Source organism: Rhinopithecus roxellana, chromosome 6 (genome assembly GCF_007565055.1).
Source record: "Rhinopithecus roxellana isolate Shanxi Qingling chromosome 6, ASM756505v1, whole genome shotgun sequence".
Classification (NCBI taxonomy): domain Eukaryota; kingdom Metazoa; phylum Chordata; class Mammalia; order Primates; family Cercopithecidae; genus Rhinopithecus; species Rhinopithecus roxellana.
The window spans coordinates 16,301,057-16,877,772 of NC_044554.1; the positions used below are offsets into that span (position 1 = coordinate 16,301,057).

General features: G+C 40.0%; 4 protein-coding genes, 1 long non-coding RNA gene, 1 other non-coding gene and 2 pseudogenes across 15 annotated transcripts; 4 read left to right on the forward strand and 4 right to left on the reverse strand.

Annotated features, from left to right (window-relative positions):
- The first annotated feature begins 24,411 nt into the window (after nt 1–24,411).
- Nucleotides 24,412–181,816, forward strand: CCDC146 (coiled-coil domain containing 146). Of its 3 annotated transcripts, none has more exons than XM_030932579.1 (18): nt 24,412–24,579; nt 105,326–105,408; nt 115,556–115,765; nt 129,500–129,557; nt 131,633–131,809; nt 134,304–134,377; nt 135,287–135,514; nt 137,095–137,281; nt 160,886–160,981; nt 161,677–161,847; nt 165,574–165,662; nt 165,757–165,921; nt 167,231–167,455; nt 169,355–169,583; nt 174,201–174,329; nt 174,847–174,984; nt 179,660–179,908; nt 181,269–181,816. In XM_030932579.1, exons 1-18 carry the CDS (start codon nt 24,424–24,426, stop codon nt 181,470–181,472), a joined length of 2,868 nt encoding a protein of 955 aa, XP_030788439.1. In that variant the 5' UTR covers nt 24,412–24,423; the 3' UTR covers nt 181,473–181,816. The 3 variants fall into 3 exon arrangements, with proteins under 3 accessions (XP_030788439.1, XP_030788440.1, XP_030788441.1); XM_030932580.1 differs by lacking the exon at nt 24,412–24,579 and adding an exon at nt 58,827–58,985; XM_030932581.1 differs by lacking the exons at nt 24,412–24,579; nt 105,326–105,408; nt 115,556–115,765 and adding an exon at nt 115,946–116,285.
- On the reverse strand, nt 53,939–60,535 carry FGL2 (fibrinogen like 2). The gene is made up of 2 exons (XM_010375385.2): nt 59,837–60,535; nt 53,939–57,657 (listed from the first exon to the last, which is right to left on the reverse strand). Exons 1-2 carry the CDS (start codon nt 60,447–60,449, stop codon nt 56,951–56,953), a joined length of 1,320 nt encoding a protein of 439 aa, XP_010373687.1. The 5' UTR covers nt 60,450–60,535; the 3' UTR covers nt 53,939–56,950.
- A 15,500-nt stretch (nt 181,817–197,316) lies between the features above and the next one.
- Nucleotides 197,317–302,448, reverse strand: GSAP (gamma-secretase activating protein). 4 transcript variants are annotated; one of them, XM_030932582.1, is made up of 32 exons: nt 302,249–302,448; nt 291,383–291,459; nt 289,897–289,953; nt 282,715–282,784; nt 282,353–282,406; nt 273,564–273,652; nt 268,085–268,154; nt 266,787–266,836; nt 262,455–262,559; nt 261,983–262,042; nt 260,181–260,224; nt 259,198–259,283; nt 248,000–248,077; nt 246,267–246,344; nt 240,774–240,866; nt 240,426–240,643; nt 238,476–238,545; nt 237,821–237,903; nt 234,730–234,783; nt 217,787–217,855; nt 216,541–216,669; nt 215,640–215,698; nt 214,910–214,941; nt 212,512–212,573; nt 209,951–210,046; nt 207,639–207,709; nt 207,033–207,127; nt 200,846–200,965; nt 199,969–200,030; nt 198,674–198,775; nt 198,414–198,513; nt 197,317–198,011 (listed from the first exon to the last, which is right to left on the reverse strand). In XM_030932582.1, the coding sequence occupies exons 1-32, from the start codon at nt 302,355–302,357 to the stop codon at nt 197,920–197,922; spliced, it is 2,634 nt and encodes an 877-aa protein (XP_030788442.1). In that variant the 5' UTR covers nt 302,358–302,448; the 3' UTR covers nt 197,317–197,919. The 4 variants fall into 4 exon arrangements, with proteins under 4 accessions (XP_030788442.1, XP_030788444.1, XP_030788446.1 ...); XM_030932584.1 differs by lacking the exon at nt 217,787–217,855 and having other exon boundaries at nt 302,249–302,447; XM_030932586.1 differs by lacking the exon at nt 291,383–291,459 and having other exon boundaries at nt 302,249–302,378.
- A 72-nt stretch (nt 302,449–302,520) lies between these two features.
- On the forward strand, nt 302,521–312,053 carry LOC104680358. The gene is made up of 3 exons (XR_004057997.1): nt 302,521–302,742; nt 311,274–311,319; nt 311,854–312,053. It is a non-coding gene; the product is annotated as an uncharacterized LOC104680358 (long non-coding RNA).
- LOC115898497 lies at nt 310,311–310,416 on the reverse strand. The gene has a single exon (XR_004058222.1). It is a non-coding gene; the product is annotated as a small nucleolar RNA U13 (small nucleolar RNA).
- A 41,452-nt stretch (nt 312,054–353,505) lies between the features above and the next one.
- LOC104680367 lies at nt 353,506–354,352 on the forward strand (annotated as a pseudogene).
- Nucleotides 354,353–429,231: 74,879 nt separating this feature from the next.
- Nucleotides 429,232–535,141, forward strand: PTPN12 (protein tyrosine phosphatase non-receptor type 12). 4 transcript variants are annotated; one of them, XM_010386289.2, is made up of 18 exons: nt 429,232–429,672; nt 462,507–462,615; nt 472,850–472,926; nt 475,052–475,147; nt 477,035–477,073; nt 484,178–484,249; nt 490,146–490,205; nt 493,305–493,447; nt 500,282–500,348; nt 503,470–503,547; nt 503,649–503,747; nt 511,173–511,258; nt 519,993–520,963; nt 526,248–526,325; nt 529,542–529,609; nt 530,785–530,815; nt 533,687–533,794; nt 534,288–535,141. In XM_010386289.2, exons 1-18 carry the CDS (start codon nt 429,574–429,576, stop codon nt 534,347–534,349), a joined length of 2,343 nt encoding a protein of 780 aa, XP_010384591.1. In that variant the 5' UTR covers nt 429,232–429,573; the 3' UTR covers nt 534,350–535,141. The 4 variants fall into 4 exon arrangements, with proteins under 4 accessions (XP_010384591.1, XP_010384592.1, XP_030788600.1 ...); XM_030932739.1 differs by lacking the exon at nt 429,232–429,672 and adding an exon at nt 461,403–461,426; XM_010386290.2 differs by lacking the exon at nt 526,248–526,325.
- A 36,566-nt stretch (nt 535,142–571,707) lies between these two features.
- LOC115898264 lies at nt 571,708–573,970 on the reverse strand (annotated as a pseudogene). The gene has a single exon (XR_004057954.1). The product of XR_004057954.1 is annotated as an NADH dehydrogenase [ubiquinone] 1 beta subcomplex subunit 3-like (transcript).
- Nucleotides 573,971–576,716: the final 2,746 nt, after the last annotated feature.

Below are 576,716 nucleotides of genomic sequence, written 5' to 3' on the forward strand. Positions count from 1 at the left end.
TTTTTGTATTTTTAGCAGAAACAGGGTTTCACCATGTTGGCCAGACTGGTCTCGAACTCCTGACCTCAGATGATCTGCCTGCCTCAGCCTCCCAAAGTGCTGGGATTACAGGCGTGAGCCACCGTTCCCAGCCAATCAATTGTATTTCTAAGAACTAATAACAGCATTTGGAAACTGAAATCTTAAAGTCCCTTACAATAATATACAGAATATGTAATAATTAGAGATAAACAACAAATATATTCAGGTTCTGTTGTCTTAGTTCAAGCAGCTATAACAAAAGTACTATAAACCAGGTGGCTTAAACAACAGAAATTTATTTCTTGCGGTTCTGGAAGCTGGACATTCTGAGATCACAGTATTGCTGGTGATACTGATCATGCTGGCATGGTCAGTTCTGATGAGGCTTTCTTCCTGGTTTGCAGACAACAGCCTTCTTGTTGTTCCTCACATGGTGGAGATAGAGAGGAAGGAAGCTGTTTTGTGCATCTTCTTTTAAGGCCAATACAATTTGGGGGGATTACCATGACCTAATTACCTCCCACAGGCCCCATCTGGAAATATCATCACATTGGAGATTATGAACTTTTGAAGGACGCGTTCAGTCCATAGTACCGGTCCTCTGAAAACTATATAACATTACTGAGAGAAATTAAAGCAGTGTTAAATAAGTAGGGGAAAATACCATATTTAAGGAAAATCTAATTCAATATAAGATGTCAAATCTCCCCACATTATTTTTAGTAGAGACGTTGATTGACATATTGATATCAATATTGGTATTTTGATATCACAATGATATGTTGATTGATACATATTGATATATTGATTCATCACCATCCCAGTCAAAATTCCATCAGCATTTTTTTTTTTTTTTAATACTTTAAGTTCTGGGATACATGTGCAGAATGTGCAGGTTTGTTACCTAAGTATACATGTGCCATGGTGGTTTGCTGAACCCATCAACCTGTCATCTACATTAGGTATTTCTCCTAATGCTCTCCCTCCTCTAGCCCTGCACCCCCTGACAGGCCTCAGTGTGTGATGTTCCCCTCCCTGTGTCCATGTGTTCTCATTGTTCAACTCCCACTTATGAGTGAGAACATGTGGTGTTTGGTTTTCTATTCCTGTATTAGTTTGCTGAGAATGATGGTTTTCAGCTTCATCCATGTCCCTGCAAAGGACAGTAACTCATCCTTTTTTATGGCTGCATAGTATTCCATGTTGTATACATTCCACATTTTCTTGATCCAGTCTATCACTGATGGGCATTTGGGTTGGTTCCAAATCTTTGCTATTATTAACAGTGCTGCAATAAACATACATGTGCATGTGTCTTTATAGTAGAATGACTTATAATCCTTTGGGATTATAATCCCAGTAATGGGATTGCTGGTTCAAATGGTATTTCTGGTTCTCAATCCTTGGGGAATCACCATACTGTCTTCCACAGTGATTGAACTAATTTACACTCCCACCAACATGGTAAAAGCGTTCCTATTTCTCCACATCCTCTCCAGCATCTGTTGTTTCCTTTTTAATGATCGCCATTCTAACTGATGTGAGATGGCATCTTGTTGTGGTTTTGATTTGCATTTCTCTAATGACCAGTGATGGTGAGCTTTTTTTTCACATGTTTGTTGGCCGCATAAATGTCTTATTTTGAGAAGTCTCTGTTCATATCCTTTGCTCATTTTTTGATGGTGTTTTTTTTTTTTCTTGCAAATTTGTTTAAGTTCCTTGTAGATTCTGGATATTAGCCCTTTGTCAGATGGATAGATTGCAGAAATTTTCTCCCATTCTGTAGGTGCCTGTTCACTCTGATGATAGTTTCTTTTTCTGTGCAGAAGCTCCTTAATTTAATTAGATCCCATTTGTCAATTTTGGCTTTTGTTGCCATTGCTTTTTGTGTTTTAGTCATGAAGTTTTTGCCCCTGCCTATGTCCTGAATGGTATTGCCTAGGTTTTCTTCTAGGGTTTTTATGGTTTTAAGTATTGATGGAATGTATCTCAAAATAATAAGAGCTATTTATGACAAACTCACAGATGATATCATACTGAATGGGCAAAAGTTGGAAGCATTCCCTTTGAAAACTGGCACAAGACAAGAATGCCCTCTCTCACTACTTCTATTCTACATAGTATTGGAAGTTCTGGCCAGGGCAATCAGGCAAGAGAAAGAAATAAAGGGTATTCAAAGAGGCAGAGAGGAAGTCAAATTGCCCCTGTTTGCAGATGACATGATTGTACATTTAGAAAACCCCATCGTCTTAGCCCCAAATCTCCTTAAGCTGATGAGCAACTTCAGCAAAGTCTCAGGATACAAAATCAATGTGCAAAAATCACAAGCACTTCTATACACCAATAATAGACAAACAGAGAGCCAAATCATGAGTGAACTCCCATTCACAATTGCTACAAAGAGAATATAATACCTAGGAATATAACTTATAAGGGATGTGAAGGACCTCTTCAAGGAGAACTATAAACTACTGCTCAAGGAAACAAGAAAGGACACAAATAAATGGAAAAACATTCCATGCTCATGGATAAGAAGAATCAATACCATGAAAATGGCCATACTGCTCAAAGTACTTTATAGATTCAATGCTATCCCCATCCATCAAGCTACCACTGACTTTCTTCAAAGAATTAGAAAAAACTACTTTAAATTTAATATGGAACCAAAAAAGAGCCCATATAGCCAAGACAACCCTAAGCAAAAAGAACAAAGCTGGAGGCATCATGCTACCTGACTTCAAACTATACTATAAAGCTACAGTAACCAAAACAGCATGGTACTGGTACCAAAACAGATGTATAGATCAATGGGACAGAACAGAGGCCTCAGAAATAAGGCCACATATCTACAACCATCTGATCTTTGAGAAACTTGACAAAAAATAAGCAATGGGGAATGGATTCCCTATTCAAGACATGGTATTGGGAAAACTGGCTAGCCATATGCAGAAAACTGAAACTGGATCCCTTCCTTACACCTTATACAAAAATTAACTCAAGATGGATTAAAGACCATCAAGCTTTTTAAAAATAGAAATTGACAAGCTGCTGGCTTCTCAGTTTGGAAATGCAAAGTATCTAGTATAGACAAAACAATTTTGAAAAAGAATTAAGTTTGAGGACTTATAATACCTAATTTTAAGACTTATTATAGACTGGGTGCAGTGGCTCATGCCTGTATCTCAGCACTTTGGGAAGCTGAGGTGGGCAGATGACTTGAGGTCAGGAGTGCCAAGTCAGCTTATTCAACATGAGGAAACCCCGTCTCTACTAAAAATACAAAAATTAGCTGGGCATGGTGGCGGGCACCTGTAATCCCAGCTACTCTGGAGGCTGAGGACAAGAATCACTTGAACCTGGGAGGTGGAGGTTGCAGTGAGCCCTGAGATCATGTCACGGCACTCCAGCCTGTGACAGAGCAGAGCAAGATTCTGTCTCAAAAAAAAAAAAAAAAAAAAAGAAAGAAAGAAAGAGAGAGAGAGAGACTTAGTGTAAAGCTACAATAATAAATACTATATTATACTAGTATAAGAATAGACACATATGGAACAGAATAGAGTATAAAAATAGGCCTACATATATTAGGTCAATTGGTATTTTAAAAGGTGCCCTGATAATTCAATGGGAAGAAGATTTTTTTTCAACAAATGGCAGGAACAATTGTATATATATGCAAAAAAGTGAGCATCAACCCTTACCATACACAAAAAATTAATTTGGAATAGATTAAAGATCTAACTATAAGAGTAAAAACTATAAAATTTCTAAAAGGAAATATAGGAGAAAATCTTGTGATGTTAGGTTTGGCAAAGATTTTTTTTAAAATTCAGGATAATCTGTAAGATTTCTTTTATAGAATATAATAAGTGTGAACCACAAAAGAAAAAAAAACAATAAATTAGATTTCACCAAAATTCAAAAGACACTGCTAAGAAAATGAAAAGGCTAAGAGACATTGAGGGAAAATATTTGCCAAACATATCTGGTAAAGGATATATATCCAGCATATACAAGGAACTCTCACAACTTAATAATGGGAAGACAACCAATTATTTTTAATGGATAAAAATATCTGAACAGATACTCTACCTAAGAACATATATAAATGGCAAAAAAAGCATATGAAAAGATATTCAACATAATAATGCCATTTTGGAAATGCAAATTAAAACCTTCAGATACTAGTACAATTTCACTAGGATGTCAAAAATTTGAGATACTGACAATACCATGTGTTAACAAGGATGTGGAGCAGCGGGAACCCTAGTGCATTGTTGGTGGGAATATATAAAGGTACAGCCACTTTGGGAACCAATTTGGCTGTTTCCTATAAAATTAAATATATGTTTATATTATGACCCAGAAATTCCACTCTTGGTATTACCCAAGAGAAATGGAAACTTGCAGTCACATGAAGACTTGTACTCAAATGTTCATAGCAACTTGATTCATAGTAGCTAAAAAGTGGAAACAAATCAAATGTCTGTCAATTGGTGAATGGCAAATAAAATGTGGTTTATTTATGCAATGGAGTTGAACTCAGCAATAAAAGGAATGAAATACTGACACCCACAACAATGTAGGAGAATCTCACAAACCTTACACTAGATGATACAAACCAGACACATCTATAATTCTGTTTTAGTTTGATCTGCTATGAAAAAGTACTATAGACTGTGTGGCTTATAAACAACGCAAATGTTATTTCTCACAGTTCTGGAGACTGGAAGTCAGAGATCAGGGTGCCAACATAGTCAACTTCAGGTGCAGGCCCTCTTCCAGGTCGCAGACTGCCAACTTCTCGTTGTAGCCTCACATGGCAGAAAGCAAGCGAACTCTGCGGCCTCTTATTACAAAGGCGCTTCCACAGGTTCCATTCCAGCTACCATCACATTGAGATTAAATTTTAACATATGAATATTGGGGCGAGGGACGTAAACATTCTGTTCACAACAGATTCTCTTTACATGAAATTCTAGAAGAGGCAAAACTACTGGTGGTTATCATGTGCCAGTGAGGGAGCGGATGGGAATGGGAATGGGAGGGGATAGGGTGAGGGACTGATTGTAAAGGGGCACGAAGAAATTTTTAACACTTTATTTATTTATTTATTTATTCATTTATTTACGTGTTTAGGAAGTGCCTCAGATAGGAAGAACTTTTTAAGAGTGTGGGAAACTTTTGTGGTAGTGATCACACAACTGTCAACATTTGTAAAATCTCATCAAATTGTACACTTAAACTTGTGAGTTTTATTGCATATGAATTATAACTCAATAAAGCTAATTTAAATTAAAAAAAAAAAACCCTTTATTCATGATTCCCTTTCCTCTCCTCCTCTTGGACATGAGGCCTGTGTTCAGGGATGTTAGATAGCGCCGTGGTTTCAGGCTGGTTGTCCGGCCGACGGCTGGTGTCTGACCATGAAGGCTCCTCCTGAGATGTGCATCCACCTGGGTCTCAGATGTGGATCTCAATGCTGGCGTCTTCTGAGAGTTCTGTATCCCCACCTGGCTCGCAGTTGTCTGGTCCACAAAGCTTTCTGGAGCAGTATCCTTTCATCCCAGTTTCAAGGACTTTTGTGGGGTAGTGCTCCCAACCAGCCTCCGCACCTCTCCCGTGCCACTCTGTGCCCTCTCTTGTGCCCTCTCTGCCTAGTCATCTGTGCTTCATCACATAAAGAAATGAAGATGGTGATGGCTCTGGAACCTTGCCACTTTTTCCAAGTACCACCTGGGAAAGGAGGCACATTACACCCTTGATATTCTTGAATGTTCAGGTTCCACCATTTCCTTTCCTAAGACTTGTCCTGGGTAGATGAGGTACCTCAGAGGCTTAGACTAATTTGTTTTTCTCACCAACTCTCTTTGTTCTCCACATCAGAGAGATCTATTTATTTATTTTTACTTTTAACTTATTCTTCCAATGAAAAGGTAGGAAAATTGGCTTGGGAAATATTATTCTAACTCTATAATTAATGTCAGAACCATTACCTTCAAAGGAAGAAAATAAATTGAGTAAGGGATGCTGCCCAAGGAGAGAGAAAGACTAAAGTGGAGATCTGCCAAGGGCCAGTGAAAGCCTCAGAACAGGAAATACTTACGCAACAAAAAGAGGAGGCTATGAAATTTGTAGACATGGGAGAGGAAACTTTGCCTACTTCACTTATTATCTAAGGTGGCTCTTCCCCTGACTTAGAGCTGACTTGTATTCTTTTAAAGTCTTTTCTTTAATGGTGTTGCTCCCTTTCCCCTGATCTAATAGCGGATGTCCTATACAGCCTTTCTTATCCCAGATTTAAATGTTTCACAGTGAGAACTGAAGATAAGGTCTTTTAAGGCTCTCACACCAAAGCCTAAAGGAGTGCTCTGGGACAAATTCATGCCGAAGAGGACCCAGATCATCTTTTCCAGCCTATAGATAACTGAAATATTTGGTTCAGCTCCAGGATGACCCGTCTTTATTTGTTCCTTGTCAAAATAATGTAAGGTACATTATGTATGAAATCAAATGAACAAGGCACTGGTGGGAGGGAGTTGACATTTATCGAGGCCAATATGCTGAGATCTGGGCTGAGACACATGCATTGTCCAATTTAATCCTCACAATAACATTGAAATCATCTTGCAGTTTAGGAAACAGCTACTAAGAGGTTGCATATTTTGCCCAAAGTCACCCAGGAAGGAGAGGAATGAGATTCAAGCCTAAATTGATGAACTTCAAAGTAGTTCTTTCCATTACCCCATGCTGCCCATCCTGGTAGACTGAGTCAAAACCACTAGTCTCAGTTTCAGATAAAAGAAGGAGCAATGAGGAGGAGCAGGTGGAAGAAGGGAGGAACCTGGCTCATAGAAACCAGTGGTGGGAAGCAGTGATAGTCCATATTTCATGGAGTTCTTTGCTAAGCAAACAGATCCATCTAGGTCCACAGTTCCTATTAACCAGGGTGTGAGAAAGAGAAAAGGGGTAAATGAAAAAGCAGGTTTGCAAGGCATTAGGTAAGATATATAGACTAGTATTGTAATGTTATACACGTCCTTTTTGGTATCATCTTTAAAAATTCAAGTAAGGAAGACAGTGGGACTTTTCTAATGTGTACATTTTCGTAGCAAGCAAGAGGAGTGACCTCCAGTGTGAGCGTTCTAGATTGCACCCAAACAGGCAGAATTTCTGCTTTACAGACCTTCTGGAAGACCGTCAGCTTTAGACCTACCCGGGCATTTCAAATCTCTTACAGGATTTGGAACTCTTAGACTCTGCTCACTGCTAAATTATTTGGAAACTAATTAAGGGAACTGATAGCGCCTTTCAGGCACCTTTTGAATTTCTGAAGCCTGCCTAAACTTGCAGAATGACTGTAAATTATTACAGATGTAAGAACAGTGTTTCTCGCCACACTGTGTATATTTGAAGGTTGTCCTTTTGTTTGTAACTATAGCAACAAGTTCTATAGCCCACTGTTTTGCTCAGCTCAGCCTTGCCACCTCATGGACTGCCTAATAAATGCTGCTCAACAATAATTTGTCTTTAACTGATTTACACTGTGTTGGCTTGCTTTTTCTAAAAGAGTCCCAGCCTTCACACTGTTGCAGTGACAGAAGTCAAATTGTGTCAGCCCGCCTGTATTGTTGATCCTGCTTTTGGCTATTGAAGGCCAAGCGGGAAGGGCTTTGCTAAGACCACAGAGAGAGTCTTGTATGGTATAATAGGAAAGAGTGAGGGATTTGGAGCCAGGTGACATGGGTTTAAATAAATACTGCCAATCCTTGCTGTGTGATCTTGGGCACATCATTTATACTCTCTGTCAATTTCCTCCTGTACAAAATGGAGGTAATTCTTATGGTATGTGGTTGTTAGGACAAAGTGAAGTAATACAAGGGAAAGTTTTGTTTAAATTGTAAAGAGTTATATAAATATTATTATTAGGTACACTGAACAAGAGTGCTTGCATGCTGACAAGGTCAACCAGGAGGGTGTGTTGGAAATACATCCTGTCTGTTTCTATGGCAGTTCTGCCTCATGTAAGGTGCTGCCCCGTGATAAGCCCACATGTTATACCTACTCAGAAATAAGTAATACAGAGCTTGTTTTGATTATGTAGGTTTCCGAGAAGAAAGGGAATAAATGTATAAGATGCTTTAAAGAGAGAGTGAGGAACTTTTCTTGGGTCTGTGCTTGGGTTATGGTAGGAGTGGGCAAAGAAAGGCAAGGGGATGGTGAAATGAAGGAGAAGGCCTAGAGCTCTCTCAGCACCCTTCCATCCTCGGGAAGGGTGCTGATTCTATCACAGAGCCTTGGGTTCTCCACCATCATGTTGCAATTAACAGATTCCTCATGGATTACACATGCACATAATCTAAGATGTAACTGTTTAACACGTCTGAACATTAAAGGCCAGATATGCCCTTGAAGCTTTCCTTCAGAGGTTTGCTATTTATGTGTTTGTGTGGTTTTAATTGAAGGTAGTTCAAACCCCATTGTTACTTTTTTTTTTATTATTATTATTATACTTTAAGTTCTAGGGTACATGTGCATAATGTGCAGGTTTGTTACATATGTATACTTGTGCCATGTTGGTGTGCTGCACCCATCAACTGGTCAGCACCCATCAATTCGTCATTTATATCAGGTATAACTCCCAATGCAATCCCTCCCCCCTCCCCCCTCCCCATGATAGGCCCCAGTGTGTGATGTTCCTCTTCCCGAGTCCAAGTGATGTCATTGTTCAGTTCTCACCTATGAGTGAGAACATGCGGTGTTTGGTTTTCTGTTCTTGTGATAGTTTGCTAAGAATGATGGTTTCCAGCTGCATCCATGTCCCTACAAAGGACGCAAACTCATCCTTTTTTATGGCTGCATAATATTCCATGGTGTATATGTGCCACATTTTCTTAATCCAGTCTGTCACAGATGGACATTTGGGTTGATTCCAAGTCTTTGCCATTGTGAATATTGCCGCAATAAACATACGTGTGCATGTGTCTTTATAGCAGCATGATTTATAATCCTTTGGGTATATACCCAGTAGTGGGATGGCTGGGTCATATGGTACATCTAGTTCTAGATCCTTGAGGAATTGCCATACTGTTTTCCACAATGGTTGAACTAGTTTACAATCCCACCAACAGTGTAAAAGTGTTCCTATTTCTCCACATCCTCTCCAGCACCTGTTGTTTCCTGACTTTTTAATGATTGCCATTGTAACTGGTGTGAGATGGTATCTCATTGTGGTTTTGATTTGGATCTCTCTGATGGCCAGTGATGATGAGCATTTTTTCACGTGTCTGTTGGCTGTATGAATGTCTTCTTTTGAGAAATGTCTGTTCATATCCTTTGCCCACTTTTTGATGGGGTTGTTTGTTTTTTTCTTGTAAATTTGTTTGAGTTCTTTGTAGGTTCTGGATATCAGCCCTTTGTCAGATGAGTAGATTGCAAAAATTTTCTCCCATTCTGTATAGGTTGCCTGTTCACTCTGATGGTAGTTTCTTTTGCTGTGCAGAAGCTCTTTAGTTTAATTAGATCCCATTTGTCAATTTTGGTTTTTGCTGCCGTTGCTTTTGGTGTTTTAGACATGAAGTCCTTGCACATGCCTATGTCCTGAATCGTACTACCTAGGTTTTCTTCTAGGGTTTTTATGGTATTAGGTCTAACATTTAAGTCTCTAATCCATCTTGAATTAATTTTTGTATAAGGAGTAAGGAAAGGATCCAGTTTCAGCTTTCTACTTATGGCTAGCCAATTTTCCCAGCACCATTTATTAAATAGGGAATCCTTTCCCCATTTCTTGTTTCTCTCAGGTTTGTCAAAGATCAGATGGCTGTAGATGTGTGGTATTATTTCTGAGGACTCTGTTCTGTTCCATTGGTCTAGATCTCTGTTTTGGTACCAGTACCATGCTCTTTTGGTTACTGTAGCCTTGTAGTATAGTTTGAAGTCAGGTAGCGTGATGCTTCCAGCTTTGTTCTTATGACTTAGGATTGTCTTGGCAATGCGGGCTCTTTTTTGGTTCCATATGAACTTTCAAGCCGTTTTTTCCAATTCTGTGAAGAAACTCATTGGTAGCTTGATGGGGATGGCATTGAATCTATAAATAACCTTGGGCAGTATGGCCATTTTCACGATATTGATTCTTCCTATCCGTGAGCATGGTATGTTCTTCCATTTGTTAGTGTCCTCTTTGATTTCACTGAGCAGTGGTTTGTAGTTCTCCTTGAAGAGGTCCTTTACATCCCTTGTAAGTTGGATTCCTAGGTATTTTATTTTCTTTGAAGCAATTGTGAATGGAAGTTCATTCCTGATTTGGCTCTCTGTTTGTCTTTTACTGGTGTATAAGAATGCTTGTGATTTTTGCACATTAATTTTGTATCCTGAGACTTTGCTGAAGTTGCTTATCAGCTTAAGGAGATTTTGGGCTGAGACCATGGGGTTTTCTAAATATACAATTATGTCATCTGCAAACAGGGACAATTTGACTTCTTCTTTTCCTAACTGGATACCCTTGATTTCTTTCTCTTGCCTGATTGCCCTAGCCAGAACTTCCAACACTATGTTGAATAGGAGTGGTGAGAGAGGGCATCCCTGTCTTGTGCCAGTTTTCAAAGGGAATGTTTCCAGTTTTTGCCCATTCAGTATGATATTGGCTGTGGGTTTGTCATAAATAGCTCTTATTATTTTGAGGTACGTTCCATCAATACCAAATTTATTGAGCGTTTTTAGCATGAAGGGCTGTTGAATTTAGTCAAAAGCCTTTTCTGCATCTATTGAGATAATCATGTGGTTCTGGTCTTTGGTTCTGTTTATATGCTGGATTACGTTTATTGATTTGCGAATGTTGAACCAGCCTTGCATCCCAGGGATGAAGCCCACTTGATCATGGTGGATAAGCTTTTTGATGTGCTGCTGAATCCGGTTTGCCAGTATTTTATTGAGGATTTTTGCATCGATGTTCATCAGGGATATTGTTCTAAAATTTTATTTTTTTGTTGTGTCTCTGCCAGGCTTTGGTATCAGGATGATGTTGGCCTCATAAAATGAGTTAGGGAGGATTCCCTCTTTTTCAATTGATTGGAATAGTTTCAGAAGGAATGGTACCAGCTCCTCCTTGTACCTCTGGTAGAATTCAGCTGTGAATCCATCTGGTCCTGGACTTTTTTTGGTTGGTAGGCTATTAATTATTGCCTCAATTTCAGAGCCTGCTATTGGTCTATTCAGGGATTCAACTTCTTCCTGGTTTAGTCTTGGAAGAGTGTAAGTGTCCAGGAAATTATCCATTTCTCTAGATTTTCTAGTTGATTTGCGTAGAGGTGTTTATAGTATTCTCTGATGGTAGTTTGTATTTCTGTGGGGTCCATGGTGATATCCCCTTTATCATTTTTTATTGTGTCTATTTGATTCTTCTCTCTTTTCTTCTTTATTAGTCTTGCTAGCGGTCTGTCAATTTTGTTGATCTTTTCAAAAAACTAACTCCTGGATTCATTGATTTTTTGGAGGGTTTTTTGTGTCTCTATCTCCTTCAGTTCTGCTCTGATCTTAGTTATTTCTTGCCTTCTGCTAGCTTTTGAATGTGTTTGCTCTTGCTTCTCCAGTTCTTTTAATTGTGATGTTAGGGTGTCCATTTTAGATCTTTCCTGCTTTCTCTTGTGGGCATTTAGTGCTATAAATTTCCCTCTACACACTGCTTTAAATATGTCCCAGAGATTCTGGTATGTTGTATCTTTGTTCTCATTGGTTTCAAAGAACATCTTTATTTCTGCCTTCATTTCGTGATGTACCCAGTAGTCATTCAGGAGCAGGTTGTTCAGTTTCCATGTAGTTGAGCGGTTTTGATTGAGTTTCTTAGTCCTGAGTTCTAGTTTGATTGCACTGTGGTCTGAGAGACAGTTTTTTATAATTTCTGTTCTTTTACAATTGCTAAGGAGTGCTTTACTTCTAATTATGTGGTCAATTTTGGAATAAGTGCGAAGTGGTGCTGAGAAGAATGTATATTCTGTTGATTTGGGGTGGAGAGTTCTATAGATGTCTATTAGGTCTTCTTGGTGCAGAGATGAGTTCAATTCCTGGATATCCTTGTTAACTTTCTGTCTCGTTGATCTGTCTAATGTTGACAGTGGAGTGTTGAAGTCTCCCATTATTATTGTATGGGAGTCTAAGTCTCTTTGTAAGTCTCTAAGCACTTGCTTTATGAATCTGGGTGCTCCTGTATTGGGTGCATATATATTTAGGATAGTTAGCTCTTCCTGTTGAATTGATCCCTTTACCATTATATAATGGCCTTCTTTGTCTCTTTTGATCTTTGATGGTTTAAGGTCTATTTTATCAGAGACTAGGATTGCAACCCCTGCTTTTTTTTTGTTCTCCATTTGCTTGGTAGATCTTCCTCCATCCCTTTATTTTGAGCCTATGTATGTCTCTGCATGTGAGATGGGTCTCCTGAATACAGCAGACTGATGGGTCTTGACTCTTTATCCAGTTTGCCAGTCTGTGTCTTTTAATTGGAGCATTTAGTCCATTTACATTGAAGGTTAATATTGTTATGTGTGAACTTGATTCTGTCATTATGATATTAACTGGTTATTTTGCTCGTTAGTTGATGCAGTTTCTTCCTAGCCTCGATGGTCTTTACATTTTGGCATGTTTTTGCAATGGCTGGTACCGGTTGTTCCTTTCCATGTTTAGGGCTTCCTTCAGGGTCTCTTGTAAGGCAGGCCTGGTGGTGACAAAATCTCTAAGCATTTGCTTATCTGTAAAGGATTTTATTTCTCCTTCACTTATGAAACTTAGTTTGGCTGGATATGAAATTCTGGGTTTAAAATTCTTTTCTTTAAGAACGTTGAATATTGGCCCCCACTCCCTTCTGGCTTGTAGAGTTTCTGTCAAGAGGTCTGCTGTTAGTCTGATGGGCTTCCCTTTGTGGGTAACCCGACCTTTCTCTCTGGCTGCCCTTAAGATTTTTTCCTTCATTTCAACTTTGGTGAATCTGGCAATTATGTGTCTTGGAGTTACTCTTCTCGAGGAGTATCTTTGTGGCATTCTCTGTATTTCCTGTATTTGAATGTTGGCCTGCCCTACTAGGTTGGGGAAGTTCTCCTGGATGATATCCTGAAGAGTGTTTTCCAACTTGGTTCCATTTTCCCCCTCACTTTCAGGCACCCCAGTCAGACGTTGATTTGTTCTTTTTACATAATCCCATACTTCTTGCAGGCTTTGTTCATTTCTTTTTCTTCTTTTTTCTTTTGGTTTCTCTTCTCTCTTCATTTCATTCATTTGATCCTCAATCGCTGATACTCTTTCTTCCAGTTGATCGAGTCGGTTACTGAAGCTTGTAGATTTGTCACGTATTTCTCGTGTCATGGTTTTCATCTCTGTCATTTCATTTATGACCTTCTCTGCATTAATTATTCTAGCTATCAATTCTTCCACTGTTTTTTCAAGATTTTTAGTTTCTTTGTGCTGGGTACGTAATTCCTCCTTTAGCTCTGAGAAGTTTGATGGACTGAAGCCTTCTTCTCTCATCTCGTCAAAGTCATTCTCTGACCAGCTTTGATCCGTTGCTGGCGATGGGCTGCGCTCCTTTGCAGGGGGAGATGCGCTCTTATTTCTTGAATTTCCAGCTTTTCTGCCCTGCTTCTTCCCCATCTTCATGGTTTTATCTGCCTCTGGTCTTTGATGATGGTGACGTACTGATGGGGTTTTGGTATAGGTGTTCTTCCTGTTTGATAGTTTTCCTTCTAATAGTCAGGACCCTCAGCTGTAGGTCTGTTGGAGATTGCTTGAGGTCCACTCCAGACCCTGTTTGCCTGGGTATCAGCAGCAGAGTTTGCAGAAGATAGAATATTGCTGAACAGCGAGTGTACCTGTCTGATTCTTACTTTGGAAGCTTCCTCTCAGAGGTGTACTCCACCCTGTGAGGTGTGGGGTGTCAGACTGCCCCCAGTGGGGGATGTCTCCCTGTTAGGCTACTCAGGGGTCAGGGACCCACTTAAGCAGGCAGTCTGTCCGTTCTCAGATCTCAACCTCCGTGTTGGGAGATCCACTGTTCTCTTCAAAGCTGTCAGACAGAGTCGTTCGCGTCTGCACAGGCCTCTGCTGCTTCTCCTTTTGTTGTTTAGCTGTGCCCTGTCCCCAGAGGTGGAGTCTACAGAGACAGGCAGGTTTCCTTGAGCTGCTGTGAGCTCCACCCAGTTTGAGCTTCCCAGTGGCTTTGTTTACCTACTTAAGCCTCAGCAATGGCGGGCGCCCCTCCCCCAGCCTCGCTGCTGCAGTTTCGGTTAGATCACAGACTGCTGTGCTAGCAATGAGGGAGGCTCCGTGGCCGTGGGACTCTCCCGGCCAGGTGTGGGTATAATCTCCTGGTGTGCCCGTTTGCTTAAAGCGTAGTATTGGGGTGGGAATTACCCGATTTTCCAGGTGTTGTGTGTCTCAGTTCCCCTGGCTAGGGAAAGGGATTCCCTTCCCCCTTGCACTTCCCAGGTGAGGCAATGCCTCGCCCTGCTTCAGCTCTCGCTGGTTGGGCTGCAGCAGCTGACCAGCACCAATTGTCCAGCACTCCCCAGTGAGATGACCCCAGTACCTCAGTTGAAAATGCAGAAATCACCGGTGCTCTGCGTTGCTCGCGCTGGGAGTTGGAGACTGGAGCTGTTCCTATTCGGCCATCTTGCTCTGCCCCACTCCCCATTGTTACTTTAACCCTTCAATTATGAGGCAATTTTTATCTGTACATATTTACTGCAAGAGTTTTCATTTTTCCTTTCCTTTAAGATTCTTTTTGTTTTTCCTGTAGGATTCTTTTCTTTTCAGGATTCTTTTTTCAAAAGTCCTCTGTATCATTTCTTTCAGGAAAAAATATGTTGTGGTTTGATTTGTTGGGTCTTTGAATAACAGCATTTTTACTTTCTTTTTTTAAAAAAGCATCTCCAGAAATATATATACCTACTATGTACCCACAAAAATAAAAATAAATAAAATAAAATATGTATCTACATCTTAAAAAAATGTTTCAAGTCTGACTTTGTATGGTAAAAATGTGCATTGTATAATTGTACATAGAATATAAAATATAGGCAGGAATAACTGCAATATTTTATCTGTGGCATTTAGGACTATTAAGTTAGTTCTATCTGATATTGTTGTTGCTGTTGTCCATTAAACGGATCTGAGGTATGCCTCATGTCAGATTGGCTGCCCAATATTCTGAGCCCGCCATATAGTGGACCAGAGGCCCCATAGGATGAGCCTTGATTTTATAGACTTTCAATGTTATCTCCAAAAGATAATATACATGTAATTACCAGAGATACACTGACAGAATTGAAGGCACTTGTCATACAACTTTATACCAGAATTTTTGTAACCCAGTTTTGACATTTCTATGTTTTTTTTTTTTTTTTTTTTAACATGTTAGGAAACTAAAACAAAACAAAACCAAACAAAACAAAACAAAACAAAACATTGGAAGTGCCCCAGAGTTCTCTCTTCCTCCAAGGGGTCAGCTCTGAGTTCCTGTAGAAACATCTTGTAATTAACCTTGTAGAAACATCTTGTAATTAACCTTGTAGAGCAATGGGCTTCTAGGGGAAGGAGCACCCAATCTTATCTTCAGGGCAGTCAGAAGAGCCAAGTCACAAAAAAAGAACACACAGGTTTTGTGTGGAGCTAGGAGAGAAATAAATCATGTTCGACTTTACATTACACCCTGCTGTTTCTAAAATGAGCAAAACCTGTGCTTGTTCAGCGGTGAGTAATATCGAAAGACAGTGTGGTTTTCTGCTACAGCTTTCTTGAAGCATTGCCATTTTATTGTCCAAAAGTCACATTGTTTGTGTATCCTGCCCCATTCTCTGGAGCATGCGGTATTTGATTTTTACACATGCTCCTTGTATCTATCTAGAAATTTTTCCTTAAGAATTCAAAATCAAAACAATGATCACCAATGTTTCGTTTGAAGAAGAGGAATTACTGATGTGTATTACAAAACAAGGGGTACCCTGCAATGTTTATTGCTTAATTATTCTTTGTGAAGCTTCCTGTTTTGGCTTATTCATGTCCTTTGCTCTCTTAAAATCCCCTTAAGACCACATCCTCTTCTCTTCCGACTCCTACAGCATCACGTGGTACTGCCTTGCCTCCTTCCAGTGGGGGCTGCTTCTCTGCAGAACTTGCTATGCCGGTGGTGCTCCCTATAAGTGTGCAGTGTGTGGTCACCCTGTTTTTGTGGTTCAAGTTATCATAGCACCAATTTCAGTTAAAACTTTTAGAATTTTATGTCTGTGATTTTTTTTTCTTTCTTTCTTTCTTTTTTTTTTTTTTTTTAACAGAGTCTCACTCTGTCACCCAGGCTGGAGTGCAGTGGCGCGATCTCGGCTCACTGCAAGCTCTGCCTCCCAGGTTCATGCCATCCTCCTGCCTCAGCCTCCGAAGTAGCTGGGGCCACAGGTGTGTGCCACCACGCCCCCGCTAATTTTTGTATTTTTAGTAGAGACGGGGTTTCACCGTGTTAGCCAGGATGGTCTCGTTCTCCTTACCTCGTGATCCGCCCGCCTCGGCCTCCCAAAGTGCTGGGATTACAGGCGTGAGCCACTGCATCCGCCCTATATCTGTGATTTTTTCATTAACTTGTCTTGCTCCCGGTCTTGCTGCCCCTAAGGTCAGGAACCTTGTCTGGTCTTGCTCACCACTATCTCCTACCGGTAACACAGTGGCTGGGTCCCAGCCTCCAGATTGTTTCCTTGCCTCTAAATTCACACCTTTTCCAAGCCATTCTTCTCATTGTCAGCAATATCTTTACAACTCCGCCATAGCTCCTAATGCCTAGAGTTCAAGTCCCAAATTCCAGGCTACCAGTTGCTTTTTCAGCCTTATCTACTTTCCTAAGAATGTTGCTTTTTATTTGTGCTTATTTTACCTCAGCTTATGTGACAGAGAACTAGTTCTTTCCCTGCCTTACTTTCTCTTCAGATTGTACATTGTTTGCATATTTGTAAAGTCTTTATCAGAAAACTCAATAAATATTTACTTCATTGATTTAGACGTTCTGGAGATATAAGTCTCTAGAATTACCATACCTGACAGCTATGTAGTTCTTCCTATGCCAGGAATTTAAGGTGGTATATTAAACATTCTCTGTTTATATCACTGTAGCCTGAGAATATATTTTATTCTATTATTTTATTTATAGCTGTCAATCTTATTGCCTGCAATATAGTAATATTAATACAATGGGCTTTGCAATCCTATGTTAACTGTCTTTGGATATTTATTGCTTTTTGTTTTTTGGTTTTTTTTTTTTTGAGACAGAGTTTCACTCTGTTGCCCAGGCTACGGTGGAGTAGCACTATGTTGACTCACTGCAACCTCTGCCTTCTGGGTTAAAGCAATTCTCCTGCCTCAGCCTCCTGAGTAGCTGGGATTACAAGCGCCCGCCCCCATGCCTGCTAATTTTTGTGTTTTTAGTAGAGATGGGGTTTCACCATGTTGGCCAAGCTGGTCTCTAACTTCTGACCCTGTGATCTGCCCGCCTCGGTCTCCCAAAGTACTGAGATTACAGGAGTAAGCCGCCGTGCCCGGCCATATATTTATTGTTTTATCCATTAAACTTTGTTACCTGGTTAAGTCCTTTCCTGCCTATTTAATTAGATTAATTAGTGGGTTTTTTTGTTTTAATTCACACAGACTTTTTAATATTTGCCTTTGTTGTGTTTTCTGTCACTACTCACTCTCCATCTTTTCCTTTTTTAAAAAAAACATTATTGAGGTATGGTTGATGTATAAAATACTGTACATATTTATTGTATACAGCTCAATGAGATTGGGGATAAGTATACACCCATGAAACCACCAACCATCATCAATCTCATAAAATATCTATCACCTCCCAAAGTTTTATCCACCCGTGTTAATTATTTTTGTTGTTGTTTTATCATAAGATCTACTCTCTTAGTAATTTTATGTATACAAAAGAGTATTGTTAGCTACAGGCACTATGCCGTCTAGTAGATCTTCAAAACTTATTTATCTTGCATAGCTAAACTTTTGTACTCTTTAACCATTACTCTCCAATTTCTCCTACCCCAAGTCCCTGGCAGCCACCATCCCACTCTGCTTCTATGAGTTTGACTACTTTAAGTTCCATATATAAGTGAGATCATACGTATTTGTATTTCTCTGTCTGCCTAAATATTTCATTTTCTATCCATGATGTTGCAAATTGCAGAATTTCCTTTTTCTATGGCTGTAAAATGTTCCATTGTATACATATATCACAATTTCTTTGTGCATTCATATGTCCATGGAAATTTATGTTGATTCCATATCTTGGCTTTTGTAAATAGTGATGAAATGAATGTGGGGGTGCCGATATCACTTTGAGATCCTGATTTCAATTCATTTAGATATATAACCAGAAGAACTGCTGGATAATAAGGAAGGTTTATTTTTAATTTTTTGAGGAAACTTCATACTATTTTCTATAATGGTTTTACCAACTTATATTCCCACTAACAGTGTACAAGGGTTCCTTTTTCTTCACATACTCATCAACAATTATTATCTTTTGTTTTTTCAATCATAGCCATCCTAACAGGTGTGAGGCGATATCTTATTGTGGTTTTGATTTGCATTTCTCCAATGGTTGGTAATGTTGATCACCTTTTTATGTACTTGTTGGCCATTTGTATGTTTTCTTTGGGAAAATGTCTATTCAGCTCCGTTACCCATTTTTTAATGGGATTATTTGAGTTGTTGCTATTCAGTTGTATAAGTTCCTTGTGTGTTTTGGATGTTAACCCCTTATCACATACATAGTTTGCAAATATTTCCTCCCATTCCATAGGTTGCCTTTTCATTTTGTTGATTGTTTCTTTTGCCACGCAGAAGTTTTTTAGCTGGATGTCATCTCACTTTATTTTTCCTTTTGTTGTCTGTGCTTTTGGTGTCGTACCCAAAATATCATCACTAAAACCAATGTCAAGGACCTTTTTCCTACGTTTTCTTCTAGGAGTTTTATGCTTTCAGAGCTCATGTTTAATTCTTTAATCTAGTTTGAGTTAATTTTTGTGTGTGATGTAAAACAAGGGCCTGATTTCATTCTTTGGCATGTGGATATCCAATTTCCCTAACACCCTGTATTGAAGAAACTATGTTGTGCATTCTTGACATCCATGCCCAAAATTACTTGGCTGTATATGCATTAGTTCATTTCTGGGTTCTCTATTTTGTTCCATTGGTCTTTTTTTTTTTTTTAATGCCAGCACCATACTGTTTTGATTACTATAACTTTGTGCTACAATTAGAAATCAGAACATGCAATTTTTTTCTAGCATTGTTGTTCTTGCTCAAAGTTGGTTTGGCTACTTGGAGTCCTTTATGGTTCCATATACATTTTAGGATTTTTTTCTATTCCTGTGAAAAAATGCTATTGGAATTTTATAGAGATTGCAGGTTGAACCTGTAGATTACTTTGTGTAGTAAAACCATTTTAACAATATTAATTCTTCTAATCCATAACATGGGATACCTTTCAATTTATTTACATCTAATTTCTTTCACTGGAGTTCTATAGTTTCCAGTGTACAGATCTATCATGTCCTTGGTTAAATGTATGCCTAAGTACTTTTATTCTAAAGGTTAAAGTTTTTCTGATGATCTCGATCAGAACTGTCTTGTAGTATCTTTTAGTTGCTTCCCTGTGTAAATACTTTACTTGCTCTAAAATATTTAGAATGTTTTCAGAATAATAGAGATTGAAAACTTTAGCAAACTGAGGAATTTGTACAAATTCAGCATGGTACTTATCATTTGTTGCCCAGGTAAGCTGTATCATATTTAAAGGTGCAGTGCTCTGAGAAATTGTCTGAACCTAAGTTTTCAAAGTTAATACCATCTTTATTATAAAGATTTCAAGGCCAGGAGTGGTGGCTTATGCCTGTAATCCTGGCACTTTGGGAGGCCAAGGCAGGTGGATCACCTAAGGTCAGGAGTTCGAGACCAGCCTGGCCAACATGGTGAAACCCTGTCTCTACTAAAAATACAAAAATTAGCCAGCTGTGGTGGCATACACCTGTAATCCCAGCTACTCGGGAGGCTGAGGCAGGAGAATCACTTGAACCTGGGAGGCAGAGGTTATTGTGAGTGGAGAATGCACCACTGCACTCCAGCCTGGGAGACAGAGCAAGATTCTGTCTCAAAAAAAAAAAAAAAAAAAAAAAATACACATATATACATATTTTTAAAACAAATAGATGTACTATACTTTGCAACCCTTTTGTAATAGCAGAAAATTGGAAACATTCTGTATGTTTATAAATAGAAAATTGAATAACCTATGGTACATCTATGCAAAGGAGTGCTATGCAGCTATGAAAAGGAATGAGGTCTATCTCTGTATATTCCTATAAAGTTCTTTAGGATATATTATTAAGTCTAAATGTCTAAGTTTTGCTTCAAAATAATCTAGAGAGTTCAGAGGGGAAGTGGAAGGGTTATAGATAAATTGCTCATGAATTGATATTTATTGAAGCTGATTAATGGGTACTTGAGGATTCATTGTACTAATCTGCTACTTTTGTTTATATTTGAAACACTTTTCTTTTCTTTCTTTCTTTCTTTCTTTTTTTTTTTTTTTTTTGAGACAGAGTCTCGCTGTGTCTCCCAGGCTGGAGTACAATGACGTGATCTCAGCTCACTGCAACCACCACCCACGGGGTTCAAGTGATTCTCCTGCCTCAGCCTCCCAAGTAGCTGGGATTACAGGCACACACCACCATGCCTGGATAATTTTTTTGGTATTTTTAGTAGAGATGGGGTTTCACCATGTTGGCCAGGCTAGTCTTGAACTCCTGACCTCAGGTAATCCACCTGCCTCCATCTCCCAAAGTGCTGAGATTACAGGCATGAGTCACCATGCCCAGCCTTTGAAACACTTCTTAATAAAAAGGTTAAAAATAAGATATAGCCTAACGTTCTGAAGGAAATATTTTTCTGGGATATTCATTCACATTTAATATCCATGAAAGGATTGAGTGTACATATTTTAGTTTATTCACAAAACAAATTTAAATGTATAGCCAAACCATTTTTAGCTGCTTGAAGATTTAAGCAATAAACTGTGATTACTTAGCAAATATAAAGTATTGTAATGTCATAATAATAATAGTTATTTTAAAAAAAACACTATGGGGCATTGAAAAAAGTAAACGTGTTAAAGGAAGGGAAGTCAAATGATACCACTGGCTATTAACATCACATAACAACAGACAATCAGATATTTGGAGCCTCCTGATGGAAGTGTATGTTACCACCTATGAAGTATTGTTGTAGCAGCAGGAAGAGGAAAACAAGTACATGTATAATTTATGACTGCAGCAGAAAATTAGAGATAGCAGAGTAAGAGCTCAAGTCCTGAGGCATTATCATGTTTAATCTGCACATCTTTTTGAAACATAAAAATTAGTTGTTGTTTTGTTTTACTAATTTTACCCCATTTTAGAGAGGAGTAAATTTAATGAATAAATGATATGTCTGTGACCACCTGACTAACACATTCAAGAACCCAGAACCTACCAAACCTTCTGGCTTCATATGATAGAACATGCTTTCCATGTTATAGAGTGAGGCTCAATGTCATCAAGAAAGAGCCAATCCAATAAGATAGACATAAGAAATGATACATATACTCCAGAAGATTCAGACCTTAAAAACATGACAATTGCAGTTATCTTCTTTGGCAAGAGAAGAGTGTAAGTATAATGTTCTGTTGATTCAGTGAAGATTCACGTATTTCTGAGATCAAAAAGAGCTGATGATGATATTGGCACTCTCTTATACAACGGAGGCATTTTACCCGCTCTCTCTCCAGAAGGGCAGTCATCCCAATGTCACCAAAGTGGGCCAACAGAGGCCTTGATGACTAAGACAGAGTTCTTTTAGAAACTCCTGTGGATCTACTTGAATACATGGCCAAATCAATGGCTAATACACAGGGCCGGCTTCAGCTTCATAGATGTATGACCTACATAGTCACACAAAGATCTGCTCTCAGAAGAGCCCTGCACTTGTTTTAATGCTCTGCTGTCACCATTTTTAAATACTTAAAATTTTATTTTTGAGCTTGAGTTTTGTAAATAAAGTCTGTTGGGACAATCGCACATTCACATGAGCAGCACAGATAGGCCAGGAAGCAGTGTGCACATGCATAGGCCTGAATCAGTGACTGCAGCAGAGGGTGTGGGTGCCAAGCAAATAGGCCTGTGGCCTGGTGCTCAAAAGCATGCATCAGAACAATTTGAGGTATCACAGAGTCTCAAGGCAGCCAGGCCAGCACTTGAGTGCACGTTGACAAAAGCAATGGCAGCAATAGCAGCAGAAGCAACATGACAGCAAAAGTAATAGGGACAGCTACATCAGTGATGGCTTCAGGAGAAAGAAGAGGCTCTACATGGGGACAGTTCTAGAACCTACCATGGGAGGCTGGTCCCCAGCACCTGTCCCTGTGGTATTTGCACATATAATAAGGAAAGAAACTATTGACACTCATGCAGAAAACTTTTTTAGTAAAATATTACAAAATAAAAGCAAACACACAGACATTGTAATAAAACATGTCAAGGAGTTATTAGAATTATTCAGAGAGTTTAAAATCTCCAGTTTTGAAAACTGCTATAATATTGCAAATCAAATATCCATAAGTTTAGAAATTGAAATTAAAGATGATTGCATGTGACAGAAAATAATACTTTTCCAAGCTTGAATAAAAGCTTCTAAAGCTTTGAATAAATGAAGTATGAACAAGAAAGACCATTTTTAATTTTATTTTTTCTTTGTAATGGAACATACAACAATAGAATGCATATAAGCAGGTGTTTTGGTGTATATACAAAATATAAAGCCACTTTGGATTATTGTACAACCTCCAGAAGTTACCAAAATTGTCAGAGGAAACATTAAAATGAATGTTGAATAAATTTACATTTAAAATTAAATTCACAGAGGAAGCTGGTTTTTAGAAAGAGTTAAATCTTTTTAGAAACTTGTTCTACAAGAATCATCAGCTCAAAAGGTTATATTTTGAAATGATTTATCAGAAATTTATCTAAATGTTATCACAGCCAATAAATATTCTTATAAACTTCAGTGAAAGATGCATGAGCAGGAAGATTCTTCTCAAATTAAAAATTGCCAAAAATTATGTACGATCTTGCATTTCTCAAGAGCAACTCACATCACTTTCAGTTTGATCAATTAAAAATGAAATTACAATGAGTATAAATTTTGATGATCTAGTAAATTAATTTGCAGAAAAGTGAGTCAGAAAATTCTTATGATCACTCAAGATATTATATTATTGTTATTTTATTATATAAAATTGTGACATCAAAAATATTTTCTTAGGATTTGTTACTATTCACTTAGTTTTTGTTGCTATTCATGTATTGCTATTACACCTATTACATTTTATAAGTAATAAAATATTTTTAAAGGGAAAACTTTTTATATATTAGTAACTTTCAGAGGACATTTTTCTGACATTTTGACAAGGAATCCCACATTTGTTTTTTTGTACTGGGTCCTGCAAATTATGTAGGTCACCCTGCCAATATGATTTGAGGAAGAAAAATTTTTGAAGCTGGTGTTAGCAGTTGCCCACAGCAATTACAGAAGAACCTCAGTTTTGCTCCTGTGGGACTTTGGTTTTGGACAAACTAACTTTCCAATAAGAAGTAAATGAATTATTGTTACTGCATTGATTTAGTATTAAGCATTTTATTTCTGAAAATTCAAGTAAACTATTTGCAATTGTAATATTCTTTGAACATTAGAAGAATAGCAGAACTTGTTGGTCCCATTGGCAATTATTTTTAGCACACATTCTAAGTATGTTATTTGTAAGGTGTTGAAGGTATATGGGTAAATAAGAATATAATTTCTGTTCTAAGAAGTTCAATAAGGTAGACAATATGAAAAATAGTAAATTACAATACAGTATTTTAAGCACTTTTCTACAGAAATATGTACGAGGTATAGATTATAGAGGTATCAGAAAGCACACTTTGCTTTCTGATAATAGGATAGCTGGAGAGGTTTCTGACTTCTTGTTGCATAAATGTCTAGGCTGATATTGACTTGACTCTCATTATAATTCATATATATTTTATTTTCCAATTATTGCAACAGTAGCATACTTTTAAAAATAAGAAGGATTGATTTGAATGCAACAGTAGAGAGTATCTTTGCAAAAAAGCAGTCTTTTACAATGAGATTATAGCTAACTTTCCTGATTTGTAGTTTCATTGAAGAATACCTTATTCCATTTTTTGCTTATTTTTATTATTTTCCATTAATTTTACTTTATAAGTGAAGACACTCCTAAATAGTCACGTATGGATTAATTTTATTTTAGAATCGTGAAAAATGGAAGACAGTAGCACAGACACAGAAAAAGAAGAGGAAGAGGAGAAAGATGAAAAGGATCAAGAGCCCATTTATGCCATAGTGCCCACAATTAACATTCAAGATGAGCGGTTTGTTGATTTATCCGAAACTCCAGCTTTCATTTTTCTGCATGAGGTATATTTTTCTTTATATGTTACTACAGTAAAACCCAACTCAACATGTACTTAAAAATTCAAATGAAGCCAATATCATTATCAAAATTCTTTATTACATATATCCTGTAGGTGATATTTACAACCTGATACATTAAAACAAAATGGTCCCTGCCTTTTCTTCCAAAAATTTATCATGTAATTCTGAGTCAATGCAGTAGTGTAGGTTCTGATACTTTCGTAGCCTAAGTATTAGCATATATATTCAGTCAGTTACATACATTTCTTGGGTTGGTACATGAAATGAAGATTTCTTTTATTATTGCATATACTACATTTACTTCCATACAATGAAAAGATCTTGTCATATGATAGAAAGAATATATATTTACCTAACTAACTATAGTTACTGCAATGGAGCACTGAAATCTGCTGTTTTCTATCAGGAAATAAGCAAAAAGGGGAATATGATGAATTATATATTCTCATTATGTGAACTTTAAAAAGCAAGATGAACATTTAGGAAATACCCATATATGGGGAGGGTTTTTTTTTTTAAGTAATGGCTGACTACATATTCAACTGTTACCTGGTCATGCCTGACAGCTATACTTTAGAAAATGATTTAAAGGACATTGGAATTTCAGATGACAAACTTTATATAACTGAATAAAACATTCTAAGAAATTTGATAATCATAGTAAAAAATAAGTTTAAAAAGTCTTAAAGCAAAAACAGAATACATTCAAAACCGAGAAGCAAAACCAAATTGGAACAGAATGCAATAAAAAAGTAATTTTTAAAATAATAGTGTTATGGCCCATAATCCATAACACTATTATTTTAAAATAATCCCACTATTTATTATTTTAAAATAATAGTGCTGTAATCCCAGCACTTTGGGAGGCCGAGGCAGGTGGATCACGAGGTCAGGAGATCGAGACCATCCTGGCTAACACGGTGAAACCCCGTCTCTAGTAAAAATACAAAAAATTTGCCAGGCGGGGTGGCTGGCGCCTGTAGTCCCAGCTACTTAGTAGGCTGAGGCAGGAGAATAGCGTGAACCCGGGAGGCAGAGCTTGCAGTGAGCCGAGATAGCGCCACTGCACTCCAGCCTGAGTGACAGAACAAGACTCCATCTCCAAAAAAAAAAAAAAAAAAAAAAAAAGTGTTATATATGTGTGTACAGGATCTAAATTGCTAAATTGTTCACTTTTTCTACAGTTTTGACTTTTTCTTTTGTTTTGACATAATTTCAGATATACAGGACAGTTGCAAGAATAGTGCAAAGAATTTCCATAGTTACTTTGGAACTTAAACCCAGATTTCTCAGATGTTAACATCTTACCACATTTGCTTTATCCTTTTCTTTCTATCTTCTTGTTCTCTCAACCTCTCTCTTTCTCTCTCTCTGAAGACATGATGCCCCTTTACACCTAAATGCATCACTGTGTTTCCTAAAAATATATTCATTCTCTTAATCATAGTACAATAATATCAGGAAATTAACACTGATATAATACCATTTTCTAATCTACATGCCTTATTCAGGTCTCGCCAATTGTCCCAATAATGTTCTTTATAGCAAAAGAAAATTCCAGATTATGTATTGCATTCAGTAGTCATCTCTTTAGTCTCCTTTAATCTGGAACAATTCTTCAGGATTTCTTTAGTTTTCATGATATTGACACTTTGAAGAGAAGAGGCTGTTTATTTTGTGATTTTTTTTTTCAATTTGGATTTTTCCAATTTTCTCATTATTAGATTCAAGTTATGTATTTTTGGTGAAAATATAAAGAAACAATGTTGTATTCTTCTCAAGTATCTTCTACCAGGAACACATGATGTGCCTTGTCCCACTGCTAGACTTGTTCATCTTGATCACTTGGTTAAGGTGGTGACTTCCAGATTTCTCTTTTATTTATTTATTTTTCCGTTTGAAATTAATAAGCACCTCAAGAAAAGATACTCTGAGACTATGTAGTTGTCTTACTCCTCTTAACATTTTCACCTACTAGCTTGGGATTTATTGGTGATACTTACCCAAATCAACTTTTGTTATGATGGTTGTCAAATGGTGATTTTCTAATTCCATCATTTCTTCTATATTTGTTAGGTGGCTTTCTACTATGAGGAAGAACTTTCTCTTCTTTCCTTATTTTTTCATCTGTTTATCAGTGTGGACTTATGGTTTCTCACTGTCATTCCTTTTCATGCTCTAATTGTCCCACATTTGGCCAGTGTACGCCCTTCAGGTAGGCTTACCTGTCCTTCTGATACGCTCCTGTGATTCCTTCTGCACTTCCTTTCTGGCATAAGAATGTGTTCTGGGCTCATCTTGTATTTTCTTTGCTCCAGTCATTTCTTGGAGGATCCCTAGTTCCTTTTACTGGAGAATGATATTTGGAAACTAAGATATTAATGCTGAGTATGGTCATTGCTCCTAGAATGTCATAGCTTCTAGCCCCTGTCAGTGGACAGAGCTAGGGAATAGATTTATGAATATTTATATCCACACAAATTTAAATCTATTTCTACGTCTGTCTTTATATATTTTTAAATCTAACTCTTATTTTAGATACAGGGCATACAGTACAGGTTTGGTACATGGGCATATTGCATTCAGGTGGTAAGCATAGTACCTGGTAGGTAGTTTTTCAACCCACACTCTTCTTCCTCCCTCCATTCACTAGTGGTCTGCAGTGTCTGTTATTCTCATGTTTATATCCATGTGTGCTCAATGTATAGCTCCTACTTATAAATGAGAATATGCAGTGTCTGGTTTTCTTTTCCTGCATTAATTCACTCAGGATTATGGTCTCCAGCTCCTTCTATGTCTCTGTGAAGGATATGATTTCATCTTCCTACATGGTTGCATAGTATTCTGTGGGGTATATATAAAATACACTTTCTTTATCCAGTCCACCACTGATGGGCAGCTAGATTGATTCCACATCTTTGTTATTAATAGTTTGGTGATGAATGTATGAGTGCATGTGTCTTTTTGGTATAACGATCTGTTTTCCTTTGGTTTTATACCCAGTATTGAGATTGCTGGGTTGAATGGTAGCTCTAAGTTATTTGAGAAATCTCCAAACTGCTTTCCACAGTAGCTGAACTAAAGAGCCTCTTCACAGCAAAAGAAACTATCAACAGAGTAAACAGACTATAGAATGGGAGAAAATATTTGCAAACTATGCATCTGACAAAGGTCTGATATCTGGAATCTATAAGGAACTTAGACAAATCAACAAGCAAAAAACAAATAACCCCATTTAAAAAAGGACAAAGGACATGAATAGACATTTCTTAAAAGAAGACATACATGTGGCCAACAAAAGTAGGAAAAATGCTCAGCATCACTATCAGAGAAACACAAGTCAAAACCACAATGAGATATTATCTCACACCAGTCAGAATGGCTATTATTAAAAAGTCAAAAACAACGGATGCTGGCAAGGCTATGGAGAAAAAGAAATGTTTATCTTTATATTTTTAAAACCATGATTTCCTTCCTCTAATCTTAATATTTCAAGTGAAGGGTTCACATTTCTGTTAAAATCCATCATATGTCCAACTTTGCATTAGGATTTCTACTTCTCCACCACTACCTTTAATAATCAAATCAAAAATAAGACTAAACTTGTGTCATAAATTTGTTTGATACAGTAGCTACCAAAGACGTTGAATCAACATACACTTATGATGTAAACTCATACATTCTTAGGTCTGACATAAGTTGTTTGAAACCCAATCATACCCAATCTTTGTACTAGTTAAAATAACTCATCCCCACGTGGTTGAGATATAGCCCACTTGTTTCTCATCCTGCTAATCCCAAACCCAAAACACCCCACAGCTGCTAACCATAATAAACTTAATGGTCAACACCAGAGTCATATAAATAAGTTTCCACCTTCTGGCGTGTCTTCCTTAAATCAGCCAATCCACAACTCCTGTGAGAAGACCAGAGGGATAATACCCATATACCTTAATAAAGGTGAGGTTCCACAGCTGCTCTCTCACTCCCCACCCACTGCTGAGCTCCCTGCCACCTCCAGACTTATCTGCGCTCCCCATCAGCACCCCTAAGCTGTCAGATCTGTAAGTAATAAATTTCTTCTGTTTCATGCATTTGATTTCACCGTTTCATTGTTGTCATTGTGTCTCACATGACTGACACACAGGAACCTGACGCCCCATCCGTCAGGGCTCTTCTAAAGAGCAGCTATCTTGGCTTATGGCCACTCTTCACAGACCTTAAGACCAATTTATAAAGCTATAACAGTAAAAAATCACAACAACTTGAGTTTATTTGTAGCAAAAGTTATGCTAATAGTAAAAATTATCTTCAAGGTTTTCTAAGCTAAAGATAAAGGTTTGTTTTGCAAAATTAAAGAACTTAGGGCAACTTCTCATGCATGTTGATCCTCAATCTAACAATTTAATAAATATTTCAAGAATCTCTCAATATACATGGATGCACAAATTATAGGTATTAATTGCTGGGTATAACAGGCCTCTGATAATTATATCCAAGAGCTTTCAATAATAGTTTCAAACAACTGTGCTACCTACCCTTTTGGGTAGTATCAATATCAGCAATTTTACTGCCTGAGAACTCCTCAAACAAGTGATAAATTGCAAACTTTCAGAATATTCAGAATTATTGGCTTCAGAAAACTTTATTTCCATAACACCACCACTAAGATATTGTTCTTAATTGGCATCTGGAGCTTTATAATTCTTTTATGATTATTCGAAAATCTATGGGTCTCACAAGTTTTTAACCTAGTGTGTATAACCTACTTTGTCTTCCTTCAGTTGTCTTTGTCCTTTAACCTACTTTGTCTTCCTTCGGTTGTCTAAACAGAAACTGTATCTGCAAAAATGGCAAAAGTGCAGATGACGACTGAAGGAAAGCAGTCAGAAATCCACTTCCAAGGGTCCAGGTGCTTGGCATAACATTGGAAAACACAGAAGCTGCTTACAGCATTCATTGTTACTAATGCTATTTGCACAGTTGGCCCAGCCCTGCCAAGTTGCCATGCATGGGTGTCATGCTCTCGTCTCATATTGCCTGAAGAATGTGTTCAGTAAGACAGTCACAGGCCTCTGCAATTTATACCCAAACTACTTTTACAATCTAGTCATTCACTTAGATTCTCGGGATCTACTCCTTGTTGTTCCCCTCATCAGGGACTCTCCCACATTTAGAAAGAATAACTTCAGATGTCTAAGGAAACTGGCATAAATTCAAAATACATGATGTAAGATCATGGCTATCCACCAATCTGCCTAGTCACATTGCCTCCATTGCTTTTAAAGCTATGCCATTCATACTAAAACACCAAACAAAATGCTTGCATAGACCGCACTTTGCAACCCCTGAGTCTGTTCCTAACCTTTGAGATCCTGGCTCAAATCTCATGTCCTTCAGGGAACTGCCTGAGTAGCCAGCTCACAGGGGTTTCTCCAACCTCTCAACTCTTCCCACATCACTTGGGGCTTAGTTATTAACAGATATTTATTGACTAATTGGCATAAAATATTTTGCATAGAAAATGTAGAGTCCCATTGAGAATACATGGACACAGAGAGGGGAACAACACACACCAGGGCCTGTTGGGGGGTTGGGGGCTTAGGGGAGGGAAATTAGAGGATAGGTCAATAGGTGCAGCAAACCACCATGGCACACATAGACCTATGGAACAAACCTGCATGTTCTGCACACGTATCCCTTTATTTTTAAGAAGAAAAAGAAAATTTTAGAGTTGCCCACTGACATTATGATCACATTAAGCAGTAAGACCTAACAGGGCAGGAACTACACTGTGTTAATTCACTCCTTGGGATGAATGTTCAAAGTGATGCTTGGGGCTGGGCGCAGTGGCTCATGCCTGTAATCCCAGCACTTTGGGAGGCCGAGGTGAGTGAATCACCTGAGGTCAGGAGTTCCAGACCAGCCTGGCCAACATTGGCAAAACCCCGTCTCTACTACAAATACAAATATTAGCCAGGTGTGGTGCATGCCTGTAATCCCAGCTACTCAGGAGGCTGAGGCAGGAGAATTGCTTGAACCTGGGAGGTGGAGGTTGCAGTGAGCCAGGATCACATCATTGCACCTGGACAACAAGAGTGAAACTATGTCTCAAAAAAAAAAAGTGATTAAGTGATACTTGGAAACCAAGCCACACAACTCCCATCAATGGGCTGTGTGGGTTAATGTGGGACACCTGCTTCCCAAATTGGCCAGTGCTGCCTAACCATGAGGCCTGGTACTCCAGACTTTTTTTTGTCCTATTGAATATTTAATCCTATCCCATTTTCTTTATATTGTTAATTTTTTTCTTACGGTATAACATACAGAGTAAACCTCATAAATATTAAGTGTACAGACCAGGTTATTTTTTATTTATTTTATTTTTATTTTTTTGAGACGGAGGTTTGCTCTGTCGCCCAGGCTGGAGTACAGTGGCGCTATCTCGGCTCACTGCAAGCTCCACCTCCCGGGTTCACGCCATTCTCCTGCCTCAGCCTCCCGAGTAGCTGGGACTACAGGCGCCCGCCACCTCGCCCTGCTAGTTTTTTGTATTTTTAGTAGAGACGGGGTTTCACTGTGTTAACCAGGATGGTCTTGATCTCCTGACCTTGTGATCCGCCCGTCTGGGCCTCCCAAAGTGCTGGGATTACAGACATGAGCCACGGCACCTGGTCAGATCAGGTTTTTCACATTTGCCTATAACCAACATGTCCATAACTGAATTTATCATTCTTCTCCCAATCATCTGTGTTCTCTTTGTAAGTTTGAGAGTTAAATATCTCCTTTAAATATGTATCTCATTGATTTAACTCTTCTCCCACCATATTCTCAGTCTAATCAGGATCTACTTCCAGGAACCTGAGGTCTCCTTTGAGACCTTCCCGGTCATTGCTCCCACCCAAGATAACCACTATACTGGCTTATGTATTAGTTTGCCTCTTCTTGAACATCATATAAATGGAGTCATACAGTATGTTTTTCTTTGTGTCTGGCTATTTTTGCTCACTTTTATAGTTGTGAGATTCATTAATAGCATTATGTGTTGCAGTAGTTCCATTCTTTTTTTATTGCTTCTTAGTATCCTGATGATATAGGACAGTCAAGCCCCCAAATTGAGGCTTAGCTTGGGAGGGTTATTGGTTCTTGGCTTCAACCATGTAGAATTCAAGAGCAAGCTGGTGGTGGTAAACAGCAGCTTTATTGAAGTGGCAGTGAACTGCAGCAGCAGAGGTTCTGATCCTTGTGGAGCAGGGCTACCCCATAGGCAGTGTACCCAGAATAGCAGCTCAGAGGCAGTTCTGCACTCATATTTATATCCACTTTTAATTAGATGCAAATGGAGGACTGGTTTATGCAGAAATCTCTAGAATGAGGGTGGTAACTTGCAGGTTGTCAAGTTGATGCCATGAAAAGGGGCAGTAACTTCCCAGTGTTACCATGGCAATGGTAAACCAACAGGGCACACTGGTGAACGTGTCTAATGGGGGAGGTGCTTCTGCATCAGACCTGTTTTAGCTAGTCCTCAATTTTGTGCGACGTCCAAGCCCCGCCTCCGAAGTCGAGTTCTGCCTCCTACCTCACTACTGTGTAAATATACCCTAATTTGTTGATCCATTCTATTTTGTTTACAAAAGGATTATTTCCTGTTTTGAAGATGATGAATAAGATTCTGTGATCATTCTTATGCATGCCTTGTACTTAAGAATGAACTTGTCTTGGGTATACACACGGGAGTGGGGTTACTCTGTCATAGTTTAGGTTTGTATGCAACTTTAGTAAAGACCTTCAATCAGTTTTTCCAAAGAGGTTGAACCAGCATACACTCGGATGGGTATTATGTTAAATGCTTTCACACGTCCAGGGTTAATATAAGTGATAGCTTTCATGGTATTCTCTAGTTAGGATTTCTACTTCTATCTGTATGTGCTTATGTAAAGCAGCACTGATTTATAAATGTGACCTCAGTTGTCATGGGTCGGTGTGTCAGATGTTGAACTTTTCCAAGACTTGGAGGCTGTAAAATCATTTTTGTCTTAATGCTGTGAGTCAAAATCAAAACACTAAATTATTTTGCCTAAGCGAAATAATTGGCTCTTTGCTTTTTACCAAGAACCAGGCATTTCCTCCCTTCATTTCCTGAAAATAATTCTTGTGCCAATCATTGTTAAGTAAGTCTTTGACCTGACTTAGCCAAGGGGTGGAGAAAAGGAGGCATAGGAGCATTGCATTTGGGAGGCATAAAAGGGAGAGCCAACATTGTAGGGAAACACCAAGAAAGTAAAACTATGAATCAAAATAGAATACGAAACTAAAAGTAGAGTGTGGAAGTATACAGATCATCATGGGCAATGATGAAGATGGATTAAATTTGTTGATATATGACCTTTTCATGAAAACAGGTTATATATAAAACTATGAACTGTTGTACTTCTTACAAAATATGTAATGGCAGCATTTGTGTCCAAGTTTCAGTTGCATGTCAGATTTGATGAGTATTAAGATGTCAAGAACCTTGTGAACAATAATTTTGGACATTAAGTCTTAATCTATTTAAAAGATAAAAGATACAGCATTCACTATGTGCTAGGCACTGTGCTAGATGTTTATAATTATTATTGCTAAAGCTACTGAAATTAAATTCATCCCTTCAACTCCTCCTTGGTTTTGAGCACCTCCTGTGTGCTGGATTATGTTAGATACCGTGAGAATTTATGGACATAAAGCATAGAAAGGTTCCTATTCTTTAGAAGCATTATTTGTGAACAAGAAGATTGAAATATTAAATGTCAACAAAAGACATACGATTGTGGACCCAGAAGATACAAGCAGTGTTACCAGAAGCTTGATCGCTGTGGGATGAGATGGTCTAGAAAGATTTTTAGGGCAGTAAAACATGAAAGGGGATATTTCATCCATATACACAGGGTCCACTATAAATCTGGTTTTTTTTTTTTTTTGTCCATACCCATATATGCACATACTTGGAATATCTTCATGTAGATGACCCCAAAGTACCTCAAACTAAACATACTCACAACTAAATCCATTATCCTTCTCCCAAACCTAACTCTGCTCCTCGGTTCTGTCAGTTGGTTCTCTGTTAATATCTCTTGAATTTGTGTTTCTCCATTTCTACCACCTTACCAGTTAGAATGCCATTTCGTGATGAAGATGTGAAGAGAGACTGCACAGTGGCAGTGGCAATGAGGAAAAAGGAGTGAATACATTTAGGAGAGATATTAGGGAACTATAAAAGACTTAGTGTCTTTTAGACTTATATAGACTTAGTGTCTATATGCTTAGTGTCTGAGTGGATGGAGTGGGTGAGGAAAAGAATCTAAATTGATGCTTGACATTCTGATTTAGGAAATCAGCCAAATTATGGCACCATACATGAGAGTTCAGAAGAAGCAACAGGTCTGAAGGGAATGTCCAGTACGTGGATCTGAGCTTATGGGGGAAGTCTCTGGCTACAGGTGTAGACACAGTAGGTTCTTGATATACTATTCAGAATGCTTTCTGAAAGACTTGCAGCTTGATACCTATGTATATTTAACAACACAGTCTACCACTGTGTATTTAAAAAAAGATGCCATTGTTTACCTAATTTCATACTTGTAAAACTATCTTTTTTACGAGGATATTCATATATTCAAAAGATGCTTTATTTTCTATATATTTTGTTATCTTAAGGCTGGTACCAGATAAATAAATGCTGGATTTTTTAAATAATTGTTTTTGAGATAAGGTCTGTCTCTGTTGCCCAGACTGAAGTGCAGTGACAAAATCTCAGCTCACTGCAATCTCTACCTTCTGGGCTCAAGCAATCCTCCCACCTCAGCCTCTCGAGTAGCTGGTACCACAGGCATATAACACCAGGCCTGGCTAATTTTTGTATTTTATGTAGAGATAGGATTTCACCATGTTGTCCAGGCTGGTCTCAAATTCCTAGCCTCAAGTGATCTACCCACCTTGGCCTCTCAAAATGCTGGGATTACAGGTGTGAACCCCTGCACCTGGCCTAAAGTTTTAATTACTGAAAGTATTGGTACTCTGCTGATGCTACTAAAGCTTCATTTATTTTGTAGGTTGGACTTTCTATAGAGTTACTAATGAGCTTCTTGAGATAATCCCTAATGATATTTCAAAATTTTTTAAAGGAATTAAATATTTTCTATTTTTTTATACCTTAATTAACTGGTTACAAAGATGAAAAGATAAGAACCCCACCCTCAAGGAGCTTACGAAGTAGTTTCAAGTATGTAAATTTACTTTTCAGAATGATTCTGTAATAGGAGTTTTGAGATATTGCTATTTCCATCTTAAAGATTGAGATCTTCCAGGATTGAGACTGCCCTGGGTTACACATCTGGGTGGAATTTGGAACCCAATCTTCCATTTCCTGCTTTAGCACACATTTCACTTGACATTGTTCACTTGACATTCACACATTTAAACACTGCTATTTTAGGCTTTACAATTTGACTTTTAAAGTAGACTGTGTATTAAAACAAAGATAAATATGTAACACTCTGTTTAAATATTTCTAGTATGTTTCCCCATCCTCCCCTTAGTTATCACCCCTCGCTAACAGCTGTACTTATAGGCTGTGCTTTAAAAAATGACTAAGTTTATTTTATAAACCTTCCTGCAAATCTTGCTATTATTGGCATGTTTTCACTTTTCCTTCAGACATCCAGGCACCCTTGCAAGAATAATTTTTCAAGATTTTCTTTGGCTGTCAAGAATCTTTAAAGAGATGGATAGTTTATTGAACAGTACAGACAGGTTCTATTGTTCCCAAGTTTTTGTTATTATTGTTTTTACTCTGACAGTGGGGTGGAAATTTAAAAATCTTTCCAGTATGGAAGAAGACCTTGTAATGCACTTAAATATTTGAGATACCAACATACCTTAAATCCACTTACAAAGATTTAATATTGATGCTAAGATTATAAAAATACAGGCCATATTCCATTTTCCTAAGTAGACTAATACCCCTCAATTCAGTTAAATTGTACACTGCAGAAGCAGTCAGGATAAGAGGAAAGAAGGCACTGTGTTAGCGTGTCCTCTTCTTGGCACCTTTAAAATGATAAACGTGGAGATTGATTTTGGCCAGGAATCTGGGGTATTGTCAGAACAACTCTATTTGAACAAGCTGTGCTTAGCGGTAAGAGGGAGTCAGAAGGGTGCTGAAAATCGGGCACAGAGAAGAAGAAAGATAAAGAAAAATTGGTTCTTTACCTCCTCACATACAATCTGTGAGATTATCTTCCTTTACTCATTCTGAAAAATCTTTCCTGAGCGTCTACAATATGCCAAATCCAAAGCTAGGAATGGGAGGAAAACGCAGCAGTGGCCATACCCTCAGTGGCCCATCTGTCTCTCTGTTTGTGTGGTTTATTTGCCCCTCTTCTCCTTTATCCTTTTCTGGTTCTTTACTGTCATAATGAGATCCTAGTTTGTATGTGTATGTGCGTGTGTGTTTAATTATATAGTTAATACAGTTTTAATCACCTCTTTATTTTTCATTGATTGTTTACCACTGTTGCAGCAACTTGATTAAATATTAAAAATAATAATCTAAACTTTGATACTGGCTTTTTAAATAGTCACTGACCAGATGTTGCTCTTCAAAATAAGTATTAGGAGAAATAATAGTATTTTCTCCTTTGAGAGAAAGTTGGCTTTGGAAAGCTCGTGGCTCTTAGTAGCGAATGTGCATGTTGCAAAACAGTGCCTTTAGTAATGCAATCACTATTTTAATATATTGGGAACTAAAGATGGAAGCTTAAGGATTAAAATAAAATACCTTTTTCAAAAAAAAGAAGTATTAATATATAGGTAGACAGAGAGAGAGTACTGTTGTCTGTTGGGTAGATTCCTTGGCAAATAAACAGAAGGGAGTAGGACTGGGAATTTGTCCATCTGGTAACCAGACTTACAGGTAAATCAGTTAAATGAGTTAGCAGTAGTCAACCCAGAAAAGTTAGCTAAGACAAGGCAGTTACTAAAGTTTTCATTAGGCAAGCAAGATTAGGTTCTCAATGGTCAAGCAGTGAGATGCAAGCCAGACTGGGAAGTTAAGGAACAGAGTATCAGGGAATCATAATAAAATTGTAATAAAATGTATTCAGCCATGGGGCTAGTTTTATTTATATAAAGCTATTTTAATATATAAAATATATACATAGTACAAAATCCAGAAGATGCAGAATAGTAAACAGTGAAAAGTCAGCCTTCCACCCCATTCTGCGATCTAAACTGCCCCTCCCGAGAGGCAACCATAATTAGCAATCTTTTATATAGCCTTATAGAACATCTATGCACAAAGAAGTGGTAGTATAATATATACACTTTTTTTCACATATATATACAATTTTTATTTTTTTTCATTGCATAGTATTTCAAGGCATGAATGGAACATACTTTTTAAAACTAGTTCCTTATGAGACATTTAGGTCATTTCTAATCGTCTGCTATTACAGATAATGATAGAGTGACTAACTTTATACATGCATCATTTTATTCTGGAGTAATCATGTTAAAACGTCAAATTCCTAATAGTGGGATTGCTGGGTCAGTGGATTTGCTCATTCAAAAAAACCTTTGTGATAAAATTATACTATTTTAACTGTTTTCAAGTGTACCATTTGTGTTAAGAATATTCACGTTGTTCAACTAATCTCTAGAACTTTTTCATATGCAAAACTGAAATTCTACACCCATTAAACAACTCCCCAGTTCCCCTTTTCTCCTACTTTGTTTCCATGAATGTGTCTACTTTAGATATACCTCCTGTAAGGAGAATCATACAGTATTTGTTTTTTTATGAATGGCTTATTTCACTTAGCGTAAGGTCATCAAGGTTCATTCATGTTGTAGCCGGTGTCAGAATTCCTCTCCTAAGATGGAATAATAATTCATCGTGTGTGTATACATAGATATACACATACCATATAGATACAATATACAATATATATGCACCCATATATATGTACCACCATACACAGACAACCCCCCCATATTTTGTTTATCCATTCTTCCACTGATGGACACTTGGGTTGCTTCTACCTCTTGGCTATTGTGAATAGTGCTGCTATTATGATAGGCATGCAAATAAGTCTTTAAGATCTTGCTTTAAGATGAGGTATGGTGGCTCATACCTGTAATCCCAACACTTTGGGAGGGTGAGGCGGGCGGATTGCTTGATCTCAGGAGTTCATGACCAGTCTGGGAAACAAAGTGAGACCCCAGCTTTTACAAAAATACAAAAATTAGCTGGATGTAATGGCTCATGCCTGTGGTCCCAGCTACTTGGGAGGCTGAGGTCAGAAGATGGCTTGAGCCTAGGAGGCAGAGGTTGCAGTGAGCAAAGATCATTCCACTGCACTCCAACCTGGGTGAGAGTGAGACCTCGTCTCAAAAAAAAAAAAATCCTGCTTTAAAAATTTTTGGATATATACCTATAAGTGGAATGGCTGAATGATGGGTTATGGGTTTGTGTATTTAAAAATTTTGTTTTTATTGCCAAGGTACTCTTCATAGAGGTTGTAGCAATTTGTGTTCCTACCAGTAATAAATGACTGTCTCTTTACTCATACCAGCACTGTGTGCCATCTGACTTTTTGACCATTGTCACTCTGATAAGGAAAAAAAAAATGTTATTTCATCATAGTCTTTTAAAATATTTTTCTTAAAATAAGTGGAATGGAGTTTTTCATATGTTTACTGTTTAAAATGTATATTAATAGGATATTTGAGATATAGGAAGGTACACAGATCAGGGGATAATTGTCATTGAAATGATAGTTTATTACTCACAGTTCCTGAAGGAAGGGACACATCATGTCACGGTGAGTAGGGTGTTACATGGGAAAGTAGTGGGGTTGGTCACAAGACAGAGGGAGAGCGCTGAATTGTGGGCAAGAGCCTTTACTGTGGTTTTCAAGATAAGGAATAGATGAGGTGGGGGTAAGCAGACCTAGGATTGGCTAGTTTGAATACTTTCATTGGGCTTTGGGCCCATTCATAAGGGCTGTCCCTAGTTGTCTGAAACCTGGCACTGTGGTGATAAAGGTCAGTGGGGGTGTAGATTCTGGATTAGTCAGTTGGAATTTGAAAAGTGTGCCCTCAGGAGGGAGGAGGAGGTGAAGTCGGTGACTCAGACATAATATAATGTCAGGTTTTCCAGAACAAGGTGTATGCAGGCCACATATGTAGGGCAAATGTTAAAGCAGTAACTATGCAGAAGCAAGAAATGTAGAGCCTTAGTACATGTAGGGTTTTAGTACAAAGACCCACTTGTAATTATTTTTTGTGTGAATTCTGCTCACATTTTTTTTCCATTTTTTCCATTGAGAAATTTAGTTTTTTCTCATACATTCATAGGAACTCGTTATACATTTAGAAAGTAGGCCTTTGTGTACAACATGCACTGTAAAAATCTTCCCGTGAGTTTATTGTAGTTTGAGTTTGCTTATGATAGTTTTTTCCCCCATGTGGAAATTAATTTTTTTATGTGCTTGAATGTATTGACCTTTTCCTTTTCAGCTTCAGGATTTTGTGACATACCTTAAAGACTTGTTTTTCTGAGGTTGTAAATATGTTTCCTGTGTTTTTTCCTAGTATCTTGCTGGTTTATGTAATCCTATTTTCACCTTTGTTGAAGGTAGTATGTTGGTGCCGGGGAAACAAAAAGGAGATACAAGCAACAAGGTTAGAACCTAATGCCAAGTTATTACCTTCTGAGGCAAAATTTCTTTACCTCTTTTCATCCTGTACTATCCAGGTGGAGGCAAACAGATACATCTGAGTAGCAAAATACAAAATAGAGAGGCACAAGAATTACCTGACATTAAACCTCAGATTAGGAAGATAGGAATTTTACTATCTATAAAGGCTACAACTAAGAATGGACAGGCTCAAAATTCTTAAATCTTAATAGTTTGGAAAGAAAAAACCCTGATCATTGTGGGGTGGGAGAGTGATTGAGTAAAAATGGGTCTTAGGTCTAGCTTTGTATGTTGTAGCTGTGCAAACTTCAAGTCATTTAAGTTCCCTGAACCTCACTTTATACTAGTAAAACATTTTTCAGCTCATAATACTTCAGGGATACCTCACTGCCTACCATGATTGTTTTACCGTCTTTTAAAATTGCTTTTATCACTTTTTCCCCGTGGCAGTCTTACACAGAAGCACTATACATAAAATAGATTTGAGGCCGGATGTGGTGGCTCAGGCTTGTAATCCCAGCACTTTGGGAGGCCAAGGCAGGTGGATGGCTTGAGCTCAGGAGTTTGAGACCAGCCTGGGCAGCACAGTGAGACTCCATCTCTACCCAAAACAAACAAACAAAAATCTACCAAAAAAAAAAAAGAAAAAGAATAAGAAAAAAGACTACAGGTGGCATGGTGGTGCACGCCTGTAGTCTCAGATACTAGGGAGGCCGAGGTGGGATGACTTGAGCCTGGGAGGCAAAGATTGCATGAGCTGAGATCAGACCTCTGCACTCTAGCCTGGGTGGCAAGGCCAGACCCTGTCTCAAAGTAGAAAAAATTCGGATGTGGTGGATATAGAGGTGAGGGATGTAAAGTGAAGGCTCCTTGTTCTCACCTTCACCCTATCATCACCACCAACCCCACCACTCCCAGGCCCCCCACCTCAAGGAACTACCGGAGAAATCCCTGCTCTGTACAGATAATTCGTGAACTGAATAAAACCGAACCTTCTCCCTCCAACCTTAAAACCCATCTCAACACAGCCTAAAGGAAACAAAGCCTTGGAAAGCAATATGGCTGTGCTAAAGTCTCCTTCAGGAAATGGAGGCATGACTTCCACAGCGTATCAAGCAGCAAAACTTCCCCAAATTCCTCATCACAGCAACCTCTCCCATACCTCTTTCTTCCCTCTTTTAAAATCTCCTCAGAAACAGGCCTTCCCACCCTCAGGCTATATATTTCTTCTCTGTATCTTTGTCCATCTTCTCCTTGATCTCTTTGGCCATTTCATTATTTTGTAAAGCAGTCTTCAGAGTTCCTTCTACTTTTTCTTCCCACCCAGTATCCCATCATCACCTCATAAGTACAGACACAGTACTGAGCAATTAATAGGTGGCAGAGGGAGACTGTAGATACTCTTGACTTTTTCTCTGCCTTATTATAAGGATTAAGTGTCACCGTCTTGACCTCATAGTCAAATCCCTCTACAATCTGATCCATCATTTTTCTCCCATGCTCCAGCCAAATTAGACGTATTATTGTTTTCTTAACTAGTGCCTGGTTTTCCACCCTGCTGATGTCTTTGCTCATCCTGCACCCAGGCCAGGAGTGCTTGCTTTCCCGTTTCTGTGCTTCAGAATTCTACCTATCTTTCAAGGACAGCTGAGATCTCGTCTTTTCTCCTGAATCATCTCCCTTCCTGACAAAATGTGATCACTTCTGCTTCTGCATCCTCTCCGCATAGTGCTTGCTCTTACCTCATGTCACTTATTTTCTTTCCTGTTTTTCAAGCTAATTTGTAGTAGCTTTAGGAACATTGAGAGCAGGAAGCACATAGTATTCTTTTTGATGCTCCTTGTGAACTCTTAGCTCACTGTTTTGCATATAGTTATGCTAAGATTTTTCAAAAGAGCAAATATACCTAGTAATTAGTAAAGCCCCTTGCTGAAATAATCACATTACTGCATCACTATTTTAAAGCAAACTTAAGAAATTTATTCTGGATTTCTGAATATATTTCCTATATCAAGCAACCTAAGTTCTCGTGATTTAAATGTTTAGAACCATCATACATCTCTTCCAGTTTTATTTTGCCAGCTGAGCCCTCAAAGGGATATGTGATAGGGAGGCAATGATTTTCAAATATTTTTTGAAAGATAAAAAATACTTTGCTTCAAGTGAAATTAGAAATGAAACCTCGTGATACGGAATAAAAGCGGAACTGTTCCAGCTAAATAGTGTTTCACGCATTATACATTCTGCTGGCTTCTTTCCCAACCCCTTTCTTCAGTGTTTTGAAAATACATCTGCGGGAGCTCAGGGTCTCTGGGGATACAGTAGGGTCTCGACTCTAGCAACTCAGAATGTTAAATACCAACCCTGCTTTCATCATGAAAGCATTGGTCTTTCCTATCCCACTTCCATAGTTATCCATGATATCAGGGCCTTTCTAGGTTTCTAATAGTTGGCTTGATCAGGTTGAATAAATTTATTCCATATAGGACAGAAATTTAAAAGTCACCATCACCAACACAATTTACTTGTAAATGACACATTCTGAAAGAATTATTTTATCTAACAAATGAAAATAAGGACTTTGCTGTTTACACAAAAAGTCTTTGGCTTCCAAAGAACTCACAAAGTCTTTGTACTTAAGCAGAATTTGTTCAGCAAATTCTGCCATGTAACCATGGGAGTAAAATAGTGTTTGGAGAGCATAGAAACTTGTTTGCCCTTTCTCTCAGGGTTGTTGTAAATTTTGACTTAGCTGCAGGAAGAAAATAATTTTTAACCACTAGGTTAAGCAGGGACATTAACACACTTGGAGATATATTAATTTTTGAAATATCTCCTGTTAGCAAAATATCGTATAGTTGTTTTGATAAAATACAGAAAGAGATGTTTTACCTTAAGCTGAGATACAACTGGAATCATTTTCTACTTCCTGGATTCACACAGAAAGTCTAGGGGGGATGAAACTGAAGTTTACTATGTGTATCTATTACCCATGGAAAATTAGTCCACTTCCTGACCAAGAAGGTCAGGACAGCTGAAAATGGATAATTATCTACAAGTGATAAACAGTTTGTAGATAACAGAGGCTTCCCCCTCCCCCCCCAGGGAAGACTTTTAGTGAGCATAAAGCATTGCCTCCTTATTCCAGCATTAATCATAGCAAGCAGGGATGACACTGGAAATGCTCCTAGGGAAGTGTCCAGCACATAGTTGGTGCTCAGCAAGTGACAGCTGTTTATCATTATTAGTATGCAGAAAAAAGAATCTCTAAATAAAATTAAAACAGGTTAGAGTCACTGGAAAAAAAATGATATTACATTACCGAATGGGACAGAAATACAAGCAAATAATTTTGTGGACCTTTTGATAAACTTTTAAACATGAGCACAAATTGCTTGCCTCTTGTAGAAAATGGGAAAGTGGAAGGGTTTGGCTGTGACCCCACCCAAATCTCATCTTGAGCTGTGGCTCATAATTCCCACATGTTGCAGGAGGAACCGGGTGGGAGGTAATTGAATCTGGTGGTGGTGGCGGGGCCGGGGGGGGGGGGGGGTCTTTCCCCTGCTGTTCTCGTGGCAGTGAATCAGCCCCACGAGATCTGATAGTTTTATAAATGAGAGTTCCCTGCACAAGCGCTCTCTTGCCTGCTGCCATGTAAGAAGTCCCCTTGCTCTTCTTTCATCTTCCACCGTGATTGTGAGGCCTCCCCAGCCATGTGGAACTGTGTTAAACCGCTTTCCTTTATAAAGTACCCAGTCTCTGATATGTATTAGCAGCCTCAGAACAGACTAATACCTAAAGCAAGCCAATTTTCAGAGATAAAAAGCAAGCAGATCTTATGTGTTCACAGGTATGCTGCACTTTGTATAAAGGGGGTCTTTTGTAATAGAGAAGCAATTCATCATAAACAGTATCATTCCCCTTAATTACTCAGAGAAAATGTTGAAAACCAGAGATGAAACTCTCAGATTGAGAGCTTAGAAAGTTATTACTTTGAAAAAGTCTTACTCAAAATGCTGTGCATATAGCACCATGCTATTCATGCACATAGTAAGCAAATGGTAAATATTAATTGGATTCCAATAGTAATATCAGTTATTTTGAGGAGCTAAGACAAAGTCTTGCGTGTGTATTTTGAAATGCGATTATTTCATTTTAAAAGGAGAGTATAGGCCAGGTGCAGTGGCTCATGCCTATAATCCCAATACATTAGGAGGCCAACATGAGCAGATTGCTTAAGCCTAGGAGTTCGAGATCAGCCTAGGCAATACAGGGAGACCCCATCTCTATAAAAAATTAGTCGACCATGGTGGCACATGGCTGTAGTCCCAGCTATTCAGGAGGCTGAGGCAGGAATATCGCTTGAATCTAGGAGGTCAAGGCTGCAGTGAGCTGTGTTCACACCACTGCACCCCAGCCTGGGCAACAAAGTGAGACCCTGTCTCAAAACCAAACAACAACAATAACAAAAAGTATCTATTCTCAGAGATTAGTGTAGATTACTTTGTGACATGACTAATAATACCGATCTTGAGAGACCATGCTATGTCTAAGAAGATGCAGAGCACCAGTTAGCCAGAGTATGATTTTAATTTATTTACCTCTGAGAGTTTAGATGAGTAAAGATGCAGAGGCAGGATTGGATATGGGCATGGGGACAACACGCTGGCTGCTGACATGATAGAGAATTTGTCAAGAAGTAGAAAGAGCAAAGTCTGAATAGGTGAAGAGGAAACATTCTGTGAGAGTGTGGAAAAGCAGAAAGGCAGTAAAGTAGGAACAATTAAAGGAATAACAGCAGCATTGATAACAGAATTTGTTGTAGGGGAATTAAAGTTTTATTACGGCAAGTTCTATTATATAACATTGCTTAAAACTAGCTAATTATTGGCCCATAGCGATTTTTGTTGTACTGACCTGACTTTTTTTTTGTTTTTTTTTTTTTTTTTGAGACAGAGTCTCGCTCTGTCACCAGGTTGGAGTGCAATGGTGCGATTTCAGCTCACTGCAACCTCTGCCTCCCAGGTTCAAGCAATTCTCCTGCCTCAGCCTCACGAGTAGCTGGGACTACAGGTGCGTGCCACCACATCCAGCTAATTTTTGTATTTTTAGTAGAGACGGTTTCACCATATTGGCCTGGCTGGTCTTGAACTCCTGACCTCAGGTGATCCACCCACCTCGGCCTCCTAAAGTGCTGAGGTTACAGGTGTGAGCCACCGCACCTGGCCTGTACTGACTTTCGACTACATGTAAGAGCTGCATATCTACTTTCTTTTGGTGGGCACGTGTTATATGTTACATATTATAGCAATTATGTTATAAATAACATGAAATAACACGTGTAAGCATGTATGTGCCTCATCCACAAGGGAAACCTACCCATATACACAGAGTTACATTCACTTCAGTCTGCAGCTGGACCTAACATTTAGTGAAAATTGCCAGTCAGATTCATTTATGGCCATTCCATGTTAAGACTTTGAAAGCTATTAAAAAATATGAGACATAGGTTACTTCTAACTTAGATAACTTTTTGAAAACATTTGTGAAAGGCTAAGTTTTAAAATCATTAGTGTTGAGGGGTGGAACGAGATTGCCAAATAGAAGGCTCCACCAATAGTTTCCCCGACAGGGATGTCAATGTAACAACTATCTACAAAAAGGAAACCTTCATAATTACCCCAATCAGATGAGTTCTCGCACTACCTGGTTTTAACTTCATATTGCTGAAAGAGGCACTGAGAGAATAGGAAAGACAGTCTTGAATCACCAATACCACCCCTCCCCAACCCCCGAGCAGTGGCCACGTGGCACAGAGAGAGAATCTGTACACTTGAAAGAGGGGGAGATTACAGGGATGGTGAGACATTGGATTGAACTCAGTGCTGCCCTGTCTGTCACAACAGAAAGCAAAACCAGGCTGAACTCAGCTAACACCTGCCCAAGAAGGGAATATTTAAACCAGCCCTAGCCAGAGGGGAGTTACACATCCCAATGGTTGGAACTTGAGCTCCAGCAAGCCTTGCCAGCACAGGCTCAAGTGCTCTGGGGCCCTACAGAAACTTGAAAGACAGTCTAGGCCACAAGGACTGCAACCCTTAGGTGAGTCCTAGTGCTGAACTGGGCTCAGAGCCAGGGGACTTGTGGGGCATGTGACCTACTGAGACACCAGCCAGGGTGGCTAAGGGAGTGCTTGCACCACTCCTCCCTCAAGCCCAGGCTGCATGGCTTGTGGCTCCAGAAAAGACCCTTTCCTTCCACTTGAGGAGATGAGAGGGAAGAACAAAGAGGACTTAGTCTTGCATCTTAGATACCAGCTCAGCCACAGTAGGATAGGGCAGCAGTCAGAGTGGTGAGGCCCTCTTTCCAGGCCCTAGCTCCTGGATGACATTTCTAGACATACCCTGGGCTAGAAGAGAAACTGCTGCCTTGAAGGGAAGGACTCAGTCTTGGCAGGACCTTGCCTGCTGACTGAAGAGCCTCTGGGCCCTGAATAACCAGCAGTGATACCCAGGTAGTACACCATGGACCTTCAGTGAGACTCTGAGACTTGCTGGCTTCAGGTACCAGCTTGGCCATAGGTGAGTAGAGCAACAAGCAGGCTCTTGGGGTCCCCAATTCCAGGCCTTGGTTCTTGGGTGGCATTTCTGGACCTGTCCTGGGCCAGAGAGGAGCTCCCTGCCATGAAGGGTGACTCCCAATCCAGGCAGCATTGAGCACAAGCTGACTGAAGAGATTTGGGGCCTTCAGGGAACATCCGTGGTAGCCTGACAGTACTCCTCACGGACCTGTGATGGTGGTGGCCATGGGGTGAGGCTCCTCTGCCTATGGAAAGGGAAGGGAAGAGTAGGAAGGACAGCATCTCATGATTTGCATGCCAGCTCAGCCTCTGTACAGAAGAACAGGTAGACTTCTAAGGTTTTTGACTGTAGTCCCTGGCTCCTGGACAGTACCCCTGGACCCACCTACCCAGGGTCTGGGGAACTCACTGCCCTGAAGGAAGAACACAAACCTGGCTGGTTTTACCATCTTCTGTTTGTAGAGACCTAGGGCCTTGACAGAACATAGGTGGTAGTCAGGTAGTGGTCACAGTGGGCTTTGGGTAAGTAAGTAAGTAAGTAAGCCAGTGCATTCCCAGTGGTGTTAGCCACAGGGATGCTTGTGAACACCCTTGTGTTCTGTTCTAGGTGGCTCAGAACATACAAAGACACTTCATTTGCTTGGGAGAAAGTAAAAGAAGAAAACAATAATTTCTTCCTCATAATCCTGAGAATTCTTCCAGATCTTATCCAAGACAAGGTAGTATCTCAGTGAGTCTGCAAGAACCACAGTGTTTCTGTTCTTGAGGTGCCCCCTAAAGCAGATATGGCTTAGATCACAATACCCAAGTTCTGTGTAAAATATCTGAAAAACCTTCCCAAGAAGGACAGGTACAAACAAGCCCAGACTGCAAAGACTACAATAAATGCCTAACTCTTCAATGTCTAGTTACAGACATCCACAAGTGTCAAAACCATCCAGGAAAACATGACCTCACCAAATGAACTAAATAAAGTACCAGGGACCAATCCTAAAGAAACAGAGACATGTAATCTTTCAGACAGACAATTCAGAATAGCTGTTTTAAGGAAATTCAAGAAGACACAGAGATAGAACTTGGAATTCTATCAGATAAATTTAACAGAGATTGAAATAATTAAGAATCTATTGATGAGAGATGTGCAAATAAAAACTCCAATGAGATACCATCTCATCCTGGGTTTAAATGGCTTTTATCCAAACAACAGGTAATAACAAATGCTGTGAGGATATGAAGAAAAGGGAAGCCTCATACACTGTTGGTGGGAACGTAAATTAGTATAACCACTATGGAGAACAGTTTCCAGGTTCCTCAAGAAACTAAAGATAGAGCTACCATATGACCAAGCAATTCCACTGCTGGGTGTATACCCAAAAGAAAGGAAATCAGTATATCAAAGGTATATCTGCACTCCCATATTTATTGTAGCACTATTCACAATAGCCCAGGTTTGGATACAACCTAAGTGTCCAACAGATGAATGAATAAAGAAAATGTAGTACATATACACTATGGAGTACTATGCAGCCATAAAAAAGAATGAGATCCCATCATTTGCAACAACATGGATGGAACTGGAGGTCATTATGTTAAGTGAAATAAGCCAGGCATAGAAAGACAGACTTTGCATGTTCTCACTTATTTATGGGAGATAAAAATTAAAATAATTGAAATCATGGAAATAGCAAGTAGAAGGATGTTTACAAGAGGCTGGAAAGGGTAGTGGGGAGGGCAGGGGGTAAGTGAGGATGGTTAATGAGTACAAAATAAAAATAATGAGTTCTACAATGGGGACTACAGTCAAAAATAATTTAATTGTACACCTTAAAATAACTAAAAGAGTGTAATTGGATTGTTTGTAACACAAAGGATAAATGCTTGAGGGGATGAATGTGCTTGATAAATACTTTATCTGAATTAAATTTAAAGGAGTTTAATTGAGCAATGAACAACTCATGAATTGGGCAGCCCCCAAAATCACAGCAGATTCACGGAGACTCCAGGGGTGCCTTGTGGGGTCAGAACAAATTTATAGACAAAGATCAAGTGATGTATAGGAATTGGAAGTGAGGTAACACAAACAGCAAGATTGGTTACAGCTCACTGTTCATCTTATTTGAATGCAATTTGAACGCTCAGCAGTCTGAGTGGTTGAAGTATGGCCGTTGGGATTGGCCAACACTCGGCCATTGTTACAGGTGCATACTATTATGTTAGGTTTTCAGTTTTGTCTATTAAGCTAGGTTACTGTTTATCCACAAGGACTCAAATGTAGAAGTATGGAGTCCTTCTCAGGCCATATTTAGTTTGCTTTAACAATTCCCCTCTTTTGGTCATTTTCTCACTTTTGAGAGATGGACCAAAACCTTAGTGATTGATGTTACTATAACTCTCAAAAATGTACTTACATAGTTTTGAAACCCACTGGGAAACAGTAGAACAGTAGGTTTTGCAAGGAGGGAATAAGGACTGAGTAGAGGGTACCTCCTTAGGCTGGAACATTCTGTTTACAGGAGAAGAAACAAAACCTGGTCGTTCTAGGATCTATGTGTTTTCTTAAAGCCTTAGTTTGATTATGTCACATTTGGCACAAATGACTACATTTTACTTTGGTTTGTTGGGGCCTAGTATATAAGCTCAGTCCAAAATAATGGCCTTCCATCATTTTGTTTTTAAAAAATTCCCCCTTTTTGGCCAGGTTCTCACTTAGGTGAGAGTGTGACCAAAACTTAGGGCCTTAGCACCATTCTCAGTTACAATCATTTTGGGTTTCTGGTCTCAGCATGTCATTCATAGGTTACGGTGCCCTCATGGTCACCCATTTTTCAGCATCTGTCATTCCAGTTGAAGACAGACCATTTGACGTTCTAGAGATGGCTGCATGCAAGCATTTAAAACCTTTGAGAGAATACAGCACACCACACCAGGGAGACTATTATTATGACTATTGGGAGGATAATACCAAGAGTTTAGACTATGCTTCTTATCCAGGGTCCCCATAAACCAAACCACATAAAAGTAAATAAATTAAAAAATGAGTTAGAGGAAGAATCTACTTGCTTGACTAAGTGACCTTTTAATGAATCCTCTAGAACTGAATTTTTATAATCTACATTTGATGCATACCTAACAATAGTATGGACCCGTGACAATAGCTGAGTGTTGCAATCCCAGCGGCCATACTTCAGCCACTCATAGATGCTGAGTGTTCAAACTGCATTCAAAATAAGACAAATGCCAAGCTGTAACCAGTCTTAGAGTACTAGTTTCTGTACCTCACTTCCGATGTCCGTACATCACTTTACCTTTTTTGTCTATAAATTTGTTTTGACCATGAGGTACCCCTGGAGTCTCTTTGAATCTGCTGTGATTCTGGGGGCTGCCTGATTCACAAATTATTCATTGCTCAATTAAGCTGCTTTAAATTTAATTCAGATGAAGTTTTTCTTTTATCACCCCAGTTACCCTGGTGTGATTATTATGCATTGCATGCCTCTATCAAAATCTTATGTAGCCCATAAATACGTATACCTACTATGTATCCACAATTTTTAAAAAGATCATTAGTGTCTCTAAAATAAGGAAAAGGGGAGTAAAACTAGTCTCTGCCCAACTAAAGGTTTATAATCCTAGCAAACTAGTACTCTAATGAATTTAAATGACCACAAATGATCCCTCAAACTTGGGCAGCACACTGCTAACAAATGAAAAGTTTTTCGATCTGTGGTCTAGTTCATTTTCTTTTGCTATATGCATGTGTGTGTCTACATATGCATAAGTGCGTACACACGCACTGTAGTTACATCACAACACCCCACTCTCATAAGGTGGTATCTCCAAGAAGATGCAGTATTTGAGGCTTCAATCAGTCATCACCTCCTCATTTCGCTGTCAAGTGTCTTCCTAAGTCAAAAGAAAAATTTTGTGGAATACCATTGTGGAATACCATGATGATTTTTTAAGACATCCAGTAACTCAACAAAAATACTGTTGCTGGCAGAAGCAAGGAAAAGCAAATCTACATCTAACGTAATCTAAAATAAGTATCTATTGCAATGGGAATGAATATCTGCCTTCTCCATAAAGTGTCACTGGTACCTCTCAAATGACATCATTACAGGGTAGATGGGTGGGATGCAACTGGGCTGCCTCCTCATCTCCAACTTCTACAAGGCCAGCTTGTGCCAGGGCTATTTCTGTAAAAGTCTGCTGCACATAAACTTATTTACTAGGTTATCTAATCCCATGGATTTATTACCATCTGCATTCCAGCATTTCTCAAATGTGTTTCTGAGCCCTAGATGTCTTTCCTGATCTTCAGACTAATATTCAAATGCCTATATCCACTTGGATATCTTTGAACTTACAATGTTCAAAACTTCTGATTCCAGCCTCCCACCCCACTCCATTCCACTCCTCACACACTTTCCAGACAGGCTTCCCCTGCAGATTTCCTCATTTCTGTTCATGGCACCTCCATCCTTCACAGTTGCTCAGGCTAAAATCTTGTAGTTTTCTGTAATGCCTCTAATTGTTATTATCTACCACTGACTGACCTTTGATCAGCAAATTTTGTCACCTCTACCTTCAAAATAGATGTATCTCACTGCAACCTTTCATCATGCTTTCATCATCACTTACCAAGAATATTGCAAACATTATCAAACTGATGTCCTTGCTTCAATCCTTGTTTCCCTACAGACTATTACTACTTGGCTTACAAAAGCAACTCCTTTATAACTGGTTGAGATCATGTCTTTCCTCTGCTCAAAACCCTAAATGGCTCTTATCTACTCAGAATAAAAGGCACAGTCCTTACCATGGCTTAAAGGCCTAGGTGATCTGGTATACCACTCCCATCCCTTGTTCATCCCCAACCACCCAAGCTGTCTCTGATCTCATCTCCTCACCACCCCAGAGCCTTTGCTGTTTCACACAGACCTCTTTGCTGACCTTCAAACATGGTATCCACTCTCCCAGACTTGGGGCTTTTGCACCTAATATTCCCTTTGTTTGAAACACACTTATCCCAGACATCTGCCTGGCTTGCATGCTCTTATCTTTAGGTCTCTGTTCAAATTTCACCTCCATAGACAGGCCTCTTCTGACTGCCCTATATGAAACAGCACCCCCTTTTCTAGCACTCCCTTATTAATGTTTAATGGTATTTATCATGTATTTGTCTCCTCTGATAAACATTTACCATATATTTGTCTCTACTACCCACTGTACGAGTGTAAGATTTTTTTATCTATGTTGGTCACTGATGAATCTGCAGCCTCCTAGAAGACTGACACGTGGTGTGCACTCAGTGAATACTCGATGAATGAACTAAGGCTAACTTTACCCCAGAATTTCCATCTCCATAAGTCTGAGTTCTAAGACATTTCTGGCTTCTCAATTTTAGTTACCATGAGCTGCTATTGAATGTAGGTTTGTATTAACTAAGCAAGCAAATTATTAGACTCAAACATGTCTTCTCAAGATAGCCTATTGAATCTATAATTTCTGGTAAATATACCTATACCAGTAAATTCAGTCACATCTAAAATTGTTTCTTCTTAGGCAACCTCAGTCTCTCTCTACATGTCTTCTCCGGCCTTCTGCTGATATAAGTTAGCAAAGTTGTGCAAAGCCTTCTCTTTCCATTAGACTTTAGGATTGATGTTGGGGCATGTCCTGATGGCACATCTGGAGATGCTGATGAGTGGGATGAAGGAGCCTAAGGGAGAATTTGGAGTGTTCCCCCAGGAAAGAAAGCAGCAGTGCCCTCCTGCAAGAGGACGTCCTTGTCAATGTCAGGGGAGGGACTACTTCAAAAAGCAAGGAGGGCCCAGTCATGTTTGGGAACTTGGGATACTCCAGGTTTTCAAAGTATACTCATTTCCTCTCATTTCCACCTCTTTCCAGTCAATCAATAAAAGAGACCTGGCAAACTTAAGACTTAGGAGACATTGTGATCTGGAAATGCACAGAATGAAATTGAAGTTGGGAATTACCTCTGGGGAGAGGGACAGGATTGAAATTGAAGTGGTTTTTGAAGGAGTCTTTATTTTAATCTGTAACTTCTTAAAAACTTAAAGGATTCATGGATTTTATATTAAAATTAATTTCAAAATTATAGTAAAAGTAGTATGAAAAATAATGCTTTTTTCTTCAGGAATTCAGTAGGCTGGAACAATCACTATTGGGCAGGCACAGCAATATGCCTCTGTGTGACATGTCCCCACAGGCATGTTCCTAGGACCCCTTCTAAAAATTTGCCACTGTTATGTTCCCAGTCCTATGGTATATAGTAAGTCCTCTCTTAACATCATGGATAGGTTCTTGGAAACAGCAACTTTAAGCAAAAACAACATATTGTATGCCATAGGAACTTCATTCTTGTTTATGTCAGTTAACTTATGGTAAAATTGGTTTTCTTACATGGTATGTTGTTTTAACGTCGCTGTTTCCGAGAACCTATCAACAGCGTTAAGTGAAGACTTACTGTATTTGATCCTGTCTTGCCATATTCTCCCTGGCTGTAATTGCTTCTCACCTATGTTCACAATCTCTCAAATCCTCAAATTTGACCCTAGCCACTACTTTCCCAATCATAACTGTGGCCTCTTTAGACTACAACTCTTTCTCTGTGGCAACATATTATTAATCACTTTGAATAACAATACTCATATCTCAAATTTCCTTTACTCCTATTCAAACAGATTGATTTCAGGATAGAACTTAGACAATATTGAATAATAGATAATAAGGAATATATAGGCTGGCATAGGATCAAGATGAGGTGCCAGGACCCCACCTACTGTCATCAGAGAACTCTGCCAATAAGAGATAACTATTTAGGGCCGGGTGTGGTGGCTCACGCCTGTAATCCCAGCACTTTGGGAGGCCGAGGCGGGCAGATCACAAGGTCAGGAGATCGAGACCATCCTGGCTAACATGGTGAAACAGAGCGAGACTCCTTCTCAAAAAATAAAAACAATTGAGGATGATTTTTTGTATCTGTCACCCAGGCTGGAATGCAGTGGCACAATCTTGGCTCACTGCAACCTCTGTCTCCCAGGTTCAAGCAATTCTCCTGCCTCAGCTTCCTGAGTAGCTAGGACTACAGGCGTGAGCCACCACACTTGGCTAATTTTTGTATTTTTAGTAGAGATGGGGTTTCACCATGTTGGCCAGGCTGGTCTTGAACTCCTGACCTCACATGATCCGCCCACCTCGACCTCCCAAAGTGCTGGGATTACAGGCATGTGCCACTACACCCAGCTGGTGATGATGATTTTTAAAATATATTTATATGTGTTCCAAGTGCTTTATATATGTTGTTTAATCCTCTCAATAACTCTATCAGGCAGATTCTATTACTAGTCCTATTTTATAATTGAAGGAACCAAAGAACATTAAGTGACTTGCCCAAGATCATACAGCTTGCAAATAGTGGAACTGAAATTCAAACCAGGAAGGCCAGCTCCTGAGTTCCTGCTGTTAATCATGGGTGATAAGACAAAACCCAGTGAAGAAAGAGGATGGCATTTTATCTAGACCAAGGAAACAGTATACTAAAGGCAGTGAAAACATTAGAAAACATGGTTTGAGTACAAGGCATTTAGTATGGCAGAAGTATAAGTAGTAAAAATCAGTTCATGAAGGGACTTATTTGCCAGATTTTATCTTATAGAAAGTAAGGCATTGTTGAAAGTTTTAAGCGGGACAATAACATGATCAGAATTGTACTTTTGAACAATCCCCCTGGTAGGATGAAAGTTGGACTGGAATAGACTGAAACCAGAGGTGCAGACTATTCAGATGTGTTTGTGTTGTCCTGAGGATATGATGAGGGCTAACCACAGCAGCAACACTAATAACGGAAAAAGAGGAGAGGAAGTTGAATGCCACAAAATGAAAGCGAAACTTTTGTATTTCAAATGTTTCAACAGTATTCTAGGCAGAAGTAAGATAATGGTGTTCCTCTATTTGCCTCTGACTTCTTGTTAATGAAATAGTACTCATTAAAGTCTTCGGAGTCACAGATATTGTTTAGCTTAGGTAAGCATTTTACAACTTTTCAGACACAAGTATATAAATATTATTTTACAACCAAAAATATTTAATGTTTCCACATTGAAGAATAGATGTGATAATTAAATCTTTTACAAGGTTTTAAAAAGACATGAAACATAAACCTAATTATACATAAAAGAAAATAATTTTAAACAAGAGCTTATTGTGATGACATTACTCATAACTTTTACCTTTAAAACCTTTTCTTGGGTAGCTATTCAAAAGTAAAGACCGCAAATTTTGTTGCTCAGATATTTCTTATGTTATGTATATTTAAGCTCTTTATTTATTGAACAGATGTGTCATTAATTGATTTGGAGCATTACTATTATCAGTAAAATTTGATTTTTTCCCTCAGTCATCGGTAAATCAGCTCCACCTGGAATTTCTAAGGACCCAGTTTTAGTCAATATTTTCGAGGAATGATAACATCAGAAATACAGTCTTAATTAAGATAAAAAATATTAGCCATCAGAATGGAGCAAGACAAGATGCTAATGTTTGTAAATAGTCAATCCATATTTGTGAACATTAGCATATGTTAGTGAATAGTTAAGGCAAAAGACTCTAGCAGATATCTATTTCCGTCAACATGTTAAATGTTAGAAACATCAACATGTTGAAAGTCTAGAATTATTGGTAACATGAAATGATTCCAAGATGGAATTTCTGTGTTACAGAATTTACTAGAAAAGTGCTGTGAAAGTAGAATGAAAAATAAAATGATCTCTTGAAATAATGCGGAGAGACACAACAAGCTTTTGGATATTTACATAGATTAGTGAATTAGTTGCAAAATTCTCCTGAAGTTCTATCTAGTTCCCATTAAATCAATGGACACTCTGGATATGAGCATATACCTTTCTTTAGAACTGTATTTTGTGATAAAGCCATTTTTACTTATAGGAATTTACTTAAACTTATACACACATTAGTTATATATACTAAATGAAAACGACCTTATCTGAAACAAATACATTGTATAATATCAAAACGTTTTTAGTCTTTTTTAAAAAGCAGAAAGTGAAAAAACAACATTAGTTACATCATTTACACTTGGTATCCCACCTAATAGATACACAGCTTTTGAAATCTACAATATTTTACATTTTGGTCATCATTTAATGTTATTTGCATTCCTCTTTAACATTTTAATAGCATTTGTGATATATCATGTTTAACTGAAAGCTTTGGGTTATGTATTTTAAAGGAATATCTTCTTTTTGACTAAATAGTTCTGTAAGGGCCTAATATTTGAAAAATTAGCTTGTTACCTGAAGCAACTATCCTCCTTAATCATTTTAAAATAATGGGTAAAGATGCATCTTTGTAAATATATTTTGAAAACTTGGTTAGTGCATTAGAAAGACATCAGAAACTTAAAAATTTATTTCTAGGACTGGCATACACTACAGCGAATTACTTCAAATGTTACTCTAGAGCATTTTCTAAAATATGAAGAATACCGCTGTTCTCTCTGAGATGATCCCTTTTTACAATGATGAAATTAAACACATTTAAAAAGTCTTTTAAATATTATATATAGCATTCCAGAATTACTGAATGAATTATAAAAATTACAGATATTTCTGTTTGGGTAAAAATCTCTCTCTTAATTTCTAATAGTAAAATAAGCAATCTACCAGTCAGGGTTGAAATACATAGTATTTGAACTACTGTTCTATATATTTCAAAATTCATGTTTTCTATTTGTCCTAGAAAAACTTAGCCTTCTATGAAGTGAATCACTTAATGATATTATTGCTTTGGATATAAAATTGGCCTCAGAGTATTATAGCCTATGAGTAAATGCTTCATTCCCCACATACCCCTAACCCGCCAGAAAAAAAAAAAAAAAAAACCTACCAGTAGTCTAGTACAGTAGTGAGCAATCTTAAATTAAAAGCTATTGTTTACACAGAGCAGAGGAAGATAATTTTCATGTTAAAGCAGTTTTCAACATCAAACATCTAAGGAGTTATAAACTGTAAATGAATTACCTTTAAACCCTGGTCTTCACAGTTACATTGCTTTCTGAATGTAGCATAATGTGACATTATGCTACCACATTTTTAAACGGTTTAAATGATAATTATTTTACATTTCATGAATGATAGATGAACAAGTTTAATTATATATGTATTAGTTCCCTTAGTCTGGCAACTAAAATGCTGTAGGGTTGTTCTGTTGCAAAGTAAATGCTAAATAGATTAAGTTTATCTCAGAATGAAGATTACCCAAATAATTACAGCCTGAAAAGGGTGATATACCTTCAGATGAGCTTAAATCATGGCCCAAATACAGATAACTTAGTGTAGAATCTAGCCTACTGAATAAATTTGCTATTTTTTTTGTTTGAGACAGAGTTTCGCTCTGTCACCTAGACTGGAGCGCAGTGGCTCAGTCTTGGCTCACCGCAACCTCTTCCTCTCAGGTTCAAGCGATTCTCCTGCCTCAGCCTCCCGAGTAGCTAGGATTACAGGCATGTACCACCATGCCCAGCTAATTTTTGTATTTTTAACAGAGACAGCGTTTCACATGTTGGCCAGGCTGGTCTCAAACTCCTGACCTCAACTGATCTGCCCGCCTTGACATTCCAAAGTGCTGGGATTACAGGCGTGAGCTACCACACCCAGCCAACAATTATTTTTTAAATATAGCAAGTAATACAAGCAATAGAAAATGTTTCAATTAATAGAAATTAAAAGAATTATAAATAAATCTAATGTATAATTCTCAATATTCCTAATTGCTTGCAAGTGTCCATTGGATAACAGCATAACAACAAAGGACCCCTTTAAAATGCATTGTTTTTCAGCTTTATTTCAAATGCTGTGTAGCATAAGAACCTAGCAGTCAGATATCATTTTTTAGCTATGAAAAATATGAAACAAGGCATATTCTAAAATGCTGAAGGAATTAATTGTCCTGTTAGATAACGAATACCTGGAGGAATGAACAGAGTGATTTATGGCTTAAAGTGCTTGGGTCTGATCATCATCTTAGCCTCTTTGAAGGAGGACTTGTAGCCACCAGGGTGTGCCTCACTTACACCAGGCCAGGTGCCCCAGAAAATCCCATTACGGACACCTCTGTATTTTTGGTGATAATATTTGCCATTTAAGTTTGCAGAAAGACATGCATCAAACCACCAGCCTGAACTGTAGTACAGCCCACAGTTCCCAGAAGGATATCGATCATTGTCTTTATCTGGGGTGGTGAAAAACTTCAGATCGTGGTTGTAATGTTTGTTGAAACGTAATGCATCTCCAGCTGTGCCATTATAGTTACCAACGTGTAAACGATATTTGAGAAACTCATTAGCCACGTAAAACTGATCATACAAGGCATATAGTTTGACACCATTAAAGTCTTCAAGATCTATTCTCAGAATCATTTCCTTACTCTTGGTCAGAAGATGAATTTTATCATTCCCCAGCCAAAATTCCCTTCTGAGGTTTCCAAAGCCTGCTTTGTAGTCTTGCCATGTTCTGGTGAAGTTGGTGCTCCCATCGAGACGTGCCTGCAGCACTGTCCAGCCTCCCCCCATGGTCTCCATGTCACAGTAAACTTCAAAGCTACGATTTTTGGGATCAGGTGTAACTCTGTAGGTCTCACTGCTTCTTTTGCCTATTGCATAGTAGTCAGAGCAATCTTTATATATTAGATGTTGAACTGAAGAGGAAGAAAAGGAAGGCATTGGATCTTGTTAATAGAAACCATGCATCTTAAGAATTCTTTATATGTACAAAAGCAGTTTGATAATTCAATCAATGGCAGTAATGAAACTTTACTAAACTTACTTGAACCTGCTTAGCAAATGCTTGTTAAGGCCTCAGAAGAAGAACCTGATGTTATGAAGCAGAAAGGACCTCTAATATACTCTTGGTTGGTAGTAATAATGACAGCATCAACAGCAAACAACAATAAGAAAATAAATTACAGTTTTAATAATTTAGTATTATTTAGTGAGGCCTACCTATATGTTCTAGGCATGCTGCCAGACTGGATAACATTTTCATACTGAATCTGAACATCGACCTTATGATGTAGGCATTACTGCCAGTCTGTATGTGAGGATATTTAGGCATAAAGATCAGTGGCTTGCCCAACTTCGCACAAGCTTTAAGTGGCAAAGCCAGGACACTAACTCAGATCTGGCTGGCAGCAAAGCTTTGTTCTCAATCATTGCATTCCTTGGTCCTAAAAATCAGATGATTCCTACTCTCCCAGAACTGTATTCCATGCATACAGAGGAAGCATAGGCTCCTATTGTTTTTCACCTAAAGGGGCTGATAGCCTCTACTGTCAGAAGGTTTTATAGGATATATTCCAAATGATGTGTTAAAATCCTAATGGATAGCGTTGATCATAGTTTCATGTTTATTTTACTTGACAACTATATAAAGAAGCTCAAGTGAAAAAGAAATAATCTTTTTCAATAATATACCAATATTCTTATTCTGTATTTATTATCTAGGAAAGTAGCCACTATTTCACATGTTGGGTTTCTAGAAAGAAACAACAGGTGACTATTTTGAGGATAAGCATAATAATCAGTAACAAAGTTCTATATGAATCAAAGACATATTTACTCCCAGATAGTTTTTATTAAAATGTGTGACAAATAAGGTAAATTTAATATGAGATACCCTAAGGCATATAAATCTATTCCTGTATATTTAGAGCTCAGAATATTCAGTTATTTCCCCCAAACATTTAGAAGAAAAATAGACAATAGAGTCTTGTTCATATCATGACAAGTTGCCATGCAGCATCTAATCTAATGTATACCCACGGATGTCACCTAAGAGGTGAACCTCAGATTCGCAGTGTGCCACATACATTCAGATGCAGGTTGCCAGGAGTATTAGCAACAGAGGTCCTTGAAAATATGACCCTTCCCTCCTTCACTGGCAGATGCCCTGGGGATGGAGCATGCCTGAGATACTGTCTCTAAATGAAAGTGATCTCCACCCTGTCCCTTCAACCTCACATTCATGGTAAGTAGAGGTCCAAATGCGGAGATGGCTTTCCCAAGTATAAGGAGACAGCAACAGTGGTCCCAGTGACTCAGGTGAAAAGCTAAGGTTTGGGGAGCCAATGCCACTGTTAGTTCATGGGTGGAGTAGGCAATTAAGTCTGGAATTTCACATGTATTTATTAAAGTTAATTCAAGTAATTTGGATGGTGAGGATGGGTTCTACTTTTATCTGCTTGAATTCTAACTTCAGGTAAAAGAGAAAGAAATAAGAATATATTCCTTCCCTTAGTGGCATGCCAAAACTCTCCCTTAAAACATTTTTTGTGCCAGTAGGTCTCAAAGCAAAAATTTTTGCACACATATGAAACTGCTTTTATTCCATCTGTAAACTCTCCCATTTTCTCCAGATTGTTGGGAGTAAGAACTACAGATTAATTGCTAAAATCTTTCAAAGAACTCTTTAGCCATGAGAAGTGGCAGTCAGCCAATCACAAAAAAACTGATTTCCAACAAACAAGGCACAATTGTGAATCTTATCTTTATTGTTTTCAAACACCTCATTGAAGAGACAAGTTAAATGCACTAAAACATCAAGAAATTCTCTCTACTTCCGCTTGCATGTAGGTCTGGCATTAGCAAATAAGATCTTAAAATTGAAAGTGACTTCTAGTGTATACAAAACTATGATTTTTGTAATTAGGTCATATATTATTTATGTGGTCATATTTAGAAGATAATTATTTTTTCCTGTGCACCTTGATAAATAAAAGACTTAATCTGTCATCTATTTAACTTAGATTAATGTTTATAGATACTCTCTAGCTATATAACATTTATGAACATATAATAAGAAAACATTATTATACATACCTGGACGTGACTGTATTTGTTCTTGGCTGGGACACTTTGAACATTTGCCATCCAAACTATTGACAACAAATGTTAGATTTGCCACTTTGCTGTCAACATAACTTTCTATGTTGTTCATATTTACAAGATTCAGCTTCTCTAGGCGACCATGAAGTACATTGATCTCCTCTTTGGCATTCTTTAGCTCAGAGGACAGCTTGTTAACCTCACTCTCTAATTCTCTAACTCTGTTATCACCAACCTCTCCTGGGGCTCCTGTACTGGGTAACAGCAGTCCATTTCTGCCTGGGTCTCGGTTGTCATCAGCCTGCAGCTTGCAGTCTTGGCAAGATTTCTTTAGACTATTTACGATTTCCTTGAGGTTCTGGACTTCTTTGAACACCTCCTCGATCCTGCTGAATTGCTTCGGGAGCTGAATAGTCAAGGGGGGCAGGCTTACCTGGTAGGGGCACTCTCCTGCCTCTTCACATTTCCCTCTGCTTTCTAGTCTCACTGGGCAGACGTCCTTTGCTCTTTCATCTTTAATTTCCTCTGTTTCATTGTTTGCCACAACCAAAAAACTGTAAGTGGCAAGAACAGCTGAGCTCAGCCAGTACCAGTTAGCCAGCTTCATCTTTACAGTGCTGCTCACCCCAGCAGGGAGTGTGCAGGGCTGGAGCTGCTTGAATAGTGGCAGCTGCCTGAGTCAGGCTTTCTGTGTTCCCAGAAAAGGGTGGGAGCGTTTGCATCACAAGTTTTAGAAACGCACAGGAAGAGGAGATAGCCCTCATCAAAGGCAATTTGCCAGAAACTGTAACTTACTCTCAATAGAAATAATATGCATTGAAATTATTATAGTCAAGTGTACATAGTCAACAAGAATCACTTTCATACTGTATTTTATGAAGCATAAGAAAAGTCTTACATTTCTAAAATAATTTGGTATACTTGTGCTTGAAGTAAATAATTATACCTAACTTCACTGGAAAAACAGTTTTTAAAGATAAAAAGTAAGAGCTAGTTATCCAAACTGTCTGCAGAACAGAAACGTTACTAAAATGAAAATGGTCCTTTTTCCTTCTTAGAATGGGGCATGGGAGAGCCTGTATTTTCTTCATGTTGGACTTTCGGGTGAAATCTTAAGCACTTTTAGAAGTTTCTAAGTATAATAAAGTAGAGCTTTCTGACTATTGTAATTGACTTTTGCTTCATCTACTTGAAAAACAAGAAAACTGGTAGAGAAAAAAGTGCTACTTTCTATTCCTTTGTCCGTAGCATAGTGTATATAAATGTCTAAGTGCCTAAGACCCATTTAAAAGGACATCATTGTCTTTCATCAAAACCAGTAGCTGCCTCCTTTGCCCTTCGACATTTTGGTAATTGTACTGTCACCTTCCACAGCTACTCAAATGTGAATCTTTGAGCTATGCCAGTCTCCATCCTGAACTTCTCCTGCCTATAACATCTTTGCCCTTTCTTTCTGCAGGTAGCCCTGGCAGGCCGGCCTCTTGCTTTCTGTCTCCACGCTGATTCCTCCATCTGCTCTCTGGGTCACTTGGTATATCAGCTTGTTCAAAACATGCGGTACTAATGATAATCATTTTGTAACTTTCTCTTCAGAGGCTGAAGTCAGGAAAGAGGAACAGCTTCAATTAGAGAAACCACCTCCTTTTAATTTGTTTTGCATGTTGACATCTCATAAGATTTCTTGTTTAAAAAGGGTTTTTTTGCTTCAAAAATAATTTCAAAATGACTGACATGGGCAAAAATCTAAATGTTTTATTGTATTACTTAAAACACTCTCTAGCCTATATCATGTTTATTTCTTTAACCTGATTTCCTGTGACTTTTCTATACATCCTCTTAATTTTAGCCAAATCCTATTCACATTCTCAAAATATTGGCAGACTCTCTTTACACTTCCGTGACTGTATTTATTCTTGCATACTCAGGAGACCTGGCTTCCAACCCTAGATCTACCTCTGATGGTATAAACAGATCATCGTTACTGAGACTTTGTTCCTGTAGCTGTAGCGGAGGAATTTAGCTGTCTTCCCTCGTACAGGAATGATAGTCACGCAAACTTGGAGCATTTGGCTGGGTGTGGTGGTTCACGCCTGTAATCCCAACACATTGGGAGGCTGAGGCAGGTGGATCACCTGAGATCAGGAGTTTGAGACGAACCTGGCCAACATGGTGAAACCCCATCTCTACTAAAAAAAAAAAAAAAAAAAAATTAGCCGGGCGTGGTGGCGTGTGCCTGTAATCCCAGCTACCTAGGAGGCTGAGGCAGGAGAATCGCTTGAACCCAGGAGGTAGAGGTTGCAGTGAGCCTAGATCATACCACTGCACTCCAGCCTGGGCAATAAGAGTGAAACTCCATCCCCCACCCCCACCCCACCCCCCAAAAAAGAAAAAAAAAAAAAAACTTGGAGCACTTAAGAAAAAAAAAATGCAGTGTATAAATGTAACCTTCTTCCCAAATTGGTCAAACATGTTCTACACACCTTATGACTTATTTTCTTCCATCTTCATACAGCTCTTTCAAAAATTGTTTTTCTCTTCATTCCATTCAATATATTCAATTTTAGACAAAAACTTTTTAGCTAAAAATATCTATTTAATCCCCTAACTCCTAACCTCATTTCTTTCTCCTCACCTATTTTCAAGCTGTGACACTTCCCTGTTGGCAAGTAAGAAATGAAACAATAGATAATTTTAAAAAGGAGAAATGGTGACAACATAGGTTTAAAAAAAACATTTTGTCAAGTAGAAATATATAGGAAAGATATTTAGTTTCTAGTCCTTAAGGGCATTGTTAAATGTCCTTGACTGACTAGAGTATAAATCCCTACATTGAGTTAGTAAAGTATTAAGGATCTTCGGTATACTCAGCACTATGCTAGAGCATATATAAGATGCATGCCATAGGCACTTTCATTCACTCATTCATTCCTCATACGTATATTGATATCCTATGTATTTATTTATTATAAATTAACTCTGCGCCCTCTGCATGCAAAGCCACTATTGTAGGCACTTGGGCCACACTGGTGAACAAATCAGGCAAAAATCCCTTTTTCCTTCTTAGAAAGGGGCATTAAGGACCTGGTATTTTCTTCACGTTGGACTTTCAAATGAAATCTTAAGTACTTTTTAAAGTTTCTAAACCTAACATAAGTATAGCTTTCGGACTCTTGCAGTGGGCTTTCGGTTCATCTGTTTGAATCAGAAATTTGCATGTCAAGCACTGCTGCTAGTTTTTGGCTAGTCACACCCCAGTTAACCAAGGGCCAATGGCACAGTTTCACCTAAAAAGCTTGGATGCGCTTTCAGAACTGGCTTCTGTCCCTTCAGGATCCATAAAAATTTCCCCGACATATGGGTACAGAACTGCTCTATTGACCAGTTTCACTGACACTGATAGGTGATCTGCTAGGTTCTCGGTTTAGAAAGTCATTTGACCACTGACTGGAAGACAGATGCTAAGTGACTACCGCGTGAAAGAGGCTCGACTCGCCTAATAAGTGTATGGCTCATGGAGGCAGAGTGTTGTGCCACCTCGACAGTTCCTGCCTACACTTGCAGATGAGCAAAGAAAGGACTCAAAGCAATAAATGACTTGCCTGGTCATTTTACAGTTTTCAGTTCTGGTTTTAGAATTTTTAAGAGACAGCTGGAATTTGAACCTGTATCCGATTCAAAGTTCATATCTTTTCTCTTTGCCACATTGCCACGTAGGAGGAAAGATAACATGGGGAGGGTATGTTAGAACTATGTGGAGAACCTGTGCTTAAAGCAATGCTTAGATAATGGGGAGCCACTGAAGGTTTTTGAGCAAGGAAAATAAAATCCTTCCCCCCACCCCTAGGATTACTTTTGGGAATGAATCTTCTGCTAGAAATCAGTGGCAAATGGCATTTTATGTGAGAGCTAGTAGGGTGGTAGCAGGCACTAGATAAGAAGTGAACCAGTGTGGAGGCAGGAGGGGTAGGAAAGGAGATAGAGGCATTATTGCCAAGGCATGATAGAAGCCATGGGATCTGATAAGTGGTGAGAACTAGAAGGAGAGGGAGAACTCTAAAATTTGCCTCTGATTGCAGTTAAATGATAGCATTCTACTGACAGAGGTAGCAGTAGGTTGGAGAGAGTGTAGTAGTATTTCTCTTGTCAGTACATTGAGTTTTAAGTATTGACAAGCCACCAAATGGAAATATCAAGCAAAGAGTGGACATCTAGGTATGAATATTGACACAGAATAGATGTGGATGTCAATTTGAAATCACAGGAATCAAAAGGATGGCCAAAGAAATAGGATGAGAACCAGGACAGTACAGGAGCGTCATTAATACCAGGAAAAGAAAGGGTTTCAAGCAGGACTAGGCCATCAGAAAATCGAAACCTGAAGGAGCTGACTTGTCCTTCACTACTAGGAGTTCCCACCCTGTGACTTGACCTTCTGCCTCTTCCCTCTTGCTGAAAGCCCTTCTGGATTCTCTCATGCTGAGCCTACCCTGACTCCTAGTGTCAGCTGCTTATTCCTCATGGCAGTGTCAGAATCTTCCTTTCTACCCCGAATCCGTCCTTTACCCAGCACTGACACATTACACTCACTTACAGACTTGTTTTTTAGATTTAAACAAATTATTTACCACCAACACATGGTGGGATTTTAAAGTAGCAAGATTTATTTCTATAAGCCACATATGAAATTTTACTTTCATTAGCCTATATTCACATGTTTAGACTTCCTTTTTGCTTACACAAAGTATATTTAAGAGAGGATCTGCATTTTCTATACCTGGATCAGATTCCTAAAGTAAATTTTTGTTTCCCCTAATATAGTTTTTTTTTTCCCCCAAGTAAACCCTTTGTGTTTCTACTTGTACCAAAAGAAGAAAGTAAATTTAACGAGAGTCATATTTATAGTACTGAGAGCCTTTCATTGATATTAAGTTTATTAATGTAACATTTGTAGTTTCTGATTTATTAAACTCAGAAACCTATAATTGCTCTTTAAAGAATATGTGCTTTTCTGATAAGAAAGTTAAAACATTCACTTTTTAAACTACTTAATTTGAAATATCAACAGTAAATATTTATTTTAATATTCCTTAGAGGTCTTAGTCCTTGTTCATTATAAATTTCCTGAAAAGAATTCTAAAAAATGATTTCCACAACCCACAGAACAAGAATTGCCTGATTTTGGTTAAAGCTAGAATAATAGTTGGTAGGCTCTGTGTATGACTTGCAGGTACTTCATTCTGGCATAGATGAGAGATTCAGACTAGAAATCTTCCACTATGGACCTACAATGAAAGATCTATTATGGGAATCCTTCAGATTTCTGGATCAACTGAAGTATAGGGCAGAAACATACAGATATCCACTATTAATGAAACTACAGAACATAGTTATCCAATATGCTAATGGCACAGGACTTAAGTGGCAGTATCCAGGGCCTCTCAGATTGAAATTTTATGGAACTGGAATATTCCACAAGAGTCTTGGAAAGTTCATCAGTCAATACCTATCAACAAAAGCAATTCTTATGTACTCCACACCAAGCCAGGGATCATGAAGGATCCAAAAGGTTCATGGGATATGACATCTAATTTACTGTAATTTCCCTAAATTTCCAGAGACGTAGGAAGTTTCATATAACCAGCCAGGTGCGATAGCTCACACCTGTCATCCTCGCACTTTGGGAAGCTGAGGTAGGAGAACCACTTGAAGCCAAAAATTCAAGACCAGCTTGGGCAACATAGTGAGACCCTGTCTCTACAAAAAAATTAAAAATTAGACAGGCATGCTGGCGTGCACCTATAGTCCCAGCTGCTCAGGAGGCTAAGGAGAAAGATCGCTTGAGCCCAGGAATTTTTATTTCTTGTATTGGAGATTGATCTTAAGCTGCTGCTTATATTCCCAAAACAAAACAAATAATAAAATCAAAGTAAAGAAATTAGGAGAATCCAGTTGTGGCTTTCTATATCTTGCCTTCATTTCTCATATTCATGGTAGTTGTTTCCTATAAAGTCATTATGAATACTGAATTAGCAAATACTGAACCATTGCTCCTAACGTTAGGTTTCTAGGAGCCTCTGGTCACATCATTTTTGTTAACCAATCAATATATAACCTTATTTTAAGTGTGTTTCTGTTTAAACACACCCTATTTAATATATGTTATTCATTAATGCAGAACTCATGGACAGTAGAACTATAATTCAAACCTGAAAGAAGTTTATCTAACATATGTGTTTTTTCCATCAGACACATCACAGCCATCTTGAGCTTAAGAACTTGGGCATGCTGGCTCACGCCTGTAATTCCAACACTTTGGAAGGCTGAGGTGGGTGAATCACTTGAGCTCAGGAGTTTGAGACCTGTCTGAGCAACACGGTGAAACCCCATCTCTACCAAAAATACAAAAAATTAGCCAGGCATGGTGGTGCGCACCTGTGATCCCAGATACTTGGCAGGCTGAAGCAGGAAGATCACTTGAGCCCAGGAGGCACAGGTTGCATGAGCTAAGATCATGCCACTCTACTCCAGCCTGAGCAATACAGTGAGACCCTGTCCCAAAAACAAACAAACAACAACAACAACAACAACCCCTCTAGGCAGCACTTCAACACTACGCTCAGGGGCCGTTTTGTTTTGTTATTTCTTAAAATGTCTTTTATTTCAGCCACATTCTCCAGATAAGTCAGAGGTCAATTTAAACAGTGAAATTACCAACAAAAAGCACAAGAATGTGAAAAACGTGGCACTAATTAAATAGACTGCATAGTGGATACCAGTTTACAGTATGAGATCTAAAAGAAGGCAGAAAGTTGCCTTCTTTGACTTCAGCTGGGTATATATGTATTTGGCAGATCAACATATTTGCCACCCTGTGCATGCCCATAGATGATCCAGAGGTCCCACAAGTATTAATTTTGGGATTACAAATAAATTTTAGACAGTAGGCAAATCACAAAGACAAGATCCATGAATAATAAGGATTGACCATATATTGTTACAAAATCCAGGGCTTTAAATTCTTGAAACTGTCTATATATTTATTCTAAGATGCTTAATTTGATTTTACCTGCTTATCACTTGTGTTTTTTGGGGGTTTTGTTTATCTGTCTTTCTTTGGCATTTTGAAATAATATATAGCCAGGGGCACTGGCTCACACCTGTAATTCCAACATTTTGGGAGCCAAGACAGGCAGATCACTTGAGGTCAGGAGTTCAACCAGCCAGGCCAACGTGGTAAAACCCCATCTCTACTAAAAACATAAAAATTAGTCAGGTGGTGTGGTGTGTGCCTGTAATCCCAGCTACATGGGAGGTTGAGGCAGGAGAATCGCTTGAACCCAGGAGATGGAGGTTGCAGTGAGCTGAGATTGCAGCACTGCACTCCAGCCTGGGTGACAAAGTGAAACTCCATCTCCAAAAAAGAAACGTACATATATAAACGTGAATTTATATAATATATAAACTATTACATATTTATATATTGTGTGTTATATAATGTCACGCCATATATAATATTGTGAGATATGTTATATAATCCATTAAATATAAGTTTAGTCATGAAATATAGCTTAGAAATTTAATATTTCAGTTTATTCATAAATAATAGTGTTTCTGAAACAATTAAACTACTATGGCAAAGTGAAAATATGAAACTACGAATTTCCTGCTAACTAACTAATTTCATGCCAAATGCATGTCTTTTAAATGCTGGTCATTGCATTATTTGAAATTCTTTTTTTTAAAGATTCTTAAGTTTATCTTATGAGACATAGATGTCATCATGTGAACTGTCAATAAATTTTAATTGAAAGGCCATTTCCACTGTGCTGGTAACTAAAGAAAATTTATTAAATGGAGTAAATGTTGTAGTTTTAACAGTAAACATTGGAATACATGGGTATCTCCTCATCGAAGTTCTTCTAAGGAAGTCTTTTAAAACATGATTTAAAGTATAGCATTCTGAGGTATAGCATTATCTTATTTATTTTTTCTTGTTCTACTTCTAGTTTGATATTTTGTATGATTTAAGTCATTTTCTGTTATTTGCAGTGAAAACTTTTCAGGGTAGAAAAAACTACTTCATGATTATTATCAACAGATGTAAAATTGCTTGACCCTTATTTTATATGAAACTACCCACCATTATTTGACGCAGCTTTTTCTGCTTGTGTATTTAATACAAAATTATTTTGATAGTGTTTATTTGTAGACAGTATTTTGACAATTGATACGAAGTTCAGCTGCAACAATTGCTATTGCACAAGAAAACAGCAGAATAGACACATAAATTGTGTCAGTCATATACAAATAGAGATTTAAAATAAATCATTTATTACTGTGATCATCTCAAAAAATAGAAAGATATAATAGAAAGAAAAGAGCCTTAGGGTGGTAGTCATTGAATATATGTTCTTAGTGAAGAACCTTCCAGTAACTTTCTCGCCACTGAACTAAGCGTTAACAAGCTAGGCCTTAAGTTTCTTATCTGTAATATGAGATGGTCTGATTAGAGATCTGTAAGGTCCTTTTCAGGTGTAACATTTTATGATTCTAAATGTTATTAATTAGAAGCAATATAGCAAAGCAGATCATCAAGATATAAATTCATACTGTACTTTAAATCATGAATTCCACTAGAAAATGTACAGATCTACTTCTTTTTAGCTATTCATCCATTCAACAAACACTTACTTTGCATTTATTGGATTAGGCTGTATACTAGCCCTGAGAATAATAAGGGTGAAAAACGGACACATCCCTGACTTTGTGGCGCTTTAAGTTGCAGATGAAGGCATTTCAAGCCAGACCCAGCCTTGGGCACAGGCAACACCTTATGTGGGGTTCAGTAAGGACACCTTTTCTGAACCCCTCAATTCCCTTTCACTTTGTCACATCATTAGGTTCTCCTTTTGCTAACTCCAAAATGGACATTTTTAGAGTCATTAATTCCAAATTAGACCACAAAGCTGGCACAGTGTCTACAGTCATGAGTCTGCTAATAACAGGAATGTGTTCTGAGAAATGCAGTGTTAGGCAATTTCTTTGTTGTGCTAATATCACAGAGTGCACTTAAACCTAGATGGTATAGCCTACTACACACATAGGCTATGTGGTATAGCCTGTTGCTCCCAGGCTACAAATCTGTACAGCATGTTATACTGAATACTGCATACAAGTATAACACAATGGTATTTGTGTATCTAAACAGAAAAGGTACAGTAAAAATATAATCTTATGGCACCACTATCCTATATGTGGTTCACTGTTGACCAAAACATCTTTCTGCAGCACATGACTATAACTACTGCTATGTTAGATATATGCTGCCTGGACAGAGAAGATAGCTTCCTCTTTCTGTCCTTCATTCTGTTTCTCTTTGTCTTTTAACCTACTTCCCTAACTACTGCCACTCCAAAATCTCCCATTTACAAATCAGAAAAATGAAGAGTCTCACTCTGTCACCCAGGCTGGAGTGCAGTGGCATGATCACAGCAGCTCCCTGTGGCCTTAACCTCCTGGGCTCAAACAATCCTCCCACCTCAGCTGCCCAAGTAGCTGGCACTGCAGGCATATGCCAGCATGCCCAGCTAATCTTTTTAAGAGATAAGGTCTCACTATGTTGCCTAGGCTAGTCTAGAACTCTTGGGCTGAAGGAATCCTCCTGCCTTACCTCCCAAAGTGCTAGGATTACAGTCATGATATCTGGGCAGGGACACAAAGCCAAACCACATCATTTCACCTCTGGCCCCTCCCAAATCTCATGTCTTTCTCATATTTCAAAACAAAATTATGCCTTCCCAACAGTTCCCCAAAGTCCTTAACTCATTCCAGCATTAACTCAAAAGTCCAAATTCAAAGACCCATCTGAGACAAGGCAAGTTCCTTCCACCTATGAGCCTGTGAAATAAAGAACAAGCTAGTTACTTCCAAGATACATGGGAGTACAGGCATTGAATAAACACACCCATTCTAAGAAGGAGAAATCAGCCAAAACAAAGTAGGTACAGGCCCCATGCAAATCCAAAACCCAGCAGGGCAGTCATTACATCTTAAAGCTCCAAAAGAGTCTCCTTTGACTTCATGTCTCACACCCAAGCTACACTGACACAGGGGTGGGTTCCCAAGGCCTTGGACAGCACCACCCCTGTGGCTCTGCAGAGTACAGCCCCTGCACCTGCTTTCATGGGCTGGCATTGAGTGCCTGTGGCTTTTCCAGGTGCACAGTGCAAGCCGTTGGTGGATCTACCATTCTGGGACCTGGAGGACAATGACCCTCTTCTCACAGCTCCACTAGGCAGTGCCCAGTGGGGACTCTGTGTGGAGGTTCCAACCCCACATTTTTGCACTGAACTGCCCTAGTAGAGGTTCTACATAAGGGCTCCACCCTTGCATCAGACTTCTGCCTGGACATTTGGGCTTTCCCATACATCCCTTGAAAGTTAGCCAGAGGCTCCAAAACCTCAACTCTTGCCCTCTGCACACCCACAGGCCCAACACCACGTGGAAGCTATCAAGGCTTGGGGCTTGTACCCTCTGAAACAACAGCCCATTCTGTACCTTGGCCCCTTTTAGCCATGGCTGGAGCTGGAGCAGCTGGGACACAGGGTGCCATGTCTCAAGGCTGCACAGAGCAGTGGGGCCCTGGGCCTGGCCCACAAAACCATTTTTCCCTCCTATGCCTCCAGGCCTGTGATGAGAGGGGCTGCTGTGAAGGTCTGTAAAATGCCCTGGAGACATTTTCTTCATTGTCCTGACCATTAACATTCAGCTCCTCTTATGCAAATTCCCACAGCTGACTTTAATTTCTCCCCACAAACTGGATTTTTCTTTTCTACCACATGGTCAGGTTGCAAATTTTCTAAACCTTTATGCACTGCTTCCCTTTTAAATATAAGTTCCAGTTTCAGATAATCTCTTTGTGTACACATATGAGTGCATGCTGTTAGAAGCAGCCAGGGCACATCTTACATGTTTTGCTGCTTAAAAGTTTCTTCCACCAGATACCCTAAATCATCTCTCTCAAGTTCAAAGTTCCACAGATCCCTAGAGCAGGGGCACAATGCCACCAGTCTCTTTGCTAAACCATAGCCAGAGTGACCTTTACTCCAGTTCCCAATAAGTTTCTCATCTCCATATGAGACCTCCTCAGCCTGGACTTCACTGTCCATATCACTATCAGCATTTTGGTCACAACCATTCAACATGTCTCTAGGAAGTTCCAAACTTTTCCTCATCTTCCTGTCTTCTCCTCCAAACCCTCCAAACTGTTCCAACCTCTGCCCATTACCCAGTTCCAAAGCTGCTTCCACATTTTTAGGTATCTTTATAGAAATGCCCCACTTCTCTGGTACCAATTTTCTATATTAGTCCATTATCACATTGCTGTGAAGAACTACTTAAGACTGGGTAATTTATAAAGAAAAGAGGTTTATTTGGCTCACAGTTCCATAGGCTGTACAGGAAGCATGGTTAGGGAGGCCTCAGGGAACTTACAATTATGACTGAAGCAAAGGGGAAGCCAGCATGTCCTATATGGCTGGGGCAGGAGGGAGAGAGTATGAAAGGGGAAGTGCTACACACTTCCAAACAACCAGATCTCATGAGAACTCACTATCCTGAGAACAACAAGGGGGAAATCTGCCCCCATGATCAGCTTCCACCAGGTCCCTCTCCCAACAGTGGGGATTACAATTCAGCATGAGATTTTGTCAGGGACACAAAACCAAACTATATCAATCTTGTAATAGTTTTTAATCTTTTAAAATTGTGAAGTATATTAGATGTACATTAAGGTATCTATAAGTGTGTAATTCAGATCAAATACCCAAGTAACCACCACCCAGGACAAAAAATGAAACATTAGCTCTCAGTAATTCCTCTTATGCCCCCTCACCCACTCTAACATAGCAACTGTCCTAACTTTTATTATCATTTTTTTCTTGTGACTACTCATACTTTTACCATCTAAGCATGAATTTCTAAACACCCTTCTTTTGCTGTGCCTGTTTTTTAAACTTGATGTAAACAGAATCATACAAAATATATTTTTTTGTGTCTGGATTATTTAACTCAGTTATATTTGTGAGAGCCATCGATATTATTGCATGTATTTTTCTATTGTATGTTTAGTCCTCTATCTGTTGTATCTCTAATTGACATTAGGATTGTTTCCAGTTTTCAACTGTTACACATAATGCTACTTGAGCATTCTTGTACATGTCTCTCCGTATACTTGTACATGCACCTTGGAGGTTTCTTCACCAAGGAATGGAATTGCTTTGTTACAAGGTTTGTGCTGCTTCTACTTTATTTTTTTTATTTTTATTTATTTATTTATTTTGAGACAGTCTCACTCTGTTACCCAGGCTGGAGTGCAGTGGCATGATCTTGGCTCACTGCAACCTCCACCTCCCAGATTCAAGTGATTCTCCTGCCTCAGCCTCCCGAGTAGCTGGGACTACAGGCATGCTTTTTCACGCCTAATTTTTGTATCTTTAGTAAAGACGGGGTTTCACCATGTTGGCCAGGCTGGTATTGAACTCCTGACCTCAAATGATCCGCCTGCCCCAGCCTCCCAAAGTGCTGAGATTGCAGGTGTGAGCTGCGGTGCCCAGCCTATTTACTCTTTTAAACACTAACTTCAAACAAATAGCCAATGTCATGCTTAATTGTGAAATTCCAGGAGTGTTCCCATTAAAATCAGAAATAAGGAAAGGGTGCCTGATATGAGCATGATCATTGCATATAATTCAGAAAATGTTTACCAAGGCACTTAGAAAATGATGCATACATATGGGATAGAACAAATGACCATTATCTGTAGCTGACATAAATGCCTACATAAAAATACAAAATAATATTGTGGTACAATAAGGTTACCATTTATAATATAAATATACAAATATATAGCTTTCCTATTTAATAATAAGTTCAAAAACATATTGAAGAAAAAATCCCTTTCACAGTGATATGTCTCAAATAAGTAAACAAACAATAATAAATAAACAAAAAAGATAAAAAAGAGTAAATTCTCCATGGTTATTGGCTAAGCCTGTAAGTGTCATTAGCAGATTCTAGCTTACAGGGCGAGAGGTAAAGTAATGTGGTAATGTAATAGAAAATTGTGTTTAAGAAGCTGAACCATTTGTCCCATAAATTTTTCCATAATCTGGATTTTGCTTATTAGTAAGCCTGTATTTCCATTATATTCATAGAGCCTTAGTGGATAAATGTTTTATCCAGGTCACATTTACATTTTTTTCTTCCTTTTTTTTTGCCAAGGCTACTTTCTAGGAAGTGCCATGAACTTTGTTTTTTGTTGTTGTTCAGGCTTTTATTAAATTTTTTTATTGTCATATGTACATATTTATGGTTTACATAGTGACGGCTTTTTGTGTGGTGATGGTGCTGGTGGTGGTGGTTTGAGGCAAGATCTCACTTGGTCACCCAGGCTGGAGTGCAGTGGTGCAATCAGAGCTCACTGTAGCCTTGACTTCCTGGGCTCAAGCATCCTTCCACCTCAGCCTCCCAAGTAGCTGAGTCCACAGATGTGCACCACTATGCTTAACTAATTTTTAATTAATTAAAAAATTAATTAAATTTTTTCTTAAAAAATTTAGTTCAACTGGTCTTGAACTCCTGGTTTTAATCAATTCTCCCACTTCAGCCTCCCAAAATACTGGGATTACAGACATGAGCCACCTTGCCCTACCCATAGTGATATTTCGATACATATAATGTATAGTAATCAGATCAGGTTAATTAGCATAGCTGTCATCTCAAACATTTATCATTTCTTTTTAATTATTTTAAATTCAGAGGCTATATGTACAGGTTTGTTACACAGGTATATTGATATAGCACAATGCTGGGTTTAGCCTTCTATTGGACCCATCACCTAAATAGTGAATATAGTACCCAACAGGCAGTTTTTAGACCCTCGCTGCCCTCCCTCCCATTCTGAAGTCCCCAGTGTCTATTGTTTCCATCTTTATGTCCATGTGTACCCATTGTTTAGCTCCCACTTATAAGTTAGAAAATGCAGACTTTGATTTTGTTTCTGCATTAATTCACCTAGGACAATGGCCTCCAGCTGCATTCATGTTGCTACAAAGGACATGATTTCATTCTTTTTTATGACTGCATAGTATTCCATGGTGTATATGTACCATATTTTCTTTAGTCAGTCTTAATTGATGGACACTTAGGTTGATTCCATGACTGCTATGGTGAATAGTGCTGCAATAAATATAGTAGTGCAGGTGTCTTTTTGATAGAATGATTTCTTTTCCTTTGAGAATCCCAGTGGTGGGAGTGCTGGGTTAAGTGCTGGTTCTGTTTTTAGTTCTTTGAAAAATTTCCATGCTGTTTTCCATAGGGACTGAACTAATTTATATTCCAACCAATAGTGTATAAGGATTCCTTTTTTTCCACATCCTTGCCAGCATACTATATTTTGACGCTTTAATAATAGCCATTCTGATTGATGTGAGATGGAATCCCATTGTGGCTTTCATTTGCATTTATCTGATGATGACAAGCATTTTTTCATATGATTGGTCACTCATATGTCTTCTTTTGGGAAGCATCTGTTCACATCCTTTGCCCACTTTTTAATGAGGTTATTTGTGTTTTGCTTGTTGATTTAAGTTCCTTGCAGATTCTGGATATTTGTCCTTTGTCAGCCTGATAGTTTGCAAATATTTTTTCCTATTCTGTAGATTGTCTGTTTGCTCCATTGATTGTTTCTTTGCTGTGCTGAAGCTCTTTAGTTTAATTAAATGCCATTTGTCAATTTTTGTTGTTGTTGCATTTGCCTTTGAGGTCTTAGTCATAAATTCTTTTTCTAGTCTAATGTTTAAGAGTTTTCTTTTAGGATTTATATAGTTTGAGGTCTTACATTTAAGTCTTTAATCCCTCTTGAGTTAATTTTTATATACAGTGAGAGCTAGGGGTACAGTTTCATTCTTCTTCATACGGCAAGCCACTTTTTCCAGCACCATTGTTTGAATAGGATGTCCTTTCCCAATTCTTTCTTTTTGTCAACTTTGTTGGAGATCAGTTGGTTGTAGTATATGGTTTTATTTCTGAGTTCTCTGTTCTGTTCCATTGATCTGTGTGTCATTTTTGCACCAGTACCATGCTATTTTGGTTATTATAGCCTTGTAGTATAGTTCGAATTCAGAAAATGTGATGCCTCTTGGTTACATGAACTTTCATCAGGAGGCACATGATATTGGTTGTCTCCCTTTTAGTGATGTTACCTGCTATTGATAATCCTTGCCTGGGTCTATTAATTCATTAAGGATTTTAAATGACAATATTATAATACTATTATTTTCTCTTCATTTATTAATTAGAATCCTTCTAAAAAGAGAAACTTCCACTCAGTTATTTGGTTACCCTGTTGTAGAGGCATGATAAATGCTTGATTTTCAAGTTTTCAGAATGATTAATTGGTTCCCCAGTATCCTTCAAAGGTGAGAGGTGTTGTGGGGTGTTTTTGTTTTTTTGGAGTTTTTGTTTTTGAAGTATTACTGTGAACTCATTTACTTAAACATAGTTATTCCCATCCTTTGTAGTTGTTAGCTCATTGCCAGTCCTCCTGGCCCATTTTTTGGGTAGTGGGAGCCTTTTGACATGACTCCAAATCGCTTTGACGTGATTCTAGTAGTCTTGGGTAGATTTTTTGCTTTCTGATGTGACAGAAGCATTGGAGGCTTATTTGTTTCCATGCTGAAAACTTAGAATCAGTCATTTCTCCAAAGGAGCCTCCCCTTTTTCTTTAAGTGGGAAATGGTATTTAGAGACTAGAATCTCGGAATAAGAGGCACTCATTGCTGCTAGGTTAATCTCTGTGTCTATGCCTTTTTAATGGACAGAACTAGGAAAGATAATGTACATATAAAATACATCATAATATTACCAATTCAAAGTCAATAATTACACAGGGAATTTATTTTACCTCTTCAGTCTTACAGATGTCTCTTTTCTCCACATCAAAATACTAGTTTTCAATGACATTATGTAATTATTCATTGACTTTATCACACAGTGTACACATAACTGTTTCAGAATAACACTACTACCAACAATGTGATTATAAAAAAATAGTTGCAGATCTTTTTGTCCTTAGGGTAAAATCTACTTAGGATTCCTATTCAAATCAGAATGGTTCCTTTCCATCAGAATGGTTCCTTTCCATGAAGTTATACTTTGATACATAGTTATATTCAATTGGTTTATTTTTTCAAATTCTAAAATTGCTTCTTAATAAAGTACTACATTGTTCTAGATTATATCTACAAAACAAAGTATATTTAAAGAGTTCTAGCTTGTATCTCTAACCACCACCCCCACCCTGTTTCCTCTTTCTTCCTATAATAACTCATTTTAAGGTTTATCCTTTCTTTATATTTGTAAATGTCATTTTTTAATTCATAGTATAGCTTCTGTAATTTAGGAAGATTTGTGCTTTTGTTATAATGGTTATTTTTATATTCATACCATTATATAATGACTTTGTCCCCTCTTTTTTTGTAATTTAGACCATTATCTCTTAGTTTTATACAATAACTTATAGTGCAATTAGCTTCTTCACCCTCCATTCCTCACAGCATTAATTTGACATAGTATTCTTCTTTGGATAGTGTCCACTGCCAGATGGTCTTTTATGCTTGCCAACCTGGACTACCTAAAGTTTTCTAAATGTGCTTCACACTGTCTCTATGCCATCAGCAAGATTATGTTATTCATTTATAAAAACTAGTAAGTGAATCAGTTATAGAATCAAGTCCCTACAAAGCCTCAGGCCAGCTTTGTGACCTTGCTCAAGTTTCTCAACCATCTTGAGTTTGGGAATATACTGGTGGAAAAAAGATGGAAATGGACCCCTCTTAATGGAATTGTCAGCCTTCTATCTCACTGGAAGCCAGAAATTATGCAATTTCTCAAGTTTATTTTTGTCTGGATAACTCCTCTCTTAGAATCCCTAGTCTGCTGGTGCTTAACTTCCCTGGAAATAATTTTCTCATTTGCCTATATTACTGGATATTTACTTCCTATTTGGCTCAAACCTTTGCTAAAATAACTGCTGGGGCAAGTTCTTCAGAATTTGTCTGCATTTCCCTTACAAATTATAATTTGCTTTTTTGTCAAAGCTCATAAAGTACAGTGCCAAAGGGCTCGTTAACTGCAAGGATGATGTATGCAGATAAGAGAAAGGTTTTCATGTTAATTGAATGTTTCCTGTTTTTCAGCCCTAACAACATTTAGCTGACCAACACATTTTCTCAGTGTCTTCATAATCTTTTTAACCTTTTTTTGTTCTATGATGTATGTTTTGTTGTATTGAAAGTACATATTAATATCCAAGTAGCAAAATCTTTTACTATAATTTTAAAATATTTTGATTAGTGAACAAAGGATCACATTCATGTTTATATGATCTTTTCATGAAATTATCAAAGGTTAGTATATGGAAACAGAGTGAGAAAATCTCTAGAATTTTAAAGTATCAAGTTCTAAACCTCAAATGATAGTCATATAGCCTTATGCTCAGGTAGGTACAGAGATAGGCAAGAGAGACAGACACAATCCCAAGGAATAAGACATTCCAAAAAGCTTGTGCAACAGTTTTAGAACCAGGGAGTCATTCTTTCAACCAAGTGAATGACATTTTCTACACGCACACACACATACATGTATGTATACATATGTACGTGTGTACATATATGTATATGTATATATGTATGTACATATATGTATACATATGTGTGTATATACATTTATACATATATACATGTATACATATATAAAATAGAAATTCAGCTACATACTTATTGGTTTTAGAAACAAAGAGCCATGGTATTATAAATATATATGAAAATATATACATATATGTGGAAAAAGTCAACTACAACTTCAAAATATTTTCTACATATATATCCTTGTTAACTATATATACACACACACACACACATATATATATAGAGAGAGTGTTATATAAATATATAGTTCTATATGGGTGTAGTCATGTGTCACTTAAGAGGGGTATGTTCTGAGGAAAACATTGTTAGGCTATTTAATCATTGCGCAAACATCATAGAGGATACCTTACACAAACCTAGATGGTATAGCCTACTACACCCTTAGGTTATATGGTATAGCCTATAGCTCCTAGGATACAAGTCTGTACAGCATGTTACTTTGCTGATATTATAGGCAACTGTGATACAATGGTAAGTATTTAAGTATCTAAATGTATCTAAACATAGAAAAGGTACAGTAAAAATATGGTATAAAAGAAAAAGACATACCTGTATAGGACACTTACTGTGAATGGAGCTTGCAGGACTGGAAGTTGCTTGGGATGAGTCAGTGAGTGGTGAATGAATGTGAAGGCCTAGGACATCACTGTACTGTGCTATAGTTTTATGCAACTGACAGTGTAATAAGTTTGTTTACACCAACATGGCCCCAACCACATGACTAATGTGTTATGCTACAATGGCAGGACAACTACAGTGTCAGTAAGCAATAGGAATTTTTCAGCTCCATTATAATTTTATGGAACCACCATTGCATATGTGGTCCATCATTGACTGAAATGTCATTTTGCAGAACATGACTGTATGTACGTATCTGTGTATATTTATATACCTATATATAAATTATAACCTTTGTAATTTATAAGATTATAATTTATATGTAAATTTTATGTATTAAATATTATATGCAATAGATACATATGTATGTATATATAAATTATAAAGCAAGGTCCAAATCTCAAATGCCCACAAGGCCGATAAATCTATCATGAGTGAGTCAAATAGTTGTCTTGGTATGTGTGCACATATTGAATGAATGGGTCAGACTGTGCCCCTTTTTAAAAGCGTACTCTTATGGTAGCTCTGAAATCCAGTCTCTGCTAAATGCCGATTGATTGCTGCATTTGCAACAGTGAATCCAGTGGAATATGAATCTAGTGTCATCAAGTGTAATAATTTTTGAAGAAAAGTGGAAAACTCTGATTTTTATGGTAAAATCTACCAATTCTCTCCCTCTCTCTCTCTCTTTTTTTTTTTTGGCAGGGTCTCACCCTGTCACCCAGGTTGGAGTACAGTGGCATAATCACAACTCACTGCAGCCTCCATCTCCCAGGCTCAAGCAATCCTCCCATATCAGCCTTCTGAATAACTGCTATTTTTTTTTTTTTTTTTTTGGTAGAGATGGGGTCTCACTATGTTGCCTAGGCTGGTCCTTCACTCTTGGGCTCAAGTGATCTTGCCTCCTCAGCCTCCCAAAGAGCTGGGATTATAGGCATGAGCCACCATGACTGGCCCCAATTTTTAACTGTTGCCAGTGAATTCTCTTTTTTAAAAAAAAAAACTTGCACACACTAAAAACACCTGCAGAGTGTATTTATACTGTTTGTTGTTAATTTGCAATCTGTGGCATGAAATACACTACTATGACATGAGTAAGGTCTATCTTACATATTTTAAGAGATTTAAATACTATCTTACCTTCTTTTTCTGATCTAGAAATCATAGAAATTGTTTATATATCCTTAAACTGTTACAAACTATCAGTAATAACTGGAAATGTGGCATTTCCATGAAATGAGGCAATTTGTTTGCCAAAAAACACATTAAAATATTTTGTAATGGTCAATTTTGTGAACTAGAAACAGCTGTTTGGTGAAATGTTTGTTAGAATCTATTTTTTAAACTTAAAAAAGTTTTCTTTCTACTTTGTTTAGATATCAAAGTTTAGTATCAAATGAAAAAAGTTCAAATTATACTTATGTATGGTTCTATCAGCTTTTTAAAAAACTAAGATAAACTGAAGAACTGTGTCTCTAAATATCATACAAAACAAATTTCTTGGAAGACTGTTAATTTCTGAATATTCCACCCTTTTCCAAGGAAATTCCAGGATAATCTGTTATGAAATTATGATGGGAAATAGCTATTTTCTGTTACAAGTCAATTATAGCATTTGAAGAAATTTATTTGGTAGCTAACTTGTTCACATTAGTACATAAACTAAAAGATTGAGGCTCTAACTTTAGAACTTTTAAATGTAACACTTTATTATTGGGAGAGCCAGCCCCCAATATTTAAACATAGGTTCTTTTCTATTTTCCCTAAGTGTCGGCTGGTCTGAGAAATGAAAGAGTACAAAAGAAATTTTACAGCTGGGTCTCCAGGGAGTGACATCACACATTGGCAGGCTCTGTGATGCCCCCTGAGCTGCAAAACCAGCAAGTTTTTATTATGGATTTCAAAAGGGGAGGGAGTGTACGAATAAGGTGTGGGTCACAGAGATCACATGCTTCAAAGGCAATAAAATATCACAAGGGCAGAGAGGCAGAGTGAGATCACAAGGCCAGGGTGAAACTAGAATTACTGATAAAGGTCCATGTCCTGCTGGGCACACATTGTCATTGATAAACATCTTAACAGGAAACAGGGTTCAAGAGCAGACAACTGGTCTGACTAGAATTTGCCAGGCTGGAATTTCCTAACCCTAGCAAGCCTGGGGGTGCTGCAGGAGACCAGGGCGTATTTCTTAACTTATCTACAACTGCATAAGACAGACACTCCCAGAGCGGCCATTTTAGAGGCTTCCCCTGGGAATGCATTATTTTCCCAGGACTGTTCCTTGCTGAGAAAAAGAATTCAGTGATAATTCTCCTATTCATTTTTGCAAGAAGAGAAATATGACTCTGTTCTGCCCGGCCCTGCAGGCAGTCAGGCCTTATGGTTATCTCCCTTGTTCCCTGGAAATTGCTGTAATCTGTTATTTTAGGATGCCCATATTTCATATTGTTCAAACACACATGTTTTACAAACAATTTGTACAGATAATGCAATTATCACAGGGTCCTGAGGCGACATATATCCTCAGCTTACAAAGATGATGGGATTAAGAGATTAAAGTAAAGACAGGCATAGGAAATTATAAGAGTATTGATTGGGGAAGTGATAAATGTCCGTGAAATATTCACAATTTATGTTCTTCTGCCGTGGCTTCATCTGGTCCCTCCGTTTGGGGTCCCTGACTTCCCGCAACACTTGATAATACCTATTTAGTTATTTTTAAACTTCTGTTCTTTTGCTCACCAAAAAGTGTTAGGATTCAAATACTCAGATGCTGAATTTTCTGCTTTACTCAGGGATTTGAATCTCTTCGATATTTAAATTTGGCCCACCAATCTACTGAAGTGATTTCCGTTGCATAGCTATAGGCTGAGTTGTGTGTTGTTGGAGGCAGATCACACTGAGTTGAAGACTGTGTTAATCCAGTCTCCACTGCTACAAGGAAATAATCCAAGACTGGCTAACTTACAAAGAAAAGTGGTTTAATTGGCTCGTGGTTCCACAGGCTGTACAGGAAGTATGGAGGCATCTGCTTCTGGGAAAGCCTCAGGGAGCTTTTACTCATGGCGGAAGGCAAAGCAGGAGCAGGCATCTTACAAGGCAGGAGCAGGAGCAAGAGAGGAGAGGAGAGGGAGGTGCTGCACAGTTTAAAGCAACCAGATCTCATGAGAACTCTATCACGAGACAGCACCAAGGGGATAGTGCTATACCATTCATAAAGGATCTACCCCCATGATCCAGTCACGTCCCATCAGACTCCACCTCCAACACTGGGTATTACAATTCAACATGAGACTTTTTATAGGGACACAGATCCAAACCACGTCACTGACTTTGCGTGGATAGCAGTGTCAGGAGGAAATGTGTGATAAGTTTTCGATTCAAAGGATTTTAATACCCATTCCAAACTGTGTAGTGAGTGTGTATTCTACATACAGTCAACCAGTCCATATATCATGCATGACAAATATCGAATTTATGTTCTTCTTCCTTCATACACAGGCATGCACATATACACACTGTTTAATCTGCTGGTGTTAGTTCTATGACTGGTCCAAATCACATGTGGATGTGGAAAGGGAGCACCACACATTGTGATTTCCTTTGGTGATATGCGCAACCCTTCATGCTGCAACCCCACCCTGATACATAGCCATAGAGTCTTCAGGCATGTGCTGAGCACCTGGTGTGTGACATGTACCGTGCAGGGTTCCTAGGACACTAGAATGATCCCTGGCTTCAGAGCACTTCTCATCTGATGGACAGACATGTGAGCATGATTTCAACACATAAAGATAAGTGCTCTCATGGAGGAATGCATGAGAGATGGTGGCCTGATTCATTCAACATTTTCGAGTACCTGCATGTCAGGGAGTGTTCTAGATGCTCAGGATCTATCAAGTGAACAAAAGAGGCAAAGATACTCTGCCTAAAACACAACACTTGCAGAAAACATAAAAGGGCTCATACCTGAGTTCTGAGGTTTGCCCTGTATTTACATGACAAATGAGAATTTTAGTGAACAAAACTGAATGGCTTCTATACACTAGCAATAAATGAGCCAAAAAATGAAAGTGAGGGGAAAATTTCATTTTCAACAGAATCAAAAAGAATAACGTACTTGGGAAATGATTTAACAAAGAGTAGACTTGCCCAAATATGTGACCAGGATTTCAAGCCCCCTTACCAGCACATTAGCAAGAGTGGAACTCAAACATCCTTATATTCTGCTCCCAAGTTCCATTTTATGGTATTAATGGGGAAGTTCAAGTTGCAATTTTGAGTTTTTGTTCTTTTTTTAAAGACTACTTCTGTGAGTAGCTGTGAAAGACTTCACTGTTCATCACAGTCTGCCTGGCAGAAGGGGAAGTGAAGGGCACTCGGGGATACCTCCATGCTAAATGCACTATTATTGACGAATACCAGAAAGAATGCTGGGTGAAACAGCATCTTCAAAACATGAAGGTGGGGTACCAGAGGTCCCAGACTTTGTTGTGGGGAGCACCTCTGTCCCCACACTGAAGCCTTGCAGCCTAGAGCTAGGGTATACTGACTGACAGCTAAGAAGGGAGGTGCTCTCAGCACATAAAAGGGGGCCTGAAAGGTGGGTGTCCACTACTACTTGGCAGAGTAGAAAGCAGCCAAACCCAGGGATTCAGCCCACTGTTCTCTGGGCTCACCCACATTTACAATGACAACACGTAGGACAAGGTCAGGGAAGTGGTTTTTGTCTGTGATCAACAAAGTGAGGTAACAAATGACCAGCTATGGACATGTTCTTCATACATGTGTAGCTGTTGTGTGAGAGATGCTCTGGTCTCTAAAGGCCCAGGCTCCATTTCTAGTTTCTCACTGCCTGAGCCCACTCCAGGCCTTTAAAGGTGCACTGGTGGTGGAGCCTCTGCCTAGGAAGGATTAAACACTGATTAGTCTGTCACATCCTGCAACAGAATTCCTTCTGGTACCCAGGTCACTCCCTGCCTCTTCTGATTAATGTTTTGTGACTTTATTCTAGTGGTTTTATCCTGGCTCTGTTTCCTGACTCCGACTGTGTTCTGATCCTTAAGTGAATATGCTTCACGGCTTTGGCCCTATTAGGTTCTTTCCTCTTACCATTGGTGCAGTCTTTGAAGTTCTGACAGAGGCATATGGGTTTCGGTCTGGCTCATTTCCTGCGTCTCGGGCTCACAGCCACTCCAACCTGCTACCATCTCCCCCCAGGATCCTTGGAGGTAGAGAGGAAATAATTTTAAACATGGGTTAAATGATTATTAAAGGTCTAAGCAACTGCAGTTTCACTAGGACAAATGTGGGTGCTTTAAAGGGAATGACACTTATTGGCATGGTTGTGTTTAGGCATGCTTTTTATTTATTTGACCATATGTTTCTCTTAAAATTATTGCAACTTTGAAGTCATACATGTGGCTAAGCACCTGCATTACTCACCCACCATGCCCACTGCATTTGCTGTCTTAACTCTTGGGAGGCCCTGTTTGCCCCCTTTGACCTCCCCCTCACATTCCTGTGGTGGCCACCAAAGAAGGAACAAACAGCTGTGAGAGAACAGTCCCAGAATTCTCTGCTCATCCTGTGAACCTTGCCAACCACACAGAAGGGAGAAGAGTTGTGAGCAAGGCAGCTAGTTTTGTAAGGCACACTTTGCTCTTCCAGGCCTATGGACAGGCCAAATTACCTTGCTATGCTCCATCTCTTACATTTGCCTTCTGTGACAGATAAGTTGCAGTGGAAGTGGTGAATAAACATGAATTCTTTTAACTGCATCTTTGGTTTTAAGATAAGCTTAGATCAACAACAGTTTAATAGAAATTATTAAGCACTTACAAGATGTCAAATTATGTGTGAGGACTCAAGGATTAACAGAGCAGGGTTCCTGTCATCAAGGAGTGCACAGTCTAATGGGGGGGTAGATGTTTAAACATGTTGACCACAGTGTACAACGTGTGCAATAATAGAGGCATCTGAAAATAAAGCAGCAGTAGGGAGAACTAATCGATTCTGCCTGGAGGTGTCACTTGAAGGAGCCACAGGTGGTGACCACTAAGTTGCTTTAAAGGAAGAATAGGAGTAATCAGTGTTTCAAGTAGATAAGAGAGAAAAGAAATTGCAGATAGGTAGAAATAACATGTAAAAATGTGGTATGGTAGATGGCTGAATAGGAACAGCTCCAGTCTACAGCTCCCAGCGTAAGTGACAGAAGACGGGTGATTTCTGCATTTCCAACTGAGGTACCAGCTTCATCTCACTAGGGTGTGTCAGACAGTGGGTGCAGGACAGTGGGTGCAGCCCACCAAGCGAGAGTCGAAGCAAGACAAGGCATCGCCTCACCTGGGAAGTGGAAGGGGTCACGAAATTCCCTTTCCTAGCCCAGGGAAATCGTGATAGACAGCACCTGGAAAATCGGGACACTCCCACCCTAATATTGCCCTTTTCCAAGGGTCTTAGCAAATGGCACACCAGAAGATTATATCCTGCACCTGGCTTGGAGGGTCCCACGACCACGGAGCCTCCCTCGTTGCTAGCACAGCAGTCTAAGATCTAACTGCAAGGTGGCAGCAAGGCTGGGGGAGGGGTGCCCGCCATTGCTGAGGCTTGAGTAAGTAAACAAAGCAGCCTGGAAGCTCGAATTGGGTGGAGCCCACCGCAGCTCAAGGAGGCCTGCCTACCTCTGTAGACTCCACCTCTGGGGTCAGGGTATAGCCAAACAAAAGGCAGCAGAAACCTCTGCAGATTTAAATGTCCCTATCTGACAGCTTTGAAGAGAGTAGTGGTTCTCCCAGCACGGAGTTTGAGATCTGAGAATGGACAGACTGCCTCCTCAAGTGGGTCCCTAACCTCCAAGTAACCTAACTGGGAGGCACCCCCCAGTAGGGGCAGACTGACACCTCACACAACTGGGTACCCCTCTGAGATGAAGCTGCCAGAGGAACGATCAGGAAGCACATTTGCTGTTCAGCAATATTCACTCTTCTGCAGCCTCTGCTGCTGATACCCAGGCAAACAGGGTCTGGAGTGAACCTACAGCAAACTCCAACAGACCTGCAGCTGAGGGTCCTGACTGTTAGAAGGAAAACTAACAAACAGAAAGGACATCCACACCAAAACCCCATCTGTACGTCACCATCATCAAAGACCAAAGGTAGATAAAATCACAAAGATGGGGAAAAAAAACAGAGCAGAAGAGCTGAAAATTCTAAAAATCAGAGTGCCTCTCCCACTCCAAAGGAATGCAGCTCCTCGCCAGCAATGGAACAAAGCTGGACAGAGAATGACTTTAACGAGTTGAGAGAAGAAGGCTTCAGATGATCAAACTTCTCCGAGCTAAAAGAGGAGGTACAAACCCATTGCAAAGAAGCTAAAAACCTTGAAAAAGGATTTGACGAGTGGCTAACTACAATAACCAAAGTGGAGAAGTCCTTAAATGACCTGATGGAACTGAAAACCATGGCATGAGAACTAAGTGATGAATGCACAAGCTTCAGTAACCAATTTGATCAACTGGAAGAAAGGGTATCAGTGATAGGAGATCAACTGAATGAAATGAAGTGAGAACAGAAGTTTAGAGAGAAAAGAGTAAAAATAAATGAACAAAGCCTCCAAGAAATATGGGACTATGTGAAAAGACCAAATCTATGTCTTATTGGTGTACCTGAAAGTGATGGGGAGAATGGAAGCAAGTTGGAAAACACTCTTCAGGATATCATCCAGGAGAACTTCCCCGACCTAGCAAGGCAGGCCAACATTCACATTCAGGAAATACAGAGAACGCGACCAAGATAATCCTCGAGAAGAGCAACTCCAAGACACACAATTGTCAGATTCACCAAAGATGAAATGAAGGAAAAAATGTTAAGGGCAGCCAGAGAGAAAGATCGGGTTACCCACAAAGGGAAGGCCATCAGACTAACAGAAGATCTCTCGGCAGAAACTCTACAAGCCAGAAAAGAATGGGGGGGCCAATATTCAACGTTCTTAAAAGAATTTTCAACCCAGAATTTCATATCCAGCCAAACTAAGTTTCATAAGTGAAGGAGAAATAAAATCCTTTACAGACAAGCAAATGCTGAGAGATTTTGTCACCACCAGGCCTGCCCTACAAGAGATCCTGAAGGAAGCACTAAACATGGAAAGGAACAACCAGTACCAGCCACTGCAAAAACATGCCAGAATGTAAAGACCATCAATGCTAGGAAGAAACTGCATCAACTAATGAGCAAAATAATCAGCTAACATCATAATGACAAGATCAAATTTACACATAACAATATTAACCTTAAATGTAAATGGGCTGAATGGTCCAATTAAAAGACACAGACTGGCAAATTGGATAAAGAGTCAAGACCTATCAGTTGGCTGTGTTCAGGAGACCCATCTCAAGTACAGTGACACACATAGGCTCAAAATAAAGGAATGGAGGAAGATCTACCAAACAAATGGAAAACAAAAAAAGGCAGTGGTTACAACCCTGGTCTCTGATAAAACAGACTTTAAACCAACAAAGATCAAAAGAGACAAAGAAGGCCATTACATAATGGTAAAGGGATCGATTCAACAAGAAGAGCTAACTATCCTAAATATATGTGCACTCAATACAGGAGCACCGAGATTCGTAAAGCAAGTCCTTAGAGACTTACGAAGAGACTTAGAGTCCCACACAATAATAATGGGAGACTCTAACACCCCACTGTCAACATTTGACACATCAACAAGACAGAAAGTTAACAAGGATATCCAGGACTTGAACTCATCTCTGCACTAAGCAGACCTAATAGACATCTACAGAACTCTCCACCCCAAATCAACAGAATATACGTTCTTCTCAGCACCACATCACACATATTCCAAAACTGACCACACAGTTGGAAGTAAAGCACTCCTCAGCAAATGTACAAGAACAGAAATTATAACAAACTGTCTCTCAGACCACAGTGCAATCAAACTAGAACTCAGGATTAAGAAACTCACTCAAAACCACTCAACTACATGGAAACTGAACAACCTGCTCCTGAATGACTACTGGGTACATAACAAAATGTAGGCAGAAATAAAGATGTTCTTTGAAACCGATGAGAACAAAGATACAACATACCAGAATCTCTGGGACACATTTAAAGCAGTGTGTAGAGGGAAATTTATAGCACTAAATGCCCACAAGAGAAAGCAGGAAAGATCTAAAATTGACACCCTAACATCACAAAGGAACTAGAGAAGCAAGAGCAAACACATTCAAAAGCTAGCAGAAGGCAAGAAATAACTAAGAGCAGAACTGAAGGAGATAGAGACACAAAAAACCCTCCAAAAAATCAATGAATCCAGGAGCTGGTTTTTTGAAACAATCAACAAAATTGATAGACTGCTAGCAAGACTAATAAGAAAAGAGAGAAGAATCAAAGAGATGCAATAAAAAATGATAAAGGGGATATCACCACCGATCCCACAGAAATACAAACTACCATCAGAGAATACTATAAACACCTCTACACAAATAAACTAGAAAACCTAGAAAAAATGGATAAATTCCTGGACACATACACTGTCCCAAGACTAAACCAGGAAGAAGTTGAATCCCTGAATAGACCAATAACATGCTGTGAAACTTTTACACTGTTGGTGGGACTGCCAACTAGTTCAACCACGTGGAAAACAGTGTGGCGATTCCTCAAGGATCTAGAACTAGAAATACCATTTGACCCAGCCATCCCATTACTGGGTATATACTCAAAGGATTATAAATCATGCTGCTGTAAAGACACACACACACATACATTTATTGTGGCACTATTCACAATAGCAAAGACTGGGAATCGATCCAAATGTCCATCAATGATAGACTGGATAAAGAAAATGTGGCACATATACACCATGGAATACTATGCAGCCATAAAAAAGGATGAGTTCGTGTCCTTTGTAGGGACATGGATTCAGCTGGAAGTCATCATTCTCAGCAAACTATCGCAAGAACAGAAAACCGAACACCACACATTCTCACTCATAGGTGGGAATTGAATGATGAGAACACTTGGACACAGGAAGGGGAACATCACACACTGGGGCTTGTCGTGGGATCGGTGGAGGGGGAAAGGATAGCATTAGGAGATATACCTAATGTAAATGATGAGTTAATGGGTGCAGCCACCAACATGGCACATGTATACATATGTAACAAACCTGCATGTTGTGCACATGTACCCTAGAACTTTAAAAGAAACAAACAAAAAAATATGTGGTGTGGTTTAGGAATTGTATTAGTTTTCTGTGCTGCCATAACAAATTACCACAAACTTATAGGCTTAAACACAAATTTATCATCTAATAATTCTGTAGATCAGAAGTCCAACCTGAGCCTCAGTTGGCTAAAGTCAGGGTATAATCATGGCTACATTCATTTCTGGAGGCTCCAGGGAAGCATTTAGTTCCTTGCCTTTTCCAGCTTCTGGAAGCCACCTATGTTGCTTGACTCATGACCACCTTCCACCATAGTCAGCAACAGTGGATCAAGTCCTTCTCATATTTCAGATCTTTCCTCTTCCTCCTTTCATTTCATGTCTGAAATCCAGCCAGGAATGATTCTCTGCTTTGGAGTACTCATATGATTGGATTGGGCTCACCTGGTTAATCCACAATAATCTCCCCATCTCAAGGGGCCATTCTTAATCACATTTGCAGTCTCTTTTGTCATGTAAAGAGAGCCATCCACAGGTTCCATGGATTAGGACATACACATCCTGGGGGATGCGGAGGATTGTTCTCCCTACCATAGGAACTGTAGTTGCTTTTACAGAACTGAAATCATGGGAGATAAAGAGAGGGAGGAGACAGGTTTGGAGAAGGCACCAGCTACCAGATAATAAAGACCTTTGTACACTATGTTAAGGAGCCTAGACTTAATTCTGAAGGTGATGAGACCCTTTGAAGGGTCTGAAGCAAGGTGAGAATTGTGTTTCGATGGAGCATTCTGCTGGCAGCATGCAGGACAGACTCAAGGAGGACAAGTGAGGAAGTCCTCAGTCAGTTTACTAATTTGCTAGTGTACTGGCAGTCTGGTTACTACAGGTTGGTAAGTGATGAAAGGGGAGGGAATGAAGGGACAGAGCGGAGACTAGTCTTTTGAGAAGAAGTGAAGTGAAAAGTCAAGGAGAGAAAGAAGGTAATTAAATGGGAGCACAACGCCTGAGGTGGATTTTGTCTTGTTTTTGAAATGAGAGAGATGAGCAAATTTATAGGTTTAAGAAATAATGATTATAATAAACTAGCTAACACCGATTAAGACTTTATTTGTGCACTAAGATACTAAACTACATATGTACATTGATTCATTTTCTGTGTCTCTTACAACTGAAGAAACCAAGGCAAGGACTAGTTAAATATCACTTCAAGTTGCATAGTTTAAAAAAACAGCAAAGCTGGCCAGGCATGGTGGCTCACACCTGTAATCCCATCACTTTTGGGGAGACCAAAGCAGAAGGATTGCCTGAGACCAGAAGTTCGAGATCAGCCTGGGTGACATAGCAAGACTCCAGCTCTACAAAACATTTTAAGAAAACCTAGCGGGGCGTGGTGATGCACACCTGTAGTCCTAACTACTTGGGAGGCTGAGGCGGGAGTATCGCTTGAGCCACAGGAATTCGAGGCTGCAGTGAGTTATGATTATACCACTGTACCCCAGCCTGGGCAACAGAGCAAGACTTTGCCAAAAAAAAAAAAAAAAAAAAAACCTAGCAGAGCTATAATTCAAAACAAAATCCACTTGACCTGTGATGTACTTGACTACTAGATTATGCTAGCCAGTAAAGAAGAAGAAGTAGGGCCAGGTGCAGTGGCTTACACCTGCAATCCCAATACTTTGGGAGGCCAAGGTGGGTGGATCACCTGAAGTCAGAAGCTCAAGACCAGCCTGGTCAGCGTGGTGAAACCTTGTCTCTATTAATATACAAAAATTAACTGGGCGTAGTGGTGGGCACCTGTAATCCCAGCTACTCGGGAAGGCTGAGGCAGGAGAATTGCTTGAACCCGGGAGGTGGAGGTTGCAGTGAGCTGAGATTGCGCCATTGCGCTCCGGCCTAGCCAACAAGAGCAAAACTTCGTCTCAAAAAAAAAAAAAAAAAGAGGAAGAAGTAGAGATTAAAAGGAGAGAAGCTATCACTGATGACTCAATTCCTAGGAAAAGGTAGGAGAGCATATATTTGAAAGCACAGGTGAAGGAAAGGAATATGTGGCCTAATATTTTCTGTGAATGAGTTAGATGTGTGAGAAAGCTAAAGCTTGAGATAACAACCTATGGGAAAAGTCAAAGGAAGCAGTGTTGAGAGCTCAGTTGCATTTGGAAACAACTTCAGGTGGCTATGTTGTTTATTTCCAGCAGTGAGAGGGGAGCAGGCAAAAGGCAGATGAGAGTGGTAACCATTTATGCTTTCGCATTTATATTACCTTCCAAAGCATGCCAGCCATTCCCCAGAATGAAGCCAACCCGCTAGGTAATGTCAAACAAGTCACAAGAACAGGGTAGGCAAATAGCTATGACCACCTTGGACAAATCCAGGTTCCCTGCACACACCCACGCAAACACCTAATTGTTTCCTCATGCTGACCCCCTTCCAGATAAACTCACTTGGTAAAAGCTCTTACTGAGCTATTACTTTCCTTGGAATGTCCTAGAATTTCAATTTTTGAAATTTTTTCCATGTTATTACATGTCATCCATGAATCATGAACTCTTTTTAAACTTTATCTCTAGAGTAAATGTTTCCTTCCAGTCACATAATTGCCAGCAGGGCAATTCAGTAACACAGAATCTATTGTGAAATCCTATTTTTGAACTTATGACATTATAGTTAACCTTTCATTGTGTATACTCTTTGACAATTTAAGATTGACCTTTGTGCTATATTTCTTAGATTCTGCATTTTTGAAACATGACAAACTTGAGTTCTGTACCCATTTGTATCATGCAATGTGAAAATGCAACCATTTTCCATGTCTGATACTGTTCATGAGTGAAGCATTTTTATCCGCTAGAACTTAGTGTGAAGTTTCTAACCAGGGATCGACCTGCTTAAAAAGACAGTTCATAATTTCACAGAAAAGTCTCTTTTTGATGGATGTTGACATCTAGATTATGATTTTTTATGTTTAAGGTGGCTCAAATCTATTCTCCACACTTTAGTCTTTTTAAGAGATATTTGTTTTTTTAGAGGAGACCAAAATAACAAAGTTTATCACCTAACATTCTGAACATCTATGACTTGACCTTCTCCAATTTATGTAGAAACTGCAAGGACATATCAGGTGTTTTACCCTGTCGGCTTTCTTTTTTCTGGTTCGTAAGGCACCAAAGGTCAGCAGAATGATAGAGATAGAAAACAGTAAAAGAAACCTCTGTAGTTTTCCTGCTTTTCTGTGGCCATAAAACTAGCCAACATGCATCCTTGGCCCACCTACAATTAGGCTTCAAACCATTGCTGTTAAATATAGGACTCAAATTAGGGAAAATACAGTTGAGCATTTACTGAGTCAGAGCTAGAATCTGCCTTTATCTGCCACTAGGACCTGATCACAGTACTCTCTAGCTCAAAATTCTGTTCTAATTCCCTCTTGTTTACAGCAGTAGTCTGCAAGCACATTTTTAATAGCCTTTTGTTATTAACAGTAATACATATTGGAAAAATTAGAAAATACAGGCAGGCAAAAATAAAAACATAAAAGCAGCACATTCTTATTACCCAGAGCACATCATTTTAACATCTTAGTTCTTATCCTTCTGGATCTCTCTATATTTACATACGCATGTGTAAAATAAGATCATCTTCTATGGACGGTTCTTGCTTTCTGGCTTAACAAGATGTTTCAGCTTCACTTTGTGTCTTCCCTGTACCAGACCTGAAATCAACCATTTCTAACCCTTGCTGCTTGCTTTTAGTGGGAAATAAGATTAAAGACCAAAACGTATTAGCGGGGTACTCGTTGTTAATGTGGCATTGTTTCTAGACCATTATATATTTTTTAACCTTTAAGTTTAGTGGTACAAGTGCAGGTTTGTTATATAGGTAAACTTGTGTCATGGGGTTTGTTGTACAGATTATTTCATCACCCAAGTATTAAGCCTAGTACCTATTAGCAGTTTTTCTTGATCCTCTCCCTTCTCCTCCCGTCCACCCTGTGACAGGCCCCAGTGTGTGTTGTTTCCCTCTATGTGTCCATGTGTTTTCATCATTTAGCTCCCACTTATAAGTGAGAACATGCGGTATTTGGTTTTCTGTCCCTGTGTTAGTTTGCTAAGGATAATGGCCTCCAGTTCCATCCATGTCCCTGCAAAGGACATGATCTCATTCTTTTTTATGGCTGCATAGTATTCCATGGTGTATGTGTACCACATTTTCTTCATCCAGCCTATCATTGATGGCCATTTAGGTTGATTCCATGTCTTTGCTATTGTGAATAGTGCTGCAATGAACATACACAGGGGTATGTCTTTATAATAGAATAATTTATATTCCTTTGGGTATATACCCATTAATGGGATTGCTGGATCGAATGGTATTTCTGTCTTTAGATATTTGAGAAATCGCCACTGTCTTCCAGAATGGCTGAACTATTTACATTCCCACCAACAGTGTATAAGCTTTCCTTTTTCTCCACAACCTCACCAACATCTGTTCTTTTTTGACTTTTAAAAAAATTTTTATTTTTAGTTCTGGGGTACATGTGCAGGATGTGCAGGTTTGTTACATAGGTAAATGTGTGCCATGGTGGTTTGGTGCACCTGTCAACCCATCACCTAGGTATTAAGCCCAGCATACATTAGCTATTTTTCCTAATGCTCTCCCTCCGCCGACTAATAGTAGCCATTCTGACTGGTGTGAGATGGTGTCTTAGTGTGGTTTTGATTTGCATTTCTCTAATGGTCAGTGATGTTGAGCTTTTTTTCATAAAATTGATGGCACTGGCCACATGTATGTCTTCTTTTGAAAAGTGTTCATGTCCTTTACTCACTTTTTAGTAGGGTTGTTTGGCTTTTTCTTATAAATTTACATTCCTTATAGATGCTGGATATTAGGCCTTTGTTGGATACATAGTTTGCAAAAATTTTTCCCATCCTGTAGGTTGTTTACTCTGTTGATAGTGTCTTTTGCTATGCAGAAACTCTTTAGTTTAATTAGATCCCGTTTGCCAATTTTTGTTTTTGTTGCAATTGCTTTTGGTGTCCTCATCATTAAATCTTTGCCTGTGTCTGTCCTGAATACTATTGCCTAGCCTGTCTTCCAGGGTTATTATAGTTTTAGGTTTTACATTTAAGTCTATAATCCATCTTGAGTTAATTTTTATGTATGGTGTAAAGAAGGGGTCTAGTTTCAATCTTCTGCATATGGTTATCCGGTTATCCCAGCACCATTTATTGAATACGTAGTCCTTTCCCTGTTGCTTGTTTTTGTCAGGTTGGTCAAAGATCAGATAGTTGTAGGTGTGCGGTCTAGGCTATTTAATGGACAAAGCTAGGAAAAAAAATTTTAAGCATGAGTTCATCCTTGTATTTGCAATTCAATTTTAACTTTGTAGTGTTTTCACTAATTTGATTTTACAATTGTATCTCTTTTACACAGAAAAATGATTTCTAATATAATTTACATTAAAATTAAGTTTTCTTGAGTTGTACCATAAAATTCACTCTTTTAAAGTGTTTTTAATGGCCTTAGTGTATATACAGAGTGTTATAATCATGGCCTAATTGTAGAATATTTCCACGACACCAAAGAAACCTTGTGCCCATTAAAATTCATTCCCCTACCACCAGTTGCCTTACGTGTAGGAAACCACTAAATCGACTTTCTGTCTCCAAAGAACTGCCCACTCAGGATATTTCATATAAATGAATAACACAATATGTGGCCTTTGGTGTCTGGCCTCTTTCACTTAGCATATAGATTTCAAAGTTCATCCATGCTATAGCAGACGTGAAGACTCCATTCCTTTTTATGGCTGAATATTCTATCCTATGGATATGTATTTTGTTTGTCCATTTGTCAATTGATGGACATGAAGATTTTTTTTTTTTACTATTATGAAGGATGCTGCTATAAACGTTCGTGTCCAAGCTTTTATATGAGCATATGTTTTCAACTTGAGTACACTCTTTGTTTTTTCACGTGGATTTGAGTTATTATCCCTTCTTTCCAGCATGAAGAACTTACTTTATTATTTCTTATAAGGCAGGTGTGCCAGCAATGATTTTCTCTATTTTGGTTTATATTGGAATGTCTTTATTTTCCCTTCCTATTTGAAAGACGTTTTTGATGGATATAGGATTCTTGGTTGACAGGTGTGTGTGTGTGTGTGTTTTCTTCACTTTGAATGTGTCAAGTCACTGCCTTCTGCCCCCCATTATTTTAGATGAGAAGTTACTCTTACTGTGATTCCTTTGTACATAATCTGTTTTTTGTTTGCTTGTTTGTTTTTGTTTTTTTGCCACTTTAGAGATTTATCTTTATCTTTGGCTTTCAGCAGTTTGTGATGTATCCAAATGTGAATATCTTTTTTTTATTATTATTATACTTTAAGTTCTAGGGTACATGTGCACAACGTGCAGGTTTGTTACATATGTATGTATGTGCCATGTTGGTGTGCTGCACCCATTAACTCGTCATTTACATTAGGTATATCTCCTAGTGCTATCCCTCCCCACTCCCTGCTCCGCACAATAGGCCCTGGTGTGTGGTGTTCCCCTTCCTGTGTCGCAAGTGTTCTCATTGTTCAATTTCCACCTATGAGTGAGAACATGCAGTGTTTGGTTTTCTGTTCTTGTGATAGTTTGCTGAGAATGATGGTTTCCAGCTGCATCCATGTCCCTACAAAGGACATGAACTCATCCTTTTTTATGGCTGCATAGTATTCCATGGTGTATGTGTGCCACATTTTCTTAATTCAGTCTGTCACTGATGGACATTTGGGTTGATTCCAAGTCTTTGCTATTGTGAATAGTGCCGCAATGAACATACGTGTGCATGTGTCTTTATAGCAGCATGATTTATAATCTTGAGTATATCCCCAGTAATGGGATGGCTGGGTCAAATTGTATTTCTAGTTCTAGATCCTTGAGGAATTGCCACACTGTTTTCCACAATGGTTGAACTAGTTGACAGTCCCACCAACAGTGTAAAAGTGTTCCTATTTCTCCACATCCTCTCTAGTACCTGTTGTTTCCTGATTTTTTAATGATTGCCATTCTAACTGGTGTGAGATGATATCTCATTGTGATTTTGATTTGCCTGTCTCTGATGGCAAGTGATGATGAGCATTTTTTCATGTGTCTGTTGGCTGTATGAATGTCTACTTTTGAGAAGTGTCTGTTCATACCCTTTGCCCACTTTTGGATGGGGTTGTTTTTTCTTGTAAATTTGTTTGAGTTCTTTGTAGGTTCTGGATATTAGCCCTTTGTCAGATGAGTAGATTGCAAAAACTTTTTCCCATTCTGTAGGTTGCCTGTTCACTCTGATGGTAGTTTCTTTGGCTGTGCAGAAGCTCTTTAGTTTAATTAGATCCCATTTGTCAGTTTTGGCTTTTGCTGCCGTTGCTTTTGGTGTTTTAGTCATGAAGTCCTTGCCCATGCCTATGTCCTGAATGGTATTACCTAGGTTTTCTTCTAGGGTTTTTATGGTTTTAGGTCTAACATTTAAGTCTCTAATCCATCTTGAATTAATTTTTGTATAAGGGGTAAGGAAAGGATCCAGTTTCAGCTTTCTACTTATGGCTAGTCGATTTTCCCAGCACCATTTATTAAATAGGGAATCCTTTCCCCATTTCTTGTTTCTCTCAGATTTGTCAAAGATCAGATGGTTGTAGATGTGTGGTATTATTTCTGAGGACTCTGTTCTGTTCCATTGGTCTATATCTCTGTTTTGGTACCAGTACCATGCTCTTTTGGTTACTGTAGCCTTGTAGTATAGTTTGAAGTCAGGTAGCGTGATGCCTCCAGCTTTGTTCTTTTGACTTAGGATTGTCTTGACAATGTGGGGTCTCTTTTGGTTCCATATGAACTTTAAAGTAGTTTTTTCAAATTCTGTGAAGAAAGTCTTTGGTAGCTTAATGGGGATGGCATTGAATCTATAAATTACCTTAGACAGTATGGCCATTTTCACAATATTGATTCTTCCTATCCATGAGCATGGTATGTTCTTCCATTTGTTTGTGTCCTCTTTTATTTCACTGAGCAGTGGTTTGTAGTTCTCCTTGAAGAGGTCCTTTACATCCCTTGTAAGTTGGATTCCTAGGTATTTGATTCTCTTTGAAGCTATTGTGAATGGGAGTTCATTCACGATTTGGCTCTCTGTTTGTCTGTTATTGGTGTATAAGAATGCTTGTGATTTTTACACATTAATTTTGTATCCTGAGATTTTGCTGAAGCTGCTTATCAGCTTAAGGAGATTTTGGGCTGAGACAATGGGGTTTTCTAAATATACAATCATGTCATCTGCAAACAGGGACAATTTGACTTCTTCTTTTCCTAACTGGATACCCTTCATTTCTTTCTCTTGCCTGATTGCCCTAGCCAGAACTTCCAACACTATGTTGAATAGGAGTGGTGAGAGAGGGCATCCCTGTCTTGTGCCAATTTTCAAAGGGAATTTTTCCAGTTTTTGCCCATTCAGTATGATATTGGCTGTGGGTTTGTCATAAATAGCTCTTATTTTGAGATACGTTCCATCAATACCGAATTTATTGAGAGTTTTTAGCATGAAGGGCTGTTGAATTTTGTCAAAGGCCTTTTCTGCATGTATTGAGATAATCATGTGGTTTTTGTCTTTGGTTCTGTTTATATGCTGGATTACGTTTATTGATTTGTGCATGTTCAACCAGCCTTGCACCCCAGGGATGAAGCCCACTTGATCATGGTGGATAAGCTTTTTGATGTGCTCCTGGATTCGGTTTGCCAGTATTTTATTGAGGATTTTTGCATCGATGTTCATTGGGGATATTGGTCCTAAATTCTCTTTTTTTGTTGTGTCTCTGCCAGGTTTTGGTATCAGGATGATGCTGGCCTCATAAAATGAGTTAGGGAGGATTCCCTCTTTTTCTATTGATTGGAATAGTTTCAGAAGGAATGGTACCAGCTCCTCCTTGTACCTCTGGTAGAATTTGGCTGTGAATCTGTCTGGTCCTGGACTTTTTTTGGTTGATAGGCTATTAGTTATTGCCTCAATTTCAGAGCCTGCTATTGGTCTATTGAGGGATTCAACTTCTTCCTGCTTTAGTCTTGGGAGAGTGTAAGTGTCCAGGAGATTATCCATTTCTTCTAGGATTTCTAGTTTATTTGCATAGAGGTGTTTATAGTATTATCTGATGGTAGTTTGTATTTCTGTGGGATCGGTGGTGAGATCCCCTTTATCATTTTTTATTGCATCTCTTTGATTCTTCTCTTTTCTTCTTTATTAGTCTTGCTAGCAGTCTATCAATTTTGTTGATCTTTTCAAAAAACCAGCTCCTGGATTCATTGATTTTTTTGGAGGTTTTTTTGTGTCTGTATCTCCTTCAGTTCTGCTCTGATCTTGGTTATTTCTTGCCTTCTGCTAGCTTTTGAATGTGTTTGCTCTTGCTTCTCTAGTTCTTTTAATTGTGATGTTAGGGTGTCAATTCTAGATCGTTCCTGCTTTCTCTTGTGGGCATTTAGTGCTATAAATTTCCCTCTACACACTGCTTTAAATGTGTCCCAGAGATTCTGGTATGTTGTATCTTTGTTCTCATTGGTTTCAAAAAACATCTTTATTTCTGCCTTCATTTTGTTATGTACCCAGTAGTCATTCAGGAGCAGGTTGTTCAGTTTCCATGTAGTTGAGTGGTTTTGATTGAGTTTCTTAGTCCTGAGTTCTAGTTTGATAGCACTGTGGTCTGAGAGACAGTTTGTTATAATTTCTGTTCTTGTACATTTGCTGAGGAGTGCTTCCAACTATGTGGTCAATTTTGGAATAAGTGCAATGTGGTGCTGAGAAGAATGTATATTCTGTTGATTTAGGGTGGAGAGTTCTGTAGATGTCTATTAGGTCTGCTTGGTGCAGAGTTGAGTTCAATTCCTGGATATTCTTGTTAACTTTCTGTCTCATTGATCTGTCAAATGTTGACAGTGGGGTGTTAAAGTCTCCCATTATTATTGTATGGGAGTCTAAGTCTCTTTGTAAGTCTCTAAGGACTTGCTATGAATCTGGGTGCTCCTGTATTGGGTGCATATATATTTAGGATAGCTCTTCCTGATGAATTGATCACTTTACCATTATGTAATGGCCTTCTTTGTCTCTTTTGATCTTTGATAGTTTATAGTCTGTTTTATCGTAGACTAGGATTGCAACCCCTGCTTTTTTTTGTTTTCCATTTGCTTGGTAGATGTTCCTCCATCCCTTTATTTTGAGCCTATGTGTGTCTCTGCATGTGAGATGGGTCTCCTGAATACAGCAAACTGATAGGTCTTGACTCTTTATCCAGTTTGCCAGTCTGTGTCTTTTAATTGGAGCATTTAGTCCATTAACATTTAAGGTTAATATTGTTATGTGTGAACTTGATCCTGTCATTATGATATTAGCTGGTTATTTTGCTTGTTAGTTGATGCAGTTTCTTCCTAGCATCGATGGACTTTACATTTTGGTATGTTTTTGCAATGCTGGTACCTGTTGTTCCTTTCCATGTTTAGTGCTTCCTTCAGGATCTCTTGTAAGGCAGGCCTGGTGGTGACAAAATCTCTTAAGCATTTGCTTGTCTGTAAAGGATTTTATTTCTCCTTCACTTATGAAACTTAGTTTGGCTGGATATGGAATTCTGGATTGAAAATTCTTTTCCTTAAGAATGTTGAATATTGGCCCCCACTTTCTTCTGACTGTAGAGTTTCTGCCGAGAGATCTGCTGTTAGTCTGATGGGCTTCCCTTTGTGGGTAACCTGATCTTTCTCTCTGGCTGCCCTTAACATTTTTTCCTTCATTTCAACTTTGGTGAATCTGACAATTATGTGTCTTTGAGTTGCTCTTCTCAAGGAGTATCTTTGTGGCATTCTCTGTATTTCCTGAATTTGAATGTTGGCCTGCCCTACTAGGTTGGGGAAGTTCTCCTGGATGATATCCTGCAGAGTGTTTTCCAACTTGGTTCCATTTTCCCCGTCACTTTGAGGCACACCAATCAGATGTAGATTTGGTCTTTTCACATAGTCCCGTATTTCTTGGAGGCTTTGTTCATTTATTTTTACTCTCTTTTCTCTACAGTTCTGTTCTCACTTCATTTCATTCATTTGATCTTCAATCACTGATACTCTTTCTTCCAGTTGATTAAGTCAGTTACTGAAGCTTGTGCATTTATCACATAGTTCTCGTGTCATGGTTTTCATCTCTATCAGTTCTTTTATGGTCTTCTCTGCATTGATTATTCTAGTTATCCATTCATCCATTGTTTTTTCAAGGTTTTTAGTTTCTTTGTGCTGCGTACGTAGTTCCTCCTTTAGCTCTGAGAAATTTGATCGACTGAAGCCTTCTTCTCTCAATTCGTCAAAGTCATTCTCCATGCAGCTTTGTTCCATTGCTGGCGATGAGCTGCATTCCTTTGGAGGGGGAGGTGCGCTCTGATTTTTGAATTTCCAGCTTTTCTGCACTGCTTTTCCCCATCTTTGTGGTTTTATCTGCCTTTAGTCTTTGATGATGGTGATCTACTGATGGAGTTTTGGTGTGGGTGTCCTTTCTGTTTGTTAGTTTTCCTTCTAATAGTCAGGACCCTCAGCTGTAGGTCTGTTGGAGATTGCTTGAGGTCCACTCCAGACCCTGTTTGCCTGGGTATCAGCAGCAGAGTTTGCAGAAGATAGAATATTGCTGAACAGCGAGTGTACCTGTCTGATTCTTACTTTGGAAGCTTCCTCTCAGAGGTGTACTCCACCCTGTGAGGTGTGGGGTGTCAGACTGCCCCCAGTGGGGGATGTCTCCCAGTTAGGCTACTCAGGGGTCAGGGACCCACTTAAGCAGGCAGTCTGTCCGTTCTCAGATCTCAACCTCCGTGTTGGGAGATCCACTGTTCTCTTCAAAGCTGTCAGACAGAGTCGTTCGCGTCTGCACAGGCCTCTGCTGCTTCTCCTTTTGTTGTTTAGCTGTGCCCTGTCCCCAGAGGTCAGGACCGTTAGCTGCAGGTCTGTTGGAGTTTGCTGGAGGTCCACTCCAGACCCTGTTTGCCTGAGTATCAGGACCGGAGGCTGCAGAAGATAGAATATTGCTGAACAGCAAGTGTTGCTGTCTGATTCTTGCTCTGGAAGCTTCATCTCAGGGGTGACCCAGCCATGTGAGGCGTGAGGTGTCGGTCTGCACCTAGTGGGGAATGTCTCCCAGTTAGGCTATTCAGGGATCAGTGACCCACTTGAGCAGGCAGTCTGTCCATTCTCAGATCTCAACCCTCTGTGCTGGGAGAACCACTGCTCTCTTCAAAGCTCTCAGACAGGGACATTTACATTACATGTAATGGGAGAACCAGAGAAAAAAAGAACAGAAAAAATGCTTGAAGAAATAAAAACTTTGCAATGGGATAAAAACATATTCAAGAGTTTTTTTTTACTGTCCCTCATCCCAATTTATCTGTTAAACTTCTGTTGGTCTACATCTATTAGTATCACAGAGCTATTGGCCTACTCTGTTAGCCCTTATGATATCTATTTTTCTATGTCTATTATTTTTTACATTGCTCTGGGACATGAATGTACTACACTCTGTTCCAAATAAAGTCAAAGGCAGGGCTGCAGAGCTGCAAGTCCTCACAGCTTGCTCAGCCCCCAACCTGGTTAGAGCCTCTGTGTTACTGAGCAGGAGCTGGGGATATGGGAAACTTGGATCTGTTTTGTTTGCCCTGCTCAGTGTCCCCCTGTAGAGCAGGACATTAGGGAGCAAGTACTGGCACTACCAAACAGCAACAGCTGCCCATGGGAAAGAAGGGGAGGTGTTGCTGAGTGCTACCGTTTCCTAGATCTTCACCTGGGATAGATCTTGATCTTCAGCAATAGGGAAGTGGGGTACATGGGCACCTCACTGGCTGCAAGCCTGCCCAGAATAGTTCTGAAACCTGGAGCTAGAGGGATGGATGCAGCCCATGGTTCAAATGGCAGTTTCTTACTGAGCTTCAGTAGATTTTACTGAGTTAAGTGTTTCTCAATTTATTATATACCCTTAGGTCAATTTCTAGATATTTTAAATGGTTGTCTTAGATTATTTTGACCAGTTAAATCAATGTTTCTTTTCTCTTCTCTTCTTTTTTTTTTTTTTTTTTTTTTTTTTTTTTTGAGACAGAATCTCATGCTGTCACCCAGGCTGGAGTGCAGTGGAGTGATCTCAGCTCACTGCAACCTCTGCCTCTGTGGTTCAAGCGATTCTCCTGCCTCAGCCTCCCGAGTAGCTGGGACTACAGGCATGTGCCACCACGCCTGGCTAATACTTTGTATTTTTAGTAGAAATGGGGTTTCATCATGTTGACCAGGCTGGTCTCGAACTCCTGACCTCAGGTGATCTGCCCACCTCAGCCTCCCAAAGTGCTGGGATTACAGGCATAAGCCACTGCGCCTGGCCAAATGAATGTTTCTTTAAGGGACAGAATTCCTCAAGCTCTTCATTGCACCATTTTGGAAGTCCCACCCCCCACCCCCGGATTGGTCTGTAATTTATAATTTTACTTATTTGCTTTAAATCAGCAGTCCCCAACCTTTTTGACACCAGGGATCAGTTTCTTGGAAGACAATTTTTCCATGGAGTGGAAGGAACGCTTTTGGGATGAAAGTGTTCCACCGTAGATCATCAGGCGTTACATTCTCATAAGGCGTGCACAACCTAGATCCCTCACATGCGCATTTCGCAATGGGGTTTATGCTCCTGTGAGAATCTAATGCCACCACTGATCTGTCAGATGCAGAGCTCAGATGGTAATGCTCATTTGCCCACTGCTCATCTCCTGCTGTGCAGCCCAGTTCCTAAAGCCCAGGGGCTGGGAACACCTGCTTTAACTTACAATATTAAAATATTGCAAAATGCCAGATACAATCATTTACTTAAAATAAAACTACAGAATGTAGTTTCAGTATTCTGTCATTTCTTTTGTATCTATCTCTTCAAACTTTGGCCTACCTTAAGGCAACGCCTATGTTATATTCATTTCTGTTTGTATTATGCAGGGAGCATTAAGTAGGAAGTAATGGTCTTTTCAACTTAAGAAAAAAACTAAATGCTATCTGTTTTTTGAATATATGAATCCACAATTACCTTACCCAGTAGTTTACCTTCAGAAGCTGACTGATTAGCTAGTTACTAGGCTAGCCCCTAGTTCGTCTTCATTGTACACATATACATACAAACACACACTCACATATTTACCTTTTCATAATCTTTTTTCCCAGCAACTTTTCTTCTTTAAGTGTGTCCACTTGTAAAGGTTTTTTTGTTTTTGTTTTTGTTTTTAAACTTATTAGATTTTAAAGGCATAGTAACTGTGGTCTGTACACTTTGGGAAACCAATGAAAATGTTTGAAACATGAAATAAATTCTACATTGGCTAAAAAATACTGCAGAACCAAAATAAATGTCTGTAAAATGTAACATTAAGTCTACTTACCAACAGCAACTCAACGGTTAAAAAGTTACAAATAGGCCGGGCGCAGTGGCTCACACCTGTAATCGTAGCACTTTGGGAGGCCAAGGTGGGTAGGTTGCCTGAGCTCAGGAGTTCGAGACTAGCCTGGGCAACATGGGGAAACCCCATCTCTACTAAAACACAAAAAATTAGCCGGGCGTGGTGGCATGCACCTGTAGTCCCACCTACTTGGGAGGCTGAGGCAGGAGAATTGCCAGAACCCGGGAGGCAGAGGTTGCAGTGAGCCGAGATTGTGCCACTGTACTCCAGCCTGGGCAAAGGAGTGAGAATCCATCTCTGGGGGGAAAAAAAGTTATAAATAAACTATATTGAAGGTGGTATATGAATATATTTTAAGATATTTGATATAGGTAGGGTATCCTCAAAGGTCTTAAAGATCTTGTTCACCATATTTCACCCATAGATTAAAGAAAAAAATGAGGACTGTAGGGATTGGAAGCCAGGCCTGGTACCAGCTAATGTGGCCCTAAGGAAAGATCCCCAACACTTTCACAAAGAAGAGATAGTTTCATAATGTATTTAACATTTTTCTACCCTGATATGGGTAGAAAGACCATGAAACCCCACTGTATACACTCAGACTTTTGCATTTTGATAGCTTCATTCATTCATTTGCCAACAAATATAAGCAATTTACCTAACACCTATACTGTGCCTAGGATTCTAGTAATACTTTGGCTGAGGATACCGTGAAGGACAAGGTAATCTGGACCCTTTCCTCATAGGTCTTATATACTAGCTGGGGAAGTATAAAAATGTTTTTAATAATGTAAGTAAATTTATTCTTGCAGATTGTAATGTTATGAAGCACAGTGTTCTTTAGGGGTAGGAGTAAGTACATGTGGTAATCTTCCTTAGATTTGGAAGTCAGAGAAGGCCTTCTTATGAACTGATATTTAAGCTGAGGCATGAAGAAAGAGTTGGAGTGAAGTGGAGGGAGTGAGGAATGACTAATCAGAGGCCCTGGAGAAAAAGAGAGACTCACACACTTGTGGAAATCAAAGGCAGCCAGTGTGGCAGAGCACTGAAGCACTGGGAGCCTGAAGAGGGTGTTGTGTAAGGAGGCTGTGGGGGTGTTGGAATCAGGCAGGACTTCAAGGTCTTGAATACCAAGGGTCTTGAATTTTATTCCATTTGAAGTGTTTTGAGCACCCAGCATAACATAACCTTGACTGATTTTTAAAAAGATCTCCCTGAAAAATCTCCCTGGCAGAAGGGCAATTAGGAGGTTTTGTAATCGTCCAACTGAGAGATGATGAGACTTGGGCCAGTGAGATCAGGGAAGGGAGAAGAAAGTGGATGGATTCAATAAATACTTTAGAGGTAAGGGCCAGGCGCAGTGGTTCACGCCTGTAATTTCAGCACCTGAGGCCAAGGCGGGTGGATCACCTGAGGTCAGGAGTTCAAGACCAGTCTGGCTAACATGGTGAACCCCCATCCCTACAAAAAAATACAAAAAATTAGCTGGGCATGGTGGTGCGCCCTTGTGGTCCCAGCTACTCAGGAGGCTGAGGTATGAGAATCACTTAAACCCAGGAGGCAGAGGTTGCAGTGAGCCGAGATTGCACCATTGCACTCCAACCTGGGCAACAGAGTGAGACTCCATAATAAATAAATAAATAAATGTAAGAACAACTGGGTTGAAAAACACAAATATTCTCTTTAGTTCTATTTTGATACTGTCACTAGCAGTTGAAGTCAAATCTAATACAAATGCTCATTGCATTACGATTTTAGGATGGTAAAACTTGAGTGTTTGACGATGTTTTATGATGTCTGTTAACTAATTATCACCTAACTCAGAGAACAGATCAAAAGTCATTTTAACTAGAAATAAAATGGGAATAAATAGTATCTCTTTATGCATTGGAAAACTTTCCATGCCTCTTTGACAGCAGAGGCAAAGGCATCATGGTACAAGGGAGTGATCGTGGGTTTTTGGAGCTGAACCAGCTCTACAACCTTGAACAAATCATTTTTCTAAACTTTAGTTTCAAATGGAGAAGATAATCTTTATTTCACAACATTTTTAAGAATGAAATAACTGATGGGCAACACATACTCTAATAGCTGTTCAATAACCATTCATTTTTTCAACTTACAAATAGGCTTTCCTATAATCTACACTATTCGGATTATTTGTTAAACCTTGAAATTTTTTTAGAATTAGAAGAATTTAACTCAATTCTTTCAATTTCCAGACAAAGAAATAACAGCCTAGGGAGATGAAGAGACTTGCCTGAGGACACAGAATGTACTGGGGACAGAATAGAACTAGCACTATTTTCTCCAAACACCTGGCATGTTTGCAGTACACTACATTGCCTCACGTGTCTCCTGTAATGTCGAATGGAGGATTTTATAAGATATCCATATATCCATTCCATTGCCTGCTTAAGACTAAAGAGGGTGGTGATTAATAGTGACCTTATGTTCTCTTTGCTAGTTACATGCTATGGGAAAACTTCCTGGAACCAGAATGGCAGAGTTAAAAGCCAAGTATACCTTGCTGCATGACGCCGTGATGAGGTATGCAATTTACCAATATGGAGACATGATTAATCATCTTTAAATTTCTTTATTTTTTATTTTTTTATTTTTTTTTTGTTTTTTATTATTATACTTTAAGTTCTAGGGTACATGTGCATAACATGCAGGTTTGTTACGTATGTATACTTGTGCCATGTTGGTGTGCTGCACCCATCAACTCGTCAGCACCCATCAATTCATCATTTATATCAGGTATAACTCCCAATGCAATCCCTCCCCCTCCCCCCTCCCCATGATAGGCCCCAGTGTGTGATGTTCCCCTTCCCGAGTCCAAGTGATCTCATTATTCAGTTCCCACCTATGAGTGAGAACATGCAGTGTTTGGTTTTCTGTTCTTGCGATAGTTTGCTAAGAATGATGGTTTCCAGCTGCATCCATGTCCCTACAAAGGATGCAAACTCATCCTTTTTTATGGCTGCATAGTATTCCATGGTGTGTATGTGCCACATTTTCTTAATCCAGTCTGTCACTGATGGACATTTGGGTTGATTCCAAGTCTTTGCCATTGTGAATAGTGCCGCAATAAACATACATGTGCATGTGTCTTTATAGCAGCATGATTTATAATCCTTTGGGTATATACCCAGTAGTGGCATGGCTGGGTCATATGGTACATCTAGTTCTAGATCCTTGAGGAATTGCCATACTGTTTTCCATAATGGTTGAACTAGTTTACAATCCCACCAACAGTGTAAAAGTGTTCCTATTTCTCCACATCCTCTCCAGCACCTGTTGTTTCCTGACTTTTTAATGATTGCCATTCTAACTGGTGTGAGATGGTATCTCATTGTGGTTTTGATTTGCATTTCTCTGATGGCGAGTGATGGTGAGCATTTTTTCATGTGTCTGTTGGCTGTATGAATGTCTTCTTTTGAGAAGTGTCTGTTCATATCCTTTGCCCACATTTTGATGGGGTTGTTTTTTTCTTGTAAATTTGTTTGAGTTCTTTGTAGGTTCTGGATATCAGCCCTTTGTCAGATGAGTAGATTGCAAAAATTTTCTCCCATTCTGTAGGTTGCCTGTTCACTCTGATGGTAGTTTCTTTTGCTGTGCAGAAGCTCTTTAGTTTAATGAGATCCCATTTGTCAATTTTAGCTTTTGCTGCCGTTGCTTTTGGTGTTTTAGACATGAAGTCCTTGCCCATGCCTATGTCCTGAATCGTACTACCTAGATTTTCTTCTAGGGTTTTTATGGTATTAGGTCTAACATTTAAGTCCCTAATCCATCTTGAATTAATTTTCGTATAAGGAGTAAGGAAAGGATCCAGTTTCAGCTTTCTACTTATGGCTAGCCAATTTTCCCAGCACCATTTATTAAATAGGGAATCCTTTCCCCATTTCTTGTTTTTGTCACGTTTGTCAAAGATCAGATGGCTGTAGATGTGTGGTATTATTTCTGAGGACTCTGTTCTGTTCCATTGGTCTGTATCTCTGTTTTGGTACCAGTACCATGCTGTTTTGGTTACTGTAGCCTTGTAGTATAGTTTGAAGTCAGGTAGCGTGATGCCTCCAGCTTTGTTCTTATGACTTAGGATTGTCTTGGCAATGCGGGCTCTTTTTTGGTTCCATATGAACTTTAAAGCCGTTTTTTCCAATTCTGTGAAGAAACTCATTGGTAGCTTGATGGGGATGGCATTGAATCTATAAATAACCTTGGGCAGTATGGCCATTTTCACAATATTGATTCTTCCTATCCATGAGCATGGTATGTTCTTCCATTTGTTAGTGTCCTCTTTTATTTCACTGAGCAGTGGTTTGTAGTTCTCCTTGAAGAGGTACTTTACATCCCTTGTAAGTTGGATTCCTAGGTATTTTATTTTCCTTGAAGCAATTGTGAATGGAAGCTCATTCATGATTTGGCTCTCTGCTTGTCTGTTACTGGTGTATAAGAATGCTTGTGATTTTTGCACATTAATTTTGTATCCTGAGACTTTGCTGAAGTTGCTTATCAGCTTAAGGAGATATTGGGCTAGACAATGGGGTTTTCTAAATATACAATCATGTCATCTGCAAACAGGGACAATTTGACTTCTTCTTTTCCTAACTGAATACCCTTGATTTCTTTCTCTTGCCTGATTGCCCTAGCCAGAACTTCCAACACTATGTTGAATAGGAGTGGTGAGAGAGGGCATCCCTGTCTTGTGCCAGTTTTCAAAGGGAATTGTTCCAGTTTTTGCCCATTCAGTATGATATTGGCTGTGGGTTTGTCATAAATAGCTCTTATTATTTTGAGGTACATTCCATCAATACCGAATTTATTGAGCGTTTTTAGCATGAAGGGCTGTTGAATTTTGTCAAAAGCCTTTTCTGCATCTATTGAGATAATCATGTGGTTCTTGTCTTTGGTTCTGTTTATATGCTGGATTACATTTATTGATTTGCGAATGTTGAACCAGCCTTGCACCCCAGGGATGAAGCCCACTTGATCATGGTGGATAAGCTTTTTGATGTGCTGCTGAATCCATTTTGCCAGTATTTTATTGAGGATTTTTGCATCGATGTTCATCAGGGATATTGGTCTAAAATTCTCTTTTTTTGTTGTGTCTCTGCCAGGCTTTGGTATCAGGATGATGTTGGCCTCATAAAATGAGTTAGGGAGGATTCCCTCTTTTTCTATTGATTGGAATAGTTTCAGAAGGAATGGCACCAGCTCCTCCTTGTACCTCTGGTAGAATTCAGCTGTGAATCCATCTGGTCCTGGACTTTTTTTGGTTGGTAGGCTGTTAATTATTGCCTCAATTTCAGAGCCTGCTATTGGTCTATTCAGGGATTCAACTTCTTCCTGGTTTAGTCTTGGAAGAGTGTAAGTGTCCAGGAAATTATCCATTTCTTCTAGATTTTCTAGTTGATTTGCGTAGAGGTGTTTATAGTATTCTCTGATGGTAGTTTGTATTTCTGTGGGGTCCATGGTGATATCCCCTTTATCATTTTTTATTGCTTCTATTTGATTCTTCTCTCTTTTCTTCTTTTTTAGTCTTGCTAGCGGTCTGTCAATTTTGTTGATTTTTTTCAAAAAACCAACTCCTGGATTCATTGATTTTTTGGAGGGTTTTTGTGTCTCTATCTCCTTCAGTTCTGCTCTGATCTTAGTTATTTCTTGCCTTCTGCTAGCTTTTGAATGTGTTTGCTCTTGCTTCTCCAGTTCTTTTAATTGTGATGTTAGAGTATCAATTTTAGATCTTTCCAGCTTTCTCTTGTGGGCATTTAGTGCTATAAATTTTCCTCTACACACTGCTTTAAATGTGTCCCAGAGATTCTGGTATGTTGTATCTTTGTTCTCATTGGTTTCAAAGAACATCTTTATTTCTGCCTTCATTTTGTTATGTACCCAGTAGTCATTCAGGAGCAGGTTGTTCAGTTTCCATGTAGTTGAGCGGTTTTGATTGAGTTTCTTAGTCCTGAGTTCTAGTTTGATAGCACTGTGGTCTGAGAGACAGTTTTTTATAATTTCTGTTCTTTTACATTTGCTGAGGAGTGCTTTACTTCCAATTATGTGGTCAATTTTGGAATAAGTGCAATGTGGTGCTGAGAAGAATGTATATTCTGTTGATTTGGGGTGGAGAGTTCTATAGATTTGTATTAGGTCTGCTTGGTGCAGAGATGAGTTCAATTCCTGGATATCCTTGTTAACTTTCTGTCTCGTTGATCTGTCTAATGTTGACAGTGGAGTGTTGAAGTCTCCCATTATTATTGTATGGGAGTCTAAGTCTTTTGTAAGTTTCTAAGGACTTGCTTTATGAATCTGGGTGCTCCTGTATTGGGTGCATATATATTTAGGATAGTTAGCTCTTCCTGTTGAATTGATCCCTTTACCATTATGTAATGGCCTTCTTTGTCTCTTTTGATCTTTGATGGTTTAAAGTCTGTTTTATCAGAGACTACTATTGCAACCCCTGCTTTTTTTTGTTCTCCATTTGCTTGGTAGATCTTCCTCCATCCCTTTATTTTGAGCCTATGTATGTCTCTGCATGTGAGATGGGTCTCCTGAATACAGCAGACTGATGGGTCTTGACTCTTTATCCAGTTTGCCAGTCTGTGTCTTTTAATTGGAGCATTTAGTCCATTAACATTTAAGGTTAATATTGTTATGTGTGAACTTGATCCTGCCATTATGATATTAACTGGTTATTTTGCTCGTTAGTTGATGCAGTTTCTTCCTAGCCTCGATGGTCTTTACATTTTGGCATGTTTTTGCAGTGACTGGTACCGGTTGTTCCTTTCCACATTTAGGGCTTCCTTCAGGGTCTCTTGTAAGGCAGGCCTGGTGGTGACAAAATCTCTAAGCATTTGCTTATCTGTAAAGGATTTTATTTCTCCTTCACTTATGAAACTTAGTTTGGCTGGATATGAAATTCTGGGTTGAAAATTCTTTTCTTTAAGAATGTTGAATATTGGCCCCCACTCTCTTCTGGCTTGTAGAGTTTCTGCCGAGAGATCTGCTGTTAGTTAGTCTGATGGGCTTCCCTTTGTGGGTAACCCGACCTTTCTCTCTGGCTGCCCTTAAGATTTTTTCCTTCATTTCAACTTTGGTGAATCTGGCAATTATGTGTCTTGGAGTTGCTCTTCTGGAGGAGTATCTTTGTGGCAGTTCTCTGTATTTCCTGAATTTGAATGTTGTCCTGCCCTACTAGGTTGGGGAAGTTCTCCTGGATGATATCCTGAAGAGTGTTTTCCAGCTTGGTTCCATTTTCCCCCTCACTTTCAGGCACCCCAATCAGACGTAGATTTGGTCTTTTTACATAATCCCATATTTCTTGCAGGCTTTGTTCATTTCTTTTTCTTCTTTTTTCTTTTGGTTTCTCTTCTCGCTTCATTTCATTCATTTGATCCTCAATCGCTGATACTCTTTCTTCCAGTTGATCAAGTCGGTTACTGAAGCTTGTGCATCTGTCACGTATTTCTCATGTCATGGTTTTTATCTCTGTCATTTCGTTTATCACCTTCTCTGCATTAATTATTCTAGCTGTCAATTCTTCCACTTTTTTTTCAAGATTTTTAGTTTCTTTGCGCTGGGTGCGTAATTCCCCCTTTAGCTCTGAGAAGTTTGATGGACTGAAGCCTTCTTCTCTCATCTCGTCAAAGTCATTCTCTGACCAGCTTTGATCCGTTGCTGGCAATGAGCTGCGCTCCTTTGCAGGGGGAGATGCGCTCTTATTTTTTGAATTTCCAGCTTTTCTGCCCTGCTTTTTCCCCATCTTTGTGGTTTTATCTGCCTCTGGTCTTTGATGATGGTGACGTACTGATGGGGTTTTGGTATAGATGTCCTTCCTGTTTGATAGTTTTCCTTCTAACAGTCAGGAACCTCAGCTGCAGGTCTGTTGGAGATTGCTTGAGGTCCACTCCAGACCCTGTTTGCCTGGGTATCATCAGCAGAGGTTGCAGAAGATAGAATATTGCTGAACAGCGAGTGTACCTGTCTGATTCTTACTTTGGAAGCTTCCTCTCAGGGGTGTACTCCACCCTGTGAGGTGTGGGGTGTCAGATTGCCCCTAGTGGGGGATGTCTCCCTGTTAGGCTACTCAGGGGTCAGGGACCCACTTGAGCAGGCAGTCTGTCCGTTCTCAGATCTCAGCCTCCATGCGTTGGGAGATCCACTGCTCTCTTCAAAGCTGTCAGACAGAGTCATTTGCGTCTGCAGAGGTTCCTGCTGCTTTTGTTGTTGTTGTTGTTGTTGTTTAGCTGTGCCCTGTCCCCAGAGGTGGAGTCTACAGAGACAGGCAGGTTTCCTTGAGCTGCTGTGAGTTCCACCCAGTTCGAGCTTCCAGGTGGCTTTGTTTACCTACTTAAGCCTCAGCAATGGTGGGCGCCCCTCCCCCCGCCTCGCTGCTGCCTTGCGGTTAGATGGCAGTCTGCTGTGCTAGCAATGAGGGAGGCTCCGTGGGCGTGGGACCCTCCCGTCCGGGTTTGGGATACAATCTCCTGGTGTGCCCTTTTGCTCAAAGCGCAGTATTGGGGTGGGAGTCACCCGATTTTCCGGGTGTTGTGTGTCTCAGTTCCCCTGGCTAGGAAAAGGGATTCCCTTCCCCCTTGCGCTTCCCAGGTGAGGCGATGCCTCACCCTGCTTCAGCTCTCGCTGGTCGGGCTGCAGCAGCTGACCAGCACCGATTGTCCGGCACTCCCTAGTGAGATGACCCCAGTACCTCAGTTGAAAATGCAGAAATCACCGGTGTTCTGTGTCGCTCGCGCTGGGAGTTGGAGACTGGAGCTGTTCCTATTCGGCCATCTTGCTCCGCCCTCTCATCTTTAAATTTCTTACTGGTGATGAGACCTGTCTTCATTTGCATTCCCCCATAAGTAGACGCTGAGGCAAGGATTTGCGTTCAGGTAGTTTGAGAAGTGATATGAGAAAGCATCATGAGCAAGTGGGGAAGTGCAACTGGGAAGGAAGGAATCCAGCCTTGAAGGGGCCATGTTCATCTGCGAGTTTATATGATGGGCTACTGGGGCTCAGCCTCACAGAGGAGCCTCTGAGTGGCTCACCTCAGCACTCTCCCCCTGAAGAGTGAGGAAACTGGAATATGTGCCCACCAGTTTCCACCATTCATTTTATTACAAATTACTCCCGGGGAGATTAGCTCTTGACACTTCTAGCTTGCCCTTTGACAAAGCAAACTTTGATGGCCAGAGACAGCTCTCAGGCAGAGGGACACAGGTGCTGCTGGTACATATGGCAACTGTCCGCCAAAGCTGCCAGTGGGCAAGAGGATTCTGGTGGGACACTGACAGTCTCTGCATAGGCCACACCTGCAGGACCCTTCTCCCATGTCTGTTCATCACTCAGAGGTGTAGATTCTCCAACAACCCCAGCCTAAGTCTGCTGAGACCCTGTCTTTACTTCTCACCTCCTCTCCATATCACAAGCTACTTACCTTGCAAGTCCCAGTCAGCAACAGGTCAGAAGAACAGGCAGAGTCCAGCAAGCCTGCCTGAGCACTGGCTATTAGCCACTGGGAATTAAGAGGGCAGGGGAGTGAAGAAAAACCCTAATGTGCTGTGATTCTTTACCACTCCAAAGCCTCTTTCTTTCCTTTTCCCCCGTCTTGTCTCATGGCCTTGCATGGTGTCTTCATCAAAAGCCAAGGAGCAACAGCAACAGATAGAAACTCCATGCTGCCACTCCCCAGCCGTCCTCTCCCCGCAATTCCCAATCACTGCCCCTCCTTCTTATCTTGCCCAGAGATATTTGGCTACTTTGAGGGTGAAAGCATGAGGGAAGAGTGAACAACTTTGAGAAGAGGAGAGCTGCATTCCTATGCAAACTTCAGGTGCACCCAGGTTCCTCACACCCCTCCAGAGCCCCCAGCCTTCGTTCCTCATCCTCAAGCCCAAGCCAAGTCCTCACCCTCACACCTAATGGAGGTTCCATTCCCCCATAGCTGGTCACGCCTGCCAGTGTGTTCTCAGAGTTCTCAAGACTCAGGAATTTTGAGACTTTAAGTGGAAAGTCTGGAGTCATCTTTTACAGCATACTTCACACTGCTTAACTGAGAGGAAATGCCACGCAGTTCTCTGGGCATCCCTCCAATCCTCTTTGCAGACACAAGGAACATCAGTGTTTCCTGCCCTCTGGATAGCTCTTCTCTAGAGCCCAGTGGACATTTTCAGGGTGCTTTGACTTAACTTCCTCCTCCCCTGGCCTGCAACTCAGCTCCCTGGCCCCTAGTGACAAGTAGCAGTGCAGGACCTCAGCTATGGCGTTATTTCTTCCTCTTCCAGGTTGTGTTGCAAAACAGTTAACTTCCCTTCTGCTACCCACATTTTACCTCTTGACCACTTAGTTCCCTCTGTTGCCATTGCAAACACTCACCATTCTCTCCTACTCCCAATGCCTGGCGGGTGGGAAAGATACGAAGCAGACGTAACATTCGTGCTGCTAGGACTGCAGCTGGGCAGATATAGCCTGGAAATATTGAACTGAAACTGAAGGAGTCTTCCATAGAAACTGTGTTATAAGAGTTGTTAAAGTCTTTTCTACTGGTGTCATGTTTTAAGTGCATGTGGGTAAGTTGCCATTTGTGTTCTGGCTGGAACCCTACCACCCTGTCCTTTCTGTGGAGAAACAGGCACTGTAGCCTGGGCCAACAGCTTACAATTTCAATAGCTGAAGCCTGACTTATTAAGGAGATCAGATAACTTTAGATTTGCAAAGCTTATTAGTATACATGGAAATTGAATTATAGGAGAATAATTGCAGCTTTCATTAGTGAAAATTATTTGAGGTTTCATTGTAGCTATTGTTATTACTGTTTGGTACCTAACATCATGTCTGGAACATGTTATGTCTCAGTAAATGTTTTGCTAGATACTGTTGAGCAAATGACATTGTAAAACCTGGGACAATGGATGTATCTGTACTGAATTGAGAATATCACAAAGGTGAGGCAGGCACAAGGTAACTTCAGTTGAGATTGGCTTGATCAAGTCATTGGGCGTCTCTGCAAATGAGCTGGAACTCGAAGATTTCTCTTGGTGAGGACAGTTGGTGGGGAGCACACATCAAAAGAGAGCTCTGGTTCTAAAACAGGAAGTGGTGAGGGCTTACTTCAAATAGGAGAGGTAGCTAATATAAGGGTTTCTGGGAAATACGAATCCTATCTACTGGTAAGGTCGGGGCTGATGCTATCTGATGCTAGCTTGCAGCATAGAGGAGTTCTACAAGATAATGGAGATTCCAACATGTCCTTTTTCTACATCCTCTGACAGATGTTTAGTCCTTTTCCCTACAGAGGGCCAAGGCCATAGAACATAACTGGGGTTGTAGGAATCTCCCTCTACTGTGACCTTCAAGTCCAGCTCTAACCAGTGTTCATCTTAGAATCAGAAATCTATAAATTTATTTATATTCATAATTGTGTATGGGAATTTCTAGTTTCCTAATAAAGTGTCTTTAGAAAAGTTTCTGTCTTTTCTTAGTTCACTAAGTGGGGAGAGATTTTCCTACAATTAAGTTATAAGAATTCAAGGGAGCTAGGGTTGTTTGGGGAGTCCAAGGGGAAATCTCCTCTTTCCCTATCATTTATCCCCTTCTAGTAAGTCATAATCATTCTTCAAAGTCAAGTGCAAATGTCACATTCCCATTGAGTGATCCTTTTTCTGTTGTCTCCTGCTGTCTTGATCTGGACACCAGCATTAGTACTTGTCATCTGGTATTCCTCCCCATCTGCCAGATTGTAAGATTCTCGAAGCTAGGAGCTAAGCCTTATTCACCTCTTGCACCTAGCATAGTACAGTCATCTCTTGGTATCCATGGGGGATTGATTCCAGGAGCTCCCGCAGATACCAAAATCCATGGATACTCAAGTCCCTGATATAAAATGGTATAGTATTTGCATGTAACCTAATCACATCCTCCCGTATACTTTAAATCATTTCTAGATTACTTGCGATACTAATACAATGTAAATGCTATGTAAATGGTGGTTATGCTGTATTGTTTAGGGAATCATGACAAGAAAAGTCTGTACATGTTCAGTAAAGAAACAATTTTTAAGTAAACATTTTATTTTGGAATAATTTTAGATTCGTAGAAAAGTTGCAAAAATAATATATGAAGTTCCCATCTATCCTTCACCCATTTTCCTCTAATGGGAGCATCTTACATAACCATGGTCGGTCAAAACTAGGAAGTTAACATTTGTATATTACTATTAATTGAACTCCAGATTTTCAACAGTTTTTCCACTAATGTTCTTTTTTTGTTCCAGGACCCAATGCAGTATACCCCACTATATTTAGTCCTCATGTCTCCTTGATCTCTGTGACAATTTCTCAGTGTTTCCTTGTTTTTCACGTTGACAGTTTTAAGAGTGCTAGTCGGGTATTCTATAGAATGTTTCTCAGTTTGAGATTTTTCTCATATTTAGACCAGACTTAGGTGTTTTGGAGAACACCACAAAGGTGAAGCAGACTCAATTTTTTAACAAAAATTTTCCCTTGTGGTTGATTGAATCCACAAATGTGGACTCACGGACATGAAGGGTCAACTGACTTGGCACAAAAATGTCAGAGTTGAGCTGAGCCCAGGAGTGGGGAGCAGCTATCCTCACTAGACCCCCACAGGAGCCACAGAGGAGAACCGAGGGTATACATGTCTCATTACATGAGTCTCTGTTTTTCATGTAACTCAGCACACAAGAGTCAGAGGTCCAACTGCTACAGAATGCCAAACGTTTCACTGAGCAAGTACAACAGCAGCAGTTTCACCTGCAGCAAGCTGATAATTTTCCAGAAGCATTCTCCACGGAGGTCTCCAAAATGAGAGAACAACTTCTCAAGTATCAGAATGAATATAATGCGGTGAAGGAAAGAGAGTTCCATAATCAGTACAGATTAAATAGGTAAGTGAACAATGCTCTCCAGCACACCGAAAAGTCATTTCCTCATAAATAGAAAAAAAAGTGAGATGAAGTTGGAGGTAATTGAAGGAGTAGGAGACAGCAATATGATGATGATTGCAACCCTAGTTCTCTTGAATCCTTAGAATGGAATGGGAAGTCCCTGAACAAGAAAATTATACTTCTCGAATAAAAGCTCAGGTGACAGAGATGCCTGCTGTGTTTTGCATGTCAGGAAAGCCATCTCATTGACAGCTGCAGCCAAAGAACACACTCCATCAAACAAGTTCTTAGCACTCCCTTGCCCTCCCCCTGCCCTGGCAGTGGCCCCTCATGCGTGCAGTACCAGAGCACGCATCTGCATGGTGGGCACTTCTCCCCACATGCGTTTTCCAAACAAGCCTCCGTGAGCTGAGGGTCACATCTCATCTGGCTCACTCTATTCTAAGAGAACAGCAACAGGACCACATACGCAAACTTCATCTCCTACTACTAGGCTATTCCTCAGGATCAAGGAGAAAAGGTACATCCTTTTGGAAGACACATTTACTTATCCAAATTTAGAGGACATCATTTAGTGAACTAAAGCAGACATTAAGTGCTAAAAGGGGAAGTGTTATTTTCAAAATCTCTTCTAACTTTCCTCCCAATGAGTAGCAAATCAGTGGAAGAGTTTGTTCAGCAAGTCATACTATTTAGATTGAATTTGAAAATGATGGCAATTCACGTTTTCTCCTGTGGTGTGCTGTGTGCTGTGCCTGGGTACAGGGGAGAAAGCAAAACCATTTCTCCTAGAGTTTGTTACCATTTAAGGTGGCAGAACTTTCTCTGACTATTTTTAAGAGGTGGACTTCTGACAGTGCAAATATAATTCAGTCCTTCCTAGAGATAAGCAAATGACTTGAGCAACCTCTCGAAGACCTTATAAGCCCTGGGTTTAAAATCTTCTCTTTGGGGCCTATTTTTTCACTGGCGGTGGGTGTGGGTGGGGTGTGAATAAAGAAGGTCAGTTTAATCAAGACATCCTATTCGGGGGGGAAATTGGAGGTTTTTTGTCTTTCAATCTAAACTTGTTTCAGGCTTTCCAGTGACATCTATAAAAAGAAAGCCCAGCTATTTCTGTGCTCTGTAAGCGCTCTTTCAGTTGAGAAAATAATGAAATTAAAACAATTAGTGGTTGTTCATTAGTATTGAAAATGTGAATGCTTGACATTTCCATGAAAGAGTAAGAAGAACATAAGTCAGTTGATATTTAAATTGTTTAAAATTTCCAACTATTCCTGCCAAGAGAAAAAAAAAAAAAAACAAAAACCAGAATGTTGCCCTTTAGGTATAGACAGGCAGATTATTCACTGAGATGGGAAGGAGACAATGCGTAGTGACCTGCGATGAATAAGAACATTCAAAATGCACATTTGCAGAAATGTTTAGTATGTATTCTTTTTGAATTTATAATGTATCATTCTTAAGCTTGAGAAGGTTCCCTTGCATTCTCAAATATTAACAGCTCAAGAACTAACAAGCTTATTTTCATAAAAATTATGGTGATGCTAAAATAAATAGGAGTAAAGAATGATAGGCTCTGCATTTCATTGCCTTACCATATTTAGTATCACAGTCATGCACCTCATAATGGTGTTTTTCAGTCAACAATGGACTGTCTATATGATGATGGTCCCATAACATTGCAGTGAAGCTGAAAATGTACTTTTGCCTAGTATTTACTATTTGATACATTTTATTTTTATTTTGGAGTGTACTCTTTCTACTTCTTAAAAAAAAATATTAACTGTAAAACAGCCTCAGGCAGGTCGTTCAGGAAGTATTCCAGAAAAAGGCATTGTTATAGGAGATAACAGCTCCTAAATACCTTCCAGTGGGACAAGATGTGGGGGCAGAAAATAATGGCTTTGATGCTGACCCTGTGTAGGCCTAGGCTAATGTGTGTGTTTATGTCTATTTTGTTGTTTGTTTGTTTGTTTTGAGACAGAGTTGTGCTCTGTCGCCCAGGCTGGAGAGCAGTGGCACGATTTCGGCTCACTGCAACCTCTGTTTCCCGGGTGCAAGCAATTCTCTGCCTCAGCCTCCCGAGTAGCTGGGATTACAGGCACCCATCACCATGCCCGACCAATTTTTGTATTTTTAGTAGAGATGGGATTTCACCATCTTGGTCAGGGTGGTCTTGAACTCCTGTATGTCTTTGTTTTTAACAAAAAATGTTGTAAAAGTAAAAAGAAATTTAATTAAAAACCTTGTAGAATAAGAATACAAAGGAAGAAAATATTTTTACACAGCTCTACAATGTGTATTTTAAGCTGTATTGTGAGTCAAAAGCTAAAAGTAAATTTTGTAAAGTAAAAAAGTTACAGTACATTTATTATCAAAGAATAATATGTTTTATAAATGTAGTGTAGCCTAAGCGTACAGTGTTTATAAAGTCCACAGGAGTGTAAGTAACATCCTAGGTCTTCACATTCACTCACCACTCACTCACCCAGCCACTGACTCACCCTGAGCAACTTCCAGTCCTGCAACCTCCATTTATGGTAAGTGCCCTAGACAGGTGTACCATTTTTTATCTTTTATGCCATATTTTTACTGTGTGTGTTCTTTGTTTAGATACACAAATATTTATTGTATTACAATTGCCTACAGTACTCAGTCCGGTAACCTGCTATGCAGGTCTATAGCCTAGGTGCGACAGGCTTTACCACACAGCCTAGATGTGTAGCAGACCACACCATGTAGGTTTGTGTAAGTGCATTCCATGTGTTCACACAGTGATGAAGCTGCCTAACGACGCATCTCTCAGAATATATTCCCATCGTTAAGCGACACATGATTACACATGATACAGAAACCAGTTCCCTCAACACCCTCCCACTGACCTCCGTCCCCCTGGAAAAAGTAGATATCTCCATCCCCACATAAAAATAAAGAGATGAAGCTAATGAGAGAAAACTATTCATCCACATATACAGATGACATTTGTCAGAACAGCACAACAAATTCTCATTGAGTGTCTAGATAATAGAAGCCCAAATAACTAGCACTCCTCCACCCAATATCTTCAGGAACTTCTGAATCACTGGCAACTACTAAGAACAACATATTGTTCCAATACTCTAGAGAAAGGATTTTACTATGTAATTTTGTCGATTTTTTTGTGTATGTTCACATAACATAAACCTTTTAATAAATGTTAATAAATCTAATTATGTGGTTGGTTAGTAATTAAATCTATGTTGCAGTAGTTTCTGGTTCTGGATTAATATTTATGACTTGATAAGCATGCATTTCAGGAAATAATATGTAGTCTATTTAAAGTTAAATTAATACGTTATAAATAAATAATAAAGTAATGAAATGCTGTTGAACTTATTTTTTGAAACAAAACAGGAGTACTTACCTTTCTAAACAGTTTGAAAAGATTTTTCAGTACTCTGTTCAACCTTTTCCTTGCCTTTACTGTGTTACCTTTTGGAGCTTCCCTGTTTTCTAGTAATTCCTAAACTTTGAACAGCAAATACATTGCGTCTTTTATGCTAGATCTGACACATTCTGACCAGTCTTGGTCAGCTGGGGGAAACAAGGCTGTGGTGAGCTGGCACTGTCCATTGCACTGTGAACACGGAGAGTGGGAACACTCAGGCCACACACGTGCAGGGCTGTCCTGACATGACCCTGACCTTAGTGACTGTTGACTCTCCTGTGGCTGGTTCCTGTGGTCCTTGTTGCACATTCAGGGTTTATTAGTTGTTTTCCGTTCTTGGTCCAGTGATGATAGCAAAGTTGGAACCAAGAAAAAACAGATCTGGTAAGAAAGGAAAGGAGGAATGATCTTAGCAATGCATCTGGAATTCCAGAAAATTAGAATGTGACAGGCATGTAGGTACTTAGGAGTAGTCACAAGGAAAAACTCATAGCTAGAACAGATTTTACCTTAACTTAAAAAAATCTTTGCTCTTCTGTGGCAACAAATATCTTAAAAGAACTAACTTAGAACAGGTTTCTCCGAATGTGTTTCTCATAACTCAAAGAGAAGCACCTGAGACACTTGTTTGAAAGGCAGATCCCATCCAGGAAGTAATGATTATGATTTTTGCCCAAGAGCCACTGCCGCCACCCAAAGTGACATTTGCTTATGTAACTCTGACTCACATTACAGTTAGAGGACCGTGCGTTGCAAAGGTGGTTCTCAGCCCTGACTGCAGGTCAGTCACCTGAGTCTCCTCTCAGTGATCACTCAGTCTACGTGTAAACACTTCCAGTGACAGGAAGCTCTCAGCCTCCCACGGAGGCTCATGCCAACTTTGGAAATGCTCCTGCACTTAAATGGTTGTTGGATTTGTTTATAAACCTACCTTCTTGCAACTTTCACCCATCCATGCTGGTTCTACTCCTGTGGTGAATAATGCCTCTCACACATGTCAGCATATTGGGCTTCCTGCATTATCTCTTCACCCATAGATCCTTAAAACCAAAAGACTTTTGACCTTGCTTTAGAAAGGAAGTAAATCCTAAGGAGCTTTGATGTCAAAACACCCCTTAGTCAGGAAAGCTGAAAAATGTCAGATTTAAGTTTTAATGCAAGTTTGAAAGGTTAGGAGTTAATACATACCAGGAGGCACAGAAACAAAAACATGTTTTTGCCCCAGTAATCCCATGCAAAAGTGATAATCCAAAAGGAGAGAAAAAGATACAATGCATAAAGATATTGATATTTATGAACGTGAAAAATTGGAAGCAATCTGAATTCTAAAAAAGTGTGGAATATTTAAATACTGCATTCCTGAAATACCTTGATACTGAACCTCTGTCGTCAGAGCTGTGTTTGTGTATCAGTTTAGCTTTGACTGTGTGACTTTGGAAAAGTTGCTTAACTCCTCAGTTTCTTCATTTGTGCAACAAAAATAACAATTCCTACTTAGCAAGGTTGTGAATTTTAGATGTTATGCATTTAAAACACCTGGCACACAGTATGCTTAGTATATGATAAATAATATTTAAGATTATTTTATTATGGTACATCCACCCAGTAGAAAACCTTGAAAATAGCTATTATTATAAAGTCTGTTTAGCAACTTAGGAAAATATTTTAATTAAATGTTAGGTAAAAATGGATTCAACCACACATATACATTTAAAATAAGTTTATTAAAAGAACACAGGGAAAATAAAAATGATCAACCATGTGTGATGGAGTAGGATTATAATCTTTAAAAGTAGAAAAATACATTCCTTTTAGAGGAAATAAGTCAGTATTTCTCAATTAAAAAAAAATGTATGATAGAAATGTAAGTTTTAAATGTCCTAAAGAATTAGTCATTTTATGTTTGTTTAAACATAAAAATATATTTAAAGAAAAGACCATAAGTCACATCTTGTGAAAGAGCTTGCTGTCACCATTTTGAAACTCAGAAATACTCAGGTTGCCTTTGTAACCAAACGATAGTAGCACACTACCACCCCCTGGTGGCAGCATGCCCAAGGTGTAGGATCAATACCTGGGAAGTAAAATATCGCTAATGTATATATGCAAATTCTAAAAGCAAAGGCATAGCTATTTAAAGATCTAAAAAACTCAATTTGTGGTCTAGACAACTAACCTACATTAAATTCAATGTGACACATTTATTACAAAATTCATCTACATTATTGCAAATAAAATGTCATTAAAATAACAATCCCATTAAAAAGTGGGCAAAGGACATGAATAGACATTTTTCAAAAGAAGACAAATGGCTAAGAAGCAAATGAAAAAATGTTCATCACTAATCAAAGAAATGCAAACTAAAACCACAATGATATATCATTTTAAACCAGTCAGAATGGCTGTGATTAAAAAGAAAAAAAATAAGATGTTGACGGAGTGCTGAGTAAAGGGAATACTTATATATTGTTGCTAGGAATGTGATTGCTACAAGCTATATGGAAAACAGTATGGATATTTCTCAAAGAACTAAAAATAGTACTGCTAGTCCATCGGGCAATCCTTCTACTGGCTATATACCCAAGAAAAAGAAATCATATCCAAAAGATACCTGCGCTCAGATGTTTATTGCAACTCTATTCACAATAGCAAAGATATGGAATCAACCTAAGTGTCTGTCAAGAGACTGGATAAAGAAAATGTGACATATATATACAATGGAATACTATTCAGTCATTAAAAAAATGAAATTATTTCTTTCGCAGTAACATGGATGGAACCAAGGCCATTAAGTGAAACAAAACTCACAAACAGAAAGCCAAATACCACACATTCTCATAAGTGGGAGCTAAGTAATGTGTACACGTGGACATAGAGTGTGGAGTAGTAGATACTGGAGTCTTAGAAGGATGGGAGGACAGAAGGAGGGTGAAGGATGAGAAATTACTTAATGGGTATACATATATATAATTTAAGTGATGATTGTACCAAAAGCCCTGACTTCACCATACTGCAATATATCCATGTAACAAAACTGCACTTGTATCCCTTAAATGCATACAAATGAGAAAACCTGGTGTGCATGTGCTTTTAGCTCATTTTCCTAGATCTATGGGCTAGTGGGATCTGCTTATTTGATATAACCAGTGGACATAATTGTCTGTGTATTCTATTATTTCATATGATTTTTCAAGTGTGATCAATAGAAACTTCAAAATCTTTCTATATTGGAAAACCATATGACTTCTTTGGCACTTAATAGTTAGCCATTAAATGCAGAAAGCAAAAAAAATGAAAAATATTTCTCTTAGACTTCTTCAGGAAATCTAGTTGATAAAACAGTTCAAAATACGGTTATTGGAAGAAATATGCAATTATATCAAACTCATTTTGTTTAGAACATTCAAGCTATTTGAAGCAGTTTCCAAAATGTCATTCTAGCATCATGTCATCTTATTAGTTAAAATAAAAATACAAACTTTTTTGTATTTTCTCATGAATAAGTGAACAAAACCATACGTTCCCATTCACTGTACTTTCTAATGTTTTTATTTCTTTTGTTTGTTAATCTCAATTTACAATGATGACTGGCTTTTAGAAAAACTGACATTTCTTTCTAGAGATGCCAAGTATATCCAATGGATTGATGGGATTATTGAGTTTGACTATGTCCTTAACTGATCTTCTGATTTCTGCATCTGTGCACTTTTGATAGAGGGATGTTGAAGTCTCCAACTATGAGAGTGGATTCATCTACTTCTCCTTGCACTTCTATCAGTTTTGCCTCATGTATTTTGATGTTCTGTTGTTAGGTGTATATACATTAAGAATTCATTGGCCGGGCGCGGTGGGTCTCACCTATAATCCCAGCACTTTGAAAGGCCAAGGCAGGCAGATCACGAGGTCAACAGATGAAGAACATCCTGGCCAACATGGTAAAACCCCGTCTCGACTAAAAATACAAAAATTAGCTGGGTGTGGTGGTGCACACCGGTAGTCCCAACTACTCGGGAGGCTGAGGCAGGAGATTCGCTTGAACCCAGGAGGCAGAGGTTGCAGTCAGTTGAGATTGTACCACTGCACTCCAGCCTGGCAACAGAGCAAGACTCTGCTTAAAACAAAAAACAAAAAACAAAAAAAAACAAAAAAACAGTAAGTCTTCTTGAAGAATTGACTCTTTTATCATTATATAAAGCCTCTCTTTGTCTCTGATAACTTTTCTCGTTCTGAAGTCTGTTCTGTCTGAAATTAATTTAGTGACTCATCTTTTTTTAATGGTAGTATGGCATATCTTTATCCATTTACTTTTAATATATATGGGTCTTTATATTTAAACTGGATTATTGGCAGACACAGCATATAATTTGGGTCTTGTTTTTTTTTTTCTTTTTGGATCCATTGTGACAATCTTTTAACTGACATTTAACATGATTACTGTTGTAGTTGGGTTAGTATCTTCTGACATATTTTTACTGTTCTCTATTTGTTGTGCTTGTTCTTCATTCCTGTTTTTGTTTCCTCTTTTTATGCCTTTTGTGGTTTTAACTAAGCATTTAATGTAATTCAATTTTCTGTCCTTTCTTAGTATATCAGTTGTACATCTTTTTTTTACTTTAAGTGGTTGCCATGGAGTTTGCAATATACATTTACTAATCTAAGACCATTTTCAAATAACACTATACCACTTCAAGTACTTTTTAACAAAATAGTCCAATTCTTCCTTCCTATCCCTTGTGTTGTTGCTGTTATTTCACTTACACATGGGCATACATAAATATATATGCATATGTAATTGAATACATTGCTGCTGTTATAAATTTGAACAGTGTTATCTGTTATCTCAAGAATAAGACAAAAGCTTTTCTTTTCCCCTCACTGATTCCATCTCTAATGCGCTTCATTTGTGTAGAACTGAGTTTCTGACCTACGTAATTTTCCTTCCCTCTAAAGAGCTTCCTTTAATATTTATTGCAAAGCAGTCTATTGACGAACAAATGTCCTCAATTTTTATCTGAGAAAGTCTTTATTTCTCCTTTACTTTGGAGAATAATTTCACAAGGTACAGAGCTTTAGGTTGGTAGTTTTTTCTCTCAATACTTTAAATATTTCACTCTACTCTCTTCTTGCATGTATGGTTTCTGAGGAGAAATTGGATGTAATTCTTTGTTCCTCCATAGGTAAGTGTGTTTTTCCTCTAACTTCTCTCAGGAATTTTCATTATCGTTGACTTTCTGTAATTTACATATGATGTGCCTAGATGTTCTTTGAGCTTCCTGGATCTGTAGTTTATTTGCCTGCATTAATTTGAAGGAATTTCTTGTGTTCCTTTCTTTCTTCTCCTGGTATTCTTGTTATGAGTATGTATGCCTTTTGTAGTTGTCTCAGAGTTCTTGAATATTCTGGTTTTTTCCTAGTCTTTTTTTTTTTTTTTTTTTTTTTTTGCTTTTTAGTTTGGGTAGTGTCTAGTAAGATATCTTCAAGCTAAGAGATTCTTTCCTCAGCCAAGTTCATTCTGTTAGTAAGCCTGTTACAGGCATTCTTCATTTCTGATACAGTGCTTCTGATCTGTAGTAGTTCTTTTCTTTCTTTCTTTTTTCCTTTTTTTTTTTTTTTTTTTGTTGTTGTTGTTTGTTTTTGCGACAGAGTCTCACTCCATCGCCCAGGCTGGATTTCAGTGGCACAATCTTGGCTCACTGCAACCTCTGCCTCCCGGGTTCAAGAGATTCTCCTGCATCAGCCTCCTGAGTAGCTGGGATTAGAGGTGGCCGCCAACATGCCCAGATAATTTTTGTAATTTTTTGTAGATGGGATTATTTCACCATATTGGCCAGGCTGGTCTTGAACTCCTGACCTCAAGTTATCTGCCCGCCTCAGCCTCCCAAAGTGCTGGGATTACAGGCATGAACCACCACTCCTGGCTGAGTATTTCTTTGTTATTTCTTAGAATTTCCATCTCTCTACTTACACTGCCCATTTTGTGATTAAGTTTATCTGTTAGCGTTCTTAGCATATGAGTCATAGTTGTTTTAAATTCCTGGTAATTCACACATCCTTGCCATATCTGGTTCTGATGCTTGCTCTGTCTCTTCAGACTGTGTTTTTTGCCTTTTAGTGTGCCTTGCAGTTTTTTTCTTGATAGCCAAACATGATGTACTGGATAAAAGGAACTGCTTTAAAGAGGACTGCAGGAACATGGTGGTAAGGTGTGGAGGGAGGGGACATTCTATGGTGCTATGATTAGGTCTCAGTCTTCTAGTGAGTCTGTGACTCTGAACTGTGAACTTCATCAATACTTCCCACCACCCTCCAAACCCCCTTAGGAAAGACAGGATGGCTAGAGTGGGCTGGAATCAGGTATTTCCCTTTCTCCATGTGGAAGGCTACAGCCAGCTGGAGTTGGGTATTTCACTTCCCTAGGTCAGTTAGACTCTGGTCAAACTCCAGCAGGTTAACTATAGTTGCTCAGGGCAGGCCTGTTAAAAAGAGCAGAATACTCTGGCATGTCAAAGTACTTCTGTTTCCCTCCCCTGCTGGAACACAAGGAGATTTTTCTGATACTCACTGAGAAAACCTGGTTAAGCTCCTGGAGGTAAAACTCATAAAACTGTGTCCCACTGGGGATTTTTACTCTCAGACATGTCCACGCCAAACCTCCAGCAATTCATCAATTACAATTTAGATTTTTCTACCCAGCACTCGTTCCTGCCCAAGTTTCTGCTTGTGGGTGTCTACTCCAATAAGTTGTGATTCTCTGTATTCACTTTCTGTGTCTCTAATTTTGGGGAGAGTAGTTTGCCCTGTGTGTGACCTCAATTCTCTTATGGATATGAGAAGAGTTGTTGATTTTTCAGTTTGTTCAGTTTTTTACCTGTTAAGATAGAGTGGAGCCTTTAAGTTCCTTACATACAGGAATGGAAACCAAAATGTTTTGCTTTTCCTTTACTAGTCTCTCATTTTCTGGATTTCTAAATTTTGAAATCCCAGAAATCAGTCCTTAGTTCTCTTCCTGTTTCTATCTACAATTTATCCCGAAGTGATCCATCCCATCCAGTCCTATGATCTTAAACATCTCATGGGCTGTGATTCCAGGTAAGATGGAGTAAGCCCACTTCATCCTGTCTCTCCCACTAAACACAACTATAAAATCGAGTGGAATGTATGAGCATCCATTTGAGGACTCTGAAAAGTAAATCATGATAGGCAGGTTGGGGAAGAAGGTCAGGATTAAAAGTAGCATTGAGCTGTGGTTAATTTATTATTTTTTCCCCTCTGGTGCTAACCCCTAAAAACAGGTTAGGTTTTTCCCCTAACCTGAATGCTAACCTACATGAAATCCAGAGACAATCACTGGCCTGGAGAGAGAGAGAGAGCTCCAGGAAAAGCCCTTTAATTCTGGCTCAAGGAACAAGCAAGGAACTCATGATGCTCAGAGAGAGTCCAGACCCCTGTTTTGCTTTTAATTCCTCTCCACTCTCTCATACCTCAGCTTTCAAGCAACACTGAGGCAGCAGTGGCAGAGTCATATATGATGGGAGCCCACAGGAGCCAAAATACTGGGGAAAGGGAACCTTCGGAACTGTGATTCTCAAGAGAATTAAAAAGTCCTTTTGCTGGCTTGCTCTCATGCTCTTTCTCTCACACAGATGTCAGTAAATTTGAAGATAGATAAAAATTGTCCGATCTGAACAGAGGAAAAAAACATTGAGTAAAAATGAACAGATCCATGGCCGGGTGCGGTGGCTCATGCCTGTAATCCCAGCACTTTGGGAGGCCGAGGCAGGCAGATCACCTGAGGTCAGGAGTTCAAAACGAGGCTAGCTAACATGGAGAAACCCCGTCTTTACTAAAAATACAAATATTAGCCGGGCATGGTGGCATGCGCCTATAGTCCCAGCTACCCGGGAGGCTGAGGCAGGAGAATTGCTGGAACCCACCAGGGTGGAGGTTGCAGCGAGCCAAGATCACGCCACTGCACTGCACTCCAGCCTGGACGACAGAGTGAGACTCCATCTCAAACAAACAAAAATAACAACAACAGATCTATAGGCATCGATGAGACAACAGCAAAACATCTAATTCATGTCACTGGAGTTGCAGAAAGAGAAGGTATATGATTATGAAAAGAATTTGAAGTAGTAATGGCTGAAAAATCCCCAAGTTTGGTGAAAGAAAAGCCCATAGATTCAAAAAGCTCAATGAGCCCCAAACAGGGTAAACTCAAAGAAATACGTTCCAAATGCATCACAGTAAAACTTGAAACTTAAGACAAAATCTTGAAAGAAGCAAGAAACAGGTTTCAAGAATGATGCTCATATTTATAATTTTGAAAATTAAGTGAGTTGAAATGCCATTACCAAAAGAAGGAATAGAAAAACGGTAGGTTTCAGGTGGGAAGATAATGAGTTTTAATTTGAGGGGCCTTTGATATACACAACTGGAATTGCCCAGTAAGAAACTGAACATAAAAATTTGGAGCTCCAGGGAAATTCTGAACTGGAAATAAGGATGTTTAACTCATCACTGTAACTGGCACTGTGGAAACGGTATACAGAATAAGAAAAGGAGAAGTTAGGCTTCAACTAGGCTATGCAGTAAGAACAAATCTTAAAATCTCAACGGAAGAATTGAATGAAATTTTGTTTCTGGCTCATAGCACAGTCCAGTGCAAGTCATGCAGCCACCTCTATCCTAAGCTTTGCCAGCTGGAGCATGTGCCTTCCAAGTTCAACATGGCTGGGGAAGACATTTGTTACTTCCACTCACCTTCCTTGGGCAAATTAGTCCAATGGTCCCAATTCAAATGCAAGGGAGATTGTGAAATATAGTCACCCTGTGTGTCCAGGAAGGGAAAATGGTGCAGCAAACACATGGCAATGGGTCAGGATAGAAGTGACAGGATGGAAGTGTAGACAAGGTGTGCCCACCTGGACTGCTTATGAGTTCATGTCACAGTTTTAATAGCTTGTAGTGGAAACAAAAGTAAAAATAGTTGTCCTCAAATACCCATATCTAATAACCACTTAGACTTGGCTCCTGGTCTAAATCTGCCCTTTACCTGAAATATTCATTCAGTGTTTTGTGTATCCATGTCCTTATCACATCTGGATCTCTGAAGTTTCCTCTGGCTCTAGCATTTGTTATACCTCAGGAATGCAATTGTCACACAAAACTGAAACTGAGTCCACACCTTTGAACAATGTGGACTCTTCCCTTCTGTGATTTCTGTGAGGGTTTTCTGCAATCTGGATGTAGAAGAATGTGGTGCAACAGGTCATTCTGAGTGACGATCTATTTGCATATGCATGCCCATATCTCATTCAGCACATACATTATTTTAAATAATGAAGATGGGAACAAAACTAATTTCAGTTCCATTTATTCATATTAATTTTTACTGGATGGCAACTATATGCAAGCACTTGTTAAGATGATGATGCAGTGGTAAATTGGGAGCTAGGTTTTCTAGTGGGGAAATGTGTAACACAATGTCAGGTCATGATGAATACTATATAGAAAAGTAAAGCAAAACGAGGAAAGAGTTTGAGGACTGTTGGTACTGTTTTAGATGGCCAGGCACCTCTCTGAGAAGGTGATATCGGTACAGGTCTGCATGAAGCAAGAAGTGAGCTATGCAAAGATCCGTGGCGAGAGCATACCCTCTGGAGGGATCAGATAGGGCAAAGGCCCTGAGGTAGAAACAAGCTAGGCAAGAAAGCCAGTGTGACTGGTGCCAGAGAGTGGCAGGCTGTGAGACTAGAGAGGCAGATGAGGCAGGGCCATGTAGGTGTGGGAAAGGAGTTCAAATTTTGGTCCAGGTGTGATGGGAATTTACCAAACAGGGAAGCGAGGTGATCTATTTACATGTTAAAAAATCACTGTGGTGTGGGTGGAGAATTGACTTTAATGGGCTAAGGTGGAGGCAGGCAAAGTAGGAGATCAATTGGGAGGCTGTAGTAGGAATCCAGGCAGGCACTAGCCCATTCCAAGTAACATAAAGAAGAAAAAGCCCAGAGCCTGCCGGGAAGGACCCTGTGTCCCAGGGGTAGGCCCATGGTCCCCAACATTTATAATGTGCTGAGGTAACCCCTCTAAGTGAGTGGGTGTTCACAAAGTTGTGGGAGTCCTGGGGAGGAGGAAGCACCCCAATGCACCTGTGATTCAGGAAAACCATCATAAAGAATGGACAGCAGGTTGCCTGGCAGACAAGCATGGGGATGGCATTCTGGGATGAGAAGATAGAAAGTTGTTATTACAGAAAGAACTTATTTCTTTGTACTTTTTCAAACTTGATTTTTTTTTTTCAGCTTAAAGGAAGAAAAAATCATCATAGTAAAAGAATTTGAGAAGATACCAAAGCCAGGAGTAAGTCTTAGATGATACAGAGTTTCTTAAATACAGCTGGATTCAATCATCCCTTTTTATAAATATTAATGTTTATCACAACAACCATAGCCTGAAACATTTTAAAGATTCTAAAGTCTTAACTGTGAATGATGCTGAAAAGACTAGCTACATAACTTCTGGAGTAAATATAAGTAATGCCTATTATAGACCTTAGCAACTTGGCATCTAGTTTAGGCTGTATTTAGTTGGACAATGTCTGCTTTGTTTCCAGAAGAAAAAAGGATTCTGTGGTTGACACTAAAAATATTATTTTGCTATAGCTATTACGGTCATAGCTCTCTGAACATCTCAAGTTATTACAATACATTTTTACAAAGAAAATGTATCACTTGTCTATTCCTGCCTAACAAACCATCCCAGAACTTAGTGGCTTAAAACAACAACCATTTCATATTTTTCACAGTTCTGAATTCTTCTGGTCTTAGCTGGCCAAATTGGGGCTGGGTAAACTAGGATAGCTCCATTCATATACCAGCCATTTGGCAGGCTACTTGGTCTAAGGTCACATGTCACTAGTTGGTCACATGATGATGGAAGGGTTTCCAGCCTCAAGAAGGAGCAAACTCCAATATGTAAGACCTTTTTGGGCCTCTGCTAAAATCATTTTTCATGATATCCCATTGGCCAATGCAAGTATTATAACATGACCAAGTCTAGAATCAAGTTGGCCCTACCTCTTAATGGGAAGAATGATCAAGACAATGCAAAGGGACATGCATACCCTGGAGATAGGAGGAATTTGTGGCCACTTTTTACAATCTATTATAGAAAGTAAATAGAATGATCACCATACTTTGCACTCCTTCCACTTTCTGATAATCCAAAAGTGTGTTGGTGGTGGTTGAATTCCAAGGCCAGCTCACAAAAAACCTGTTTAGCATAGAGTAAAATACTGTTAATTCTAAATAAGTATGCCAAACCATCATTTACAACACAGATTTTATGGGAAAAACATTTTGAAATTTCATTCAGATCCTAGCATCACCAATGATGCTCTCACCCAGCAGCAGTGGGAGGAGGGAGCTATACAGAAAGCCCAGGGCAGGCTAAATAGACCCAGCACTGAGTCATTAGTAACAGTAACTGTAGACCTTCTGAGTGTGAGAAGGCTTCTCTCCCATAAGTCAAACACTCCACAGGTAATCAGACATGAGACAAAGATCTTCGATGATTCTAGGGTAGATGGTATTTGGGGAGAATGTGCATGAGCTAGAGAAGTAATATCAATAAGAAAGTGGGCGGCCCGTCGCGGTGGCTCAAGCCTGTAATCCCAGCACTTTGCGAGGCCGAGACAGGCGGATCACGAGGTCAGCAGATCGAGACTATCCTGGCTAACACGGTGAAACCCCGTCTCTACTAAAAAATACAAAAAAACTAGCCGGGCGTGGTGGCGGGCGCCTGTAGTCCCAGCTACTCGGGAGGCTGAGGCAGGAGAATGGCGTGAACCCGGGAGGCGGAGCTTGCAGTGAGCTGAGATCCGGCCACTGCACTCCAGCCTGGGCGGCAGAGCAAGACTCCGTCTCAAAAAAAAAAAATAAATAAATAAGAAAGTGGGGGATTAAGGAGTGCAAAGTGTTGGGTATCCAAATATGAACACCTTTATCTTTAGTTCCCACGTGGCTCAGGTTAACCATAAGTCAGATATTCAAAGATTATTTGCATCTGATTTTGTCAGATCACAAAGCTACTAGAAAACAGACTGTACATTTTTTTTCACGCTTCTTGGTATGAAATAAAAACACGTAAAATGAAGCGTTTTTAAAGTAGGAGGATAGAAAAGAGCACTAATAAAGAATTCAAATCTAACGTGTTTAATTATACATGCAGTATCATTATCATGCCTTTGTTAAAGATGTTGGCAATCATAAGTTGCATTTAGCTTTGTGAGAAATCATTTAACTTTGTGAGAAATCATTCATGAACCTCAAAACAAATATAATCAAAATGGTGAGTGAAATTAGTTTTAATTCAGTTTTTAGGTAGGTAAATGTTTGTTCAGACTGTATAACCTAATCATCTCATGACTTTTAAAGGAAATGGAGAAGAAGATGAAAATATTGAGAGAAAGCACTGAAGAATTACGTAAAGAAATAATGCAGAAGAAATTAGAAATTAAAAATTTACGAGAAGATTTGGCATCTAAACAAAAGCAGTTACTAAAGGAGCAGAAGGAACTAGAAGAATTGTTAGAACATCAGATCGTCTTAAAGGTGTGCTACTTGCCATTGACACTTAAACATTGTGCCTTGCATGGATATAAAAGTGTGTGGGTATCAAGAGTAACCAGCAGGCTGGATAAAGAGGGGTACTGTCTCACAAACTGAAATGTCTGTATTGCGATTGATCCTATCAAACTAAATCTAGGCTCTGGGAATTCACAAAAGACCTTAGGGTGTTTGGGAGTATCACTGTAATTTGGAGCATCACCCTGTGAAAAGGTATCTCCTGACCTCACCAAACATTTTTGGACATTAGAAACGAGTGTCACAAACAATTGTTTCCTTGAAGAACAACCATGGCCAGGTGCAGTGGCTCACACCTATAATCCTAGCATTTTGTGAGGCCAAGGCGGGTGGATCACCTGAGGTGAGGAGTTTCAGACCAGCCTGGCGAACATGGTGAAACCTTGTCTCTACTAAAAATACAAAAATTAGCTGGGTGTGTGATGGTGGATGCCTGTAATCCCAGCTATTCGGGAGGAGGCTGAGGCAGGAGAATTGCTTGAACCCGGGAGGTGGAGATTGCAGTGAGCTAAGATTGCACCACTGCACTCCAGCCTAGGTGATAGAGTGAGACTCTGTCTCAAAAACAACAACAACAGCAAACACACACACACACACACACACACACACACAGAAAAAAAACAATCAAATGTCCTAACCTCTCACATATATTTGTATTACCTTATCCTTGTCTGTTTGATTGCATTCCACTTCCTCTCACTATAAAAGGGATGAGAGGCCTGTATTTATGTTTTAGGAGATAATGAATTAAAATTCATTTTACTTTGAAAGATGTATAAATAACTCTCAAAACAGTTTAACCTAGAGCTGTTTTAAAAACAACATCTGAAACTCATTGGCCTAGGGGATAATGGTAATACACTTTGACCTATTTTTCTATAACAGTCTTAGAGCAGTCAGCCAAGATGTGCCCAGCTGCTGTCCAGAGCACAGGACCCTAGCAGAGATGGATTTAACAGGAACCCAGTGAAGCTTAAGTTCAGGCCCCTCACTTGCATGAACCTCTTCCGAGATGCTGTACCTAAGTTAGCATTTGTAATTTTTACTCTTTTTCTTAACGAGGGCCCTCCAGATGGTACAAGTTTCAGCCCCACAAAATGTGATCTGCCCCAGGACTGAGCAAGATCCCACAGAGAAATGTCTCGCCCAGCACACTGTAGTGACGGATTCAACCTCCCTGCATGTGTGTTACCCCTGGCTCCAAAGTTCAATGACATCCTTGGGCAGGAAGGCGCTTGTCTATAACCCTTGCTGTGTACATAAGACTCTTGAGACTTCAACTGAACCTCCCGTGAATCCACAGAGCATAGTGGGAGGTGTGGTGTTAGACAAACTTAGCTTCTGAGCTTGGCCTTGCCACTTACTTACTAGCTGTGTGACTTCGGGAAACTTATTTAAATTCTTGTAGCATGAGTCTTAGGCAGGGCTCCCCAGAAACAGAGCCTAAGACAACTGCTAATGGAAGGAGAGCTCTAAGGAGAATCCTATAGGAGATGGAGGGAAGCAGGATAGAGCTGGGGAAGAAGATGGGCCAGAATACAGCTGCTTCAGGAGAACTCTAGTCTCAGCCTGATCCCATGGAGAACTCACGAAGTCATAAGTTACATCATGGAGGCTGTTGCACCGAAAGGTGGGGGTGGGGGGTGTCTATTAGATCACTGCATCGGTTAGTCATTGGTTGCAGCTTGCTCCCCTCCTCCCTCCACCCCCTGGCTCCCATTCCTTCACAAGGCAGCTCTGCTCAGCCAGTGACAATCTGATGGAGAGGAAATTAAGCATGAACCATTAGCAGTCACCCCTGCAGCATCTGAGGGGTGGGTGGGCAGATGGGCCCTGGCTTAATGATGGTTCAGCTTATGATTTTTCTACTTTACAGTAGTGTGAAAGCAGTATGCATTTAGTAGAAACCACGCTTCAAGTAGCCATGCAACCATTCCATTTTTCACTTTCAGTATTGAATAAATTACATTTATTGTACAGTATTCAATAAGTTACGTGTATTTGCTGTGTGGCACTCAACACTTTATTATATAATAAGCTTTGTGTTAGGTGGATTATAGACTAATAAAAGTGTCCTGAGAATGTAGGCTAGGCTAAGCTATGATTTCAGTAGGTTAGGTGTATTAAATACATTTTCGACTTAAGATAGTTTCAACTTACAATGGGTTTATTGGGATGTAACTGCGTTGTATGTAGAGGACCATCTGTACCTCCATAAAGGGAATCTGGGCAGAAGACCAACAGTATTTGCTACACTCAGTTACCTCCTCTTCAAAATGATAACAAATACAGCTATCTTACAAGGTCATTGTGAGTATTAAATGGGATAATTAAAGCACACAGGGCAGATGGTAAGTATCTACATAGTGTAGTTCCTTTCTCCCTCATATTTAATTTTCTTGTCTTAATTGCTTCTGGTCGAAAAACCACATAATTTAACATGATTTCATTTCTTTGCTAGGATGAAGTGGCCCACCATCAAACCATTCCAGTACAAATTGGAAAAGAGATAGAAAAAATAACACGCAAAAAAGTGTATGATTCAATATTTTTACTTTGAATCCCTCCAAGTCCAAGTTATGTGTGCACACTGAAACGAGAGTACTAACCACTGACATGTTAAATTACTATGATAATTTTAGAATTGTCTGCTTTTGGCCGTGCCTAGGTTGTTTATATCAAGTTCTTTAAAAGAAAGTAATGCACCAAATTACTAGCATTCATAATATTTATGGCTTAATTATGGGTCAAGATTCTGTTGCCAATTTATAAATCATATTTTTATGGAGAAATTCAATTGACTTTAACAGGGCTGTACATGGGATAGATTATGTGAACTGGTTAGAATTTCATGGTCTAGAAGTATATCAGCCAGGCAGCAGCCCAAAGACCAAATAATAGTAACTCCCAACTTTGCCACCCATTCATGTCTGTAACACCCCTCAGATGTTCAGAGTAGATTTGGAGGCAGAGGTCATTGAGGAAATTCTCAGTGTTTAGAGGAACCAAAAAAGATAAAAGATTTTAAGTGAAGATACAAAAATTTTGGAAAAACAATATGATTACTCTGGTGACTAATCCTAAGAGGAAAGGGAAAAATTAGGCAGGCACTAGTAACTGTTCTAAAAACTAAGCTCACCAACACCAAAGTTGAGAAACTCAGATCAATTCCAGGAGGCTGGTCAGGATGGGGGCTGAATCACAGGAGATAGTAGCAAATTGGGATCTGCAGAGAAAGTAGGGAGGCTGGGCAAATTCCTGCCTTCCGTGGCACTCAGTGGAGATACCCTCCAAGTCCCACCCATCTGTGGTGTTTACCCACTGCTGAGATCATTGAATTTATGATTATCTCTTCTGCTGCCTGGTTAGAAAGCAAGAATAGGTAAGGCCAGCATGGCCTCAAAATAAGGCAAATGTGTGTGTATGTGTGTGTATCCCCTACAGAGAAATGGAAAAGAAAAAAATTCTCTTGGAACAAGAAGTCAAAAACCTAAATGACTCCCTAAAGAAAGTTGAAAACAAGGTTAGTGCTATAGTGGAAGAGAAGGAAAATGTAATAAAGGAAGTTGAAGGCAAACGAGCCTTACTTGAAATCAAAGAACGAGAACATAACCAATTGGTCAAGCTATTGGAATTAGCCAGAGAGAATGAAGCAACTTCATTAACTGAAAGGTTAGTTATATTTATGTACGTTATGTTCTGTCATCTAAATTTTTCTTCAAATTATACTTGAGAATTTAAAACATAATCTTACTTTGGTGTTGAGTCATTAATATTTTTAAATAATTTTAAGTCAACTTTTACCATTAATATATTATCAGATAAAGCACTTTGAAGTATTTTTTGATACTTATACATTTTCTCAATTTTCTGTTACCAAATTTTCAGGACAAAACTGTGCCTTTGGAAAATTATATGACTGGAGTATGTTATGTTTAGTTCAGGGATTTTGCCAACAAATGAATGACATTTCTTAGGCCATCTTGACTTTTTTCTAATAGAAGTAATTTCATGGTGTAAGTCCCTAGGAGAGTTTTATGTCCTGCTTTTTTTTTTTTTTTTTTTTTTTGAGATGGAGTCTTGCCCAGACTGGAATGCAGTGGTGCGATCTCAGCTCACTGAAAGCTCCACCTCCTGGGTTCAAGTGATTCTCCTGCCTCAGCCTCCCAAGTAGTTGGGACTACAGGTGCGCACCACCATGCCTGGCTAATTTATTTATTTATTTATTTATTTATTTATTTATTTATTTATTTATTTTTTAATAGAGACAGGGTTTCACCATGTTGGCCAGGTGGTCTCGATCTCTTGACCTCGTGATTTCCCGCTTTGGCCCCCCAAAGTGCCGGGATTACAGACGTGAGCCACCTCGCCCAGCCTATGTCCTGCTTTTAAGTAGAATTTCAAGGAAACTGGAGGCTTCTATCTGCTAATCTGTTATTTTTTGGGGGGTGAGGGTTGTAAGACTGCAGTTCTAAATGACACCAACTCACAAACCTAGTTGCCTTTGGCATTATTTACAATTTATGATTCCAATAGGAGAATAGTTGTGTATGTATATACTGAGCATGCTGTCTTTTATTAAACTTTTATTTTAAATTCAAGGTTACACATACAGGTTTGTTGTAGGTAAACTTGTGTCATGGGGGGTTGTTGTACAGATTATTTTGTCATCCAGGTATTAAGCCTAGTACCTACTAGCTATTTTTCCTGATTCTCTCCCTCCCTCCTCCCACCCTCCACCCTTCGAAAGGCTCCAGTGTGTGTTGTTCCTCTTTATGTGTCCATGTATCCTCATCATTTTGCTCCCACTTATAAGTGAGAACATGTAATATTTGGTTTTCTGTCCCTGCACTGGTTTGCTAAGGATAATGACCTCCAACTCCATCGACATTCCTGCAAAAGATATGATCTCATTCTTTTTTATGGCTGCATAATACTCTGTGACATATGTACCACATTTTCTTTAACTGGTCTACCATTGATGGACATTTAGGTTGGTTCTATGTCTTTGCTATTGTGAATAGCACTGTGATGAGCAAACGTGTGCATGTGTCTTTATGATAGAACAGTTTATATTCCTTTGAGTATATACCCAGTAATAGGATTGCTGGGTCGAATGGTAGTTCTGTTTTTAGGTCTTTGCCAGAAGAGATTGGGAGCCAATATTCAACATGCTGTCTTGATAAGTTTTGAAACACATTTAGGACAGCTGATAACAAATCACTTTCATCTTCTTTCTTTACCTGGAACAGAGGGATATTGGATCTGAATTTACGCAACAGTCTCATTGACAAGCAGAACTACCATGATGAACTTTCTCGTAAGCAAAGAGAGAAAGAACGGGATTTTCGCAATTTAAGAAAGATGGAACTGCTCTTGAAAGTGTCCTGGGATGCACTTACGCAAACTCAAGCAATGCATCAAAGGCTTCTATTAGAGGTGAGGGCTGTAAACTATCATCTGATTTTTAAGCTCGGTGCTAACTTTTGAAGTAAAAATATTTTAGGAAGCTGTTTTTGCTGCCAATAGAGAAAAAGAAAATACAAGTAACAGAGAAAAGGTAATTTTCAAATGCATCAAGCCTATTATGAAATCTATAGTCCTATAATGTTTTGTAATCTCATTTTGCTAACCCAAGATTAGGGAAATGTCTTGTTTGGATCAGTTGTCCATCAGCCTGACCTGCGGAAGTGACTGGGTCATCCAGTTCTAGAAGAGCTAGAGGGTTCACTGCAGAGTGGGGCCAAGTGGATCATTATTTTCACCAGTTGAAAGAGTCAGATCCAGCATGGTGTCATGGCAGACTATAACAGTGAAGGACTAGGTCAAATTATGTGGATATAGATGATCAGCAGCCTGCACTTCCAACTAGCCAAGGGCAATCCAGAACTCAGTGCCAGGCTCCTGGCTATTTCTGTGCAGGGTCGGAGGTATTCCAGTCAGAAGATGCTCAAGACAACTGTTACCTGCCTCTGTGTTCCCAAGTGAGGGGTCCTGTTGCCCCTGGTTCTCTCCTGTCTCAGAGGGCACTCCCTGTGGTAAATGACCAAGCACCACTGAAAGGGCAGAGGATGCTTGAGAGGGCTGCAGCCTTGTGCTAGAGCCTTCCTTGAGTGAAAAAGGGGTCAGCCTCTGAGATGAAGCAGCTAGGTATATAGAAACCTTTCTGATTCTCTTCAGGACTGTCATGCTCCAGAAACTTATGGACGGTCACGACCTCAGAAATGTGAACAGGAGTTTCCAGCTGTGGTAGACACCTCTGATCCTAACCTATGCCTAGTTCTCCTCTCCTCCTGGGCACATAGAAAGTTTATACTTCCTTGCACCCTTTGTGGTTGAGCAGGGTCATATAACTCATTCTGGCCAGAGGACTGTAGACAAAAGTGACACATATCACTTCCAGCCTATTACATCTAGTTGCCAAGTGAGACCCTCTAGCTGTTTTTCCCTCTCCTGTGGTAATTGTGGAAGTGCATGGCGCCGTGGAGGTGCTGTAAAATGGGAGCAGCCGGGAATGCTGAGCCAACAGTGGTCTGAGTCCTCTTGATTGCGCACAGGCTTTGTAGGAAACAGTTTTGGTAGTTCGAAGCCATGATATTTGGGGGTTATTTCTGTAGCATAACTTAGCCTGTCCTAACTGAAAGACCAACCTTAAGGAACATGTGTGAAAAAATTGGTTAGGGTTATAAGTGTTACAAACAGCTAGGACTTGGACTTGGTCTTGCCGTCAGATGGCACTTAAAATCTTCAAGAAGTTTTCTGGCCGGGGGCGGTGGCTGCTGCCTGTAATCTCAGCACTTTGGGAGGCTGACGTGGGCGGATCACTGAGGTCAGGAGTTCAAGACCAGCCTGGCCAACATGGTGAAACCCTGTCTCTACTAAAAATACAAAAATTGGCTGGGTGTGGTGGTGCACGCCCATGATCCTAGCTACTTGGGAGGCCGAGGCGGGAAAATCGCTTGAACCCGGGAGGCGGAGGTTGCAGTGAGCTGAGATTGCACCACTGCACTGCAGCCTGGATGACAGAGCCAGACTCCATCTCAAACAAAAAAAGGAAGTTTTCTGTATCAGTGAGGCAAAATGTACTTTTATAGTCTTTTGCAAAACAAATAAAACATGTATGTTCTACTATATATGTGTTTTTATAAATATTATTTTATATAACTGTTATACATAGTATATTTATGATATAAATACTTCTTATTTAATCATTTTACTGCAGTTCCAACAGGTAGATTTATTTGTATCACTCTGAAATCTCTTTAACTGTAGTAGCGCCTTTTGCCTTAAAAGATTATTTTGGGGGGGGGCGGAGCAAGATGGCCGAATAGGAACAGCTCCAGTCTCCAACTCCCAGCGCGAGCGACACAGAACACCGGTGATTTCTGCATTTTCAACTGAGGTACTGGGGTCATCTCACTAGGGAGTGTTGGGCAATCGGTACTGGTCAGCTGCTGCAACCTGACCAGCGAGAGCTGAAGCAGGGCGAGGCATCGCCTCACCTGGAAGCGCAAGGGGGAAGGGAATCCGTTTTCCTAGCCAGGGGAACTGAGACACACAACACCTGGAAAATCGGGTAACTCCCACCCCAATACTGCGCTTTAAGCAAACAGGCACACCAGGAGAATATATCCCACACATGGCCGGGAGGGTCCCACGCCCACAGAGCCTCCCTCACTGCTAACACAGCAGTCTGCCGCGATCTATCCGCAAGGCAGCAGCGAGGCTGGGGGAGGGGCGCCCGCCATTGCTGAGGCTTAAGTAGGTAAACAAAGCCGCTGGGAAGCTTGAACTGGGTGGAGCTCACAGCAGCACAAGGAAGCCTGCCTGTCTCCATAGACTCCACCTCTGGGGACAGCACACAGCTGAAGACCAACAGGGGAAGCAGCAGGGGCGGTGCAGACGCGAACGACTCTGCCTGACAGCTTTGGGGAGAGCCGTGGATCTCCCAACGCGGAGGTTGAGATCTGAGAATGGACAGACTGCCTGCTCAGGTGGGTCTCTGACCCCTGAGTAGCCTAGCTGGGAGACATCCCCCACTAGGGGCAGTCTGACACCCCACACCTCACAGGGTGGAGTACACCCCTGAGAGGAAACTTCCAAAGGAAGAATCAGACAGGTATACTCGCTGTTCAGCAATATTCTATCTTCGGCAACCTCTGCTGCTGATACCCAGGCAAACAGGGTCTGGAGTGGACCTCAAGCAATCTCCAACAGACCAACAGACAGTCCTTCTGACTGTCAGAAGGAAAACTATCAAACAGGAAGGACACCTATACCAAAACCCCATCAGTACGTCACCATCATCAAAGACCAGAGACAGATAAAACCACAAAGATGGGGAAGAAGCAGGGCAGAAAAGCTGGAAATTCAAAAAATAAGAGCGCATCTCCCCCTGCAAAGGAGCGCAGCCCATCGCCAGCAACGGATCAAAGCTGGTCAGAGAATGACTTTGATGAGATGAGAGAAGAAGGCTTCAGTCCATCAAACTTCTCAAAGCTAAAGGAGGAATTACGTACCCAGTGCAAGGAAACTAAAAATCTTGAAAAAAGAGTGGAAGAATTGACAGCTAGACTAATTAATGCAGAGAAGATCATAAACGAAATGACAGAGATGAAAACCATGACACGAGAAATACGTGACAAATGCACAAGCTTCAGTAACCGACTCGATCAACTGGAAGAAAGAGTATCAGCGATTGAAGATCAAATGAATGAAATGAAGTGAGAAGAGAAACCAAAAGAAAAAAGAAGAAAAAGAAATGAGCAAAGCCTGCAAGAAGTATGGGATTATGTAAAAAGACCAAATCTATGTCTGATTGGGGTGCCTGAAAGTGAGGGGGAAAATGGAACCAAGTTGGAAAACACTCTTCAGGATATCATCCAGGAGAACTTCCCCAACCTAGTAGGGCAGGCCAACATTCAAGTTCAGGAAATACAGAGAACGCCACAAAGATACTCCTCCAGAAGAGCAACTCCAAGACACATAATTGCCAGATTCACCAAAGTTGAAATGAAGGAAAAATCTTAAGGGCAGCCAGAGAGAAAGGTCGGGTTACCCACAAAGGGAAGCCCATCAGACTAACAGCAGATCTCTCGGCAGAAACTCTACAAGCCAGAAGAGAGTGGGAGCCAATATTCAACGTTCTTAAAGAAAAAAATTTTCAACCCAGAATTTCATATCCAGCCAAACTAAGTTTCATAAGTGAAGGAGAAATAAAATCCTTTACAGATAAGCAAATGCTTAGAGATTTTGTCACCACCAGGCCTGCCTTACAAGAGACCCTGAAGGAAGCCCTAAACATGGAAAGGAACAACCGGTACCAGCCATTGCAAAAACATGCCAAAATGTAAAGACCATCGAGGCTAGGAAGAAACTGCATCAAATAACGAGCAAAATAACCAGTTAATATCATAATGGCAGGATCAAGTTCACACAGAACAATATTAACCTTAAATGTTAATGGACTAAATGCTCCAATTAAAAGACACAGACTGGCAAACTGGATAAAGAGTCAAGACCCATCAGTCTGCTGTATTCAGGAGACCCATCTCACATGCAGAGACATACATAGGCTCAAAATAAAGGGATGGAGGAAGATCTACCAAGCAAATGTAGAACAAAAAAAAGCAGGGGTTGCAATCCTAGTCTCTGATAAAACAGACTTTAAACCATCAAAGATCAAAAGAGACAAAGAAGGCCATTACATAATGGTAAAGGGATCAATTCAACAGGAAGAGCTAACTATCCTAAATATATATGCACCCAATATAGGAGCACCCAGATTCATAAAGCAAGTCCTTAGAGACTTACAAAGAGACTTAGACTCCCATACAATAATAATGGGAGACTTCAACACTCCACTGTCAACATTAGACAGATCAACGAGACAGAAAGTTAACAAGGATATCCAGGAATTGAACTCATCTCTGCACCAAGCAGACCTAATAGACATCTACAGAACTCTCCACCCCAAATCAACAGAATATACATTCTTCTCAGCACCACATTGCACTTATTCCAAAATTGACCACATAATTGGAAGTAAAGCACTCCTCAGCAAATGTAAAAGAACAGAAATTATAACAAACTGTCTCTCAGACCACAGTGCAATCAAACTAGAACTCAGGACTAAGAAACTCAATCAAAACCGCTCAACTACATGGAAACTGAACAACCTGCTCCTGAATGACTACTGGGTACATAACGAAATGAAAGCAGAAATAAAGATGTTCTTTGAAACCAATGAGAACAAAGATACAACATACCAGAATCTCTGGGACATATTTAAAGCAGTGTGTAGAGGGAAATTTATAGCACTAAATGCCCACAAGAGAAAGCAGGAAAGATCTAAAATTGACACTCTAACATCACAATTAAAAGAACTAGAGAGGCAAGAGCAAACATATTCAAAAGCTAGCAGAAGGCAAGAAATAACTAAGATCAGAGCAGAACTTAAGGAGATAGAGACACAAAAAACCCTCCAAAAAATCAATGAATCCAGGAGTTGGTTTTTTGAAAAGATCAACAAAATTGACAGACCGCTAGCAAGGCTAATAAAGAAGAAAAGAGAGAGGAATCAAGTAGATGCAATAAAAAATGATAAAGGGGATATCACCACCGACCCCACAGAAATACAAACTACCATCAGAGAATACTATAAACGCCTCTACGCAAATCAACTAGAAAATCTAGAAGAAATGGATAATTTCCTGGACACGTACACTCTCCCAAGACTAAACCAGGAAGAAGTTGAATCCCTCAATAGACCAATAGCAGGCTCTGAAATTGAGGCAACAATTAATAGCCTACCCACCAAAAAAAGTCCAGGACCAGATGGATTCACAGCTGAATTCTACCAGAGGTACAAGGAGGAGCTGGTACCATTCCTTCTGAAACTAATCCAATCAATAGAAAAAGAGGGAATCCTCCCTAACTCATTTTATGAGGCCAACATCATCCTGATACCAAAGCCTGACAGAGACACAACAGAAAAAGAGAATTTTAGACCAATATCCCTGATGAACATCGATGCAAAAATTCTCAATAAAATACTGGCAAACCGGATTCAGCAGCACATCAAAAAGCTTATCCACCATGATCAAGTGGGCTTCATCCCTGGGATGCAAGGCTGGTTCAACATTTGCAAATCAATAAATGTAATCCAGCATATAAACAGAACCAAAGACAAGAACCACATGATTATCTCAATAGATGCAGAAAAGGCTTTTGACAAAATTCAACAGCCCTTCATGCTAAAAACGCTCAATAAATTCGGTATTGATGGAACGTACCTCAAAATAATAAGAGCTATTTATGACAAACCCACAGCTAATATCATACTGAATGGGCAAAAACTGGAAAAATTCCTTTTGAAAACTGGCACAAGACAGGGATGCCCTCTCTCACCACTCCTATTCAACATAGTGTTGGAAGTTCTGGCTAGGGCAATCAGGCAAGAGAAAGAAATCAAGGGTATCCAGTTAGGAAAAGAAGAAGTCAAATTGTCCCTGTTCGCAGATGACATGATTGTATATTTAGAAAACCCCATCGTCGGAGGGCGGAGCAAGATGGCCGAATAGGAACAGCTCCAGTCTCCAACTCCCAGCGCGAGCGACACAGAACACCGGTGATTTCTGCATTTTCAACTGAGGTACTGGGGTCATCTCACTAGGGAGTGCCGGACAATCGGTGCTGGTCAGCTGCTGCAGCCTGACCAGCGAGAGCTGAAGCAGGGCGAGGCATCGCCTCACCTGGAAGCGCAAGGGGGAAGGGGATCCGTTTTCCTAGCCAGGGGAACTGAGACACACAACACCTGGAAAATCGGGTAACTCCCACCCCAATACTGCGCTGTAAGCATACAGGCACACCAGGAGAATATATCCCAATCCTGGCCGGGAGGGTCCCACGCCCACGAAGCCTCCCTCACTGCTAACACAGCAGTCTGCCGCGATCTATCCACAAGGCAGCAGCGAGGCTGGGGGAGGGGCGCCCGCCATTACTGAGGCTTAAGTAGGTAAACAAAGCCGCTGGGAAGCTCGAACTGGGTGGAGCTCACAGCAGCTCAAGGAAGCCTGCCTGTCTCTGTAGTCTCCACCTCTGGGGACAGCGCACAGCTGAAGACCAACAGGGGAAGTAGCAGGAGCCGGTGCAGACGCGAACGACTCTGTCTGACAGCTTTGGGGAGAGCCCTGGATCTCCCAACGCGGAGGTTGAGATCTGAGAACGGACAGACTGCCTGCTCAGGTGGGTCTCTGACCCCTGAGTAGCCTAGCTGGGAGACATCCCCCACTAGGGGCAGTCTGACACCCCACACCTCACAGGGTGGAGTACACCCCTGAGAGGAAACTTCCAAAGGAAGAATCAGACAGGTATACTCGCTGTTCAGCAATATTCTATCTTCGGCAACCTCTGCTGCTGATACCCAGGCAAACAGGGTCTGGAGTGGACCTCAAGCAATCTCCAACAGACCTGCAGCTGAGGTTCCTGACTGTTAGAAGGAAAACTATCAAACAGGAAGGACATCTATACCAAAACCCCATCAGTACGTCACCATCATCAAAGACCAGAGGCAGATAAAACCACAAAGATGGGGAAAAAGCAGGGCAGAAAAGCTGGAAATTCAAAAAATAAGAGCGCATCTCCCCCTGCGAAGGAGCGCAGCCCATCGCCAGCAACGGATCAAAGCTGGTCAGAGAATGACTTGGACGAGAGGAGAGAAGAAGGCTTCAGTCCATCAAACTTATCAGAGCTAAAGGAGGAATTACGTACCCAGCGCAAAGAAACTAAAAATCTTGAAAAAAGAGTGGAAGAATTGACAGCTAGACTAATTAATGCAGAGAAGATCATAAACGAAATGACAGAGATGAAAACCATGACACGAGAAATACGTGACAAATGCACAAGCTTCAGTAACCGACTCGATCAACTGGAAGAAAGAGTATCAGCGATTGAAGATCAAATGAATGAAATGAAGCGAGAAGAGAAACCAAAAGAAAAAAGAAGAAAAAGAAATGAGCAAAGCCTGCAAGAAGTATGGGATTACGTAAAAAGACCAAATCTACGTCTGATTGGGGTGCCTGAAAGTGAGGGGGAAAATGGAATCAAGTTGGAAAACACTCTTCAGGATATCATCCAGGAGAACCTCCCCAACCTAGTAGGGCAGGACAACATTCAAATTCAGGAAATACAGAGAACGCCACAAAGATACTCCTCCAGAAGAGCAACTCCAAGACACATAATTGCCAGATTCACCAAAGTTGAAATGAAGGAAAAAATCTTAAGGGCAGCCAGAGAGAAAGGTCGGGTAACCCACAAAGGGAAGCCCATCAGACTAACAGCAGATCTCTCGGCAGAAACTCTACAAGCCAGAAGAGAGTGGGGGCCAATATTCAACGTTCTTAAAGAAAAGAATTTTAAACCCAGAATTTCATATCCAGCCAAACTAAGTTTCATAAGTGAAGGAGAAATAAAATCCTTTACAGATAAGCAAATGCTTAGAGATTTTGTCACCACCAGGCCTGCCTTACAAGAGACCCTGAAGGAAGCCCTAAACATGGAAAGGAACAACCGGTACCAGCCATCACAAAAACATGCCAAAATGTAAAGACCATCGAGGCTAGGAAGAAACTGCATCAACTAACGAGCAAAATAACCAGTTAATATCATAAATGGCAGGATCAAGTTCACACAGAACAATATTAACCTTAAATGTTAATGGACTAAATGCTCCAATTAAAAGACACAGACTGGCAAACTGGATAAAGAGTCAAGACCCATCAGTCTGCTGTATTCAGGAGACCCATCTCACATGCAGAGACATACATAGGCTCAAAATAAAGGGATGGAGGAAGATCTACCAAGCAAATGGAGAACAAAAAAAAGCAGGGGTTGCAATCCTTGTCTCTGATAAAACAGACTTTAAACCATCAAAGATCAAAAGAGACAAAGAAGGCCATTACATAATGGTAAAGGGATCAATTCAACAGGAAGAGCTAACTCTCCTAAATATATATGCACCAAATACAGGAGCACCCAGATTCATAAAGCAAGTCCTTAGAGACTTACAAAGAGACTTAGACTCCCATACAATAATAATGGGAGACTTCAACACTCCGCTGTCAACATTAGACAGATCAACGAGACAGAAAGTTAACAAGGATATCCAGGAATTGAACTCATCTCTGCACCAAGCGGACCTAATAGACATCTATAGAACTCTCCACCCCAAATCAACAGAATATACATTCTTCTCAGCACCACATCGCACTTATTCCAAAATTGACCACATAATTGGAAGTAAAGCACTCCTCAGCAAATGTAAAAGAACAGAAATTATAACAAACTGTCAGACCACAGTGCAATCAAACTAGAACTCAGGACTAAGAAACTCAATCAAAACCGCTCAACTACATGGAAACTGAACAACCTGCTCCTGAATGACTACTGGGTACATAACGAAATGAAAGCGGAAATAAAGATGTTCTTTGAAACCAATGAGAACAAAGATACAACATACCAGAATCTCTGGGACACATTTAAAGCAGTGTGTATAGGGAAATTAATAGCACTAAATGCCCACAAGAGAAAGCAGGAAAGATCTAAAATTGACACTCTAACATCACAATTAAAAGAACTAGAGAGGCAAGAGCAAACACATTCAAAAGCTAGCAGAAGGCAAGAAATAACTAAGATCAGAGCCGAACTGAAGGAGATAGAGACACAAAAAACCCTCCAAAAAATCAATGAATCCAGGAGTTGGTTTTTTGAAAAGATCAACAAAATTGACAGACCGCTAGCAAGGCTAATAAAGAAGAAAAGAGAGAGGAATCAAATAGATGCAATAAAAAATGATAAAGGGGATATCACCACTGACCCCACAGAAATACAAACTACCATCAGAGAATACTATAAACGCCTCTACGCAAATCAACTAGAAAATCTAGAAGAAATGGATAAATTCCTGGACACTTACACTCTCCCAAGGCTAAACCAGGAAGAAGTTGAATCCCTGAATAGACCAATAGCAGGCTCTGAAATTGAGGCAACAATTAATAGCCTACCCACCAAAAAAAGTCCAGGACCAGATGGATTCACAGCTGAATTCTACCAGAGGTACAAGGAGGAGCTGGTACCATTCCTTCTGAAACTATTCCAATCAATAGAAAAAGAGGGAATCCTCCCTAACTCATTTTATGAGGCCAACATCATCCTGATACCAAAGCCTGGCAGAGACACATCAAAAAAAGAGAATTTTAGACCAATATCCCTGATGAACATTGATGCAAAAATTCTCAATAAAATACTGGCAAACCGGATTCAGCAGCACATCAAAAAGCTTATCCACCATGATCAAGTGGGCTTCATCCCTGGGATGCAAGGCTGGTTCAACATTCGCAAATCAATAAACGTAATCCAGCATATAAACAGAACCAAAGACAAGAACCACATGATTGTCTCAATAGATGCAGAAAAGGCTTTTGACAAAATTCAACAGCCCTTCATGCTAAAAACGCTCAATAAATTCGGTATTGATGGAACGTACCTCAAAATAATAAGAGCTATTTATGACAAACCCACAGCTAATATCATACTGAATGGGCAAAAACTGGAAAAATTCCCTTTGAAAACTGGCACAAGACAGGGATGCCCTCTCTCACCACTCCTATTCAACATAGTGTTGGAAGTTCTGGCTAGGGCAATCAGGCAAGAGAAAGAAATCAAGGGTATTCAGTTAGGAAAGGAAGAAGTCAAATTGTCCCTGTTTGCAGATGACATGATTGTATATTTAGAAAACCCCATCGTCTCAGCCCAAAATCTCCTTAAGCTGATAGGCAACTTCAGCAAAGTCTCAGGATACAAAATTAATGTGCAAAAATCACAAGCATTCTTATACACCAGTAACAGAGAAGCAGAGAGCCAAATCATAATGAACTTCCATTCACAATTGCTTCAAAGAGAATAAAATACCTAGGAATCCAGCTTACAAGGGATGTAAAGGACCTCTTCAAGGAGAACTACAAACCACTGCTCAGTGAAATAAAAGAGGACACAAACAAATGGAAGAACATACCATGCTCATGGATAGGAAGAATCAATATCGTGAAAATGGCCATACTCCCCAAGGTTATTTATAGATTCAATGCCATCCCCATCAAGCTACCAATGAGTTTCTTCACAGAATTGGAAAAAACTGCTTTAAAGTTCATATGGAACCAAAAAAGGGCCCGCATTGCCAAGACAATCCTAAGTCAAAAGGACAAAGCTGGAGGCGTCACGCTACCTGACTTCAAACTATACTACAAGGCTACAGTCACCAAAACAGCATGGTACTGGTACCAAAACAGAGATATAGATCAATGGAACAGAACAGAGTCCTCAGAAATAATACCACACATCTACAGCCATCTGATCTTTGACAAACCTGAGAGAAACAAGAAATGGGGAAAGGATTCCCTATTTAATACATGGTGCTGGGAAAATTGGCTAGCCATAAGTAGAAAGCTGAAACTGGATCCTTTCCTTACCCCTTATACGAAGATTAATTCAAGATGGATTAGAGACTTAAATGTTAGACCTAATACCATAAAAACCCTAGAAGAAAATCTAGGTAGTACCATTCAGGACATAGGCATGGGCAAGGACTTCATGTCTAAAACACCAAAAGCAACGGCAGCAAAAGCAAAAATTGACAAATGGGATCTCATTAAACTAAAGAGCTTTTGCACAGCAAAAGAAACTACCATCAGAGTGAACAGGCAACCTACAGAATGGGAGAAAATTTTTGCAACCTACTCATCTGACAAAGGGCTAATATCCAGAATCTACAAAGAACTCAAACAAATATACGAGAAAAAAACAAACAGCCCCATCAAAAAGTGGGGAAAGGATATGAACAGACATTTCTCAAAAGAAGATATTCATACAGCCAACAGACACATGAAAAAATGCTCATCATCACTCGCCATCAGAGAAATGCAAATCAAAACCACAATGAGATACCATCTCACACCAGTTAGAATGGCAATCATTAAGAAGTCAGGAAACAACAGGTGTTGGAGAGGATGTGGAGAAATAGGAACACTTTTACACTGTTGGTGGGATTGTAAACTAGTTCAACCATTATGGAAAACAGTATGGCAATTCCTCAAGGATCTAGAACTAGATGTACCTTATGACCCAGCCATCCCACTACTGGGTATATACCCAAAGGATTATAAATTATTCTACTACAAAGACACATGTACACGTATGTTTATTGCGGCACTATTCACAATAGCAAAGACTTGGAATCAACCCAAATGTCCATCTGTGACAGACTGGATTAAGAAAATGTGGCACATATACACCATGGAATACTATGCAGCCATAAAAAAGGATGAGTTTGCGTCCTTTGTAGGGACATGGATGCAGCTGGAAACCATCATTCTTAGCAAACTATCACAAGAACAGAAAACCAAACACCGCATGTTCTCACTCATAGGTGGGAACTGAACAATGAGATCACTTGGACTCGGGAAGGGGAACATCACGCACTGGGGCCTATCATGGGGAGGGGGGAGGGGGGAGGAGGGAGGGCTTGCATTGGGGAGTTATACAAGATATAAATGATGAATTGATGGGTGCTGACGAGTTGATGGGTGCAGCACACCAACATGGCATAAGTATACATATGTAACAAACCTGCACGTTATGCACATGTACCCTAGAACTTAAAGTATAATAAAAATAATAAAAATAATAAAAAAAAAAAAAAAAAAAAAAAGAAAACCCCATCGTCTCAGCCCAAAATCTCCTTAAGCTGATAGGCAACTTCAGCAAAGTCTCAGGATACAAAATTAATGTGCAAAAATCACAAGCATTCTTATACACCAGTAACAGACAAGGAGAGAGCCAAATCAGGAATGAACTTCCATTCACAATTGCTTCAAAGAGAATAAAATACCTAGGAATCCAACTTACAAGGGATGTAAAGGACCTCTTCAAGGAGAACTACAAACCACTGCTCAGTGAAATAAAAGAGGACACAAACAAATGGAAGAACATACCATGCTCATGGATAGGAAGAATCAATATCGTGAAAATGGCCATACTGCCCAAGGTTATTTATAGATTCAATGCCATCCCCATCAAGCTACCAATGAGTTTCTTCACAGAATTGGAAAAAACTGCTTTAAAGTTCATATGGAACCAAAAAAGAGCCCGCATTGCCAAGACAATCCTAAGTCAAAAGGACAAAGCTGGAGGCATCACACTACCTGACTTCAAACTATACTACAAGGCTACAGTAACCAAAACAGTATGGTACTGGTACCAAAACAGAGATATAGACCAATGGAACAGAACAGAGTCCTCAGAAATAATACCGCACATCTACAGCCATCTGATCTTTGACAAACCTGAGAGAAACAAGAAATGGGGAAAGGATTCCCTATTTAATAAATGGTGCTGGGAAAATTGGCTAGCCATAAGTAGAAAGCTGAAACTGGATCCTTTCCTTACCCCTTATACGAAGATTAATTCAAGATGGATTAGAGACTTAAATGTTAGACCTAATACCATAAAAACCCTAGAAGAAAATCTAGGTAGTACCATTCAGGATATAGGCATGGGCAAGGACTTCATGTCTAAAACACCAAAAGCAATGGCAGCAAAAGCAAAAATTGACAAATGGGATCTAATTAAACTAAAGAGCTTCTGCACAGCAAAAGAAACTACCATCAGAGTGAACAGGCAACCTACAGAATGGGAGAACATCTGACAAAGGGCTAATATCCAGAATCTACAAAGAACTCAAACAAATATACAAGAAAAAAACAAACAACCCCATCAAAAAGTGGGCAAAGGATATGAACAGACATTTCTCAAAAGAAGACATTCATACAGCCAACAGACACATGAAAAAATGCTCATCATCACTCGCCATCAGAGAAATGCAAATCAAAACCACAATGAGATACCATCTCACACCAGTTAGAATGGCAGTCATTAAGAAGTCAGGAAACAACAGGTGTTGGAGAGGATGTGGAGAAATAGGAACACTTTTACACTGTTGGTGGGATTGTAAACTAGTTCAACCATTATGGAAAACAGTATGGCAATTCCTCAAGGATCTAGAACTAGATGTACCATATGACAGCCATCCCACTACTGGGTATATACCCAAAGGATTATAAATTATTCTACTACAAAGACACATGCACACGTATGTTTATTGCGGCACTATTCACAATGGCAAAGACTTGGAATCAACCCAAATGTCCATCTGTGACAGACTGGATTAAGAAAATGTGGCACATATACACCATGGAATACTATGCAGCCATAAAAAAAGATGAGTTTGCGTCCTTTGTAGGGACATGGATGCAGCTGGAAACCATCATTCTTAGCAAACTATCACAAGAACAGAAAACCAAACACCGCATGTTCTCACTCATAGGTGGGAACTGAACAATGAGATCACTTGGACTCGGGAAGGGGAACATCACACACTGGGGCCTATCATGGGGAGCGGGGAGGAGGGAGGGATTGCATTGGGGAGTTATACATGATATAAATGACGAATTGATGGGTGCTGACGAGTTGATGGGAGCAGCACACCAACACGGCATAAGTATACATATGTAACAAACCTGCATGTTATGCACATGTACCCTAGAACTTAAAGTATAATAAAAAATATATATATATATTAAAAAAAGATTATTTTGTCTGATCTTAGTATAATAATATCAGTTACACTATCTTTTGGCCTGTTAGAGTCTGCATGGTATTATTTACTTTCATTTTGTTTTTCCTTTTTGGAGACAGTCTTGCTTTGCTGCCCAGGCTGGAGTGCAGGCACCGTCTCAGCTCACTGCAACCTCCACCTCCCAGGTTTAAGCAATTCTCATACCTCAGCCTCCCAGGAAGCTGGGATTACAGGCATGTGCCACCATACCCGGCTAATTTTTGTATTTTTAGTAGAAACGGGCTTTCACTATGTTGGCCAGGCGGGTCTCAAAGTCCTGACCTCAAGTGATCTATCTGCCTTTCCCTCCCCAAAGTGCTGGGATTACAAGTGCGAGCCACCGTGCCCAGCCCTGTTTACTGTCACTCTTTCTGTGTCCTTATTTTGGTGTGTCTCATATACACAGCACATACTTTTCAAAATCTAGTCTGATAAATTCTGCCTTTTAATTCTTGTATTTAGTCTAAAAATTAATATTTAATGTAATTGTGGATATATTTGACCTTATTCTGTGATATTACTTTTGCTTTCTCTGTGTCCCATCTGCTTTATGTTCCATTTTCTCTCCCATATTTCCTTCCTTGGGATTAATCAACATTTCATATTGTTCTGCTATCTTTGTTTTATATATGCATCTGTTAGTTTTACATTATGTTTCTATTCTTCGGGTGGTTACCCTGAAGATTACAACAGTCATCTTTGACTTACTAGAGTCCAGTATAAATTATTTGTATTTTTACTCCTTCCAAGACAGCACTAATACCTTTGATGATTTTAACTCTGGCTTACCTTTGCAATTCTCATGCCCTCAAACATATTTTTATTCCAACTTCCCAAGTTATTCTTGTTGGAAGCATTGGTTTACTACAAGCTACTCCATCTTAGCCCAAAGCATAGCATGTTAGGATGTTAAATTGGAACTTTGGGCAAACACAGACCCTGTGGCCACCCCACCTCAGTCATAGTAAGATTTATAGTAGACAGCAGGTATAATGTCCATTCAAAGTACTAATGGAAACTTCGATGTGATGAGTAGGAGACTCTTAAAACCAGCAAGTGTTGCTTGTACTAATAAAACAATTCCTGTTTATTGATCAAATAACTGTTCAGTAAGATTTCTTTAAACAATGGGATAAAATGTATAATTACCTTTAATAACAATTTTGGTAGTTATGGTAGTAAGTAAAGTTAATCCATTCAATATGTTTCTAATGCTGAGCCATCAAAGCATTCTTCTTCATATTGAAGAGTAAGGTAACCTAAATAGAAGAAATAATTTGTCTCATAAATTAATAGTTCTTAGCTCAAAAAGGGTTATACATTGGTAAAAATCACAAGATTGGTTCTAAAAGACTATACACACAAAACAGACTTAGGTTCACTTCTACCAGAAAATCTAGATTAAGTACCATAGAAGGGACATATAAACATAATACACAATGTAATCCTACTAGTTCCACTTCTAGTTAAAATAGAAAATGTTGTGACGGACTGTGGTCTCTGCTGACAGCCAGAAAAAAAATCGATAAACTAAAAATCATATATTTTTAAGAGACATATGCAAATAGGAAGTAAATTCCACAAAGTCATCATCACTTCCTGGTGAGCAGAAACCGGTGGCCTTTTGCCTCCCTGAGACATTTGCCAAGTCTAGGCCTGGGCATGTGGAAGATTTGCCTGCTATCGGCAGAGAGACTTTGCTGGGATTAGGCAAAACCATCAGAGCTTTTAATGACTATGCGCATTGGCATGACAAACTGGAATTCCTTAAGCAAAAGCATCATACTCTCATGTAATCTCACACATTACAGTGTACCTCTGCATTTAAACACGGCTCTGATTGACTTCCACTTGGCATTGAAAATAAATAAAACCATGATTCCTGGGATTTTGCTCTGACACCATCATATTGTAGGGGTTAGAATATCGTGAGTCTGTAAAGTTATTCACTTTCTAAACATAAGATCATGTCCAAAATGGTGACAATGACAAAGTCATCTTACCAAGTGATTATGACACTTTCTATATACTATAATTTTTCTTTAATTGTAGTTTTCTAGCAATTCCATCTCCCTTTGCTCTGATTTAAAAGTGGTTCTGCATTTTTCTCTCTTCATGACTCATTTCAGTGTTCAAGGCAATGATAACAACATGCTGTATTGAGGAGAGCTTCACCTTTGAGTCAGGCAGAGTCAAGTTCAGATTCTAGATCCATTGAATTCCTTCCTATGTTGTTTCCAAACCTTTGAACTGGGATTATTGCAAAAAATGAGTGATTACAAATGGGAAAATGTGTGGTACAGAGAAGATACTCAGTAAATATTGCCATCCTTCCTTTATACATATGAACTCTTTGAAAGGCTAAAGTCAATGATAGTCAGGATGAGACTGTGAATATGGCTATTTGATTCCTATGGAGAAGATGGCATCATCATCAGACCCTACTGATGAACCCTAGAAATGCCTCTCAGTACCCACTCTACATTACCTGAATGATTGCACCTGTACACCGGCTGTTTTCCTTAGGTCCAGCTCCTTTCATGTCCAATTTTTCTTCCATTTTGCTAACAAATTTATATTCTTAAGTGACACAAATGTGTCACTCATCTGCTCAAGACATTCAATGGATCCTTAATTCACATAATCACAGAATGAAGGAACCAAGAGGAATCTTAAAGATCATACTATAAAAGCAAATAGGTTTCATCTCAAATGCCAGCTCCTTCCATTTGGGGGTAGCTCCCTATAGTGATGATATTGCAAAGGATTCTTTTTTTTTTTTTTTTTTTGAAACAGAGTCTCACTCTGTCGCCGAGGCTGAAGTACAGTGGCACCGTCTCAGTTCACTGCAACCTCTGTCTCCTGGGTTCAAGCAATTCTCCTGCCTCAGCCTCCCAACTAGCTAGGATTACATGCACTCACCACCACGCCTGGCTAGTTTTTATATTTTTAGTAGAGATGGGGTGTCACCATGTTGGCCAGGCTAGTCTCGAACTCCTGACCTCAGGTGATCCACCCGCCTTGGCCTCCCAAAGTGCTGGGATTACAGGCGTGGGCCACTGTGCCCAGCCCAATATTGCAAAGGATTCTGAGGCCCAGTGCTGACGTGTTAGATAGGAGCTCTGTAGTTGATTGGTGATGTCTGCCCCAGGCATAGAAAGAAAGATTGTCCATGTATTTCCCATTCCTAATCAAGTCATCTTCCTAATCAAGTGCAGTTTCTTCAGCCAATTCTTTTGGTATATCTTCATACCCCAAGTAACATGCTTATGATGCTGCTACTTGAGTTTTCAGTTATAGACTTGATCTTTGTACTTATCACTATAAAAGATGAGGATTCAGCCCTCTTTAGACCCCCGTTCACCACACATACATTTCTTGTTCCTCTGTATACACAGTATTCTCATATAATTTTGATTAGTTCAGAATTTGGTATTCACATTATTATGAATATATAAAGGCTATTCCTGCCTGAGCCATGTGATATTATATGATTACCCTTCCTTACAAAATTTTTTGTTCCCAGGAATTTATAAACATCCTGTTTTTACACTTTTATAGTTTTTGGTGTGCTTATTAGTTCAATCCCAAATTCTTCTCCAATTATATAAATCTCCTCTCAGTATGTTAAAACACATTTGATGGCCTATTCATTTACTCGTCTTGAAGAAGTCTGTGCTAAGCCAAAGACTAACAGGAATACACCAGTAGTTGAATGAGCTGAGTTTATTACACATTGCAGCAAGGGAGAACACACGCCATGGAGAATTGTAGGGAGTCTCAATAGAGGGTATTAGAAAGGACATACAGGATTTGTGTCATGTGACTTGAAGAATGGTTTAAAGAAATGGGACTTTGCCCTGAATTTGGATGTTCTCAGGAAATGAGAGTAATTCTGTGGTCAAGTATCTTCAATTTTACTTAGAAAAAGAAAAGATTAGATGGAGGCTAAAGCTATGATTGTTAAACAAAGCTGTACATGGAGAATGTATGGTATTTTGTGGCTTGGATCATGTTCATGTTTTTGTCTGTGTTCAAATACACTTATGGAGTGGCCTTGTTTTTGTCCTGATCCATCATGATTACAGAGTGGCTTTGTTGGAGTTTATGTTCTCGGCAATTGTTTATGTTCAACAGGAGAATATCAAGGCCTATGTATGAGTTCCAGTTCTGTTCCTGGATATCAGGGGCTGCCTTTTTCTTTCTCAGCCTTCTGACTTGTTCCAAAGTAGTCCCATTTCTCTATGTGCTTGCTGCACTGCTCTCATAATAGGAGCCTTACGCCGTCATCTCGGTGATGCCCTTCACCTCTCTTTGGACTCTATTTCATGGGTCTCATCTATTTTATTCTCTTAGCTTACCCACTTTTGGAGGAGGGGACATGCCTTCCAGTAGCTTCATGAGAAAAATGCTAGTGAAAAAGTAATTGTTTAAGACTTTGTGTGTTGGAAAGTGTATGTCAGAAGACCTTGCATGCTAAAAAATATTTTACCCTCACACTAGCCACAGACAATTAATACTTTAATTGGATATGGAATTTTAGGTTGCAAATTATTTTCCCTCAGGAAGAAGGCATTCATTAACTGTCTTCTTCATGTCATTCTAATTACTGATCCTTTATTTGAAACCATTTTTTTCCATGCTGGGAATTTGTAGGATCACTTATTTGCCTCCAGAATTTTTACATTTTACAATGATGTTCCCACTGTATCCATTGTGTGGGGCACTCAGTGGGTTCTCTTTCAATGGAAATGTATGTCCTTCCAAAGTTCTGATACTTTGTCTATAATTATTTAATTTTGTCCATTTGATTTTCTCTGTTCTGTCTTGGATTCCTTTTACGCAGATGTTGGACCTTCTAAAACAGTCCTCTAATTTTCTTGTCTTTTTTCTTTTATTTTCCATTCTTTTTTGTCATTTGACTTGCTAAAAGAGAAATTTCCTCAGGTTTTCCTTTCAACCCTTCTATTCTTCCATTATGCTATCATATTGTATATTTCCCTGTGCTCTCTTTGCTCTCTGAATGTTTCTTTTTCATAGTGTCTTTAATCTCTTACCTCATTGAGGCTATTAATGATAGTTTCTTTTTTGTTATACTTGTCCTAAATAAGACTTTTCTTCATGTTTTTTTCTGTATTTTTCTTTTTTTGTTTGTTTTTGTCTCTTTGTTATTAGAAACTTTCCTCCAATATATGGCAATTCTTGGCTATCTGCTTATATTTAAGCATGGGATGCTATAAATCTATTTGGAAGCTGTCTGTGATGGTGAGGCTTGTCACTGTAGTTTGATCTGACTGGACACAAACTATGTAAGGCATGGCCTTTGACCGAAGAGGCGTTTGCAGTGGAATGCACACAAGTTGTTCAGATTTTAACAAATATTATAAAAGCTATTTATATTATGACACTACTAGCTATGAAGTCCACAAAATAGCACCCATAGAATATAAAACTAAGAGAAATTAAAATGTATTAAAATCCGTTTCCTTTGTTGATTTTAAGGAAAATCTGTTTTTGTTCTAGTACAGTTTCAGTGAGAGACGAACTTCCTCTTTGACCCTGTGATTTATAATTAGCCCAGCCACTGCCCACAGCTGACAGTACTTGAAAACAGGAGTGGGCCAGGCCCGGCACTCCCAGCCCAAGTGAACATTTTTTCAGACTTGCATGCAATCCAAAACTAAAAGAGATAAAAGGTGAACATGAAGAGCTCTGGCTATTCTTCAGAATGTATTTCCCCCCAGAGACAGCTGTTTGATTCTCCTATGGCATTTGACTTGTACATAGAGACTCTCCCAGAAACTCAAGGTAAAAGCCTCACGAAAGGTTGGAATGCTTTAGAAAAATATCAAAGTGTTAAACTGAGGTTCCCTGATATCAAATAATTGGGATATTTACAACAACAAATAATGTCTAATTTCTTAACTTTGATGAAAGTTACCGATGATTATTCATGCATTGAGAATGCCTGGAAGAGCAGACAGCAAAACTATTGATAGCGACTCCTGGGGGGTAGTACTTGAAGTAGCAGAGGTAGGAAGTCGCTTTTTTTGTTTTGTTTTGTTTTTGTTTTTGTTTTTGTTTTTTACTTTACATATTTCTGTTGTTTGGTAACAATAAATACATTTTTAAGTGTGAAATGCTACACTATAAAAACTAAAAGAATGAGCATAAGCTTATAAAACGTGATATATGCAATTTGGGGCTCAAAAGAAATGGTAAATATGTCAAGTAACTCCAGACCATGTAATTAGAACTTTGACACTTGATAGTTATTTTCTTCCCACATTATTGGAGACTTCAGTCTAACTCTAGCCTATTTTCCAGATTACCTTAGGAAGGTTTCCTTTCAAAAGAAACACCTATTAGGTTAGGTTTGCAATTTGGCCTCAACAAGTAACAGAAACTCAACTGTAATGATTTTGCTAAATAGGGAGTTGTTTTACTCACTTAATAAAAAGAACACAGGTAGGCACAACAGGTTATTTCACATAATGAAAAGTCTAGAATCCTTTTAGCTCCCCTTTCAGTCAACCTCTGTGTGTACATTGTTTCTCCATAGTCAGAAAATGGCTATTCCACCTTTAAGCATAAACTCGCACAAGGAGGAGAAAGGGCAAAGAGCAAAAGACATGCATGATTGCTGGCTTGGCTGTTCCTTTTAACAGGAAAACAGCCACTTTCCCAGGACCCCTCCTCACAGGCTTCCACTTACATTTCATTGGCTTGTCTTAGCTCATATGGGCACGCCCAGCTGCAAAGAAGTCTGAGTACTCCTGGATACATTGCAACTCTGAAAAAAATGTCATTCTGTTGCTGTCATGGTTAATACTAAATGTCAATTTGATTGGATTGAAGGATACAAAGTATTGATCCTGGGTGTGTCTATGAGGGTGTTGCCAAAGGAGACTGACCTAGCCTCCCAGCCTACCTCTTTGTCCTGTGCTGGACCCTTCCTGCCCTTGAACATCAGACTCCAAGTTTCTTCAGTTTTGGGACTCAGACTGGCTTTCCTTCCTCCTCAGCTTGCAGATGGCCTATTGTGGGACCCTGTGATCCTGTGAGTTAATACTTAATAAACTCCACTCTCTCTCTCTCTCTCTCTCTCTCTCTCTCTCTCTCTCTCTCTCTCTCTCTCTCTCTCCACACACACACACACACACACACACACACACACACACAGAGAGAGAGAGAGAGAGACACAAAGTAGATAGATTGATAGATATAGATATATGTCAGGAGATATAAAGAACCCTGACTAACACAGTTGCTAAGATCAAGGTGGAGGATAGCAGGACGCTCTGCTACCAATGGCTTATCATGTCACCTCTTCCACAAGCCAAGCCTACCTAATTCCTGCCTGAAACTAGAGGGCTCGGCTTTATGGAGAATTGAAAATGGTATCAGAGAAGCAGTTGCGAGTTCAAAATGAATACAATTTATTGCAGTATTGTTTGTGTTTCAAAATATTGGAAATAACCAAAGTGTCTGAGACCTCAAGCCGGAAAAATCTGTCAAGAGCCTTTAGTTGATGTAGTAGCTAGTGAGTGTGCTCTCATCATATTTTCTGTCAAAACCTTATAAGGGTTCCTGGCCCCTGTTATCATTCACGTTTAGATCTGCCTACAGCTGGGAGGTGAGCATGAGGACAGCCCACTCCAGGCACACCTGTAGCAGAGAATCAGACAGGGACCCAGGATGTTTGCTGGAGTTCCTCTATCCAGGAGGACTTAACTCGACTTTCCTAAAGGAGAAATCAACTCTTCCTTGATGAATACTCACCTCTTCCAGGAAGGCTTTCCCGATTATTCAGTTCTATACTGAGTTCTCCCTTTTCTGATCTGCTATAGCAATTTTATGTTTGTTAAGCCCACAAAATTCTGTATATTGTTAGACATGTTTCACAAGACCATGTCTCATTTTCCTAAGTCCAGTGTGTGTATCTCAAGAGCTAGTGCTCCAGGGTAGGAGACCCGATGGAAAAGCAGGACATGGACAACTGAGGGTACAGAAGGTGCTACTGAAGATACCCTGGTTCATGGATGATGGGGCATCCAAAGACACACTTTAGTGACTATAACGTAGCAGCATGATCCTCAGAAAGATCCTGTTAAGTAACCTTCAAATCACTAGACAGTGTGATATTCCTTTCTTGGGTCAAATTTTGGCCAGTATTCAACCTTAGGGCCTACAAGTGTGTGCTGTCACAGTAGGAACTGAAACACATCAGATTGGAGTCATGTGCCTTCAGTGTAAATAGCCAACTCTAAACTTGCTGTAAGTCCAGTAGGCTGTAAGCACCCCAAGATGACCCTCCCTGTAGCCTTGAATGGTACCCTTTCCCCACTAGCTGCCACGTGTCCTCCTCTCTACTCTTGTCTTCATCACAAAGCATCTGACAAGCTCATTCCTAATAGGGCAACAGAGACTTAAAGAGTGAGATTTGGCTTCTCCCCAAAGTACGTCAACACAGGAGAAAAGTGCAAGCCATTATAACAGAAAGGTAATGGTGAAATTTTAGGTATCAACCAAAAAGTTGAGGCTTTTCTTTCGTGTAAGAAATTTCCAGCTACTAATCAAATGACTACATATAAGTAGCAAACTACCCCCACTATTATTAATAAATCACATATTTTTCTTTATCCTGTAAGATTTCATAAATGTACTCACATTTTATAGTAACTATAATTTGAATAGTCATACTATATTCATGTCTCCAAAGTGCTGGGTCATGAGGTAGGCAGATCATGGGTTCCAAGTCTACCTCCCTGGGTTTGCACCTGCACCACTGTGGCAAGTTACTTAAATGTGTTTGTGCCTCATTCTCCTCATCTGTACAATTGGAGAAAATATTCCCCACCTTGTGAGGGGTATTGTAAGGATGAAGTAAGATCATATATATAGGCGTTTAAAACCTTGCTGGACACTTAGTTTATGTTCAATAAATGTTAGCTATTAGATTTATTTCTAAATAATAAAACATTTGCAGCTGGCAAATTATCGATTTTTGGCTGGTCTTTATATTTTAATTTGAAATGGCTTATAAAGAATATTTGGCATAAAGGGAAGTTCCTGTAAGATTGAGACTCATGATTTGCCCAGCATTTTCAAAAAGTGTGTGATGAAGTTGACTACATGGCAGTAAAGATTTTTTTTTTTTAGACAGAGTCTCGCACTGTCGCCCAGGCTGGAGTACAGTGGCACGATCTCGGCTCACTGCAACCTCCACCTCCCGGGCTCAAGCAATTCTCTGCCTCAGGCTCCCAAAGATTTATTTCTTACATAAATGCATGTTTTCAAATTTTGATTTCCAGATTGAAGCTATTCCTAAAGATGATTCTACATTATCTGAGAGAAGGCGAGAGCTTCACAAGGAAGTTGAAGTAGCTAAGAGGAATTTGGCCCAACAGGTTAATATCAACATTCATTTAAGCTTCTATCTAAGAAGGGTTCATACAAAGTTGTGTTTTTAGCAGTGCTTCACAAAACCTTATCAATAAGAGAGTCATCAAGGAGAGTATGATCCTGCTTAATGTGGGTATATTTCTTCAACTCAAAGTCCACTCCAATCCTACATTAAATTTGAGAAAAAAGAATATGTTTGAACCAGAAAAAAGTATTCAAAGGAATGAGATTTTTAAATTATGGGTTATTGATTACATTAAAAGTAAGTCACAGATGTTTTATTTCACCAATGTCTAATTTCAAATTTTCTTTTGTTTTTATGTCTCTTCTTTTTCTTAGTCACTTGAAAATACAGTCCGAATGAGAAAAGGTTCTATCATATTAACCCACTGATTTTCACATTATTTTACAAAATAAAGGGAAAAAATGAAGCTAAAACAGCATTACTCTATTTTTTATTTTTATTTTTTGTTGAGAGGGATCTTGCTATGTTGCCCAGGCTGGTCTTGAACTGCTGGCCTCAAGTCATCCTCCTGCCTCAACCTCCCAAGGGCTTGAATTACAGGCATGAGCCACCACACCTGGCCTGTTTGTTTTAATAAAATACATTTTGTATAGGAAATAGAAAGGTAGTCTGAGATACTAGCTTTATTGTATTCCTTCAATTAAGTTATAATATTATCTGTGCTTTTTTCAAAAGAAAATTATATCCGAAATGGAGTCTAAGTTAGTAGAACAACAACTTGCAGAAGAAAACAAGCTTTTAAAGGAGCAAGAAAACATGAAAGAGCTGGTATTCAACCTTGTCCGCATGACTCAAATCAAAATTGATGAAAAGGAACAAAAGTCCAAGGATTTCCTGAAAGCTCAGGTAACTGCATTTTTTTTTTAACCATTTATTGATAACTACAAAAGTTCAGGGTAGCCTCATTTGAATGCAGTGTGCATTAGAAAGTTGTACAATTGACCCTTGAACAACACGGATTTGAACTGCATGGGTCCATTTATACACAGATTTTTTTTTCAACCAAATGCAGATCAAAAGTAGAGTACTCACAGAATACAAAACCTGCATATATGGAAGGCCCACTTTTCTTATAGGTGAATTCCACAGGGTCAACTTTGGGACTTGAATATGCTTGGATTTTTGTATTCTCAAAGGGTCCTGGAACCAGTTCCCTATGTATACCAAGGGACCACTATAACTGTGCCTCTCCTTCAAGTACCAGTGACTATAAATCTTCCCTAAATGAGATTCCATCACGCGCTGAAAGATAGTCCCAGGATTCAATTAACAGTAGTCAACAATTTAGAGGGGAAAGGAGATCATTGACAATGAGCAGAGGATTTGAACAGATGGCAGTTTCAGTAAGAATAGAGTGGGTGCCTCCAGTGGACAGGGCTGGCAGCTGCATAGGCTGCAGATATCATTTAGTTTTCACTCCCATCTCAGACTCCACTGTGATTTGTCCAGGAACAACTCAAGAGTGGTAGCATTAGATAGCTGTCCCTCCCAACTTCATCAAGATGGCATCATTTAATCGAATGCCAGATACTCTTAGTTGCTGCATCACGCCGTGATTTTCCTGGGCCTCCAAAAAAGTGCCAGTGCAACATTCCCCCCTAAAATCAACAATAAAACAAATGGTAAAACAGTCCTCCTGTCACGCCAGCTAAAATTCTACCATTAATCATTTATTCCATATAAGGATTATGTCCAGATCATGCCCAGAAGCTCCCTGTTAAAAATGAACAGGATATTACATATTACTAAAGTAGAAGAATTTATCAGGCCAGGTGTGGTGGCTCATGCCTGTAATCCCAGCACTTTGGGAGGCCAAGGCAGGTGGATCACTTGAGGTCAGGAGTTTGAGACCAGCCTGACCAACATGGTGAAACCCCATCTCTACTAAAATACAAAAATTATCCAGGCATGGTGGCAGGTGCCTGTAATCCCAGCTACTTGGGAGACTGAGGCAGGAGAATCATTTGAACCTAGGAGGTGGAGGTTGCAGTGAGCCGAAATCGCACCACTGCACTCCAGCCTGGGCGACAGAGCGAGACTCCCTCTCGAAAGAAAGAAAGAAAGAATTTATCACATGACCCAGATGTGGTCTGTTTCTAAGCACACCCTTTGTTCTCATTCTAAGTAAGTATTTACATGGAATGGCATTTCTTTTCACTCTGCAGCAAGAGCTCACTCACACCAAAGCATTAGTGAGCAATGAGGTATGAAGTACGTTTTTGCAAAGAAGACTTGAGGAGAAGATCTACATTGCACAGCCCACTGCAGGCACTTCACATCCCCCTTTCACTGTTTATTTTTCTACCTTAATATTTAAGAAACTAAAAGAAGTTCAGCATGGCTGGCACATGGGAAGATGGGGAGAAAGGATGTCAAATAGTGAGACCAGAGAGCAGGAGAAATCAGATGATGAAAGTCACTTAATCCACATTAAACAGTTGAGACTCCAGCATGAAGGCTGCAGCAACAGTGAAGTTCATGGGGTAGTTGGATTTCACCAGGTAAAGAAATGGTCAGGGAGGACAGGATGAAAGAAAGGCAGCTTGAGAGCACATGGTGGTTGAGGGGGTAAGATGCAGGAGTAGGACAAGGAGAGGAGAGAGGAGAGATGTGAGAAGGCCATCTTGGGCCAGGAGCGGTGGCTCATGCCTGTAATCCCAGCACATTGGGAAGCCAAGGCGGGTGGATCCCCTGAGGTCAGGAGTTCGAGACCAGCCTGGCCAACATGGTGAAACCCCATCTCTACTAAAAATACAAAAAATTATCCTGGCATGGTGGCGGGCCTATAATCCCAGCTACTCAGGAGGTGGAGGCATAAGAATCACTTGAACCCAGGAGGCGGAGGTTGCAGTGAGCCAAGATTGCACCACTGCACTCCAGCCTGGGTGACAGTGTGAGACTCCATCTCAAAAGCGAAAAATAAAAGGAAGGAAGGAAGGAAAAGAAGGAAGGAGGAAGCCATCTTCACCAAGTCAGGGTCTGGGATGGGACTGGTCCAGAATAACATTTTCAAGACAACTTGGTGTTGGCTGGGAAGATCCCACTCAAGTGAGTCTTTCCTAGTTAGAAACTTCCTCCCTTTTCTCTTTAGAAATTATAGAAACATTAGAGGTATACTTATTTGTTAAAATAAACACTGATCTGTTTTATGAATTAGATAATTTTCAATTAATCTCAAAAACTGATGTACATGTTATCTACGTGTGATTAATCTATGTAAAGCAAACCTCATTATTAAATGAGTTAATTCATATTAAACCACAAAAGACAATTCTTCTTGAGATATGGAAATTGATAAGGGACAAATATTTATCCCTTGGGTATTTGTAGCCTTAGGAATTAGTGTGTGAAACATTACCTGTACTCAGCTGCGATTTCCATAAGAAGGCAGTCAGTCTTACTATTTTATGTTCACATGGCATCCACATCCCTAAAGACCAAGGTGAAGAAAAAAAAACAATGTCGCTATCACTCCCAAGACAGAATAGATGACACTACATTTTCCCATCTGTTTTATTATTCACGTGTACAGTTATTTAAACATTTGTTTCTTCCTGACCCCTATTCTCATGGAGAACAACATTAGAAAAATGCTACACATCAATCTTGGCTCTACAGCTAGTTTCTTTCGAATCACTCATACCAAATGGGCTTTGCTCTCAGTCCTTGAGAGAAGGCGGACAAACTTATTTCCTCTGGTTTCTACCAGCAAGTCCTTCATTTTTGAATACGTTTCTTATCCCAGATGCAAGAACCAGTATCTTTAGATTTAAAGAACATAATTAATGTATTTAGCACTTGATATATTTTTTAGAATTTTAGAAATGTAACTGCTTTCTTTTAAAATATTTATGTGTAACACCTCCTTACAGCTGGTCTCAATATGATGCTTTATTGTGTAGGAAAACAACCCACATACAAAATAATGCAAAGCACTTTAAAATCATTTCTTCAATCTCTGACAAAACACCGCAGAGGGTCCAGTTTATAATACTCACCAAAACTTACTAGGAATCCTCTTCCTTCATCTATCTTCCATAAACTCTGTGCTCACCCATTCCAGCTGTGCAGTTCAAAATCACTCTTCCTCTTTCTCAAAAGTCCTCCAAACTTTTCCTCGAACCCAACCCATGCAGGCTTTTTGATTTTTCCCTTCTCTTGTTTGTTGTCTTCCTTAGGTAACAGTTAACAGTTTGTCTTAGCCAATGTGAATCAGTTCAGCTAGCCAGGGAATTTTCAGACCTTCACCCTGATCTGTACAACCCAGCAAGCCAAGAAAGACTTTTTGAGAGACAGTCTTACTCTGTCACCCAGGCTGAAGCAGAGTGATGCAATCATGGCTCACTGCAGCCTCAAATTCTTGGGCTCAAGTGGTCCTCCCACCTCAGCCTCCTGAGTAGCTGGGACTACAGGTGCACACCACCATACCCAGTAATTTCTTTATTTTTGTAGAGATGAGGTCTCTATGTTGCCTAGACTGGAGAATTGTCTTTAATGGAAGGGAATGATATGGGATAAAGCTGGGAGTGTTCATATGTTGTTATTTATTTCACATTTTTTTTTACATTTCAGCAAAAATATACCAACATTATTAAAGAAATCAAAGCAAAGGATCTTGAAATCAGGATACACAAGAAGAAAAAATGTGAAATTTATCGGAGGTAAAGTAATTATGTGGTGGTTTACCTATTCAGGTGAGGGAAAAAAAACCTGATGTTTATTTCATACGTTTCAGTAAACGCTTTGTATTTACAGACTCAGAGAGTTTGCTAAACTGTATGACACCATTCGAAATGAAAGAAACAAATTTGTTAACTTACTCCACAAAGCTCATCAGAAAGTAAATGAAATAAAAGAAAGGCATAAAATGTCATTAAATGAACTTGAAATTCTGAGAAATAGTGCCGTTAGTCAAGAAAGGTAAGTGTTATAATAACTACTGGCCTTTCAAAGGCTTGTTTTCTGATTCATTTGAACTCTAAAAATCCTGGGGATAATAAGATAGAAAAGAGGCAGAGGCTGCAATGAGCCAAGATGGTGCCACTGCCCTCCAGCCTGGGTGACAGAATGAGACCCTGTCTCAAAAAAATAAAAAAATAAAAATAATAGTATTTTAGAAAGCCAGAAAAAGTGCTTGTTCAAACATCTTGTTTTATAGACGGTAATCTATCATGCTTCTACTGTTTGGGAGTCATTTTTTTAACGAATGAAAAACTGTAACATAGAACCGTGCTTACTGTGATGATTTTCACCTGCCCAATTAGAAAGGAAAGCACAAATCTAATAATTGGGATTGGGAAGTTAGAAAACAATCAACTCGTTTGTTAACCAACATCCCCTGGTTGTAGATTTAAAGCATCTAATGTGTTGTGGGAAGCAATACATTATAGCAGATTGGTGAAAGAGGTGGTGTCCAGACCCAAATACCACCCCTGCCACTTACTACCTGTGTGACCTTGGACAAGCTGCCTTGTCTCTCTGAGCTCACTTTCCTTATCCATACAAATAGTCCTTATTTCACATGACATTTTACTATGAAATGAGCTAATTCATATAAAAACACTCAGAAGAATGTCTGGCAAATGGTTGTTTTCTTCATTTATTATTTACCATGTGCCAAGATCTGCTGGACTCTTTCACCTATGTTAGTAAACAGTACACGATCAGGGTATAATCTAGTTTTCTGGTGGCCATTATTGCCCAGTTTCCTTCAACAACGATTATAAAGTGGCCTCATTTCAGGGGTCGGGGGTGGATGAAAAGAAAAATATAATTTCCTAATCAGGTTCTCATCCAACTTGAAAATGAAATATGTTTATAGAGGCCATGCATTCATTCAGCATTTATTGTGGTCATAGGCTGAGTCAGGTACCACCTTATGTCCAATGGATATTATTGGATATAACCATCTCTGTCCTCAAGACAGCAGTCTCCTGAGAATGACAATAAATGAATGACTGCAGTCTCTTGCTTTGATAAAGCGGGGCAGCAGAATGCTGGGGCACAAAGTAAAGATTTTCTAATCTGGAGGAGAGAAAATCTGAGACCGGGAAGGATTATGAAAATTCCTGAAGAGTATTATAAGATGAATATCATTATTACTAGCATCGTCATTTCAAGGGCTACACTAAAGCAAGGTCTGCTTTGACAGTGCTTGTGTTTCAGAAGCCTTCATTCCTTTTAAATAAAGAAAATTATAATCTTACCCATTGTCTTATTATTTTAAAAGAAAGCTACAAAATTCCATGCTGAAACACGCCAACAATGTTACCATCAGAGAGAGCATGCAAAACGATGTGCGCAAAATTGCATCAAAACTTCAGGAAATGAAAGAAAAGAAGGAAGCCCAGTTAAATAACATTGACAGACTTGCCAATATGATCACAATGATCGAAGAGGAGATGGTACAGCTTCGCAAAAGATATGAAAAAGCTGTTCAGCATCGAAATGAAAGGTAAAAACCAGGTGTGAGAACAGAGCACCAGGGATCCAATTGAGGAATGTCACCTCTTTTTCTACCTAGACTTGACAGTGAATAGTGAGGGAAATGTGATATTCAGGTTTCATTAGCCTTTGGAGAGAAGGGACTGTGTGTTGCTTCCCTTGAAAATAAGAAATGCTGTCCTCATGCCGGGCACAGTGGAGTGATCCCAGCACTTTGGGAGGCTGAGGCGGGGGGATCACTTGAGCTCAGGAGTTCGAGACCAGCCTGGGCAACATGGTGAAACCCTATCCCTACTAAAAATACAAAAAATTAGCCAGGTGTGGTGGCGGGTGCCTGTAATCCCAGCTACTGGGAGGTTGTGGCACGAGAATCACTTGAACCTGGGAGGAAGAGGTTGCAGTGAGCCAAGTTCGCACCATTACACTCCAGCCTGGGCCACAGAGTGAGACTCTGTCTCCAAAAACAAACAAACAAACAAAAAAATAGAGAAAGAAATACCATCCTCATAAACAGGCAAAGAGGAGGGGTTTGGGGAAGTTGCTTGCTTGAAGATCAATATCCTTTCCTAGGTGGTCATTCAGGGCGCCTCTTATAACATCAGATTCTTTTGGCATAATTGACATAAATAAGTGTGGAACTTGTACCCATTTTTGTGGTAGGTTTGGTCTTATTATATTTATTCAGCCATTCTCCTAGTTCATTTGCTCAGCAAGTTAGTGAGACCTTTAGGAGTAGCATTATTTCTTCCAGGCTGCAATTATATCATTAATCAATGTTTACTTCAGCAGTTCCCCCAAGTTACTTATGCTCTGAGAAATAGGAATGTGAAATTTGCAGAGCCCTGTGATAATGACATCTGATATCAGAATTTTTTAATCAAACTTTGATTGTGTGCTTTTCTGTATAAGGCATTAGAGTGCTAGACCTTGAGAGTACAAAAACGTGGTAAAACATTGCTCCTGGCTTCGGTTATCAAGAGAACATGATCTTGAGCCTTTGAAAGGAAAACAGACAAAATGTAGAGCTGGGATTAGCCAAGTACAACCACGTGCATGCATGTTTTGAGGAAGGGGAGTCATAGATAGAAGCAATTAAAGGAGGAACTCTGAAATAACAGATATGCATAGTGTGTGGGAAGACCTTTAGGGTCCTTTGAAGAACAGCACATTTTCAAAGGGCTGGTAGGTTTTACCCCAGGGGAGAAAAAAAGTACTATTTGGCTCCTGGCACAAACCAAAGCTTTTGGACAAACAGTGTACACCCAGGTGCTACTCAGATCAGTGGGGCATGATCGGCCACGCAGACCAAAGCTGCTAGGGTTAGAACATTCTTACTTTGTTTCCTCCCCATATTCTTCGTTCAAGGAGGGGTCTTTCTCCTGGCATGATTACAAAGGATAGATTTTTGTCTGTTTATGGGGAAATTACAATCAGAAATATTCAACTTGAGAAGAAACTAATGGGCCTAGCAATTTAATGTAGAGCAGACTCACACCAGAACCACATTCCCTGGCCCCCTGCCTGTGTGCTTCTGGCCAGGCCTTGGTTGGCAAGTCTGACCCAAGAAAAGGATCTGCAGAAAATCAGACTATGGGATCACTTTGTTTGTGCATTGGGAATGACATTCTTTCCCACCCCGGGAAAACCTTTGGGACTTTCAGAGACAATGTGGCTAGCCAAGCACATGGTCGGCCTCAAAGTTGAGAGGCTCAGTAACCCTCCTATCCCTAGAGAAATCTAAAGTGTGGATGTAATTTAACTAGAAAGCCATTGGTGACTATCTGTCATCCTCTGGAAGTATATGCTGTGTTGATGTATATCTTGCATCTAAAGCCAGAGGGAATCACAATGACTAGTAAAACGGTGGTCTCAATGCCCACTTAGCCTCTGCCTCTGAATTTGACCACAGTGGCGTTCAGCTGATAGAGCGGGAAGAAGAAGTATGCATTTTTTATGAAAAAATAAATATCCAAGAGAAGATGAAACTAAACGGAGAAATTGAAATACATCTACTGGAAGAAAAGATCCGATTCCTGAAAATGAAGATTGCTGAGAAGCAAAGACAAATTTGTGTTACCCAGAAATTACTGCCAGCCAAGAGGTCCCTGGATGCCGACCTAGCTGTACTCCAAATTCAGGTGGGTGAGTGATCACAGGACACTTCCTCAGACCGTTTATTTTTTTCCACCTTTATTAGTTTGTAGATGAGTTCTTGCATGTAAACCAAGCCATACTATTTCTAGGACCTGTAAGAATCCATCTTGTTTAAAAATGCACTTGAATGCTGCTCTAGGGTGGAATCTGTGCTTCAGGCATCCAGACTACACATTGTCTTTTTTTTTCTCATGAAGCATTTTCTGCCTTTCTTAGAATTTGAAGTCTCCCAGGACTTATCTCTAGCTCAGCTTCCTCATAGCTCAAACTTCAGTGATCTAGACTCTCACTACCTTCAGCATACTTATGTCGTTGCTGCTTGCTGGACAGATCTTGAGGATGAGCCAGCACTCTTTTGATACTCTGGCCCCCAGAGCAAGAGATTGTCTGGAGATTGTTGCTTATTAGTAGTTGGCAGTCACATATAACTTGACTCTTTATTAACCACTGTAGTTTATGATAGCTTAGTAACTTGGCCTCTGACATGGCCTTTTTTAAAGTGGATAAATCCAAAAAACTAAAACATGAAAAAACAAAATAAAATATGAATACAAAGCCACTTTCTTCACATGTGTTACTAGGGGTTTATTCTTCATAGAAATTTTTAAAAATTAAACTGAAAACTGTGTAGCCTAAACTTGTTCCCATTAACTCAATGTAGCAGGAACAAATTCTAACCTATAACATTTTTTCTAAAATGTCAGGTTTGCATTTGGATTTTTTTTCCTGATAATAATGTTAAGATATGTGGTGAATGAAATTTTGTAAAAGTATAAAAATTATAAAGAAGAAAATAAAATTGTACCCCCAAGATACAATTACTGTTAAAATTATCAGAAATCTGGGAGAGATCCTTTCATTTGTTTTCTAGGTGTACAAGTAAATGTTTTCATTAGCTCATGCCCTGGACAGTTTTGGGCCCCCCTCTTTTTTTTTTTTAATCATGTCAAGGGGATTCATAGGATTTCATGGGACTACATGATAGATCTGCTTTCATATTTTATGCCATTTGAATGTGCATATGCTGTATAGATAATAGCCTCTTTCAGTTTGCACAAATATGCCAATGTTCTGATTTCAGGTGTTTTTTTTTTTTTTTTAATTGAGCCATGAGTTCTTCCATTCATTTCTTCAGTAAGTGTAGCCAGATTCAGATCAATTGGCCAGAAAGTCCCCTTAAACTCCCACAGGCCTCCCCAGGCTTCCTGGAGCTCTGACTTCTGCTTCCAACAAAGGTTTATTTGAGGGCTCGCCCATCAGCCTGCATACATAGTGCCTGTGCCACTTCTGTGCCATGTCCGCAAAGGCACAGGACTCACCCCTTCCTCAGGCTATACCTACACAAGACCATTCATGCAAGACCTCTGTGGACAGACTTTATTAAAGATGTGGGGCAATGGTATGTGGGGTTACATTACAGAAATGCAAAGCACTTCAATTAGATATCAGACATCCATGCTCTTTTTGGGGGTACTCTATCACTGGAGACACTTCCCTGAGTGCTAATACTCTGTACTGCACCCTTGCCTAGCTCAATTTCACTGGCTTGTCTTTTACCTCCCCTCTCCCTCCACAGCCTCATCATCCCAGATGGCCCCCAGGAACTCCATACTTGCCCCTACTTCATTTTACAGAAGAATTTGGCTCTCTCCGGCTTTTTCCCAAAATGAAGCTTCAGGTCTATCTTTTCCCATCCTACACTATCAAGATGCAGAGCAACATAAAAGAACTTTAAATTCAATAAAATCTGCAACAGAATGATTTCCTCTCTATTGTATAAGCTTATTCTTTGTGTTCACTGCAAATCAATACTTCCATTCAGTGGATAAAATTGTTCTTAGAAAAAAAAATGTCATTTTGTTATATAAAACCAATTATCTAGTGTGAAATGTAAATTCACTTTTACCCAAGAAGGAAATATTATACATTTCATAACACTACACTCTCTACCTGAACTTTGATCATTTTGATTGCACATCAACTGAGACGTGCAGACTATGTGTTATCAGTTATCTGCTCTACCGGAGTGAATTCTGATTATCTGCTCAGCACTAATCATGTGTACCCTTGAAGGATGTGCTGTGAAATTTCTAGCTTCAGGCAAGCCGTTTCTGTGCCCTGTTCTGCAGTGCCAGATCCCGGTCATATCCTGTTATTTTTTACAGCCACAGTGTCTTTTTTTTTTTTTTTTTTTTAAAGTCTTCCCCCTTTTTTGCATCATTTTCAGAATTCTCTTAAGGGTTTGCATTTTTTTCAGTTGTCCAGAACAGTTTTTAATTGTCCAACAGTCTAATCCAAGGATTATCATGAGTCTGTTCTCCTGGTTCTGTAATGATAGCTCAATTTTAGGCACCGTGGAAGTCACATGAATTACTTTGGGACACGAGGACACTATTTTACATAGACAGCATAAACAGTTTTTCCTCAAATGCCAAAGGAAAACTAAAATCGAGACACCCCTTTATAAGCAAGCACTGTATTTTTGTTTCTTATTTAGTTTCCTAATTAAGAAAAGGGAACATTAAGTATTGTTAATAATAAATACAACAAATTACATATGTATGTATACTTCAATTCTGTATTAAGGACATTTAAGGAATGTAGATACCAGAAAAAGAACAATGTTAAATTATTTGTCACCATTTATAATTCTTTCTGTAGGGAGGAAGAGCATAAATTTTAAAAATGCTACCTGTATCCATCTTTTTTTGAGACAAAGTCTGGCTCTGTTGCCCAGGCTGGAGTGCAGTGGCGTGATCTCGGCTCACTGCAACCTCCACCTCCCGGGTTCACACCATTCTCCTGCTTCAGCCTCTCAAGTAGCCGGGACTACAGGCACCCGCCACCACGCCTGGCTAATTTTTTGTATTTTTAGTAGAAACAGGGTTTCACCGTGTTCGCCAGGATGGTCTCGATCTCCTGACCTTGTGATCTGCAGGCCTCGGCCTCTCCAAAGTGCTGGGATTACAAGCGTGAGCCACCGCACCCAGCCTACCTATATCAGTCTTAGACTTGTTGTAAAATACCATAAATACGTTATCTCATATGATGGATCAAACCCGTGGGACTGAGCTTTTTCTTCCTATTTGACAAGTGAGGAAACTAAAGTTTAGAGAAGACAAATAATTTACCTGAGATTACACAGGTATTCAGTAGGAAAACTGAAAACTAATGCTTCTTGGTTGTCACCATGTTCTACATCTCTCTCCCTATAAAACAAAAACTAAGTGTGGCTACCCTTCCTATTTAGGAGTAGCCCATGTTTCTTCATTCACCTCCAAAATCTCACTGATTCAACAAATAGAGTTAATACATATGACACTATATTAGGGATTTAGCATAAAAAATACAAATAGCCCAAGCTGTTCCTCACAGAGCATACATTAGGTAGGTTCAATGATTAAGAATGTTTTTCTCCTTCTTTGGGAAGCCATTAAACCCGTTGCCAGCCAAGTGTTTTGAAATGAAGTCCAGCGTGTTGTATGCTAGTTACCCTGGTCTCTGTAACAACCTGCAATGAAGAGGTGAAGGTTGTGTATTAGTTCATTTGCATTGCTGTAAAGGAATACCTGAGGCTGGGTAACATAACAAAAAGAGGTTTATTTTGGCTCATGATTCTGCAGACTGTGCAGGAAGCATGGTGCCAGCATCTGCATCTGGTGAAAGCCTCAGGAAGCTTCCAATCATGGTGGAAGGTAAAGGGGGAGCAGGCACGTTGTGTAGCAAGAGGAAGCAAAAGAAAGAAGCAGAGGAGCCAGGCTTTTTTTTTTTTTTTTTGAGACAGAGTCTCGCTCTGTTACCTAGGCTGGAGTGCAGTGGCCGGATCTCAGCTCACTGCAAGCTCCGCCTCCCGGGTTCATGCCATTCTCCTGCCTCAGCCTCCCGAGTAGCTGGGACTACAGGCACCTGCCACCATGCCTGGCTAATTTTTTGTATTTTTAGTAGAGACTGGGTTTCACCATGTTAGCCAGGATGGTCTCGATATCCTGACCTCACGATCCGCCTGCCTCAGCCTCCCAAAGTGCTGGGATTACAGGCTTGAGCCACCATGCCCGGCCGAGCCAGGCTGTTTTTAAACAACCAGATGTCACTTGAACTCACAGAGTGAGAACTCACTCATTATCGTAAGGACAGCACCAAGCCGTTCATGAAGGCCCCACCCTGCCCCCATGACCCAGACACCTCCCACCAGGCCCCACCTCCAACATTGGGGATCACATTTCATTCAACATGGGATTTGGAGGGGGACACATCCAACCATATCAGGCTGTAACTTGGAGCCCTGCAACCACGCAGCATCCCATGAACATGACACAAATGGGAAGCAATCAAGGGTTGCTTATGAAATCAGCTTTTTCTATGACCCAGAAGGCACTGCCTCACCTTGTATGGTCAATTATAGACATCATCATTGCAGTACCATAAATGAGCAGAAACGTCACTTAAGCAGGTCCCATCTGATGGGTTGTTAAGAAAACAGTTCTCTTCTACCCTTGTCTGGGTTGGTCCCACTGAAAAACTCTGAAAACCCTAGGCAATGTGATTTTCAAATTTACTGAGCTAGAGAATTCATTTTAAAGTTAATGTTTTTTTCTTAATAGTTTTCACAGTGTACAGACAGAATTAAAGACCTGGAGAAACAGTTCATAAAGCCTGACGGTGAGAACAGAGCTCGCTTCCTTCCAGGGAAAGATCTGACCGAAAAAGAAATGATCAAAAAATTAGACAAGGTAAACATTCTTGCTTAAAATTGCATCTGGTAGCCCCTTGTTGATGTAGTTCACAGATACCTACGGTACTGTTTCATGCTATGCTGACAGACCTATCTCCTTCATTATTCTAGTCACTAATATAGTCCTTTCGTTGTAATCTAGTCATCCATTCTAAGCTTGATTTAGACACTTGACAAAAGAAGTTCCAATCCAGTGGTTTTGAGATTCCGAAGGCACCTTTCTCTCATGGCCCAAAGGAGTAATTCTGGCATCTTAAATGGATTAATTTGTCTTCCTGATGGGAACACATCAGAAGAATGATGATGTGGATGCTAGATAGAGCTGAGGGGGCCATACTGTAACTCCCAGAGGTATCTACAGGGGCTGGGGCAGGGGAAGTCTTGACTTAACCCAGCTCTAAACACTTTCCAGAGGTATTTTGTGGGGGGTAGGGGGAAATAGTGCTCTGATTAGGAAATAAGATTTTGTCTTGGATGACTTTTTTTCTTCCTCTTGAAACTATTTTCAAACATAGCTGGAACTACAACTGGCCAAGAAGGAGGAGAAGCTGCTGGAGAAGGATTTCATCTATGAACAGGTCTCCCGGCTTACAGACAGGCTCTGCAGCAAAACTCAGGCCTGTAAGCAGGACACGCTGCTCTTAGCCAAGAAGGTAGGCCTGAGACCCTGCCTTTTCCCTTCTGCCCCTGCTCCTTTATTACCTTTTATTTTCCACACACTGATAGATTTATTGAGGGAAGCACTGGAGAGATGAGGTTTTATGACTAGGGAAACTTAGAAAAATGGAGGGATGACTCAGAATTGTTCAAAATGTTTCAATCTTACTCCCTGAATGAATTCACTTCGCAGTGGCAAAACCTAAGCTTTTAAATGACAGTATACAAGTTTCACTTAGCAGTGCAACTACCCAACTATGACCGTTATTATCTTTGTATCCCATGCACAAAGTGAAATCCTTTCTAGTTCCTTTTAAGTGGAGCGCCTCACTTATCCAGTGATCTTAGTAGGGACTGCTCCAATCCAGAACTCAGCCGGAACCCAGAAATGGAAAGGGACTGTTAAGAGAAATGCAGTCACACAACACCCAGACCAACTGCACCAGGGAGGTGCCCACCAGGCACCACTAGTGAGGAAAGGACAGGAACACAGAACCCCCTAATTTAATAAGCATAAGAGACCAGGATGGCAGATCCAAAGCCGCAGGGTGGGGGTGGGACTGCTAGAAGCTGCACTGAAAGGAGCAGCCAGCAGAGCCCCTAGAAGTCCCCCTAGACTCCCACAGGTCTCACCAGGCTTCCTGTGGCTCTGAGTCCTGCTTCCAACAAAGGTTCATTTTGGGGAATTGCCCCATCAGCCTGTACACCCAGTGCCTGTTCCATTTCTGCGTCATGTCTGTGCACGCGCGGGACTCCCTCCTTCCTCAGTCTACCCCTACACAAGACCATTCATGCGAGGCCTTTCACGCGTACTGTAGAGCCATCAGAGGATTGGCCACTCACCTGGCCTCTGGGGTCCTCTGGAGCATCCCGCCAGTACAGAGTTCAGCCAGTCAGCAGTAATTACTGAACACCTGCTATGTGCTACACTCATGCTAGGCATGAGTTCAGAAACAAAGAGGAAGGGACACATTGTTTACACCATAGGAAGCTCACAGGGTCTACTAGGGAGAGACAGATGAAAACAGATAATGGTAATACCCACACCAGAGACTGTGGGCTCCTGAGGGCAGCAATTGTTCCTTGTTCTTAATTTCCCCAATGCCTAGCATATACCAGATTCTAGAAAAACACTTACAAGATGAATAATAACCAGTTCTGTTTCAGAAGCACATGTGGCACACTAAACAAGAAATGATTGTAAATCTTAGACTATCTTTGCCATTTTTGTTTGACTCTTATGCTTCTGCTCTGACGACTTCTATGAATAGACTGATCAGGCCAGTGGCAGGTATGCAAATCACAACTTTGCCTCATAAACTAAGGTAAAGTTGTGAGTCGCACGTCTGCCACTGGACTGATGCTAAGGCTTAGTTAAGTTCATGCACTTTGCCTGAATTAGCATGTCTGATATTCCTTTAAATAAATGTTGCCTGCCTTCCTTTTGCAAAATGAATTTCCCTTTCCTTGGGGGAAGTCATTTTCACTGAGGCCTGACTTATCAAAGCTGATGGCAGAGTTGCCTGGAAGGCAACAGTAATGCTAGAGAAATGTACATAGCGGCCACTTTCCATAGCCAGGAAAGCTCCAGCACAGCTGAGTCCTAGTCTAACAGTCATTTTCCCCTTTCCTTTCCCTACCTTCCATGCTCTCCATTGGCTTCTTCCTCCTCCCCAGCTTTCACTGCCCCCTCCATTTGAAATGATAATCTCATAGTAGGCAGAACTGGAAAGTAGAAAGACATTCAGATTCCAGATCTATGATTTATCAAAACTAGCAAATGGCCTTGAGAAAGATGGATAAATGATCTTAAAACTCAATTTTCTCATCTGTGTAATGGGTATGATAGCCGAAGTTGTTGCGAGTATTACATAGTCGAACACATAAGTGGCCTAGCCACATTCAACAAGATTGCACATCTCATCAAGTCCTCTCTCCTCCTAGATAGCTTATGGCTCCTCTTGCAAATTTCCCAACAGAAGTGGGAGCAGAAAGTGGGAAATCTCAGTTAAGACTTGGAGCAACCCAGAATAATATGAAGCTTTGTTTTCTAATTTATGGAAGAGAAGGGAAGTTGGCTAGTTACACAGACGGACATACACACTCAAGTGTGCAGTGGTTGAGTGGAAAATGACTCCCCCCAAAGAAAAGGAAATTCATTTAAAAAAGGAAAGGCAGCAACATTTAAAGAAACATCAGACATGATAATTCACTCAAAGTGCATTAGCTTATCTAAGTCTTAGCATTTCTTATTTTATGACTTAAAGTTGTGAATTGCACCAATGCTGCTGGACTGATCAGTCTGTTAGTGGAAGTTGTCAAAGCCGAAGCATAAAAGTCAAATAAAAATGGCAAAACTTATGACTCATTGAAGTTTTTAGTGGTAGTCATTTTTATTCGATACATGCTTCCTAAAAATTAGTTCAGTATACAAGTCATAAAAATTTATATTACCTACCATTAAGGAGGCAAAATTTGTATATAATAATCAGTTATTACATTTTCAGAGGCAGGTAAATCACTAGCCCTAACATTCCTCTAAGCAGAGGTACAGATGTGACCGGATATGCTCTTTAGGAGAGGAAGGTATTCAACATTAGGTGTAGTATTTGGAAGCTCATTTGCATGTCCCCATTTATCCTGGTCCAAGAACAAAGAATGAAACAGACTAAGAGTTCATTCATTCCTTCATTCAGAAAATATTCAACTTTAATTTGAGGGCAGGAGTGCCTCTTATATTCCAAGCACTGTCCTGAGCACTGAGACTATGATGATGAGTAAAACAAATAGTCCTTGTCCTCATGAAGAGTACATTCTTACGGGATGACAGACTGTAATCAAATAGAGAAAAACATGCATCATATCAGCAGTGAGACATGATGTGAAGAAAAAATAAGGCAAGGTAGGAGGAACTAGTGGGTGTTGCCAGGTAGAAGGTATCACCACTGAACTGCCCCACTATGGCTATCACACTAAAGGATTCTACCATTTACAAGACAGAGAGATTACAGGAACCCCTAATTCCAGTTTTACTTCTTTCCTGCCTTTTGAGATTTTTTTTTTCCAATTAGTCCTATCTTTTAACTGTATTAATGCTAAATAGCTGATATTAATAGGTTTAAAAAAAAAAAAAGGTCTGGTCGCAGTGGCTCACGCCTGTAATCCCAGCACTTTGGGAGGCCAAGGCGGGTAGATCACATGAGCTCAGGAGTTCAAGACCTGCCTAGGAAACATAGTGAGACCCCCATCTCTACAAAAAATACAAAAACAAATAGCCAGGCATGATGGTGCACACCTGTGGTCCCAGCTACTTGGGAGGCTGAGGTGGGAGGATCACTTGAGCCTCAGGGGCAGAGGTTGCAGTGAGCTGATAGCACACCACTGTGCTCCAGCCTGAGTGACAGAGTGAGAACCTGTCTCAAAACAAACAGACAAAACACTCCAGGAACAGCTCTCATTCTAAGTTATTGACTAAGATTTCCCCAGCTCGGCTCATGCATGTTTCTGACCTAGTAATGATGCACACCAGGAATTATCAATAACACCAACATGTCAGTGTGACGGTTTTCATTTAAAAAGTCATTTCAGATGCAGAACTTCTGCTGATCATCTTACATAAGCAAAGAGTAACATTAGTTCTACCAGATTTTTTCCCCTGGATAAGTGACAAACTAATAACATCAAATTAAGCTAGAATTTAAGCATCAAGAACACTCTTGGCTGGGCACAGTGGATCATGCGTGTAATCCCAGCACTTTGGGAGGCCAAGGCAGGAAGACTGCTTGAGCCCAGGAGTTAAAAATCAGCCTTGTCAACACAGCAAGTCCCCATTGCTACAAAAATAATAAATTAGCCAAGTGTGGTGGTGCATGGCTATAGTCCTATCTACTTAGGAGGCTGAGGCAGGAGAATCGGTTGAGTCCAGGAGTTCCAAGATGCAGTGAGCTGTGATCACACTACTATGCTCCAGTGTGAGCAACAGAACAAGACCTTGTCTTTATTTTAATTAAAAAAAAAAAAAAAAAAAAAAAAAAAAAAGAACATCCCTGGCCGGGCGCAGTGGCTCCCGCATGTAATCCCAGCACTTTGGGAGGCCAAGGCAGACGGATCACAAGGTCAGGAGATCGAGACCATCCTGGCTAACATGGCGAAACGCCATCTCTACTAAAAATACAAAAAAAAAGCCGGGTGTGGTGTTGGGCGCTTGTAGTCCCAGCTACTCTGGAGGCTGAGGCAGGAGAATGGGGTGAACCCGGGAGGCAGAACTTGCAGTGAGCCGAGATCGTGTCACTGCACTCCAGCCTGGGCGACAGAGCGAGACTCCATCTCAAAACAAACAAACAAAACACATCCTTTCACCTTTCCTTCTCACCTCTTAAAAATGCTTAAAAATGGGCACTAAACTATTCTCCTTAATATTATCCACCTTGAAATCTAGTAACTAGATAAACACATCCTTTTCTTGTTCTCTCCTTGTCCTTACATACACAACCAGGGCGTTCGGCTCAATCTCTGCATTCTTTTCCAGTTCTTAATTCCTGTGAATTCCAAGTTAGACCCTCCTTCCTTCAGGCAAAAATGCACCCCACCATTATAGACGGCCAGCAGCCTGCCATTTTAAGTCTTCGTGCACCGCATACATAGACTAAGCCTTGGGGTCTTTAATTCTAGATGAATGGCTATCAAAGAAAGATAAAAAATGCAACTGAGAAAATGATGGCTGTTGTTGCTGAGCTGTCCATGAAACAAGCCCTAACCATTGAACTCCAAAAGGAAGTCAGGGAGAAAGAAGACTTCATCTTCACTTGCAATTCCAGGATAGAAAAAGGTCTGCCACTCAATAAGGAAATTGAGAAAGAATGGTTGAAGGTCCTTCGAGATGAAGAAATGCATGCCTTGGCCATCGCTGAAAAGTCTCAGGTAGGCTTTGGCTCCTGTATTGCATTTCTAAAGGGTGCCAGCAGGGGCTGCTTTCAGGGGGTCATTCATCCCACAGTATAAGAAAAATTTCCCCACTCTACCACACACAGTCCCAATAGTCATTAGAAGTGTGTTTAAGATATTCTATAGATAACAAAGTGCAGTAATCCAGAGTGCCACAATACTCACTGAAGAACACTTAGCAAGCACAGGGCCCATCCCACAGCCTTACATCCTGGGCTGCCGAGGCTGAACATCATGGCCTTCCACCAGCATAGTGATGACCAGGCTGGCATCGGTCTTGTCTATAAGTCTCCAATCTCTGTCTTGGCACCTCTGCTCAGACCACACCCGACTGTTCCATGTTCATCTGCTGTGGCCTCCACAGCATACAGTGAGGCCTCCACCCACATTATAGTTGCCATGCCATCTGCAGATGCTTGATGTACATCATAGGCCTCAGCGCCCACCCCCCCCTTTATTTTCCCACCTTAGTCCTCTGGCCTAAGACTAGGTCTATCACTGACTCCTCCTGCAAGTTAGATACCAGATCTTCTGCCTACCCCCATGACCTGTCATATTCTTAGACTGGAATTAGGTGTCTCTTTCCAAGGAGTCTACATCCTCCAGATGTACAACTCACTCAAATTGTCCAGTGGATGTCACCAAAAGGGTCCCTATTTGCTCCTGAACCCAAGACAAAACTGCATTCAAAACACACTAGGAATACCTGAGCACAGGTATAAATTACCTGATTTCTAATTTCCGCACCACCTGGGACTATTCCTTTTAGGGCATTCAGATTTTACCTATGGTGTCCCACTGCCATTTATCAGAGGGCTTTTTAGTGCAGTAAGTGATCACTCTGTTTTCCAGAGGCACAGGCAAAGTCTCGAAAACGTTGAGGCTCAGAGCAAGCTGGTGACCGTTTTCCTCCTCTGGTTGCACTTTACTCCTCTATCTCTTCCACTGTAACATTTGCTCACCAGTGACTTACCAAAGGAAATATGTTGCTCTGCCTTTGTCAAAAACAGGAAAATAATTAGTGCTTGATGACAGACATTGAGGTGGAAACATAGTTAGGACCCATGAAGCAGTCTTTGAAAAACCCTAAACCCCAGGAATAATGTGATGCTGAAGCAATACAGCCCATTCCAATGAGGGGTGTGTGTGTGTGTGTGTGTGTGTGTGTGTGTGTGTGTGTGGTGTGATTCCACCCTCCTACTCTCCCATCCCTTTGGGGAGTATCAGCTAGCACAGTCAAAGACTGTCCAGGCCAGCTGCGTCTTTTGGGACCTAAGGATAAAGTGACTTCACCAGAGTTTTCAGAGAACTGAAAAGGAAAAATCATTCTTTGCAGGAGTTCTTGGAAGCAGATAATCGCCAGATGCCCAATGGTGTTTACACGACTGCAGAGCAGCGTCCAAATGCCTACATCCCAGAAGCAGAGGCCACTCTTCCTTTGCCAAAACCTTATGGTGCTTTGGCTCCTTTTAAACCCAGTGAACCTGGAGCCAATATGAGGCACATAAGGAAACCTATTATAAAGCCAATTGAAATCTGAGTAGGTGAACAAATCCAGGCCTCTCAAGGAGAGGACTTCAACCAGGCTTCCTTGTACCCACAGGTGAAAAATGTGAGCATAATATTTCTAATTTTATTGATAAGTAAGGTAACCACAATTAGTCAACAACAGAGTACAACATGGTTTCTTTTTACCTACCAACTACTAGACCTTTCATGACATCGAACAGGACACAGAACTGTCCTACATTTATATGTCAAAGTATATATTTAAATTGCTTATATTTTCTTTTTCACTCTTTATGTTGAGTACATTCCAGACATTTGTAGTTGGCAAGGTGCTATAAAAATGCACTAAAAATAAATCTGTTTTCAATGAAGTACAGAAATTGGCAGAGTGGTCTTTGTTTATTAAAGAAAAAACAAATACTGTTCAACCTACACACCTTAAAAAGAAACAATGGCTATTTGAAAAGGAAAATATCTCAAGTATTGCAAAGGCATAACTCACTTTGTCAAATAAGAAGTAGCACTTAATCTTGGTAAATCTAAATTATGTAAAGTAGTGAAACTTGTCATGGCTGTTTGCATTTTTTTCATTTTATTTTTTTTGACTAATAATAATTGTACCTACTCATGGGGTACATAGTGAAGTTTCAGTACATATAATGTATAGTGATCAGATCAGGGTAATTAGCATATACATTCAAACTTTATCATTTCTTTGTGTTGGGAATATTCAGTATCCTCCTAGCTGTTTGAAACTATATATTATTGTTACCCATAGTCATCCTACAGTAGTATAGAACATAGGACTTATTCCACCTATTTCACTGTAATTTTGTGTCTATTAACAAATCTACCCCTATTCCTTCCTTTCCTCATCCTTTCCCCTAATCTTCCCAGCCTCTTGTATCCGCTGTTCTACTTTTAGCTTCCACATGAGTGAGAACAGTTTTTCGCTTACACAAATGAGTGAGAACATGTGGTGTTTAACTTTTGTACCTGGCTTATTTCAATTAACATAATGTCCTCCAGTTCCTTTCACGTTGCCATGAATTACAGGATTTTGTTCTTTTTCGTGGCTGAATAGTATTCCATTATGTGTATGCATATGTATGTGTATATGTGTGTGTGTGTGTGTGTGTAACTCCCATTTTCTTTATCTGTTTATCTGTTGTTGGACACCTAGGTTGATTTCATATCTTGCCTATTGTGAATAGCACTGCAGTAAATATGGAGGTGCAGATGTCTCTTCAATATTCTGATTTCCTTTCCTTTGGATAAATTTCCAGTAGGGAGATTGCTGGATCATATGTTAGTTCTATTTGTAGTTTTCTGAGGAACTTCCATATCATTCTTCATAGTGACTTCTCTAGTTTACATTCTTACCAACAGTGTATATAAGAGCTCCTTTTCTCTGTATCTTTACCAGCATTTGTTATTTTTTAACTTTTTGGTAATAGCTATCATAGTTGGGGTGAGATGATACCTCATGATGTTTTTTTTTTTTTTTTTTATTTCTATTTCCCTGATTTCCCTGATGATTAGTGATGTTGAGCATTTCTTCATATACCTGTTGACCATCTGTATGTCTTTTGAGAAATGTCTGTTCAGGTCATTTGCCCATTTTAAAATCAGATTGTTGTTTTTGTAGTGTTTTTTGGTGTTAAGATGTTTGAGTCCCTTATTTATTCTGGATATGAATCCCCTATTGGATGAGTAGTGTGCAACTATTTTCTCTGATTCTGTAGGTTGTCTTCACTCTGTTGTTTCCTTTGCTGTGCAGAAGGTTAAAGTTTGATGTAATCACATTTGTTTATTTTTGCTTTTGTTGCCTGTGTTTTGAGGTCTTATTCATAAAATATTTTCCCAGGCCAATGTCCTGAAGCATTTCTCCTATGTTTTCTTCCAGTGGTTTTATGGTTTTGGGTCCTATATTTAGGTCTTTGATAATTTTGAGTTGATTTTTAAATAGGGTCAGAGGTAGGGGACTAGTTTCATTCTTCTGTATAAGGACCTCCAGTTTCCCCAGTACCATTTATTGTAGAGACTGTCCTTTTCCCAATGAGTATTCTTGGCACCTTTGTCAAAAATCAGTTGTCTATAGATATGTGGATGAATTTCTTGATTCTCTATCTTGTTCCATTGGTCTATGTATCTGTTTTTATCCCAGTGTCATGCTGTTTTGGTTACTAGAGCTTTGTAGTATATTTGAAATGTGGTAGTGTGATACCTCCAGCTTTGTTCATTTTGTTCAGGATTGCTTTGGCGATTTGGGGTCTTTTGTGGTTATATACAAATTTTAGGATTGTTTTTCCTATTTCTCTGAAGAATGCCATTAGTTTTTTGATAGTGACTGCAATCAATCTGTTGATTGCTTTGGGTAGTATTGTTGTTTTGTTTTATTTTATTTATTTTGGGAGACAGAGTCTCACTCTATCACCCAGGCTGGAGTGCAGTGACATGATCTCGGCTCACTACAGCCTCCACCTCCAGGGCTCAAGTGATCCTCCCACCTCAGCCTACTGAGTAGCTGGGACTACAGGTGCACACGACCACACCCAGCTAATATTTTTATTTTTTGTAGAGATGGAGTCTCACTATATGACCTAGGCTGCTTTCAAACTCCTGGCCTCATGCAATCCTCCTGCCTTAGCCTCCAAAAAGTGCTAGGATTATAAGTATGAGCCACCACACCAAGCCAGAATGGCTATTATTAAAAAGTCACACACACAAAAAAGATGTTGGTAAGGTTGCAGGAAAAAGGGAATGCTTAACACTGCTGGTGGGAATGTAAAATTAGTTCAGCCACTTCAGAAAGAACTAAAAACAGACCTACCATTTAACCCAGCAATCCCATTACTGGGTATATACCCAGGGAAAATAAATTGTTCTACTAAAAGCACATGTGCACTTGTACATTCATCAAAGCACTATTCACAATAGCAAAGACATGGAATCAACCTAGATGCCCATTAACACTGGACTGGATAAAGAAAATGTGATACATATACACCATGGAATACAGCCATAAAAAAGGAACAAAAGCACATTCCTTGCAGCAACATGGATACAATTGGAGGCCACTGACCTAAGCAAATTGACACAGGAGCAGAAAACCAAGTACTACATGTTCTCACTTAAAAGTGGGAGCTAAACAATGAGTACACATGGATATAAAGGTGGAAGCAACAGACTATTAGGGAGAAGAGGGAGGGAGATGGGGAGAGTTGAAAAAATTCCTGTTGGGTACTATGCCCACTACCTGGATGACAGGATCATTTGTACCTCAAACTTCAGCATTACATGATTTACCCATGTAAGAAAAAAATTTTCTTTAAAGGTTCAGTAGAATTCAGCAATGATGCCATCTGGATTTTTCTTTGTTGGAAGACTACTTTATTTTATTTTACATTTTATTTTATATATTTTATTTTATTTTATTGTTTCGAGACAGAGTCTCGCTCTGTCACCTAGACTGTAGTGCAGTGGCCAAATCTTGGCTCACTGTAACCTCTGCCTCCCAGGTTCAAGTGATTCTCCTGCCTCAGCCTCCCAAGTAGCTGGGATTATAAGCATGCACTACCATGCCTGGCTAATTTTTGGAATTTTTAGTAGAGATGGGGTTTTGCCAGCCTGTTCTCAAACTCCTGGCCCTGAGTGATCCACCTGCCTTGGCCTCCCAAGGTGCTGGGATTACAGGTGTGGAAGACGTTTTATTACTGATTTAATCTAATTGCTTTGTATTGATCTGTTCAGGTTTTCTGGTTCTTCCCTATTCAACATTGGCAGATTGTATATGTCAAGGAGTTTATTCACTTCCTCTAGGTTTTCTAACTTGATGTATAGTAATTCAAAGTACCCTGGAATTATTTTTTGTATCTGTTGTGACATCCCCTTTTTTGCTCTTGATTTCATTTATTTGGGTCTTCTCTCTTTTTTCCTTAGTCTAGTTAATGGTTTGTTGAATGTGTTTTTTTTTTTTTTTTTCAGAAAACCAACTTTTTGTTTTGTTGATCTTTTCTATGCTTTTTACTCTCAATTTCATTTATTTCTGCTCTAATCTTTATTATTTGTGTCCTCCTACAATTTTGACTTTGATTTGTTCTTGATTTTCTAGTTGCTTGAGGTATATCATTAGGTTATCTGAAATCTTTCTAGTTTTTCCATGTAAGCATTTGTTGCTATAAACTTGCCTCTCACTACTGCTTTTGCTGTGTCCCATACATTTTGGCATGTTGTGTTTCCATTTTCATTTGTTCCAAGGAATTTTTTTTTTCTTCCTTAATTTCTTTCTTCTTCATTTTGGTCATTCAGGAGCATGTTGTTTAATTTCCATGTATTTGTATAGTTTCAAATGTTCTCATTATTTATTTCTAATTTTATTCCATTATGATCAGATATTTGATAGATTTTGATTTAAAAAATAAATCTGGAGGCCAGGCGCAGTGACTCATGCCTGTAATCCCAGCACTTTGGAAGGCTGAGGCGGGCGGATCACTTGAGGTCAGGAGTTTGAGACCAGCCTGGCCAACATGGTGAAACCCTGTCTCTACTAAAAATATAAAAATCTGCTGGCCATGGTGGCGCATGCCTGTAGTTTCAGCTACTTGGGAGGCTGAGGCAGGGGAATGGCCTGAACCCAGGTGGCAAAGGTTGCAGTGAGCCAAGATTGCACCATTGCACTCCAGCCTGAGCAACAGAGTGAGACTCCATCTCAAAAAAAAAATTTTTTTTTGAGGCTTGTTTTATTTCTAACCTATGGTCAGTCCTGAAGAATGTTTCATGTGCTGATGAAAAGAACATGTATCCTGCATTTCACCTGTTGGGTGAAATGTTCTGTAAATGTCTGTTAGGTCCATTTGGTGCATGGTATGGTTTAAATCCAATTTTTCTTTGTTGATTTTCTATATAGATTATTTGTTCAGTGCTGAGAATAAGGTGTTGAAATCTGCAACTATTATTGCATTGGGGTCTATCACTCCCTTTAGCTTTAATATTTGCTTTATATATCTGAGTGCTCTGGTGTTGGGTGCATATATATTTATAATTGTTTTATTGCTGAGTTGATCCCTTTATTAGTATATAATGGTCTTCTCTGTCTCTTTTTAGAGCTTTTGACTTGAAGTTTGTCTTGTCTCATATAAATATAGCTAATCCTGCTCACTTTTGGTTTTCATGTGCTTGAAATATCTTTTTCCATCCCTTCACTTTCAGTGTATGTGTGACTTTACAAGTGAGGTGAGTTTCTTGTAGGCAGCATATAGTTAGGTCTTGGTTTTCTTTAATCCAATCAGCCACTTGATATAATTTATTTTTTAAGTATAATTTTATTTAATTTTTCCATAAGTTATTGGGTTACAAATGGTATTTGGTTATAGGATTAAGTTCTTTAGTGGTGATTTGTGAGATCCTGGTGCACCCATCACCCAAGCAGTATACACTGCACCATATATGTTGACTTTTATTCCTCGCCCCCTCCCACTCTTCCCCCCAAGTCACCTAAGTCCATTGTATCATTCTTATGCCTTTGTGTCCTCATAGCTTAGCTCCCACATATCATTGAGAACGTATGACGTTTGGTTTTCCATTCCTGAGTAACTTCACTTAGAATAATAGTCTCCAGTCTCATCCAGGTCATTGCAAATGCTGTTAATTCATTCCCTTTTATGACTGAGTAGTATTCCATTTGTGTGTATGTGTGTGTGTGTCTATATATATGTATCACAGTTTCTTTATCCACTCATTGATTGATGGGCATTTGGGTTGGTTCCATAATTTTGCCATTGTAGATTGTGCTGCTATAAAAATGCATGTGCAAGCATCTTTTTCGAATAATGACTTTGTTTCCTCTACATAGATACCCAGTAGTGGGATTGTTGGATCAAATGGTAGTTCTGCTTTTAATTCTTTTTTTTTTTTTTTTTTTTTTTTTTTTTTTTTTTTTTTTTTTTGAGGCAGAGTCTCGCTGTCATCCAGGCTGGAGTGCAGTGGCCGGATCTCAGCTCACTGTAAGCTCCGCCTCCCGGGTTCACGCCATTCTCCTGCCTCAGCCTCCCGAGCAGCTGGGACTACAGGCGCCGCCACCTCGCCCGGCTAATTTTTTGTATTTTTAGTAGAGACGGGGTTTCACCGTGTTAGCCAGGATGGTCTCGATCTCCTGACCTCGTGATCCGCCCATCTCGGCCTCCCAAAGTGCTGGGATTACAGGCTTGAGCCACCGCGCCCGGCCTCTGCTTTTAATTCTTTAAGGAATCTCCACACTGTTTTCCATAGTGGTTGTACTAGTTTACATTCTCACCAGCAGTGTAGGTGGGATTCCCTGATCGCCGAATCCATGCCAGCATCTACTGTTTTTGTTTTTTTTTTTTGATTATGGCCATTTTTGCACGAGTAAGGTGGTATCGCATTGCGGTTTTGATTTGCATTTCCCTGATCATTAGTGATGTGGAGCCTTTTTTCATATGTTTGTTGGCCATTTGTATATGTTCTTATGAGAATTGTCTAGTCATGTCCTTAGCCCACTTTTTGATGGGATTGTTTTTTTCTTACTGATTTGTTTGAGTTTGTGGTAGATTCTGGTTATTAGTCCTTTGTCAGATGTATAGATTGTGAAGATTTTCTCCCACTCTGTGGGTTGTCTGTTTACTCTGCTGACTGTTCCTTTTGCTGTGCAAAAGCTCTTTAGTTTAATTAGGTCCCAGTTATTTATCTTTGTTTTTATTGCATTTTCTTTTGGGTTTTGCTCATGAAATCCTTGCCTAAGCCAATGTGTAGAAGTGTTTTTCCAATGTTATGTTTTAGAATTTTTATAGTTTCAGGTCTTAAGTCCTTAATCCACTTTGAGTTGATTTTTGTATAAAGTGAGAAATGAAGATCCACTTTTATTCTCCTACATGTGGCTAGCCAATTATTCCAGCACCATTTGTTGAAAAGGGTGTCCTTTCCCCACTTTATCTTTGTGTTTGCTTTATCAAAGATCAGTTGGCTGTAAGTATTTGGGTTTATTTCTGTGTTCTCTGTTCTGTTCTATTGGTCTATGTGCCTATTTTTATGCCAGTACCATGGTGTTTTGGTGACTATGGCATTATAATATAGTTTGAAATCAGGTAGTATGATGCCTTCAGATTTGCTCTTTTTGCTTAGTCTTGCTTTGGCTATGCGGGCTCTTTTTTGGTTCTAGATGAATTTTAGAAATTGTCTTCTCTAAGTCTGTGAAGAATGATGGTAGTTTTTTGATGGGGATTGCGTTGAATTTGTGGATTGCTTTTGGCAGTATGGTCATTTTCACAATATTGATTCTACCCATCCATGAGCATGGGGTGTTTCCATTTGTTTGTATTGTCTATGATTTCTTTCAGCAGTGTTTTGTAGTTTTCCTTGTAGAGGTCTTTTGACTCCTTTGTTAGGTATATTCCTACATATTTTTTTTTTTTTTTTTTGCAGCTATTATAAAAGGGATTGAGTTCTCAATGTGATTCTCAGCTGGGTCACCATTGGTGTATAGAAGAGCTACTGATTTGTGTACATTAATCTTGTATCTGGAAACTTTGCTGAATTCTTTTATCAGTTCTAGAAGCTTTCTGGAGGAGTCTTTAGGGTTTTCAAGGTGAACAATCATATTGTTAGCAAACAGGGACAATTTGACTACCTCTTTACCGATTTGGATGCCCTTTATTTCTTTTGCCTGATTGCTCTGGCTAGGACTTCCAGTACTGTGTTGAAGAGGAGTGGTGAGAGTGGGCATCCTTGTCCTGTTCCAGTTCTCAGAGGGAATGCTTTCAACTTTTCCCCATTCAGTATTATGTTGGCTGTGGGTTTGTCATAGACGGCTTTTATTACATTAAGGTATGTCCCTTGTATGCCGATTTTGCTAAGGATATTAATCATAAAGCGATGTTGGATTTTGTCAAATGCTTTTTCTGCACCTATTGAGAGGATCATGTAATTTTTGTTTTTAATTCTGTTTATGTGGTGTATCACATTTACTGGCTTGTGTATGTTAAACCATCCCTGCAACCCTGGTATGAAACCTACTTGATTATGGTGGATTCTCTTTTTGATATCTTGTGGACTCAGTTAGCTAGTATTTTGTTAAGGATTTTAGCGTCTATGTTCATCAAGGATACTGGTCTGTAGTTTTCTGTTTTGGTTGTGTCCTTTCCTGGTTTTGGTATTAGGGTGATGTTGGCTTCATAGAATGGATTAGGGAGGGTTCCTTCTTTCTCTAGCCTATGGAATAGTGTCAAAAGGATTGGTACCAATTCTTCTATGAATGTCTGGTAGAATTCTGCTGTGAATCCATCTGGTACTGGACGTTTTTGTGAGGGTAATTTTTTTGACAGAGTTTCACTCTGTTGTCCAGGCTGGAGTGCAGTGGTGTGATCTCAGCTCACTGCAACTTCCGCCTCCTGGGTTCAAGTGATTCTCCTGCCTGAGCCTCCAGAGTAGCTGGGACTACAGGCATGCACCACCACACTTGGTTAATGTTTGTGTATTTAGTAGAGACAGGGTTTTGCCACATTGGCCAGGCTGGTCTCAAACTCCTGACCTCAAGTGATCCACCCGCCTTGGCCTCCCAAAGTGCTGGGATTACAGGCATGAGCCACCACGCCCGGCCTTTGGTTGGTAATGTTTAAACTACCATTTCCATGTCACTGCTTGTTATTGGTCTGTTCAGGATGTCTAATTCTTCCTGATTTAAGCTAAGAAGGTTGTATTTTTCCAAGAATTTATCCATCTCTTCTATGTTTTCCAGTTTATGTGCATAAAGGTGTTCATATTAGCCTTGAATGATCTTTTGTACTTCAGTGGTGTAAGTTGTAATATCTCCTTTTCGTTTCTCAGTGTGAGGTTATTTGGATTTTCTCTCTTCTTTTCTTGGTGAATCTTGCTAATGGCCTATCAATTTTATTTACCTTTTCAAAGAAACAACTTTTTGTTTCATTTATCTTTTGTATTTTTGTTTGTTTCAATTTTGTTTAGTTCTGCTCTGATCTTGGTTATTTCCTTTCTTCTGCTGGATTTGGGTTTGGCTTGTTCTTGTTTCTGTAGATCTTTGAAGTGTGAACTTAGATTGTCTGTGCTCTTTCAGACTTTTTGATATAGACGTTTAGGGCTATGAACTTTCCTCTTACTGTACCTTAGGTGTATCCCAGAGGTTTTGATCGGTTGTGTCATTTATTGTCATTCAGTTCGAAGAATTTTTTATTTTCCATGTTGATTGTTTTTGACCCAATGCTCATTCAGGAGCAGGTTATTTAATTTCCATGCATTTGCATGGTTTTGAAGGTTCCTTTTGGAACTGATTTCCAGTTTTATTTCACTGTGGTCTAAGAGAGTGGTTGATATAACTTCAATTTTCTTAAATGTATTGAGGCTCGTTTTACGGCCTATCATATGGCCTATCTTGGAGAAAGTTCCATGCACTATTGAATAGAATGTGTATTCTGTGGCTGTTAGATGAAATATTTTGTATGTATCTGTTAAGTCCATTTGTTCCAGGGTATAGTTAAAATGCATTGTTTCTTTGTTGACTTTCTGTCTTGATGACCTCTCTAAGTGCTGTCAGTGGAGTTTTGCAAGTCCCCCACTATTATGGTGTTTCTGTCTATCTCATTTCTTAGGCCTATTAGTAATTGTTTTATAAATTTGGGAGCTCCAGTGTTAAGTGCATATATGTTTAGGAAGTGGAGCATTTAGGCCATTTAGATTCAATGTTAGTATTGAAATGTGAGGTACCATGTGAGGTATCATGCTCTTTGTTGCCTGTGTACTTTTGGAATTTTTTTGTTATTTTTTTTTAACTTGTATTTTTGTTTTATAAGTCTTGTGTGATTTATGCTTTAATGAGATTGTGTTTTGATGTGTTTCCAGGATTTGTTTCAAGATTTAGAGCTCCTTTTAGCAGTTCTGGTAGTGGTGGCTTGGTAATGGCGAATTTGATCAGCATTTGTTTGTTTGAAAATATCTTTCCTTCACATATGATGCTTAGGTTTGCTGGATACCAAATTCTTGGCTGATATTTGTTTTGCTTGAGGAGGTTGAAGATAAGACCCTCAATCCCTTCTAGCTTGTGGGGTTTCTGCTGAGAAGTCTGCTGTTAAATCTGATAGGTTTTCCTTTCTAGGTTACCTGGTGCTTCTCTCTCATAGCTCTTAAGATTCTTTCCTTTGTCTTAACTTTGGATAACCTGATGACAATGTGCCTAGGCAAAGATCTTTTTGCGATGTATTTCCCAGGTGTTCATTGTGCTTCTTGTGTTTCCCTGTCTAGGTCTCTAGCAAGGCCAGGGAAATTTTCCTCGATTATTCCCCCAAATACGTTTTCCAAGCTTTTAGAATTGTCTTCTTTCTCAGGAACACTGATCATTCTTAAGTTTGGTTGTTTAACATCATTCTAGACTTCTTGGAGGCTTTGTTCATATTTTATTTTTTTGTCTTCATTGGATTGGGTTAATTTGAAAACCTTGTCTTTGAGCTCTGAATTTCTTTCTTCTACTTGTTAAATTCTATTGCTGAGACTTTCCAGAGCATTTTGCATTTCTAAAAGTGTGTCCAAAGTTTCCTGAATTTTGTTTTTTCTTTAAGCAATCTATTTCTTTGAATATTTCTCCCTTCACTTCTTGTATCATTTTTTGGATTTCCTTGCATTGGACTTCACCTTTCTCTGATCCTTCCCTGATTAGCTTAATAACTAACCTCCTGAATTACTTTTTGGGTAAATCAGGTATTTCTTCTTGGTTTGGATCCATTGCTGGTGAACTAATGTGATTTTAGGGGGGTGTTGACCAGTCTTGTTTTGTCATATTACTAGGGTTGGTTTTCTGGTTGCTTCTCATTTGGGTAGGCTCTGTCAGAGAGAAGATCTAAGGCTGAAGGCTGTTGTTCAAATTTTTTTTGTCCCACAGGGGGTTCCCTTGATGTAGTACTCTCCACCTTTTCCTGTGGATGTGGCTTCCTGTGAGCCGAACCACAGTGATTGTTCTCTCTCTTTTGGGTCTAGCCACCCAGCTAATCTACCTGGCTCCAGGCTGGTACTGGGGGTTGTCTACACAGAGTCCTGTGATGTGAACCATCTATGGGTCTCTCAGCCATGGTTACCAGTGCCTCTTCTGGTGGAGGTGGCATAGGGTGCAGTGGACTCCATGGGGGTCCTTAGCTTTGGTGGCTTAATGCTCTATTTTTGTGCTGGTTGGCCTCCTCCCACCAGAAAGAGATAGCACTTTCCAGAAAGCATTAGCTCTAGTAGTGTGGAGAGGAACCAGAGGTGGCCGTGGCCCTAGAACTCCCAAGATTATATGTCCTTTGCCTTCCACTACCAGGGTGGGTAGGGAAGGACTATCAGATGGGGACGGGGCTAGGTGTGTCTGAGCTCAGACTCTCCTTGGGCAGGTCTTGCTGCAGCTGCTGTGGTGGAGGGGGTTGAGATTCCCAGGTCACTGGATTTGTGTACCTAGGAGGATTATGGCTGCCTCTGCTGAGTCATGCAGGTTGTCAGGGAAGTGAAGGAAAGCCAGCAGTCACAGGCCTCACCCAGCTCCCATACAAACTGAAAGGCCAGTCTCACTCCCACGGTGCCACCCACAATAGCTCAAAGTCTGTTTCCAGGCAGAGGGCAAGTTGGGCTTGAAAACTTGCCCAAGGCTTTCCGCTTCCCAGCTGCAAAAGAAAAGGGCTTTAGTTCTTTCCCCGCCTGTGAAGTCTGCAAGCTGGTTTTGCACTCTCCCTGAATTCTGGCCAGGAGGCTTCTGGCCCCGTTCAAATTGCTACAAAGTTCAGCTAGAGAAGTCCTTCTCCCTGCGGAGTCTTACCCCCTGCTCCTCTGGCCGCCCTCCTGATGGATCCCTGTGGTGCCAGGCAGGAATGGGCTGCTTGGGGATCCAGTGAGCTCCCAGTGCCTTTCTGCTACTTCCTCTACCCCTGTATTTCGCTCAGCGTAACTCTAACTTGGCTCAGCTCCAGGTAAGGTCGGGAACTTCTCCCACAAACAGACCTTCAACTTCTCCAGTAGGGGTGTGTGTCTGGGAGAGAAGGGTCTGTGTTTCCCACTTCTGCGATTGGGGCACTCACAGTATTTGGGGTGTCTCCTAGGTCCTGCAGGAGCAGTCTGCTTCCTTCAGAGGATCTGTGGGTCCTCTCAGGATTGGTGGTCTGTTCTTGTAGTCGATCTGGAGCTAATATTCATAATGCAAGCCTCTGCATGCTTCTCTTCTGGAGCTGCAATCTAGTCCTGCATCCCATCTGCCATGATCCACCCACTGAGTCTACACATTTTAAATGGGGGATTTAATCCATTTACATTTTAGGTTATTATTGACAGGTGAGGACTTACTCCTGTCATGTTATTGATTGTTTTCTGGTTGTTTTATTTATCCTTTGTCCCTTCCTCTTATTTACTTTTGTGGGTAGATGGTTTTCTGTAGTAATAAGGTTTGAGTCCTTTCTGTTTGTGTATTGGCTCTACTGACGAGTTTGCCAGTTTTGCATGTTTTTAATTTTTTTTTTTTTTCTGTAGAGACAGAGTCTCACTGTGTTTTGCAGGCCAGCCTTGAACTTGTGGCTTCAAGTGATCCTCCCCACCTCAGGCTTTCAAAGTGCTAAGATTACAGGTGTGAGCAACCATGTCCAGCCAGTTTCACATATTTTCATGACGATGGTGATTGTCTTTTCACTTCCAGATGTAAGACTCCCTTGAGTATTTCTTATGGGATTTCATGTAAGGCCTGTCTAGTGGTGATAGATGTCCTTAGTTTTAGTTTGTCTGTGAAATATTTTATTTCTCCTTCATTTGTGGAGGATAGCTTTTCTGGATATAATATCATTGGCTTTTTTTTTTCCTTTCAGTACTTTGGTGATATCAACCCATTCTCTCCTAGTCTGTAAGTTTTATGCTGAGCAATCTGCTATTAATCTAATGGGGTTTACCTTATATGTGACTTGATATTTTTCTCTTGCTGCTTTTAGCATTCTTTATTGTTGCCTTTTGATAATTTGACTACAATGTGCCTTGGAGATGACTTGTTTGGCTTGAATCTATTTGTGGTTCTTTTAGCTTCCTGGACCTGGATGTCCATCCCTCCCTCATGACTTGTGAAGTTTTCTGTTCATTACATATGTTTCCCTCACCTTTTCCCTTCTCTTCTCCTTTTGGAATGCCCATAATATGATTACTTGTTCACTTAATAGTTTTCCATAAATCCTATAGGCTTTCTTCATTCCTTTTTATTCTTTTTACTTTGTCTGCCTATATTATTTCAAAACACTTGAAGTTTAGAAATTCTTTCTTCTGCTTGGTTTAGTCTTGTTGCAGCCCTCAATTGTGTTTTTCATTCATTGAATCCTTCAACTGTAGGATTTGTTTGGTTCTTTGTTGGATTTCTCATTCAAATCATGAATTGTTTTCCTGATTTTGTTGAATTATGTATCTGTATTCTCTTGAATCTTAGTTTCCTTAGGATTATTATTTTGATTTTTTGGCATTTCCTATATTTTGTTATAATTGGGGTATGTTACTGGAGAATTATTGCTTTCCTTTGAAGGTGTCATGTTTCTTTTTCATGTTTGATATGTCCTTACATTGATTTCTACACATCTGGTGGAAAAGTCAGCTCTTCCAATTTTATGGAGGTTTCATAGGGAAAGACTTATTTGTATAAATGAGTTGTGGGGTGTCAGTTCAGTGGAGTGCATTGGCCTTCATTCTAGCTGGAAGGAGAGTAGTGTGCTATCTTTAAAGTTTCTTCAGCTGCAATCCACACTAGTGATGTTTCTCAGTGGCCTAGATTGAGAAAGTGTGTGGCAACTGGGGTGGGCTCACCAGGCTATTTTTCAAGTTGAGGGCAGATGCATGCATGTGGTGGATCAGTCAACTTGGAGTCTGGCTTGCTGGAGTTGGAGCCACGGAGCTTTTACTTTGCTTAGGAACATGGGCATGTGTTTGCTCAGCCTAGGGACGTGTCTGCCAAGGGCAGCCCATGGTGCTGTTTCTCACGCCCAGAATGCAGGCACAAGGCTGCATGGCTGGCCTAGGGGCACATTTGCTGAGAGTGGCCCACAGGGCTGTTTATCATCAGGCCTAGGGCACAGGTGCAAGTCTGCTTGGCAGGCCAGGACATGTGCCTATGAGAAGCATCCTAGGGGGCTGTTTTTCAGGCCTGGTATGCAGACGCACAGCTGCTCAGCTGGCCTGGAGGCATGTTTGGTAGGGACACCTCACAGGGCTGTTTCTCAGGCCTGGGACATGGTCATATAGCATCTCAGCTGGCCTGGGTATGTGTCTGCTGAGGGTGGTCCACAGGACTGTTTCTCTGGCTCAGGACACAGGCACATAGGTGCTCAGCCAGCCTGGGAGCAGCCCATGGAGCTGCTTCTCAAGCCCAGTATGTGGGTGCAAGGCTGCTCAGCTAGCCTGGGATCATGTCTATTAGGGGTAGCCCATGGGGCCGTTTCTCAGGTCCAGTTCATGGGCACACAGCTGCTCAGCAGGCTTGGGGGGTATGTCTGCCAGGGGTGGGCACAGGGCTGTTTCTCAAGCCCATGATGTGGCTGCATGACTGTTTAGCTGGGCCAGCGGTGTTTCTGGAGGGAAGGGGGTGAAAGTATCTTTATTTCATACTGGTAGCATTATGAATTTTATTTTGGGACTCTGGGAGTGAGAAATATTCCATCCCTTTATTTTATTCCATCCCTTTATTTTACTAAATTCATCTGTACAAGGTCCTAATCCTGCCAGATTTAAAAGAAATTTAATCTCTCTCAGCCTAAATCTAACCTGCTTGGTGAGTCATAAAGCAATTACTTGGGATTACCTTTGAAAAGAAGAAATACTGCATATTTAAACATAGTTCCTGTATTGTAGGAATTAGTAACCTCATTAGGGATTCAAAAATACACACATAGGAAGTTTGAGCAACCTAAGAATAGAGAAATAACATCACAAAGGGAGGGATACTTAAATATTACAATGCATGGTACTGGCTCAGAAGGAAGATGCCACCAGGTGCTGGAATGGTCTGGATCACAGAACTGTTTATCTGACCTGTAAGCATGAATAAGATTTTAACAGACGAGAGGGAATCCAGGTGTGGGAAATAACCTAAAGCAAGGCTTGGAACTAAGACAAGAATTGTGTTCAAGGCCCAATGAACTGACCTGGCTGGAAGAAAATGTTCATATTGTACAAGGCAGGAATTTGGGATACTTTGCATGTCAAGGAGTTTGAATTTTATCCTATAATGAATGGCAAGTTATTAAAAGATTATGAGCAGAGTGACCAGATCAAACTAGTGTTTTTCTCAAATATGTTTCAGATAAATTTAGACCTTAGGGAGCAACTAGAACAATCCAGGTATGCAAAGAAATGAATGAAAACAGGGATTGAAAGATAATGACCTTATCAAGAGAAAGAATCAGCATTGCATTGACTAGGCTCCAAGATTTTGAGCCTAGTCATTGGTGACCATTAAGTATTTGACCAAAAAGGGTAATTCTATAAGACAGGACAATTTTTAGAACAAAATTTTAGACAGGAAGTTGAATGATCATACCAGCTAATGATATTTATAATTATTAAAATCTCAAGTTCAGTCACAAAATTTTAGACAGGAAGTTGAATGATCATACCAGCTAATGATATTTATAATTATTAAAATCTCAAGTTCAGGCTGAAGACACAAAAGCAAAGGGTTGTGGGCTGACCTTGGGCTGCAACTGTATTTGTGGGTTAGAATGAAATCACTATAGAAAAGTGAAAAAAGGAAATGGTAGAATGAGTTAGGTGTCACATGGGGGCCTTTGGAAAAAAAAAGTTCATAGACTCATGATTCTTGGCTTCAATAAAAAGGCTACATTCAAACAACAGGGAAAGTCAGGCCAAAACTTTGTTTTCAGGTTTTTTAATGACAAAATATTCCTAAATCAACGTTTTATAAATATAAAAAAAATTAAATACATTTCATCTGAATTCACAAAGACAAACCCTGCTGTAAATACTAAGTACAAATTATTCTGTGCTGGACATGGCAAATCTGATTTAGTACAAACTCAGTTTTTAAAAGGAACCTCTTTCCAAATAGTGTTCTTACATAACATTTAATTTTTCTTCCTGTTATTTCAATGACACACCTCGTTTTTACTTTTCTAAGCACTGTTCCCTACATTTTTAAAGCATATTTTATTTCAGAGTGCAACAGAAACTAGCTTGTGGCCTATTAAGCTACTAGGAAGAGCACAGTTTATGCCATTGTATGCCTTCTTAGACCATTTATCATTTCTCTACACTTGATTGCTCACTGGCTATTCAAAATTGGAATGTGATACAGCAGTTATAGTTCTGTCTGAACATGTACCAACCTGAAACTCAGATGGCTAAACAATTTCTTAGTTTTGTTACCAATTTTAAATATTGCTAAAGGATTCTCAACAGGAGTTAGGATAATGAGCAAGATTAAAATGGCAGCAGCAGATCCAATTGCGTTTTCTTTTTCATAAGCCTAAAAGCATTGTGGTGTGTTTCAGAGCTGCTTCCTCTACAAATTCTGCATCCACATTGTCATCTCCTTCAAAAGGATACAGGGCTGGAAAAACATGGGGAGGGGGCAGGGAAAAAGGGTTACTATGGGGCCATGAAACATTTATAACTTTGTGCTCACAGCTCATTAAAATCATAATTATATTTTAGTAAAATGATTTTTTTGAGAATGTGTTTTTAAATTTTATTAAACTTCAGCACCAAGAACATTGATAAACATCAACCAAATGGGCTTTAAACCTCTTGACTCTTTTAAAACTTCAGAGGTGATTATTTGGTAATTTACTCTAGGTAGTAAATTGGGTACTGCTAATGTAAACCAACTGCTATAAGGGCCTACTTGTCTGTAAAAGGATTTTGGAAAGAAAACAGTTCACAGAAGTGAATAGGGAAGGACTGATGTGTCAAGGGAAAAGTGGAAAGACCCTGAGAACAGGGAGTAAATTACCTTGATTGGAGGACTCTATATCTGTCAGAATTTCAATGAAGTAGTTCAGAGGCAGAAATTCTACACTGAACGATGACTTGTCAATCATAGAATTCCGAGGCTAAAAGGGAAACCACTTCGGGTGTAAGTTGGTTCTCCACAATAAGCACAATTTTAAAATAAAGTGATAAGAACTATAATTGCTGTCCATATAGATACGTTGTCACGGACAAACAGGATCCTAAAAACATTTAGTTGGCTGTGCTTTCAGAGAAACTCACCTGTTTCTTATAGTTCTGAAGGAGTCGCGTCACGTGGTTCCGTGAAATGATGTTAGAACTCATAGGATGATCCCAAAGTCTACAAATCTTCTGACCAATAAGCTATTATGCAAATTGAAAAAAAGTAGAGAATATACAGCACACTATATTAAGTAAACATACCTTATATCTACTCATAATTATAAAAGCATTATTCCAAAGTAGCTGGTTAGCCTAAGACAGGCCCTTGATGATAAGGACCCTTGGAGAAATGCCATGTTCCTATGAAGTTTCTATGAGGGAGTAAATACTCTCTCAAATGCTACAATGAGGAAAGTGGTTTATACACTGATGTTGCCAAACCCTTTTACTGAAATGGAGTTTATCCGCTGCTCTTCAAAACCAGAGATGGGCATGACAACTCTGATGTTTTGACAGGAAACTAAGGGGTGTACGCATGTTTATATCAACTTTTCTGCCATTGTCTTGCCTAGAAAATTTTAATTCCCTAAGAGTACTGGGGAAATAAACAAACTTGGAGACCAAACTAAATATTCAGCAATGTTCCCCAGAGAGATCTAGCTATGGAAAATATGCTTTGTTTTCTATTCTTGCCTTTGCTTCAGTAAGCCTGTGAGTGAGGGGGAAGGGCTACTACAGAGAAGGGCGATTAGGTCCAGAAAGACAACAGACAGCCATTCGTGAGAGGACAGTGCCAGAGGTGCAAGTGTGCAAGGCGTGTACACAGCAGATGGAACTGGCTTCTTCAGGTCAGGAAGTTTGCAGAGTTAGAGGCTCGGAAGACCCTGCTGTGGAATTTCATATTTTCATAGTATCTCTGACTCTTGAGTGTTGATGTTCCCTTGTGTTTCTCATTCTTCCTTTCACCTGGGAATGTCTTCCTACCATGGTAGAAATGCAGTAAGGGGAAATACTGTTCTAGAACCTTCTGTCCTCACCTGTATTCAAATGTATCCAATTTAAATCTGTTTAAATGCAAAAGCACGTTTCCCCTCTCCCTCCCTCTCAGACTCAGATGTAAATATTAGTGTGGTTTCCTAAGAGGCGAAAATGGCTTAATGTTCTCACTGGACTGTGCCAAGGCAGTGCAGAGCCAGAGGAGCAAGTGCTCTGTAGGCCCAGTGGGAAACAGCTGACAGAGGGCTGGGGATGGGTGGAATTTCTTGGAAGCGTTGAAAAGTGAAACGATTCAACTGACTTTAACCCAAAGCAAATAAATGCTCTCCTTGCAAGAAGAAATTGAAGGAGGGTCATGCCAAAACTTAGGGAGAAAATAAAATGTAACTCAGTATTACCGGAGGAAGCCGCAAAATGATACTGAATTTCAGTTTTTCATTTTTCTCTGTATTGTCCAGATCTACAAAAAAGTTAGAGATTGGCAAATGAAACAAATACCTGTTTTGATAATTCAGCAAGTTAATATTAATACTTGAGTGGTTCATCTTGATAAGACATATCCCAACTGTGTAGTCTGAAGCTAATCTAACAGCATTTTGGAAATTTTACTCTGACTCTCTGAATAAAAAGGGATTTTTCTGTAACAAGCTGCCAGGTGCAAAGCAATTTTATTGACTAACTTAAAACAGAAGGTACCTTGAGGAATGACAAATGCTTTCATATAAACAAAAATCATCTTAAAATACAATTGAATTGAGTGATTATACTACAGAATTTAAAGTTCAAATCCATATAAGCATTGCCCCTTTCAATAATTTTCCTTGCATTTCTAGTCTAACTTTGAAATGACAGAGTTAATAGCTGAAAGTAAGCCATTTCGTGACATTTTCTTGAGAAACGAGCCTGCAGAGGCTCCTAGCCTCAAGTGCCCTCTTGCACAGAAAAGGAATCTAATAGTTGTATGTGGACTGTAAAGTCCCTTAGGACCTCTTGAAGGGCTAAGACACTTTAAATGGGCCCAAAAGATGATTACAGGGAATGGATTGTGCTCACAGGACCAGCTGTATAATTTGTGGGGCTCAGCACAAAATGAACATGAGCAAGCCCTTGTTCAAATATTACTAAGAATTTCAAGATGTAACGCAGCATTAAACTGAAAAGGGGACTCTTAGTGCAGCCAGGCTCTTTGTGACTGCACAGGTTGCACGCCCAAGAAGCTAGCCTTGTTGGTGCTCTGACTGGAACTAGCACTCTGGCAAACTCAGGGCCTCTTACCTTTCATGAGCCTTACGACAGCTGTTTCAGTGAGAAGCAACACTCCACTGTCAATGCAATGCAGCAGGTTATGCAAAGGGAGACACTGGACCCCGAGGATGGTGTGCAGAGTATGAAAACCTAGGATGAGAGATCCGGAGGGTAAACGCAGTCAGCCAACATCTCCAGCAGCCCCCAGGGAATGGATTAGATCATGTTAATAAAGCACTTAGTTCAGTGCTTGGTGCCTGGAACCAACTAAATTTCTTGAAAACAAGGTCCAAGTTTCCTTCTCTGTATTATTCATAACTAAATATCATGCTGGGTCTATACTAAGTTTCTGGTAACTATACATTCCCTGCTCCTTGGGTCCCTTCCTATGCAAAAAGAGAGCAAGGTCTGCTCAATGGTTTTACAGTTTGATATGTTTGTGATTCTACAGTAAGGTAGCAAAAGAGTACAGAAGCACTTCAGACTTCATACGTCCAGACTAAAAGGTTGTTGGGATGAGGACCTTTTTGCTGAAGGGAAACAAATTTGGACCAGAAGGGAATAGTTTATATGGCTGATCTCTGGGTATGCCCTAGAGAAAGGCTTTTAGAGTCTACTTGGACTATAGTAAAGAAAGAATTAAAACAATATGGCCAGATAGCAAATTTATAGGAATTCAATGGAGAGGCAGGCATTCTCAAGCCTGTCTCATGGGTAGAGCTACCCACAAAAACCCAGATCTCTAAGTATACTGCTACTGACAAAGATAAGAACATCATGCATGGGAGAAGGTATCAGACCAGGAGAGAATCAAAACAGCTCTCTTGGAAGTGATGGCATTTGTGGGGAGCTTCAAAGGACAGATGCAATTCCTATGAGTGGAAATGAGCGGGAACAGTAGAAAAAGCCAGGTTTGGCACGAGCAGCCCTAGGCCAGAATCCTGCTCTATTACTCACCAGCTGCAGGCAACTAAGCCTTTCTGAGCCTCCATTTCTTCATCTCTAAAATGAAACCACCAGTACCTTTCCCACAGGCTGCTTTGAGAACTAGAGCCAGGTCTATGAAGAGCCTAGCATGCAATATAACAATCGCGACCCATACTGGACATGTACCAAGGCTTTCAAACTGTGTACTGGCTCATCTAACCCTCATACAAAACTATGGGGTGGGAATTACTAGATTCCCACTTCATAAATGGAAAAGCCAAAAGGCAAGATTCACAGGAGCTAGGAAACTTGCCCAGGATCCTATAAATAATAATGTGTAAGTTGAAATTGCATCAACTGTGTGAGTGTAGTGTAAGCTTTCAACCATAATATCACTGTTACTTAATAGAACATGAACAGAGTCCAAAGATGAGAAAGCATAGGGCATGTTCAGAAAATAGTAAATGGTCCAGGTGGGTTGGAATCATATTAGGAGAATGATTAAGAGGTAAGGTTGGAAAAGCTAATTTATTCAGCACATCCCTTCCACACACCTGGCAAGGGGCTAAGAGTACAAAAATAAGCAAAACAGGCACAATTGCTGCTCCCATACACCTTACAGTCTGGTGGGGGAGACAATCAATTACAAAAAACAGACATTTAAAAAAATGTGACCAGTTCTATGCTTATGAGTGCAGATGACAGAGGTTGAATGCTGAATGACAGAGATGTATTAATCTGAGAGACTGAGGAGGCAATGAAAGTTTTTAAGCAGTTTTAAGCAGGCAAAGAAAGAAGATTTACCATTGGGATATTAATATGGCAACAGGAAAGAATGAGTTGGAGTAACAATTTGCTACAGAAGTTATGAAGACCTATAGAGAAGCTATTGCCTGAACGTGAATCAGAGGTAATGGAGGCACTGAATCAGAGAGGCACGGTAACAGGCACAGGCTTCGCAACTGATTGAATGTGGGAATGACAGAAGAATCATAGCCTGCACTTGGAAAGGTACCTGGCAAAAGGATGATGCCCAATGAGCAGGGCTTAGATTCAGAGAAATCATGGGATTTTCTCTCTCTAAACACATGAATCACAAGCCATGGGGCACAGTCCTAAGTCCTTGTAACATCAAGGGTCACATGTAACATCAAGGGTCACATGCCCACAAGCATGTGTTAATGGGCTAACAGGATGAGTCCACTAGCTTCCTTGAGTCCAAAAAAACTCCACTATTTTACTAGTTAATTAACAACAAAGTTTTTCAGATGGATTTGGAAATTCTTCACAAAACTATTAGTAAAAAAAAAAAAAAAAAAAAAAAAGTTACAAAATTATTTCTGAAGAAAAGTTTACACTAGATTATTGATCCTATTGATTTTCTGGATTCAAATTTCCCTCTCCAGCCCTGTGTTCATATCCTAAAGATCCCTGATGACCCTTCATCCTCTATCCCCAGGGCACAGTCCCAAGTTCAGGGACCTGTTCTTGGCCTCTGTACATCAGCTCTGAGCAACAGAGCAAACTGGCTATAATTAGTCATCAGCTCCACCCAACTTTAGTCCTCATCTTCCAGGGCTCCTGGCCGCCTCTGGCCAGCAAGTGCAATACAGTTCCTTTTTTTAAAAGCAAATGCCCTAGCTCTAAACCCTGACTTCCTTCTTGTGGTCCCCATTATTCCCTTCTGAACTTTAACCAATTCATGTTACAAGTTTCTGACAATTAACTCAAATAGTCCTCATTAGTCCAGTAGGCCTGGAAAGCAAGCACACTTACGCATGTGCATGTAGAAACACCCTGAATTCATACAAGCATGCACGTGTACACACACACACATGATCCAGTGTCACTTCCCGCCCATCTATTTCCATGTCACATGATGGAAATAAACATTTAAGAGAAAAGAAGAGAGCATGGAATACTATGCAGCCATAAGAAAGGATGAGTTCATGTCCTTTGCAGGGACATGGATGAAGCTGGAAACCATCATTCTCAGCAAACTATCTCAAGGACAGAAAACCAAACACCACATGTTCTCACTCATAGGTGGGAACTGAACAATGAGAACACTTGGAAAAGGGGTGGGGGAATATCACACACTGGGGCCTGTTGTGGGGAGCTGGGGGAGGGATAGCATTAGGAGATATACCTAATGTAAATGACAAGTTAATAGGTGCAGCAAACCAACATGGCACATGTATACCTATGTTACAAACCTGCACATTGTGCACATGTACCCTAGAACTTTATAATTTAAAAAAAAGGAGAGAGAAACACCTTTTCCTTACCTGACCCACAGACACAAGCCATAAGTCTACTTATAATAATTCTCGACCGCTATAGATAACATTTTTCTTATCCCTGTTTTTCCCTCCTTATCCCTGTGAAGGAATGTGAGTTGGGTAGAAAGTGGATTTTTATCATCTCCAGGCATAACAATGTCCCCCATAAGTTTCATTTATTTTCAAAAGAAGCTTGAATATCTGTAATGAACCAACCTGAAACTGTCAATCCATTTCCCTACCAAATTTTTTGTGTTAACAACAAACAAGAATTTAAGCCACAAAGGTAGTTTTCCTGAAATCCTTCACTCTTTCTAGGGTGTACCTCGTAACTCATATTCCATTGGGATAATTTTAAACCATCCATTCCCCTCATGAATGGTCACTTTCAACTCCTTTTGTACTGCCTCTACAGACAGACATTAAATAACGTGGATGAAGAATGAAGGATTCCAAACCATATCAGATGTTTCATAAATGCAGAGAAGCATATGCTGTAGGGATTCTTTAGGCCCATAAATAGCCCATGTTTCAACATCAACTAATTCAACTGGAATATAAAATTCAAGCAGCAGCATGGATTTTGGAGCCAGACTGCCTGGATTTGAATATCAGCTCTGTCACTTAATAGCTATGTGACTTTAGGCAAATTACTTAACCTTTATGGCCTCAGTTTCACCATCTATAAAATGGGAATAATATTAAGTGGAACCACATGAAAGTGCCATTTTTTTTTTTTTTTGTGGCCAAAAAATGGTTGGACACTGACAATTTAATGTGGTCCAATTTAAGTTTCTACCAGTTACAAATTTTATGAAAATTAAGTGTACTAATTTGTGTGTACTTTCAACAGTACCTGGCACAAAACGGGTATTATATATATGTTGACCTAAAATGAAGGAATGAACAAATGATGAATGGATGAATATATATGAATGAAGTAACTAAAAATCAGCTGATATGCAGTTACAGCTATCATAAAGTTTAACACTCATTAGAACTTATATGCAATAATAAACCCATTCATATACAGGCACCTAATCTTCAAAAGCACCAAGAACACACAATGGGGAAAGGATCGTGTATCTCTGATAAGTGGTGTTGGAAAAACTGTCCACAGGCAAAGGAATGAAATGGGACCCTTATCTTTACCATAAACAAAAGTCAACTCAAAATGCATTAGAGAGTTAAACATAAGACCTGAAACTGAAAAAACCCTAGAAGAAACATAGAGGGAAAGCTTCTCAACATTGGTCTTGGCAATGATTCCTTGAATATAACATCCAAAGCACAAACAATGAAAACAAAAATATGTAAGTGGGACTACACCGAACAAAAAAGCTTCTGCACAGCAAAGGAAACAATCCAAAGAGTAAAGGCAAAACCTACAGGATGACAAAAAATGTTTGCAAACTATATATCTAATAAAGAGTTAGTATCTAGAACATATAAGGAATTCAAACCTCAATAGCAAGAAAACAACCAGATTAAAAAATGGTCAAAGGACTTGAACAGACATTTCTCCAAAGATTACAGACAAATGGCCAACACTTACATGAAAATATGCTTGACATCACTAATCATCAGGGAAATGTACATCAAAACCACAATGAGTTATCACCTCACATCTCTCAGGCTGGCTACTCTCAAAAAACCACAATCTAAGTGTTACCAAGAATGTGGAGAAATTGGAACCCTTATACACTGTTGGTGGGAATGTAAAGTGGTACAGCCACTGTGGCAAACAGTATGGAGGTTCCTCAAAAAATTCAAAAAAAGAATCAATATATGATCCAGTAATCTCATTTCTGGATAAACATTCATAAGAATTGAAATCAGGATCTTGAAGAGATATGTATATACTCCCATGTTTATCATAACATATTCACAATAGCCAAGATAGGGAAACAACCCAAATGTCCATTGACAGATGAAAAAAGTTTAGAACGTACAGTGGAGGATTACTCAGCCTTAAAAAATGAAATCCTGTTCCATGTGACAACATGGATGAAACTTCAGGTCATTATGCTAAGTGAAACAAGCCAGTCACAGAAGGACAGATACTGCATGATTCCACTTACATGCAGTATCTAAAGTAGTCAAACTCATAGAAACTACAGAAGGTAGAACGGTGCTTGCCAGGAACTGGGGAGGAGGGGATAGGCAATTGCTGTTCAATGGGTATAAAGTTTCAGCTATGAAAGATGAGTAAGTTCTAGAGACCTGCTATCCAACATTGTACCTATATTTAACAATACTGTATTGTGCATTTAAAAATTTGTTAAGAGGGCAGGTCTCATGCTAAGTGTTCTTACACAATAAAAAAATGAACTGATATGTAATGAGCACAAGAGAAGTTTGTAGCTAACAGGGGCTTATTTCTCATAATGGATACTGATATCTATGTACATCTTCCCAACTAGACTCTTACTAATCTTTGTCACTGCTCTAATTTCTAGCACATTACCTGTCATGTCATAGTTACTCAACAAATAGTCTGTTGACAAAATGAACAAATGATCAATTAAATGAATGACTGCATATATATATACATCTCCCAAGGATGTTTTGTGGCCTGACTTGATCCTATTTAAAAATTCGAAGGGAATTTTTTAGCCTCCAAAGGCATAAGAATCAGTTCAATTCTTGGCACCAAGCCAGACCCACTTCCCAGTGTTACTCTTCAGACATCTCAATCAGATAAACTAGGCCTGGAGACATCAGAGACAGAGCTCCCTGAATTAGCTCCACTGGTTCAAATTATCCTAGAAAGCTGCATGGGGTAAGCCTAGGTTCCCTAAAGTTAGTAATAAGCTACAGCATAGTTTAGTAGTCAGAGGAGCTCTGATCAGCAGAGACCAACCTAAGGGCCCATCACTCACAGTGACACCAGACACAATTTCTCATACACAAGTCTCATCATCAAACTTATAAAGTACCAAAGGCAATGGCCTATATGAAGAAGAAATAAGTTTATTATACCAAAGGACAAAAGAGCCAACACTTACCAGGAGGCAGAGGTAAAAACAAACTCTTTGTAGCTTCGAGAATCCTGGTCATGATGTGAAAAACTGCAAATTCAGCAGCACTGCCACGACTGTTGCTGGGTAAAAAAAACAAAGTATGTTAGCCAAGGAGCTCATCTGTGACACCCCATTTGTCCTAAGCAGGGGCTTTGAGTACTACACAAGGGTTCATGCTAATCATGAAACACTGTGCCTTGTAGAAAGCCCCATAAATATGACTGTGACCATCAGCCTAATGCCTAGAATTTAATCAGAGGGCACATATGTTACACATTGTATTAAGTGAAATTCCCCTTCTTGGCAGTACTGGGCTTATTTGTCCCTCCCCTGTCACCAACCATGTGCCAGGGAAAGAGGATGGGTAAAGTAACAGGGGCATAACATTTTTTTAAATTTTAGCTTTTATTATATATTAAAGGGTACACATGCAGAGGGGCATAACTTTAAATGCTGAGTATAGAATTAAGCTAGATGGTGTTGGTGCTGGTGAGAACTGACTTGAACTAGTACATTTCAAAAGGGTTCTGCTAAAACAGAGTTGTTTCCACTCTTTGTACACCATGATAAAAGTGAGAAATACTTGCGTACAAGTGGAGAACGCAGGAATGAAGATTATGTCTCCTCCAACTGGTTTCTAGGATGTGGCAAATGAGATCCAGCTGGAGGGTGAAGACAGTCCATTAACCATTGCTCCATTCCTTCCCTCAAGGGCTCCACAGCTAGGCCTCCATAACTCAGATAAGCATTTCAGGGCAACAGGCATTAAGGCTGCGCCCAGACACAGAACTAGCCTTTCTGAGGTCAATTCTGACACACGAACCCAAAATGGAAAGACTGAAAACGTGCACCAGAATCTAACAGAGCATCCTCTGTCTGTGCGGGTGGTGCCCCAGCTTAGCCTCCCCAGCCCAGCTAACTGGCCCCACCACTCACACTTACAGACCCTCATCCATCGGTGAAGGTAAAGTGCTACAGGGTTTGCTCTAGGCCTGTCACAATGCAAGAGCGAACAGTGGTCAGTCAGAAGAAAAGAGACACAGAATGGAGGTCATGATCATGAGCTGTGGAGTAAGACTGGTATCAAGTCCAGATTCTAACATTACTAGTTGTGGAACCCTATACAAGTTACCCACCCTCTCCAAATTGCAGTGTCCTCATCTGTAAAGTAAGGGGAAATATTTCATAGGGTTGTTGTAAGAATTGGTTAGCACACTGACTGGAACTAACCAACCAAAGAAGGTAGCCTTGTTTGTCTTAGAGCTCTATCCAGAAACCCATTCTAACTCTGCAATGAGTTTGCCAGCGGAAGAGCAGTCCCTATGGAGCTGTTATCGGCCATGAATCCACACATTGTGTGGGTTAAAAACAGGGGGCAAAGCAGAAGGATCTCCATAGACTCACAGGCAAACGCTATCCCTGTGATACAGATCCTCAGTTTCTCTTTGGCTGAAATCAAGTAAGTTAACATGTAACCGATATAATCAGGTTCTGCAGCAACTTTCTTGGATATGTTTTAGAAAGGATGCCCGCCACTCTCCTTAGAGGGGAGCAGAAGGCATGACTAGCGGCTGCTGGGCAGGGGCAGGGAGATGTGGCCTCAATCAGTGACTGCTGAGTCAATGTCAGGGACCTTGAGTTTTCTGAGACTTCATATGTATCGTTTCTGGGCCTATTGGTTCTACAGGCTGTTAACACAAACTAGTGTTAAAACTTATGTTATTAACTATGGAGAAAAATGACGATTGAATGGAAAACCTTCTTAGCGCTTTGGGAGGTAAGATTTCAAGTCAACAGAAATAAAGGTGATAGGTGGATGTGTTAAATTACTGTGTGCTTGTGAGTTTTTTAAAAAAGCAAGTTAATGTCAACATGGGGAGGATCAGTAACACATTCATAAAGTGAGTTCCTTGGTACAGTTCTATTGAGAGAAAGACTTAAGAAATATTCAAATCCCTGATTATAAATATCACTACATGAGAATACTAACCATCTCCAAATATATTAAAAACTATGAAACTCAACCCTTACTATAGAAATTCAGATATATTATGAAGAAACAACACTAATGACTGCAATAAAGGCAGAAAACTTGAAAATTAAACATGAAATGATTAAATGAGGATTATGTCTAATAAATTTAATAAATCTTCCAGAGTTCAGTGGAAAAATATATGTTCACACACTGGCTTATTTGCATACTGATCTTATACAAATTTGGAGAAATAATGGAGTGTTTTCCTCTTTCTGTGCAAATATGTTTTTTTGAATTTGTCAAACATTTAGATTCTAAGCAAGATCAGGCCTCAACTCTATATGCTTTTTGAAAGACTCAAGACAACCTTAAAATTCCATCTAGTCATATCACTACTATTTGCACATAGAGTGGTGTTACCAATCGGGATCACAAAATTTCAGTAAGTGGCTACCAGGTAAGGAACTGCCAATCTCAGTCTCACATGGCAGTATTCATACAAGTGAGCTAGAATCTGGCCTAGTTAAGCCACTGGAACTAATTAAGATTTGAAGTTCAAGTTCTCTCATGTCTGCATAAACCTCCATGTAGAGAAGTCATTCCTTACTGTTTAATAAGGAGCTGGAAGTTGCCAAGACGAGGTATCAACATTTGGCAAGCATACTAAATTCATTGTCCTATGCTTCCATGGGTGTATAATCAGCATTTGAAGGGAGGGCAATAACCCACTTTCCAAACCAAATGCTCTTTGTTTATGGTCCTTATTTCCCTTTTCTCAATCTATAGCACCAAGTGCTGGTTTAAGAACGGGAGATCTCCAAAAATCTAATTTGAAAAACACATAAATGGGTTCACTGAACCACATTTTCAGAACTATATGGGGAGTGGGGTGAAGGGGGATATGAGGAGAATAAAAAGCAAGACCAACCAGTTTTGAAATGTAGTCCAGAACCATCTGTTCAATTTTCTTCTTTTCTACACCCTGTAGGTGTCTCAAAAAATGGTCTTTTAGCTCAGACACCATCTGAAAACAGGATATGCATTAGATAAGTCACAGCCTACCCACTCATACCTGCAACTGGTTTGAATTAGATCCACTTATTAACATTCCCCATCAATATAAAAAATATTGGATCTGAAGCGCCCATCAACAGAAATGCATAACTCTCAATATTTCTCTGGTGTGCATAAATAAGGGGTCCCCAACATTTGCCTCAAAATGAATTACTTATGATTCACCCAAAGCCCAGTGAGCAACTGCGAGTAAGGCTCTCTGATGAGAATCCTCCAAAGAAGACAGTGAAAGTCACCAACTTAGAAGTCACAGGCTTTGGGATCTACCAAACGATGGAAGTCTACTGCTCCTAGAGTCCTGGGGCATTAACAGGAACAACTCTATACATAGAATGACTGAGCCAATGGGGGCAACAGCTTTGGGTGTTTTGGAAGGAGAGAGGCAGGAGTAAAAGGGAAATAATCAAGTACTTTACACAGTGGCCACAGACACTCAATACAGCCCCTTGACATGCAAAGGTAATGAAATATTCATTCTGGTGCCTCCAAATAGGTTTGTTTCTACACTCACTTTGTCTGATCATCCTTGGGCCTCCCCACTCCCCCAACCATTAACATTCCCAGCCCTCCTCACCTTTTGCTTTTCTCCTCCTTCCTCCTCTGCCTTTTGCCTAGACAACACGCTCAGCAAGAGCAGGATGCCAGGGCCATGTTTGTGCCAATAAACAGCACAAGGGAGTTGTACAGCTTATATCACCCATGCACACATCTTCTATTTTAGCAGATTCACATTACAATACCCTAAGTAAAACCGAGTCCACAACCCTCCAGGCCAAGACATAGTGGTATCTTATTTCAATTCAGTCTCATGCATGTGCCAATTAATTTGGCTTTAAATAAAAGATGTTTTCTGTGTAATACATAGTGCATACTTCTTTGTGCTTTTCAATTTTTCCATGAAGATAAAAATTAAAATCACCCATAATCCTAACACCCACATTAATAATTGCGGGTTATTTTTTTCCTTTCCCTGGTGTGCACACCCATTCTAATGTTGCATGTTTGTCATACAAACATTGTTTGCCATATTTTTTTTTTTTTTTTTTTTTTTTTTTTTGCTCTGTCACCCAGGCTAGAGTGCAATGGTGCGATCTCAGCTCACTGCAATCTCCACCTCCCAGGTTCAAACGATTCTCATGCCTCAGGCCTCCCAGTAGCTGAGATTACAGGCATGTGCTACCACGCCCAGCTAATTTTTGTATTTTTAGTAGAGACAGGGTTTCACCATGTTGGCCAAGCTGGTCTCGAACTCCTGACCTCAGGTGATCCACCTGCCTTGGCCTCCCAAAGTGCTGGGATAACAGGCGTGAGCTACAGTGCCCAGCCATGTTTGCCATACTACTTTAATGGCTGTGCAATATTTAATTTCATAAAAGTACTATAATTATTTCCTTCTTGTATATGTGAGATTTTTCTTTTACTATTGTTGCCATATCTAAACTAACCTCTCCTAATATATTAAAAACTATGAAACTCAAATCTTACTATAGAAAGTCAAATATATTATGTAGAAACAACACTAATGACTGCAATAAAGGCAGAAAAGCTGAAAATTAAACCTAAACTAATAAATAGATTATCCCATTCTTAAGTCCATATGGTATTAAAAATATGTTATTAGGCTTTCCAGATGTCTCTTTAATCAGCTTTTTAAAGGTTTTGGATTTATTTACAAATTCTTCTTTTCAATTAATTTATTTTGATTTATATTTCTTTGGTCATCCTAGTATTATGACTTCTTGAGAAAAAGTACTTTGTTCTGTTGTTTTTTTGTTGTTGTTTTGTTTTGTTTTTTGAGACAAGTCTCCCTCTGTCGCCCAGGATGGAGTGCAGTGGCGCAAATCTTGGCTCACTGCAACTTCCACTTCCTGAGTTCCAGCGATTCTCCTGCCTCAGCCTCCTGAATAGCTGAGATTACAGGTGTGCACCATCATGCCCAGCTAATTTTTGTATTTTTAGTACAGACAGGGTTTCATCATGCTGGCCAGGCTGGTCTCAAACTCCTGACCTCAGGTTATTCACCCGCCTTGGCCTCCCAAAGTGCTAGGATTAGAGGCATGAGCCACTGTGCCCAGCCTGTTCTGTTGTATTTGAAACCCCAAATACAAATGCCACAAAGATGCAGCTCTTTCCTTTTTTAAAGCACTCTCAATGCTATACACTCCTTATCATGTTTTGTAAATTACATATGTATTGGTGTGATTCATGTGTGTCTTCCCTCTTGACTACATATTCCAAGAGGGCAGAAATCATATGGGTTGCTTACCACTGGACACACAGGGTCCATAATGCTGGCAAAACATACTTGTGTAAAGAATAAAGAATAAGATCAGAATGAGAAGCCTACTGTAACCCTTTCCCCTTGTCTTAGGGTCCGTTGTTTGCCAGCCCCTAAAGAGCCCACATACCACTTACCAGCCCCATGAGCAGCCGCTGGTGGCTGTCTTCCTCCTGCAGGAGGGGTGTTAATCTTGGCGCTGAAATGAAATAGAGCAATAGTTAGGCTCTGAGCAGTTTTCATGAGATGGGTTAGAAGGAAGAAGAATCAGCCTGGGTTTCCGTTCTCTGAGTCATTGGGAAAACATAACACTTCCCCGACAGGATGAAAATTTTTCATCACCTAAGTGTGACCTACTCCTACAAGGTGAACTTATCAGAGCCATGTGAAACAGGGAATGACCAAGAAAGGAAGAAAACACATTCCTCAACCCCAGTAGGCTCTAGCTTTGATTTTTGTTTAACACTAAAACTCACTGCTAAGAAACTCTGCTCCACTGGAAACAGAGGGACTTGGGCCTTCTCTTAACCCTTCTGGGATCATAAACTGAGGGAACAGGGCTCGGTGGAAGGACTGCATGGCTCCCTTCTACTTTCTGAACCTGTAGTTCAGTAGCCTTGGGAGTTACTGAGCTGAGGGGGCCAGTCAATTACTGCAGCAAATACTACTAACTGGCACAAGTTATCAGACTACAAAGGTAGCTAGGAAAAGGTGGAAAAATGATGGAAAAGTGATATGTTAAATCAAATGGTACTTTCTCCACCATGATTTGCAATGCACACTACAGTGTAGTAGCCCTAGGGGGAGACAAACCCAGTTTTGCCAGAAAATCTGCCCCAAAGCACTTCTAACATCTTTGTATTCCATTCTTTTCTTCTTAAATACTTGAGATCCAGTGCCAGGCAAAAGGGTAGAACCACCCTGCTCAGTGGGCTGGCGACTCCTTCTGGGAGGGCATAGATATCTCTTGAACCCCTGGGATAAATCTTCCCTGGATCCCACACAACCCTCGTGATTGATATGAAACAATTTAACATGTGGATCCAACAGCCCTGCATTTCACAGAATGTTCTGTTTCAGGCAGTGACATTCTTTATGGGGAACCAGTATATGCAAAGCACATGCGAGGAAAGGGAAGAGTTTCCTAAAGTGCATTAAGAGAGACTGACTAGTTGCAGGATGCAAATGGCCTTGACACATAGAGTAGCTCCATAAGCAGGGCAGGAGGGGTGGCACGACAGAAACCTCGACCAGACCAGCAACATTCCCCATTGCAAAATCCCCAGCAATGCAAGGATGGTACGCCTGAAACACACACATGCATGCCCCTGTCTGGCAGGACAGATCCCCTGGCTTCAGGCATTGATGGCCTGGTAAGGCAGGGGCTGGTTCCTCCTGGTCTGGTCAGTGAGCCCAGGCTCTGTCAGCCTAAGCTGGATGACAAGTGCACTGTCACAGTTCACTGTGCTGTGTGCACAGTTGCAGGAGGTGCAGCAATGCACAGTATAAAACAGTTTCCATTAGAGTCACCCAACATCCAAGCCCATAAAACAGGATTGGGATATAAAAACAAAAGCTTATTTAATGAAGGCTGACCTTCATGAGGCGTGGAAGTGTTCTTCTGGCAACTACAAACAAGCCTGTGCCTGAATATGCTCAGCATTCCCCTCCCCTGGTTTCACCTGGCCAAGTCCCCTTTGTTTATCAAGACTTAACTCACATGTCAGCCCTTTGGGGAGCCTCTTCCAACCTCCCTCCCTCTCCAGCCATCCCCGCTCCTGACCTATCCTCTCACTCCCTACATCTACAGATTACATAATATCTGTCATTTGGTTTAGAAGCCACACGTTAACATTTCTTCCTTACTAAGGATAAAGGAGCCACCTCAGGTACCCACATGCGCTAAGCACTATGCTAGGTGCTATCTGCATTACCCCAGTTAGTCTCATTTTCTCCTCATTCCCCTAAGGAGGACAGTGCACAAATGGTTAAGTGACTTGCCCAGGAGCACTTGGTTCACATGAGGCCATGCTGGAATATAAGTCCAGCTCTGTCTAGCTCTCAAGCCTATGTTCTTTCCACACTGCTTACCTGGAAGCTCCTCATCTTTATACCTCTAGGACCTGTGTGCCCAATTTTTAACCAAAATGAGAGGCACATACAAGGCAAGACCTGGTAGGATCAGACAGCTAGAAAGCAAGCAGCGCCAAGCCAAGGGAATTGCCAAAATGCATCCTGTGGGCACAGCCAGAGGGCAGCTCTATGTGACAGGAAATAAGGAGAACTGCAAGGCGATGCATCACCCAGGGACTCTCACAGCAAAAGCACATTCAGCAGCTGTCCCCGGAGGTCCTGGCGCCTAGACAGACACGGGAAGAGCCGTGCAGCCACTCTAACAACAAGATATTAAAAGGTGCTGCCTGCACCACACTACTGGAAGTGATTTTCTTGCCAACCCACAGTGGTAGGAAGAACAGTGCTACAAACAAAACACTGACTGAAACCCAGAAGGCTTTATTACAGATCTTTTCTTACCCAAATTTCTTGCTTCTAGGTTAGAAATCACCCTACGAAGAAATTAGCCATGTTATTCAGAGACAGCATTGCTTTTAAAAAATTTAAAGCCACATCATACAAAGATATCCTCCTTTAAAAATGCATAAAAACCACTGTAGAAACTATTCTTAGGCTGCTGAAAACCTCAAAAACTTTGATCAATGTAGTGAAAGCCACATGAGGCAATTATAAAATCTCAAAACCCTTTAGTGCCAACAACGGCAATAATTTAAAACAATTGTAGCTCTCAGTTATTGAAAATAATGGGGACAGAAAATAGAACAGAGGTTGGAATGGGGCCTATACTTTTAGTACTCTGAGATGACTCATATATCCAGAAAACAGGCTTTCAAAATAAGAGCAAGCTCACTAGCCCATTGACACTTAAAAAAAAAAAAAATCAACCTAGTATTTGCCTTTCCCTCCTAAAATGCTCACTAATAGGAAATTTCTTTACCACTTATCCATTGTAAACATCTATCCACAGGTTACAAGTCTATAAAGTTCAACATATAAGCTTTTCCCACTAGAAATTCCAGCAACAAATTCCAGAATAGGGTCCAAGTGGCTGCATTTGTGAAGCTGACAATATCATTTTGCTGGGGATATGCATCAAAAGTAACCTACTTCTGTAAAAGGTAGCCAACAAAACAAAGTCATTGTAAATGTTAACCATCTTACAGATACGATAACCTCTAATTTCACTTACTTTATTGCATTATCAAGAATATTCCTCACGTATGCCGTGGACCTTCTTTTTCCTGTTTTCTAGGAGTGAGAATACATCAGGAGTATGGAAGGTAAAGGTTTTATTGGTGACTTTTCACATCAAGGATATAATGCAATACAGTTAAGAGCATCAGATAGAAGAAATATATTTTCCAGGTAATCAGAACACCTAGATTTTTCAAAAAGTTTTAAGAAACATTTTATTCTGAAACAATTACAGATTCACAGGAAACTGCAAGTCACCTATATACTACATATAACAACACTAATCTATGTGCAGCCATACTAGAAAGAGATCCAATGTACCCTCCACCCAGTCTCCTCAGTGCTTATATCTTACATAACTAGAGCACAATATCAAAATCAAAAATTGACATTGGCACAATGTATGTCATTCTATGTCATCTCATCATGTTTAGATTCATGTCCCACAAGATACCACCACAATCAAGATAGAGAACTCTTCGATCACCCCCAAAGATTTCCGTAGGTCACCCCTGGACAGTGAGTCACATCCACTATTCTCCCTCCAACTACCCCAACCCCTAATGACCACTAATTTGGGAACACCTAGATTTTTTTAAATCAATTTTTAACTACATAAGTAACCTGGGAACACATCTGAGACGTAGATATTAATCGTACTTCTACTATGAATGTGCTGTGTGTCCCTTAAACTTTCTGCTCTTCAGTCTCCTCCCCAGGAGAACAGAGATCATAGAAGCATCTCTACCTATTGAGATCAGTAATGACAACGTTTGAGTGCCTGGCAATTGAGAACAGTGCTGCACATGGAAGCCAGCCTTATGATTTAAAGGCATCCCCTGAATCCAGTCCACTATGCCTGGCAGCTGGCTTTGTTCTCACTGACCCACTCATACCTCTTCAGAGATCAGGTTGTGCCACTCTCTCCTGACCACAATGTTGTTATAGTGGAAGTGTGGCTTGGCATACTTAACATATTCTAGGTTAGAGTTCAGTTTTTCCCAGTAGCCCTTAAAGCTGAGCACCTGTAGGAGACAAAAACATCAGTGGCCTTCAGAGGCAGGCCCAGTGGCCCAAACCACCCAGTGAGTATCACGCACGCCTTATTTCCCCAGCTCTCAGGGCCCACGTTTCTGAGTGAATACGTTCCACAGAGGATGGCATTCTAGACCCAATAGGGATTCTAAAATAGACTTAAAGAATCTTGTTTCCCCACTTCATTTTCTACCTTTTTTGTTTTGTTTTGTTTTTTTAAACTACATAGAGAACTGCTGCTCACTTCTCAAAACCAACAGGACTTCCCCGGGCTGAGGCTTAGCAGGGAAACCTGTATTAAACACATTGAGTCATTTCCTCCCTAGAGCCCTGTTTTTATGACTTTGGTGGTGTCAACAGTGCCATGTTCACTAAGACAAAGTTCATTAACATTTGGATAAGTAGAGTAGGCGTACTTTCCTGCTAAACTTATTTATTCCCAAGGACATTTTTCAAAACCTAGGAATCAAAAAAAGATAAAATGAACTAATTTTACATTGTCACATACACCAAAACAGAATTAGTCAGCATTCTATCTAGATCTTTGAATTACTGATATAATTGTACTACCCTGAAGCAAGAATGTATCCATTATATTCATTTTTAAATAATAAAATGCAATGTTAATACATTTAGTGTTGAAGGATATTCTGACACAAACCAAAAAAGGTAGACTTATGATACTTTTTGCCAAAATATGTGCATTTACAAATGATTTGATTGGGGCCAGAGATGTAATGTGTGGTCATAAAACTAAGTGAGCTATTGCCTGCCAAGGTGACAGACTTGGCTGAACTGCAAGAAAAATAAGAAAACTTAAAAAAAACAAAAACAAAAACAAACAAAAAACACCTCGATCAAGAAAAACGCCCTCATGTTAAATTATAGCACATTATTACCATTTTTCAAAAGACAGTCATAATTGGTTTGAAATGTATTTTGGAGTATCAGTAAAGTGAATAACATAACGTTAAAACTCGCTGTTTCAGAAGACTGAAATGCCCACCCAGCCAACATCCCTCCTCCCAGAGACAGAAAAACTCTTGCCAAGAAAGTCTCATTTCCAGGGGAAAACATGAATCAGATCCCACTCCTCACTTGACTCACCTCACTCATCTTTTCTTTCCCTTTCCATTTAGTTATGATGAATGTACACTTATCCACCCTTTGGTTCTTCTTTGTATTTAAGGAAAAAAAAAAAAAAGACAAGACAAATCCTGTAGACGTTTGACAGAATTAGGTCCCTGACTGGAAGTCTCTAAAGCTTTCTTGCTGTCCTAATCTGGGCTCAGGCACAGGAGTGCCAAAAGCCAGAACACTAATTGGTGTTGTGGTGACATCTAGCGTTCTGTTGAGCTATTAACTCCTCCTGCTTGGCCACAGGAGTCCCACCACACACGCAGTTCACCCAGATGTTGCCCAGGACAGGATATGGGAGGGGATAAAGTCAGGTGCCCTCTACCTGTCATCTGGCCCCATCCCCTCAATCAAGTCAAATGCTATCCTGTTGTTAGAAGTCCCCACTCACTGCAGCTCCTAAGAAAAGATCTCGCCCAAATTACCTTCCTTCTTACTCCATTTTAAAAAATCCCTTCCCTCATAACCTTTTGGGGAGGTAGGCACATTTTTCGTAGTTTTGTTTTATTTTAAATTAACAAATAATTGTATACATTTATGGGTTGCAATGTGGTGTTTCAATACATGCATACATTGTGGAATTATCAAATCAGGCTAATTAGCATAGCCATCTGTCTGCTAAGAAGAAACAGATCAAACAGAGCTCGCCACATGTCCGTGGACAGGCTTTTGAGGGGCTCCAGCACCCACTGCCTGAATGTCAAACAGAGCATGTGTTTGTATGAGCACTCTTCTGGGGAGACAGTCTATAGCTTGCACCAGATTTTCAAAGAAATCCATGGCCTAAAATAGACTAGAGTTAGAAGGAAAAGGATCTGAATTTAAAATAAAACAAAAATTAAAACTTACATTTAAGTAAGAAATACTGTTAGCCAAACATCACAAAAATATTTTCCCATGAACTTACATAGTTTTCAGGGAGGTCATTACCTAATATAGATATTAGAATATCTATAATATCTTACAGATATTAAGATGATACAGAAAAAAAACTATGTCACTATTTGGTATCCACTACAGAAGTGATATAATTTTTCTCAGTTAAGAAATGCGGCCTGGTGCGATGGGTCATGCCTGTAATCCCAGCACTTTGGGAGGCAGAGGCAGGCAGATTACAAGGTCAAGAGATCAAGACCACCCTGGCCAACATGATGAAAACCCGTCTGTACTAAAAATACAAAAATTAGCTGGGCGTGCTCGCATGCACCTGTAGTCCCAGCTACTCGGGAGGCTGAGGCAGGAGAATCACTTGAACCCGGGAGGCAGAGGTTGCAGTGAGCCAAGATGGCACCACTGCACTCCAGCCTGGCGACAGAGTGAGACTCTGTCTCCAAAAAAAGAAATGCACAGAGATCATTGTAAGTTGGAAAGTCTATTTGGAAACCTGGAAAACAGACACAGAACAGGGGAGGGAAATGGACTTGAGTCAGTGAAGGACAAGGAAAGGATGTTCCAGGTGGGACTCTTAGGGTGTGAGCAAAGACAGAGACTATAACATGGATTCAGGGCTCAGATCTCAGCCACAGCATTAGAGCCAACAGCACTTCATTCTCTATAGTGAAGACAATAGCCTCCATCATGGGCAACTCCCAGCCTCAGCTGCCCATTGGAACTGGGTCTCATCCCCAATTTGATTTATTTGGCCTGGGGTGTGCCTGAGCCTTATGAGTTTTACAAGTTCCCCCAAGTGATCCTAACATTCAGCCACGACTGAGAACAGTGAGCATGTTCAAGTAATCCTGGGCACCCCACCCTCAAACACTTAATTCAATCTATACACCTCTGGCTTAAAGGCTATATAAATCACCAGCTATCTAAAGACTTCTGATTGTGTGGTTTTAAAATAGGAGATATAGTTGAAGAGGTAGTTAGGGCCAAATCTTTGAGGGATTCTAAATGCCAAGGTGACGCCAGCATGCTCATTATCCCAGAGAATAAAAGGATCTCCCACATAACATTTTAGATGCTGTAACCCAGAATGGAGGGGAGGGGAAGGGAGAGTTGAATCTGCACAATCCAATCCTAAGAGCCAAGACACACCATCGCACCACTATGCTCTAGGCTGAGCCTGGTCAAGAAACAACAGATGCTGGTGAGGCTGTGGAGAAATAGAAATGCTTTTACACTGTTGGTGGGAATGTAAACTAGTTCAACCATTGTGGAGGACAGTATGGCAATTTCTCAAAGACCTAGAACCAGAAGTATTATACCATTTGACCCAGCAATCCCATTGCTGGGTATATACCCAAAGGTATACAAATCCTTCTATTATAAAGCTACATGCACATGTATGTTCACTGCAGCACTATTCACAATAGTGAAGAAATGGAATCAATCCAAATGCCCATTAATGATAGACTGGATAAAGAAAATGTGGTACATATACACCATGGAATACTATGCAGCCACAAAAAGGAACAAGATCATGTCCTTTGCAGGGACACAGATGGAGCTGGAAGCCATTATCCTCAGCAAACTAACACAGGGAGAGAAAACCGAATGCCACTTGTTCTCACTTATAAGTGGGAGCTGAACAATGAGAACACATGGACACAGGGAGGGGAACAACACACACTGGGGCCTGTTGGGGGGTTGGGGGAAGGAAAGCATCAGAGTAAATAGCTAATGCATGCTGGGCTTAATACCTAGGTGATGGGTTGAGAGGTGCAGCAAACCACCATGGCATACATTTACCTATGTAACAAACCTGCATGTCCTGAACATGTATCCTGGAACTTAAAATTAAAAAAAAAAAAAAAAAAGGATGAACCTGGGAGCACAGGAAATCACTGTCAATCAGCTAGCACTTATCCAACAAAGCAAATACTGTACTCATCAGGAACAACAGCACCACAAAATGAAAGCCACAACTGCCCCAGAAGCCCATCACCAACTACTTGAAAAGAGCTAATAAAGCTTTAAAAATAAAACACAAAAATGCTGTATAAGAAACATACCCATGCCGGGTGCAGTGGCTCACACCTGCAATTCCAGCACTTTGGGAGTCCAAGATGGGTGGATTACTTGAGCTCAGGAGTTCGAGACCTGGGCAACATGGTGAAAACCTGGTTCTACTAAAAATGCAAAAAATTAGCTGGGCATGGTGGCGTGCACTTGTAGTCCCAGCTACTTGGAAGGCTGAGATGGGAGGATCACTTGAACCTGGGGAGGCAGAGGTTGCAGTGAGCCAAGATCATGCCGCTGCATTCCAGCCTGGATGACAGAATGAGACTGTCTTAAAAAAAAGCAAAGCAAAGACAAATACCCCTGAATTAGAGACAATGTTATAAGCAATCAGATCCTCAAGGAATGACCTAGAAGCATTTTCCTATATAAAGGGGAGTTTTTTCTCTCAGGATGACCTGAAATAATTGCCAAACACAGCCCATCACAACTATTCACTAAACCAAAGAACCAGTGGGTTACATTAAGGAATTGTTTCCCATTTATTATTTGGATTGCCAATTAATCCAAAAACAAACAAACAAAAAAACTCTGTGGTACTGGTTCATCTGCAAATTACTGCCAGAAAAAAAAAAAAAAAAAAAAATCTGTCTTTCATTTCCAAAAGGCCCTCTGGCTTTGGTCCTACTTCTGCTGATTAACCAGCATCTTCTTACAGAAGAGGCGGCCAGCTCAAAGAGAACCATTTCCTCTGTGTGCCAGGACTCAACTAGCACAGCTAAAGCATCATCCAATTTGGCTCTTCAGTGGATCCCATCTCAGTATCAGCTTTTACTTACAGCCCAGAGAAACACAGTGACCCACTACCTCTAAGCACTGACAGAATAAATAGAAAATGTTTGTGTATACATAAAGCTAGGAAGGCACTAAACTAAGATGCTCTAAACAGGAACACTCATTCACAGGGCAAGTGATCAGAACTCCTAAGGCTGCCCACTTAGGGAAACGCATGCTGCAATTTCAAGGTCTCCTGAATATAAATGGACTTGCTCCTTATCTCGCAAAAATTTCCACTTACTTGCCCTTCTGGGTAGTTTCTATTATTTTCAATGGGTTGAATTTTTTTCTAAAAATGAAATCACTAAATATGGCTCTAAACTATTCCATCTCACAATCAGTTTATGCCTTGAGAAAGTCAATGCTAAGCTCTTTCCCTCCTCTCAGTCTTGAGAATTAAAAACACTTGTCCCCAACCAAAACTATGAATAAGACCAGCACAGTGTAGTAGCTGGTAGAAGAGGAACAAAAACAAGAATCCTCCATCCTGGGTCTGTTCCTCAATTTCATCATCTAGGAAGTAGCCTGAAGACACCCCCATTGGTACAGAAACAACAGGAATGAAATCACTAGCCTCAAGCTCTTCTTTTTGTTTTTGTTTTTTGAGACACAGTCTCCCTCTGTCGCCCAGGCTGGAGTGTAATGGCGCAATCTTGGCTCACTGTAACCTCCACCTCCCAGGTTCAAGCAATTCTCCTGCCTCAGCCTCCCGGGTAGCTGGGACTACAGGCGCCCGCCACCATGCCCAGCTAATTTTTGCATTTGTAGTAGAGACGGGTTTCACCGTGTTGGCCAAGCTGGTCTCAAACTGCTGACCTCAGGTGATCCACCCACCTAGGCCTCCCAAAATGATGGGATTATAGGCATGAGCCACCGTGCCCAGCCAGTATCATCTTATTTTTTTAATCTATGCTAATCTACCTCTAATTAGTATTTTTTTGTTGCATCATAAAAGTAAGGTCTATGGTATCCACTGGCCTCACTATAATTAACTGTTCCAGAAAATATGTGCAAACTGAACTTTGGGAAATCAATATTTCCCACATAACCAACTAACACTGCTATTGATGCTACATCTTTGTCAAAGCAACAATTTTTAAAAATTGCAAACTATTACATTGTAATTATACCAATACTTCAGACAGCTAAAAATCTTTTTAAGTGATCATGGTTGTCTGTATTGTGGGGGTCAAGTCTTTCGTGCCTTTATGTCTTTTATGCTTCACTAAGCAATTAATTACACTCATGCTCTGCCCAATTAAAACTTCGTGTTTTGTTTGTGAGGTGGAGTCTTGCTCTGTCACCCAGGCTGGAGTGCAGTGGCGTGATCTTGGCTCACTGCAACCTCCACCTCCCAGGTTCAAGGAATTCTCTTGCCTCAGCCTCCCAAGTACTGGGGGTTACAGGTGTGCATCACCACACTCTGCTAATTTTTGTATTTTCTATAGAGACAGGGTTTCACCATGTTGGCCAGGTTAGTCTCGAACTCCTGGCCTCAAGTGATCCACCCACCTCAGCCTCCCAAAGTGCTGGGATTACAGGTGTGAGCCAGCGCACCCAGCCTAAAACAGTTTAACACCAGTGAAAAAGCAGATAAGTTTCTTAATGGAGAGCAGCCCAGGTATAAACTACTCTTCTCCCAGTTGCTCAGGGGCATCAGATGACTGATAGACATTGGCAGTAACACCCTCACATCTGAGTGGCCATAAGTAGAAACGAGCAGTAAGTTTTTTGTCCTTCCCAGTCTCCAAGTCAGGTAATCAACAATCTCTAACAAGTGATTAAACACACTTCAGACGTCCAACTTAAAGACTGTGGTAAAAATATCCCATTTCTCCATTTGTATCATGCTCATCTTTATACTTATATTTATTTTCCAGTTTTAAAAATCCATACATGCTTCCTGTGGTTGAATAGTTTTAATGGTTTTTCTTCTCATAAAATGAAGGGCAGGCCAAGTGTGGTGGCTCATGTGTGTAATCCCAGCACTTTGTGAGGCTGAGGTGGGATAATCCCTCAAGGCCAGGAATTTGAGATCAGCCCCAGCAACATACCAAGACCCTGTCTCCACAGGAAAAAAAAAAAAAAAAATTAGCCAGGTTTGGTGGCATGTGCCTGTGGTCCCAACTACTTGGGAGTCTGATGTGGGAGGATTGCTTACGCCCAGGAAGTCAAGGCTGCAGTCAGCCACTACGGCAACACTGCACTCCAGCCTGGGTGACAGAGGGAGACCCTAAATCAATCTATCAATCAATCGATCAAAATTTTTAAAAAATAAAAATAAAATCAAGGGCAATTTTTAGCCTTTTATGAAAGTTGCCGTTTCCCTAGAGCAATCCATAGTTTACAAAGGGATAAAATCATTCTTAGGAAGGACACTGTTAATGACATTCCTTTTAAGGCAAGCACCTTGTTTCAATATATTTCCTGTTTAGTGTTTTTAAAATGACTTTGAGAGCTATTTATAAGATGAGGAAGTCCTTTGTCTCTGTAAGGAAGATTTTCTGATTTAACTGGTTTATCCTGCCCAAGATGTTCATATAGGTCTTAGTCTGTTACAGCAGCTACACCAAAATACCATAAACCAGATGGCTTATCAGCAAATTTATTTCTCACAGTTCTTCAGACTGGAGTGCCCAAAATCAGGGTGTGGTCAGATGTGGTGTCTGATATCAGGGCCCACTTCCTAGACAGCCATGTGTTCACTGTAACCTCATGTGGCGGGAGGGCAAGTTGGCTCTGTAGGGTCTCTTCTATGAGGGTACTAATTGCAATCACCAGGGCTCTGCCCTCATGAACTAATCACCTCCCAAAGGCACCACCACCTAAAACCATCACCTTGGGGGTCAGGACTTCCATATATGAATTCTGAAGAGATGTAAACATTCAGACCATAGCAATATCACAATTCATTAAACATTTGTACAGTGTTCCACTTTATACTAAAAGGAAGTGCTTCAGAATGCAGAGACAACAGGAGGAACATACCTATCTAGTTCCCACACATACACCCCTACCCCTTTCCTCCCTTGACTCCTTATCAGGGCACTCATCTACTAAGGCAAAAAGAAATAAGTGTGGTCAGAGTAAATAGGATGGGTCCCTTGAGACTCAAAGAAAGAATGTGGAAGCAAGCACACACTCTTAGGTAATTTGTGATTCAGGTCATGAGTGTCCAGAGCCACCTCCTATTGGGTAAGTATGGCAAGAACAGTCACATAACTGGGACTAGGGAGAGAGGAGCTGAGGGTGGGACATGCTCGTGCAACCAGCTTCATCCCTCTATAATTAAGTTGGGACTTGGGATAGAAGAAGTAGGTTAAAGGTGAAGGTAGCAGCTTGGAGTGAGTGAGTGGTATTATGCAAGCAGACATGAGGAAACAAATGAGAAACAGCAGGACCAGGTGTCTTGGGAATGAGAATCTCCTGATTAGAGTCTCGCATGCTGAGCATTTGGGGTGTGTGGAGCTGGTCAAACCAAACCCAGTACTATCTTCTCCTGAGTCCAAGGCTAGTCTCAGCAATATACCTCTGCCTTCCTTGATGGATCACGGCTATGTGCAGAGGGTCATAGAGAGATCTACAGTGCCTCATATCCTTGGTATTAATAACTACTAGCACATGAGTACAGGTGGAGCCAAAAGATCTCCCAAGCATGTGTGGAAATGGTGAATGGGAAACAACTGTCTGCAGAGCCAAATATGACAGCTCTGGGTAGAGGAGAAAAACATGAGGAGAAAGAGGGAATGTAAAAGGAGGACAGAAACACATGGAAGACATAAAATACCCCATTTTACACACACCCACACATGGAAAACAAACAAGCCAGTGCAAAAAAGAAGTAACTTTGTTTCTAAGCAAAGCTAAACCATATTCTTAGAAAACCTAATAGGTAAAACTTAATAGGACCTTTCCACCACTTTTACACTTAACTTTTTAAATGAAAATACACAACGTTGATAAGGTTGTAGTAAAACTGGTAAACTCATAAATCCCTTGTTAATGTAAATTAGCCCTTGTCAGGCCTCTGAGCCCAAGCTAAGCCATCATATCCCCTGTGACCTACAGTATACATCCAGATGGCCTAAAGGAAGTGAAGAATCACAAAATAAGTGAAAATGGCCAGTTCCTACCTGAACTGATGACATTCTACCATTGTGATTTGTTCCTACCCCACCTTAACTGAGTGATTAACCTTGTGAAATTCCTTCTCCTGGCTCAGAAGCTCCCCCACTGACCACCTTGTGACCCCTGCCCCTGCCTGAAAGAGAACCCCCTTTGACTGTAATTTTCCACTACCCACCCAAATCCTACAAAATGGCCCCACCCCTATCTCCCTTCGCAGACTCTCTTCGGACTCAGCCCTCCTTCACTCAGGTGATTAAAAAGCTTTATTGCTCACACAAAGCCTGTTTGGTGGTCTCTTCACACAGACGCACGTGACATTTGGTGCCAAAGACCTGGAACAGGAGGACTCCTTCGGGAGACTGGTCCCCTGTCCTCGCCCGCACTTCCATGAGGAGATCCACCTATGACCTCAGGTCCTCAGACCAACCAGCCCAAGGAACATCTCACGACTTTCAAATCGGGTGGGCGGTCTTTTCACTCTCTTCTCCAGCCTCTCTTGCTACCCTTCAATCTCCCTGTCCTTCCAATTCCAGTTCTTTTTCTCTGTAGTAGAGACAGAGGAGACACATATTATCTGTGGACCCAAAACTCCAGTGTCAGTCACAGACTCTGGAAGACAGTCTTCCCTTGGTGTTTTAATCACTGCAGGGAGGCCTGCCTGATTATTCACTCACACTCCATTGGTGTCTGATCACCATGGGGACACCTGCCCACATTCACCCAGGCTTGGTGGCGTGTGCCTGTGGTCCTGGGGTCATTCACCCACATTCCCTTGGTGGCAAGTCAATTACAGGGACACCTGCTTTGGCTGCTCGCCCACATTGCAGCCCAGGGCTGCTCACTACACCCCACTTCTCTCTGTGTCTCTACCCTTTTATCTGTGTTTGCCTCCTTCACTATAGGCAACCTTCCACCCTCCATTCCCCCTTCTTCTTCCTCAGCCTGTGTTCTCAAAGACTTAAAACCTCTTCAACTCTCACCTGACCTAAAACCTAAGCACCTTATTTTCTTCTGCAACACTGCTTGGCCCCAATACAAACTCAATAATGGTTCTAAATAGCCAGAACACAGCACTTTCGAATTCTCCATTTTACAAGATCTGGATGATTTTTGTCAAAAAATGGGCAAATGGGTCTGAGGTACCTGACGTCCAGGCATTCTTTTACACATTGGTCCCTCCATAGTCTCTGCTCCCATGTGACTCATTCCAAATCTGTCTTCTTTCTCTCCTGTCTGTTCCTTCAGTCTCCACCCCAAGCTCTGAGTCCTCTGAATCCTCCTTTTCTACAGACCCATCTGACCTCTCCCCTCCTCCCCAGGCTGCTCCTCACGAGGCTGAGCCAGGTCCCAATTCTACTTCAGCCTCCGCTCCCCCACCCTATAATCCTTTTACCACCTCCCCTCCTCACACCTGGTCCAGCTTACGGTTTCATTCCATGACTAGCCCTCCCTTACCTGCCCAACAATTTCCTCTTAAAGAGGTGGCTGGAGCTAAAGGCATAGTCAAGGTTAATAGTCCTTTTTATTTATCCAACCTCTCCCAAATCAGTTAGCATTTAGACTCTTTTTCATCAAATGTAAAAACTCAACCCAGTTCATGGCCCATTTGGCAACAACCCTTAGACGCTTTACCGCCCTAGACCCAGAAGGGCCAGAAGGCTGTCTTATTTTCAATATGCATTTTATTACCCAATCTGCTCCTGACATTACATAAAGCTCCAAAAATTAGATTCCGGCCCTCAAACCCCACAGCAAGACTTAATTAACCTCACCTTCAAGGTGTACAATAATAGAGTAGAGGCAGCCAAGTAGCAACATATTTCTGAGTTGCAATTCCTTGCCTCCACTGAGAGAGAAACCCCAGCCACATCTCCAGCACACAAGAACTTCAAAATGCCTAAGCCGCAGCAGTCAAGCATTACTTCAGGACCTCCTCCCCCAGGATCTTACTTCAGTGCCGGAAATCTGGCCACTGGGCCAAGGAATGCCCACAGCCCAGGATTCCTCCTAAGCCGTGTCCCATCTGTGCGGGACCCCACTGGAAATCAGACTGTCCAACTCGCCTGGCAGCCACTCCTGGAGCCCCTGGAACTCTGGCCCAAGGCTGACTCCTTCCCAGATCTTCTCAGCTTAGCAGCTGAAGACTGATGCTGCCCAATCACCTCAGAAGCTTCCTGGACCATCACAGATGCTTTTGGTAACTCTTACAGTGTAAGGTAAGCCTATCCCCTTCTTAATCAATACAGAGGCTACCCACTCCACATTACCTTCTTTTCAAGGGCATATTTCCCTTGCCTCCATAACTGTAGTGGGTATTGACGGCCAGGCTTCAAAACCCCTTAAAACTCCCCTACTCTGGTGTCAACTTGGACAATATTCTTGTATACACTCCTTTTTAGTTATCCCCACCTGCCCAGTTCCCTGATTAGGTCAAGACATTTTAACTAAATTATCTGCTTCCCTGACTATTCCTAGGCTACAGTCACACCTCATTGCCGCCTTTTCCCCAGTTCAAAGCCTCCTTCACATTCTCTCCTTATATCTCCCCACCTTAATCCACAAGTATAGGACACCTCTACTCCCTCCTTGGTGACGGATCATGCACCCCTTACCATTCTATTAAAACCTAATCACCCTTACCCCGCTCAATGCCAATATCCCATTCCACAGCACACTTTAAAAGGATTAAAGCCTGTTATCACTCGCCTGTTACAGCATGGCCTTTTAAAGCCTATAAACTCTCCTTACAATTCCCCCATTTTGCCTGTCCCAAAAACAGACAAGCCTTATAGGTTAGTTCAGGATCTGCGCCTATCAACCAAATTGTTTTGCCTATCCACCCCATGGTGCCAAACCCATATACTCTCCTATCCTCAATACCTCTCTCCACAACCCATTATTCTATTCTAAATAAACCTAGTTGACCCCATAGATTCTAAATCCTTTCCCCACTTCCCTTTCCATTCCTTAAAAAACAGCTCCCACACTAGCTCTCCCTAACTCATCACTCCCTTTTCATTACACACAGCTGAAGTGCAGGGCTGTGTGGTAAGAGTTCTTACACAAGAGCCAGGACAGCACCCTGTAACCTTTCTGTCCAAACGATTTGATCTTACTATTTTAGCCTAGCCTTTATGTCTGCATGCGGCAGCTGCTGCTGCTTTAATACTTTTAGAGGCCCTCAAAATCACAAACTATGCCCAACTCACTCTCTACAGTTCTCATAACTTCCAAAATCTATATTCTTCCTCACACCTGACACATATACTTTCTGCCCCCTTCCACTACCTCTCAGCAAGCCAAACTCATTGCCTTAACTCCAGCCCTCACTCTTGCAAAAGGATTACGTGTCAATATTTATACTGACTCTAAATATGCCTTCCATATCCTGCACCACCATGCTGTTATATGGGCAAAAAGAGGTTTCCTCACTACGCAAGGGTCCTCCATCATTAATGTCTCTCTAATAAAAACTCTTCTCAACGCCACTTTACTTCCAAAGGAAGCTGGAGTCATTCCCTGCAAAGGCCATCAAAATGTGTCAGATCCCATCACTCAAGGCAATGCTTATGCCGATAAGGTAGCTAAAGCAGCAGCTAGTGTTCCAACTTCTGTCCCTCACTGCCAGTTTTTCTCCTTCTCATTGGTCACTTCCACCTACTTCCCCACTGAAACTTCCACCTATCAATCTCTTCCCACACAAGGCAAATGGTTCTTAGACCAAGGAAAACATCTCCTTCCAGCCTCACAGGCCCATTCTATTCTGTCATCATTTCATAACCTCTTCCATGTAGGTTACAAGCCACTAGCCCATCTCTTAGAACCTCTCATTTCCTTTCCATCATGGAAATCTATCCTCAAGGAAATCACTTCTCAGTGTTCCATCTCCTATTCTACTACTCCTCAGGGATTGTTCAGGCCCCCTCCCTTCCCTACACATCAAACTTCGGGATTTGCCCCTGCCCAGGACTGGCAAATCAATTTTACTCACATGCCCCAAGTCAGGAAACTTAAATACCTCTTGGTCTGAGTAGACACATTCACTGGATGGGTAGAGGCCTTTCCCACAGGGTCTAAGAAGGCCAACACAGTCATTTCTTCCCTTCTGTCAGGCATAATTCCTCAGTTTGGCCTTCCCACCTCTATACAGTCCAATAATGGACAGGCCTTTACTAGTCAAATCACCCAAGCAGTTTCTCAGGCTCTTGGTATTCAGTGGAACCTTCAGACCCCTTACCATTCTCAATCTTCAGGAAAGGTAAAATGGACCAATGGTCTTATAAAAACACACCTTACCAAGTTCAGCCACCAACTTAAAAAGGACTGAACAATACTTTTACCACTTGCCCTTCTCAGAATTCAGGCCTGTCCTCAGGATGCTATGGGGTACAGCCCATTTGAACTCCTGTATGGATGCTGTTTTATTAGGGCCCAGTCTCATTCCAGACACCAGCCCAACTTGGACTGCACCCCAAAAACTTGTCATCCCTACTATGTTCTGTCTAGTCATACTCCTATTCACTGTTCTCTACTACTCATAAATGTCCTGCTTTTGTTTACACTGCCGGTTTACACTGTTTCTCCAAGCCATCACAGCTGATATCTCCTCATGCTATCCCCAAACCACCACTCTTAACTCCCTGTTAGAGTGGATAGATGATCTTTGCTGACAGGGTACACTCCAATACTTCTACTCTGATGAAGTCCTATTCTTTACCTTTATATTCATTCTTATTCTTGTTCCTGTTCTTATGCCGCCCTCTTCCTCCCCCCAGCCATGTCCACCACACTGCTAATCTCACTCACTCTCTCCTAGCCATTTCTAATCCTTCTTTAACAAATAATTGCTGGCTTTGCATTTCTCTTTCCTCCAAAATCTCTGAGGCCTCAATTTACTCACTGCCAAAGAAATAAAATAAAATAAAAGGACTCTCTCTATTTTTAAATGAAAAGTGTTGTTTTTACCTAAATCAATCTGGCCTGGTATATGACAACATAAAAAAACTCAAGGATAGAGCCTAAACTCTATTTCAGCAAGTAATTACGCTGAACCCCCTTGGGTCCTCTCTAATTGGATGTCCTCCCAATTTAGTCCTTTAGTATCTGTTTTTCTCATTCTCTTATTTGGACCTTGTGTTTAGTGTCTCAATTCATCCAAAACCATATCCGGGCCATCACCAATCATTCTATATAACAAATGCTCCTTCTAACAACCCCACAATATCACCCCTTACCACAAAATCTTCCTTCAGCTTAATCTCTCCCACTCTAGGTTCCCACGCCACCCCTAATCCCGCTCGAAGCAGCCCTGAGAAACATTGCCCATTATCTCTCCATACCACCCCCCAAAAATTTTCACTGCCCCAACACTTCAATACTATTTTATGTTATTTTCCTTATTGATATAAGAAGAAAGGAATATCAGGCCTCTGAGCCCAAGCTAAGCCATCATATCCCCTGTGACCTGCACGCACACATCCAGATGGCCTGAAGCAAGTGAAGAATCACAAAGGAAGTAAAATGGCTGGTTCCTGCCTTAACTGATGACATTCCACCATTGTGATATGTTTGATCCCTGCCCGAAAGAGAACAACCCCCTTTGACTGTAATTTTCCACTACCCACCCAAATCCTATAAAATGGCCCCACCCCATCTCCCTTCGCTGACTCTTTTCAGACTCAGCCCACCTGCACCCAGGTGATTAAAAAGCTTTATTGCTCACACAAAGCCCGTTTGGTGGTCTCTTCACATGGACGCGTGTGACATCCCTTTCATTGAATATCAATTTATCATAAGAATCAAATGCTATAAAAATCGTCATAGCCTTTCACCCAATATTACTTCTGGGCTCTTAACCTTGGGGGGAATAGATCAAAAGAAAAACTATATGTATAAAAATATTCACTTTGGGAGGCCAAGGTGGGCGGATCACGTGAGGTCAGGAGTTCAAGACCAGCCTGACCAACATGGTGAAACCCCACCTCTACTAAAAATACAAAAATTCTCTGGGCATAGTGGTGTACACCTGTAATCTTAGCTACTCAGGAGGCTGAGTAGAACAAAACAGAAGAACAATTGAGTTAAGGCACTGCAACCCAGCAGGGCATGGTGGCTCATACCTGTAATATCAACACTTTAGGAGGCCGAGTTAGGAGGATGGCTTTAGCCTAGGAGTTCGAAACTAGCTTGGGCAACATAGTAAGACCCTGTCTCTACAAAAAAAAAGAAAAAGTTTTAATTAACCAGACATGATGACATGCACATGTAGTTCTAGCTACTCAGGAGGCTGAAGCAGGAGAACTACTTGAGCCCAGGAGTTCAAGGTTGCAGTAAGCTATGACTGTGTCACTGCACTCCAGCCTGGGTAACAGAGTGAGACCCTATCTCAAAATAAAATATGACATACTTATTGTGGTGTTTTGTATGTATTAATTTTCATCCACCCCACCCCTGGTTTATAATGCCCATAGCCTTTGTTACAGCCTGCTGTTATAATATTGGGTGTTTGAGGTTTCGGGACCAGGACTAGTCTCAGGAAACTCTCTCTCTCCTGCTTTCCTTTCACCTGCCCTAAGGCAGGACTCTCCCCCAACCACCACTCCCCACCACCACCCCCTGCCCCACCCCCCTACCTCTCTGATTGTGGATCTCAAGCCCCTCCCCTAAGAGTGCCCCACCTCATACCCTGGAGGAAAGGAATGCTTCCATAAAAATCCCAGAAGACTAGGTTGGGGAAGTTTCCCCATAGCTGAACAGGTGGAGGTTCCTGGAGGGTGGTGAGTCCAAAGAGGGCATGGAAGCTCCACGCCCCTTCCTCCATACCTTACTCTATGTATCTCTTCATCTATATCCTTTGCAATATCCTTTATAATAGGCCACTAAACATGTTTCCCTGAGTTCTGTGAGCCACCCCAGCTAATTAATCAAACCTAAAGAGGTTTCGTGGGAACCCCTACTTGAAGACAGTTGGTCAGAAGTTCCAGAGACCTGGACTCACACCTGGTATCTGAGGGTGTGGAGGGTAGTCTTGGGGACTATGCCCCCCAACCTGTGGGATCTGACACTGTCTCTGGGTAGGTAGCGTCAGAACTGAATTAGAGGGCATCCAGCTGGTGTCTGCTGCTTGGTGCGTGAGGAAAGAATTCCTACACATTTGGTAACAGAAGTGTTTTTCTGTGTTGATGATTATTGTTGCAGTGCAAGAGAGGGAAAACACAGTTTGGACAGAGTTTTTCCTCACACACTTATTAATTTAAAATAATAAAAATAAAAAGACACTGCCATCCAGTGGAATCCTATGGAGTCATTAGAAATTATAAGTTTACACAGCAACATGAAAAAATGTTTACAGTAACATAATTTCTAAAATTTATCTAATATCTCTAGATTGCAATTACTACTGGGTAAAATATGCATACCTATAACAAAAGCCAAGAGGAAATAGGGAGAAGAGACAGTTGGTACATTAGGAACTATAGAATTGTGGATATTTCTTTCAAAATTTTTCTTCACTGGTTTGTTGTCCATAAAAAAATTATGGTCCAGCATGGTGGTCACACCTATAATCCTAGCATTCTGAGAGGCTAAGGCAGGAGGATGACTTGAGGTCAGTAGATTGAGATCAGCCTGGCAACATAGCAAGATCCCATCTCTACAAAAAAAATAAGAAAAAATAAGAAACTGGATGGGTGTGGTGGCTCATGACTGTAGTACCAACTACTCAGGAGGCTGAGATGGGAGGATTGCTTGAGCCCAGGAATTAGAGATTTTAGTGAGCTATGATCATGCCACTGCACTCCAGCCTGGGCAACAAAAGGAGACCCCATCTCTAAAAATAAAATAAAAACACATTATGGATTTGGTAAGACTAGTGGAAAAGGCAGAAACAATAAACAATAAATAAAATGAAAGGGTGGAATCTTTTAAAACACCTTTTAAACTATTAACAAAACCTTTCTTTTCTCTTCATCTTCATATGTTAGTAGGACTTCACAGCAGTCCCATGCTTTTGCCTGGAAACACAGATCATCAGTCTATTTTTAAGGGATTCTTCTTAAGACCAAAACCTAGAACCACTAACCTGGGCCCCAATCTGCCCTCTCCTGCCTGCAGTGATTCACTGTGACCTCAAATGCCACAGCCTTCCCCCAGCTACCCAGGCCTAGCTTGCCCTTCACAGATACAAAAGAATCAAATGGAAATAAAAGGCGTCAGTACCCGGAGCTCCCTGCTGCCAGAAGTTGAGATTTCCCAGTCTACATCAAGCTATGATTAACAGGAGGCAATGCCAAATGCCAAAAACAACAAAGGAGCTTCAAGGAAACTGTGCTAAAATACTCCCCCTAGTTTTAACAACATATATATTCTTTTCTACTCACTCCACCCCATTCTCCTATGGTACTCCGAAACTATTCTGAAGCCACCAGGTTGCAGAAAGACACTAACAGCTACAGCTTAATGTTCAGAGGTTGATGGAGACCACATAGTGGGCCAATACAGATCACTCTTGAGAAACAAAAAAGCTGTTTTTAGAACCAGAAGGAAATTAGATAATCCTAGCCCACATCACTTAATGGTTTTAAGACTGGAAATTCTGTGTGTGTGTGTGTGTGTGTGTGTGTGTGTGTGTGTGCGCGCGCGCGCGCATGTGCGTGCGTGCACTCATTTTGAGGGAGTAATAGTTGTGCAAATAAAGTAAAAGCAGCTACCAGCCTCTCTAAAGATCATCTACCAGACCTCGCTTAGTACAGCCTGGCCTGAGGCACAGTGGCAAGTGCTAGTTTTGGAAGGTTTAAGTTGAGCACCGTAATTCTCTTCTATCTTCAGGAAACTACCTTCTTCAAAGAGCATTCCTGAGAATTGCCATACTATCATACTCAGTGATCACTCACCCATGTAGGAAGGATTCTCCAGAAAACCCACCCTATTGCCTTGCCCTCCCCGCCCCCGCCAATTTGCAATCCCTTTTGGAACCACCATAATACTCAGGCAGCAGAGCTTTAATCATGTATCTGTACTTTTGTTTCTTGCTGTAAGGGACCTACCTTCATAAAAGGCAATGCAATGTCTTCTGTCACAAGAGTTATTCCAGGAATTTCCTATAGTGGGGAAAAAAACACACACACTGCTGCTCATTGTATGAACTACCACTAGCTCAAGCTTTCAGGGAGTGTTTTCTGCACAGAGAGAAGCTAAGGGCAGCTTCCAGTTTCTAACCTCTACTTTAAATACACCTTGGAGCACATAAATAACAGTGAATATAGCCTAGCCTATCTCTTGCCTCCAGAAGGGACGTATTCTTTAAAGTCACAATTATAATAGTTGACAGGGTCTCTAAAGGAAAGGAAAAGACAATTACAAAGAAATAGAGAGCAAATAGGGTATTTTTATACATTTCTATTAAAGAACAAATGAGGCAAATTATGTTTGCACCAAATGTAACGATAAAGGGGAAATGTTTCATTATCAGTACTCCCTCCTCTCTTCTTTCACTTAAATGTATTATAGTTGGCCCCTACCTCACTAGAAGGAACCAAGACTAACGGGATTCTTGCATGACTTGGCTGGATAACTGTTCTGTACCTCGTTGTCCTCTGTAATTTCAGAGGTAAGAGCTCCCCATAAAAAAGTTTCTGCAGCAGCCAGGCGCAGTGGCTTGCACCTGTAATCCCAGAACTTTGGGAGGCCAAGGCTGGCAGATCACTTTAGATTAGGAGTTGGAGACCAGCCTGGCCAACATGGTGAAACCCCGTCTCTACTAAAAAACAAAAAAATTAGCCAGGCATTGTGGCGGGTGCCTGTATTTCCAGCAACTCAGGAGGCTGAGGCAGGAGAATCGCTTGAGCCTGGGAGGTGGAGGTTGCAATGAGCTGAGATTGTGCCATTGCACTCCAGCCTGGATGACAGAGCAAGACTCCATCTCTAAAGAAAAAAAAAAAGTTTCTGCAGTGCTATCAACATGGTAAATCTGAAAGGTGAACAATTCATTTCAAGAAGGGCAAATGATAGCATTCTGCTAACTAGTGAGCGTTAAAACAGAAATTTAATGAAATAATAAACTTTCAAGATTGCCCTTTATTCACTATTACTTTGAAAAGTGTATCTGTATGTTAATTATGTAAGTAGCCTCTCATCTGGTCAAATCAGCTTCCATTTCCTTAAAAAAAGTAGGTAAGTATATAAGAAAATATTTTAGGAGATGTAATGTAGAATAAAAATTGGTATTTGTCTAGAATTTAAATGACCGAGATTTTACTGATACAGAATATTCCTGTAAAAAAAGGGTATCATAGTGACAGAGAAATAAATTTTCAGAACATGCAAACAACTAAGTTCTTCATTGTGATGGTTGAAAGCCATGATAAGAATCTATTGTGAGCTTCATTTATCACTACAGAGCATACCTCAAAAAAAAAACATTAAAATTTCATTACGGTTTTAGGTTATAAATAGCATTTTAAAAGAGATATAGTTGTTTGCAAAACATAATTCAGGATTATCTATGTGTAAGGGCATCATATTTTCTATTATCTTAAAAAATCCAAGTCAGCTGTCTCCTACAAAAGTGTGAAGTCCATGTTTTCTCCTGTGGCAACTTTTTATTAAGGTTGTAGCATTAAGAACATTTGCAGATTAGAGAAAAATAAATGATTTACATCATAGCTAATGATAAGCATAGACTCATAGATTTTTCAAGATTAGAAGAGATCTTTAAGGTAACCTAGTCCAATCACAAGAAGTTTAAAGCAACATGGCAAATTCCAAGATTTGTTCAGTACAGAGAGGTTATAACCACAGGTTTCTTTATATGGCTCTTCTTGTGGGACTTACTGATGTCATCCTGTGCGTGTCCACAATAGCTGCTCCACCCTGCACAATCTTGAGAAGTGCAAAAGGGAAGCATTACCCTCAAGGTGATATTCTCACACCACATCCAGTTAACATGTGGCTCAGTCTTTTAACACAACCCTGGGAACCAGTGGTCCCAACTGCCTCCTGGACACTTTGAACACAGGACATAACAGCAGGGGGTTGGTAAGGGAGGGAGCGGAGATGTGCATTTCCTGACTCCAGGGTGGTGTAACCTGCAGACTTCCTGTCGTATGACCACAGGGTCTGCATATCTATTCACATGTGTTCCGAAAGAAAAAAGTGGGCACCTAGAGAGGGAACAAGCTCAGGCCTTTCCCTTAAATTCTAAGGTGAGGCATAAAAATCTAATAACTATGACAGTAAAAGACAAAGAAAAGGCCTTTAGGAAAGCACTGCCACTGTGCATACCAAAAATTTGGAAAGTAATCAAACACACTTGATACATCTTTTTTAAGGACTATACTTAGACAGGGTCTAAACATAAAGTATCACCATTTATCCTAGTACATCTTTTCCTATGACTGTGTTAAATTCAGCTTATTTTTCTAAATACCTTTTTGATATAAACTTCTGCCTCAAAAGCAAGCACGTAGTTCTAATATCTAAATAAGAAACAAGAGGCAGAACTTTTTCAGGCACAGCCTATGCATGGTTTTCATTTGCTGGGCCAGCAAAGCTTTGTCTACTGTACCATATTCAAGAGAAAATGAGCAGTGTTTTAGCTCAACACATCCTGATTTAAAAGGAGGGAGTCTGAACCAACAGGGAGAAAAAGTCAGTTGGGGTGAGTGTGCCTAAGATTGCTGACTTTTACTGATCCTGAAGCTCTAGAGTTATTACAGATTTTTTAATAGGGCGGGAAAAAGAGGTCATGAAGGTCCTTATCTACCAAGTATAATAGCAGCAATCCACCCATTCCTCACTTACATAAACCTAGTACATATCGTAATCCACTCTAGTCACTTAGAAAATAAAAATACCATGATAGAGGTTTAGTTCTGCCTGGTAACAGGAAGAATAATAAATACCCTGTGTATCTGCTCCTTCGGTTTTACTGTTTTTATACAAATACTTTTGGCCAATAGCAGGGATTCGCTATTACTTTTCTGCCAAAAAAAGAAAAAAAAAAAAAAAACTCAGTTCTTTATCAGTCAAAACAGTAGTGAAATCACGACCCTGATGACTATAAGAGGGGTGTCCAACAACTGACCCACAACTGGGAATTGATTTTATTTGCACACAGCATACACAGTGTTAACTTACTGTATTCCAAGTGAGCACTGAGGAATGTGGCAATAGTTTGTCCACGTTACTTGTCTCTGAATATACACTCCAATATGAAGAAGCTGAGTAGATTTTTTTTAAATGGGGGAAAAAAGATGTGGTTTAATAAGATGATGACAGCATTGTAATTCAACCAAAACAAGCAAACCAACAAAGTTCTCATTGTCTTATCCCTCATCCACAAAACGGTAACCATTATGATTTTATCTACTGACTAAAATGTTCAGGTTCTGCTTTTTACAATGAGAACAATAACTTAGTACTATATCTACCCAAATTACATTATGTCACTTCATACAAAACCAGCCAACACAAAACTGGGCTAAGAAAGTTACATCTTACTGGGAAAAAAAAAATCACTAATAAGGTTATAGAATCAAGATCCTATCTTGTATCTCATCAATCTCTGTACAGCCATAGATTCTTAGAAAACCACAAGAGAATAAAATTTAATTAGCTGCTGACTAGGATAGTTTTTTGTTTTTGTTTTTTTTTTTTTTTTTTTTTTTTTTTTTTTTTAATGTGCTCCTAAGCAGCATTTGGACAGGTTGAGGCATTCATTATCAACTTACTGCTTTCCCTCAAGCAAAAAGGTCAAGTATTCAACTTAAGGTGCAATATCAGCAACACTTACCAATTATAAATTCCTGAATGAGGTCAAATGAATGGCAGGCAGAGACATTCTCAGAAATCCATTGAATAATCTTTAAAAAGTCAGACAAAACTCTGTTGGTATTTAAATCTGCTCTCTGCCTCCACTACCAAAGAAGTACAAATATACATGAAGCTTTTGCATTCCATAGCTATTTTAGAATTGCCTAAGAATACACTCACTTCTACACTATCTTCAAGATACATAATGCAATTCTGGGTAGGTAAAACAGCATATTATAAGTGAGATCTTTTTCATACATCTTTTAAATAAATCTCCTTGGCTGGGAACCAAATAAACGTTCTTCAACCTAACGTTTGTGCAAGAATAGGTCATGTTATAGCAAAGCACCAGTGGAAAGAGCTGTGGGATCCAGGAAAAAAAGCAAAACAAAACCACTAGGCTTGGAGGCAGCAGAGCTGGGTGTGAATTCCAGCTGGGCCTCAGTGTGAATACGGACACACCAGTTAACCTTTGTGAGCATCACTGTACTGTCTCCCGAGGAGGGATAATTCCTGCTATACCATCAACTCTCTCATCTCCATAGTCATCCTCACCTGCTGGAGGAATGTTTGCCATCTCAGCACTGACAGATAATATAAGACACGCCTAGCTATGGTGCACACTTGCACTTCTGCTCCTACCAGTAAGCTGTTTTATTCAAAACCTGTTTACGCTATTGTACTTATTTTCAAAATCAGGTAATACAATATTACTATAGACAAGTAAAATGTGGATGTAGAAAGTGTCATTGGGTCAGTAAAAGTTGAATGTTTTGGAAAGAGTCAAAGGCATGTCTTTAAAACACTAGAAAACTAGGTTCAGGGGAAACAACTAAAAAAGATTGGGTAAAAAATGCCTGGTATACACAGATTGCTTTGTAAGGGTCTTTAAATTACTATATCCTTAGACATAAAAATTTTTAAAAAGTAACAGGAAGTTAGAGGTAACTCATTACTAGTGCTTTTATGCAAGAAAAATGATCTTGCACTTCAATTAGCAGATGCACGAAGAAAGGCTTGAGTCAAAACATGGGTGAATAATGTACATTTTAATGTTTTAGGTTAAAATAAAACGTCTAATGTCTCTTTTTTTTGTAGTTAACCAGCCACTAATTGATCTTAACTACATCTGATAAGGAGATTTCTCTGACTTCACAAGATAGCTGTAAAATAACACAGGAAGTGTGTGGATAAACTTAATAAGCTCTAATGTGAAATACAAATGTAAGCTTTTTTTATTATAAATGTAACAAATAGCTGCCACAGATTTTAGTCCTTTTGATAATTATAGATCAAACACAGACCAGGAAAAAAAGTAGATATTTAAAAAGCGCATTATTTATGGAGCTCTTCATTGAAATGTTACTGACACAGCTAGACATTTATTCCCAATATGGAAAAGGGAGTACCCAAAATAACAGAAACACCCTGAGTCTGAGACCTGGTAGGGATCCATAAAAAAGCAGCACAAAAGACGATGATGTCAGCAGAAAGGCCATACACCTCAATTAATTGTAACTAAATAAAAATAACTCCTGACCATTTTCTTTTTTTTTTTTTTTTTTTTTTTTTTTTGGAGACAGAGTTTCACTCTTGTTGTCCAGGCTGCAGTGCAATGGCACGATCTCGGCTCACTGCAACCTCCGCCTCCCAGGTTCAAGCAATTCTCCTGCCTCAGCCTCCCAAGTAGCTGGGATTACAGGCATGCACCACCATGCCTGGCTAATTTTGTATTTTTAGTAGAGACAGGGTTTCTCCATGTTGAGGCTGGTCTCAAACTCCTGACCTCAGGTGATCCGCCAGCCTCGGCCTCCCAAAGTGCTGGGATTACAGGCATGAGCCACCGCGCCCAGCAACCATTTTCAACCACAAAATAAATGGGTTCAGTGTCGTCTATCTGCCCATTTTAAAACATGAGCTATCTTCTCACCTGGCCTTCCAGGAACCGCGTGCCTTGACCGCAGTAGAGTGCACAGTGCAACGCGGCCATCTTCTCACAGTCTAAGCGGGTGTTCTGCAGAAGCTGTAATAAAGATGACTGGCTGAGCAGTACTCTATAGAGCTTTCCAGAACAACAATCCAGTACCAGGGACCCTGATAGTGACTGTAAAGGGCAATGAGGTAGCGTATCAATCATTTCATTATTTCCTAGCCAAAAAAAAAAAAAAAAAAAAGTAGATCAGCAAACAAAACAACCTCCTTTCACCCAAACATAGACTATTAAAGTCAAAATAAACTCAAATAGGCCACCTCTACAAGAGAAAAACTATAGCCGTACCTGTCAGAAAGAGACTGTGGCAGATCAGGTCTGGATGTTGAACATTAAGTAGGTGGAAGAAATGACCAGGTAAGTAAACAGCCACATAATAGTCTATAGAAGAGAAAGATTTACATCATCTACATGTGGTAAGAGCTGCACAGGTACAGAACGTCATATTATCCCTGCTTTTCTCTGAATATCTCAAAAGGCAAAAGTTTTACCGATGTAATAAGCTATCTAACGACAGTCCATTTTTTTTTTTTTTTGAGACGGAGTCTCGCTCTGTCTCCCAGGCTGGAGCGCAGTGACCGGATCTCAGCTCACTGCAAGCTCCGCCTCCCGGGTTTACGCCATTCTCCTGCCTCAGCCTCCTGAGTAGCCGTGACTACAGGCACCCGAAACCTCGCCCGGCTCGTTTTTTGTATTTTTTTTTTTTTTTAGAGATGGGGTTTCACTGTGTTAGCCAGGATGGTCTCGATCTTCTGACCTCGTGATCCGCCCCTCCCAAAGTGCTGGGATTACAGGCTTAAGCCACCACGCCCGGCCTTTTTTTTTTTTTTTTTTTTTTTTTTTTTAGACAGAGTCTCACTCTGTCACCCAGGCTGGAGTTGCCGTGGCGTGATGTCGGCCCACTGCAGCCTTAAACTCCTGGGCTCAAGTGATCCTCCCCACCTCAGCCTCCCAAGTAGCTGGGACTACAGGCCTGTGCCCCCAACACCCCACTAATATTTTCTATTTTTACAGAGATGGAGTCTCACCATGTTGCCCAGGCTGGTCTTGAACTCCTGGGCTCAAGCAACCCTCCTGCTTCAGCCTCCCAGAGTCCTGGGATTACAGGCATGAGCTACCACGACCAGCCACATTTCTCTTACTAGGTAAACCTCATTTATTTCTATCTTCGGCTAATTTTCTTCAGATATTTAGCCATGGTTATCTTAATTTATACCTGCAGTTTTGTTTCTAAGTGATTTGTGGCTTTATGTGAATCTAAATGATCTCAGAGCAAATTAGAATAAAAAATATCAAGCAACATGAATTATTCCTTAATCTGGTAGGCTGGAAATAGCTTATATTGGGAATTTTCTTCATAATTTCTGCCAGTTTGGGGAAGCTCTAAAATTTTGTTGCCCACGTTCGTCCACTGATCATCATCAGCAGCAGCAGCACCAGGAGCATTTTGTTTAGAGAACCTTTAAATCAATATTCATCAGAACAATCTCTGCAGACACACTGACACTTTGTGAAGTACTAATTTATTTCCGTGCATATCAAGCTGACTAGAATTCACACCTTCGGTCCCTGCACTAGATATTTTTGTACCAAGAACATTTGTACTCAGATGGAGACAAGGTATAAAAAAATAGGTTTCTGGAGAATGGAAGGGTGGAAGTAGCCCTTGCCAATACTTTTTCTAGGATCTTAAAAAACAGAAATTCACACAGTAGTAATTTTACATAGATGGAACATTTAGATTATAAGTGAGCCAGCTAGACTCCTTTTCCTAAGAAGTGAAGGAACACATGCTAATCATTTGCATAGAAGGCGTTCTGTGGAAAGGAAAGAGGATACCAACTCAAACCAGTTGACTTAGAAGTGTCCTTTCAGTCAACGTGGATTAAATGATGCTAAAGCGCCTAGCACGAATGGTGGCAATCATCGTATTATGGCCACACTTTACTAGCAAAACACAAACAACAATATAGTGGGACATAATGAAAAGGGTATCGGCATCAAATGACCTAGTTACCTCCCAGCTGTACCACTTAACTAGTCAATGGTGGCATTTGAAAATATATGACAGTGATTTGGGTTGCCACATCACTGAGGCAGGGAGAGGGAGATTCCTATTTGGCGTTTGGTGAGTGGGCTCCAGTGATGGATGTTCAGTCCCTCAATGAGCAGGGAATTATTGTCTCACCAAAAGGGTCAGTAGTATCTGTGGTAGGCTGAATGATGGCTCCTGAAGATATGCACGTGCTAATCCCCAGAACCTGTGAATAGGGTAAAAGAGACCTTGCAGATGTGACTAGGATCTTGAGATGGGGAGACTACCCTGGAATATCCAGGTAGACACAGGTAGGCACAAAAATCCTTATGAGATGGAGATTGGACTAGAGAAGAGAAGACGACCATACGATGAGGAAAGTAGTTGGAATGAAGTGGCCACAAGCCAAGAAATACTAGCCTCTAGTCAGGGGTGTCCAATCTTTTGGCTTCCCTGGGCCACATTGGGGAGAAGAATTCCCTTGGGTCACACATAAAATACACTAATGACAACTGATAAGCTAAAAAATTTTTAAAATTAAAATCTCAAAAAAAAATGTTTTAAGAAAGTTTACAGATCTGTATTGGGCCACATTCAAGCCATACTGGGTTATGTGCAGCCCATGGACCAAGGGTTGGACAAGCTTGCTCTAGAGGCTGGAGGGAGGACGCAATGAACAAATTCTTCCCTGGAGCCTCCAGAAGGCACCAGTCCTGCCCACACTTTGGTTTAGCCCCTTCAAGACTCATTTCGAACTTCCAACTTTACAGAACTTTAAGAGAATGTCTGTGGTGTTTGAAACTCTAAGTTTGCCGTAATTTGTTACAGCAACAATAAACTAATACAGGATATGCTAACTAGCCTGATTTGATCATTCCCACAATGTATACAGGTATCAAAACACCACATTGTACTCCATAAATATATACAATTACTATTTGTCAGTTAAAAACAAAATAAGGTAGGGTATTATTTTTATTGGCTGGGCACGGTGGCTCATGCCTGTAATCCCAGCACTTTGGGAGGCTGAGGCAGGTGGATTACTTGAGGTCAGGAGTTCAAGGCCAGCCTGGACGGCATGGCAAAACCCCATCTCTACGAAAAATACAAAAAATTAGCTGGGCATTGCAGCATGTGCCTGTAATCCCAGCTACTCAGGAGGCTGAGGTGGGAGGATAGTTTGAGCCCAGAAGCCAGAGGTTGAAGTGAGCCAAGATCATACCACTGTACTCCAGCCTGGGAAACACAGCAAGATCCTGTCTCAAACTAACAAACAAAAAGTTTGCTAGGAAGATTTGATGAAAGAACTCTGTATCAATTTATTATATTTTATTTGCTGACTTTTCTAATAAAGATCTTATATGGAGAAGAAAAGGTACCACACATAAGCAGAAGCTATATGTATACTCATATGCCACATGTAAAATGGACACTTTAATTCTTATAATTTCAAGAAAATAATTTAATCACCTATATTTAGTTAAAACTTTAATGTTTGAAAACATTTAGACTGAAGTTTTACATTTTTAAAAATATATCAAAAATGCTATAAGATAAAAATCAAATTCTATGAATAAATATTTTTAAATTAAGTACTCTAGGATTGTAACACTGACAACACTAATTATCTTTTCTAGTTTGGGCAGTTATGTTGCATACCATGTGGGTGACTGATGGGATCATTTCACTTCATTTTCTCTCAGTTTATTCTGGATTGCATTAGAGAAAAATACTAAAACAACACCTCTAAACAAAATACTTGATAAAGTTTTAGTTGAAATAAAATGCTAAGAAAACAAAATAACAAAATCTTAAAGAAACTATTAATAGGCCAGGCGCACTGGCTCACACCTGTAATCTCAGCACTTTGGGAGGCCGAGGCTGGTGGATCACGAGGTCAGGAGTTCAAGACCAGCCTGGCCAAGATGGTGAAACCCTGTCTCTACTAAAAATACAAAATAATTAGCCAGGCATGGTGGCACACACCTGTAATCCCAGCTACTTGGGACGCTGAGGCAGAGAATTGCTTGAACCCGGGAGGCGGAGGTTGCAGTGAGCCGAAATTGCACCACTGCACCCCACCTTGGGCGACAGAACAAGACTCCATCTCAAAAAAAAAAAAAAAAAAAAAAATACTAATAATAATCTAGGGTCCCTGATAAAAGACACTGAAATAAGCCTGAGCACAGAGCTCACTCTGAGCCTCAGTTTCGTTATCTGTAAAATGGGGATAATATCACCAATCAGAATTGCTGTAGGGAACAAGATAACAACTAAAATACTTAACATATAGTACTCATTAAATAAATAGTAGCTCCTTACTTATAAACATATCTTTCTTATATAGAAGTGTTTGGGGTTCATGGAAAATTTCAAAAAGTTATTCTTTAATATTTTAATCAATATTAGCCCATTTTAATAGGGTGACAGTCCAGGGAAATTGCATGTAGTTAGTAGCTAAAAATATATTACTCAAAAAAACAATATTGTTGTCATAAAAATTACCTGTAGAGCAGGTTTAAACTGGGTTATGATTTTGTGCCTATAAAACGTGCTTAAGAAGGAAAGACAACATGTGTAAGATAGCCTATTTTTACAAGCTTGTATTTCTGGCCTCTCCACACGCTGAAGACCACAGATTAAATCTTGCCTGCCCTTTGCAAATCATTCCCAGGGGTGAAAAAAGGAAGGATACCTTTGCCCTCCCAAAGTGCTGTTTTCTTAGTGGAAAGTTTCCCACATCACTCTTGAGATGGGATGCTGATAAAGCATTGCTGATAAGAATCAAGTCCCAGACCCAGGAAACCTTCTATAATATTTATCTCTCTTATCACAGGAAGCAGTAGAACCAGGCTTCCCTAAGGCAATTTCCCACAAATTCAGAGATCATGTTTAAAATTTGCCCATACTGGCCCACTCAGCGTAAGTATCCAACCTCATCAATAGTAGCATTCAAAATAAAAATCACTTTGCTCAGTTTCCTCACATTGCACTCTCCCAAACATGCGTCATGACAGTAGATGGACTGTGGAATAGCAATGGAAAAAGATATCAAAGAATTACATGCTCTAAACCTGAAGCTCCTTTTTTAAAGGAAATGTTCCATATGCCATGTTCCATATGCAAGCAAGTAAAGCATTACTTAGTCTTGTGCTAAACTTTGTGCCCCACATCCCAACTGGCATGGAAAAGCAGCTTTCAGGTGGGAGGTACAACAAACCCTTTCTTTATTTTCTTCATTATACTCAGGTTCCCTTCACCATATTTACTCAATGAAAACAACTCAAGCTGATCCATAAATCATTAATGGGACTTGGAAGGTTTTCAAGATTAGCAACAGGAAATAGACAATTTCCCAGGGGCCCCTGTCCTCTCTATAATCAAGGGATAATATGATGCATTATTTCTCATGGGCTATTTGGGAACATCTCATACAAGTCATCATTTTTATGCTAACAAATGGCTTTTTAGGCTGCTACCAAAAAACAGAAGAAAGCTCACAGCCTAGGTTCTCTAAAAAGGGAAGATACATCCCCCAACCCTTTCAAGCCAAAGGCTAAGGAGTTGAGAGGGAGGGGTGCGTTCCAGAGAAAATCTTCTCTTGTCAGACTTCAAGTGGGTCATTGACTGTCATCACAATCCAAGTCTCAAAGAGGCATGAGAAATGGGATAGTATAGAAGGCTGAGGTATACTATGCCCAGGAAGAAGTGTTCAGAGCAGGGGGTATGATCTCTCCATCACTCACCAAGGTTGAGAAAAGTAATGCCCTTTGTCACGTGTGAGCCAACATTCTCAAGAGAAGTGGTGAAGGTCTTGCTGTGTCCTGCAAAGAGAGAACAAGAAGCCAGAGAATGTTAAACAAAGAACCAGTACTCCACCCAAGGCAGTGACTATGTAACACACTAAATTTTCAGTGACCTGAAACTGGTAAGTGGGCATCTTCAGACTTCTAGATTTCATGGTTCTCCTCATTCTCCAAAACCCAGCACTGAAGGTGGATAATCTGAGGGCAGTCACACTCCAGTAGTTGTTCTGGGCTTATTATAATTTTAGACCATGACAGGTGGATTGTTCAGGGAGGAGAGGATCTGAAGGAATTTACTTAAAGACCCAAGAGATAGAGATGACCATATGGCTCATTGGCCCTCATTCCTCAAGGCTCAATGCCACACACATGCAGTCATTAAGACCCTCTGAGACTGCTACAAATCACTTACAAATCCCACTTTTAGGTAGGAAGGGAATTAGTCGAGCTAACAACCTCAGTATATTGGCCTTTCCTCTCTACTTTCTAACTCTTAATCTTCAGAAAAGTTTTATTTACTGGCTTTGATCAATAGATTAATGATTAGAAACATGCATGAAAATTTTCCACAAAAATCTCAAACTTATACGACTTAAGTATGAATAGTATATATGTCTAGTTCTGAAGTTACTTTAGTTTCTCCATTAAGTTCTTAAACTTTTTTACCTTGATCTCTAACCTAAGGAGGTAATATTAGGTTCATCTTTAGAATAAGCAGCTCTGGTGTGGCTTGGCATAATTTTTTTAAATATTGGAAAAATTTTCATCTTTAAAAAACTTTAAATACACCCATAGTATATACTGCACAAATATTCATTTTAAGGAACTAAACAAGCAAAGCAATTACTCCCTAGCATGGTTCAAACTAAAAACTATTACAGGGCACACTGTGATCAACTACAGAACCAGGAGAAAATAGGCATTTGACTGCTGCTCCCTAGATTGTTTATCAGTATCTTGGGCCATAGATGTGTGCAACAGAATAAATGTATCTTAGATCTAAAACCTGTTGAGGTCTGAGATCATGGATGCTTTTAACTAAAACCCTATGTAACTCTGTAAGTTAAATCTATAGATACTTTCCAATTAGCAATAACTAAAATGCAAATAAACACACTTTGGGTAAATACCTCCCTCAGGATTGGTCCACAAGCTTAGAAAAATATATAGGCCAGGATAAAAATATACAATATATAAAAATAGCTAACTTGATATTCACCATTGGCAACTTTCTTCAGGAAATATATATCCTGTAAGTATACAGACATAGAATGAACTGATAAAACTTGATTCAATAGTAATCTCAGCTGGGCATGGTAGCTCACACCTATAATTCCCACACTTTGGGAAGCTGAGGCGGGTGGATCGCTTGAGCTCAGAAGTTCAAGACTACCCTGGGCAACATGTTGAAACCCCATCTCTACAAAAAATACACAAATTAGCTAGGCATGATGGAACACGCCTGTAGTCCCAGCTACTTGGTGGGCTGAGGAGGGAGGATCACTTGAGACCATGAGGTTGAAGCTGCAGTGAGCAGTATTCATGCCACCGCATGTGACAAAGGGAGACCCTGTCTCCAAAAAATTACTAATAACACTGTTAAGAGCTATCTAATTTGCTACTATTTGGGAAAAGTTATTATGTAAAAGTAACAAAGAAGACATGAAAAGTACCTTTATGAATGTAAAACACTGAATACGTGATTTGTTCCCAAGAGGCACACTTCGGGCTGTAACATACACACAAACTTCCTAGAAGAAAGTATAGTAGAGTTTAACAGAATCTATGTCGTAAATAGTTTCCTAAACCACTTAAACTTACTTCTATTCCTTTAGATGTCCTGCCTCATCTTACCTCACAGATTATTTCCAAGTCCTAGAAGTGGTCTATTAACAAGTTGCTAAGAAATTTCAAGGCAGTAATTTTTTAGCGCACACTATAAGCAACGTATTGTGGCAGGCTATTGAAGGATAGGAAAATGAACACAGATATACTCCTGCATATGAAATCATGGGGTTCTAGACAGTTTCCAAAGCCTCATGAGATTCTCCTAATATGCATGCATTGTCCTTCCTTATCTAGTTTGTCACCTTCTAATTATTACTAAGAGCTATGAACACCGGTTTATCAAAAACTGTGTTCATTTCACAGAAAGTTTCCAGTCTCTAGTTTATCTTGATTGAAAGGAAAAGTGTGATCTATCTTATGGGTCAGTGAAAACAAATGTGGCATGTGAGTCCATATCCCTCCGTAATTGGGTCACTGAAGTCATTGGCCCAAGGCCAAAGGAGAGCTCTTGGCATAGAACGGCCTTTCCAGGTAAGTCTTGACCCCCTTCACTTACCCCATCACTCCAGAACACCCTCAGCTTTCCCCACCTCTCTCAGTGTGTGAAACTGTACATTATCTCTAGCAGCTGCTGCTGTATGGAATAATGTCCATCAGTGACCTACATACAAATGAGGACAATATGCTTAAACAGATATATCTATTCTAATGCATTTATGTGATTAACTGAAATAGGAGATTGACAGGTAGAAAGTAACTCGAAAAGGAGTCAGGAAACCTGAGTTCTAGCCCCAGAGCTAATGTTAACTAGCTATGTGAACTCAATCGCTACTCTACTTCAGTGGATTTCAATATTTCCTCTACTTTACTCCATTAGTGTCTTTATCAAAGAATCATGGTAGAAAAAAAGTCAATTTCCTCTAAGAGGGCTATTCAAGGACGTTTATAAGCATTCTGTTACAGTATTTGTCAACTGTGACTTTTTAATGACATTTAACACTGCAAAGTATTGTCAGCAGTACATTTTATTGCAATTATCTTAAACACAAAACAGCAAAAAAGAATTACTTCATCAGATAACATGTTAACAATTCTATTAGATGTAAAATGACTGTTATGGTTACTGAGCACACAATAACAACTTTTCTTTACAATTACAGCCAACTCACTGAGAATAAAAGTAATCTATCACTAAAGTATAAACAAAATAATAATTATAAGAGTTACAAAAGTCTCATATACCACTTGGACTGCTTTCATACAGTAAACATTATCAGCAAATAACTACTGGTTTATCCATTCTTTTATATACTATAATCACAAGGAACATGAAATTGCTTTAAAAAAGACAGACTATAGACTCTCTAGTAATAAATAAAAATTAAAACAAGGCACCCTAATTTCCTTTAGAAGTAGTTTTTTAAATGATAATGAATACTGTCAAGGGAGCATGTGCTTCTTACACAATTCTCAAATAGTAGTGAATGAGTGAACTAATACAATATCTCAGAAAAATTGTTTCACAGAGGGTTAAATATATTCATAACTTGCGTTCACCTAGTAGTTCTTTTAGGATTCTATCCTGGGAAATGAACATGACAACATAGATCATAACCTCCACTCTAAGAAATTATCTGCACTCCATCCTTTAGAGAATGAAAGTTGTTTTTTCTCATTTGGAAAAAAAGTGAGATGTAGAATAAATGTACCTAATTACATATTCTAAGAACCATATCCAGAACTTACAAGCAAATATTTCCAAATTGTTAGACCACGCTTACTTGCCCCACCCAATCCCAAAGGGAAAAACAGACACAGCAAGGTGAAATGGTATGTACACAGGCTCTGTGAAGCTATCCAGCAGAACTTTCTTTGACAATGGAAATGTTATATACCTGTATGGTCCAATATGGTGGCAACTAGCCACATGTAGTCAGTCATTGAACACTCCAAATGTGGATAGTACAACTGATGCACTATTTGAGACGAAGTCTCACTCTGTTGCCCGGGCTGGAGTGCAGTGACACAAACATGGCTCACTGCAGCACTGACCTCCCGGGCTCAAGCAATCCTCCCACCTCAGCCTTCCAAATAGCTGGGACTACAGGCGTGTGTCACCAGGCCTGGCTAATTTTTTTATTTTTTTAAGAGACGGAGTCTAGGTTGCCCAGGGTGATCTTGAACTCCTGGGCTCATGTGATCTTCCTACTTTGGCTTCCCAAAGAGCTGGGATTACAGGATTTTTTTTTTTTAATTCTATTTTAGATTCAGGGGTACATGTGAAGGTTTGTTATATAGGTAAACTCGTATCATAGGGGTTTATTTTTACAGATAATTTCATCACCCAGCTATTAAGCCTGGCACTCAATAGTTATTTTTTCTGCTCCGCTCCCTCCTCCCACCCTCTACCTTCAAGAAGACACCAGTGTCTGTTGTTCCCCTGTGTTCATGAGTTCTCATCATTTAGCTCCTACCTGTAAGTGAGAACATGAGGTATTTCATTTTATCGTTCCTGCATTAGTTTGCTAAGGATAACAGCCTCCATCCATCTCCATTCATGTTCCCACAGAAGACATGATCTCATTCTTTTTTATAGCTGCACAGTAATCCACGGTATATATGCACCACATATTCTTTATCCAGTCTGTCATTGATGGGCATTTAGGTTGATTCCATGTCTTTGCCATTGTGAATAACGCTGCAGTTAACATTTGCATACATATGTCTTTATGGTAGAATGATTTTTTATTCCTCTAGGCATATACCCAGTAGTCAGATTGTTGGGTCCAATGGTAATTCTGCTGTTAACCTTTGAGGAATCGCCATACTGCTTTCCACAATGGCAGAACTAATTCACACTCTCATTAACAGTGTATAAGTCTTCCCTTTTCTCTGCAACCTTGCCAGCATCTGTTTTTTGTTTTACTTTTTAATAGCCATTCTGACTGGTATGAGATGGTATCTCATTGTAATATGTATTTGCATTTCTCTAATCCTCAGTAATATTTTTTCATATGCTTGCTGGCCACCTGTCTTCTTTTGTAAAGTATCTGTTCATGTCCTTTGCCCACTTTTTAATGGAGTTGTTTTTGTCTTATAAATTTAAGTACCTTGTAGATGCTGGATACTAGGCCTTTGTCAGATGCATAGTTTGCAAATATTTTCTCCCAATTCTGTAGGTCGTTTGGTTTGCTCCATTCGTTTCTTTTGCTGTGCAGAAGCTCTTAAGTTTAATTAGATCCCATTTGTCAATTTTTGCTTCTTCTGTGATTGCTTTTGATGTCTTTGTTATGAAATATTTGCCCATTCCTATGTCTAGGATGGTATTGTGTAGGTTTTCTTTCAGGATTTTTATAAACTTGGGGTTTTACATTTAAGTGTTTAATCGATCTTGATTTGATATTTGTATATGTTGTAAGGAAGGGTTCCAGTTTCGATTTTCTATATATGGCTAGCCAGTTATCCCACCACCATTTATTGAGTAGGGAGTCTTTTCCCCATGGCTTTTGTCAGCTTTGTTGAAGATCAGGTAGTCATAGGTGTGCAGCCTTATTTCTGGTTTCACTATTCTGTTCTGTTGGTCTATGTGCCTGTTTTGGTACCAGTACCAAACTGTTTTGGTTACTGTAGCCCTGTAGTATAGTTTGAAGTTGGGTAATGTGATACCTCCAGCTTTGTTCTTTTTGCTTAAGTGTGCTTTGGCTATTCAGGCTTTTTTGGTTCCATATGAATCTTAAGATAGTTTTTTCTAGTTCTGTGAAGAATGCTGTTGGTAGTTTGATAGGAATAGCATCGAATCTGTACATTGCTTTGGGCAGTATGGCCATTTTAATGATATTGATTCTTCCTATCCATGAGCATGTTTTTCCATTTGTAACTTCTGATTTCTTTGAGCAGTATTTTGTAATTCTCATTGTAGACCTCTTTAACTTCCCCTCCCTGGTTAGCTGTATTCCTAGGTATTTTATTCTTTCTGTGGCAATTGTGAATGGGATTGCCTTTCTGATTTGGCTCTTGACTTCGCTCTTGTTGGTGTAAAGAAATGCTACAGATTTCTGTACATTGATTTTGTATCCTGAAAGTTTGTTGATGTTGTTCATCAGTTGAAGGAGCTTTTGGGCTGAGACTATGGGGTTTTCTGTAGAATCATGCCATCTGCAAACAGGGATAGCCTGACTTCCTCTCTTCCTATTTAGGATGCTCACTTGTCTGATTGCTCTGGCTAGGACTTCCAATACTATGTCGGATAGGAGTGGTGAGAGAGGGCATCCTTGTCTTGTGCCAGTTTTCAAGGGAAATGCTACCAGTTTTGGCCCATTCAGTATGATGCTGGCTATGGGTTTGTCGTAGATGGCCATTATTTTGAGGTTTTCCTTCAATACCTAGTTTACTGAGAGTTTTTAACATGAAGGGGTATTCAGTTTTATCAAAAGCCTTTTCTGCATCTATTCAGATAAACATGTGGTTTTTGTCTTTAATTCTGTTTATGTGATGAATCACATTTATTGAATTGCATATGTTGAACCAACCTTGCCTCCCTGGGATGAAATCTACTTGATTGTGGTAGATTAACTTTTCGACATGTTATTGGATTCAGTTTCCATGTATTTTGTTGATTTTTGCACCAGCATTCATCAAGGATATTGGCCTGAAGTTTTGTTCTTATGTCTCTGACAGGTTTTTGGTATCAGGATGATGCTGGCCTCATAGAATGAACTGGGGAAGAGTCCATCTTCCTCAATTTTTTGAAAGGGTTTCAGTAGGAATGGTACCAGCTTTTCTTTGTAAATCTGGTAGAATTCAGTTGTGAATCCATCAGGTCCTGAGCTTTTTTCCGTTGGTAGGCTATGTATTACTGAATCAATTGGGGAGCTTACTATTGGTCTGTTCAGGGAATCAATTTGTTCCTGGTTCAGACTTGGGAGGCTCTATGTGTCCAGGAATTTATCTGTCTCTTCTAGGTTTTCTAGTTTGTGTGTATAGAGGTATTCTTAGTAGTTTCTGATTATTTTTATTTCTGAGGGGTCAGTGGTAACATCCCATTCGTCATTTCTAATTGTGTTTATTTGGATCTTCTCTCTTGTCTTCTTAGTCTAGCATGGGTTCCTGGAGTTGTACATTTACTCACCACTTCCCTGAGTGGCAGAGGTTCCCCTGGCCCTGTGTCACTCCTAGGTGGGCTGTCATCCTGCCTTGCTTTTCGCCATTCTCCATGGGTCAAGTTGTTTCCTTGATTAGTCCCAATGTGAACATCTGGATGATTCAGTTGAAGGCCCTGCATTTACTCACCCCTTTTGTTCTTCCCTGTGAGAGTGGCTCACATTAGCTGCTTCTAGTCAGTCCAGGATTTTTTTCTTTAATTTTAATTAGTGTAAATGTCAATGACCGTATGTGGCTAGTGGCTACCATACTGGACAACACAGCTCTAGAGCACTGGTTCTTAACCCTGACAGCACATTAAACTTACTCTGGATCACAGATGCCCAGGTTCCACCTCAGAAGAATTAAGTCAGAATCTCTGGGGGTGTGAGACTCAGGTATTTGTATTTTTTAAAGCTCACTAAATGATTCTAACGTGAACCCAGGTTGAGAACCACTTTTGAAATCAGCAGATTTGGATGTGAATCCTGCTTTTGGTTTACTAAGTCTATTGCCTCAAGCAAGTTAATTAAATTATCTAAGCCTCAGTTTCCTCATCTGTAAATAAAGAAAATATAGAACTTATTTCATAGGGTTCTTGTGAGATAATTAAATAAGATATTGTGTATAAAGAGATTGTCATTGTTAGAGTGTTAGTTGCAAAGAAGTTATATCTGGCTATAAAGGTTAGCTGGTATTATTATTCCATAACAGTCTTGCTGCTATTTACAAGCTGGAGGAAGTCACAGTTTGAAAAAAATAAAGCATGCTCTTAAGGGTGTATCCAAAGATTTCTAATGAAATTCATCAATGATGAAGATAATATCTCAACGTTGGCTAGCCTTGGGGATATCATTTGGACAATGAAAACTATCATGGACAAAGTTTTCCAAGGGAAATTATCTCATTGGAGCAATTATTAAAAAGCTCTATAAAATGCTAAACACAGGCCTAATATGGGAACTTGTGAAGAGCAACTCTTGCAGTTATATGAATAGGAAGGAGAATTTACACACTTTCCTACTCACTACCCTCCCAATAGGTGGTGCACGAGAAAGAATTACAGCCACTGACTTAGAACACACAAGAGCACTACAGCTTCAGAGTTGACTATTAGACAGGGAAATAGTAAGATATGCTTTCAATGCTTAGAAAGTCTGATTTATCCTTTTTATTCGAAAAATCTATATAAACTCATGTTAAATAATATACAAGTGGCCTGACAGCAGCAGTGGCAGCAGCACTTTTGCCCACCACCAATCTCATGGGCACGCCCATCACCCAGATCGTAACTTCTAGTTCCTTGGAAGACAGCCGTCTTTATTTCTTAGTGTTGAGAAATTCAGGACAAATGTTTTCAAGAATATAAAAAGTAATGCTGAAAGGACAAAATAGCTTCTGATGACCAAAATGTGACAGCAAAATGTCAAATATTATTATATCATCATCATTAATGTAAATAGTTGAAATAAGTTTGTATAAGGGCCTAAGTCCATCAGCATTCCTTTCCTGAACCAGTTTCTGGCCTCCATGCCACTGGAGAATTCAGCTTTCTACTATAGAGGGAGTCACATGTAGCTTAGACTCTTTGCTTCCTTCTCCAATCCTATTTTGCTGGAATAGATTTTGTTTAAAAACAAAGGTAAAAAAAACAAACAAACAAAAAAAAAAAAACCACTTTTGAAGAGTAATATGGGAAACACATGAACAATTTATTAGTCAAAAAACAAAAGGTTGCTTCTCTGGCTTGTTTCATCTTAAATCTGGAAGCATCTCATTTGAAACAGGTTTTTTTTTTTATTTTTTCAAAGCTGATTGTGGAGAGTGAAGTTTGTTTTCTACCTTTCCACACACTGCCAAGAAGGGGAAAAAACAGACTCTTCCACATTTTATGTCAGATAAACCTAACATTTTATTAAATACGTCATAATTAGCCCCATTTATAACTTACAACTAGTAATGGTCATGAGAAATGCCTGTGGAAATATAAAAAGGAATAAAAAGCCACACAGGTTTAAAGCCTAAAATGATTGTTCATATCCAACAGATTTAAAGCAAAGTACCAGGGTCCGGGCGCAGTGGCTCACACCTGTAATCCTAGCACTTTGGGAGGCTGAGATGGGTGGATCATCTGAGGTCAGGAGTTCGAGACCAGTGTGGCCAACATGGCGAAACCCTGTCTCCACTAAAAATACAAAAAAAAATTCGCCAGTCATGGTGGTGTGTGCCTGTAATTCCAGCTACTCAGAAGGCTGAGGCAAGAGAATCACTTGAACCCAGGAGGCGGAGGTTGCAGTGAGCTGAGATCGCTCCATTGCACTCCAGCCTGGGCAACAGAGCAGAGCAGGACTCCGCCTCATTCATAAATAAATAAAGCAAAGTACCAGGGAAGAACCCACCCTGATCCCTCCATGTGAGCTCTGGATCCCATTCCACCTTCTAAGCAAATTCACTGTACCAGTTATTCCTCTCTGCTATGTATTGTCCTGTTTCCTCTCCACTCAACATATGCTGTAAGCATTCAAACATCCTAGAGTCTCTATTGTCTTAAAATATTCCCTAAATCCTATTTCCCTGTCCAGCTGCTGCCTCTCTCACATCTACACATGCTGCTATGACTTTTTTCAATTCTCATATGCCACTTAACCCAGCATAGTCAAGATTTCATCTCAATTCCACAACACAAACAGCTCACAGGCTACTAGACACAGTGGACTCCACCTCTCACTACCTATTCAGTCATTTCTTTGTGAAACTACCCTGTGTCTTCAGCTACTACAATACCACACTTGTTTTGGTTTTTCCTTTCTCTCTCTCCATCCTTTTTTCCTTTTCCTTTGGATGTTCCACCTAACCTTTATATATTTATGTTCCCAGATCTTATTCATAAGTGTCTTCCCTCCTGACCAAATACTCCCCCCACCCATGGCTTCAAATGCCAGCTATATTCTAACAGTTTCCACATTTATTCATTGCCAGTCCTGACCCCTCTTCTAAGCTCCAGATCTTTTAGTCAACATGTCCAAAACGAAACTCACAATCTTCCTAAGCTCCATCAGAACCCCTATACCTCAGTAAACTACACTACTGTTCACTCATTTGCCGATGCCAGAAACCTGAGAACCATTCCTCTTCCATGTAATTTATAGCAAATTATCTTAATTTCATCTCTAAAATGCATCCCAATCCCATCTAGATCTTTTCACCTGTACTGCCCATCCTAGTTCACCCTTATTTCAAATGTAGGACTAGACTTAACTGCTCATCTTCCCACTTTTTCTCTTGCCTCCTCCAACCCATCCTCCATCTTTTGTCATCTTTTTTTTTTTGATGGAGTCTCACTCTATTGCCCATGCTGGAGTGCAGTGGTATGACCTCAGCTCACTGCAACCTCTGCCTCTTAGGTTCAAGTGATTCTCCTGCCTCAGCCTCTGAGTAGCTGGGACTACAGGCATGAGCCACCAAACCCAGCTAATTTTTTGTATTTTTACTAGAGATGGGGTTTTGCCATGATGGCCAGGCTGCTCTCAAACTCCTGACCTCAGGTGATCCACCTGCCTTGGCCTCCCAAAGTGCTGGGATTACAGGCGTAAGCCACCGTACCCAACCCAATCCATCCTCCATATAGCAGCCACAGTGATCTTTTGAAAATATGTATCTAATCATGTAATTGCTTGCATAGATGCTTTGGTGAAGGAGTATCAGTGAATCCTAAAACTGACAGGTGAAAAGCTGAGAATAGAATAGTCATATGGTGACAAAGTACCCTCCTACAAATTACTAATTCAGAGGTTAAAATGTGCCTTCATAAGGGAGACATACAGTGGTTACCACTTAACCAAATGACCAGACTTAGCATCACTAACAGTAAGACATCCTGACATTATAGGCCTCCTGATCTGATAAAAGCGAAGTTCACAACATCACCTATGAAGTATTCTCACTAAAAATGCTTAACTTATGTCTAACTGTGCCTTTACTCAGTTGTGCGGAGCTTCCAATTTACAGGAAATGTATAGAGGAAAAAGTTAAATGGCTATGTAAGTAAACAATTGGATAAATCCAGAATGTGGATCATTCCACAAGACAAATGGGCTGGACTCTTCAATATGTCAATGAAAAGAAAGGCAGGGAGTAGGACGTAAGAATTGTTGTACATTAACAGACTATGAAGATTTAAATGGCCAAATGTAATGCATGAATCTTGATGGAATCCTGACTTTAAAAGTTATATACATACATATTTATTTATATATACATACATATATACATATATATGACATTTTTGAAGAAATTATGAAAATTTGAATAGAAAAATAAAGTTTATTGACTAATGTGATAATTTATTTCAGTAATAAGGGAACAGAGATTATATAGAAGTGTCCTTAATCAAAGGAGGTGTGTGCTAAATTATCTAGTGGTTAGGTGTTATGATGTCTGCAACCTACTTTTGAATGGACTTGGTCAAAAAATAAAACGATACATATATATAGTGAGAATGATCAAGCAAATACTATAAATATGATTGTATAAGTAAAAGGTACATGGACGTTCATTATATTTTTGAACTTTACAGTGAGCTTGTGCATTCTCAAAATAAATTGTATAGTAACAAAACATACCCTTCAATGACTTCTCATCATTCTTAGGATAAAGTCTAAAATCCTCCCATGATCCACAAGGTCCCATATGGCCTGGCCCCTGCCTACCTCTCCAGCTTTCTCTCTCATACCCACTCTACTTCAGTGACATGGTCTTAGTTCATACATAACCTTCAAGTCTCCACTGAAATACCACCTCCTTGAGCTCTCTAGGACTGGTGCATGAAGGGATGAGTACAGCTGAGGGATACCTGAGGTGGACAGGAAAAGGGGGAATGGATTATGCAGGAATGAAGTGTGAAAGGGGGCAATTTTCAGGACTAAGAATGGAATGGGATGGAATATCTTGGAAGGAGGCAGAAACAAGGATGGACTGGCTGAACTAGAACATGGTTGAAGATAGCAGTATCTTCTTTTAAACCTCCATCATAAGTTTTCATGACTTTCTATAATGCTCATTCATAATATGATTCTATTTAAATACTAAGTGTGCACTTGTGTAATGTCTAAAATCTGTGCCAAATAGTAACCTTTACGCTAATAAAGATTAGGGCAGTTTTACTTATCATATCCCCAACACCTAGCAAACAGTAAGTGCTCAATACATGTTGGCCTAATGGGTGAATATCCCACAATAATTTGACTTCAAAGGAATACAATTTTAGTCCAAATGCTACTTAAGTAGTAAATGTCCATTAAAGTTGAGATATTAAAAATGGCTACTACATGTAGTTATCAGAGCTGATTATTTAGATGATTATTAAGGTTAATGAGCAGTTTTTCACCAGATTTACTAAATGTAATCATATTCATCTTCTCTCATCTTTAGGTATTCTTCTTTTCCCTCTGCTTTTTTTCTATCTATAAAAACTGGTATTAAGGAACAAAATATTTCACATTAATAACTTTATGTCAAGCTCTGATTGTTAACATCAGTAGGCTGCAGCATGGCTCTTAAAGCCAAGTACACAAGTTTAGAACCAAACACATCAGTAAGCCTGACCCAGAAAGCACAGCTATCGCTGTTTGCCATTTGTTAAAAGATGAAGCAGGTGAGAAAATGTAGATTGGTTAAATACAAATCCATCTTCTCTGTTAGAACCATACAAATAATAACTACTAGAAGAAAAATTCTGCTGTTAATAACAACTGTGGCTTCCTCAATATAGATAGTGTATATTTAAAATTAATGAAGATGATTTGATATATGACAATCCATATGATCACCAACATAAAAATGTAGATCTGTTCTATATTCAGACTCCATATAGCTAAAGGATAAGTAAATTTTGTCTGGAACTCAAGTACAGTTGAATAAATTGATAAATATAACCCTAGTTTACCTGTACGGTTGGTAAAAACACACAGAGTCAGGTGTTTCGATAATTTTTCTCGGTCTTGATGATAATCACATCCAAAGTTGACAAGTCTAAGAACACAAAGAATGAGAAATTATTGTATGCATTTAAAAATACATCCCTTCATAAAGGATGTGAGTAACCACTAAATAATATACCCACCGAAATGGAAACACATTCCTGAGAAATTTAAGTAGATAACTTTTTTTTGGTTAATAAATTCTGTCGTTTTTTCAAAATACATGGTATATAAATGGCATTAGCCTAATGATAAGGAAAAAATATTACTTTCATCTTACAATTTTATAACTTTTCCGATAGACAGTAATGCACATACTAGTTTCAAAGTAAGCACAGCTAAATGTTCATATATGACGAAATAAAGCTAGTGAAATACTTAACAGTTCAGGATTATCATTACTCTAATTTAGAAAGATTTTCATGTCTTCTACACATTGATGGCCTTATGCTTACTTTTTCAGAAGCACCTCATGTTTCCACTACATGTAAAATACAGTGGAAAAAGGAAAAACCCTTGTCTTTTGTGTAAAAAGGAAAACAGAAAAAAAACAATAAACTCAACTGAGCTACAAGTGGATTGACCTGTGACATCCTCTTTGATGGCAATAAAAAGGGTTTCGATGTTTGATTCTCAGTGTAGCTCTCTGACCCATCGAATCCTTCTATTTAATCACAGGGAGAAGGGTATATCCATATATCAAAATAAATGGAGATGCACTACAGAAATAAATGGCTAAGAAAATCAATACAATTGACTTTATATGTAAAATCTTGGGTTCATGTTTGATAAAGTTGTTTGTATTTGCTATGGAGAATGGGAATACAAAAAAAGATGGACACAGTATATCAAACTCTCTTTTTATCTGCATAGCATAAAGTAGGAATAAATATAATCATTTTGCCCACAAGTATCTATAAAAATTAGTAACGACCTATGAATAACTTACTTAAATCCCGAGTTGCTTAACGATACGTCCAAGGGTACTTCAAACTGTCAAAAAAATCAGAAGAAAATGAACCCACAATGAAAGTGATGACAGTTCTGAAAACCAGAGCAAGCCCAAGTGAACCAGAAAAATATTGTGCTTGCCTAATAATGAAATGTAACCATCATTATCTTCAGAGGTTATACTCCAAATCCATTGCATAGAAAGTCCATTGAAAATACTCTGGAGTTTACATACAATCATGAGCTTGATGTTTATTTATTTCTTAAAGGGTTAATGCTTGACAAACTTTGTCTTAGATTTGAATATCAAAAACAGATTGTACAATAGACCAACTGGAAGCAACCATCTTTTACAAGACATAAATGACTGAGTAAGAAAGGAAAGACTGGGTGTCTTTAGAAGGACAGTAGATGAGCCAACAGAAGCGCAGGATGGGTAAGTGTAATTCTTGCAACGGCATAACAATCTGTATTAGACAGCAACATTAGTCCTACTCAAGAATAGGCCGGCACGGTGGCTCACACCTGTAATTCCAGAACCTTGGGAGGCCAAGGCAAGTGGATTGCTTGAGGTCAGGAGTTCAATACCAGCCTGGCCAACATGGTGAAATCCCATCCCTACTAAAATACAAAAATTAGCTGGTCATGGTGACAGGTGCCTGTAATCCCAGGTACTAGGGAGGCTGAGGCAGGATAATTGATTGAATCCAGGAGGCAGAGGTTGCAGTGAGAAGAGATCATGCCACTACACTCCAGTCAGGGCAACAGAGTAAGACTCTGTCTAAAAAAGAAAAAAACAAAAAAAAAAAAAAAAAAAAAAAAACCAACACTGTATTGCCCATCACAAAGATATTAAGGACTCTTCACCACAATGCTAACCTTTTAAAAATCTTTTCAAAAATTCAAATTCTTAAATTTAAATTTTCCTATTTTTAGAAGTTTTTTTTTTTTTTTTTCCATCGATGCAACACAATGCTAATGTTCCAAATAGCTTTTTCAGGGGTAATGCTAGATTTTGGTTAAACTATACCCTCTCATTGACTTGTCTCTTTATTCTCAAATCCACCATCCTCACAAGTCCTTTGGGTCAAATAACTTGTAACCCCTTAAAGCTATCGCTTATAGACCCCAAAAATTATTAGGTTGGTGTAAAAGTAACTGCAGTTCTTGCCATTACTTTTAAATGATTAGAAACCGCAATTACTTTTGTGCCAACCTAATACCTTCTACTAATCCTCACTTACACGTGTTTCTTTGATGTGAAGCATTCAGTTAGCGGACATTTCTGGTGTGTGTTCTTCTAAAGACCTAATGAACTGGATTTGTTATAGAGTGGAAGCCTGGAGATGGCAAGAACTAATTTTACTTGCTCATACGAGTGACTAACACAAACATCAGGAATGCTAAAGTGCTGCTTATAATAACAATTCTCTTAAAAGAGGGTAATGTATCGGTGGTGGCTCACGCCTGTAATCCCAGCACTTTGGGAGGCCGAGGCGGGCGGATCACGAGGTCAGGACATCCAGACAATCCTGGATAATACGGTGAAACCCCATCTCTACTAAAAATACAAAAAAATTAGCCAGGCAGGGTGGCGGGCACCTGTACTCCCAGCTACTCGGGAGGCTGAGGCAGAAGAATGGCGTGAACCCAGGAGGTGGAGCTTGCAGTAAGCCGAGATCACACCACTGCACTCCAGCCTGGGCGACAGAGCAAGACTCCATCTCAAAAAAAAAAAAAAAAAAAAAAAGAGTAATGTATCATAAACTCTCCTGTAGTGTGATCATTTTCTGGACTTACCATTAAGTTATAGCTCTCATCAGCATAAAACTGGATACATTTTAAGATACTCCTTGATTTCTAAAAGAGAAAACAGAATGGCATATTTATTTAAAAACTAGGAAAAAAAGAAAAGGAAGCAGTCAAGAAGCAAACAATTACGAAAATCTTTTCATCATTATGTTTAATAAAACTTCACTGACTATTTCCATCAATGAAAATGTAGTAATTAGTGAACTGCAGTAATAATGTCAAAATCAAATTGTTCTTATAAAAAAAGTGCTGGGGCCAAGCACTATGGCTCATGCCTGTAATCCATGTTTTAGGAGCCTGAGGCGGGAGGATCACTTGAGCCCTGGAGTTCAAGGCTGCAGTGACCTATGATCACACCACTGGGCTCCAGTCTCAGCAAGAGAGCAAGACCCTGTCTCTAAAAAAATTAATATTTTTGTTAAAAAAAAAAAAAGGAGCGCCCATGAACTAGTTTTTTTACCTTCAGGTCAATGTAGTATAATCTCTGTTCTGACATATCCCACTGAGCCCAAACGAAATCCTCAGCTATTCTGTCTCTCGGGAGATGGCCAGAATTTTTAATCAACTAAAAATGAAAAAAAAAAAAGTATGAATAACTTTTAAAGGAGAACATATCTGGAATTCATAATTATTTTCCATGTCTATCTTTATGATACATGTAAATATTTCCACAGTTCACTGTTAGAAGCTCCCCACCCCTAGCACACACAGTCTTTCCAGAAATGTTTTAAGACATCGTTTCATTGCCTCCTCTTCTTCCCACTTATAATATATGATTGTATTATTGCTCTTAGTTTAGCAGACAGGCTGAGGCTGTTGAAGACAACACCACACCTCCCACAAATCAATAGCTGCATTAATAGAAGATTCGGAATTTACTGTTCTGTACCTAACTCTCTCAAGTCAAGCCTCTGCAGACAAGAACCCTCCACTACCAAAGACAAAGGCTGTGATGCCAAGGAAAAACTCAGGCCTGGCAGTGGAAAGTAGTAGACAATGACCCCAGTTTGGCCATAAACCAACCATGCAGCTTTGGGCATGCCTCTCACCTTTATGTCTCCCATTATGAGTACGATGATATTGCCCATCTCTCAGCAGTACTTAACTACTCATTCTTCAAGGCCTGACTTACACATTGTGTTCTACACAAAGCCTTCCCTCACATCCCCAAGATGTAATATAATCCTCACCTGTTTTCCCATGGTGCACTGGCATGCTTCTATGACAATTACATTTTAATTAATGCTATAAGCCTCCGCAAAGAGTACACACTCTTCTACAACATGTTTCTATTACCAATGCATTGATTGTTTCTAGCATGTAACAGTGCTCAAGGAATGTTTGTTCAGAAGGCGGAAAATGGGCCAGGCACAGTGGCTCACATCTGTAATCCCAGCACTTTGGGAGGCTGAGGTAGGTGGATCACCTGAGGTCAGGAGTTTGAGACCAGCCTGGTCAACATGGTGAAACCCCATCTCTACTAAAAAAAATACAAAAATTAGCCAGGCATGGTGGTGCACACCTGTAATCCCAGCTAATCGGGAGGCTGAGGCAGGAGAATCACTTGAACCCAAGAGATGGAGGTTACAGTGAGCCGAGATTACACCACTGCATTCCAGTCTGGGTGACAGAGCAAGACTCCATCTCAAAAAAAGAAAAAAATCCTTTTTTATGCCTGCATGGAATACTATGCAGCCATAAAAATGGATGAGTTCATGTCTTATAGGGACATGGATGCAGCTGGAAACCATCATTCTCAGCAAACTATCCCAAGAACAGAAAACCGAACACCACATGTTCTCACTCATAGGTGGGAACTGAACAATGAGAACACTTGGACACAGGAAGGGGAACATCACACACCAGGGTCTGTTGTGGGGTGGAGGGAGAGGGGAAGGATACCATTAGGAGATATACCTAATGTAAATGACGAGTTAATGGGTGCAGCACACCAACGTGGCACATGTATACATATGTAACAAACCTGCACGTTGTGCACATGTACCCTAGAACATGAAGTATAATAAAAAAACAAAAAAACAAAACAAAAGGCAGAAAATGAAATAAGGTGTACAAGAGTAAATTGCCAAAGATATTATAAGTATAAAATATTTGTTTACTAAGTAACAAAGTCAGAACTATGGAACTTTAAAATCAGGAGATTCTAGAAACCATCCAATTCAATCCCTTAACACGTAAGAAAACTGAGGCTCTCAGCACTTAGATTAGGCTGCATAGTTAGTTCAGCAAGGTCTGGAATCTATGTCTTGGAATCCTCCCAGTGCCCTTTCAGTGCATCAGCTGACCTCAAAATAATTTAACAGAAGCAGTTAAGAATTAACTTTCCTCAAAATGCTTATTAAGCAAAAGGAATCTACATTGAGATAGATGAGTAAAGAGTAAAGAATAAAGACAGGTTGGGGTAGAAGAAATAAAGAAAAAAGAAACACCGGACTGGTCCATGTTCACGCCTAAACTCTCCTTAATCCTCACAGGGATTTCTTCACCCATGGTAACTTGGAACTTGAGGGGAACCATGTGGCATAAAGAGTTGTAAACCACTATTTCCTGCTTACCCTGTCCATTACATTTAGACAAGAGGAAAGTGATGCCAGAGAAAAGATCCAAGAGGACCTGTCTGTCTCTAAACTTTGGGCAATCATTTTTCTGAAATTTGTTGAGTTGGAGTAGATTTTGAGAACCATTCCAGGTAAAGGTATGTACTAACAAGAACATGAATGTCAGATTGTAGCATACCCAGGTTCAAATCTCAATTTTGTTCCTCTCTAGAGTCACCTCACCTCTGTGAGTCTTGGCTGCTGTCTTCTCTGTAAAATAGGGATAAGCCTAATACCATCTCTATCATGCAGGGATGTTGCAAAGAATATGTGGAATTGCATATTCTTTGCAACATCCCTGCATGATAGAGATAGTCTTATACTTATGCTGTATGAAGCTGTCATCTAAGCCTTTAAAAATGAGGGCAGAAGTACTTCTTGGAAGAACACATGTGAATTAAGGAATGCTAAAGCTGTACCATCTTGAATGGCAGAATCTTTTCTGGGCTGCTGACAGGTGTCCTCTCCATCACTCTTCCCAGTGTGTGTCTGCCTGCCTCTCTCTCTCTGCTCTCAAGCCCTCTTCTAACCAGTCAGTCCCCTGTCTATGCTCATTCCCAGTTCCTGACCCCAACTTGCTTATTTATTTCTCTTCTAAATTCTCATCACTGGCTTTGGGATTCAGCCTTGATCTTTCCTCCTGGGCTTGACCCTCTTCTGACCCCTGGCCCTGTCTGTCCTTATGCTCCCCTGCAGGACAATGGTAGCCCAGAGCTTCAGTGACACACTTTCTCCTGGCAATGTTCCAGCCAGGCTTCTTGATTCAAGGCTTTCAATAGCTGATACACAATTTGTAAGTGCCATTTTCTGTTTCAACTTGTTCATTTAACTTTAAAATCTTCAGAGAAACATTAAAATCTTCAGAGACAATTTTGATGCAGACTAAATACTGAAGAAAATCATTTTTAATATCAGTAACATATTAAGAACCTATATAAATTATCAAGAAAAAGACAGCCCAGTAGAAAAATAGATAAGGATACAACTAAACAATTTTTGAAAAAGCAAATCAAATAGCCAGTATGCTGAGGAAAAGATGGTGAAATGCATTAATATTAAGGGAGATACAGACTAAGATAATATACGATCAATTTAAACTCATCAAATTGGAAATTTTTTAAAAGGTAAGTATACCTTTTCGTGATATGAATTGAGGGAAAATGTACTCTTAAATTTTGCTTCAAACATTGTCAACTGTTAGAAATTTTTTGGAAAGCAACCTGGAAAAATCTGTTGGAATTTATTAAATGGATGTACCCATCAAACACTCCATCCCTGAGGATTTAGCGCAAATAAATATATGTACCAGTACATAAGGCTATAGGAAAAAAAGTTTAAGATGATTTATAATTCAAAAGCAAAAACAAAAAACTGGCAATTTAGTGAATGTCTATCCATAGCAGGGACCATTATCTACTTCTAAAGAGACTGAATTGGAGCTATTCTAGTTTACTTGTAGGTAATTCCACAAAGCTGAATGAGTAAGAAATGGATAATAAGCCCCTGGGTGGGTCAGAGGTGGGGGTAGGAGATTAGTATTAGTATGGAGAAAAGTATGATACATACCAGGTTGTGAACAAAAGAGATTTTAAAAAAAAGGTACATGTGGAAAACAAGCAAAAAAATTACACTCTATGAAACCCATATATGGTATGATATATAGTATGATTGTATATATGGTATAAATATATGGTATGATCCCATGATATGCATATATGTACATATAAAAATTAGAGTAAATAACCAATTAGTTACATCTCTATTTTAGTAACCCATAGGGATACTCCTGATCTTTTTACCTGCTAAGCAAAAGCAAACACAAAAGCAGCAGGTAAATTTATGTACTATGATTCTACTTTGGTAAAAACAATTGAATCCCCACATACAACCTTACATAGGTTTGCACGAGCAAGGTAAAAGCTGTGGAAAGATACACAGGCTGTTATCAGCTTCTTCAGGATACTGAGATTGAGGGTTGAGATAGAGAAAAATGGGATAATTAACTTCATATATATTTGTATCATTTCACACATTAGAACAGCAAGTCTATACTTCAAAAGTCATCAAATAAAGAAAACATTACATATCAATAATAATAATTTTCTTTAGCAGTCTAGTAATGTAGTTCTTTGTGGAACAAAAACTATGAGGCGAAAAGAGTTTCAAATCTTTACCACTCTATTTCCATCTTCTTGGGTGACATGGATACGAAATTGCTCAATATCTTTAAAAGAAAAACAGAGAAAGATAATTTAACTTTAAGGAAACATATGAGTACTATTTTCGCCTAACACTTGTAAAAACAGTGTCATAAAAGCAATGCAGATTGAACAACTGGCCATAAAAACAACATTATCACAAACTGTAACCTCACAATAGAGGTTCAAAAACTTTTTAAAACCCATTTTTCTCCATCTTCCCTTTACAGTTAATTTCAAGTCCTGCATTTATTCTGCTCCTCAATATCAACAATACATGAAGCATTTAGCCCACCTGCTTCCCTGGGTTCCCTCAGCAAGTACTTGGCTTCCCTATACCATCAGTGTTGTATAGGGCTAACAAGGGCTCACTTAGCAGAGTTTATCTCCAATTCCCAAATACCAAACAGTTGTTTGTATGAAGATACCAGATAAAAACTCATTATACGAGACATTTTGGGGAAGCATTTTAATAGCGGTCAATTTCACTTGAACAAAACCCTGAACACTAAAGACAATCTGTGTAGATGGTCCCTTTCTATCGGTAACAATTTGAATTCAGCCATATTTACCTTCTGCTGGTCCTAGTTACAAAACTGAACAAGAGCTTAGACACTGAACAAAGCCTTATCCCTCAAGCCTGTCCTTCCAACTATAAACTAGCAGTTTCATCTTGTAATGCGAAAGACAGCTTAAAAGCTCCACTAGTAAATTTTGTCCTTCCTCTCCCTCTCCTAACTTGAAATCATCATGGAAGGACATAACCTTTTATGTCCTAAACTTATTTGCCTCTACCTGAATTTGTCTAAGTTAGTAGGTCTTCTCAAGTTCTGCCATGGGATTCTTCTAGCTACTATAAACTTCCCCTCTCTCCATCCAAGCATCTCCATATTATAGTTATCCACTGTGACAGACATCCAAAAGACAGGTGAACTAAAAATGACAACTGTGACAGACACCCAAAAGACAAATGAACTAAAAATGACAAAAATGACCTGTTCTACAAACATTCTACCATGGCACAAAATTGCAAATCCATGTATGCAAGAGCCCATCATTCCCAGGATGAGAAAGCTGAACAGAGCCAAAGGGAACAACACTTGGGGGCCAAAGGAAAAGCCCTTCCCAAGGAATTCCAGGTCTCATATGGACATGAAAGTTCAGTGGACCCTCGGCAACGGCAGGTGGATATCTAGAAGATTCAATCATGTCCCACACTAGGAGACGATATGCCATTCATGAAATTCCCATATTCCACCTAAAGATACACTTACATTTCTCTTCTGAAATCAGTAACAGATGGTTCTCTGGAAGAGGATGACTTTCAACATGTGGGTAGAGAAACTGTAAAAAAGAAATTAATCATAATTGTAAGCAACTACCTTGCTTGAACAAGTATTTCCAAAGTTGTGCTTGATGACTGTACTATTACATACCATTGAAGAAACTGGGAATCACAGAAGAGTTTAGGGGAATCACCTGCACACACACATATTGCAGGTCAAAGCAAGCAAGAAAACAGAACACTGTCAGGACCTCAGCTTTCCAGAGGGGAATTGATCTCAAATACAACACTATCTTCACTTATTTAAACAGTAAGGCTTCTGGCTGGGCACAGTGGCTCACACCTGTATCCCCAGCACTTTAGGAAGCCAAGACAGGCAGATCACTTGACCTCAGGAGTTCAAAACCAGCCTGGGCAACATGGCAAGGCCCCATCTCTACAAAAAATACAAAAGATTAGCCAAGTGTGGTGGCATGTGCCTGTAGTCCCAGCTACTCAGGAGGTTGAGGTGGAAGGATCACTTGAACCCAGGAGGTGGAAGTTGGAGTGAGCCAAGATCATGCCACTATACTCTAGCCTGGGTGATAGAGAGCAAGACTCTGCCTAAAAATAAAGTGAAATAAACAGTAAATGTTAAAGTTGAAGCTATTTCTAGGGATGGTGCTTCCTATCTGGAATATTTGATTCTGAAACCAATCAGAAATAATGCAAACAACATTTATACAGAATGTTCTATTTCACACACACACACACACACATCAACAAAGTCTTTGTGCAACTAAACCTAGTATATAATTTGAGAGCCAAGCAAACATATTCCCCACGACAACTTCCAAAGTCCCACATCCAAGAGACAAAGCACAACATAACCAGAACTTGTCAAGAAAGAACAGTGAGTCATGGTGTCACACGAGTTGAGGATTTACAAGCCTGAAAGCACAGAACGACTGTCACCAGGAAGAAAAGGCTTAAGTACACCCCATTCCTCCTCCTCTGTGCTCTCCCATATGAGTCCACCACTATGTGTCTGTTTGCAGGACAAAGCAGGCTGCCAGCAACACAAGTCCTGACCCTGTCAGCTGTGATAATGAGGAAAAATTGGTCACAGGATGACTCAAAAGGGCAACTGTAAACCAGTCGTTTTATTTTGCGGCATGAAAGACCCATGAATTTTGTTCTTTTCCTCACCCAAAACTTGAATATAAAAGGACATAACTTTTATGTCCCAATCTCTCAGTCATTAGTCAGACTAAACTTAGGACAATTTTTTATTATTTCCTAGTGTCCTAAATTTGCATATCAGATTTAAAATAGTACTAGTCAATTTTTGGAACATTTATAGTTGAGTTCCCTTTTAGAAATGAGAAGCAAAACATATGCTTCAGAGCAATAAAGTCAAAATTATAAAATAGCAATGCAAAATTCAGCTACAAAAATAATACAGAACTAACTGTCTCATAATTTGGAAAATGTCGCACATCAAACAAGATACTTTGTGTACAGGAGTTGAGGAAAAGCAGAGATGAATGACACCACATACAGGATAGGAGAACAAATGTTCAGGGCCTCAAAATATGGAGATATCTGCTCCTACGGAAGATGGTATGGCCTCCAGCTCTACAGAGGTGGCCAGGGCATGCCTGCTTAGGAACGTGACATGGACTGAGGTGCTGAAGAGGTGTAACTGCCAACCTCTAAACCTCTGCCTGGTTTTCCTGTGACAATCAGGGAGAATGTTATTTTTAAAGTCCCATTTAGGTAGGTGTTGTTTTACTTTCTATTATAAGGTGTTCCTAGAGTAAGGCCTGGAAACCAAAAGCAGACAGGCTTCAGACACAGCTCTACAAAAGCACTCAAGGTGATAACATACAATTTGGGGATGGCATAGAAGCATGGAATTTAATCAGTGTTAGTTTTCAATATTTAAGAAAGCAACCTGAGAGCACTGCTTTAGTTTTTGAAAAAAGCCAAGAATGTAAAACAATTTCTGGGCTATGTCCTAACAATTGGAAGGTCTGGATCTATCTATAAACATGCCTTTTAAATATTATTTGAAAAAGCAAGACAGTAAGTGAGTTATTATATTGAATCACGTAATATACACACTATAGAACAAATGAAAATCCAGTGTTTGGTAAATGGATGCTTGTGGCTTAGGATGAAAATCCTAGTGACAGGATCGTACAACCAAGGGTATGGATGAGTTACTTCGGGAATCAGCAGATTATATTTACTTAGGAAAATTTACCTTCACAAATAAGGAGCTAGACTTAGAATGAATATTGGTCTTTGGAGGTGTGTAGAGGGTGTGGAATTACCCACTGGAACTATCTTGAAGACACACCTCATGTTGAAAGGGAACACTCAAAGGGTCCCGGATTGGGATCCAAGCCCCACCTGCCACTGTCCTCCTCTGTGTAGGTGGTCAAGACTACACATGCAGAGTTAGGAAAATGTGCTACTGGAGATCACCATGGATGTTTTTATAAGAAAAAGGAAATTGATCCCAGGGCAAGACCAACTCAATGGACAGTAGATGTCATTTCTCTAGAGGCAGGAGGGAGAAGATGGGGATTTGCCACTGGGGTTTGGAGGAGTTTCTCTCTCCAGAGGCATAGACACAGGGGCAGGAGGCAGGGCTAGGGACTGAGATGGGTCCACAGAATGAGTACAAGTTTTACTTTATTTGGGTGGGGACCTTTCCTTTGGCCTATAGATGCTGTCCTGTTCCACGTACTTTTAACTTTTTTTTTCTTTTTTTTGAGATGGAGTTTTGCTCTGTTGCCCAGGCTGGAGTGCAATGGCACAATCTTGGCTCACTGAAACCTCTGCCTCCCAGGTTCAAGCGATTCTCCCACCTCAGCCTTCCGAGTAGATGGGATTACAGTAGTGCACCACAATGCCTGGCTAATTTTTATATTTTTAGTAGAGATGGGGTTTCGCCATGTTGGTCAGGCTGGTCTCAAACTCCTGAGCTCTGGCAATCCACCCTCCTTAGCCTCCCAAAGTGCTAGGATCATAGGCATGAGCTGCCGCACCCAGCCACTTTTTTTTAAACTGAGTTCACATAACATAAAATTTACCATTTTAACCACTTTAGTATATACAATTTCTGGTAGTTTTTAATATATTTGCAATGTATACAACCACTTGCTTTTAAAAACTTTTCCCCTTTCTATGTTCCAATTCCCTTTAGTTACCCCAATCTTTCAGTCATGTCTCCACCATCTATATGGCCCTAACAAGATGCTGAGGAAGCCAAAGAACAGACCAGAAAAGGGAAGCATACTCTGTCCCCCAGCCGCCCCACACTGATGACAGTGTAGACAGAGTAGCTTCCTGAGGGTAGGGGAATGCAGCTTGGGAGCTTCAGGCTAGGCCATGTCTGGAATTGAGGAGTGACCCACAGTGCTGTCAGGAGTGGCTGGGAAATGTGCAGCTGAAAGGACTGGCTGACAGGGGAGGACCCTGGGCAGACAAAGACAACCCTCTCACCTAACCCACTGGAATAGGGAGGCCCATAGGCTGGAGGCTGGTAGTAGCTTGGGGGACAGAAAGGCAGACACTTTGAGTGGTGCAGATTGACTCCAGCTAGACCAAAAGAAACGATATTTTGACCCTGTAACAAAATGTGAAATTAGGCGAAAGAAAATTATGCTGTAGCACCGCATGAACACATACAGTTGATTCAAATTATTTGTAGTAGTTATGTTCTGTAACATCACCACAAATGCTGTATACTGAATATTGAATCATTGTTTCTAGGGAAAATACAAAGGGAGTTTATCATAATTCTGAAAGACACAGTCCCAAATGCCATATCCTAAATATTGAAATCCCAAAAGATCAAAATCCCAAAAATATAATTCTGGAAGATAATAATTTTAAAAATTATTTAAAAGATGTACTGACAGCTGGGCGCGGTGGCTCACGCCTGTAATCCTAGCACTTTGGGAGGCCGAGATGGGTGGATCATGAGGTCAGGAGATTGAGACCATCCTGGCTAACACTGTGAAACCCCGTCTCTACTAAAAATACAAAAATTGGCCAGGCACAGTGGCGGGCACCTGTAGTCCCAGCTACACGGGAGGCTGAGACAGGAGAATGGTGTGAACCTGGGAGGTGGAGCTTGCAGTGAGTGGAGATCACGCCACTGCACTCCAGCCTGGGAGACAGAGCGAGACTCCGTCTCAAAAAAAAAAAAAAAAAAGATGTACTGACATTTTTAAAAGAAGAATTATCTGAGAAGCAAAACACAAAAGAACACTTCATAGTCCACTGTATACAATAAAATAGGCAATAATAACATACACAGTTTTGAAAGTATAGACACTCGTGTATCCTAACTATCTTGTGATCATGACTTTTGGGACTTTAGACATCAGGGATTTTCATCTTTCAGGATTTCAACATTTAGGATTATGTTGTTCAGGATTGTCTTTTGGGATTATGATCCAAACCCAAACAAGGATAAATTCTTGGAAGCCTCTAGTCACAATATGTTTGTCAATAGATCAGTATATAACTTTGTTTTGTGTGTTTCTATTTAAAGACACTCCTTAACCTCATGGCCAACAGCACAGTAACTCATGCCTGAATGAAGCTTATCTGAAACACATACTTTCTCCCTAAGGCATATGACAGTCTTCTCGCACTTAGGAACACTAGGCAGTGCCTCAGCGCTATGCCTGGAAGCCGTTTAAACAATGAAATCGCCAGGAAAAAGCACAAAAGATGGAACTAGGCCATGAAAACAGCCGTCATTTTAGTATGAGAGCTAAAACAAAAAAGTTAGGGCATCGCCATGTTCAACCTCAATTGCGAATGTGCATGTTAGGTGACAAATTCTTTCACCACTCAGCATATATCTGCACATAACTGGCCAAGTATATAAGTGTTTAATTTAGGCGTTCCAAATACATTTTAGGAATAGAATTTGCAAATATGGAATCTCCAAATAATGAGGACTGACTATATCTATGCCATCTACACTATACATGCAGTTTCTGCATCAACTCTTGAAGTTGATAAATTCAGGCATTAAGCCATTTAATCATAGATATTTAATCTGTCAACCATGTAAATACATTACATAGACCATTTTAAAGCTTCCCTTAAATGTGTTTAATAATTTATAATATTTGATATTTTACCATGAGAAAATATTAATTATATTTAATATTTGATATTTTATAATGAGAAAATATTTAATATTTGATATTTTATGAGAAAACATTACATTACTATGAAACAAATGATAGCATGACAGAGTTGGTGGAGCTAGCTTCGAGTTCTTAATTTCCATGCTTGCAAAGAAACAGCGGATACTTCCAGCGCAGTAGTCTACAAGACTGTTCTGAGGAGTAAATATGATAATGATAGAGTGAAAGTACTTTGTAAACCCCAATTCCTCCAGGCTGCATACCTTTTGATTAATGAGGTAAGTGACGAATGGCATGCTTACTTACCTGAACCCAAATATAGCTATCCACAGCCTTTAGAACCTTCACATTGTTAACAGGGTGGATTTCAACCAACAAAGTCAAGCACTTTGATCCTACAGAGAAAAGAAGGCTTTTAGTAACAAAGATTATAATATCACACATTATTTTTTCCAAAGCAAGAAGGAAGAGCAATTTCTGATAAATCCTACCACAGTGACTATAAACTATTAAACAATTCTACTATCCTAAAGTCCTGTGAGGAGACTGAAACTGTACACCTGTTCCCAGTTTTACTCTCTAGGATGTGTGGTAGGCTCCAGGACCCCAAAAGAGCAATCAGCCCAGCAAAGGACCTGCCTTCCACACCCTCAGGAGCCCTGAAGAAGCTGCTTTGTATTATGAAAACCACAGGATACTCAAGAAATGCAAATGTAAAAAGGGAAGTCTTTGAACAGCCCTGGAAACAACAGTAGATACAAGGGAGAAAAATTTCAGGTTATAAGAATTTTGCATTTACAGAAAAGCATCACAGTTAAAACACAAGCGACTTCTGAAATCAAAGATCACTGTATATTACTTTGCACTCTCACCAGCAACGTGTAAAAGGGCCTAACAAACGGGTTTCTAATGGATATCATTTTTCCCAATTATCACAATTCTAAGATTTGCAAAAGCAGACACATCTGAACTTTCCAAAAATATAAATATGCTAACTATTGTATTAGCTATTCTACCAGGTGAAAATAAAAGGTAATTTTCTTAAAGTTTGACTTTAAAGTTTGACACTTCTACAAATCCAAGAGGGACACAGAAAAGATCTCAAGGGAGAAATCAATATATACGGAGTGAAGAAGTTGTTTGCGCTCACTCTATGCCATTTTTAGCATAGCTCCACAAGCCCTCTAGGCTTTTAAGTCTAAATAAACACAGTGTGATTCTGTGTCACTCCAATTCGGCAGCACAATGGCAAATATTGTTTGTGTAGGAAAATAAAATGATTTCTGATACATGAACATGTTAAGGCTGACAGTATCTATCAGTAGGACATAGGCGGGGTTTCCCTCGGGGACAGCGGTACAGCACTGATAATGACCCACTTATTTCTTCACTGTCACATCTAGCAAATGCCATAAAAGACAGCAATCAGGAGGAAGTCCATGGACACGGGCTTCCCCGCATGGAGTTACCAAAGATATCTAAATTTAGGTCAAGGTTCCCCCTCCCCCAAGATTAAACTGTAGAAAAGAAGGACTGGCCTTATATTTGAGCTTTTATTGAGATTCTAATATGATCCAGTGTCTCTCAGTGACTTCACTGTGAAAAATAACATACAATTTGGGGAGGACACAGAAGCGTGGAATTTAATCAGTGTTAGTTTTCAATATTTAAGAAAGCAACCTGATAGCACTGCTTTATTTTTTGAAAAAAACCAAGAATGTGAAACAATTTCTGGGCTATGTCCTAACAATTGGAAGGTCTGGATCTATCTATAAACATACCTTTCAAATATTACTTGAAAAAGCAAGACAGCGAGTTATTATATTGAATCACATAATATACACACTACAGAACAAATGAAAATCCAGTGTTTGGTAAATGGATGCTTGTGGCTTAGGATGAAAATCCTAGTGACAGGATCTTACAACCAAGGGTATGGATGAGTTACTTTGGGAATCTGCTTGATGACAAAAAATGGCTCCAGGAATAAGAAAAACATTGGTGTCAAAGATATTTGTGAAGAAAAATAGAATAGAAATGCTCTGTTGAGAAGTGAGTATGGGGGGGGTGGGGAAATGAATTCATCTTATTGTTATTTTAAATGTGTATGACTAAATTAGCATATTAAATAGTACAAGCTGACATTTTTTGACCTAAAAGTGTGTGTGTGTATATATGTGTGTATGTATGTATATATAGAAACATACATATATATAATTTTTTTTTAAACGAGACTGAGTCTCACTCTGTCACCCAGGCTGGAGTGCAGTGGCATGATCTCGGCTCACTGCAACCTCCGCCTCCTGGGTTCAAGCAATCCTCCTGCCTCAGCCTCCTGAGTAGCTAGGATTATAGGCATCCGCCACCACACTTGGCTAATTTTTTTGTATTTTTAGTAGAGATGTGCTTTCACCATGTTGGCCAGGCTGGTCTCGAACTCCTGACCTCATGATCCGTCTGCCTCAGCCTCCCAAAGTGCTGAGATTACAGGTGTAAGCCACCGCACCAGGCCAAAAGTTTATGTATTTTAACTGGGTGGGGGGAGGGGGGACCTTTTGGGGGAGAAAGAGGAAATTTTCTCATTAGAAAAATAATCACAGCCGGGCATAGTGGCTCACACCTGTAATCCCAGCACTTTGGGAGGCTGAGGCAGGCAGATCATGAGGTTAGAATACTGAGACCATCCTGGCTAACACAGTGAAACGCCATCTCTACTAAACATACCAAAAAAAAAAAAAAAATTAGCTGGGCATGGTGGCACACGCCTATAGTCCCAGCTACTCGGGAGGCTAAGGCAGGAGAATCTCTTGAAACCAGGAGGCAGAAGTTGCAGTAAGCCAAGGTTGCACCACTTCACTCCAGCCTGGTGACAGAGTGAGACTCCATCTAAACAAACAAACAAAAAAATTAGCTGGGCATGGTGGCACGCATCTGTAGCTACTCGGGAGGCTGAGGCAGGAGAATCACTTGAACCCAGGAAGCGGAGGTTGCAGTGAGCTGAGATCGCGCCACTGCACTCCAGCCTGGGCGACAGATGAGGCTCTGTCTCAAATAAAAGAAAAGAAAAAGAAGAAAAAGAATCACCATATATTTGGTCTTTTTTTTTTTTTTCTAAGCAGGAATTTGTATCCAAATGAGATAGCCAGCTATCAGCTAGATTTTCTTATCTTTAAAATGGGAAGATCTTTCAAGGCAAAAAAAATCTTTCTACACTAATTTTTCCCTTCTGGAGTACAACCTAGACATTTGACTAATATTACTAGCATAATAAGAGTAAACCTTTGCACATAGGTTTGCAACATACTTTTTGCTCTCAATAACATACCATGAGCTTTCACAGTGAGAAAAGAAGCATTGTGAATGAAGATTCTAGAGACATCAGTTCTCGTTTCAGTTCTACATTATCCTGGTATTTACTTCACAGCAAATCACCAAGCTTTCCTAGGCCTCAATGCCTCATTATTAAACATAATAAAACATGTGGGGCAAGGTGCTCATACCTGCAATTCCAACATTTTTGGAGGCCAAGGCAGGAGGATCACTTGAGGCCAGGAGTTTGAGACCCACCTGGGCAACATAGTGAAACCCCATCTCTACAAAAAAAATGAAAAAAATATTAAGAACAAGCTGGGCATGGCGGTGTGTGCCTGTAGTCCCAGCTACTCAGAAGGTTGAGGTAGAAAGATCACTTGGGCCAGAGAGTTCAAGGCTGTAGTGAGCCATAAGAGTGTCAGTGCACCCCAGCCTGGGCAACAGAGCAAGACCCTGTTTCAAAAATAATAATCAGAATAAAATGAAAGACCAAAGAACCAGATTACTTCTACAATCCCTTTCAGCCATAAAATCCCATTATTCTATGAGGTGCTAAATTAAGAATTTTGATGGCCGGGAGAGGTGGCTCACACCTGTAATCCCAGCACTTTGGGAGGCTGAGGCAGGTGGATCACCTGAGGTCAGGAGTTCGAGACTAGCCTGGCCAACACAAGGAAACCCTGTCTCTACTAAAAATACAAAAATTAGCCGGGCATGGTGGTGGATGCCTGTGGTGCCGGCTACTCAGGAGGCTGAGGCAGGAGAATTGCTTGAACATGGGAGGCGGAGTTTGCAGCGAGCCTAGATCGCACCATTGCACTCCAGCCTGGGCAACAGAGCAAGACTCCATATCAGAAAAAAAAAAAAATTTTGAGAATCAATATATCAGTGGAGACTGGACACAGTGGCTCACGCCTGTAATCCTAACATGTTGGGTGGCTGAGGTGGGTGGATTGCCTGAGCTCAGGAGTTCAAGACCAGTCTGTCCATCCCCTCTCTGCTGAAAACCCAAAAAATTAGCCAGGCATGGTGGTGCACACTTGTAATCCCAGCTATTCAGGAGACTGAGGAGGGAGTGTCATTTGAACACCGGAGGCGGAGGTTGCAGTGAGCCGAGATCATGCCACTGAACTCCAGCCTGGGTGACAGAGCAAGGCACTGTCTCAAAAAAAAAAAAAAAAAAAAGATTATCAGTGGAGACTGGGAGACCATCACTGAAGGGGAAGACAGGACCAGGCAATATCTGGAAACCACAAGGAGAGACAGCAGGATCAGGCAGAGGGATAGACATGACATGAGGAGAACAGAGGTATGATCCAGGCACACGCTGTGAAATGGTGACAAAGATGGGAGAGTTCAGTATGGCCTGGTTCTGAAGGAGCTCTGGTTATTCAAGCTCTTGAACCAAATCACAGCTTCACAGAGCATCTGTGACACTTCACTGTCTATGATGGTGAGAGGGAGCTCTGGAAAATCTCAGTGGCAATGGGGCCCCTGACCCATGTGGTCACCCCAATTGCTGCCCAGTGAGGATCTGCTGTGACTTGTGGCAAATGCAACTCCACAGGGGAGGAGGAAGGGGACAGCCAGAACCTGGTTTGCTATGGAAGGCCATTTTCTCAGTAAAATATTAACTCTGCCATCTCTACAGCCAAGAAAAGGAGCACTATTGATTTAAAAAAAGAAAAAAAAAACTGCACCATAAAGTATGTGGATCAAAGAAGCCTGTTTACATAAAAGATGGTGCAATTTGTCTCATCTACTGTGGAAAAATCTCATTTTAAGCAACAGTGTTAAACACCACCTGAGACAAACCACATCTTATAATCAAATGGCTTGTAAGGCCATTTGATGGACAGACAAAAAAACCTTTCCAAATATTCATTCAAATAAAACATTCTAATAAATCCTATAGTGCTTTCTGATTACATCATCTGAAATCTTTACTGAACAAAATGAAATCGTCCCATGATGAGCAATATCTTTCATATACTGATGACTCCTAAATGTGTCTCTCCAGCCCCGACCTCTTACCTGGCCTTCTGACTCATCTCCAAACTCCACCTCACATCTCCACTGGGATGTCTATTAGGCATGTCAAACTGAGCAAGTCCAAATGAAACTCTTCTTTCCTGCCCCTCCCATGTATACATACACACCCACATGCCCTTCTACCTGTTCTAGCCAAAAAACCTTACAGTGAGTCACTCTTGACTTGTCTCTTTTTCTCATATTCCCATCAAATCTCATATTCCCATCAAATCCGGCAGCATGCATATGTGTGTGTGTGTGTGTATATATATATAAATATATATAAATATATTTGTATTTTTATATAAATATATATAAATATATTTGTATTTTTATATAAATATATATAAATATATTTGTATTTTTATATAAATATATATAAATATATTTGTATTTTTATATAAATATATATAAATATATTTGTATTTTTATATATATATTTTTTTCAGATGGAGTCTCACTCCATCACCCAGGCTGGAGTACAGTGGTGTGATCTCTGCTCACTGCAACCTTTATTTCCTGGGATCAAGCAATTATCCTGCCTCAGCTTCCCAAGTAGCTGGGATTACAGGTATGTGCCATCACACCCGGCTAATTTTTGTATTTTTAGTAGAGATAGGGTTTCACCATGTTGGCCAGGCTAGTCTGAAACTCCTGACCTCAGGTGATCCACCTGCCTCAGCCTCCCAAAGTGCTAGGATTACAGGCGTGAGCCACTGTGCCTGGCCAAGCAGCCAATCTTGAAAAGTTGAGAATACATCCAAACACAGTCACTTAGCCCTTGCTCCGTTTCACCAGTCCAAGCCATTAGATTATAATAGTTCTCCCCTTGCCCTGCTGCAGTCCATCTTCCACACAGCAGCTACAGCAATCCTTTTATGAAGCAAGTTAGATCACGCCCCTGCTCAATATGCATATCGCTTCCCATTTTACTATGAATGAGGGCCACAATCTTTACAGTGGCCTCCTTTGGTCTATGTGATCTGTCTGCACCTCACCTCCTTTTTCCTTTGCCCTCAGTTCCTATCACTCTTCCCCTTGTTCACTCCACTTGTCTCACTGACCTCTTCACTATCCTTGAACAGTGAGTCTACCAAGTATAGTCTGTGATGACTGTTTGATCTTCCAGAAATGTGCTTTCCCCATAGCCTCGTGCTTGTTCCCTCCCCACCTTCAGGTCTCTGTTTAAACACTCCCCTAATGGCCTTTCCTAGTATCCTTCCCCAAATAAATTAATTGCACTCAAATCTCTGCTTCAGACACAGCGTATGGGGAAATTCACACTCAGATGAGAACTTATCTCAGGGAGCAATGTAACTCTAGGATCACTCTAGCCAGGGTTGGCATAAGGGACTGGGAAGAATGAAACAGGGAAGAAAAGTATACCAGTAAATGGGGCATTATCAAATTAGTGACCACCCTGGATTTTAAGCTGCTTGGAGTGCACCTCACAATTACCCACTTTGGAGACGGAAAGGTAGATTATTTATCTTTCAGCTCCTTGCCACCATTGGTCATGGATTATTCTCCTGGGCATCATGCCCAACCATACTTCCAAGCTGTACGTGTGTAGGCAGTAAATAGATTTTCCCAAGCACCCTGGGCAGAAAGCAAGACACAGGTAGGGCAGCTGAGGCGAGGCACTGTCAGACTACACCTAGGCAGAGCTGGCCAACATGGTAAAGTTTTGAGGTATCCAATACAATAACTAATAATGTTCATTGCACTGTTTTTAAAGATGCAAGCAGATAATCTTACTATAAGTGCATCAAACTTACAAGACTGAGCAAGCATCCCTGAATAGACTTTAATGTTGTAATCAAGTAAAGTTTAAAATTGGCCTGAAAGTAAATTTTATATTCTACATAATCATAAATGACCACTGTTCTGTGTGACAGTCAGGCATATATGGTGAACAATAGATAGATGTAAAAAATATAGTTACTACTCAGTTTCCCAACATAATAAAGAATTTTTAAGGCCAAAAAAATAAGGCTCAAGAAGAACTGGGAGGCATAGGAGCCAACCCAAGGTTCTATACAGATGCCCACCCTCACCACCTCCAGGAACACAGCAGCTAGGCCTTTCCTCTTCTTAGAGAAAGGGGTCTATTAGTCCAAAGGTCAGGGCCATATCCTGGGGTTTTGCCCGTACCCTTGTTTTAAGTGTCAGCACACCAATGTCCCAGATCATATTTTACTTAAGCCATTCCACTTCTATCGCCTCTGAAGCAAGCCCTGCGCTTAATTCTAAAAGGAGCAGAGAGTGCCGACAGTACTGGGAAAAGGAGGACATAGCACTGAAGAAGGAAGGGGTTGTTGTTCTCAGTATATCAAGGCAGGAGGAGGGTAAGGATGAGCAATACAAATTATGAGATTTCAGGTGAGCCTCCCACGCACCAAATCTCCCATAAACTATTTTACTGAGGCCCCCAAGGAAGTCCTATCCAGACTCGGCTCTGGGGAAATGTGTGTCATGAGAAGCCCAGGAGTGCCTCACAAGCCTCATGTGGAAAGTAAGTACAAAGGGTTTTTCCATCACATGCAACGGCAGGAAAATCCATCTGCGTGGTAACTATGCTAACAAAAGAAGTAATTTAAGAAGGAATTTAAGCGTCAAATAAACAGAACAGATGGAAAGCACCTGGGAGCAGAATAGTAAGAGATTGATAGGAGACCCACTAGGCCAGAAGTTGACCAATGGTAGTCACAGGCTGGCTCCAGCCCACAGGTGGTTACTATTGTCCCAAGTAGGATTTTTAAATATATTCAAGCCAACATTTACAAATTCGATCTTTACAAAAAGCTCCAGACTTCCGTTGACAAATTGAAAAGCCAGTTCCACTGGACTTGCTAGTGACAACAAAAAGCTAGAGCTGAGTAGTGACTCCCCCTCTTGAAAGTTCCCCACAGGGCATCCCCACCCCACTACTAGTCCCTATAGCTCTTGAACTTTTTTTTTTTCCATTAAAGAAAAAAAAAATATTTCTTGGTTTGTATGTTAAAAATGGAAAAAAAAAAAAAACAACAACAAAGACATTCTGCTGGTCACTTGATTTTTTTTCTTACATTCAAACTACTTCACATATTTACTTGGTCTCTCTGGCCAATGTATGCATTTGCAATTGAAACCCTAGACTAGACTGAAAGCCCCATGAGGGCAGATGCTATACCTCTCTTACACACCATTGTATCCCCAGCACCATGCATAGTGCCTGACCCACAGCAGCCACTCAATACTGTTGAGTTATAGACAGAGGGATGACTTACAGCACTTTTTAAAAGGTGGTGGGGAGGGGCCAGGGAGCATCACACAGCTACAAAACTATAAAGTGGGCCTTGGCAAATGAGCAGAATTGATCTTCAGTATTGGTGTACTACTTAAAATGTGTTAGGTACTAATCAATACTTAACCAGATATAAGAAAAGATGCATTCTTGATTTTCCCAATCTTTTACATCAATATCTGACCATAGGTTTCTACTTCAGCATTTATTTAGCCTGCAGGTAATAATTACCATCTTAATACTTCTGTTAAATCACTGTTAGATCATTGTCTGTACTTTTCTGTTTGCTTGAAAAAATATATATTTTTTAGAAGTCTTGTTCATGCTTGACATGACCTTTGTCTTTTATTCTGAGATACAATAAGGCTATTTCTAAAGATGCTTGAAATCTTATTTAGTAGTATAATAAATCATCTACCAATAACCTTCATCTACCCATAGGTACTAAAAAGTGTAATTTCATTACCTGGTTGAAGTTCGTTCCTTTTTCCTTCTTTAGTAGACTGAACTAAACTTGCAGCTAATGGAAAAAGAAAAAAAAATTCCATTAGCAACTGATCCATATGATGGCTTGTTAAAGCTTACCATTTTATACTTCAAATAGATGAGGGCTCAAAGAGATATGTCAACGGAAGATAAGGGCAGAACACAAAACATTCTTTTTTGTAGGTATACCCTCCATATTCTTTATTTCAAACTTAACTTCTCAAGAACATTTCTTTCTCAGAAAATCATTGTTATAGAATAATACTGAAAAAATCTAATATTTTGAAACTCTTAAAAGATGTAGTTCAGTTCTTGACATGTAGCAGTAAGAGCTCAACTTACCAAGCAAAGTTCTTTCACTGTTGACAGAGCAACTGAAAACTTGCAAGTCTTTCTCAAAGATATACAGAAGCTATTAAAACAAAAGTATTTTTTAGTTTGAAGTTTCATACATTAAACAACAATTATATGAACATAAATTCCCATTAAGCTCTGTGCTAAGTATTACTAGGGCAAAATATTTCAGTAAAGAATGAAACTAATTTAGCTATGCTGACACATTCCAGACTACTCTTTACCAAAAAAAAAGTTTGCTATTGTAAGCCATGTTTGGCACTGATATTTAGCCATGAGACAACCAAGTATAGTGGTTAAGACCATAGATGTTGGAGCCCAACTAGACCCAGGTTCAAATCCTGACTCTGTCACTTGCTAGCTGTGTGACCTTGGATAAATTATTCAGCTTCTCTATCCCGCCATCAGTAAAACACATCTACTCTAGGATTGTTAGGAGGATCAAGTGAGATAATCTCTATGAAGCACTTAGTGCAATAAGCACTCAAATGTTAGCTATTGTAATTACTGAGGTAATTAATTACAAAATAATCATTAGTTTTCTTAGCCACTGTCACAAGTGCATCTCCCATAGGCCTTTCATATTTAGAGGACTGGGAAGGTAGTCTTCTTTTTTTTCCTTGTTGTTGTTTAAAATGTTCAAAATGTTGCAAGATTCCATTTTCTTGAATATTAAAGAAAATGAAAATACCCATGTAGGAGGATGTGATGCGGAGATTGAGGAACTAGAGAACACCAGTTCTATTAGGCAGGCTGTCTGAAAGAACACCCAGAGGATAAGGGAAAGAGACAGTCTTAGATCTCAGAAGACAACAGCCTAAGAGAAACTGTAAATAGTATAAGTATTAAGAAGGTTACTAGTATCTGCACCCTAAAAAAGTATTGAGAACACACAAGACCCCTATAGCTAGAAGTCGATGGGAAAAGCTGGCAATGCTAGGGGACAACTGATTACGGAAAGTGAACTTTCAGTTAATCAGGTACTGAATTCAAGTGAGAATTTTTGGTTTCCTTTGACTCTTGCTCTAACTGAGGAATTCTAAATTATTACTAAGAAGAATCTAATTCTAAATTATTACTAAGAAGAATGGGTTCATACACATAATTTTTAATGTGTTATCTTTTAATTACAAAGATAACATAAGTATAGTCTCAATGTTTAAAAGATGCAAACACTATCAAATAAAAAGTCAAAGCCAGCCTGGACAACATGACAAAATCCTATCTCTACAAAAGTTTTTTTAAAAATATGTCAGGCATGGTGGTATGCCTGTAGTCCTAGCTACTTGGGAGGCTGAGATAGGAGGATTACTTGAGCCCAGGAGGTCAAGACTGCTATGAGCCATGATTGTGCCACTGCACTCCAGCCCAAGTGACAGAGGGAGGCCCTGTCTCAAACAAAAATAAAAGGTCAAAAGAAATAGCAGTCCTTCATACTCAGCCAATCTCAACTCTCTTCCAAAAGGAAGCACGTTTATAAATTGTCTATATTTATGCACTTATATTACACAGTTACATTGCGAGTTTTTAAAAAACATAAATGGAATGTATTAAATGTATTTTTCTGACAACTTGCTTTTTTCATGTAACAACATGTTTTGGAGAGCCTTCTGTATCAGTACAGAAGTCTTAATCCTTTAATAGCTGTATCAATTTCCAAAACTTACTGATGGGCATTTAGTATGCCTCCTACATTTAAGTAATATAATAATCCAATGAACCTTTTACATAAACCTGTGTGAATCTGTGCAGATATTTCTGTAGTATTAAAACCTCAAAGTGGAATTTCTAGGTCAATAGGTGTGCAAGTATCAGAAGTCTTTAACTCCAAGCATCAAAAAATCTTCCCCAATCTAGCTTAGACACAAAGACAATTAGTGGCTCATGAAATTGAACAGAATGGGGTGTTACTTCAGTATTGGCTTGATCTAGAGCTGGAAATATCCATTCTCCTAGCTTTCTGGGTTCAATACATTTGTCAGCCTCCACACAATAGAGCTCCAAGTTCTATTCCCCAAAGCCACAACAATTCCAACCCAGTGAATTCACTTATCAGCAAACCCAATGGAAAAGAGAAGAGTCCATGTCCCAAATTCCCAGCAAAGTATTCTCTTTTATCCAACCAGTTTAGGTCATGTTCACTCTTGTATGCACTACCAGGGAAGTCCTACATGACAGAAGGTGGGAGAAAGAGGTGGAAGAGGGTGAGGAAGGAAAGCTATTGGGACTGTGCTTATGCTTATCCCATTACTTATGCTAATGGAAAGCATAAATAGTATACTGCTTCTCATTTGCCGATTCCAGGGTAAGACCATTAACTCAAAACTTGAGGTGGGGCAGGGCAAAGTGGAGTCAACCCACTTGTCCCTATTGCTCCCACCAAGTACAGTTTTAAAACCCTGGACATATATTTTTTTAAGTTTCAAAGACAACTCTGAAATGCAGAGAGAAGGCAGCAGACTCTTTAGGGACCCCAGATCCTGATGAATGACATAGTGGCAAGTTCCCTGGGTTTTTCTTTTGTGTCATACAGCCTAGACTCGGAGCTAAAGAGGTGAAAACTCGGAGCTATTTCCCAACAGAAATACTGATGGGAGCAGACAAAAACAAACACACACCCATGCTCTCTAAGCAAAGGAACTGGAAAGGGGAAACACAGCAAGAGAGAAACTTTTTTACTATAACCACCCTAATTCCAGCTAAACACCACAAAAGAAAATGCAACCCCACTCCCATCTCTACCAGCAAAGTCTGCATGGGGAGCTTAGACTCCCACCTTTGCCCAGCTATAACAAGGCACCCTTCCCCCTTCTGCAAGATGAGTATCAAAGAAGACCAAAAAGGAAATCAGGGCTTTCATCCATTCCCAGTGGTAAATAAGCCTTCCCCCACCGAAAGTGCCAGCAAAGCCATGTGGATCCCGGACTCCCACCCAGACTCCAGTAGTAAAGAAGTCCCTTTCTACCGCCTCACTGGGATGGTCTCTGAGGTGGCTGAATGGGAAGCCAGAACTTTCACTACCACCCAGTGATAATGAGGCCTTCACCTACCTTTCCCCGATCCTGCTCCTCTGCAGTGGTATCAGTGGAGGCTAAGTGGGGAGACTGAAATCCCACTTCTGTCTGGCCATAACAAGACACTTCTCTCCACTAAGGTGTCCAAGTAGGCCAAGTGGGGAACCTGGACCTTCACCCGGCACAACCTAGCAGTAGTAGGTTGTACCACCAACCCCACTAATTCCCCAACAGGTAAATTATCAGAGGAGGCACGCTAAAGAGAAGACTTAAATAAGATCCAGAGTTTCATAATGTAGTCCTCGAAATATCTAGCATACAATAGAAAATCTCATGTCATACCAAGAACCAGGAAAATCTCAAACTCAATGAGAAAACAATAGACACAAGCACTGAGATAACAAAGATATTGGAATTTTCTGACAAAGATTTTAAAACGGTCATAAAAATGCTTCAATAAGTAATAACAAGTATGCTCGAAACAAATGAAAAAAAGTCTCAGCAAGAAATAGAATATGTAAAGAAAAATACAAATGGAAATTTCACAGCTGAAAAATACAATTACCAATTTTTTTTTCTTTTTTTTAACAAAACCTCCATGGGTAGGCTCAACAACATACTGGAGAGGACAGAAGAATCAGTGAACTTGAAAACAATAGAAGTTACCTAATTTAAATGATAGACAGAAAACCGAAAAATAAAAGAAACGGAACCTCAGAGATCCGTGAGACTATAACAAAAGATCTACCATTCTTGTAATCAGAGTCCACAAAAAGCAAAGAGAAACAGATTGGAATGTTAAGAAAAAATATTTGAAGAAATATTGGCTAATGACTAAAAATGTCCCAAATTTGGCAAGAGACAACAGATTCAATAAGTGGAGTGAACCCCAAACAGGGAAAATCCAAACAAATCCATGCCAAGACACAGCATAATCAAACTTCAGAAAACTAAGGAAAAAGAAAAAATTTTTTTCAAAAACGGCAAAGAAAAAAAGTGACATCTAATGGGGGGAAAAAATTCAAAAGACAGCAGATTTCTCATGAGAAACCAGAGAACCCAGAAGGAAATGGCACATTTTTCAAGAGAGGAACGAAAAGAACTATGAATCCGGAATTCTATACTTGGCAAAATTATCCTTCAGGAATGAAAGGAAAAAAAAGACATTCTCAGATGAAGAAAACTATGAGAACTTGTCATCAGCATACTTACCCTAAAAAAATGGCTAAAAAAAGTTCTTGAAAGAGAAAGGAAATGATAAAAGGAATGTTAGAACATCAGAAAGAACCATGGAAACAGCAAATATACAGGTAAACACAATAGACCTTCCTTCTACTCTTGTGTTTTCTAAATTATGTTTGACAATCGGGGCAAAAAGTATAACATTGCCTGATGCGGATCTTAAAGAATGTATAGGAAATATCAAAGACAAAAACACGGAAAGGCAAAGAGACTTAAAAGGAGATAAGAGTTCTACACTTCATTCGAACTGGTAAAATTTCAACACCAATAGATCTTGTGGTGACGGAATAACTCTTTCTTGATTGCAGTGGTAATTACAGGAATCTATACAAGTGATGAAATGGCATAGAACTATATGCACACATTCTGCTGACATTAATTTATTGGTTTTAATATATTATCCTATAGTTACACAAGATGTAACAATTGAGAGAAACTGAGTGAAGAGTACACAGGACATTGCTGTACTTGTTTTTCAAATTTAAAAACTAAAAACTTTTAGAGAAGGATAGGTAAGCATTAAGACTGAGAAACCATTATCCCATTCTGAAGCTTAATTACCAAGAGAAAGATTTTTTTTTTTTCCTCTTGATGGCACCATCTTTCTCACGGTGGCACCTTTGCAAGGAAAAATATAGCGCTTGAAAAGAATTTTAGGCTGGGCATGGTGGCTCACACCGTAATCTCAGCACTTTGGAGGCTGAGGCAGGCAGATCACAAGGTCAAGAGATCGAGACCATCCTGGCCAACATGGTGAAACCCCATCTCTATTAAAACAACAACAACAACAACAACAAAAATTAGCTGGGTGTGGTGGCACACACCTGTAGTTCCAGCTACTTGGGAGGCTGAAGCAGGAAAATTGCTTGAACCCAGGAGGTGGAGGTTGCAGTGAGCTAAGATGGCATCACTGCACTCCAGCCTGACAACAGAGACTCCATCTCAAAAAAAGAAAAAAAAAGAATTTTAAAGCCCATGTAGATTTGGTATACAAATCCATTCCTTCAATAAAACCATCGAAAGGTCAGTCAAAAACACATATGGGCTGTAAGGGTTGTGCTTATGTGGAGAAGAGACGGGAGAAGGGGAGGGTTTGTTTAGCAACTATGGTTCAGAAGCAAAATTTGCCTGTTTACAAAGCTAGTTTAAATTTCCTATTAATTTATCCTTTGGCCAATTTATTTTCTGGACTAATTTTCACATTTTGGAATTCAAAGCAGCTTTGTCACCGGAAAATTTTTGAAAACGAGCCACTCTGGAGGGAACCTATTACTATCAATCCATTGAAAAATATTCACTGCACTCCTACCACTCACAGGCAGTAAGCTAAAGGTAACCGAGATGAAACACATTGGTATGCAAAGTGCTCCTACTGTCAAGTGCTCACAGTCTTGGGAAATGTGAGCGGAATATGACCACAAAAGATAACAGCAGTCACAACTGGATTGAGAGAAGACAGACTATGGTGTCTCCTCTCAATCCATTTTTTTAGAATACATGCCACACAGAAATTAAGCAACAATTGCACTGAAAACTTGGTATTTATTCTCTTTCCCTAGACTGTGTATTGTGAAAGAGTTTACGTTGATCATCACTGTGTCTCCAGCACCTGACAGGGAAAACACTCAATGCTTATTTGTTGGATCAGTGAATGAGTGAGTGAATGAATGAATGAATGAATGTGAAAGGGGTGGAAAAAGGAAGAGAGAATTAACCAAGCAGCATATTGGAACCCTGAAGAGTAAGGCGACCTGTAAGAAATTTGTAACGGATAAAGGACATTTAAGTTCAAAAATGTCCAATATTCAATTCTAAATTGTTTTTACATAGACACAAAATTACTCGCTCTCATTTGCTCCCAGAATTAGACAAAGTCACCTGTCACATCAACCAATGCCTTATGTGAGTAATCTGGGGGGAAAAAAAAGGAAAGGGGTTCCTTGTCTGAATCATTAAGACATAATGAGAAACAAGATACAAGAAGGTTAAGCAGAAGCAGAAAGAGTCAGAGGTCATTATACGATGATGTGGAAGTACACAAATCTCAAGGAGGACACTGGACCTCCTACTTTCTTACAGGATACTGAATAATTTGTTTGAGCCAATTTTACTTAAATCTCAAAGGTCTAAGAGACTTCACCTTACTTTTTGGTTCAATAGTCCTTGTGTTTTTTGTTTAAGATAATAGGACCAAGAGATTGTTAAGGGAGAAGGAAAGCAAAGAAATATAAATTTTTAGAAAATAAAGTTGGTATTCCCACTCCTAGATATGCATACAAAAGAATTTTAAAATAGCTACGTATACAATAGTGTTCATAATAGATAAATGTTAGAAACAGGTGCCCATCAACAAATAAAAGAATAAAACTGTTGCATATACTGTGATAACTGATTGCATGAATTAGAGTTATTCTGTCATACTCAATTGAGTTAAATCAAGAGATCAGGAGAGGAAAAGAGAAGCACATGGGGCACAAGTGCCTGCCCAGGTGTCTTGCAAGCCAGCTGCCAAAATGACCAAATGCCATAAACTTAAGAATAGCTTCACCTAGTAGCTACTGAAACAAACTGCCATGGTTCTAAAACTAGTTTTACCTACTGCTTTCACACACCAATGAGATCTTGCCAGCTCCTAGAAACTTTCCTATTGCCAGTGAGTTTTCTTTCAAAGCCATATGTAACATTTCTCTTTCTGATAAAACCCCCAAACTTTCTTAGTTCTTTGGACATACCAAAGACCACCCTGGTCTGTGTGCATGCCTTAAATTGCAATTCTGTTTTTTCAAATAAAATGTTTAGAGAAAAAAGAAAATAAAGTTGGAATTTATGTCTAGAAAAAGGAGGAGACAAAGAAGAAAACTCTAAAGGCAGTAAAGTAACCAATGAGTAATCTATGATTTATGGTGATTTTTACCTCATTTTGTCTGGTTTGACAATCATATAATCCAAAGATGACATTTCCCTTATCATCCTAAAAAAAATTAAACAGATGTTTATTAAATGTCATTGTTTAGGAAGTTAGAATGTTACTAGTTTTAAAACCAACCTGCAATAACTCAATCTTAGCAGTAAGTACTTTAAAAGAAGCTTTCTGTGCCTGTCAGAGGGGGACTGAATCCAGTTCAGCTAGTCATTTGGGCTCAAAGAATAAAATGCATCAATAGTGTAGAGCTCAGTGAGTTTGGGGAACTGTCTAGTAGGACTGAGCATGGTGAAGGAGTAAATCTTTTTATACTTCCACTTATGTCTTTGAAAATATACACATATGATAGATAATAGGGACGGCTAGGACAAGTCCACAGCATTCTTATAAGTAAAACATTGTGAATCACACAATTCCTTAAAGGTACCATTCTAAGACACAACTTACAATAATTATTTTTACTTAAAAAAGTACAGTGATGTAACTGTGCAAAGCAAACTGGCCATTTGAATTATTCATGTGTGCTTATTATAGTAAAGCTAAATTTTCCTTAGAACACTTGACATTGAAAACACGTTGTTAAATAACAATGCTGCACATGCCTGTAGTCCTAGCTACTGGGGAGGTTGAGGCAGGAGCTCAAGGAACCTACTTGAGCCCATGAGTTTGAGGCTGCAGTGAGCTATGATTATGCCACTACACCCCAGCCTGGGTGACAAGGTAAGACCCTGTTTCTAAAAACAAAATAATAACAATGCTTCAAAAGTCAAGTCCTAACATATCTACGTCTGAAGAGACTAATCATATTTAGTATTTTCTCCAATGATAAAATGTTAACATATTAATTAGGTTTAAACATTTTTACTTGGCATTTTTTGTCTAGAAAATGAAATTGTTCATTGATTCAAAATTTGAGTTATTATGTCAGATATGCCCATTTAGTTTTATTTTAAAATGAAGAAACATTTAATACTAATTTTTTTTTTTTTTTTTTTTTTTGAGACAGGATCTCGCTGTGTCACCCAGGCTGGACCTGGAGTGCAGTGGCACAATATCAGCTGACTGCAACCTCCACCTCCTGGGTTCAAGCGATTCTCCTGCCTCAGCCTCCTGAGTAACTGGAACTACAGGTGTGCGCCACCACGCCCAGCTCATTTTTGTATTTTTTGGTAGAAACAGGGTTTTGCCATGTTGGCAAGTCTGGTCTCAAACTTGTGACCTCAAGTGATCCGCCCGCTGCAGCCTTCCAAAGTGCTAGAATTACAATGTGAGCCACCATGCCCAACCTACTACTACTAAATTTCAATCACTTTATTCAATCTCACACACACAAAGTCATAAGTTAAGATTAAATGCCGACAAGTTTATTCATTACCCCTCAATAAGATACAGTATAGAATTCTATAAAAAGAGAATATAAATGATTAAAAACAGTATATTTTACATCTTACCACAATAAAAAAGAATATAGACATACCTTATATGTATAAATAATATTTCCATTTCTTTCAACATTTAATACATGTAAGCTCTCATAATCGTTTTCTAAAACATCTGAAATGATAATAGCAGGTTAATACTCAGCAGAAGATGGTTAGAAACATATCTAACCAATATATTAGTAAAGGAAACCAAATATAAATATATACTAATAATTCTATTATATAAAACTTAAAAACAGGCAAAACAAATCTCTTCTATTAGAAGTACAAACAGTAGTGACCTTTAAGGAAGGAGAAAGCCATAGTCATTGAGAAGTATCTGAAGAGAGCCTTGTTAGGTGTTGGTAATGTTTAATGTCTTGGGTATACTGATATACTCTATGATAACTCACTGAGCTGTATGCTCTTTTCTGTGTGAATGTTATACAATAAATTTCAAGTATCTGTTAGTTTTTGCTTTATGCATTTTGAGGATACATCATTAAGGACATACAAATTTAGAATTGTTATAGTCTCCTGGTGGATTAACCACTGTTAGGCTCTAAGCTGAGCTGCCAGCTGTCTGAGTACTCAATTAAAACAAGATTAAAAAGTTAATATTAACTTTTTAACAGTCAAGCTTTTAATCACTTACTGTGACGCTATAAAGCAAGAGGCTAAACAAGAGAAAGTGCTAATGTCCCTGGTCTATTTTCTCCCCATGGAATGGTGCCGTTAGCCAAGGGTCAAGTGAATCAGCACAGATATGGAGCTCTCTTCACTATCGAGGGACCCTCCCAAAAAGGTTCCTGCAGTATCATGGATCCAGGTGCCAAGGGTAGGGAGAGGGAGAAGAGCTAGGAGTGGAAAAGTATTTCACTGGAGTAGAGAAAAAGCAGTCTTCAAAGCTCCCCTCTTCCACCTGCTAAGGTGGTTTTAGTGGTTTAGAGGCACCTGAGAAAGGTCTCTGCTAAAGGCCTCTGATAAAGAGGCCTCTAAATGAAGAACCTGGACTAGGAATGCAGCTATCTGTAACAGTATGGCTGGCCAGCGGGGCCTGAATCACACCTACAACTCATTTCAGGGACTACGGTGCATTGGCCACACACCAAGTCGGATTTGAGGAGGGCAGCTTTCTCCCGTAAGGCCTGTCAGATAAAGTCTTTGTAACTGCACATGGTTGGGTCTGAAAAATTACACATAAATTTTTAAAATAGGAGCTGGATTAGCAACCCTTTATTCATTATACAACATCCTTTATTTCTAATAATTATTTTTACTTTAAGGTCTACTTTGTCTGATATTAATAATATAACTACATCAGCTTGGTTAGTGCTTGCATAACTTTCTGTTATTAATATTCCTGTGTCCTTATATTGAAGATATGTTTTATAAGCCGTATCTACTTGGGATTTTTTTCTCCAATCTGACGTTCTTAATCTTTTAATTGGGGTATGTAGTCCATTTACATCTAATGTAATTACTAACATATTGGGTTGATATTTGTCATATTACTATTTGTTTTCTATGTGTCTCACCTGTTGTACTACTCTTCTGAACTAAGTTTATGATCTCATTCTATTACCTATTAATTTGTCAGTTACATGTTTTTGCTATTCTTTTATTAGTTATACTAAAAGTTATAACATGCATCCTTGACTTATTATGTTTTAGTATTACGTGATGCAAAAAAAATCTGATGCAACTGAAACTCTCATACATTGTTAATAGGAGTATAAATTGGAAAACTGGCAGTACCTAGTGAATCTGAACACATGACTCAGCAACTACACTTGTACATACATCCTCAAAAGAAATATATACATATAATTAGCAAGGGACACATAAGAATGTCTATAGTACTGTGGTACATTATTGCCCAAACCAGAAACCCAAACTATCCATTAAGTGAAGAATGAATAAATTGTGTTATATTCAAACAATAGCACAAAACAAGGAATTAACATTCTGCAATAACACATATAAAACTGAGCAAAAGAACCTTCCCCACCACCAAAAAAGGTACAAATTGTATGTTTCAATTCATACATAAGTTTTCGATAATAGGCACAACTAATCTACAGTGTTAGATAAGTGACTACTAGGAAGGACCATGAAGGACTTCTGAGGTTCTGTTAATGTTTTCCTTGCTGTTCTGAGTCCTAGTTGCATGAGTGTGCTTCACTTTGTGAAAATTAACTAAGCTGTGAACTTATAACTTGTGTCCTTGTCTATATGAAAGTCATATTTTGCGGAAGGACATACAGACTCTTTACACAAAACATTTAACTTATAAGTTAACTGACCATCTTTCTTCTAAAATTTTAGGATATTTCTCCTAATTCTACAGTTAAAGGATTTAAACATTGGTAGAGTCAGCATTGTAATTATCACTAATTGGGCAGAAGTGTGTATTTTTCCAATTTCCTCAAAAGTTATCCAAAATTATGGCCAGGCACAGTGGCTCATGCCTGTAATCCCAGCACTTTGGAAGGCTGAGGCAGACTGATCACTTGAGGCCAGGAATTCAAGACCAGCCTAGTCAACGTGGTGAAATCCAATCTCTACTAAAAAATACAAAAAATTAGCTGGGCATGGTGGTGCACACCTGTAATCCCAGCTACTCAGGAAGCTGAGACAGGAGAATCACCTGAACCCAGAAGGTGGCGGTTGCAATGAGCTGGGATCGAGCCATTGCACTTCAGAGCAAGACTGTCTCAATAAATAAATACATAAATACATAAATAAATAAAATTGCTTAAATTTGACTCATTTTTCCCATACAGGAATAGTTTTTACATTAATTACATTGATTATGACAAATTCTAATATTAAGACAAAACATATGCAAAATATGTGTAACTCAGCAAATTTCTATCTATATTCCTAAAAGGAAAAGACAAGATAAAAAATAAGGATAATTGGTGAGCTGGACACCGGCACTGGAGCTGGACGTGGGAAACATTTAGAGAGAGGAAGAACAGGTTTCACTGAGAACTTAGACATCATCCTGAGATCTCTCTTCCCTTCCCCTCACAAGCAGTAGCTTCATGCATCTCCAAGGGGCAGGGCAAAAGGATAGGGCAAAGTGTTTTCTACACATGGGTATAAACGTTTGTCAGTATATTGACATGTATACTGAGATGTCAGACTCACTTCACACTGAAGGATAATAGGATAATAATTTAGTCTCTTAGGGGACTAGGATTTAAATAGTTTATGGGCCGAGCATGATGACTCATGCTTGTAATCTCAGCACTTTGGGAGGCCAAGGTGGGAGGATGGCTTGAGCTCAGGAGTTCAAGACCAACCTGGGCAAAATAGCAAAACCCCATCTCTTAATAATAATAATAATGATAATAATAATAATAATGATAATAATGCTTATGGCTAAGTAGCCCTTCACAATTTAGAGAGTTCTCATTTCTATCTCATCTGCATTGTACAAGGTATTCCAGGCCTACTACACTTTTCAACGCGATAATGATACTTGACCCATATACAATGAAAAGGTGGCATAGACTGAACTCAAACCTAGAAAAAGGTAAACAGAACAATGAGCTGAGTGTTCTGTATCAAGCTTACAATGAGAAAATGAGTAATTACTCAAAAATCCTTTGAAAGGTAGATATTGTAGACATCTAAAGAGAATTTCAGTGAGTTCTTTTTCATCCTGTACATGACTCCAAACTTCTGGAATGCAATGTGTCAATATTTTGAGAAGTATTTTTTCTCTTTCAAGATTATAAGTATGCTAGAAGAGACCGTCTCAAAAGTACACTTAAAAGGTTTCGGCTAAGATAAGAAACTTCTTTACAAGAAATCTTGCTAAATCCAATTTACTTGCAAAGGCATATCTACTTTCAGATTACTATAACATTAAGAGGAAAAAATTCTCCAACAAACGCAGATTACAATAAATGACACATGCTTATCCCATTAAACTAGTGGTTCTCAACTCTGGCTGTCTTAAAATCATTAGGGGAGCTTTTAAAAGAATACTGATGCCCCAAGCCATACCCAGGATAATCTGATTTTATTGAGCTGGTGTGGAGCCCACTCTCTGATGTATATGTATGTGTTTTAGGTTCCCTGGGTGATTCTAATGGGCAGCCAGGCTTAAGAACCACTGAACTACATATATTAAGCAGTATTAAATACAAATATTAAGCAGTATTCGTTAGAGGGCATAACTTGGACCATCTTATAACCATGACAGACAGAGTTGAAAGAAATAAAAATAATGTTGTCATGGGAACATTAGGTAATAACTGCAAGGCTGAATAACCCTGCAGTTAAGTACATGGTTCACATTTCAAGGACATTTGAAATAGACAAATTTGGTAATGTTGCAAATCCAGAGACCAATGTCTCACCACATACTATTAAGCCATCAGCTCTTCCTCCCTGGACTAGCTGCCCATGTCTTAACACACCCTTTTAAAAGAAGTATTCAGTAACCTCTTTGCTTATTCATTCTGACTCTTCTCCCAGTAGTTCATCACTGGGAAGTCCAGAGGAAGAAGTTTTGCAATTTCAAATGAGGAAATGTGGTTTAATTTCACAGTTTAGTGTACTCAGTGCTCATGAAGAAAACAATGTAGCATTTTGATAGATACTTGCATAGGTAAATCTATAAAAGAAAGGAGAGTACCTAGATATTGAAGGTATTGGCAAGGCATAGCTCTTGTAAAACAAGCTGGTTGGCCAGATATTCTCATTAGTTTCAATCTATTCTTTGTCAAACAAAAGTGATTTCACTTTACATGAAGAGGGTTTGTCAAATGTGTACATTTTATCCCAAACTGCTATGAGACAAAAATCAAAGTATTTGTCTTTCCAATGACCATACTTAAGGAGAACAATGTCATGAGCCTCATACAAAATTTTGAACTAGTTCCTAATACATACATCAAGAGGTGATAAAATATGATTATGCCTATAACATTATTATTCTGTAAATAATTCATATAAATCCTCAGGCTCAAAATGACCAGTTATTACAATTCCTAAACCTATGCAGTAAACATTATGTGATTTATATTTCATATTCTGAGCAAAATGAAGTTAAGAGAGAAATGAGAATTAGAAAAGGAGACCAGGAAAGAATTAGCAGAAATAAAAGTAAAAAGGACAGATAGTGGCAAGAAAACAGTAAAAAAAAAAAAAAAAAAGGTGAAAACAATGTGACTAAGGTAACCTTCTGGCCCCCAAATCAATCTAGGAATACATAGGAGGCAACATAAAAAAAGTACTATTCTTGAATCAGTCACTTGGTAAAATATACCACTTCCCTGGCAAAGATTACAATATTTGAAAGACAAGTCAATCTGGTGTTTCATAAATCCAAGAATAATAAAAGCAGGCAAGAAAATCTACATCCTTTCCAGTCTTCAATATTGACATTTAAATGTTAGAAAACTTACATATTGTGGATCTTATTTTCTTGAAGATGTGATCAATCCCAACAAGGGATTGAGCACTGGATACAAAAATCAACATGTAAGATCTGTTACAGTGCTGTATACCAGCAATAGTTACAACATGTCATGTTTTTAAGTGTGCTAGTTATGAGAGCAACAAAAAATAACCTAGGATGAAATCTAGCAAAACATGTGCAGAACCTTCATGGAGAAAATTCTAAGACTTATTAAGAGTCATTTAAAAAGATCTAAATAACGAGCTATACTTTATTCGTAGTTAGGAAGATCCAATATCGTAAAGATGCCAATTCTCCCCAAGCTGATCTATAGAGGCAATGTGACTAAAGGAAATTCAAATCAACTCTTTTGTGAAATCTGACAGGCAGATTCAAAAATATATATATGAAAAAGCAAAGGGCATACAACAGCTAAGACACTCATGAAGAATACTAAGGTGAGGGGACTTACCCTACCAGTTATCAATACTTATCATAAAGCATAGTTATTAAGATGTTGTCATGGCCGGGCATGGTGGCTCACACCTGTAATCCCAGCACTTTGGGAGGCCGAGGTGGGCAGATCACTTGAGGTCAGGAGTTTAAGATCAGCCTGACCAATATGGTGAAACTCCATCTCTACCAAAAATACAAAAATTCACTGGGAGTGGCAGCGCATGCCTGTAATCCCAGCTACTTGGGAGGTTGAGGCAGGAGAATCGCTTGAACCTGGGAGGCGGAGGTTGCAGTGAGCTGAGATCGTGCCACTGCACTCCAGCCTGGCGACAGAGCCAGACTCTCAAAAAAAAAAAGAAAAAGAAAAAGAAAAAGTTGTCAAGTTGAGATAATGGAACAAAATGAACTCAGAAAAGGAGACCTACATAAGGCAGCTTGATGTGACAGAAGGGGCTTTGTTGTGAGAACTAAAAGGACTATTTGGTTGATAATATTGAAACAATTAGCTATTAATTTTTTTTAATTGGACTCCTACATACCACATAAAAATAAATTCTAGGTGGATTAAAATCAAGATGTAAAAAAGTCATAAAGCTTCTAAAAGTTAATATTAAAAATGTCTTCACGACTTCAAAACAGGGAGGATTTAAGAGATCCTATGGCCGGGCGCGGTGACTCAAGCCTGTAATCCCAGCACTTTGGGAGGCCGAGACGGGCGGATCACGAGGTCAGGAGATCGAGACCATCCTGGCTAACACGGTGAAACCCCGTCTCTACTAAAAATACAAAAAACTAGCTGGGCGAGGTGGCGGGCGCCTGTAGTCCCAGCTACTCGGGAGGCTGAGGCAGGAGAATGGTGTGAACCCGGGAGGCGGAGCTTGCAGTGAGCTGAGATCCGGCCACTGCACTCCAGCCCGGGCGACATAGCAAGACTCCGTCTCAAAAAAAAAAAAAAAAAAAAAAAAAAAAAAGAGATCCTAAAAGGTACAAACTATAAAGAAAAATTCCTAATTTAGACTACATTAAAATTAAGAACCCCTGTTTATCAAAGGCACCATCACAAACTGAAACAAAAGTGATAGATTGAGAGAAAAGTATCTGCAACATATGTGATAAACAAAGAACTAGAATCCCAAAAATGTAACTCCTAAAACAATCAATTAAAAAAAATAGGAAAGTACGGCCGGGCGCGGTGGCTCAAGCCTGTAATCCCAGCACTGTGGGAGGCCGAGACGGGCGGATCACGAGGTCAGGAGATCGAGACCATCCTGGCTAACACAGTGAAACCCCGTCTCTACTAAAAAATACAAAAAACTAGCCAGGCGAGGTGGCGGGCGCCTGTAGTCCCAGCTACTCGGGAGGCTGAGGCAGGAGAATGGCGGGAACCCGGGAGGCGGAGCTTGCAGTGAGCTGAGATCCGGCCACTGCACTCCAGCCCGGGCGACAGAGCAAGACTCCGTCTCAAAAAAAAAAAAAAAAAAAAAAAGGAAAGTGGACAAAAGGATGAATAGACATTTCACAGGCGGGGAAATTCAAATAGCCGTCAAATACATAGAGATGCTCAACCACGGAGCACAATGAAATAATTAGTCCTACCAGTTTGACAAAAAAAAAAAATTTAAATCCTGAACTGTCAAGGGCTTGTGAAGATAGTGAGTATCAGAAACATTTCCACACCACAAATCGGAGTGTTAATAAGGACAACACTTTGGAAAACAATTTGGCACTGCCCAGGAAAGATGAAGATGTGCACAGCCTATAACTCAGCAACTCCGCTTTTAGACATGCATTCTAGAGAAACCTAGGCCTGTGTGCACCAGGTGGTAAGAGTACTGACCATATAGCAAACCCCAGAAACCCCCCAAAAGCCACCCACTGGAAAAGTAAGTTGGGTTCCCTAGGAAGCACTCTGAGACAGAGTTTACTACCCAGTGTATTCATCAGGGAGTGCTCAGGAAAGTGGGATTAACACCCGTAAGAGGAAGGAGAAGGAAGCAAGTCCTGGTAGGGTGAGAAGTCCAGCAGCAATGCAGGCCCAATATCCTCAGGTGACCTTGGGCCCCCCACAGAGGAAGCTTCAGAACTGAAATGGAGTTGTCCCATGTTCAATCAAAATGGCCAGGCCTTTAAAGCCCGCTCAATCTCATGTGGTCCACACCCAAAAGGAAGTGAAGTTGGGTAGGGCAGCCCTCTTGCCAGGCAATCCCTGAAGGGGCTGACAGTTGAAGACTGCTCGCTGACTATACTCACAGCATCTGGGACAAACTCTTCTTTGAAAGGAAAATCTAAGGGGTGCATCTCCATGTCCACCATCATGTTGAATTCACACGATGGAACACTATACAGCATTAATTAATACAAATTAATAACTTGCAGCTAGCCAGTCAATATGAGTACATCTCACAATATTGAGAAGGAAAATAAGCAAAAGGAATACATACAGTATGCTTTAAAGTTCACAGGCAAGCAAAATGAAATATTTTGCCGAGGGAGATATACATATGGGCTAAACTACAAATAAAGTCAAAGTAATGTTAAAATATAAGAATTTCAATGGTTGCTAACCTAGGAGGTGAGGATGAGAGAAAGAATCAGAAAGGAGCACATAAGAGCCTTCAAGAGTCTTGACATTGCTCTATTTTTAAGCTGGGTTGTGGGTACATGGTTTTGCTTTGGTTTTTTATTATTTACAGCTACATGTTAAAATATTCTTTTATGCAGTTGTTTTGATTTTTAACAAATATCTTCTTTTATTTCAGGAGAAACCGTTTTCTCAAAAGTTCAACTCAGAACCAGGAGCAAATGCAGTAACCAAATCTGGTCTCTTTCCTCCTTGACCCCTTTTTGACCAAAATGCTATCTTATAGGCACAGAATTTCCATGGCTGACTTAGCCCAGCTCTCTGTTTTGTCAGGAATATGTCATACATATTTCATGAGAATTACTTAGCACCGCTAAGAAAACTTCAATTGTATTTGTTGATGTAAAAATATTAAGGCTTCAAATTTAGAAAGCAAGTATGCATAGAGGAGGCATTACAATGGTATAATTATTCATAATTTACATTTGAAAAGCTGGAACTTTGAAAGGATAATGACTTGCACAAATGTGTGTAGTAACTGCTGTGCTAGAAATGAGACAGAATCCCAGATTTCCCTGCCACTGCTATAAATTACAGAACAGGAATGAATTTGTGTGGGGGTATTTTTGAGCTACCACCCACTGGTGATTATCAGAGGTGATAATTATCTTAGTATAACAGGGCTAATATCTTGCCAAGATATTTGCTCTGAAAGAGCAAAATACTACCAGTATCAGAAAAGCTAGTATTTTCAGAAAGTACCTTCTGAGGACCTAGAGCTATCTGTTTAGTGGAAGGTCAATACACAAGTTTATATTTCTTCAGAGATGAGCGAAAGATACAAGGAAGCCAGGTCCAAGTGGGTCACACACAGCTTTTCAAGCACAACACACATTACTGAAACATAAGACTGTGGCATTTCACACTTCATCTAACTTCTCATTTGCAGACACCTGCCATTTAGCAAAATAAAGTGGGAGTCCAGAAAAAGGAGTACTTCGTGGTAAAAGACAGAGCTGCCTGTTGTATTTCAAAAAGTTAAGCCTTCAAAAACTTTTCAGACATTTGGGTTACTTTATTTTATTTATTTATTTATTTATTTATGAGATGGAGACTTACTCTGTTGCCCAGGCTGGAGTGCAGTGGCGCGATCTCAGCTCACTGTAACCTCTGCCTCTCAGGTTCAAGCGATTCTTCTGCCTCAGCCCTCCCGAGTAGCTGGGATTACAGGCGCGTGCCACCACGCCCAGCTAATTTTTGCATAAAATTCTTCCTTGATCACCCTCCCCACCTCGAAAAAAAGTAAAGCCTTACTAATCATGACACTAATGCAAACTCAATGCATACGCTACTCAAACATATAACTCCTTATTTGGAACTAATAACATTCCAAGCCAAGGAAACCTACAAATAACTCCGCTATGGTCACAGGAGACTGTGAAGATACAAGATTGCAACTTGATATATAACTTACATCAAGAAAAATTTCACCAGCATTTAGGGAAAGGAGTTGTATATGTGGGTCATTTAATATCCACTTCCGAAAAACCCCCTTCCAAATTTACCGAAGTGGACAACGCCCTACACGCAAGGTGAGACCCACAGGCATCGCTGCTTTGAAGCTGCATGTAAGCTCTGAAGGTCCAACATTTACAGAAGACTTTAAAAACTTTGTGAGAAATCACAACGTTCTCCTTCTTTAAAGTAGATCAGTGCTGGGAAGGCTCAAAAGTCACTTTCACTCCCTTACCGAATCATCAAAAAGCCCCGAGATGGCTGGACCGGGAGCCGAGCACCTCGCGCGCAGCCCCAGCCTGCACAGGTGCGGAGCTCGGGGGCGCCTGGGGGCTCTCGCTCCGCAGCCCGCAGCCCGGAGGCGGCCCCTGCCCTCTCGCGCCTCTAGCGCCGAGCCCCGTGTCCCCTGAGCCACGGACACGGTTCAACAGAGGCAGAAACACGTCTCGCAAATGTGGGGACAAACTGTTTCACTCGTAGGTATAGCGTGGTTTCCTTGGTGCTCACGGATTCTTTCTCAAAACGTGAAGCTTCCAGGAGCACCCCTGTCTCGGCAAAGCCCCTGCGCGGCCGATGAACCCCCCGGGAGGTGAGATGCGACCGCTGAGCTGAGCACGACCCTCTGCCCTCGCCGTGAGGTGATGCTGAGGGACCCGCCAGCGTCCCGGCCCCTCGGCCAAGGGAGAATTCCCGCGGGCCGGCAGCGAGCCAGGCGCCTAAGGCCCCGCCGCCACCTGGCCCGGGCTCTGCCCCCAGACCTTCCGCCGTGGCTGGGTGAGGGTGGCAAAGCCAAGAGTCCTCTGAGGAGGGGAGCGGCGCCCTCGCACCAGCCTCCACAGGGCGGCAGGGCCCCGAGTTGCTCCCCGCCGGGTCCGAGCCCGGGGACTATGAGGGACTCCCCTCATAGTCCACTCCCCGCCCCCACCCCGCCCCGACGCGCGCCTCCAGCACCTGCGCCGCCGCTTCCGGCCCCGCTGGCCTCGGACGCCGCCCGCTGCGCCCGCAGCCACGGGAGCACGTCCTTCCCGAGGTCGAAGTCGGCGACCAGGCGGAGAGCCATCGCCTGGACACGGCCACCGGGCGGCTCTGGGGCCCCGCGCCGCGGGCATTCCCGGCCCTGCGTGGCCGCCTAGCCCTAGCGTCCCCGCGCCCGCCCTCTCCTTCCTCTCCCCCGCCCCCCGCTGCTTTCGGTTCCGCGGCGCCCTGGCCTGAGAAGCCCCGGCACCACCTCCTCCTGGCCCGCGGCCCTCAGCCGCCGGCGGCCCGCACCTGCCCCGGAACCGGGCAAGGCGGGTAGGGGTGGGGCGGGGAGGACCGGGCGCCAGGACCAGGCCCGCCGGGAGGCCACCGCGCGCACCCTCGGGGCCGAGGATAGAGGGCGCAAGGACGTGGGCGCTTCAGGGCCCTGGCGAGGCCGCTAGCCCGGTGGCTTCCAAACCTGGAGGGTAGGCCTATTTTCTTTATTCCCCGAGTGACTCAACTGTGCAGCAAAGTGTGGAAACCACTTGGCTTCAGAGAGCTGGCTCCCCTGGAGCAGTTCAGGGTCACCACAGAAGTAGGCCGTCTCTTAGGCCTATTCGCCCCAGCTTCGAGGTGGTGGTGCTTTATTAGTGTTATTAAGGTAATGAGTAGCAACTGGGAGCAGGTGACGAAGGTGATCCCATTGTAAGAGAAACGCTAAAAAGGGTTAATCCGCTTGATACAAACAGCGTTCTCTTTGTCTTTTAACTCCCTGCATTGGTTCGAGGAAGCTGAATTACCTAGGATTCCCCCTGCGGAGATGTCTTTAAAAAGTGCTCTCATTCTTACAGGGGCACCTGTCATCTTGGGTGCCTTCTCACCTCCTTCCTTCTCCCTACAAATAAGTTCAGTGTTTTCATAACCTCACCACTCCTCAGCGTTCTCTTCGTTCAGGTGCACACCACTGGTACACTTATTGGTTGGGTTACTACTAGATCCCATTCATCCTCAACATCGACGCCAGGTTATTACTCTCCTCCAAACCGGGCTTCCTCCTATCTCTGTGCAGAAGACCTTGAGTAACAGCTCACTGCCCCGAGACAATGTGTCTTCTCTTTACCAGAGACTTCACTCCTTTTCATTTAGAAGCTCAAGTCCAGGCTCACTTGGCTTAAGGAACTCCTGACTCCAGCCTCCTTCCTTACAGAAAAACCTCCAGGTCCTTCCAGCCTGGCCACAGAGCCTTCTCCTCCCAACAGCAGCCCACAGGGACCTCTCCAACCCTAACTTCCTAGGGTAACGTTGCTAGTGCATCTCATTTGATACAGTACTCCCTTGAGACATGAAAACTGAATCTTAAGTCTCCATGCAAACCCTCTGCCCTTTGCCTCCCACCAGGGGCTAACAGAGCACTCTGGAAGGTGCTCGACAATTACTGAAGAATGAGTGAATACAGTAATAAAGAATGCTTTTTCACATGTTTCCCGAAGTTAAGGTCTGAAAACTACTTGTATTGACGTCATCTGGGACACTGTTTTACAATGCAGACTCCTGGTCTCGAGTCTATACCTAGTCAAGACCCAGAAATGTGCATTTTACCCAGAGCCTCGGGTGATTCTTAGGCTAAGTTTGAAAACTACTCCAACTAAATGTAAAAGTCTTGAATTTTTCCCCCCTAGAGACATGTTAAGATAAATGCCTAATGAAGCTGCTAATATTGTCAGTGAATAAAAGGAAGACCACTGGAGCCCCCGAGGAGCTAATGCAACTACTATTTCATATCAAATAAGCTTGTTGCCTTTGTCATACAGGAATATTGTTTGCCAATTTTTTAAATTCAATACATTTCCATTGTTTTTATTTTTGCAGTTAACTTCTATTTTTGCCAGGCAGGACTGATTTTATAGTTAAGCAATGATGATATAAAAAATTCTCTTCAAATTAAGTGAAAAAGCCAATGTAAAGAAGGTGAGAAATAATAAGATAATAAAAGAAAGATGTGACCAAAGTCATGAGGGTGCTATAGGAAGGCACGTGTATCAGTTAGGATTAGATTCTCCAGAAGTTAATAAGAACTCAGATTAACAGTAAATTAAACTCACAAGTTTTATTCTGTCACCTATCTGGAGGTAGGCAGAATAAAGCTCTTAGGACAGGTTCCTGAATTTATGAGGGACCCAGGCTCCTTCCAGTTCTTTGCTCCACCTGATCTTGAGTGTACCCTTGTCCTCATGATCCAAGAGGGTTGCAGAAGCTTCAGCCTTCATGTCTGCATTCCAGAAATCACAATGGGAGAAGAGAAATAAAAAGAGGATGCTACCTCTCTTTTAAGGATACTTCCCAGAAGGTCTACACAACATTTCTATATATGTTTCACTCACCAGAATTTAGTCACATGGCCAAATGTGGCTTTCAAGGGAGGCAAAGAAACATACCTGGCCAATGATGTGCCCAGATAAAACTCAGGACAGTGTTACTAAAGAAGGTGGGGAAAGTAAATATTCAGAAGCAATTAGAGATCTCTGTCAGAGTATGATACCCAATTCTGGCCACTGAGTTGTAAGGAAACCTCTGCTATGACAGATTTCTCTATTCTTAAAACAAGAGACATGGGAAAAGATGGTCCCTTTCAGTCTTTAGATATTTTGGGGTCTGTATATGATTGCTGGAATTTCAGTCATCTAGCACACTGAAAATGGAGTCATTGGAGTCAGAAAGAGTCCAGAGAACTACAGAGAAGAGAAACCTTGGTATATTATTTTTGGAGCCATCCTCTGCCCTTTCTGATATTAGAGATGATGAATTTCCTATTATTTAAATGATATTGAGTCAGATTTTTACTTGCAACCAAGGGTTTCTATTTTAAGGAATGATCATTTCAAACTTTAGGACACAGGCCAAAGAGCACTATAATAATAGGTTTTTGCTTGAACACTTATTAGAGACATTCTATATTTTGTATTGTTTTATTAACATAAAGTGAAGTTATGTTGAGGGAGTAGGCTTACAGGAAAAAGCTCAAGCAAAAAGAGTTTGTTGCAAAGCCCTGATAACCTAAGGGCCTCTGGATTAGATCACCTGAAAGTCATTCTATGTATTATGTAAGCCAGTTTGAGTTTTCTGTTACTTGTGCCAAAAGCATCTTAAATCAGGGATTTTCAAACTTTAATGAGCATTCAAATCACCTAAGGATCTTGATAAAAGGTAGATTCTGATTCAGCAGGGTGAGGTGGTGCCAAAGAGTCTACATTTTAACAAGTTTCCAGGTCATGCCAAAGCTGCTGGTCCACAGATGATATTTTGAATAGCAACATTCTGCTACTTAATGTGAGGATCTTTCCACCTCGGTATTGCTGCCTTACTGTCCACCATAGAGAGGGCCGGGTGAGGATATGCATGGAAGGGCTAGCTTTGAAGATACACCAGAGCTAAAGGTCTGTATCTGGGGAGAAATCTAAAATGGAGGTAAATACTGATTCCAGAAGTTTGAACCATGCCATGGGTCACAAGTTCTAGTGGCAAGCCACAGAGAATCCGTAAGCTAAAGGGAGGAGATAAAGGTGCTTACACTATAGTAGATATGCAAGCACAAGGCAGGAAAAGAGGTGAAGCAGTGCAGTGAATCAGAATCTTCAAGGTGATGATTCTTGTGCACCCTGAAGTTTGGGAAGCGCTGGCGCTTTAAATGGGGGTTGTTTTCTTTCTTTCTCTTTGTGACTGGATTACTGAGTTTTAAACCTGTGTTGATTTGTTGCAGAGTAGAGACCTCACCAAGATGCAGTAGGCAAGGGGGTAGAGGAATATGAGTCCTCCAAAACATACTCTGTGCACAGCACAACACAGTGATCCTAATAAAATAAATGGGCATCCTAAAGCAAGGTGATCTACTTTACATACGTTCGCTAACTTTTCAGTGTTCTTCTTAGTATAATTTCAAGAACAGTATTAAAGATTTACACAAGAGAAGATGAAAACAGATGTGGTTTTTCTAGAGAATTTTTAAAACTACATAAGATGTTCAAGATGAATAATTCCCGAATCGCCAATTCCAAGTGCTGTTATAATACAGATGTCTTTGCAGTCATTTCATAGCAGTTTTTAATTCTGTCCTAAAAATGAAGCACATTGACACCCTACATATTTTCTTCATCTAACAGTTTTGTTTAGATGTGTTTTAAAATAGAAGATATAGTCCTATTTCTTAACAGTTACAAATGGAATTCCAAGGACTATCCCAACTCCTGTTAACAATAGTTTTCTGTGGGGAATGTAACTCAGTGAAGGTTGTTTTTTTATTTGTTTGTTAGGTTTTTTTTGTTTTGTTTTAACCTTAGGCACATGTTAGCTCTTCAATTTTAAAAACTAGCTTAATTTTTTAAAATGTATCTTCACTCTGATTTTGACTATAAAATTATTGTTCAGCCTTTAAGGGATCATCTTCTTGACAACTTCTGCTCATTTTTGTCCTGTGTAGTTGCATAGATGGCTACATGCTCAGGGCCATCATATATTGCTTGTTTTTTGTTTTGTTTTGTTTTGTTTTGAGACAGGGTCTCACTCAGTTGCCCAGGCTGGAGTGCACTGACACGACCTCGGCTCACTGCAACCTCCCGCCTCCCGGGTTCAAGCGATTCTCCTGCCTCAGCCACCTGAGTAGCTGGGGTTATGAGCACACACCACCATGCCCAATTAATTTTTGTATTTTTAGTAGAGACAGGGTTTTGCCATGTTGGTCAGGCTGGTCACAAACTCGTATATTGTTTTTGTTTTCTTAGAAAGCTGACACTGAGTTTAGCAATGATTAATAGAATAACTCTTTAAATCTGCTTGGCTATTATTTATGATGTTAGAGTGAAAGTACTCATCCTGAAATTTGTTGAAAAGAACTAGCCGGGCAAGGTGGCGGGCGCCTGTAGTCCCAGCTACTCGGGAGGCTAAGGCAGGAGAATGGCGTAAACCCGGGAGGCGGAGCTTGCAGTGAGCTGAGATCTGGCCACTGCACTCCAGTCCGGGCGACAGAGCGAGACTCTGCCTCAAAAAAAAAAAAAGAAAAGAAGACTGACACAGATTTTTTTAAGGAAATGTTCTATGGAATGATAGCCCTATGACTTGGCAGTAAATAAAGAACTGCCATTTAACAAGATGGGCTAGACGACAGTTCAAGTATTCTAAAGGAACTATATCTGATTTAATCAAAGGAACAGGGAAGAATTTAGGTGACAATAGAGTACTAAACACTTCTGAGAGCAAGAATGCTTCACCAAGTTCCTTTTAAAGTTTTGTTGATGAACAAATATTAACTGTATGGAATTACTATATCTCAAATAGAACAATGGAATGTACAAAATATGAAGAGATCAGCTGAGAAATATATAATCATATGAAAGTTATGTTACCATCTATAACTCATTTCATAGAATAAATGAATACATGGATTTTAGTATCATTTGTAATGACCAAGAAGGAAAGGATATTATATTCTGTTATCAGTCAGAAAACACTCCATTTTAAGTGGCTTGATTCTTCTCTTATTGAAACTGTATCATTTTCAAACAGAAACTTAATCTTGTGATTTCCACATAAATGTTCTTCCCCTTTCCTCCTTTTCCTTCCTACTTTTCACCCTTTATTCCTTCCCCTTCCCCTTCTAAACAATTCCATCCTAAAACTACCAGAGTAGACAAAGAAAAGCAAGCCTCTGCATAGGGGTTTGGAGCAAGGTGTTGACCAAAATTTGGATGTCAGAACTCAAGCAGGGAGAAGAGGTTATCCTTGGGGGATGGTGTGGGGACTAGGGAATGGTCACCCAGCATGAGATGTCAGAGTCTAAGTAGAGTGAGAAGGGTGTCCATGTGGGCCGTGTGGGTGGATCAGTGGGCAAGGAGTGGTTTTTCAGCCTGGGGTATCAAATTTCACATGGCTTAGGGCATCTGCCAAGGAGGGGAGTGGCAGCTAAGATGAGGTTGAATGATTTAAGAGAATGTATTAAGAATAATGTGACCCATGTTTCTCACTGGCAGGCAAAAGAGTCACAAAAAAGAAAAAAAAAAAGCTGTAGTGTTGGATTGGAATTATAAGTATTGGGTAAACATAGTTTTTATTTATTTTTTATTTATTTATTTATTTTTGAGACGGAGTCTCGCTCTGTCTCCAGGCTGTAGTACAGTGGCGTGATCTCGGTGCACTACAACCTCTACCTCCCGGGTTCAAGCGATTCTCCTGCCTCAGCTTCCTGAGTAGTGGGGACTACAGGCATGCGCCACCACACCTGGCTAATTTTTGTATTTTTACTAGAGACAGGGTTTCACCATGTTGGCCAGGATGGTCTCGATCTCTTGACCTCATGATCCGCCCACCTCGGCCTCCCAAAGTGCTGGGATTACAAGTGTGAGCCACCATGCCCAGCCAACATAGTTTTTAATACATAGATGATGATAGGGAGATAGAGGGGTAGATATCATAATGAATATGCATATGCATATATGCACATACATGCATATATTCTCTAGTTCTGTCCTCTGAACATCGGGGAGCAACAATGCCCCTATATCAATCAACACACCCCCCTGGCACAAAGAAAGATGAACCTGGAACACCTTCTAGTGCCAGAAAACAAGAACATGCTGAAAGAACCATGAGGACATGTCAGAAGGACACAGGAGCCAGAGTGAATGAAACCCCTGTTGCAAAAATTATAACAGTGAGAAAATTATGACAATGAAAGAGATCTGACCTAACTGACTCCATCTTGCTTCCAACCTGCAAGCTGTCGTTGTTGATTCCTGGATGTAGGCCAAACTAACTTTGGGAGGAATTTTAACTTTGAAACAAAGATGATAACAGCCTTTTCCCAAAACATACCCCCTTCTTGCCTGGGGACCACACTGCTTTGGTAGGACTCACAAGTTAGATACAAGATCAGAAATTATGGTTTAAGAGTCATGCAGCCAGAAACCCCAAGATCGCTAACCTCCCCAATTTTTCTTATAGATAACATCAATATTATAAAACCCAATATTGGTGTTTGAAGTCTTTTTCAGACCTTGTACTCCATGGATCAGCTGGTCCCACCCAGATCAATAAACTGGCTCATCTGGTCTTATGGCCCCCAACCAGGAACTGACTCTGCACAAGAGGACTCCCTATGATTTCATCCCACCTGACCAATCAGCACTCCCCACTCCCTGTCCCCAGACCCGCCAAATTATCCCTAAAAACCCAATTTTCAGGGAGACTGATTTGAGTAATAATAAAACTTTGGTTTCCTGTTCAGCCAGCTCTGCCTGGGTTAAACTCTTTATTGCAATTCCTATGTCTTGATAAATCAGCTCTATCTGGGAAGGGCAAAATGAACCCATTGGGCAGTTACATGAAGGAGCTTCCAACGGGCCAGATCTGGGACAATTTGAACATCAAAATACACAATGACAATAAAGAAGTATAACCTATTAAAACAGGAAACCATAAGTCCATAGGAATATAGATACATATATATGTATATGCATATATCTATATATACAGATATGTATATATTAAAATATATATTAAAATACATGTAATATATGTATTAAAAATACATATATATACACATTGAAAGTTTGAGGAAGAGGATATCTAGTTTCCAAATACTATCCCACAAAATACTTATTAAGCCTGCTATTTATCACTTTAATTAAGTGAACATCATCAGTGATAGGACAAATGGAAATTGTAGGATACAACCACTTCCAGAAATGAATAACCTTAATCTAATCATGAGGAAACAGCAGACAAAACCAACTGAAGGGCATTCTACAAAATAACTGAACTGTAATCTTTTAAAGTGTCGAGGTCATGAAAGCCACTGAAAGACTGAGGAACTGTTCCAGAAAGGAGACTAAAGAGACATGGCAGCCAAATGTTCTACATAATCCTGTCCTGGAATCTTTTCCTACAAAGGAAGAGGTCTGAGGATTAGGTGGTAGTACTGAATCAAGGTTAATTCCCTGATTTTGATGTTTGTACTGTGGTTATATAGGAGAATGTTCTTTTTTTTTTGTAAATAGTTTTTTCATGTCAGATGGGTAATGTCCCAACATTGTACCAAGATTCGAGGGTGGCACATGTCACATGTGAGCACGTGAACACCCAATCATCATGCTTATGAACTATGAAAGGATCAGAGAATATTCCTGTTTGTACAAAATACATCCTAAATTATCTGGGAGTAATGGGACATCAGATCAGCAGTTACTCTAAAATAGTTCAGAAAAAAATGTTTCCTATATTGAACTCCCAACTTTTCTGTAAGTTTGTGATTGTTTCAAAATGGAAAAACAAAAATTTTTTTTTTGAGACAGTGTCTCTGTCTGTCAGCCAGGCTGGAGTGCAGTGACATGATCACAGCTAACTGCAACCTCTACTTCCTGGGCTCAAGCAATTTTCCCACCTCAGCCTTCAGAGTAGTTAGGACTACAGGTGTGTACCATCATACTCAGATAATTTTTAAATTTTTTTGTAGAGACAGGGTCTCACTATCTTGGCAAGCTAGTCTTGAACTCCTGAGCTCAACTGATCCTCCCACCAGGTCCTCACAAAGTGTTGGAATTACAGGCAAGAGCCACCATGCCTGGCCTGAAATAAATATATATATACTTTTTTTTTTTTGAGATGGAGTCTCACCCTGTCGCCCAGGCTGGAGTGCAGTGGCACAATCTTGGCTCGCTGCACCCTCCGCCTCCCGGGTTCAAGCAATTCTCCTGCCTCAGCCTCCTGAGTAGCTGGGACTACAGGCACGTGCCACCGTGTCTGGTTAATTTTTTGTAATTTTAGTAGAGACAGGGTTTCACCGTGTTAGCCAAGATGGTCTCGATCTCCTGACCTCGCAATTCCCCTGCCTCAACCTCCCAAAGTGCTGGGATTACAGGCGTGAGCTACCGGGCCCGGCCAAAAAATATTTTTAAAAATCATAAATGTTATCAGAAGGACTGGTATTTCTGAAGTCTCATGAAGTTTTTTTCTTTTTCCCCCACATAAGGAACTATCATCTCCTATCGTGCTGTAGGCAAACTTTAGTGACATGGGTAAGTTTGATTTAAAACACTGAATTAAAAGATGCAAGGGCTTTACATTAGATTGCATTTCCCCCCACCGTACTGCAAACCCCTAATGAAATTAACCCCATTTATTGGCCTTGTGTTGTATGAATTTAATTCTCCAAAACTGGCTGAAATAAGCCATAGTCAAATAACAGGAAAAGCTTAATGAAAAATGTTATTTTTACCTTTTAAATGACTATCCTTTCCTCTATAATAAGAAACTGCCATTAACTGGTCTCAGGAAAAAAATTACTAAAATCAAACGTTTTTTGCAAAATAATCATATGACTTAATTGCACAGGGAAATTGATGACAAGGAATAAATAATATCTATTACAGAAATATTTTCATTGAAATATACACATTGACCTCCTGAAATCCTTTGTGAATTTCATGAGTAGCACTTAGCCATTTTAAAAGAAATGTATGACAGATATTTGTGTGTGTGGCAGATTTTTAATGTCCAACTGCCATGTGTTCTGTACATAGATTTTTTTTTCCTCAAATTTCTAAACACAGTGGAAGCCACCAAAAAGAATATCTGAAGCAATTCATTAAAATCTTGGCAGCCAGACCCCAGCTCCCGCTTTCCCTGAAAGCTCCCTTTAATGAAGCTGAACCCTGTCCCAGCAATTCCCTCCACAGAAGACCTACTGTCACCACCTCTGAAGAGGCTAATTCCTGGAGGAACCAAGTCAGCCAATCGAGAGTCCTGAATAAGCAAGAACTAAGTAAATAAATTACCATTTCGAAAGTGGTGGATTAGTGTGCTCTTTTAAATGCCCCCTAGGAAAATAAATTTGATTAAAATTAAATATTTTGTTGTAAGATGTAATGCTCTAATTCAGGGGATTCTGGTGTCCCTCTGGAGAGTGTCAGTTGTTGGGGGAGGAGGGAAATGCCAGCTGTCCTATGGCTGTTGAATCATAAGAGCTTATTTTCTTTGATAGGATTTTACTTTGAAAATATGTTGTAGGTGATCATAAACGAAGGATGTGTCTCCTTGCTAAGAACGTTACATCTTTCTGCATTTTTCACCTGTTTGTGGCTCTGCATGTCGTTTTTTTTCACTGCTGTTCCCTCCAGCCGGCTTTGATAATGAGGGCTGGGAAATTTTTCCTGATTCCAGTGCTCCACGGGAGCCTCTTCCCTCCCTCCGGTCTCCTCCCAGTGGCTATCTCTTTGGTGTCTTTGTTCTCAGCACAAAATAGTCCCTGCTAGCATTGATCAAAGTTCTGTGAATACACACTGACTCATTAGCTACTTAAAGATCTTCGTTAAGCAGCTTCTTCTTTAAAATTTCAATCGTGGTTTATTTTTTATTTATCTTAGCATGAATCACAATATACAAAAGAAACCTGACTTAACATGGGGTATAAAAGAATTACCATATCATAGAAAATTGTTTTGAAAAAGATTTTACTGCGCAAAAAAAAAAAAAAAGTAAACCTCTGAACCTTTCTTTACATGAATGCTAATAATACAGACAACTTTAGAGAAATTGAAACTAGCCCAGCCTGTTCGAAAGGGGATCCAAGCATTCATCACCCAAACGGCCACAGCTCAGCCCTCTTAAAACCCATTGTTTTCTGAAAATAATCTGTAGAAGTATTGAGATTCGCAGGTAATCTTTTAAACATTTTATGAAGGATTCCATTCGTTTCCCTCTTATGTTTAATTTTTTGAACTATGTTTAATTTAAACTGTCTTCATTCTCAAAAATCTATATCTTTACCAGATTTTAAAAGAGACTACCTCCTCCACCACAGAATTTTTCTTTAAAAAGACAATCAGCATGTTTATCTTTTTAGTCAAGATCCATCTCTGGGTCTGCTGGAAGAAAGACTATGAAGACAAATTAGAGCCCATGGGAAAGCGATACCTCTGTCCCCTGCGTGGAAGCAGCATGCCATCAGAATGCTTAGTATTAATCGCAACTTGAACCCCGTAATGTGTCACCTTTCTCCTCAGGGCCTCCAGCTTTCCAAATGTCCATCTAATCTGTGTCCACCCCCGGGAGCAGATAGTACAGTTTCCCGTCCGGGTGTTCTTTGATAGTATCAAAACTTTGTCACTTAAGAAAAGCCTGATATTTACACCAGGTTGGCCAAATGCTCGGCTGAGTCTCAAGAGGGTAAAGAATTTCAGGCATTAAAAAAAGAAAAGAAAAGAAAAGAAAAAAGGCCAGCAATAGAGTCATGTATTTAGTACTTGACTCAGAGTTAAGAGGCCTGGATTCTTGAAGCGGCCCTGGCATGAACAGGCTCCGAGACTTTAGGCAAGTTGCTTAACTTCTCTGAACTTGGTTTTCTAGTTTGTAAAATAAAAGAAGTTGAACTATGATCCCCAAGGCCCCTTTTGCTTATCAACAGTGCTGATTCTTAACTATAGTAGCAATAAGATCATCAAATTCACTTCCCAATCCCTGTCACCAAGTTCATATGCAGAGACAGAAACGGGCTTAGGAGAAAACTGCAACCTAGTAACCAAGGAAACATGAAAATGTTAACAGTGAAAGATATCCTGTGTAGCAAATTCTACAAAGTAAACCAGGAAAATAGAATTAAGGATTAAGAAATAGGCCGGGCGCAGTGGCTCACGCCTATAATCCCAGCACTTTGGAAGGCTGAGACAGGAGGTCAAGAGATCGAGACCATCCTGGCCAACAAGGTGAAACCATATCTCTACTAAAAACATAAAAATTAGCTGGGTGTGTTGGCGGGCGCCTGTAGTCCCAGCTACTTGGGAGGCTGAGGTAGGAGAATTGCTTGAACCCAGGAGCTAGAGGTTGCAGTGAGCCAAGATTGTACCACTGCACTCCAGCCCGGTGACAAAACAAGACTCCGTCTCAAAAAAAAAAAAAAAAAAAAAAAAAAGAGAAAAGGAAAAACAAAAGAAATAGTATGGAGAGTTTTCAGAAACTCTCTTCTACTCCCCAGCTCACCCTCAAAAATCAAATTGTAAGTTTCCCCACAGATCACTGGAAAAAATGCTTGATAGTTCTCTGGGGGTAAACTCTTCTATTCGATCTAAGATTCAGCTCGTGTTAACTTTTGCTTCAAATGTCTTAGTCAAGATTGCTTTTACTGTTAGAAAAATCCGAACTCCTTACATACTGATTATATGCAATCTAGATAAGCCAAGCCTTCCACCCTCTGTCTGCCATTCAGAATCTCTTTCATGTATGTAGCTGAATAGTAATCTCATAAAATAATATTGGAATGAATAAAGACCCAGATGTCTCAGGTCATTCCATCCACGCAGTTTCCTCTTTCTCCTTCCTATATTTACGTATTAATTTTAAGTCACGGGTGAAAATTAAAGCCTGCTCTCTCCCAGTCTCTCTTTGATATTGCAAAGAAATGTTACAAAGCTTCCTAAGGGAAGGTTTCTTGCAGGAAATAGTGACTCCAAGTATGATTAGTCCCCAAATCTGCCTGCTAGGCTGAGTGAAGAGGACTGAAATGCTCTGTGGGTCACAAGGTCATAAACCTCAGGAAGCTGGCCACACTGTCAGGCATTCTCCGCCAAGGACTGGGGGATGTGGGTTCCTATTAGAAGCCAGGTCACCACCAGCTGAAATTGAAACATACATCATAGTCACATCCTGTTTAAGAGAAAGCCAACTTCTGTTTCCTGGAATTGCTTTTTATCTGAGGAGAGGGAGTGATTGGGGTGTAGTTAAGGGTAGCTAAGGTGCAGCTCATCCCTTGGAATGGGAAGCACGCAGGTTAACGGGGGATGTTGGGGACTGCCCTGGAGCATCTTGTCTCTCAACCATCTCTAGCACATTTCTCACCCTCCCTTGTTCACCTCTCCCAAGTTCATGAGTGAGCATTCTGGGCACAGGGAGGTCAAGAGGCAAAGAGGGGAAAGTAGTGGGAAGGGTAGGTGAGATGAGAGATGGTAATGATAGGGATCAAATCCTTTTTAGGCCTCCTGTCCCTTGTTTTTCCATCTTGGAGAAAAGCTCAAGCTCCAAAATTGAGGGCTACAAGAGCAACAGAGAGAAGCTTTGTTTTCATGACTGGCACAAAATATGAACCACAAGTTAGAATATCTCCTATTTGAGCATTTTATCTGGAATGAGCTCTGAATCCCAGAGGAGGAGTTTCTCCTCCAAAATACAAGTCCTGAACTGGCTCGGAAAGAGAAGCACCCTCTAATGAGTTGGTGGGATAAGCTTTGTGCTCTTTGTGATCAGCCACTCCCCATACAGCCCATAGGCTGGCCAGCCCATCCCAACCTTGCTATCACCCTATGGAATGTCAATTCTAAAAGGCACCTGTATAGAGGGCTTGTTAAAACACTGATTGATGGGCTCGACCCCACAGCTTCTGATTTGCGTCTCTAACAAGTTCCCACGTGATGCTGATGTTGCTGGTCTGGGGAACCACACTTGAGAACCACTAGCCCAGCACATAATAGGCATTTAACAAACATTTGTTGTTCATCTTCACAATGGGAAGTCAAGGATGAGTGCTGTGGAACCAAAGAAAATAGGAATCATCTCATTCTGGATCTCTGAGTTTATAAGTATTTGTGTATGTTTCCTGTTTCCCATACTGCTCATGCAATTTTAGCTATTTTCAGGAAACAGCTGTTGCTTTCCACCTTGAAAGACAATGAAAACTTAATAATAGGTAAAATGATATTTTGGAAGAAACTGATGTACCTTATATATCTGGAACAGCCTTGCCTCTTACATAATTGACAGTAGACATTGTAGGGATTATGTAAATTGACTTGATTTTCTTTTAAATCTTTAGGAAGGCTTATCAATTAAAGAGGTCTAAGTAACTTGCCAAGCTTTACACAAAAACTTTTTTTTGGTCAGAAACATACATTTCTGACCTGAATTTCTTTTTTTTTCCTGACTGAAGTGATCACTTTTGATCATAAGTCAGAAAAATATTGGGGCAATGTGGGGTTTAGGATTGCTGCTTACTTCATGCCATTTCTTCAGCCCATCTCCTTCAGCTTCAAGGCTGAACACAAATGAGTTAAATGGAAATGGATTACTTAAAACCTACATTTGTGGCTCATTTTCCATTCACCAAACTCTCTTCTTCTTCCTCTTAGACATACACATTTTGGGAAAACCTTACAGAGCATGAAGAGCCAGCTCTTTCTATTTTTTTTTTTTTTTTTTTTGAGACAGTCTTGCTCTAATCTGTCTGTCACCCAGGCTGGAGTGCAGTGCAGTGGCGGGATGTCAGCTCACGACAACATCCGCCTCTCAGGTTCAAATGATTCTTGTGCCTCAGTCTCCCCAGTAGCTGGGATTATGGGCGCACCCCACCACGCCCGGCTAATTTTTGTATTTTTAGTAGAGATGGGGTTTTGCCACGTTGGCCAGGCTGATCTCAAACTCCTGGCTTCAAGTGATCCGCCCGCCTCGGCCTCCCAAAGTGCTGGGATTACAGACCTGAGCCACCGTGCCCGGCAGAGCCAGCTTTTATTTAATGAAACTGAATAATGCATATTCATCAACATATCGATAACTGGAATTAAGATTTGCAAGGACCACTGCAACGACAATATATATTCTTGCAACTATACTTCTCCATGCTCAAAAAGCTTTATAGGCTTTCAAAGTGAATGTCTGTAACATCCCTCTGAGGTAAATGAGGAACCGGTGTAATTATCTTCTCTTCACAGATGGACAGGCAGATACAAAGGAATGGACTGAATCAGCCAGGAAGGGAATCAAGCTAAGGACCCAAATAATTCTAATACAATCTGCCTGTCTTCTCAGTGCTGCTTTCCTTTGATGCATGAAAATCTGTGTTGTGGGAAACTCTGAAGGCATTGTTTTTGTATTCTTCAGTGATGTAAGAAACAAAACTCTGTATGACCATCTAAAGAGAGGAAGTGATGGGACTGGTAAATATGGGTGGCAGCAGGGCAAGTCTATAAAAACCAAATTTAATTTTGCTGGATAATATGATCAAGGCCCTTCAAGGCTGGATTCCATCAGCATCTGATCAGCCAGCAGCATGCTGTTATTTACATAAAAGCAGGCAGAGAAGGGGTAATATTAAACTAATAGACATTATCGTATGGCTACAAACCTCTAAAACAATTCAACATTTGGGAAGTACTAAGCAACTGGAAATTTTTTCAATGACAATAGTTTTCAGTGCAACAGGCTTAGAAATCTGCTGTCTGGCCAGAAGCCAGATTGCCGACACAAAACAGTAGAGCCACAGACCCCAGTAAGGGGAGAATAACAGCAGCCCCAAAACTGGCACTACTAACCCTGTTTTGTATGATGCTATTTTGTTAAGAAGAAATTCATACTACAAAAACAGGGTCGTTTAGGAATTATAAATTTGAACGATCTCACCTTTTAAGCAATGGACACATTGACAGGGTCATCAACCAGAAGGCCTGGAAGAGTCTCTACACTGCTGCCTTCTGCCAGGCGCCTCCACATACCCCAGCATCTGAGGTTGTCTGGCAGCAAAAGCCCCAACTTACCAGAGGCCTCATTATTCCTGTCCCTCAGACACAGTAACTTCTTCAAGGCCAGTGACCTCCATGAAAACTCCCCTGCCCAGATGCCTCCATCCCAGAGATCGTGAGACTGCAGGAAATGAAAGGCTGCAGCAGGGAGAGGCCTCAAAATACAATGGTTTGGGGTTTTCCTTTTCTGTAATACTGTTCTTTACCAAGTGGAGTACTTTGAAGTGCAGAATTCAATTCAAGGATAGGACAGAAATATGCAAAATTCTTGAGAGAGCCAGAGATTATAATATGGGTAAACTGCTATTCTAAAAGGTATTAGGGTCCAGGCACGGTGGCTCATGCCTGTAATCCCAACACTTTGGGAGGCTGAGGTGGGTGGATCACTTGAGTCCAGGAGTTTGAGACCAGCCTGGGCAATATGGTGAAACCCATCTCTACAAAACTACAATAAATGAGCCCAGCGGGGTGGTGTGGGCCTGTAGTCCCAGCTACTCGGGAGGCTGAGGTGGGAGGATTGCTTGAGCCTGGGAGACAGAGATGGCAGTGAGCCCAGATCACGCCACTCCTCTCCAGCCTGGGCAAAAGAGTGAGACCCTGTCTCAAAAGTTAAAAATTAAAAAATAATAAAAAGTATTAGCCTTAAAATTCAAACAATAAAAATAAAGGAAGGGTCTTATCTATGCAGTTCCTTCTAATATTTTGAGGTGGATAAGATAACATAATACATACACAACTACCTACGAAGACTGATTATGTAAAGATATAAATAGGTATTTAGAGGGAGGAGTCACTGTTCTAATAAAATAAAACTTACAGCTTAATCAGACACATCTGATGTTATACTTAGTTATTTGTGTTACATGGTAATAAGCTAGAGCAATAAGGAGATCACAGAAATGACTGGAATTAGGGCTATTTTACACTGCTTTAGGTTTTTTCAGGAGTTTTGTTGTTGTTGTTACCTTGATAGTTGAGAATCTTTACACCAGCAATATTATTAGTCCATCAATCAATATTACCAGCTTTCCATAATACCATAAATTTTTTTGATTATCATCATTCACACAGATATATTCACACTGGGGGGTGGGGAAAAACAGGACTGAATCCAATTTCTTTTCACCCAGAGATTTCCTTGTTCCTCCCCCACAACTTCTGTCCATGTGCCTCACGTGTCTTCATTCTGCCAGCTCTCACTATGTATGTTAGCAATTTTTCTTAAAGTTGTCAGGTCAAAAAAAATCATCTAAAGAAAAAACAGGCCAGGCGCAGTGGCTCATGCCTGTAATCCCAACACTTTGGGAGGCCCGGGTGGGCAGATCACGAGGTGAAGAGTTCGAGACCAGCCTGGCCAATATGATGAAACCCCGTCTCTACTAAAAATACAAAAATCAGATAGGCATGGTGGCGCACGCCTGTAGTCCTAGCTACATGGCAGGCTGAGGCAGAAGAATCCCTTCAACCCAGGAGGTGGAGGTTGTGGTGAGCCGAGATCGTGACACTGCACTCCAGCCTGGGCGACAGAGCAGGACTCAGTCTCAAAAAAAAAAAAAAAAAAAAGAAAGAAAGAAAGAAAAGAGAAAACAAACAGAAAACTTTCAGGGCAATTCAATTAGCTAAATCCGAATCTCCGAGAGAAAGGCTTAGAATCTGTATATTTAACAGGCAGCACAGGTAGTTCTTATTAAGTGAGTTTGGGCAATACGCTATTATAGGGTCCGTATTTTCCCAGTCAAAATCAGAGCTCATGGATTTTTTTTAAACTGGTTAGTGAACTTATTTACAAAACAATCTCCTAAGATATACTTACCTCAAATACTTTTATAAATGAGATGGAATACAAATACATGGTTTAAAATGATAGATATTAAATTGCATTTTGGCATATTTTATAAAATTTCCTTTTTTTCCCAGAAGACGGCGGCTGGGTGCAGTGGCTCATGCCTGTAATCCCAGCACTTTGGGAGGCCGAGACGGGCGGATCGCAAGGTCAGAAGATCGAGACCATCCTGGTCAGGAGATCAAGACCATCCTGGCTAACACGGTGAAACCCTGTCTCTACTAAAAATACAAACAATTAGCCGTGGCGGCAGGCGCCTGTAGTCCCAGCTACTCGGAAGGCTGAGGCAGGAGAATGGCGTGAACCCGGGAGGCGGAGCTTGCAGTGAGCTGAGATCGCGCCACTGCACTCCAGCCTGGGCGACAGAGCGAGACTCCGTCTCAAAAAAAGAAAGAAAAGTAAAAGCTGGCTGTACCCTAAATGAGAACCATCTTGAATGTATGGCCCCTTTCTGGCCTCGAGTTCTGAAGCATCAGAACTCCCCAGGGGAGCTGGATACTAATAGGGGAGACAGTCAATCCTGAGCAAGGGGGTGTGGGGCTGGGGGCATGACAGGGAAGAGCAGGCCAGAACGGTGGCACAGAAAAAAGGATAGGAGAATAAAAACAGATTGGATCCCAGGCATCTGAGAGGGAGAGGGATAAAACATGTCAAAATTAAGGAAGGGGCTAAGAATGTGTTGGTGGTAGTGGTGCAATCACCCCTAGGTATTCACCACCTTCCACAGAATATACACTCTGAAGTCGTGACGACTGTCATTTATCCAGTATACCCTTTGGATACAGAATAGGGTTAGAGAAGACAAACACCATGTCTTCAGTTTCTTAAGTTCCTTCCCTAAAAACAACCAAAGCAGACTTATTTTCAGAGCCACGTAAGACATAATTGGTTATCAAAAAAGCAAGATGGACTGTCCCCAAAGAAATATACATTCCCCTAGGAATGAAGAAAATATTCTTTATTATGTACTTGTTCTATGTTAAGTACTGTGGAAGGTACTCTGATGGGTGGGTCTGATATTAATTCCACAAATTCTTCTCAAGGATCTATCAGGTGCTAAGCACTGGATTAGGTACTAAGAATACAGAACAAGAAAGAGATGGTCTGTGCCTTCATGAAACTTACAATCTAGGGAAGACAGACATTTAAAATAAATACATATGAGATCTCAAGCGGCAATAAAAATAAAAATAACTAAAATAAACACATAAATGTGAGTTGTGTGGCGGGTTTAAAATGTGTAGCCATATCCCAGATGTGCTGGAATATACTTTTAACTTTTCTGATGGCATTCAACTTAACTCTTGCATCCCCTTTCTGCTAATGAAAGGAAAATTAACTCAATCTTGTCATTTGAAGATAACTTAGCCTCTTTCAGTATAAAATTAGTCGGTATTCAAAGTTCTCCTCTTCCTTCTTCTGTTTCTTTTTCATGAGGATGGCCCAATTTCCTCCAGAAAGCCTTAACTATCCTCCAGCATCAGGGCACGAGGGGCTTCTGTGGTGTGGTTGTCCACATGGCCCTTACTGGGTCACATTCATGCATCCACTGAGGTGCTGTTTATCACAAGTGGTATCTGGCATTCATTGCTGGTGTTCATGCTCCCTGCCATTGCTTCCAGCCCCAAAGTTCACACATGCCGCCTTTCCTGGTTCCATGGACACCTTGGCATTTTTCCACTACCCTCAAATCCCTCAGAACTCAGAACCTTTCAACAATTTCCCCACACTATCCTGGAATGTGCAGGGTTCTGTAACGCTGTCCTCGGCCCATCCGCATTTCAAACTTGAGATGCTCCTAAATAAGTGCAGTTATTATAGTTACCTCCCTTGATTTTGCCCCAACAGGAAACAGGGTGCCAGGGGCTTCTCTTCAGTATCTACTAGCATCTGTACTCTCACCTCTTCTGAATCTCTTCTTCCTATTTGGAGGACTGACCACACTATTAATACAACAAGCCTATGAAATGAAGAAATAGCCCAAACCTCAGTTAAGGGTGAGAATCAAGTAAAGAATGGCATACATATGGGATAACCTTGGCCCAGGAACCTAGTTCTTCTTCCCAGGGGAGGAGAAAAGAAGAGGGAAGAATTGAATTTGACTTGGTGCTTAGTCACAAGAGAAAAAGTTCCCATCTGGAAATGAATATCACAAATTATCAAATGTATATTTTCCTATTCCCAGCTGGAAACCATGCTTGTGGTGTTACACAGAACTCCTGGCCAGGCGCAGTGACTCACGCCTGTAATCCCAGCATTTTGGGAGGCCGAGGCGGGCAGATCATGAGGTCAGGAGATCGAGACCATCCTGGTTAACACAGTGAAACCCCGTCTCTACTAAAAAAAAAAAAAAAAAAAAAAAAAATTACAAAAAATTAGCTGGGCGTGGTGGCGGATGCCTGTAGTCCCAGCTACTGGGGAGGCTGAGGCAGGAGAATGGCATGAACTCAGGAGGCGGAGCTTGCAGTGAGCCGAGATCGCGTCACTGCACTCCAGCCTGGGCGAGACAGCAGGACTCCGTCTCAAAAAAAAAAAAAAAAACAAACAAACAAACAAACAAAAAAGAACTCCCTTGTGCTCAAAGTTACATTCATGCACTCCTGACTTTTCTAACTACAAAAATGTCAAAGTCTGCTACAGTTTCATCCTGACAATTTCTGGGAAGGAAAAGTAGAGGGTATTCTGAAAAGATACAGCAAGAGGTCCAGTTTAGATTAGAGAACAGGAAGGGACTGGCACAAGAGAGACAAACTTTCTCAGCCTGATAGCAGCTAACCCAGTCACAGTGCCCACAGGCAGCTGGGATCCACCAGAAATGCTGGTTTCTCCGACTTCCAGTTGTTATCACTAGTGTCCAAAATTAACCAGCAAAATTAAGTGAAATCTGATAATAATATGCATGAACATTTCCTTTAATGTTTCAAGCTGGCTTGTAACTACACCATGGGCATGAAAGCAGCAAAATCCAGACTGCAAGTAAAGCTATAGCTCAGAAATCTGTTTTCTTCAACAAATAAATTACAAGGAGAATAGAGAGAAGTAACATGTAGATCAAGGAGAAATCATCACAATGTGTGGCACTGGCGCCTGATTTTCTTTAAAGTAACTTTAAAGGTTGCTGTTTTTAAAACAATGGGAAAATTGAATACTGATGGCCTGTTTGATGATTGTATGGAATTTGCGTTACAATTTTGGGTATGATAATTAATGTTGTGGTTATGTTTTTCTGAAAGTTTTTTAATCTTCTAGAGAAATATGCTTCAACGACCAGGCACGGTGGCTCACGCCTGTAATCCCAGCACTTTGAGAGGCCAAGGTGGGCAGATTGCTCGACCTCAGGAGTTTGAGATCAGCCTGGCCAACATGGTGAAACTAAAAATACAAATATTAGGCCACCTCTTCTAAAAATACAAATATTAGGCCGGGTGTGGTGGCTCACGCCCGTAATCCTAGCACTTTGGGAGGCCGAGGTGGGCAGATTGCCTGAGTGCAGGAGTTTGAGACGAGCCTGGGCAACAACGGTGAAACCCTATCTCTACTAAAATACAAAAAATTAGCCAGGCGTGGCGGCGTGCACCTATAGTCCCAGCTACTTGGGAGGCTGAGGCAGGAAGATCACTTGAACCCAGGAGACGGAGGTTGCAGTGAGCTGAGATCACGCCATTGCACTCCAGCCTGGGCAACAGAGCAAGACACTGTCTCAAAAAAAAAAATTACAAATATTAGCCTTCATTGTGGCGGGTGCCTGTAATCCTAGGTACTCAGGAGGCTGAAGCAAGAGAATCGCTTGAACCTGGGAGGCGGAGGTTGCAGTGGGCAGAGATCGGCCGAGATCAGGTCACTGCACTCCAGCCTGGGCGACAGAGCGAGACTGTGTCTCGAAAAAAAAAAAAAAAGAGAGAGAGAGAATATGCTTCAAATATGTAAACATGAAATGATATGATGTCTGTAAGTTGCATCAAAATAATACCAATGACGGAGTGGATGAGGAGATGGATAGGAGAGGATTGGCCTCAGGTTGATGGATATTGGACTGAGTGGTGGCTACATAGGAATTAATTATGCTATTCTATCTACTTTTCTGTGTATTTAAAATCCACCACAATTAAAAATTAAAAAACAAAAAAGCCAAAAATAAAATCTGCCTTGTAATTCTCTTCATACATGACTATGTGAATAGACAAGTACCACTAGGCACGTTGTGCCAGTGGAAAATAGTTGTCATTTCTTTATGACTATGTATACATTTAGTCTTACATACACTTACTGCCTGTCATCAGTCCAGTGCCATTCAACGGACCTAGGTTCCCAGGTTCCGCTTTACTGCTTCCATATTTGTGTGTCTTCAAGCATGTAGTTCATGTTTCTCACTTTTAACTCTAAATGGTGATGTTGTCTGCTTTTGGGGTGGTATTGGGAGAACTGTTGATGGAACATATAAAGTAGTTTAGCAGGCTGGGCGCGGTGGCTCAAGACTGTAATCCCAGTACTTTGGGAGGCCGAGACGGGCGGATCACGGGGTCAGGAGATCGAGACCATCCTGGCTAACACGGTGAAACCCCGTCTCTACTCAAAAATACAAAAAACTAGCCGGGCGAGGTGGCGGGCGGCAGTAGTCCCAGCTACTCGGGAGGCTGAGGCAGGAGAATGGCGTAAACCCGGGGTCGGAGCTTGCAGTGAGCTGAGACCCGGCCACTGCACTCCAGCCTGGGCGGCAGAGCGAGACACTGTCTTAAAAAATAAATAAATAGGCCGGGCGCGGTGGCTCAAGCCTGTAATCCCAGCACTTTGGGAGGCCGAGACGGGCGGATCATGAGGTCAGGAGATCGAGACCATCCTGGCTAACACGGTGAAACCCCGTCTCTACTAAAAAATACAAAAAACTAGCCGGGCGATGTGGCGGGTGCCTGTAGTCCCAGCTACTCGGGAGGCTGAGGCAGGAGAATGGCGTAAACCCAGGAGGCGGAGCTTGCAGTGAGCTGAGATCCGGCCGCTGCACTCCAGCCTGGGCGGCAGAGCGAGACTCCATATCAAAATAAATAAATAAATAAATAAATAAATAAATAAATAAATAAATAAATAAAAATAAATAAAGTAGTTTAGCATTATGCAGTATACTAGAAGGATGTTAGGGACTAGGGCTGGTTTAACATCTGTTATTAGTTCTGGCTCAGCCATTGGTCGGTCATGTGAAGGTGCAAGTTGAACAGCTCCTTTAACTTGGTTAGTCCTCAGTTTCTTTACCTGTAAATGAAGTGCTGAGCCTGCTCTCCAAGGTCCTTTAGGCTCCAGTACTCCATGATTCATTAGATTTTATTACAGAATATTATAAAAGCTTATCATATAAAATACATTGCTTTTTTGCTCATAAAGAAGAACATGGTGTCTATATATATAGATAGCCTGAAGAGCATAAGTTAAATATATTTATTTTTGTTTTTATTTTGGTAGAAAGTGATTTTTAGTCTTCTATAAATAAAGAAAAGAGAATAAATAATATTTAACCACAAATGACAGTAAAAGTTCAGTTCATATCACACTGTAAGTTAATCAGGGTTATGACTATGATTTCAAGACTGTGAAATTATATGGGAACATAGAAATTAAATTATTCTTATTAATCTCCATAAACACTAGAAAAAAGTCAAGGAAACATTTTTTAAAATAAACCAACAACATAATGGTTAAAACTGAAAGAAATGATGACAGCAGCATTAACAATATTAATAATTGTGGTAGCAAATTTTTATTTCACTCTTGCTGTAATATAGTAAGCACTATTTTAAGCAGTTTGCATACATTCGACTTGTTTAATTTTCATAACGATCTTAGGAGCGGTTATTATTATTTTCTTCATCTCTAAAGTGAGGACCCTTGCCCAAAGTTAAAGAGTCAGTTTACCTGTAGGGTGTTCTGTGAGTATCAGGTAATATTTGTGAAGTAGTGTATATGAAAATGGTTTGTAAGCTGGACGTGGTAGCACGTACCTGTAGTCCCAGCTACCTGGGAGGCTAAGGCAGGAGGATCACTTGAGGCCAGGAGGTTGAGGCCATCATGAGCTATGATCGAATCTGTGAATAGCCACTGCAATCCAGCCGAGGCAACATAGCAGGACCATGTCCCTTAAAAAAAAAAAAAATGCTTTGTAAAGTGACAAACATTTTAAATGCCAAACAGATGTTATTAGAATTAGGCGGAAGTTTAAATGTTTTACATATGTTTAATAATATAAGATGAAAAAATAATAAAATATTTTTAAAACATTGGAAAATCTCATTGCAAAAAGAGACAAGACATGCCTAATGAAATAATAGACTAGGCAATGATCATCAATGGCAGCCAAGACAACTAGGCGAAAAGCCAAAGGCAAACTTTATAATGAATGCATCTGGCAAAAACTCTCAAACCCACTAATAAATGTTAACATCAAAAAGAGAGATGACCAGACATTATGCCTTCTGAGGGAGATACGCAACTGCACCCTTTGGTGAAAAACCAAAACCTGAATCTGATCAAGATCCTAGGAAATACTGGGGACAAAAGTACACGAAACTGTTGCACAAACTAGAGAAAAGAATCAGCCAAATCCAGAATATGAGAATCATTATAGGACAAATGTCCTTGTTTCTTCAACAAATAAATTCCGGGGCGGGGGGAAGGAGGGGAGAAAAGACTTATTGTTTTAAAAATATTTGAGAGTCATGTCTAAAATGTATTGTGTGTAGCCCTTCTTTGGATCTTTTCATTTTTAAGTTTCTTAATGGTGTTTTCTGAGTATTGTAAATCACTTTATTGGGGGTATGTTTGGCATACAAAATACTGTACATAATTAATGCATACAACTTGATGAGCTTGGAGATAAGTATACATCCGTGAAACCATCACCACAACCTATGCCATACACATATCCATCACCTCCAAAAGTTTCCTCCTGCCTTCCTTATTTATTTATTTAGAGTGTGTGAGTGTGTGTGTGTGTGTGTGTGAGAGAGAGAGAGAGATAAAAACACTTAGACCTTGTTTGGATCTTGATTTGAACAAACCAATTATTTAAAAAACTATGGGAAATTTAAGTACTAACTGGATTATTTAGTGATACTAAGGAATTATTGTTATTTTAAAGTGAGATATAGTAGTGTGGGGTATTTTTGGGCAAGGCCTTACCTATTGGTGTTACAAACAGACATATTTACATATGAAATAATGTATTTGTGTTTAGCTTCAAGAAATTTAGTGTGGGAAGGAAGTGAATATATAGATTTTAAAAGACTGGGCATGAGTCAATTATTGTTAAAGCTAGGTAATATGTGCATAAGATTTCATTATAATACCCTGTCCATTTTCATATATATGTTAATTTTTCTATAATAAAAAGACAAGAATATAAAGACAAGATGAAATGGTTAAAAATAGTCCATAGAAGCGGAAAAGAATATTATTATTTTGAAATTGAAGATACTGCAGCTAAATTTCACTTTCTGTAGGTGAAGTGAGAAATTGCATTGCAAAGTACTCTTTAAAAAAAGACAGAACCATTAGGGATTTGTCAATTTTGTTTCCCTTTCTTTGTTTAATTTAGGAATCAGGAATTTTTTTTAAAAAGTCTACATAAATCTATTATTTAACAAAGACGTTCCCTGAGCACACACTAAATGCCAGACTCTTGTCTTACTGTATACATTTGAGGAATTTTAGTTACTGTGTGAAATCCAGCTGGAGATGCCAAGACAACACCCACAAAGCAATTAGAAATCAGAACGGGACAACACTGTAACAAAGATAGCTAGCTACTCCCCAGATTTGTGCTTCTCTTCCATAGAGAAAAGTAGTTCCAGGGATACAGACACCCAGCCAGGGGGTACATTTCCCAGCACAAGGTGGAGCCCTGTGCCTGGTTCTCACCAGCAGAAGTGTTATGCCACTTCTGCACTGAGGTGGCAAAGAAGCAGATAGACTGTCCTTCTTTCCAACTTTCAGCAAATACCAATGCCTGGGGCAACTCTGGGAGTTTTGTGTTGAAGATGGTAAAGCCTCCATCACCCTGAGTCTCCAAACGGCTGCAAAAAGCACAGTGCGCCTTTTCCCCATCCCTGCCCCCAATGCACCATTAATTATACACTCTCACCTGTGAATAGCAAGTATAACTTCTACGGTGTTAAGCCACTGAGATTTTGGGTTTTTATCTCTTATAGAGGTTAGTTCATGTGTCAGTTGCTAAGTGGGATGTTACAGTGTATATTCGGAGATTAAGAAATCACTGTAATCACAAAATGTTTCATGGGGAAGGTGGAGCTTGAGCCGGAATTTTTTTTTTTTTTTTTTTTTTTTTTTTTTGAGACAGGGTTTTTGCTCTGTAGCCTAGGCTGGAGTGCAGTGGTGCGAACTCAGCTCAGCTCACTGCAGCCTCAGCCTCCCAGGTTCAAGTGATTCTCACACCTCAGCCTCCTGAGTAGCTGGGACTACAGGCGTGCACCACCATGCTCAGCTAAGTTTTGTATTTTTAGTAGAGATGGGGTTTCACCATGTTGCCCAGGCCAGTCTCAAACTCCAGACCTCAAGTGATCCACCCACCTCGGCCTCCCAAAGTGCTGGGATTACAGGCATGAGCTGGCATACCTGGCCTTGAGCTGGATTTTGAACAATGAGTTGAAAGTGACTAAATGGAGAGGATGGGGAGTGGGCAGGTACCAGGATAAGGAACCAACATAGGAACCACAGCAGTAATTCACATGCAGCTAGAGGAGAGTGAGACCATCTTGATGAGTAGGTGCAGTTGGGGAACAAGGGAAGTAAGGATGAAGAGGCAGGATGGAATCAAGAGCATGGAGATTCTTAGGAATTCAGGATGTGATTCAATGACAACCACTTCTGAATTAAAATGATAAAGCTTCTGGAGTAAAAGGATGATTTATGAAAGGCCTATATTAGCAACATCAGTGAGACAAAATAAAGGAGATGGACCTGAGAGAAAAAAAGATTAGGCTACATGACTAGCTAAGAGGATGTTGCAACAATCCAGTTCTGATATAATTAGAGACCACAATGGCAAACTCAGTAGAAAGGAAGGGTGAATGTGGTCATCATCTTAAAGAACAAATCCACAGGGACTGACAACAGAGAAAAAAACATGAACTCTAACATTTATTAAACCAGAAGTGTGTCTAGTTCTAATACCCAAAATTGTGAGTTCTATTATTTTGGGTATTATTTAATCTCGTTGAGTTTGTGTCTTCTGTAAAATGAGAGGAAAGAACCAAATGACCTGAAAGTTCTTTTCACCTGTAAAAGCCTACAGCTATAAAGTCATGAGCTGAAAAAAAAAAAAAAAAAAAAAAAAAAAGAGTAAATGACATATTCAGTAGTAGGAGGCAAAGAAGGGGGAGTATACCAATGTATGATTGAAACATAGTTTATTTGAACTGGAACTGGTCCTCTATACTGGATGTTTGAATTGTTACCAAGCTTTTGTATTACAAATAAAAGTACTTTAACTTTCCTAGATTTTCAATTACACCTTGGTTTTAAGAACTACATCATGAGCTGGGCAAGGTGGCTCACACATGTAATCCCAGTACTTTGGGAGACCAAGGTGGGAAGATTGCTTGAGCCCAGGAGTTAGAGGCCAGCCTGGTTAATACAATGAGACCCCATCTGTACAAAAAACACAAAAAATTGGCCAGGCATTGTGTCATGTGCCTGTAGCCCCAGGTATCCGGCAGGCTGAGATGGGAGGATCACCTGAGCCTGGGAGGTCAAGGCTGCAGTGAACTGTGATCTGTGGGTGACAGAGTGAGACCCTGTCTCAAAACAAAAATTAAAACTAAAACTAAAAACTAAATCCTGAATATGATAACTTGCCACAACAGTTACACTAGATGCAGTATTAATTCCCTCTTAGAGATGAAGATAACTAAAGTTTATTTCCCAATTATAAAGATTTAAAAATGTGAAAGTATTTGGAGGAAAAATGAAGACTTTGCAAATATTAAGCATTAATATCAACTTTGTTATTACCATCAAGCACAGATAACACTAGCTACTTTTTCCCCTAGATAACTATGTATAAAGTAGCTTTAAAATGTGTTTTGGGGTGTGCACAGTGGCTCATTCCTATAATCCCAGCACTTTTGGAGGCTGAGGCAAGTGGACGGCTTGAGCCCAGGAGTTTGAGACCAGCCTGTGCAACATATCAAAACTCTGTCTCCACAAAAAAAAAAAAAAAAAAAAAAAAAAAAATGCACAAATTAGCCAAGCATGGTGACATGCACCTGTAGTCCCAGCTACTCAGAAGACTGAAGTGGGAGGATTGCTTGACCCCAGGAGGTTGAGGCTGCAGTGGGCTGAGATCACACCACTGCACTTCAGCCTGGGTGACAGCAAGACCCTGTCTCAAAACAAAAAAAAAGTTTTAGTTTTCTTTTTTACAATTACTCTTAGGCTTGTTTCATTTTGTATTACTTTATAAACAGACCCCTAGATGAAACTGTTTTTAAAAGTAAACTAAGAAAGTGAGCACTACTTTCCATCCTGAAAATAACAACTACTAAGGGCAAATAGAAAGTACAGTCTCTGACATTCAGTAGTTTTCTGATACTCCACCATTGCCTTGCTATGTATCAAAGAAAGATCCCACCTAGCCGGTATGTATTTCACAAACTTGTAAGGATCTTTAGACAAGCTATATAGACAGTGTTAGACACGGGTTCAATTATAGTACAGAATGAAGACCAACATGGATGAAATCAAAGAAGAAATAGGTTCACAAACATATATCGGACAAGAGACTGGTATCTGGGGTATATAAAGAACTTCTATAACTCAATAACAAAAACATAAAGCATCCACTAAAAAGTGGGCAAATATTTTGAACAGACACTTCACAAAGAATGGTCGATAAGCATATAAAAAGTGCTGAACATCATTAGTCATCAGGAAATGCCAGTTAATACCACAATGAGACACCATTATGCCTCCACCAAAACAGTGAAAATTCAAGACTGACAGCACCAAATGTTGGCAAGAATGTGAAGCAACCAGAATGTTCAGACATTGCTGGCAGAAGTGTAAAGTGGCATATTCATTTTGGAGACAGGCCTGGTAGCTTCTTATAATACTAAGCACACACATATTCTATGACCCAGCAATTTCACTCCTAAATATTCAAGACAAATTAAAACATAATGTCCACAAAAATACTTGTATGGTAATGTTCTCAGAAGCTTTATTCATCACAGCCGAAATCCAGGAACCACTCAGGTGTTCACCAATAGGAAGATGGATAAACCAACTGTGATATAGTCAGGTAACAGAATATTACTAAACGACAAAAAGGAACTATTGATGCACACAAAAACATAGATGAATTGCAAAAACATTGTGCTGAATGAATAGTCTTTTTTTTTTTTTTTTTTTTTTTGAGACGGAGTCTTGCTCTGCCGCCCAGGCTGGAGTGCAGTGGCCGGCTCTCAGCTCACTGCAAGCTCCGCCTCCCGGGTTCACGCCATTCTCCTGTCTCAGCCTCCCGAGTAGCTGGGACTACAGGCGCCCGCCTCGTCGCCCGGCTAGTTTTTTGTATTTTTTAGTAGAGACGGGGTTTCATCGTATTAGCCAGGATGGTCTCGATCTCCTGACCTCATGATCCGCCCGTCTCGGCCTCCCAAAGTGCTGGGATTACAGGCTTGAGCCACCGCGCCCGGCCTGAATGAATAGTCTTACACATAAAAATGCATACTTTATGACTCAATTTACATGAAGTTCTAGAACAGGCACAGCTAATCTATCATGGGAAAAAATTACAACACTGTTTGCCTGGGGCTAGGGGAGGCTAAGAGATCATATTACTTGAAGAAGAAAAAGAGCAATACAAAAATCTAGTTAAAGGCTGGGCGCGGTGGCTCACACCTACAATCCCAGCACTTTGGGAGGCTGAGGCGGGCAGATTGCTTGAGGTCAGGAGTTTAAGACCAGCCTGGCCAACATGGTGAAACTTTGTCTGTACTAAAATACAGAAATTTGCCAGGCGTGGTGGCACGCACCTGTAATCCCAGCTACTAGGGAGGTTGAGGCAGAAGAATCATTTGAACCTGGGAGGCAGAGGTTGCAGTGAGCCGAGATCGCACCACTGCACTCCAGCCTGGGTGACAGAGCGAGACTCTGTCTCAAAAAAAAAAAAAAAAAAAAAAAAAAAAAAAAAAAAAATCTAGTTAATACACATACTGAAGCCTTTGGAGATTATACTACTATCTGCAACTTACTGCATCAAAAAATTAAAATGGATTGAAGGATGGATAAATAAATATTTGGGCAATAAAACAAATATAGCAAAATGCTCATTGTAGAATATGTATGGGTGGGTATGTGGATATTCATTGTACAATTATTTCAACCTTTCTTTATGTTTGAAATTGATCAAAAATAAAATATTGAGGAGTGAAAGGAAAAAATGGGGTGTCTTCAGTTGTATTTCTTATGATGCTTGATTAGAAGATAACAATTAATAAAATAAATGTTAGAACAACAGGAAAAGAGGGATTTGGACATAAAATGGGGTTAGCTAACATTTATTAAGCTCCTGATTCCCTAAGGTGTCACTGGCTTTTTGTGAAAAATATTAAATTTAATAAAGGTGTTAAAATGTGGACACTGATGTCAGATATCCACCATTCAAGGGATTTGTCAAAAGAAAGTCAATGAGAGGAAGGGTGGAGAAAACTACAAAAAAGAACAAAGGAAATAAAACTGAATTAAAGAGAACGGAGAAAATGAGAATGAATAGAACAAAATGTACATTTTCATTTTGACCAATTTATTAAGAAAGCAGAATGGCCAATTTTGAACTTCATAGAATCATGGGAGTGGTGTTTTTGTACACACATTTTTGGTTCCTAATTAAGTGTTTCAGTGACCTGTACTATTTGGCTCGAACTCCTGGCCTCAAAGCAATCTTCCCACCTCAGCCTCCCAAAGTGCTGGGATTACAGGCCTGAACCACCACGCCAGGCCTGAGATGTACTATTTGAATACTTCTAATCAAAATGGTTGCAACAGTCAAATAAGTACACTGATTTTCATTTTTAGTATCTGTTGAAACAGTAAGCAAGGTGAATGTAATTGCAGACCAAAGGGGAGGAAAGTTTTTAAAAATCAATTGATAGGATTGAGGTTGGTGGAGAAAAAAAGTGTTAAAGCTTAATAGAGAGGAATGATGCCTGGAAGACTAAGAATAAAGATATAAACATTAGTGGAATATACACCTGTCCATAATGATGTATTTGTCTCATACATTTCTCAGAAGAGATTTTCTTTGAGCCTTAAACCCTGAACTATCCTATGTCCCTTAGGATATCACAGAATGGCCTATTTTTACTAGTTAATCTCAGACCTAAATACTAATCTTTTCTCTCACCTGTTAGAGGATAATTTAAATTAGCTTTATTGATTGCAGAACTAGACATGTATTACTATGTCTTTTATTGCCCCTGACCTAGCAGAGCATGAGAAATATCTGAAGTATGAAATAAATGTAGATTGCCGCTGGTAAGGGGTTTAAATTACAAGTGCAAGATTGGTTTAGTTTCTATTTTGCAGATTCTATTAATTCTACAAAGAAAATGGCTTGCAATATTTGAACCACAATTGTCTGCAGTCTGTAAACATAAGGAATCTTAAATCAAAGAACTTAATCAATTCAGTACATTTCCATTCCTTTTTCAAGATGGAAACTCAATATCCCACTGCTACAATTATTTGACAGCAGTCTTGACATATAGGCTGCAATCTTTTAAAAGGCAATGCTAGAATTTCACCTAGTTAACCTCATTTTGAATGTAAGTATTTAAATTTTTTAATTGCTGAATTAATTGTTCATGTTATTAAAAATTGTCATTCGGGTGTGTTGGTTCACGCCTGTAATCCCAGCACTTTGGGAGGCCAAGGCGGGCGGATCACTTGAGGTCAGGAGTTCAAAACCAGCTGACCAACGTGGTGAAGCTCCGTCTCTACCAAAAATACAAAAATTAGCAGGGTGTGGTGGCAGGCGCCTGTAATCCCAGCCACTCGGGAGGGTGAGGCAGGAAAATCACTTGAACCCGGGAGGCGGGGGTTGCGGTGAGCCGAGATCGCGCCGCTGCACGCCAGCCTGGGTGAAAAAGCGAGACTCTTCACACACACACACACACACACACACACACAAAATTGTCAAAACATGAAACAGAATTTTTTAAAAAAAATTTTTTTTAATTTAGGAAAGCGTCAGACATGAGCATCTGAAAAGTGATTTTACTTGCCACCTAAAACATGAATATGACTTGCCTTCTGCACTCTCGCTGGGCTGGACCGGCCCTGCACGGTGACGCGGACCTGGAGCCGGCCTGGGCAGCTGGAAGGTAACCGGGCTTGACTGTGGGTGGCCCAGAGGCCCTGATCGCATGCACATGCGCTTGCGGGCTGACTGCTCAGTGGCTTCCGCGGGATATGCAGCTGTGAGCGGGGTTCAGAGGCTTCAAACATCTCAGGCAACAGCAGATGGCTTTCTCCCCACTCTTCTACCCTTAGAGTATGCATTGGAATGAATTACTGAGCCACTTGGTATCAGGGAGTGGGTATAGGAAGGAAGACGATATTTCCAAACCGAATGAAAGCATATGTTTCAGTTACCAATGGCGTTCGTCTGGCTTTACCTGGTCACTCGGGCTTCAGGGAGAGCTGCACAAAGAATGTTTTTTTCCTAGTAAAGGGGTTGGGGGCAGGCAAGGGGTGAGAGATCAGAGGCCTCAAGTCACAGAGGAGGTGCAGGACCAGCGGACTGAGATAACAGCTATTAGGAAGGGCACTGTTTTATGTACACATTCTTCATCTCAATAGTCACAACCACTTTACAAAGTAGTTACTTTTATTACCCCTTTTGCACAGATAAGGAAGTTGAATGTTAGAGAAACTAAGTAATTTGCCTAAGACCACCAGGAAGTCAGTAGCGGAACCTGGACTCAAACTCAAGACCACAAAGCCCCGCATTTAGCCTTTACACTACAGAAATGAACTTGAGCCTGAATGCCTAGGAAAACGTCCCAGAGGGATTAGAACTTAGGATGGGTAGTAAAAGTGGTAAAGATTGGCTAAACACCCAGAAAAGGGGAGAGCTTTCTAGGAAGGGAAGAGCAGAAGCAAAAGGACAAAAGCAGGAATGCTTCTTGGTGGAACAGTAAGAGAACAGACCTGACTGGGTTATTGGATTTATTCTATGATGAGTAACACCACAGAACTTAAAGCCCATTCCTATCCAGCTCATGGGTGACCAGAATAATCCTTTTAAAGAGAGAAAAGGTATTATAATGCCTATTTGCATATGCAGAAATTAAAGATCTAAGATGATAAGTGACACCTCCATCACATGTCCCTCCCAGAATGAGGCTTTTAGACATTGCTCCTTCTGCCTTGAAAGCGCTTCTCCTCCTCTTCAGCTTATTAACTACTGCCTATCCATCAGCTCTGTATTCAACTTTGACCTGCCAAGAGAGCTTTAGCTGACTTCTCTTCTCTGGGTGAAATCCCTGCCTAGTGTATACACTCACTGAACCATGTACCTCTCCTTTGTAGCATGTATCATGATTGATTGTATTATTCTATTTATTAGTGGGAATAAATCAAGAAGAATAAATAATTGAATAAACAAATTAACAGAACCCAGGTTTGCCTAGGGCTGTTGCTCATGTTTTCCACATGAATATACTATCTTCAAAAGGTACAATTGAAATATCTGAGGCTATATTACCTGGAAAAAGAAAACTTAGGGAAGAGGATATGACAGCTGTCTTTAAATACTTGAAAAATTGTCATGTTGAAGAAGGATTAGACATATTCTGCATAGCTGCAGAGAGCCAAAGACAAATGGGGTGAAAGTCCAGAAAGGCAGATTTCACTGTAGTATAAAAAAGTGAAAAATGTAACAATGAGACCTGTCCAAATATGAAGTGGGCCGTCTGTTAAGGAGGTGAGCAAACAAAAGCTGGAGGAACACCTGTCAGGGGTGTTGTAGAGGAAATTCCTGTTCTGATCAGGAAATTGTTAGCCACGTAGGTCTTTCCAAGCCTAATAGGCTTCTCTAGGTCTGGGAGGGACTTGAAAGCAAAATTTAATTTGATTTGAAGTGACCTCATGGAGAGAGAGCTGCAATGAATAATCGTTCTTATGATGCCCAGCTAACACTGGGCTCTTTAAAAATATGCCTGCATTTGTGAGTGTCCACTTCTGTGCCTGTTGATGAGGTCTTTGAGAGGCAGCATTCCAATGGAGTTAGGGCTGTGCAGCTGCCACTGTGACTAAACAGCAGAGAACACTCCAACGTACAAGGGAGCAATTTCAGGGTCATTCCCCCTCCTCCAAGCAGACACCCCCCAACCAACCTCCAGTACACATAAACACAAACACATCTGTACACTGGGCGCTGCTGCTGTCTGCTGAGATCTCAGTGTGTGCTGAAAGATCTCCTTCCATACTGCAATTGAAAGCTGTCCCTTTTCCCAGCTACTAACAGCAGAGAACACTCCAACGTACAAGGGAGCAATTTCAGGGTCATTCCCCCTCCTCCAAGCAGACACCCCCCAACCAACCTCCAGTACACATAAACACAAACACATCTGTACACTGGGCGCTGCTGCTGTCTGCTGAGATCTCAGTGTGTGCTGAAAGATCTCCTTCCATACTGCAATTGAAAGCTGTCCCTCTTCCCAGCTACTGAAGGCTACCCCTGACGCTGAGAACAACTTTACAGCAGTGTATTTCTCTCTCCACATACAACAAGTCCTATAATCAAAAAGACATTGAAAGAGAAGAAAACTAAAAATCACCTTTTTAATACATTATTTCTTTTTTTTTTTTTTTTGAGACGGAGTCTCGCTCTGTCGCCCAGGCTGGGGTGCAGTGGCCGGACTGCAAGCTCCGCCTCCCGGGTTTAAGCCATTCTCCTGCCTCAGCCTCCCGCGTAGCTGGGACTACAGGCACCGCCACCACGCCCGGCTAGTTTTTTGTATTTTTTAGTAGAGACGGGGTTTCACCGTGTTAGCCAGGATGGTCTCGATCTCCTGACCTCGTGATCCGCCCGTCTCGGCCTCCCAAAGTGCTGGGATTACAGGCTTGAGCCACCGCGCCCGGCCAATACATTATTTCTATCTTAAACTCACACAAACAAAAGCCTTAAAAAATTATGTGGAGGCTGAAAACTAGGAATCTTGATCTGGAAACTAAGGTCTAATGTTGCCAATATTTGGATGGAGGTGAGCTTGCACAAGATCTATAAATTGTTACAAGCAGGTGCAGGCCTGAACCAACAACAACAGTTTTTCTATGGAGAAATATAATCTGATTGTCAAATAACCAGCTTGCATATTTTGGAATACAACCCATTTGTGAACACTCTAATTCGATAAATTGTAACGTTAAAATTACAGGAAAGATTATCACTTATATTTCAAACCAGTGTCCATTTTGCTGTATGATATTTGGTAATCTAATCATTAAATGTTTGTTGAGCATTTACTATGTGTCAAGCACTATGCTAGGCACTAGGTATAGGGAAGTAAACAAAATGGACATGATCTCTAATGTTATAGGATTTATTATCTAATCTAGATAAAATAAGCACCAAATTAGTACATATTTAGAATTAATACATAATTAGAAATTATGACAACTGATAATGAGGGGAAAGGGTCAATAAGAGGGACTCCTAAAATCATAGCAGGCTTTTCTGAGAAGACATTTAGCTGAGAAATTAAGAGTAAGTGAGAATTAACCTCAGAAAGGGTTAGGAAAAAGACGTTCCTGACAAAGGAATGTTTCCCCAAGCCTTGGAGCAGGAAAGCATGTCGTTCCTTCAAGAGTTGAAAGAAAGGCTGGGCATGGTGGCTCATGCCTATAATCCCAGCACTTTAGGAGGCCAAGGCAGGTGGATAACCTGAGGTCGGAAGTTCAAGACCAGCCTGACCAGCATAGAGAAACCCTGCATCTACTAAAAATACAAAAATTAGCTGGGCGTGGTAGCGCATGCCTGTAATCCCAGCTAGTCGGGAGGCTGAGGCAGGAGAATCTCTTGAACCCAGGAGGAAGAGGTGCAGTGAGTGGAGATCGCGCCATTGCACTCCAGCCTAGGTAACAAGAGCCAAACTCCATCTCAAAAAAAAAATAAAAGAGTTGAAAGAAAGCCAATCTGAGCAAAGAAGAGAAGCCCAAGATGACGTTGGCGGAAAAGGCAGGGGCAGACTCTACAGAACTTTGGAGAACGTGTTAAGGAAACTACAGGTTCTAATAAAAGCAATGGGGAGCCCCAAAAGAGGGAATGATACCATTTACATTCTTAAAACCATCTTTCAAAAGGCCGGATGTGGAGAATGGATTAAATGGAGGCAAGAGTCATGTCTCTTTCTCTGTAAGCTCCCCATGCCAAAAAATGACAACTTCCAATTTACAGCCATGTTAATGTAGTATACTTAAAGTTATTTCTTTTAAATAATTATAAAAGTTTAACATCCCACACATTTTTTGCTTACTAGGCAACTCTCTCCCAAGGAAATATACTACCACTAAATGAGTGAAAACTGAAGTATTTTCTATTTGGGCAATATAAATTCTAATATACATTGAGAATGAAGGTAAGTTACCATTCAAGGCAGAGGAAGGGGTAAAAATAAGTGCCTTTTATGTGCTATTGCATTCAGAATATTATCTCTATTTTATAATCAGAGGAAACTCTGCATTTCATTGAAGATGCTGGGACAGAAACAGCCAGAAATAGATATTCCGCATTCTTGACTTTATTCTGTTTTCGTTGCCCAGTACCACTTCTTCCTGTGGAACACCTAAGAGCAGCAGCGAGTCCTTTTCATCATTCTCATCAAATTTGAATGTAGGCTCCTGGCAAAAGTGAGTAAGAGTGTAACTGAGTGATACAATACCTTTTTTTTCCCTTTTTGCGGAGAACAGTGTATTGCTATATTGCCCAGGCAGGTCTCGAACTCCTGGGCTTAAGCTATCCTCCTGCTTCTGCCTCCCTAAGAGCTGGAATTACAGGTATGAGCCACCACACCCGGCCTCTAATACTTTGAAAATAATATGGTCTTCTCTTACTACTCTGAGAACAAGCTCCTCAACATGCTATTTCATGCTATTTTTTTCAGGGGAGAGGGCAGAAAATAAGCATATCTTAAGAAATACAAAGACAAAAGAAATACTCAGCTTCTTGCATTCAAAATAGGATCATGTAACAATCTAAGTTATCTTCCAAATTCCTAATTTCCTACCCTCTTCCTGACCAAACCCACAAGGCTCATTCTCAGCACGTTTTTGTTTGTTGACTTGTTTTACATGTTGATATGAGGGTTCATGCTTTATGGAAGTAGGATGCTACTTTAGGGAAAGTAAAGGAAAAGTTTGCTCCCCTCGAGTCCCAGGAAATTGTGAAAAGAAGAAAAAGAAGTAGCAAGAGAGCAAAAGAAAAGAAGAGTTAGTCAGACACATATTCTGAGTTCCCCTCTCAGTGAATTGAATTAAATCTGTGGTTCTCAAACTTTAATGGGCCTCAAATCACTGAGAGTGCTTTTTAAAACACAGTTGTCCGAACCCCCCTCCAGAATTATTGATTCATTAAATCTGAAGTAGGACTTGCATTTCTCACAAGTTCCCAGATATTGCTAATGCTGCTGACCCATGGACTATGCTTTGAGAACCACTGTGTTGAAGAAATCCAAATAATGCCAAGGTTAAAGGAGTCTCTTGTCCTTGATTTTCTTTCTTTTTTTTCCCCCTTGATTTTCATGTAGTGCTCAGGAAAAAGATCATCTCTACACTGACCCATGCTCAAACCTGCTGGGCAGCCAAATCTCCCCAACTTATCCCACATCAGTGGGGACATAAACCACAACCCTCTTCCCTTTACACCAGGGCATCTTCTTAAGGACAGAAACAGGATGGATGAGGGCATCTCAGAGATTGACCATTTTTTTCCTAGAAAGACACAGCCTTCCCTAGGAGACTGTTTCAGTCCCAAAATCTAACAACTCTTAAAACATTGGACAGCTGGTCAAGCTTCTTTCTCCTTCATTCCCCGTGTCAGGTTTCATAAGGCCTCCTGATTCCCTCTTCCCTTTCTCACAGACTGCAATGTGAACCTGTTACAGGAAAGGGGTTTGAATCCAAACCCCAAGAGAGGGTTCTTGGATCTTGCGCAAAAAGTAACTCAGGGCAAGTCCATAGAGTAAAGTGAAAACAAGTTTATTAAGAAAGTAAAGGAATAAAAGAATGGATATTCCAAGACAGAGCAGCCCCAAGGGCTGCTGGTTGTCCATTTTTATGGTTACTTCTTGATTATATGCTAAACAAGGGGTGGATTGTTTATGCCTCCCCTTTTTAGACCATATAGGGTAACTTCCTGACATTGCCATTGCATTTGTGAACTGTCATGGTGCTGGTGGGAGTGTAGCAGTGAGGATGACCAGAGGACCCTCTCGTCACCATCTTGGTTTTGGTGGGTTTTAGCCGGCTCCTTTACTGCAACCTGTTTTATCAGGAAGGTCTTTATGACCTGTATCTTGTGCTGACCTCCTATCTCATCCTATGACTTAGAATGCCTGACCGTCTGGAAATGCAGCCCAGTAGGTTTCAGCCTTATTTTACGCAGTTCCTACTCAAGATGGAGTTGCTCCAGTTCAAATGCCTCTGACAAACCCAGTTGACATGGTAGTGAGCCATCTTCAGCAGTGTGGACGATGAAGACAACACCTTCCAAATGGTAACACCACAAGTTAGATGTGGAACAAGCCTTGGGTCTAGACACTGCCAAGCCACCTTACAGACCTTGGACTTTTACTTGTTTGTCATTGTATGTTGGGCCCATTTGATACAGCAGTCTAATCTGTATGTCAGTCAGGTCAAATGGAATGAGAGGCATAAGTGATGTGAGACTAATACATGAAGTCATTGCAGTGCTTACAATTATAACATCCTTTCCCTATGTTATACTCTTTTTTTTTTTTTTTTGAGACGGACTCTCACTCTGTCACCCAGGCTGGAGTGCAGTTGCACAAGCTCAGCTCGCTACAGCCTCCGCCTCCCAGGTTGAAGCGATGTTCAAGTAGCTGGGATTACAGGCATGCACCACCATACCCAGCTAATATTTGTATTTTTGGTGGAGACAGGGTTTTACCATGTCGGCCAGGTTGGTCTCAAACTCCTGTCCTCAGGTGATCTGCCCGCCTTGACCTCCCAAAGTACTGGGATTACAGGTGTGACTGCTGCCCCTGGCCTTCCTAAATCATACTCTTATTCATTGATGGCCAGTGATCTCTCCAGGGCTTCGGCTAGATTAGTCCTTTGATGTTTCACTTTTCTTCTCATTTCCAATTATTCTTCCTTTTCTTTCTTGACTATTGTTTGTCTATCATCATTGCATTTTCTCGGGTCTAGTGATCTGTGTAATTTTACCTCATGTTTTAGTAGCATTTCTTCTACAACTGCCTTAAGAGTTGTTACAAATAACTTATGCATTTTTTTACAGCTGTTAATACTTTGAAATATCGGAATAAGTCAATAAATAATCAAAATAGTACATCTTTTTTTTTTTTTTTGAGATGGAGTCTCGCTCTGTCGCCCAGGCTGGAGTGCACTAGCGTGATCTTGGCTCACTGCAAGCTCCGCCTCCCAGGTTCACGCCATTCTCGTGCCTCAGCCTCCCAAGTAGCTGGGACTACAGGCGCCCACCACCACGCCTGGCTAATTTGTTGTTTTTTTAGTAGAGACGGGGTTTCACCGTGTTAGCCAGGATGGTCTCGATCTCCTGACCTCGTGATCTGCCCACCTCGGCCTCCCAAAGTGCTGGGATTACAGGCATGAGTCACTGTGCCCAGCCAAAATAGTACACTTTTTAAAGATTTTCATTATCAACCTTTCACTTCTAAGGTTAACATTTATGAATTAATAGGTATGGATTTGATTAAGGTAATAATGCAAAAATTATATCCAGTAGAATCTTGGACCAACATACCTAAGAATAAATAAATAAATACATTTGTGTGTGTGTGTGTGTGTATCCCTGAAATTTTATATTTGTATACATATGTATATAATAGACACAGATGATTTTTATTGAATAAAAAATCTTACATAATTGATACAGGCTCACATTCTTATGCATTTAATAGTCAAATATGTTTTAATCAAGTTGGTTCCTTTGTAAACTCAATATGCATTCAGATTATGTTAAACATTCTTAACATTTCTATTTTTTCCAAAATAAAGTACTTTTTGTAATAAAAATTAACTCCTAGACATTGGGGCTATATCAGACACTATATGAATGCTAAGATTCAGTCCTGAATGAATGCCAATTTTGAAATATTTTTCACTGTAGAAGTCACAGTCCTTCAGAATATAAGTCACCAGTAAGTGCTCTGAATTCCTTTCTGAACTGTCACATCACTGATTTAGTTAGACCAAGAATAAAACAATTTGAGGAACAAATACACGTCTCAATTTATTTCATCCTTCAGCCAACAATGTAATATGATTTTGTAACTCCCTCTATTCAAAGCACCAATAGCCAGAGAGTGCTCTTTCCAAAAGAACAAACATACGAACAAATGCAGCTTAAAAAGTAAAACAAGTACTCATAGCATCATCAATACAAAATTATAAAAACAAGGCAAATTTTATTTCAAACATTTTAGAGTGCTGTTAAATATTGTTTCAGAAGAAGGAAATAAGCATATGTATTCTGCTAAGCTCTAATGCTTCAGGAACCCACAAAACAATTATTTTATCACCCTAGCCAGCTGCTGATCATAGAGATGGGATCAGATGCCATGATAGAGACCAAAACAATGAACCTCTGTGACCAGTTACAGGAATACAACAAACCCAGAGACACTGACATTGCCTGAAAACCAGTGCTCAAGACAGAGCCAGTAGTTAGAAGTCAAAAGAGCCTTCATGAGTTACGGAGCACACACATCCAGGAGTTCAAAGTAAGTCTTGAATCACATGGATAACGAAGGCCAAAACAAAGCATAGAATCAAGACAAGAGGGGCCAGGCGCAGTGGTTCACGCCTGTAATCCCAGCACTTTGGGAGGCCGAGACGGGTGAATCACAAGGTCAGGAGTTCGAGGCCAGCCTGGCCAACATGGTGAAACCCCATCCCTACTAAAAATACAAAAAATTAGCTGGACGTGGTGGCAGGTGCCTGTAATCCCAGCTCTTCAGGATGCTGAGGCAGGAGAATCGTTTGAACAGCTGGAGGTTGCAGTGAGCCGAGATCACGCCACTGCACTCCAGCCCAGGTGACAGTGGGAGACTCCATCTCAAAAAAAAAAAGACAAGATTTCAGAACCATACATATGAAACCCCACACTGACTGTCCTGTCCATTAGTCATTTGAGTGAATATAGCTGCAGCAAGAATAGTGTATGTTAGCTGCAGATAAATTAGTCCCAGCCATTCCTTCCATCATAGTGGTCTTCCCAGACATTGGGAACAACATATGCCATTTATTTTTCCCCTATCCACAGTTAAGGACTCAGGAGGAAAGCCAGATTGGTTATAAACTAAATAAAGAACTTATATTTTATCTTCATGTCTAAGTTGCATTATGAGTCAAATTCCCACCCTACTAATAGCTAATGAGCTATTGGCTGGACTTCAAGTAGAATCAAAGAACAAAGTAAGTCTGAAATTTGGCATGGGAATCTCCAGCTAGCCAGAAAAGTACCAGGAGACAAAATTACATATAAAAAAATCCATCCTTTTTATTTTTTATAGCTTTATTGCGATATAATTCACAGACTGTACGATTCACCCACTTAAAGTGTACAATCTGATGGCTTTTAGTATATTCACAGATTTATATATCTATCACCCCAATCAATTTTAGAACATTTTCATTACCCCAAAAAGAAGCTCCACTCCCCCCACCATCATTGCAGGCAACTGCTACTCTGTTTTCTGTCTGTATAGAGTTACCTATCTGGGCATTTCATATAAACAGAATCACACAACATATGGTCCTTTGTGACTAGTTTCTTTTACTTAGCTTGTTTTCAAGGTTCATCCATATTGTAGCATGTATCAGTATTTCATTTCTTTTAATTCATGAATAGTATTGTATTTTATGGACATACAACATCCCTCCATCAGTTGATGGCAATTTATGTCGCTTCTGCTCTTTGACTATTACGAATATCACTACTGTGAGCATTCATGTACAAACTCTTATATGGACATATGTTTATTGTTGTTGTTGTTGTTGCTTTTGTTTTTGTTTTGAGACAGTCTCGCTCTGTCACCAGGCTGGAGTACAGTGGTGCGATCTTGGCTCACTGCAACCTCTGCCTCCCGGGTTCCAGCGATTCTCCTGCCTCAGCTTCCTGAGTAGCTGGGACTACAGGCATATGCCACCATGCCTAGCTAATTTTTTTTTGTATTTTTAGTAGAGACGGGGTTTCACCATGTTAGCCAGGATGGTCTTGATCTCTTGAACTCGTGATCTGCCCGCCTCAGCCTCCCAAAGTGCTGGGATTACAGGCATAAGCCACCATGCCTGGCCTGGACATATGTTTTAATTTCTCGTGAGTGTATCTAAGAGTAGAATTGCTTGATCATACGGCAACTCTATGCTTAACTATTTGAAGAACTGCCAGACTGTTTCCCAACGTGGCTGCACCATTTTTCACCCCACCAGCAGTGTATGAGGGTTCCAGTGTCTCCACATTCTCATCAACACTTGTTATAATCTGTCTTTTAAATTATAATAACCCATCCACCTTTTACGAAATCTTATGCAGTTCTTCTGGCTCTTTGGACCTGTTCATTGAACTAGTTTCCTGGTTAGAGAAGCCCACTTAGAAAAGGCAAAATACTGAGCACATTCTTGCCTAATGGTCAAGCAGGAAAGAAAAGGCCAGAGCTGGCAAAATGCCTAGGGAAAAAGGGGGGAGGAAGAATACATAAAGCAATGCCCAGTCTCCTCTGAATATAAACACAAAAGAGGCCTGGCATTGCAGCTGCTTCTACCTGAACTCATTCCAGGAATGGCTAGGGCAGGATATGCAGGTAAGAAAAGATGAGCAAGAGTTGGAACATCACTCGAATTAACTGGAGAGGAAATATGGAGCCAAAGTTGGGCTCAAACTATTCTCTCCCCAACTCCTATTTGGTATTTTTTCACCAAAGAGCACATACTGGAACGCTTTAGGGGTCTCTTCTACCTTTAAAGTTCTATAATTTCATGATTTTCTTGCCTTAAGTATACCTTAAGTTAATAGTGCAGTGTATCCCTTATATAAACAGAAGACAGTCTCAATAAGATTCCTTTTAAAAGTTTTTAATGAATTTTAAAAAATATTTTTACTTTTAATGTTTCCTGAAGCTACACTGTCTATAGCACTGGTATTTCCCAGAAGTCACTAAAAGCTCCTGAAAGTCCAACTGACAGAAAAGATGGATTTGATTAAAAGGAAAAAAATACAGAATATAGTCCTTGGAAAGTACGCTGATTTGTTATTTAGCCAGCTAGAGAATTGTGCTCTTTTGCTCTTGGGAATTGTACCATGGAATAAAATAATTTTGTTGAACTGCAATATAATTACAACATCTGAAAATATAGGAAAAGATGAATTAGAAAGATGGAGGATTCAAAATAAGGAGGACCAATTCCAAACAAAATACCAAGCAACTAAATCAGAAGATACTAGAAGGTGTTACACATGCTCTTCCTTATTTAACATGGAAGGAAATTGCAAGTAGTATTGCACTAATAAGGCACTTCCTGGGCCCTAAAGTTACCAGTTTTTCAATTCAACAGATATGTTTTGTGCACCCACTATAAGCTGGGAACTTTGCTTGTCTCTGAGGCTGCCAAAATAAATAAGACAGCCTCTGCCAGAGAAGAGCAACAGAGGGCTCATCCTCTGCCAGGCAAATGAAAACTTGTTATTCAGCTGCAATTCCCTGAGATCATTCTACAGCTATGATAGGAAAGAATGAGAGTTGAAATTGTGAAAAGAAACGATCTACAGTTACCTAAGCTAGGGGTGAGAGGAGAACCTGGAGAGGGGTGGCAAGGGAATTGGAGGGAGAGGACCTGATTCATGAACTCCATCTTGTAAAGAACTAGCAGGATTTCACCAAGCAGAGATGGGCAACAGGCATTTATGTAACGTATTATAGTGTCACAGCAAAGGTTTTGGAGATTTATAAGTTTTCACCATATGAAACTATCAATAGTCAACAATTTTTTGGCCTACAAAAATACGTATTTATATGGTTCAATGTAAAATAAAATAATCTCCTTGAGTATGCCAAGTGAATGTTAAAACCTGTAGGAGAATTAGTTAGAAAAGTAGTTTGAGTCAGAGTTGGAAGAGCTTTGAACTGAAGTAGTTTCACCTTTGTTCTATAGGTGATGGAGAAGGCAATTTGCAAAATAACTTTGAACAAATAACCAATAAATGTATGTTTAAATGTTTAAATAATTTCAAGTTTAAAGAAAACTATGTATGATTTTCAGTGCCACGAAGGAAAACAATTTAATGTTAACATTCAATGTCAATAAGGACTCAAGAAAACAGGATGTTTCCTTCCATGGCTGGGTGTGTAAATTGGAATAAACTTTCAGGAAGGCGATTTGAATACACCGTGACCTAGCATTCCACTTTGAAGACTTTATCCCAAAGAAAAAGTCATGGATATTAAAAACTAACAAACAAAACAACTTGGAGGCCAAGGTGGGTGGATCACTTGAGGCCAGGAGTTCAAGACCAGCCTGCCCCAAATGGCAAAACCCTATCACTACTAAAAATACAAAAGTTAGCTGGGTGTGGTGGCGTGCACCTGTAGTCTCAGCTACTTGGGAGGCTGTGGCAGAAGACTTGCTTGAATCTGGGAGGCAGAGGTTGCAGTGAGCTGAAATCACACCATTGCACTCCAGCCTGAGCGACAGAGCAAGACTCCGTCTCAAAAAATAAAAAAAAAAAGGAAGTTCAGCCACCAGAATTTCCTTGATGTTCTAAAGTAGAGAGTTGTGTAAATAAAACATGAATCATCCTTATAATTGAACATTATACAGCTACTTGAAATGCTTAAATAAATATTTAATGACATGAAATTTTGTTACATGAAAAAATTAGGTTGCGAAACAGTATGTGTATCAGTCAAGGCTCTTAAGAAATAGATCAGACTGACTAGGTTTGAGTTTCAGAGCTACCATTTATAGTCATGGGACCTTGGACAAGTAACCTAATCTCCCTGTAACTCAGTTTTATCTATAAAATGGGGATAACACCAGTCCATAACTCATTGGAGTTTTGTAAAAGATTAAATTAGTTAATACACATAAAGTCCTTAGAAATTTGCCTGGCACATATTAAGCACTACCTAAGAGTCAGTTATTATTAATATCATTAATATTTGTTACCAGTATATTAAGTCAACTTTGAAGCTAATTTAAGAAGCAAAGGTGGGAAGAGAACCATCAAGGCAAGAACCATACCCAAAGCATTCTGCAGAGCTGGTCCATGAAGTCACCACTCCAGCTGCCAAGCACTGACCCCATGGCTTGCACTGCCAAGTCTTTGGGAGCTGGACACTGCATATTGCCTCAGAACAGCTGTGTCTGCTGCCACTGGAAACCGGATGCAGCTGCTATTGCTGCTGTGGCCCTGGCCAGAGTGGATTCTGCATCATTCCTGCTGCTTTGAGTCACCAGCCCCTGAACCAAAATCAACAGAGGATTCATCTGCTTGACTGCACCAAGTCCCCAAAAGCAGCCAAAGAAGTTGAGAAAAGACAGAATTGGGCGTTTTTATTCTATAGAAAAGGCAACTTCTGGCTGGGCATACAGGTTCATGCCTGAAATCCTAGCACACTGGGAAGCTGAGGCACGTTTGAGCTGAGGAATTCAAGACAGCCTAGGAAACATGGTGAAACTCCATCTCTAAAAAATACAAAAATTGGCTGGGCGCAGTGGCTCATGCCTGTAATCCCAGCACTTTGGGAGGTCAAGGCAGGCGGATCACGAGGTCAAGAGATTGAGACCATCCTGGCCAACATGCTGAAACCCCGTCTCTACTAAAAATACAAAAATTAGCTGAGCATGGTGGTGTGTGCCTGTAATCCCAGCTACTCGGGAGGCTGAGGCAAGAGAATCTCTTGAATCCAAGAGGTGGAGGTTGCAGTGAGCCAAGATCACACCACTTCACTCCAGCACGGGTGACAGTACAAGAGTTGGTCTCAAAAAAAAAATCAGCCAGGTGTGGTGGTACACACATGTAGTCCCAGCTACTCAAGAGGCTGAGGTCAGGGGATTGCTTGAGCCTGGGAGATTGAGACTGCAGTGAACCATGATTGCAGCATTGTACACCAGGCTGGGAATCAAAGCGAGATAAAATAAAAAAAGAGAAAGAAAAAGAAAGAGAGAAAGAGAGAGAGAGAGAAAGAGAAAGAAAGAAAGAAAGAAAGAAAGAAAGAAAGAAAGAAAGAAAGAAAGAAAGAAAGAAAGAAAGAAAGAAAGAAAGAAAGAAAGAAAGAAGAAAGAGAAAGAAAGAAAGAGAAAGAAAGAGAAAGAAAGAGAAAGAAAGAGAAAGAGAGAGAGGAAGGAAGGAAGGAAGGAAGGAAGGAAGGAAGGAAGGAAGGGGATTTTTCTTTATAACATGGGGGAGTCAACAAACTTAGAAAGCAAATTTATACATTAGGTAATTTAAAAAAGATAAATGATCCTTTTTGGTTTTAAAAATACAGATATAACTGGAATGTGTATTTTCATGCAAATAAAGAAAGGAGTAAAAGGATACACATCAAACTGTTCATGATTAATTCTGAATTGACCATTATGGCTGATTTGAATGTTTCATCTTCTGTCTATAACTTTCCAAATCTTTTGTGACATAGAAAAAAAACAAGACTGAGCAATATCAGATCTCTATTTTTGAAAGATAATTGAGTCTTTCTTAGATATAGCTATGGAATAGAAAGTAGAAGACTAGATTCAGATGGACATTGTTATCTTAGAGCAGGACCTTGCTACTCCAAGTGTAGTCAATGGACCAGAAACGTTAGCTTGACACAGAAACATATTAGAAATGCAGAATCTCAGGCCCCATCCCAAATCTAATGAAAGCAAAGAAGGAAACGAATCAGCAGATATTCGAGAAGTATAAGCAACAAGACTTGACAATGTGAAGAAACTCATAAAAGATTACAAGCCTTAAAAACATTTCCAAATTTAGAAGTAGGCAGGGTCATTAACAGAAATGAATTATTGGAACAGGAGCCAGTTTTTTGTTCTGTTTTTGTGATAAGGTCTCAGTCTGTCTCCCACTCTGGAGTGTCATGGCACGATCACAGCTCACTGCAGCCTCGACCTCCTGGGCTCAAGTGAGCCCCCCACCTCAGCCTGTCAAGTAGCTGAGATCACAGGCACGCACCACAATGCCCAGCTAATTTTTCAATTTTTTGTAAAGACCGGGTCTCCCTATATTGCCCAGGCTGGTCTCAAACTCCTGAGCTCAAATGATACTTCCAAAGCCCTGGGATTACAGGCGTGAACCACTGTGCCCAGTTGGTTTAGACGTAAAAGGTTTAAGAACTTGGAAGGTGACCCAGTGAGGGAAACATAAAATTAGGGCCAATAAGAAATGTCAAAAGTAGGCTTATAAAAATGAGCGTAATCTAAGACAAGGAGATAACAGAAGCCGCAACAGTGGATATAACTTCTAACGGAGAACATGCAAAGCAAGATAAGGAATCCAAGCAAGATCCTTTGGTAATATGTAAATTTTGGATACAGGGAGAAAGAGAAGTCAGAAAATGAATTGCCAAAACTAACATCAAGAGATTAAAGTATCAAAGAAAACAAAGGACAAGTATTTCATTATTATTCAATTCTTTCCTCCTTTCATGACAAATTATGAGTGGTTTACACAATTATACTTACACTTAAAAGGACAGTAATGGATTAAAAGAGATCTCAATTCTAGAAACACAGAATGACTAAAATACTTGGGAGGGGGAGGATATGGAAGAGAAGGACACTAATGCCTTGGATGTTATAATAGTTCTTGTCATTGGAAGATATCAAAAATTTCATAGCTTTTATTTTGTTTTGACGAAAATGTCACAGTTTTTATAGTGTTGCAAATCAGATAAGACCATGACTTATCTTTGTTTCATTCATTCATTCAGCTGACATTTATCGAGTACTTGCTATGAACCAGGCAGTCTTTGCGGTGTTGAGGACACAGCAGTTAACAAAACAGACAAGTCCCCTTGCCATCATGGGCTTACATTCTAGATGGGCAGGCAGCCAATAAACAAAAGAAATAAGTAAACATATAGTGTGTCAGATGGTGATAAGCACCATAGAGGAAGGGATAAAAGGTGGGGTAAGAGCTGCCATTTTAAAAGATGGGACAGAGAAGACCACTGGGAAGATGAATAGACCTGAAGGAGGTGAAGAAGCCACTTATTCAAGTGTCTGAGGAAAGATCATTGCACAGCAAGGCTCTGAGGCTGATGCGGCCCTGGTGTGGTCAAGGAGGCCAATATGGCTGGACTGAGGGAGCAAGGAGTGGGCAGGAAAAGAGGACAGAGGAGTAAACGCCTTCAGAGGTTTTTGAGCAGGTAAATGACATTATCTGACATGGATTTTGTCATTGTGCCTGAATCTATTCATCTATCTATCTATCTATCTATCTATCTATCTATCTATCTATCTATCTATCTATGAATGATACATCTATACCTGTATTTATATAGATATAGATGTATTTTTTTTGAGACAGGGTCTTACTCTTTTGCCCAGGCTGAGTGCAGTGGGGTAATCTTGGCTCACTGCAGCCTCAACGTCCCAGGCTCAAGCAATCCTCCCACCTCAGCCTCCCAAAGTGCTGGGATTTCAGGTGTGAGCCACTGTGTTATTTTAAGAACAGATTGCTATTTTAAGAACAGATTGAAGTAGGAAAACCAGATAGGAGGCTGTTGTAAATACCTAGCCAAGAATAATGGTGACTTGGACCAGGCACCTTTGACAGTTTTGTGTTTTTCAGATAGGTACCTTTTTTGTTTTTCTTCTAGTATATCCTAAGAAAGTGGGATGGGAAGAGGGATGAGAGACTGTGTGTGTAGCAGAGAAAGAAGTGCAGAACTCTCAACTCTTCTAGTTGCATAATTCTATGTATTTCACAATCATCCTCAGCCACACAGAATAAAATGTGTAAGCAACTTAAACATTTAATATGTCTCAATATTTAAATCTTCTAAATTATCACAGCTTCAAGGAAATGTTAAAAACAAAAACTAAAAACCATTATCATCACTATGTCAATAAATGTATAGTTAGGCCAAGGTAACAATAAAAGAACCTGATCATTTATTTTAAAGACATGAGCAATATATTTGAAATGTAGAGTCACTAAATAATGAGCAGTTCTGAAAGGTATAATTTTAAACCTTCCACTCTTTCAATGCTATAATTAAAACAAAAATGAAGCAGAATCTAGAGAGTCCACACACAGACTTGGATAACATCAGGACACAGAATTTGCTTCTTCTATGGATCCGAGACCAAAGGCTTCATTTATTTGCTAAAGATTAAAAGGATAAACCATTATTTATCATTTTAAAGTACACAGACAACCAAGACAAGTTAAATGTTGATTCAGAGAAGAGTTGTCAACACTGCATTAATATTACCCTAGTTCTGTAGGGTGCTTTATTGTTTACAAAGCACTTTAACTACCATTATTTCATTTGAACCTCACAATAGACCCATTAATATCATAATTCTTAACTTACAGATGAAGAAAACTAGTCTTAGGGAGGTTAAGAGACTTACTCAAGGGCATCCAAGTCACTAGCAAGGGCCAGAGCTGGAAACAGAACCCTCACTTCCTAGTCCACCGTTTTTTCTTTTTTCTTCAGTAAGTGTGTTTTAATGCTATAGCAACTGTCTTTCAGGATTAAGATAAAAGGCATTTCAGAAATATTTAAGATTGCTATTATTTAGCAATTAACATAAATAAAACAAATGTCATGAATGCATTAAATCATATGCAAACCCAATAAATTTATAGTATTCTTTCAAATTCATTATCTCCTTCAAATGAAGCAAAGCTTCCTATTCCAAGTTCCAGCTTAGGAAGGATTTGTCGCAAAATAAAAGTACATTGTCAGTCTAAGGAATAGGATCGAAAGGACTCTGAAGAGTAAAGTGGTGGAATGGTGACCTAAACACCCAACACGTTGGAGTCCACTGCTTTTTATACTGTACCAACCTGCATTCTTTTCCAGGTATAGAAGAGGCCACAGTAGGAGAATGGTTTTCTTTGTGTGGGAATTAGCCAGATCTGCAAGACTAAAGGTAGAAAGCAGTACCTATGGAAAGGTACCAGCTTGGGAATAATAGTCTTATGGTAAATACTGTTGTCCCCATTTAATGTTGGAAAAAAAACAAGGAGCAGAGGTTTGTTCTAGGTAAACAGTGGCTCTTCAATTATTCAGGAGTGGTTTGCCATTTAGGCTTACCTTGATCTTTTTCACTCTTCTCCTTTATGGCTCTTGCTTATCTCCTGGCCTGCTCGTTAGCACCTCCACCAGAGGGCAGGAAGAACAGGAAGAGAAGCATGTGTAACCGGTTTGATCAAAAAGTTGCAATAAGAAAACTTAGATCATTATCTTAATTTAGGCTTTGGAGTCTTTCTGGATTTCAGTTACTAATGTGACCTTTGCCAACATTCTTCTAGATAAACCTAGAATAATCAATGCAGTAAAATGATTTCCTATAAATAAAAATCATCTACTTCTAATTGTATTGTTCAATACAATATTACACATACTGAACCTTATATAACATTTAGATTTATTTAGAACTCATTACATGCACTAACTTTGTGTAACATTTTTAACTTGTTTGGAATTGGTGTGAACTTCTCTAAAGGCATATCAAATGCTCCAGAGCTTAGACAATAGAATCGATCCTGGCGGGGCATGGTGGCTCACACCTGTAATCCCAGCATTTGGGGAGGTTGAGGCAAGTAGATCACCTGAGGTCAGGAGTTTGAGAACGGCCTGGCCAACATGGTGAAACACCGTCTCTACTAAAAACACAAAAATTAACCAAGCATGGTGCTTGAACCTGAGAGGCAGAAGTTGCAGTGAGCCAAGATCACACCACTGCACTCCAACCTGGGCGACAGAGTGAGACTTCTTCTCAAAAAAATAAAAAAGGGTCCGGGCGCGGTGGCTCAAGCCTGTAATCCCAGCACTTTGGGAGGCCGAGACGGGTGGATCGCGAGGTCAGGAGATCGAGACCAACCTAGCTAACACGGCGAAACCCCGTCTCTACTAAAAAATACAAAAAAAAACTAGCCGGGCGAGTTGGCGGGCGCCTGTAGTCCCAGCTACTTGGGAGGCTGAGGCAGGAGAATGGCGTAAACCCAGGAGGCGGAGCTTGCAATGAGCTGAGATCCAGCCACTGCACTCCAACCTGGGTGACAGAGCGAGACTCTGTCTCAAAAAAAATAAAAATAAAAATAAAAATAAAAAATAAAAATAAAAATAAAAAAGGAAAAAAGAAAAAAGAAACAAAGTCTCCTCCACAGCAACTTCCTCAGCATTTCAAACAACGATCAGGGACTTTTTTTTCTTAAGGGTGGTCTTCTAGGCTTCAAGCACCAACAGATTTTTCTTCCTTCATGGCCTTGAAGGTTGTCAGTTTGCATTTATCGGAAGTGCAAAGATATATTAAAATAAAGAACAGCACATTTAGAATTAAGGAAAGTCTGGATCATTTAGTGCTCTGATTCCAGGTGACATCCAGCACCCATCATGGTACCTGTGCTTTACTCTGCATGGAGAGAAAGTGCTGGAGCGCAAGTCTGGCCCTGGAGGTGCAAGAAGGTGCCCTACTGTGCTACTTCTGCCAGACAGAGCCTTGAGGGGCGGAGGGTGAGGTTTTTGCATCTCTGTGGAGTGGTTCAGGCTGATCGCACCTGCATGAAGGACCTCTACACAATGAGTACAGACTAGGGTACTTGACAAATCTTTGTGGTATGGATTTTGCTATTCAAACCAACCTGGAAATTTTCAGGAAGCTCAAGTCATTAATGGGTCGAAACAACCTGGAAACTGAGAGGATGCTAGTCAGTAAGGAAGAAAGGTGGAAAAGGGGGTATGCAGTTATTAATGGAAAGCTGACAAACATGGGGACTGTCAAAATGTGTCCTCCACTCGAAACATCTCTTTTTTCAGGCAGTGCCTATTTTGTGGTCAGTAGGGAGGACGTGGGGTATATGCTAGAGAATGAAAAAAATTTAAAATTTATGGAGTAGGCCCAAGACACATACAGCAAGTATCTCTAGGCCACTGTCCAAAGGATTCCTGAAGTCCCCAGCCCACTCTCCTTAAGCCATAATTATGACTTGTCTGATATGCACGCAGCTTGTAGGTTTGTCAAGTGGCGGCACTTTGAGGCACTCCTCACCCACCTGCAGTAGGGTCCATGTGCAATGCACTCAGTGTGATTTTCAGAGCTAGCACCTTGAACTGGATGTTGCGCAATCACCATTTGTTTGCCAATAAGCTTGACACGGACGGTGACTTCTTTGCCATCCAGTGTTTAGATGAGCATCTGAGACATAAAGCTTTGGAGACTTTAAAACACTGGCCACTATAGGGAATTTTAGGAATAAGAAGAAGAATGCACAAAATTGACACTATCTGGTTCCTCTTCTTTGTCAATAAGCACCAGGAAAATTGTATAGGGCCCTCTTTGGAGCAAGGACTCTAAGTCATCGTGTCAGAGAAGCTGCCTAGTTTTTGCAGAGCACAATTGGCTAGAAAGGTTGGAGCATTAAATGTTCATCTCGAGTTAACGTGAGGGTATCATAAAAGTAGCTGTGAAGCCAGGGCAGGTAGCAAGTCATTCTGAAGAGAATGGGCTGAGGCAGCTGGAGAAGAGGCTGACACAAAACAATCAGCCTGTTGAAAGAGCTCAGAGGCTGGATGCAGCAGCTCACCCTTGTAATCCCAGAACTTTGGGAGGCTGAGGCAGGAGGATTGCTTGAGCCCAGGAGTTCTAGTTGCTGTGCCTGTAGTCCCAGCTACTCAGGAGGCTGAGATGGGAGAATTGCTTGAGCCCAGCAGGTTGAGCCCCCAGTGCGCAGTGATCATGCCATGGCACTCCAGCCTGGGTGACAGAAACCCTGTCTAATAAAAAGAAAAGGCCAGGCACGGTGGCTCACACCTGTAATCCTAGCACTTTGGGAGGCTGAGGCGGGCAGATCACCTGAGCTCGGGAGTTCGAAACCAGCCTGACCAACATGGAGAAACCCCATCTCTACTAAAAATACAAAATTAGCTGGGCGTGGAGGTGCATGTCTGTAATCCCGGCTACTCAGGAGGCTGAGACAAGAGAATCGCTTGAACCCAGGAGGCGGAGGTTGCGGTGAGCCGAAATTGCGCCATTGCACTCCAGCCTGGGCAACAAGAGCAAAAACTCTGCCTCAAAAAAAAAAAAAAAAAAAAAAAAAAAAAAAAAAAAAAAAAAAAAAAGAAAGAAAGAAAAAGAGCTCAGGGACTTAACAAAGTTAGAAGATTTCACCTGTGCCAAAATTATTTAGAGAATTTTAAATGTGACAATTGTCCTGGTATGAATACATTTACAGCAACAAATAATCATAAAGATACAATTTATCTCATATATTTGTTAAAATAGAGACTTGATTTTACTCTAAATGATCCTTGTAAATAATTTCTTTTCTGCCATAACATTGTGCTGTGTAGTGTGTCTCTGTAGGCCATCTCAGAAAGCTTAAAATTGGCTAGATTTAAAGGTAAAGAATTTTTTAATTAAAAAAATTTGAACTGGCCGGGCGCGGTGGCTCAAGCCTGTAATCCCAGCACTTTGGGAGGCCGAGACGGGCGGATCACAAGGTCAGGAGATCGAGACCATCCTGGCTAACACGGTGAAACCCCGTCTCTACTAAAAATACAAAAAACTAGCCGGGCGAGGTGGCGGGCGCCTGTAGTCCCAGCTACTCCGGAGGCTGAGGCAGGAGAATGGCGTAAACCCGGGAGGTGGAGCTTGCAGTGAGCTGAGATCCGGCCACTGCACTCCAGCTCAGGCGACAGAGCAAGACTCCGTCTCAAAAAAAAAAAAAAAAAAAAAAAAAAAAAAAAAAAAAAAAAAAATGAACTAACAATTGTCATAATTAATCTCATTTTAAAGTCAGTCCATGTTGAACTTTTCTGGATTATTTACGCATTGATTATTTTAGCATACATTTACAGAATGCCTACTGTGTACCAGGCATTATAGTCAGTGCTGAGGGAAAAAGATAAAGAAGACACAGATCTTTCCTCTAGAAGGTCTCAGTCTAGAGAAAGATGGACAGTTGCATTGTAGAGGAGTGATGAAGTAAGATTTAGAGTAAGACGAAGTATGCAATGGTGTATGCATCAGAATATGCAACGGGTACAATGGTTTAACACCAAACTGGAGGAGTGGGTACAAATCAAGAAAGGAGATGGTCGCTGAGTAAAGGATGAATAAGAGTTTCCCACATGAAGAAGTGAGTAAAGTCAGTCCAAGAAAGAGGTGCAGTATCTGCAGAGTTAGGAAAGTGTGATGACAAAGTGAGGTGAGTTTAGGGAAGTAAAATTGGTTCAGCATGACCAAGAAGTTATATTGGGCCGGCACAGTGGCCCACGCCTGTAATCCCAGAACTTTGGGAGGCCAAGGCAGGTAGATCACCTGAGATCAGAAGTTTGAGGCCAGCCTGGCAACATAGTGAAACCTTGTCTCTACTAAAAATACAAAATTTAGCCAGGCATGGTGGTGAACGCCTGTAGTCTCAGCTACTCGGGAGGCTAAGGCACAAGTCTCATTTGAATCCAGGAAGTTGCAGTGAGCTGAAATCATGCCACTGCACTCCAGCCTGGGCGACAAAGTGAGACTCTGTCTCAACAAAAACAAAAACAAGCGGGTGTATTGGAGCAAGGAAGCATGCTGGCAGATAAGGCTGAACAGAAGGGCAGATGTCAGATAATGAAGAACCTTTTACGTCATGCTAAAGGTTTGAATTTTGTTCTGAAGGCAATGGGAATTCACTAAAGGTGTTTTAAAAGAAGAAGGTCATGATCAGATTTGTGTTTTAGAAGGTCAATTTGTTGGCAGAATAGAGAATCAATATTGGAAACAGGGAAACCAGTTAGCAAGCTGGTGCAGAAACTCAGGTAAGAAATCACAACAGCCAGGTCTTTCTGGTCATGGTTGTTATAAATGCTTGTGAAAATGTTTAATCTCCTTCACTGGGGTAAAATTCAGATTAAAACAAATAATACTCATTCTTTTTTTTGAGTCCTAACATTTTAAGTTGAACTCTTCCCACCCTCTTAAAAGCAAAAGATTCTGATAGTCTCATCTCAACATTTAGTACATCTTTTTCTGAATCATAAAATCACCATTTGTTAAGAAGGTAACAAAAAAATGGGGATGTGGTTCTTTAAAATTACAGCAATTTCACATATCTGCACCACAATGTACTACACCTGTTCATACACCCACCTTCTGCCATTATTAATAGTCTTTTGCTTTTACAATTTTCCATTCAAACCTCATTTTTAAAAACTAGGGTGACCACCAAATTGGGTGAGTCACTTTTACAGTCAATTCTTATGGTTAGTAGAATTTCAGTTCTCAGTTTTGTTTTTAAATAGTAAGAGTTATCCTAAGTGTCCAAAAATGTGATTAAGTCGTATCATCCACCTTCTTAAGCATATCAGAAGAAGGCAAGGAATTTTAACGCAATATTAATTCAAATTTAGGACTTGAGTTATGTACTATGATAGGTGTGATTTGAAGTAAAATGTACTCACGAATGTTAATTCGCGTAAGTTTGAATCAAATGGGAAAGGCACAACTCAATAGACTTTATGGAGATAAGTTGTAAACAATACTGCATTAGTGGGAAGCTTCTGCAAGTCTATTAAGTTCATTAAATGAGACATATTTAGGCATGCTTTTAACTTGAACCTTTTGTTTTCTCCATATGCCTTGAATGTAATGCTAAATTACTGTTGTCATAATAAATATCTCTAAGTCTATTACCAGTGGCACTTAATGGTAAAACTAAGAAATGATGAGAAATAGAGTTTTGAAAATTCCCCACTCCACTAACAACTTCATAAGGAGAGATTCAGAATTTCCAAGACAGAAATGTGGGCCTTGGTTTATATAATAGATGAGTTCCCATAATTTGCATTTATAGGAGAACTCCTGGAGATTATTTTGCTTAACTCCCTGATATTGAGGAAGTGAAGACTAGAGAATTTTCTGATGCAACCAGTGTGACAAAACTTATTGGTAACTGCCCTAGAATCTGGGACAGAAGTCTTCCCAGTCCTCCCTGCCTTCTTTTCCATGATCTTATAACCAACTTAGCTAAGCCAGAGAATTCCTCCTAGGGAAGAAATTCTTTTTTTAATAAAGTTAGTAATCATATTAACTTTATAAAATTATACTATTAAAAAGTATAAAAATTATACTACTTTTCCTATAAGTTCTGACAATAATACCTCTATTTAGTATACCCATGGGAAAATATATTCAAGCAATTCATCCATCAAGTTTGAATTAAAAGGGTTTGGAGGTTGTGTGAGGACATAACCTGAGTTGATCAAAAGAGCTAAACTAAAAATAATTTGGAAGTTTTGTTTTTTTTTTTTTTTTTTTGGAAATATCAATGAGACTAAGGTGACCATGTCTTGTGGCTCATAGACTTAGAGATCCCATTTTAATAACTGAATGGGGGTAATGGGTAATCAATCAGATGTCTAAGCTGAGTTGTTCTATCTCATCCTGACTCAAGGGGGTCTAAAGCCCAGCCACTTCTAATTTGTGATTTTGGAAGTTCTAATTATGGTATTACTTCAATTATTAAAAATTTCCAGCAAACGGAAAGTGGAGGCCTTACAGGAAATTGCACCAGAGGCTTTCAGTGGAGCCCCAAACAGGAACATTCCCTGTCTTATCTTCTTCCACCATCATGGACTGTAAAAAGAAGTGGGGAGATCATCATGCTAAGGACATGACATACAAGAGTCCTTGGACTTATTGAGAGTCTTGGTCTCCACACACAATATTCAATTAAAATGGAGAAACATTTGGCTGCTTAATGGTATTCATTTTCATATAGGCTGGGTGGGGTCCTCATGCCAAGGGAAGTCTAAGCCATAAAACAATTACTCAAGCCCTTGTGGCTGAGTCATTATCGTTCAAGAATCAGGCTATGCATTAAAGAAAAACTTACCTTCTGAATCCTAGTCACACTAAAAATCCTTTTCATTAAAGTGGAGGCAACTCCTCGTCAATAACAGAAGGGAACTGACATTTGTGCACCTGCAATATGTTTTGCATATTTCCTCATTTTCACAATAGCTCTGTCAGACATGTATTACCACACTTTGCAAATGAAGGAACAAATTCTAAGAAAGGAAGAAAGTGACTCCAGGTCACTTTCAGAAGACTGATCTGTCTGAACTCCAAATCAGAAGATTGATCTGTCTAAACTCAGAGTTCAAGTCCATTCCACCATGCTCTGTTCTTTACCTGATATAAGAAGAGTCAGAGGATCCCAAAACCTTCATTCAGAGTGAAAATATATTGTAAAATCCCATATCCTTTGGGTATGAAGACAGCTGGCCTTGCTAGGATGCCATATTATGCCCTGTGCATTTTATCTGCAAAATCTGCTGTCTATCCCGACTTCAAAGAGCCAGAAAATATCTCCAGCTATGATTAAGTAACTTTAGAAATGCAATTTAATTGCTGGGTGTGGTGGCTCACGCTTGTAATCCTAGCAGTTTGGGAGGCTGAGGCAGGTGGATCACGAGGCCACGAGTTCAAGACCAGCCTGACCAACATAGTGAAACCCCATCTCTACTAAAAATACAAAAATTAGCTGGGTGTGATGGCACATGCCTGTAATCCCAGCTACTCAGGAAGCTGAGGCAGCAGAATCGCTTGAACTTGGGGGGCAGAGGTTGCAGTGAGCCGAGATTCTACCACTGCACTCCAGCCTGGGCAACACAGCAAGGCTCCGTCTCAAAAAAAAAAAAAAGAAAAAGGAAAGAAAAGAAAACACAGAAAAGAAAAGAAAAAAAAAGAAAGAAAAGACATGCAATTTGATGATGCTGGGAACATTTGTTTCACAGCCATCCAACCAGACCTAATCCCAGTTTCATTGTATTGAGATTGTCAGATGCCAAAAGTAGTGACGATAAGGGGCCAAGGCAGATGTTATAACAAATTAACAAGTGATGCTACAGGCCAGGAAAGAGTTGTAAGTGTTTGAGGCATACGTTCAAGTCATCTAACCTTGTTGACTAAAAGGGCTGTCAGAAAGTAAAGAGTCACAGAGACAAGACTGAGCTAGTATCTGGCTTTATCATCAGTAGCTTCACTGCCGTCTGGCTAAGCGTTTGGGCTGGCTTTCCCATGCAATGGGATCGTGTAAGATGGAACATTAGGTCATGTCCAGTTTCCTAGAGCCAGTCAAGTGTGTTCTGCATTTAGAAAAAGAGGAAGAATCTCTGGGTCCCCACCCCCTTAAAAGACCACAGAAGAGCCAGCCTTGGGTCAATTAGAATGAGAGTGTCTTGTTTTTGTTTACCACACATACACCAGGAAACATTTCTGGCACTACACAGGCCACTTTTTTTTTTTTTTTTTTTTTTTTTTGAGACGGAATTTTGCTCTTGTTGCCCAGGCTGGAGTGCAATGGTGCGAACTCGGTTCACTGCAACCTCTGCCTCCCAGGTTCAAGCGATTCTCCTGACTCGACCTCCCGAGTAGCTGGGATTACAGGTGCCCACCACCATGCCTGGCTAATTTTTTGTATTTTTAGCAGAAACGGGGTTTCACCATGTTGGTCAGGCTGGTCTTGAACTCCTGACCTCAGGTAATCCACCCACCTCGGCCTCCCAAGTGCTGGGATTACAGGCGTGAGCCACCACTCCCAGCTCATAGGCCACATTTTTATATTACTAAACTTGGAATAACAGTAGCAGGGTATTTTTTCATCATAGTCACAAAGGTAAATATCACAGACCTGCCTAATTGTGAAGATTCATATACATTAGGTACATTTTACCAGTGGGAATTATCTGCAAAATATGCCTGTTATGAAATACAGTGATGTATTAAAGGGTCTTCCAATAAATGTGTTAAAATATAAATATGTAAAAACTGAGAAGTTTCTACCAAAAACCAAAGGACTTGCAAACAGTATTTTTAGATGGGGAAAAAAATGTTCACCATCACACTGATAAAAAATAAATAAAAAAGATGTGCAAAACAAAATTAGAATAAGATCTTTTTATGCTTCTAATATTTAAAAATTTACAGTATTCAATGCAGGAAAGAGTACGATGAGGATAGACTTCCTTATACTCAACTGGTAAAAATATAAATCCTATGAGCTCTCCGGAAAGAAATTTACCAGTATATTTCAAAAGCCTTAAGATGTTCATACTGCCTCTGAAAGTACAACGGTATTAGACACTCTAGGGTGGGTCCAAGCAACCTGTGTTTTAACAAACTATCCAAGCGATTTTTATGCACACTTAGGCTTGAGAACCACTGCCCTAGGGACTCTCACCCATCCCATGGCTTAATGGCTAACTGCTATAGATTGAATGTTTATGTCCCCCCAAAATTTATATATTGAAACCTAATCCCCAATGTGATGTTATTTAGATGTGGGGCCTTAGGGAGGTGATTAGGTCATCATGGTGGAGCCCTCGTGGCACTAATCTCTTATAAAAGGAACCTCAGAGAGCTCCCTTATTCCTTCCTTGATGTGAGATTACAGTGAGAGGGCACAGTCTATGAACCAAAAGGCAGGCTCTCACTAGACACCAGATCTGCTGGTGCCTTGATCTTGGACTTCCCAGTGTCCAGAACTGCAAGAAATAGATTTCTGTTGATCATAAGCCAGCCAGTCTACGGTATTTTCTTATGGCAGCATGAACAGACTAAGATACCATCTCTAGGCTAATGGATCCTAAATCAACATCTGTATACCACAATTTTTTTCCGAATTCCAGGCCCAAATAACCAACTACCCACTTGATATTTCTATTTGATATGTCACAAATACTTCAAAATAAATATTTTTAACATTAAGTTCAGATATTTCTCCCTAAAATCTTCTCTACCTCCAATGATCCCAATCTCCACAAATGGCACTATCAATTCTGCCCAAGTCAGAAACCTCAGTTTATCCTTGACTCCTCTCACTTTCTTCCACCTCATCCCTATATCCAATCAAGCACAGTCCCTAAAGGTTAAGATATTACTATGCATTGAATTGTGTTCTTTCCAAATTCATATATGGAAGCCCTAACCCCTAATATAACTCTGTTGGTGGTCTTTAGGAGATTATATAATTAGGTCAAAGGGTGGGGCCCTAATCCCATAGGACTGTGACCTTATAAGAAGAGAAAGAGATTTTTCTGTCTGTTTTGCTTTCTCCCTGCCATATGTGGCCACAGCAAGAAGATATCTGAAAGCCAAGAAGAGAGCCCTCATCAAAGACTGACCCTGCCAGATGTTAATCTGGGACTTCCAGACTAGGAGAAAACAAATTTCTATAGTTTTGCCACCAGTCTATGGTATTTATTATGGCAACCTAAGAAGACTAAGACAGATATCTATAAGCTGTCCATTTCTGTTCATCTCTGCTGCTACCATCCTATAGATGGAAACTCCACAGTTTCCCTCTAGATCAGTCTCACACTCTTCAAATCATTCTCCATACCCAGCTAGAGGGATATCGTCAAGTCAGGTTTCTGTTTAAAATCCTCCAGTGGCTTTCCACTGTCTTTTAAATATGGCCCAAATACTTAACATAGATATGTCAGGATGCTCTAAGAAATATTAAGTGGTGGTCCCCAACCCCATTCTAGTACACTGAGCCCTTCTGTCTCTTCCTCTAAACACTTGCTGCCCTTGGTATTTGCATCATTTCACCACCACCATCCTGGTCAGCCTGCTCTAAGTTGGAAAATATATGGCTCCTCTCCCCAGCCCACTTGGGATCATCTTTATCTGTGAGACTGTGCTCAGGTCCAACTTTCAGGCACCCCATGCAGGCCCTGTACTATACTCTTACTCAGTGAGTATGCTGTCCAAATTTTTCTAATGCCTAGCTTGTTAATTTTTTGTTTTAAACTTAAAAGCCAAAACTTTTAAGTTTCTGTTCTTGACTTTCTTTGGGATACTTCCTTTGCCTCTTAGGGAAAAATACCCCTTGGCTTACAGCCCAAGTGGCGGAGGGTTTAAGGTTTACAAAGTTCTGGGATTAAAAAGACATCAATTAGGGCTGGTCATAGTGACTCATGCCTGTAATACCAGTGCTTTGGGAGGCTGAGGCAGGAGGATCACTTGAAGCTAGGAGTTCAAGACCAGCCTGAGCAACACAACAAGACTCTATATCTACAAAACATTTAAAAAGTAACTATTCATAGTAGCAAAGACAGGGAATCAACCTTGGTACCCATCCATAGTGGACTGGAGGATTTAAAAAATGGTACATATATACTATGGAGTACTACACAGCCATATAAACACACACACACACACACACACACACACACACACAATCAGCTGGGTGCGGTGTATTACACCTGTAATCCCAGCACTTTGAGAGGCCGAGGCAGGCGGATCACTTGAGATGAGGAGTTCAAGACCAGCCTGGTCAACATGGTGAAACCCCATCTCTACTAAAAACACAAAAATCAGCCTGGCATAGTGGTACACGCCTATAATCTCAGCTACTTGGGAGACTGAGGCAGAAGAATCACTTGAACCTGGGAGGCAGAGGTTGCAGTGAAGCAAGATCGTGCCACTGCACTTCAGCCTGGGTGACAGAGCAAGACTCTGTCTCAAAAGAAAAAAAAAAAAGAACAAAACCATGCTCTTTGCAACAACATGGATTCAGTTGGAGGCCATTATCCTAAGCAAATTAATGCAGAAACAGAAAACTAAATACCCTATGTTCTCACTCATATGTGAGCGCTAAACATTGGGTGTCTATGGACATAAAGACAGAAACAACAGACACTGGGGATGACAAGAGTGGGGAGGGAGGGTGGCAAGGGCTGAAAAACTACCTGTTGGGTACTATGCTCACTACCTAGGTGACGGATTCAATCATACTCCAAACGTCAGCAACATGCAATATACTCGTGACAAACCTGCACATGTACCCCTTGAATTTAAAATAAAAGCTGTTAAAAAAAAAAAAAAGTTAAAAAAAATTAGCTGGCTATGGTGGCAGCCTATAGTCTGAGCTACGCGAGAGGCTGAGGTGAGAGGATTGCTTGAGCCTAGAAGTTTGAGGCTGCAATGAGCTATGCAGTGAGCCACTGCACTTTAGCCTGGGCAATAGACTGAGACTCTGTCTCTAAAAAAATCCATCAATTAGTACTCTGCAAATTACCTTAATGCATTGGCTAAAATGTCCTATACTATTTGACCTCTATGTATAGCTCACCACTCTCTTCAGCTTTGTTGGGGGAAAGCCATGGGGACTTTTAAGTTCCTTGAATAGACTATGCTCTCTGCCACCTTTTGGCCTTCACACATACTGACCCATCTACCTGGAATACTTTTTTTCCCCTTACCTCTGCCTATTCACTCTCCACGTCTCCATCTAAATATCATTTCCTTAGGAAGAACATCTTCGACCACATTTATATAAGATGAGGTCCTCTGTCAAACATTCCCAGCATACTTAGAATTTCTTTCAACCTTTAATTTACGCACTTATTATTACTTACAATTATTTGTTTAATGTCTATCTGCCTATGTCTAATGGAACTTAAGCTATAAATTCCACGTGTCTGTTTTGTTCTCTAAAATAATCTCAGTGTCTAAAACATACTAAGTGTTCAGTGAGTATCTATGACTGACACCAAGGTTAAATTATTTTTGTTTAGATTTCAGAATTAGGGTTCTCATACCATATCTGTTTATCTGCAGTATCCTAAGATTGCAAAATATGTTGTTTTAAAAAAGTTGCAAATGCAAATTATCCTGAATGGATCAGAATTTTATCAATATTATGCAAACAATACAAATCAGGAATAAACTTGTTTGCTTACATATAACCATTGCCCATATACCCTAGTTTTACTCTTTCATCTCTATCAGAACAGTCTCATTGTTCTCATGGAATTCAGGCAACAACTTTAGAATAAACAAATGTATATATTTGAACTTGATCAAGTAGAGTTACAGTAATGAAATACTATTTCTGCATAATATTTCACTTGAAAACAGAGCTTGAAAGCTACTTTAAACAGTGGCTTTAACTCCTAGAGAAAGCAGAAACAGGACTTTTACAATAAGGTTGGAAGAAGAGTCTAGAGTTCTCCTTTACACAAAGACCTGCGAGACACCTGCAGAAGCATCAGTATCTTACCTGAGCTGGTTTGTGACCAGCTGAAACATTTACAATAATACTCCTAGTCTTGGTTTTTATTCTTCTCTATTGCCCTTATCCCACATAATCTTTCCTTCTCCAATTTAGACAACCAAGATAAATTTCTCAGTGGGCTGGAGGAAAGGAGGAGAAGGATTAAGGGAGGGGGAAGGAGAGCCCTAAGGGAAAGAGCTGGGCCACAAGCATCTTCTAGGCAACTTATAATACAGACTTGTCTGCCACAAATCTTTTCACTTTTCTGCTTTACAACCCAGTAAGAAATATAAAGTATATTTGACTCCATGTCATATTGGAAATGATACTAGGTTTGTTTGTTGTTGTTGTTTTTAACCGAGTCTCGCTCTGTCACCCAGGCTGGAGTGCAGCAGTGCGATCTTGGCTCACTGCAACCTCCACCTCCCAGGTTCAAGCAGCTCTCCTGCCTCAGCCTCCCCAGTAGCTGGGATTACAGGAACGTGCCATCACACTTGCTAATTTTTGTATTTTTAGTAGAGACAGGGTTTCACCATGTTGGACAGGCTGGTCTGGAACTCCTGACCTCGTGATCAGCCCACCTTGGCCTCCCAAAGTGCTGGGATTACAGGCGTGAGCCACCATGCCCAGCCATGATACTAGTATTTATGTCATCTTCAGGACGACCATGGTTTGAATCACATTAATGAAATAATTGGGCTACAGCAGTGATTCTCTGAAGTCTCGACAGAGAATCTATTACTAATCAACTTCCAGACCTGAGTCATCAGATCCATTACTAGCTACCAACAATATAACATCTTCGCTTGGATATCAAACCCAACATGTCTCAAATGGAACTCATTATCTTACTCCACAGACTGGTTTCACTTCTTAATTTCCCTGTGTGAGCTAGTGCTACAGTCATAATCCCAGTCAGGCAAGCTTACAACCTAGGGGCTATCTTTAACCTCTCTCTTTTCTCATTCTCACAGTACAGGGAGGAGGGAAGGAATTAGGACTTGCTGTCTGTTCTACCCACTAACACGGGCTAGACACTGACATCAGAGAGTTGTCAAGGTGTAGACCAAGGTCCTTGTGGGCCAGAATGCCCTGTGGCTCTTGTTAAAAATGCAGACTTCCCACCATACCTCAAACCTACTCAATCAAGGTTGGGTTGCGGAATTGACATTTTAAGTTAGATTCCCAGGAAACTTTTAAGGCCAACTCAAGAGAATCAGTGCTCTAGAGGAAATGACCCAGTTATAGAGAGACACACATGGAGGAGCAGCAAGGTCAACAAGGCACCCTGTCCAAAGGGCACAATAAAGATTCAAGGGGAAGCCTTCGTGTCCTAAGCAGGTGGATGAAACATAGAAGCAGAAAATTGGTAGGTAAGGGGTCAGCACTTCTTTTTTTTTTTTTTTTTTTTCTGTCACCCAGGCTGGAGTGCAGTAGCAGGATCTCGGCTCACTGCAACCTTCGCCTCCCAGGTTCAAGTGATTCTCCTTCCTCAACCTCCCAAGTAGCTGGGACTACAGGCATGTGCCACCACACCTGGCTAATTTTTTATTTTTTGTAGAGACAGAGTTTCACCATGTTGGTCAGGCTGGTCTCGAACTCCTGCCTTCAGGTAATCCTGCCCACCTCAGCCTCCCTAAATGCTGGGATTACAGGCATGAGCCACCACGCCTGGGGCCAGAATCAGTACTTCTAAGCTCACATTTACATCTGTTTGTGAATAGCCTTCACCAGGGTAGGGCAGGAGAGATTCTAGTTCCCCAAAATTTGGACCAATCAGAACAAGTCTTGCCAGAGCCTAGTTCTAAGCATTAAAGCACACAGGGGAGGAATAGTAGCAACTCAGGTAACAATGTGGCATTCCAGGGTTATCACTGGCTGGTTTGATCCCAGCTCTCTTTGACAATAAAGAGACTTAGAGAACAATACAGGAGGCAGGGGGCTAGAAGGAATCATTGAGGGTTTCATCTGTATCAGCCAGGATTTGGTTGCCAATAAAAGAAACCATTTTAGCCACTTTAAACTTATAGAGATTTAATATAATGAACTAGGAGCTTTCAAAATTACTGGAAAGGCTGAGGAAACAGGCCCCAGGCTGAGCTTCCAAGAATAATTGCCAGAAGTGCCTACCAAGGTAGCTATTTCATATGCCATCCTCAGAAAACTGAGGACTGATCAGAAAGCACTCCAGCCTGGTGACAAGAGCAAGACTCCGTCTCAAAAAAAAAAAAAAAAAAAAAAAAAAAAAAAAAATGCCTAACCTCCTGGGAATGCAGCCCTGTAGGTCTCAGCCTTATTTTACACAGCATCTCTTCAAGATGGAGTCACTCTGGTTCAAACAACTCTGACAATGTCACCTTTGTACCACTTCTCTTGTCCAAATACCACATTCATACATCTGTTTGGCAGAGGCTGGGTCACATATGGAATCTGACAGAGTCTGAGAAATGAAGGCTGCAACTCTCTGTCCTGTAGCACACTACAAAGGAAAGCGGGGTAGAGCTGTATAGGCCATATGTGACATCTCTCTAGGCATCTAGTCAGCTATAAGCTTCTCCACTAGAATGAAAATTATCAGAAACCAGGGACCTATTGTTTACCATTTTAGGGGCCCAAGTACTTCACAGAATGTCTGATGAACAGTTGAAGTGTTGTGGGGGTAGAGAAGGAAAGAAGGAAGCAAGGAAGGAAAGAAGTTCAAGATTAGGTCAGGGCAGAGTCTACAGGCAGAAAACAGGAAACTCAGTTTTGATGGTATTTAAAACCTAAAATGAAATGAAGCAGGGACGGATACTAATAATTCTTATTTCCTAGTAGTGTTTGCTTTTAGTCTGTTTCTCTTCATTTCCATGCTGGTGAACTTAATACGGTTGAAATTCCTTAAGTCTGGAAAACATCAATTGTCTCCTAACTGGTACCTTGCCCAATTTATCCCCATTCGTCCCCATTCTAGTCCATTCCACACACCAATCTCTGGACGGGGTTTCCTAAAACATGGTCTTCCAACATTTTACTTGCAAACACTTCTAAAAGAATTTTGTAAAGCTTGTGTCCTCTTGCACATTTTTAAGCTGACATCTAAAATTCTTCATTCCATGTTAAAATAGTTGCAAAGGATATAACTTCCAATGTTCTGTAAATATTGTCATTTTAAAATAAAAATATTATAGCACTTTAAAAAATATATCTAATATAATCTAAATACCACATCATCCCTTTTTTAAAAATACATGAACAAGCTGTTCTTTAATAATCAGAAATTTTGTATTTTTCCTTTTTCTCCTTGAACTCATATTTCTATTCTGCTTCCACCAAAAAATTGTATCCTAGTATAACATTTTTATTCCTAAAAGTCTTTTTATCAATTATCTTATCACAATAAAAGTATATATGTTGAAATTACTTCCTGCGACTATGAAGCTATGTTTAAGAATTATCCTGGATTGAGATATCATCTCAATTATTATTATAATACTACTGACGAAACAACATGAATATATTACAACTGTTGATAAGTAATTATTAAACAGAAAAAGTAAATTTTTATTTAAATCTATCTCTTAACTAGCTAGATGGAGCCTGGATGGTTTTGCTAAAATTGGGTCAGGTATCTTAGATAAAAATTACTTACTATATTGAGACAATCTGTTTCATTCCTCCACCTTTTTCTGTTTTATTATTAATGTAAATACTGAGAAAATTTGTTTGCATAAATAAGTAGGTAGGAATAGAAACAATGCTCTCAATTCTTTGCACTCTGTCAGAATCATGTCAAAAATCTTGGGGCAATCTAGCATCAAAAATTATTTTTTAATTATCTATTAGGTGGCAACTCAATTATAGACCTTCCTACCAAGTTCTATAAATTGCTTATTAATAGCAAACCATCATTGCAAAAGAATTTGTTATGCATTTATTAATGTGACACCAAACATAGATGGAATTGGAAGCAATTATCCTAAGTGAAATAACTCAGAAACAGAAAGTTAAATACTCATGTTCTCAGTTGTAAGTGCGAGTTAAACACTGGGTACACATGGACATATGGAGTGGAACAACAGACATTGGAGACTACCAAAGGTGGGAGGGTGGGAAGAGGATAAGGGTTATTACCTACTGGTAATAACCAACAGGGTAATGAGGTATCCATCACTTCAAGCTTTATCCTTTCTTTGTGTTACCAACATTCCAATTACACTCTTTTAGCTATTTTTAAATGTACATTAAATTATTGTTGACTGTGGTCACCCTGTTGCGCTATCAAGTACCAGATATTATTTATTCTAACTATATTTTTGTAGCCATTAACCATCTCCATTTCCCCAACCTCTGCGGCCCCCACTACACTTCTCAGCCTCTGGTAACCATCATTCTACTCTTTATCTCCATGAGTTCAATTGTTTTAATTTTTTAGCTCCCACAATTGAATGAGACCATGCAAAGTTTGTCTTTCTGTGCCTGGCTTATTTCACTTAACATAATGACCTCCAGTTCCATTCATGTTGTTGCAAATGACAGGATCTCAAGGAATCTACAGTTTTAACAAGCACTCCAACTGATTCAGATGCAGGTGGTCCTTAGGTTCTACTTTGGGAAACATTCATCTAAAGGGGAAGTATCCTGGAAAATATATAAGTTGAAACTTGCAGAGGTGATTTATAAAATGAGAAAATTAACAACTAGGGTGTGTTAATTAAGCTGGATTTGGAGCAAGGAGAACCACTACAAAATGCATATGTATGAATTCAGTGTCGATTTAAACAGCACAACCTTGCCTATGGTAATTAATTCATCTCCAAGGGATCTCTGAGGTCCAAAGGTGAGCTCACCCTCTACCCTTGAGTCTGTGTGCTCTCCCGGGGAAAAAGAGGACCCACTGAGTTGCCTTATCATTCTTGTAACAAAACATTTTATATACTAAACAAGGGCTAAAGACATCACACTATATAAGCTACTTTACAGGCTAAACAATTCCATTGAAGAGGAACCTGGTTTTAGCAAGATCTGTACTATCCAAGAATGCCTGGAGTTCTTTAAAAAAAACTTTTTTAAACAGGTGGAGTGGGGGTGCTATAAAGAAGATAAATCAATATAAAGTGACACACTGTAACAGAGAGAAAAATATCTCTACATTTACATTTGTGAGTATGTATCGTTTTGGGTTTTTTGGTGGGGCAGGGGAACAGAGTCTTGCTCTGTCACCCAGGCTGGAGTGCAGTGGTGCGATCTCGGCTCACTGCAACCTCCGCCTCCCGAGTTCAAGCAATTCTCCTGCCTCATTTTCCCAAGTAACTGGGATTACAGGCATTCACCAGCATGCCCAGCTAATTTTTGTATTTTAGTAGAGACGGGGTTTCACCATGTTGGCCAGGCTGGTCTTGAACTCCTGACCCCAGGTAATCCACCTGCCTCGGCCTCCCAAAGTGCTGGGATTACAGGCGTGAGCCACTGGGCCCAGCCACATTTGGTAGTATTTATTCACTAGTGTTCGTACTATACTTGTGCTGTAAAATGAAAAACAGTAACAGGTTGAAATAAGAAGTGATGAACTATTTGGGGTAAAAGAATTTCTGGTAAACATTAACTTATTAGATTTGTAGTATGTGTTCAACTGTGTACTTACCTTTAGAATTACTAAAATATTATTTATCTACATATAAATATATATTAAATTTTTTTTTACAGGAAAGGTATAAGGTCTTTATAAACATTCAAATTCCCCTAACCTATGGAGTGGATAATAAACTGATTATTGTGTTTCGTTTTGTTTTTTAGAGGTGGGGTCTTGCTTTGTTGTCCAGGCTAGAGTGCAGTGGCATAATTACAGTTCACTGCAGCTTCAGTCTCCTGAACTCAAGCAATCCTCAGGCCTCAGCTTCCTGAGTAGCAGGGACTACAGGCATGTGTCACCACGCCCAGCTAATTTGGGTGTCCCACTATGTTGCCCAAGCTGGTCTTGAACTTCTGCACTCAAGCAATTCTTCCACCTAGACCACCCAAAGTGTTGAGATTACTTGCGTGAGCCACTGCACCCAGCCTAGGTGACTTTTTTTTAAAACAGTTTGTTCTTAAACATTCCAAACATATGCAAAAATATACTAGTACTTTTTGAAACTGCTCTGGTTTTCAATCCTTAATTTACTTCTGACGCTGGGGATTCTTCCTTCCTTCCTTCCTTCCTTCCTTCCTTCCTTCCTTCCTTCCTTCCTTCCTTCCTTCCTTCCTTCCTTCCTTCCTTCTTCTTTCTTTCTTTCTTTCTTTCTTTTTCTCTTTCTTTCTTTCTTTCTTTCTTTCTTTCTTTCTTTCTTTCTTTCTTTCTTTCTTTCTTTCTTTCTTTCTTTCTTTCTTTTCCAAATTCAGCTGTGTATACATTTTTGTTTGTTCTATATTATCCAGCATTTCTAGTTATATGCTGGAAAGTCTATATATGTCTAACACTATTTCATCTGTACTCCCCGCATTGCGCTCTCCTCCCCTCACTGGATTATATTAAAGCAAATCTCACATCATCATTTTAATCATTATTTTAGTATATATCTCCGAAGAGTGACTTTCTAAAAAACATAACCACAACATTATCATACCTAAAACATTAACAATATGTGACTATTTTAAAATACCCTAGAGCTTGCACATCCAAAGGAGGGTTCTCTTCAAAGAATCATCTTAAAAGGCTATAATTTCTCAAAACATTTTTGGATACCTCTCAGGATTACTTTCAGGACTAGCAATATATTCTTTTAAGTATCCCGAATGGTGACAAAGCTTCACTCTTCAAGGATAGATTTGACTTGAAAATAGCTGAAAAGTCTTTAGGAATAAACCCTAATGAGCGGTTGGAGTAATCAGACTGGTTTTGTTAGACAGTAATATACACAGAGGCATGAGGTGTGTCCATTTCATGAAAGGAGTCTGATGCTTGTAAACTAGCTCAAAAATTACCTACTGGATGACCAGAGATGCTAGACTAGAGAAAGAGGAGCTCTATTGCATCAGGAGCTGAGGCAGGAGTGGATCATAAGAGGAGAATGTGAGAGGCAGCTGAGAGAACCAGCCAACTGGCAAGAGGGAGTTATGCTTTATCTTTGTACCCTAAATTCCAATGATTCCAGGCCCCTTTCTGGGTTTATCTTGCATTTCAGGCCTCCTTCCTTTTGCAAACAATGTTCCCTGTGATTGGAATGCCTAATCCCACTGGGTGGACCTACTGGATGAATCTCTAGTCATCCTTTAAGATCTTGATCAAATTATTATCACATTATTTGACTCTCTCTGGTGCAGTGAGTTGTTCTATTTTCTGGCCCAGTTGTACTTTGTAGGTGCCTCTTTTAACATCTCTGTGACTGTTTCGTATTACTCAGATACATATATAGTCCCCCAATAAGACTGGGAGTTTCATTTTTGTATCTTTGGCATATAGACAGTGACTGGCACATAGTGGGGCTTCAGTAATCATTTATTACATAGATATGATTAATAATCTGCATATCTTTATATGGGTTAGACCTTGAAATATCCTCATAATATAACAAAGCAATTGTGGGCTCTAAACATCATAGAACAAGGTTAAGAAGAAAAACCTTATGTAAGAGCAGTTTTTGCAACAGAATCCCTAGAAGTTTCAGATCTTCAAGGTAGAAAATTACAGCACAAAACTGCCCAAAGATATGTTGGAAATTTCATTCCCTTTCTTTTTTTTTTTTTTTTTTTTGTGACTGGAGTCTAGCTCTGTCGCCCAGGCTGTAGTGTAATGGCATGATCTCGGCTCACTACAACCTCCACCTCCCAGGTTCAAGCAATTCTCCTGCCTCAGCTTCCCAAGTAGCTGGGATTACAGGTACCTGCCACCATGCCCAGATAATTTTTGTATTTTCAGTAGAGACAGGGTTTCACTGTGCTGGTCAGGCTGGTCTAGAACTCCTGACCTCGTGATCTTCCTACCTCGGCCTCCCAAAGGGCTGGGATTACAAGCATGAGCCATCATGCCTGGCCGTTTCCCTCTCTTTTTAAAAACACATTTTCCAAACCCATTTTTTGAGATTAGACTTATTTTATTTTTCTTTGAGGGATTAATGTTTGAAAAGTCAGGGAATTAAGGCCAGGTGCGGTGGCTCACACCTGTAATCCCAGCACTTTGGGAGGCCAAGGTGGGTGGATCACGACCAGACCAGCCTGGACGACATGGCGAAATCCCATCTCTGCTAAAAATACAAAAATTAGCCAGGCATGGTGGCGGGCACCTGTAATCCCAGGTACTCGGGAGGCTGAGGCAGGAGAATCACTTGAACCTGGGGGGCACAGGTTGCAGTGAGCCAAGATTGTGCCATTGCACTCCAGCCTGGGTGACAAGAACAAGACTCCATTTCAAAAAAAAAAAAAAAAAAAGGAAAGTTACTGAATTAAGTACAAATTAAAATTGAGTTCAAACTTAGTTGATTCACATTTTTCTCAAAATAGATTTAGAAGGCAGAACACAAAGCATAAACATAAATCATCTGGCCGAGCGTGGTGGCTCACGCCTGTAATCCCAGCACTTTGGGAGGCCAAGGAGGGAGGATCGCCTGAGGTCAGGAGTTTGAGACCAGCCTGGTCAACATGGTGAAACCCCATCTCTATTAAAAATACAAAAATTAGCTGGACTTGGTGGCAGGCACCTGTAATCCCGGCTACTTGGGAGACTGAGACAGGAGAATCACTTGAACCGGGGAGGTGGAGGTTGCAGTGAGCCAAGATCGTGCCACTGCACTTCAGCCTGGGTGACAAAGAGCAAAACTCCATCTCAAAAAAATAAATAAAAATAAATAAATAAATCATCTACTTCAGAGGAAATAGATGACTATCAGTCATTCTGTGAAATATGATACAGTTCAAACTAACACTTAATATGCTCTCTTGTCAGGACCATTCATGTACTCCTCTTTCTCTCCCACCTTCTGCCCCAGATCAAGAACAAATCCATTGACTCCGAATCAAGTGACCAACCTGGCCTTTGGCCTTAGTAGGAAGTAAAAGCGTCTCTTCCGGCGTTGTATCAGTGGTATGTGCCGCACCTAACACACCTGCAGCATAGTCTTGGGATGAGGAAGAAGTTTGTGGGCAGCCCAGGTGGGTAGAAAGGAGATAGAGAGAGCCACCTGTAAAGAACAATTGCATCTGAAGTCACCTGGTCTTGGCTGAACCTGAATTTTATCAAGACCATAAAGTCCTCTGAGCCCTAGCTGGCTCACAACATATTTTCAAACTAGTTTTTTTTTTTTTTTTAATCACTGAGTCCACAGAAATTTTTACAACTCTTCTTGTCAGGTGGTAAATATTCTATTAAACCGTGTTTGTATGGAAATAACCTGATTTGTATATACAAGAAACAGAATTGAATTAGTTGAGCAACAGGTTTGCTTGGTTCTCATGATTACATTGCACAACCTGGGCAAGGCATCCCATGACACAAAAGATTGTTATAATTCAACCCGGAAATTCGGCCGGACCACCCAGGTACTCACAAAAGCAATTCAGCCTCCACAATGTAAGAATGATTTCTCTGATTTCATGACACATGGCCTCTTGGATCCTGTGACCATTTCTCAACTGGAGAATATATTAAATAAATTAGCACTTGCTTTTTGATAGTTTCATAAAGAAAATTTATTGGTTTTTTAAAAATAAAAACAGAATCCAAAATCATAGCTTAAAATGAATGCATGCACACGAAGTTGAGAACATAGAAATGATGCAACAAGTAACAGTACCATTTGTATTTTGTTTGAAAAAATAGCATATTTTAATTATCACATATAAAAAATATCACATTCCTAATAAAGAGAGTAAAAGTGAAACATTCAAGACCCTCTCTTACCTTTTTTTCTCTTTTGGAGAAGGGTCTCTTGCTCTTTCGCACAGGCTGGAGTGCAGTGGCACGATCACAGCTCACTGCAGCCTCAATCTCCCAGGCTCAAGCAATCCTTCCACCTCAAGCCTCCCAAGTAGCTGGAACTACATGCAGATGCCACCACACCCAGCTAATTTTTTAATTTTTTTGAGACAGAGTTTCATTCTTTTTTTTTTTTTTTTTTTTTTTTTTGAGACGGAGTCTCGCTCTGTCGCCCAGGCTGGAGTGCAGTGGCCGGATCTCAGCTCACTGCAAGCTCCGCCTCCCGGGTTTACGCCATTCTCCTGCCTCAGCCTCCTGAGTAGCTGGGACTACAGGCGCCCGCCACCTCGCCCTGCTAGTTTTTTTGTATTTTTTAGTAGAGACGGGGTTTCACCATGTTGGCCAGGCTGGTCTCAAAACTCCTGACCTCAGGTGATATGCCTGCCTTAGCCTCCTAAAGTGCTGGGATTACAGGCGTGAGCCACTGTGCCCTGCCAGTGAAACCCCTTCTCTACTGAAAATACGAAAATTATCTGGGCGTGGTGACTCACGTCCATAGTCCCAGCCACTCGGGAGGCTGAGGCAGGAGAACCGCCAGAACCAGAATCTCAGAGTGAGCCGAGATCATGCCACTGCACTCCAGCCTGGGAGACAGTGAGACTCCATCGAAAAGAAAAGAAAAGAGAAAAGAAAAGAGAAGAGTCAGGAAAGTAGCACATTTAAAAATAAGTCTAATAGTGTTATGTAGAAATAATATAAAACTTACTAATCATGAGGTTATCCTTCCTTGGTTCTCAGTATTGGTTAGGGCTTAGTTATAGCAATGTTTCTGCTTTGACTTTTCACATTAAAAAATGTACACATTTTACAGAAATATAAGAAAAATAAATGCTTATGGATATGGTACAGATTAATTGGAGATTCCAGGAAAAGCAACCAAAATGTTTAAAGGACATATAATCAGACCTATAAGAACAAATTTTTTAAACTGAGCTTACTTCTCTACTCTGCATTTCAGAACTGTTAGCATGAACTGTAATGAAACAGAAAGTATTTCAGATGAAGCCATGCAAATATCATTTATGGAATCAAAGATAATTTGGACTATAGTATCTAATAGTAATAATAGATATTATTTGCTTTATGAATATAATCTGCTAAACATTTTATTATTACTTCTTTTCTTTTTTTTTTTTTGAGACGGAGTCTCGCTCTGTCACCCAGGCTGGAGTGCAGTGGCGCAATCTCAGCTCACTGCAACCTCTGCCTCCCGGGTTCTGGCCATTCTCCTGCCTCAGTCTCCCGAGTAACTGGGACTACAGGCGCCCGCTTCCACGCCCGGCTAATATTTTTTTTATTTTTAGTAGAGACGGGGTTTCGCCGTGTTAGCCAGGATGGTCTCAATCGCCTGACCCCGTGACCCGCCCGTCTCGGCCTTCCGAAGTGCTGGGATTACAGGCGTGAGCCACCGAGCCCGACCTTTTTTTTAAAGACTAAGTCTTGCTCTGTCGCCCAGGCTGGAGTGTTCAATGGGGCGATCTCGGCTCACTGCAACCTCCACTTCCCGGGTTCAAGCTATTCTCCTGCCTCAGCCTCCCGAATAGCTGGTACTACAGGCTCACGTCACCATGCCTGGCTAATTTTTTGTATATTTTTTAGTAGAGACAGGATTTCACGGTGTTGGCCAAGATGGTCTGGAACTCCTGACCTCAGCTGATCCACACGCCTTGGCCTCCCAAAGTGCTGGGAGTACAGGCGTGAGCCATCACTCCTGGCCCTGTGATTTCTTACAGCAGTGTTTTGTAGTTCTCCCTGTAGAGATCTTTCACCTCCTTGGACGTATTCCCGGGTATTTTATTCTTTTGTGGATATTGTAAATGGGATTGTATTCTTGAGTTGGCTTTAATTTTTTAAATAATTGTTATATAGAAATACTACTGATTTTTGTACATTTAATCCTGTATCCTGAAACTTTACTAAAGCCATTTTTCAGTTCCAGGAGTCTTTTAGCGGAGTCTTTTAGCAGAGTCTTTAGAGTTTTCTAGGTATAGAATCATATCATCTGTAAAGAGAGATAGTTTGGCTTTTTCTTTTCCTATCTGAATGTCTTTCTTTCTTTCTCTTGCCTGACTGCTCTGGCTAGTATTTCCAGTACTAAGTTGAATAGGAGTGGTGAGAGTGGGTATCCTTGGTGAACATGGGTCTCCTTGTCTTGTTCCAGTTCTCAAGGGGTATGCTTCCAGTTTTTGCCTGTTCAGCATGATGTTGGCTGTGGGTTTCTCAGAGATGGCTCATAACTTTAACGTATGTTCCTTTGATGGCTGTAGCCTGTTGAGGGTTTTTTAAATCATGAAACGATGTTAGATTTTATCAAAAGCTTTTTCCATGTCTAATGAGATGATCATACGGTTTTTGTTTTCAATTCTGTTTATGTGGTGAATCACATTTATTGATTTGTGTATGTTGAGCTAACATTGCATCACAGGAATGAAGCCTACTTGATCATGGTGAGTTAACTTTTTGATGTGCTATTGGATTTGGTTTGCTCATATTTTGTTGAGGATTTTTGCATCTGTATTCACTAGGAATACTGGCCTGTAGTTGTCTTGTTTCCTTGCGTTTTTGCCAGGTTTTGGTATCAGGGTGGTGCTGGCTTCATAGAATGTGTTAGGAGGGAGTCCCTCCTCCTCAATTTTTTGGAATAGTTTCAGTAGAATTGATACCAGCCCTTCTTTGTACGTCTGGAGAATTCAGCTGTGAATACATCTGGTCCTGGGCTTTTTTGATTGGTAGATTTTTGTATTACTGTTTCAATATTGGAACTCAATATTGATCTGTTTGGGGTTTCAATTTCTTCCTGATTCAATCTTGGGAGGTTGTGCGTTTCCAAAAATTTATCTATTTCTTCTAGGTTTTCTAGTTTATATGTGTAGAGATGATCTTTTGTATTTCTTCAGGATCAGTTGTAATGGCACCTTTGTCGTTTCTGATTGTGCTTATTCTAAACTTACTTCTAAGCAGGCCTGAAAGGAGATTATATTAGCCCCAACTGCTAATATTGTTCAGTAAGAAGCATTTTATTCCTTAATCAATAGGTGCTTACTCTAAAAAGTAAATACTTGAGGAGAAAAAAGTCTTTTTAAAGTTATTCATACTCAAATGAAAAATATTTAATTTGATAATCACTTTTCTCCACTCTTAATAACTCATAAGTAGTTGTTTTGATGGGGAATGTGAGGAAGAGGGATAGAATAAATTGGGAGTACTAAAATTTCCAGAAGTGGCCAGGCTGAGCTGGGCATCAGAGTGGGATTACTGTCACTTAAAGAGCATGGTGAGCACATTACAATTTGTTCTAGTACTTCACATGGCAGTAGCCATTCCCTTGAGAGTTTGGTAAGGCTCCCTCGTAACCGAATTTTGTGTAGCTTGTCCCAGTGGCACAGCAAGCAGAGCCAGGAGAAATGTGGTGGATTGTATATGGTAAATGCAAAGATGAACTTCCTGGTTATAAGGATGAGAAACACTGGAACCAGCTCCTTAGAGAGAGAGAGAGTTTGTAGAATCTGCATCCTAGAAGAAGTGGCTTTCTCATAGGAAAAAGTTATTTGATAGAAGGCAGCTTTGTGGAGTGTGTACACTTAACTGGACATGACTGAAGATAGTAGAGGAGGATGAGCTTTGCTTTGAATGAGAAGCAAAGGAGTTGCCTTTTTTTTTTTTTTTTTTTTTTTTTTTTTTTTTTTTTTTTTGAGACGGAGTTTTGCTCTTGTTGCCCAGGCTGGAGTGCAATGGTATGACCTCGGCTCACTGCAACTTCCGCCTCCTGGATTCAAGTGATTCTCCTGTCTCAGCCTCCTGAGTAGCTGGGATTACAGGCATGCAGCACCATGCCCAGCTAATTTTGTATTTTTAGTAGAGATGGTTTCTCCATGTTGGTCAGGGTGGTCTCGAACTCCTGACCTCAGGTGATCTGCCCGCCTCAGCCTCTCAAAGTGTTGGGATTACAGGCGTGAGCCACCGCGCCTGGCCAGGAGTTGTTAAAAATGAAATACCACGAGTATTCATTTCTGTCCAAAGCAAAAAAAGACCCTATCACATTACAAATGATTTTTATTCTGCAAGAGATCTAGTAAACAGACCATCCAGAGAACCTTACAGTTCAGGCTTACAGATCTGCTAATATTTCCTTTTAATGGGCAACTTCTTGTAATTGTTTTCGATAACAAAGGTACTTCCAATGGAAACTGGTAAAGAACAGGCTACTTTGGGGGAACTTCATACTCCTGAAACACACCTTTATGATTTCTCTAAACTCCCATGTTGCCCTCAACAGTTTATAAGCATATGACAGGAAAATAGGGGAACTATGAGAGATGTGGGTGGGGAGCCCAGTAAAGCACAAACACCTGGATCTTGTTCACTTCGTTCACTGATGATTAGCCCACTGCCAGCAATATCCTTCTCTCCAGGTATTAACACAGCATCCTCTTCTTTACTTACTAAAATGTGAATACCTACAACACACTCAGCAAAGAATTCAATTGAACAAATAATTTCACATCTTATTCTCATTTGAAAGCACATTAATATATTGTATTTCAGTTTCTACATATGTAAAATTGGTGTGCTGGAGGAGTGTGAACAAACTAGATGATCTGTGAAGTCTCTTTCAATTCTAAGATTATAAATTTCTTTTTTATTTCTTTGAGACAGAGTCTTACTCTGTCGCCCAGGCTGGAGTGCAGTGGCACAATCTCGGCTCACTGCAACCTACGCCTCGTGGGTTCAAGCAATTCTCTGCCACAGCCTCCCGAGTAGCTGGGATTACAAGCGCCCATCACCTAGCCCAGCTAATTTTTGTATTTTTAGTAGAGAGGGGGTTTCACCATCTTGGCCATGCTGGTCTTGAACTCCTGACTTCATGATCCACCCGCCTTGGCCTCCCAAAGTGCTGGGATTATAAGCGTGAGCCACCACGCCTAGCCAAGATTGTAAATTTCTGTAGTCTCTCCAGGCTGACAGTGCTGCTTTTGGACTATGGAGTTAGATCTGGCTCTGCCACTTTATCTTAGTGAGCAACTTTGGGGAAGTTGCCTAATCCCCTTTTGGAAACAGCTTCCTCATGTCATTGCTATCATTATCACACTCACGTGGTGCACTTTGTTGGCCAAGTTACTAAACTTAAGTCTGTTTCCTCATATATGAGATGCTGTGGATGGGATTAAGCACACATAAAGGTTGGCCGGGCGCGGTGGCTCACGCCTGTAATCCCAGCACTTTGGGAGGAGGAGGTGGGCGGATCACGAGGTCAGGAGATCGAGACCATCCTGGCCAACACGGTGAAACCCCATCTCTACTAAAAATACCAAAAAAAAAAAATTAGCCAGGCATGGTGGCAGGTGCCTGTAGTCCCAGCTACTCAGGAAGCTGAGGCAGGAGAATGGCATGAACCAGGGGGGCAGAGCTTGCAGTAAGCCAAGATCGTGCCACTGCACTCCAGCCAGGGCAACAGAGCCAGACTCCATCTCAAAAAAAAAAAAAAAAAAAAAGAACACATAAAGGTTGAGCATCCCTAACTTGAAATCCAAAATTCTCCAAAGTCTAATACGCCTGACCCCAAGAGATGGATCACAGTAAAAATGCAGGCATACAACAGAGTTTATTCAACATCTCCAAGGGGAAAAAGAACCTTCCACCCCACTTCGGCTGCAATATATATTTTCTGTGCATGACCAAATTCCTCCATGAAAGCACACCCATAAAATGTAATAAAATGGCACATGTGCAGGCCGGATGTGCCAACAGCAGGTTCCCCAAAATGCCCTACATGTGGTAAAGACCTACATGCATTACTCCTTGTGTTTTCTTGTTTATTTTCTGCTCTGTGGTGTAAAGATATTGTTGAAAAAATGTTCAAAAGGCCTGCAGTTACCAAAAAAAGAGGAAGCATTTATGTTTATAGGATAGCACAGAAAATCAAGCTGTTGGAGAAACTGGACAGTGGTGCAAATGTGAAACATCTTGATAGAAGAGTATGGTGTCAGAATGACCACCATATATGACCTGAAACAATAGAAGGATAAACAGTTGGAGTTCTATGCTAAAAATGATGAGTAAAAATTAGTAAAAACAGAAAAACACTGCATAAAACTAAAAATAATGATCTTGATCATGTATTGAAATATTGGATCAGTCAGCAATGCAGTGAACACTTGCCACTTAATGTCATGCTGATAATGAAATGAGCAAAGACTTATCATGATGAACTGAAAATTGAAGGGAACTGTGAATATTCAATATATCTGGCTGCATACATTTAAGAAAAGACACAACATTAATTTTTTTACAATTCGAGGTGATAAAGCATCTGATAAAGGAGCAATGATTGACGAGCGTGCCCAAGTTATTGCTGATGAGAATCTGACACCAGAACAAGTCTATAATGCTCATAAAACATCACTGTTTTGCATTACTGCCCCAGGAAGATACTGACTACAGCTGATGAGAAAGCCCCTATAGGAATTAAGGATGGCAAGGACAGAATAACTGTGCTGGGATATGCTAATGCAGCAGGCACACACATTGTAAACTTGCTGTGACAGGCAAAAGATTATGTCCTCACTATTTTAAAGGAGTGGATTTCTTACCAGACCATTATTATGCTAACAAAAGTTCACAGATCACCAGGGACATATTTTCTGATTGGTGTTCCAGATGTTTTGTACCGGAAGTTCATGCTCACTGCAGGGAAGCTGAACTGGATGATGACTGCAAGATTTTGTTACACATGGTAACTGTTCTATTCATCCTCCTGCTGAAATTCTCATCAAAAATGTTTATGACATCTACTTTCCCCAACATGTAACTTTATTAATTCAGCCATGTGGCCAGGGTATCCTTAGATCAATGAAGAGTAAATATAAAAACACCTTCCTGAACAGCATGCTAGCAGTAGTGACGAGAGGTGTGGGTGTGAAAGGTTTGCAAAAGGAGTTTAGCATGAAAGATGCCGTACATGCTGTTGCCAATGCTTGGAAGACAGTGACTGAAGATACAGTTTTGCATGCCTGCAACCTCTAGCCTGTGACTATGTGCAGCAACGATGATGAGCAAAGTATTGGCTTTGAAGGATTTCATATGTCAAGTGAGGAAAACATGAATGTCTGACCTCTTTATATATGCAAAATAATATACCTTCAGAATGCACCAGTAAGCTGCAAGAAGTAGATATCAAAGAAGCTTTTAACATTGATAATGAGCCTCCAGTTGTTCATTCATTGACCAATGGTGAAATAGCTGAAATAGCTGAAATGGTTCTGGATCAAGATGATCCAGATAGTGACGATGAAAATGAAGTCATTAACACCAAAGAAAAGGCGCCTATAGAAGACATGGTTAAAATGTGTGATCAATTATTGAAGGACTAGATCAGTGTACATTCATAATTGAACAAGAAATCATGTCAGTTTATAAAATGAAAGAGAAAATTCTAAGACAAAAACCATTGTTAATGAGACAGATAACTCGGGAGGAAATTTTCTAAAAAGCCGTTTAGCAAATTGCCTCCCCATCTCTAGAGCATCCACCTTCCTGGTCCTTCAAGTGCTTCTGATGTTTCTTCTCACCTAAAAAAAATAAAATAAAATACAGTGTACAGTGACTTTTTGTTTCTTTGTTTTGTTTTGTTTTTTGTTTTGAGACAGTCTCACTCAGGGTGGAGTGCAGTGGCACGATCTTGGCTCACTGCATCCTCTGCCTCCTGCGTTCAAGTGATTCTCCTGCCTCAGCCTCCTGAGTAGCTGGGACTATAGGTGTGTGCCACCACACCCTGCTAATTTTTGTATTTTTATTTTTTTTTGAGACGGAGTCTGGCTCTGTCGCCCAGACTGGAGTGCAGTGGCCGGATCTCAGCTCACTGCAAGCTCTGCCTCCCGGGTTCACGCCGTTCTCCTGCCTCAGCCTCCTGAGTAGCTGGGACTACAGGCTCCTGCCACCTCGCCTGGCTAGTTTTTTGTATTTTTTTTTTTTAGTAGAGACGGGGTTTCACCGTGTTAGCCAGGATGGTCTCGATCTCCTGACCTCCTGATCTGCCTGCCTTGGCCTCCCAAAGTGCTGGGATTACAGGCTTGAGCCACCGCGCCCGGCCTAATTTTTGTATTTTTTATAGAGACAGGGTTTCACCATGTTGGCCAGGATGGTCTCAATCTCCTGACCTCGTGATCTGCCCGCCTCGGCCTCCCAAAGTGCTGGGATTACAGGCGTGAGCCACTGCGCCCAGCCTACAGTGACCTTTTAATCAAAACACAGCGTCATAGGTGGAGACAGCAAGCCTGCTGTTGTTTGTAGTTGCTGTCATTTAGCAGCCACAGAATACCAGTGCAGGTATTCTGGTGATGCTACTGTGCTGCTTAGTTATCCTGAACACATTATTTTTCAGTGTATTAATGGTAGGTCATTTTATTTGACTGTTAATATATATATGTGGATAAGTATAAGAAAATGATGGCTTTTTGGTAGCATATAAATTCAGAGTCAGGAACAATGATGATGCCAAACAACCATGTATTTCCACATGAGTGGCTGAGACGGTGACACCTTTGCTTTCGCATTGTTTAATGTATACAAACTTTGTTCATGCACAAAACTATTTAAAATATTGTGTAAAATTACCTTCAGGCTATATATATATATATAAAGTGTTTATGACACATAAAAGAATTTCGCGTTTAGACTTGGGTCCATCCCCAAAATACCCCAATTATATATGTGCAAGTATTCAAAAATCTGAAAAAATACAAAATCTGAAACACTTCCAGTCCTAAGCATTTTGGATAAGGGATATTCAACATGTAAAATCTATTAAAAATGTTGGGAGGCTGAGGCAGGCGGATCACCTGAGGTCAGGAGTTCAAGACCAGCCTGGCCAACATGGTGAAACCCCATCTCTACTAAAAATATAAAAAGTAACAGGGCGTGGTGGTGGGCACCTGTAATCCCAGCTACTCGGGAGGCTGAGGCAGGAGAATCACTTGAACCCAGGAGGCAGAGGTTGCAGTCAGCCAAGATCACACCACTGCACTCTAGTCTTGAAGGCAGAGTGAAATTCTGTCTCAAAAAAACAAAAAACAAAAAAAAAAATTAAAATGTCCACCATAATGCCTCATACAAGTCTCTTGTAGGAGAGCCTCAATAAAGTTAATGTCATCCTTTTTGCTGACTGTCTTTGGAGAGACATCTATTTCAAAGTAACATCACACAAAATTTACCACAAAAGCAAGGGACAGGAGTTGAGAAAATTGTTGGGTCTATGCTTTGGAGTTAAACATAGGTCTTGCATTTCAACATTTTATTTTTCATCTTTTATTACCCATTATGATCAAAACTACCTGGCATGTATAAAACCATGGACTACGGAGTTAGATCCATATGGACTACCTGGCATTTATAAAACTATGGACTATGGAATTAGCTGTCTGAGTTCCCAAAGCCAGTGTCCAAAACAAATACATATGAACTTGACCAGAAGCACCTGCTTTTATCAGAAATACAAATGGCTGGTTTAAATAACCAGATACATTTTATGAGAGTCTGAAACTTTTTCCGAATTTTTTTTTTTTTTTTTTTTTTTTTGAGATGGAGTCTTGCTCTGTCACCAGACTGGAATGCAGTGGTGCGATCTCAGCTCACTGTAACCTCCGACTCCCTGGTTTAAGTGACTCTCCTGCCTCAGCCTCCTGAGTAGCTGGGATTACAGGCACACGCCACCACACCCAACTAATTTTTGTATTTTTAGTAGAGATAGGGTTACACCATGTTGGCCAGGATTGTCTTGATCTCCTGACCTCGTAATCAGCCTTCCTCGGCCTCTCAAAGTGCTGGGAATACAGGCATGAGCCTCTGTGCCCAGTGTTTTTCTGGATATTTTAAATCCCTTGCCTATTATTATTTTAATTGCTTGTATTATTAGCAATATAAAATGTTCTTTCCAAACTAGACTCACATAATTTTCTTTTTTTATTTAGACAACAAATATTTATTAAATAACTATAATATGAAAACAATGACAATAAAGATGCACATGGTTATTTCCCTTGGAAGACCTCATTATGAACAAGCACGCAAACAAAAGGAAAGATCATTTTGTGACCAATTATTGTGACCAATTATTTTGGAATTAGGATGTGTGTTTAAAGGAGTAACATGTGTGTGAATAATTCTGAGATGAGCAGTTATGGAAAATGTGACTAATTCATACCTATAACTTTACAAACTGCATTTATTCATGTTGCATCTTACAATGAACGCTGTGCAGTTCTTTCTATCTGAAAAGCATGGATGGATACTAGGCAAACATGCATTCACTCCAAACATAGCTTGCTAGTTACAGAAATAATTTTAAATAATGATTTAGAAAACACACAAGTGAGTACTACACTTCACAAAAAAACTTTCTCAATAGATATCTGAATAAATAGTAAAAAAAAAAAAATTCTGCCCCAAAGTTAATTATGTTTTCAAAACAAAATAATGTTTTAAAGTGCTAAAACAGAGAGGCAAAGTAAAGAAGAGACTTCGTAGAGCTCTTAAGTTCTCTATTAGAATCTCTGCAGGAAGAGTTATTCTACTGAAATGGTAACCTAAGCCATCCCACAAAATTCTCATTTTCACTACCATGTTAATTTTCTCCATAAAATTTACCACAGTTGTCATAATACATATGGCAGCTGATATGGTTTGGCTGTGCCCCGACCCAAATCTCATCTTGTATTGTAACTCCCACAATTCCAATGTGTTGCAGGAGGAACCTGGTCGGAAGTAATTGAATCATGGGGGCAGGTCTTTCCCATGCTGTTCTCGTGATAGTGAATAAGTCTCACAAGATCTGATGGCTGTAAAAATGGGACTTTGCCTGCACAAGTTCTCACTTTGCCTGCTGCCATCCACGTAAGATGTGACTTGCTCCTCCTTGCCTTCCACCATGATTGTGAGGCATCGCTAGCCGTGTGGAACTCTAAGTCCAATAAACCTCTTTCTTTTGTAAATTGCCCAGTCTTGGGTATGTCTTTATCAGCAGCATGAAAACAGACTAATAAGGTAAATTGGTACCAGTAGAGTGGGGTGCTGCTGAAAAGATACCTGAAAATGTGGAAGCAACTTTGGAACTGGGTAATAAGCAGAGGTTGGAACAGTTTGGAGGGCTCAGAAGAAGACAGGAAAATGTGGAAAAGTTTGAAACTCCCTAGAGACTTGAATGGCTTTGACCAAAATGCTGATAATGATATGGACAATGAAATCCAGCCTGAGGTGGTCTCAGATGGAGATGAGGAACTTGTTGGGTCCTACAGCCAAGGTGACTCTTGTTATGTTTTGGCAAAGAGATTGGCAGCATTTTGCCCCTGCCCTAGAGATTTGTGGAACTTTGAACTTGAGAGAGATGATTTAGGGTATCTGGCAGAAGAAATTTCTAAGCAGCAAAGCATTCAAGAGGTGACTTGAGTGCTGTTAAAGGCATTCAGTTTTATAAGGGAAGCAGAGCATAAAAGTTCAGAAAATTTGCAGCCTGACAATATGATAGAAAATAAAATCCCATTTTCTGAGGAGAAATTCAAGCCAGCTGCAGAAATTTGCATAAGTAACAAGGAGCCAAATGTTATTCCCCAAGACAATGGGGAAAATGTCTCCAGGGCATGTCAGAGGTCTTCATGGCAGTCCCTCCCATCACAGGCCTGGAGATCTAGGAGGAAAAAGTGGTTTAATAGGCTGGGCCAGGGTCCCCATGCTGTGTGCAGCCTGGGGACTTTGTGCCCTATGTACCAGCTGCTCCAGCCATGGCTGAAAGGGATAAATGTAGAGCTCAGGTCATGGCTTCAGAGGGTGCAAGCCCCAAGCCTTGGCAGCTTCCATGTGGTGTTTAGCTTACAAGTGCAGAGAAGCCAAGAACTGGGGTTTGGGAACTTCTGACTAGATTTCAGAAGATGTATGGAAATGCCTGGCTGTCCATGCAGAAGTTTGCTGCAGGGGCGGGGCCCTCATGGAGGACCTCTGCTAGGGCAGTGCAGAAGGGAAATGCAAGGTCAGAGCCCCTGCACAGAGTCCCTACTGGGGCACCACCTAGTGGAGCTGTGAGAAGAAGGCCACCATCCTCCAGACCCTAGAATGGTAGATCTACTGATAGATTGCACCGTGCGCCTGGAAAAGCAGCAGATACTCAACACCAGTCCATGAAAGCAGCCGAGAGGGAGACTGTACCCTGCAAAGCCACAGGAGTGGAGCTGCCCAAGGCCATGGAAATCCATGTCTTGCATTAACATGACCTGAATGTGAGATATGGAGTCAAAGGGAACCATTTTGGAACTTTAAGATTTGACTGCCCCACGGGACTATGGACTTGCATGGGGCCAGTAGTTCCTTTGTTTTGGCCAATTTATCCCATTTGGAATGGCTGCATTTACCCAATGACTGTACCTCCATTGTATCTAGGAAGTAACTAACTTGCTTTTGATTTTTTACAGGCTTATAGGCAGAAGGGACTTGTCTTGTCTCAGATGAGACTTTGGACTGTGGACTTTTGAGGTAATGATGAAATGAGCTAAGACTTTGGAGGACTGTTGGGAGGACATGATTGGTTTTGAAATGTGAGGACATGAGATTTGGAAGGGGCTAGGGGCAGAATGATATGGTTTGGCTGTGTCACCACCCAAATCTCATCTTGAATGGCAACTCCCACAATTCCAATGTGTTGTGTGAGGAACCTCTTGGGAGGTAATTGAATCACAGGGGCAAGTCTTTCCCATGCTGTTCTTGTGATAGTGAATAAGTCTCATGAGATCTAATGGCTTTAAAAATGGGAGTTTGCCTGCATAAGCTCTCTCTTTGCCTGCCACCATCCACGTAAGATATGACTTACTCCTCCTTGCCTTCTGCCATGATTGTGAGGCATCCAAAGCCATGTGGAACTGTAAGTCCAATTAACCTCTTTATTTTGTAAACTGCCCAGTCTTGGGTATGTCTTTATCAGCAGCATGAAAACAGACTAATACAGCAGCCTATCATAATGATTAAGAGTGCTGTGTAGAGCCTCCTGGATCATTCAAATGAATATACTTTGATTTTTAATGTGAGTGAAAGAGGAAACATTAGAGGGTTCAAGTAGAGAAATGAAATAATCTGACTTATAAAAGGATCGCTGGATGCTCTGTGGATAATAGTACTGAAGCAAAGGCAGGAACAAGAAGATCAAGCAAAAAATGGTATAATCAAGAGGTGATGATGATTTGGAGCTGGGAGTGGCAGTGGAGGTAGCAGGCAGTGGACTTCAATCTTTAGCATCTGAGGCAAAGACAGCAAACAGCCTTATAGAGAATGTTCAACCAGCTCCCACAATTACAGAAGGTCAGATCCCTTTAATATATCCCTTTCTTAATAAATAGAAGAGGGAGAGAGGAGTGAGGGGGGGGGACAGGAATAGAAGATGGGGAGGGAGAGGGAATATTTATGTGTATATATATAATACATATTATATGTATGTATGTATGTATCTCTCCTCATAGTTCTACTCTCTGGATCCTGAATGATACAGGAAGTAAGGAAATAAAATAAAAATATTCTTTTTTTTTTTTTTTTTTTGTGAGACGGAGTCTTGCTCTGTCGCCTGGGCTGGAGTGCAGTGGCCAGATCTCAGCTCACTGCAAGCTCTGCCTGCGAGTTTACGCCATTCTCCTGCCTCAGCCTCCGGAGTAGCTGGGACTACAGGCGCCCGCCACCTCACCCGGCTAGTTTTTTTGTATTTTTAGTAGAGACGGGGTTTCACCGTGTTAGCCAGGATGGTCTCGATCTCCTGACCTCGTGATCCGCCCATCTCGGCCTCCCAAAGTGCTGGGATTACAGGCTTGAGCCACCTGCGCCCGGCCAAAATAAAGATATTCTAATCACTGATTTGCTGGGAGTAAGGAAGTCTACAGGAGATGGAAGAATTAAGCATGACTGAATTGGATGACTGGATGGTGGTGGGATTTATGACTCATGTAGTTTTGTTGAAGCTTTTTACTTTTTAAGTGCATATCTTCACCTTGCTATAGGTAAAAATTATCTATAGATTTCATGAAAATTTTGGTTGAATATAGAATTTAATGTGTATACATATCAGAGAGAGAATTAATAGTAAGTATAACCCTTCCTTAGGCCAGGTGAATGTGCATGTTATATATAAATACTTAAGGACCATCTAAAGATGAGATATGTTCATGAAAATTCTAGGGCCTGTACAGAACAGGCGTATATGTCATAACATCAGTAAGTACTGCTTGAATAAATGAAAATAAGAGATCTCAGGTTTGTGAGTCTTAAAAATGTGTTGTATTCAATATCGTTGTTGTTGTTTACTACATGGGATACTCCAAGAGGCATAGAAATTACTAAGTCTGTTACTGTTCACATTACCATTACCCCAAAATGACAAAGTCAATCTGCATTTCTTCAGCTTTCACAGAAATCTATTTACCATTATGTTCTTAAACTTTTGCCAAAAGCCTATGTGGAAATGACCACATGAGGGATGTTTTGGTATTTTTTATAAAATTGTAATTTGATGATAATTGTGTTTGTTCAATGTCCTTAACAAGATCTGTGAGGTAAATTCTTAGAGTTGAATGCTAGGCAATATTTATTTCTTCTTCTTCTTTTTTTTTGAGACGGAATCTTGCTCTGTCACCCAGGCTGGAGTGCAATGGCACGACCTCGGCTTGCTGCAACCTCTGCCTCCTGGGTTCAAGCAATTCTCCCTGCCTCAGTCTCCCAAGTAGCTGGGATTACAGGCACCTGCCACCATTCCCAGCTAATTTTTGTATTTTTAGTAGAGACAGGGTTTTGCCATGTTGGCCAGGCTGGTCTTGAACTCCTGACCTCAGGTGATCTGCCTGCCTTAGCCTCCCAAGGTTTTCTACTAAATTTTAACAGCTATTCATGCTTAAGTTTTCAGGTTAATAATTCACTATCCCTACGCCTTCCTGTCCTACCACTCTATTCCTAAACTGAATGTTGTTCTTTTTCTCATGTGTTTTTAAAAAAAACATATGCCTCTATACTGTATTATAAACTACTTCAAATCTTTTTAGAATGAATACAGATAAATAATTATACATTGTGAAACTTAATCCAAATTAAAATCTTCTTAATTTACCAATTCTTATAATAAAAGCTAAAATTATGTCTGGGTACATAATGTTAAAGCTTAAATTTGAAGAAAACTCTTGATAAACAATACTCTAACAGAAGAGGTAAATGCTGGGAATGTGTGTTTATTTAGTAATTTACTGCCATACTGTAGTGACAGTATAATGGTTGTTAACTTTAAACACATCAAACAGCTCTAAATGGAAATATGTACACCGTTAACGGGATGCCACGTATTCCACAAACTCTAGAAAATTTCTTTAGTTATTACTATAAATCATTTTATTTTACACCAAAATTTTTAAAAATCTTAAATCTTCTCTGGATTTATAGTAGAAAAAATAAATCTGACATATTTCTGGGCATGGTCTCTGAAGTTTTTATCTGGATGTAGTCTTGTGAGGTTGATTTTGATTAACTGAATATTTGAAGCCATCTTGAAATATGATCCTTGTCGGTCCAAGAGCTATGTAAATTTTTGTTGTCCTCAGGAACACCCTAATGATCACTTTATTGGAGCATTCTCCTCAACTCAGCCTTAGTGACATGCATGCGTCAGAAGGGCTTTAGGTACAGAAGCCACTGTGTAAGAACTAGAGCACCTGTGCAGTCACATGTAGACATTTCTATGATACTCTTTGGTTGTAATAAAATTAGAAGTCAAATCTTCCGATCACATCATCTGTGAACTCTGAACTGGCTACATATCAATAAGAGAATATCAGCATTAATATCAGTGGTGGGAAGTATAAGTGCAAGAACAAAAATGAGAAGAAAGTGCCCTCTGAGTGCTGACACCAGATCATTTTTGGCCTCTCTTAAAATAAGCTAAGCCTCTTCGGGGTCAGTTCCAAGAGCACCATGAAATAAGGCCATTTCTAAAATTAATACTCTGCTGATCATTTAATCATTTCATAAAAATTGAATCATCAAGTGATTGAAAATAAATGGGCAGGGCGCAGTGGCTCACGCCTGTAATCCCAGCACTTTGGGAGGCCGAGGCAGGCAGATCACGAGGTCAGAAGATCGAGACCATCCTGGCTAACATGGTGTAACCCGTCTCTACAAAAAAATACAAAAAATCAGCCGAGCATTGTGGTGGGTCCCTGTAGTCCCAGCTACTCCGGAGACTAAGGCAGGAGAATGGCGTGAACCCAGGAGGTGGAGCTTGCAGTGAGCCCAGATCGTGCCACTGCACTCCAGTCTGGGTGACAGAGTGAGACTCCATCTCCAAAAATAAATAAATAAATAAATAAATAAATAAATAAATACAATAAATTACCTTCACTTTCTTTTTGGTTTTCTATTCAGGAACCCATGTTACTTAAGCTACTCTATTCTTGCAAAAGAAAGTCAATCATACCCCTGACTTAGAAAATAATTAAAACACATATATGTGCTGAGAGAAGTATGCTGGTGAGGAATACCTGAAAGATATGATATCAATTCATTCCTTTAGATAAGCAGTCACAAACTTGGATCAATACAGCCCATGGAATTATTTTGTTTGACCCACACAGTATTTAAAAATAATTTAGCCAACACTGAAAAATTGAGGTGTCAGATATAGAAGATCTGGCAACATTGTAATGGTATGTCCACACGGCAACATCTGTTGGAGCTAAAAAATGGCTGCTGCTCCATTTAGTTAGGGCCAGGGTTTTCCAGTGGTCACAGTCCATATACACGCGCGCACACACACACACACACGTGTACACACATGCACACCATCATCTCATAGGCAGCAGGCTTTACTCACTAAATTACCTACCTGGCTCCTGTAGTCATTGGCATTTGTGATTCCTATAAATATCCTAGTCAGTCAGATCAGCAGAGAACTACATGCCAGGATCACATCATGCTGCTGCCGTTTGTGTATTATTTTTATCAGTTTCACTCTGGTGGTTTTCATCAGCTTATATTTAGGGATGTTAGAAAACAACCTTAAAACCTCTGTATTCAGCTATAGTTAGTGTAGATTGCATGTTCTTTACTAAGCAGTATCTTCTGTGAGAACCTTTAGGAGAAATTTTCTTCTGGCTTTATTAAGAGTACTAGTTATGCTTGTCCAGAGCAATTTGTTTGCTTTTCTCTCATAAAATGTGTATCTTGCGTATCTCATCAGCTTAGTCTCTTCTTACAGATTGCTAGAAAGTCTAGATGCTAATTTGCAGCCTATTCTTAGCAAGTGTATAGGGCTCAATGGTGTGTGTGAACTCTTGGCTGCATCTTATACCAACCAACTCTTGTTCTTCACTTCAGTCTTCTCTCTCACTGTATTTAAAAAGCAACATCATATTTTAATAGAGGAAATTAAAAAGAAGACAGCAAAAAATGAAAAACCTAGAGAATTCATTTTACTATTTAGTTTTTAAAGAAAAGTAATACATAGCAATAGTTAGAAGATTCAAATAGTATAGAGAATAAATTAAAAATCTTCCCCGTCCCCTCTGTTCCTCTTTCTCAAAGGTAACCACTTGCAGACACACACACACACACTTCTATTTACATATCAAAGTAGAGATACATCATCAAGGGAGCAAAAGAAGTTCCCTTTCAAATGTTTAGCCTTTTATGGGAAATTGTTTAGGTATATTTTTAGGAATGCTATTTTCTTGCTCTGAATATTGTAATTATTTTATAATTCACATTACTAGATTTTCTTTCAAGTGAAAAAAGATTTCACAAAAATATTATTTATAGGACAATTAGGAAAATAAGAATATTTGGTAATACTAAAAAGTAACTTGTTTTTTGGATCTGCAAAATGGCACTATGACTATGTTTCAGTGGTGGAGTCCTTATCTTTTAGATAAATGTACTAAATATTTTCGGATAAAATATGCTACTTAGGACTTCAAATAATCTGAAGTACAGAGAAAACAAAATTAGTCAGTTGATAATTGTTGAAGCAGAACAATACATATATGGGCTTTATTATACTGTTCTAGCAGAGTATGTGTTTGAAATCTTCCACAATAGAAAGCTTAAAACTTCATAGGTATGTTACATTTATTTGAAATGTGATAAAATTGAGTTCTTAAAATATCACCTATAACTTCTCTGAATATATATTTTTCACAGTACCCAAGAAAAAAATTTTTCAAGTTATAGAAGGTACTAGTTTACAATCCAGAAAGCAATTTATTTATTTATTTATTTTTTGAGATGGAGTCTCACTCTGTTGCCCTGACTGGAGTGCAGTGGCACCGTCTTGGCTCACTGCAAGCTCAGCCTCCTGAGTTCACGCCATTCTCCTGCCTCAGCCCCCCGAGTAGCTGGGACTCCAGGCGCCCACCACCACACCCAGCTAATTTTTTGTATTTTTAGTAGAGACCAGGTTTCACCGTGTTAGCCAGGATAGTCTCGATCTCCTGACCTCGCCTTGGCCTCCCAAAGTGCTGGGCCTACAGGCATGAGCCACCATGCCCGGCCCCAGAATGCAATTTTTTGATAACAGTTGTGTCGAACTGTAATTCACATACCATGAAAAATGCACCCTTTTCAAGTGTATCTTCAGTGGTTTTTAGTATTTACAGAGTCATCTGTAATCTAATTACCACAATCATCACCACAATCTAATTTTAGAACATTTTCATCAACCCAGAAACCCCATGCTCCTTAGTAGCCCAGCACTGCAATTTGATTGCAGTATCACTGCATTGTCATCTGTCTTTTTTTCTCTGCTCTTCTGTGCTCATATATAATTATCTTTAAAGCATATGTCCTATCAGAAGAGTAAGATCTCAACTGTGGCAATTCCTTTCTTCTTACCTCCTCATCACACCCACAACATAAAAAGAACAGTCACCTACAGTAGGCTGCAGTGAGTGTTCCCAAGTATAGGCTTCCTAAAAGAGGATTATGTAGAGTGTGACCGTACGTCATGCATTGGCCAATGGAGTGTGAGCAGACATGATACACAAAATGTCTGAGCAGTAGTTTATAAGACATTGTGAGTTTCTACCAGCCCTCTTGTTTTCATTTGGTTAAAATGTCAACCTTGATTTCACTTGCAAATGTGGTTATCCATTGGTGGCAGCCTGGTTATTCAGTTGCTTGATTTTTTGGGTGAGAAAGGAACAGGAGTGTGAGGTGAGGGTGTCTGCTACACTTTTCTCATTAAGAAAATAAAGGAAGTCATGCTTTTATCCTGGTGCCACTTTCTGTTTATAGGCTAAAGATGGAATTGTCATTATGCTGTGGAAACGGCTTATATATTCTTTTGTTTCCACTCTTTCATGAACAGGATATGGCATAGAGGGGTTTTTGCTTAGTTCTGGGATGTTAGAATGTTTACATGTGAGCAACTATAATCAAAAGTGAATTTCAGGGTAAGTTGATATGGCTTTTGTGGAAGGCAATTTGGTAGTATTTAAAAGAATTTTTAAAGATATTATTTAACATAAATTACAGAAATGTATCCTATAGAAACACTTTTACATGGATATTCACCGAAATGAAAAGATTTAAATGTCTTTCAATAAGACTATGGTTTAATAAGTTATGGTACATTCGTATTGTGAAATACTGTATGGTCTATTATTTTGAAAAAGATGTAGATTTATATGTGCTGAAACATTTTTAAAACCTGTATGATTTTCATATATTTACATAAATGTGTGTTTACATATATATACATATGTGTGCATGTATAAATACACAAACATATATATGTACAGAAAGACATATATATAACATTTACAAATGTTTTGAAAACAGATTAAAAAGTGTCTGGAAAAATCATATTAAAGCAGAATTGAAGGGGAGGTTAAGAGAGATGTTCACTATGTATTTTACATTGTTTTAATTTTATTTATTTATTTTTGAGACAGAGTCTCGCTCTGCCACGCAGGCTGGAGTGCAGTAGCCCAACCACAGCTCACTGCATCCTTGACCTCCGGGCTCAAGGGATACTCCCAGCTCGGCCTCTCAAGTAGCTGGGACTACAGGTGTGCACCACCGTGCCTGGCTACTTTAAAAAAAAAAAAAATTGTTTAGGTGGGGTTTCCCTATTTTGCCCAGGTTGTTTTCAAATTCCTGGGCTCCTTCCGCAACTTCCCAAAGTGTTTGGATTACAGGCATTAGACACCATACTCAGCCTTTACATTATTTAAAAAACTATTTATTTATTTTTTATTTTTTATTTTTTTTTTTTGAGACGGAGTCTCGCTCTGTCGCCCAGGCTGGAGTGCAGTGGCCGGATCTCAGCTCACTGCAAGCTCCACCTCCCGGGTTCACGCCATTCTCCTGCCTCAGCCTCCCGAGTAGCTGGGACTACAGGCGCCCGCCACCTCGCCCGGCTAGTTTTTTGTATTTTTTTTAGTAGAGACGGGGTCTCACCGGGTTAGCCAGGATGGTCTCGATCTCCTGACTTTGTGATCCGCCCGTCTCAGCCTCCCAAAGTGCTGGGATTACAGGCTTGAGCCACCGCGCCCGGCCCTTAAAAAACTATTTATAATGAGTGTATTTTACTTTATTTTGTTCGTTGAAAATATATGTAGAAAGTGAATGACCACTGGCATGATCTGAGCCGGGTGTGGTGGTGTGCAACTGTAGTCCCAGCTACTCAGGAGGCTGAGACAGAATTGCTTGAATCCAGGAGGCAGAGGTTGCAGTGAACGGAGATCGCCCCACTGCGCTCTAGCCTGGGCGACAGCCAGACTTCATCTAAAAAAAAAAAAAAAAAAAAAAAAAAAAAAAAAAAAAATCTACGACTGCACACAAACATACTGTTTTATCTAAGTAAATCTGAAGTGATTTGGGGGGATTCTAATAGATTTTAGGGCCTTCAAGTTTTATTACATAGCAAGTTCATTTCTATTTAGATAGTGTGTTTACTTATTTAGGCGGTGTTATGTTTAATACGGCCGGGTGAGGGCTGGCAGTAGGAAGGCCTCCTCCAGCCCCTCCTTGGCACTACCTGTTTCATCATATTGCCAGAATAGCATAATTTAAAAGTCATTTACAGTTAGCTTTAGAATATCTTAAAGTATCAGATAATTTCTGAGCAAATATAATAATTTTTGTTATGTTTTATTTTAATATTAAAATGATTCTCCATTCTCTAAGTGACATTCGTAGGCAATATGATAAACCTGTAAATGTTTTGAATAAAATAAAAAAATGTAGAAAGTTAAAAGTTGACTTAACCTAGAAATGTTATTACCAAAAATTGCAAATACCTTGTTCAGTGTTGAATCACCACTGTGAATATATAGGTAGCGCTTCATGGTGATTAACAGCATCAATGTTACTGTCAGACCTGAAGTTACCTCATGTAAGTTATCTAAGCTGTTTGGATTTTAGTTGCCATTTCTATAAAAGGGAACTGAAAAATTATACCTGTTTGTAGGAGGTGATTTGTAACAGGTGATTTGAAAATTAAATTAAATTAAATTATAAGGCTGGGTGCAGTGGCTCACCACTGTAACCTCAGCACTTTGAGAGCCCGAGGTGGGCAGATCACCTGAGGTTGGGAGTTGGAGACCAGCCTGGCCAACATGGTGAAACCCTGTCTCTACTAAAAATATAAAAATTAGCCAGGCGCAGTGGCACGCACCTGTAGTCCCAGCTACTTGGGAGGCTGAGGCAGGAGAATCGCTTGAACCTGGGAGGCGGAGGCTACAGAGAGCTGAGATCCCACCACTTCACTCCAACCTGGGCAACAGAGCAAGACTCTGCCTCATATAATAAATAAATAAATGAGATAATATAAGGAAAGCACACAGTACAGTGTTTGGCATATAATGTTTGCTCAAAACAGCTGATTTCTTTCTTTCTTTTTTTGTCCTTAAACACAATATTTACTCTACTCTTCACTTACAAATAATATACTGGTATATTGTTTAGTATATGTTGTAAATCAAAGGTATCATAGACTTTATGATTAACAGTGCAAATTCTAAAATTTAAATGCCTGTGTCCAAACGTCAACTCTGCCACTTGCATACGATGTGACCTTGGATATCTGTAAATTAGGATGAATGATAACTAATTCATAGAATTGTTATATGTATTAATTCAAATGAAATAATGCATATAAATGATCAAAAATGTTAGCTACTATTACCATTCATTAGCTACAGAAGTCAATCATCTAACATTTCATTTAGTGGCAGACCAACATACAAGAGAACATTGTTCTCTTTCTACTTCTTCATCACTCCTGCCTTATTTTGGTCTGCAAAATATCCCAAGGTGGAGGTACATCTTCATTAGGCCATGGGATCCTTTCTTTGATGGGACTTTAACAAGCATCTTTGAAGAAACACTCATGAAACTAAGTTTATAACAATTACTTTTTTTAAGTGATGAACCCAGGAATATCTGTTTTGCTGCCTTTTTAAGTGTAATGAGCTTACCTGTAGCAAATAGAAACACAAAGAGCTGACCCAAGGCAATCGAAGGCAACTTCTCAACAGGAAAATCTAGACAAAAATCACTGTTATTATTTTTGAGACAGGGTCTCACTGTTGCCCAGGCTGGAGTACAGTACATTCTCTGCCTCCCAGGCTCGGGTGATTCTCCCACCTCAGCGTCCCCAGTAGCTGGGACTACAGGCAAGCACCACACACTCAGCTAATTAAAAAAAATTTTTTTTACAGAGACGGGGTTTCACCACGTTGGCCAGGCTGGTCTCAAACTCCTGGACTCACGCAATCCACCTGTCTTGGCCTCCCAAAATGCTGGGAGTACAGGTGTGAGCCACTGCTCCCGGCCTCACTCTAATTAATTTAAAAACCTCATCATATTGGCAGCATTCTTTTTCAAAAATGATAACCTTTCCGTACACCAAATGTAGAATAATTCATTCATTTATTATTCTCTTTTTACAACCTATATTATGTTAGTAGATTCCTACCCATTTTTCAAAGCACAGCTAAGATAATATCTCCCCTGTGAGACTGGCACCAACATTTCTTCCATTTCCCAGAAAGAACCAGTCCCTCCCTCCATTTTTGCTTAAATGGTAACTCAGAATTAGCAGTGTTTATTTATACAGCACTTAACACCAACAATCATTTCCTTGTTTGTTTTCTCCTGTTGAGATGGAGCATACAAAGGTCTTATTCTGCAGCATATTCTTTGTGTTTAGTTTTGGCCCAACTAATTTCTGTTTTGTGCTTGGCCTGCCCTCCTTTGTAGAGTCTATGCTTTTCTCATTTGGGACATCCTTCCCTTTTTTGAAAGAGATTGAACCTACAATTTGGCTTCTTGACTCTGTCAATTACATGGCTAATTTATTCATTTTCCACTCTTCTTGCTCTTCTTGCTTCTTCGCAGACATTTATTTTAGGTGGTAACTTTTTTTTTTTGAGACAGGGTCTTGTTGTGTTGCCCAAGCTCGAGTGCACTGGTGTTGCAGCTCACTGCAGCCCCAGCCTTCTGGGCTTAAGCAGTCTTCCCACCTCAGCCTCCTTGAGTAGCTAGGACTACAGGCATATGCCACCATGCCTGGCTAATTTTTTTATTTTTTATTTTTTTGTAGAGATGGGTTTCATTTTGTTGCCCAGGCTGTTCTCAAATTCCTGGGCTCAGGCAACCCACCCACTTCAGCCTCCCAAAGTGCTGGGATTACAAGTGTGAGCCACCACGCCTGGCCTGATGGTGACATTTTTTAAAGCCTCTTGGCTTTCTTTAGTTTGGAAATTGAGGAAGAGATGGTTAGTTGACTCTTACACTCCCTCCTTTGTATGACAATAGAAACCCCAATTTTCAGTGAGCACATGATGACCCAAGGAAAAGACTACTTTTCTCAGCAGCTCCTCCAAATGAGTATGACCCTATAACCAATTTATTGCCAGTGATAGATGTGTGTCAATGCCCTCCACCCAGAAACCACAGGACTATGCTAGTGGTTGAATAAGGTGGGTTTACTGCTTGTTGTTATAAGAGAGAACACACACCATGGGGAAGTATGGGTGGCTCAGTAAAGAGGGTATTAGAAAGGCTTTAAATAAGATTTGCCTTGCTTTAGATGATTTTAGGAAGGGCTGAAGGAACCAGAGCTTTACTCTGGATTGGATGCCATCAGGAAGCAAAGGCAATTCTATGATTGGGTATGTTAAAACATTTGATATGAAATGAAACATAGTTAGAGCTATAATTGGTAACAAACCATATTAGGCAAAACAGGGAGATATTTGGTCACTTTGCAGTTTGGACAATGTTCATGTTTTTGTCTGTATTCAGGTATAATTATGGTATAGTTTTGTGTTTATATTGATCCATCATGATCACAGAATGGCTTTGTCAAATGTTGGTATTCTTTGCAGTTGCATATATTTAATAGCAAAACACCAAGTTTTACTGTGACTGCTCGGGCAGCTCTTAGATGTCAGGTGCTGTTTTTCGCATTCGTTTTTTGAGACAGGGTCTCGCTCTGTCACCCAGGCTGGAGTGCAGTGGCGTACTCACAGCTCACTGCAGCCTTGACCTCCTGGGCTCAGATGATCCTCATACTTCAGCCTCCCCAGTAGCTGGGACTACAGGTATGTGCCACTACACCCAGCTAATGTTTGTATTTTTTGTAGAGACAAGGTTTCCCTATGTTACCCAGGCTGGCCTTGAACTCCTGGGTTCAAGTGATCTGCTCACCTTGGCCTCCCAAAGTGCTGGGGTGAGCATGGTGAGCCACCGTGCCTGGCCATGCTTTTCTCTTTCTTACAGGTAAGCAAAGTATGGCAGTTCATGGAAACCTTCTTTATAAGACAGCTGATGGGTTCTTTACCCCTGATTATTCTTTTTTTCCTTCAGACAGACTGGAATGTGATGACTGGAGTAGTCCAGTTGAAACATGAGGTGACCTTGGGAATGGAAGCTACAAGAGTCCTGGGCCACCTCACCTCTAGACTAAGCCATTGTTATTTCGGCTTTTTTACTCACAGCTGAAGCTATTCCTGACTGATACAAGGATCTAGTGGTAAGTTCTTTTTTCAGTTGGTTTAAGGTTGGTTTCGTATCTTTAAGGTGGATAGATTGTCAGATAACTGACTTAAGTGTCAGAACTAATTACCTTTGTACAAATGGAAGGACATCATAAATCTGTATCACTGTAAGTTAAAATACTATGACTTGATGATGACTATTTGCTGAGATACTGTGACTTTTCTAATATGTAATGATAATAACAGTAATGCCACTTATATTCTCCATGGCTGTTGAGATTAACACTTTTGGCCATAGTACATTGATTTAGGTTTTAAAACATGACACTAAAAAGACTAAAAAAATTAATTTAATTAATAAGTTTAAACATGAGAAAAAACAAACTAGTTAAATTTACTCAATTTGGTCAAAATGTCTGTTTTAAATCTGCTATATCCCTTGATAGTTTTCTGTTACCTGAAGATATTTTCAAATTGTCTTTTTATTTTTTTAATTACAGACATACATAGTTGTTTCATAGTCTGTGGATCTGTTTCTAATATCTGCTGTTTCCTTTGAATCTTGCTTACAGGACCAGATTTCCTTATGTGCCTCAATATCTTTGTGCATTGCCCATTGTACTTGAAAATCTCTTTTGTTTTTATTTTGCGGGGGTTAGGCTCCATTCTACAAAACAGAATGAAAAGGCCAAGAGGGGCAAACTACCTGAGGTCAGAAGTTTGAGACTAGCCTGGCCAACATGGTGAAACCCCATCTCTACTAAAAGTACAAAAATTAGCCAGGCATGGTGGCGGGTGCCTGTAATCCCAGCTACTCGGGAGGCTGAGGCAGGAGAATCACTTGAACCCAGGAGGCGGAGGTTGCAGTGAACAGAGATCACACCACTGCACTCCAGCCTGGGCAACAAAAGCAAGACTCCATCTCAAACAAAAAAACAAAAACAAAAAACCAACTACTGCGGGCACAGTGGCTCACACCTGTAATCCCAGCACTTTGGGAGGCTGAGGCAGGCGGACCACGAGGTCAGAAGATCGAGACCATCCTGGCTAACATGGTGAAATCCCATCACTACTAAAAATACAAAAAATTAGCCGGGTGTGGTGGCACGTGCCAGCTACTCAGCAGGCTGAGGCAGAATTGCCTGAACACGGGAGTTGTAGGTTACAGTGAGTTGGATCACACCACTGCACTCCAGTCTGGGTGACAGCGCAAGACTCCATCTAAAAACAAAGCAAAACAAAAGAAAAACCAGAATGAACGCTCCCTAAAAAAATTATTTAAAGTAATAATTTGAGGCCAAGGATAAAGGTATCTTCCTCTAGAGAGGATTTCTATTTATCTCTGGTAGGGCCTAAGGCTACTAGCCAATTGGAGACCATCTTAATTCAAGTTCAAGGCCTGAGATTCCACAAAATTATCCATTTGATGTAAACCTAACTGGTGTACTGAGCAGTGGCTTATCTCTGGTTTACTTTGCCCAAAAAGGGTATTTTTTTGAATCTCAATTTACTGTGTGAGTCTAAATTGCCGATTAAAGTGCCTGCTCTGTTCGCCAGGCACTTTGATTTCTCTGTCCCTGGTCCCACAAGGCTATCAAAATGATAGTTCAAATTTACTAGGGATCAGCACATGCCTTTAGCAAATGGCTTCTGTCCTCACCAACTTCTCTAAGTTCCAGTTTTCCCAGGTCTTCAATGTTTTTAAACTACTTCTTTATATTTTTTCCAGCATTTCTAATTACTTTTAGTAGGAAGATTGGTTCAGATAACTTGGCCTACCATTATCAGTCAAAATATTTACTTTATGATACTAAAACTCACTATTTTTTTGCTTATTTGTTTTTTTTAAATTTTCTGCAAGTACATACATGTATTACTTTTTGAATAAGAAAATAATCAAGTTATTATAAAAGCTATAATGCTAGCAGGGTGTGGTGGGGCATGCTTACAGTCCTACCTATTGGGGAGAATGGCTTGAGCCAGGAGGTTGAGACTGCAGTGAGGCCATGATCATGCCACTGAATTCCAGCCTTCCTGCCACACAGTGAGACCCTTTATCAAAAAAAAAAAAAAAAAAAGGAGCAAAAATACTGTAAATACTCTTAGTCCATTTTATTAACAAATGCCGTTTTGACCCCATTGATGGAAAAAACATTACTTCCTTATCATTGGTACTATTTGTCATACTATGTGTATAAGTATATACTTATCATTAGAACTATTTGCCAGAGTGAACAGACAACCTACAAAATGGTAGAAAATATTTACAAACTATGCATCCGACAAAGGCCTGATATCCAGAATCTACAAGGAACGTAAATCAACAAGCAAAAACCAAACAACCCCGGCCAGGAGCAGTGGCTCACGGCTGTAATCCCAGCACTTTGGGAGGCGGAGGCGGGCGAATCACGAGGTCAGGAGATTGAAACCCCTGGCTAACATGGTGAAACCCCGACTCTACTAAAAATACAAAAAATTATCCGGGCATAGTGGCAGGCTCCTATAGTCGCAGTTACTCGGGAGGCTGAGGCAGAAAGGCGTGAACCTGGGAGGCGGAGCTTGCAATTAGCCGAGATTGCGCCACTGCACTCCAGCCTGGGAGACAGAACGAGACACCGTCTCAAAAAAAAAAAAAAAAAAAACCATTAAAAAATGATCAAAGGACATGAACAGAGACTTCTCAAAAGAATACACACATGTGGCCAACAAGCATATGAAAAACACTCAATATCACTAGTTAATAGAGAAATGCAAATCAAAATCAAAACCATGGTGAGATATCATCTCACACCAGTCAAAATGGCTATTTTTAAAAAGTAAAAAAATAACATGTTGGTGAGGTTGTTAAGAAAAGAGAATGCTTATACACTGCTAGTGGGAATGTAAATTAGTTCTGCCACTGTGGAAAATAGTTTGGAGATTTCTCAAAGAACTTAAAACAGAACAACCATTCAAACCAGCAATCTCATTACTGGGTATATACCCAAAGGAATATAAATTATTCTACCATAAAAACACATTCTCTATCTCAAAAAAAAAAAAAAAAAGACACTCACATATACTTTGCAGCAATTTTCACAATAGCAAAGACATGGAATCAACCTATGTCCATCAACAGTGGACTGGATTTTAAAAATGTGGTACATATACACCAAGGAATACTACGGAGCCATAAAAAAAATGAAATCATGTTCTTTGCAGCATGGATGCAACTGGAGGCCATTGTCCTAAGCAAATAAATGCAGGAACAGAAAACCAAACCCCAAATGTTCTAACTTTTAAGTGGGAGTTAACAATAAGTACACATGGGCACAAAGAAGGGAAAAACAAGGCACTGGGTTTTACTTGAGGGTGAAGGATGGGAGGAGGGTGAGAAGTGAAAAACTATCAGGTACTATGCCCACCACGTGGGTTATGAAATCATTTGTACCCTAAACCCCAGTGACACACAATTTACCCATGTAACAAACCTGCATGTGTACCCCCTGCATCTGAAAGAAAAGTTTGAAGAAAAAAAATTTACTCTTACATTGTAAGTCTTGAAATATTTCATTTACTTATATTTATTGCTTTCTGTGCTTGTATTTTAGAGGTAAAGCTTCTTTCTTTATATAGAAAATGCCAATTTTTTGTGAAATTTTTTTTCTTGTCTCTAATGAATTCATAGATATGAAAAAAAGAACTATTGTTTGACATCACATAGTAGCTTATGTTATTATCTTTTTCATGAATGTGCCTTATTTCCTCTATTCAGTATTAAATGCCTGAAGGAAATCATGTCTTATACATCTTTGCATTCTCCATAGTATCCCACTCAATATTGTTAGGTTAATCGTGTTTCCAAAGTTTTGTGAAACTTTTTGACAATTATTTGAAGCATAAAACCAGTTTAGCAAGCATTGTAAAAAATAGAACACACTAATATGTATGGAATAACAGGAAGACATTGCCAACCTATATGTACAAACCATGTACATATAGGTTTTCCTTCCTATATGTACTCTACGTTTTGAGTGTGCTAGATACTTTACAGATTGCAGAGCTGATTTTCAGAAAGTTACGATTATTCAATGCCTGAGTATTCAATTTGAAGACTACGTATGTCTTTTAGACATTATATTTCCCATTAATACCTCCAGTGAATGTCAACTGGGAAAATGAGAGGAAACTCAAGTCAGCTGATGGAGGCTTCCTATTAATAGCTCTGTAGAAAAGTATGGTAGGGAGTTTGAAATTATTATTGAAGATGAAAATGAGGAAATACCCATAGATTGATTAGCTGTACCTGAGACAGGTTTATTTAAACATGTACATTCTAATGATAGTATTTTTATTCAGAGAGACCTTTGATAAAAGAGAACCTAGATGAGACAACAAAGTAATTTTTATATCTGGTGACCATACACTCCTGATTTTTCATAACAGCTCCCATTTTAAATATTATGTCTGTTATTAATGCCCAACATGCCCTACCATGTATCCTGATGTATGACATAAATATGTCACAATATTTATAGGAACATTTAAGACACTTTTGAAAAGTCTCCTGGTGAACTTCAACCAGGTATTTCCGGGAGACATTAAGTGGACTTTAGCAATTGATCCACAATCCTTCCTAAGAAATTTTACAACTTCATATAAATGTATAGAATAAAACCTCTTGTGCTATCTATTTGGGGTTAATGGAACCACCATTCATTCAGTGGGAAACTGAGAATCATGAGTCCTCCCTCTCAGCCTCTTCACCCAGTAAGTCGCTTATTATGGATTGAATGTTTGTATTCCCCTCAAAATTCATATGCTGAAGCTCCAACCCCCCCATTGTGATGGTATTAGGAGGTGGGGCCTTTGGCAAGAAATTAGGTTTAGATGAAGTCATGAGGGTAGAGGCCCCATGATAGGATTAGTGCCCTTATAAGAAGAGGAAGGGAAATCAGAGCTCCGTCTCTCTCGTTAAGGATACAGTAAGAAGGTGGCCATCTACAAGCCAGGAAGAAAGTCCTCACCAAGAATTGAATCTTCTTGTGCCTTGATCTTGGACTTTCCAGCCTCCAGAATAATGAGAAATAAATATCTGTGTTTAAGCCACCCAGTCTATGGTATTTTGTTATAGCAGCCCGAGCTAAGACATTTCTATATCTTGTACCATCCCTTCCCAATTGGCCTTACCATTTATCCTCCACAGTAAGCCAGAATGGTCTCTGAAAGAGCAAATACATTCGTGTTATCTCTGCCTTAAGATAGTCTTCCGTGACTTCCCATTGCTGCAGCAGCAGGAGTAAGCTCAAATGTCTGCAGGGATAGCTAGGTAATCTAAATATGGAGGGGTGAGCCTGAGGAGACAGAAGACTAGAGAATGTATGTCTTTTTAAAGACATTCAAATTTAAGAAAAAAAACCGACACCAAGCAAAAAATATTTGTGGGCAAGATTCCTCCTGTGGGGTGAGAGTTTCAATTATTTTAACTTGTTAGCATGGTAGAACAAGTATCTTCATTATCTGGCTCCTATAAACATACATCATCCCCTCCAATTATTCTCAACTGTGTGCTGCTCTCCGAAATTGCCAAGCATTTTTGCCCATGCCACTTCATCTGTCCAGAATGTCCTACTGGTGAATTTCTACTCATCCTTGAAGGCTTCTTACGTCTGAGAAGTTTTCTTTGATATACCTAAGCTGAGATTAGTATTTGTCTTCTGCATTCCAGAACACATATTCATATGCTGTTTAGATATACAACTTATGTCACTGCTGTAATTAGCTTTTATGTCTGTTTCATCTAAACACCACATGCGTAGCTCATGGTGAGTGTTGCATCCATCTTGGTGTCCCCGACATTTTACATAGTACCTACGCACAGGCACTTGGAAAACATGCTGGATAGACAGATGGCCTGCTTAACTAAAGGAAATGATTGATCCAAACAGTATTTTAGAAGAAGTGCAGTTTTCAACATTTCAAGTGTACGGAGTAGGTCCACCCGCCGACTAAGTGTTGCCAAGTGGAAGCCACTGTCAGAAATGTATTAATGACAGACAAGTCTTAGGCATGATTGGCATACTCATTTATGTGAACAAATGAAGCCAAAGGAAAGCACCCTTAGACCAACCTTCTTCCCTCCCCAGCCACATGGAAAGAACTTGCATGCTAATGATCAAAATTTGGAGCTGGGAGTCAGAGATTCCCAGTAGAATTTCAGCATTACCATCTAAAAACAGTGAAATTTCAGGCACGTTACTTAATCTCTCTAAATCTGATCATCTTGTTTATAAAATAAGCATGATAATAGTACTTACTTCACAGGTTATTGTAAGGATTAAATGAGAGAAAATATGTAAAGCATTTGGTATAGTATCTGGCACACAGTAAGCAGTCGACACATTGATAATTCTGGTAGGATAGTATTTTAAGATATTCACATTTTTTTCTCCCTTCATTTTCCCCTTTCTTTCTATGTCTCACAAAATTCAAAGAGCTAGCCATTTGTTCACTGTCTCAGCAGAGACATTACAATATGGTAGAAAGAAGACAAGCTTGTAAGTTTTCTGCCTTTTATTTCTGAAAGTCCTGGAGAGGTTGAGAAGATTCAAGTACAAAGCATCATGGCCAAAAATGAGGAGAATTTCCCCAAGACAAAAACAAAATATCCGCAGGCTGAAGATGAAGAACAGGAGGTCGACAAATAGGTCTGTATTTCTAGGAAAAGAGGAAAGTTAGGCTTTGCTTCCTGAGAAGAGACTGGTGGAAAGGTGCAAGCCCAGTGAAGGAATAGCTACATGGTATGTTGGGGCAAACAGGGACAGAAGCAACCTCACAAGAACTTCCATACTGAAGTGCCTCATGAAACAGCAGGATTCCTGTTCTTCTGGGGTACTATGTAAGCAAAAGACAATGTTTAGACCTAATGGAGCCATGCTTTATTAGTTATATATTCTGTATAACAAATTACCACTTGAAAACTTAGTTAAAACAACAAACATCTCATATACTTTCTGTGGGTAGGGAATTCAGGAGCTTCTTAGCTAGGTTGTTCTGGCTCAGAGTCTCTCATGAGGTTGTAGTCAAAATATCAGCCCCGGCTGCAGTCATATGAAGGCTTGACTGGGGCTCGGGAACCCACTTCTAAGATGGCTGGCAAGTTGGTGCTGGCTCTTGGTAAGAGGCTTCATCTTCTCATAGGAATCCTTGAGTATCCTCATGAAAAGTAGCTAGGTTCACCCACTGAGAGACATCCAAGAGAACAAGTCAGCCATCCCCATGTCTTTTCGGATCTAGTGTCACAAGTCACACACCATCACTTCCCTGATTTTTTTTTTTTTTTTTTTGAGACGGAGTCTCCCTCTGTCGCCCAGGCTGGAGTGCAGTGGCCGGATCTCAGCTCACTGCAAGCTCCGCCTCCCGGGTTTAGGCCATTCTCCTGCCTCAGCCTCCCGAGTAGCTGGGACTACAGGTGCCCGCCACCTCGCCCGGCTAGTTTTTTGTATTTTTTAGTAGAGACGGGGTTTCACTGTGTTAGCCAGGATGGTCTCGATCTCCTGACCTCGTGATCCGCCCGTCTCGGCCTCCCAAAGTGCTGGGATTACAGGCTTGAGCCACCACGCCCAGCCACTTCCCTGAATTTTATCACAAAGACCAACATTGGTATGACATGGCAGGAGACAACACAAGGGCGTGAATATCAGGAGGTAAGAATCATTGGGGGCTATATTGGAAGGCACCACACATGACAAATGGGGTGGCAATTGTCTCAGTTGTACTGCTTAATTAGCTGAACAAGATGCCATAATAATACCTGACAACTTGGCCATGTGTAAGGGACCAGAACCTAGAATAACTAGGGGAGGAGAGAAGGCATAAAGGATTGCTCTTTTTTTGTCAGTCTGGTGGGATTATAGGCACAAAACAGAATCTAAACAATTAGAGAAAGTAATGTATTGTTTATTGCACATTTCAGTTTATGAATAATGGTAGCAATTATCATTATTTTAATAAATGAAGGAGTAACTGTATTTTTGCATCATTTTTCCCAAGTGGTTCAGGGTGACTCCAGTTCCACTAGGTCAGTAATTCTCAGCCTTGCAAATATAGTAGAATCAACTGGGAATAGCTTCTGATTTAATCGATTTGGAGCAGGGCCATGGAGCTTCCGATTTAACTAATTTGGAACAGGGCCTGGGCATCAGTATTTTTTTAAGCCCCATGGGTGATTCTAATATGTAACCAAGATTGAGATCCAATGCCTTATACAAATTCAAGATCTTCTTGCTACTTCAAACATCTATGATTCTATCAGGAGCTCGCCATATAGGAAGCGGGCTAATTCTCACTACAACTGACTGGGATTGTTTTCTTCATAAACACTAGAAACACTTGTCAGTAACATTCTACTTGAGAGAGCGGAGCAAATGCTAAACTTTGCTAAAAACAAACAAATAAAACAGAACCAAGGGCATCTCAGTTGGCATTGTATTCTCTAACATAAAGCAACTCTGCCTTTTGTCCCTATCATCTTCAGCAACTAGTCAACACTTAAGCCTTGTGCATCAACTATAATCTCATAATCTCTCTCTCTTTCTGTCTCATACACACACACCTCCATGCCTCCCCCTCTTTTATTGTATTCTTACTTGACTTCTTTAAGGTATCTGACACTTAAAATATATTTATTTCCCTGGACTTACAAGACCTATCTCTAGTTCTTTCCCTACTTGTCTGACAACTTCTTACTGTCTTTTGCTAGCTTCTCTTTCTCTGCCTGCCTCTTACATGATAGTGTTCCCTAAGATTCTGTTCCTTATTCTCTTTTGATCCCATTCTATATTGTTTTCCATGGGCAAAACTCACTCCCAGCAGTTCCATCTACTATCTATTTACTGAAACTCCCAGATCTTTATTTTCCAGTCCATACTTTTCTTGTGTTCCAGACCTGCATTTGTAGCTTCCCGTTAATTAAGTTACCTCAAACCCTGAATGCTCCTTCAGGTTCTCCACGCCACCTCTTGACCTGTTTCTCCTCCTTTAATTCATATCTTATTGAATAGCACAATACTTCTTATTTTTTAACCTGGTGGTTTTATTTGCTTTGTTTTCCTCCCCAGCTTTATAGAGATATAATTGACAAAAATTGTATATATTCAAAGTGTACAATGTGATGTTTTGATATATGTATACATTGTGAAATGATTTCCACAATCAAGCTAATCAACATATCCACATAAGTATACGGAGAGATCTACTCTCTTAGCAGGCACCATGCGTCTAATCATTTAAGGTAGAAACCAGGAATCACCCAGAACAGAGGCTGCAATGCCTGCTTATTGACTAAACTTGTTTGTATTTGGTCCAGGAAGTACTTTAAAAAACTTCAGGCCAGGCCGGGCGCGGTGGCTCAAGCCTGTAATCCCAGCACTTTGGGAGGCCGAGACGGGCGGATCACGAGTTCAGGAGATCGAGACGATCCTGGCTAACACGGTGAAACCCCGTCTCTACTAAAAAATACAAAAAACTAGCCGGGCGAGGTGGCGGGCGCTTGTAGTCCCAGCTACTGGGGAGGCTGAGGCAGGAGAAGGGCGTAAACCCGGGAGGCGCAGCTTGCAGTGAGCTGAGATCCGGCCACTGCACTCCAATCCAGCCTGGGCGACAGAGCGAGACTCTGTCTCAAAAAAAAAAAAAAAAAAAAAAAAAACTTCAGGCCAACATTTAAGATTTGGGAGATTTCACAGAAGAATACAGATTTAGGCTTCTCTTTAAAAAACAGAAGATGATGAGGCAACACTACACTACACCCTGCCTGCATGGAACAACTGGCTAGAGATGAGTAGCAGATGAGCTCCTGGTTCATGTAGTCTTCATAGTGACCACAAAGGATGCTGAAGCTCCTTTCATTCATTTATATACGTTTGCCTGGCTCTTGAATATATCTGAGATTGTGACTTCTCTCCTTACTCATACCTCTCACCATACCTCCCTCTACAATTGGTTAGGAAGCCCTACAGATTCTAGCACTTCTCTAATCTGTCTTCCTCCACCATACCTCCCTCTACAATTGGTTAGGAAGCCCTACAGATTCTAGCACTTCTCTAATCTGTCTTCCTCCTCTTCATCTTGATTGCTACATTCTTAGTTCAGGATCTTGACTTTGCTTATATGCAGTATGTAACAGTCTACCTCTAGCTCCATCACTAATCCATTGCTGATAAACCAGTAAAATGAAGTGATGTTATTATCCTGCCTGAAGGCCTTCACTGGTTCTTTACTACCTACACGATAAAGTTCAAATTCCTCTAGTACATGGTACCAGGCCATCCACGCCCTGACCCCTGCCCACCACTCCAGCCTTATCTCACTTCACTCCCACAGTAGGTAGTCTATGCTTTACCCCTGCCAAACAATCCTGCTAACCAGGTGGATTATTTCAAACCTCCGAATCATGTTGCTCTTTATGCCTTAAAAAAATATCTTAATGCTACCTACCACCCACTTGGCCCACACAACCACCATCTTAAATTCAGATATTCGGTTCAAGTGTTACTTTCTCTTTAAAGACTTTTCTACCTCATTCCCAATCCCATAGGTAAAATGACCATTACACTCCCACATCCATTCCCCCACCACCCTCGTCCCCTGTAAGACTGCTATCCTGGCGACTATAACATATTATTGCATCTACTTGTTACTTGTTTGTATTCCTATTAGAATGCAAATTCCTTAAAAGTAGTGGCTTTCTAACATGGCACAAATATACATATGTAACAAACCTGCACATTATGCACATGTACCCTAGAACTTAAAGTATAATAAAAAAATGAAAAAAAAAAAAGTAGTGGCTATCCATTATATATCCTTATATTTCTAGATCCATGTTTAGTGCATAAAGCTGCTTAATAAATATTGCCTGAATGAATTAAGGATTACTTCAAATGATTACTTGCAAGTCAGTTGTTGTCTTAAGTAGGTTGATCATTTTTCTGTAATCATGTTTATACTATATCACTGATCTGCTTTTACTCAGGGATTACACAAGGGTAAATATTTTAGCTCAGTTCAAGCAAATTAACTCAATTTTTGAAACGGTAGGAGTTCAAATCAGTGACATATATTTGTATTAACAATGTTTCCCAAGTTTTATTCTTAAGAAAGATATCATATATTGCCCCTAATACCTGGGGGTAATATGATTGATAAATAATGTTATAATTTAGGCTATTATACCATATGTAGGAGACATATCAGTGTGACTTATGGGTATGGCTTATAAATAACACTGGGTTAGAGCTATCAATTCTCTTAATGAAGAAAAGAATACAACAGAAATTGGCCAGGCGCAATGGCTCATGCCTGTAATCCAAGCGCTTTGGGAGGCTGAGGCGGGTGAACTGCCTGAGGTCAGGAGTTTGAGACCAGCCTGGCCAACATGCTGAAACCCCGTCTCTAGTAAAAATACAAAAATTAGCAGGGCATGGTGGCAGGTGCCTGTAATCCTAGCTAATCAGGAGGCTGAAGCAGGAGAATCGCTAACCTGGGAAGCAGAGGTTGCAGTGAGCCAAGATCGCGCCATTGCACTCTAGCCTGGGTGACAGAACAAGACTTCTTCTAAAAAAAATATATATATATATATATATATATACACACACACATATAGAGAGAGAGAGAGAAAGAGAAAAAATATATAGAGAGAGAGAGAAAGAGAAAAAAAATGTATATATATATATAGAGAGAGAGAGAGAGAGAGTACCTAATATGTACTAGGCACTGTTTTAAACTCTGGGGATGCTGCTGCCTTTCTAAACAGACTGAAGGGATGAGGGAAGCCAGTACAATATACCAGGCTGGAAAACATGAAAGGGAGCCCAGGGCCGATTATGTAGCATGTCAAAACAAATGTCATTTTGCTGAGGAATTAGACAATTTTTTTTTTTTTCACCAGTACCAACCCATATGTGGTGGCCCTGCTCATAAAGTTTAAATTTTAGTGTTTCTGTAGGGGTGAGGTAAAGGGCAGGTCAGCAGGCAACCAAAAAATAAGTAGTTGTCCAGGGATCAGTGAGTCCCCTAAGAAAAATAAGACAGGGAAGAGATATGAGGAGTACTGGGGGACAGAGGTACAATTTTAAATTGGGTGATAAGGTAAAGCCTCACTGAGCAGGTGGCATTTAAGCAAAAAGCCAAAGGAGGGGAGGAAATGAGCATGTGGATACCTAATGGAAGAGCATTCCACAGAGAAAACAAACAGCAAATGCAGACAGAGGTCCAGGGGTGAGCATATGCATGGAAAAGCAGGGAAGCCAGTGGTTAGTGGGCAGAGCAAGGGAGTGGAGAGCAGAATAGCAAACAGTAGATTCAATTACAGAGGAAATCTAGAGAAAGAAAGGGGCTGGGTCAGAATATGTAGGGCAGTGTTTCTCTAGTCTAACAGATTCAGTGCCCCTTTTATATAATAAATATTTTATACTTTTCCTTTCATATGCTAAAATTAAATTTATCGATATTATAACTATGTACAAAACTAACTTCAAAATAACTAATATAATGCCAAACCTGTAATATAAATGAGAAATGCATGAAAGCAACTTATAATAATATATATTTTAATATGCAAATATGCAGACATGAACACCATAAAAGATATAATGAAATAGGTGTTTACACCTTTACGTAGAATCACATAAATGTGGTAGCTACAAATGCAGACTGATAGAGGAATGTTAACTTCTTGTCTTGAATGCCATGCATAGTGAAGCTGATGCTGTCTCTGACATGTTTTTCCAGAATAGCAAACCTCTGATAAAATTCTGAACAAAGGACCATTTTCCCTCAACTTACAGCACAGTAACATTTCTGGAAAATCAAGTGTACATTAAAACTATGCTAAAAATATTTTTTGTTTTTATATATATGGAATTAGTTTCTAGGCTCTGATATTTATAAACAGATTTTTCACCTTCAAGAATATCCAAAGGGCTATTCAAAAGCCATGCAGAAGGCACATGAGAGAACTTTTTGTGGTGATGGGAATGTTTTATGCATTGATTATTGTGGTGGTTACACCGATATATAAATGTGTCAAATTGTACACTTAAAATGGGTACATTTTGCTGTATATAAAGCATACCTCAAAAATGGATTTTTTTTTTTTTTTTTTTTGGAGACAGTTTCACTCTTGTTGCCCAGGTTGGAATGCAATGGTGCGATCTCGACTCGCTGCAACCTCCACCTCTCGGGTTTAAGTGATTCTCCTGCCTCAGCCTCCCCGAGTAGCTGGGACTACAGGCACATGCCACCATGCCCATTTAATTTTTTTTTTTTTGTATTTTTAGTAGAGGCGAGGTTTCGCCATGTTGGCCAGGCTTGTCTCGAACTCTTGACCTCAGGTGATCCACCCGCCTTGGCCTCCCAAAGTACTGGGATTACAGGCATGAGCCACCACGCCTGGCCAAAAATGGATTTTTAAAAAACTCATAGAGGAGGATGAGGGACAATTCTTCATAGTGAGGGAATATGTATAATGGTCTAGCAGCCCAGACCCCCACATACTCAATGCTACCACTTAATTATGGTACAACCAAAAATACTCCCACAAATTTCCAAAACATACCCTAGCAATACCACTTCTACTGAGAATATTGCATGCCATCTCTTAGTGAGATGGGAAGCCAACTGGAGGGTTCTGAGCAGAGAAGTGAGGTGACCTGACATGTTTTAAAAGGAGTGCTTTAGCCCTTTAAGGCAGAGGCAGGCAAGGGCTGATGCAGAGAGACCAATCAGAAGGCTATCATGAAAGGCAGGTGAGAGATGATATTGGCTTGGACAAAGGCAGTTGCAGTAGTCATCATGAGACATATCAGAAAAGAACTTCAGAAGTTTCAAGTCCCAAAAGACATGTTGGAAACAGAAAGAGTTCAAAAAATGTTTATTAGATTACAAGAAGTAAATAGCAGTAATTTTCAAAATTCTCAACAATCCTCACATAACACTACTTCATTATTCAATGAAATTAAAAAAACACTTTGGGATTCTAGCTGTGTCATTTTACATCTAAATATAATGAAGCATTATTTTCCGGCAAAATGAGATTCAACAAAAATATCCTTTTGAAAAATATTACCATAGGCTGGGCGTGGTGGCTCACGCCTGTAATTCGAGCACTTTGGGAGGCCAAGGTGGGCGGATCACCTGAGGTCAGGAGTTCGAGACCAGCCTGGCCAACATGGTGAAACCCCATCTCTACTGAAAATACAAGAATTAGCTAAGCATGGTGGTGAGTACCTGTAATCCCAGCTACTTGGGAGGCTGAGGCAGGAGAATCACTTTAACCCTGGAGGTGGAGGTTGCAGTGAGCTGAGATCGCACCACTGCACTTCAGCTTGGGTGACAATAGCAAAATTCCGTCTCAAAAAATAAAATAAAATAAAAATAAAAGTTAAAAGTTACCATGGAAAAATATACTTTCCACACTAAAATTCAAACTTAATAAGCAGGGCTGCAACGTAGGAAGGTTCTGGTGAAATACTTTATCTTGGCTATTTCTGTGATAATTTAGCTCTTGCAATACCTTGAGTTCGGTGTAATGATATCAGTTCATCATCTGAGTTTTTCAAAATGTAGAAGTTCAGAAAATTATGTTGGATTTGTTTTAACACTAGAACCTATTACGTTGAATGTTTTTAAGCTCTGAGATGGCAGATAATCTCTTCCAATTTGTCCTGTTCTCTTAAAATTGGAGGATAGTTAATTGAGGGTTCCAGTTAGTTAACCTCAGGTGAACTAAAGTTCTATGTTTAGTGCTTCAAATCTTTCCTTTAAAAATGTCTAAAGTATTTATGTATGAATAAAATGATTTCTGAGGTTTGCTTTAAAATAATCCAGCGGGGAGAAAGTGGAAAGGATTTAGATGAAACCAGACTGATGCTGTATCGATAATTATCAAAGCGTGTTAATTTTACGATTCTCTTTACTTTTACACATTTGATATTTTCCACAATAAAAAGTGTTGTTTTGCTGTTGTTATTGTTGTTGTTTTTGAGACAGGGTCTCACTCTGTTGCCCAGGCTGGTGTGCAGTGGCGTGATCAAGGCTCACCACAGCCTCAACCTCCCCAGGCTCAGGCGATCCTCCTACCTCAGCCTCCCAAGTAGCTGGACTATGGGCGCATGCCACCAAGCCCAGCTAATTTTTTGTAGAGATGGGGTTTCACCATGTTGCCCAGGCTGGTCTTGAACTCCTAGACTCAAGCGATCCGCATACCTCAGACTCCCAAAGTGCTGAAATTACAGGCATGAACCACCATGCCTGGTCTTCACATTCTTTAAAAGTTTTTTTGTTTTTTGTTTTGTTTTGTTTTATAATCAGTGTATTTTACTTTAGTTATTTTGTTCACCACAAATATATGTAGAAATTGTGGCCAGGCACAGTGGCTCACACTTATAATCCCAGCACTTTGGGAGGCCGAGGCAGTTGGATTGCTTGAGTCTAGGAGTTCGAGGCCAGCCTGGGCAACATGATGAAACCCTGTCTCTACAAAAATACACAAAAAATTAGCTGGGCTTGGTGGCATGTGCCTATAGTCTCAACTACGTGGGAGGCTGAGACTGGAGGATTGCCTGAGTTTGGGAGGTTGAGGCTGAAGTGAGCCAAGATCGCATTACTGCACTCCAGCCTGGGTGGCAGAGTGTGACCCTGTCTCAAAAAAAAAAAAAAAAAAAAAAAAAAAATTTAAATGCAAGGTCTGAGATTTAGTATTTTTTGAGTAACTACTATGTACCAGACTTTTACTATGAACTTGGGAGAGATTTATTAGCTATAAGGATAGATCTCTACGTTAAGGTGCTCACAACTTAGATATATAAACAAACCATTATAAGGCAATGTAAGGGCTAAAATATTGTGTTAAATATATGAAGTGTTACAGGAGCAAAGAAAGACAGAAATAGGCAAAGGCCTGAGTAGACATTCCTCCAAAGATATACAAATAGCCAAGAAGCACATCAAAAGATGTTCAATATCATTAATTATTAGGAAAATGCATATCAAAATCATAATGAGGTACCACTTCGCATCCAGTAGGATGGCTAAAAAATTTTTAAAGGAAAATAACAAGTGTTGGCAAGGATGAGAATAAATTAGAACCCTTGTACAATTTCTGGTGAGAACGTAAAATGCAGCTTCTGTAGAAAACAGTTTGGTTCTCTACAGAAAACCATGATCATAGGAACACTATTCACCCTCCCCAAAAGTGAACAGTGCCCAAAAGTCCATCGATGAATGAAAGGATAAACAAAATGTAGTACATACATATAATGCAATATTATTCAGCTTTAAAAAGGCAGAAAATCCTTTCATAAGCTATAACATGGATGAAACTTCAAGACATTACACTAAATGAAATTAGTCACAAAAAGACAAATAAGTGTGAGTCCACCTATATGAGGTATTTAAAATAGTTATATTTATAGAAACAAAGTAGACTGGTAGTTACTGGGAGCTAAAAGGAGAGGGAAATCGAAGAACATTGTTTAATGAGTATAAATGTTCAGTTTTGCAAGATGAAAAGGTTCCAGAGATCTGTTGCACAACAATTCAAATATATTTAACCCTAATGAACACTTAGAAATGGTTAAGATAGTAAATTTTGTCATGTGATTTTACCAGAATTTTTTAAAGGCAAGATACTACTTAACATAAGGTTATACATGCACTGGAACAATAAAAATTCTAAATACAAGATAATGGTTATTTCTGGGGAGAGAAGGGAAGAACTCTATAGGCATCTCAACTCTATCCATACTGTTTTCTTACTGAACATCTGAGGCAAATATGCAAATATTAAGATTTGAAACAAAACATTATGCAAGTGAAAGAAGCCAGACACAAGAGGTCACGTACTATTATATATGATTCCATTTATATGAAATATACAGAAAAGGTAAATCCATATAGACAGAATGCAGATTGGTGATTGCCAGGATGTTAGGCAGAGGAAGGAATAGGGAGTAACTGTTTACTGGGAATAGGGTTTTCTTTTGGGGACATGAAAATGTCTTAGAACTAGATAGATGTGGTAGTTGTACAATATTGTGAATGTACTAAATGGCACTAAATTGTTAACTTTAAAATGGTTAATTACATATTATATAAATTTTACTTCAATTAAAAAAAAGTAAGGAAAGGGAGAATTTCAAGGAGGAATGGTATTCACTGAAAAGGGTCAAATGCTGCACAAGGGTTAAGAAGGATGTACACTAAGAGGTCATGAGATTTGGCAAGTAGGAAGTCCTTTAGGAGAAATGTGCCAGTAGTCAGACTGTTGTGGGTTGCATGAGATGGGCAGCAGTTTGTGGGAGTCCTCAGCATTTTGTAGGATAAGGAGAGTCACTGAAGGGAAAAAGACTGACGATAAAGGAGAGGACATATTTGTACAGCAGGAGTAGGAAGAGACATAAAAGGGTAGAGAGGGTCAACAAAATCCTAATAGTGGAGGGAAATGAGTAAGTTATAGGGATAAATTTGTGATTTTCCAATTTCACTTGGAAAGGAGAAAATGAGTTAAAACTTGATAACTCTTATTTTTTCTAAGAATGAAGAAGCAGGGTGTAGGGCTTCAAGAGAGTGATAAAGCCATGGGAGCTGACCAAAAATGGATAAAAGGGCTGTCTGAGCAGTTTTGAGGGCTTTAGTGGAAATCATAAATATCTCCTTGCACACACAAACCCACAATTAAAAAGTTCAACTGTTAAAGGCATTTCATGATTAATAGTATGTCTCACAAATTGCTCATTAAAAATAAAACCACTGCTTAGACTCAGCTGTATGACACATGATACTGGATTTGTGAAATATTATGAATATACTTAAAAATAGTATTCATGTAACACATAATAGAAAGATCACTCAGTGAGAACTATGGAAAGAGAGCAAATTGGAATCTACTGAAGAAATATTAAATACCAAACATTCAGCTAGAAAAAGAAATGAAAAATCTCTAGGAGACAACTTACTACTGAAGAAAGATATAAGTAAATATTTCACCAGAATTTTGAAATAATTGAATTATTTAAAAATTGACAAGGAAAGGTCAGTTAATGATTGCCTTGATAAATTACACATGTAATTTCTTTTTTTTTTTTTTTTTTTTTGAGATGGAGTCTCGCTCTGTCACCCAGGCTGGAGTGCAGTGGCCAATCTCGGCTCACTGCAAGCTCCGCCTCCCGGGTTCACACCATTCTCCTGCCTCAGCTTCCTGAGTAGCTGGGACTACAGGTGCCCACCACTATGCCAGACTAATTTTTTTTTGTATTTTTAGTAGAGACGGGGTTTCACCGTATTAGCCAGGATGGTCTCGATCTCCTGACCTCGTGATCCGCCCGTCTCGGCCTCCCAAAGTGCTGGGATTACTGGCGTGAGCCACCGCGCCTGGCCTACATAGCTAATTTCTTTGGGAAAAAAAAAGGATATACCCTAAAGTTTAAAATAAACTATTTTAAAAGTATACTTTTAAAAAGCAACTGGTAGAGCATATTAAATGGAAATTTAAAATAATTTTAAAACCATAAAATGCTTGCGAATTGAAAACTGAGATTAATCATAACTAGCTATTAACAGTGAATACCTTTTAACAAATTTTCAACTACTGAGCCAGGTGTAGTGGCTCATACCTGTAATCCCAGCACTTTGGGAGGCCAAGGCAGACAGATTGCTTGAGCTCAGGAGTTTGAAACCAGCCTGGGCAACATGGTGAAACTCTCTACAAAAAATACAAAAATTAGCTGGGTGTGGTGGCGTGCGCCTTCGGTCTTGGTTACTTGGGAGGCTGAGGTAGGTGGGTCAGTTGAGTCCCAGAGGTCAAGGTTGCAGTGAGCCATGACTGTGCCACTGCATTTCAACCTGGGTGACAGAGTGAGAGACCCTGTCTTAAAACAAAAAAAAAAACTAGGCTGGGCGCGGTGGCTCAAGCCTGTAATCCCAGCACTTTGGGAGGCCGAGACGGGCGGATCACGAGGTCAAGAGATCGAGACCATCCTGGCTAACACGATGAAACCCCGTCTCTACTAAAAAATACAAAAAACTAGCCGGGCGAGGTGGCGGGCGCCGTAGTCCCAGCTACTTGGGAGGCTGAGGCAGGAGAATGGCGTAAACCCGGGAGGCGGAGCTTGCAGTGAGCTGAGATCCGGCCACTGCGCTCCAGCCTGGGTGACAGAGTGAGACTCCGTCTCAAAAAAAAAACAAAAAAAAAAAAAAAAAAAAAAACGAAAACAAAAAAACCCCAAAGTTTCAACTACTGAATGAACGTGAATATGACTAAAAAATGGGCCTCTTGAAATATGATATTCACTGACAAGGTAAGGTAACCATCAAATGATGAAATATAATATGCACATTAGGTGCCTTGTAGAATTCTATGGGCATTAGAAGATTTTTGCATAATATTATAGTGAATCTTGGAAATGAAATTTCCCTCTATAGATTTTAGTTTAGACTTGTATACCTGCTAACAACACCAATTATTTGTTTGACTATAGGCTAAGTAACAGAGTTGAAAGAAATCTCTTCTTTCTAGTTGGCAACACAGAAACATGAAGTGCAAGATTTTCACAGAATAGTGAATATGATAAAAATATAAAATCATATTGGAACTTTAAATACAATTTTTTAACTGCAGTACAATGTATCTAACATAAAATTTATCATTTTAACCATTTTTAAGTGTATAGCTCAGTAACATTAAGTACATTCACATTGTTGTGCAACTATCACCACTAACCATTTTTTTATCATCTCAAACTATATATTTTATTTATTTATATTGTGGTGAAAAACACATAGATTTGCCATCTTAACCATTTTTACGTGTATAGTTTACTAGTGTTAAGTATACCTGTATTCACGTTGTTGTGAACAGATCTCCAGAACGTTTTTATCTTGCAAATCTGAAAATCTATACCCATTAAACTCCCCTTTTCCCTTCTGCCCCCAACCCCTGGTAACTGCCATTCTATTTTGTTTCTATGAATTTAACTACTTTAGATACCTCAAATAAGTGGAAACACATTTTTTTAATCTAAAATATTAGCGGTCACTGAAGAAAAGGGATTTTTTGCTTGTTTTGTTTTGCTGGCAGTTTGGCTTGACCTCAATCAATAAAGTGAATGAATTTTATATGGCACAATTATATTTCATAAGCCTTGTTAATGATCCATTCCTGAATACAGAAACCAAATGTCATCATGTTGAAAAACCACTAATTAGATGGTCAGATAGTATTTGACTTTGAAGTTATTTATAAAATTTTAGTTTTTCTTTGAATGTTAAATGAAACAGCACAAGAAGTATGAGATAGAAAGGTTAGAGAACAGGGTGGATTTAATGACTGTATTATCTTGCAGTTAGCATTAATTATTACTGTATGTAGCCTTTGTTGTGTAACACTCTTAAGTTTTCATTGAGTGGAGAATTACCTGGGTTTTAGTTCTAGTTCTGCCATCTATGTGATCTTGCGCAAATAATTTAATTTCTCTAAAGTTATGCATTATTATCCTTATTAGTTTTCTAATGCATAAAGAATATAGGGTCGGGTGCAGTGACTCATGCCTGTAATCCCAACACTTTGGGAGGCTGAGGTGGGTGGATCACCTAAGGTCAGGAGTTAGAGACCAGCCTGGCCAACATGCTGAAACCCCATCTCTACAAAAAAAAAAAAAAAAAAAAAAAAATTAGCCAGGCGTGGTGGTGCACACCTGTAATCCCAGCTACTCAGGAGGCTGAGGCTGGAGAATCACTTGAACCCCAGAGGTGGAGGTTGCAGTAAGCCAAGATTATACCACTGCACTCCAGCCTGGGGACAAAGACAGACTCCTTCTCAAACGAAAAAAAAAGAATACAAAAATACCTGACCTACCCACTTAAGGGTAGAGTCATAAGGATAAATAGGATGTGATATATGAAAAAGCTCTGAAATATTAAGCTTTGAAATATATATTAAATATTAGAGAAATTTCATCCCTTCCAAACTTCTCTCCATTTTTATGTGTCTTTCTTCTGAAAATTTTATGTTACTGTAGGAAACTAAAAAGTTATGCTCCCTTACTGCCAGTTTCCTGTTTATTAGATGACACATTTCAACAAAAAACTTAGATTAAAAAATGGTCAACATTTGCTGGGACTATGGCTAGGAAGAAGGAATAAAAAGGATACCAGGATAAACAAGAATTTCCCTAGCTTCTCATTCACTCTTTCATAACCTCCCACCCAAAAGTCTGTAGAATGAAATGACAGGTTAATATCAGAAGTGCCACCGTGGGAGACTCTCAGGAATGGTTTCAACCTTCACCTGCAGTTTCACTTAAATCACACCAGGTATAGAATCATTGTGACTCAGGGGTTTATGCAACAATCAGGAAACTCAGGACCTGTAAGCTTTGGCCATGTGTCTGACATTTGTTTTCCACAAGTGAGCTAATCATGTTCACTCACTGTGCTTCATTTAGCTTTTATCTATTAATGAAGAAAATCATACGAAATTACTTCCCAGGGTTGAAAAAAAAAAAAAAAAGAACAGAACTCACAAAGAGCTATAAAATGCTGTGAAAGCTATAACAAAGGTAGCTTTTATGAGTATAGATGTGAAAACACCCCAAAAGTTAAAATTTCCACACATTTAAAGCATTAATTTTACCTGAGCTAAGGGGAAAAAAAGGTACTATGAACATTAGACAAGTAGATCATCCTGAAACCTCTTTTGGATTATTAGTTTTAAATTCCTTCCCACTCAGAACTTCACAAAAGTAGTAAGAAGAGAGATTTTTTTAAAAAATGAAATTTAGCTTTCTTCTCATTCCTACTGTATTTACCCAGAGTGATGTAGCTAGTGAGTAGGAAAAGGGCCTAAAGAGATGAGGCAGGAGGTAAAAAAGCACAAAACCCAGAAATCATTAACTGTCTTTAACCAGTTCTTATTTTGAGTTTTGTTTTTCTTTTCTTTTTGAGACAGTCTTGCTTTGTTGCCCAGGGTGGAATGCAGTGGCATCAGAGCTCACTGCAGCCTCAACCTCCCAGGTTCAAGCAATCCTCCCACCTCAGCCTCCTGAGTAGCTGGGACTACAGGTATGCACCACCATGCCTGGGTAATTTTTAAATTTTTTTTGTAGAGATTGGGTCTCACTGTGTTGCCCAGGTTGTTCTCAAACTCCTGGGCTCAAGCAATTCTCCTGTCTTAGCCTCCCACAGTGCTGGGATTGCAGGTGTGAGCCATTGCGCCTGGCCTATTTTGTGTTTTCTATGAGTAAGTATATAGTACACCACTGCTGAAACATTATCTCATTAAGCCAGCACCAAGTGGCTTTCCTAGAAGAGGAAACTGATGCTTAGACAGGTTAAGCGACTTACCCTGAACAAGAAATGGAACAGGTTTTTAACCTTCATTTCTCTGACTTCAGAGCCCATGCTCTTTATTACAGCCCTATTCTGTTTCAAGAAAAGCAACATTTACTTATGGAATAAATGTCAACTGAACTTCTCCTGAAAGTTTATCGGAAGTCAGATTACTCTGGAGATTCTCTCCAACTCCCCCATGGCCATATGGGTTATGTTGTGACATACCCACATATTGCTGCATGTCTGCTTAATGTTCTTTTCTTTCCTTTAATTTTTCTTTTTTTAATTTTACAGATATGGGGTTTCGCCATGTTGGCCAGGCTGGTCTCAAACTCCTGGCCTCAAGTGATCCGCCTGTCTCGGCCTCCGGAAGTGCTGGGCTTACAGGCGTCAGCCACTGAGTGCGTCCCAATGTTCTTGTCTTAATCGGATTCTTTATACTTTCTACTCTCTCTCAAAGCTTCAGATCGCTAATTCTACTCCATGGGATACATTGGTCTTCTGCCCTTGCTGCATAATGACTGACTCTAGGTTTCCAAATTCAGATTCCTAAGAGTGAGATCTGATTGGCCCAGACCATCTTCTTATACCAGGACATAGGTTGCTGGCCAGTCTCTATGGACTGATTAACTTCTCAAGTGCCCAAACAGTTAGCTGTGACAGAGGATAGACAGAGCAGTAAATTTCCCTGAGACTATAGTGTAGGTAGGTGAGCTTTCTAAAGCTGGACCTACCATGTGCCATTTTAAATAATCTCCCAAACAAGATCTGCCTCCTTCCACCCAGCTTTTTTTCCTGAGATAGGGTCTTGCTCTGTTGCCCAAGCTAGAGTGCAGTGGTACAATCATGGCTCACTGCAGCTTGGAACTCCTGGGCTTAAGCAATCCTCCTGCCTCAGCCTCCTGAGTAGCTGGGACTATAGGTGCATCCCATCACACCTGGCTAATTATTTTATTTCGTAGTGACAGGGTCTCCCTATGTTGCCCAGTCTGGTCTTGAACTCCCAGGCTCAAGTAATCCTCCAGCCTTGGCCTCAAGAAAGTGCTGGGATTACAGGTGAGAGCCACTGCACCCAGCCTCCTTTTCCTTTGACTTGCCTGTTTCTATTAAAGATATTGCCATTCTTCCCACAATCTGGGGTTGAAATTCTAAAAGAATTTTAAAATTCAATAGACTTAATTTTGTTAGTAAAGTAATGCATGCACATGGTAAAATATTCATAATATAAATCAGTATACAGGTTGGAAATTGTCTCCTTTCTACCAAAGATTCTCAAGATCCTCCTAGAGGCAACCATAGCTAACAATTTTTAAAGTATTCTTCAGAAAAAGTCTATATATGTTCAATTTAAATTATTCTCATTTAAATATTATATAACTGGAAGAATACTATAAACACAATGTGTGCCTTGCTTTTCTCATTTACAATAAGCATATCTTTGGTCCTAGCCCATGTTAGCATATATAGATTTTTCCTTCTTTTTTTTAATGGCTTCATAGAACTTCATTGCACATATGTAATTTTGTTTTTTAATCACTGCCTTTTTTTTTTGAGACAAAGTCTCCCTCTGTCACCCAGGCTGAAATGTAGTGGTGCGATCATGGGTCACTGCAGCCTTGACCTCCTGGGCTCAAGTGATCCTCCCACCCCAACCTCCCAAGCAGCTGGGACTACAGGCACATGCCACCATGGCTGGCTAATTTTTCATTTTTGTAGAGATGAGGTCTCACTATGTTGCCCAGGCTGGTCTTAAACTCCTGGGCTCAAGGTGGTCCTCCTGCCTCAACCTCCCAAAGTGTTGAGTTTACAGGTGTGAGCCACGGTGTTGGGACTTCAACCTTCTTTCCTGTTCTGTAAATCAGTCACCCCCCAGTTCTATGAGTTCTTTAAAGTCTCTCTCACCTCCATCTGTGTCTTTGTATTTTGCACTTGTTACTTTTTTTTTTTTTTTGACATAGTGTCTCGCTCTGATGCCCAGGCTGGAGTGCAGTGGCACAATCTATGCTCACTGCAACCTCTGCCTCCTAGGTTCAAGTGATTCTCCTGCCTCAGCCTCCCAAGTAGCTGGGATTACAGGCACCCGTCACCATACCCGGGTAATTTTCATATTTTTAGTAGAGACGAGGTTTCACCATGTTGACCAGGCTGGTCTCGAACTCCTGACCTCAAGTGATCTGCCCGCCTCGGCCTTCCAAAGTGTTGGGATTACAGGCGTGAACCAGGGCACCCAGCCTGCACTTCTTACTTTTTTTTTTTTTTTTTTTGAGACGGAGTCTTGCTCTGTCACCCAGGCTGGAGTGCAGTGGCACGATCGGCTCACTGCAAGCTCCACCTCCTGGGTTCACGCCATCCTCCTGCCTCAGCCTCGTGAGTAGCTGGGACTACAGACGCCCGCCACCACGCCTGGCTTTTTTTTTTTTGCTTTTTTTTTTTTTTAAGTAGAGAGGGGTTCCACCGTGTTAGCCAGGATGGTCTCGATCTCCTGACCTCGTGATCTGCCCGCCTTGGCCTCCCAAAGTGCTGGGATTACAGGCGTGAGCCACCACACCCGGCCACTGCTTACTTTTATTTTTGTTGCTTCATGTGTTGGCTCCTAATATCTCTCATTCTCTTCTCTCTCATTCACAATTTATCAAAACAAGTACCAGATTACTATTTTCCTCATTTCCATAATTTTGCTTCTATCCTCAGAAACCTCTTGTGGCTCCCATGCCTACAGTATCAACATTCTCCAGAGCCTAGTCTACTTTGGAGCTTTCACATCTATACAAACGTTCTACTTCAAACTTCTGCTTTGCCATCTTCATGCTTATCACTTCTCTTGCCTGGGCGTTCTACTTCCTGTTCAAACCTAATTTAACTTACCCTTCAAGGTCTACCTCTGTGACCACCTCATGCTGACAGCCTGGTCCACAATTCTCTCTCCTGGGAACTGTTAAACCACTCATTATCTGTATCACTCTTTCACATTTATTAACTTAAAGTAACTAAGAGTTTTTTGTTTTTCCTGTCTCCTGAACTAAGACGTTCATTCCTTAGGAGTAGGAGCCGTCTCTGAGACATTTTTGTATCTGACACACACAGCATAAACCCTCATATGTTGATATGTTAAAGAGCCATATGTAGATTGAAACAAGACCTAAATGTATTAAAAAGAAAAAAAGCCACTTTGAGAAGCGGGGCGGGTGGATCACGAGGTCAGGAGATAGAGACCATCCTGGCTAACACGGTGAAACCCTGTCTCTTGTAAAAATACAAAAAAATTAGTCGAGCATAGTGGCGGGCGCCTGTAGTGCCAGCTATTCGGGAGGCTGAGGCAGGAGAATGGCGTGGAACCCGGGAGGCGGAGCTTGCAGTGAGCTGAGATTGCGCCACTGCACTCCAGCCTGGGCGACAGAGCGAGACTGCTAAACCTTTCCAAAGAACTGAAATCCTGGCTGGGCTTGGTGGCTCACGCCTGTAATCCCAGCAGTTTGGGAGGCCGAGGCGGGTTAATCATTTGAGGTCAGGGGTTCAAGACCAGCCTGGCCAACGTGGTGAAATCCCATCTCTACCAAAAATTCAAAAAAATTACCCGGGCATGGTGGCAGGCGACTGTAATCCCAGCTACTGGGAGGCTGAGGCAGGAGAATCGCTTGAACCCAGGAGGCGGAGGTTGCAATGAGCCGAGATCGCACCGCTACTCTCCAGCCTGGGCGACTAAGTGAGACTCCGTCTCAAAAAAAAAAAAAAAAAAAAAGAATTGAAATCCTTGGAGATAGTTTACACAAATTTTCCCAAACCTAGCAGTAGATGCCAAAGGTAGCCGCTGAGAACTGAATAAACTCTCAAGTGTTGCAAGAAAGAGAGAGAAGCTTGCCAGTAAGAGGAAACATGTTTAAAAAGACTAAAAACACCAGCCAAAATGGGACTCAATACCTTAAACAAGTAACACTTCTTATCCAACACTATACCACACGGTAGTAGACTGTTACACAACTTGTCCAGCATATCATCTTTACCGATCACTGTCTGGTTGGTACATTGTTTTGAATCATCAAAAGCGGAGGTACTCCTGATCATCTTTCCATTTCTCTGCCTATAGTCGAATTTCTCTCCATTTCTGAGGGAAAAGGACCATCTACAGTGAGCATGATCAAGCCCTGATTCTGGCATTTCCTCACATCCTGTGAAACTGAGTCTCAGTATCTGGTTAAAGTAAAATACTGCAGGCCCTTTTTCAAATAAAGTTTACCTTAGAAATTAAACTATTCCTCTAAGTGAATTTTTGAAATACAGGGCACAACTGTATCTCTTTGCATGCACACACGTATATAAATGCATAGAAAAAATTTGGAAGGGCATAACTTGAAGTGCATTTTTTTTCCTTTTCTTTTTTTTTGGAGACGGAGTTTCGCTCTTGTTGCCCAGGCTGGAGTGCAATGGTGCGATCTCGTTCAATGCAACCTCCCCCTCCCGGGTTCAAGCGATTCTCCTGCCTCAGCCTCCCGACTAGCTGGGATTACAGGCATGCGTCACCACACCCGGCTAATTTTTTGTATTTTTAGTAAAAACGGGGTTTCAGCACGTTGGCCAGGCTGGTCTGAAACTCTTGACCTCAGGTGATCCGCCCGCCTCGACCTCCCAGTGTTGGGATTACTGGGGTGAGCCATCGCGCCTGGCTTTCCCCTCCCCCCTCTCCCCGCGACAGAGTCTCGCTCTTTCACCCGGGCTGCAGTGTGGTGGCACGATCTCGGCTCACTGCAACTTCCACCTCCCGGGTTCAAGCGATTCTCCTGCCTCAGCCTCTGGAGTACCTAGGACTGCAGGCGTGCACCACCACACCCGGCTTTGTATTTTTAGTAGAGACAGAGTTTCACCATATCCGCCAGGCTGGTCTGGAGCTCCTGACCTCAAGTGATCCGCCCACCTCGGCCTCCCAAAGTGCTAGGATTACAGGCGTGAGCCACTGCGCCCGGTCTGACGTGCATATTTCTAGGGTGGATATATTAGTTGGATTATTTTAAGAGAAATATTTTCCTTTTTTTGAAGAAGTAAATAAACTGTATCCTGTTACACCTATTTTCTTTCTTTTTTTTTTTTTTTTTTTTTTTTTGAGACAGGGCCTCACTCCTGTCGCCCAGGTTGGTGTGCAGTGGTGTGATCACAGCACGCTGTAACCTCCGCCTCCCGGGTTCAGGTGATCTTCCCATCTCGGCCTCCCAAACTGATGGAATTACATGCATGAGCCACCGCGCACGGCCTACACCTGTTTTCTTCTATGAGTTTTTCACTAAATTCCATAGTGCTCCTAACTTTCATCTAAGAAAGTATTCTACCACTGATATTCCTATTATAACCAAATTCCCTGCTCTGTACAAAAACGTTTGTGGGTATAAATGACGAAAGTCAGTTCACGGATCAAATCCTTCAGTTCTGTCACACTGTGAGAGGCCACTGTTGTGAAAGTAAAATAACTTGTGTTCTAGTTACAGCTCTACTAAGAATACTCTGGGGGATGTCAGGAAGTCGCTTTATTTGTAAAATGATGAGTTAGACCAGAATAAATTCTCTGAAAGAAGTTTACAAAGATGAATAAAGATTCATAGGCCAGGTGCGGTAGCTCACGCCTAAAATCCCAACACTTTCGGAAGTTGATGGGGGGAGGATCCCCAGTGCACAGGAATTTGAGATCAGCCTGGGCAACCTAGTGAGACCCCTTCTCTACCAAAACTAAACAAATAAATAATAAATTTTAAAAATGTATTAGCTGGGCTTGGTGACGTACTGAGGTAGGAGGATCCCTTGAGCCCAGGAGTTCAAGGCTGCAGCGAGCCGTGATCATAGCATTGCACTATGGGCGACAGAGCAAGGCCTTAGCTCTGGAAAAAAAAAAAAAAAGATTTAATAGATTTATAAAGTCCATTCTACCGAGGAAAGTCTTTTATTCAGTTATGAACTGCTGCAAACCTAAAGGCAGGAAGGCAAATTTCCTTCAGTTCGGCAAACACGAAGATCCCACATCCGCGTCGTCTGGGAAGAAGGCACTCCGAACCTCAGGCGCTCACTCGCCAGGTTTAAGAGGATGCGCAAATAATAAAAGTCCTCTCACCCAGGAAGCGTTTCGCTTCCCTTAGCTGAGCCACACTCCAAGGTGCCAAAGCCTAATTGCTATCCACTCTCACCAATCCGTTACCAAAATGAGCATCTACCTGCTGCGAACGTGGCGGCGACACTACTACAGTTCCCAGCCTGCCTCCAGCCCGCCCTCGCCCGCCCCCACTCTTGGACTCCACAGGCCGTGACCTGTAGGCCCAGTCCACGGCTGGCGGCGGTGCGGGACTCCTGAAAACTGCTTCTCTTCCCTAGTAGGCGGTGAGACCGCCAATTCCAGCAGAATCCCACTCTGACACACTACGGCTTGCCCCGCTCAGAGTCGCATTCCCTCCTTCGCAGGAACCAACTCCCCTCCCAACGCTACTCCGACCTCTGAGCTCCCTGAACGGGGCCACGCCCCGGAAGTGGAGTCAGTCCTCCAGGCCGCCCGCTGAAGTGCCTTCCAGCCACTCCAAGCGGAGCTGGGGCCGGCAGGGCGGGCTTGGGGGCGTGGTCGAGAGGCGGGCGGGGATGGATTAGCAGGCGCGGCGCTTGGGGCGGAGCCGCGGCGCGAGGCCGCGCATCTGGGTGGCGGCGGGGACGCGCCCGTGGGGAGAGGCGGCTGCGGCTGCGGCTGCTGGCGGGGGGTGGGGGGAGGAAGAACCGGGAAGGGGGGGCAGGGCGAGCGGAGAGCTAGCTGTGTTCCTGAGGCGGCGGCGGCGGCGGCGTCTCCGACGGAGGAGGAGGGCGGGGAAGGAGGATGGAGCAAGCTGGGGGTTGGGGTTGGCGCTAGCCGCAGCGGCTCGCCTGGTACTGTGGGAGAGCGGCGGCTGCTCCTGGAAGTTGTGGTGTCGGGAGCCCAGCCGGTGCCGCCGCAGCCGCCGCCTAGGGCGGTGGGGAAGAGGAGGGAGCCGCGGGGCTTGGCGGGGGTCGGGAGGGAGGGACGTGCTGGGGAAACGAGCTGGGGAAGACGGAGCGGGCTCTGCGCCGGGCGGGCGGGCGGCGGGGGGGCCAGCGACCGCAGCCGGGGGGACGCGGGAGGATGGAGCAAGTGGAGATCCTGAGGAAATTCATCCAGAGGGTCCAGGCCATGAAGAGTCCTGACCACAATGGGGAGGACAACTTCGCTCGGGACTTCATGGTGAGTCTCTCCCCTCGCTGTCGCCTTGTCTCGCCGGCGCCGGACCCCATCGCCGCCTCTCCCGGCCGGGCCGCCAGTGCTTTGTGTACCTCTGTGAGGAAAGGGGCGGAGGGGGCGCGCACCAGCCCGGTGGGCCGGGTGGTCTTGGAAGCCGGCGGGAATCGAGAGCGCCTCCCGCCGTGGCCTCCTTTCTTCTCCCATGTTCGCGACCCCTGCGCGGGCGCCCGGGACGCGAAGGGAGCGGCCGCGCGGCCGAGCCTGCAGCCTGCACCGCGGCTCGCGACCACCTATTGTTTACCCGGCCGGGAGCCGGAGGCTAGTGAGGTGCAGGCCGGGGGGTGCTCGCGTTTCCACATCTCCCCGCCCAGTCCGCTCCTCCCAGGAGGGTCGAGGCAGGGTATCTGGCTGTGGCCGGGAGGAGTGCAGATCGTGGCTGACAGAGGAACGGGGGGATTGAGGTTGGCACTAACTCCTGGGATCCCTTTGCTTTAGCTGGTCTCAAAGCGGGCAAGGTAGGACTTCTGCCGTTTCTGGGGTCGCAATCATGATCTCCAACGCTTGGGAAAGGATTGTCCATAAGGAATCTCATGGGTTTACCTAATTTCCATTTACCCGCGTCCCGCTTCTCCTCTCCTGAGACCCAGGTTTAAGGTGATCTTGGGGTCTGGTTCAGGGGATAAGTGTGGGTGGGGGGATTATCCTGAAGGAAACCGACTTCGGACTCCCCAGGGGATATTGCCGAAGGCGGAGGGGATGTGACTATCACTTCCTATCCGGGGTGGGGGTGGGGAACTTGGGAACAATAGTCCTGGTGGGGCGGAGGCGTCGCTACGGGCCGAAGCCCTGAACTGGGAGATAACCTTCCCAGCGCCCCCCCTCCACGCCTCCGCCACCCCCCACTTTCCGCCCTCTGCTTGTGCAAGCAGGCTTGAGAGGAGGTGAAGGTTAAAAGTCTTGTTCATGAAACTGCTCTAGATACACTATTGCTCTAGTTCACTATGAGGGGGTCAGATCCGAAGGCGTGGGACCAGAAGTCGACTTCCTACGTTACCCACCCCCCCAACCCCCGCCCCTTTTATTTTTCTGCTGGACAATGTTCCCTCTAGGGTTGTTTCCCGGCTTAGGAGGCGGTGGTTGCGGCTGCTGCTCCTACGGATATTGCGCAAGACTGGGGCGTTGGAAACCCTGTAGGTCTGGGGAATGGAAAAGGAAGTGGGACTTTGGGAAGTGGTTGCTCCTTAGTCTTGGCGGGGGTTGGGAAGGGGAAATCAGCTAGGGAAAAATTTTTATCCTGGGTAAGGTACACCTCCAAGAATAATCACTTAACTGAAACCTGATTATGAAAAGGATACACAGTTAATATCTGTAAAATGAATGGGCAGCAGACATTGGCTAGTTTTTATTTTTTATTTAAAAAGTACAGTAGTTTTTATGGTGGAGGTGATATGACTTAGTAGTGAATACTTTTTCACGTTTTAAAGAGACCGGTCCAGTAAAGCTTTAGCGTTAAATTTTTAACAGCTTATAAAATAGGTCTTTGACCTTACACAATATTATGCTAGTATCGTTGAGCTTTGTGATTCCCGCCTCCCCAGACCAATAATAGAGGATGGAAGTAAAGTTTTCCCAGTATCTTTTGAAGATTGAAAATATAAGTTAAATAATCTAACTTATTCCTTATTAAAAATAAAAATATTGCTTATATTTAAACATTTGCTCTTGATATTTAGCCTATGTATTTTTGAAAAATTACTTTTTGATCTGAAAGAGTTAAGGAAAAGAGGGCATTTTCCCTTTTTACTATTGAACTTTTATTGTCTTAGTATCTTTTGAGCAATTTACAGCAATTGGATGCAGTCCCCTTTTTACTGCTTTCTAGCAAAAATAGAAGAAAATACTTTGAATATTTAAGGCGTTTAAAACTAGCTTTTTTTTTTTTTTTTTTTTGAGACGAGTCGCGCTCTGCACTCTGTATCCCAGGCTGGAGTGCAGTGGTGCAATCTCAGCTCACTGCAACCTCTGCCTCCCAGAGTCAAACGATTCTCCTGCCTCAGCCTCCCAAGTAGCTGGGACTACAGGCGCAAGCTACCACACCCAGCTAATTTTTGTATTTTTAGTAGAGATGGGGTTTTGCCATATTTGCAGGCTGGTCTCGAACTCCTCATCTCAAATGATTCACTTGCCTTGGCCTCCCAAAGTGCTGGGATTACAGGCGTGAGCCACTATGCCGGGCCTAAAACTAGTTTTTTACCATGTTATTTTGGTTATGGAAGAAGAGATGGTGTGGTCCCTGGTCATTTCTTGTTTGCATGCTAGCCACCTTGTTATCCCTAGGCGTATACCGGCAGGAAGGAGCATTGTTTGGTGATGCGGGCCATCAGGACAGGTGCCCAGCCTCTGAACTCCTGTACTGGAGAAGTAGCCTTAGGGTTCATGCTTTGGGGATGAGTCAGGGATTCCTATTGGAGAGTTCATTTTTCTTTCTTTCTTTTTTTTTTTTTCCAGATGGAGTCTCGCTTTGTCGCCCAGGTTGGAGTGCAGTGGTGCAATCTCCGCTCACTGCAACCTCCACCTCCCGGGTTCAAGCGATTCTCCTGCCTCAGCCTCCTGAGTAGCTGAGATTACAGGCGCATGCCACCACACCCGGCTAATTTTTGTATTTTTAGTAGAAATGGGGTTTCATGGTATTGGCCAGACTCGTCTTGAACTTTGATCTGACTGACTTTGTGATCTGCCCACCTCAGTCTCCCAAAGTGCTAGGATTACAGGCGTGCGCCACCAAGAGTTCATTTCTCAAAGACTAAGTGAGTTTCCTTTTTCTTCCATGATACCTTAGGTATAGCTAGGTGATTCTACACTGGAGATTTGATGACTAAGGCTATTCTTTTATAGGGCTTGGTTTTTTTTTTTTTTATTTATTTCCTGACTTGATAAGCAATAGCTGTAATTAAGGCAGCCGGTAGTTGGTGTTGCTTTTTCCCCTGACTGGAAGGCTGGAGAGGAACTATGTTCCCCTGGCATGGAAAGAGAAAAAAAAGATTAGCTTATAGATTCTAATTATTATTCTTAAATTCTGATGTTGATTAAAAATGCATTTTAAAATCTGAACATTTTATGACTGAGCCTTAGAGTTAATGTAGCTGATACAACTCTGTTCCATTATAAAATAATGTTTATTACAAATTTGGAAATTAATAGAATAATAATAATTCCTTACACTTAGACCACAGTTCAAATGAATACTCCACTTGCCTGACTCTGGTGACAATGCTCTTTTTGCTCTATCCAGCCGTCCTATAGTCCTATCATTTAAAGGCTACGTCTGTTAATATTTTGTTTTGTTTTGTTGTTTTGTTCTGTTTCTGAGATGGGGTCTCACTCTGTCACCCAGGCTGAAGTGTATGGTTGCGATCCTGGCTCACTGCAGCGTCAGCCTCCCTGGGATCCCACCTCAACCTCCAGAGTAGCTGGGACTACAGGCCCGCCCCACCAAGCCCTGCTGATTTTTGTATTTTTTGTAGAGACAGGATTTCCTCATGTTGCCCAGGCTGGTTTCTAATTCCTGCCTCAGCCTCAAAGTGCTGGGGTTACAGGTGTGAGCCACCGTAGCTGGCCTACTACTTGGTGACTATTTTATATCTTAATTCCGTTTCTTTTTTTTTTTTTTTTTTTTTTTTGAGACGGAGTCTCACTCTGTCACCCGGGCTGGAGTGCTGTGGCCGGATCTCAGCTCACTGCAAGCTCCGCCTCCCGGGTTCACGCCATTCTCCTGCCTCAGCCTCCCGGGTAGCTGGGACTACAGGCGCCGCTACCTCGCCCGGCTAGTTTTTTGTAGTTTTTAGTAGAGACGGGGTTTCACCGTGTTAGCCAGGATGGTCTCGATCTCCTGACCTCGTGATCCGCCCGCCTCGGCCTCCCAAAGTGCTGGGATTACAGGCTTGAGCCACCGCGCCCGGCCCTTAATTCCGTTTCTTTGTGGTTGAGTATTTAGGTCATTCTACTTTCTGCTGTTACATATAATAATTCTGTGATTAAAATTTTTGCTGAAACTTTTACCTTTTTCACTGTTGCATAAGATAGCTTCCCGGGAGTACGAGGTAGAAGTATATAAACATTTAATACATGTTCATAAACTTGAAAAAGTTTTGTCAGTTCATACAACTGTCAGTAATGTATGAGTGTTCATATTATAATTTTCTTGATCTTTATTTGATGGTTGGAAACTGGTATCTTGTTTTAACTTGAATTTCTTGATTACTATTGAGGATAGAAATTTTCCACCTGTCATTAACTATTCTATGAGTGTCTATTACTGGCCTTGGTTGTGCCCCATACTGTTAAAGAGGAGACAACTAAGGTACCCAGACTGTATAGAGCTTTGTTTCCTAGATGGTTATTTGCATGTTGAAAACATGCTAATTTTGCTAATAAATTAGCAAATAGCTAATTTGTGGCTGATCCAGAATTTGATCTCAATTATCTCTACTTTTAGTATTTACAAACTGAGAGATAAATGTATAAAGTAGAGTGGTGCACATTCATGTTTCACAGGCCTAGGTTTTATTTTACTCCACACAGACTCCGTCTGATGACTGGGGGTTGGGGAGGTGGTCCTGGACCATACTTTGAGAACCAGTGAGCTAATACATGGTAAATGATAAAGGTGATGCTGGGAAAGTTACATAGAGGTCTTTTTGTGAAGCATCTTATATCTATGCTATACTTAGATTTTATTCTACAGACCAATAATAGCAATTCTGGACAGTCTGCATTGTAACTCCTAGAGTCATGGAGAAAGTAGGGAGGTGTTAAGAAAATAGACATGCTGGCCCACTCCAGCGTCATTCCCCCACCCTCACCTTCTCCAGCCTGCTCCTTGAGTTGTACTCTGGACCGTCACTTACTCAGATAGGTTCTGGTAGAAAAGGTGAGAATCATTAGTCTGGGCTTCTGGAGCACTGCTGAGTCTTTTAAGAAAGGTAAACAATCATTTGTGTTTTACAGAGTTGAGTCTGATGGCAGTATGACGAGTGGCATTTTGGAAGCTGTCGAAATATAAGAAGTGAGATGTGAGGGCCTGAAATGAACTGAGATGGGGAAATAGAGTATACAACACATCTGATAAGAATTAAGAAAGGAGTCTCAATGATTCATTAGATGGGGGTATAAAGAAGAAAAGAGTATAGTATTATGACTTGCAAAATGTCTAGCTTGGTATCTGTCACCCAAGGTAGAGAATACCATTTGGTAGAATAAGGAGTGAGGGAGGAGAAACAAGTAGAGGAGACCAAAGAACATTGTAGGAGGAAGTTTCAGGGGAGAAGAGGATACATTTAATTTTCAACATGTGAAAACTGCATGTTGCCTCTGAGACATCCAGTAGAAATGTAGAGCTTAAGATTTCTGACAGGATGGAGTTAAAGATGTAGGCATCATCATATAAGCATGTAGGAGATAGTTGACATCATGGGAGTGAATGAGCTTATTCCAGCAAACTTATAGAGTGACCAGCTTTAGGTTGAAGAACATCAGTCTTAAAAGAACAGCCAAAAGAAGGATATACTAGTGATTGTTCCTGAGAAGGAGTGTTCAAGGAGGAGGGAGGAGAACCAGAGATGTCAGAAAAGCCAGGGAGAGTTTCAAGAAAGGAGTTATTACCAGAGTCAAATAATGCTGGGAGGACCGGTAAGGTGAGGTTAAGAAAGTACCCATTGCATTTGGCACGTAGGAGTGCTTTGGTGACTAGAAAAAGCAGTTTGGGTTGGGGTATGGGAAGAAGCCAGATTATAGGGTGAAGGGTGAGTTTAGCGTCTTTGCATTTTTTTTTTTTAACATTTTGAAAGTAGAGGGTAGGAGCTAGAGGAAGACTGGTTGAAGGAGAGTTTGCCCCTCCCACTGCCTTTTTTTTTTTTTAAGAGAGAACTAGAGAACATTTTTCATATTGTTTCTTGTCTATGTGTATATCCTCTTTTGCCTGGAAAGATATTATGTTGCAGTCTTGATAAATATAAAAATTTTCATTGTTTGTTTATTCAGTGTTGTGGCTTGCAGGTTTAAAAAAATTAATAATAGCTTTATTGAGATATAAGTACCTACCATAAGATTTACTCATTTAAAGTATATGATTCACTAGTTTTTTATTACATTGATGAAATTATGCAACAGTCACCACAATCAATTTTAGGACATTTTCTTCTCTTTCTGTACCCATTAGCAGTCACCCCCTGCTTTCCCACAAGCCCCAAGCAACCACAAATCTACCTTCTGTTTCCATAGATTTAAGTATTCTGGACATTTTATATAAATGGAATCATACAATATGTGGTGTTTTGTGACTGACTCCACCTAACATTATTTCAGGTTTCATCCACATTATAGTATTGATCAGTAGTACTTTTGGCCTTTTTATGGCTGAATAATATTCTGTTGTATAGATACCACATTTTGTTTATCCATTCATCGTGTTGATGGGTATTTGAATTCTTTCCACTTTTTGACTAATGTGAATAATGCTACTGTGAACATTTGTGTACAAGTTTCTGTATGGACACATTTTCAGTTCTCTTGGGTATGTATCTAAGTGTGGAATTGCTCAGTCACGTGATAACACTATGTTTAACATTTTGAGGAACTGCCAGACTGTTATCCAAAGCTGCTGCACATTTTACATTGAATTAGGAGTATACGAAGGTTCCAGTTTCTCTACATCTTCACCGATACTGTTGCTGTCTTTCTGATTATAGGCATCCTACTGGGTGTGAACTGGTATCTTGTTGTGGTTAGCTTGTAAGATTTTGTGTGTCGTAATTTGTCTTTCAAAACTAGAGTGAAATATTTTCCAGTCCTTGCATTTGAGCTAATCTTAGTGCTTACCCAGTGCCACTGGTTTAGTAATATGGTTTTCTTATCCATCCTTCGATGAGTATTCACCTAAACATATTTATATCTTAACTAACTTCAGAAGTGGAAGTGAACTTTTAAGTAACTCTCCAGACATAGTTCACTGAGACAGTAAACTAAAAATTTAAGCGTTCTCAAGAATTTTACTGTATTTACTTTCAAAATATATTAACTTTTTTCCATCAATATTTGACATTTAACTTGGAAAAAGGATTTTTAAAGGATGAAATTGAAAGTAAGACATTAACATTTAGATGGATGTAGGTTTTTTGTTCATATGTTAAATACTTCTGTGTTTCTATAGCACTCAGTTTGTTAGATTCATAAACATTTACATTTCTGTCTTCCCCAGACTGAAAACCTCTCAGGCTAGAGAATGGGACTTAATTATCCCCAGTATCCCCATTGCTTAATATAGTGCTTGGCATTTAATAGGCACTAATGTCCATTGCGTGTGCAGACATTGTAGACAAGCTTAATGCTGTAAGACAGATTTATTCTTCAGGTGAATTCTTCAGTGGTCCAAAGGTTTGTCTTTTAGACGGCCATGAGAACTGCTTCTTCCCCTCCTACACAGATATATTCACGTAACTCTAGTTGTATTTTCAGTATCCACTGAAAAAGAAAATACAAGAGCTACATTGAATTCAAATATTTTAAATAAATATGATTTTATTAGCTGCAATTTCTTAAGGTAACTTCTGTACTTGTGCATCCCACACCCCATGGATAATACTTTGTTGATATTGTCTTAGAGTATTAATAAAATGTCTTCTTTTAAACTTTTGGCTTTGGACTTAATAAAATCAAGATATCATGTCATCGGTATCTCTTCAAAAAGAGTGAATTTGTGGACATTTAGAGAGTGATTACAAGTGATATCTGTTGTTCTCTACTTGCCTCTAGTTTCTTTCCTCATCCAGTTCATTCAATATATCATATTCACTTTCCTAAAATACCACTTTCAAGTGGCGGCATCTGTAGGCTAATGAAAACCATACTGGTTGTACAATCAAGAGATGTGGGCTGCACTGGAAGCATGGTTTAATTTTTATTATAAAAAATATAAGTTAAAAAACTCATTGCTCTCTTTTATGACCATTACAATTACTGGAAATTTTAAATGCGTATTTTGAAAGTCAATTCAAAACATCTGATCCAAGTGCTGCTTCTACATCACCTGGAAGCTTCACCCAATTTTGTAACTTTTGTCCTACTTGAGAATCACAGGTCTATAGGATAAAGTCTGTACTTCTTAGCTTGGCATTCCAGAACCTTCTTAATATAATATCACATTACCTTTCCAGTGTTAAACTCCTATACTCTGTGGTATGTATCCTCTCTTCCCTTTGAAGTAAGCTCTTCCTGGTCCTTGAGCATACCTACTAAATGAATGAAATCTTGCTTATCTGTGGTTGTACTGTTGAACATACTTTTTCCCTCAGAAAGCTTCCCTTTTATTTATTTATTTTATGTATTTTCTTTGAGACAAAGTCTTGCTCTGTTGCCAGACTAGAGTGCAGTGGCACTGATCTCAACTCACTGCAACCTCCGCCTCCTGGGTTCAAGCAGTTCTCCTGCCTCAGTCTCCGTGTAACTGGGATTACAGGCGCCTGCCACCACACCCAGCTAATTTTTGTTTTTTTAGTGGACATGGGGTTTCACCATGTTGGCCAGGATGGTCTCCCCTTTTATTTTATAAACCAGTACTTAGAAGATGAAAAAGCTAAAAATTTAAAATGACTTCACCATGTTCACCAAAAACTTGGAAGCAAAAATGTGATTAATTCTCACTTTCTAGAATAAAAATTTAGTACAATTTATCTTAAAGCACCTTTTCTCCTTTGTAAAATTTGATCTTTAATACCATAAGAAAAAAAGCCTTTCATTAGAGTTGAAAACTTGATAAGGTAAATCAGGTGATATGCAATTTCTAAACCACTAGTCTTTTCCAAATATGAGTTGAACTCCTCTTCCAGCATTTTATATTTCCTGTAGTATTTAAGTTTTTTTAGATTCATGCAGTCAAACCTTGACAATTATCTCCTTCCTTCTGAAATCACACAAAAATCTTCTTTTCATTTGTACAATATTGTAGGGTCTGTGGCTGGCGTATGGCAGATATAAGAAGCAAACAGTAGTTACTTCCTAAAAGTTTTTTTGGAGAAAGTGGAATGTGGACTGTATTAGTCCATTTTCATACTGCTATGAAGATCTGCCCGAGACTGGATAATTTATAAAGGAAAGAGGTTTAATTGACTCACAGTTGAGCATGGCTGGGGAGGCCTAAGGAAACTTAGAATTGTTGTCGGAGGCGAAGGGGAAGCAAGGCACCTTCTTCACAAGATGACAGGAAGGAGAATGAACGTGGGAGGAACTACCAAACATTTATAAAACCATCAGATCTTGTGAGAACTCACTATCAGGAGAACAGCATGGGGGATTATAATTACACAGGAATTATAATTCAAGATGACATTTGGTGGGTACACAAAGGCTAGTCATATTGTGGACCACATTAATCTCAGAGGCTTTGGGAAGTGTGCTAATATCTACATTTCCTGTAATAACTTTTTTAATATCTAATCGGCATTTAAAAAGCGATTCTAATAACATTTGAGTGACTGCCCTGATAGGCTCTGAAGGAATGCAAAGATTTGTCTCTGTCATCCATCCATGGTCTCTATCATTTATCCATTCATACAGAAGGTATTTATGGAGATACCAGAGTGCCCACTATGCCCTAGGTACTGTGTTTTTGAATTGGCAGTTGAAAATATGGCAGTCACTCTCTTCAGGAAGTTTACTAACTGAAGAGACTTGTGAGAAGCAGCAGGACTTTTCCTGGGGGCAGTGGATGGGCTTCAGGGGAATCTTTGAACCCTTTTAAATTATATGTAATACTTTTTGTGTGTAAGCCCATTTTAGGGGGAAGAAAGTTCATAGCTCTTAGTTTCTCAAGGGGTTTGGGTCCCAAAAGCCTTAGAACCTATAGACTAGTGGGAAGATAAGGAGTTTAGGAGCTATACAGTCATTAATTTCTATCCTGGCCCTGCTGTGATTCTGAGCAGATTATCTAGAGAAGTTGGGGCTGTAATACATACCTGGAAAGAACAAGATAATATATGTAAAGTTTCTAACGTAGTACATAGAAGGTAGTTGAAGGAATTTGAGATGACATATTGCTCCAATGGAAGTATATTCGGAATTTAAACTAGAGAGACAGGAGAGCCTAAATCTGCCTGAATAGATCATGGACAATTTCCACAAAGATGCTACATTTGAGCTGGTTTTTGAAGGAAGAGTTTGTCAGGTGAACTAGGTGAATAAAAGGCAACAACACTTTCACAGACTTGGAGATTAACAGAGATAGAACTGTGAGTTTTAGATGGGAAGAATAGGGTCAGTGTGTCTAAAATAAGCAAATCTAATGTACCCAAATAATAGGATTCCCAAAGGAATATCAGCTTAAATGCTATTATGAAATTGGCCTGTGTTTCTGAGCGTTTTGATGAGGAGTGTTTTGATGTTCCATTATTATGGCATAGTTGTTTGCTCTTCCAGTAGGACCTTTTAAAAATCGAGTCCTTGTCACATGGTAAATGTTCTTAAATCTAGTAATTTTACTTTATCTCAGGTATATAAAGTAGTACTCTCTCTGTTTACACAGTTCTTAGATGACTAGATTAGTGTTTTTCATTGGCATCTATCAGATGTTAAAAGTGCCCTGTAGAAAGAAATTACGTTTAAAAAGCCTTCAGGACTAAGGCAGCTTTTTTATAATGGTGGGTCTCTTGCTTAGTTTGGATTCCTCAGCGAATTGAGCTTTCTGTAAGATGACTCTGAAGAGATTTTGAGACTTAATGCGTCTGTGACCAGAACCAACGTGAGAAAGGAAAAGAGTTCTAGGTCACATGCTACAAAACCATGAAGAATAGCTTTTCTAGACACCTTCTTCCCCATTGTGTATGTTGGTTTTACTCCTGAAGTCATAAACTCTTTAGTTTTATAAGGAACATAAAAACTGTTTAGAAATTAAGGAGCTTATTACAGGTCTTGCCATAGAAAGGTGGCAGAACTGGGTTAGACCCAAGTTAGGAAAGCAGATGCTTTTTCTATGATATGGTGCTGCTTAGGCCAACATTTTCAGTCTTACGGAAGAAGTCAATAAAGCCCCCCCCCTGCCCCCCAAAGGAGAGCATAAATATCCTCAAAATTACCAAAAAAGTTTTCTGTCAGTATAGATTTTTGGTTGCAGCCTACTCTCAAAGTAGCTTAAGTGAAGAAAGAATTTATTGCAAGGGAATACTGCCCTTGAGCAGGTTGAAGCATCAGAACCAAGAAATAGAGAGCCTGGGTGACTCCTCTCTCCATGCCAGCCGCTGTGTCTTTCTATGGTTTTCTAGTTTCCATGTCTCTGGGCCTGCTTGGATACTTCTCTTTGCTTCTCTGTACACCTGCTTTACTCTTCTCTTACCTCTCTCTGCATTTTGACTTTCACTATTTTGGCCTGCATGTGCTGAATAAAGGCATCCCTTATGGTAATCTAACCTGTCTCATTCACTTTTATCTCAGATTATGGGAAGAGCTCAGAATGACTAGAGTTGCTACATCTTGTTTTCAATTTCCAGAAGAAAATAACCAGCTTGCCAGTGAGATGGGTGTTTGTATAAGGTGGTGAGCTTATTCATATGTGTATGGAAGGAAGGAACTTTTTTTAGAGAAAGGAAGGGATGGCTTGATAACTAGGCAGGCAGCCCAAAGAGTGTCTAGTAGAGAATCCCTGAAGCAAAATTGGAAAAAAAAAAAAATTACTATTTTAAGGTTTCAGCTCCATATGAACTCCACCCACCTTCTTTCAGAGAAGGAAAAAGAAGCACAAAGAGTCCTTGTGACTTGAGAGAACCATTTGTTGGCTCTGGCAGAGCATTATTTCACGTTTACAGTTAGACATTAAACATCAGGCAAAATTTTAAGGTTTCTGTGTAGCAAACTAAATTTAAGATTATCTATAAGCTGCTTATTTGTGGTACCTAATATTTAAATTATAGTTTTTCAACATTAAAATATGGAAGCTTCTTGCAAGGAAATCCTGTTTTAAAGTTTGGGGTTTTGTTTTTTTGTTTTTGTGTGTGTTTTTTTGTTTTGTTTTTTAAGAGATAGGGTCCTGCTTTGTCGCACAGGCTGGTGTGCAATGGTGTAATCATAGCTCACTGCAGCCCTGACTTTCTGGGCTCAAGTGATCCACTGGCCTCCCTCCTGAGTCGCTAGGACTACAGGCATATGCCACCCTGCCCTACTAATTTTTTTAACTCTTTTGTAGAGATGAGGTCTTACTATGTTGCCTCGGCTGGTCTCAGACTCCTGGCCTAAAGTGATCCTTCCATCTTGACTCCCAAAGTGCTGGGATTATAGGTGTGAGCCACTGCGCCTGGCCCTAAAGATCATTTTTATCAAAGTAGTCACTGATTTACTCCGTGATCATATGTCAGAAATATATCACTATCTGAAAAACTTAACATATTTTCTTCACAGTAGATTTTGCATTATTAAAATTAACCTAACTATAGTTCTTTTAGTTCATGAATCATCTAAAATTTGTGCGTTACTATATTCATTGTGTTTGCCTATTAGCATGCCTGTCTTTGCGCCTGTGTGTCTACCTGCCTGCCTTTGTGCCCCCCTTTGAAATTCTATTTGCCTAGTCACCTTTCTCTACCTACTCTGTCGGTTGGTTGTCTGTGCCCAAGATTTATTAATGTGTGTTAATAATGGACAGCAGAAATAGACTGGAAGGTACTTTGTAGTTTAGAAATGTCCTGTAACTTACACCTAGTTGTTTGTAATTCATCTAATATAGTAAATAGATTCTACAAGGGGACTTCAAAAAGCTCATGGAAAAATGGAATTAAGTAAATAAATGTTATTTATAAATAAATTTGTAAATAGATTAAAATTAAAAATATAAAGTTTATTTCTCAACATAAACTCCATCACTTTACTTTTATAAGTGATGATACACCAGCCGTTTTGTTTATCCCTAATAACTGAGGGTCCTAGAAATGTAACCGTTTCAAAGCAGTTTTTTTTACATTATTAACTGAAGAGTAATGAGTGCCCTTTAAAGATTTTTTTGAGATTGGGAAACAAAAAGAAGGCAGAAGGAGCCAAATCAGGACTGTAAGGTGGATGCCTAATGGTTTCCCATCTGAACTCTCACAAAATTGCCCTTGTTTGATGAGAGGAATGAGCAAGAGGCATTTTTGTGGGTAGAAAAGGACTCTGTGGTGACACTTTCTCGGATGTTTTTCTGCTAAAGCTTTGGCTGACTTTTTCGAAACACTCTTATAATGAGCAGATGTTATCTTTCCTTGGTCCTTCAGAAAATTAACATGCATAATGCCTTAAGCATCCCCAGAAACTGTTGCCATAAGCTTTGCTCTTGACTGGTCCACTTTTGCCTTGACTGGACCACTGCTACCACTTGGTAGTCGTTGCTTTGATTGAGTTTGTCTTCAGGATCATACTGGTAAAGCTGTGTTTCATTTCCTGTTACAGTCCTTTTAAGAAATGCTTCAGGATCTTGATCCCACTTATTTATTTATTTATTATTTTTCATTTTGTTTTTGAGACGGAGTCTCGCTTTGTCACCCAGGCTGGAGTGCAGTGGCACGATCTCTGCTCATTGCAGTCTCCACGTCCCGGGTTCAAGCGATTCTCCAGCCTCAGCCTCCTAAGTAGCTGGGATTACAGGTGTGCACCACCACACCCAGCTAATTTTTGTATTTTTAGTAGAGACAGGGTTTCGCCATGTTGTCCAGGCTGGTCTTGCACTCCTGACCTCAGGTGATCCACCTGCCTCGGCCTCCCAAAGTGCTGAGATTACAGGCGTGTTTAAAATTTTCATTGAAAGCTCTGCTCTCGTCTGTAGCTATCTGGGTGCTATGGTTTTGGCACCAATGGAGTGGAAAGTTTGTTCAGCTTTAATTTTTCAGTCAGAATTGTGTAAGCTGAACAACTTAAGATGTCTGTGGTGTTGGCTATTGTTTATGCTGTTATTTGCAGGTTCTCTTCAGTTAGGGCACGTGACAAGATGAATTTTTTCACAAAAACCAGTGTGGATGGTCTGCTGCTACAGGTTTCATCTTCAGCATCACCTTGTTCTTTCTTTAAAAGAGGCATCCATTTGTAAACTGCTGATATTTGGGGCATTGTCCCCATAAACTTTGCTTCACCATTCTTCCATCCAAGCTTTACCATAAATTTGATGTTTTGTTCTTGCTTCAGTTTTTTAGCAGAATTCATGTTGCTCTGATAGGGGTTCTTTTCAAACTGATAACTTATAGTTCTTAGTGCTTCAAATGAGATCCTGTTCATCAGACAGGTTATAGCCTCCTAAGTAGATAGGACCACAGGCATGAGCCACTGCTCCCTGGTAGATTACTTTTAAACTATTTTTTTTTTTTCAAAAATGCAACTTAAACTAAAAGTACAGGATGAATATTTAACCAGTACATTTAATTTCTTGTCATTGCTTTATTATATGCTGTTTTTGTATTGTTTACAAGGTCTCAGCATCATATGTATATTTTCAAATATGTTCTAAAATGACCTCATCATTTATTTCTCTAGTTGTTAAAGAAGGTATAGAGGTTTTATTATTTTTTTAAATAGGATGTAGGTTGGATTAGATCTATGAATTATTATTTTGCCTTTAAAACAGGTTATAGATAAGAGAGGGAAAGGTAATTTGGTGATACTACTGGGCAGGAGTCTTAATTATTTAAAGAGGGTGTAAACGAAGGAATGTACAAAAGTAAAAATAGGCAGGGAAGAAAAGACCTGATGGAAGTAACATATCTTTGTCATATGTTTGATTTTAGGAATTTGAGTGTCTAGGATTATAGTGGACAGTCCAATGATATGGGTTACAACAGTTATATATGTATTAGACCTGGCCATTACTTACTGTGTAATGTTGAGTACATGATTTGAACCACTCTCAGTCTTAGCTTCTTTATCTTTAAAACAGAAGTAGTTTGTAATGTTTGAATTAGTAAGAATAAAGGACACAGTGTCAGATATTGTTCTAAATAAATGATAGGAAGGAAGCATTATTAGGGCATTAAATGAGAAGTTAAATGGGAGGGGAAAAAGGCAACACCTTGCTCTTTTTCTCTTTTGGACCTTTTTGGTGGCAGACAAAAAGAATGTGTATAGTGTATTTAATTATCTGAAAATACAGAGTTGAGCATCCCTAATCTGAAGTTTGAAATGCCCCTACGTCCAAAATTTTTTGAGTGCCATTATGGTCTGAGAGCAGACATTGTATATGATTGCTGTTTTAAATTTGTTGAGATGTATTTTATTGCCCAGAATTTGGTCTGTCTTGGTGAATGTTTCATGTAAACTTGAGAAGAATATGTATTCTGTGATTGTTGTCTTACATAGTCTGTAGACGTGCATTATATATCCCGTTGATTGATGGTGCCGTTACGTTCAACTGTGTCCTTACTCATTTCCTGCTTGCTTCATCTGCCCATTTCTGATAGAGGAGTACGGAAGTCTTCAACTATAATAGTGGATTTGGATATTTCTCCTTGCAGTTCTATCAGTTTTGCCTCACATTTTTATGCACAGTTGTTAGATCCATACAGATTAAGGATTATAATGTCTTCTTGGAGAATTGACCCCTTTATCATGATGTAAAGCCACCCTATCCCTGGTAACTTTACTTGCCATGAAATTTGCTTTATCTGAGATTAATAACTAGTCTCACTTCATTTTTGTGTTAGCTGATATATTTTTTTCCATCCATTTGCTTTTAATCTATGTGTGTTTGTATATTTAAAGTGGATCTCTTGTAGACAACATATACTTAGGTCTTGGTTTTTAATCTACTCTGACAATCTTTTAATTGGTACATTTAGATCATTGACGTTCAGAGTGATTACTGATAGCATTGGATTAATGTCTACCATATTTGCTACTATTTTCTGTTGCCCTTGTTCTTTGTTCTATTTCTTTTTTGTCTTCTTCTTCTGCCTTTTGCAGTTTTAATTCAAAATATATGAGTGTCCTTTCTTAGCATGTCAGTTTTACTTCTTTTTTTTGTTGTTGTTGTTATTCTTTTCAAAAGAGACAAGGTGTCACTTAGTTGCTTAGGCTGGAGTGCAGTGGCATGTCATAGTTCACTGTAAACTTCCGGCTCGCGTGATGCTCCTGCCTCAGCCTCCTGAGTAGCTAGGACTACCAAGTGTATGCCACCAACCCTCAAGTAATGTTTTTTATTTTTTATAGAGAGAAGGTCTTACCATGTTGTCCAGGCTGTCAAACTCCTGGCCTCAAGCAGTCCTCCTGCCTTGGCTTCCCAAAGTTTTGGGATTATAGGCATGAGCCACAGTGCCCAGCTGGGTGTTTTTATTTTTTTAAATGGTTGCTCTGGCATTTGCAGTGTATGTTTCCAGCAAATCCAAGTCCACTTTCAGATAACACTGTACCACTTTATGGATGGCGAGATTACTTTATAATGACAAAATAACCCTAATTCTATCCCTTGTATCATTGCTGGCATTATCTCACTTACAAATAAATATAGACACACAAGCATACGTAAGCAAATACGTTTGCTGCTATTTTGAATAAACAGTCATCAGATCAATTAATAAGAAAAATAAAAGTTTTAATTTTACTTTCATTTATTCTTTCTCTCATTTCTTCTTCCTTTCTTTATGTAAATATGAATTCCAGACTAGCATAATTTTTCTTCTCTCTAAAAAATTTATTTTAACATTTCTCACAAGGTAGGTCTGTGGCAACAAATTCCCACCCACCTCAGCCTCCCAAAACATTAGGACTACAGGCATGAACCACCTTGCATCGCCTTAATTTTTGTTTATTGAGAAAGTTTTTATTTCTCTTTGGTTTTTGAAGGATAATTTTGCAGGGTTCAGGATTCTAAGTTGGTGGGGTTTTTTCTTCTTAATAAGATATTTTGTCACTGTCTTCTTGCTTGCCTAGTTTCTGAAACACAGTCAGATGTAATTCTTATTATACTTGCTTCCCTGTAGGTAAGATGATTTTTCTTCCTCTGGCTTTTTAATCGATTTTGTGTTTCTCTTTGATTTTTTTGTAGTTTGAAAATGATATGCCTACATACAGTTTTTCTGGCATTTATTCTGATCAGTGTTCTCTGAGCTGCTTGGATCTGTGGTTTGGTTTCTCACATTAATTTGGGGAAGGTTTCAATCATTATTTCAAGTATTTCTTCTGTTCCCTTCTTCTCTTTCTGTTATTACCCTTATGCATATTTACATCTTTTGTAGTTGTCCCCACAGTTCTTGCATTTTCTGTTCTGTTGTTTCAGTTTTTTTTCTAGTCTTTTTAGTCTGCTTTTTAGTTTTGGAAGCTTTTATTGAGATATCCTCAAGTTCAGAGATTCTTTCCTCAGCCATGTCCAGTCTACTAATAAGCCCACCAACGACATTCTTTATTTTTGTTACAGTTTTTAAAAAAATCTCTAGTGTTTCTTTTTGGTTATTTCTTTGAATTTCTGTCTCTTTGCTTATATTGATTGCCCATCTATTCTTGCATACTATCTACTTTATCCATTAGAGTTCTTAGGATATTAATCATAGGGTGTTTTTTTTTTGTTGTTTCTTTCTTTGTTTGAGACTGGGTTTTGCTTTGTCTCCCAGACTGGAGTGCAGAGATGCAATCATAGCTAACTGCAACCTCCGCCTCCTGGGCTCAAGCAGTCCTCCCACCTCAGCCCTCCCCAGTAGCTGGGACCACAGGCATGTGTCAACATGCCTGGCTAATTTTTTGTATTTTTTTGTATATACGGGGTTTTGTCACGTTGCCCAGGCTGGTCTCGAACTTCTGGGCTGGAGACCTGCCTACCTCTGCCTCCCAAAGTGCTGGGATTACAGGCATGAGCCACCCAGAGCCAGGGTCTCAGTCTTTTAGAGAGCTTGTTTATAGATTTTGAACTATATCCTGTTTCTCAGCACCTCACCCCCAGGATGGCTTGAATGACCTATAGTTGGGTATTTCCCTTACCTGATGTAAATAAGGCTCTGCTAAAACCCCAGCAAGTTAGGCTCAGGTTAAATCATTTCTCCATAGGGCAGACCTTGTTAAGAAGAATGGAATATTCCGCCGGGCGCGGTGGCTCACGCCTGTAATCCCAGCACTTTGGGAGGCCGAGGCTGGCGGATCACAAGGTCAAGAGATAGTAGACCATCCTGGCCAACATGGTGAAACCCCGTCTCTAATAAAAATACAAAAAATTAGCTGGGCGTAGTGGCGCGTGCCTGTAGTCCCAGCTACTCGGGAGGCTGAAGCAGGAGAATCGCTTGAACCCGGGAGGCGGAGGTTGCAGTGAGCCAAGACCGCGCCACTGCACTCCAGCCTGGTGACAGAGCAAGACTCCGTCTCAAAAATAAAAATTAAAAAAAGAATGGAATATTCTGGTGTGTTGCAAAATGTTTCTTCTTTCTCTTGCTGCTGCAAGCATGAGGGGATTTTTCTCTTGATGTTTACTGTGAGAACCTGGTAGAGCTCCCGGAGGTAAAACAAAAATGTGGGGGCCCCCTCTGATTGGGTACTCTTGGAGTTTTTGTTTGTTTGTTTGTTTAGAGCTGGTCTCGCTGTTGTCCAGGCTAGAATGCAGTGGCACAACCTTGGCACACTTCAGCCTCAACCCCTGGCCTCATGTGATCCTCCCACCTCAGCCTCCCTGGTAGCTGGGACTACAGATGTAGCTACCACACCTAGCTATTTTTAAATTTTTTGTAGAGGTGGGGTCTCACTGTGCTTGCCTAGGCTGGTCTCGAAACCCGGGGCTCAAGAGGTCCTCTCGCTTCCACCTCCCAAAGTACTTGGATTACAAGTATGAGCCACTGCACCCAGCCTCCCCTGGAGATTTTAACCCTCATAGTCGTTCCCACTATGCCTCTAGCAATTCATCAATTACAGTTCAGGTTTCTTATGGAGGTTTGTTGTGTGAGTGTTTCTGCTATGATTACTTGTGATTCTCTGTATTCACCTTCTGTCTCTCCAGTTTGGGGGCAGCTGTTTGACCTGTGACTTCTCTTAAGGATCTGAGAAAAGTTGTTGATTTTTCAGTTTGTTTAGCTTTTTACTTGTTCTTAAGATTGAGTGACAGATTTTTTTTACATCTTTTTTTATTGTGATAAAATGTATTAATACAGAACATTTATCATTTAAGTGTACAGTTATGTGGCATTAGGTATATTCACACTGTGCAATTAGGAATCTTAAAAGGGAAAAGTCACATACTGTTAGAAGGGTCATACAAGGCTTTATAGAAAGGATTTTTAAGATGAGCTTCTATATATCAATTAAAAGAACATTTCAGTAGAAACATGAGAATGTGGTATGATAATTACCAGAAGAAAAATGCAATTAAGTGCTGAACACAGGAAAAAAAATCATCAACCTCGCCAATAATCAGAAAAATTGAAGTTAATCATTGTTAACTGTTGGGGGAGTAGCTACCAAATTTGATGAAAACTCAAAAATTGATGATAATTCAGAAATTGAGAATAGCGACTGGGTGTGGTGGTTCGTACCTGTAATTCTAGCACTTTGGGAGGCTGAGGCAGGCAGATCACCCTGAGCTCAGGAGTTTGAGACCAGCCTGGCCAACATGGTGAAACCCCATCTCTACTAAAAATATAAAAATTAGCTGGGCCTGGTGGCGGGCGCCTGTAATCCCAGCTACTTGGGAGGCTGAGGCAGGAGAATCACTTGAACCTATGAGGTAGAGGTTGTAGTCAGCCGAGATCATGTCACTGCACTCCAGCCTGGGCAACAGAGCAAGACTCCCATTTCAAAAAAAAAAAAAACTGAGAATAGCAAATATTGGTAAGGATATAGAAAACTAGTGTTTCTAGGTCCGTTAAGGGGAGGGTAAGCTGGTGAAGCCTATTTTGGAAGGCAGTTTGGCCACTTCTAGTAGAATTGATAAATGTATGTACTCTTTGACCCAGCACGTCAAGTTTAGGGATCTTTCCGTAAAAATACTTGCATATGTGCATAAAATAGTATGTCCAAGTATGCAACAATTTTTGTGAAACAACCTAAAATAGCTATTAGTAAGAAGACTTTACATAACTGGTTACCTAAAAGGAAACAGATGTGGAGGGGAGAAAGTTTTACTTTTTCATTTTATACCTGTATGCAGAAAAGAGTGATATAGCAGGCCTAAGACTACTATCCTTAGAAAGGCCTGCTTACAATGTTATCCCTTGGCTGGTGTCTGGGAACTCAGACTTTTGGGAGAATTTCCATTATCCCCTGATAAGAGTGGTTCACTGTGCCCAAATTGTACAAACAATGTGGTTTATGGGCTGGGCCCAGTGGCTCAATCGTGTTGTCTCAGCCCTTTGGGAGGCTGAGGCAGGAGGATTCCTTGAGGCCAGCCTGGGCCACATAGTAAGACCTCGTCTCCACAAAATATTTTTAAAATTAGCCAGATGTCATGGTGTGCACCTATGTAGTCTTAGCTACTTGGGAAGCTGAGGCGGGAAGATAACTTGAGTCCATTGGTGTGAAGTTGCAGTGAGCCATGTTCATGCCACTGCACTCCAGCACGGGTGGCAGAACAAGACTCTGTCTCTGAAAAACAAAAATAAAAGATAATATGGTTTATGTTGAACATATATTTTTTTTTCTGGGAGTCTGGAATTTTGGTATATTGTTAGGCAGAGTGCCTGTGTAACCAGCCTCCAATAAAAGCCATGGGCACTTTATTTCTAATGCTCTTCCCTTGTGGACAACGTTTCACACATGTTGTCACAACTTATTTCTGCAGGAATTAAGAGGGTCCTGTGTAATTTCATTAGAAGAGGATTTTTGAAAGCATGTGCCTAGTTTCTTCTGGACTTTGCCTCTTGTGGCTTTCTCTTTGCTGCTTTCACTTTGTATCCTTTAGCTGTAATAAATCATAGCTCTGAGTATGATATGTTGGATCACTTGATATGTTGAGTTTTTTACATGTGTGTATTATCTGACCCCTTTATTGTGCCCATTTTCCCTTGATGGTGGAAGATTGACAGCTTTCCTTGGTAACATTGTAGGTGATATAATAAAGAAGTGAATCAAAAAGTAAGTGTCTTTAGGTATGTTATTTAGGACGAGGAGATACTACTTTAGGTAAATTATTTTAAATTACACTTCAGTTTTTCATTACCTTCATGTCAATAGGATGGTAAACAACAGATGTTAAATTTCAAATAGGATTTGAAGTTTATGCTCTCTAATTTTATAAATTATATTCCATAAACTTAATGAACTGAATGTGAAAACAGGGTGCCAATTCACTGACTGTGTGATGTTCTGAATGGGTTATCAATGCCTATTATGTCTAGCAGACCTGCCCTGCTTTATTGAATGTATTTGGAAGACACTAGGCTCTGTGGGGGAAGAAAAAGAAGTAGATTATGGTCTGTGAGGCAGTGAATTATAATCTTGGGTGGTGGCAGCATTGGTAGTGATGGGATAAAACGTGTAAACATGATAGGTATAAAAAGGCAGGAATGATAAGTACTATATGACTAGGACATGTTTTTGGAATATATGCCTCATTAGAGCAGGGATTTTGTCCTATTCACCTCTGTATCACTAGCACCTAAAACAGTCCCTGGGCATAGGATAGATTAGGTGAAGTTAATGTGAAGCCAGCCGTCATCATAAAAGTGATAATTGAGTCTGAAGAGGAAGTTCTTTTATTATAAATATCTGAATCCAATGTGTCAGCAAACTTAAAAATATTTTTTGGGAATATCATAACAGTTAATTCATGAATAGGTCAGAGCTGTCCAATGTTATATGAATATTGTGTGACCTGGTAATCTGAGATACTTGAACGGCGCTTGCCTGCAGCTAGCTGTTCTTTTTGATACTGGATAGGACATTTAATTCTGTACAAACAACTACAGAGGGTTTCTTTCCCTTTAAAATTTTTTTTTAAATTGTGGTAAAATACATGTAACATAAAACCTATCATCTAAGCCATTTTTTAAGTGTACAGTTAAATAGTGTTGAGTACATTCACATTGTTGTATAACCGATCTCTAGAACTCTTCTCATCTTGGAAAGCTAAAACTCTGTTCCCATTAAACCACCCTCTTTATTCCAAATTCATTCTCCTCCTTCTTCCAACCCCTAGCACCATTCTATTACACTTTCTGTCTGTATGGATTTGACAATTCTAGGTGCCTCATATAATTAGGATTATAAAATACTGTCTTTTTGTGACCGGTGTATTTCAGTTAGCATAATGTCCCCAAGGTTCATCCATGTTGTAGTATGCGTCCAAATCTTCCTTTTTAAAGGGTTGAATAATACTGCATTGTATGTATATACTAGATTTTGTTTATCCATTTGCCCATTGCATGACACTTAGGGTTGCTTCCACCTTTTGGCTATTGTGAATGCTGCTGCTATGAACATGGTTGTACAAATATCTGATCGAGACCCTGCTTTCCGTTCTTTGGGGTGTATACTCAAAAGTGGAATTGCTGAATCATATGGTAATTCTACTTTTACTTTTTGAGGAACCACCATACTGTTGTTTCCTATAGTAATTGCACCATTTTACATTTCACAGCAGAGCACAAGGGTTCCACTTTCTCCATATCCTTGCCAATACCTGTTATTCTGCCTTTTCTTTTTTCTAAATAGAGATGAAGTTTTGCTGTGTTGCCCAGACTGGTCTTGAACTCAAGTGACACAAGTGATCCTCCTGCCTTGGCCTCCCAAAGTGCTTGGGTTATAGGTGTGAGCCACTGTGCCCAGCCTACTTTGGTTTTTTGATAGTAGCCATCACAATGATTCGAGTGGATTGCTAAGTCATATAGGAATGTAAAATTGTGTCTGTTGAATCATCTATATGAAATACTTCATAGGAACTGAAGCTATTAAGATTTTGATGCGTGTTGGAGATTATTGGTGACTTGCTAAAAGTAATTTCAGTAGGGTAATAAAGGAAAAAAATGAAATTTTCAGAGGGTTCAGGAGTTAGTGGTTCACCAGGAAGTGTAGTTTCTCTTTAGAAAGTTTGGTCAGCTAACCACAGCATTGTGGCAGTCTCTGGCCTTGCAAAAAATAATATTTTCCATATAGTGGTAAATAAGTATTGAGCTCTCTTAAACTACACAAGTGACTCTTTTCCTGTACTATATTTGTTTTTGCAGAGAGAAGTGTGAATTCTGAACCTCTGCTACTAATTTGGGAGTCTTTGTTTTATTTTTGTAATTGGAGGTAAAAAAGAATTGATGTAATTGTGGCTTAATATGTTAACACTGGAACTTAATATTCTCAATTTTACTGTATTTTATTTTATTTTATTTTATTTATTTATTGAGACAGAGTCTCACTCTGTTGCCCAGGCTGGAGTGCAGTGGTGCAATCTCGGCTCACTGCAACCTCTGCCTCCTGGGTTCAAGCGATTCTCCTCCCTCAGCCTCCCAAGTAGCTGGGATTACAGGTGCACATCACCACACCCAGCTAATTTTGTGTTTTTAGTAGAGACGGGGTTTCACCACCTTGGCCAAGCTGGTCTCAAACTCCTGACCTCAGGTGATCTGCCCACCTCGGCCCTAAAGTGCTGGGATTACAGGCATGAGCCACTGCACCCGGCCTACTGTATGTTTTTATTATATAGTATGAGATAATGAGATTAGTGATGGATTGCTTTGTAGTACTTTGGGAGTCTGGGTTTGGCAGAGTATGCCCCTATGAAGACTAAGTGGGACTATAGTGATTGTGTTTTCTTAAATCAGAGTCAGGATGCATAACCAGATGAAGGAAGACATAGTCGGGAGTCATACTTTTAATATCTAGATTTGGGAGTTTTAGGCTAATTTACTGTAGGGACAAAGTATTTGAAATTGGGATTGGCGGAACATCAGTGGAACCAGCAATTGCTAAGTTAAATATATAGAGGGACATTAGATAACGGATGATGAGGAAATGGGTAAAAGAAAGTGAGGGCCTTGTGAGTTAAAACAAAAATAATCAAACCTGGAACACTTTCATTTATTGTATTGGATATCTTCATTTCAATAAAATTAATGTATATGACAAAATTTTAATTTTACTGTCCTCCTAGTTCAAGTGGGGTTCTACTTTTATTTCCATAAAAATATACTTTCAGGATAGGGAAAGGGTAAACTTACATTATAAGTTTGTATTTTCTCACCAAGGGACAGGAGAGAATAAAAAAAAATCATTTGCTTATTGTCTAGGCTATGCAAAAGAAAAAGAACAGCCTTGTTTTTTTATTACATTTTTTTCATTTAGTTTATGATTTGCCATATTTATTATTTTAAAACATAAAGTCTGTAGTACAAGGTTTTATTTAAAAACATTCTCAAAATTAAAGACTATTGCTACACGCATTCAGGGAAGAGTGTCTAGCTATATTGGAGAGATCTCCTTTGCTAGTAGTTGATGGAACCTAGGAATTGAACCCCAGCTTCTCTGACTTAAAGCTGCCCTATTGTGAAGTAGAAATGAAGTGTAAGCAATATATTCTTAAGTATATTGGTCAATTCTGATTTACATAGAAGACCTAAACAGTTTATTTACTCTCTACTATTTGTTATGGGGTTATGCTGATAGTAGCTAGTACTAATAGAAGATATGGTCTAAATCAGGGAGTTCATGTTCTATCAGGGATGGCATATGTGCATATCTAAATAATTGCTGTACAGTGGGATATGTTCTAGATAAGAGGTGTATATAAAGTAGCTAGAGATGAGGTATATATAAAGTAGATAGAGAGATGATGGGCCTGTATGCCAGTACTACTATCAGGAAAAATTTCATGAAGATGATTTCTGTATTGGGCTAGTAGAAAGCAGGGAGTTTGCTTAGCAGACAATTAGGGGAATAAGTAAAGCATTGATTTTGACATGAGCAAAGCACGGAATCATTTTATTATCCCAAGACTCATAAGACTGGCCCTGTTTACTTCAAAGTTACTTTCTTTATTATCAATCCTGAGTTAGCTTCAAATGAGGAGGCATAGCCATGCATTTCTGAAAAAAAATGGAGAGAATTAGTCTGTTATACAGCAGTGGGTGAACAGTGAGCAAAGATAGGAAGATGAATTTTGATAGGCAGAGTTGCATATTTTGCAACTAAAGGTAGACATTGCAGTTGTGTAGTTGAAAGACCCTTCGGTTATTTTAGCTGCTTATAACCATTATTGTTAGTGATGTGTGTTTTTTCTTTTTTTTTGAGGTAGAGCTGTGTTGCCCATGCTGGAGTGCCGTGGTGCGATCTCAACTCACTGCAACCTCAGCCTCCTGAGTAGCTGGGACTATGGGCACACGCCACCAGGCTCGGCTAATTTTTGTATTTTTTAGTAGAGATTGGGTTTCACCATGTTGGCCAGGCTGGTCTTGAGCTCCTGACCTCAAGTGATCTGCCCACCTTGGCCTCCTAAAGTGCTGGGATTACAGGCTGTTAGCCACTATGCCTGGCCCATATGCATATTTTTATATAAATGTGTTTGTAAAGTTAGAGAGAGAACAGTGATAATACAGTGTTACTTTGAGACAGTGTAGTGTTACTTTGGCTGAAGTTATACTCTGATTTTATTGTATGCTGCTATTAATTTGTATTTGGGGTTTTAAGAAATTTTGGTTGGGTTATCATGCACCTTGTAGGGTAAAATTAATACTATTAAGATGGTGTGGTTTTTCTGACTGAGGACAGTTAAAATTTTTAAATATAAAGTCAGATGAATTTATTTATTTAACAGTGGTTATTGAATGCGAACTATGTCCCAAACCTGCTACCTTTTAAAATTCAGATGAATTCTCCAGTAACTGCCTCAGAAATTTTCTGGAGCAATTAGGTAAAAGGAGTATGATTTTATGGGTTAGGTAGCCTTGATGTTTTGCCACAATATAACTCTTAAGCTTAAAGTAATTTCCATTTTTATTTACTATACAAGGTATAGTTTTAATATTTGTATATTCTTATGTGCATATTTACTAGAAGTTGTGTCTTATGAAACTCATACTGTGTTTTGTTGTTGTTGTTGTTTTTGTTTTTGAGATGGAGTCTCATTCTGTCACCAGGCTGGAGTGCAGTGGCGTGATCTCAGCCCACTACAACGTCAGGCCTCCCTGGTTTAAGCGATTCTCCTACCTCAGCCTCCTGAGTAGCTTGGATTACAGGAACATGCCACCATGCCCAGCTAATTTTTGTATTTTTAGAAGAGATGGGGTTTCACCATGTTGGCCAGGATGGTCTCGAACTCCTGATCTCGTGATCTACCGGCCTTGGCCTCCCAAAGTTCTGGGATTACAGGCATGAGCCACCGCACCCAGCTGAAACTCTACTGTGTTTGGGGCAGTGGTGTGTGGTCTAATAACAGAGCATGAGAGATCAACTTTGATATTTAATTTCTATATATCACATCTTATTCCAAAAGGAATTTTAGTTAGCTTAATTTCCATTTTAGTGCTGTTTCTTTTTGTGTTAATTTATTGTTTTCTTAATTGTCCTGATTTAAAATCCAGCCAACAAATTAATTTAACACTTGTCTGTGTAAACGTATTTTCACTTCAAAGACTGTTCAGTGGATATGAAGAGAATTAGCTATATTTTTGCTAACAAGATTTGCTGATGGGGAGAAGAGCAAGATAAAAGAACAAATCAAGGATGAATGTTAGATTTTTGGCTTGAACTACTGTTGAATGGTGGTGCTATTTGAGCATGTTTGTGATGCCCATTACACATCCAGTGGACAGGCCAATAGACAGCTCTTTGACTCTGGAGAGATTTAACAAACTTTAAACATTCTCAGGAGCTTAGATGAACAATGAATTGTTCCACCCTTTTAAGAACTTGAATCTTGACACACAAATGGATATCTTAAAGTCACATTGCATGTGATTTTGGAGGCTTTTGAGAATCCATTTATCGATTTAGGATTAGGGGAATACAAATTTAGTGTTTTAAGAAATAAAATAAAAACTGTTTAAAGCAAAGTGAATATTAAACTTGAATTTTGTTTGCTCAACAATTCTAAGTATTAAAAATGTTTCTCTGACGTGTCTGAGAAGGCTCAATAAATAATTCTTCAATTTGTAATGAGAGTTTTGCTTTGCATTAGCTATTGGTCTATCAAGTCCAATAAGGTAGTCTAATCTCTGCCTTCAGTTTTATAGATTAGTGGACAAGACAGACAAGTACTGAAATACTTATGAAATACTTTTAAGTGACAATAGAACAATGTATTATGGACTCATTGCAGAGGGCTGAGGAGCAGTAAAGGAGGGAAGGTTCAAGGAAGCCTTCATAAAGGAAGTAACACTTTAACCAGAGCCCTGCTCACCAGTTAGAGCAAAAATTGTGCAACTTTGATGTTTAAGAAGTGGAGGGTTAGTGCTAGTAGTAGTGGTGGTGAGTAATTCCGTATGACTGAAGCATCAAACTCTAATAAGAGCATTATAAAAAGAGGCTAGAAAATTGGACAGGCAGCATTCAACATATCTTATAATTAAACATTTGGTAGTTTATGTTAGAGGTGATAGACACATAGGAGAGTTTTTAAATGTGGGACTAAAATGGTCAGACTTGACTTATTAGAACGGTAATAAAGGAGTGCAGTTATTTTTGGAATTCATTTATGTGACTTTTTAAAGACCTCTGGGGTAGGCTGGCACAGTAGCTTATGACTTGTAATCCCAGCACTTTGGAAGGCTAAGGTGGGCAGATTGCTTCGGTCCAGGAGTTTGAGACCAGGCTGGACAACATGGCGACACCCTGTCTCTACAAAAAATACGAACAGTTAACCAGGCGTGGTGGTGCATGCCTGTAGTTCCAGCTACTCACTGAGGGACGCTGAGGTGGAACAATCACCTGAGCCCAGGAGTTTAAGGCTGCAGTGAGCTGTGATTGCACCACTGCATTCCAGCCTGGGCAACAGAGTGAGACCCTATCTCAAAGAAGATCTTTAGGGTAGACTTAATTGCAAATGTCTTTCTTAAAGGATTTGTTTGCTTAGCTTTTTAAAAAAAAGTCACACATGATAAAGGGTTGGTGGGTACTTATAACTTAATACAGATATCATTTAGCTATATTTTTGCCCAGTTAATACAGTAAATGATTAAAAATTATTTCTTGCTTTAGGATTATATGAAATAATTATATTACATAATAAATTATTAGTGTTTAGTGCTGTTCTCATACAGTCTATGAATAAGGTTTCTTAGTATATTATATCATGTTTCTCAATAATACAGAATTTTTTTCTGTTTCTTTCCTAGTAATAGCTTCATCAGAGGCAATATAATAGTGGTCAGGAAGTTAAAATGAAATTGTGTGGATACTTTCTGTTTCATAGAGTTTAAATGAACTTTGGTGCTACTTCTATTCAAGAACTATTTAGACATTAATGTTGATGTGTTTAAAAAAAAAAAAAAGCCCTGGCGTGGTGGCTCACGCTTGTCATCTCAGCACTTTGGGAGGCCGAGGCAGGCAGATCACGAGGTCAGGAGATCGAGACCATCCTGGCGAACACAGTGAGACCCCATGTCTACTAAAAATACAAAAAAATTTAGCCGGGCGTGGTGGCGGGCACCTATAGTCCCAGCTTCTAGGGAGTCTGAGGCAGGAGAATGGCGTGAACCCGGGAGGAGGCAGAGCTTGCAGTGAGCGGAGATCGCACTACGGCACTCCAGTCTGGGCAACAGAGCGAGACTCCGTCTCAAAAAAAAAAAAAAAAAAACCTGCTCTAGGTCAAATCAGATCTTAATCTGGCAGTAATTTTGTACCCGCAGAGTTTATAGTTTAACAGGGTAAATAAGAAATATTCTCTTTATGTATTTATCATAAGAGTAAGAAATAACATATGTAACAAACCTGCACGTTATGCACATGTACCCTAGAACTTAAAGTATATAAAAAAAAAAAAAAAAAGAGTAAGAAATATAAGTGTTCTAAGAGTACATATAAAGGTAAAAGAATTCAGAGGGGTAGATTATGTCTGGATGAAGGGCATCAGAAACTCTGTAGGAGCTAGGGTTTAAAATTAAAAGATAAGTAAGATTTGGAGATGTGCAAGTGGGGAGACCACCAAGAAGCAAAGAAAAAGCATACACAAAGACACGGAAAGAGGATTATCATGGGATTTTTTTTAAAAAAGGCAAATTATCAGGCAATTACCACGTCAGACCTACTGAATCTGAAGCTTTAGGGGTGAGGCCTAGCAATGTGGTACTCCAGGTGATTCTGAAGCACACTCAAATTTGACAAACTGCTTTGCAATTTCAGGCAGATAAATTGACTGGAATACGCAACTCTTTCTGATCTTTGATCTAGGAAAGGTTTTAAAGAAATAAATCTGAAGTAACAACATTTAAATAGTTCCAGTAATTAGTTCAATAATAACAGTTAACATTTATTGAGCCATTTTATGTACCAGACCTTTTGCTGAGTGAAGGTTATTATCTCTGTTTTATAGGTGAGATACAGAGAAGGTTAAATATGTTAATTGTCACACAGCTAAGAAAATACCAGATCCAGAATTTTAATTTATGTAGCTTACTATAAAACTGACATTTTTTGGTGGGAAATAAGTTCCAACTTGAAGATACCTTTTTAAAGTACAAAACAAAGTTTTTACTTGCTTTACGGACCGCTTTTTTATCTCTGATGGGCATGAAAATTACAAAGAACACTACTTTTATAGATTCTTGTTTTAATAGAGCATTCTCCATTTTAAACTTTAATATAGAAAGCATTTTAAGAAATGGTGTGCTAGGCTTTAAGAAAACTAGATAAATGAAAATCCAAACTTAGATAAGTATTTGGACACAAAAGTTCTCAAGGTTCATTGTCTGAGAAATGTAAAGTCATTTCACATGAAAGTTTTGTTTTGCACATTTCTCAATAACATAATTTGTCATGTAAAAGAAGAAAAGTTTGGAGTGGGCCGGGCATGGTGGCTCACACTTGTATTCCCCAGCACTTTGGGACGTTGAGGCAGGAGGATTGCTGGAGCTCAGGAGTTTGAGACCAGCCTCTGCAACATACATGGGGAGACCCCACCCTACAAAAAAAAAAATAATAATTAGCTGGGCCTGGTGACATGAGCCTGTGGTTCCAGCTACTTTGGTGGCTGAGCCAGGAGGATCATTTGAACATGGGAGTTTGAAGCTGTGGTGAGCCATGATCATGCCACTGCATTTCAGTTTAGACAACAGAGTGAGACCCCGTCTGTGAATGAGTGAGTGAATGAATGAATGAATGAATGAATGAAAAAGAAAAGCTTAGAGTGATTGTACCAGGCATTCCTGAGGTACGTTCACATTTTATAATTAAACTCAACCACTCTTTGTACTTATATTTTTTCTCACCGACATTGACCTAAGATATATTCCTTTTCCCTCTGTGTTTCTGCAACTATTTAAGTTGATATCCTTCTGTAAGTCAGATTCAAATATAATATTTTGAAGTGCACGGATACTATAAATATCTAAAAATACATCTTTTCAGATACTTAATCTTTGAGCAGAGAAAATACAAAAGTTTTAATTAAATATGCAAGATGTGTATATAAATAACCATGAAGATCTTCGTTAATATGGAGTAACAACATCATAAACAATCTTTTCTACTTTCCTTTTTTATTTACGTTCAATTTTTTGAACAGGCAATACGGTCATACAATCCAAAAGCTATGAAAAGACATATAGTAATGTCCAATTCCCATCTGTTTCCCTTAGGTACCCATTTCCCTTCCTCATAGACACATCCTTTGTTAATAGTTTTTCTTCCAGAGATGATACATGCATATGTACAAGCAAATACAAATATGTTTTTATTTCTTTTTAACACCAATAGTAGTAGTATTACATATATACATACTACACTGTATATATAATATAATATACACTATTATGTTTCCTGCTTTTTACATTTATACTCAATATGTATTTTTCAGATATTGTCATCTCACTATATATAAAAAGCTAACTCATTTGTTTTTTAGCTCTCTCATATTTGATGGTATGAATAAAACATTTAGCCAGTCTTTTATTAAGAGGTTTCTTTGATCGTTTGTAGTTTTTTTGCTATTACTGACAGTGTTGCAGTGGTTGGGCGCATGACTCACACCTGTAATCTCAGCACTTTGGAAGACTGAGGCGGGTGGATCACCTAAGGTCAGGAGTTCAAGACCAGCCTGGACAACATAGTGAAACCCTGTCTCTACTAAAAATACAAAAATTAGCTGGGCCTGGTGGCACGCATCTGTAATTCTAGCTACTCAGGAGGCTGAGGCAGAAGAATCACTTGAACCCTGGAAGCAGAGGTTGCAGTGAGCCGAGATCGCACCACTGCATTCCAGCCTGGGCAACAGAGCGAGATCCTGTCTCAAAACAAACAAACAAACAAAAAAAGTGCTGTGGCATGTAACTTTGAAGATAAATCATTTCATGTGTGTCCCATTTTTATCTGGAGGACAAAGTTATAGAAGTAACACTTCTTGGATTGAGGGGTGCATTTGTAATTACCAAATTATCCTCCTTAGGGGTTGGTTGGGCTAATATGTTGTTTTCTACCAACATTGTATTGTAGTTCTGATTTCCCGTACTCTCATCAATAACCAATTTACCTTTTTTTTTTTTTTTTTTTTTTAGTTTTTATAGAGACAGGGTCTTGCATTGTCAAGCAGGCTGGTCTTGAACTCCTGGCTTCAAGCAGTCCTCCCACTTTGGCCTCCCAAAGTGCTAGGATTACAAGTGTGAGCCACCATGCTCAGCCCCCACTTACTTTTGAATACAGTTTTTCCTCTGACACACGTATGTATTTGGAGAACTCTATTACCACAGGAAATCACAAGAAATAGCATCATAAATGTGGGGAATTTTACTTTGACATTGTGCCAGTGCAGAGTAAGATTCTAATAATCTTCATCATAAAGAAAAAAATGTATACCTATTGTAGGTCTCTAGTATTGTGATGACAAAATTTAGTAGTTTTTCAAAGAAAAAGAAAAGGTTTATAGATAGTTTCAGTTCCTTAAATATCAGCATCACAAGTAGCAAAAATAAAGTAGAAAGTTAAATTTTACCAGACTTATTTTTCATTTTATTTGTATTTAATAATTTGTTGAATGGTAAAACCAGAATGCTTTCAATATGTCTTGAGGCCTGAAAGAAAGTTCCTTTGAAATTAAATTTCAGGAATGTAGTTGTGTAGAATTTAAACAATTCACAATACTGACTTTCAGTGCTTCTGAAAGCAGGAAGTGTATTACTGACACACAGAAATATTCCAGCCCAAAGAACATCCCTACTGCCATATGTGGTAAGAATTTGTCACTAACCCACAAACTACTTCTGTAATGCAGTGAATAAGCAGAATTGGTCTTTGTTGGACATTTCCAATTCAATATGAAAGAACTTTGTTTTGCAGTGTCTTGTACGTAATTATTAGCTTATGCCTTGGGAGAAAGCCTGGCACATCATGGGTGCGTGCTCATGGTTTATTGAGAGAAGAAATAAAGAAACCTGTACATAATTCTTTTAGGCATGATTTTAGAACTTGTTATTGTGACCCTTAGTTAAAATACCGAAATTTCTCGAATATGTTAAAGACTGAGTTAAATATTCTGACTCAGCTTATTAATGATATCTTTAAATTATATTACTTTTATTCTGTTTTCCCTCTTTGCTGCTCATGTGAAATAAATATGAATCTTATGTTTCCTCTTATGCTATAAAAGAAATTATCCTTGGAGTTAATTATTAAGGGATGGGAAAATTAAGAGCTCAGAGACAGGAAAATGAGTTGTGAGGAATTGGGGTCACCAGATTTCATTAAAAATTTTAAAAATCACTGTTTCTCTAAACTTTAATTTTTATTTTTTGTATTTTAAGCGGTTAAGAAGATTGTCTACCAAATATAGAACAGAAAAGATATATCCCACAGCCACTGGAGAAAAAGAAGAAAATGTTAAAAAGAACAGATACAAGGACATACTGCCATGTAAGTTTCAAATGCCCTTGATAAAATACATAGAAATGCTAATTAGCCTTTTGTAACCTAACTAGTTTTATTCTTCCTGAGTTTCACTGTTAAGGAAGTAGTAATTAACCTGTCTTTCAAAGTACACGAAAAAGATAAAATTCTTAATTTGGCTTTTTGTTTTTCCTTCTGATCCTAATTTTTGTTTAATTTTTTTCCTTTAAGTATCATAGTTGCTGTAATTCTAAATTACTTTTAAATGCTGTAAATCCAAGTGAAAATATCTTTTGTGAAGTCTCTGTTCAAAGACGTTATTTCATTAAAATAATAAAGACAACTGAATACATTTTATAAAATGCTAACAATGTTGATTTTTCATATATCTATTCACAAGAACCCTAATTGATTAATTATGCATGAGAAAATGAAGCCTAGGATGACTCGGACATCTGTGTGTGTACTATTCTCAGCAATCTGAATATGTGTCTCTAAGTATATGTCTTAGATTGATTGCATTACATTCTAATATTTTATTTATTTATTTGTTTATTTAGAGGTGGGGGTTCTCACTGTGTTCCCCAGGCTGGTCTCAAACTCCTGAGCTCATGTGATCCTCCCACCTCAGCCTCCCAAAGTGTTGCAATTACAGGTGTGAGCCACTGCGCCCTGTCTGTATTCTTAAAATAGCATAGTTTTCTGGCAAAATAACTTTAACTCTGAAATATACTTAAAGTGTGCCATCACTTTATCCAATAAAAGCTATACGTCACACTTGCTATCTTTTAAAGCTGCCAGTCGTCTTTCTTTCTTCTCAAGTATTTTGAAATATCTACATTCCATTACGTCATTTCCTCAATTCTCATTCGGTCTTAAAGGTTTTTCTCTCTAAAGTGTCCTTAAAGTTCTTGGTGACTTTTTTTTTTTTTTTTTTTTTGGTGACAAGAGTCTTGCTCTGTATCCCAGGCTGGAGTGCGGTGGTGGGATCTTGGCTCACTGCAACCTCCACCTCCCAGGTTCAAGCGATTCTTGTGCCTCAGCCTCCTGAGAGCTGGGACAGCTCTAATACAGGTGCCTGCCACCACACCCAGCTAATTTGTTGTATTTTAGTAGAGACAGGGTTTCCCCATGTTGCCCAGGGTCCAGTGGCTTTTTAATTGCCAGATTTGTTTATTCTAACAGGAAGGATATTGATTATTCAAGGATGTTGAACTATTTTGATGCCATTGATCAATCCCTATTTTTGAAATTTTCTTCTTCCATGATAAGTCTTTTTTTTTTGAGACGGAGTCTGGCTCTGTCGCCCGGGCTGGAGTGCAGTGGCCGGATCTTAGCTCACTGCAAGCTCCGCCTCCCGGGTTTAGGCCATTCTCCTGCCTCAGCCTCTGGAGTAGCTGGGACTACAGGCGCCCGCCACCTCACCCGGCTAGTTTTTTGTATTTTTTAGTAGAGACGGGGTTTCACCGTGTGAGCCAGGATGGTCTCGATCTCCTGACTTCGTGATCCGCCCGTCTCGGCCTCCCAAAGTGCTGGGATTACAGGCTTGAGCCACCGCGCCCGGCCCGATAACTCTTTTAAAACACCTCTTCCCTCTCATCTCTTTCCCTCTTTTCTCCACTAACTTCTTTGCCTCAATTTAATCCTTCATTCTTGTGTTGTTCTACATTATTATCAACTGTGGGATGTGTGGATAGCCTGTGTTGGCAGAATTAACAAGTGGCAACATAGAATAATGGTAAAGCGTTCTGATTCTGGAAGTTGAAATCCTGACTCCACCACTTGCTAGCTATATGACCTTGGACTGATCCTCTCTGTGCCTTGGCTTTGTCATCCTTAAAATGGAGGTTATAATAATACTTTTTAGGATTATCTGCACAATAGACAGGTTAATACTAAATGCTTAAAAGTGTACTTAGTGGCTGGGCATGGTGGCTCATGCCTATAATCCCAGCACTTTGGGAGGCCTGAGATGGCTGGAGCACGAGGTCAGGAGTTCGAGACCAGCCTGACCAACATGGTAAAACCCCATCTCTACTAAAAATACAAAAATTAGCCAGATGTGGTGGAGCGTGCCTGTAATTCCAGCTACTCAGGAGGCTGAGACAGGAGAATTGCTGGAACCCAGGAGGCGGTGGTTGCTGTGAGTCAAGATTGCGCCGTTGCACTCCAGCCTGGGCGACAGAGTGAGACTCCATCTCAAAAAAAAAAAAAAAGGGTACCTAGCACATAGTAACCAGTCATTAAGCTTTTGCAAAATACAGTCCACTTTTCTTACCCTGTTGTCTTAGTCTGTTCAGGCTGCTGTTAGAGAAATACCATGAACAGGGTCACTTATTAATAACAGACATTTGTATCTTAAAGTTCTAGAGACTGGGAAGTCTAAGATGAAGGCATCGGCAGATTTGCTGTCTGGTGAAGGGTCACTCTGGTTCATACATAGTGCCTCTCACTGTACCTCACATGGTAGAAGGGGCAAACAAGCTCCCTCGGGCATCTTTATTTAGTAAAGGCTGGTAATCCCATTTACAAGGCATGACCTAATCGTCTCCTAAAGGCCCTACCACTTAATACTGTTGCATTGGAATTTATGTTTTAACTTACGAATTTGGGACGGACACAGATATTCAGACCATAGCACCAGTCTGCCTCAGAATAGGGGATGACGTGGCTTTCTGAATGCTTTATATTAAGCAAGATAATCTTAAAGTGATCCCAGATTGCTCTGGAATTATTAACGCACACATTCAGAGAGCCTGTCCACTTTCTTTTTCTGTCATCTAGCTGTAGGTTTCTGTTTTCATATGCTGTTTCTTTTTTTGTTTTGTTTTTGTTTTTGAAACGGTGTCTTGCTTTGTCGCCCAAGCTGGAGTGCAGTGGTGCGATCTCCGCTCACTACAACCTCTGCCTCCCAGGTTCAAGCTATTTTGCTGCCTCAGCCTCCCGGGTAGCTGGGATTACAGGCACCCGCCACCACACCCGGATAATTTTTGTATTTTTAATAGAGACAGGATTTCACCATGTTGGCCAGGTTGGTCTCCAACTCTTAACATCAGGTCATCCACCTCTCTCGGCATTTACTCATTTTACAGAAAGCTCTGAGGGTGTACTATATGCTGGGAATGCAACAAAAAACAGACTGGCAAAATCCCTGCCCTTGTGGAGCTTATATGTTAGTCAAGGTGGTGGACAATACAAATTAACATATGTGGTCTGACATGTGATGGTAATTAGTGTTATTGAGAATATAGTTGGAATGAGGGATAGGGAGAAAGCAGAGAATAGAAGGGGAAGTTTACAGTTTGACTAGGGGTAATGGGAAAGGTTAGTGGTGTATTGTTAAACTGGTCCTCTGAAAAATGCAAGTTCTGATTTGTATGGTTTGCTGATTTCTGTGATAAATGGATTATTTACCATAATCATCACAGCAAAACTCTGAGGTAAATACTGTTATGTGCCATTTTGCAAATAGGAAACTGAGACAAAGAGGTTAAAAAGCTTGTCTCACAGTTAAATAATAGTGTGGGGCAAGAATTTAAACCCAGGTAGTTTTAAAGCCTTCACTAGGTTGATTTTGCCCCTCAAAGTTCACTTAGCAATGTCTGGAGAGATTTGGTTGTCACAACTGGGGTATGGGAGTGGACAGGCTGCTAATGGCATCTAACAGGTAGAGGCTAGGAATACTACTACACATCCTGCAATGCACAGGATGCAGCCCCCTTCCCCAAACAAAGACTTCTCCAAGCCAAAATGTGTGAGTGTCAACATCGGGAGACCTTGTCCAAGAGCTCGAGTTCTTAATCACTGTGCAATAATCAGAGTGACAGTGCCTTTTTTCCTTTAAGTTATCTAAGGTTTGATAAGTAGGTCTCCAGTAAATTTCTAGTTATTTTGATTTGGATTTTGTGTGTGTGTGTGTGTAAGACAGAATCTCACTTTGTCGCCCAGGTTGGAGTGCAGTGTGGGATCTCGGCCTACTGCAGCCTCTGCCTCCCAGGTTCAAGCAATTCTCGTGCCTCAGCCTCCCAAGTAGCTGAGATTACAGGTGCCCGCAACCATGCCCAGCTAAGTTTTTGTATTTTTAGTAGAGACGGGTTTTTACCATGTCAGGCAGACTGGTCTCAAACTCCTGACCTCAGGTAATTCACCCACTTCGGCCTCTCAAAGTACTAGGATTACAGGTGTGAGCCACTGCACCTGGCCTGGAAATTTATATTGGAAGTAATTGTACTGAGAGATATGTGCTTATTTACTGTTAGATAACTATTTAATTCATTGCCTGGGTGCAGTGGCTCACGCATGGAATCCCAGCGCTTTAGGAGGCCAAGCTGGGCAGATTGTTTGAGCTCAAGAGTTCAAGACCAGCCTGGGCAACATAGCAAAACTCAGTCTACACACACACACATACACACACACACAGCTTTGTTGAGCATGATGGTGTACACCTGTGGTCCCAGCTACTCAGGATGCTGAATTTATCCATTTTAATTGCGCAATTCAATGATTTTTTAAAAAGTAAACTCATAGAGTTTTGCAACAATTAATGCAATCTAGTTTTAAGATATTTCCATCACCCCCAAAAGATCTGAGTCTTCAGCCCTGGGCAACTGTTAATCAGCTTTCTGTCTGTATAGATTTTCCTTTTCTGTGAATTTAATATAAATGTAATCATACAATCAATATATAGTCTTTTGTGTCTAACTCTTTAACACATTTTTTTTTTTTTTTTTTTTTTAGACAAAGTCTCATTCTGTCACCCAGGCTGGAGTGCAGTGCCACTATCTCGGCTTACTGCAACCTCCGCCTCCCAGGTTCACGTGATTCTTCTGCCTCAGCCTCCTGAGTAGCTGGGATTACAGGCGCACACCACCATGCCTGGCTAATTTTTTGTATTTTTAGTAGAGACAGAGTTTCACTATGTTGGCCAGACTGGTCTGGAACTCCTAACCTCGTGATCCGCCCCTGTCGGCCTCCCAAAGTGCTGGGATTACAGGCATGAGCCACCGCGCCCAGCCTCTCGTTAACACATTTTAAAGATTCATTCATGATGTAGCATGCATCAATAGTTCATTCCTTTTTGTTGTTGAATAATATTCCATCATACGGATGATGAACATATTGAATAATGCTGCTATGAACGTGTCATACAACTCTCTATGTGGACCTATGATTTTGTTTCTCTTGGATGGATAGCTAGCAAAACCATGGAGAGAAATAATTGTTTTCATTTTTTAAATATTTAGATTATTTCTAAATGTGCTTAATAAGAGCACCAGTCTGGCCGGGTGTGGTGGCTCATGTCTGTAATCCCACAACTGGTAGGCTGAAGTGGGCGGATCACTTGAGGTCAGGAGATCAAGACCAGCCTGGCCAATATGGTGAAACCCCGCCTCTACTAAAAATACAAAAATTAACTGGGCATGATGGCACATGCCTGTAGTCCCAGCTACTCAAGAGACTGAGGCAGGAGAATCACTTGAACCTGGAGGCAGAGGTTGCCAAGATGGTGCCAATGCACTCCAACCTGGGTGATGGAGCTAGACACCGTCTCAGAAGAAAAAAAAAGAGCACCAGTGAAGAATATTAAAACAGCCACCCAAGTTCTTTCTCGCTACTTCTAGTTCCCAGCACTTTGCCGGGTGTTAATGCTGGCCCAACATCACAGGTGCTGTGGCTTTCTCCCTAAGGTGTCACAGGAGCTAAGGGTGCTGCTTAACAAACTACAGAAGACGCAGGCAGGTGAAGGACACCCGGTCTGCTGTGGCAGAAAAGCCAGCTGGGAGGGTGGGGAGCAATCCTGAAAGTCCTGGATGACCCCACCATTGAACAGGGCTTGGTGTGTCATTGCTTCTAGGCCTTCTCAATGGACAGAACTGGAATGGATATCCACTCGTTTATTTGAAATCATGCATTTGTTCCATACTCCAATTCCAAGCCACCCCTTCTTTGCTCTATGGTCAAGTGAGTGAGAACAGGCGGCTACATTTTCAGCCTTGTTGCTCACCGCTTCTTTCTTCCAGTAGTCCCATGTTGCTTCACACCTCTTCAGTACATGTACTTATTTAGACCCAGAGCCTTGGCTTTGAAATCAGACAACCCCAGTTTCAAATGTGGCACTGCCACCTCAGTTTTGTGATTTGGGCATACCTCTGTGCATAGTGATAATAACTTCTATCTCCATGGGTGTGTGGTGAGGATAAATTTCTTTGCTTAGAGGAAACGTTCATTCCATGGTAGCTATTTTTTATTAATTCTATATTTTTGAACCTATTATGCTATCTATAATGCCCTATTTTGTTTTCTTTTTAATCAGTTGGCAAACTTCTCATTCCCTGAGACTCAGCTTGTCACAGCTCTGAAGACTGCTGATATCCTCAAGATGTTCCTTACTCCCTTTCCTTGCTATTACTTTACTATGGATATATGAACAACATTATTGTGCTCATTACACGCAATAAATATTTGTTGGATGAATGATACTAAAATTCACATTTAAAATGCCAAAAAAATCAAAATACACATGATATGCTGTGTAAGTAGCATAATGTTGATTTTAAAGTCTAATATGCTGTGAGTACATAATAGAAAGCAGTGACTACCAAATTTGCCTGTAGAATTTAAATGGGGAGTTTTAAAAAGGGTATTTCTGTGCCCCATTTTTAATTTACTGAATTAAACTTACTGTAAGACGTAGTACTCCAGAAATCTTGGATTTTAATTTGCTTTCCCCAGCTGTTGAATGATTGGGGTAGATGAAATAAGATTGGCAAAATGTTGATAATTATTGAAGCTGGGTAATGGATATACAAAGATTCGTTATACTGTTCTATTTTAGTGTATGCTTAAAATTTTCCATCTTAGAAAATTTTTTAAAAAAGGAAATTACCAGCCTGCATGTAGCCAGCCTGGCACCAGTCCTATCATTTGGGAGTAACTGTTCCCATTTGGATTTAGGGTCACCTGAAACTCTACTGAGGACCCAGTGGTAAACCAACTATTGTATTCTGCCTTTGAGATACTTTGAATAGAGGCTAATATGCCATGTGAATAAGGGTAATTAACTGAGACCCCTTATTACTGGCAAACATGGTAAGAGGAAGCTTCCTGTAGTTATTCAGCCATCATTATCCTAACCACTGAATATTCTATTCTCATTTTCCAGGAGCATAGCTTTTTTTTGTATGTGTATTTCCTATCCCAAATGGCATATAAAAAGGGGGATGGGACATGTAAGGTGGCATGAAATAAATGACAGAGCATTGACAAACATGTTGTAAACATTCTGTTTCTTAGAATACAGTGAGGAGATGAATAATTGCACCAGAAGCAAGTATATCCTCCTTATATGTCTCTTCTACAAATTTCTAAAGAATATTTTTTAAAAGTAAATTTATCAATTAAATTAGCAGAACTGGGCCTTAGTGCTATGTATAAAATTTGAGCCAGTGAAAAATAAATTAGTGACTATTAGTTGTTCTTTAATACTTTGCTAAGTAGTTTATTCATGTCTGCTAACATTTCAGTGTTTCCTTTTGTATTTTAACTGCCTTTGATATTCATTCATTGATTAGAAGGGATTATAATGTGATAATAATAATGGCATTTTATATGTTATATGTTACAGTCCCTTCTAATCCAGAAACAATGAATACTAGGCAATTCTACTTCTTTAGGATTTCATAATCTGAAAGCATCTAATCTCAACTACTTACTAATTATAAAAGGGAAAGGCAGTAACTTTCCCTTTTGGTAACCAAGCAATACCATATTAACCAAGTGACCAAGGTTAACATCACAAGTACTGAAGCATATGTGTATCATGTATCCCCTGATGTGTTGTACTGAGAAGGACACAACATCATTCAGTGGTATTACCAAAAATTCATAACTTCATTCCAGTCATTTAAAAAAAAAATCAGAGAAACTTTTTTTAGGTTGAAGGAGACCAAGGAGAAGTAAAAATTATTATTATTATTATCTTGAGATGGAGTCACACTCTGTCATCCAGGCTGGAGTGCAGTGGCGCGATCTTGGCTTACCACAACCTACCCTTCCTGGGTTCAAGCAATTCTCCTGCCTCAGCCTCCCGAGTAGCTGGGATTATAGGCATGTACCACGATGCCCTGCCAATTTTTTTTTTTTTTTTTTTTTGTATTTTTAGTAGAGATGGGGTATCGCCATGTTGGCCAGGCTGGTCTCAAACTCTGATCTCAGGTGATCCACCCACCTTGGCTGGGATTACAGGTGTGAGCCACTATGCCTGGCCACGAAAAGTTAAATTTAATATGAGATCCTTGAAAGAGAAAAAAGATTTAAAAAACACTGATGTGTATAGTCTTCTTTAATTAATAGTTTTATAACTGTTGATTTTGTGGTATTATGATCATTGTCCTATGGTTATATAATATGTTACTATTGGAGGAAGCTCAGTGAGAGGTATATGGAAATTCTCTGTGCTATTTTTGCAGTTTTTCTATAAATCTAAAATTAGTTCTAAATAAAAAGTTTTAAACATCAGCACAAACTGGAAAAAACTATTTGCACTTCCTGTGACGGACGGCTGATTTTTTCTTTTTGCATAGATTTCATAAAAATCAGTAGGACAAAACAGACATGGAAAAATGGGCAAAGCATATAAACAAGTGGTTTATGGAAAAAGAAGTACACATAACCAGTAAATATATTAAAACATACAATCCTTTGCATAATTCAAGAAATGGAAATTAAATCAAGATCTTTTTACTTTTTGGTTTGTCAGTGACGAAAAGTTTGGTAATACCCAGTCACCCTTATTAAATAACCCTGTATAAATTGTTACATACCTTTTAGAAGGCAAGTAGCAATTCCTCTGTTAGGAATTTACCCTACAGCAATGCTGGTAACAGCTATATGTACATTAGTGTTCACTGTAGTAATGTTTTTCATAGGAAAAAAAATGGCCCATCAGTAGAGTAGCTAAATAAAGAATGAAGCATTCACAGGATGGAATTCTCTGTTAAGCTAAAAAGAGTGAGATAGGCTAGTGCAAGCTGAGTGCAGTGGCTCACACCTGTAATCCAAACACTGGGAGCCTGAAGCAGGAAGATCTGTAGCTCAGCAGTTTTCGGTTCTAATGAGCTATGATCACACCGCTGTACTTTAGCCTGGGTGACAGAGCGAGACCTTGTCTCTGTATTTTAAAATAATAGTAAAAATAATAAAGTAAATCTTTTTGTGCTTTGGGAAGAGTTCCAGGATATACTATAAACTGAAAAGTAATGATACAGAACAGCATGTATAGGATGTTTGCATTTGTGTAGTAGTTTTTCAAAGTATATAGCTATATGTGTAATAAGTACACTTGGAAGGGGAAAAAAAACTTTAATATAGTATCTTGATGGGAGAGAGCCCTGGAACTGAAGGGCAGGGGAGGCTTTTCATTTTATACTTTTCTTTAAGGTCTAATTTTTTAAAATTATAAACATATTCCTTTAAAAAATAAATCAATAAAAATGTAAAAGAAAAATATACTTCATAAAATTTTTTTGTAAAGTTTTTTTACTCTAAGCTACATTACCTAATAATGACTATTATTAGCCAGAGCAGTGTTGAGCACTTTTTATATATAATCTCAATTCATTAATTTTTTATAATTTACTTTTTATAGTTTCTTGTGAAATATGAAAGTTAGATTTTTTAATAAGAATTTTAGCATATGGGCTTCTGTATCACTGGTTAGTATTCATCAGCCACCTGGTATGTTTGTTAAAAGCTGCAGAGGCTGAAATACCTAGACTCTGCCCTAGTAAATCAGGGATAATGTCCTGGAATTTGCATTTTAAAAGAGTTCCAGAGATGATTCCTATTGCAACTTTAATACACTGCTTTACGTCACTGGTGGTGGTGTTTTTTTTGCTGCTGTTGCTGTTTTGTTTTGTTTTGTTTTAAGACAGAGTCTCGCTCTGTTGCCCAGGCTGGAGTGCAATGGCGCAATCTTGACTCACTGCAACTTCTGCCTCCCGGCCAGGTTCAGGTGATTCTCCTGCCTTAGCCTCCAGAGTAGCTGGGATTACAGGTGCCCGCCAGGTGGTGGTTGTCTGAAAATTTATTTTATTTCCTTTCAGTGTAATGTTAGAAATTACCCTGCTGATACCTAGAGTCCATTTGCATCCATTGTTTTTTAAAGTAAATGTTCTTAAGCTGTCTATTTAACCTTATTTACGCTCCATTAGAAAATACCTGTATGTCAACCATACATATTTTATGTATTTTTTTCTTGCAGTTGATCACAGCCGAGTTAAATTGACATTAAAGACTCCTTCACAAGATTCAGACTATATCAATGCAAATTTTATAAAGGTATGTACTAACTTCAAATGGTGTTTCTCTGCCATATTAATGTCTTTCTACATACTAGTTTCGTAAAACCTTTTTGAATTGCTCGGACGTGATACCAGCAGCAAAAGAAATAAAAATAAAACCACTGCCCTGGCACATCGTTTTTATATGCTTTCCTTCTAGCCTCCTTATTCATATAGATAAATAGTTTGTACTTAGTTTTGTTATAGCAGAGATAACATTTTCTTTTTTATTTCTTCTTTCCCATGGAAGTCTTACCTATTACTAAATTATTTTCTCAGTTATCCCTTTGGGTTTGTGTGCACAAATGAACATGATCATTCCCTGTTGTTGACCCATATAGGTTGTTTCCAGATTTTTAAAATAATAATATTGCAGTAAACATCTTTGTTCTTTTGAATAATTTCCTAGCATAAATTACTAGGGGTGGGATTACTGGATAATACTGATTTAAAATTCTAGAACATAGCCTTAAATGTAAAACTTTTGACAGTTGTCACTGTTTTGGGTGGCAACCCCAAATCCAAGATTAAATAGTCTCTTTTTTATAACCTTTGTTTGGATACCCTTTGATGAAAAGCAGTCGAATTCTTTTTGAAATGGAGGCTTGCTCTGTCGCCCAGGCTGGAGTGCAGTGGCTCTTTCTCGGCTCACTGCAAGCTCGCCTCCCGGGTTCCCGCCATTCTCCTGCCTCAGCCTCCCAAGTAGCTGGAACTACAGGCGCCCACCACCACTCCCAGCTAATTTTTTGTATTTTTAGTAGAGATGGGGTTTCACTGTGTTAGCCAGGATGGTCTCGATCTCCTGACCTGTGATCAGCCCACCTCTGCCTGCCAGTGTGCTAGGATTACAGGCGTAAGCCACTGCACCCAGCGTCAAGTTCTTTATAGTTATCAATAGAGATAGATGCAAACTGCCACTTGATTCAGTTTAAATAAAAGGCTTTTTTTCCATCAGCTAATCTGTGTTTTTGAATCTTTCAAGTGATATGATAATGTAATTTTCAATTATTTTATATATGGTGTCTATACATATTTTCATGTTTGTGTTGATAAAAATGTTAACTGATAAAAGTTTATGTAAGGCCAGGCACGGTGGCTCACGTCTGTAATCCCAGCACTTTGGGAGACTAGGCAGGTGGATCGCCTGAGGTCAGGAGCTCGAGACCAGCCTGGCCAACATGGAGAAAACCAGTCTCTACTAAAAATGCAAAAATTAGTGGGTCGTGGTAGCACATGGCCTGTAATCCTAGTTTCTCAGGAGACTGGGGCAGGAGAATCGCCTGAACCCAGGAGGTGGATGTTGCAGTGAGCCGAGATCACGCCACTGCACTCCAGTCTGGGTGACGCAGCGAGACTCTGCCTCAAAAAAAAAAAGTTTATGTGGTAAAGTTAATATCTATGTCAATATTGAGCAGTCATGGTTTTAAACAAAAATTTCTTTTTTAAACAAAGTTAAAAACCAAAATTAATACCTTAAATAAAAACTAATAAATTGATAGTTTGCTATTTCAGATGTTGTCAGTGTTCATATTCTTTTATAAGGGTGTTTGTTAAAAGTTATAGTTTTTAATTACGCTTAATGACACTGATTCATTGTATGAGTCAGTTATGTGCCAGTTTAGTCAGTGACCCTGTTTGGTATATTCTCATGTTCATTATTAAAAACGTGTATGGTAGATGCTTGATAAACTTCAGAGTTGAATAGATAATGGAAGGTAGCTATGGAAGAAACTAAGAAAGAACTCTTTACTAGTTTTAGTATTGTTTTAGAATCAGAGCATGCTCTGTATTTCTGCCACAGTTAGCTTTGTTAAGTAGGTATCAGGGCTTTTGTTTTTAATGCCTAAATAAGTAATAATTTTTAATTGGCATAAGGCGGTTCTTAAATACCTATTCTGTGCATCATATCCAGTAAACACACAAAAGTAATAGCAGTCATCAAAAGCTTAAGTGGATTGAATATATTTTGCCATGTTTCAATATACTATGAAAGACACATTATTTAGAAATGGTTTGAGTTAAAACAACAGTATTACTAATACAATTTGAAACCTTTTATTTTGGATAATGAAATATTTTTGGTAATCAAAATAAATGTGAAATTTGCTTTTAACCATTTTTAGGGCGTCTATGGGCCAAAAGCATATGTAGCAACTCAAGGACCTTTAGCAAATACAGTAATAGATTTTTGGAGGATGATATGGGAATATAATGTTGTGGTAAGTAATTTACTTTTCACAATAAATTTTGAGAAATACATATGTAATGATATAGGATGCTTTACTGAATAAGGAATGAGGGGATTTTTTAAAATCCATAATTATGTTTACTTATTGCTGATGTTTACTAAAAAGATGAGTACATTTTTAGGATGTCTTATTAAATTTTTACAAACTAGGCTAAATATTTTAAGAAGAAGATGTGATAACAATTTAAATTTTGTCCTAAGTTAGTAATGATACAACTATCAAACAACTTATAAAAATCAGAAAAGGATTAGTGCTCTAATAGGTCAGTAAAATAATTGATAGTACAGTTATACTCATTTAAGTCCCTCTTCTCAGAAAATATATATAAACACCTAACTATAAATATACAGTGTAAGAGAATTTCATCTGCCCCTGGAGTTCATTCATTGCCCTCTTATTCTTTTGGATGAAGGGAAATATGTGTCCTTAGATTTGGAAGCAGAGAAATTAGTTAGAATACTGCAAAGAGCTACCCTATACTGCTCTGTAATACTCTTGAAACCTAACCATGTGCACTGATACTTTTCTTTGTGTGGATGTGGAAAATCAGTAATGTGGAACTTTCATTTTTGTCTTATGGCTTTTTTATGGAATTGTAGTGATTCTAAAGCATTGACATCCTGTGGTCTTTGAAAGATTAATAAAAGGGGGGCACTTTTCCAGTTATTTGTATTTGCTGTACTTCACTTTAAAAACTAGATGTGCTTGGGGATTGACTGAGAAAGATCATGAAGAAACTTTCTGGATGATGGAAACATCCTGTGTCTTGATAAGATTTGTGTTGCACAGATGAGTGCATTTGTCCATACTTGGAGAACGTTCACTTTAGGATTTGTGCATCTCATTATATGTAAAATTTACCTCAAGGGAAAAATACTGGAAACAATATAAAAATTATATTCTAGATTGGCCGGGTGCTGTGGCTCATGCCTGTAATCCCAGCACTTTGGGAGGCCGAGGCGGGCGGATCATGAGGTGGAGATCGAGACCATCCTGGCTAACACAGTGAAACCCTGTCTCTACTAAAAATACAAAAAATTAGCTAGGTGTGGTGGCGGGCACCTGTAGTCCCAGCTACTCAGGAGGCTAAGGCAGGAGAATGGCGTGAACCCGGGAGGCAGAGCTTGCAGCGAGCTGACATCGCGCCACTGCACTCCAGCCTGGGTGACAGAGCGAGACTCTGTCTCAAAAAAAAAAAAAAAAAATTATTGTGTTCTAGATAATAATATGCATGCTGAAGTATTTTTGGGGAGAGTATGCTGATGTTCAAAACTTAACTTTGAAATGCATTTTTAAAACGATGGATTGATAGAGGGATAGCTATGTGATGAAACATGGTGAGATGTTAATGATAGAATATAGATGATGGCTATACAATGTTTACTGTAAAATTCTCTCAGCTATGCTGTGTGTTTGAAAGTTTACATTATAAAATGGGGAAAAACAGGTGTGATCACCTTTTAAAATTGTGTTAAATGCATTCAATATTTAAATAATTATAAATGTATTTTTAATTAATAGTGCTATTTATAATTAGGTAAATATCCTAAAAGTGGTATTTTAATGTAATTTCAGAAGTCACAAAGTAAATCTGTAAGATTCACATAATTTAATTCAAACCAAAAAAATCATGTTAACTGGAACCAATTTAATTTGTTGCTATATAGTTAGCCTTTGTTTAGAAAGTCTAATTTTGATAATTTCTTTAACTTACACGTTTAATATTGAAACTACTTTTTTAGGCAAGCCAATTATACTTCTCAGGGTGCAAAATTCTTGAAATTTGTATTTTGTTAAAAAGTAAAATTGTGTTTAACTGATACATTCTTTATCTCACTCCCCACCATCACTTTTTAGATCATTGTAATGGCCTGCCGAGAATTTGAGATGGGAAGGGTATGTACAATCTATTCCTCTTATTATTTCATTTTTGGGGATAAATATTCTTGTTCTTTTATTATTATAGTCTGAACATAAGCAGTTAATGTAAATACTTCTTTTATATTGGGGTTCTGCTGTTGCTTTTTTTCATACAAGGGACAAAATAATCTCTCAAGCATGTTGTTTTCTTTTATATTTTGTAAGTATATTTTATCACACACAGGCATACCTCAAAGATATTATAGGTTCAGTTCCAGACCACCACAATAAAGCAATTCAAACAAATTTTTTGTTTTTTTAGTACATATAAAAGTTATATTTATACTGTATTATAGTCTGTTAAATGTTCAGTAGCATTATACCTGTAAAACACTTCATGCCTTAATTTTTTTTTTTTTTTTCTAGACAGAGTCTTGCTCTGTTGCCCAGGCTGGAGTGCAGTGGTACGATCTTGGCTCACTGCAACCTTTGTCTCCCCGGTTCAAGTGATTCTCCTGCCTCAGCCTCCTGAGTAGCTGGGATTTTAGGCATGTCCCACCACACCTGGCTAATTTTCGTAGTTTTAGTAGAGACGGGATTTCACCACATTGGCCAGGCTGGTCTCGAATTCCTGACCTCAGGTGTTCTGCCGACCTCGGCCTCCCAAAGTGCTGGGATTACAGGTGTGAGCCACCGCGCCCGGCCTTCCATGCCTTAATTTAAAAATAATTTATTGCTAAAAAACATTAATGATCATCTGAGCCTTCAGCTAGTTGTAATCTTTATGCTGGTCAAGGGTTTTGTTGATGTCGATGGCTGCTGACTCATCAAGGTGGCGTTTGCTGAAGGTTGGGGTAGCTGTGGCAATTTTTGGTAGAAGACAGGACCAGGAATGGTAGTTCACATTTGTAATCCCAGCACTTTGGGAGGCGGAGGTAGGAGGATCACTTGAGCCCAGAAGGTTGAGGCTGCAGTGAGCTATGATTATGCCACTGTACTCCAGCCTGGGCAGAGGGAGTCTCCACCTCTAAATACGTAAAATAAGAAAGCAGTGAAGTTTGCCACATTGATTGTCTCTTCCTTTCATGAAAGAATACTCTGTGGCGTGTCCTGCTGATTGATACCAACAGCAATTGCTGTTCTACCCACAGTGGAACTACTTTGAAAATTGGAGTCAGTCCTTTCAACCCCTTCCACTGCTTTATCAACTAAGTTGATGTAATGTCCTAAATCCTTTGTTGTCATTTCAACAGTGTTCACAGCATCTTCACCAAAAGTATATTCCATCTCAAGAAAGTAGATTCCATCTCAAGAAACCACTTTCTTTTCTCATCCATAAGAGGCAACTCCTCATCAATTCCAGGTTTTATCATGAGATTGTGGCAATTCAGTTCCATCTTCAGGCTCCACTTCTAATTCTCTTGTTGTTTCCACCACATTTGCAGTTACTTCCTCTACTGAAGTCTTGAACCCCTCAAAGTTATCACGAGGGTTGGAATTAACTTTTTCCAAACTCGTGTTAATGTTGATATTTCGACCTCCCACGAATCATTAATGTAATTAATAGCATCTAGAATGCTGAATCCTTTCCAGAAGGTTTTCAGTTCACTTTCCCTAGACCCATCAGAGTAATCATTATTTATGGCAGCTTTAGCTTTACAAAATATGTTTCTTAAATAATAAGACTTGAAACTCAAAATTATTCCTTGATCCATGGGCTCTAGAGTGGATGTTGTGTTAGCAGGCATGAAAACGTATTAATCTCCTTGTACATGTCCATCAGAGCTTTTGGGTGACCAGGTGCATTGTAAACAGAAATATTTTGAAAGGAATTTTTTTTTTCCAACCAGTAGTCCCCAGTAATGAGCTTAAAATATTCCTCAAACCATGCAATAGGGATGGGCTGGGGGTGGGGTTGAAAAAACAAAAACAGATGTGCTGACATCCAGGCCTTATTCCATTTATAGAGCACAGACAGAGTACATTTAGCATGATTTTTAGAGCCGTTAGGATTTTCAGAATGGTAAATGAGCATTGGCTTCAACTTAATGTCACCAGCTGCATTAACCCCTAACAAGAGAGTCAGCCTGGTTTTTTTTTTTTGCCTAGCTTTGAAGCTAGGCATTGACTTATTTTCTCTAGCTCTGAAAGTCCTAGATGGCATCTTCTTCCAGTATAAGGCTGTTTCATCCATACTGAAAATATGTCATTTAGTATAGCTTGTTTCATCAGTGCTCTTAGCTCAGATCTTTCGGTAACTTGCTGCAGCAGCTTCTACATCAGAATTTGGTGCTCCATCTTGCACTTTTATGTTATGGGGACAGCTTCTTTCCTTAAACTTCATGAACCAGCCTTTGCTAGCTTCTAACTTTCCTTCTGCAGCTTTCTCACACTTTATAGAAATGAAGGAAGTTAGCTCCTTGCTCTGGATTAGGCTTTGGCTTGTAGAAATGTTGTAGCTAGTTTGATCTTTTAGACCACTAAAACTTTCTCCATGTAAGCAATAAGGCTATTTGACCTATTTAATTGTTTGTGTGTTTCCTGGAGTAGTTCTTTTAATGTCCTTCAAGAGCTTTTCCTTTGCATTCTCAACTTGGCTGTTTAGTACAAGAGGCCTACCTTTCTGCCTATCTCAGTTTTCAACATGCCTTCTTCACTAAGCTTAATCATTTTTAGCTTTTTTATTTAAAGTGAAAAGTTTGTGACCCTTTTCACTTGAACACTTTGAGGCCATTGTAGGGTTATTAGTTAGTCTAATGTCAATACTGTGTCTCAGGAAATGGGAAAGCCCAAGGAGAGGAAGAGAGAGGGTACAAAAGCTTGTCAATGGAACAGTGAGAACGCTCACAACATCTGTTGATGAAGTTTGCCATTTTATATGGGAGCAGTTTATAGCACCCAAAAACAGAGTAGTAACTTCAGACATCACTGATAAGATTACAATAACAGATATCATCATAATGAAAAAGTTTTGAATACTGCAAGAGTTTCCAAAATGTGACAGACCTGAAGTGAGCATATGCTGTTGAAAAAATGATACCAATATACTTGCTTGGTGCAGGGTTGCCACAAAACTTCAATTTGTAAAATATGCAGGATCTGAGAAACACAGGAAAATGAGGTATTCCTGTACTTAACAATAATTAATTATGTATTGTTACTTAATAATCTTCAAATATTCAGTGGTGTTGTAAGTAGAATACCATCTGTGGGCTGAAATAGAGAGGTATTTTTAAATAGGAATTAACAAGTTTAATTGAACAAGTGAAAATACATTTGAAAAAATCTGGTTATTAATATATGGTTTGAATTTTTGTTCATTTGTTTGTTTTGAGATGGTGAGACAGAGTCCTGCTCTGTCAGTGAGGCTGGAGTGTAGTGGTACAATCTCGGCTCACTGCAACCTCCATCTCCCGGGTTCAGGCGGTTTTCCTGCGTCAGCCTCTTGAGTAGCTGGGACTACAGGCACCTACCACCAAGGCTCAGCTCATGTTTGTATTTTTAGTAGAGGTGGGATTTCACTGTGCTGGCCAGGCTGGTCTCAAACTCCTGACCTCAGGTGATCTGACTGCCTCTGTCTCGCAAAGTGCTGGGATTACAAGCATGTAATCCCATGTAATCCACCGCACCAGGCCTGAATATTTTGATGAGTCTGTTAATACCACAGTATGTTTTGTTTGTTTCCTATCTTCAAAGCTGAGAGAAGATAATTTCTTACCCTGATTTTCTAACATTGGTATTTTTATGCTATGTTGAAGTAAAATTTATTTCAAAACTGTTCTGGTGTCCTACAGCATCATATTCTGTCCTCATTGTAGGAAGTAATGATAGAGTTACAGATAATTTGTATTTAAATAAAACTTATAAAGTGTGGTCTTCTATAAATATGACATACAAATCAAACTTACAAATTACATAGTGATTTTATTCAAAGTTTTTTTATACTAATGTAATTAATATGGTTAAAATTATCTTTAATTTGTAAATATGTTAATTTTTTCCAGTAAGTAATATATTGCAAAAGATACATCTTTCAGTTATGTTGCATAAACAGTAGGGAAACCTTAATTTATTCCATTACTCCCAGCTATTTCCTTTGTCAGTATTAAGTAATGTTGGACAGAAAGTGAATAAAATGAGAAAATATAAAAACTGAGAAATTATTAAGTAATCAAGTTATCTAAGTGTTGTCAATATGTACGTTAATATTATTAATCAATTATCTTAGAGAATTTAAATGTCACTCTCCTAATGTTTTAAGTTACTGATAAGGTTTAGGATGTATTTCTCTTTTCATTATATTAGTAAGCTCATAGTATATATCAAATTATTGATGAAAAATCAAGTAGGCCGGGCGCGGTGGCTCACGCCTGTAATCCCAGCACTTTGGGAGGCCGAGGTGGGCGGATCACGAGGTCAGGAGATTGAGACCATGGTGAAACCCCGTCTCTACTAAAAATACAAAAAATTAACCAGGGGCGGTCGCAGGCGCCTGTAGTCCCAGCTGCTTGGGAGGCTGAGGCAGGAGAATGGTGTGAACCCAGGAGGCGGAGCTTGCAGTGAGCCGAGATTGTGCCACTGCACCCCAGCCTGGGTGACAGAGCGAGACTCAGTCTCATTAAAAAAAAAAAAAAAAATCAAGTAGTATTGAGTACAAATTTTTTGAAGCTGAGGATTTTGTGATTCACTGTGTCTTGTTAGTAATAGATTATGAGTGAGTTAGGACCTATGAAATTATTTGATAACCTTGACTTTGATCTTGACTTTGAATGTGACTTGGTAGAAAAAGCATAGATAAATAAATCAGACAAACCTACCTTTTACAAACATTTTGACCATAGTGCAGTACAGTTCACTCTGAGCTTCAGTTTCCTCGCGTTTGAAAGGAAATAATACCCACCTTGCAGTGTTAGAGATTATGTATATGTGATATTTAACACATAGTTTTTGATATCATTATTAGTTTTATACCAGGAATATAAGTAACAATATAATCTTATTACTGCTCATCTGAATGAGGGACGTTGTTAGTCACACCACTTGCTATTCTTACCTAAATTAATCTCTTACAACTTGTTTTCGATCTGTTTCAAGGAATTAAAGTTTTGTCAAGTAAAAGATTAAAAAGAATTTTTTTAAACTCTCAGAAAGAATTTAAGGTCCAAGTGTAGTGGCTCACGCCTGTAATCCCAGCTACTTGGGAGGCTAGGGTGGGAGAATTGCTTGAGTTCAGGAGTTTGAGACCAGCTTCGACAACATGGCAAGACCCCATCTCTCTTTTTTTTTTTTTAACCTTTTTTTAGTGTGTGTGTGGGGAGAGACAGTCTTGCTCTGTCACCCAGGCTTGAGTGGAGTGGCGTGATCTCAGCTCTTTGCAACCTCCCTCTCCCAGGTTCAAAAGATTCTCATGTCTCAGACTCCTGAGTAGCTGGGATTAAAGGCATGTGCCACCATGCCTGGCTAATTTTTTTGTATTTTTGAGTAGAGACAAGGTTTTGCCATGTTGGCCAGTCTGGTCTTGAACTCCTTGCCTTAAGTGATCCATCCACGTTGGCCTCCCAAAGTGCTGGGATTATAGGCATAAGCCACTGCGCATGGCCTCCATCTATTAAAAAAAAAGAAAAAAAAATAGCTGGGTGTGGTATCACACGCCTGTGGTCCCAGCTTCTCAGGAGGCTGAGGTGGGAAGATCACTTGAGCCCAGAAGGTAGAGGCTGCAGTGAGCCATGATTGTGCCCCTGCACACTCCAGCCTGGGTGACAAAGCAAGACCCTATCTAAAAAAAAAGAATTTAATTTTGGCCGGGCGCGGTGGCTCAAGCCTGTAATCCCAGCACTTTGGGAGGCCGAGACAGGCGGATCACGAGGTCAGGAGATCGAGACCCTCCTGGCTAACACAGTGAAACCCCGTCTCTACTAAAAAATACAAAAAACTAGCCGGGCGAGGTGGCGGGCGCCTGTAGCCCCAGCTACTTGGGAGGCTGAGGCAGGAGAATGGCTTAAACCCGGGAGGCGGAGCTTGCAGTGAGCTGAGATCCGGCCACTGCACTCCACCCTGGGCGACAGAGGAGACTCCGTCTCAAAAAAAAAAAAATTAAATTAAAAATTAAAAAATAAAAATAAAAAAGAATTTAATTTTATCATTTTTTCTGTAAATGTCTCTTGGAAAATGAGATTTGGAAGTTACCTGTGTTTTTAAGCCTCTAAAATACTAGCTAACCCAACATACCAGACAGTTCTACTTTGTTTCTCTGTGAGCATTACTGTCAACTTATAGTTCATTCAGCTTATAGGTAATAACTCCATTTACTATATTTGAAACTGTGAGGATTTAATTAGGAATTCATTAACCAATGCTTTTCCCACTGCTGAAAAGGTTTATTTAAGCTAGATGGTCACTTGGAGACTTGGATTTTATTGGGCCTTGATACAAAATGCATCATTTCTTAACATCTGAATCATTCTAAGAGGAGAAATTATTTGACTACACTTTCTGTAATCTCAAATAAAATTGGATAGTTAAAATAATACATCATGTTTGTGTAGGGGTTTTACCATCTATGGTGTATTTGAAATACACTCTTATTTAACAAACATGCAACAACTCTGTAAGATAAGGATTATTATTCCTGTTTTTACAGATAAAGAAACTGAAGGTCAATAAAGAAGTAGAATTAGTACTTGCAAAATTCTTCTGATTCCAAGTAGAATAGTCTTCATCACATATTTTACATTTAATGAGAATTCAGCTGGATATTTATAGAGATTGTCATGTTCCAAGCAATAAAACTTGCTTAGCAACCTTTATACCAAATGGGCCTCCTCGTACCAGACACTTTTTTAAAATTACTTTTTCTTACCTAGAGGAGGATCTTTGGTTTACTCTGTAGAGCTGGCAGATAGCAATGAACAGTTATGCGCTTAAGTCAGTAAGGTTCTTATGACTATTCTTGGAGAAGACACAGTAGCCTATTTTTAAAAACAATTGGGTAAGTCTAAACTCTCTCAACTCCATGCCTACTAATGTGAGTTTTTCTGTTTTGGGGAAGTAGAAGTAAGCAGAACCCCAGGACACAAAATATTTGTAACAGTTTAAGAAAGCCTTATATGAATTACTTACTATTTTTTTTTTGGATGACAGAAAAAATGTGAGCGCTATTGGCCTTTGTATGGAGAAGACCCCATAACATTCGCACCATTTAAAATCTCTTGTGTAAGTATCCATTTTTATAAACACTTTTTTTCAGAAAATTGGCATGCTAAACTGATGAATAATTAAATTATAATGTGGTATGAACCCAGGTTTATAGACGCCAAGGACTCACAAACCTATGCTTACATTTAAAAAATTATTTGTTTATATACTGCTTTTAAATTTGGAAGCTTTTGGGATGACTTTTCATAAATGTTTATTTTCCTTGTATCTTACTGTATTAATTTTGTGTTAACCTTTGTATATCAATTGATAGTAAGTGTTTACATGTAAATGAAGTAACTGTGCTTTTAGTATTTGGAAATAGTGTATTCATTTCAAATTGATTAAATTGGAAAGACTTGATAACTGGAGTATAGTGTATCATATTTACCCTTCATATCTAATTGTGGTCTCAAAAATTGTTATGATTATGTATAAAGATAAGTTTCAGAACTACCATACTGAAAGTAAAGATTGGTCCTTTCTGGCAGATTATTTGATATGAAACTTAAAATGTTTTCTTAATATGTAATGACCTCTGGAAATGAATTAAATTCAAGCTCAAAAGCTAATACAGCAAAAATCTGAGAAAATGAATCAAAAAACAAAAACATTGAAGGAAATAAGAAGAGTAGGAAAAAGAAAGGCATGGACAGAAAGAAGGAAAATGTAAGTGAATTTTAAAATAGAAGCAATAGTTTTCTTTAGGTGCCATAAAAAGACTGCAATTCAACATAACGTAAAACTTAATTAATTTAGGCCAGGCACTCTGGCTTATGCCTGTAATCCTACCACTTTGAGAGGCCAAGGCGAGCGGATCACTTGAGGTCAGGAGTTCGAGACCAGCCTGGCAAACATGGCAAAACCCCTTTTCTACTAAAAATACAAAAATTAGCTAGGCGTGGTGACGGGTGCCTGTAATCCCAGCTACTCAGCAGGCTGAGGCATGAGAGTTGCTTGAATCTGGGAGACGGAGGTTGCAGTGAGCTGAAATTGCACCACTGTACTCCAGTCTGGGCGATAAGAGTGAAACTCCATCTCAAAAAAAATAATAATAATAATTAATGAATTTGCCTATATCAGGGTTCTCCAGAGCTTCAGAACCAATAGAATAAGAGGGTGTGTGTGTGCATCTGTGTGCATGTGGATACATTTAAGGAGATTTATTATGAGGAATTGGCTCAGGCAGTTATGGAGGCTGGCAGGTCCAAGATCTGCAGGGTAGACTGGAGATCCTGGAGAGCCAATGCTGCAGTTTCAGTCTGAATGTTAATAAGCTGGAGACCCAGGAGAGCTGATGTTCAGTTCTAGTTTGAAAAGTCTGTTGTAGAATCAGGATGAGCCAATGTTGCAGATGAAGGCAGCCTGCTGGAGAATTCTGTCTTGCTTCATGAAGCTGGTCCTTTTGTTGTATTCAGGCCTTCAACAGATTGGATGAGGCCCACAAACATTATGGAGGACAGTTTGCTTTACTCAGAGACTACCAATTTAAATGTTAATCTCCAAAAACAGTCTCACAGAAATAACTAGAATAATGTTTGACCAAATATTCTGGGCACACTGTGGCCCCGCGAAGTTGACAGATAAAATTAAGTATCACATTCCCTATTCAGAGTTTCTTGTTTTTGACTTTGTTTTCCATGATTAAACGAAGTATAGTTTCTGTGGTTTTACTTGTCATTGCTGAGTTCAAGAACTCCATAATTTTATGACTTAGTTATACTTATGACTGAATTCCTCTTATACATACCCAAAGTTTAGTGCTTTCTAGGTTGACATAAAAACGGACAGGACCGAATCTGTATTATGCTGTCTACTTTATAAATCAATGTTGTTTTTATAATAACTGTAACTCACTATTGAACTTTTTAGATGTAATAGTCAATATTCTTAAGGTGCTGATCAGAATTAACTATTTGTGGGGTAAGTGTAAAAATTTTAGGCCAGGTGCAGTGGCTCACACCTGTCATCCCAGCACTTTGGGAGGCTAAGGTGGGAAGGATTACTTGAGCCCAGGAGTTTGAGACAAGCCTGGGCAAAATAGTGAGACATTATTAACATTTTTAAAAATGTTAAAAATCCCACTGCATTTCATTTTATTTGGCTTGAATAATACCAAATACACACCATGCTGTCTACTTCAGTGAGGAAACACCAACACTCCTTCACCAATCCAGTAATAAATCTGAAATACTAGATTCCTTGACAGCATAGAAACCTAGTTCTGTGTAGTGTGGTTGTTTTGGACATTTGTAAATTTATTTTTAAAGTTTTATTTATTTGTATATATCTTTTTGAGACAGGATTTTGCCCTGTCACCCAGTTTGGAGTGCAGTGGTCTGATCATGGCCCACTGCAGCCTCAATCCCCCGGGCTCAAGTGATTCTCTCACCTCAGCTTTCTGAGTAGCCACGGCTGCTGGCATGGGCCACTACTAATTTTTGTCTTTTTGTAGAGACGGCATCTCCCTGTGTTGCCCAGACTGGTCTTGAACTCCTGAGCTCAAGCAGTTTGCCCACCTTGGCCTCCCAAAGTACTAGGACTACAGGCCACTACACCCAGCCAAACATTTGTAAATTTAGATGTAATAAGATAACTGTAATGAATATTGCAATTCAAGAGAAAATACAGTGCTTAACACTCAACAACAAACCAGCTTGAAATTTTTGAATATTTGGGAGTCAGGAATAGTAAACAATTTATAATAATGGATATAGGGAAGAATGCAATAGTTTTATAATGTAGAAAATGAATTGGTTCTTGGGGGCTGGTTTTCCAATTAAACTAAAATATATATCTCTATAAACAGTTCTCAAAGAAAAAAAACACGGAGAAAGATTTATTAAAAAGAAAAAAGTAGATAACTTGAAAGGTCTCTAGATAAGTGATTTGGTTTGATTTTATTAGTAATGACTGGTTTAATTTGTCAGCATCAGGATTGATCCATGCTGAAGAAACATTTTCTTTGATGATTTAAAAATGGAAGGTTATTTGTTTGTCTCATAATTGATTCAGACAACTCAGGATTTGTTATCATTGACTTAACTGCAAACAAAAACCAAATTTATAAATAGCATGTTGGTAAAAATATTCGTAGTAAGTCATTTGACTACTTGGCAGTCAGAGTTTGAGACTGAGAAATGAAGTCTTTTCTGGAGCTCTCTCTCGATGTGGGATGAGGACAAGGGTAAAGTGGTGAAAGGGTGAAGACTGGTTAGCAGGAGCTCAATCATATGTTGCCACATGTAACCAGTTAGACTGGATGTCAGCACACTACCCATGGCTCAGATCTAGCCCACTGCCTGTTTTGTAAATAAAGTTTTGTTACAATACATCTATGCCCATTAATTTATGAATTTTTCTCTCACAATAGCAAAGTTGTGTAGACAAAGACTTCATGGCCCAAAAAGCCAAAAATATTTACTATCTGGTCCTTTACAGAAATATTTGAAAAAGTTCAAATATTATTTGAAAAGTTCAAAGTAAGTTACTGTGATTTTAAAAATTAAAGCAGGTATAGTAGTATTATTTTTATTAATAAAACAACGTACACCATTGTTCTTCATAATCCTTGTTCTAAACTATTTGTGGTTGTAACCAATAAGGCAAAAAGAATAATTTGCTTAGTGATAGACTGATGTAGATTAATACTTTGACTAAATCACAGCGAGAGACCTTTTAAAGTGGTTATGTTATCATCAACCACAATAATAATAATAATAATTTTGGGTGTTCTTCCCTTTTCCTTCTTCAGTTGCTATCCAGTTAATTGAAATTTGAATGTTAGGGAAAATCATGCATTTTGGAAAGGTAAACTGGTTGAAGATGGGATATGGTGGTTGGTACTGAGGAATGCCATTCTATTTATATTTACATGATTCTGGGGGTGGTTACTACTTTGCAGATACTTGATGCTTAAGTAATTCGTTTAGACACTTTTTTTTAGGTATAAGTAAAACTTACAAAAGCAAATTGATGTTTTTTTCTTTACTGTCTATACAAGTTTTTTTAATGAACTTTTTTTTTTTTCAAGTTTCTTAGTGTAGTAAGTAACATGATTCCCAAATTCACTTTTCTTACATACTGTTTGGGTCTATCTGTTAGGAGACTATCTAATAGGAGACTTCGTTTTAAGGCTTTTTTGTTTGTTTGTTTGTTTTAGTGTTTTCATTTTTTGTTTTGAGACAGGGTCTCACTGTGTCACCCAGACTGGAGTGCAGCAACGTGATTGCAGCTCACTGTAGCCTTGGCCTCACTGCTGGGCTTGGTGATCCATCCACCTCAGCCTCCCAGGTGGCTGAGACCACAGGCCTATGCCTCAATGCCCAGCTAGTTTTTGTATTTTTTTGTGGAGACAGGATTTTGCCATGTTGTTCAAGCTGGTCTTGAACCCCTAGGCTAAAGCGATCCACCCACCTCAGCCTCCTAAACTACTGGCATTACAGTGTGAGCTGCTGCCTAACTTTTTCAAGACTATTTTTTTTAGAGCAGTTTTAGGTTCACAGCAAAATTGAGAGGAAGGTACAGAGATTTCTTTTTTTTTTTTTTTTGAGACGGAGTCTCGCTCTGTCGCCCGGGCTGGAGTGCAGTGGAGATCTTGGCTCACTGCAAGCTCTGCCTCCCGGGTTCACGCCATTCTCCTGCCTCAGCCTCCTGAGTAGCTGGGACTACAGGCGCCCGCCACCTTGCCCGGCTAGTTTTTTGTATTTTTCTTTTTTAGTAGAGACGGCGTTTTGCCGGGTTAGCCAGGATGGTCTCAATCTGCGGACCTCGTGATCCGCCCGTCTTGGCCTCCCAAAGTGCTGGGATTACAGGCTTGAGCCACCGCGCCCGGCCGAGATTTCTTATATACACCCTGTCCGCACACATGTAGCCCTCTCGTTATCAACATTCCCTTCCAGAGCAGTCTCTTTGTTACAATTCACAAACCTACACTGACAAGTCATTATCACTAAGAGTTAACAGTTTACATTAGGGTTCATTCTTGGTGTTACACATTCTGTGGGTTTGAAGAAATACATGGTGAAGTGTTTCCACCATTGTAGTATCTTACAGAATAGTGTCATTACTCTAAATGTCCTGTGCTCCACCTATTCATTCATTCCTCTCACTCCCTTCCCAACCCTAGGTAATCATTATTTGTACTGTCTCCATAGTTTTACCTTTTCAAGAAGTCATATAGTTTGTTTTTGTTTGTTTGTTTGTTTTGAGACGGAGTCTCGCTCTGTCGCCCAGGCTGGAGTGCAGTGGCACCTGTCTCAGCTCACTGTAACCTCTGCCTCCTGGGTTCAAGCAATTCTCTTGTCCCAACCTCCTGAGTAGCTGGGATTACAGGTGCACACCACCACGCACAGCTAAGTTTTGTATTTTCGTAGAGATAGGGTTTTACCATGTTGGCCAGGTTGGTCTCAAACTCCTGACCTCAAGTGATCCCCCTGCCTCGGCCTCTCAAAATGCTGGAATTATAGGTAGGCATGAGCCACCGCGCCTGGCCCAGAAGTCATATAGTTTGAATCATACAGTATGTAGCCTTTTCAGATTGGCTTATTTCACTTAGTAATGTGCATTTAGGGTTCATCCATGTCTTTTCATGGCTTACTAGCTTTTTTTTTCCTTTTGCCATTATTTTTAATTGACACATAGTATCTATACTTATTAATGGGGTACATGCGATTTTGGTACATGTATGTATAATTTAAAATGTGGAGTGAGCAAATCGGGATAATTAGCATGTCTATCACTTCAGACATTTACAAATTGATGACTTTTAGAGTTTTAAAATAATTATCAGGTACATCTGGAATTTTAAAGGTTAATTTTATATTGTGGACTTTGACACAAGTATTTTATTTGTTTTGATGTGTCTTTTTGTTTTAACGTTTTCACTGACTTACAAATGTTTCTCTTTATTTAGGAGGATGAACAAGCAAGAACAGACTACTTCATTAGGACACTCTTACTTGAATTTCAAAATGTAGGTATTTACCATTTATAGACTGTCTCTAAGAATAGTTTTCAGGCCAGGTACAGTGACTCATGCCTGTAATCCCAACACTTTGGGAGGCTGAAGTGGGAGGGTGACTTGAGTCCAGGGGTTCAAGACTAGCCTGGACAACATAGTGAGATCTTGTCTCTACAAAAAGAAAAAAGTCAGCCGGGCATGGTGGCATGTGCCCATAGTCCCACTCACTCAGAAGGCTGAGCCCAGGAGGTTGAGGCTGCAGTGAGCCATGATTGTGCCACTGCCCTCCAGCCTGGGCAACAAAGCGAGACTCTCAAAAATGGTTTTGAGGCCGGGCGCGGTGGCTCAAGCCTGTAATCCCAGCACTTTGGGAGGCCGAGACGGGCGGATCACGAGGTCAGAAGATCGAGACCATCCTGGCTAACACAGTGAAACCCCGTCTCTACTAAAAAATACAAAAAACTAGCCGGGCGAGGTGGCGGGCGCCTGTAGTCCCAGCTACTCGGGAGGCTGAGGCAGGAGAATGGCGTACACCCGGGAGGCGGAGCTTGCAGTGAGCTGAGATCCGGCCACTGCACTCCAGCCTGGGCGACAGAGCGAGACTCCGTCTCAGAAAAAAGAAAAAAAAAATGGTTTTGAGAATAGAGAATAATTTTCAAAGAGAAGATATAGAGAGGGAGGGGAGCATGGGCTGAAAAGCCACCTGTTGGGTAGTATGCCCACTCCCTGGGTAATAGGATCATTTGTATTCCAGACCTCAGTGTCATACAGTACACCCATGTAACCTACACATGTACCCCTTTATCCAAAATAAAAGTTGAGGGCAGGTGTGGTGGCTCACGTGTGTAATCCCCAACACTTTGGGGGCCTGAGGCAGGTAGATCGCTTGAGGCCAGGAGTTCGAGACCAGCCTGGCCAACACGGTGAAGCCCCATCTCTACTAAAAAATACTAAAATTAGCTGGGCATGGTGGTACACACCTATAATCCCAGTTACTCGGGAGGCAGGGGCACGAGAATTGCTTGAGCCTGGGAGACAGAGGTTGCCATGAGCCGAGATGGCGCCACTGCACTCCAGCCTGGGCAACAGAGCAGGACTCTGTCTCAAAAAAATAAAATAAATTAAAAAAAAAATAAATAATTTTTTTTTAAATAGAAAATATAATACTTACTACCACCTAAATGTTTTATTTGGTAAAATGAGTTTGCTAGAAAATTATTTTGCTTTATATCTGCAAAATATAAATAATATATATAATATATATTACTATTTTGCTTTATATCTGCTTTATAGTTTTTTATAAGTAAAAAAAGTATCAGCAATTTTTATTTTTAAAGCGTGTGAAGCTAATTTTTATGTCTTTGCAAACTAATCAACTTTTAGCTACTAAAAAAAGCAAGCTATATAAATAGTATACTATGTTATTTAACATAGTTAATGAAATTTGCTAATTTTTTAGTTTTGAAGATGAAAATGATAGTGTAATATTTAGTATCTTGGCATTTGTGCTTATCACATTACATAATAAAGTAATATTAATTGTAACACACCCTAAATTTATTAAATTTGGAATAGTTATGCCTTCTTTGCTTTGCTGCAAATATTTTTCCTCTGTTGCAGTAAGCAGATTATTGCATTGTTTATATAATTATTACCCTGTTTTAGTAGTTTACAATTTGTTAAAGAAACGTCACTATCAAAGCTAAGTCTTCATTGAGATATATATTGTTTTTAGTTGAGGCCCCCCACAGCGCCCCGACTTTTTTTTTTTTTTTTTTTTTTTGGCAACAGGGTCTCACTATATATTGCCCAGGCTGTACTCAAACTCCTGAGCTCACGCAGTCCTCCCATCTCCGCCTTCCTAGTATCTGAGACTACAGGCATGAGACACCAAACCCAGCTAAATTTTTTATAGTTTATAGAGATGGAGTCTTGCCATGTTGCTCAGGCTGCTGTCAAATTCCTGGCCTCAAGTGATCTTCTTGCCTTTTGCGTTGACCACCCAAAGTGTTGGGATTACAGGTGTGAGCCACTGAGTCTGGACTAGCTGCTAATTTTTTAATCTACAGTAATAATAATAAGTACCTTAATGAATTTCTGTAGTAGATCAGGCATCTCAATTCTCCTAACTGCATAATATCCAGATACTGTTATGTCCGTTGCACATAGATGAAGATACAGAAGCTTTAAGAAGTTAAATAGCTTACCTGAAGTTATTTAGGAAATGGCAAAAGTAGAATTTGAGTATGGTTTGCTTAGATTTCAAGTATTGCTCTTTCTGTTAAACGCCTACAGTAACCATTCTCAAAACATTTGACATCAGTACTCCTTTACATTCTTCAAAGTTGTTGAGGATCCCAAAGAGTTTTTGTTTCTGTGGGTTATATCTTTCAGTATATACTACATTTGAAATTAAAACTGAGAAATTTTTTAAAAACATGAATATATAAGCATATATTGTATTGGCTGTTAAAGAATAAGGCAAGTAACATTTTAGTATTATTCTGAGAATTATTTAAAACTCATAGACCCTTCAAAAGGGTTGAGGGGAGGAGGTGCCCAGACCATATATTGAGAACCACTAATCTGTAGGAAGACAAGTGAGTTTGGGATTGGACAAATTCATGTCTCCATTCTTTTTCAGTTTAATGTTCTATTAGTCTTCTGATTACAATGGATATTACTCTAACCTACTCTAACATGGTGCTTATGGTATATTGCTCATCCATTTAATAGTGTGGATTAGTTCAATAGTATATATAGTGTAAGGTTTAAAGTACATGTTCTGGAAGTAGAACTGCCTGGTTTAGAGCCCACATTTGTCACTTCTTATGAAAGTTTGGGCAAGTTATTTTATCTGTAGATGTCAGTTATAAAATGAGGATGGTATTAATAGTACTTTCCTCATGGAAATTAAAGTGTTACATGTGAAGCCCTTAGATATTTGGCATGTGGTAAACAGTAAGTGTCAGCTATTATTTATTTGGGTCTTTTTTAAAAGTAGTGCTAAATGCCACACAAATCTCTTAGAAATGGCAGTTTAAATGAGCTGTGCAGCTTTAAACTTTGTAAAGTATTTTCATAATTGTTGACTTTCTGTTTTTCTTGAAGGAATCTCGTAGGCTGTATCAGTTTCATTATGTGAACTGGCCAGACCATGATGTTCCTTCATCATTTGATTCTATTCTGGACATGATAAGCTTAATGAGGAAATATCAAGAACATGAAGATGTTCCTATTTGTATTCATTGCAGGTACAAAAGAATGTCCCAAGTTTATAAATACAATATTTTTATTTAAGTTTTATTTAAGTTTGATGTTACACAAGGTTTTATTTCTGCATTAATATGATAGTAATCTTGAATTTCTCCTAGCCATGATATAATGTTTGGGACCTTGTAAATTGATATGGTCTCATTTGGTTGACAGACCGTTTAGAGTATTGTTGCATTAAAACACAGAATCATCTGTTTGAAAATAGTATTCACATGGTGGAAAGCTGTAGAACATACCCTTCTTATATGCTCTGATTAGAGCATATAATCTCAGATCCTCATCATACTCTACTTTTTAAAGTCAATATAGTAGTATTTTCTTTTAATCAATTTCCCTGAAACAATGACCAAGCAATTTTCATTCCTGATAAACATTGACGTGAGATTTTTAAAAACAGGATATCACTCTGATGCCAAGTCTGGAGTGCAGTGGCACAATCATAGCTTACTGTAAACTCGAACTCCTGGCCTGAAGTGATCCTTCTGCCTCAGCTTCCCAAGTAGGCATGTGCTACCACACTGAATTAATTTTTTTTTAACTAAAAAAGAATTTTTGAAGAGATCAGGTCTTGCTCTGTTGCCCAGGCTGATCCGAACTGTCCTCAAGTGATTGTCCCGCTTTGCTCTCCCAGAGTCTTGGGCTTACAGGTGTGAGCCACTACACCTGACAACATGACTTTCTTTTTTAAATGTATGTAAGATGTATATACATAGGTCTTATTGATCTAAGATATCATCAATTCTAAGACACACAATTATTAATGTATATTAATAGTAAAAAAATCACTGCCAATTATAAGGGGAAAATGTCATTTTTAAGAAACCATTGGTGGTAAGATACATACCAATCTCAGAGCTGTCACATTGAGTTTAAAAAGTGTGTTTTAGATTTAATGAAAAACTAAATGCTGTTTTTATTCTTGGGGAACATCAGTTTCCACCTTTGCACCACTGCCTATCATATCATGAAATTTTATAATTTATAGCTACTGAAAAATTTAAAGCAGGAAGCCAGCATTCTTAGAGTAAAATAATATGAACGACTGATACACATTTACTAGACATTTTTTATTAAGTTATGGTTTATAGTAGATTACTTCATTATAAGCATTGTATAAAATTTAGTGATTACTGACCTAGTTAAGCTATCTCTGAATGTGAAAGTACGAGTATAGGTGCACCTACTTTAAATTATGTGATAGAAATATTTTCATTTATTCAAATAATATTTGAAGTTCAGTTAGGTTTTGCAAAATTACTCATTTGGATGTGTTAAGAAATCATGTAAATTCTGCCTTTGACTTTGGGGGATTGAACATGAGATGTGTTTATTCTTGGGGGACAGTTAATTTTGTATTCTAGAAGGGGGGTTAATTGTATAATATGTTTTAGCTAAGAGAAATCAGTTTAAGATAACCAGCTTTTCTTAATCTAACATTTTGGCTTATTTCTGTCATCTGGTCATTCTCATGATACAAATAATACAAAGCTAAATACATAATACATAGGTAACACATTAATATGTAATACAAAGCTAAATATACATAATACGTATGCACATATATGTATACATTATATATAATACATAAAACAAAGCTAAATTTGTGTTATGGATTTAGGAGTGTAATGGAAAATACCCCTTTAAAAGGAAAAGCACAAAACTGAATTAGTCAAGAAAATACTAAATGTTTGCAATAAGTGTCATGGCCGGGTGTAGTGGCTCAGTGCTTTGGGAGGCTGAGTCAGGATGATTGCTTGAGCCCAGAAGCTTGAGGCTTTAGTAAGCAGCTATTGCTCTACTGCACTCCAGCCTGGGTGACATAGTAGACCCTATCTTTTTTTTAAAAAGAATATAGGTATCATTTTAATATGGGCGATACAGGATATTTTGAAACCCAATTTTTGGAATTTTCATTATATAGGTATAGGTTTCTACATAGTAGAAGCTACTTTTGAATCCTTAGGGAGTTTTTCTACTCTGAATTTTTGGTTTACATTAGATTCTTCTAAAGGCCTTACAGTCATAGTACTTATTTCATAAGACAGCTATCAATTTATTCCTCTAAGGGACTTGTTATCTGCATTCACATTTGTTACAAAAAGGAAATGAGATTTTTCACACTTAGAGATTTATTTTTTATTATTTACATAATTAAAATATTTTTTCAGTGGAGTCAAAGCACCGAAGATAGTTTCCTTATTCACTTGGTTTGATTGTAATGCTTATAATTAATGAAGTAAAAGGGCTACTTTTTATTCATGGGCCAGGAAAGTAACTTGCTGGTAGAGATGTGGGAATCAGTTAACAACTTGGTTCATTAAAACAGTTTTTTTCTGTGGTTAGTTCAGTGGTTAGTTGACCATTTAATTAAGTAGAATTGACCAGTTAAAAATAAACAATATGTTTAATTATAGAATTAAAAGATAAAGAAATTACTTTCACTTGACTTCTTATAAGTTAGTTAAAATAATTTCCTGTTCAATCATAAATCCATTTGTATAGGAAGGCTTTTCATCAAAAAATAAATTGACGGTTAAATATTTTTAGACAATGAAAACAATATGTTAACTGTAATGACTTAGAAAACACATCCATAAAAGCAAGAAAATTCTTTTGCTTTCCACTAGTTCCACTGGAGATATAACCATTGTTAAAACTCGAGAATGTGTCCTTTCAGTGTGTGTGTGTGTGTACATACACTATTGTTTTGTTTTGTGTGATGGAGTTTCGCTCTTGTTGCCCAGGCTGGAGTGCAATGGCACAATCTCGGCTCGCTGCAACCTCTGCCTCAACTATTTTAAACAACAGTGTAAAAGCTCAGTGTCCACTTTATTTTTTGTTTTTAATTTACTTTAGTGGCCATCTTATTGTTAAATCTTTGAGCACATCTGCAATTATTAGGATAAATTTATTACTGGATAAATATCCAGAAGTGAGATTTCTTGGTCAAGGATATGAACTTTTAAAATATTTTAATGAGTATTTTTTAATGTGTTATCCAGAAAATTGATGCTACTTAATTCTACCGCTGGCAGTATGTGAGAGTACCTGTTTCCCTATACCTTTCCCAATACTGGGTGTTCTCTTTTCATTTTTTAATTTAATTTAATTTAATTTTATTTTTGAGACGGAGTCTTGCATTGTCATCCTGGCTGGAGTGCAGTGGCGCGATCTCAGCTCACTGCAACCTCCTCCTCCCGAGTTCACGTGATTCTCCTGCCTCAGCCTCCTGAGTACTGGGATTACAGGCACACACCACCACACTCGGCTAATTTTTGGTATTTTTAGTAGAGACAGGGTTTCACTATGTTGGCCAGACTGGTCTTGAACTCCTGACCTCATGATCTGCCCGCCTCCGCCTCCCAAAGTGCTGGGATTACAGGCGTGAGCCTCCATACTCGGCCTTTGTTTGCTTTTTAAATGCCTGTGTGACAGACAAGGGTTTTGGTGGGGTTTGTTTTTTGTTTGTTTTTTTGTTTGTTTGTTTTTGAGACAGAGTCTTGCGCTATCGCCCAGGCTGGATTGCAGTGATGCAATCTCAGCTCACTGCAATCTTGGCTCACTGCAACCTCCGCCTCCCGGGTTCAAGCAAATCTCCTGCCTCAGCCTCCCGAGTAGCTGGGATTACAGGCATGCACTACCACGCCCAGTTAATTTTGTATTTTTAGTAGAGTTGGGGTTTCTCCATGTTGGTCAGGCTGGTCTTGAACTCCTGACCTCAGGTGATCCACCCGCCTCGGCCTCCCAAAGTGCTGGGATTACAGGCGTGAACCACTTTGCCCAGCCTCATCTTTTAATAATTATACAAATTCTTTATATATTGAGGACATTAACTTTTAGTCATGTTGTAAGTACCATGGTTTTTCCTGTCTTCTGCCTGTTTGACATACATAAGTTTCATTTTGTCATGTCAGATTTTTGAATGGTTTTTGTCCATTGAGATATTATACATAGAAAGTTTTTCCCTAACACAATAGTGTATGTATTTTGCATATATTTTTAGTACTTTCATAGATTTACTTTTTAACATTTATTATTGGATAAATATCCAATATATTTATATCCTATATATATTTTTTTATCCACCTGGAATTTTTTTACAGTTAAGGTATGTGATCAGAATTTAATTTTTTGCTCTTCATTGATAGCTAACTTTTCCTTTGCCACTTATTGAATGGTCTAATCTCCTCTGGAGAATTCACTGTTATGTAAGAAATGTTGCGTGTACTCAGATCTGTTCCTGAACTTTCTGTGGTGTTTCATTGATCTGGTTATCTGTATCTTTATATTATACTTTTAACTATCAAATTTTAGATATATATAATTTATCTCAGTAACTCAACTAAAATTCTGTAAATGTTTTGATGCACAGAATTCACAAGTATCAACAACTGAAATTAATATAATTGATGATGTTTATTATTAAGAGGTTTTAAAAATCATTTTAGGTTGCTTATAGTGTACTTTTATCAGGAATTTTAGGTTACGTGTTTAACAAACCACTGATAGGTATACATTTCAAAATATGCATTAAAATGCTACACAACTTTGTGGGGTTTTTTTTGCCAAAAATTATTCTGGTGATGTCAGTAACATCTTATAATTACTCATAGTGATTTTCAGTTCTCAGATGCATAAGCCTTTCTCTAGTTGAGAAGCAGTTACTTTAAAATACTTTTGTCATGTGTTTCTTTCTTTCTTTCTTTCTTTCTTTTTTTTTTTTTTTTTTTTTTTGAGACGGAGTCTTGCTCTGTCACCCAAGCTGGAGTGCAATGGCATGATCTCAGCTCACTGCAGCCCCCACCTCCCAGGTTCAAGTGATTCTCCTGCCTCAGCCTCCCAAGTAGCTGGGATTACAGGTGCCTGCCACCACTCCCGGCTAATTTTTTTTGTATTTTCAGTAGAGACAGGAGTTCACCACGTTGGCTAGGCTTGTCTCGAACTCCTGACCTCAGGTGATCCGGCCTCCGAGTGTGTTGGGATTACAGGCATGAGCCACTGAACCCAGCCTGTCATGTTTTAAAATAAAAAAAACCCATGATATGTTACTGTACATTCCCTAGCTTCCATTAGTTTTTTGGGATATGAGAGCATATCATTGTCTTATTCTTTTGATGAAATCACTGCTGTTGCTCAATCCATTTTTAGGGCTTATAGCATTCTTCACCTTTCCTACACGTTCTATAGATTGAAATGATGTACCATTTCCTCCTGTACTCTAAAACAAGAGCCATCTTTTTTTTTTTTTTTTTTTTTTTTTTTTGAGTTGGAGTTTTGCTGTTGCTGCCCAGGCTGGAGTGCAATGGCACGATCTTGGGTCACTGCAAACTCCACTTCCCCAGTTTAAGTGATTCTCCTGCCTCAGCCTCCCGAGTAGCTGGGATTACATGTGTCCGCCACCACACCCAGCTAATTATGTGTTTTTAGTAGAGACAGAGTTTCACCATGTTGGCCAGGGTGGTCTCAAACTCCTGACCTCAAGTGATCCACCGGCCTCAGCCTCCCAAAGTACTGAGATTACAGGTGTGAGCCACTGCACCCAGCCACAAGAACCATCTTGAACATAGAATAAATATGTCTCTGTAAGATGTTGTTAGCTAGTCACGTTTTCTGATGTAGCGTTAGACTTCCAGAGTGACGACTTAGTAGCTATTCTGTGAGTCACTTACTCTTGGAAGTTCCGTAAATTAATCTTTGTTTTTCTTTTTGAGATGGAGTCTCACTCTGTTACCCAGGCTGGAGTGCATTTGTGCCATCATGGCTCACTGCAGCCTCGACCTCCCAGGCTTAAGCAATCCTTCTGCCTTGGCCTCCCAAATGCTGGGACAACAGGCATGAACCACTGCGCCCAACCCCTTAAATGAAATGTTTAAAAGATAGACAATAGGCCCTCCTTATTCAAGACTTCACTGTCCTCAGTTTCAGTTACTCATAGGTCAAAAATATCAAATGGAAAATTTCAGAAGTAAGCAATTTGTAAGTTGTAAATGCTGTACCATTCTGAGAAGCATAGGGAAGTATGTCCTGCTTGAGAGATAAATCATCCCATGGTCCAGTGTGTACACACTGTAGACTGTACCAGCCCATTAGTCACATAGTAGATACTGCAATTATCAGATGGACATGTCAGTGCTTATGTTCATATAACCCTTATTTTACTTATAATGGCCCAAACCTCAAGAGTAGTGAGGTAGTGAGTAGTGGTAGATTGTTATAATTGTTCTAATGTATTATTAGTTATTATTGTTAATCTCTTGTTGTGCCTGATTTATAAATTAAACTTTATCATAGGTATGTACGTATAGGAAAAATCATAGTGTGGCCGGGCACGGTGGCTCAAGCCTGTAATCCCAGCACTTTGGGAGGCCGAGACGGGCGGATCACGAGGTCAGGAGATTGAGACCATCCTGGCTAACCTGGTGAAACCCCATCTCTACTAAAAAATACAAAAAACTAGCCGGGCGAGGTGGCGGGCACCTGTAGTCCCAGCTACTCGGGAGGCTGAGGCAGGAGAATGGCGTAAACCCGGGAGGCGGAGCTTGCAGTGAGCCGAGATCCGGCCACTACACTCCAGCCCGGGCAACAGAGCGAGACCCCGTCTCAAAAAAAAAAAAAAAAAAATCATAGTGTGTATGTATACGTATTCTATGTTACCAGTGTTGCCATGAACACACTGTAAGTTGTATTTTGTTTACTAAGTAGAATTTTGTCAAATTTCTTTTTGTTTCTGAATGTTAACATGTCCATCCACATTTATTTTATAGTTGTTTTATCACAAAAATCAATTTTTTTTTCAAATTTTATATCCTTAGTGCAGGCTGTGGAAGAACAGGTGCCATTTGTGCCATAGATTATACGTGGAATTTACTGAAAGCTGGGGTAAGAATACTTTTTTGTAGCATTATGTCCAGTTTATCTATTACGATTTTCAAACTTAATTATTAATTGTAGTAAATTATAGTGCATATTTTATTATACATGTTATTTTTTCCAAAGTAGTTTTATTAAGTAAGAAATAAAGGCAGTGAAGGCTGGGCACGGTGGCTTATGCCTGTAATCCCAGCACTTTGGGAGGCCAAGGTGGGAGGATCGTTTGAGCCCAGCAGCTCGAGACCAGCCTGGGCAACATAGGGAGACCTCCATCTCTAAAAATAATTTAAAAATAAAAAAGATTTTAAAAAAGAAATAAAGATAGAGAAAAGGTATAATTGCTGCATATTGCCTTGATGTGATGCATTGGTCAACAGTGTAAGAGTGTCCTAGGTGAGTGAGTACTTGCATTAGGATATAAACTGTTACTGACCTTTCCAATACTGAATTTTCATTGCCTTTTTTTCTTCCTTTTTTTTTTTTTTTTTTTTTTTAAGATGGAGTTTCACTCTTACTGCCCAGACTGGAGTGCAATGGCGCAATCTCAGCTCACTGCAACCTCCGCCTCCTGGGTTGAAGCGATTCTCCTGCTTCAGCCTCCCTAGTAGCTGGGATTACAGGTGCCTGCCATTATACCCAGCTAATGTCTTATATTTTTGATACAGAGTTTCACCATGTTGGCCAGGCTGGTCTCGAACTCCTGACCTTAGGTGATCCACTCACCTCAGCCTTTCAAAGTGCTGGGATTACAGGTGTGAGCCACCGCGCCCGGGCCATTGTCTTTTATATTTATTCTAGGTATAAGTGTATTTCATTCAGTACGTATTTATGCCTTCTGGAGACATTATGGTATTGTAGTATGTGAGTACTGACTTTAGCCAAACTGCCCAGATTATAATTCTGGCTTTCTCATTTACTAGCTGTGGGATCTTGGTCAAAATACTAATCCCATACTGTCTCTATTTCTTCATCAGAAAATAGGGGTCATAGTAGTAATGCATAAGAATTAAATAAATTAACTTTTGTGAAGTTCTTCAGAACTATGTGTGGTACATAGTAAGTACTCAGTTTATTGTTAGTGTTGATTACTGTTGCTGTTGTGATTGTTGTTCTTACTACTGCTTTTTCCAAGAAATAGTGTTTGATACTGTGGTGATACAGAGATAAATAAGATACAGCGTTCATGATAGATTTGAAAAACAAGTCTCTTCGTTATGCATACATTTGATTATTTTGCTGGTTCCATAATGTGTTCACTTCTAGAGAGACGCCTTTAATCCTTCATAGCTTTATAGTTTCCACGAATTGTTCATCTTTGTCTTGTACAAAGTAGAATTAATAAAATGTTTCTTTTTTCTTTTTCTTCCTTCTTCCCCTTATTTCTCTTTTTTCCCTGCCATCTCTCCATTTTTTATTGTTGCAAGGAAACATTTACGTGTTAAATAGTTCCTTAAAAAGCCCTCTGGGGTTAAATATTTTTCCCTCAAAAACTATAATCATCTAATTCTCAAATGAAAATGCTTAAGTGAACAAAATTTAACTGGAATTCTATCGCATTTTAACATAAAAGTCAAAGATAAAAATTGGAATAGGAAGGGACACGTAAATGCATGCTAGCAAACAAAACAAATATCTCGTCATTTTAAAAGTTGTGTATTTTGGCCAGGTGCCATGGCTCATGCCATAATCCCAGAACTTGCGGAGGCCGAGGTGGGCGGATCACCTGAGGTCAGGAGTTCGAGACCAGCCTGGCCAACATGGTGAAACCCCATCTCTACTAAAAATACAGAAATTAGCCAGGCATAGTAGCCAGTGCCTGTAATCCCAGTTACTTGGCAGGCTGAGGCAAGAGAATTGCTTGAACCTGGGAGGCAGAGGTTGCAGTGAGCTGAGATTGCGCCACTGCAGCCTGGGTGACAGAGCAGGACTCCGTCTCAAAAAATAAAATAAAATAAAATAAAAGTTGTGTATTTTGAACATAGTTCTCTTTTTTTTTTTTTGAGATGGAGTCTCCCTCTGTCGCCCAGGCTGGAGTGCAGTGGTGTGATCTCGGCTCACTGCACCCTCCAACTCTCAGGTTCAAGTGATTCTCCTGCCTTAGTCTCCCGAGTAGCTGGGATTACATGCATTCGGCACCATGCCTGGCTAATTTTTGTATTTTTAGTAGAGATGGGGTTTCACCATGTTTCTGGCTTGTCTCAAACTCCTGACCTCAGGTGATCTGCCTGTCTTGGCCTCTCAAAGTGCTGGAATTACAGGCATGAGCCACCACACCCGGCCTAGGTTAAGTCTTCATATAAAAATCTTATGATGTATATAAGAACTTCCAAGCAGCAAACCTGGAAACCATTGATAACCCTTCCATCTTAAGCACTCCAGAATATTCTAGTTGATAACAGTTCTGATGTTTCTGCTTCTGTAAACCACCAGTTTCTCACTCTTTTAGACTGTCCTCATTGCTGATACAAAAATTGTGTGAATATCAGATCTTCTCATGTCAACGTTGCCCATTGCAGTAGTCCCAAGTCCATATGCACAAAAGAACTGTTTAGGTTGTTTCATAATTAGTTCCCCAAGATGGAGCCAAAGAATCTATATTTTTACCTAGGTCTTTTAGCTGGTCCTTATATAGCCAATCCAGGAGATACTGGCCTATAGAATAAATTCAGTCTCTTTTTTATGTTCACAGTCTGATCCCAAATGTCCTTTTTTTCTCTCCTCCTTTGAGTACTTTCTCCTTCTTTTAGTCTTAGGCTTTATTTACATCAAACTTCTCAATTCCCAACATAGATTATACATTCAGTCTGCTGTGCTTATGTATATTTCCTTCACTTTTTATGGGATAACCTTCTTTTGATATCCAGCTATGTTGTAACTCCACACACTCATCAGTTAGCCACAGCCTCTTTATTCCCTGTATACTGCAGTCATACTTTGGCTGGATATACCTGTCTCCCCAGCTTGAATGCTGAGGGTCAAGACCACGCAGTGTCTAAGATACATTAAGTGGTGTTCAATAAATGTTTGCAGTAAACCAGCAGGTATTTAAGTTTTATGTGATAAGCTGAAGAATATTTTACTATTTTCTGAATAGGTGTACAAAGTTTATATATTAAATTTTCTGTTTTAGAAAATACCAGAGGAATTTAATGTCTTTAATTTAATACAAGAAATGAGAACACAAAGGCATTCTGCAGTACAAACAAAGGTATAGTTGTTTCCCTTTATAAACTGCTATTTTATAAATGCTTTCTTCTTTTTTAAAATGTTTTTTTCTTTTTGTTTTTTAATCATTTTTCTCCCTCGTAGGAGCAATATGAGCTTGTTCATAGAGCTATTGCCCAACTGTTTGAAAAACAGCTACAACTGTATGAAATTCATGGAGCTCAGAAAATTGCTGATGGAGTGGTAGGTGTTATTGGCCTATTCATTTTAGGAAACTTACTTTTGTTAAGATGTAATATTTAGCTTTATTTTTTGTCATCTTGTGTTTTGTCTCAGGACACTTAACATTTTTACTTAAACTCATTTCCTTCTTATTTGTATCTCTATTATGATGGCTGTTTAATGACTCCAATATAAGATAAATTATGTTCTAAATGAAATAAAGTTAGGAAAGATCTCATGTCAAAAATCATATAATTCATTAACATTTTACTTTTTTAAAAAAATTGCATTGTTCTCTTTACTCTTCCCTTCCACCCCCACCTAAGTTATTCTGCATTGATTCTACTTGAATTTTATTTTGTATAAAGTGTTTTCGTTATTTGTGTATATGCTTTTCTTTTCTTTCTTTTCTTTTTTCTTTTTTTTTGAGATGGAGTTTCACTCTTGTTGCCCAGGCTGGAGTGCGATGGCATGATCTCGGCTCACTGCAACCTCCAACTCCCAGGTTCAAATGATTCTCCTGCCTCCGCCTCCTGAGTAGCCGGGATTACAGGCGCGCACCACCGTGCCCAGCTAATTTTTGTATTTTTACTAGAGATGGGGTTTCGCCATGTTGACCAGGCTGGTTTCGATCTCCAGACCTCAGGTGATCTGCCCGCCTTGACCTCCCAATGTGCTGGGATTACAGGCATGAGCCAACATTTCTTGCCTTGTGTATATGCTTTTCAGTTAAGCAGAATTAAAAAGAGCCACAGTTAACTCCCTTTTGTTGTGTTGTAATTCAGTGTTATTTTAGCCTTATAGCATCTTATTGGATATTCAACTGACCTGACAAAAATACTGTATTCTCTTAGTGTTCTCTTTTCTGCCTTTGTTTTCTAACCAATTGTCTTGTTTCCCTTCTATATATCACCACCTTGTCCCTGAAGGTGCTGAGCTTTTTTTTTTCTTGTAGAATTTTACATCTTTATCATTGAGTCTATGATAACTATTACATTGTTAAACGGAGTATGAGAAAATAAATTGCAAAATTTATAACCGTCATTTTCCTTTTCTCCCTTTAAGTGGTTTTGTCAGTTCCCAGAATATTTGTTTGAAATTCCTTGGTTTTCCAAATGAGAGATTTATTACCAAATGCTGATCTCAGTTTGTTAAGATAATCTAATATTGGTCCATGAGTTTTAGGAAATATGCATTTCTTTTATTAGCCAAGTGACAATTTCAGGTTTTTAAGTTTTATGTGACCTCATTCTTATTCCTTCATTAACATAGGAATTATTGTTCAAGGAAACCTCCTACAATGCCTTTAGCTTAATTAAATCCTGTTATGACATGTTCTGAATCTAGCCAAATATTTTATAATGTAGAATCTAATGTATTTTTTGTTTGTTTGTTTTGTTTGATTGTTTTTTGTTTTTTTTTTTTGTGACGAAGTCTCACTCTGTCACTGAGGCTGGAGTGCAGTGGTGCAATCTCTGCTAACAGCAACCTCTGCCTCCTGGGTTCAAGCGATTCTCCTGCCTCAGCCTCCTGAATAGCTAGGATTACAGGCACGCATCACCACGCCCAGCTAATTTTTGTATTTTTAGTAGAGATTGGGTTTTGCCATGTTGGCCAGGCTGGTCTCAAACTCCTGACCTCAGGTGATCCACCTGCCTCAGCCTCCCAAAGTGCTAGGATTATAGGTGTCAGCCACTGCGCCCAGCCATTTATAATATTTTGTATAATTTAATCTAAGTTGAGATATTTAATATTTCAAAAAACTGAGTAGGCTATAAACACTTTTCTTTAATTTTGGGGGTTTTTGTTGTTGTTGTTGTTGTTGCTGTTGAGATGGAGTCTCACTCTCTTGCCCAGGATGGAGTGCAGTAGCGTAGTCTCGGCTCACTGCAACCTCTGCCTCCCAGGTTCATGTGATTTTCCTGCCTCAGCCTCCCAAATAGCTGAGATTACAGGCGCCCACCACCATGCTCAGCTGATTTTTGTATTTTTAGTAGTGATGGGGTTTCACCATGTTGGCCAGGCTGGTCTTGAACGCCTGACCTCAAGTGATCCACCCACCTCAGCCTCCCAAAGTGCCAGGATTGCAGGCGTGAGCCACTGTACCCAGCATCTTTAAACTTTAATTGAAAAAGTATTTGTTTTATTCCGTGAATTCGAGATTAATTTCAAAGCTAAAGTTTTTGTATCTGGAAATACAGGTTTTTAGGCTGGGTGTGGTGGCTCATGCCTGGAACCCCAGCACTTTGGGAGGCCAAAGCAGGCCAGGATCACCTGAGACCAGCCTGGCCAACATGGCAAAACCCCATCTCTACCAAAAATACTAAAAAGATTAGCCTCCCAGACTGACGGGTACACCACCTTGCCGTGTTTATTTTTTTATAGAGACGAGATTTTACTATGTTGCCCAGCCTGGTCTCAAACCCTCAGACTCAAGCAATCCATCCACCTTAGCCTCCCAAAGTGCAGGAATTATAGGAGAAAGTTCTTTTATTGCAGTATTCAGTATTCAGGTTTTATTTTGTTTTGTTTTGTTTGAGACAAGGTCTTACTGTTTTGCCCAGGCCAGAGTGCAGTGGAACAATCACAGCTCACTGCGCCCTCAGCCTCCCGGGCTCAAGCTTTCCTCCTGCCTCAGCTTCCCAAGTAACTGAGACTACAGGCACGTACCATCACACCTAGCTAATTTTTAAAAAAAATTTTTGTAGAGATGTTGTCTCACTATGTGCCACAATGGTCTCGAGCTGATGGTCTCGAGCTCCTGGGCTCAAACAATCCTCCTCACACCTTAGCCTCCCAAAGCACTGAGATTACAGGCATGAGCCATTGTGCCCAGCCACTGTTGTTTTTTTTTTTTAAGCTTTTAACTATATTTAAATAATCTCCAGAAAATATGTGATAAATATTGCATCACCTTTTCTTCTTTTTCTCATTAGATCCAAGTCTGATCTTTGTAAGGTTTTATTCCATTAAATCAATCTTTTTTTAATACCCTGAAATCTATACTAGGATTATAATTCTATCATAGGCTCTTTCTGTCTAACAAGTCAGAGCTTTACAGGAATATAACAAGAAAGTCATACTTTGTAGGAGATGAGATGAAATAATACCCATAGTAGATAAAGTAGTTATTTCAAAGTAGTTACTTCAAACCTACTTTCTTACTCATTGCATGGTACGTAGTAGACGTAAACTAAATGTTTGAGAGAAATATCTCCATAGATGAATGGATAAATAGTAAAAAAAAAAACAGATAGAAGATGGATTATCATTCCAGATAACTTTTTAATACTTTCCTCTTAAGAAATCATGTTTTCTGTCAACTTGTAAATATAGGTGACTCTTTTTATAGGATGGCTGTCTATGGTTGCAGACCATAAATCTTAAAGAAAATGTGGAATCTGAAAAATTGAGAAAAATCGTCTTAGAACTGTGTGGTGGAATAAAATGACTTAAAAGGTGTATTTACTATTTAGAAGCTATGCTGTGAGAAGTAAAAATAAGTCCCCGCTTACTACTTTTCTGACAGTTAAGTTAATAAATTTCTGTTTAAATGTTCTGTGTTCCAGAATTATTTTTGTAAAAATCTTAGTTTGATATACTAGTTGGTTATTGAAGACTTCAAAATAAATAGTATTTTTTAGAGATATTTACAACTACAGTGACTTCCTGGAATGAGAGCTCTAAAGAGAAAATTTATTCTGTAAGCCCGTATCATATTGCCTGAGGATTTAGAAGTACCTTAATAAGCAAACATCTGTTAAGTTGTGCATCATGCCTTTTTATCTTGTATATAAAGGACACCATTACAAGAATTGTTGGCCGGGCGCAGTGGCTCAAGCCTGTAATCCCAGCACTTCGGGAGGCCGAGACGGGCGGATCACTAGGTCAGGAGATCGAGACCATCCTGGCTAACATGGTGGAACCCCGTTTCTACTATAAAATACAAAAAACTAGCCGGGCGAGGTGGCGGGCGCCTGTAGTCCCAGCTACTCGGGAGGCTGAGGCAGGAGAATGGCATAAAGCCAGGAGGCGGAGCTTGCAGTGACCTGAGATCCGGCCACTGCACTCCAGCCTGGGCGACAGAGCCAGACTCCGTCTCAAAAAAAAAAAAAAAAAAGAATTGTCAACACCAGTATTTCAATTCTAGAATGATTAAGTAATAGCATTAGTAATTTGTGTTATGGTCCTTTTATTGTGTTTGTATAGTACATTTTAGATGTGATAATGAATTCTGGATTTTTTTTTTCCCTAAAATATAATTTTTTTATTTTTAAAGCACCCTGATTTATTATTTATTTTCTTCTGCAGCTGATAATATTCTTAAATATTAGATAATTTGTTTCTTAATGTTTTTGTAGCCTTTCATAAAGCTGCTATATGGAAAATAATAGTACACAAGATAGCTTTACAAAGTTCTGTTTAAAACAAGAGAACACAGACTAGAGGCTGTGGTTCATTTCATGCCTATAATCCCAGCTCTTTGGGATGCCAGGGCAGGAGAATTGCTTGAGACCAGGAGTTTGAGACCTGCCAGGGTGGCATAGCGAAACCCCATCTACACAAACCTTTTTTTTTTTTTTTAATTACCTGGGTATGGTAACATGTACTTGTAGTCCTAGCTACTTGGGAGACTGAGATAGAAGCATTGCTTGAGCCCAGGAGTTCAAGGCTGCAGAGGTTTGATCGTGCCACTGCATTAGATTAATTCCTAAAATTCTTTTCCATTTCAAAAGTTGGTGATTGCTTCAGCAAGTTGTATACATGACAAATATGGACTCAAAAATTATAGATAATACAAGAGAGTCAGAAGATGTAAGTGTGTAGGAGACATTAACTAGGAAATCCAAGAAGAACATTGTGAAGTCCAGTGACCAGGAGGTTTTGTACATGCTGTTTTAGTTACTGGCTCTTTGTTGAGTTGCAGTTCTGCGTTGCCACATTGATTCCTTTCATCAGAGGAAACTCAGTATGTTCTGAAAGCTAATCTCCCCGAGAAGTTCTCTTTTGGTTCTTCCTGTTAATGGCTTCGTCATGCTCTTATTCACCCAGAATGAGGAATTCTTCATGAAACCTTTACTTTGTCACATGTAGTGTTTGCCTAAAATGTCCTTATTATGTCTTCTCTTTACCCTTCCACCTGTTTTCCTTCTTCCAATCCTCATTCTTTTTTTGTCAAAATCTTACCAATCCCTCAATGTCATTCTACATTTTACCTTAATATTGTCAACTTACTTTTTCTCAATTATCTTCTTAATATTTTCAACTATAACTTTTTTTTCTGATTTCATAGCTTCATAGTACTGATTATGCCACTTTGGGGCTGTTAGTATTACCCTTCTACTTCTTTTCTGGGGATTTTACCAGACTACATTTTGAAGTTAAAGATAATACCATGTCCTTCTTACATTTTAGTTTCCTCTGCATTGCTGACTTTGTTCAGTGCATTTCACATAGATGTCCACATTGCCTTACCTGCAGCTCCAAAATCCAAAGAAAACATAGTTTTATTTTTGTGAATTCAATATTATACTCACTTGGCAACAAAATATTTCATTGACATGACATGAGTTTGTTTATGTGTGCTACAAAAAAAAAAAAGGCCGTTTTGTAGGTTAGAAACAGTTAAAATAGAGTTTCATATGATTTGCCTTTAATTTTTATTTAACCTACTTAATGCACATTTTGGTACAAAATATAAAGTGTTACAGAATTATGGTTATATCATTAATGGAAATAATAAGCAGATGATCAGTAATATGTTGGGGGTACCTTTTTTTTTTTTTTTTGAGTCAGAGTCTTGCTCTATTGCCCATGCTGGAGTGCAGTGACACGATCTTGGCTTACTGCAACCTCTGCCTCCCGAGTTCAAGTGATTCTCCCGCCTCAGCCCCCCAAGTAGCTGGAATTGCAGATGTGCACCACCACACCCGGCTAATTTTTGTATTGTAGTAGAGACAGGTTTTCACCATGTTGGCCAAGGCTGGTCTCAAACTCTGGACCTCAAGTAATCCACCCATCTCAGCCTCCCAAAGTGCTGGGATTACAGGCGTGAGCCATCGCGCCCAGCCTAGAGGGTACCTTTTTGATGCAGAGTCTTTAAATTCTGGTGGTACCTGAGGATCTGAAACTTTGGCGGCCAAAAGTCCTGATTTGCCTAAGGCATACCAGTTCACACTAGTTGTCTAGGTATAATAATACTCCTTTTTCATTCTCAAAAGAGCCCTGATTTGGACAATAAATTATATGGTCACCCTACCTATAGCCAGATATTTCTACACCAAATGCCTTGATTTTGGTGGGTGGCTTTAATTAAGGATGAATGCTGTAAGTCTTATGACGTAACTCTGTTGTTCTGGTCAGGAAGTGAGATGTATAGAACTTCTAATTCATCAGATTATATATAAGGAGATAGGGTGCACTTAAAATAGCTAGAAAGTTGAGATCTCTAGTTTTTTAATTGGAAAAATTGAAGTAACAGTTACAAAGCTGTCATGATGGACATAGCAGAAGTGCCTTTTAATTAAAAACAATGATAACAAAACAAAATGCAACTACAGTTTCAGAGTTCCTCAGTTGATAGTATATGTAAAGATGGCTGTTTTCTAAAATTATCTGGGATGTTGGCAAATTATCTGAGATGTCTTCTGGACATAGCATACCCTAGAATTAAAATACCCTAGCTAGAATAAATATGAGATATGTTGATAGTGAAACTGATTCAAGGCAGTATTTTCATTTTACCGCTCCCCTATTCACAGTCCTAAACCTAAGGTTCTTATACCTGTATTGACTCTGAAACTTCAATGTTGATGATGTTATTGGTCCTCATGACCAGCAAGAACCAAGGATGTTCCTGGGATGGGCTCTGTCTGCCTTTTTGAGGTCCATTTGGGTAGCCAGTGATATAGGAGCTATATTCCCTAGTGGATTTGGGCACTTCATATAGTGACAGTGAGAGTAAGGCAAGAAATGGTTAACATGAATCCTAGGACTACCAGTTTAAAAGTACTAGGTAGTAATGGGGAGTCATAAAAAGATACTCCATAAATGGTATAAGCCTTATTTGTTGGCTTTTTTTTCTCTCTGCATATATTAAGTTTCTAGTGGTAGTGATGGTGGGGCAGGGGGATACTACATTCTTTGATCCACATTATCTTGGGGAATCTGTTTTTTTACGGTAGCATTTGAGATGTGTTGAAATGCTGCTGTACACCTTGATCTTCCCAGTAACTGTGATGCATTGTTTTTTTGATACAGTCTCTGCATTGAAGTCTGGTCCTTCAGGCTAAAATATAGAGCTAGAATATAAGACTTTTTTTTTTTGAACTTGGCACAGTTGGCATTGTGTTAAGGATTGAAAAGCACGGAAACAGTTTAGTTGAAACATGAGGAGGAAAAATTATTTTTCTTTCAACCTTAGTGAAGTATTTTTTCCCTTGGCAGAATGAAATTAATACTGAAAACATGGTCAGCTCCATAGATCCTGAAAAACAAGATTCTCCTCCTCCAAAACCACCAAGGACCCGCAGGTATTGTATGTCTTTGAACATTTTCTTTAAAAGCATACTTGTTTTTATTCACTGTTAATTAAAATGACAAATTCTGAATATTTCTACATTACTTTTATAACTTTTATTGTCATTATTTTGTTAGGATGTGGCATACATATGACAACTGATTTGTTACTGGTTTATTAAAAATTTGGTTTCATTTTGGATAAAATTTCAATAATATACTGTAGCAGAATGTGGATACTACCATGAATTGACTATAGTTTATGTTTTGATATGTGATATCACTAAAATTTTAGTTATGTCTAAAGATTTCCATTTTTCTCCTGATGACTAAATATGCTTGCCAAAAATTGCATGCATGTTGAAGAAGTGTGAAGATATTTAATAACATGACTAGCAAAGATGAGTTTATTTCTTTAATTTTTCTTGCTTTTCTACCAAGCTCATTTATAATAGTTAAAGTCATATATATTCCTATCTTTCTTTGCCTTCCCTTCTTGTTCAGGGTAGCTGCTAAGTCAGTAACATGGTAGTATGGAAAGAATACAGAGTTAGAAGAAGATAGTTTCAACTCCTTTTTAGCCATTTAGCTCTGGGATTTAGGATTAATTTATTTAATCCTGGGGAGAAGGAGTTAAGTATTGTCCTAAGGATTAAATAAAAAACTATTAGAATATTTTATAATGTCTTTCTTGCACATAGATCTGCCAAAACTTATTGACTTCCCATCAAAATAAAGTCTTTTATACAGGATACACCAATTGTTTCTGTCTTAAAACTTTGGTGAAAGTTGGGTCAAATGGCCAGGGTATTCCAAGAGATCATTCTAATGAAATAATCCCTCTTAACAAAAGAAAAAACCTGCAGTTTCCCTCAGTAACTAAAGGTTTGGTTAGAATCCCTCCACACCACAGGAGCAATTTACTCTCATTTTCACCATGTAGGATTCTAACTGCCTGGGAAGGAAGCTGCTGAGTACAGAAAGAGGAAGTATACTCTGGTATAAAGAGGCTTTTTACATAAATAGGTCCCATTCCAAATTTTAACTTTTGCATTTGCTACTGAATGAACTTCAACAAGCCACTTCTCTGAAAATTCTTTACTTCATTGTAGTGAGATATAGTACTAGTATTCTCCATTGTTAAGAATTAGTGATAATGTATATAAAGCATGTAGTTAAGTGTCGTGGTAGTTATAGTCTCTGGAATACCTTGGCATACTTCTCTGAGGAACCTCAGGAAGCCTGTATATAGATGAGGTTAGGTCTCAAGATTTCAATGTTCAAGATGTTAACTATGTGCTAACAAAACTTTTAGTAGTTCTTTCCTGTCGATTTCCACTTTGGTATCTACCAAAATTGGTTGGCATTTTAGCCATCTGTGGAAGGTAGCCAGTTTGAAACCTGTAAAATATTAGTTCTCTAACTTCTCTGTTCCACATAGGAGCCCTAGGATCTTAAAAGAAACTACTGGCCCTAAAAAAAGGAACATTTTTGCTGCCCTCTTAATTTGGTTTTTGAGATTGAGCCAATGTAGAGGTTTTCAAAGTCTACACTGATATTTATGATTTGTATGTTCTTCTACCTCTAACTACATGTAGCAGCAGTCTCTTCTTAATTTTACAGGAAAAAAAAAGAGTAGAATACTTGAATTTAAAGCATTTTTCCTATACCTGTTCAAAAGTTTGACTTCTGTTACTCTCTAATAAACAAAAAGATAATGAAGAAAAAAGCAAATGAGTATTAAGAAAAAATATTCAACTCAAGACAGATTTTTATTAGGCATACATTCCAGAAGTTCTTTGTGTGTGATTTTATATTACATGCATAGGTCACCTTTTTTCTTCTTCATGTAATGGAGTCAAATGCCAGAAGGTCATCGTGTTTGACAAAGAGAACCTTGTGACTTCTAAGTTGGGATGAGTTTTAGAACTATTGTAAATTGTTCCAACATAACTGAAAATAAAATCACAAAATCGTAAGATTGATAAGTAAAATAGTGTATTTTGTTTTTCAGTGTGGCTACAGTAAACACATTAATTGTTTAAAGTACACGATGGGGCCAGGCATGGTGGCTCATGCCTGTAATCCCAGCACTTTGGGAGGCCAAGGCAGGGGGATCATGAGGTCAGAAGTTTAAGACCAGCCTGACCAATATGGTGAAACCCTGTCTCTACTAAAAATAGAAAAATTAGCCAGGCGTGGTCGCGTGTGCCTGTAGTCCCAGCTACTTGGGAGGCTGAGGCAGGAGAATCGCTTGAACCCAGGAGGCAAAGGTACCAGTGAGCCAAGTTCGCACCACTGCACTCCAGCCTGGGTGAGAAAGTGAGACTCTGTCTGAAAAATAAAAAAATAAAAATAAAGTACATGTTGGCTGGGCATAGTGGCTTACGCCTGTAATCCCAACATTTTGGGAGGCTCAGGCGGGCAGATTGCTCAAGTCCCTATTTACATATATATAAAATATGTGTTTTGTGTATATTTTATTTTTATTTATTTTTTTACTTTTTAAACATTTTTGTTAAAAATAAGACACATACACATTAGCCTAAGCATACACAAGGTCAGGATCATCAATATCACTGCCTTCTACCTCCACATCTTGTCCTGCTGGAAGGTTATCAGGGGCAGAAACACACATGGAGCTGTCATCCCCTATGATAACAATGCCCTCTTCTAGAATACCTCCTGAAGAACCTGCCTGAAGCTGTTTAACAGTTAACTAATTTTTTAACAATTAGAAGGAATACACTCAAAATTAACAACAAAAAGTAAGTATATAGCTAGGCGCGGTGGCTCACGCCTGTAATCCCAGCAAGGCAGGTGGATCACCTGAGGCTGGGCGTTCGAGATCAGCCTGGCCAACATGGTGAAACCCTGTCTCTACTAAAAATACAAAAATTAGCTGAGCCTCTTGGCAGGCAATTGTTGTCTCAGCTACTTGGGAGGCTGAGGCAAGAGAATTGCTTGAACCTGGGAGGTGGAGGTTGCAGTGAGCCAAGATTGCACCACTGGACTGCAGCCTGGGTGTGACAGAACAAGACTCCATCTCAAAAAAAGTATATAAGCCAGTAACTGTTTTCTTTATTATTATTATCAAGAATTATGTCCTGTATGTAATTGTATGTGCTATAATTTTATATGACTGACAGCACAATAGGTTTGTTTATACCAGCATCACAACAGACATGTGAATAATGCATTTTGCTACAAATTCATGGGAATTTTTCAGCTTCATTATAACTTTGTGGGGTCACCATGGTATGTGTGGCCCATCATTGACTGAAACATCACGTGACTGTACATGTCTTCCAGTAATTTTTTTTTTTTTTTTTTTTTTTTTTTTGAGACGGAGTCTCGCTCTGTCGCCCAGGCTGGAGTGCAGTGGCCGGATCTCAGCTCACTGCAAGCTCCGCCTCCCGGGTTCACGCCATTCTCCTGGCTCAGCCTCCCGAGTAGCTGGGACTACAGGCGCCCGCCAGGTCGCCCGGCTAGTTTTTTGTATTTTTAGTAGAGACGGGGTTTCACCATGTTAGCCAGGATGGTCTCGATCTCGTGACCTCGTGATCCGCCCGTCTCGGCCTCCCAAAGTGCTGGGATTACAGGCTTGAGCCACCGTGCCCGGCCCTTTTTTTTTTTTTGAGACGAAGTCTCGCTCTATCGCCCAGGCTGGAGTGCAGTGGCCGGATCTCAGCTCACTGCAAGCTCCGCTTCCCGGGTTCACGCCATTCTCTTGCCTCAGCCTCCCGAGTAGCTGGGACTACAGGCGCCCGTCACCTCGCCCGGCTAGCTTTTTGTATTTTTTTTTAGTAGAGACGGGGTTTCACCGTGTTAGCCAGGATGGTCTCGATCTCCTGACCTCGTGATCCGCCCGTCTCGGCCTCCCAAAGTGCTGGAATTACAGGCTTGAGCCACCGCGCCCAGCCCCAGTCATTTTTAATATTCCAATTCGTTTTGTTTTGTTTTCAGACAGAGCCTTGCTCTGTTGCCCAGACTGGAGGGCAGTGGTGTGATTATGGCTCACTGCAGCCTCGACCTCAGTTGAACCTCCCACCCTAGACTCCCGACTAGCTGGAACTACAGACACACACCACCATGCCTGGCTAATTTCTGTATTTTTTTTTTTTTTTTGGCCTCCAAAAGTGTTGGGATTGCAGGTGTGAGCCACCATGCCCTGCCAGTATTCCAGTTCTTCCAGTTCTTAAAACTGAACAGAACTGGGAATGATTGGGCATTTGACAGAAGCCTCTAATATGAAAAACAGAGGAAATGGAGACAATACAGAGCAAAATGAAAAAGATGGGGGAGAAAAGAAACAACAGTCCACTTCTCTCAGTCATTGGGAAATGCTGCAACCATGAAATAAGACCTGTGGGTAATAAGTAAGAAGCTCTTAGAAATTAAGAATATAGGCCAGGTGCGGTGGCTCATGCCTATAATCCCAGCTCTTTGGGAGGCTGAGGTGGGCAGATCACAAGGTCAGGAGTTCGAGACCAGCCTGGCCAATAGGGTGAAACCCCTGTCTCTACTTAAAAAAAAAAAAAAAAAAGTTAGCTGGGTGTGGTGGTGTGTGCCTGTAGTCCTAGCTACTCAGGAGGCTGAGGCAGGAGAATTGCTTGTGGAAGTTATAGTGAGTCGAGATCACGCCACCACTCTCCAGCCTGGGCAACAGAATGAGACTCTTGTCTCAAAAAAAAAAAAAGAAAGAAATTAAAAATATAATACTATAAATTTAAAAATTAAGCAGAAGTTTGGGAAATAGTCAAGGAACTATTTCAAGAAAATGAATAGATAAAGAGAAAGTAGGAGAGAAAAGATAAGGAAATTAGAAAGCAAAACTAGAAGATCTGTCGCTGAACTAATAGTAGTCTAAAAGGAGAGTTGGGAAGAAGAAATTAGCCACAAAAAAAAAATGTATTAGAATTAAAGGGCATAAATTTTTATATAGAGGGTATATACCCAAGTTTCAAATATAATGGATAAAAATAAAATTGTTAAAAAATAAATATTTTAAAGTAAGTATGTATTTTAGAGTAAGATAAAAATAATGCTGAAATTTGGAGTAAGATTTTTTCAATTAAAAACTTGGAAAATACTCGCTATCTGTCAAGCTCTGTTCTAATTGTTGTTCAGATGTTAACTCATTTAATTCTCTGAACTACCCTGTGAAAAAGGCACTGTTGAGGATATATGGGGTTTGTTAATCAAGTAAATCTCTAAAATACTGGTCATGAGGCTGGGCATGGTGTTTCACACCTGTAATCCCAGCATTTTGGGAGCCCAAAGAGGGCGGATCACTTGAGGTTAGAAGACCAGCCTGGCCCATGTGGCGAAACCCTGTCTCTGCCAAAAATACAAAAATTAGCCGGGCATCATGGCGCATGCCTGTAGTCCCAGCTACTCATGAGGCTGAGGCAGGAGATTCACTTGAACCTGGGAAGCGGAGGTTGCAGTAAGCTGAGACCGCACCGCTGCACTTCAGCCTGGGAGACAGAATGAGACTCTGTCTCAATAAAAAATAAGTAAATAAAATACTGATTATGGAAAAGTGGTCTCATGTACATGTCGGGAAAATAATGCACCTCAATTTATATCAAAACTTTATTTCATCCTTTCAAAACTCATATTTTCTGTTTGTATTATGATATGTTCTTAGGATAACCTATTGGTCTTTGTATATGCTTTATAAATTGTAGGAGGTGTCTGCAATTATTTTTTATTTTAGATTACAAAAATTTGATAGCTATTCTTTCAGATTAAGAACCTACTTTCAGGCCAGGTGCAGTGCCTCACACCTGTAATCCCAGCTCTTTGGGAGGACATGGCAGGTGAATTGCTTGAATTTAGGAGTTTGAGATCAGTCTGGGCAACAAGAACATGGCAAAATCACATCTCTACAAAACATACAAAACTTAGCCAGGTGTGGTAGTGCACACCTGTAGTCGCTGCTACTTGGGAGGCTAAACTGGGAGGATGGCTTGAGCCCTGGAGGCAGAGGTTGTAGTGAGCCAAGATTGTGCAATTGTACTCCAGCCCAGGTGGCAGAGTGGGACTCTGTCTCAAAAAAAAATAAAGAAGAAGAATCTACTTGTAAAACTTTAACAGATATAGGAATATCTTATTAGAATATTGCTGTTGTTGTAGTATGATTGATATTCTGGAGATATTCATTTATTTTTTCATGTCCTATTCTAGGAATATTGGAATGTGTCTAGAGAATCTGAACTTCACAGATAAAATTATTTATTTAATTAATTTATTTATTTTGAGACAGACTCTCACTCTGTCACCCAGGCTGGAGTGCAGTGGCGTGATCTCAGCTCACTGCAACCTCCACCTCCCGGATTCAAGTGATTTCTCCTGACTCAGCTTCCTGAGTAGCTGGGATTACAGGCGCACGCTACCATGCCTGGCTAATTTTTGTATTTTTAGTAGAGACGGGGTTTCACCATGTTGGTTAGGCTGGTCTCGAACTCCTGACCTTGTGATCCCCCCACGTTGGCCTCTCAAAGTGTTGGGATTACAGGCATGAGCCACCATGTCCAGGCCACAGAGTCTCTTTTAAGGGGAAACCTGGTGTACCATGTGATTACTGCCAATTATCTGGTTGGATAATTAAAAGGTTGATCACCTGGGGAAAAAAAACAAAAAAGCAAAAACTCTGAGGTGAGATCCGGTGGCTCACCCCTGTAATCCCAGCACTTTGCGGGAGCCGAGGTAGGCAAATCACTTGAGGCCAGAAGTTCGAGACCAGCCTGGCCAACATGGCAAAACCCCGTCTCTACTAAAAATACAAAAATTAACCAGGTATAGTGGCATGTGCCTGTAGTCACAGCTACTCAAGAGGTTGAAGCACAAGAATTGCTTGAACCCAGGAGGTAGAGGTTCCAAGGAGCCAAGATGGTGCCACTGCACTCCAGCCTGGGTAACAGAACGAGACTCTATCTCAAAAGAAAAACAAAAACTTGAATATACAAGCCCTCAAGAAGTTTGCATCATATAAAGTTCTTAAAAAGCAACAAAGCCTGGGCAACATAGTAAACCCTATCTTTTTTTTTTTTTTTTTTTTTTGAGACGGAGTCTCGCTCTGTCACCCAAGCTGGAGTGCACTGGCCAGATCTCAGCTCACTGCGAGCTCCGCCTCCCGGGTTCACGCCATTCTCCTGCCTCAGCCTCCCGAGTAGCTGGGACTACAGGTGCCCACCACCTCGCCCAGCTAGTTTTTTGTATTTTTTAGTAGAGACGGGGTTTCACCGTGTTAGCCAGGATGGTCTCGATCTCCTGACCTTGTGATCCGCCCGTCTCGGCCTCCCAAAGTGCTGGGATTACAGGCTTGAGCCACCGCGCCCGGCCTTTTTTTTTTTTTTTTGAGACAGGATCTCATTCTTTCACCCAGGCTAGAGTGCAGTGGCATGATCACAGCTCACTGCAGCCTTTACCTCCCTAAGCTCAGGTGATCCTCCTACCTCAGCCTTCCTAGTAGCTGGGACTATAAGCACACACTGCCATACCCAGTTAATTTTTTGTATTTGTTGAAGACACACGGTTTTGCCATATTGCCCAGGCTGATTGTGAACTCCAAGTAAGTCACAGTGCCCAGCCTTTCTCTCTCTCTTTTTTTTTTTTTTTTTTTTTGAGACAGTCTTGCTCCGTCGCCCAGACTGGAGTGCAGTGGCGCGATCTCAATTCACTGCCATCTCCACGTCCCGGACTCAAGCAGTTCTCCTGCCTCAGCCTCCCAAGTAGCTGGGACTACAGGTGTGTGCCACCACACCTGGCGAATTTTTGTATTATTAGTAGAGACGGAGTTTTACCACATTGCTCAGGCTGGTCTCAAACTCCTGAGCTCAAGCGATCCACTCACCTTGGCCTCCCAAAGTGGTGGGATTACAGGCGTGAGCCATGGTGCCTGGCCCCCATTTCTTTAAGGAAAAAAATAAAGGCAACTAGAGGGTGTAACCCACCCAAACAAAGGAGTATACCCAGAAAGAGGAAGATGGGACCTGGGAAACAGGAGAATCTGAAACCAGAGAGAACATTAGCTCTGTGGTGGCTTAGGGAACCAGTAGTCCACACTGGAGCAGGAGGCCAAAAGTTACTAAGAAGGATGTCTGTGGTATTGATAGTTACTGTGTGTGTTTGTCATTATTGAGAGGAGGTATACCAATCTGCAAGGAAGTTAGAAGAAAAGCTGAGTAACTGATAGTGCATAGAGAGCTAAGCGATCAGAAACCCAAGGCAGTCGTTAGGGGAAAACAAGACATTATAGAAGAAAAGATATGAAATCATGGTGTCATAGATGTGAATAATATCTGCAGTCATATGACTGAGGTAACGAAAAATTACAATGTAACAGTATTGGAAAGATAGAGAAGGACACTTCCACAGTAGGAAGTCAGTAGAAAATGTGTGAAATAGAGATCAAGAAATAACTTTTGAAATAGTCTGAAATACAGAGGTAAATTTTAGAAGCAGCTGTAAAAAGAAAAAATAGTTGAAAGTGGATGCCTCTGGCTAACAGGAGGGCTACGGGGTAGAGACTATGTTTTTCATTAAAAGTCTTGCATTAAAAGTCTTTTTAAATAGTATATGTATTACCTTGATGAACATTAAATTTTCTTAGTCTGAAAAATTACAGTTTTCACAACCAGATTCTAATGGCTCTTAATATACTAGTCTTAGCTACATAATTCTCCTGTATCAACTTGTTTAACAGTCTTAAAATGCCCTTTTTAAATGTTTGTTTTTCAGTTGCCTTGTTGAAGGGGATGCTAAAGAAGAAATACTGCAGCCACCGGAACCTCATCCAGTGCCACCCATCTTGACACCTTCGCCCCCTTCAGCTTTTCCAACAGTCACTACTGTGTGGCAGGACAATGATAGATACCACCCAAAGCCAGTGTTACATATGGTTTCATCAGAACAACATTCAGCAGACCTCAACAGAAACTATAGTAAACCAACAGAACTTCCAGGGAAAAATGAATCAACAATTGAACAGATAGATAAAAAATTGGAACGAAATTTAAGTTTCGAGATTAAGAAGGTCCCTCTCCAAGAGGGACCAAAAAGTTTTGATGGGAACACACTTTTAAATAGGGGACATGCAATTAAAATTAAATCTGCTTCACCTTGTACAACTGATAAAATCTCTAAGCCACAGGAATTAAGTTCAGATCTAAATGTCAGTGATACTTCTCAGAATTCTTGTGTGGACTGCAGTGTAACACAATCAAACAAAGTTTCAGTTACTCCACCAGAAGAATCCCAGAATTCAGACACACCTCCAAGGCCAGACCGCTTGCCTCTTGATGAGAAAGGACATGTAACGTGGTCATTTCATGGACCTGAAAATGCCATACCCGTACCTAATTTATCTGAAGGCAATTCCTCAGATATCCACTGTCAAACTATGAAAACTGTGAGTTTAACACCAAGTCCTTCAACACAAGTTGAAACCCCTGATGTTGTAGATCATGTTAACACTTCACCACTCTTCAGAACACCCCTCAGTTTTACTAATCCACTTCACTCTGATGACTCGGACTTAGATGAAAGAAACTCTGATGGTGCTGTGACCCAGAATAAAACCAATATTTCAACAGCAAGTGCCACAGTTTCTGCTGCCACTAGTACTGAAAGCATTTCTACTAGGAAAGTATTGCCAATGTCCATTGCTAGACATAATACAGCAGGAACAATACATTCAGGTGCTGAAAAAGGTAATAATATAGTGTCAAATACTTAAATGTCTACTATGTGCCAGTCACTGTTTTAAGCACTTTAGCTTTATTGATTTATTATGTTTTATTCCATACTATACCATAGAACCTATAGCAAAATCTGTCTTAGATACTAATTTTTTAATATAAGCTTTTAATTTATTGTTAACAATTTGATCACATTATATTACTGGGTGTTTCTAAAATATTTTAGTAGTTATAACTGGATAATTTATTTTCTTTTCTTCTCTATTATAGATATTACTGTTTTTGTATTGGTCAAAAATTTATCTGACTGAACAATTAGAAATAATTTAGGGAAGAATCACTTAAAATAACAGTGGCAAAAATGCTGTAGAATGTCTTGGTTGGCCATATAATGTCACCCATGTTTCTCCTAAATATCTAGTAATCTTTTTACTGTTCCTTTAACTACAGATTACCTTTTTTTGTTTGTTTGTTTTTACTATCTTCACAAATGCTTCAAATTGGGCTGTTTCCAACCCTGAGTTTAACCCAGGAACAATACTGCAAACTGCTCAATAGAATATGGGCAGTTTAATTCATTCAGTAGTGACTGGGCTATGTGCATACCTAGTCATCAAAGCTATTATTTAAAGAATTACTATTTTTTTTAGCACTCTTAGCATTTCAAGATAATGCATGCACTCAATTCCCAAAGTGTATTATTGCTTCTTGAAACTCCTCTTTGATCTGCTAAAAGTAATGATGGCTTCCATCTTAAACAGACCCTAAAGTTGAGAGTAAACATATAAATTTTACAGCTATTTATTGATGTATTATCAGTGGTCACTTACCTATCAGTGAACTTTGGTAGTGACACATACAGACTGCTATTTATAATGTGCAGGCAAAATAAGTACTGTGACCTTGAAATATATATATGTATATACATATATATATATTTTTTGAGACAGTCTTGCACTGTTGCTCAGGCTAGAGTGCAGTGGTGCGATCTCGGCTCACTGCAACCTCCACTTCCCCGGTTCAAGCGATTCTCCTGGTTCAAGCGATTCTCCTGCCTCAGCCTCCCAAGTAGCTGAGATTACACGTGCCTGCTACCATGCCCAGCACATTTTTGTATTTTTTTGTAGAGTCAGGATTTCAAAATATTGGTCAGGATGGTCTCGATATCTTGACCTCATGATCCGCCCACATCGGCCTCCCAAAGTGCTGGAATTACAGGCGTGAGTTACTGGCACCCTGCCTCGTTTTTATTTTTTTGAGACAGAGTCTCACTGTCACCCAGGCTGGAGTGCAGTGCCGTGATCTTGGCTCACTGCATAAAACCTCCGCCTCCTGGGCTCAAGCAATCTACCACCTCAACCTCCTCAGTAACTGGGATTACAGGCGTGCACCACCACACACAGCTAATTTTTGTGTTTTTAGTAGAGATGGGGTTTCGTTATGTTTGCCAGGCTAATCTCAAACTCCTGGCCTCAAGTGATCTGCCCACCTAGGCCTCCCAAAGTGCTGGGATTACAGACGTGAGCTGCCACCCCTGGCCTTGAAAGATTATTTTCTATTTCTAACCCATTATACGCCACCCATACTGTAGTGCTTTTGTTTTCTCTAACTCACATATACTGTATTTTTTAACTTGAGAGAGTGTATTTGGTAGAATAGATGACAATCTTTTTGAGACGGAGTTTTGCTCTTATTGCCCAGGCTGAAGTGCAATGGCGCCATCTTGGCTCACTGCAACCTCTGTCTCCCGAGTTCAAGCGATTCTCCTGCCCCAGCCTCCCGAGTATCTGGGATTACAGGCATGTGCCACCACGCCTGGCTAATTTTTTGTATTTTTAGTAGAGACGGGGTTTCACCATGTTAGCCAGGATGGTCTCGATCTCCTGACCTCATAAAATCCACCCGCCTTAGCCTCCCAAATTGCTGGGATTACAGGCATGAGCCACCGTGCCCAGCCAGGTAACAGTCTTAAACTAGTTGCTTAAATTACAGAATTCTCTTTTCTTGATTCATCTTTGTTTTATTTGAAGGATCTTTAGAAGATCATAATTAGCATAATAGATATTACTTTACCAGTGTACCATAATTTTAAATTGCTAATGTCTTTTGTTCCTCCACTTCAGAATTTGAAATATAACTGCTCAGCTGTAACTATATAAGAAAATATGTAGATAAGAAATTTTCGTTTTGGGCTTTTTTAGTATATCAAGCATGTGGTATATTGTACTTAGGAAGTTTTATTTTTTTTGTTGTTGTTTTTTAAAAAAAAAAAATTACTGGAAATAGAATTTGGTGAGGGCCAGAAAGATGCATGATATGATACGCTCATTAAAAGTTACTACTACGTGACAAGTCTGTTGGTGGCTCATGCCTGTAAATCCCAGCACTTTGGGAGGCTGAGGTGGGAAATTCATCTGAGCCCAGGAGTTCATAACCAGTCTGGGTGACATAGTGACACCCAATCTCTACAAAAGATAAAAAGCTAGCCGGGCGTGGTGGTGCACACTTGTGGTCCCAGCTACTCTGGAGGCTGAGGTAGGAATATCACTTGAGCCTAGGAGCTCAAGGCTGCAGTGAGCCATAATTGTATCACTGTACTCTGCCTGGGCAACAGAGGGAGACCCTGTCTCAAAAACAAAACAAAACAAAAAAGAGTAGGATATAGCTAAAAGCAGCCTACTATGTGCCAGCTCATTTCTGTTTGTTTGGTTTTGTATTTCAAAGCAAAAATCACTATAAATATGATTTCTGGTTTCTTTTTACTCAACCTTAACTGTTATTGGTTTGATATTAACTGAAGATTTTCCTGTGTGTAAATGTTCTTCGTTGCAGCGTAACTACAAGTAGTCGTACTTTTAATGTGTTGCCAAATTTTTACCATATAGATTATTTACTTTATAGATTGTTTATTTACCTTATAGATTATTATTTCCTTTGTAGATCATTATCTTATAGAACCATTGGCACCAGAATTAGAGTTTTGGGGGGGTTTTTTGGTCCTAGAACTTGTTAGTGAATTACAGTCATACATTTCTTAATGGCGGGGATATGTTCTTTTTTTTGAGGCAGAGTCTCGCTCTGTCGCCCAGACTGGAGTGCAGTGGCGCAATCTCGGCTCACTGCAAGCTCCGCCTCCCGGGTTCACGCCATTCTCCTGCCTCAGCCTCCCAAGTAGCTGGGGCTACAGGCGCCCGCCACCTCGCCCAGCTAGTTTTTTGTATTTTTAGTAGAGACGGGGTTTCACTGTGTTAGCCAGGATGGTCTTGATCTCCTGACCTCGTGATCCGCCCGTCTTGGCCTCCCAAAGTGCTGGGATTACAGGCTTGAGCCACCGCGCCCGGCCGATGTTCTAAGAAAACTATGTCATTAGGCAATTTTGCCATTGTGTGAATGTCATAGAATGTATTTACACAAACGTAAATGGTATGGTATACTACACATCTGGGCCATACAGTGTAGCCTCTTGCTCCTAGGCTATAAACGTGTATAACGTAGTACTGTACTGAACAATTGTAACACAATGGTAAGTATTTGTGTATCTAAACATAGAAAAGGTACAGTAAAAATGTGGTATCGTAATCTTACAGGACCACTGTTGTTTACGCCGTCTTGTTGATGAAAATGTCATTATGTGGTGCATGACTGTAATGGGAATAATTTTGTATTGTGTTACTGCCTGACAAAAATTCCTGGCTATCAATTCCAGTCTGTCATGACTTAGGCCTCCTGAAAGATTTCTCAGATTCAACTACAGAAGGCCCCATACAGTGTATGATTTGCAAAAGCCTATGTAAAATAAGCAATTATCTGGTTAGATAACCTCTAAAACAAAAGTTTTTAACAGGAAAGGCAATCCAGAGTTCCAGGGAGAAACATGCATTTGCAAAGCAAGGGCCACACTTAGAAAATACAAGTTTTTAAGGGTGAGAACTGTCATGAGAGAAAAACACAGAGTTTCTGAAAGATAACTGATAGAAAAAGGGCTGACCTGCCCTTTTTGTTTTGTTCATTTAATTTATGAAATGGTACCAGAATGCCAAGATTATGTGTCCCTTCCTTCCGACAGCCATCTCTTCACTGTGCGCTGTTAGTAACAAGAGGGCGAGGAGACATATGGTGATGACTCAAACTACCACTACTGGATAAGGTAGATAGTTCTTTAGTGGCAAGAGAGAGTTCTGGTACTCTTTGTAGATGTATCAAGTATTGGACTGGAACTCTTCTTTCAGCAGGACCCAGAGGCTGTATTTTCTTGTGTCTCCAGCTAAATAAATGTAGGAGGGGCAAAAGCAATCATACTCACCTCATGTGTATTGAAAATTGAAAAGACTTATGCATAGCCCATCAGATGGGGTAAAATAGTAGAGTATCATGGCAAAACTGTGTGTTCATTTAAGAACGGTGGGCAAGGCTCAAGACAAAATAGGACCATCACATTTCTTTTTCTTTATCCCACCCTCCCCAGCCTGAGAGTTCACACACAGAATTGTATCCTCATATTTTCTTTCTGTGCTTCCAGTGAAAACTCAAAGATCAAATGAACTCATTTACTTACCTTAAGCCATAGTAAAGCCAACCAATGAGGCTTACTTAATGCACTATTTTTCCCAAGAGCTAATTTTGTTTCTACTAGTGAAAAACCTGTATATAGCTTCAGTCAGCATTCTCAATGTGCCACTGTACACAAAATCTTCAGCAATAAATAAATGAAGATTTTTTTTTAAAACTTTAATAGCTATATCTTTACCTGTTTTGGAAAAATAACTGGTATTTCCAATATTGTTTCAGCTATTGCTGTTTAAAACATGACTGAGGTACACAGTTAAGTTTAAAATGAGTCCGACTTTAAAAGTGAATAGGACACATGTTACATAATATGGCAAAAATCATGAAAGGTGTTAAGCAGTTGAATCCTGTTTGGTAAACACTGGCTTAGGCATTTCATAACGCAAATGACCAAAGCTTTCCTTTTTGGACACAAAGCATCATCAGTAAGATCAGTAGAGAAGTCACTTGCCAGCTGACTTCTGTAGAGTGGCAGGAAAGTCATGGGAGAGAGTCATTTTCTGTATGCAGTATCTTGGCTCAATAAGCATCATAATTCTTCCTGATAATGAGTTGAGTGGAAATGGTTTCTTGCTTTTTTTTTTTTTTTTTTTTTTTTTTGCATTTTTAAAAACTGATCTAGATACTTGTGTGACAGGAAATTTTAGAATGTCAAGAAAGCTCTCTGATTTTGTTTAGCTGACATGTTAATTTTTAATAATTTGCCTAAATTTTTATGTGTTTAATTTAGATGTTGATGTTAGTGAAGATTCACCTCCTCCCCTACCTGAAAGAACTCCTGAATCTTTTGTGTTAGCAAGTGAACATAGTGAGTGTCTCTTTTGCTTTTACATTTACTTCATATTCTAATAATAAGCTCTGAAAAACATGCCTGATTTTAATCTATAAGCTATTGTGCTGCATAATTAAGTTCAAAAACAAGTAAATTGATATTGACATGCTTTTAATTCTTTGAGAAATGCTTTTAAATTATTTTTTTACTTGTTAAGATTGATAGAAATTACTGCATTTGTGTTAGATATCAGAATTCACTTAACTATAATTATAGGCTGGGCTCAGTGGTTCAAGCCTGTAATCCTAGCACTTTGGGAGGCCTAGGTGGGTGGATCACCTGAAGTCAGGAGTTCGAGACCAGCCTAGCCAACATGGTGAAACCCGTCTCTACTAAAACTATAAAAATTAGCTGGACATGGTGGCCGACGCCTCTAATCTCAGCTACTTGAGAGACTGAGGCAGGAAAGAATGACTTGAACCCAGTAGACAGAGATTGCAGTGAGCCAAGATTGCGCCATTGCATTCCAGCCTGGGCAAAGAGCAAGACTCCGTCTCAAAAATTAAATAAATAAATAAATACAATTATAAAGCCAGATGCAGTGACACATACCTGTAATCTCAGCACTTTGGGAGGCTGAGATGCACGGATCACCTGAGATCAGGAGTTGGAGACGAGCCTGACTAACATGGAGAAACCCCGTCTCTACTAAAAATACAAAATTAGCCAGGTATGGTGGCACATGCCTGTAATCCCAGGTACTTGGGAGCCTGAGGCAGGAGAATCACTTGAACCTGGGAGGCAGATATTACAGTGAACTGAGATTGTGCCATTGCTTTCCAGCCTGGGCAACAAAAGCGAAACTTTGTCTCAAAAAAAAAAAAAAAAAAAAAAAAATGCAATTATAAGTGTATTTGCAGTCTGGTATATTTTCATTCATTAAAAGTAACACTTATTGGCTCATGCCTATAATCCTGCCACTTTGGGAGACTGAGGTGGGCGGATCACGAGGGCAGGAAATCAAGACCATCCTGGCTAACACAGTGAAACTCTGTCTCTACTAGAAATACATAAAATTAGCTGTGCATGGTGGCATGCACTTTAGTTCCAGCTAGTCGGGAGGCTGAGGCAGGAGAATCGCTTGAACCCGGGAGGTGGAGGTTGCAGTGAGCCACGATCATGGCATTGCACCCAGCCTGGGCAACAGCAAGACTCCATCTCAAAAAAAAAAAGTAGCACTTATTTATGAAGACATTAATTGCTTTCCTTAGGTTTAGGTCAGTAAACATTTCTGTTGGGTGGGCGTCACTGGATTGGTGTTAACTGAAAGACACTTAAGACCCCTGGAGTAGACTGGGCACATTGGCTCACACCTGTAATCGCAGCACTTTGGGAGTTCAAGGCGTGAGGATTGCTTGAGCCTAAGAGTTTGAGACCAGCCTGGGCAACATAGTGATACCTCCTCTCTACTAAAAATGAAAAAACTATCCAGTTGTGGTGGTGGGCACCTGTAATCCCAGCTGCTTGGGAGGCTGAGGCAGGAGAACTGCTTGAACCCAGGAGGCAGAGGTTGCAGCTGAGACCATGCCATTGCATTCCAGCCTGGGCAATAAGAGCAAAAGACTCCGTCTCAAAAAATAAATAAATAAAAGATTAGCCAGGTGTGGTGACATGTGCCTGTGGTCCTTGCTACTCAGGAGACTGAAGAAGAAGGATTACTTGATCCCTGGAATTGGAGGCTGCAGTAAGCCATGATCGTGCCACTGTACTCCATTTGGGTAACAGAGTGAGACCCCATCTGGGGAAGGAAAACAAAAAAGACCACTGGAGTATCAGAACTGGGAGAAAGTGATCATACCTTAAAACATTGATAATGTACTTCTCCCTATTAATCCTCTAAAAGAGAGTGCAGAAACAGCTTGATTATATTTAACAGTGTCTCATGCTCAGTGGAGGTGCTCACTAGTCTAAGTACATTTTACCAATATATTACTTTTGACTGATTTTTGTTTTGTTTTGTTTCGTTTTATTTATTTATTTTTATTTTTTAGACAGAGTCTCTGTCGTCCAGGCTGGAGTGCAGTGGCACAGTCTCAGCTCACTGCAAGCTCCGCCTCCCAGGTTTGCGCCATTCTCCTGCCTCAGCCTCCTGAGTAGCTGGGACTACAGGCGCCCGCCACCACACCCGGCTAATGTTTTTGTATTTTTTTTAGTAGAGACAGGTTTTCACTGTGTTAGCCAGGATGGCCTCAATCTCCTGACCTCGTGATCCACCTGTTTCAGCCTCCCAAAGTGCTGGGATTACAAGCATGAGCCACCATGCCCGGCTTCGTTTTGTTTTATTATGAGATGGAGTTCCACTCTGTCACTGAGGCTGGAGTGCAGTGGCACGATCTGGGCTCAGGCTGTTCTCCTGCCTCAGACTCCTGAGTAGCTGTGATTAGAGGCATGTACCATCACTCCCAACTAAGGTTTTTTTTATTTTTTAGTAGAGATAGGGTCTCACCATGTTGGCCAGGCTGGTCTTGATCTCCTGACCTCAAGTGATCTGCCTGCCTCGGCCTCCCAAAGTGAATTTTGACTGATTTTAAGATAAATGTTGAAGAACTGGGCACAGTGGCTTATGCCTGTGATCCCAGCACTCTAGGAAGTCAAGGCAGGTGGATCTCTGTTCCATGTTGCCCTAGGAGTTTGAGACCAGCCTGGGCAACATGGCAAAACTCTGTCTGTATAAAATCAAAAATTAGCCAGGCGAGGTGGTATGCACCTATAGTCCCAGCTACTCAAGAGGCTGAGATGGGAAGATTGCCTGAGCCTGGGAGGTTGAGGCTGCACTGAGCCGAGATCGCACCTGGTCAACAGAGTGAGACCCTGTCTCAACAACAACTAAAAAGAATGTTGAAAACAATGAAGCGGTATACTTCACTTGTCTAAGTCTGTCACATTATCTATAGATTAAGCAGTATACTTCACTTGTCTTGTCACATTATCTGCAGACTATAATAAACTGATGACTGAATTCATTTACTTAGGTTTTGAAGGAAGGAAACATAAAAGAATGTTCTCAAATTAATAGAAACTACAATTTTTTTTTTTTTAGAAACTTCAGAAATATGCTTACCCAGAAACTACAAAATTTTTGTGGAAGTGATAGTTTCTAAAATCTTTAGGATCTGTTTTTTGTTTTACTTTAATGCAAATAAATATCAAAAATTCAAGGTGTTAATAACGATAAGATTTCATTTTTCTCAGATACACCTATAAGATCGGAATGGAGTGAACTTCAAAGTCAGGAACGATCTGAACAAAAAAAGTCTGAAGTGAGTCCTTTTGGAATTGGAATGGTTATAGCTTAACATTTTTACTCTTTTGTTAACTAATCTTGCACTTGTTGAAATAGCTGTCATCTTAAGATCGTTAAATATAGTTTGTAATTTTTAATCAGCATTTCTTATGCTAAGATTTCAGATGAAAAGCACATATAAAAGGTAGGGTCTGAAATTTTTTAAAAGGGTAACCTGATCTACATACAACTATCACTTTAAAGTATTATTTTCTCAAGCTGTTTTTGAAATAAGTAAATTATGTCATGTTTCAAATAATTTTGAAGGTATGAATGAAATAGGAGTTACTGTTTTCAGGGTTCTAATTCTTTCTTACATTTCTAGATGCTTCCCATTATAACACTAGGCACATAGTCACTTCTTTTGTTTTTTTCTGGCTACCTGGCATTTCTTTGACATTCGAGAAATGTTTTGGCAATTAAATATTTTGAGGGCGTGCCATGATGGCTCACTCCTGTAATCACAGCACCTTGGGAGGCCAAGCAGAAGGATCACTTGAGCCCAGGAGTTCAAGACCATCCTGGGCAACATGGGGAGACCTTATCTCTACAAAAATTTTAAAAATTAGCCAAGTGTGGTGGCACATGTCTGTGGTCCCAGCGTTTTGGGAGGCTGAGATGGGAGGATTGCTTGGGCCCCAGAGGTCAAGACTGCAGTGAGCCATGATCGCTCCACTGCACTGCAGCCTGAGTGACAGAGTGAAGCCCTGTCTCAACAACAACAAATTTGTCCATAGGAGATAGCATTTTTTATTAACATTAATACTTTTTTATATTTTCTCCCATACTTTAATATCTCTGGAATTGAGCTACATCTTATATTTGATTCTAAAACATGATGTATTTTAATTGACACATAAAATACAATAATGATATAATCAGTAATAGTGGCTGGCAAAACACAGCTGTATGTTCCTTCATGCAATAGCCCATGCTTTTCAGTGCTCATCCAGAAACATTTACTCCAAGTAGAAACAGTGTAACATTTAAAAATTTTAAGCCTAATTAAAAGCACAATTGTTTGCTTTTTCTCTGATGCTGAAAATGATAGGCCTTGATTTCTTGGGATATATATCCATAACAGACCCAGCTTTCTATTATTTGTATATAAAATGAATGTATCATAATAGATATGAAATGTCTTCCTCCTAGGGCTTGATAACCTCTGAAAGTGAGAAATGTGGTAAGTCGTTAGATTTTTTTTTTTTCCTTTTTACTATAGATTTTATAGATTAATTTCTACAAAATATCGTGCTTCATAGTTCATGCTATTTAGTTATTTCTGTATGTGAAAATGTCTAGGACAACTCTTCTAGAAGCTTAATATTGTACTATAATTCTTCCAAATTAATTATTACCACCAGATAGTAGTATTGATCTGGAAAATCATGGGTGCATTTACTATCAATAGTTACAGGCTAATGGGAAAGAGATTTTTAAAAATACTTTTCTGTTTTTTATTTTCTGTTTTTAAAAACACCTAGAAGTTAAATCGCAGCTTACATAAATGCCCCAAATTTACCTATATGATGGAATTGGCTTTGTAGAAACCTATTGTTTTAGAAATCTTCCTTTTAGTACTTTTTCATTTATTTGCGAAGACCAATAAAATTATATAGCTCAAACCAGTGTTACAATGCCTAGTTTGAATTTTTTTCTACCATATTCCTATTACTGTCATATCGTACTAAAATAGATAAAGTTATTATTAAAGTCAGTGACCATGTAAGTAACTCATCAAACATCCTAGCCTGTATAATGTCTTCAGTTCACCTGTTGCCTTTGCCCCTACCCTCCATTTCGCTTCAGCTCTTCTCTCAAGATTATATTCTGGATCTTGGCCTAATGGGTCTGTTCCATCTTATAAATGATATTACTTTCTATACCTTTTTATAAAGAAAATAGCAGGGCTGGACACAGTGGCTCACACCTGTAATCCTGGCACTTTGGGGAGGCCAGGGCAGGTGGATCACTTGAGATTAGGAGTTCGAGACCAGCCCGGCCAACATGAGTGAAACCCTATTTCTACTAGAAATACAAAAATTAGCCGGGCATGGTGGTGTGCGCCTGTAATCCCAGCTGCTCCGGAGGCTGAGGCAGGAGAATCGCTTGAACCTGGGAGGCGGAGGCTACAGTAAGCTGAGATTGTACCACTGCACTCTAGCCTAAGTGGCAGAGTGAAACTCCACCTCAAAAAGAAAATAGCGGAAGCTTTAGAGCCAGGCTAGCCTGGACTGGAATCCGTCTAACTCTTACATGACCTTTACTTCACAGAGAAAATGGAGGCTCTTTAGTCTAGGATCATCATTTCCTCCTGGAACATGGCTCTGAATATCTCACCACCACTAGTCTCATATAAATGCCTCTCCTCTTTGTCTCCATTGCACGTTATACATAATTTTATTTAAAAGCTTATCACACTGCTATAATAATTAATATATCTCTCTGTGTCTCCTACTAGACCAGGGTTTGGCATTGCACGGCCTATAGCCCTAATGTTTATTATGCCCTTGAGCTAAACAAATGGCTTTTATGTTTTTAAAGAGTTGTTTAAAAAGAAGAACAATGAAACTAACAGAACCAAAGAAGAATATGTGACAGTGATCTTACGTGACTTGCAAGACCTAAACTACTTATTTTCTAGTTTATTGTTCTCTAGCTTTATTTTCTTTAAGAAGTTTGTGGGGCCTGGTGTGGTGGCTCATGCCTGTAATCCCAACACTTTGGGAGGCCGAGGCAGGTAGTCACAAGATCAGGAGTTCGAGACCAGCCTAGCCAACATGACAAAACCGCATCTCTACTAAAAATACAAAAATGTGGCGAGCACCTGTAATCCCAGCTGCTCGGGAGGCTGTTATTTTACTTGTATTCCAAGTTTCCAGAAAGGTTCCTCATGGAGGTATGGGGTATGTTCAAGATTGTGAAAGAATGAATGAATTATAGTAGTTAATTTATTTTGTTACTAATGTTGAACATTGGTAATTAAAGAGTAAACTATAATCTAAACAACATAAAACTTTAAAAGTAGTTATTAGATCTGGTGTGGTGGCTCACACCTATAATCCCAGCACTTTGGGAGGCCAAGGTGGGCGATCACCTGAGGTCAGGAGTTTGAAACCAGCCTTGAGCAACATGGTTAAACCCCATCTCTACTAAAAATAAAAAAGTAGCTGGGCATCATGGCATCCGCCTATAATCTTAGCTACTAGGGAGATTGAGGCAGGAGAATCCCTTGAACCCAGGAGGCGGAGGTTGCATTGAGCTGAGATTGCGCCATTGCACTCCAACCTGGGCAACAAGAGGAAAACTCTGTCTAAAAAGAAAGTTGCTTTGTTATTTCAGGGTGGAAATAGTTCATTAATTAACCTTTACTTTGTTGATTTCTTTTTTTTTTTTTTTTTCTTGAGATGGAGTCTCGCTCTGTCGCCTCGGCTGGAATGCAGTGGCGCGATCTTGGTTCACTGCAAGCTCTGCCTCCCAGGTTCACGCCATTCTCCTGCCTCAGCCTCCCGAGTAGCTGGGACTACAGTTGCCCGCCACCATGCTCAGCTAATTTTTTTGTATTTTTTTAGTAGGGATGGGGTTTCACCGTGTTAGTCAGGATGGTCTCAATCTCCTGACCTCGTGATCCACCCGCCTCGACCTCCCAAAGTGCTGGGATTACAGGTGTGAGCCACTGCTCCTGGACTGACTTTGTTGATTTCTATACAAAGGCATTTCAGTTGCAATTATTCCCTTAGAACATAGGCATATAGTATAGCTACCTTAAGGGAATGTAATATGTCAAGACCTAGATTTATGAAATAAGAATAATGAGAATCCTCACGTTGCAGAAGTACTCACTGCAGATTTGTGTGACTACAATAATACCTGACATGATTTTCTGTGCTCACTACACTTGTATTTATATTGATCTTGACATGTAAAATTATGGTGCCCAGGAGAGAAAATTTTCTCTTTTCATGCTTGCCAACATTTAAAAAATTAAAGAGTTGTATATATATATGATGCTGCAAAGCATGGTGATTAACAAAGGTTTTGTGTTGCTATTTAGATCATCCAGCGGGAGGTATTCACTGCGAGATGTGTATAGAATGTCCACCTACTTTCAGTGACAAGAGAGAACAAACATCAGAAAGTCCAACAGAAGCCACAGATATTGGTAATTTGTTTAATAAATAATTTTTAGTAAGTAAGTAACACTGGCAAGAATGAGAAAAGCTCATTTGCCATTGTGAAGTGACACTTGCCAAGAATAAAATACATGATTTTCCAAAGTTGCTTGGACTAGTCATGAAATAAATGAAACACTTAATTCTATTTCACATTGAGATTAAAAACTAAAATAGAAAACTGCAGTATATTAAAAAAACCTTTTGTGTTGGACAGACTAAATTATCTTGGATGTTTTTCTTACACTGTGATAAAATTGGTTTTATTTTCAGCATAAGATTTTTAAAAGAAGCAATCATTTTCAGTTACCCCAGATAAATTTACAGTTGTTTTGCATTTACAGAGTTTTGTTTGGCTTAAATTCTAAATTCCCTTGTGGAAATTTATTTGTTCCAGAAAATGAGAATGTCTGTGGACATGGTTTTTAGTAGTTTAAAAGTATTTCTGAACACTGACTAGTTATTGTGGTGTTTTCACTGTAGGTTTTGGTAATCGATGTGGAAAACCCAAAGGACCAAGAGATCCACCTTCAGAATGGACATGATTCAGGGAGCTAAAAGACACTTTTAAGTTATACTGGAAAATTCAGGTGCCACTGAAAGCCAGATTTATAGTATTCCATTTTTAATATGTGGGACTAACAGCAGTGTAGATTGTTACCTTAATATTTTTTGCTGGGACCATCTACCTGCCTTATACTACACTTAGGAAAAAGTATTACATACGGTTTATTTTGAAACTTCAAGTATTATTGCCTTAATGTCTCTTAACCCTGTTACACGCTGCTTGTAGACATGTTAATATAGTAATACTTTTATGATATATTGAGTTTAAGGACTACTCTTTTTCTGTTTTATCATGTATGCATTATTTTGTATATGTACAGGGCAAGTAGGTATATAATTTGATAAAGTTGCAATCGAAATATTATTAACAGAAGATGTAAGAAATTTCTGCATGGTCTAAATCTTTGTGTACTTTATTTGTAAATTATTTGCCCTGGAGTTTTAGAAAATAGTTTCTGAATTTTAAACTTGCTGGATTCATGCAGCCAGCTTTGCAGGTTATCAGAGATCAAAGATTGTAATAATAATACATTTTGTAAATTGTAAGCAAAGTTATTTTTATATTATATACGGTCTAATTGTTCATCCTAATTGTTCTTGTTTTCATCTAGTCAGAGATTCAGTAAGTGCCTTGGAACAATATTGAATTCTCTTAGCTTGTGTGTGTTTCTTTAATATTTGAACTCAACTGGGATTAGAAGACTATCAAAATACACGTATGTTTCAGGATATTTGACCTGCCATTAAAAAAACAAACAATTTTACAGTGCCCACTTGTTGCCTTGGCTTTTCATTTCTCATTCCTAGGAAATTGGCCTTAACTATCAGCCTTCTTGCTGGCTCAGTCTTGGTATGAAATGAATGTGAATGGGGTTTAATCTCTTTTTTTTTTCTTTTTTTAGACAGAGTATCACTCTGTCATCCAGGCTGGAGTACAGTGGTACCATCTCGGCTCACTGCAACCTCCACTTCCTGGGTTCAAGTGATTCTCCTGCCTCAGCCTCCCAAGTAGCTGGGACTACAGGCACCCACTACCACACCCAGCTAATTTTTGTATTTTCAGTAGAGATGGTTCCACTGTGTTGGCCAGGCTGGTCTCAAACTCCTGAACTCAGATGATCCGCCCACCTTGGCCTCCCAAAGTGCTGGGATTACAGGCATGAGTCACCATGCCAGGCCTAATCTCTTAATTAGGGAATAGCAAGTACCTTCTGCAAAAAACATGGCTGTGCCAATTCTAAATACTTATTGCCCCTAGGCATTCCTCATCCTTATCATTACTAGCCTACCAAAGTCCTAGTAGAAAGCCCAACAGAGGGGGCCAGATGGGATGGCTCACGCCTGTTATTCCAGCTCTTTGGGAGGCCAAGGGGGGCAGATCACTTGAGGTCAGGAGTTCAAGACCAGCTTGGCCAACATGGTGAAACCCCATCTCTACTAAAATTACAAAAAAATTAGCTGGGTGTGGTGGCTCATACCTGGAATCCCAGCTACTAAAGAGGCTGAGGCAGGATAATTGCTTGAACCTAGGAGATGGAGGTTGCAGTGAGCCGAGATTGCACCACGGCACTCTGGTCTGGGCAACAGAGCAAGACTACCTCTCAAAAAAAAAAAAAGAAAAAGAAAAAGAAAAGCAAACCAAGGGAATGTTGGGAACGAGAACTGGTTTCTTATCCCATGACTGGAGCACAGATTCCATTTCTCAGTACTAAGTCTGAATGTTGACAACTGTAGATTGGAGTTGTTGGATGTCTGTATTTTCCCTCTGCATACGAAAGAATGAAGAAATTATGAAACTAAAGTACATGGAAAACCTTATATGAGTAGAAGGGGGATTATTGTGGAGGAGAAAGTAATACTACAATTTCATGTTAAATTTGTTTTAAAGCTAACTCATCTTCATGTATCCCTTAGATTTTTGTTTTTGTTTTTGTTTTTTTTTTTTTGAGACGGAACTTTGCTCTTGTTGCCCACGTTGGAGTACAGTGGTGTGATCTTGGCTCACCACAACCTCTGCCTCCTGGGTTCAAGCAATTCTCCTGCCTCAGCCTCCTTAGTAGCTGGACTTCCAGGTGCCCACCACCAAGCCCAGCTAATTATTTTTGTATTTTTAGTAGAGACGGTGTTTTGCCATTTTGGCCAGGCTGGTTTTGAACTCCTGACCTCAGGTGTACCCGCCTCAGCCTCCGAAAGTGCTGGGATTACAGGTGTGAGCCACCACGCCTGGCCAATCTGTTAGAATTTGAAAATTTTCTGTATGCTTTGGTAATAAGGAAGTGGTAATACAGTGGATGCTTGACATTCTCAAGACACAGGCACTCCTGTAATAGATCTTTTCCTAATACAGTGTAAACTGAAATAAAAGCATAACTGAAAAAAATTTTAGCTCCTTCACACACTTGATGAGTTATTGTAGAGTACTAAAATCATAAGGATTTTTGTGGTTGGGATGGGGTTTCTTGGAATACCTTCACTGAAGTATACATGTATTCAGAAGTAAGCAAAAATCATATTAATTGCCAGGCGCAGTGGCTCATGCCTGTAATCCCAGCACTTTGGGAGGCCAAGGTGGGCAGATCACCTGAGGTCAGGAGTTCGAGACCAGCCTCAACATGGAGAAACCCCGTCTCTACTAAAAATACAAAATTAGCTGGGCGTAGTGGTACATGCCTGTAATCCCAGCTACTTGGGAGGCTGAGGCAGGAGAATTGCTTGAACCTGGGAGGCGGAGGTTGCGGTGAGCTGAGATCGTGCCATTGCACTCCAGCGTAGGCAACAAGAATGAAACTCCATCTCAAAAAAAAAATCCTATTAATCATCGTAAAGAATATCACCTATGTGAGTGTGACCACTGCCTAGGTCAAGCAATAGAACAGTATCTGCAACTGAGAAGCCACCTCCTTAGGCTTCTGAAATTTCTTCATTTTCATATGTGTAGCAGTTATTTGTTGTTTGTTTTTTGAGACAGGATCTCATTCTGTCACTCAGGCCGCAGTTCAGTGGTGTGAGCTTACTGCAGCCTTGACCACCCAGACTCAAATGATCCTCCCACGTCAGCCTCCCAAGTAGCCAGGACTACAAGCACACACCACTACGCCTGGCTAATTTTGTTTATTTTCTGTAGAAAATAAAAGCCTTACTATGGGCCGGGCGCGGTGACTCACGCCTGTAATCCCATCACTTTGGGAGGCCAAGGCGGGTGGATCATGAGGTCAGGAGATCCGAGACCATCGTGGCTAAAACGGTGAAACTCCGTCTCTACTAAAAATACCAAAAAATTAGCCGGACTTGGTGGGGGGCACCTGTAGTCCCAGCTACTCGGGAGGCTGAGGCCGGAGAATCGCTTGAACCTGGCAGGCGGAGCTTGCAGTGAACTGAGGTCGCGCCACTGCACTCCAGCCTGGGCGACAGAGCAAGAGTCCGTCTCAAAAAAAAAAAAAAAAATTCTCACTGTGTTGCCCAGATTGGTCTTAAACTCCTGGCCTTAAATGATTCTCCAGCCTCGGCCTCCCAAAGTGCTAGGATTCCAGATCAGAGCCACTATGTCAGCCATGCATGTATATTTTGGCAAACACAGGTACATATATCTGTTGGATATATATTAAGGAGTGGAATTTTGAGATCACAGAGTTTGCATGTTTATTTCAGTTTTAGTACGTACTGCTAGTTTAACCACCACCACTCCCGGCTAATTTTCTTTTTTTTTTTCTTTCAGTATTGACGGGGTTTCACCATGTTGGCCAGGATGGTCTCCATCTCCTGACCTCGTGATTCGCCCACCTCTGCCTCCCAAAGTGTTGGGATTACAGGCGTGAGCCACTGTGCTCAGCCATTTTTTATTGTTATTATTTTGAGACGGAGTCTCACTCTGTCACCCAGGCTGGAGTACAGTGGTGCGATCTCAGCTCACTGCAACCTCTACCTGCCGGGTTCAAGCAATTCTCCTGCCTCAGCCTGCTGAGTAGCTGGGACTACACAGGCACGCGCCACCATGCCTGGCTAATTTTCTTTTTTTTTAATAGACACTGGGTTTCGCCATGTTGGCCAGGCTGGTCTGGAAGTCCCATCTCAGGTGATCCGCCCACCTCGGTCTCCCAAAGTGTTGGGACTACAGGCATCAGCCACTGCGCCCGGTGTTTTTTTTGTTTTGTTTTGTATTTGTTTTTTTGAGACAGAGTTTCACTCTGTCACCCAGGCTGGAGTGCCATGGCACAATCTTGCCTCACTGCAACCTTTGGCTCCCAGATTTAAGCGATTCTTGTGTCTCAGCCTCCCAAGTAGCTGGAATTACAGGTATGCATACCACACCTGGCTACTTTTTGTAATTTTTTAGTCGAGACGGGATTTTGCCATGTTGGCCAGGCTTGTCTTGAACTCCTGGCCTCAAGCGATCTGCCCATCTCGGCTTCCCAAAGTGCTGGGATTACAGGTGTAGCCTGAATATAAGTATTTTATTAAATATGGTCCTGATCCCAGGTGTGATGGTTCATACCTGTAACCCCAACGCTTCGGGAGGCTGAGGCAGGATCACTTGAGGATAGGAGTTAAAGGTTGCAGTGAGCTATGATCACATCCCTGCACTCCAGCCTGGGCAAAATGAGACTCTATCTCCTCCCCCCCCTCTTTTTTTTTTAAGATGGAATCTCGCTCTGTCACCCAGGCTGGAGTGCAGTGGCGCAATCTCAGCTCACTGCAACCTCTGCCTCCTGGGTTCAAGCAAGTCGCTGGGATTATAGGCATCTGCCATCATGCCTGGCTAATTTTTTTTGTATTTTTAGTAGAGACGGGGTTTCACCATCTTGGCCAGACTGGTCTTGAACTCCTGACCTTGTGATCCATCCCCCTCGGCTTCCCAAAATACTGGGATTACAGGCGTGAGCCACCATGCCCTGCCTTCTTTTTTTTTTTCTGTGAGACGCAGTCTTACTCTTTCACCCAGGCTAGAGTACAGTGGCACAATCACAGCTCACTGCCTCCTTAACCTCCCAGGCTGAAGCAATCCTCCCACCTCAGACTCTTGAGTGGCTAGGACTACAGGTGCATGCCGCCGTGCATGACTAATTTTTGATTTTTTATAGAGATGGGGTCTTGCTATGTCACCCAGGCTGGTCTGGATGCAGGTGATCCTCCTGCCCCGACTTCCCAAAGTGAGACTCCATCTATAAAAGAAAAAGTATTGGCCACTCGTGGTGGCTCATGCCTGTAATCCCAACACTTTGGGAGGCCGAGGCGGGCAGATCATGAGGTCAGGAGATCAAAACCATCCTGGCCAACATGGTGAAACCCCACGTCTACTAAAAATCCAAAAATTAGCTGGGTGTGATGGCACGTGGCTGTAATCCCAGCTACTCTGGAGGCTGAGGCACAAGAATCGCTTGAACCAGGAGTCGGAGGTTACAGTGAGCCAAGATTGCACCACTGCACTCCAGCCTGGCAGACAAACAAACAAACAAATGTCTGCTGAATCGACTTAAATCCAAGACCATAGTACATGTTGAGGTAGCTAGTCCATACCTGGTTTCGATTTATATTCCCAAAAGAAGTCTATTAATAGACTCCTATTAATAAGTCTGTATTTTCAAACTTAATACCTCTTTACCTATTTAAAACACATAAATATACCCATGGAATAAAGCTTAATGTAGGTTGTTTACACTCTTGTCCCGCTCCTGGAGCCAGTTCATAAGCAGAGTGGTTAAAAGCATCATCTACTGGCCAGGCGCGGTGGCTTAAGCCTGTAATCCCAGCACTTTGGGAGGCCAAGGCGGGCGGATCACGAGGTCAGGAGATCCAGACCATCCTGGTTAACACGGTGAAACCCGTCTCTACTAAAAATACAAAAAATTAGCCAGGTGTGGTGGCGGGCACCTGTAGTCCCAGCTACTCAGGAGGCTGAGGCAAGAGAATGGCGTGAACCCAGGAGGCGGAGGTTGCAGTGAGCCTAGGTCATGCCACTGCACTCCAGCCTGGGTGACAGAGCAAAACTCTGTCTCAAAAAAAAGAAAAAAAAAAAAAAAATCACCTACTCACATGAGTTATTTGCTGAGAATATACCCATAGTCTCCAAACTTTATATTTGACTTCTCTCTGTAAACATCTATACATGTTTTCTGAAAATTACATATTACATTTTTTGGCTAATGTGGTGGCTCAGGCCTGTAATGCCAGCATTTTGGGATGCTAAGGCAGGAGGATTGCTTGAGCCCAGAAGTTAAGAGACCTCATCTCTACCTAAAAATAAGAAAATAGGCCAGGTGCATTGGCTCACACCTGTAATCCCAGCACTTTGGGAGGCCTAGGCGGGTAGATCACTTGAGGTCGGGAGTTCAAGACCAGCCTGGCCAACATGGTGAAACCTTGTCTTTACTAAAAATACAAAAATTAACTGGGCGAGGTGAGACATGCCTGTAATCCCAGCTACTCAGGAGGCTGAGGCGGGGAGAATCGCTTGAATCTGGGAGACAGAGGTTGCAGTGAACCAAGATTGTACCACTGCACTGCTGTCTAGGTGACAGAGTGAGACTATCTCAAAAAAATAATAAAAGGCCGGGTGCAGTGGCTCACGCCTGTAATCCCAATACTTTAGGAGGCCAAGGCAGATGGATCACGAGGTCAGGAGATTGAGATCATCCTGGCTAACACAGTAAAAACCCATCTCTATTAAAAATATAAAAAATTAGCAGGGTGTGGTGGCATGCGCCTGTGGTCCAAGCTACTTGGGAGGCTGAGGCAGGAGAATCGCTTGAATCTGGGAGGCAGAGGTTACAGTGAGCTGAGATCAGGCCACTGCACTCCAGGCTGGGCGACAGAGCAAGACTCCGTCTCAAAAAAAAGAAAGAAAGAAAATTAGGCAATTGTGATGCTCACCTGTAGTCCCAGCTACTTGGGAGGCCAAGGCAGGAGGATTGCTTGAGCCTGGGAGTTCAAGGTTATAGTCGGCTATGATCCCACCACTGCACTCCAGCCTAGATGCCAGAGTAAGATCGGAAAGAAGAAAGAAAAGAGAAGCGAAGGAAAAAGAAAGAAAGAAAGAAGAGGGATGGAAGGAAGGGGAAAGGAAGGAAAGGAAGAAATGAGAGAAAGGAAAGATAAAGGAAGAAAGGAGGGAAGGTAGAAAGGGAAGAAAGGAGGGAGGAAAGGAAAGGGAAAGAAAAAAAATCTTCAGAGTTAAACTAAGACAATTTTGTGCTTAAAGGGGAGTAATAAAATGAAATACTGTAGTCTGAAGCTTTTGAGAGAAATTCCATTGAAGAATGACATTTTCATTATATTTAGCCTTAAAACGTTTTTTGATTGTAATATTTTTGTTGATATACATTTGGTACTTTTTTTGAGACAGGATCCCACTCTGTTACCCAGGCTGGAGTGGAGTAGCACCATCTCAGTTCTCTGCAACCTCCACCCCTCGGGGTCAAGCGATCCTCCCACCTCAGCCTCCCAGGTAGCTGGGACTACAGGCACACACTAGCACACCCAGCCAATTTTTGTATTTTTTGTAGAGATGGGGTTCCACTATATTGCCCAGGCTGGTTTCAAACTCCTGGACTCAAGCCATCTGGTGGCCTCAACCTCCCAAAGTGCTGGGATTACAGGCATGAACCACCGCACCCAGCCTATATTTGGTACTCTATTGCAATCTATGGAATCATTCTGGTTTAATATTAAATACAAGACTAAATTGAATTAGCTCGTTTTTATGCTGGTTTTAGTAAAGTTCTTGTTGCTTTTGGCCTTTTACAGAGGTATCTCCTAATTGCCTACTTTTAATGGCTATTCTAGGTATCAGAAATTCAGATTATATGAATAACTTTCTAAATAATAACATGTAAAATTAGTTTCAGTTTTTTACTACTTTATTATCCAGTTCTGGTTGTTCGTTACACAGCCTTAAAGGCCAGAAATTCATGTTTTCATTCTGGCAAGTAGAGAACTGCAAAGGCTTTAACCCAGATTTTGGCATACTTCCACTCAATAAGCAGCCCTTGCATATTGTGCTAAACATGGAAAGTAGGTCTAGTTTTGAACATAAACTGTATTCTTAACAGATTTGCTGCAACCTGTTCCTTTGTCTCCAAGGTGCATAATTCCCATAAAATATGCAAATGATCAATATTTAGATTGTAAATAATTTGACCAGTAAAAGCAGCAATGGTTGGGTAGCTCCAGGAGATGGGTCTCTCTTTTCTAAAGTACAAATCTCAGCTTTGTTGAATTAGTGGGGGAAGGGAATTCCAGAGATTCCAGTCATTTTACATTTTGTAGAGATAACGTGGCATAAGTGCTGTTATCATGACTTAATGTAATAGTATTTGTAACTTTAGAACTCTTGCCAATACTTCAAAAAGAACATGTTTTTTAGCTTCTGCAGATTTATACCCAAACAGCCAATATGAAGTAAACAAGAAAACAGTTTACATTTCTCCTTAAAATATGTTTATTCTTAAAAGGACCAAGGAAATGTTTTTCTGGTCACAAAATTCTACAGTAGGATTAACAGTTTAATGAAAATTCAGATGTACAAATTTTCTGCACATTTGCTTGTAAATTTTAGCTTAGTCTATATAAAACCTAGAATATTTCTTTTTCTTTTTCGTTTCGAGACAGAGTTTCACTCTGTCACCCAGGCTGGTGTGTGCAGTGGTGCAGTCACGGCTCACTGCAGCCTTGACCTTCCAGGCTCAAGCAGTCCTCCCACCTCAGCTTCCCGAGTAGCTGGGACCACAGGTACATGCCACCACACCCAGCTAATTTTTGTATTTTTCAGTAGAGATGGGGTTTCACCATGTTGCCCAGACTGAACTACTGGGCTGAAGCGATCCTCCTGCCTCGGCTTCCCAAATTGCTGGGATTACAGGCATGAGCCACCATGCCTGGCCTAGAATATTTACAATATCTTCTAAAACAATATGAAAATTGTGTAAGTAATTTCAATAATTTTCTGTATTAGGCTAAGTATTTATCTTTCTCATTGTATTTGAAGGAAGTATACAGTAACATTTTGCATGGAATTTCTATGCTAAAATGTTTAAATACAAGGATAATACATAGGTCTTACAGTTTGGAAGATACAGAGATTAGCTGATATTAATGTTAGGAAAAAAAGGGTTTTTTTTTTTGTTTGTTTGGTTGGTTTTTTGTTTGTTTGTTTTTTGAGATGCAGTCTTGCTGTGTTGGCCCAGGCTGGAGTGCAGTGGTGTGATCTCGGCTCACTGCAACCTCTGCCTCCCGGATTCAAGCGATTCTCCTGCCTCAGCCTCCTGAGTAGTTGAGACTACAGGTGTATGCCACCACACCCAACTAATTTTTGTATTTTTAGTAGAGACGGGATTTCACTATGTTGGCCAGGCTGGTCTCAAACTCCTGACCTCGTGATCCACCCGCCTCGGCCTCCCAAAGTGCTGGAATTACAACCGTGAGCCACTGTGCCCAGCCTAGGAAAAAAGTTTTTTAAAATTAAGACTCTATATGTACACATTTCACTGTTTCAGAAAAGTGAAATGCAGTTTGTAGGGAATTTTCTGTGGCCATTCAGAATAACAAAATATTCTTAGATCTTTTCAATCTAAAATGAGTAGTCCATTTTAATAACTAATAATTATTTTACCTACCAGTATCACTTTCCATGTAATAGAAATAAATTGAAATTCATGGGTAGATGTTTTACATTTAAACTTTATTTTCATTTGAATTCACTTGAATGTAAGGCCAGAGATTTTTGCGAGTTGGATTCTTTGACTAAGGATTCAAAATATCGATAGCTTTTAGCAGTTTGAGTGACAGGAGGGATTGGAACGTCATCTAACTCTTCTGCCATTCCACCAGAAGGGGGCAGCAAAGCAAACCAAGAGGAAATTTATGGGTCAAAAATTTAGAAAAGTCACTCCAAATTCAGAGAGCTAAGTACAAAAGTTTGTTTGGGTGGCTTCAGTGTTTGGGAGTGTATATGAAGGCCCTACTGCCAGATGCCCCATAGACCATTTTGCAAGAGGCTTGAGCAAATCTTAAAGCTTCAGTGTATGTTCCTGCAGACTGAGGCCTATCAAATAAAAATCATTGACCTTGTTGGATGCTTTCCGTGTGCCAGACACTCTGCTAATCTCTGTACACATATTTATTCAGTCTTCACAAAAACCTTGTGAGGTAGACTGTCTTAGGAATGAATCTGAAAAATACAGACTTTACATAATGTATATAAAGTCACACAAAGTAGTACAAAGTCACAATTTAAATCTAGCTCCTATTCTAAAATCCTCACTCTTAACTACTGACCCTATTATATGCCTCTAGATTTCAGTGAAGATAGGAATACAGGCTTTAATGGATAATAAATGTATGTACTAGTTAACTCAGTTGAAAAAGGGGCTAGTTAAGTCAAAGGTCACTGATAGGCTTTATTTATGTAATTAATTAATTTATTTATTTATTGAGGCAGAGTCTTGCTCTGGCACCCATACTGGAGCGCAGTGGCATGATCTGGGGTCTCTGCAACCTCCGCCTCCCAGGTTCAAGCGATTTTCCTGTCTCAGCCTCCCAAGTAGCTGGGAGTACAGGCGCCTGACACGACACCCGGCTAATTTTTGTATTTTTAGTAGAGACAGGGTTTCACCGTGTTGGCCAGGCTGGTCTCCAACTCCTCACCTCCAGTGATATACCCTCCTCAGCCTCCCAAAGTGCCAGGATTACAAGCATGAGCCCAAGACACACACACACACATATACAAGCATGAGCCCAAGACACACACACACATATATATGTATATATATATTTTTTAAGACGAGACTCTGTGGCCAGGCTGGAGTGCAGTGGTGCAATCTCAGCTCACTGCAACCTCTGCCTCCCAGGTTCAAGCAATTCTCCTGCCTCAGCCTCCTGAGTAGCTGGGACTACAGGCACGCACCACCAGTGGGCCCAGCTAATCTTTTTTTTTTTTTTTTTTTTTTTGTATTTTTAGTAGAGACAGGGTTTCACCATGTTAGCCAGGATGGTCTCGATCTCTTAACCTCGTGATCCGCCCGCCTCGGCCTGCCAAAGTGCTGGGATTACAGGCGTGAGCCACCGCACCCAGCTCCCAATACATATGTTTTAAAGCCTATGAGTTCGCTAGGCATTGTGGCTAATACCTGTAATCCCAGCACTTTGGCAGGCTGAGGTGGGTGGATCACCTGAAATCAGAAGTTGAAGATCAGCCTGGCCAACATGTTGAAATTCTGTCTCTACTAAAAATACAAATATCTGGGCGTGGTGGCAGGCGCCTGTAATCCCAGCTACTTGGGAGGCTGAGGCAAGAGAATTGCTTGAACCCAGGAGGCAGAGGTTGCAGTGAGACAAGATCGTGCCATTGCACTTTAGCCTGGGTGACGGAGCAAGACTCCGTCTCAAAAAAAAAGTCTTGAAGCTGGGCGCAGTAGCATGTGAATATCGTCCCCGCTACTGAGGAGGCCTTAAGTGGGAGGATTGTTTGAGCCCAGAAATTTGAGGCCACAGTGTGCTATGATATCACCTGTGAATAGCCACCGCACTCCAACCTGGACATCCTAGCAAGAAGCTGTCTTTACACACGCACATGCACACACACACACACACACACACACACACACACACAAACGGAAACTGATTAAGGTTATCCACATGTTTTTTCTTACTGTTTCTACTTCCTAATCTGCAGATCTGCAAATGGGATAAATGCAAAATGGGGTAAATGTCTGGCAGAAGTCAGAATCTGGAATTTTTACCAATTTTGTCCAATTTAATTTTACAGTCAACTTGGTCAGCTACTGAGGTATGTTGGAAATCATAGCCACAATATTTTGCAGCTCCTCTCGTCAAGGTAGTGTTTGTTTTCCCAGCCCTAGTATTTGGGCTGGCCTTGTGCCTTGCTTTAACCAATAAAATGAGCAGATGTGTTTCTGGGCTGATTCTGGGTCTAGACCTTGAGAGACCTCCTGCTTCTGTCTCTTGGGGTACTGCTGGCATGTAAAGAAGCTCAGGCTAAGCCATGAACTGATGAGAGACCATGTGTAGAGATTCCCAACAAGTCCCAGCCCACATCACATGGAAGAAAGTCATATAGCAGTGCCCTCATGCAGAACGGTGAGAAATCATTAAGTGTTCTTTTAAAGTTATGTTTTATAGTAGGTTTCTAATTTATTTTTTATTTTTTCACATGTAGAGATGGGGTCTTGCTATGTTGCCCAGGTCGGTCTTGAACTCCTGGCCTCAAGCAATGTTCTCATGTCACCCTCCCAACGTGCTAGAATTATAGGCATGAGCCACTGCACTCAGCCTACGGTAGTTTATTATGCAGCAATGTATGACACAAACAATTACAATAATGGAGAACAGAATATAAATTAAATCTACAACTATTTCATGTAGATTCTACTTTTTTCCTATCCACTATCACTTTTTCACTGTTTGTGTGTATAAAATCACCTTGTGTGTCCCTTCTCTTTTCCTTTCCACAGCACGATACTGGTAATGAACAGTGAAAATGTCAAAAGGCTGTAGCTAAAAGCCAAAGAATTTCCTAAGTCTTAAGCCTTGAATAATCAGAAATGTGCCTGCATGTTTGATAAAACTCTCTAAGAAGCTCCTAAATCTGGGAAAGCATTTACCCAGACTGTAAAATAGAAAGGCATTCTAATAGTCCTTTTAGCAATTATGTTTTTTAAGGCTAGAATGATACATACACGTAGTGATTTTTATTGTGAAAGTCTTAAGCCCATGATTGGGAGTTAGCACAAGTCTAAAAATCCTTTTTTTTTTTTCTTTTTTATTTTCTTTTTCATTTTTTTTGAGACAGGGTCTCACTCTGTCGCCCAGGCTGGCATGCAGTGGCCCAATCTCAGCTCACTGCAACCTCCCCCTCCTGGGTTCAAGCTATTCTCCTGCCTCAGTCTCCCGAGTAGCTGGGATTACAGGCACGTGCCACCATGCCCAGGTCATATTTTGTATTTTTTTTTTTTTTTTTTTTTTTTTTTTTTTTTTTAGTAGAGATGGGATTTCACCATGTTCGCCAGGCTGGTCTCAAACTCCTGACCTCAAATAATCTGCCCACCTCGGTATCCCAAAGTGCTGGGATTACAGGTGTGAGCCACTGTGCCCTGCCTCCTTTTTATTTAAATGTCTCTAAACAATTATTTGAGAATTTCTGATAGGCAATGCTATATCTACTGCCTCCAACTTACAAGTGTTCATATGGTGCTCACTGTGTCCACATACTGTTTTAAGTAAATTATTTAACTAACGATATAGGCACTATCTTCCGTCTCCATTTATAGATTTGGAAATCAAGTTACAGAGAGAAGTTAAGTAACTTGTCCTAGATTACAATGAAGGGAAGGTTTGTTCCCTCTATACTAGATGAAGGATGTGGGAGAGGAGGCGGGACTGGAGTTAGGTGATATTATATATTCAAGTAACAGCCCTATTTAAGTAATTCTTCCTGGGAAAGTAACCATGAGAGCGGAGAGGCCTTAGCATTTGACATCTATTATGTGGCTGCAAGCTTTCTAGCCTTATCTCGCACTCCCACTCCTCCTCCACCCTAACCTTCAACCAGAAATTTAGCCCCCAAATAAAACTTGGAATTTTCCAACTCTATGCTTTGCTCCTTTGGCCCCACCCTGACCACTTTCTCCAAAAGCAAAAGTAGAGTGACATACCTTTCAAAGTCCACCAAGTTTACTTTGTTTATAAAGTCTTTCTACTTCTGCATGTATCACTCCCTTGATCTCTGGCAGAATTATCTACTTTCTCCATCAAGCTTCCTTAGCTCTTGTATTCTATTCAGTTTTTCCACATCATTTAAAATTAGCTGTTTATAAAATATGTCTTCCACATTCGCTTGCAAGCTCCTTGAGGGCCTAACCCGATTTTCTGCTTACGGGTAGACCCAGATGCACATAACCTACAAAGAAATTGTCTGAATGGAGGTGGCAGTCAGTCAGAGTGAAGAAGGTACCCTTTTCGGGCTGTTACATACATTTTAAATTCCAACACTTTGGGCAGCTGAGGTGGGAGAATCACTTGAACCCAGGAGTTCGAGACCAGCCTGGGCAACATAGCGAGACTCCATCTCTGAAAAAAAAAAAAAATTAGTGAGACGTGGTGGCATGCACCTGTAGTCCCAGCCAATTAGGAGGCTGAGGCAAGATAATCACTTGAGCCCAGGAGGTCAAGGCTGTAGGGAGTCATGATTGTGCCATGCAGTCCAGCCTGAGCAACAGAATGAGACCCTATCTCAAAACAAACCAACTAACCGCTGCTAGAAGCACTTGCATATAGTGAAGAAGTCATAATTGAGTGGCAGAGAGACAGATTATGAGGCATCCTTCTTGATGGAGTGTTTTATAGGAAAGGCAACGTGGCTCTGAAACTAGCAGCTGTAGGACTGGCTTCCGGATCCTGGCATCAACAGCATGTTTTGACAGCCCAGGTCTACAGAGTAGATTTGTGAGTCACTCCTGAAGCTCAGCCTATACACTATTTCTTTTTTTTTGAGATGGAGTCTCACTTTGCCACCCAGGCAGGAGTGCAGTGGTGCAATCTTGGCTCACTGCAACCTCTGCCTCCCGTGTTCAAGTGATTCTCCTGCCTTAGCCTCCTGAGTAGCTGGGATTATGAGCAGATGCCACCAGGCCTGGCTAATTTTTGTATTTTTAGTAGAGACAGGGTTTCACCATATTGGCCAGGCTGGTCTCAAACTCCTGACCTTGTGATCTGCCCACCTCAGCCTCCCAAAGTTCTTATACGCTGTTTCTTTAACCTGACAAATTTTATAATATACCATGTAGTAAGTCCCTTTTGGCTTACACCAGCTAAGGGTAGATTTTGCCTCTGCATTGAACCCAGACCAATGCATCTCCTCTAAGAAAAATTATTGTCAATAATTCTCAAACGATTGCCTCTCTAATGTAAAAAGCAAATTCAGTTAACTTGTTAACAATTTCCTGAGTTCATAAAACAGATATTCCGGGAACATAAGCCTCTTTTCAAACAAAGAATTCATAGAGCTATTTCACATTTACATTGTCTAAAGTTTTCTAAAAATAAGTGTTTTTCAGGCATTTAAAAATTAATCCAGGCAGGGTGCAGTGACTCATGCCTGTAATCCCAGCACTTTGGGAGTCTGGGACAAGAGGATTGCTTGAGCCCAGGAGTTCAAGACCAGCCTGGGCAAGATAGTGATACCTCGTCTCTACGAAAACATTTTTAAGGCTTGGTGCAGTGGCTCATGCCTGGAATCCCAGCACTCTGGGAGGCTGACGCAGGTGGATCACTTGAAGTCAGGAGTTCAAGGGCAGCTTGGCCAACATGGCAAAACCCCATCTTTACAGAAAATAAAGTTAGCCAGGTGTGGTGGCACACATCTCTAATCCCAGTTACTAGGGAGGCTGAGGCAGGAGAATTGCTTGAACCCAGGAGGTAGAGGTTGCAGTGAGCCAAGATCACACCACTGCACTCCACTCCAGCCTGGGCAACAGAGCAAGACTCCAACTCAAAAAAAAATTTTTTTAATTAGCTGGGTTAATTTTTTAATTAGTCTGTAGTCCTAGCTACTCGAGGGCTGAGATGGGAGGATGTCTTGAGCTTGGAAGGTCAAGGCTGCAGTGAGCCATGGTCATACCACTGCATTCCAGCCTGGGTAACAGAGTAAGACCTTGTCTCAAAAAAAAAAAAAAAATCCATGTTTTATTAACAATTTTTAAGATGATTTTTGAAGGTAATTTACATGTTATCTCAGCAAAATTTTCAATAATGTGAACTAAAGGCATTAATCTTTAACAAAGATTTTTATTGAATATTTTATTATCAAATGTTCAAACAGAAAAGTTGAAAGAATTATACAGTGAGTCATATAATATACTCATCATCTAGATTCTACAACTAACATTGTTATTTTTATCACATGTCTAATGATCTGTGCGTCACTATTCATCCATTACTCCATCTTTTAAAATATGTTTCAAAGTAAGTTGGCAAACATGAGTACACTTCACACCTGAACACTTTAGCATAGTAAAACGATTTTTTTCAGGTATAGTATTTGTCCACTGGAGGGCCTCCAAATGCCATAAAATGTATTAAAAGTAAGTTCATCTGTAGTCCCCAAGAACTGGAGACGATCCTAGGGAAGGAGACGCATGGTGTGTAAATTGCATCAATTAGGGCGAGAGACTCTATCTGAAATCCAGAAAGAAGATTTCAACATTTTTTATCTTTACCCTCAGTTTCTCTTCCTCTTTTTACAGGTACTTTCATTGTAAAGGAAAAAATATGTCACTGGCCTCTCTCCCCAACAAATGATTTGAGCTCTTGAAGGTCGCAATTCTTTAGACCAGAAACTCAGAAAACTTGAAGTCAAGATGTTATTATCTTTGTGGAAATGAGTTGATGACATAAATTAAATGTTTGTTAGTTTGTTGATTGTTAACTCAGCACGAGGGCAGGGATTTTGTTATCACTTGTCCCCAGCATGTAGACAGACACTCCCTGAAACATACTAGTGCTCGATAAATATTTACTGAGGAAATGAATGAATCCAAGTGCTTTATTCCAAATATAATCTTCACACATCTAATGTCATTACTGTCAAAGTTAAGACAATTAGCCTACTTTTTAGTGTAATAGAGCTCAGCATAGCTATGTAATGTAATGAATACCATTAAATTCCAAAAAGGAAAACCATCTCAAATGTAACTCATTTTTCCAAAAACATGGAGAAATCTTGAGGATTCCGCTGGGAAGTTACCTTTACAAAACAAAAACAAAAAGGGCTGGGCGCAGTGGCTCACGTATGTAGTCCCAACACCTCAGGATGCCGGACAGGAGGATTGCTTGAGCCCAGGAATTCAAGACCAGTTTGGGCAACCCAGGGAGACCTTGTCTCTACAAAAAATAAAAATTGAAAAATTAGCCATGCTTAGTGGTACATGCCTGTGGTCTCAGCTGCTTGGAAGGCTGAGGTGGCAGGATCACCTGAGCTAGGGAGGTCAAGGCTACAAGTGAATGATGATCATGCCCCTGCACTCCAGCCTGGGCAACAGAGCAAGACTTGTCTCAAAACCCCCCCATAAAATATGAATATAGATTGATTATCGTAGATCTGTAGCTGCAACTACAGAAATGACCATTTTTTGCTATGTGCAGCAGAGGAGTCAGCTTAAGCCTTCCCAGCTTCAGGGGCTCAACTGGCGCTGCCGGGGCAGGTGCTGCAGAGACTTGTGTTGGGGGCGAAGTAGCGCTGCCTTCTGGCGGGGGCCACAGGGAAACTTTCCAGAATAGACTTCCCAGAAGCAAATGTGAAGTTTTGAAATGGGGCTGAACTTTTTCTGTGAATCCATAGGAACAAGAGCCAGTGGAATCTGAATCGTTAATTTTTTTTTTTTTTTTTTTTTTTTTTTTTGAGACAGCGTCTCGCTGGGTCGCAGTGGCGCGATCTCGTCTCACTGCAAGCTCCGCCTCCCGGGTTCACGCCATTCTGCCTCAGCCTCCCGAGTAGCTGGGACTACAGGCGCCCGCCACCACGCCCGGCAATTTTTTGTATTTTTTAGTGGAGATGGGGTTTCACCGTGTTAGCCAGGATGGTCTTGATCTCCTGACCTCGTGATTCGCCCGCCTCGTCCTCCCAAAGTGCTGGGATTACAGGCGTGAGCCACCGCGCCCGGCCTTGAATCGTTAATGTTACTCTCCTTTTTACCCACAGACTGGTGATACCTGAGGAAATTCAAGTATAATGCAATTTTTTAATTAACTTTTTTTTTTTTTGAGATGGAGTCTTGCTCTGTCTCCTAGGCTGGAGGGCAGTGGCACCATCTCAGCTCACTGCAACCTCCATCTCCTGGGTTCAAGCAGTTCTCCTGCCTCAGTCTCCCGAGTAGCTGGGATTATAGGCGCCCGCCACCATGCCCAGCTAATTTTTTGTATTTTTAGTAGAAACGGGATTTTACCATATTGACCAGGCTGGTCTCAAACTCCTGACCTCAGGTGATCCGCCCACCTCAGCCTCCCAAAATGCTGGGATTATAGGCGTGAGCCACTGCACTGGACCTTTTTTTTGAGACAGGGTCTAGCTCTGTCATTCAGACTAGAGTGCAGTGGGACATCATGACTCACTGCCTGCCTCCAACTCCTGAGATCAAATGATCCTCCCACCTCGGGTTCCCAAGTAGCTGGGACTATAGGTGCACACCACTGTGCCCAGCTACTATTTTTTTATTTTTTGTAGAAATGGGGTCTTGCTTTGTTGCCCAGGCTGGTCTCAAACTCCTAGGCTCCTGTAATCCTCCCACCACAGCCTCCCAAATACTGGGATCACAGGCATGAGCCACCGCACCCAGCCTTTGTATTAGCTTTTTAAGGTGATCATTTTCTTTAATACTTCTCTGGCCTAGAAGAGCATCTCCATATCCAGCACAAATTAACCAAACTAACATATATATCAAACAGCAATCAGGGGCTGTGCTAACATCTGTAATCCCAGCACTTTGGGAGGCTGAGGCGGGTGGATTACCTGACGTCAGGACTTTGAGACCAGCCTGGCCAACATGGTGAAACCCTGTCTCTACTAAAAATACAAAAATTAGCTGGGTATGGTGGCATGTGCCTGTAATTCCAGCTACTCGGGAGGCTGAGGCAGGAGAATCACTTGAATCCAGGAGGCAGAGGTTGCAGTGAGCTGAGATTGCACCAGTGCACTCCAGCCTGGGTGACAGAGTGAGACTCTGGGAAAAAAAAAAAGGCAGAGTGCAGTGGCTCACATCTATGATCCCAGCACTTTGGGAGGCCAAAGCAGGCAGATCATGTGAGGTCAGGAGTTCGAGACCAGCCTGGCCAACATGGTGAAACTCTGTCTCTACTAAAAATACAAAACTTAGCTGGACGTGGTGGCACTCACCTGTAATCCCAGCTACTCAGAAGGCTGAGGCACAAGAATTGCTTGAACCCGGGACGCCGGGGTTGCAGTGAGCGGAGATCGTACCATTGCACTCAGCCTGGGAGACAGATCAAAACTCTGTCTCAAAAAACAACAACAACCAAAAAAGAAAAATTAGCCAGGTGTGGTGATGGGCGCCTATAGTCCCTGCTACTTGGGAGACTGAGGAAGTAGAATCTCTTGAATCTGGGAGGCAGAGGTTACTGTGAGCCGAGATCACGCCACTGCAGTCCAGCCTAGATGACTTCTCAAAAATAAATAAATAAATAAAACCCCAGTCTCTACAAAAAATTTAAAAATTACCCGGTCATGGTGGTGCATGTCTGTAGTCCCCTGCTATTCAGGAGGCTGAGGTGGGAGGATCACTTGAGCCCACCAGGTTGAGGCTACAGTGAGCAGTGATGGTGCAGCTGTACTCCAGCCTGGGTGACAGAGCAAGATCCTAAAACAAAAAACAAACAAAACAAAACAGAATAGCCATTAGGAGAATTTTAAAAAATATTTTTGTCAGCCAGGTGTGGTGGCTCATGCCTGTAATCACAGCACTTTGGGAATGAGAGGAGGGCAGATCATTCAAGGTCAGGAGTTTGAGACCAGCCTGGTCAACATGTTGAAACCCCATCTCTACTAAAAATTACAAGAAAATTATCTGGGCTTGGTGGCGGGCACCTGTAATCCCAGCTACTCGAGAGGCAGAGGCAGGAGAATCACTTGAACCCGCAAGGTGGAGGTTGCAGTGAGCCAACATCTCAACACTGCACTCTAGTCTGGGCAACAAGCAAAACTCCATCTCAAAAAACAAAAAAAAAGTATTTTTGTCTCTACAGCAGAATGAGACACAAATTATTTTTTGATTGTTCCTGCACAGACAATAACGTAAACAGTAATTTTAAATCTATCAGTTTTCCTGTTAGCGATCATAATGGCAGCCTATCTAGGTGGGGAGCTAGGGAGAGGGAGAACAGAGAGATTTTAAAACCATAAAAGTCACCTTTTATTTGATACTCAAAAGAGGTTCTAGGAGAAATTTTATGAGATGGAAGTATGTGAGGAAATAAGGTACACACTACTTCTATGTTGTAAAATTCAGTTTAGTGAAATAAACTACAAGAGGTTAGATGTGTGAAGCAATATCCTGCTACAGGTAGTGCTGCCTTCACACTAAAGAAATGTATGATATGTAGACACCAGGCCCTGCCAAGAATTTTTTTTTTTTTAAGACGGATTCTCACTCTGTCACCCAGGCTGGAGTGCAATGGGTGTGATCTCGGCCCACTGCAACCTCTGCTTCCCGGGTTCAAGTAGTTCTCCTGCCTCAGCCTCCTGAGTAGCTGGGACTACAGGCGCACACCACTGCACCCAGCTAATTTTTGCATTTGTAGAGATGGGGTTTCACCATGTTGGCCAGGCTGGTCTCGAACTCCTGACCTCGTGATCTGCCCATCTCGGCCTCCCAAAATGCTGGGATTTACAGGAATGAGGCATTGTGCCCAACTCCTGCCAAGAATTTTAAATGGCCCAATGATGACTGTTGTTAAAGTAAACTTAGAGAAAATACCCTTTTCATCATCAGAGGCTCACTTCCACTGGATGGAAGGTGATAGATTTCAAGCACCAAACAGTGGAAGAAAAATTTATCCAGTTTAATTATAATATATTCCTTTTTTGGTCCAGTCTTTGACTCTCCTATTTATCTTGGAGTTAAAATGGCCTTTTTGTAAATGATGGGAATGAATAGGTTTTTAACATTTCAAGGGACTCACCTTGACCAAAAAAAGTTAAAAACACTCCATGTTAGGCCAGGCGCAGTGGCTCATGCCTATAATCCTAGCACCTGAGATCAGGAGTTCGAGACCAACCTGACCAACATGGTGAAACCCTGTCTCTACTGAAAAATACAAAAATTAGGCCGGGCGCGGTGGCTCAAGCCTGTAATCCCAGCACTTTGGGAGGCCGAGACGGGCGGATCATGAGGTCAGGAGATCGAGACCATCCTGGCTAACACGGTGAAACCCAGTCTCTACCAAAAAATACAAAAATCTAGCCGGGTGAGGTGGCGGGCGCCTGTAGTCCCAGCTACTCGGGAGGCTGAGGCAGGAGAATGGCGTGAACCGGGAGGCGGAGCTTGCAGTGAGCTGAGATCCGGCCACTGCACTCCAGCCTGGGCGACAGAGCGAGACTCCAGTCTCAAAAAAAAAAAAAAAAAATACAAAAATTATCCAGGCATGGTGATGCATGGCTGTAGTCCCAGGTAGTCGGGCGGCTGAGGCATGAGAATCACTTGAGCCTGGGAAGTGAGCCGAGATTGCATCACTGTACTTCCCCCTAGGTGACAGAGTAAGACTCTGTCAAGAAAGAAAAGAAAGAAAAAAAGGAAGGAAGGAAGGAAGGGAAGGAAGGAAGGAAGGAAGGAAGGAAGGAAGGAAGGAAGGAAGGAAGGAAGGAAGAAAGGAAGGGGGAAGAAAGAAGGAAGGAAGGAAGGAGAGAGAGGAAGGAAGGAGAGAGGAAAAAAGGAGAGAGGAAGGAGGGAGAGAGAGAGCAAGGAGAGAGAAACAAAGAAGGAAAGAAAAAGAAAAGAAAGGAAGGAAGGAAGGAAGGAAGGAAGGGGAAGAAAGAAGAAAGTAAGTCCATGTTAGTCTCCAAAATTATTTTGGAAATTTTACTGTACATAAAATTCCAATATCTGGAATGTCTAAAGAGTATCTTCCAGAGTAAGGTTTTATAATGCATAAGATAAATACATTAAAATCACCAATAATTTTAAAAATTCATTTTTCTTATGCAGGTACTAGACAGGAAACTGAACAAAATTGATTGGTAGAACAGAAATGCCTCTATTTTTAGCCCCTGCAAAGCATCTCAAATTCTCTCAGGGGATGTACTAAAGTTAACCAGTAAAAGATTGCTTTTTGGTATAAATGTAAGGGATACAAGTGCAGTTTTGTGATGTGAATATATTGTAGTGGTGAGGTCTGGGCTTTTAGTGTCACCGTCACCAAAATAATGTATATTGTACCCATTAAATAATTTTTCACTCCTCTACCCCTCCCACCCACCCACCCTTCCTAGTCTCCAGTGTCTGTTGGTCCATACTCTATGTCCACGTGTACACATTATTTAGCTCCCATGTATAAGTGAGAACATGTGGTATTTGACTTTCTGTTTCTGAGTTGTTTCATTTAAGACAGTGGCCTCCAGTTCCACCCATGTTGCTACAAAAGATACGATTTCATTTTTTATGGCTAAATAGTATTCCATTGTAATATATATATGTATGTATGGGCCAGGTGTGGTGGCTCATGCCTGTAATCCCAACACTTTGGGAGGCCGATGTGGGTGGATCACCTGAGGTTGGGAGTTCGAGACAAGCCTGGCCAACATGGAGAAACCCCCTCTTTACTAAAAATACAAAATTAGCAGAGAGTGATGGCATGTGCCTGTAATCCCAGGTACTCGGGATGCTGAGGCAGGATATATATACACACACACACACACACGTATATATATGTGTATATATACACATACATATATACATATACATGTATGTGTGTATATATATACACATATACATGTATACACACACACACACACACCAGGCTAGGTTTGGTGACTCATGACTATGATCCCAGCACTTTAGGAGGCTGAGGCAGGCAGATTGCTGCAGCTCATGATTTTGAGAACAGCCTGGGTAACATGACAAAACCTCTTTTCTAATTTTTTTTTTTTTTTTACATGGAGTGTCACTGTCACTCCAGGCTGGAGTGCAGTGGCACAATCTTGGCTCACTGCAACCTCCGCCTCCTGGGTTCAAGCGAATCTCCTGCTTCAGCCTCCTAAGTAGCTGGGACTACAGGCGCACACCACCACACCCAGCTGATTTTTGTATTTTTAGTAGAGACGGGGTTTCACTATGTTGGCCAGGGTGGCCTCCAACTCCTGACCTCAGGTAATCCGCTCGCCTTGGCCTCCCAAAGCACTGGGATTACATGTGGTGAGCCACTGCATCCCAGCCTGAAACCTTGTTTCTACAAAAAATACAAAAATTAGCCAGGTGTGGTGGCCTGTGCATGTAGTTCCAGCCACTCGGAAGACTGAGGTGGGAGGATGGCTTGAGTCCAGGAGGCAGAGGTTCCAGCGAGCCGAGATCGTGCCACTGCACTCTACCCTGGGTGATAGAGCCAGACTTTGTCTCAAAAAAAAAAAAAAAAAAATATATATATATATATATATATACATATATATATATGTATATGTGTGTGTGTGTATATATATATGTATATGTATGTATGTACACACACACATCACATTTTCTGTATCCCATCATTTGTTGATGGACACCACTCAGGTTGATTCCATATCTTTGCTATTGTGCATAGTGCTGTGATAAACATATGAGTGCAGGTATCATTTTTTTCTTTTTTATACAGTGATTGCTTTTCCTTTGGGTAGATACCCACTAATGCGATTGCTCAATCAAATGGAAGTTCTATTTTTAGTTATTTGAGAAATCTCCAAACTGTTTGCCATAGAGGTTTTGGTAATTTACATTTCCACCAACAGTGTGTGTTTCCTAAAAAGCAGTTTTTGAAGTCAACTGCCTAAGTATACTTCCTAGCTCTACCATCTGCTAGCTGCATTATCTTGGTCAAATTACTTGAGCCACTCTGTGCCTCAATTTCTTCATTGATAGAACAGGGTTAATAGCAGAACCGAGATCACAGGGTTGTTGTGAGGGTTAAAACAGATAATCTATATAGAAGCTGAATACACTGCTTGACACAAAAGTATTAATTTACTGCTGGCTGTATTAGTTAATGTTTAGGCTAACTTGCTGTAATAACATTGTTTTAAATAAGAAATGTTTATTTCTCCCCTGTAACAGTTGTGAAGAGAGACAAGAGTTCATCCAGGGACCCAGCTGGCCATGTCTCTACTTGCCTATGCATGTAGATTCCATATCTGAGTAACAAGCAGTTGTCTCAACCACATGGGGTTGAAGTAGCTCATCAGTACCTTGTCCACATTCCAGCCCTGAGTAAGGCAATGTGTGGAGAGTAGGCAAGTTCATTCTTGAGGCCATCAAAGCGGAAGAATCCTGATTACTTCCACTCACATTTCATTAACCAAAACCTAGTTCAAATGGCCACACTGATTTGCAAGGGAAGCTGGGAAGTGTCTCCAGCTAGGAAGTCATGTGCCCACCCATCATTTTGAGTGGAGAGGGGATCTATTATTTATTTTTATTTTTATTTTTGAGATGGAGTTTTGCTCTTGTTGCCCAGGCTGGAGTGCAATGGTGTGATCTCGGCTCACTGCAACCTTTGCCTCCTTGGTTCAGGCGATTCTCTGTGCCCAGCCAGGGAATCTATTATTAAAAGGGAAAAAGGAGGCCCACTCTAATGACCTCATTTTACTCTAATTACCTCTCTAAAGATCCTGTGTCCAAATACACTCCCATTCTGAGGTATTTAAGGATTTCAATATGTGAATTTTGGGGGAGACATAATTGTGCACATAGCATGGGTTAAAGAAAGTGGAAATTGTATCCTTTGACTTTTTTTTCTCCACCTTTCTGTGTAAGCAGGAAAGGATATCTTTTGGAAAAAAGATATGGAGAAGAAAATGCCCAGGAATGTATAGAAGCAAGGATCCTGAGTTGCTCTTCTGGTAAGAAGAAAATGAAGGGGATAAAATGGGTCTCTGGGGTACATTGCCTTTAGCTCCAGAAATGTAAATAGGCTCTTAGGCGCCTTCTGTTACAGACTCACGTTCTTAATCCTAATGACAAGAATGCCATTAGGGTTATTAGTAAAAAGATATTTTCATTTTACATTTATGCCTGAACTTTATAAGTTTCCATTTTAAACCAGGAAGTAAACTCAGTCAGCACTTTTATTTATTTATTTTATTTTTATTTTTTGAGACAGAATCTCATTCTGTTGCCCAGGCTGGAGTGCAGTGGTGTGATTTCAACTCACTGCAACCTCTTCCTCCCGGGTTCAAGTGACTCTCCTGCCTCAGCCTCCCAACTAGCTGGGATTACAGGTATGTACCACCACGCCTGGCTAATTTTGTGCTTTTAGTAGAGATGGGGTTTCTCCATGTCGGTCAGACTGGTCTTGAACTCCTGACCTCAAGTGATCTGCTCGCCTCGGCCTCCCAAAGTGCTGGGATTACAGGTATGAGCCACCTCACCAGGCCGTATTTCTTTTTTTTTATTTTTATTTTTTGAGACAGAGTCTTGCTCTGTCGTCAGGCTGGAGTGCAGTGGCGTGATCTCGGCTCACTGCAACCTCCAACTCCCTGGTTCAAGCGATTCTCCTTCCTCAGCCTCCCGAGTGCTGGGATTACAGGCATGTGCCACCATGCCCAGTTAATTTTTGTATTTTTAGTAGAGAAGGGGTTTCACCATGTTGGCCAGGATGGTCTTGATCTCCTGACCTTGTGATCTGCCCACCTTGGCCTCCCAAAGTGCTGGGATTACAGGCATGAGCCACCGTGCCCAGCCATTTTTTGGTATTTCTAGTAGAGATGGGGTTTCACCAGGTTGGCCAGGCTGGTCTTGAACTCCTGACCTCAAGTGATCCACCTTCCTTGGCCTCCCAAAGTGCTGGGATTACAGGTGTGAGTCACCATGCCCAGCCAATCAGTATGTGTGTGTGTGTGTGTGTGTGTGTGTGTGTGTGTGTGTGTATGATATATATATATATATATCAAGGAAATTAGCTGTGAGAATAAAAGGATAAGCAAACTAAGTAATGAATGTGTTCATCACTTTAGTTTTTGATCATTAGCCAGTGTTTAATCTTTAATTATAAGCTGAGTTTCTGTTCCATGCAACTGAAAAAGATCTAACACAGGTGGAATAACTGAAGAAGACTTCATGGGAGCCATAGGATAAAAGCGGCAGAATAGAGGCCAAGTATATTTCAAGGGGGAGGGCCTCTTTTCTTATGACATAGGCATCATAATGAGTACAGTTAGAAGTCTGCCTTTGGATAATGACAGTAATTTACACTGGCAGAGTTGTGTAGCAGGGGTCCTGATTTGAGTCTAAGCTCTGTTCCCTCTAGGACTCAGCCATGGGGGCATCCATCTGGAACACTGGTGGAGTTAGTCCACCTGAGAATACATTCACATAAGGGACAAGATAGCCTTTTGGGAGTCAGAGCTTGTGCATTTAGTTTGAGGCAATGTGAAAAACTGTAAACAATCTCAGATTTCACCCAACTTACAAGCTAAAAAGTTTGCCTGGCACATGGATGCTGGCAGAAGACATCATAGTCCTGAGCCAGAATGAAGAGTTTCTTACAGCAATAGCAATAGTAACAGCCAGAGTATCAATTTTGTGGTTTGTTTTTGGCATTAGTTTGCAAAGTCCCATTTTCCACAGGGAGAGGCAAAGAAGGCCAGATGGCATCTGCCCTTGCAGTGGGCTGCATTATAGAAGAGGAACCTTCAGCTTCAGGAGCCTGAATCTTTTATAATGGCAATAAACTTGCTTGCCCCTTGCTCTGGAAAACCTTATTCCTATCCTCTAAGACTGTTTGCTCTACAAACATCCCCGAAGAGAGAGTCCTGAATGAAGGGCAGTCAGTGCTTCACTCGCCAGATGTGCAGAAATGCAAAACCCATGAAGAATAATCTCTGACTAAACCAGTGTCTGAGCAAAAGGATAATTCTGAGGGTCTGTCCTGGTAACCTCTCACCCATAGTAGCTCATACAGATTCACACCAGAGTTCTAATTTAAGGGGGTTGTAATTTAAGGGGGCTGTGATAAAAGAGTAAAAACTAAAGGGACTGTTTCACTGAAATCCTGTTACGTCACTGAGAGTGCAAGAAATCAGTATCACTGGTATCATTTATTTTGACAAAGCTAATGAATGTGGCTTTGGTACCAAGAGGAGGCATTACCACATCTATAAGCACATTATCACAGTAGCCTGAACTGAAGGGGAGAGTAGAACATACCACCTCTTACTTAAAATGATATGTTCATGGATGCTTGTGGCATTCCAACATTAGCATGAATTTTAAGTTTCCAAGAAATAATTTTAAGTCTCTAAGAAGTTTAGAGCCGGGCGCGGTGGCTCAAGCCTGTAATCCCAGCACTTTGGGAGGCCGAGGGGGGCGGATCACGAGGTCAGGAGATCGAGACCATCCTGGCTAACATGGTGAAACCCCGTCTCTACTAAAAAAAAAAAAAATACAAAAAACTAGCCGGGCGAGGTGGCGGGCGCCTGTAGTCCCAGCTACTCGGGAGGCTGAGGCAGGAGAATGGCGTAAACCCGGGAGGCGGAGCTTGCAGTGAGCTGAGATCCGGCCACTGCACTCCAGCCCAGGCAACAGAGTGAGACTCCGTCTCAAAAAAAAAAAAAAAAAGAAGTTTAGAATGATAAAGTTCCATCAGTACTTGATGATTTTTGGATTATCCCCAAAAAACCCAATCACATTTCCAGCAACGGTTAGTGATTTCTGAACCATCCCCAAAGATCCTGAGAGCAGTAAAGGGCAGTTCCTTAATCTTTTTTCCACATTATCACAAAGAATGGATGATGCTTATCTCAGTGATGTATTTCCATGGATGTACTCAAATTTGGGGGGGGAACACCCCACAACAATTTTATAGGTACATGAAGAAAATAATACTACAAAGTCATTTTGTTAAATAGTCACTTAAGGCTAGGCATCATGGTGGCTCATGCCTATAATCCCAGCACTTGGGGAGGCTGAGGCAGGAGAATCACTTGAGCCCATGAGTTTGAGATTACCCTGGGCAACATAGTGAGACCCCATCTCTACAAAAATTAAAAATTAAAAAAATTAGTCTGGTGTAATGGTGAGCACCTGTAGTTCCAGCTACTAGGGAGGCTCAGATGGGAGGACGCTTGAGCCCGGGAAGTCATGGCCGCAGTGAGCTCTGATTGTGCCACTGCACTCCAGCCTGGGCAACAGAGTGAGACTGTTTCAGAAAAAGAAAAAGAAGCCTTGGGCCCAGTGGCTCACACCTATAATCCCAACTCTATGGGAGGCCAAGGTGGGAGGATCACTTAGGCCCAGGAGTTCGAGATCTGCCTAGGCAACAAGCGAGACACTGCCTCTATAACACATAAAAAAATTAGCGGGGCACGGTGGCATACACCTGTAGTCCCAGCTACTCGGGAAGCTGAGGTGGTAGGGGAGGATCACTTGAGCCCAGGAAGCTGAGGCTGCAGTGAGCTGTGTTCGCACCACTGCACTTCAACCAGGATGATAGAGTGAGACCTTGTCTGTCAAACAAAACAAAAAACAAAACCAAAAACATGTTCACTTAACATTAAGAATTCAACAATAGTGAAATCAGTTATGTAAGAATTGCCAAAATGTAGCATATCTAATTTTTAAATATTATGATTTCTCCCCCAACCTTTACTCACAATACCAATAAAACAAGTACACATTATCTGAAAAGGCATAAAATTTATTGTTAAAAACATAAAATTGGTAGATTCCCTTCACGTTATTAACATAAGGAAGATTTTCACTTTCCTTTGAGAGTTTTCACTGGGCTATCGTAACTGTTAGGACCCTACTAACAATGTTCAGAGCTACTGTTTTTGCGTACTGTAGATGTTGATGCACTCATTCACAATTTTCTCTTCTGTGGGCATGAGTGAAGTTTCCTTTATTTATTAAATTTTTTAGAGATGGGGGTCTCACTTTGTTGCCCATGCTTGAGTGCAGTGGCATGGTCACACCTCTCTGCTGTCCTGAATTCCTGGGCTCGAGCAGTCCTCCCGCCCCATGGGTGAAGCTTTAAAAAGTGAATTTGAAATACAAAAGTACGCCGGGCGCGGTGGCTCAAGCCTGTAATCCCAGCACTTTGGGAGGCCCAGATGGGCGGATCCCGAGGTCAGGAGATCGAGACCATCCTGGCTAACACGGTGAAACCTCGTCTCTACTAAAAATACAAAAAACTAGCCAGGCGAGGTGGCGGGCGCCTGTAGTCCCAGCTACTCCGGAGGCTGAGGCAGGAGAATGGCAGTAAACCCAGGAGGCGGAGCTTGCAGTGAGCTGAGATCCGGCCACTGCACTCCAGCCCAGGTGACAGAGCAAGACTCCGTCTCAAAAAAAAAAAAAAAAAAAAAAAAGAAATACAAAAGTAATTCAAAATGGCCATAAAAATAGGTTGTGGTTTATGTATAATTCCCTGCATGAAACTCCTTTCTCAGGAAATTATATTGGAATGCATGTGAGAAAGTGATTTCTAAAATGCCTCATAATAGTCTGCGTGTGTATACATACCTATACACAGATAAATAATTCAAAACTTTGGTACCTTATTATAGATGCTTGTTTATTTTTGTTTGTTTGTTCTTGAACATCTTGCATACCAAGATAAACTATTTTGGATTATCTAATATCAAAATGTGACATACCCAAACCAAACCAAAACAAAAAAACAAAATATGGACAGGCATGGTAGCTGAGGCCTGCAATCCCACCACTTTTGGAGGCTAAGGTGAGAGAATCACTTGAGCTCAGGACTTCAAGACCAGCCTGAGCAACATAGCAAGATCTCGTCTCTGCCAAAGACAAAAAAAAAAAAAAAAAAAAAAGTGGGGGTGCTGGGCATGGTGGCTGATGTCTGTAATTCTGACACTTTGGGAGGCCAAGGTAGGTGGATCTACTTGAGGTCAGGAGTTCAAGACCAGCCTGACCAACATGGTGAAACCCCATCACTAGTAAAGAAATACAAAATTAGTAGGACGTGGTGGCACACACCTGTAATCCCAGCTACTTGGGAGGCTGAGGCAGGAGAATTGCTTGAACCCGGGAGGTGGAGGTTGCAGTGAGATCACGCCATTGCCCTCCAGCCTGGGCAACAAGGGCCAAACCCCGTTTCAAAAAAAAAAAAAAGAAAATAAACAAAAAAGTGACATACCAATGTGTTATTTCACTAATGTTGCAAGTGCTGAGCAAGAGGACATCTGAGCAGATGATGCTGATGAGGTATTCTCTGAATGTGAGATTTCCTAGGGTGAAGATAAAACAAGCACTAAGGGGACTTTTACATAGGTTAGGGGACTTACCTGTCTGGAAATACTGTAGTATTTGAGTGAAGAAGTTCAATGAGAAAATAATTGAGAGGTTGTTAAAGCTAGTCTAAATGCACCTTATGGCAACCATAGTTACCATGAGAGTTACTGGGAACATCTATTTCTCTGCAACCAGGAGACAATTGGGAACTTGGCTTTTAGTACATTTTACTTTTTCTTTTTTTTCTTTTTGAGACGGAGTCTCACTCTGTTGGCAGCCTGGAGTGCAGTGGCACCATCTCGGCTCACTGCAACCTCCGCCTTCCGGGTTCAAGCAATTCTCCTGCCTCAGCCTCCCAAGTAGCTGGGACAACAGGCTCACGCCATTAAGCCCGGTTTACTTTATTTTTTTAAAATTATTATTATTATTATTATTATTTCACTAGAGACGGGGTCTCACCATGTTTTCCAGGCTGGTCTCAAACTCCTAGGCTCAAGTGATCCTCCTGCTTCAGTCTCCCAAGGTGCTGGGATTACAGGTGTGAGCCTACGTGCCTAGCCCCATTTTACTTTTCTTAGAGCATATTTAACACTTGGGTTTATATTTCATTATTCGTGCATCTCTCTCTCCTTCCTAGATTGTAACATCCTGAAGGGTATTGGTTGTCTATTTTTACTCTTAGAATCCCCCACAGTGCCTCACATCCAGTGTCCAGGGTTGTTTAGAACTTGAAACTGGGGAAAAACCGAGGAAGAGTCCCCAAAGAAGGACACTATGATTTTTTTTTTTTTTAAGAGACAAAGTCTCACACTGATGCCCAGGCTGGAGTGCAGTGGTGCAGCCATAACTCAGTGCAGCCTTGAACTCCTGAGCTCAAGCAATCCTCTCTCAGGCTCCTGAGTAGCTAGGATTACAGGAGCGTGCCATTATGCCTGGCTTATTTTTTTAACTTATTTTTTGTAGAGACAGGGTTTCACTATGTTGCCCAGGCTGATGTTCAACCCTTGGCCTCAAGCAATCCTCCCACCTCCAGCCTCCCAAAGCACTGAGATACAGTCGTGACCCACCACACCCGGCTCTCTTCTTCTATAAACTATGGCCAAGATTCCTACTTTTGGGAGCATTCTTGGTGTTTGCAGTTTCTGAGCATGATTCTCCAGTCAACTGAAAATCCTCTGATATAGTTCCAACAAATTCCCCTTTGCTTACGTTAGCTGAAATTGGTTTCCCTTGCTTACAACCAAAGAACTGTGACAGGAGAAAACAAAGGCAGTTGGTCGGGCACGGTGGCTCACACCTGTAGTCCCACCACTCTGGGAGACCAAGGCTGACAGATTACCTGAAGTTGGGAGTTTGAGACCAGCCTGGCCAACATGGTGAAACCCTGTCTCTACTAAAAATACATAGTTAGCTGGGCGTGGTGGCAGGTGGCTGTAGTCCCAGCTACTCTGGAGGCAGGAGAATCGCTTGCCCGGGAGATGGAAGTTGCAGTGAGCCAAGATCATACCACTGCACTCCAGCCTGGGCCACAAGAGCGAAACTCTGTCTCAAAAAACAAAAACAAAGAGAAAACCAAAGGCAGCCATCTTCCTCCAGTTTTCAGCAGTCTCTCCTGGTACCTCTCCATCTAAATCCGTCTTTCCAGGTCCCACCACAAAAGTACTTGGAGCCGGGCGCGGTGGCTCAAGCCTGTAATCCCAGCACTTTGGGAGGCCGAGGCGGGCGGATCACGAGGTCAGGAGATCGAGACCATCCTGGCTAACACGGTGAAACCCCGTCTCTACTAAAAATACAAAAAACTAGCCGGGCGAGGTGGCGGGCGCCTGTAGTCCCTGCTACTCCGGAGGCTGAGGCAGGAGAATGGCCTAAACCCGGGAGGCGGAGCTTGCAGTGAGCTGAGATCCGGCCACTGCACTCCAGCCCGGGCGACAGAGCAAGACTCCGTCTCAAAAAAAAAAAAAAAAAAAAGTACTTGGAATTGTTCAAGCCTTAGTTCTTGAGGCCCCAAACACTACATTCACATTGTTCATGGGGCAATTTTTAAATAAAAAATGTGTGAAAGAAATCCTCTTAGAAATTTAACATGTAACTTTTAACATGCTACTGAATTTCAGCAAGCATGTGGAAATACTGGAAAGGCAGCTGTAGATGAAACAGCCAAGGGAGAGCCAACAATTATGGCTGGTGTTAAGTTAGATGAGTTGAAATAAGAGACAAATACATCCTAGGATTGTATTAAGGCATATGCAAGAAAAAGGAGGGAAGCAATTATTTTTGCTTTATTTGGCACTGGGCAGGCTTCAGTTGGAACAAACTATATTTAAGTTCACATGTCATACTATATAAAGAGAAAAAACTTGGACAGTGTTCAGAGAACAGCAACTGATTAAAGGTTTGTGAAATTAGACCTATGGGAAATTGTGAAAAGAACTGGGCAAGTTCAGTCAAATGCAAGACATCCAGGTATGATGAATGATGAACAATTAACTGTAAGTATGTGAAGAGATGGTTACCAAGTCTCAGGTATAGGTGACACAGAAAGGTAAATCATGGGATTGAAAAAACAAACAGGCCAGGTGTGGGGGCTCACACCTGCAATCCCAGCACTTTGGGAGGCCGAGGTGGAAGGATCACTTGAGCCCAGGAGTTTGAGATCAGCCTAGGAAACAAAGCGAGACCCTATTTCTACAAAAAATAGAGAAAATTAGCTGGTCATGGTGGTGTGCACCTGTGGTCCCAGCCACTCGAGAGGTTGAGGTGAGATGGTCACTTGGGCCCAGGATGTCGAGGGGGCAGTGAGCTGTGACTGCGCTACTGCACTCCAGAGAGATATCCTGCCTCAACAAATCGCATAGCAATGGAAGTAGAGACCAAATATTGTGAAAAGGTTAAACCAAAAAGCTTTAAAGAAACTGATGGAGTTATAATTTAGAATTCTGTATATACTATTACTGAAACAATTGAATTCAATTTTATACTTATACTTAATTAATTAGAAATAACTTAGAAGAAAAAGTTTTCGATGGGTTGCATTTTTTTTTTTTTTTAATTTAAAGACAGAGTTTCACTCTTTGACCCAGGCTGGAGAGCAATGGCGTGATCTTGGCTTGCTGCAACCTCTGCCTCCTGGGTTCTAGCGATTCTCCTGCCTCAGCCTCCCAAGTAGCTGGGATTATAGGCACCTGCCACCACACCCAGCTAATTTTTGTATTTTTTTTTTTTTTTTTTTTTTGAGACGGAGTCTTGCTCTGTCGCCCAAACTGGAGTGCAGTGGCCAGATCTCGGCTCACTGCAAGCTCCGCCTTTCGGGTTCACGCCATTCTCCTGCCTCAGCCTCCCGAGTAGCTGGGACTACAGGCGCCCGCCACCTCGCCCAGCTAGTTTTTTTGTATTTTTTAGTAGAGACGGGGTTTCACCAGGTTAGCCAGGATGGTCTTGATCTCCTGACCTTGTGATTCGCCCGTCTCGGCCTCCCAAAGTGCTGGGATTACAGGCTTGAGCCACCGTGCCCAGCCCTAGATAACGGTCTTTTATTGGATATGTCTTACAAATATTTTCTCCCAATCTGTGGCTTCTTTTTATCCACTTGACATTGTCTTTTCCAGAGCACAAATTTTCAATTTTAAGGAAGTCCAACTTATTGGACTTATTGGTTCTTTCTTTCATGTATCATGCCTTTGGTGTTGTACCTAAAAAGTCATTGCAAAACCCTAGGTCGTCTGGATTTAATTCTGTCTTATCTTTTAGGTGTTTTAAGGCTTTTGCATTGCATTTTATATCTAGACATATGACTTTTTTTTTTTTTTGAGATGGAGACTCACTCTGTTGCCCATGGTGGAGTGCAGTGGTGCGATCTCAGCTCACTGCAACTTCCGCCTCCCAGATTCAAGCAATTTTCCCGCCTCAGCCTCGTGAGTAGCTGGGATTACAGGCACCCACCACCATGCCCATCTAATTTTTGAATTTTTAATAGAGACAGGGTTTCACCATGTTGGTCAGGCTGGTCTCGAACTCCTGACCTCAGGTGATCCACCTGCCTCAGCCTCCCAAAGTGCTGGGATTATAGGTGTGAACTACCGTGCCCAGCCAGAAAGTCTTGAAGTTGGGTAGTGCCATCCTCTAACTTTGTTAATCTCCTTCAATATTGCGTTGCTTATTCTTGGTCTTTTCCCTCCTCTATATAAACTTCATTATTATTATTTTTTGGTGAGACGGAATCCTGCTCTGTCACCCAGGCTGGAGTGCAGTGGTGCAATCTCAGCTCACCTCAAACTTTCCCTCCTGGGCTCAAGGGATTCTCCTGCCTCAGCCTCCTGAGTAGCTGGGATTACAGGCACCCGCCACCATGCCCAGCTAATTTTTGTATTTTTAGTAGAGATGGGGTTTTACCATGTTGACCAGGCTGGTTTCAAATTCCTGATCTCAGGTGATCCACTTGATTCGGCCTCTCAAAGTGCTGGGATTACAGGTATGAGCTACTACACTTGGCCTCCACTTGTTCTTTAAAGTATTTTTAAAACAATTTTTCCTTGCTTTGCTTTTGCTCTGGCAATAACCAGGTCGTTTCTCTGCCATTCCTCCCTCAAATCCTACTGATTTTTTTTTTTTTTTTTTTTTTTTTTTTAGACAAAGTCTCACTCTGTCGCCCAGGCTGGAGTGCAGTGGCACAATCTTGGCTCACTGCAACCTCTGCTTCCCGGTGGTTCTCCTGCCTCAGCCTCCTGAGTAGCTGGGACTACAGGTGTGTGCCACCACGCCCAGGTAATTTTTGTATTTTTAGTAGAGATGGGTTTTGCCATGTTGACCAGGATGTTTTCCATCTCGTGACCTCATGATCCACCCGCCTCGGCCTCCCAAAGTGCTGGGAATACAGGGGTAAGCCACTGTGCCTGGCCTATTTTTTTGTAGTTTTAGTTGAGATGGGGTTTTACCATCTTGGCCAGGCTGGTCTTGAAATCCTGACCTCGTGATCCACCTGCCTCAGCCTCCCAAGGTGCTGGAATTACAAGTGTGAGCCACCGCGCCCAGCCTATAATGCAGTTTTAATTTTTATTTCTTTTCTTTTCTTCTTTATTGGTTGGTTTTTTTTGTTTGTTTTTTTGAGACGGATTCTCACTCTGTCTCACTATGTTGCCTAGGCTAGACTTGAAATCCTGGGATCGTGGGGTCCTCCTGCCTGAGCCTCCTGAGTAGCTGGGGCTACAGGTGCATGCCACGGCACCCAGCTAGAATGCTGGAATTCTAGAATGCTAGACTTCCTTTCATTTCTCATTCCTTTTCTGTTTTATTTAGAGTAGCTTCTTTAACGTTCTCTGTAGAGCCCTATTTCCTTTGTAATTGGTATGAAGATTTTATACATGTATGAATGTATTATGTGTATAATTTTTTTGTTGTAATTTATCCCATGAGGCCTGGATTATTATGTTCATTTAGTTTGCTACTATATACTTAAAACTTAGCATAATGACTGCTAGCACATAGTAGGAGCTCAATAAACATTTGCTAAAAGAAGGAAGACTCAGTATATTTTTATTGAAATGATTCACCGATACCAAACTATCTGAATAGTTTGTTCTTTATATCTTTTTATATGTACCCTTTAGAAAAAGGTAAAAACGTCCCTGAACTATGGCTTATGGGCTATCAGACTAGCCACTTGACATAGCATGATCTTGGAAAAATGAGCCATTTGAGAATACCACAAATACAAAAACTTTAATTCTGAAACACTCCACTGCTATCCCCAACATCCCCAAATGGTGTTGGGTATTTTTTTTTTTTTTTTTTTTGAGACGGATTCTCGCTCTGTCCCCCAGGCCAGAGTACAGTGGTGTGATCTTGGCTCACTACAAGTTCTGCCTCCTGGGTTCACACCATTCTCCTGCCTCAGCCTCCCGATTAGCTGGGACTACAGGCGCCTGCCACTACACCCGGCTAAATTATTATTATTATTTTTTGTATTTTTAGTAGAGATGGGGTTTCACCATGTTAGCCAGGATGGTCTCAATCTCCTGACCTCATGATCCACCCGCCTTGGCCTCCCAAAGCGTGTTAGCTTTTATGACAATTTAAACATATATAGGCTGGGCACGGTGGCTCACGCCTGTAATCTCAGCACTTTGGGAGGCCAAGGAGGGTAGATCACCTGAAGTCAGGAGTTCGGGACTAGCCTGGTCAACATAGTTAAACCCTGTCTCTACTAAAAATACAAAAATTAGCCGGGTGTGGTGGCGGGTGCCTGTAAGCCCAGCTACTTGGGAGACTGAGGCAGGAGAATTGCTTGAACCTAGGAGGCGGAGGTTGCAGTGAGCTGAGATCATGCCACTGCACTCCAGCCTGGGCGACAGAGCAAGACTCGGTCTCAAAAACAAACAAACAAAATATAGATCCTGAAACTACTTGCAAAAAGAAAAAAAATTTAAAAATAAACATATGAAAGGTATATGCAGTTCCAAATATCAGCTTACAGTAATATGATTGTAAGTCATGGGTGAGGGACTAAAACAAACATACACTAAACTGGACAAACAGGTTTTTGAGTCTATTAGAGTCCAAAGGTGGCAAAGTTATAGTTAAACGAATAGTGCACAAATAAAAATTGTTAAAAGAACAGTGGTGAAAGGAGAGAGAGGGGAGTCACTTACTGAGAAATACATTTTTGTGAGTAGTACACATATTCTTGACCAAGTGGGTATAGGACACAGACTGCTGTGTGGCCACAAAGGGGACTAAATGAAAGAGGATAGATGGATTTTTTTTTTTTTTTTTTTTTTTTTTTCTGGGACGAAGTCTCACTCTGTTGCCCAGGCTGGAGTGCAGTGGCATGATCTCAGCTAGCGATTCAAACGATTCTCCTGCCTCAGCCTCCCAAGTAGCTGGGATTACAGGCCCACCACCACACCCATCTAATTTTTGTATTTTTATTAGAGATGGGGTTTCATCATGTTGGCCAGGATGGTCTCGATCTCTTGACCTCGTGATCCTCCCTCCTTGGCCTCCCAAAGTGCTAGGATTACAGGTGTGAGCCATCATACCCAGCCAGATGATAGATGGATTCTTTTTTTAGCTCACTACAACCTCTGCTTCCCGGATTCAAGCGAATCTCCTGCCTCAGCCTCCTGAGTAGTTGGGACTACAGGCATGCGCCACCACAGCCAGCTAATTTTTGTATTTTTAGTAGAGATGGAGTTTCACCATGTTGGCCAGGATGGTCTCGATCTCTTGACCGCGTGATCTGCCCGCCTCGGCCTCCCAAAGTGCTGGGATTACAGGCGTCAGCCACCGCACCCAGCCTGATAGATGGACTCTTTTTTTTTTTTTTTTGGCATATATATATATTTTATTTTACTTTATTAAATCTTACTAATATTCTGTAAGGGACAAACCAGACGAGTAGGCTATAGTGAAGAAATCTTATTTTGGAGAGTTAAGAAACCACTATGATACTTCCAGGTATTATCTTCAGTGATGCTTCTTATCTTTATTCAGGGAATTCAGGCAATATTCAGCTCCTACAGCTACCACAAATGCAGCAAATCCCCATTTGAATCCTTTAAAGAATACATCAAAAAAAGGAAACAGGCTTTGCAAAGCCGCCCATGTATCTCCAAGCTTCATTGCGGCCCATGGATCCCTTAGCCCTTTTGCAGCCAGCTTCTTCTGGATATCTTCTAATGGTGTCCCTTCTATCTTCCATTGTCTATAATCTGGAAGTTCCATTTTATGGTGTCCATGTTCATGTTCATGTCCATAGGCCATGTCTCTTGGTGGAGGAGATGGAATCACAGAAACATACAGGCAGCTTCTAACGCAGTGTTTTTCAACCAATTTTTAATTATTGTCCCTGACTGCAATCTGACCTCTCAGGACACTCCTGGATTCTTATAAATCCAATCCCATTACTGAAAAGCAACTCCAAGCACAGGCCCTATAATAGGTCAGTAAGCATCTTTATCATCCCCATCCATGTAAATTCCTTTCATTTTACTAACATGCTATAAAATAAACAGAATACATAGTCATAAAACATGGAACTTCAAGACTAAATACAAGAAACAAAGATTTAAAACAAGGGTATATTTTTTATAAATGGCCAGTCCTCTATGACTGCCTAACGTAATTGCTGCATATCAGACTTCCACATAAGATTTAGTTGGAAGAAAGGCTTCTTCTATTACTTTAAAAAATCTAAAAACTGCCTGTCTAAACAATGGCAAAACTATTACAAATACATGTGGATTTAGGCCTGGTGTGGTGGCTCACACCTGTAATCCTAGCACTTTGGGAAGTCGAGGAGGGCAGATCACTTGAGCCCAGGAGTTCGAGACCAGCCTGGGCAACATGGTGAGACTCCGTCTCCACTAAAAATACAAAAAGGAGATGGGCATGGGGGTGGGCACCTATAATCTCAGCTGCTCAGGAGGCTGAGGTGGGAGGATCACCCGAGCCTGGGAGGTTGAGGCTGCAGTGAGCCGTGATTGTGACACTGCACTCCAGCCTGCGTGACAGAGTAAGACCCTGTCTCAAACAACAATAATAACAAAAACAAAAACCCACAAATACATGTGAATTAAAAAAAAAAAGCAGCATTTCAAAATGCTTTGGTTGACTTAACCTAAGTAAAGCCAAAAATCATCAAATATTCCATGGCACACAAAGATCTAAAATGCAGAAAATATAATGCACAAAAATATTTTCGTATTAATACATTAATTAACATATTGTTGAATTCTGGATTTTGCTGACTTACAAATAGGCACGAAAGAAGTACATCTGAGTTTGAGGTGTATCCCTAGCCTTCAAAACTCAATCACAGTGTTTTGCAATCTTAGGCACATGTCTAATGTATGACTTGTATAAAAAGGACAGGTTGTCCTTAATACTTGAAGATTAAGTAGCTAGACTAGTGCATGTTTTGCCTATAGCCCTCCCCATGCTGATGAGATACTATTACACTCTTCACAGCTATGATTTTGCTTGCTAGGACCCCATCTTCAGTCAGTTTGGGCCGGTATAACAAAGTACCATAAACTGGAAGACTTAAAGACAATTTATTTCTCACAGCTCCGGAGGCTGAAAGTCCAAGATCAGAGTGCCAGTGTAGGGTTCTGGTGAGGGTTCTTTTCCAGGCCGACTTCTTGTATCCTTACATGGCAGAAAGGGAGTGAGCTAGCTCTCTGGACTCTTCTTATATGGCACTAATCCCATCCATGAGGGTTCCACCCTCATGACCTATTACCTCCCAAAGACCCCATCTCCAAAACCCATCACATTGGGAATTAGGTTTCAACATATGAACAGAAAGGGAAACCTACGTCCATAACCAGCCCTGTTTTTGCTTGTGGCTCCACTTCTGCCTAATGAGATTAAATGATACTTTTTTTCTTAAATGTAAATTTTTTTTGCCTAAAACTGTTGCGTATCACCATCCTGTTTTGAGTTAAAGATAAAATATTTCCCAGTTTCTTCAGCCTTTACCATAAACTATTGTTTTCCCACCATAATGGCTTTAAAAAGTAGAATAAATACTGCAGTCAAGACATCACCTTAAGTTAAATTATTTTTTTGTTGTTTCTTGAGACAGGGCCTTGCTCTGTTGTGCAGGCTGGAGTGCAGTGGCATGATCATGACTCGCTGCAGCCTCAACCTCCAGGGCTCAAGCAATTCACCCACCTTGGCATCCCAAGTAGCTAGAACTACAGACATATAGTATCATGCCAGCTTAATTTTTTTTTTTTTTTTTTTTTTTTGAGACGGAGTCTTGCTCTGTCGCCCGGGCTGGAGTGCAGTGGCCGGACCTCAGCTCACTGCAAGCTCCGCCTCCTGGGTTTACGCCATTCTCCTGCCTCAGCCTCCGAAGTAGCTGGGACTACAGGCGCCCGCCACCTCGCCCGGCTAGTTTTTTGTATTTTTAGTAGAGACGGGGTTTCACCATGTTAGCCAGGATGGTCTCGATCTCCTGACCTCGTGATCCACCCGTCTCGGCCTCCCAAAGTGCTGGGATTACAGGCTTGAGCCACCGCTCCCGGCCAACCCAGCTTAATTTTTTAATTTTAATTTTTAGTAGAGAAAAGGTGATATGGTTTGGCTTTGTCCCCACTCAAATCTCATCTTGAATTGTAGCTCCCAGAACTCCCATGTGTGGTGGGAGGGACCCGGTGGGAGATAACTGAATCGTGGGGGTAGTTTCCCCACACTGTTCTCATGGTGGTGAATAAATCTCACGAGATCTGACAATTTCATAAGGGGTTTCCCCTTTAGATTGGCTCTCATTTCTCTTTTGTCTGCCGCCACCTAAGACGTGCCTTTCACCTTCCGTCATGATTGTGAGGCCTCTCCAGCCACATGGAACTGTGAGTCCACTAAACCTCTTTTTCTTTATAAATTACCCAGTCTTGGGTATGTCTTTACAAGCAGCATGAGAATGGACTAATACACGAGGGCTGATCTCAAACTCCTGACCTCAAGCAATCCTCCTGCCTTGGCATCCCAAAGTATTGGGATTACAGGCATGAACTACTGCACCTAGCCTAAGGTCAATTCTTGAATACAGAGACTGTATAAAGATAGGACATTCATAATTTGGACTCTTAAACATAAACCAACTCTTCAAAGCCTTTGCATCATCTCATCAGTGTTGCCTGAAGTTTTTGAGCAAGTATCTCAATTTGCTAGGGCTGCTGTAACAAAGTATCACAAACTGGATAGTTTAAACAACAGACATTTGCCTCACAGTTCCGGAGGCTGCAAGTCCAAGATCAAGGTGAGCAGGACTGATCCTTCTGAGGGCTGTGAGGAGAATATGTCCCAGGACCCTCCCCTTGCTTCTGACAGTTTGCTGGCTACCTTTGGAGTTTCTTGGCTTGTAAAAGCATTACCCCAATGTCCGCCTTTACCTTCAAAAGGCGTAGGCATTCTTCCTGTTTGTGTGTGTGTGTTCAAATTTTCTGTTCTTGAAAGGACATGAGTCACACTGGATCAGGGACTGGGGGGCCGCCTTATTGCTGCTTCTTTTCTTCTTTCACTTTTGTTTGTTTGTTTGTTTGAGACGGAGTCTCGCTCTATCTCCTAAGCTGGAGTGTAGTGGTGTGATATCGGCTCACTGCAAACTCCACCTCCCAGATTTAAGCGATTCTCCCACCTCAACCTCCCAAGTAGCTGGGATTACAGGTGTCTGCCACCAAAATACAAAATAATTTTTGTATTTTCAGTAGAGACGGGGTTTCACCATGTTGTCCAGGTTGGTCTTGAACTCCTGACCTCAGGTGATCCACCCACCTTGGCCTCCCCAGAGTGCTGGGATTACAGGTGTGAGCCACCATGCCTGGCCTCCTATCGCTTCTTAACTTGACCTCACTAACTATTACATCTGCAATGATCGTATTTCCAAATAAGGTCACAGTTTGAGATAATGGGGGTTAGAACTTAAACATGAATTTTTGAGGTACACAATTTAACCTGTAATACACTATATTATGTCTGTATTTATTTACAAATTATTTTGATCCAGTACTATAATAACAATTATACACATTGCAACTCCTACACAATTTGAAATTTTAAAATTAAGACAAAGGTAACTATATATAGAATCAGTATGTTTTCTGAACCCTTATAGATTGTCTTGCACACTCCTGGATTACACACATCTCATCAATCTCAAGAATAAAATCAAACTCTCTGGCTTGACAACCTTCCACAATCTGACCTTTGTTTTCTCGCCAGCCTCATCTACTGTCATTCACAACATTTCCAGCATTCCAACTGGTCTGAACTTTTGCAGTTTCCCTTGTACACTAGGCTCTTTCTTCATTCAACAACTCTATGCATGCTGTCTTCTGCTACTGGAATGCCCTCATTCTCCTTGCTTCCTATGAACACATGGTAAACTCCAATCATCTTCCGAAACTCGGTTCAAATGTCATCTCCCCTGGGGAGCCTTCACTTACTGCTCTAGGCAGCATGAAGCATTTTGTCAGTGCCAGTAGCACCTTGGTCATATCTTTATTATTGCAAATTTCTGTTTACAGATATAATGTCAGGTGGAACCGATAGCTGGCCTACAAAAACAATGCAATTTCAGGTGGTTCTACTTAACATTCCCTAGACAACAAGTCCACCGAGAGCAGGGACTGTGTTTCATTTATTTTATATTTCCAGTCACTAAAATGGGGTTTGGCATAAAGTAAATGCCTAACACAGGCTTTCTGAAATTAAGGAAAAGCTTACTTTAACACCGCAAACAGTCTACTTGCAGATTTTCCTTTTCGAGAATGGGGTCGTAACTTGATCTCTTCCATAACAATTACTATTAACTATTACTTAAATTTTCTTTGGCTTTATTTAGCTTAACATTATTTTATTTTATTTATTTTATTTTTTTGAGACG

What these genes read in the sequence shown, in the direction of transcription:
- CCDC146 (XM_030932579.1), top strand. Translation starts at nt 24,424, where the DNA reads ATGGAAGACAGTAGCACAGACACAGAAAAAGAAGAGGAAGAGGAGAAA. An exon ending in AAAATAACACGCAAAAAAGT is followed by an intron (nt 134,378 to 135,286) that starts GTATGATTCAAT and finishes TATCCCCTACAG; the next exon opens with AGAAATGGAAAAGAAAAAAA. An exon ending in GTTCAGCATCGAAATGAAAG is followed by an intron (nt 167,456 to 169,354) that starts GTAAAAACCAGG and finishes ATTTGACCACAG; the next exon opens with TGGCGTTCAGCTGATAGAGC.
- PTPN12 (XM_010386289.2), top strand. Translation starts at nt 429,574, where the DNA reads ATGGAGCAAGTGGAGATCCTGAGGAAATTCATCCAGAGGGTCCAGGCC. An exon ending in ATTCTGCAGTACAAACAAAG is followed by an intron (nt 503,548 to 503,648) that starts GTATAGTTGTTT and finishes TCTCCCTCGTAG; the next exon opens with GAGCAATATGAGCTTGTTCA. An exon ending in ACATTCAGGTGCTGAAAAAG is followed by an intron (nt 520,964 to 526,247) that starts GTAATAATATAG and finishes TGTTTAATTTAG; the next exon opens with ATGTTGATGTTAGTGAAGAT.
- FGL2 (XM_010375385.2), bottom strand. Translation starts at nt 60,449, where the DNA reads ATGAAGCTGGCTAACTGGTACTGGCTGAGCTCAGCTGTTCTTGCCACT. An exon ending in ACAAATACAGTCACGTCCAG is followed by an intron (nt 57,658 to 59,836) that starts GTATGTATAATA and finishes CTTCCTCTTCAG; the next exon opens with TTCAACATCTAATATATAAA.
- GSAP (XM_030932582.1), bottom strand. Translation starts at nt 302,357, where the DNA reads ATGGCTCTCCGCCTGGTCGCCGACTTCGACCTCGGGAAGGACGTGCTC. An exon ending in AAGAAGATGGAAATAGAGTG is followed by an intron (nt 262,560 to 266,786) that starts GTAAAGATTTGA and finishes TTTCATTTTTAG; the next exon opens with TTGATTAAAAATTCTGGCCA. An exon ending in ATGAGAGCTATAACTTAATG is followed by an intron (nt 260,225 to 261,982) that starts GTAAGTCCAGAA and finishes TTTTTTTGACAG; the next exon opens with TTTGAAGTACCCTTGGACGT.